The sequence below is a fragment of the Myotis myotis genome, unplaced genomic scaffold, assembly GCF_014108235.1.
Source record: "Myotis myotis isolate mMyoMyo1 unplaced genomic scaffold, mMyoMyo1.p scaffold_m19_p_3, whole genome shotgun sequence".
In the NCBI taxonomy this organism is placed as follows: domain Eukaryota; kingdom Metazoa; phylum Chordata; class Mammalia; order Chiroptera; family Vespertilionidae; genus Myotis; species Myotis myotis.
Window position 1 is genome coordinate 108,333,552 of NW_023416335.1, and position 576,716 is coordinate 108,910,267.

The following is a 576,716-nucleotide window of genomic DNA, read 5'->3' on the forward strand; positions in this document are numbered from 1 at the left end:
ATTGAAGGTCAGATAAAGAGCTTCACAGATAAGAAAAAGCTAAAGGAGTTCATCACCACCAAACCAGTATTATATGAAATGTTGAAAGGTATCCTTTAAGAAGAGGAAGAGGAAGAAAAAGGTAAAGATACTAATTATGAACAACAAATATGCATCTATCAACAAGTGAATCTAAGAATCAAGTGAATAAATAATCTGATGTACAGAATGAACTGGTGATTATAATAGAATCAGGACATAGGAAGGGAATGGACTGACTATTCTTGAGGGGGGGGGGGGAAGGGGTGTAGGAGATGCGGGAAGAGACTGAACAAAAATCGTGCACCCATGGATGAGGACAGTGGGTGGGAAGTGAGGGCGGAGGGTGGGGTGGGAACTGGGAGGAGGGGAGAAATGGGGGCGAAAAAGAGGAACAAATGTAATAATCTGAACAATAAAGATTTAATTTAAAAAAGTCACTAATTATATGAGAGATGCAAATCAAAACAACAATGTGGTACCATCTCACACCTGTCAGAATGGCTATCATCAACAAATCAACAAACAACAAGTGTTGGAGAGGATGTGGAGAAAAAGGAACCTTTCTGCACTGCTGGTGGGAATGCAGACTGGTGCAGCCACTGTGGAGAACAGTATGGAGTTTCCTCAAAAAACTAAAAATTGAACTCCCATTTGACCCAGTGATCCCATTTCTAGGAATATATCTGAAGAAACCAGAAACACGAATCAGAAAGGTTATATGCACCCCTATGTTCATAGCAGCACAATTCACCATAGCTAAGATTTGGAAACAGCCTAAGTGTCCGTCAGCAGATGAGTGGATTAAAAAATTGTGGTACATCTACAGAATGGAATACTACGCTGCAGTAAAAAGAAGAAGGAACTCTTGCCATTTGCAACAGCATGGATGGAACTGGAGAGCATTATGCTAAGTGAAATTAGCCAGTCAGAGAAAGATAAATACCACATGATCTCACTCATTTGTGGGATATAGAGAACTACATAGACTGATGAACAGGGACAGATCCAAAGACAGGGAAACAGCGATCAGACTATCAATCCCCACAGGGACAGTAGGGGAGGGTGGCGGTAAGGGGAAGAGGTCAACCACAAGGACTTGTATGCATACATATAAGCCAAACCAATGGACATGGACAACAGGGGGATGAGAACATGAGTGGGGGCTGGGGGGGGAGGTTGGGGTTAATGGGGGGGATGAGGACACATTTGTAATACCTTAACCAATAAAGAAATTTTTTAAAAAAACAAACTAGATCACCAACTTACATCATATACAAAAAAAAAAACTCAAAATGACTAAAGGACTTATATGTAAGCTGGGAAACGATAAAAATCCTAAAGACTCCATAGGCAACAAAATAGCAGACATATGTCGTAGCAATACCTTACAGACACAGCTCCTAGGGCAATGGAGACTAAGGAGAAAATAAACAAATGGGACTACATCAAAATAAAAAGCTTCTTCAGAGCAAAGGAAACCATCAAAAAATAACCCCCCAAAAAACAACAAAACAACAACAAAAAGGCCCACTGCATGGGATAACATATTTGCCAATGATATTTCAGATAAGGGTTTAATCTCCAAAATTTACAGAGAACTCATACAAAAGGAAGATAAATGATCCAAGCCATCTTGTCACTATGAGATTTGGGAAAGCAAAATGGCCCCTTATAGTCCCGGATTGCAATAAATGTGACTCTTCAATTCGACTTCTTGAGGCGTCCTTCTGTGATTCATGGGGTACATTACAACATTTGGAGGCTCCATCGAGATGCAGCCCCTTAGGGGTGCTGTTTCAGAAGCAAAGGGAGGCCGAACCTCCCTTGGACCGTTTGCCGAGCCTGAGGGGACTCTAGGGGGTGTGCACCTTGAGAAGTTCCAGGGCCCCAGAGAACTCCCCTTCGGATCCGGCTAGTGGACAGGGGATGTCGGCTCGTGACCTAAAAAATTTTCATCAGAGTCACTTGAAAATCCTCTAGAGGTAAGTCCTGGGACCGGTCACTGATGGTGGACTCAAAAGAGGGCTGGACGCAGCGGAACCTCGGAGTCCGACCGCCTGGACTCGAAGGTGTCTGGGGGTCATGGTCTGGGCAACCTTAGATTGCATTTGTCTGGTTTGTTTTGTCTTTGTTCTTTGTTGTCTTTGTCTTTGTCAAAATGGGTCAGGGATTGTGTGAATGGATTCTGTATCTCTGCACAATTGAAACTGATTTGTTGGTATTTTGTGGTGTAAATGTGGCACATGCAGGTGTAAAAGTATTTGTTTCTGTTTTGTTTTCTTTAAAAAAAACCTTCTAAACATCTCCTGAGTTTCTGTGGTGATTCAAAGTTTTTAATGGGGAATGTTATCTGTCTTTATTGTTTAAATATGTGTCTTTGTTGTTTAAAATTGTTTAGCTAGTGAAATTTCTATTTGTGTCTCTTAAAAAATATGAATGTATTGCTAATCTGAGGAATGTTAACAATTTACATGCCACCTAAAAATTAAGGCTAAGAGTTCTAACTAACTGGAAAGTATGGCTTTGGTGTGATGGAGGAAGGTAAAGAGAAATACTTAATGGAAGGTCTGAGGCATGGTTGTGCATTTTTGAAGGACATAGAAAGAAGGCTTGAAGGCTAATTTGAAAGTGTGAAATTTGTGATGGTTGTGTATGTGATGAGAAGGAAAAGAGAAATGTTGAAAGAAAGTTGAATGGATGATAGGCCAGTAAGCTGGGACAAGTAAAATAGGGAAACTGAGCAGAAATCCTATCTTCCCTAAACCAAGGTCACTTGGGAGTAAATGCTTTGCATTTGCCTCCCTAAACAGAGGTTAAATAGTTTATGTCAATCTGATTAGTGTAGTTTGTTTTCCACACCCAAGGACAAATGAAGTTAGAAAATAAGCCTTGTTTTGATTAGTTCTTTTATTCGGGTATTTTTAAGGAGGAGGTAACCCAGTCCCTCCCTGCAACATGGGTAATAGCTCCTCCTCAAACTCGACTGTCTTAGGATGTATGTTAAGGAATTTTAAAATTGCTCAAAACCTTACCGCCTTGGGTCCGGTTCTGCGTGTGTAAGAAAAAACAGAGTAAGGTTTAGTAGCAGGAGTAAAGAGGCAGGCAGGGCAGGAGCAGGCCAGAAGAAACTGGCAAGGCCATCCAAACCACCCAGGTGCTATTGGCCAGAGCCCCCTGTGGCAGACCTCCTCGGACTGGCAACAGCTGACTCTGACTAGGACAGACTGGGCTCTTTTGAACTGGGCCCCCATGAGCTGATGGTCAAAATGAAAATCAGGGGCCAGACTATGAACTTTATGGTTGATACAGGGGCAGAGCACTCGGTAGTTACTCAGAAGGTAGCTCCCCTCTCAGGACAGAAAGTCACCATTATTGGAGCTACCGGGACCACAGCTGCAGACTGTTCTGCCGCCCCTGCCGATATCAGTTAGGCGGCCACCAGGTGGCTCATGAATTCCTGTATTTGCCAGTTGGCCTGGTCCCTCTAATGGGCAGAGGCCTTTTAGCCAAAATGGAAGCAGAAACCACTTTTGCCCAGATGGCTCAGCATAGCTTTGCCTAGGTGAAGAGACTTCCCCAATGATCTTGTCCTTAGCAGTGCCAAGGGAGGAAGAATGGAGACTTTATACCCCCCAGCCAAAGGCTCCCACATCTGTTCTTGTCGGCCCCCATCAGGGGACTTGGGCAGTGTTCCTGTTATCTGCTCAAGATCCCAAGACTGTAAAAGTACTTGTTCACTGAAAGGGTGTAAGTACAGATGTTTATTTGATGTTTGCATAGCTGCCTGGGTATAATTTATCTCTTCATGTAAGTGTGGAAGTCTGTGAGAAAGCAAAAACAAAAAAAACACGTTTGATTTAGGGCTGAGTGCTCTGACTGATAGCAAAATGCCCAAAACGGCTGCTGGTTCTTTTCCCAAGGGCACTTGCTCTCTGTCAGAGGTGGAATCGGTCCGCCTAACTAGTAAAAATTTCTGTCTATGTTTGTGTACTAGGGACTTTGATTTGCTCTGTGATTTTTGCTGTGTTGGGTTGAAATTTTGGAATTCCGGGATAAATTTAAAGGTATTTGTGGCTTTTCTAGTCTGATTGGGACATTCAGGGGCGGGCTCACAGCTCCTCAGGGCAGAGAGAATTTATGGGCCCTGCCCTCTGCCTGGGCTGAATTGAGGATCTTTCAGGAGACCCTCCAGGCTTTTAGTAAAATTTCCCTGCACCCTTGGTCATCCTCTGCCTTCTTTTCCAGGCCGACTTAGAGTCATTTTCCTCCCCTCTGTAGGAATTGTCTTCCTCTAACTCACAATAGGAAATAATACAGGCCGGTGTCATTTGGCTTGCTGGTTAAAGGAAGACAATGGACCCTGAATCTGTAAAAGTGGCCAGGAATGAAGCTGGTCAAATGTACTGAAAGGGTTCGGTATCTGTTGCTGCTAGCAGAGGAGGGGCTGATATCCCCTTCCAGTACACTCTCTTGGGAGAGGCCTGATTGCTGCTCTGTCACAGGGGACGGGTACGATGGCAGGGGCCTGGTACCCAACCCACTGCCACAGGAGTGCTTTGTAATATGCAGGGCATGTTTCCCCTTGGCAGCGTAAGGGCCACTGGCCCCCACCATGCCACTGTCGCTGGCTGGAGGCAAGAACTTTTCCCAGCGGGAACAGAGAGAAAAGGGCTGCCAGATGAAAATGCCTTTCCCCCGTGGCAGGAGCACCTCCACTGGTCACCTGGGGACCTGCGCAGCTTCCACCTATCAGGCTCCCATCTCCAGCACCCTCTGCTCACCCAGGTTGTAGTTGCCTCTCATCCCCCGAGGGGTTATTTTGAGTGGGCGGCTGCTGTTACAGCAGCAAAGAGGGAAATTTCCCTGTGCCTCCTTGTGCCTCCCTGCGCCCCAATAAGACCCAAGAACCCCTGGGGACAAGGCCTCCTTGGACACTTTTCACCGTGTTCTGTTGGGGGTTTCGGGGGGCTTAAAAGGCAGTAGAAGGAATGAATTGGTCACAGCTGGTAGAGGTAGCCCAGAAAGACTTTAACAATAGGGACACCCCGGAGGAGAAACAGGGCTTAAGAAAAGACTGGCAGCAAATTAGGAAGGAATTAGTGTGCCTATTGTAGGAAGTAGGGGCACTGGAAGAGAGAATATCCTGGTAGGTTAACAAAGGAAAGAGGAAGGCTGAAGGGAAAACCCAGGCTCTGAAGGATTTACACTCAGGGAAGGTGACTAATAGGGCCAGGACTCCTTTTCCTTGAACCCCTTAGAGCCAGAATAATAATTTTTATAAATAGGCCCCCCAGTTAGTTTCCTGGTGTGTTCTGGAGCAGCCTATTCAGTCTTGACAGAGTCAATGGGACCTGTAACATCTATGGAGATATCAGTCCAAGAAGCCACCGGAAAAACTGCCTTTTTCCTTGGACATCAAAGAGGACTGTGGACCTTGGAAAGAACATGGTAACACATTCGTTTCTGGTCATGCCAGTTTGCCTGTGTCCCTTACTTGGACGTGATCTCTTACAGAAATTACAAGCCACCATACCCTTCGAGGGGGATGGAGCACACTTCACTGTGGATCCAAGGTACCCAAGCCAGGACCCATCCTCCCCTGCCCGCATTCTTCTAACCTGTCCTCTCTCAGATGAATATCTCTTGCAGGAAAGGGCCAAGGTGACTCTGCTTACTTGGGGAAATTACAATGTCTCCTTCCCATGGTTTGGGCAGAAAACAACTCCCTGAGGTTAGCAAGTCATCAAGCTCCTGTAGTAGTCTAATTGCCACTCCAGCTCAGATAAGGCAATATCCCCTGACTTTAGAAGCAAAGAAAGGAATTGCTATCTTTGCATTAGAGTGGAATGACCCAGAGGGTGGATTCTCAGGACAATTAACCTGAACTAGACAGCCTCAAGGTTTCAAAAACTCTCCCACCCTTTTTGATGAAGCCTTGAGCTCGGACCTACTTGCCCTTAGACAGGAGCATCCAGAATGTACCCTACTCCAGTATATAGATGATCTGCTTGCAGCAGATACTGAGGAAAATTACCAACAAGCCACCGAGGGTCTGTTAGGCACCTTACACACATTAGGCTACCAGGTGTCAGCCAAGAAGGCACAGTTGTGCTCCTCTGATGTCACATACCTGGGGTACGACATTAGCAAAGGCAGATGGATGCCCTCCCTCCGTTGAATAGAGGCAATCTTAAGGATCCCCAGGCCTAACAACCAAGAAGCAGATTAGGAAATTCTTGGAGGCAGTTGGATACTGCCGCCTGTGGATACTGGGGTTCGCAGAGATTGCTGAACCTCTGTGCTCAAGTGCTGGGGAGCTGCAGCCATTAAACTGGACCGAAGTGGAGCAATGGGCCTTTGAGGAGCTAAAGAAGGCTCTCGTCTCAGCACCTGCCCTAGCCTTGCCAGATGTCAGGAAGCCCTTCCACCTCTACGTGTGTGAGGTAAGGGGCATTGCCAAAGGGGTTCTCACCCAGACTCTAGGTCCCTGGAAGAGACCTGTGGCCTGTCTAAGAGATTAGACCCTGTGGCTGCAGGGTGGCCACCACAGCATTGCTGGTAAAGGAGGCAGATAAGTTGACTCTGGGCCAGGAACTAGCCCTGACAATACCCCATGCTGTAGAAGCCCTCCTTCAAGGTGCTCTGGAGAGATGGATGTCAAACACCAGGGTCACCCAGTACCAAGCTGCCAAGGAAGCCGCCCAAAAACCAGTTGGGCCTTTGTAAGAGGAGGAATTGGCAGAATAGAAGCAAGCTACCAGAGGACCAAATGATTGGTGGACTCTACCAGATGGCAGACTGTTGGTCCCAGAGGCTCTAGGTCAGACTTTAGTTGCCCAGTTACACCAGGCTACCCACATAGGTGTCACCAAGACTTCTGAACTTTTGTGAGTCAGGTCACAGGTAAATGCAAGGTAGAGGGGGCCCCTGGGAATTCGGGCCCAGGGAAACTCCCCAGGAGAACATTGAGAAGTAGATTTTACAGAAATCAAGCCACCAGCATCAGGATACAAGTACCTGCTAGTTTTTGTAGACACCTTCTTGGGTTGGGTAGAAGCATACCCCACTAGGACAGAGACTACCTCCATAGTAGTTAAGAAATTACTCCAGGAGATTATACCTAGATTGGGGCTATCAGCAGTCATAGGATCAGATAACAGTCCTGCCTTTGTAGCCAAGGTATCTCAAAGTATATAGCTCAAGTCTTAGGGGTATAAATTGGAAACTCCATTGTGCATACCGGCCACAAATTCAGGGCAGGTATGAACAGGACTCTAAAAGGACTTTAACTAAATTTATCCCAGAAACTGGTGAAAACTGGACCAACCTCCTGCCCTTTGCCTACTTACAGGCCAGGTGTACCCCCAACCGGGAGGGGTTCTTTCCTTTTGAAATCGTGTTTGGTAAACCTCTCCCTATCCTACCCAAAGTTAGGGGAGGAATTAAAAGCTAAAAGTCATAACCATTCCTTGCTCAAGTCCTTGCAGGCTCTGCAGTATACCCAGAGAGCCACCCATAAGCTTGTGCGAGACGCCCTGCCAGTGCCAACCTCGGACCCTGTACATCCTTTTCAGCCTGGGGACTCGGTGTGGGTAAAGAAGTTCACTGCCCAAGGGCTCAGCCCAACTTGGAAAGGACTATACATTGCCGCCCTGCTGATGGCATCCAGACCTGGCTACACCACTCCCAGCTCCTGCACCAGGAAACGGCCTTGATCCCGGCAGCCAGTGGCCTCATCCCTGAGATCCCTAGCCTGGGCTCCATCCAGGCCAGGAGGAGGCTCGACGCCTGTAGGAGGGGAACTGGGCTTCAGTGAGGACAGTACTGATGGGGACAGTGGCACTAGGGGACTTGGTAACTGTAAGAACATTTTTACTAGCCAGTGAGAAAGTCCAGGGCCAAGTGGGGCTAGATGTCAAGGGAACAGGAGAGCAGGCAGCTTAGAAAAATTAATTTGGTCAAACTACTTGTAGTTAGGGGGCAGTACAATCCCCTAATTAGTAAAGATGAGTCCATGATTTGACTCATGTACATAAAACCAGTGGGGAATGAAGTATGGTAGCAATATAGTGTAACTTTAACCCTGCTGTTTGGTTTCTGTACTTATTTGTTCACTAAAATAATAGAAAAGTTATTTTGATTTTCTGAATTATATAAATTGTGAATATCCCATTGGTTGTGATGATACTGGTCTTATTTTTATTTTTATTTTTTTAAATATATTTTATTGATTTTTTACAGAGAGGAAGGGAGAGAGATAGAGAGTTAGAAACATCGATGAGAGAGAAACATCGATCAGCTGCCTCCTGCACATCTCCTACTGGGGATATGCCCGCAACCCAGGTACATGCCCTTGATCGGAATCGAACCTGGGACCTTTCAGTCCGCAGGCCGACGCTCTATCCACTGAGCCAAACTGGTTTCGGCCATACTGGTCTTAGAAAGCACATTTTCCTTTACCTGGGAAGGACAGCACAATTATTCCAAGGCCAGAAGGCTCCAATTAACGTGTCCCTGTTGACTTAGTATTCCGGAGACCCAAAACAAAAACTGTAATTTAGATAACATGCTTAAGTCTGACCAGGTTCCTCATTCCAGACACGAGGGCCCTAGATAATGTGTTTCTATCAATTCAGTGATCCAGAGTCCCAAAATTGTACTTTAGATAACATGCTGCTTCTGCTTCTGTAAACTGCTTTTTTGCAAACCAGGTACCTCATTCCAAACCTTGAGATGTAATCAATACCTTTGTGATCTTTGCCTATATAAATCTGGCGTTGCAGCCATCTTGTCACTATGAGATTTGGGAAAGCAGAATGGCCCCTCATAGTCCCGGATTGCAATAAATGTGACTCTTTAATTCGAAAAAATAAATAAATAAATAAACAACACAAAACTGTGGTACATCTACACAATGGAATACTATGCTGCTGTAAAAAGGAAGGAACTCCTACCATTTGCAATGGCATGGATGGAGCTGGAGAGCATTATGCTAAGTGAAATAAGCCAGTTAATGAAGGAAAAATACCACATGATCTCACTCATTCATGGATAATAGAGACCATTATAAACTTTTGAACAATAATAGATACAGAGGCAGAGCTGCCTCAAACAGATTGTCAAACTGCAGCGGGAAGGCCAGGGAGGGTAGGGGGGCAGGGTAAGAGATCAACCGAAGGACGTGTTTGCATGCATATAAGCATAACCAATGGACATAAGACACTGGGGGGTAGGGGAGGCTAGGGGACTGTCAAGGGTGAGGGGAAAAAAAGGACACATATGTAATACCCTTTGTAATACTTTAAGCAATAAAAAATAAATAAATTTTAAAAAATGAGCAAAGGATCTAAATAGACACTTTTAGAAAGAGGACATACAGAAGGCCGAGAGACATATGAAAACATGCTCAAAGTAGCTAATTATCTGAGAGTTGCAAATCAAAACAACAATGAGATATCATCTCATACCTGTCAGAATGACAAATCATCAACAAATCAACAAAAAATAAGTGCTGGCAAAGATGTGGAGAAAAAGGAAACCTCCTTCACTGCTGGTGGGAAAGCAGACTGGTGCAGCCACTGTGGAAGACAGTATAAAATTTCCTCAAAAAGTTAAAAATGGAACTCCCATTTGACCCAGTGGTCCCACTGCTAGGAATATATCCCAAGAAAACAGAAACATCAATCAGAAAGGATATATGTATCCCTATGTTCATAGCAGCACAATTAACAATAGCTAAGATTTGGAAACAATCTAAGTGCCCACCAGCAGATGAGTGGATTAAAAAAACTGTAGTAGTTCTACACAATGGAATTCTATGAGAAGGAACTTTTACCATTTGCAACAGCATGGATGGAACTGGAGAGCATTATGCTAAGTGGAATAAGCCAATTAGAGAAAGATAAATATCACATGATCTCACTCATATGTGGGATATAATGATCAACATAATTTGAACAAGAATAGATCCAGAGACAAATGGTAGGGGAGGGGAGGCTAGAGAGCAACCAAAGGCCTTGTAAGCATGCATATTAGCATAATCAATGGACACAGACACTGGGGCGGCGGGGGCTTGCCTGGGGTGAGAATGTCTGGGGGGCGGGGGGGCGGTCAATTGGGGAAAAGGGAGACATATATAAAACTTTAGACAATAAAAAATCAATTAAAAAAACATTTTTAAAAATGCAGTTTGGTACAGACAGTGTGGCTTAGTGGTTAAGCATTGACCTATGAGCCAGGAGGTCTTGTCACATGCCTGGGTTGCAGCTTCAGTCCCTGGTGGGGGTGTGCAGGAGGCAGCTGATCAGTGATTTCTCTCACCATTGATGTTTCTATCTCTCTCTCTCCCTCTCCCTTCCTCACTGAAATCAATAAAAACATATTTAAAAATAAATAAATAAAATACTTACAGTAAATCAGGAAGCCTTCTCCATCCTCAACTTCTGTCTCTCATACTCTTCTCCATTCCAATCACAAGGATCTCTTTTAGTGAAAAGGAAAATGGGGGTGGGGGGGCATGGGAGGGGAGCTTACAACCTAGTTCAGTATCTGATTAAAACTGTAGTCTTACTTCCCCACTCTGACTGACTTGCGCAGAGCTGCAGAGCTAAAGTGTCTATTTAGATCCTTAACCCCAGGGCCCTGCCAAAGCTGACTTGGGTGGAGCTGCGGGGACCCTCAGGGGCCCACTACAGGAGGAGACTCCCCATGAGTTCAGTTCAGGCTTTGGATCTGTAATTCCCCTGGACTAGCAGATCTGCGAAATAAAGGTTAAATTTTCCTCCCTCAGAGTGCCGGCTGATCATTTTCCCGTGCATTCTGCCACAACATTTGGTGCACTGGCTGAGAAATGTCAGTTGAGTTGGCTCTTAGGCCACTGCTGATGAGAGGGGACTTCAGGGCACTCGCTTAGAGCTCTGGGACCCAAGGAAGGTGCGCCACCAGCACATTCCTGAACTCTCAGGGCCCAGAGGGAATGTGGCAACTCTGCACTCTGGTGGACACCAAAGAGGCAGGAAACACCTTTCTTGGACTTCCTGGGAGAGAAGCCAAATCAGACATCTAAAGCTAAGTTTTTCCCCAGGGAAATGGGTCTGAGATCTGGCCTGTCCTATAGGACAGAAGAGGGAGCTGGCCCCGACCTAGGTAATTATTTACCTCAGGACAGCTCAGATCATCTGGAGGAACAGCTTCTAGACGGTATTCACCATTTCTGGGACCTCCCGGCAGGGAAGTAAAAACTCGGACTGGCTAAGGGTCCAAGTCTGGCCTGCCTTTTAAAAAAATGTAGAAGAAAAGTGTTCCTAGGCAGTTTTCTACTGCCTCTGTTCAGGGACTTGTTCTGTATCTTGGTGCAATTGAAACTGATTTGGTGAATGCAGGGTATTCTGTGGTGTAAATGTGGCACATGCCAGTGTGAAAGTGTTTATTTACTGTTGGGGTTTTATATGTTTGTTTGTTTACAAATGAAGTTAAACCTCTCTCGAGTTTCTGTGGTGATTCAAAGTTTTTAGTGGGGAATGTTATCTGTCTTTATTGTTTAAATATATCTCTTTGTTGTTTGTTTAAATTGTTTAGCTAGTGAAATTTCTGTTTGTGTCTCTTAAAAATATATGACATGTCACCTAAAAATTAAGACTAAGAGTTCTAACTAACTGGAAAGGAAGTATGGCTTTGGTGTAATGGAGGAAGGTAACAAGAAATGTTGAAAGAGAAGAAACCAAGATGGCGGCATAGGTAAACACCTGAAATTGGTGCACGCGGAGAGGGATGGAAACTGAAGGCATGGTTGTCTTTTTCAATCGGGAGGGAGACACAAACTCCTGACTGCTCTGAACTTGAGTTCTGGGCGAGTCTCTGGGGACCCAGACTCATATGGGGAGAAACTGGACTGTCTGGCAGCGGGCAGAACTCGAGGGAGAATTTCTCTCAGAGGTGCTTGCAGCGATTACCATGAGACACTGAGACCCGGGGCCTCTTAGGGCAGGGCTGAGGATCAGCCATAGCTGTTTGCTCCACCCTGTTGATTCCCTGAGACCCCTTCCCACCCAAGCTGTGTGCAGAGGCTTTTGCATATGAATGGCCTGGCCCTTTGCAATCTAAAATTACCTAACAAATTGCAGCTGGGTCAGCGAGACCCAGAACATCCAAAAGAAGGTCCAAGACCCCACAGCAGCTTGCATTGCTTCACAGCTGGGCCTCATCTGGGCACCTCCAAACCCCAAACAAAGAAGAGGAATCTGCAGATCTCTCCATAGCTCCTGCTGGGTAGCCTCAGGCAGAGGCTAGATTAGCACCTCCTTAGAGATCCAAGAGCCAGTGTACCCAGTGGTCAGAGTGGGACCATCCAGATTACAACTCCTCAGATCCATAAGGGACACACTCAGGGGGCAGACTCAGTGAGCACCAAAGCCCCACTGAAGCAAGTCTTGCCCCAGAAGGGTGTCTTCAGCACAGAAGTTCTCCCACTGTAGACACAGCTGATTCTCACAGCCACTTGGCCTGGAGGTCAATTCCTCCCAGTGATACCAACAACAATCAAGGCTTAACTACAACAAGGCTGTGCACAAAGCCCACAAAGGGGTGCAGCAAGAGTGTCCCCCTCAGGTAATTGGGGAGGATGACCCACTGGGCCCTATAGGACACTCTATCAACACAGAGAAGCAGCCAAAATGCAAAGACAAAGAAACAGGTCACAAATGACAGAAATGGAGGAAAGCAAACTACTGGATATAGAGTTCAAGGCCACGTTTATAAGGTTTTTCAAGAATTTTCTAGAAACCGCCGATAAATTTAGTGAAACCCTCAATAAATCTAGTGAGACCCTTGAGGATATGAAAAAGGACCAACTAGAAATTAAGCATACACTGACTGAAATAAAGAATAATATACAGAGATCCAACAGCAAACTAGAGGATCGCAAGAATCAAGTCAACAATTTGAAATACGAAGAAGCAAAAAACACCCAACCAGAAAAGCAAAAAGCAAAAAAAAATCCAAAAATATGAAGATAATGTAAGGAGCCTCTGAGACAATTTCAAGCGTACCAACATCCAAATTATGGGGGTGCCAGAAGAAGAGAGAGAGCAAGATATTGAGAACCTATTTGAAGAAATAATGACAGAAAACTTCCCCTACCTGGTGAAATAGACTTACAAGTCCAGGATGCGCAGAGAACCCCAAACAAAAGGAATCCAAAGAGGACCACATCAAGACACATCATAATTAAAATGCCAAGAGCAAAAGACAAAGAGAGAATCTTAAAAGCAGCAAGAGAAAAACAGTTAGTTACTTACAAGGGAGTACTCATATGATTGTCAGCTGATTTCTCAACAGAAACTATGCAGACCAGAAGGGAGTGGCAAGAAATATTCAAAGTGATGAATAGCAAGAACCTACAACCAAGATTACTTTATCCAGCAAAGCTATCATTCAGAATTGAAGGTCAGATAAAGAGCTTCACAGATAAGGAAAAGCTAAAGGAGTTCATCACCACCAAACCAGTATTATATGAAATGCTGAAAGGTTATCTTTAAGAAGAGGAAAAAGAAGAAAAAGGTAAAGATAAAAATTATGAACAACAAATACATATCTATCAACAAGTGAATCTAAAAATCAAGTGAATAAAAAATCTGATGAACAGAATAAACTGGTGAATATAATGGAATCAGGGGCATAGAAAATGAGAGGACTGACTATTCTGGGGGGGGGGAGGAGTGTGGGGGGTGTGGGAAAAGACTGGACAAAAATGATGAGGACAGTGGACAAAAATGATGAGGACAGTGGGAGGGGGGCAGTTTAAGGGCAGAGGGTGGGGTAGGAAATGGGTGGAGGGGAGCTATGGTGGGAAAAAAGAGGAACAACTGTGATAATCTGAATAATAAAGATTTAATTAAAAAGAAAAGAAAAAAAAAGAAATGTTGAAAGAAAGTTGAATGAATGATAGCTGATCAGTATGCTAGGACAAGTAGAATAGGGAAACTGAATAGAAATCCTGTCTTCCCTAAATCAAGGCATCTTGTAAATCCTGTCTTCCCTAAATCTTTAAATCCTGTCTTTCCTAAATCAAGGACATTGGAGCCATCTTGTAAATCCTGTCTTCCCTAAACCAAGGACACTTGGAATAAATGATTTGCATTTTGCCTCCCTAAACAGAGGTTAAATAGCTTCCATCAATGTACTCAGGGAGACTGATAGCAGAAATCTGATTAGTGTCATTTGCTGTCCACACCCAAGGACAAATTAAGTTAGAAAACAAGACTTATTTTGATTAGTTCTGTTATTCAGGTTTTTTTTTTTTTTTTTTTAAGGGAGGCAACCCGGTCCCTCCCTGCAACATGGGTAATAGCTGCTCCACAAACTCTACTTAGAATGTATGGTAAGGAATTTTAAAAAGGGGTTTATTGGGGACTATGGGGTAAAACTAGTCCCCTGGGAGTTACAAAGGATATGTGAAATAGACTGGCCATCTTTTGGAGTAGGATGGCCACTGGAGGGCACATTGGATGTCCCCACGATCAGGAATGTTCACAGGAGACCCAGGTCATCCCGACCATTTCCCTTATATTGACCAGTAGCTGGAAATAGCAAAGTGAAGTCACTTTGGATCCGGTTTTCTGTATATAAGGAAAAAGGGCAGGCCCCTCAGAAGGAGAATAAGCCTCCTATTCTGCAGGAACCCCTCTGAGGAAGCCCTGCCAGTTCTACCACCTCCATATGTGCCTCAAGCGGTACCCAGTACTCCTTTGCCTAGCCAGGGAAGCTTATACGCACAATCTCTTTCTGTCTCCCCCAAGCCAGACTCTCCAGAGCCAGTTGGAAGACGTTAGCGCTCAGCTGATCAGGGACCCAAACCACTCCCAGCTTTCCAGATGCCTCTCTGAGAAATGCAGGGTCCTCATATAATTGGAGAAAATGGGATCCCACAAGAGGGGGGATCAGTCTTTTACTACCAGCCTTTCGCTATGACCGATCTCTTAAATTGGAAGTCTCACACCTGCTTATTCAAAAAAACCTCAAGCCATGATTTACCTCTGGAGTCAATTTTTCAGACCCATAAGCCCACCTGGGTAGACTGCAAGCAACTCTTTCTCACTCTTTTTAACACTGCGGAGCACATGAGAATAACAGAAACTCAGAAATGGCTCCAGACCCAGGCCCCAGCAGGGACATTAGACACAGACAGATAAGCCAGGGAGGCTCTCCCAGATGTGAAACCCAGATGGGACCCAAATTCAGAGGATGGGAGGGCCAGGTTAGAGAGATATCCACTGGTCTTCCTCCAGGGGCTCTCGAATATGGCAAGACTTCTGAGGTTTTCCAGAGGCCTAATGAAAGTTCCACAGCCTTTTCAGACCTCATCGGACTGGCGGCAGCAGACTCCGGCTAGGACAGACCGGGCTTTTTCAAACTGGGCCCCCATGAGCCCATGGTCGAAATGAATATCGGGGGGCCAGACTGAACTTTATAGTTGATACAGGGGCAGAGCACTCAGTAGTTACTCAGAAAGTGGCTCCCCTCTCAGGATGGGAAGTCGCTGTTATCGGAGCTACAGGGGACCACACCCGCAGATCATTCTGCCACCCCCTACTGATGTCAGTTAGACAGCCACCAGGTGGTTTATGAATTTCTGTACTTGCCAGATTGCCAGGTCCCTCTAATGGGCAGAGACCTTTTAGTCAAAATGGGAGCAGCATTCCGTCAGAAGTGGAATGGTTTACATGTCTAGATCTAAAAGATGCCTTTTTCTGCCTTCAGCTGGCACCCTCCAGTCAGTCCCTGTTTGCCTTCGAGTGGGAAAACCCAACCACAGAGGCTAAGGAACAGTTCACCTGGACCAGAATGCCACAAGCATTCAAGAACTCTCCGACTCTTGTTAGTGGAGCACTAGCATCAGATTTGTCCAAATTTCCAGGATAAGACATGGGGTGCGTTCTACTCCAATACATAGACAACCTCCTACTGGCTAGCTCCACTCGAATTCAGTGTTGGGAAGGAACACGAACCCTTCTAAGACTCTTTCCAGCCGCCCCCCCCCCCCCCCAAGGACACTGAAGACTTTATTTTGCACATAGGAGCCAGTTGCACGACTTCTCGCTCATGGCCTTGACAATCCGCTTCGGGTTGGGCACTGTGAGGTCGTCCCCCACCACCTGGATCTCCGTGCTAGCAGTGAACTTGCACCACGCTTCCCAGTCGTCCTGGTCGAAGGGGTCTTCAATAGACACTACTGGGTAGTTCTTGATGAAGGACTTAGTACAGGTTGGCCAGATCGTCGTGGGTGATGTACCTGTTGGGGTCATCGGGTGACTTGAAGTCCAGGTCATACTTCCCAGACTTGAAGAACTTGGAGGCAGCCACGTCCATGCTGATGACCACCTTATCGGTGTAGCCGGCTTTCCCGATGGCGTTCTTTAGCAGCTCCAGGGCTTCCTTATTCTCCAGGATGTTGGGAGCAAAGCCACCTTCCTCCCCCTCGTTGGTGGCGTCTTTCCCATACTTCTCCTTGATGACGTTCTTCAGGGTGTAGTAAATCTCAGCCCCATGCGCATGGCTTTCCTGAAGTTGGCGGTGCCTACGGGGAGGATCATGAACTCCTGCATGGCCAACTTGTTGCCAGCGTGAGAACCACCATTGATGACATTCAAAGCCAGAACTGGCAGGACGACCCCGGTGTTGCCAGCCAGGTCAGCAATGCGGCAGTACAGGGGCACCCCTTTCTCAACAGCCCCAGCCTTGCAGAATGCCAGGGACACTCCTAGTATGGCGTTGGCACTGAATTTAGACTTATTTTCCGTCCCGTCCATCTCAATAATCAGCTTGTCGATCTTCTGCTCCACCACGCTCAGCTTCTTGCTAACCAGTGCAGGTGCAATAGTTTTATTGATGTGCTCAACAGCCTTGGAGACACCCTTCCCCAGATAGTGCGTCTTGTCATTGTCCCGAAGCTCTAGAGCAGTGGTTCTCAACCTGTGGGTCGTGCCCCCTTTGGGGGTCGAACGACTCTTTCACAGGGGTCACCTAAGACCATCGGAAAACATATATATAATTACATATTGTTTTTGTGATTAATCACTATGCTTTAATTATGTTCAATTTGTAACAATGAAAATACATCCTGCATATCAGATATTTACATTACGATTCATAACAGTAGCAAAATTACAGTTATGAAGTAGCAACGAAAATAATTTTATGGTTGGGGGTCACCACAACATGAGGAGCTGTATTAAAGGGTCGCGGCATTAGGAAGGTTGAGAACCACTGCTCTAGAGCCTCGTAGATACCAGTTGAGGCACCACTGGGCACAGCAGCTCTGAAGAGACCTTTTGCGGTGTAGAGATCCACCTCAACAGTGGGGTTCCCACAAGAGTCGAAGAGCTCTCTGGCGTGCACCTTCAGAATAGACATGGTGAATGTCTAGCCGCCGGATGTCGCCTGAGAAAGAAGGGAGCTGCAGACACACAGGGTGAGCGCTTAGTCACAATGTGTGGTGCTGCGAGGACTCCCTTCTAAGACTCTTAACTGAAACAGGTTATTGGGTGTCCAAAAGGAAGGCTCAAATCTGTCAGAGGGAGGTCAATTACCTAGGTTTCTGAATTACCCAAAGGAAATGAAGGCTAGGGACAGAAAGAAAACAGGCAGTATGTGCCATACCAGTTCCAGTACCTGGCAACAGATTCAGGAATTCCTAGGGGCTGTAGGGCTCTGTCGAATTTGGATCCCAGGATTCCCAAATCTAGCTAAGCCCCTCTATGAAGTCTTAAAAGGAGAGGAAAAGGCACCCATTAACTGGAGTCCTGAATAGGAAAAAGCCTTCATGACCATAAAGACAAAGCTCACCAAGGCGCTGGCCCTAGGGCTCCCAGATGTGACTCGGGACTTTAATCTTTTCATTCACCAGAACAACAGGGTAGCCCTGGGAGTTCTGACTCAGGAGATGGGACCCTGGCAGAGGCCAGTAGCCTATACCTCCAAACAGATTGACCCGGTTGCCTCTGAGTGGCCCCCATGCTTCAGGGGCCTTGCAGCCACAGCCTTATTAGTCAAAGAGTCAGACAAGTTCACTCTGGGACAGAACTTAAATGTTAAAGTGCCTCATGCTGTTGTCACCCTAATGGAAGCTAAGGGGCAACATTGGCTGACTCATGCTCGGACAACTCAATACCAAGGGCTCCTATGTGAAAATCCACGAATAAGATTAGAGGCAGTAAGAACTCTTAATTCTGCCACTTTCCTACCCATTGCAGAGGGAACCCCTGAGCATGATTGTCTAGAAGTCCTAGACGACTTTTAGCCAGCCAGATCTAACAGATAGGTCTCTACAGAATCTGGACTTAGTATTGTTCTCAGACAGCAGTAGCTTCCTAGATGAAGGAAAAAGACGAGCCAGGTATGCAGTGGTATCAAACTTTGAGGTAATAGAGGCAGAGCCCCCGCCTGAAGGATGGTCAGCACAGAGGGCAGAACTTTGGGCCCTAGTCAAAGCCTTAAATCTCAATAAGGATAAGCGTGCCAATATCTACACTGACTCCTGCTATGCCTTCACTACCCTGCATATACAAGGAAAGGGGGCTCCTGATGGCCAGAGGAAAAGGGATCAAAATCAGAATGAGATCTTGAAGTTACTAGAAGCAGTCTGGGAGCCCAAGGAAGTGGCAGTCATCCATTATAGAGGACACCAAAAAGGAAAAGACTCAGTGTCAGAAGGGAACTGTCGTGCAGACACAGCGGCAAGGCTAGCTGCTAGGGACCGGGAAGCACCATTGCGGATGATGCTGGTTCCTGAATTACCTGAACCTCCGAAATACACCCCTCAAGAAGAAGAATGGGCCCAACGAGAAGAGAGTAAAAGGACAAAGGAAGGTTGGTGGATACTCCCAGATCATAGGGTCTACGTTCCAGAACAGTTAGCTCATAGAGTAGTCCTCTAGCAGCATGAACTTACCCAATTAGGGAAGACGGCTCTAGAAGCCTTGTTAAGCAGATACTATCTAATTGGCCGTCTCCCTTCCTTATGCGCCTCAGTCTCTCAGTGCTTCCTCCTTTGTGCACAGAACAATGCAATGCAGGGTCCTGTAGGACTGATAGGAATTCAGCACTGTGGGCTGGCTCCCTTTGGAGGTCTAGAGGTAGACTTTAGAGAAATAGGGCCTAGTAGAGGAAATAAATATCTTTTAGTTTTTGTCTGCACCTTTTCAGACTGGGTTGAGGCATATCCTACTGGCACAGAGAAGGCGAGAGAAGTCACTAAGGCATTACTGAAGGACATAATTCTGCGGTATGGAATGCCATTAACCACAGGGTCAGATAATGGCCCAGCCTTTATAGCTGAGGTAGTACAGCAGGTAGTTAAGGCCTTAGGAATTAAGTGGAACTTACATGCAGCCTACAGGCCCCAGAGCTCAGGGAAAGTAGAACACATGAACTGGACTCTCAATCAGGTTGTGGCTAAGCTATGCCAGGAGACGAACTTACCCTGGACAGATATCTTACCAGTTGTGCTCCTGTGGGTGCGCTGTGCCCCGATAACCAGGGTAGGGTTCTCTCCATTTGAAATTCTATATGGCAGACCCCCTCCCTTAATTCGGCCAAAGGGAGATTTGGGGGAAATAGGGAACTTAGAAATTCAGAAATAGCTACAAGGACTTGGGAAAACTATCCTTGAAGTCCACAGATGGGTTACTGATTGATTGCCCATCCCTATAGGAACAGCTGTGCACCCTCACAAGCCTGGGGACCAGGTTTGGGTAAAAGACTGGAAAAAGGAACCCCTTAAGCCAGTGATGGCGAAGCTATGACACGCGTGTCAGAGGTGACCCTCGAACTCATTTTTTTAGTTGATATTTCTTTGTTAAATGGCATTTAAATATATGAAATAAATATCAAAAATATAAGTCTTTGTTTTACTATGGTTGCAAATATCAAAAAATTTCTATATGTGACACAGCACCAGAGTTAAGTTAGGGTTTTTCAAAATGCTGACATGCCGAGCTCAAAAGGTTCGCCATCACTGCCTTAAGCCAACCTGGAACGGACCTGATCCAGTCGTACTAACCACCCCCTCAGCTCTCAAAGTTACAGGACTGAACACCTGGATCCACCACTCCCAGGTAAAAGCAGCCCACCAGCTGGACAATCAGCATCCAGAGTGGAAGGTAACCTCTGACCTGAACCACCCCCTGTGGATCATCTTCAAGAAGACGGTGGATTGGGTTGACCCGACCTGAATTTCTTTATTCCCTCCTATCTGGATAATTATTGTTTTTGTTTTTTTTCCTAACAGTTTTATTCTGTCTTCATACAAGTGTCGCCAGAACCCCAGACTGGTAACAGGAGGAGAACCTCTCTGCCCTTGCTACTTGGATGACCCCCTTGGGGAAGATGAGGAAGACTTGGGATACTGAACCCCCATTTTTGTCAGCCCCCCTTCAGCAGGAAGTAGCTAGAGTGGTCGTTGACCTTATCCCCAGTTCCTGAGTCTTTTGTAATCCCCAAGGCTAAGAATAGCTTGTGGAACAAGAGGGGAGAATGAAAAGGAAAATGGGGGGGCTTGCAATCTAGTTCAGTATCTGGTTAAAACTGCAGTCTTGCCCTAGCCCAGTGGTCGGCAAACCGCGGCTCACGAGCCACATGCGGCTCTTTGGCCCCTTGAGTGTGGCTCTTCCACAAAATACCACGTGCGGGTGCGCACGTTCAGTGCGATTGAAACTTCGTGGCCCATGCGCAGAAGTCGGTTTTCGGCCTGGGCGAGTCTATTTTGAAGAAGTGGTGTTAGAAGAAGTGGGGGGTGTCGGTCCATCGGGCGACAGGAGACGCAGCGCAGGCGGGCCGCAGGATACGCAGCACAGGGGAGGCACGCACAATTCTTGCACGAGTTGAGTGAGCCAGTCAGTCAGCAGTCTCATTGTGCAGTGGTTAGTGCTAGTCGTATTCGCAAATCACACACGGGTGACAAAAGTACTTACTCGAAGCATAAAGTTACCTGTATTTTTCCAACCAGCTGCAAATCCTACAGGTATTTTTGTCATCAATTTAAGAATTGTAATTATTTTGTGTTGGTGGCTATTATGAAATGAAACATTTTTTTAGGTGCCCTGTTTGACATGGCTACAAAGAAGCAAAGAAAAACGGAAGAGGAAAACCGTGAATTTAAAGTTGAATGGACCGAGACTTTCGCGTTTATTCAAAACTTAAATGGCCTTCCGACCTGTCTTATTTGTTAGGAAAAATTGGCGCATAATAAGAAATCAAATTTGGAGAGACATGTTACAACTAAACATATGTCATTTAGTACTAAATATCCTGTCGGTGATGCAAGGAAGAAAGCAGTTGAGGAACTTCAGAAGAGTCAAGAAAAATCAAGTTCTGTATTTAAATACTGGATGCAATCTTCCAACAATGTTAATATTGCAAGTTTTGTGGTTAATCAAGAGATTGCTAAGAGAGGAAAACCATATACAAATGGCGAATACATAAAAAGTTGTTTTATAAATGCATCCGAAGAGCTATTTTGGGATTTTAAGAACAAAGCAGATATTCTAAAAAAATTTAAAGAGTTACCATTGTCTGCTAAAACAGTGAAAGATAGAACAGTCAAAATGTCTTCGAATAAACCAACCAGCAAGTTGAAGATCTTAAATTGGTTTCAGCTTTATCAATAGTGGTTGACGAGTCTTGTGACATAAATGATACAGCGCAAGTTTCACTTTTTGTACAATTTATTTCATCTACAGGTCCTAAAGAAGAACTTTTAGGATTATTGCCACTCAAAGGTCAAACATGTGGAGAGGATATAGCAAATGCTGTAATTGAGTGCATTGATAAACATCATATTCCACTTGATAAAATTGTCTCAATTTCAACAGACGGGTGGAAAAGTATGACTGGCATAAGAACCGGGTTTGTTGCTATTTTGAAAGAAAAAATTAATCACGAGATACTTACTTACCATTGCATCATTCATCAAGAAGCGATTTGTGTGCATACATTTCCAGAAGAAATTTGCAAAGTTATGGAATTGGTGATTAAGATTATCAACTCCATTATAGCTAAAGCTCTTAATCATCGCCAATTTAAAGAATTTTTAGTTGAAATGGAGAGTGAGTACGCAGATCTTCTGCTGCATAAGAGGAAACGTTTTGAAACGTTTCACTTCCTTATTAACAGAAATTAAAGCATTTCTCCTTGAGAAGGGTGTTTACTATCCAGAACTAACGAACGATCAGTGGATCAAAAAATTTTATTTCATGGTAGACGTTACGTCTTGAAAGGACAAAGCAGAAACAAACTCTCCTCCACTTTATCTTGTAGGACTGGGCCCTCAGCCTAAACCCCCTCCTCTTTCTGAGAGTGACCAGAGGAATGCCAGTAATATCCTAACTCCCCCAGCCACCACCTGAGTGGACCAATGAAGCTCCAGGAACGCAGCTAAGGTCCTAATAACGCTATAGTGGAGGACGGCTAAAACCTCAGAATGTGTTGGTCACTTCCTGACCTTTGTGCTGTAAAACCCTGACCAGAGTGACCAATCTCTGTGACTCACGTCACTTGCCTAAGCCCACCCAAATGACTAGCCCTATATCGCCTTTGTTCTCTTGGGACTCGGGTTCCCTCTCGAATCCAGTAATGGAGGCAGAGGGGGGACCAAGCTGGCTTGAATAAAAGACTCTATGCTTTTGCATCGGATTTGGCACTCCCTGGTGGATCTTGGGGAGGTCTTGAAATCTGGGCATAACAGTCTCATCTAAATCAGCTTAATCGTAAGCTACAGGGGAAAGGAAACACAGTTTTTTCGATGTTAGAAGAAGTTATTTCATTTGAAAACAAATTATCTCTCTTTGCTCAAGATTTTGAAAGAGAAACTTTGATTCACTTTCCAAGCCTGTTGAAACATCACCAAGAAAATAATTCTGATATTGACATTTGCTATTTCAAAACAACACTTTTAAATATGAGGGAAGCTTTTCTCAACAGGTTTCAGGAATTCAGAAACAGCAAAGCAACGTTAGCCTTTGTTAAAAAACCTCTCAATGCTACTGTAACAGAATTAAATTTTTCTCCCTTTAATATTGACATTGGCAACTTTGAAATGCAATTGCTGGATTTAAAAAACAAAGAACTGTGGAGCTCGAAATTTGAACGTCTTTGTGCTGATATAGAAATATTGGAGAAAAACAAATGTGAACTTAGTTCACAGCACAAGTGGTCTGCTTTGAAAGACCTGGAGAAGGAAGAGATGTTGATTTTTAACACCTGGAATAGTATTCCTGACTCATATAATCAACTGAAAAAACTAGCACTTGCTGTTCTTTCCTTATTCGGGTCTACATATTTATGGGAACAATCATTTTCAAGCATGAACCGTATCAAGAGTAAATTGAGAAGTCGTCTTATTGATGAGAACCTGGAATCGTGCCTAAAATTAAAAACAACAACATACAAGCCTGACTTACCCAAACTTTCCAAGGAGATGCAAGGCCATTGTTCACATTAGTGTTTGTCAGTCATTGTCATGATTTAATTTATGGATATTGTAAGGTAAATTGTAAGGAATTTAATTTTATCAATAAATAATATCGTTATTAAGTATGATATCAAGTTTTATTCAACGTACCTATAGTTTAACTAAGACTTAAAACTTTAAGTAAAGTTTATTAACACATTGTTTGCGGGTAGTTTTTATCGCACGCTAACAGGTGGCATGGGCCATTTTTGCTTATTTTTTGCGCAAATGGCAACGTTCAGTAAAATTACGATAACTTAAGTTTTACATATTTTTTTTCAATGAAACTTTTTGTGATTTACTATAAAATGTATACTGAATTATTTTTCTTAGAATCGCACTGAATGCGTGGTGAGGCAGAGAATTATGTGAAGGGATGACTCTACGCAGTTGAATAGATTACCGTTATATCTGGAAGTACATACATAATTCACCATTGTATGTGTTAGAGACCCAAATTTTGTCCTTTGGAATTCGTATATCTGCATGTTAGCATCCCTTTAGAGCAATAAAAAAGTATAAAAATAAACGTATTTATACGTTACCCGCATTCTACCGCTAGTCTATAAAAAACGTACTAATACGTGTCCCGCACTCTACTACCAGTCAACGTAAAACGTATAAATATGTTTCCCACATACAATGTGTTAAGTTAATTTTAGGGAACGTTGTGGAGTGAAAGAAGAGGTAGTGTCGAGGATTGAGAAAGGTATGTTGAGATGGTCTGGACATATAGAGAGGATGAACAAAAGGAGATAGACGAAACAAGTATACAATACGAGTGTGGATCGGAGAGTTGGAAGGGGTCGACCTCAGCGAACGTACCTCAATCAGATTGAGGACGTTTTTAGCAAAAGCAAGCTTAGGAGTACCCTAATTAAGTTAATAACAATGTACCTACCTATATAGTTTAAGTTTAAAAAATTTGGCTCTCAAAAGAAGTTTCAATCGTTGTACTGTTGATATTTGGCTCTGTTGACTAATGAGTTTGCCGACCACTGCTTTAGCCGGTTTGGCTCAGTGGATAGAGCGTCAGTCTGTGGACTGAAGGGTCCCAGGTTCGATTCCGGGCAAGGGCATGTACATTGGTTGCAGGCACATCCCCAGTAGGAGGTGTTCAGGAGGCAGCTGATGGATGTTTCTCTCTCATTGATGTTTCTAACTCTCTATCCCTCTCCCTTTCTCTCTGTAAAAAAATCAATAAAATATATTTTAAAAACAACAATAAAACCAAAAGAACTGTAGTCTTACTTCCCCACTCTGACTGTTGAAGTTACTAGAAGCAGTCTGGGAGCCCAAGGAAATAGCCCTCATATCTCCTGTCTTTTTTTTTTTTTTTAATCCTCAGGTGAGGATATTTTTCCATTGATTTTTAGAAAGAGTGGAAGAGAGAGAGAGGGAAAGACAGAGAGAAACACTGATGTGAGAGAAACACATTGATTGGCTGCTCTCCCACATGTGCCCCTAGGAGGAGCCTGCAATCGAGGTATGTGCCCTTGACCTGAATCAAACCTGGCACAGCTTCTGTCCGCAGGCCGACACTCTATCCACCAAGCCAAACTGGCAAGGGCTCTTCTGTCTTTATTTGAGCCTGGTTTAATTTTCTCTCATATCTGTGATATTTCCCAAATAATTTTTAGCTCTTTTCTTCTCCCAAGTATTAATAGGACAATACACAGTCCCAGAACTATGTCATCCGATCTCCCCTTCTTCTGTTTACTCATGTGCCTATTTCTCTAATTCCCTCTGCATGCCTTAAATACCAGGCTTCCCCATGACTTGTTTCTGCCCTTTCCCTTCCAAATATCTGTACCTCCAACTGTGGTTCTTCCTTAGCTCTAGGGCATTTTTTGGTTCTAACCCCAAACCCAGAAACTCTTCTTGTCCTGGGGTTACTGGCGCTCAAATACAATCTGCATGAATGCTTCCTGACATTTATAGATTTCCCTTTGCTCTTTGAAACTTGGCAGCCTGTCTGCCACTGGCCTCCTTCCACTTCTACAATGAAATCGCCTTGTCATAATCCCGTCACAGCTTTCCTTATCAAAACCCATTTATCAGGCATCTGAAGATAACACTCAATTTCTCTTTTCAAATCTAGTTGATAAAGCAAAATACTTGGTCTGAAAAGCAACTGTGCAATAACAACCAAAACAACATTTAGTTATTAATTTAATTTAATTTATTATTATTTTAAATCCTCATCAAGGATATTTTTTTCCATTGATCCTTAGTAGTCATTAAATTTAAATTAAAAGTTAAAAATAGACCGTGAAAGTGTTTCTTTTAAAATTACACAATTAAATATCTATTGTCAATTTAGATTACCTCAAACAGTTCTCTTTGGAAATGTTCATTTTATTATAGAAATTAATTTTGTTGAGACAAGAGTTTGAGTCTTATACTTTTTGTTCTTTCTAAAGCAAGTATTACCAGTGTTAACTGCAAAAGATTAGATCAAAATTTTTTTTGTTTTCTTAGTATCATTTATTTATTTATTTTTAAACAAAGGCTTTCTTTTTTAATCTTTATTGTTGAGAATATTATAGATGTCCTCCTTTTTCTCCCTATTGCCCCCCTCCACCAGGTTCCCACCCCACCTCAGGCCTTCATCACCCTACTGTTCCTGTCCATAGGTAAGATTTTTGCTTAATCTCTTCCAACCCACCTCCCCTCTTCCCTCTGAGATTCATCAGTCTGTTCCATGCCTCTGATTCTATTTTATTCACCAGTTAATTTTATTAGATTTCTTCTTCGTTTATTTTGACTTTTAAATTGTTGATAGAGATGTATTTGTTACCATTTTGTTCATATTTTTTATTCTCCTTCCCTTTCTCCTTCTCCTTCTCCTTCTTCTCCAAGAATACCCTTCAACATTTCATGTAATACTGGTTTGGTGTTGATGAGTTTTTTTTAGCTTTTTCTTGTTTGTGAAGCTCTTTCTTGTTTCTGACCCTCAATTCTAAATAAGAGCTTTGCTGGGTAGAGTAATCTTGGTTGTAGGTCCTTACTATTCATCACTTTGACTATTTCTTGCCACTCCCTTCTGGCCTGCAAAGTTTCTGTTGAGAAATCAGCTGACAGTTTTATGGGTGCTCCCTTGTAGGTAACTAACTACTTTTTTCTTACTGCTGATTCTCTCTTTGTCTTTAACCCTTGACATTTTAATTATGATGTATCTTGGTGTGGGCCTCTTTGGGTTCCTCTTGTTTGGGACTCTGAGCTTCCTGGACTTGTGAGTCTCTCTCACCATGTAGGGGAAGTTTTCTGTCATTATTTCTTCACATAGGTTTTCAATATCTTTCTCTCTCTCTTCTCCTTCTGGCACCCCCATAATGTGAGTGTTGGTTGCTTGAAGTTGTCCCAGAGGCTCCTTACACTATCTTCATAATTTTGGATTCTTTTTTCTTTTCGCTCTTCTGATTGTGTGTTTTTTGCTTCCTCATATTTCAAATCATTGATTTGATACTTAGGATCTTCTATTCTACTGTTGAATCCCTGTAAATTCTTTTTTATTTTAGTTAAGTATGCTTAATTTCTGACTGGTCCTTTTTCATGTCTTTGACATTCTCACTAAGATCCTTGAAAGTCTTATGAAGATCCTTGAGAAACCTTATAACCATGGTTTTGAACTCTATTATTAGTTTGCTTGCTTCCATTTCTTTTGTTTGTGACATGTTTTTTTTGTTTCTGCATTTTGGCTGCTTCCCTGGTTTTGTTTCTATGTATTAAGTAGAACTGCTATGTCTCCTAAAATTGGTAGAGAGGCCTTGTGTAGTAGGTGTCCTATAGGGCCCAGTGGCTCAGTTCCCTCAATCATCTGAGCTGGGCACTTTAGGTGCATTCCTGTGTGGGCTGTGTGCCCAGAGGAGGCCCAGTTGTGAAACAAGGGGGACTGATGCTAGTGCTGAGTCTTGGGCCTTTTGTTAGTAGGTTTGGGGCACTCTGACACCAGCTGCAGCTTTAGCAAAGTCTGAAGCCTGAGCCAGGACAGGCCATTCATGTGAAAAAGCTGCTGCAGCCCTAACCGGTTTGGCTCAGTGGATAGAGCGTCAGCCTGTGGACTGAAGTGTCCCAGGTTCAATTCTGGTCAAGGGCATGTACCTTGGTTGTGGGCACATCCCCAGTAGGGAATGTGCAGGAGGCAGCTGATTGATGTTTCTCTCTCGTTGATGTTTCTAACTCTCTATCCCTCTCCATTCCTCTCTGTAAAAAATCAATAAAATATATAAAAAAATGAGTCTTTAAAAAACACACAACTGCTGCAAATAGCTTGGGTGGGGCTGCAAATTAGATGGGGTAGGATCTTAGGGAATCCACAGGGTGGAGCAAATCATGTGATCTAGGCTGATGGAGACTCAGATATGGCTATCAGTCAACCTGCAACAGGAACAATGACCCCTGTGACCACTCACATCTGGGACAAAGCTACCCTGTGTTCCTGCTCTTATGCCAGACAATCCAGTTCCTCCCTGTATGTCTGGATCCTCTAATGCTGTCTGGTGCTGGGAGTCCAAGTAAGTTAGTGCTCTGGCCCTTTAAATGGAACACCTGGGTCTTTAGCAGCCTCCATGTCACTCAACCACAATCCCTGCTGGTTTTTATAGCTCATAGTTGCAGGGACTTCTCTTCCCAGTCTGGAACTCTGGGCAGGGGATCTGGTGTGGGGCTCAGACCCCTGGCTCTTCACAGGCAGCCTCCACAGAGACATCTCCCTCCTGATTAAAAAAACAGCACAACATGGGTGTTGGACCAACCCATTTAGTACCTCTGCTCCTCCTACCAGTCTCTATGTGTTTTCTTCTTTACTTCTCTTGTTGTAGGACTTACATTCAGGAAGCTTTCAAATGGTGCTGAATGATGGCTATTCTGTATTTTAGTTGTAATTTTGATGTGGTTGTGGGAGGCGGCATGTACTGGCATTTACCTACACCACCCTAGATTAAAATTTTGAATGGAAGGTTTTGGTGAAATTTTTCTTTCAACTACTTTCAATTCTGCTCATGTCTGCAAATGAAATAGAAATTGCAGCCAAATATGAATGTAATGAAAAATAAGTCAATAGTAGGTGTTGCTGTCATAGTTCACTCAGTGCAAAAATAAGCTAACAGAGTATGTGGTAAGAAAATAAAATTTGTTTTTATCAATTTGTCTCTTAATAACATAAAATGACAACATAAAATTCTTTAAATGCAGAATGTGATTTTTATCTTGACAGATTCTCTTTGACATCTTCTGAGAACAAATCTTGTTAAATTATTGAGCAATTCTGACTTATGCAATGAAATACTTCATTACTCATCTCAACAGCAGGTTGGCAATTCAGAGAATGAAGCTACCCTGTGTTGTTAGAGGTGGTTGGAAAGGCAGGTCCACGGAGATGGGCAAGGTGGCCACCCCAGAATCCTTGCTGAGACCTGGGCCTTCCCCTAAATATGCACTAGAGGATTTTTATCGTGTTTGTGTTTTTTGTTAATCCTCATCCGAGGATATTTTTTCCATTGATTTTTAGAGAGTGGAATGGAGATAGCGGGGGTGGGGTGTGGGGGGGGGGGTAGAGAGAGAGAGAGAAACACCAATGTGAGAAAAACACGTGGATTGGGTGCTGCCCACATGCTCCCTGACCAGGGCCTGGGATGGATCCTGCAATCCAGGTACGTGCCCTTGACAAGGAATCAAACCTGAGATTCTTCAGTGCACAGGCCAATGTTCTAACCACTGAACAACGGCAGCCAGGGCTGCACTAGAGGTTTTTACCAGATTTTCCAGGAGGTTCTGTTTTTCAAATGGCTAAAAGTAAAGCAATTAGAAATAAATTAAAATATGAGAAAAGTTTACTCTCTCATGATTTTAATGCTGGAAAACAGACACGTAAGAATTGAAATTTAATACTGGGGATTTCCCCCCCTGCTATCAAAATTGTTTTCATTATTGTAAAAAATAAGTGTTTGTACACTTAAAAATTGTTAAGGTGGAAATTTTATGTATATTTTCCAAATATATATTTTTTTAATTTTAGAGGGAAGAAACAAGAGAGAAAAACATTGATGTGATGAGGGAAATATTGATCAGTTGCCTCCCCCACTTGCCCGACCAGGGATCAAACATGTGCCCTGACTGGGAAGTGAACCTGCCACTTTTTAAAAAATAATAATTGGTTTTATTTTAAAAATATATTTTTATTGATTTCAGAGAGGAAGAGAGAGGGGGAGAGAGTTAAAAACATCAATGATGTGAGAGAATCATTGACTAGCTGCATCCTGCATGCCCCACACTGGGGTTCAAACTCGCAACCTGGGCATATACCCTGACTGGGAATTGAACCATGACCTCCTGGTTCATAGGTCGATGCTCAACGAGTGAGCCACACTAGCCAGGCTGAATCTGCCACCTTTTGAGTGTATGGGACAATGCTCCAACAAACTGAGCCACAACAGCCTTGGCTAAAATTATTTTCAAAAGAATCCTAGTGGTGAAATCTATTAAATAAAGGCTTTTAAAAATACATGCTAAAAGTCAATGACAAGCCCTAGCTGGCTTCGCTCAGTGGATAGAGTGTCGGCCTGCGGACTGAGGGGTCCCAGGTTCTATTCCGGCCAAGGGCACATGCCTGAGTTGTGGGCTCGATCCCCAGTAGGGGGCGTGCAGGAGGCAGCTGATCGATGATTCTCTCCCATCATTGATGTTTCTATCTCTCATTCTCCCTTCCTCTCTGAAATCAATCAATAAATATATATTTTTTAAAAAAAGTCAATGACAAAAACAAAACTAGGCCCTACTAGGCTGGGTAGCTCAGTTGGTTAGAGCATTGTCCAGATATGCCAAGGTTGCGGGTTCAATCCTGGGTCAGGGCACATACAAGAATCAACCAATGAATGCATAAATAAGTGGAACAACAAATTGATGTTTTTCTCTCTCTGTCTTTAAAAAAAAGAAAAATCAGTGAATGCACGAATGGGTGGGACAATAAATCAATGTTTCACTCTCTTCTGCCTTCATCTCTCTCTCTCAAATAAATAAAAATTAAAAAACAACAACAAAGAAAAAGACAAAAAATACAAGATAGAAAACATTTGTTTACTCATCTACTGCCTATTCATCTATTACTCTCTGAAAAATAATAGTAATCCACTTTTCCATAAATCTGGCTTCCAATAATACAAACTTTTTGGGACATGTCTAGGAACTAAAGAACCAAAAGGTCTTTTAATGGTTGAAGTAGCCATCACTGATAAATTGAGTCCCTGAGCCCATAGCTCCAGCATCATCTCTGCTCTGACTAGTGCTAGAGATACAGTCTTTGAGCTGATCTCTTTCTCATTCCACAAAAACCACTCCTTTCACCTCAAAGTATAAAGGGGTAAATTTGGTTGCAGTTTCCTAGTTATAAGTACACTAGAGGCCCGATGCATGAAGATTTGTGCAAAAATGGGCCTTCTTTCCCCTGGCTGCGCACCGCCTTTGCTCTGGCCAGAGCCGCCTTTCCACCTTCCCACGCTGCCCAGAGGCCTGGAGCAGCTGGGGCCATGTGGAATGCCTGCATCATTGCCATGGTGACGATGCAAGCATCCCGCCCCGCCCCCAGCCACTCAGTGCCTGCATATGCAAATTAACCTGCCATCTTTGTTGGGTTAATTTTCATACTCACTCCTGATTGGCTGGTGGGTGTCACAAAGGTATGGTCAATTTGCATCTTACTCCTTTATTAGTATAGATTGTAATCCACACTTTGTGGAGATTCCCTTTAGAGAGCCTATAATTCAGTGTTTCCAAGCTCTGGAGTTATATCTATGAAGGTTCGAATCCCAGATCCTTGATCTGGGGCAAGTTGCTTCGGTTGTCCATGTGTTAGGGTCCTTTTCTATAAGATGGGATTAATAACATGGTTGTCTAGAGGATTGAATGAGATAATACACAAGTTTAGGGCAATACTTGGGATAGAGAAAGACACACACATCCTCACACACATATAGATGCTATCTTAATAAATTAATTTATACACTGTAACATTGCCACTATTGTAGGCTTTGTACTCACCTGGCCTTGTGTTCTCTTTTTCCCCCTTCTCAGCTGGATGCATTATGTGGATGTACTTATTTACCTGATTATTTAATTTCGACATAATTTTTGTTGTTTAAAATCACCCAGAATCACTATACCCCTTTATCCCTTTTAACATTTGGCTGCATCCTTTTCTGGAATATATATTTACATCGTTTCACAAAATTAGGTACTGTCACTTGCTTTTTTTCTTGAACAGACTGTAAATCCCACCATGAAATAGATCATATGGTTTTGCTCACCATGGTATCCCCTGTACCTGGTTTAGCCCATGGATCATAGCAGGCACTCACAAAATTAAAAAAAACAAAAAGCCCAAAGGAAGGAATGACACCATGTTAATAAACACTTATTCACAGAATCATTAATCATAATCACATACCTATATAGGTATGTCACAGTTTCCCCAAGCAAGCTTCTAAACTTATTTCCAATTTGTTTCATATATATATATTTGAAATATTTTAAAAGATATTTTTTAAAAGGAACAAAGAATAACAGCACACATTATTAAACCTAATCATCCAGAATCAAATTTTAAGATTTTGACAGTTTTGCTTCACTTTTTTGGATAAAAGAAATAAAGCATTGCAGATGAAGTTTAAAGTCTGCATTTTTCTTTCCTCAGTTTAATTTCCCTTCTTACATGGCCAATAGCTGTTATGGATTTAGTGTGTACACCTTCAATCCATGCTGATACTTACAAAAAGTATGTGATTCATATGGATTCTGTGGGATTTTGTTTATTTATAAATATGGTATCTTAGTGTATATCTAGTTCTGCAACTTGCTTGTTTGTTTGTTTTGTTAATCCTCACCCGAGGATATTTTTTGTTAATCCTCACCCGAGGATATTTTTTCCATTGCTTTTCAGAGAGTGGAAAGGAGGTAGGGAGGGACCCTCTTCCCCATAGCAGCCACAAGCGACCTCTGAAAATGGTTTGCTATTCACTTGACCCCGAAAACCCCACAAAATCATGCAAATCAAGAGGCTCAAATCTTCGTATTCACTTTAAGAACACTTATGAAACTGCTCAGGCCACCAAGGGTATGCAAATTTGAAAAGCCACTAAGTATCTGAAGGATGTCACTTTACAGAAGCAGTATGTGCTATTCTGTCGTTACAGTGGTGGAACTGGTTAAGTGTGCCCAGGCCAAACAGTGGGGCTGGACACAGGGTCAGTGGCCCAAAAAGAGTGCTGAATTTTTGCTGCATATACTTAAAAATACAGAGAACAATGCTGAACTTAAGGGTTTAGTTGTAGATTCCCTGGTCATTGAGCACACCCAGGTGAACAAAGCTCCCAAGATGCGGTGTAGAACTTACAGAGCTCATGCCACGTTGAGATGATCTTGATTGTTTCTAAACCAGAAACGGAGGTGCACAGAAGAAAAATATCCCAGAAGAAACTGAAGAAACAAAAACTTATGGCCCAGGAATAAATTCAGCATAAAATAAATACTAATAAAAGTAAAAGCAGACAGAATCTAGAGACAGAACCTAGCGAGAGAACATGGCAAAAGATCCTGGACAGAACCTGGCTACAGAACCTGCCGACCAAACCTGGCTGGAGGAGAACCTAGAGAATCTGGCTGGAGAACCTAGCGAGAGAATATGGCTATAGATCCTGGCTATAGATCCTGGCTGGAGATCCTGGATAGAACCAGGCGAGAGAACCCAACCATGCTGGTCAACAGAACGCTGCCTCCGTGTAATTCCTTCTTCACCGACTCCGTCCACACCTTTGGGAACCCCTGGACCTGCTGGGGTTGGACCCCGACAAATATGTGCTTCTCTCCTTCCTGATGCCAACTCCACCAGCTTCAGCCACTCAAGAGCTCCACAGACTCCCTTTGTCTTTGTAAAACATCAGGCCATAGTCTATTAAGCTTAGCAGGATATGGAAGGGGTAGTATTCTTCAGTGTTTAATTACCTACTGATTTTGTGTGTCCTAAACCTTTCAGTTTATGACTGAAATGGTAGAAATACTGTATGACATTGAGAAAGTTGATTAACCTCTCGGTGCCTCAGTTTCCTCATATGTAAAAATGGGAATAGTCATTTCTTTTTAGGGTTGTTTTATGTAATAAATGAGTTTACACTTATAAAAAAAGTAAAAGCAAAAGAAAAAAAAAAAGAAAGGAGAGAGGGAATGGGAGAGAAACATCATTGTGAGAGACACATTGATTGTTTGCCTCCCTCACCTGCCTGATCTGGGTGGGGATTGAACCTGCAACCCAGGTATATGCCCTGTGCCCTTGACTGGGACTCGAACCACGATCCTTCCATGAATGGGCCGATGCTAACTGCTGAGCCACACCAGTCAGGGCTGCAAATTTCTTTTTTCCACTCTGCAATTATTTTGAATTTTATCCACAATCATTTATCCTTTGAAAAGTATCAAGCTATTTCATGTGTCATCATTTGAATACCTTTCATTTTCCTTATTCTCTACTGCTGGACATGTAGGTTCTTGATTTTTTACTATTGCAAGCAATGCTATAAACGGTTACTGTCATTGCAACATTTTATTGTTTTACACATACATCTTAAAAAGTCAATTAAATTATTTTTATTTACAATATTTCATTTGACAAAAAAATCTTTTATGATTACATCTTTGAAGACAGAGCAAGGGCAGGACCTTTAAACACACACAAAGGAAAATTGGCAGCCTGTCTTGTGGCTTGGGACAGGGGTGGAGAACATGTGCTCAGTGTGTGAGTAGAAGATACACTAGATGAGTGCAAAAGGCCCCCCCCCCCCCCCCCCCCTCACTACAGAACATTCCCTACTTGTTCTACTCCAAATACCATGCAGGATGCCTGGGAAAGTACAGGATAAGACTGCAAAATGAAATTGAATTCTGAGCTGCACAGTAATGATCTAATAATCCAAGCTCAAAGGAGAGAGGAAACAGGAGATTGGTGTGAGGAGGTTCCCTGGAAGAGCAAAGGTAGAGGCTGAAAATCTAGATGGGGTTTCCGGACTGGAAAGGTTGCTAAAGTCATTCCTAGAAAATGACCTTCACTACTCAAATGTTAATCATTCGAGATTAACATTTAAACATTTCAGAAGGGTGCATGAAAAAGGAAATTGAGTTGGCTTTTAAAATGATATTAGTCCTCAGCATCTGGGGCCACAGTGTGATATTAGGTTGAGGATTTGGCGTCCAGTGTGACTTCTGTTCCCTGTCCCTGCACATGTTCTAGCACCAACTCCAATGTTCCCAGTGCAAAGACAGCTCAGCGGCTGAGATGTCACTTGCTGGCGAATATCACTACACCATTGTGTACCTCACACAACACTTCTACACAAAATGCAAAAGGCACTGGACGAGACTGAGTTAAACCGATTGTATTTGGGCGTTTATCTCACGCCCTCTTCTGTGGCTTGATACCCTGGCCTGAAAGCTGTGTCTGCGCTCACTTTCGATGGCTGACACCGACTTGATGGCTCCCCGAGGCCTGCTGACTTCCAGTCCGCACCGAGGCTGGGTGAGAGGACAGTGGCCTAGGGACAGCGACCAACTCTCACTGCGCGCCGCGCGGGCGGGGACAGCGCCGGGCCGCAGGTGGCGGCCGGACCAGGAAGCGCGGGCGGGGCAGATCGAGCGTGACGCGCGGTCACGTGACGCCCGTGGAATGCCAACAATGTAGCGAATGTCCCACTTGGGTCTGCGCGTCGGAGCGGAGCCACGAGCACCCGGGAAGATGGAGCCGCCGCCGTCTGCGCCGCCGCCCCGGTCTCCGCGGGGCTACCAGCCGCTGCCGCCACCGGCGCCCGGTCACTCGGCGCGCGAGGCCCCGGGGCCGCGGACGACGGCGCCCCCGCGGCGGTAGACGGTGCCGAGGTGAGGCGGGCGAGCGGGGCCGGGAAGTTCTTCGCTGGGGCCCCGCCCGGAACCGCCGCCGCGTCGTCGTGCTCCTGGTCGCGTCGCGGGCCCGAGTCAGCGGCCGGGAAGTCAGGGCGGGCGGCGCCGCTTTGTTGCGCCGGCCGGTCGGCGAGGGACTGCGTCCGCGCAGGGCCCACCTCCACCGGAGCCCGGGACGCGTCCCTTCCGTGGGCCGCGCCGTCGCAGGTCCCCTCCCCCTCATCCTGGGGCCGCGCCATCTCGTGTCCCCACCCCCTTCCTCAGGGCCAAGCCGGCGCCCCGAACGTTCCGTCCTCACGGCCGCCCGGGCTCCGGGGGTTTCGGGCTGGCCACCGTGACGCGGCCTCTCCCGACTTAGCCCCCGGGACTGGGGAGGGCGGGCTCCGAGGAGCTCACACTCCCCTGCGCTCCCCCTCGAGCCTCGCCTGGAGCGCTAGGAACTGCGTTCCGGTCGGGGACGTGCTCGCTTGCTCTGACCCGACCTGGTCCCAGGTCCCAGCCTCGGGGTGGCGGGCCCCCGGGCCCCGAGCACACTTGCCTGCGCGGGGTAGGGTCCCGGGTCTGCGGCCGCCGCCTTGCGCTCCGAGCCCTCCGGTGACAAGTCCCCTCTTGCTGGGACAATCGTGGAAGTACACGTTGTTTGTGGATCTATTTATGTTGGCAGTTTTAAATAAAACTGGCATTTTCACCCTCATGTGGGACATAAGTGAGAGTGTTCTGAATGTCAGAAGAACCTGGACTTAAAATGATTTAACCTTCACTTGTAAACCACAGTGTCCCTGCCGCAGGTAAAACCCAAGGACCCTGCGGTGCTATTCTCCTGAAATTTTTACTTAGTAGTTGAAGAGCCTTTCAGTAATGGGGAAACTAACTGGTGGCTGATTATCAGGAAATTTGTTCTAAATCTGGCTTCATATTTTTAGTGAAATCTCCGCTTCAATCCCTGCGTGATGGATCATCGTTTCTGAGTGCCAAATCAAGAGACAACGCTGCTTTATCTTTTATGTTTTTTCTTTAGCTGTTGTAAATGGGAAGTAACAAAAATCTTCCAAAATAAGAATGCAGATACTATTTAACAACGACTGTTTTCAGTTATAATTAACAAGACACTATTAGCTTCAGACAATTTGGTCTCATTATCCAGGTACATAGAGTGCTGTTTAATGAGTAAATCAGCATTCCTTTGAAATTAAAGTTGCTGAATATTAATAAACCTACAACAGCCGAGCAATATAAAGTGGTATCTGAGCAGAAGACGTTTTGCAAAATTATTAGTAAATTTCTAGAATCATGGCATTTTAGAACTGGAAAGGGATTCTTTTGGCCTCTCTGTCCACTTTGAAATAGTTGGACACAAATGTAAATTGGAGCTGTACACATTTCTTTCTTTTTCTTAGCAAATCACAAAGGTTGGTGGGAGGGATTTTCCTTTGATGCTTTTACAATAAGATGCCTTGCTATTTTATTTATTTGTTTTTTATATATTTTGTTATTGATTTCAGAGAGAGGAAAGGAGAGGGAGAGATAGAAATATCAATGATGAGAATCATCACTTGGCTGCCTTCTGCACTCCCTACTACTGGGGATCAAGCCCCCCACCGCAACCAACCGGGTATGTGTCCTGACCAGGAATCAAACCTCCTGATTCATAGGTCCAGCCCAACCACTGAATCACACCCCCGGGATATTCCAAATGCTGTGTTGTAAATAGCCAGCCCTGGGCTCCTAAATCCCACTGTGTGTGTGTGGAGATGGGAAAAGAATTGACGCTGATAAATTTGCTGTAAACACACAGGAAGAATTTTGGGAAGTGTTAAATCCAGACCAGCACAGTTTTTGAAAAGCTGCTTTTATATTTTATTTTATTTTATGATTATAATAATATGAAAGTTTTAAACAGTATTTCTTATTGATTGCTTTTAAACTGTGGGCTTGAAATACAGAAGATGATTCTGTGCATTTACTTTGTCGTGACTGTAAATCTGCTGTAACAAAGAGCAAAGTATCCTAATCAACAGAATGAAGGGTTGGCCTTGATAATCCTTACAGTGATGGATTGATTCATAGGTCGATGCTCAACCACTGAGCTGCACTGGCCAGGCTCCATTGATTTTTTTAGACAGAGTGAAATGGAGGGGGAGAGAGAAAAAAACAGATATAAGAGACTGACCCTGCAACCAAGGTATGTGCCCTTGACCCGAATCAAACCTGGAACCCTTCAGTCCCTGGGTGATGCTCTATCCACTGAGCCAAACTGGCTAGGGTGTGACAGGTGATTTAAGTTAATTGTATACTTTTTGTTCATGTGCCAGTATTTGACATTCATTGGAATTTTTCTGGAGGCTAAATGAAGACTCATATTTAGTAGCAGTGGTTTGTATGTAGTGTTAACTAATGGGTACAATATTGTGGTATAGGCATATGCTATAGTCTCTAAAATAGGCATATGCTATAACCTCTGAATTAGCCTCATATTATTCTCACATTGTTTTACATGAGCCTCCTATATAGGCACTGAGCCAGGCTGGCTGGGCCTGAGAATCTTAAGAATTTAAGTTGAGCCGTGGCTTGTGTGGTTCAGTTGGTTGAGCATCGTCCCATGCACCAAAAGGTCACTGTTTTGGTCTTTGGTCAGGGCACATACCCAAGTTTCGGGTTCAATCCCGGGGTTCAATCCCCGATTAGGGTGCATGAGGGAGGCAGTTATCGATGTTTCTCTAACTCCTTCTCCCTCTAAAATCAATAAAAACATATTTAAGAAAAAAAAGAATGTAAGTTGGCTTTTGAATGGTGTGGGCTTCCTTTTGGAGCGTAGGCCTCTGCCTCCAGGCAGTTATCTTGAGCATGAAAAGCTAAGGACCAGCATGTTCCATTACTAATTAACTCATCATACCTCAGGAGTCTCACACTCCAGTGTTTTCATTAAGGGGATTCAGTACCTGCCTCTTCTCCGACATTATCTGCCTGTTCATCTTTCTCTTCTATTTGAGCCTTTTTTACCAGGAGTTCCAGATTCCAAGAATAGCCTCACACTTCCTCTGTCAAATCACATCCCTTTAGCCTTTCCAATTTTGGTGAACACTCCTTTCTCTAGGTTTTCTCCAAATAGGCACATGCACTGGGATTCTTTGGAAAGTTACAGTATTACCTCTGTTCTGACTTCCTATCTGGGGGATACCGAAATTTGGAGGGAAGGAAGTGCACAGGAGGGAGGCGTTTCTGGGTTATGGAGTGGAATATAAGGAGACCCATCCTGTACCCTATATCATATGGATATCGTGTACAAAGGTAATGGAGAATGTGATGGTTTGCTTTTCCCCTAGATTGTAAGTTTAATTTAGAGGTGAGACTTGTTCTGCCTGGATGAGACCTCATAATGTCCAGCAGAGTATTTGATACACATATGGCACTTAAAAACCCAATGTGGCCCTTACCGGTTTGGCTCAGTGGATAGAGCAGCCGTGGGCAAACTACGGCCCACGGGCCGAATCCGGCCCGTTTGAAATGAATAAAACTAAAAAAAAAAAAGACTGTACCCTTTTATGTAATGATGTTTACTTTGAATCTATATTAGTTCACACAAACACTCCATCCGGTCCAGTTTAAGAACCCATTGTGGCCCTCGAGTCAAAAAGTTTGCCCACCCCTGGGATAGAGTGTCGGCCTGCAGACTGAAGGGTCCCAGGTTCAATTCCGGTCAAGGGCATGTACCTTGGTTGCGGGCACATCCCCAATAAGGGGTGTGCAGGAAGCAGCTGATCGATGTTTCTCGCTCATCGATGTTTCTAACTCTCTATCTCTCTCCCTTCCTCTATGTAAAAAATCAATAAAATATATTAAAAAAAAACACCAGTGTGATGACACTGCTCATTGGAGAGTTTTCCTGGATTCCCAGAGGAATGTAATCACTGATTTCCCTAGAGATCCTCATTATGAGGGTTTCTGGGCCTGGATAGCCCTGGGAGGTACATCAGCCTAGTGGCTTATGACTCTTGACAGGCCAGCATCTGGCTGGAGGCCTGGTCTGTCATCCTGATTCAGTTTATCTTTGCTAGGTAATTATAGTAAGGACGTTATAGTAAGGACGTTATTTAAAGAATAAATGGAATTTTAGGTCCAAGAAATTATGTTTTTAAAAATACCAGCGGGTGTCAGTACAGGTCCTGTAATACACAGGTTTGGTTTGTTCCTTGGTTGGTGCTTGATTGTGTTTGGCAACTGGTGTGGGTTCGTGAATCATTAGGAGAAATTAGAATAAAGATTCTTGAACATTTTATAGCATTTTCTAGGATTGGATTGAGAACTGGGATTGGAGTGGGTAGGGCCAAATTAAGGGATGCTTAACATATTGCTCTCACATTGTTTTATATACTAAGCCACCTATATATGAGCCACCTATATATGCTAAGTGTAGGATTTAGTACCTGTCTCAGCTCCAGATATGAAAGTGAAGTGTTTTTGTTCTGTGAGTTCTGTTACCATTTTAAAATTCCAGTGTCATGAAATTTTTGCTAAAGTATACTTGCCCTAGCTCAGCCGTGGGCAAACTACGGCCTAAAACTAAAAAAAAAAAAGACCGTACCCTTTTATGTAATGATGTTTACTTTGAATTTATATTAGTTCACGCAAACACTCCATCCATGCTTTTGTTCCGGCCCTCCGGTCCAGTTTAAGAACCCATTGTGGCCCTCGAGTCAAAAAGTTTGCCCACCCCAGCCCTAGCTGGTTTGGCTCAGTGGATAGAGCATCAGCCTGCGGACTGAAGGGCCCTGGGTTTGATTCCAGTCACGTACTTGGTTGCAGGCTCCCGGGCGAGTGCAAGAGGCAACCAATTGATGTTTCTCTCATATCGATATTTCTCTCTCTTTCCCTCTCTCTAAAATTCAATGGAAAAATACCCTTGGGTGAGGATTAAAGAAAAAATGATGTTGAAAAATAGATAAATAATAAAATAAATTTTAAAGTATACTTAAATTAGTTGATGCCAAAGAAATGTCCAAAGTTTATTTTGCTTAATACCCCTGTATTTTTAAAGTTCACATCAAAGAGGCCTTATGGTCATATTTATAAAATTTGTGATGAAAGAAAATGTCCATGTGTTAACTCTTATTAAAATAATTTAGTAGTGTGTCAGAGTAGCTCATTTCTAGCTACAATCTTAATTTGACTGATGAGTATTGTCATGAAAAACCTTTCAGAAGTTTAATTAGGCCATGAAAGCCACTGTCTTAAAACTAAAGTCTAAAATACAAGATCTCAAGCTGAGAAAATACTTCCATTCTTTATGAGACGAGGAAAGTTTCATCCTTTCCAAATGATTTGGGCAAGAGCACAGTTTGCCCATAGGTGCTATTTTACATATTTTAAAGGGCAGGAACAATACCTCTGGTATTCCTAGGACCAGTGCATCCTATAAGCCTGGAGGAAGATGGAAAGAAAATGAGAACAGGCATGGTATCCTATTCCTCCCTACTCATAAGGAGTCCTCCCAGTGGTGGGTTTATGGAGTGTCACTGAATAATTCTTCCAGCTTTTCTGTATGTTTGAAAAGAATATTTTTTCTCTTTGAAATTTTTTATTATGAAGTGTTGAAAGGGAAAAAAAAACACACCAGGATATCTGACCTAGATTCTGTTTAGGGGAGCATGCAGTTGGTATTTCTCAGTTCAGGCATAAACATAAACATAGCACAGAAATGTGGTGTCACTTGTGCAGGTTGGCTTTTATAACTGGAATTTTTGTGGGACATGTGGGCTGTAAGAGTGGATCTCTGCAGAAGCTGCTCCCCATGTGTTTCAGAGTCCTCACAAGGAGATGACAGTGTGTTGGGGAGGATGTGTGCAGTACACGGCAGTTTAGGCTTCACTCTGCCAGGGAACTTTGAACCCAGTCCCTAGGTCCAGTCTTTTCATCATTTAGCTATGTTTGTAAAGGAAACTATTGTTCAAACACTAGTTAGCTAGATGTGACTAGGTAGGCAACTTATTTTCCTTTTTTAAATCAAGGTAAAATACACATATGGTAAAACATACATATTTATCATTTTAACCATGTGCAGTTCACTAGCATGAAATACATTCACATTGTTGCTGCAATCATCACCATGCTCTATACCAGCGGTTCTCAACCTGTGGGTTGCAACCCCTTTGGGGGTCGAACGACCCTTTCGCAGGGGTTGCCTAAGACCATCAGAAAACACATATATAATTACATATTGTTTTTGTGATTAATCACTATGCTTTAATTATGTTCAATTTGTAACAATGAAAATACATCCTGCATATCAGATATTTACATTACGATTCATAACAGTAGCACAATTACAGTTATGTATTAAAGGGTCGCGGCATTAGGAAGGTTGAGAACCACTGACATACTGTATTAGGTAGAATTGCTATATCTCCTGGAATTGGTAGAGTGGCCTTGTCTATTAGGTGTCCTTTAGGGCCCAGTGGCTCAGTCTCCCCAGTCACCTGAGCTGGGCACTCTAGGTGAGCCCCTTTGTGGGCTGTGTGGATAGTCTTGTAGTTGAGCCTTGATTGCTGTTGGTGCCACTGGGAGGAATTGACCTCCAGGCCAATTGGCTGTGAGGACCAGATGCAAATACAGTGGGAGAGCTGCTGTGCAAGAAACCCCCCTATGGAGCAGGACTTGGTGATCACTGAATCTGCCTCTTGAGTGTGTCGCTTGTGGATGTGTAGAATTGTAATCTGGTATGGTCTGAAATTGTTCGCTAGGTGCACTGGATCTAGGGCCTCCACAGAGGTGCAAAGTCAATCCACTGACTGGGGCCACCTGGCAGGAGCCATAGAAGGATCTGCAGATGGCTGCTATTTGTATTGAGAGGTGCCCAGGTGAGGCCCAGTTGTGAAGCAAAGAGGACTGGTGCTAGTGCCAGGTCTTGGGCCTTTTATTAGTAGGTTTGGGGCACCCTGACACCAGCTGCAGCTTGTTTGAGAGATTTCAGCAAAGTCTGAAGCCTGAGCCAGAACAGGCTATTCATATGGAAAAGCTGCTGCAAACAGCTTGGGTGGGACTGCAAATTGGATGTGGTGGGTCTCGGAATCATCAGGGTGGAGCAAACAGTGTGAGCTAGGCTGATGGAGACTCAGATATGGCTGCAGGTCAGCCCTGGAACAGGGGTGGGGGTCGGGGAGGTGGGGGTGTAGGTCCCAGCACAGGAACAATTACCCCTACGAGCATCCCTGTCTGGGAAAAAGCCACCCCTGAGTTCCTGCTCTTATGCCAGACAGTCCAGTTCCTCCCTGTATGTGTCTGAGTCCCCCAAAGCCTCCCAGTGCTGAAGCTCACAGGGATTGAGTCTGAGTAAGTTTGTGCGCCTGCCCTTTAAAAGGAACACCTGGGTCTCCAGTAGCCTCGGTGTCACTCAGCCACAATCCCCGCTGGTTTTTACAGCCCATAGTTGCAGGGACTTCTCTTCCCAACTCTGGCACCCTGGGCTGGGGGTCTGGTGTGGGACTGGGACCCCTTGCTCCTCATGGGTGGCCTCTGCAGAGGCGATGTCCCTCCTGATTAAAAAAAAACAGTACATGTGGTTATCGGACCAGACCATTTCATGCCTCTGCCCCTCCTACCAGTCTCAGTGTACTTTCTTTTTCTTTAGTTGTAGGACTTCAATTCAGGCAGTTCTGAATGATGATCTGTATTTTAGTTGTAATTTTGATGTAGTTGTGGGAGGCGGCGAGTAAAGGCAGTTAGTTACCTATGCTGCCATCTTGTTTCTCTGCATCTTAACTTCAGAAAGAGCATAGCTACTTCCCGAGTGCCTTGCCCATACACAATCATGTAGTACTCAGTGCTCTCTTGCATCACCGTTTTTTTAAAAAACTGATTTTTAGAGAGAGGAAGAGAGAGAGAAAAAGAAACATCAATGTGAGAAACATTGATTGGCTGCCTCCCGTACACACCCCAATGGGGGATGGAACCCGCAACCTAGACATGTGCTCTCTACCTTTTGGTATATAGGATGAGCCACTCAGCCAGGCAGCATCACCTTCTTTGCACCACCTTGGTGGCAGGGTTCATCACTGGTTCAGGATAGTAGGGGTAGGTGACTTCATGTATTCATTTAATATGCTTCCCTCTCCCTCTCCCTCTCCCTCTCTCCCTCTCCCTCTCTCCCTCTCCCTCTCCCTCTCCCTCTCCCTCTCCCTCTCCCTCTCCCTCTCCCTCTCCCTCTCCCTCTCCCTCTCCCTCTCCCTCTCCCTCGTCTAACCCCACCCCCCCATCCACTCTCTCTGAAAAGCAATGGAAAAAATATCCTCTGGTGAGGATTAACAATAAATAAATAAATAAATAAATAAATAAATAAATAAAGGGCTGGGGAAATGAGCCCAGGCTGGTCTGCTTTGGCTCATTAAGAAGTCAGAAAAGGGGGCCTTGGGGACAGGTTCAGGGGGTGTGCCTGGAATGAGCTACTTCTGCAGATACTTTAACTTTTTTTTTATATAATATATTTTTATTGATTTCAGAGAGGAAGGGAGAGGGAGAGAGAGATAGAAACATCAATGATGAGAATCACTGATCGGCTGCCTCCTGCACGCCCCTTACTGGGATTGAGCCCGCAACCAAGGCATGTGCCCTGGCCAGGAATCGAACTGTGGCCTCTGGTTCATAGCTCAGCACTCAAACACTTTGCTACATCAGCCAGGCTACTTCGGTACCTTTTTAACTAAGCGCATCTGCATTTTGCCCTGTTCTTGTCTCCTGACTTTATTAAAGCCTTTTTTATTTTGAATTCTGAACTTACTAGTAATTCTAATCATTGTCCAGTGTGTTGTGCATTACAGATGAGCGTGATCTCACACGCACCTGTGATCTTCAGAGCAGCCTTGTCAAATACACAAAGCAAGGCTTGTCAGCAAGCAGGAAACTGAATCTCCAGAGAGGTGCAGTGCCAGCCCATATCACACAGAGCTAGTGCCAGAGCCTGGCAGAAGTCAGGTTCCCAACCTCCAGCTAGTTTTTTTTGCTCTGAAACAGCCATCTTCTGAATCAGCCTCCCCCAGTGTCCTCACCTCCCAACAGCTGCCCTCCTCCATCCACACTCTGGTTGCTCTCTTGAAGGTCCCCACTGGCTCAGAGAAGGCACCACCGTCAGCTCTGGCTCATAAGCTAGAAACTTGGGCTTCATCTTTCAAGCCCATCTCTAGTGTACACCACCAGCTTCTGTGGGTTTCACCTCTTAAGCACTACTGAATTGCCTACTTCTCTATCCTCCAGCTACTACTCTTACTTCAGACCCCATAATTCTTTGGGCAAAATGTTATTGTCACTTGTATTATACTATATTTAAATAATGTATTTATGTGTCTGTCTTCCCCATGTTAAACTGTGAGCCCCTTAACGTCAGAGGCTGGTCATTATTTTCTGTATCCCTAAGACCTAGTAACAGGGTCACCTGTGAAGTTGTTCAGGTTGTGCACTGCTCAAGGACCGTGCATGTAAACGGGCATGCTTCACATCATACAGATACTTGTGTGAGGGCATGTTCAGCCCACTTGGAGACTCTGAGCCACTCACAAAAGACCTGAGCAGCAGTAGAGAATCAGTGGCACACGTGTCATGTGACACGTCTGGAGGGCACATGTGATCACACTTCCCCTGTGTGACCGTACTAAGGCCATTCATTACTTTTTCTCCTGTGCCTAAAAGGTCTAGTTCCTACTCTCCATTTGATTTAGACTTTACTTGCTCCCTCTCATCTGGTGTGTGTGTGATGTATTGTGACATGTGGTATCAGGATATGTCTAAGAGTGGGCCAGGCTGCTGTCCCCAGGGCTCCCCAGGGCAAGAGCTCCTCATATTGTACAATAATATGGTAGCAAAACAATTTACTTGAGGAAGGAGTACCTTTTTATAATCCCACAAAGGCACCACATGAATTATCAGGGGCTCTGCCAATAACTACACAGTAAGCATTTGATATGGTGATGAAGCAAGATCTTGGAGCTGACCACTTACTCAACTTCTCACAGAATCACAGTTTGCAGTAGCCCAACACCAGAAACAACTCAAATGTCCCCCTGTGGCAGAATGGATAAATAAGTATGGTATAGTTATGCCATGTAATATTACTCAGTAATGAAAAGTGGCAAACTGTTGCCACACACCACATGTATAAATAACCAGACATGGTATTGAATAAAATCAATGGGACACAACCCAGCTGGTGTGGCTCAGTGATTGAGCATTGACTCATGAACCAGGAGATCGCAGTTTGATACCTGTTCAGGGCACTTACCAGGCTTATGGGTTCAATCGCCAGTAGGGGGCGTGCAGGAGGCAGCTAATCATTGATTCTCATCATTGATGTTTCTATCCCTTTCTCCCTCTCCTTTCCTCTTTCTGAAATCAATAAAAACATATTTTAAAAAATCAGTGTGGTCCTAGGTGGTTTGGCTCAGTGGATAGAGCATTGGCCTGTGGACTGAAGGATCCCGGGTTCGATTCTGGTCAAGGATATGTACCTTGGTTGCAGGCTCTATCCCTGGCCCTGGTTGGGACGTGTGCGGGAGGCAACCAATAAATGTGTCTCTCCCTCCCACTCTCTCTAAAAATTAATTGGAAAATATCAGGTGAGGATTAACAAAAAAAATAAAATACAGTACATCAAGGGGGCAAAATATAGACCATGTAGGTCCATGGATAGAAAGTTAAAAAACTGGTCAAACTAACCCTTGGTGTTAGAAATTGTAAGGGTGGTTCACTGAAGTGTTGGTCTGTTGGTGGGGGCTTTGGGATTGTACTGGCAGATTCTGTGACCCAGATGCTGTTTGTAAGAGTGTGCTCTTTGTGAACATTTGTTGATTTATGTTTTGTACATTTAAAAATAAAAGTATGTTTCTGGCCTGGTATCTCAGTTGATTAGAGTGTTGTCCCTATACACCAAGATTGAGGGTTCAATACCCAGTCAGGGTGAAACTGGACAATAAGTGGGTCCAAGCTGCCTGTCACTACTTGAGCCAATTAAGCAGGGATAGGGTTGAATCGTATATGATTGTTTTTATTTTCCAGTATTACTGGCAGCATGGGAGAGCAGGAGGTCATCCACAAAAATCTGCTTTGCTCCTCACCCCCATAAGCCAGCTGCTTATATTGGGTAGAAGGACAAAGATTACTTGGGGAAGTAGGCAACAAGAATAATAATGGGTATAATGGTTACAGATGACAGACAATGCAGGCTTGGGGGTTGCAAATCTTTCCAGGCAGTTTTCAGATAAGAAGAATGGACCACATTTCCAGGTCCTGGGGTATATAACTCCAGCCAGGTCAGAATGTGCTTTCTTTAATCAAAACAAAATGATCACGGTTAACAGGATGATTAATTTTTCTCATAACTATAGTTAGTCCCCACTATTCTATTTCTCCCTCCCACCCCTCACAATGGCACATACAAGAATCAACCAATGAATTTGCATAAATAAGGGGAACAACAAATTGATATTTCTCTCTCTCCCCCCCCCCCCTCCTCCTCTCTCTAAAATCGATCAAGCTTCTTTTGCTGTCCCTGACTCCCTTTGTGTCTGCCAGTGAGGCTAGGCAGTGAGGCTATCCCCATGTCCTGGCTCTGGCTTCCTCACAGCTTTTTTTCTTAATGTGGGCCATCTCTTGTGGCCCTTGCCCTTTCTTAGCTCCTTCTCTTTAGTCTGCTGGTGTCACTCGATGGTCATTGACTGCTGTTCTAAGAGATGCCAGTTGGGAGGGACAGGAACTCTTCCTCCCTCACCTAACTGCTCCATTTCATGGCTCTGTAACTAGGTTACTAGCTGGGTAAATGTTCCATATGCTGGTGGCTCCCCATTTATGTCTTTAAGCCCAGACCCCAGGTCAAGGTGTAACTAGTTCCTGAGTACAACCCCTCTTGCTCCCAGGGGTTGCTGCTCCTCATCCAGGTTTCATCATCTACCTAAAGTGCTATGGCTTCCAGGCCACCTTCCCCCTAGCTTCCAGGCCACCTTCCCCCTAGCTTCCAGACTCAACTAGCAGGGGTGGGCAAACTTTTTGACTCGAGGGCCACATGGGTTCTTAAACTGGATGGGAGGGCCGGAACAAAAGCATGGATGGAGTGTTTGTGTGAACTAATATAAATTCAAAGTAAACATCATTACATAAAAGGGTACGGTCTTTTTTTCTTTTTTAGTTTTATTCATTTCATCCGGCCTGCGGGCCGTAGTTTGCCCACGGCTGGCCTAAAGGGTACTTCTGGCCATATTACTCCTTAGCTTAACTACAGACAGTGGTTCCCCATCTTCTGCACTGAGTCCAGACAGTTAACATGGCCTTGGAGAGCCTTCCAAATCCAGCCCCTTTGTACCTCCTGTTCTCATCCCTTCTCTACTCTTCAGGAAGAGCCCCCACCCCACATATCTAAATCTGGTGGGTGGGTGGTGCCTACAGCCTTCACATTCTTCTGCTGTTTTGTATATACTGTTCCCTCTGGCTGGAATTTATTCTTCCTATCCTCATATTTGGTTATCTCTGCTTCAGACAGTTTTCTGACTTTCCCCTTTATTCTCCCATCTGTTAAATGTTTTGTGTGTTTATTTCTCCTTTTAGGCATCTCTTTTTCTTTGAAGCTGTTTGTTTGCCCACTGCACCTCCACTTCTCTCTTGACTGTGAACTTGCTAAAGGCAAGGTTTTATTCTTTATCTCAGCAGTGCCTGAGTTTTAGGCATTTGGTATGCAGATAGCATGTGGGTGGGGGAGATGAGTAGATTGGGGAGAGGGGAGTGGGGATGAATGCATTTGGTTATTGTCAGGCCACTCCTTTGCTTTGTTTATTGTGAAGATTTATCTCTTCTCTGTTTAGGATACAAGTGATATGTTTGTAAATTCTCCTACAGTGGGCGGCAAACTGCGGCTCACGAGCCACATGCGGCTCTTTGGCCCCTTGAGGGTGGCTCTTCCACAAAATACCGACTTCCGCACATGGGCCACGAAGTTTCAATCACACTGTACATGTATTTTGTGGAAGAGCCACCCTCAAGGGGCCAAAGAGCCGCATGTGGCTTGTGAGCCATAGTTTGCCGACCACTGCCCTAGGAGAAGCCATACCTTGTGCCTCAGTTCTCAGACACCATCGCTGAGGAATTCCAGATGTGTTTTGTTGGAATGTGACCTTGGGTTTCAGAAAATGAGATGCTTAGACCAGGAAGTCACTGAAAATGAGTGGTTGCAATATGTCCCATTTTACACTAATTAAGCAGAGCTCTAGGGTTCTGGCCCATGGCCAACACAGAATTACGGGACTCAGTTCCTGCATCTGTAGTTCACTATCTGCATAGCCTTACAACAGTCCTTTCAGTGACTTTAATATGGTAGATGTCATGCACTAAAATATGGGTTTCGTGTTGAAAATTTGTTTAGTCTGGTATTTTCTTTCTAAATGAAGGCAGTCTTTTCTGAGCTACCTTAAGAAAGGGATGGTTATGACCCTCCATCCTCCCACTGAAATGAGACTGAGTTGAGTGGTTTTTCTCTGAGCAGGATGCAAAGGTGATTTCTTTCCTGGGTTCTTGTCCAGGTGGATTCGAAGAATGAAGCCACAGACAAAAGGTGGTATATGAAAAGGTGGAAATTTATTGGAAACAAGCACAGACTCCCACATAGGCAGGGGGTCCTAAAGGGGGTAGCCCACTAAGCCCTTTTATATAAGGTTTATAAAGGCTATAGTTCTTTGTGTCCTGATACTCCCTTCTGATTGGTCACTACAGCAGCTTCAAAGCTCAAACCCCACATGGGGCCCCTTCTTTGTCTCCCCCTTCAAGTGGTAGAATTCTCTATCTCCTGTGAAAATCTGTTTTCCTCTTGCATTTGTCAGCATTTCTCTATCCCCAGTGGCTTTTCCCTATCGTCTGTGAATGGGTGTCTTCCTCCTGTGGCACCTTTTTTTCTTTGTGAATGTATGCCTTTTGGCAGCTCCATGGCCCTCACCTTTGTAGTCCTCCCCCCATGGACCCACTTTATTTCTAAAACTCCCTAAACCTGCCTATTTTACCCCTAAAAACTCCTTTCACCACCTTTAAAAAAAGTGGTTTCAGTGTTATCTCTTGGGGTTTTCTGTTGTATATGGTTATGTAATAGATATATTTATGTTAATTCACATAAAACTCTTAGAACAAGCCTGACACAGTACATACTGCTTAAATATTAGTTATCCTGATTTTTCTCCACATGAGAATGTCTGAAGCAGTTTCTTTTCACAGTTCTAAAATTTCTTCCTTTTATTATTATTATTTTTAATGATTTTATTTTTAACCCATATAATTTTTAATTGATTTCGGAGAGGAAGGGAGAGGAAGAGAGATAGAAACATCAATGATGATCTGCCTCCTGCATGCCCCCTACTGGGGATTGAGCCCACAACCCGGGCATGTGCCCTGATCAGGAATCAAACCGTGACCTCCTTGTTCATAGGTTGATGCTCAACTACTGAGCCACACCAACTGGGCCATTCTCTCTTTAAAGAATGCTCTTTGGAAAAAAAGAAAAAAAGAAAAAAGAATGCTCTTTAGGTCAGTTTTTCTTTGAGCCTGGAGGGCATGCAGGCTATTGCCTTTACAACCTCTGGGCCTCAGAGCTCTGGTTGTGGCAGTTAATTTGAATAAGACAACCGGCATTGTCTCACTGGGTGTCCTTACCAAGTGTTATCATCTCCTTTAGAGGGAGGGTGTAGAAGATTAGGTGACTTGCCCAAGGTCACCAGATAAGCAAATTGAGCTAGATACTTTGCTGACTGCTACGGGCAGTGTCAGTGTTTGGTCTTGATTTTATTTTCTGAATGCAAGAACAACAGCATACAGTGAATTGGACCTGTGGAAGGTTGGTATAATCACTGTTGGAAAATGCTGAAGTCATTGCTGATCTATGCTTACAACTTTAATTTGTTCTTAGTCTGGTCACTCTAAGAAAACACCCACCTGTCTTTACTATATAATTGTCAATTTCTACAAGAAAGGTATCTTTACTTTGATATTTAGGAAAAAATGGTGACAAGAAGTTGACATATTTATAAACAATCAATGAAGTAGTTACCTTTGTCAATGTAAAAAAACATTGAAACCTGTAAAAGAATATTGTGAACTTATTTGAGCCAAACTGTCGACATATGCTGGGAAGCAGAATCTCAACGAGTTGAGATAATGCTCTGGAGAATGGCAGGTTACATCTGTATTTATACATTGCAATCAAAGGAAAGTGATGTAATTGAAATTCATTGGCGATAGATTAAGGAGGTGGGATAAACCAAAGCGGGAAACTTCTGGGATAGGGTAAAAAGTGAAATGACAGACATGTGCTTCTTTTACACACATGGGTACAGGATAGTTTTACATAATTAACAGTTGACAATTAACTTGATAACAGTAACAATGAGGGAATGTCCTGATGCCATTTGTTGTGCCCTGAGGGGTCTGGAAAAAAGGGAAGTTACAAGTTACCCAGACATTTCACAGGTATGTTATCTTAAGAGCAGTGGTTCTCAACCTGTAGGTCGCGATCCCCTTTGGGGGTCGAAAGATCCTTTCACAGGGGTTGCCTGAGACCATCGGAAAACACATATATAATTACATGTTGTTTTTGTGATTAATCACTATGCTTTAATTATGTTCAATTTGTAACAATAAAATTGGTGGTCACTGCAACATGAGGAACTGTATTAAAGGGTCATGGCATTAGGAAGGTTGAGAACCACTGTCTTAGAGGCAAAAAGACAATGGGCTCAGTAAAGATCTAAATTGATCTTTGTCAGGGAAAATATTGGCCTAGGACAGTGGTCGGCAAACTGCGGCTCATGAGCCACATGCGGCTCTTTGGCCCCTTGAGTGTGGCTCTTCCACAAAATACCACGTGCGGGCCCACACGTACAGTGCGATTGAAACTTAGTGACCCATGTGCAGAAGTCGGTATTTTGTGGAAGAGCCACACTCAAGGGGCCAAAGAGCCACATGTGGCTCGTGAGCTGCAGTTTGCTGACCACTGGCCTAGGACATGACTACCCACCATAACCTGTTTGTAGTTAAATATTTAATCTACAGACCATCTTTTGTGGTTATTTTAGGTCTTTGAGTCTGTACAACTGCCGTGCAGGCCTTCCCTAAACTACTCAGGTTAGCATATGGCCCCTTTCGTCCATACCTTAAAAGTCTCCTGATACATTGTGCTGGAGCTATTTTCAGTTGCAATATAGGATATCTTCAATGTGATAATTTTGTGGTATCTTTCAGGAAATTTGGGAGGGTTTTATAAGGAAAACTTTCCAAAGAGATAGAACAACCACAGCTTTAGGTGGGTGAGAGATTGGTGAAGCCCCAGGATAAAGGACAACAGTATGAACCAGACATTGATTGCTTATATAGGGCTGGGAACATCTGGCCTGTGGCTGTATAAGCCCATGAAATCATTTGGTCTGGCTCTGTCAAGGCATTAGTGTAACCGGACTATCAGTGGGTCTGTGCTGCCTGTCACTACTTGAGCCAATTAAGCAGAGACAGGGTTGAATTCTTTATGCATGTTTATTCCAATACTAGTAGCCCGGTGCACAAAATTCATGCACATTGAAAGGGAATTAATTAGAGGAATGTAATTTGGACTCACTATCTAATATCAATAATATGTGAGTGTGAGGCAGTCCGCGTTTCTGAAATTCAATGACATGAATTTTAGCTATTACTTTGCCAAATAAATGGACTTTACAGATATCATTTAAAAGAGCATTCAGCTTAATATTAAAAACTCTGGCTACCAAATCAGGTCTGTTTTCAACTTTTTGCCAGCATTGTAAATTGTTTGCAATATCTGCCCATTTGGGGTTGCATGTCATGGTTACGAATAAATCGGGCTTGCCATACTTTGTTACAATTGCCATAGTATCCTGATATCGCTGCTGCATATTTCTGGGACTACCCTCAGAAGATGATGGAAGTATTATCATTTTACCAATTGACACATTGTCATTTTTCAGATCTAGATTTGAGATAATCCATCAAACCACTATATTTTTCGGCTCTCAACTTAGATTGGCTTGCTTTGATGAAATTTATCCGATTGGCCTCCTTTTTTGAATACGAATCCATGATAAACTGTTGAGTTAATTTTCCTGCATTTAAAATAGGATTGAATGTGAAATGAAATCCATAATACTGCATTTGTGTGACTCGTGTCCTTACATTTTGTCTAGTATTATTGTCGATTACACTGTCGTCTCTGAGTCTTAATGCAATATCTGTTCCCCAGCCTTTTTCACCATGTGGAAAAAGGATAGGATATGTCATTGCATCTAATGTAGGAAACAGGGTATTGATTTGTTTCATTTTAGTGGCATTTGGATTATTGGGATCTGGTTTACAGTGAATGAGCAAGTCCCTTTCAAAAGGAGGTTTTCCATCTTCGTTTCTGAATATGACAGCAACCTCAGTTACACGGGGAGAATTATATCTACCTGGGTCACTGTTATGCTCATATTTAATCGCCATTGTTACTTCTGTGGGAGCAATACCTTTTGCTGCTGCTTCAGATTGGGCTTCCTTTTCTACCTCATGTAGCATCTTGTACGATTTTGTTAATTCACTTATTTCATGCATGAGGTTGTTGATGTTGATCATGAGTCTTTCTGAGCAGCCCTGGTTTTCCGGCATTGCTAATCTTTTACTTGTAGCTTTGGCTGTATCCAATATACAGAGTTGAGCAAACTTCCGAGAAACACCATCCGAAGGATGTAAAGTTCCAGTATGGTGATAAACTTGTCCGTGTATTCTAAAACAGTATGGCCCATATCCTGATGGTGATGCAGTATTTGCACCCATGGAAGCAAAAGCAAAAGAACTATTTATGGAACGAATATTTTCCATGAAATTTTTACTGTCAGAATCTTCGTTTGTCATTAATCTTTTTAAATATGCCGAGTAATCTGGAAAATGTATATCATTTGGACAGACTTTCCCTTTGCTACAACATCTAGTAAATTTCTCATCGGATGGTTTTTCATCAGAGAAATTTAGTGATAGGCAAAATTCACATCAAACAGTCATTCCATCACAACTGTGAGGATTGCATTGTCATGTACCCCATTTTCGCTGAGAAGGCAGTTTCTACCGGTATTCATAGTACTTGTTGATGACTGTTCTCTAGATATATTCTGTCGTCACCACCGCCTTCTTTCAACTTCAAAGGCACGTTGGTCTTTAGACATTTTCTGTCGATAACGCCAGTGTTTTTCGGCATCAGAGCGACGTTTTTCCCGTAGCTGGTATTCAGATACATCCTGTCGCAGGCGCCACCTTCTTTCAAGATCAGACGCACGCTGCTCTGCAGACACTTTCTATCGATAACGCTGGCATCTTTCGGCTGCAGAGCTATGTTGTATCAACAGTTCTTCTTTGGACTTAGTCCCACCTCCCTACTGTCACAGTCTGAGATGCAGGTGAATGAGAATCCTGGCTATCAGGCTGCTGAGAGCTGTTTGACCAATGGCTGATTCTGTGGGAGTGGGACTTTCTCCTCCCTGCTGTCAGTTTCCACAGTTGTGATGGGGAAACTGGGGTGACAGAGGAAGCCGCGCCCTCCAAGCTGCCCTTTCTCTTGCTCTGTGTCCAGTGGTCTCCTGCTCTGCCAAGTCCTCCAAACCTCCTGCTCTCCGCCAGCAAGGTCCCAGGAGCCCGCGGGCTTGGCTAGGCACAGGTGGCCTTGGCTCCCTGACCCGAGAAAGTCCTGGGAGCCCGCGGGCATGTCTTGGCGCACCTCCCGGGGCTGGCGAAGGTCCTGGGGGCCTGCGGCCGTGGCTGCCGTTGCTTCCTGGGGCGGTTGACACTTGAGTAAGCAAATTAACCGCCATCTTTGTCAAATAATTTGCATAGTCACTCGGATTGGCTTGTGGGCGTGGCTTGTGGGCGTGGCTTGTGGGCGTGGCTTAGGCGTAGCAGAGGGATGGTTAATTTGCATGTTTCTTTCTTATTATATAGGATTGTCAGCAGTATGGGAGAGCAGCAAGTCATTCATAAAAATCTGCTCTGCAGCCCCCCATAAGCCAGCTGCTTATATAGGGTAGGACAAAGATTACATGGGAAAGTAGGATATTACAGGCATGGGAAGTAGACTATGCAGGCTGGGGTGGGACTTCATTGTTTGGACAACAAGGTGGTTAATCTTACCATGATAATAGGCAGGTCTTGAATGAGAATGAACCAAATTCCAAGGTTGACTCCCAAGTCCAAGGTTGACTCCCAGGTCTCGGGGGCATACAACTTCCAGCCAAGTTAGAATGTCCTTTCTTTAACCAGAACAAAGCAATCATGGTTAATCCAGTTAACTGCCAAGATATTTTTAATTTAATTTAAAAAGATCCACCACTTGTGTCTATAGACGCTTATGGTGTGCAAATGGTTAATAGAGCATGATTAATATTTCCCATAACCATAGCTAGTCCCCAGTATTATATTTTTACCCCTAACATTAGGGTTGAGAATTAAATGTTTGATCAAACTTTTAATTTGATAATTTTATATGGTCCTTGAATTATGTTATAAATATCTAAATGGCCTTTGGCAGAAAAAAGATTCCCCACTCCTGATTTATTAGGAACAAGCCAGAAATTCAACACCTGTGTAAGAAAGTTTTACCCAGATACTCAAGCTGTGGATTTAGAAATGAAATATATAACAATGAAGTATTCTTGCCTTGAGTTGAATATTTATTAGTATCAGTTTGTGGAGATTGGCTTTATTATAGATTACATAGTCCAGGAAACATCTTGGGACAGCCCTGGATATCACATGCTCTAACCAGAGTCAAACAGCTTTGTAATTTCTGAGAGGTAATGGTGATATGGAATTTTTGGACTGGAACCCGGATTCTTTGTCCGCCGGAGTCGAAGAATGAATCCACGGACAGAAGGTGGTATAGCAAAGGTGGAAATTTATTAAAGAACAAGTACAGACTCCCACGTGGGGAAAGGGAAAGATTCTCACAGCACAGACTCCCACGTGGGGAGGGGGAAAGAGTCCCACAGACTTTCTGTTTCCATGGTTTATAAAGGCTGCAGTTCCTGTGTCCTGATATCCCCTCTGATTGGTCAATATTCCCTTTTGAATTGGTTACTATAGTTACTCCTGAGGCCATCTTCCCTCATTGTCCTCTCATTCCTTCTGGGCTTTCTTCCTCCTTTTTTATTTTGTAAATATAGACCTCTTGGCTACTCCCATCTTATGTAGATATAACTGTTGCCTCTCCCTTGTGTTATGGAGATGTACCTGTTACTGCTTCCTTGTCTTACATAAATATAACTGCACCTGGCTTCCTTGTGTTATGGAAATGTACCTTCTTCCAGTCTGTAGCCCTGTGCTTTCTCCATGGACCCCAGTTCTAAAAGTTCCCTAAGCCTGCTTATATTCCCCTAAAATTCCTGTTTCAATGGTTTCTTTCTTGATCTTTCCAAGTGGAATATTTTCAAGATGATTGTCCATTTCTGAAAAGTGTTATGTGAAAACCACAAATGAACATTGTCTTCCCGTCTTTTTCAGATAGTGATGATCTTCAAATTGAAGGCTCTGGAAACTTTTGGTTCTCTATAGGAACTACAAAAATTGAAGGAAAGAAAATGTTTTAAAGGAAATTGTTTGGAAACTATGTTTACAACTAACTGATACTGTTCAGTTTTTAAAAATAAAACCCTTTAAGAAGATTGTACTTATGGTAAGAAGAAACGACTTAAAATGAGGCCAAAGACTTTTCCTGCCACAACTTACTCTGGAAACAGTCGGCAACGACTGCAGGAGATTCGTGAGGGGTTGAAGCAGCCCTCGAAGTCTTCCACTCACGGGCCATCTGTAGGACCAAGCGACACTTCCCTGGACACCAATGTCCTGGGGGGCAAGGATATTGCTCGTCAGCAGCAGCCAAGAACTGCCCCAAAGTTTGGCCCGTACCAGAAAGCCCTGAGGGAGATCCGATACTCCTTGTTGCCTTTTGCCAACGAATCAGGTCCCCAGGCCACTGCAGAAGTGAACCGACAGATGCTGCAGGAGCTGGTGAACGCTGGCTGTGACCAGGTGGGTGAGATCCCAGGGGCTGTGTGGCCATCACAGTAAGGGTTCCTCATAAAGGTGCTTTGAGTGGTTCACTATTCAGAGAAGGGTTTCCAAGTTATCCAAATTAGACCCTTTCTCTCCAAAAGGGTCTTCTCTCCGCCCCCCCGCCCCCCAAAGGGTCTTTTTAGCTGCTTTTCCTATCCAGGCAAGATCCAGAAATTTCTGAATTGGGCCACGTGTATGTCCTGTTTTGTCCTTGTGAAGGGCTCTCACATGGAGCTCTTTCTGTGGGGTTTAGTTGGGCTTATTCTGAACTGTCATAGGGAAGAGGAGAATGGTTTCCCTTACCTTGTTTTTGGTTTGTGCAAAAGGGGAAGTTTGATTAACACAAATTGGCAATCCTTGACTGTTTTCTGCTATTTAAAAAACAGTTGATATGCCATTATAGGAGATGCAACTATGTTACATCTAACTTCGCATATTAAGAGAAAGACTAGAGAAATCTTTGAAATGGTGGCAACACAGACTGATTTCTCAGTTGCTTAAGAACAAGGGACACATTAGTGGAGGTGGTACTGATCATGCATAAATACACAATTTATAGCTATACCTTTATGATACTGTTAGCAGTTCACAAAGCTAAATAAAACCCAGGTTGAGGGGCAGGGCCATATAAAATGGAACCAGTGATCACTTCAGCAGCACGTATACTAAAATTAGAATGAAATAGAGAAGATTAGCATGGCCCCTGCACAAGGATGACATGCAAATTCGTGAAAAAAATTCTATTTTTTTCTTTTTCTTTTAAACATATTTTTATTGATTTTTAGGGAGGAAGGGAAAGGGAGAGAGATAAGAAACATCAATGATGATGTTACAGAAGACCAAAGAAATACCAAGCACGCTTCCTAGAGAAAGGGAGGGACCCCGTTTATTAACACTAGTGGATTCTGAGAATAATTTCCAAATCAGAGTGAAGAAACACGCAGAGGGCTTCACTTTTTATAACCTTCTGGGGTCTTTGTCTTGCAGATATAGTTCCGCCCCCTTTCATGGGCTTACAGGAAGGCCCCCAGGTGTTGGGGGTCCCCAGGCCATATCCGATGATCTGTCCTGAGGCCAGCGATAACGACCTTCCCCCCTCCCCTCAGGGCAGTGCATTGTTCACAGTTTTTATGGCCCGACACACCTTTCCAGACCAGTTTCCTCCTCAGTGAGAGAGAATCATTGATTGGCTGCCTTCTGCATGCCCCCTACTGGGGATAGAGCCTGCAACTTGGGCATGTGCCCTGGCCAGGAATTGAACAGAGACCTGGTTCACAGGTGAGTGCTTAACCACTGAGCCATGCCAGCAGACAGAAGTGTTCCATATTTTTATTGGTGATTACAAAGTAGTCACAGGGATGTAAAGTATAGCATAGGGAATAGGTGCTAGGTAGGTACTAGAAATGTTGTGCGGGAGGGACGGACACTTTCTAAAGTATATGATTGTTTAACCATTATACTGTGCAACTGAAACTAATACAATATTGAAAGTAATATTGAAAGCAAGCTGTAATTGAAAAGTAAAAATAAAACATATATACAAATAAAATGGAACCAGGGTTGAGCCAAGGTAAAAATTAATTAGTAAAATGTAACTAGTAAAAATGTAGTTCCTTTATAAAATGACTACTGAAAGCAAGTCCTTAATTACCATCTGTCATTGTTGTATCACAAATCAGTGAGCTGGACAAGACACCTAATGAACCAATTAGTTAGGAGTCATCTTTATTGCGTGCAGGTTCAGAGCAGATTACCTCTGTCAAATTCTGAATAAACACAGGAGGGAGTATTTCCTTTTTATACCCTTCTAGTTCTTTGTGTAAGACAGCTTATAATCTTGAGTACATATTGTATCTAATCAAACACCTGTCATATCTATACAGACAACTTGTAACTTTGAGTACCATATCATATCTATACAGACACCTGTAAGCTTGGATGAACAAACACTTGGCAAATATGTGAATTAATATCAGTATCAGTGTATCAGCCCCTTTAGATGGCTAGCTTGCAAGGTCAGACAGTTAAGTTTATCTTTTCTATTCAAACAAAAAAACAAAGTTATTTTATAGTCTAAAAATAACAGAGTTGACCTATAGAATAAGAGACTGTCTAAGAATAACAGAGTAGTTTAAACAGCAGTTTCAAACAGCAGTTTTCCAAAGGCGGGATTACTATGCTTCATCATCTGAAAAGTCACAGTTGCATGAATTTGGAAATAACTTAGGTATTTTTGCTGCCTTGGAAAATTATGATTTCATGGTCTAAGCACATCAGGATGGCTTCAGCACTTTTGGTTTCTTAGAAATATTCTGAGTATGCACTCCTGTCATCACAGTCACAGGAAAAGGCTAACTGCCCTCTGTTATGTCCCAAAGTAATCGCAACCCTCCTGTTGCAGTTTATTACTATAGAACTTACCTAGAGAATTTACATGTTCATGAAATGAACCACGTATTTTGTAGGGCTTTCCTTGACACTTTGGGATATACTGTGACTAACTTGTGTATAGAGAGCATTGTTATGTTGAGAGTTGCTTTTATGAAGCCCAGAGTCATGAATGATGTAGTGTGGAGTATTCCAGCAGTGGAAGCTGACAGCAATGGCATGACCTTTCTCATTCTGAATATATGAAGTTAGATATGCTGTCAGGTACTGCCCCTGCTGGACTGACATTGCTGAGACTTGCAACACAACAGTAAAGCTAAAACTCTTCTCCTGCAAATCACTTGCCAACAAAAGAGGTACACAGAGCTAGGTATTCTTTGCAGTTGTGTTTCAGCTCTGACAAAAAGAAACAACTCAAACAAATAATCAAAAATACAGGTGGGATCTCATTGTGGTAAAATCCATTAGTGATGATTACAGTGCAAGAAATAAAGCTGGTGTTGTTTCTAATACAGTAAAATACAAGTACAGTTAAATTGAGGATCACGACACCAGTAAAGTTACCATAATCATTTAATTTATGTTAATTGATAGTAGAAAAGACTCCGTTTACCGTATTTTAATACTCTTGAAATAATTCAGTCAGTTGGGTGTATAGTGTTACTTTATAAAACTTAAAATAGCTGTGCCTTCACAGTTATTCTCCAACTCAGACTCTTGGTTCAATAGAGGTTGCATTTGCTTTCAGAGAATTCTAGTCAGAAAGTAACTCACTCTGTGAACCCAGATAATGTGAGAGGAAAAGATCAGCAGCACCTCTAAAGCAGTATATACTAATATCTTGAATAAAGCAGATTGTTCCAATTCCAATATAATAGGTACAGGGAATTCCTATTATTGGAGCGATTCCCCTTTGTCTTCCATTGTAGTGCCTTTTAATTGAGGTGGTTTTGCTCTCTTGTAGTTTGAGTCTAAGTAACATTTTAAACCTTATATAGCAACTAGAGGCCTGATGCACAAAATTTGTGCAAGAGTAGGCCTTCCCCTGGCTTCCCGCGCCTGCTTCCCTATGGCACCTGGGACCGGGGCTTCCCTCCAGCTGCTGGCAGGCACCTGGGACCTGGGTTTCCCTCACAGCCCCAGCTTCGTCTGGAAGGTCGTCTGGAAGGACATCCGGTTTAATTAGCATATTATGCTTTTATTATTATAGATTACTAGAGGCCCGGTGCACAAAACTTTGTGCACTTGGGGGGGGGGGTCCTTCAGCCTGGCCTGTGCCCTCTCCCATTCTGGGCCCCCTCGGGGGATGACCACCTGCTGGTTTAGCCCTGCTCCCCGGGGGATTGGGCCTAAGCTGGCAGTCAGACATCCCTCTGGCAGCCCGGCAGCCCTCGGGGGATGTCCACTTGCCAGCAGGGAGCAGGCCTAAGCTGCAGTCGGACATCCTTAGTGCTGCTGAGGCAGGAGAGGCTCCCACCACCACCGCTCTACTGGCAGCCATCAGCCTGGCTTGTGGCTGAGCAGAGCTCCCCTTGTGGGAGTGCACTAACCACCAGGGGGCAGCTCCTGCATTGAGCGTCTGCCCCCTGGTGGTCAGTGTGTGTCATAGTGACCAGTCATTCCCAGTCTTTCTGCTGTTAGGGTCAGTTTGCATATTACCCTTTTATTATATAGGATAGAGGCCTGGAGCACGGGTGGGGCTGGCTGGTTTGCCCTGAAGGGTGTCCTGGATCAGGGTGGGAGGCCCGCTGGGGTGCCTGGCCAGCCTGGGTGAGGGGCTGATGGCTGTTTGCAGGCTGGTCAAGCCCCCCCCAGTGAGGACCCTCACCCCATGGAGGTTTGGCCAGCCTGGGTGAGGGGCTGATGGCTGTTTTCAGGCTGGCCACACCCCCTTTAGGGTGGGGGGTCCACACTGGGGTGCCTGGCCAGTCTGGGTGAGGGGCTGAGGGCTCTTTTCAGGCTGGCCAAGCCCCCTGGCGACGGAAGCTCCTAGCCTTTTCTTTTTTTCTTTTTCTTTTTTTATTCTGGAATTTATTTACCTTCTATAATTGAAACTTTGTTGCCTTCAGTGGAGCTCAGAGCTGGTGGGAAGCTTGGCTTCCTCCATCACTGGCGCAACCAAGCCTCCTGCTCACTTCAGCTCCGTGGCTTCCAGCCGCCATCTTGGTTGAGTTAATTTGCATATAGTTGCTCTGATTGGCTGGTGGGTGTGGCTTAAGGCATAGCAAAGGTACAGTCAATTTGCATGTCTGTCTTTTATTAGATTAGATTATAGATCAGCCGTGGGCAAACTACGGCCCACAGGCCGGATCCGGCCCGTTTGAAATGAATAAAACTATTGAAAAAAAAGACCGTACCCTTTTATGTAATGATGTTTACTTTGAATTTATATTAGTTCACACAAATACTCCATCCGTGCTTTTGTTCTCGCCCTCCGGTCCAGTTTAAGAACCCATTGTGGCCCTCGAGTCAAAAAGTTTGCCCACCCCTGTTATAGATGGACTCCGTGTTTTCCTCATTATAGGTGTTTAGTGGTGATGCACACTTTCATATGCTGTATTCTGTCTGTTGCACATGCATACATATAAATACACTTTTCCATTTTATTTGGACTAAGTCTTATTGAATATATTTGAGTGTTTATAGATGAGTTGTTTTTTTTTTTTAATTGTTACAATGAAAATTATGTAAGAAAAATACATGATTCTTAAGCATATAGCTCAGGGACTATTTTACTCAGCAAATTATACCTATGTAACTAGCAGGTATGGGTAGATTTTTAAATAGCAATTTCTGGAAAAGTAAAGGACTTTATAAGTATTTTCTATGTAATGACATAATGTAGATGTCAAATGATACAATGTTCATAAATGTTTTGCACATAAATTACTAAAGACATGAAAATTTTTGTGGGGAAAAAAAAACAAGGCCAATAGACTAATCCTTAAGGAAGGAGCTGTTATTTAAATATAGATGTAAGGAAGTGGAAAGATAAGTATTTTGGTTAGAGTATCATTGGACACTTTAATTACTGAAATAAATAATAACTTCTATTTAGCTTTTACTTTTTATTTTATTTACTAGGGACCCAGTGCACAAATTTGTGCACCTTGAAAGGAACTGTGGGCTGCAAGGCTGTGGTAGGCACAGGGGCAGGTCCTGGCCCATCCTCCGTGCCCCTGCCCAGCCACTCCTGCCACGACTCCTGGTCCCCTGTCTGCTAGCAGCCCCGCTCCTGCCACTGCTGCCGTTGCTCCCATGCGCTGACGGTGCCGGCCCCACTTGCACCCGCTGACGGCATGGAGCGATTGGAGCTGGCGCCAGCAGTGGGTGTGAGTGGGACCGGGGCCGGCAGTGGGTGTGAGCACTGGGCGGGACTGTGGCGTGCAGGAGCAAAGAATTTTCAGTGACCACCAGAGGCTCACCCTGATGACAGCGACTGGTGCCCCACCTTGGTGTGGTGCCCCCTCTCAACTGCTCCACCATCCTGCTGCGGCCAGTGCCTGACATGTTCCGCACACGGCCCCTGGTGTTCAGCGCACGTCATAGTGACAGGTTATTTAGTTCGGTTGTTCCGCTGTTCGGTCTATTTGCATATTAGCCTTTTATTATATAGGATTTTTATCTTTTATTGATTTTAGAGAGAGGAAGGGAGAGAGGGAAACATATATTTGTTGTCCCACTTTATTTATGTCCTAGAGGCCCGGTGTACAAATTCGTGCATGGGTGGGGGTACCTTGGCCTGGCTGGTGATTGAGGCCTATCGGGGGGGGGGGGGTCAGCCGGCCACGGGGAGGGACCCCAGGAGGTTGGCCGGCTGGCACCCCAATCGGGGCCCATGTGGGGGGACCGTGGGAGGTAGGCTAGCCAGTTGGGGGGCCAGCTGGCCGGGGGGAGGGACCGTGGGAGGTTGGCTGGCCAGCCCCCTGATTGGGGCCATCTTGGGGGGTCGGCCGGCCAGGGCAAGGGGCTGTGGGAGGTTGGCCAACGGGGGTGGGGAGAGGCCATGGGAATTTAGTCAGCCAGGGGGATAGGGGCAGCGGGAGATTGGCTGGCTGGCGAGGGGGGATTAGGGACCACGGGAGGTTGGCTTGGGAGCGCACTGACCACCAGGGGGCAGCTCCTGCATTGAGCATCTGCCCTGTGGTGGTCAGTGAATGTCATAGTGACTGATTGACCAGTTGTTCTGGTCGTTCGGTCATAACAGTCACTTAGGCTTTTATATATATAGATTCATTGGTTTCTTCTTGTATGTGCCCTGACCGGGGATCAAACCCAAAACTTTGGTGCGTCAGGATGATGCTCCAGCACAGTGAGCTACCTGACCAGGGCAGCTTTGACTTTTTAAAGCATTTAGTTTCACTTTTTCTGTTCATCCTTATGGTCTCAAATGTTCAAATTACCAGGTTTTCCCTCTTTTTCTTCCTGACAAAGTTTTAAAATCACTTGCTTGATTTTGCAGTGATGTTAAAATATGTAACATTTCTGCTTTTCAGAAGCATGTGACTTGTGTTCTCAGTGCATGGTTGAGGGCTAACAGGTGTGAGGGTGCTCACTGCACTCAGACTACAGTGTGTGCAGGGTAGGTGAGGCTTAGGAGAGCCAGGAGCTAATTCAGTGGCTCTCAGACCCTTAGAATAACAAAGCAATTTACCACGTATGTCCCCTGAAGGAAGACAGGTGAGAGATTTCCTTCAGTCGGATGCGCTAGGAAATGCTTTGAGCAGTTGCTATGTGCTTTTTCTCTGTGGACAACCTACATCCTGACCTCCCTGAGCTTCCCTCACTGATCTGCATGAGGAGTGCTAAGTCTGGCAGTTTTGCAGACTCTTTAGAGCCCTGGCCTGACACGCTACATTTCTCTGGTCTAGAATTTCTGTGTTAATCTAATTTTCCTAATTCTGATGTAATATTGTATGTGTTTAAGTGATTTAAATCTCTAATGGAGTGAGGTTAGGAAGAAATGTAAACAAATAAACCGATTTATTACAACAAATGCAGCAGAAGGAAAAAGTCAATGGTCAGGATGTGCATTCAAAGGCAAGTTTCCTGAGAACAATGGTCATAGCACCGAGTTAAGTTAGGGTGATCGGGTAGTAGGAAAAGGGGGTGAATTCTTTGCATTCTCAAGCTAAAAGGTGCAGAAAGTCAAGCTTCTCAATTATCCTATATAATAAAACTCTAATATGTAAATCGACCGAATGGCAGAACGACCAGTCGCTATGGTGTGCACTGACCACCAGTGGGCAGAAGTTCACTGCAGGAGCTGCTCCCTGGTGGTCAGTGCACTTTCTCAGGGAGAGCACCAATCAGCCAGAAGCCGGGCTCACGTTTGGCAAGTGCAGCAATGGTGGTGGGAGCTTCTCCCGCCTCTGAGGCAGCGCTAAGGACCCCTCGGGGGATGTCCGACTGCTGACTTAAGCCTGTTCCCCTGAGGGGTCCTGGACTGGAAGAGGGCACAGGCCAGGATGAGGGACCCCCCCACCTCCACCCCCAGTGCACAAATGTCGTGCATCAGGCCTCTAGTCATGTGTTATTCCTCGAATTTTTTTCAAATAAAGGAGACCCACAGAGGGGTGAGGTCTTCTGGGCCCTCAGATCCCCCACCTCATGCATGATGTTTGAACAGCCCTCGGGCCAAGCGCTGTTGTGGTTCTGAGCACTGGCCTCACTGAAACCATATAGCAGTGGTTTGACATGGACTCCATTGGTCCTCTCAGCATTTCAGAGGCAACTATGACTTGGTTTCGGGGATCACACAGGTAGCTGGAGCTCTGCCCTGCCCCCATTGTTACTGAACCGTGTCCCCAGCAAGTGCTGGTTACATGTGCTTGTCTCACGCATGTGACAGGAAGGACAGCAGTGCTCCCTTAATGTGGCCCATGCATGCTGCTTATCTCTTCACTGTGGACTACTGCGGCCATTGCCAGTGCTTTGTTTGCTGATGTGTGTCCCATTCCCTGGTGGTTATTCTCTGGGACTTCTTTCTGTCTAGCTCTGGCCCCCTGCAGCCCACCAGGCTGGTCCTTCCTGGGGAGCCCTCTCACTTTGCCCCTGTGCCCTATGGCCTGGCCTGTTCCCAGGCACTCCCAAAGGCTTCTTGTGAAGAACTTTTGACATCTTTTTTTTTGGCTGGTTATGTTGCTTCCCACCTTCCTGTGTCTGGATTTGGGCATCTGTTGTGGTTCAACTCAAATTCTTGTTACCACAGGGTCTTCTTGATTCTTCCAGCTGCATATGAGCTGCTCCTTCCACACAGTCATTTATTTCTAACTCCAAAGGGGCCCTTGTTGGCAGATTACTGTGCCCTGCCCATTCTCCTGTGTGTAAAGTGCTGCGGTTGGGGGTGGGGGCAAGTGCCTCTGAGATGTGCTCTGTCAGAGGTGAAGAGAGAGGTTTGCAAAGATGGGCCCATGGACCGGCCCTCGAAGAATCCTCAGCTCACTCGTCAGATGCTGGCATGGACAGAAATATGACTTTGCATCATTTACTTTGTTTAGCTCTAACAGTGTGCACTATCAGGAACACTCTAGAGATGCTGTGAGAAAGGCTAACATTGAGCCACTCTTCCTTTATTTCAATGACAAGATCCTGCCTTAGGATTATTTCACTGTAATATAAGCATTTTGCTAATGAAAAAGATAAAGTCATTCCTCTTGGACAGGAATGACTTTTCAATGTTACTGAACACCCATTGCTACCCTGAATATTAATAAGAGAAGGAAAAAAGAAACACTTTAGCTTAGGAATGTCAGTAATGTCACAGGAAATTATATTACAATAGATTTTGGGTGTAGCAGTTCCTTGCCTCTCCTCCCCTCCTATTTTTTGACTTGCAACTTAAATTTGGCCCTGCCGAAAGATAAACTGTATACCTTTAAAAGTAGGATTTAAAATTACTTTGACAAAACACAAACAAGTCATACTTTTGTACCATACTCCCCTACCCCACTTCTCCCTAATTATTAAAGTAATATGTGTTATTGTATAAATTTGGAAAATATAGAAAAGTATAAAAAGAAAATAAAAATTGCCTATAATTCTGTTAGCCCAGGTATGACCACATTTTGGTGTAAAAGAGGCCAAAATTTTTTCTAATGAAAGGAAATTAAAGAAAGTGAGGAGGAATGTACCAATGGTGACAGGTGGAAAAGAGTTTATCACAAAACAATATATACAATATAATCCCAATTCTTCTGTTCCAAAATATGCATATGTATATTTCGTTATCTAAGTTACCACCAGACCCAGTCAGTGCGCTTCCAGAGTGCGTCTGGCACCTGTCCACCTCCCTTTGTCCCACCACCACGCCTCCACCTTCATTCATCCAGATGGCTGTGTCTCCTGACTGTTCCTCCCACCCTTGTCCCCATCTGTTCCCTGCACAGAGCCCTCCAAGTGATCATCCTGAAATGGAAAAGATTTTGTCATTTCCCTTCTGGAAACCCTTCCCACTATACTTGGGATGAGTTCTTCGCTGGGCAGGCAGGGTCCACCCTGCAGCCTCTGGTCACATCATCACTTTTCCTGCAGTTGATGCTCTGTCCTATCCAGCTTTACTGCCTTTTCCCAGACTTTCTACACTGGCCCCCGTCTGTGTAATGCCCATTCTTCTTCAAAGGCTTGTCTTGATGTTGTGGTCTCACAAAGCCTTTCTGATCCCTGAGACTGAAACAGATCCCCGTGTTTTATCCTCTCTCATTACATTGTAAATTTCCCATCATAGCATTCATCAGAATGTGTTGCTAAGTAGTGATTTTGTTTAATATCTATCTCAACTTTTAGATTTCAAGCCCCATGAGGCAGTGGCTTTGTTCTGGTTACCATTGTCTAGGACAGTGGTTCTCAACCTTCTGGCCCTTTAAATACAGTTCCTCATGTTGTGACCCAACCATAAAATTATTTTCGTTGCTACTTCATAACTGTAATGTTGCTACTGTTATGAATCGTAATGTAAATATCTGATATGCAGGATGGTCTTAGGCGACCCCTGTGAAAGGGTCGTTTGACCGCCAAAGGGGTTGTGACTCACAGGTTGAGAACCGCTGCTTAAACTGATCTGATAAATAAAGATCTGATAAAAAAGATCTGATAAATAAGTGAAAGGATAAACATTTTGTTATAAATATTTTCATTAAAAAATATTTTTATTGATTTTTTTTTTTAGAGATAGAGGGAAGGGATAGAGGGAGAAAGGAAGGGCGGGGAGAGGAGAGAGACACACAGACATCTATTTATTGTTCCACTTATGTATGCATTCATTGGTTGCTCTTGTGTGTGCCCTGACTGGGGATTGAACCTGCAACCTTGATGTATGGGGCCTAAGCTCTAACCAACAGAGCTACCCAGCCAGGGCTAAATATTTTCTTTTTTAAAATCTTTATTATTGAAAACATTACATATGTCTCCCTTCTCCCCCATTGACCCCACTAGCCTGCCACTGCCCCGCCACAGGCCTTTACCACCGTATTGTCTGTGTCCATGGGTTATGCAAATATGCATTCCAGGTCTTTGGTTGATTACCTCCCATCCACCCACCCCTACCCCTTCCCTCCAAGATTACATACTCTGTTCCATGCTTCCCTGTCTCTGGATCCACTCCATTCATAAATTTATTTTGTTAAGTAGAATCCACATATGAGTGAGATCAAGTGACGGACTTATTGCATTTAGCATGATACTCTACAGATCCCTCCATGCTATCTCAAAGGGTAAAAGATTCTTCTTTTTTAATGCTGCATAGTATCCCATGGTATAAATTTTTTTTATCCACGCGTCTACTGATGGGCACTTGGGCTGTTTCCAAATCTTAGCTATTGTAAATTATGCTGCTATGAACATAGAGGTGCATACATTCTTTCTGATTGATGTTTCAGGTTTCTTAGGATATATTCCTAGAAGTGGGATCACTGGGTCAAATGGCAGTTCCATATTTAATTATTTGAGGAAACTCCATACTGTTTTCCATAATGGCTGCACCAGTCTGCATTCCCACCAGCAGTGTACTAGGATTCCCTTTTCTCCACAATCCTTGCCAGCACTTGTCATTTGTTGAGTTGTTGATGGTAGCCATTCTGACTGGTGTGAGGTGATACCTCATTGTCGTTTTAATTTGCATCTCTCTGATGATATTTTATTATATAAGTGAGTGACTAAAACCAAAGTGAGTGACTTTAAACATTTTTTCATATGTCTCTTGCCCATCTGTATGTCCACTTAATGAGAAGTGTCTATTTAGGTCCTTTGCCCATTTTTTAATTGGATTGTTTGTCTTCCTTTTGTTACATTGTATGAGTTCCTTATATATTTTGGATAATAATATATATAATATATTTATCAGATGTATCATTGCCAAATATGTTCTCCCATACATTTGGCTCCCTTTTGGTTTTGTTGATGCTTTCTTTTGCTGCTTTTTATTTTTTTGTAGTTCTATTTGTTTATTTTCTCCTTAGTTTCCTTTGCCCTAGTAGATGTATCCTCAAACATATTGCTATGAGAGATGTCTGAGATTTTGCTGCCTATGCTTTCTTTTAGGATTTTTATGGTTTCCCGACTTACATTTAAATTTAAGTCTTTTATACATTTTGAGTTTATTCTTGTGTATGGTGTAAGTTGGTGGTCTAGTTTCATTTTTTTGCATATATCTATCCAATTTAACACCACCATTTATTGAAGAGACCATCTTGACTCCATTATATGCTCTTGCCTCCTTTGTCATATATTAATTGAGTGTAATGGCTTGATTCAGTTTCTGGGTCTTTGTTCTGTTCCATTGAATTATGTACCTGTTCTTGTGCCAGTACCAGGCTGTTTTGATTACAGTGGCTTTGTAATATAACTTGATATCTGGTATTGTGATTCCTCCAACTTTGTTCTTCTTTCTCAAGATTACTGCAGTTATTCAGGCTCTTTTTAGGTTCCATATAAATTTTTGGAGTATTTATTATAAATCTGTGAAATATGCTATTGGTATTTTAATAGAGATTGCATTGAATTTGTAAATTGCCTTGGGTATTATGAGCATTTTAATGATGTTTATTCTACCAGTCCATGAACACGGAATATTCTTCCAATTGTTTATGTATTCCACTGTCTCTTTTTCCAATGTCCTGTAGTTTTCTGAGTACAAGTCTTTTACTTCCTTGTTAAGTTTATTCCTAAGTTTCTTAAATTTTTTGCTGTAATGGTAAATGGGATTGTTTGTTTAGTTTCTCTTTCTGAGAATTCATTCTCCTGTATAATAAAGAGCTAATATGCTAATTAGATCAGACGGCAGAATGACCTTCTGGAATGACCAGCGGGTGGGGGGGCCCATGAGCTGCGGTCCTGCCCAGCGCTCGCACCTGCTGCTGGCGCCGTCCCCGGAGCCGCCGCTCGCATTCACTGCCGGTGCCCGGCACCATCAGCGGATGTGAGTGGTGGTTGCTGATCCCGATCGCTCCTGAGGTCTTCTCCACCTCCCCCTGCTCCTGAAGGGCGATTGGGGCAGTAGCCACTGCTTGCACCCACTGATGGTGCCGGCCCCAATCGCTCTGAGCTGTCAGTGGGTGAGAGCGGGGCTGGTGCCATCAGCACATTGGAGCAGCAGCTGTGGGAGTGGGGCTGAAGGCAGATGGGACCAGGGCCACGCAGGAGGGGCTGGGTGGGGACATGGAGGATGGGCCGAGACCCACCCCTGTGCCCACTGCAGCCTCATGGCCCATAGTTCCTTTCGAGGTGCCCAAATTCATGCACTGGTCCCCTAGTGTTGAATAAGAGTGGTGAAAGTGGACATCCCTGTCTTGTTCCTGTTCTTAGGGGAAATGGTTTTAGTTTTTGCCCATTGAGCATAATGTTGGTTGTAGATTTGTCATATATGGCCTTTATCATATTGATGTATACTCCCTCCATTCCCACTTTGGTGAGGGTTTTTATCAAAACTGGGTGTTGGATTTTGTTGAATGCTTTTTCTGCATCTATGTATATGATCATGTGATTTTTGTCTTTCAGTTTGTTTATGTGATGTATCACATTTATTGATTTGTGAATATTGTACCAACCTTGCATCCCTGGAATAACTACCACTTGGTCATGGTTTATGATCTTTTTAATATACTAGAGATCCGATGTATGAAATTCGTGCAAGGGACTCGGCCCTTGCTACCCTGGCTGCCTCGGCCAGCCCTTGTAGCCCCAGCCGGCCCTTGCAGCCCTGGCTTCATCTGGAGGGTCATCTGAACCGTCATTCGGAAGGTCATCCGGGTGGTTGTTCGGCTATTCAGTCTAATTAGCATGTTAGCTCTTTATTATAAAGATAATGCTAGCCTCATAAAAAGAGCTTAGAAATGTTCCTTTCTCTTGGATTTTGAGGAGTATAGGTGTTAGTTCTTTGAGTGTTTGATAAGCCCCCCCCCCCCCCAAGCCATCTGGACCAGGGCTTTTGTTTGCTGGGAGTTTTTATTATTATTATTATTATTATTATTATTATTATTATTGCTTCTATTTCATCAGTTGTTAGTGGCCTATTCGGTTTTCTGTTTCTTCCTGATTCAGTTTTGGGAGATTGTATTTTTCTAGGAATTTGTCCATTTCATCTACACTGTCCAGATTGTTTTCTTGTTTATCCCTTCAAGGAACCAGTTCTTGGTTTCACTGATCTTTTGTATTTTTATTTTTATTTTTTTTAGTCTCTATGTCCTTTATTTCAGCTCTAATCTTTATTATTTCCTTCTTTCCACTTACTCTGGGCTTTTCTTGTTCTATTTCTAGTTCTTTAAGTTGTAGGGTTAAATAATTTATTATTAATTTTATTATTGTTTTGAGGTAGTTCTGTAGTGCTATGAACTTGCCTCTCAGGACTGCTATTGCTGTGTCCCAGCAATTTGGGGTTGTTGTGTGTTCATTTTCATTTGTCCAAGAATTTTTTTTTATTTTTTTTCTTGATCTCATTGGTAACCCTTCATTGTTTAATAACATGCTATTTAGCCTCCATGTATTTGAATGTTTTCGGTTGTTTTTATTGTAGTTGATTTCTAATTTCATTCCACTGTGATCTGAGAAGATGCTTTATATGATTTTAATCTTCTTGAACTTGTAGAGGCTTGTTTTGCGTCCTAGCATGTGGTCTACCTTTGTGAATGACCCATGAGCAATTGAAAAGATTGTATATTCTGCATCTTTGGGGTGAAATGTTCTATAAATGTCAATTAAGTCCAACTGATCCAGTGTGTCCATTAGAGTCACTGTTTCCTTGTTAATTTTTTGTCTGGAAGATCTATGCAGTGAAGTCAGGAGGTGTTAAAGTCCCCTACTATGCCAGTATTGCTGTTGATCTCTCCCTAAAAGTCTTCTAGAAGTTTTTTATATGTATTGAGGAGCTTCTATATTGGGTGCTTATATGTTTACCTGCATTATAGCCTCTTATTGGATCGATCCCTTTAGTATATGTAATGATCTTTGTTGTCTCTTGTGATGGCCTTCATTTTGAAGTCTGTTTTGTCAGATACGAGTATTGCTACCCCACCACATTTTTTCGTTTCCATTTGCATGGAATATTTTTTTCCCATCCCTTCACTCTCATCCTGTGTCAGTCTTTTGTTCTGTGGTGGTGTCTTGTAGCCAGCATATAGTTGGGTAATGCTTTGTATCCATTCAGTACCCTATGTTTTTGATTGGAGCATTTAATTCATTTGCATTTAAGGTTATTATTGATAGTTACTTATTTATTGCCATTTTAATTCTGTATGCCTAGGTTTCTCTCTCTATTTCTTCTCATTACATCATCCCTTTTAATTCTGCCTTGATGGTGATGAACTTCTTTAGCCTTTTTTTTTTTTTTTTTGTCTGGGGAGCTCTTTATTTCACCGTCTATTTTGAATGATAGCCTTGCTGGATATAGTAATCTTGGTTTCAAATCCTTGCTCTCCATTACTTTGAGTACTTCATGCCATTCCCTTCTTGCTTGTAGAGTTTCTGATGAGAGATCATATGACAGCCTTATGGGAGCTTCTTTTCAGGTAACAGTTTGCTTTTCACTTGCTGCCTTTCACATGATCTCTTTGTCTTTGATTTTGGGCATTTTAATTATGATGTGTCTGGGCGTTGGCCTGTTTAGGTTCCTCTTTCTTGGGACTCTCTGTGCCTCCTGAACTTGTCTGACTTTTTCCTTCACCAGGTTGGGGAAATTTTCTGCCATTATTTCTCAAACACATTTTCTATATTAATGGGTCACAACATGAGGAACTGTATTTAAAGGGCCAGAAGGTTGAGAACCACTGTCTAATGTGTTCTTTATTTGTTCTATGTTGTTCGTTATTTTTGTTTTCATATTTACTATATCTTTTATCATGCTGTTGAGCATCTTTACCATCATTATTCTGAACTCTAGATCAGATAAATTTGTTATCTCCATTTCATTTATCTTTTCTTCTGGAAAATTCTCTTGTTCTGTCATTTCAGGGTTGTTGTATGTTTTTTTATTTTTATTTATTTATTTATTTAAAATATATTTCTTTATTGATTTCAGAGAGGAAGAGAGAAGGAGAGAGAGATAGAAACATCAATGATGAGAGAGAATCATTGATCGGCTGCCTCCTGCACATCCCTCACTGGGGATTAAGCCGCAACCCGGGCATGTGCCCTTGGCCAGAATCGAACCTGGGACCCTTCAGTCCGCAGGCTGATGCTCTATCCACTGAGCCAAGCCGGCTAGGGCTGTTGTGTGCTTTTTTAATCTCCTCATTTTGGATGCCTGATTGGGTTTGTGACTGTGTATTAGGTAGATCTGCTGCACCTCTCAATCCTTACTGCAAAACAGAATCAAACATTGTTTCAGACTAATTAGATCAAGAAAGACTCAAGGTCTCGAGAGACCCCCCCCTCTGCCTGCAGACTGATTGGATTCAGTATTGAGTAGCCCTCAGGCAATCATCACAGGTGTGGCAAGAGTTTTGCCAACAGGGGTGGGGCAATTGCTTCTGCCTAGAGCAGTGATGGCGAACCTTTTGAGCTCAGCGTGTCAGCATTTTGAAAAACCCTAACTTAACTCTGGTGCCATGTCACATATAGGAATTTTTTGATATTTGCAACCATAGTAAAACAAAGATTTATATTTTTGATATTTATTTTATATATTTAAATGCCATTTAACAAAGAAAAATCAACCAAAAAAATGAGTTTGCGTGTCACCTCTGACGTGCGTGTCATAGGTTCGCCATCACTGGCCTTGAGGCTAATTCTTATTCTCAGTCTTTTTTAAAAAAAGTATATTTTATTGAATTTTTACTGAGAAGAAGGGAGAGGGATAGAGAGTTAGAAACATTGATGAGAGAGAAACATCGATCAGCTGCCTCCTGCACACTCCCCACTGGGGATGTGCCCGCAACCAAGGTACATGCCCTTGACCAGAATCAAACCTGGGACCCTTGAGTCCGCAGGCTCTATCCACTGAGGCAAACTGGTTAGGGCTATTCTCAGTTTCTTAATGGGCCTCAGAAATTCCACACTGTGGGGCAAGGTGATTTTCCAATAGGATGGGTCGACCGTCTTCTCCCCTGCAAAGCCACCTGGACAGCAAATGACTGCGTGAGAAAGATGACCTCCACAGTGTGAGGGAATGAGTCAGGCCAGGAAACTGGGGTGTCTTCCTTCTACGCTTTAACCACAGAGCCCCCTACCCTGGCTTCTGCTTATACTGGTCAATCTACTCTGCCCTTCCACCTGCCAGAACAAAAGGTGAGTGGCTGCATATGGAATTTTGTATGTTCACCCTTTAAGAGTATGCCTGCATTTTCAGCCATCTCTCCCTGGCAGACAGCAACCCTGCTGTTTTTCACAGCCAGATGTTATTTGGATACCTCTCTCAGTTCTGGTGCTCTCTATTTCACAGCCAGATGTTATTTGGACACCTCTCTCAGTTCTGGTGCTCTCTGCTGGGGGGCCCAGCTTCAGGATTAGACCCAAGATTCCCCCACAGCTGAGATATCTCTCTGGAACTTGAGCTTCTGTCTGTGGGAGCCCAGCCAGCCCTGGCTCCTTTTACCAGTCTCTATGCAGACTCTACTTTCCGTCCTTGGTTATCAGGGTTCTCTCCAGCTAGTCTTCAGCTGATTATTCAGGATGTTGTTTTGTATTTTAGTTGTAATTCCAGTTTGGTACTAAGAGCATGTGTGTGTACCATCCACTTACTCTGCTACCATTTTTAATCTTCTCTATTTTCATTTTTAACATCTGCATTTTATTCCACATTCAAATAGATGTTCTATGACTTATTGCAAATAACTGATGTTAAAAGGCAAACTGAAACATATTGAGAATTTTAAGATTTTGAGCCAAAATTGATTTGAATTGGGCAGCACCTAACTGGAAGTGGTTAGGGGTGTTTCACCCCCTGGGGCTAGGGAGAGACATTTATATATATTATTATTTTATTGATTTCAGAGAAAAAGGTAGTGGGAGATAGAATCATCAATGATGAGAGAGAATCATCAATTGGCTGGGCTGCCTCCTGCATGCTCCTTACTGGGGATCGAGCCCACAACACAGGCATGTGCCATAACGGTGAATCGAACTGTGATCTCCTGGTTCATAGGTCGACATTAAACCTTCAACCACTGATTGGGCCTGGGAAAGACTTTTTTTGATTGATTGTCCTTAGGTTTTGGTGTCTTAACTTTGCAGCACTTACAGGCTTAGGTTTGAGTTTGCCTACATGGGCTGCTGAGGCATTAGAACTACCTCAGTCTGATGGCCTCATCACTTAATTAATTTAACACTGGTAATGAACAACCTTCTGCATAACTCTTTATGGATATCACTAACTTCCTAAAATGTATTTATTCTAAAATTTAGAATAAATTTTAGACATGGAATTTTTAAGGCAAGTGATGAGAACATTTTTACAGTTTTTATTTGTATCACCAAGTTTCTTTTTAAAATTATTAAATTGCACTTGTATTTCCAACTTGACCAACAATGAATACTATTACTACTACAAAGCAAACAAGTTTTTGTCAATTTAATAGTTCTGTATTCTTTTTTTAAAATTAAGGTATAATTGACATACAATATTATATTAGTGTCAGGCGTAAAACATAATGATTCGATATTTATGTATATTGTGAAATGATCACTATGGTAAGTTTGGTTAACATCCATTACCACACAGTTACACATTTTTTACTTGTGATAAGAACTTTTAAGATCTTTCTTAGCAACTTTCAAATATACAATGCAGTATTATTAATTACAGTCACCACACTGTACATTATATCCCCATTACTTACTCATTTTATAACTGGAAGTTTGTACCTTTTGTCCCCTTCACTCATTTCTCCCACCCTCTCCCCCCTGCCTCTAGCAATCAATAATCTGTTCTGTGTATCTGTGAGTTTAGGTTTAAAAACATTTTTTTTTTAAGATTTTTTTGTTCGTTTGTTTTTTGTTAATCTTCACCCAAGGATATTTTTCCCGTTGATTTTTTTTTTTTTTTTTTAGAGAGTGGAAGGGGGAGCGAGGGAGAGAGAGAAAGAAACACCCATGAAAAGAGACACATTAATTGGTTGCCTCCCGCATGCACCCCAACCGGGACGGGATTGAACCTGCAACCCTTCCATGGGAGGGCAGATGCTCTAATCATTTAGCAACACTGGGCAGGGCAATATTTTTGTTGTTTTAAGATCATATGGTATTTGTCTTTTTCTGTCTGATTTATTTCCCTTAGCATAATGCCCACAGGGTCCATCCATGTTGTTGCAAGTGGCAAGATTTCATTCTCTTTTATGTCTGAATAATATTCCTGTGTGTGTCTGTGTGTGTGTGTAAAATATGTATCACATCTTCTGTATCCATTCATCTTAGAAAACGTAGGTTGCTTTTATATCTTGGCTATTGTAATAATGCTGCAATGAACATGGGGATGCAGGTATCTTTTTGAGTTAGTATTTTCATTTTCTTCAGATAAATACACACAAGTGGAATTGTTGGGTCATAAGATAATTCTTTTATATGTATATATATATATAATTCATATATATATATACATATACATATATATATATATATATATATATATATATATATATATAATGGCTTTTTTTACTGATTTTAGAGAGGAAGGGAGAGGGAGAGAGAAATAGAAATATGATTGATGAGAGAGAATCATTGGCTGCCTCCTGCACGTCCCCCACCAGGGATTGAGCCCGCAACCCAGGCATATGCCCTGTCCAGGAATTGAACCGTGACCTCCTGGTTCACAGGTCAACCACTGAGACATGCAGGTCAGGAAAGTAATTCTTTTTTTAATTTTTAGAGGACCCTCCACACTGTTTTCCATAGTGGCGGCACCGATTTACATTCCCACCAACAGTGCATGAGGGTTCTCTTTTCTCCACATCCTTGCCAATACTTGCTGTTTCTTGTCTTTTTGATAATGTGCATTCTAAGAGGTGTGAGGTCATATCTCATTGTGGCTTTCATTTGTATTTCCCTAATGATTAGTGATATTGAACATTTTCTTATGTGCATGTTGGCCATCTATATGTCTTCTTTGGAAAAATGTCTATTCGGATCCTCTGCCCATTTTTAATTGGAGTATTTTAGGCTATTGAGTTGTATTAGTTTGTTATATATTTGGGATATTAACCCCTTATCAGATATATGACTTGCAAATATTTTCTCTTATTCAATAGGTTGCCTTATCATTTTTATGGTTTGTTCTGTATTCTTAATTGTGACAGCAATAGCTATGTGCTAACAAAAAGAGGGAGAGGAAGGAAGAGGGAGAAGGGAGGAGAGAGAAAGAGAGTGAGAGAGAGAGAGAGAGAGAGAGAGAGAGAGAGAAACACTGATGTGAGATAGAAACATGGATTACACGCATTGAAGACTGGAGATCGAACCCAAAACCTGGGTATATGCCCTGATGGAGAATGTAATCTGCTCCAACCACTGAGTCACACTGGCCAGGGCTACCCTGGTTTTGACATATATTTAGCCAGTTATGACAGTAGAAGAATTATTAATCATATGGCACAAATAAAGGTTGTTTTGTACAAAAGTAAATGATTAACAGTGACAAAATTTCCCCAGCCAACAAGTAAACATGCAATGTAAATTGAACCACACTTCATGTGGTTTATAAAAGCTTTTATTTATCAGAGTGTCATTGTAAAGATAGTGGCATTTGGCATCTAGGAGGCCCAAGAATGTGGCCAAGCATACTGGAGCGAATCAGCCTCTGTGCCAGCCATTAACCTCCAGTGACTTAGAGGAGGCTTCAGGCTAATGCATACCTGTTGCCTCTCCTTCCCTACTCCTTGCTAAAGGCTTCATTTGACATCAGATGAATGCTGTTTTGCATTCCCACTGTCTTGCTGGTGTTTTTGGCTGGACATATTAGCACAAGAGGTCCCAACCTGTAGCTGGGGATCTGTTAGTAAATCTTGATATGCTTGTTTACAATCTGCCATATTTTCATCCATTCCTTTTGGGCTAAAGCTTCTGAGATCCCTCAGAGAAAGGGGTTTCAAGGTGGCAAAAGCTTTGGCCTTTTTTCAGAATTTTACTGGTAGGTTCAGAAATCTCCTGTGGCATGAAGGGTGTATGCTCCCTTGTCTTTCCATTTACTCTCTTTCTTCACATCTCTGTCTCTTCATGAAAGGCTGAAAGTAGTTCCTAAAAAAAGGTTGGGACCTCTTAGACTTGTTTTTTACTTCGTCTCTACTTTAGTCATTATGTTAATGAGTGCTTTCCCCCAAAACTGCTATTTTTTCCGCTTAAGTAGCTTTCAAATCTGTCTTTTCAATGCTAATAACCTGTATATGTGGATTCTTCTAAGTAGTCTCCCTGACCCAGTGTTTCTTCCAATGAACTTTTCTTAAAACGAGGACATTAGTCACTGTCTTGGTAACCATTGCTCTTTCCCTCCTATCATCTGATCTCCACTTACCTATCAGACTTCATTGTTTCTCTTAAGACTGGTCTGCCTGCCGGCTCCAGCTGTGCCTATCCCTGTACACACCAACTGCCATCCAACGGTGTAGCTTTCTCCCACACTGGTTTCACTCATGCTGTTGTTACCTCACCTGGAATTTACTCCCCCTAGCCCAGCCACATTCCACCCACTCAAGGCCTGCTTCTTCCATGACTCATCCTTTGACCTTCTCCAGCTATTCACTCCAGACCAAGCTGAATTCTCCCTTTTCTCAATTCCTATTTCTATCAGTACCATCCAAGCAACTGCTGTAGGCCTACACAGCTCTTTTCATAGGTGAATTACTGAGACCCAGAAAGGTGATGTAGGGTGGGGTGCAGAGCTGTACAGCAAGTGGGGTGGGGGACAGAGCTGAAGCTAGAAGTAGCTCAGTCTGGCCCATGAGGATTGAAAAAGAGAGAACAACCCTCCCCCTCACCCCCCAATTATAAAACTAAGTTAGTTTCTTATAGTAAAACTAGAGGCCGGATGCCCAAAATTCGTGCAAGGGGCTTGGCCCTTGCAGCCCTGGCTGCCTCAGCCAGCCCTTGCAGCCCCAGCTGGCCCTCACAACCTTGGCCGGCCCTCACAGGCCCTCACAGCCCTGGCTTCGTCCGGAAGGTCATTCAGAAGGTCGTCTGGATGGTCCTTCTGCTGTTCGGTCTAATTAGCATATTAGCTCTTTATTATATAGGATTATCCATCAACCCACTATTTAGAGGCCATACATATATGTGTGTGTGTGTGTGTGTGTGTGTGTTTTCTGTTTTGGTTAGCTTTTAGTTTGGAAAATTTTTTATAAGTAAAACAGCATAGTGAAAGGCCCATATATCCATCAATTAGCTTCAACAGTGGTCACTATTCTTCCTTTCTTGTTTCATCTGTCTCTGGAGTCGTTTTTAAAATAAACATTTAATTCAAGTATAATATCCAGGATATTTTATTGAATATATTTTTATTGATTTCAGAGAGGAAGGGAGAGGGAGAAAGAGAGACATCAATGATGATGAGAGAGAATCATTGATCTGCTGCCTCCTGCACGCCCCCTACTGGGAATGGAGGCTGCAACCCAGGCATGTGCCCTTGACTGGAATCGAACCAAACCGGCTAGGGCTCCAGGATATTTTAAAAACAAATACTAGGCATCATATCATTTATCACCTATATATACTTAAACAGCTCTCTAAAAGACAAAACAAAAAAGATTGAAACACAAAAAACAAAGTAAAAACATAATCCTCATACTGTTACCATAAGTATAAAATTAACATATTTAATTTTAATAAGATTTTTATGACTACTTATTTAACATTTTACAACTATTTACTGTATACGTGAAATTAATATTTTTTGAGCAATTGTTATGTGGATATCACAAGCCCATGAAGAAGGTTCTACCATTGTCAATATTTTACAGGTGAACAAACAGGATCATAGGTTAAATTGCACAAGGTGAATAGTGTAGGTACTAAATAGTGGAACTAGAAATCATATCCAGATCTGGTTGTTTTTTATTTTGTAACTTGAATTCTTTCCCCTCAAATTAACATACAGAACATTTCTTCATACCAATAAAATCATTATTCTAAAATGTTTCACATATCCTATGGTAGTCTACTATCTGCCATAATTTAACAAGTCTCTCTCTTTTTCTTTTAGACTATGAGATTGTTTCCAATTTTTACTATCCAAGAACTTTGTTCTGTCATTGTTTCATGCAAGTTAGTTTTGCCTCGAGGTTGAGTAACATTGAATAGTAGATTACATAGTAGTAAATGACTGGTGAACTAAAAGTAAACCCAAGTCATGTTTGCAGTCATCTTTCAGCAAGTGTTTACTAAACACCTGTTAGGTGCCATGCACTGTTAAGCATCGAGGACTCAGAGATAATCTGAGCCTAAGACCCTTCCTTTTAATGCCTGATTGATTCTGGACTCTCTCATTTACCAGTTAAACTCTTTGGTAGGTGTTTCCACTAATGGTAGAGGAGTTGTTAGGGGGTGGTGGGAACCCTCATTCTATAACCATTATAAAAACTAGATTTTAAAAATTAAATACTTAAAGACACTGGAAAGTGTCCATAAACCGACACAACAGGAGATGTTTAATCTCCAAAAATTAATGGGAAATGATAAAAATTGGGAACTTGTGGCTTTCTAGCTCAAGGGTCTTAGACATCTAACTCCCTTAGCTACAGAAAATGGGACTGGGAGAGGGAGAAAAACCTCAGCCTTACTGACCAGAGTTCAGGCAGCTGGGAATGTAAATGGGAATTCTAGGCAGTGAAAAAATTACGGAAGGCATGAAGCTCAAATTCTGAGTGCAAACTCCCCCAAATCCCTGGCAACAGTTGAACAGTATGTGTGAGGAGAGGCTGGATAATCTGTCAGAAAGCAGGCATAGGCCAAAAAGAAATACATCCTTGATAGAAGAGCAATGTGGGGCCAGACTTGTGAATTCTTACTGTGTTTTTAAACCATGTGCATTGTAGATGGCATATAGTAAAACCCTTATGGGCTTAAAGTTTCAGAGGACAGAGCATCTGGAAATTAGTGGTGAAAGGGGAAGGAATCCCTAGAAGCAAGAAAATTACAGAAAAACCAAGTCTCAGCTCTGAGCCTCTGCTTACGACTCATTACATAGGTATGAGAGAGACCACCACAAAGATGCTAGGTTAAAAAAATGAGAAGCCATAAGAAAGAACAGAGATATCAGTTCCTATGTGCTGTGGTTTGGAACCAGTCAAGTTACTGCCTGTGATAACAAAATCGCTAACCTCAGAACCCACGCAGAATGAAATGTTGCTGTGATGTATTATCCACAGTGTTCAGTTTTATGTGTTTTGGTTTTTTTAAATCCTCATCCAAGGATATGTTTTTATTGATTTAAGAGAGGGGGGAGGGAGAAAAAGAAAGAAACATCTATGTGACAAACATCAATTGGTTGCCTCCCATACTCGCACAACCCAGGTATGTGCCCTCACTGGGAATTGAACCCACAACTGAGTTACTTAGCTACTCAGCCAGGGCTACAGTGTCCAGTTTTTAACATGCAAAGTAAATGGGAAGTGAGAAGTGAGACCCTTAGGAAATAAGACAGTCAATAGTAACTAACTTCTGGTGGCACCAGATGTTGGCTTTAGCATAAAGATTTAAAATACCTGTTTTTAGCCCTAACCACTTTGGCTCAGTGGATAGAGCGCCGGCCTGTGGACTCAAGGGTCCCAGGTTTGATTCCGGTCAGGGGCATGTGCCTTGGTTGCGGGCACATCCCCAGTGGGGAGTGTGCAGGAGGCAGCTGATCGATGCTTCTCTCTCATCGATGTTTCTAACTCTCTATCCCTCTCCCTTCCTCTCTGTAAAAAATCAATAAAATATATTTAAAAAAATAAAATTAAAATAAAATACCTGTTTTTAAATGATTTAGTTGGTAAATTGTATGTGCTTTTTAAAAAGGAAACCATAATTTAAAAAACTATTAAAAATATATCCACAAGCCTGGCCAGTGTGGCTCAGTGGTTGAGCATTCAACTAGGAACCAGGAGGTCACGGTTCAATTCCCAGTCAGGACACATGTCTGGGTTGTGGGCTCGATCCCCAGTTTAGGGCATGCAGGAGGCAGCAGATCAATGATTCTCTCTCATTGTTGATGTTTCTATGTCTCTCTCCCTCTCCCTTCCTCTCTGAAACCAATAAAAAAATATTTTTAAAACATATATATTCAAAAAATGAAATGAAAATGTGTCAAAAGAATTCAGAGAAAATATAGTAGTAAAGAGTACACTAAAAGAAGTACTAAAGGATATATAAGCAGGAATGAAGAGCACTAGAAATGGTAGATATCAATGAATTTAAAAGACTAATTCTTTACTTTTTCTTAACTTTTTAAAATGATATGTCAGTATTTAAAGGAAAAATAACACTACTAATGGGCTTGTCACAACTAAAGGTATAAGGTAGAACAATATGGATAGGGATTAAATGGAATTATATTGTTACAAGTTTCCTTTTTTCTCCTGACAATATAAATAAACATTCAAGTGGATTGTGATAAGTTAAAGATGTATGCTGTAGTCTTTAGAGCAATCACTAAGGTATAATTTGAAGACAAAGAACTAGTCAATTGAGGAATTAAAATGGAATTTTAAAAAATTGATTAACATGAAAGGAAATAGGGAAGGAGGGACAAAGGAACAAAAACCAGATGAGATAAATAGAAATGGCAGACCTAAATAAAATCATATTAATACTTATACTCACTGTAGAGAGATTGTCGTCCTGAATAAAAAAGCAAGATCCAACTATATCCTGCCTACAAGACACGCTTTAAAAAATTCTTTTAGCCTTGGCTGGTGTTGCTAAATTAGAACATTGGCCGTTGACCAGAAGGGTCGCTGGTTTGATTCCTTGTCAAGAGCATATATCTGGGTTGCAAGTTCAATCTCCAGCCCTGGTCGGGGTGCAGAAGGCAACCAATCGATGTGTCTCTAAAATCAATAAAATAAAATAAGAAAGATGGTTCTACTCATCTTGGTACCTTTCTTCTCAAGAAATCCTCCACAGGTGTTCCTGCAAAGGTGTCTACCAGTCCCTCCACTGATGCCAACTTCTCCATCAAGGTACATAAGTATACTTCATTAAAGGTGTACAGACACAAAAGGAGAATGATATAATTGATAATAAATTCACACAGAAGTATACATGAGAAGCCCTAGTCTACTGGCTTCTGCATATATGTCAGTGGCTCAGGGGACACAGTCAATGCCCGTAGGCCTACACTATTCAGTCCTGGCCTGAGCCCTGGAAATGGGGATTGTCTGAGTTGAAATGCTGGCTGAGTCTGTGATACACATTTGACTTGGAAAACTCCAGGCAAAAATAGAATGTAAAACATCTCAGAATTTTTTAAAAAGATTTGTTAAGCACCTGTTTTCTTTTTTTAATATGTTTTTATTGTTTTCAGAGAGAAGAAGGGAGAGGAAGAGAGAGATAGAAATCTCAATGATGAGAGAGAATCATTGATCCGCTACCTCCTGCACACCCCCCACTGGGGGAGATCAAGCCCAAAACCCGGGCATGAGCCCTGACCAGGAATCGAACTGTAACCTCACGTCCCACAAGTGGATGCTCAACTACTAAGCCATGTCAGTCGGGCCTCACTTTTTTATTTGACAATCTAAGGGAAAAGAGGTCAGTGCCCCTGACTAAAATAGTCTGCTGTTGCATGTTTTAAAAAAATCTGTGGGCCCAGCTGGCGTGGCTCAGTGGTTGAGCGTTGACCTATGAACTAGGAGGTCATGGTTTGATTCCCGGTCAGAGCATATGCCTGGTTCAGGCTTGACCCCCAATGTGGGGCATGCAGGAGGCAGCTGGTCAATGATTCTCTCTCATCATTGATGTTTCTATCTCTCTCCCTCTCTGAAATGAATAAAAATATATTAAAAAAGAAAATCTTGTAGCTCACCAGTTTAAAATTGCTGCTTTAGAGGTTTTCTGATCAGACCACTGGCACTATAGTCATCCTCATTAAAACTTCAACCCTTCAACCAAGTTAGAAAGGGTAACTTTTATAATTTTATAATTGCTTATTATCATTATTTTAAATGGTAGTTTATACTCATTATAGGAAACATTAGGCACTGGAGGTGAAGAAAACAAGCAATTGAGAATCTTACCTCTGAAAGACAACTGCTAGGAAGATTAAATTGTTAACAATAATATTTTGATACTAGAGGCCCGATGCCCAAAATTCCTGCATGGGTAGGATCCCTAGGTCTGGCTGGCAATCAGGGCCTATCTGTGGGATGACTGGTGGGGCAATCAGGGGGCCCCTGCTGGCACCCGCCTTGGCTGGCCTGGGGCCTGTGGGCTGGGGGCAGTTCCTGCATTGAGCGTCTGCTCTCTAGTGGTCAGTGTATGTCATAGTGACTCGTCTTTCCACTCTTCGGTCGATTTGCATATTAGGCTTTTATTATATGGGATGTACACACTTCAATCTTTTTGTATGTATATATTTTATAAGAGAACAAATTAGAATCACATTGTTTTGGAATCTCACCAACTTTCTGATTTTTACTAAAGGCTTTATAAAGGTTTATCATTTTGTGGATTACTGCTACTTCTCCATATTCCTCTTTCTTCCTTCCTTCCTTCCTTCCTTCCTTCCTTCCTTCCTTCCTTCCTTCCTTTCTTTCTTTCTTTCTCTTTCTTTCTCTTTCTTTCTTTGAAGGGAGAGGAAGAGAGAGATAGAAACATCAATGATGAAAGAGAATCATTGATTGGCTGTCTCCTGCACGCCCCACACTGGGGATCAAGCCTGCAACCCATGCATGTTCCCAGACCAGGAATTGAACGGTGACCTCCTGGTTTGTAGGTTGATGCTCAACCACTGACCCACACCGGCCAGGCCATATCCCACTTCTTTTTTCTTCTTGTATTTAAACCTATTCATGTCATTTTTCAGATTGATGTGTTCATAGTTAAATATTTTACTTTTTTTGTGAAGATCTATGAACTCACTTGGATGCCACAATGCCAGGGGACATTTTCCCAAAGTCCCCTGATCTTTTTCTTAGCCAATAGCTAAGAAAATGTGTCATTAATTGGACCTCCTTTCTATCCTTTTGGAATTCTAAGATCTCATTTAGTTGCTGGTCCTGGATTTCAGCAGACTCAGGGACTAAGTGTTCTCATTAAGGGTGTTCCATCACTGCCTACTTTCATTAGGTGTCCTGAGCAGATGGTTTTGAATGAAGACAGATTCAGACTGTAGGTGGTCTGTGTGGAGTGGAACCACAGACTGAAAGCCCAAGGATCTGTTTCTCTTGCAGTTGTGTTTTATTCTTCCCCACGCATGTTTCCAACCTTTAAAACTCAGGAGTTATATTTAAAAAATTAAAGGAAAAAGGAGCTAGAAACTCACATATGAAACCTATATGTTCATGTTGACCAATGTCACCCCAATAAATTTAATAATAATAAAAAATAATAACCAGGAGTTTTCACATTAAAATTTGGGCTTTTTGCTTCCCTTGAAAAGCAGAAGCCATGACTCATCTCTCGTGTGGAAGCTGGTTCCAGGGCTCTTGGGTGACTTCTGAGCCCTCTGTTGGTGCTGACACAGGAGGAGGACTCTCTACCCCAAGCCCAGGGCAGCTGCTTACCCAACACAGCAGTGAAGGATGGGCTGTGCTGGGGACCACCGTGCTGGCTGGAGGAGCACCCCAGCGGTCATCCCTTCCAGAAACTGCCCACTCCTTCCTTTAAGCAGATACGAGCTCAAAACCTTTGCTTAAAAAAAGGAAGATCAAAATGCTTAGGTAGGGGACCTATAGCCTACCAGGAGAAGATGGCCTGTGCATGATCTCTCAAAAGGTGCTATGCTTCAGCACATCTGTGGCCAGGCCGTTTGCCAAGCTTGTGCAGCCACCTGTTCAGGTATATGGTATCAAAGGTAGCTATGACACTGCTCTTTATTCTGCTGCATCTAAACAGAATAAACTGGAACAAGTAGAAAAGGAATTGTTGAGAGTAGCACAAATCTTGAAGGAACCCAAAATGGCTGCTTTGATTTTGAATCCCTTTGCAAAGCATTCTGTTTAAAGAGAAAAGCCTGAGTGGCATGACCTCGCGTCCAACCTGATCAATTTGCTTGCTGAAAATGATCACTTGACCAACACCCCAGATGTTATTTCTGCCTTTTCTACCTTGATGAATGTTCACCATGGAGAAGTCCCATATACAGTGACCACTGCATCTCCTTTAGATGAAGCTATTCCTTCTTAATTAAAAGCAAAACAAAACAAACAAAAAAATACAGTCCTGAATAACTTCCTAAGTAAAAGCCAAATAATTGAAATTGAAAGTTAAGATTGACTCGTCAGTCATGGGTGGAATGATTGTCTGTATTGGAGAGAAATACATTGATATGTTTGCAAAAACCAAGATTCAGAAGCTGAGCAAGGCTATGCAGAGGTTTTCTGAAAGTGTTGATTTTTCTGTCAGTAAAATTCTTAAACTGGGAGAAACAATAAAATGCTTCCTGAACAGAAAAAAAAACTTTTTTTTTTTTTTAATGCTTAGCATGGGGACTATAAAACACCAGCCACTGGCAAAGCATCCATCTGTAGAGTAAAAGGGGAATTTTTATATACAATCAAGATAATAGCTGTGTCCCAGAAAAGTGCTCTTATCTTTTAAAGCAGGGCAATGTGGCTTGTTTATCCCCCAGAGAGTATCTGGTATCTGGAAAATCCCTTTGTGGGGATAATGAGGATCTTTTATTCTCCATCAGAGTGAGTAACTTTATAGCAATGTCAGTTTCTCAAAAACACATAAATGGGGAGAAACCAAGATGGCAGCATAGGTTAACACCGGAGATTGCTGCCTCAAACAACCACTTCAGAGATATAACTAAAGGACAGAACGGACATCATCCAGAACCACAGGAAGGCTGGCTGAGTGGAAATTCTACAACTAGGAGGAAAGAGAATATCATACCGAGACTCAGAGGAAGCACAGTGCTGAAGTAAAATACTCAGGTGCGGAGTGCGCGCGCGGAGCGGGCTGGCGGCGAGGGCGCGGTTGTTGTTTTCAATCGGGAGGGAGTTTCAGACTCTGAGCTCCAGATCCGGGCGAGTCTCTGGGGACCCAAACTCAAACGGGAGAAGCGGGACTATCTGGCTTCAGTCGGAACTCGAAGGCAACTTTCTCTCCGAGGTTTGCAGTGGTTGCTGGGACTCTTGAGAGGCAGAGCACCTAGGGACGGAACTGAGAGCAGTCATAACTGCTTGCTCCGGCCCGCCCTGTAGATCCCCGGGGACCCGCCCCGCCCAAGCCCTGTGCAGAGCCATTTGCCGGATAGCCTCAGGCAAACGCTAGATTAGCACCGCCCTAGAGATCCAGCACAGAAGCTCTCCCACTGCAGACACAGCTGACTCTCATAGCCAGTTAGCCTGGAGGTCAAATCACCCCCGGTAGTGCCGACAACAATCAAGGCTTAACTACAACAAGACTGCGCACAAAGACCACTAGGGGGTGCACCAAAAAAAGATAAAAAAATGCGGAGACAAAGAAACAGGATGCAAATGTCAGAAATGGAAGATATAGAGCTCAAAACCACACTTTTAAGGTCTCTCAAGAACTGTCTAGAAGCTGCCGATAAACTTAGTAAGGCCCTCGAAAAGACTGGTGAGACCGCCGATAAATGTAGTGAGATCCTCAAGAAATCTAATGAGACCCTCGATATTGTGATAAAGAACCAACTAGAAATTAAGCATACACTGACTGAAATAAAGAATATTATACAGACACCCAACAGCAGACCAGAGGAGCGCAAGAATCAAGTCAAAGATTCGAAACGTGAAGAAGCAAAAAACACCCAACTGGAAAAGCAAAATGAAAAAAGAATCCGAAAATACGAAGATAGTGTATGGAGCCTCTGGGACAGCTTCAAGCTTACCAACATCAGAATTATAGGGGTGCCAGAAGATGAGAGAGAGCAAGATATTGAAAACCTATTTGAAGAAATAATGACAGAAAACTTCCCCCACCTGGTGAAAGAAATAGACTTACAAGTCCAGGAAGCACAGAGAACCCCAAACAAAAGGAATCCAAAGAGGACCACACCAAGACACATCATAATTAAAATGCCAAGAGCAAAAGACAAAGGGAGAATCTTAAAAGCAGCAAGAGAAAGAAACCCAGTTACCTACAAGGGAATACCCATACAACTGTCAGCTGATTTCTCAACAGAAACTTTGCAGGCCAGGAGGGAGTGGCAAGAAATATTCAAAGTGATGAATACCAAGAACCTACAAACAAGATTACTTTATCCAGCAAAGCTATCATTCAGAACTGAAGATCAGATAAAGAGCTTCACAGATAAGGAAAAGCTAAAGGAGTTCATCACCACCAAACCAGTATTATATGAAATGCTGAAAGGTGGGAGAAACTAAGATGGCGGCATAGATAAACACCGGGAAATTACTGCTTCCCACAACAATCGATAAATGCATCAAAAACACAAGGTGGACATCATCCAGAACTACAGGAGGGCTGGCTGAGTGTAAATACTACAACTAGAAGGAAAGAAAAGCACACTGCGAGCGGGAGGAGCTGCGGAGGTGGAGTGCAGAGGTACGGGGGCTCGCGCGCGCGGAAAGGGTCTGGCACCTGAGGACGCGGCTGTCTTTTTGAATCCAGAGGGAGACACAAGCTCCCGACGGCTCTGAAATCCGGTTCCGGGAAGTCTCTGGGGACCCAGGACTCATACGGGGAGATACTGGACTGTCTGGCAGCGGGCGAGCTTGAGAGCGGCTTTCCCTCAGAGGTGCTTGCAGCCATTGCCGGGACACTGGGACTCGCGACTCCTTAGGGCGGGGCTGAGGCTCCGCCATAGCTGCTTTCTCCGCCCTTTTGATTTCTTGAGACCCCGCCCCGCCCAGGCTGCGGCAGAGGCTTTTGCATATGAATGCCCTGGCCATTTGCAACCTGTAATTACCTAACTGCAGCCGGGCCAGATAGACCTAGAGCTTCCAAGAGAAGGCCCAGGGCCCCACAGCGGCTTGCATTGCTACACAGCTGAGCATCATCAGGGCACTTCCAAACTCCAAAAAAAAAAAAAAAAAAGGAAGGGGAATCTGCAGTTCTCTTCGTAGTTCCTGCTGTGTAACCTCAGGCAGAGGCTAAATTAGCACCTCCTTAGATCCAAGAGCCACTGTACCCAGTGGTCACGGGGGGACCATCCAGATCACAACTCAGATCCATAAGGGACACACTCAGCGTGCAGTCTCAGTGAGCACCAAAGCCCCACTGAAGCAAGTCTTGCCCCAGAAGGGTGTCTCCAGCACAGAAGTTCTCCCACTGCAGACACAGCTGATTCTCACTGCCAATTGCCCTGGAGGTCAATTCCTCCCAGTGATCCTACAACAACCAAGGCATAGCTACAACAAGACTGTGCACAAAGCCCACGAGGGGGTGCACCAAGAGTGTCCACCTCAGGTAACTGGGGAGGCTGAGCAACTGGGCCCTACAGGACACCTAGCACACAAAGCCACTCTATCAACACAGGGAAGCAGCCAAAATGCGGAGACAAAGAAATAGGTCACAAATGGCAGAAATGGAGGAAAGCAAACGACTGGATATAGAGTTCAAGGCCACGTTTATAAGGTTTTTCAAGAATTTTATGGAAACCGCCGATAAATTTAGTGAGTCCCTCAATAAGTATAGTGAGACCATGGAGGACATGAAAAAGGACCAACTAGAAATTAAGCATACACTGACTGAAATAAAGAATAATCTACGGAGATCCAACAGCAGAAAGAGGATCCCAAAAATCAAGTCAAAGATTTGAAATACAAAGAAACAAAAAATACCCAACTGAAAAAGAAAAGAGATTCCAAAAATATGAAGATAGTGTAAGGAGCCTCTGGGACAACTTCAAGCATACCAACATCAGAATTATAGGGGTACCAGAAGAAGAGAGAGGGCAAGATATTGAAAACCTATTTGAAGAAATAATGACAGAAAACTTCCCCCACCTGGTGAAAGAAATAGACTTACAAGTCCAGGAAGCGCAGAGAACCCCAAACAAAAGGAATCCAAAGAGGACCACACCAAGACACATCATAATTAAAATGCCAAGAGCAAAAGACAAAGAGAGAATCTTAAAAGCAGCAAGAGAAAGACAGTCAGTTACCTACAAGGGAGTACCCATACGACTGTCAGCTGATTTCTCTACAGAAACCATGCACGCCAGAAGGGAGTGGCAAGAAATATTCAAAGTGATGAATAGCATGAACCTGCAACCAAGGTTATTTTATCCAGCAAAGCTATCATTCAGAATAGAAGGTCAGAGGAAGAACTTCACGGATAAGAAAAAGCTAAAGGGCCAAAACCGGTTTAGCTCGGTGGATAGAGTGTCGGCCTGCGGACTGAAGGGTCCCAGGTTCGATTCCGGTCAAGGGCATGTACCTTGGTTGCGGGCACATCCCCAGTAGGAGGTGTGCAGGAGGCAGCTGGTCGATGTTTCTCTCTCATCGATGTTTCTAATTCTCTATCCCTCTCCCTTCCTCTCTGTAAAAAATCAATAAAATATATTTAAAAAAAAAAAAAAGAAAAAGCTAAAGGAGTTCATCACCACCAAACCAGCATTATATGAAATGCTGAAAGGTATTCTTTAAGAAGAGGAAGAAGAAAAAGGAACTCTTACCATTTGCCACAGCATGGATGGAACTGGAGAGCGGATAAATACCACATGATCTCACTCATTTGTGGAATATAATGAACAACATAAACTGATGAACAAGGACTGATCCAGAGACACAGAGGCATTGATTGGACTGTCAGGCTTTGGAGGGAGGGTAGGGGAGGGTGGGGGTAAGGGGGAAAGATCAACCAAAGGACTTACATGCAGGCATATAGGCCTAACCAATGGACACGGACAACGGGGGGGGGGGGGGTGAGGGCATGAGCCGGGGGGGGGGGGGGTAGAGGGTAACGTGGGGACAAGGACACATATGTAATATCTTAATCAATAAAAATATATTTAAAAAACAAACAAACAAACAAATAAAAAGAAATGCTGAAAGGTATCCTTTAAGAAGAGGAAGAAGAAGAAAAAGGTAAAGATACAAATTATGAACAACAAATATGCATCTATCAACAAGTGAATCTAAGAATCAAGTGAATAAATAATCTGGTGATCATAATAGAATCAGGGACATAGAAAGGGAATGGACTGACTATTCTTGGGGGGGAAAGGGGTGTTTGAGATGCGGGAAGAGACTGGACAAAAATCGTGCACCTATGGATGAGGACAGTGGGTGGGGAGTGAGGGCGGCGGGTGGAGCGGGAACTGGGAGGAGGGGAGTTATGGGGGGAAAAAAGAGGAACAAATGTAATAATCTGTACAATAAAGATTTAATTAAAAAAAACAAAATTAAAAAAAAAACACACATAAATGAACCCTCACTCTCATATCTACGTTGACTTTGTGTATGTTTCTGTAATGTTCCTCATCTCTGTTCCCCTTCTTGGTTGAGTTTTTAACCTCTCTCATTCAGGTGTTAAAAACAGGTTTCCTAAAAGCTCCTCGACAATGAAATAGAAAGCTTAACTCTGACTTCAGGGTAGCTTCCTTCTGTCTCTTCAAACATTTAGAAAGGGGACAAGATTTACTCTGTTAGAATTAGGGCCAATGGGAGCAAGGTCCTATGCATGATAGGGGACGAGCTTTCTGACAGTATGGTCTGAAAATGACTTGTCGTGGGTTAGACTCCACGGGCATTGGGAGAGGAGAGGTCAGGGCTTGTGCTGAGGATGTCTAGAACATCAGGCTAAATGCATGGCCTGGGCAACAGTGCTTAACCCTTACCACAGCGTTATTAGACTTGGGTGGACCTCCGAAAATCACGAGCAAGGAAAGACACACATATACATGTACATACACATATACATACACACACACACACACATTTACATACACTGCATATACATACTTGCACTCACATACATATACACATATTTACATTTACCTACAAACACATACCTTCAAATGCACACATGCAAACTCACATATGTATACACACATTTACATAAAAACACATGCACACTCACACCTATACACACACTGACATACACCATTCTCTCACATGACTCATGTGGGTACAGGTCTGGGTTCCAGCCCTGCAGGTTCAGATTTAATTGCTTGCGGGTGAGTTCTGGCCACTGGTATTTAAAAACCTCTTCAGCAAGTTTGAAGACCCTCTTTACTCCAGTCACTTAGTGTCACAAATGAAACCAACTCCTGTGATTTGAGGATGACAGTATGAAGCAAGTCCCTGTGCAGGTTTTGTTATTTCCTGTCACAGTGGTTTGTAGCACTGAGGAAGTGGAGGAGTTTTTACTGACTGCTTTGTGACAGTGGTTTTGTGAGAGGCACTCTGGAGCTATCAGAGGAGGCCAATTGATTTGTGCTAGAGTGCGTGCGATGACAGCAGGAGGCCCAAGCATCGGGGGTCCTGGAACAGGCGTGGGAAGTTTTTACTGAGAACAGTAGGAAAACTGAACATCTGAGTTAAATAGAAGCACAGGAGAGTTAGGGCTTGGAGAGGGTTTTATTTTCTCTGGAACCTTTACCAGTATGTGCACATCAGAAATGGCCTCTGAAAGCACTTTTAGTTATGGAAACTTTTAGCATGTTCAGAAGTAGAGAGAATGGAATAATGAGCTCTTTAATACTCGTTGCCCAGCTTTAACCAAGACCCATGTGCTGCTTTGTCCATCCCTTCCTCCCAGGCTCCCTTCAAATAAATCCCAGACACCAAACCAAGAAGTACCCTACAGTGTGTTGGCAATCAAGGATATCTCCCACCAATGACGTGGCTTAAAGATGATAAAGTGAATGTGGAGAAAACAGAAAGGTTAAGCAACTTCCAAGTTGTGGGCCAGTGTATTTTGAATACTTGTGTGACGGAACTGATAGTGGTCATGTTAGTAACAACACCACCAGGATGGCATGTCCATAGGAAAGGATAGGGGTTAGCTCCTGTCCCCTGGCCTGGTGCAAACACTTCCTGAGGACAGAAGTGCAGTGCTTACCAGTGGGAGGGACTGTCCACAGGGCTGGGCAGTGTGACTCAGGTGTGCTGGCTTCATGCAGGGCAACATCTGTGACATTGAGCCAGGTTTGAGAGCACTGTGTGGGGATTTTTCCCACTTGATATTCTGTTTTAAGTAGAAGCAAGGTCTTGTGAATTGGAAATCCCATTTTATTTATGGAGATTGGTTTCCTCACATACATTCTCTGAGATGCTTCCTAAGTATATTGCCTGGACCTAGAGGCAGTGCACTGACTACTGGATTTTCTTTCACTAAAAGGATTGGAGTGGCAACTCAGAGGCACAGCAGCCACTTCCCAAGCTTCATCTAACTGGTACACTGAGAAGTGGACTTACTTATGCCACATGTGCCTTCTTCCTTTGACAAAAATCTTGCCAGGCTCACCTGTGTCACAGGAAGACTTTGTGTTGTGCTTTCCAGGTACATTACTTAGTACTTGTAAACTGGCTGACTTGAGGTCTATGTGGAAGAGAAAGGATATTAACAAGAGAATCCATGTTCCCCTTCTCTAAAAAATTGTACCACTGAAAAAACAGATAAGCCTAGTTTGTTTTGAGGGATTAAAGTTATTTAATAAAATATTCAAGCAAAAATACAACATGATTTTATTTTTCTAAATGTGTAATTCATCAAAACCTTTCAGCGATATGTTGTCACTATAATAGCTGACATTCACTGGGCGCCGACTGTATACCAGACATGAAGAAGTAGGTGTGGTTGGTAAATCTGCTTCTCAGAGGAGGCATTACAGTGATTAAGGGTGGTTCCTCATACCATACAGGTAGGCTGAGGCTGATCCATTGTTCAAACCTGGAGGTTTGGCTCCTGACTACTTAACCGGCCACTTCCAGAACACAGTGGGTAAGAGGAGGGCTACAGAAGGAGAATTAACCAGAAAGAGGGACTTTGTACTTTTCTGAGAGTATTGATATGAAATAGTGTCTTCTTTGGCATCTAGATGACAAATGTCAGAAAAGTCTTCCTGGCCTCCTGCTGCCCAAGCAGTGTGTTTGCCAGGTGTTTCCTGGTCTTCCCTCATCAAAGCCCAGATAACCCTGTGGGAGTATCCTTCCCCTTCTGATCCCTTACTCCCTCACACAGTATTTTCTTTCTTTTTTTTTTTAAAAAAAATATATTTTATTGATTTTTTACAGAGAGGAAGGAAGAGGGATAGAGAGTTAGAAACATCGATGAGAGAGAAACATCAATCAGGTGCCTCCTGCACACCCCCTACTGGGGATGTGCCCGCAACCAAGGTACATGCCCTTGACCATAATTGAACCTGGGACCCTTCAGTCCGCAGGCCGACGCTTTATCCACTGAGCCAAACCGGTTAGGGCCCTCACACAGTATTTTCATCTGCCCTTTGGCAAGGTGTTTTGCCTTACTACCTCAGAGTAATAAATTCCTCCATTGTCATTGCAGACCTAGCTCATTAGCTCACACATGCCAAGTCAAGAAGAAACTTGCCTTTATTTATTTCCTTAAAAAGTCTTTTTAAAATCAATGTTTACTTTCCCATCAAAGTCTGAGTATTTTACACATTCCTAACCCGATTGTCTTAGGTTTTAGAGACCTTTTCTACCATTAACTTAAATTTCTGTTAACTAGCTGGTGATCCTATGTATAAATGAAAAGGACCCAGAAGAGTAAAACTAGGCCAACTTACAATGTCCTGCTTCTACTTGGTAGCTTTAAATTTAGAGGTTAAAAGAGGATTGAGGGGATGGCATTTTCCAAAGTCTCACATTATTTATTAAATTTTAGAGAGAGAAAGAGAGTAAGAGCGAGAAACATCGATTTGTTGTCTCACTTATTTATGTACTCATTGCACTCATTAGTTGATTCATTCGTTTATTCTTTTTTGTTTGTTAATTCTCACCTGAGGATATTTTTCCCATTGATTTTATTTTTTTATTAATTAAATCTTTATTGTTCAGATTATTACATTTGTTCCTCTTTTTTCCCCCCATAACTCCCCTCCACCCAGTTCCCACCCCACCCTCCTCCCTCACTCCCCATCCACTGTCCTCATCCATAGGTGCACAATTTTTGTCCAGTCTCTTCCTGCATCCCCCTCACTCCTTTCCCCCCCAAGAACAGCTAGTCCACTCCCTTTCTATGCCCCTGATTCTATTATAATCACCAGTTCCTTCTGTTCATCAGATTATTCACTTGATTTTCAGGTTCACTTGTTGATAGATGTGTATTTGTTGTTCATAATTTGTATCTTTACCTTCTTCTTCTTCCTCTTCTTAAAGGATACCTTTCAGCATTTCATCTAATACTGGTTTGGTGGTGATGAACTCCTTTAGCTTTTTCTTATCTGTGAAGCTCTTTATCTGACCTTCAATTCTGAATGATAGCTTTGCTGGATAAAGTAATCTTGGTTGTAGGTTCTTGCTATTCATCACTTTGAATATTTCTTGCCACTCCCTTCTGGCCTGCAAAGTTTCTGTTGAAAAATCAGCTGACAGTCGTATGGGTACTCCCTTGTAGGTAACTGACTTTCTTTCTCTTGCTGCTTTTAAGATTCTCCCTTTGTCTTTTGCTCTTGGCATTTTAATTATGATGTGTCTTGGTGTGGTCCTCTTTGGATTCCTTTTGTTTGGGGTTCTCTGCGCTTCCTGGACTTGGAAGTCTATTTCTTTCATCAGGTAGGGGAAGTTTTCTGTCATTATTTCTTCAAATAGGTTTTCATTATCTTGCTCTCTTCTTCTGACACCCCTATAATTCGGATGTTGGTACGCTTGAAATTGTCCCAGAGGCTCCTTACACTCTCTTCATACTTTTGGATTCTTTTTTCATTTTGCTTTTCTGGTTGGGTGTTTTTTGCTTCTTCGTATTTCAAATCTTTGACTTGATTCTTGCAATCCTCTAGTCTGCTGTTGCGAGTTTGTATAATATTCTTTATTTCAGTCAGTGTATGCTTAATTTCTAATTGGTCCTTTATCACAACCTCCAGGGTCTCATTAGATTTCTTGTAGATCTCATTAAGTTTATCGGCAGTTTCTAGAAAATTCTTGAAAAACCTTATAAGTGTGGTTTTGAACTCTATATCCAGTAGTTTGCTTTCCTCCATTTCTGTCATTTGTGTCCTTTTTCTTTGTCTCTGCATTTTTTATGCTTCCCTGTGCTGATAAAGTGGTTTTCTGTGCTGAGTGTCCTCTAGGGCCCAGTGGTTCAGCCTCCCCAATTATCTGAGGAGGACACTCTTGGTGCACCCCCTTGTGGTCTTTGTGCACAGTCTTGTTGTAGTTAAGGCTTGATTATTGTAGTTATCACTGGGAGGAATTGACCTCCAGGCCAATTGGCTGTGAGAATCAGCTGTGTCTGCAGTGGGGGAACTTCTGTGCTGGAGACACCCCTCTGGGGCAAGACTTGCTTCAATGGGGCTTTGGTGCTCACTGAGTCTGCCCCCCTGAGTGTGTCCTTTATGGTTCCACAGAGCGCAAACTGGATGGTCCCACTCTGACCTCTGGGTTTCCTGGCTCCTGGATCTCTAGGGAGGTGCTAATCTAGCCTTTGCCTGAGGCTATCCAGCAAAAGCCTCCCTGCAGGGCTTGGGCGGGGCGAGTACCATGGGATCAACAGGGCGGGGCTAGCAGTTATGGCTGCTCTCAGTCCAGCCTTCAGAGGCTCTGCTTCTCAGTGTCCTGGTAATCGCTGCAAGCCCCTCAGAGAGAAAGCTGCCCTCGAGTTCCAACCGATGCCAGACAGTCCTGCTTCTCCCGTATGAGTCTGGGTCCCTAGAGACTCGCCCGGAACTGGAGCTCAGAGCCTGAGACTCCCTCCCGATTGAAAACAACAACCGCGCCCTCAGCTGCCAGCCCGCTCCGCATGCACCTCCGCACCTTAGTATTTTACTTCCGCACTGCGCCTCCTCTGAGTCTTGGTATGCTTTTCTCTTTCCTTCTAATTGTAGAATTTCCACTCAGCCAGCCTTCCTGTGGTTCTGGATGATGTCCGTTACGTCTTTTAGTTGTATTTTTGAAGTGGTTGTTCAAGGCAGCAAACTCCGGTGTTTACCTATGCTGCCATCTTGGTTTCTCCCCTGAGCCCTTTTTTTTTTTTTTTTTTTAGAGAGAGAGAGTTCCAGGGAGGGAGGAAGAGAGAGAGAGAGACATAAAGAAACATCGATGTAAGAGAGAGACATTAATTGGTTGCCTCCTGTATGCACCCCAATTGGGCCAGGGATGGAACCTGCAATCCAGGTACGTACCCTTGACCAGAAATTGAACCTGTGACCCTTCAGAGCTCGGTCTGATGCTCTAACTGAGCGGCACCGGCCAGGGCATCATTGGTTGATTCTTGTGCCCTTACTGGGGATCGAAGCCACAACCTTGGTGTATCGGGACAATGCTCTAACCAACTTAGCTACCTGGCCAAGGACAAAAATCTCACATTATTAATGTGAAAAAATGAGTTACCTTTAGGGGAAGGTGTTGGTTGATGACAGCTCCCAAGCATTTTAGCAAAGTGTTTTTTCCAAATTGCAGAGAAATCCTTGAATGGATCAAATAATCAATGTAGGTTGTGAATAGCATTGCAGAGAATCACATTACAGTTAAATATGGGGGCTGCTTTTATGAAATAGTCATAGTAAAACACGCTTCTTGGTAGAAGGCTGATTTTTCCTGCATGGGAGGATGATGAGACAGACTCAGTGTTTCATTTTAAGTACCAGGCAGTTTTTGACAGCTTTGCTAATGGAGTGTTGCCTCCTTAAACTACCACGAGACTTCACATTCTTTAGAAACCTGGTAGAGAAGCACTTCAAACCAACATGAAATTATTTCCGGTTTTGCCTTATTCTCCTCTGTAGGACGAATTTTTTCTCATGAGTAATTTGGTGCCTAATTATTCTTATGTCTGAGAACAAATGCACGGCTAACAAATGCAGGGTTTTGTGATGTGTTGTCCTTTTGTCCAGACTTGGGACAAAGAGAGTTGGACTTAACAACAAGAAATGGAGGTGGGCAGGTACCAACTCTGTCCTGGTTATCGAGTTACTTCAGGTGTTCCATGGAGTTTTATAAATGAGGTTTTCTGGCCAATTTCTTACTGTGAAATTAACAAACCAGTTGCCTGCTGTAGGTATAGAGAATGCTTGACTTTTACTTGAGGTCACATAAGAGGCTGCTTTCAGTGTCTTAGTATTTGCGGCCGAATGGTGATGTTTCCAGGGTGTAGGATGAGGGTGAAATGAGAAGGAAGATTTCCCTCCCATTTTTAAAGGAATGAAATGGTATAAAAAGGGAAATGGAGCTTTTACAAACTGCTGGTTATAGAAAATAAATTGCACAATTGCCTGAACTCTATTTTAACATACACCTAAGAAAGTTTTAAAAATTGACCATTAATGAAGCCATAGATATTTTGGTTGTCATCTTTTTTTGTTTTATTTTTTTGTTGTTGTTAATCCTCACCCAAGGAAATTTTTCCATTGATTTTTAGAGAGTGTGGAAGAGAGAGGGAAAGACAAAGAGAAACATCGATGTGAGAGAAACACATTGGTTGCTTCCTGCACGAGCCCTGACCAGGGCCCGGGCTAGGGAGGAGCCTGCAACTAAGGTATGTGCCCTTGACTGAACTGAACTCGGGACTCTTTGGTCTGTAGGCTCTGCTTAACCCAACCAGCTAGGGCAGTCATCTTTTTAATATATATATGTATATATATATATATATTTTTTAATTGATTTCAGAGTGGAAGGGAGAGGGAGAGTGAGGAAAACATCAGTGGTGAGAGAGAATCATTGATTGGCTGCCTCCTGCACGCCCCTTACTGGGAATCGAACCCACAACCCAGGCATGTGCCCTAACTGGGAATCAAACCATGACCTCGTGGTTCGTAGGTCAACACTCATCCACTGAGCCACACCAGCTGGGCACTTGTCTTCTTCTTCTTTTTTTTTTTTTTTTAATATATTTTATTGATTTTTTACAGAGAGGAAGGGAGAGGGATAGAGAGTCAGAAACTTCGATGAGAGAGAAACATCAATCAGCTGCCTCCTGCAGAGCCCCTATTGGGGATGTGCCCACAACCGAGGTACATGCCCTTGGCCGGAATTGAACCTGGGACCCTTCAGTCCGCAGGCTGATGCTCTATCCACTGAGCCAAACCAGTCAGGGCACTTGTGTTGAGTGTTTCCTTCCACGACTCGCGTGGAGTAGGGTTCGGTATCTGAAAGAGGAGCCGCACAGCGAATGAGAGAAAAAGACACGAGATAATTTTGCAATATTGGGGGACCAGGCGGCAAGTCCTGAAGGACTTCTCCCTGTGCTCAGGCCTCACCAAGCTTTTATTGATCTGGGATGCACCCATAGCATAGCCCTAGGCAGGTGACCCCCTGCAACAGGCAGACTAGCCCATCAGCAAGGATTTACATAATAATAAATGGGGGAGTAGTTTCAGCTACCACTGTCTGGACAAACAGAGGTGGCGCCTAGCTCCGACCTTTGGGAGGGCTTCAAAGGCACCCAGCCTTCGGGGGGTTCTCTGTCTATGCTTATCAGATAGTGAAGGCAATAAACAGTTTCCCACACACTTGTCTTCTTATTACAGAAGTTTGGGAGTAAGTTTTGTCTGGGTTTTAGGTGAGTTAATATATGCATTACTATACGGACTGCTAGTTATGTTAGATTGTCCTAAGGATGTATGGGTGTTAACTTTCAACATATCTCAGAAATTGTGAATAAGCGGGTGAAATATCCGACCCCTGCCAGACTCCTGTCCTCACTGACTCTGAAACATGTAGCCTCTTCTAGGACAGGATCCTGGCAGGAACAACAATCCCCACCCAGCATGAGAAGCAGCTTCTGCCGGCCTTAGTCAGTCTTCGAGCTGCCTATGCCTTTATCTCTTCAGCCAGCCTGGACTTAACTGCCAGCAGCTGGTATCCAAACTCCTCACAGTGAGGGATTTGATGCTGGAAGGAGAGTAAAGAATGTGTTAATAAACCATTTTTGCCAAAGTGCATGAGAGCTGACCCTTGGAACTGTTATGCCCAGAATTCAAGATCCCCAAGAAACCACGCCAGGGAGCCAGTCCGATGCAAAAGCAGAAGGTCCTTTATTGAGTTAGCTAACCCGACCCGGGCCTCCAGTCGACGCAGCGACTGGAAACCGAGTGCCACCCATGAGAAAATCAGGGCTTTAATAGTGAGGGGAGGGGAGCTGACTGTGGGCCCTGCCGATTGGCCAGGCACAAGTTGGGTCTTGTTATACAGGATGTGGTCATCTCTATGGCACGCACATCCCTTGCTTGTCATTGGTTAGTTCAAAGAAATCCCGGGCGTGGCCAGCAGGGGCCTGGGCTTCCGGGAAGAAGGCACTCTTCTGAGCACATGGCCTCTGCCCCAACATGGAGGATCCAGGGTAAGATGGAGGGCATAGCCCTCGCCCTTTCAGGAACAACAAGATGTAAACTGCATGGTTCACTTATACATGAGTTTTCGTCAATAAATACTGAGAGTGTATTTTCTCTTCCTTACAATTTTCTTAGTAACACTTTCTTTTCTCTAGCTTACCTTATTGTAAGAATACAGTCTATTATACATATAACTTACAACATATGTTGTTAATCAGTGTTTCAGTAAGGCTCCTGGTCAACCATAATCTTAGTTTACATTTTGGGGGGGGTCAGAGTTGTATGTGGATTTTGACTGCATGGGGAGTCAGCACCTCTAACTGCCACGTGTTCAAGGGTTAACTGTAAGCTCTCAGTCATCATCCGAATATTATTGGACCAAGAGAGTTATACAGTTTTTACCTGTCATTGATTCAGCACACAAAGGTGCCTGCTGTGTATCAGGCACAGTATTAGGCTCAGACATACAATAATGAACATAAGAAACCTGACAGACCCTCAAGGAGTTTATAACCATCCAACAAATGCATTTTCAATATCTTTTTTCAAAACTATCGTAATTATCATAAAATAGACTTCTTGTAATAATTTAGATTGCCTAGCAGGAAAAAAAAGAATGTTATGTGTCATTAGTGAATTTCTGAGAAAGAAGTTTTATTTAGTTGAATCTGTAAAATTAAACCATTCAGCAAATATATTTTTTTAAAGTACTATGGTCCTTCTTTCCTTGGCCCTGTGATGTTTATTTGTGTTGCTCAAATTGGACTTTGAGGCTGATAGCAGCAGCGCTGACTGCAAAAACAGATTTTTTCAGTTGAATAAAATCAGCAAAACTCTGAATTCGCTGGCTGACAGCCTTCCGGATTTGGATTGCCATTTCCACACACCTTCTCAGCACCTCCACCATCTGAATGAGTTTATTGCAAGACCTTCCCGGGTGTGATTTTCAAGTATACATCAAGCACATCCTTTCCATTCAGACATACTCCCTTCACCCCAGTTCCTTAGGGAAGGTCATGCTTATCAAAATTCCAGTATTCTATTAAGCCAGAACAACGTGCATGAGGGGGGGCTTTCAGGTTTGTTCAATCTGATTGTTTTATTGTTTTCTCTGGCTGGTGTGTCTCAGTATTGGAATCTGTTTCCATCAGATCACTCAGCCTGAGAGCATAGTTAATTGTCCTCTGTGGTCTCTCATCTGTGAGGGAACAAATAAGAAGGAAGGCTGCTGGATCCCGCACTCAAACCTCACATTGTCCTGTTCTTGTTTGTAGAATCATTTTCTTTTACCCTCTTTTTATAAATTATTTAGCACTTTAATTCCACTTATTTCAATTTAATGACCTACACAAGTTTAATGCAAGGACAAGAAAAGGGACATTCCAACATGAGCATAAAAGTGACTCAAGTAAATCAGAACTCTGTGTGGGCCTTGAAACAAAGGTCTGGACTTTTATCACTTCAGCCTTATTAGTGAGCCTTTCAGACAAGCCTGCCTTTGTCTTTTCTGTCTGCTTTAGATATCATCTGTAGAAGCCTGGGCTCATCCCATGGATTTTGGAATTCACAAACACTGATCTTTGCTCTTTTTTTTTTTTTGTTAACCCTCACCCGAGGAAATTTTTTTTCATTGATTTGTTTTTGTTTTTTTAGAGAGAGAGAGTTGAAGTGGGGGGGAGGGGGGAGAGAGAGAGAGAAACATACATTGAAGTGAGAGAGACACATCAATTGGTTGCCTCCCTCATGGATCAAATCTGAAACCCAGGTATGTGCCCTTGACCGAGAATTGAACCCCTGACCCTTTGGTCTGTGGGCCGACGCTCTAACCACTAAGACAAATCAATCAGGCTCTGTTTCTAAAAGGCACTGAACTCCCTTTTCACTGTGATAACACATAAGAGCTATGATGACACATTAAGCAGAGTAATCGGATAGTAATTTGGTGTGGCTAGTGCACACATATAAGCTGAATACTATGCGGTACTTGTTTTTGTGACCCACTCTTGTATGTTTTTATAATAGTATATTATAAACATCTCCCCATGTCATTAAAGCAAAGGAGAAAGCTTGGGGTCTGGGACAGAGCTTGTCAGGGTAAGGTGAGCCCGGGTGTGATTTCAGGTGAGGGGTCTTCATGGCAGAGCTTATAGGCAGCATTATCTGCAAGAGAGGGCAGTCAGTCTTCCTACAATCAGTTGACGCAGTCTCAGGAGCCAGGTTGTTCCAGAGTACCATTCAATGTTTCAACATTGATGACTCTGGTTTGCCTTTGGGCCACCAGTCATGGCACAGGTGGTCCCTCCAAAATTCAGTCTCTTTGCCGCTCATGATTGAGGTGCAGACAATCTTCACAGAGCTGACCCACACTCGCTTGCCCTTTTTGAGGATATACACAGCAGACATCAGGAACCAGGGTTGGACACTGCTGCCTTCGATGTTCACGTGTATACCTGATGATCTGCTCACCAATGACATTTCCCTGCCTTGATTACAGACCATTGGCCTGTCACCTTTCTTGCTATGACTTTTCTTCCTCAAGCATCACAGGCTGAAGAAGAAACTAAATTCTTTCCTTTATGAAGACCTTTTTCCTCTGAATGTACAGTTCCCAGCAGGAGTGTGAATTAAAGTTACAAATCCATTCCCTTCTTCATTCACTCCTGACCATTAAGCAACACTCCTCCAGGCACCAGAGATAAGGGCAGGGGGCCTTTTGTTTTATCTGTAGTATCTTATCTCCATCCCTGACAGAGACGGCATTGGAAGTTCAGAACTGAGTTTGCAGGCGGCCCCGAGCTTGGCAAGCCCCTCTTTCTGGACACTTTTCCTGACTCTTAACCTTCTTTGAAAGGGTGAGAAAGCCACACTTAAGTCTGGAATCAGTATAGTCCAGACCAGCCTGAGCCCTGCACAGCTTGGAGCAAAGAAGGCTGGCTTTGGGCTTCTTAGCATCTGTCCAGTTTAGACCGCACTCTGTCAAGGTCATCTGTGTACTTTCCAAGTTTGCTCTATCTACTGTTTTTTCCTATTTAACAGAAACTGATGAGCTACCTTCTGAATTCTGCCCGCCCCTAGACCCACCTTCTACCCAGAGTCCTTTAGCTCATTCTTTGAAAGCGTGTGTCTCTCTAAATGTAGTATTAGGTTTTCTTTTGTGTTGGGAAAACATGGACCTCTACCTACTTGTGATGTCAAATCCTCAGAATTGCAGTGGGGCTGAAATTCCAAGGCTTACCGGGTCCCTCTTTCCAGCCACTTAGGGATCCCGGAATGACAATGGAAGCAAGCTAGGCTTCTTGAAGGCTGGGCTCAGGACAGGCACAGTATCACTTCTGCTCACGTTCTATTGGAGCAAGTCTCAGGCCATCCACGATTCAGGGAAGGAGAGATAGATGCTGCATCCCAGTGGGAGCTGTAGCCCATGAAGATGGAGATGGAGTCATCATTCATTGTTGGACACAGTTAGGGACACAGGAATAGAAATACAGGATCCAGAACCCCTGAAACTGTGTGTGTGTGTGTGTGTGTAAACTAATAGGAATTTCATGTATTAAGTTTTAGTACAGATCTGTCTGTCATGCCTCTGTTCACCTATCTTGATAGTGGCAAAAGTAAAATCTCTAAAATTTTGGCAATCCTTGAAATCATGGAATTTTAGAGTACACAGAAACTTTAGAATTACCTTGTGAAATCATGCCCTGCATTGACTCAACTGTGACAGGGAGAATTTTTATTGTCTGCCAACAATTACGTAACAAGATAGTATAACCAGTTTTATTAATTTGGGAATTTGACATGCATCAGTGTTCTAATTATCTTATTACTTTTTTAACAAAAAGAAATAGTTGCATATTACAACATAAAATTAAGTCAGTTTTTTATTTCTCACTAGAGGCCCAGTGCACAAAATTCGTGCACGGAGGTGTGTGTCCCTCAGCCCAGCCTGCAACCTCTCCAATCTGGGATCCCTCTCACAATCCAGGACTTCTGGCTCCCAACTGCTCGCCTGCCTGCCTGCCCCTAATTGCTTCTGCCTGCCAGCATGATCACCCCCTAACCACTCCCCTACTAGCCTGATCAATGCCTAACTGCTCCCCTGCTGACCCGATTGCCCCTAACTGCCCTCCCCTGCCAGCCTTGTCACCCCCAACTGCCCTCCCCTGCCGGATTGGTCCCCCCCAACTGCCCTCCCCTGCAGGCCTGGTTGCCCCCAACTGCCCTCCTCTGCTGGCCATCTTTGACCACATGGGGGTGGCCATCTTGTATGTTGGAATGATGGTCAATTTGCATATTACCTCTTTATTATATAGGATGTTTTAATCAAACCTTGTTGATATAATTAACTTGTACATAGTTACGATGCTAAGAGACATAGAATTTTATACATAAACATTTTTTGTGTTTACATTATTGAAAGTTGCACATTTTGTTCATGTGTCAAGAGCATTAGTAGATGCTCAGGAAATGTTTATCAAGTAAAACGACTGTGGCCATAAAAGTAATTTTATGGATGCACTGAGTGTAATCTAGGGAATACATTTATTATAATTATCATGATTATTCTGTCATTGGATATTGAAGCGCTTCCCAACTCCTGCTCACCCCTTCTATTTGAGGTGCTGATTTATTATGCCTAATTCTGAAGACATCTTGATACAAATTGTCTTTCAAATATAATTATCTTAAATTAGCCTGAAAATAAATTTCAAGAAGTGAAATTGTTCGTTTATGTTAATCCTCACCTGAGGATATTTCTCCATTGACTTTCAGAGAGAGTGGAGAGGGAGAGACAGAGAAACATCGATGGGAGAGAGACATACCAATTGGTTGCCTTCCACAGGAGGATCCAGCCTGCAACCAAGAGGCACATGCCCTTGACCGGAATAGAATCTGGGACCCTTCAGTCCAAGGGCCCACACTCTATCCACTGAGCCAAACCAGCTAGGGCAAGAAGTGAAATTATTAAATCAGGGTACAGATTTAATAACTTTAGATACTTATTAACATATTCACCGCAAAGGAGTTTTCGGTTTATATTGGCACCAAAAATACATGACTGTGAAGTTTCATTAGCCCATTATCTTTTTGTTTATTAATATATTTTTATTGATTTCAGAGAGGGAGAGAAAGATAGAAATATCAATGATGAGAGAGAATCATCTATCAGCTGCCTCCAGCACACCACCTACTAGGGATTGAGCCTACAACCCGGTCATATGCCCCAACCGGGAATCGAACTGTGGTCTTCTGGCTCATAGGTCGATGCTCAACCACTGAGCCATGCCAGCCATGCTAGCCCATTCATCTTTAAATTATTTTATTTTGGTGCTAACAATGGTTATAAAATGCTGTTTTATTAGTGTTTCTTTGATCATTGGCAAGGTTGAAAATCTTTCATGTTTGAGACCAAATTTCTTCTTAATAACCTATGTATAAGTTACGCTTAAAAAATATTTCCCCACACAAGTGCTAAGTGGTTACCCTACCCCAGGCCACTTGCTGTGTAATACTTTCAGGTGTGGGTGCTGTGGCTTCATCCAGCAGGCCTTCACAGGGCCACTACCAGAGGTGGAAGTCACTGTAGTTGCACATCAGTGACGTAGTGATTAATCTTCTTTTCATGTACGCACATTTACAATTCAAAGGTAACTTCTTTTTTCTTTCACTATATTTTTCCACTATTTTTTGAGCACCTACGAAACAAAGAATCCTTAAGAAGTTGCAATCCCTTTGGGAAATACATAAAATGCAGAGAGTGATGGGAGCTGGGCCCACCCAGTTCGCCAGTGGTTCCCACACATTCCACTCAAGGCCCATGTTTCTGATTAGGGCTTGACAGTTGAGGCAGTGTTCCACTGTTTCTAAAAGAACTGGAAGCATTCCCTCCAGGGAATGAAATGCAGCAGCAAACCTTGTGAGAGCATCTGGGCTTTGCTTTATTCATCGCCCAGACACCTTTCCTCTCGGAATTGTAACTTGTATGTAAGCCTCTTCAGAAATCCCGTACTTTCTAGTTCTTTAGGCTTCATCTCTGTCCTCAAAAAATTAGTTTTGAATGAGATTTCTTTTGTTATTGTTGTTTTTTAATTGATTTCATAATGGAGAACCATTGTTTGGCTGCCTCTTGCACGCCCCCTACTGGGGGATTGAGCCTGCAGCCCGGGCATGTGCCCTGTCTGGGAATCAAACCCGTGAACTCCTGGTTCATAGGCTGACTCTCAACTACTGAGCCACCATTGCTGGGCTTGGATGAGATTTCTTTTTAAGGTGAAGAAGAGAATATCACCCAATTGAAGAGTTGGCTGTGCTGTCTTCTTTTTCCTTGGCAAGCTGAGGATGTGCCTATTTATTTTAGGGCACAGTGTCTGAGGCCCTCAGAAGCTGCTGAAACTATTACCCCAGGTTAGCAGCAGCGCTCAAATGGCTGCCAAGTCTCAGCCTCTTCAGTGAGCCAGAGCTGGAGACTTTTCCTCCCCTTGAAGTTGAACGTGAATTGCTGGTGTGTGTGAGAAAAACCCTGAGGCAGGCAGGCAGACACACAGGAGGCCTACATAGACCCAACAAGGCCAGAGTTGTTCATTTATAATTTTCTAGCCAAAATTTATAATTGAATTACAGTGTAGGGATATAACTTTGCTAACATTTGGAAAATGCTTTCCTACCAGAAAGGGGTGGGAGAGGATCTCCAGAGGAAATTCTTTTCTTCGTATATCATAATTTTTCACTGAAAAACAATTTAAATTGCTGTCAGTCCTATGTTAATGCTGGAAAACAGTTGAGCTATATGGAATATTTGAACCTTCTGTCTTCCTATGAGTTATGAGACATAAATTGTAGGAGCATGATGGAGTGTGCCTCAGCTCCACTGAGGGTGACAGGTCAGGAGAGTGAAGGCAGGTGAGCTCACACCTAGTCAGACCACAGCCTTTCCATGAGGCCGAGGCAGAGCATGTGGGAGAGGCCACGCTGCATCTGGGTGCTTCAGGAGCCAAAGAACAGCATAGCTGACCACCTGTCCTCTTCAACCTGCTCTGCAGGTTGCAGGTTGGTCGGCCAGGTCTTTTGGGGCCTGTGACAGCTGGAGAGCTGGTCACTGGTCAAGGTCACCGTGAGGGAGTCTCCCTGAAGTGCAGAATTGGGACACTCTTGGGTGCCCTAGAAGCGATATGTGTAATGGTGCCCCCACTATACTCCCAGACCTGTGCCAGGAGGGGCAGCTGGCCTTGGGGAGGCCTTCTGGGCACCTGGATGCTGGCATGCTGGCACCTGGGAATACCTGAGGTGCTAGCTGCACCCCCTCACTCTGCGCCTCTCCTCCAAAAGGGTTTGAAGTCACGTCTCTCAGTGACACTCCAACCTGTTGGTTTGGTATCTGAGGACTGGAGTCACAGAGCCTGGGTGTCATTTAGCCACCCACAGGAAGCAGGCTCTGTTGTTTGATGGTATCAGGCCTCAGTAACATCTTGCTGGGGTTGTGAACAGTCACGGCAGACTGGGAAATGGGCTGCATGTTCCTGGTGAATTTGGGTGTGGTTTTGCATTTCCTTTGGCTTTGACAGCACAGCTGTGTGCATGATATAGTAACATCTTCAGACAGTTCTTATAGAATCTACATTAGTTCAGTAAGGGGCAGTGTGACAGACAGATTTGGGCAACTCTGGTTACAGTGTTAACTGATAAATGAGCTGGTTCATTCAAGGGGTGAGGTGTTATGACTTGAAACGTTCCTGTGAATATAAGTCATTCTTTGTGGTCTCTTAGTGTTGATGTTTCTTGGTTAAGTTCCTCGGTTTGTAGCACAATAAACATACAAGTCTTGTAGTTGGAGTGCCCAGTAAATAGGGAGAGATTGGAATATGTGCACATTTAACTTCGTCAATCCCTTAACATGTGGCAGGTTCTGGGGCAATGAACAAGCCTGGCAGTTCACCTTGAATGAGACAGGAGCTGTTGGCCAAGTTGCAGACAAAGCATGTTGAACAGTTCCTGCTGATTGAAGGACTATGGTCAAGGTCCTTTCCTAATGGCACACTTAAAAAAAAATGTTGTTGTTGTTATTGATTTCAGAAAGGAAGGGAAAAGGAGAGAGATAGAAACATCAATGAAAAGAGAAAATCATTGATCGGGTGCCTCCTGCACGCCCCACACCGGGGATCAAGGCTGCAACCCAGGCATGTGCCCTGACTGGGAATAAACCATGACCTCCTGGTTCATAGGTGGATGCTCTGAGCCACGCTGGCCGTGCCTAATGGCACACTTTTAAACGAGCACAAAAAGTTCCAGGGTGACACTGATAAGCGGCAGTCTCACATCACATCCTTCTCCAAGCTTTGGAGACTCCTTTGCAGATAGGACCTCATTGCATAACAGAGCTGTGAGGTAGGGAACCTGAGTCTCATCTCCCACCTTCAGGTGAGGAGGCACTGAAGTGTCCACTTTCTGAACTCTGCTCCCTCACAGCAGCTCTTCCAGATTTCAAACATGTGCCCTTTCTGTTGATCCAAGAGCACTTATAAAATACAGCTCTGTCCTTATGCCATCTCCCAATCTGTCTTGTAAGCTGTCACTTCACATTCCTCCTCCCTAACATCGCCTCTCCAGGCCTTTGATCTTAGGATGTCTTTCCTGGCCCTTCCCTGACCCCTCTCTGCCCACCCACCCCCATCATCTTGCAGTGTTGCACACTTGTGCCACTAAGAACAGAGGAACAAGTTATAGCCAAGTATGGCCTATGTGTTTTGTCCTGCTCAGTTGGAATGTTGCCAGAAAGAGCAAATTTGATTTTAATATGATATAATCAAGTGGATATTAAATACTTAAGTTGTTCAAGTCACAGTGGTAGGTGGGTGAGTACAGCCATGAATGACAGGGAGTTTCAGGCCAACTTCTCCCAGTGCTTAAGGAGGAGACAGTCTGACAAAGGTTACAGGCATGTAATGCCTATCCTGGGGCAGCAGGAACACGGGCCTGGTCGGGCTGAGTTAGCCTCCTCAGTTAGGAAGGAGGGATGTCTGGGACAGTGGCTCTGTCTGCCTAGTGGACTTTTGTAAACACAGCCACTCTCTTCCTGCAGCAAAACAGCCTGAGCCTCCATCTCGTTGTGCTGGGGTCCCTCCACATCCTCACCTCTCCCTTCTCCCAGTCTTCCAGGAATGCTCTCCCACCCTTGTGCCCTCAGACACCCTCTCATCTCCTGTCATCACCCCCGTCTTCCAAATTTTCAGTTTCCTTCTCCCTGTTTGCCCGCCCCTCGACCTTCAAAACAGCACATCCCTTTATTCTGCCTCTGCCTGCTCCACTCCTGCCTCCAGTAGGCCCGGTTCTGTGGTCATCCTCCCCTCTCCCCATCTTTTCTCTTGGTCCACAGCTCTGCAGAGTGAACTCCAGGGTCCCTGGGCCACAGCCCTCACTGCCCTGTTCCCTTTTGTTTCCTTCTGCTCCAGCTGCCTGCTTGATCTCCCCCATCTGATGAGCTTCTCTGCCCCAGGTTGATCTTCTCATTGACCTATGTTCCTCTTAGAAAGCTTCTGCAACTGCCCCCAAATAGGGGCAAAATTCTGGGGTCAGCTGCCCAGACAGTGGTCCCTCTTTGCTGCCTCCTCAAAGCCCATCTTCCCATTAGGCCCCCTTCCTCACTGTACCATCTGCCAAAAATACCTTTTTTCTGCTAGGCTCCCCGTCTGCCCAAATTGTCCTTGAAGAGCCATCTCTTCCATGAGCAGTCTCTGGTACCCACTCCCTTGATGGGAAGAGTCTGATTCCTCTGACCCTTCTACCTGTGTTTCCCTGTGGTGGCTACTATTGTCTGTCTTGTAGTTATCCCACAGCAATTCTGTTCTCTTCTGCCCATGGGTCCGTGGGCTCCTTTCCTTCTCACACTGGACCAGAGCCCTAAGCACAAGTCCATTACTGCTGTAGACAGCACGGGGCATTGTAAACAGTGGGCATTCAGGAAGTTTTTAATAAATGATTTTTTTGGCAGCCCTCCCATTCTCTCAGAGGAGATCACCTGATTCCAACCACAGCATTGAAGATGCCCCTCTCCCGTAGTCAGCCTGGGGGTAAGCTAGGTCACAGCAAGCTTCTCTGACTTCCACCATTCTTCACTGTTTTAGGTTTAGGTTTATCCCCAATCTCAAAGTTTTCTGAGAAACAGAATTTAAGATTCTTTCAGGTCCACCATCAAAATTCCTGTATGTCTTGACACGCGCTAAACAGTCTATGGTTTAGTACAGGTTAGACCAGCCGTGGGCAAACTACAGCCTGCGGGCTGGATCCGGCCCGTTTGAAATGAATAAAACTAAAAAAAAAAAAAAAGACTGTACCCTTTTATGTAATGATGTTTACTTTGAATTTATATTAGTTCACACAAACACTCCATCCATGCTTTTGTTCCGGCCCTCCGGTCCAGTTTAAGAACCCATTGTGGCCCTCGAGTCAAAAAGTTTGCCCACCCCTGGGTTAGACTCTTGTCATCAGGCACCTAAGGACATGTAACCAACTGTCACCATTCTGAGATTTGTCTGTGGCACCCCCACCGTCAAAGGGAGATGAATGTCACAACAGTCAGGAGCTGGGCGGGAATGGAAGTCACTGGTGGCTTTGAGATGACCATGAGCTTCCTGCAGGAGATGGCGGGCCGGGCGCTAAAGCAGACGGGCAGCAGGAGCATTGAAGCTGCCCTGGACTACATCAGCAAGATGGGCTACCTGGACCCAAGGAAGGAGCAGATTGTGCGAGTCATCAAGCAGACCTCCCCAGGTGAGCTGAGACCTGTGACCTGTGAGTGAAGATGGTTTGTGATTTAAAAACACAAAAGGCGGGGAGGGGCGCGCAGGTAGTGGTTAACCAAAGAACATACTAATATATACATCTATGCATAGCCTATGGACACAGACAATAGTGTGGTGAAGGCCTGGGGAGGGGGCGGGAGTGGAGTGGAAGGTGTCAATGGGGTTAAAAGGGGGGCATCTGTAATACTTTCAACAATAAAGATAAATTTAAAAAATAAAAAAAACACACACAAAAGGGAGGTCCAGTGTGGCCTTGATCAGCAGATTACCTCTGGGCACATTGCCGATTGTCTGTAATGGGTGAGCCTGTCCTGCTCTGACATTTGGGCCCTGAAAGAAGGGCTGAGGGGGAGGGGGGGAAGGCGGGGGGAGGGAGGGTGGGCAGCGGAGAACAGCAGTAGATCATGGGACCTACCTGGGTGCCTCCCATCTGAAATAACCTGTGGTACTTCCTATGGGGGGAGGGGGGAGTACTTGTTTGGTTTTATAAAAGATTAAAAAAATCATTGGATATTAAAATTAGGCAGAGTGAGAATAAAAATGTTCTTTTTACTTTCTCTTAGGCCTGTGGAGGGGTCTTTCAAAAGGGAGGCTTATTTCATTGATTCTAAAACACTGTTTCTCATACTGTGAGAGCTGCTGCCCAGTGGCAGAGGGTGATGGTACTGGGGAGGCCAGAGGCTCCAGAGCAGACACTTTGGAGCAAACACAGCTTCCCTGGCTGTCAGTGATAGTCCTCTTCCAGGATGGAGCAGATGGGACAATTTTCTGGTGCCTGAGACCCCTGAGTGTGATAGGGACTCATGATATTTAGCAAAGGAGTTTCCCCTATTTTGTAGAGTGATAATTGTACAGGCTTTGTAAGCTGTATCTTTGCTGTTAAGAGGACACAAACTGTTTTCTTCTTAACAGAATGAGTTTCCTTACACAGTGCCCTGCTGGCTGTCCATATCAAGGTGCTTAGCCTCTCTGGTTTTGTCTCAGAGCACAGCTTCCAGGGAACTGACCCAGGGCCATGCTCTATGGGGATTTTCTTCTGCATTGGCCTTTGGTATTTTATTCAGTGGTACAGGAAACAGCAGTGTTTCACTATAACTTCTGCCTGATGTGGTGGCTGTGGAGGGTCTTGGCTTTGCCAGGGGTTCCTGTGAGGGCTCTCTGTGGGCAAGGCAGACCTTTGATTCAGGGGCAGCCTGGAGCTGCCCCAGCAGAGTTCGGCCTTGCCCAAGTGCCTTCATTCATGGAAGAGCCTGAAAGTGCCAGAAGCCGCTGGACAGACCTCTCTAATGCCACTTCTGTTCTTTCTTTCCTCTGCAGGAAAAGGCTTGGCGTCCACCTCTGTGCCACGGAGGCCAAGCTTTGAAGGAGGGGGAGATCCCTTCCCCCCCTACCATTCGATGAGCGGGGCCTACGAGAGTAGTGGTGTACTGGAGGAGGTGCCCCGGCAGTACATGGACTTTCTCTTTGCCAGTGTCAGTCCCCACAGCACGCTTGGTGGCCTCCAGCACCAGTCCAAGGGCTACTCTGCAAGTTTGGAGACTGCCGGGATGAACTTCCCTGTGGACGGGCCTGAGGGCCAAGGCGTCCTGCTGCAGAGCCCACACTACAGGCCACACCTGCTGGTGCCCGGGGCACCCCTGGGCTACGGCGTCCAGCGCAGTCCTTCCTTTCAGAACAAGGTGCCACCGGACACTGCAGGGTATGCCAGTCTGGCTGCCAAGGGTCCGGCTGGGCAGCCAGGGGCCGGCCACCCCTTCCCAGTGGTGGGGGCCACAGCAGGTTTATACATGTCGCATCCACACCACAAACAGGCCCCTCAGGTGCACGTGATGGCACCCCCGCAGAGCCTGCTGGCCCCCTCCAGGAACAGCCTCAATGTGGACCTGTACGAGGCCAGCAGCACCCCTGTCCAGTCGTGGCCGGTGCCCACGCTGGCCCGGCGAGACTCTATGCAAAAGCAGGCTCTAGGGCTGGAGGGCTCTGTGCCCAGCAGAAGCAGCTCCTTCAGCAACCACCAGCAGCCTGTGGCCGCGGCTTCCCCCAACACCATCACAGCAGTGACAGCGGCCCACATTCTCCACCCAGTGAAGAGCGTTCGTGTGCTCCGGCCGGAGCCACAGACGGCTGTGGGGCCCTCCCATCCGGCTTGGGTGCCCGCACCCACTCCAGGGCCTGAGGGGCCCGGTTCCACTGATGAGCAGCCTCCACCGTTGGTGGGTGTGGGCCCCTACCCTCGGGATGTGGACGTGAGGTGCCCACCCCCACCCTACCCCAAGCACCTGCTGCGGGGTGCTGTTGAGCAGGTGGACATGGACTGCCTGTGTGCGGGGGTGGAGCAGCGGCTGTGGGGTACCCCCTCTGAACCCCCCAACAGGGGCCACAAAGGTGCCAAGGCAGACCGAGCTGGGAAGGATAAGAAGCTGATCCAGACCTCTCCCGTTCCAGTTCGCAAAAATAGCCGTGATGAGGAAAAAAGAGAGTCTCGAATCAAGAGCTACTCACCCTATGCATTCAAGTTCTTCATGGAACAGCACGTGGAAAATGTCATCAAGACCTACCAGCAGAAGGTCAACCGCAGGCTACAGCTGGAGCAAGAGATGGCCAGAGTAATTTCTCCTTTCAGTCTTCCTAAGCTCTTACCAGTAGAATCCCTTTTCTTTCTGTTTTATGCACCTTTGGTACCAACCAGTTATCCCCTGGCCCTGGTCTGGTTATGAGGGGAGGACTTGGAGAATTACAGGTGTTCCAGCCTCCCTTCCCCCTTCCCTGGACTGCAGGGATTAGTTATGACTGTACACCATGTGCCAATGGGAAAATTATCAAATGGGCTTTTATATGTTGTTATCATTAGCAAAGTTCATTAAGTTTTATTAACTAGTAACAAAATACTTTGGGAAGAGTTTTTATGAATTGAAATTGTGGGATTTATAAAGAAAAATATATCTAATAGGGATTCATTTATCCTTCCTTTAAGTCTATAATTAACAAGTAATGTTTTGGGTTTTTTTTAATATATTTTTATTGATTTCAGAGAGGAAGGGAAAGGGGGAGAGAGATAGAAACATCAATGATTCATTGATAGGCCGCCTCCTGCACACACCCTACTGGGGATCAAGCCTGTAACCCAGGCATGTGCCCTGAACAGTAATCGAACCCTGATATCTGGTTCACAGGTCAATGCTCAACCGCTGAGCCACACCGGCCAGGCAGCAAGTAATGTTTTACTTGACACAAAACTGCTAAAGGAGGTAATTAATGAAACTATTTAAATTAAATGGTACAGTAAATTAAATCACATTAAGCAATAGTTTCAAGTTCTAAAACTAAAATTTGTACTCTCTATGCTCTCCCATTTTCATTGATTTTTTTCTTTTATGTTTTTTCATTTTTCCCTGAGCTTTTATTAAAATACTAGAGGGCCGGTGCATGAAATTCGTGCATGGTGTGTGTGTGTGGGGGGGGGGTCCCCTCAGCCCGGCCTGCATCCTCTCCAATCCGGGACCCCTCAGGAGATGTCCGACTGCCGTTGTGGGATTGGGCCTAAACCAGCAGTCAGACATCCCTATCGCAGTCGTGGACCATTGGCTGCTAACCCCTTGCCTGCCTGCCTGCCTGCCTGATCGCCCCTGACCACTCCACCTGCCTTCCTGATGCCCTCAACTGCTCCCCTGCCGGCCTGATCCCCCTAACTGCCTAACTGCTCTCCCCTGCTGGCCTGATTGCCCCTAACCGCCTCTGCCTCAGCCCCGCCACCATGGCTTTGCCCAGAAGGACATCTGGTCTAATTAGCATATTACCCTTTTATTAGTATAGATTAGGTTGCTGCCCAGCCGGTGTGGCTCAGTGGTTGAACATCAATCTAGGAACTAGGAGGTTAGGGTTCAATTCCCAGTCAGGGCACATGCCTGGGTTGCAGGCTTGATCCCCAGTAGGGGGTGTGCAGGAGGCAGCCAATCAATGATTCTCTGTCATCATTGATGTTTCTATCTCTCTCCCTCTCCCTTCCTCTCTGAAATCAATCAAATATATATATCTTATATCAGTGATGGCGAACCTTTTGAGCTCAGCATGTCAGCATTTTGAAAAACCCTAACTTAACTCTGGTGCCGTGTCACATATAGAAATTTTTTGATAATTTGCAACCATAGTAAAACAAAGATTTATATTTTTGATATTTATTTTATATATTTAAATGCCATTTAACAAAGAAAAATCAACCAAAAAAATGAGTTTATGTGTCATCTCTGACATGCGTGTCATAGGTTCGCCATCACTGTCCTATATAATAAAACCCTAATGTGCAAATCGACTGAATGGCAGAATGACTGGTCGCTATGACGCACACTGACCACCAGGGGACAGACGCTCAATGCAGGAGCTGCCCCCTGGTAGTCAGTGCACTCCCACGGGGTGGGGGGGTGGTGCCACTCAGCCAGAAACTGGCTAGCGCAGTGGCAGGTGGGTGGTAAGGAGCAAGGGGTCCCAGACTGTGAGCCCCAGACTGAGAGGGATGTCTGACTGCCAGCTTAGGCCTGATCCCCCCTGAGGGGTCCTGGACTACGAGAGGGTACAGGCCAGGCTGAGGGATTCCCCCCCCCCCCTGCCCAAGTGCACAAATTTTGTGCACCAGGCCTCTAGTATTTAAAAAAAAATTAGGTTGTTCTTAGAGTTCCAGGAATTTTGTGGTCCCCTTTCCACAGATTTTTGTTCATAGAGATTTCCTTTAGTTTTTAAGGGCCTAAAGTCACAGAGAGATCTATTTTGTCTTCCCTTTGGATTCTGGATTTGTGTCTGTATATGGATATAAAGAACAAAATGGATTGTTCTCTTGCTTGGAGTATATTGGGTCCATTCTCCTGTCTTCTCATTCCTGTAGGTCAGGTCAGGGTCCTATCAGTTCTAGGGCATCTCCCACCAGCTATTTTCTGTCAGGGTTCCTCTGATATGACCCTTATTTTCTTTCTCTGCAGGCCGGACTCTGTGAGGCTGAGCAGGAGCAGATGAGGAAGATCCTCTACCAGAAGGAATCTAATTACAACAGGCTGAAGAGGGCCAAGATGGACAAGTCCATGTTTGTGAAAATCAAAACCCTGGGGATTGGTGCCTTTGGGGAAGTGTGCCTGGCGTGTAAGGTTGACACTCATGCGCTGTACGCCATGAAGACCCTGAGGAAGAAGGATGTCCTAAACCGGAATCAGGTGGCCCACGTGAAGGCTGAGAGGGACATCCTGGCTGAGGCAGACAATGAATGGGTGGTCAAACTCTACTACTCCTTCCAAGACAAGGACAGCCTATACTTTGTGATGGACTACATCCCTGGGGGCGATATGATGAGCCTGCTCATTCGGATGGAGATCTTCCCGGAGCACCTGGCCCGCTTCTACATTGCAGAGTTGACTCTGGCCATCGAGAGTGTCCACAAAATGGGCTTTATCCACCGAGACATCAAGCCAGACAACATTTTGATAGATCTTGATGGTCACATCAAGCTGACAGATTTTGGTCTCTGCACTGGATTCAGGTGGACTCACAACTCAAAGTACTACCAGAAAGGTACTGTCTTAGACATACCACACCTGCTTTACACATCTAGACACAACTGAGCCATTTAAAGCAACTGTTTCCTGCCCTGGTGGCTCCTAATCATTATGAAATTATGTGTCACTCCATCCTATATAATAAAAGGCTTATATGCAAATTTTCCCCTTGGGAGTTCGACCAACTGGGAGTTCAACCGCTCGCTATGATGTGCGCTGACCACCAGGGGGCAGCATGGAATAAAGGAAGGTCCCGGCCGGCAGCCAGCTGCCAGGGGAAGGAAGATCCCAGCCGGCAGCTGGAAGGCCCCGATCGGCTCTGATCACCGGCCCGGCCTAGGGACCCCACCCGTGCATGAATTTGTGCACCAGGCCTCTAGTTATTTTATAATTTGGTTTGACATCCTTTTCTCTCTAAAGATATGTGTGAGTGTATTTAAGTTTTACTATGATATTTTTAGGCCAATAGGCAATGAGAGGTCATGGGGCCTTTGTGAGAACCATCACTCTGCCCTAAATAAGCCCTAAAAAATAAGTTTTACAAACTCCCAAGGAGTATTTGTACAGCCAGCCTCAGGCATTCCACACTATCTGAAGTATCTGCAGTATCTGTAGAATCTGTAGGTGTAGATATGGATATAGGTATGATAATAGTTTAACTCCGGTTCCTGTAGTTCTGCTATTTTGAAAAATCAAAAACAGCTGGCCATTATTTATGGCTTGGATTCTTAAAGTAGTTATTTTAATACTGTAGCTCAGGCTTCAGTTTTTATTTTAACTTAAAACTAATCCTAAACCATTTAATTTATTCCCATTTTCTGGCATTTAAGTCATTTTATTATCACATTTTTAAAATCCTCTTATGCTTTTCCATGCTCATCTTAAAGCACATCCTGTCGAGACTGACCTGAGATGGGCGCAGAGTTCCCTCAGTTATCCAAGCCTCCAGTGCAGCCTGCAGCTGCTGTCACCACACCCTTGCAGCCTGCAGCTGCTGTTTCTGCTATGTTGCTGTGTTCATTTCACATGGGGTCTTGGACCCAAGACCTCAGGCCACCCTGCAGAGCAGTTGGACAGGGTTTTTAGTGTGTCAGGAACTGAATTGAATTACTCTTCAGTTTGAAGCTATGGGTTTGTTGAATAGTGAATACTTTGTTTTGTACTCTCTTCTTTTGCTTCCTTGATTCCTGGTGCAAAAGGGAGCCACATCAGACAGGACAGCATGGAGCCTGGTGACCTATGGGATGAGGTGTCTAATTGTCGTTGTGGAGACAGGCTGAAGACCCTGGAGCAGAGAGCCAGAAAACAGCATCAGAGGTGTCTAGCGCACTCCCTGGTTGGGACCCCAAATTACATTGCCCCGGAAGTGCTCCTCCGAAAAGGTAGGTGCCTCAGGCACTCGCTTCAGGCATTCCATACTCCTGCTCCAGAGTTGTGGAGCCAGAGGACCTCTGAGTCTCTCCAGCCCCAGATTTCTAAGACCCTGAATATTCCCACTGTAACTGTGTACCCACGGAAGCACGTATCACTTCCTTTTGGAATTGCTCTCTCTCCCAGGGTGACAGAAGACATGCACCTTTAGGCCAATCTTTGCTCATTTCTCCTTTGACTGGGAAGTGAGAGACTGAGTGGAGGTGTGGACTTTCTACCTGGAACCCAAGAGAATCACTGCAGAACTGGTTTGACAGTCATATGATAGAAATAACTCTGAGGGTCATAGGGACTCTATTCAGTCTGCCTAAGCCAGACATTTCCAGGCTCTAGCTGTAACTTTAAATATTTTTTAATTTAATTTTTTTCAATTATAGTTTACATTCAATAATATTTTGTATTAGTTTTAGGTGTAAGCACAGTGGTTAGACAATCATATACTTTACAAAGTGGTCCCCCTGATGTTTCAAGTACCCACCTGGCACTGTACATAGTTATTACAATACTAGAGGCCCAGTGCACGAAATTTATGCACTGGTGTGGGGGAGTTGTCCCTCGCCCAGCCTACACCCTCTCCAATGTGGGACCCCTCGGGGGATGTCCGACTGCCTGTTTAGCGGGCCTAAACCAGCAGTCGGACATCCCTCGCACAATCCGGGACTGCTAGCTCCTAACCGCTCGCCTGCCTGCCTTCCTGATTGCCCCTAACCGCTTCTGCCTGCCAGCCTGATCACCCCCTAACCCAGCAGTTCACAACCTGTGGGTCGCGACCCCTTTGGTGGTCGCCTAAGGGGTCGCCTAAGACCATCCTGCATATCAGATATTTACATTACGATTCATAACAGTAGCAACATTACAGTTATGAAGTAGCAATGAAAATAATTTTATGGTTGGGTCACAACATGAGGAACTATATTTAAAGGGCCAGAAGGTTGAGAACCACTGCCCTAACCACTGTTCTGCTGGCCTGATTAACACCTAACTGCTCTCCTGCCAGCCCGATCACCCCCAACTGCCCTCCCCTGCCTGCCTGGTCGCCCCCAACTGCCTTTCCCTGCAGGCCTAGTCTCCCCCCAACGGCTCTCCCCTGCTGGCCTGATCTCGCCCCCAACTGCCCTCCTCTGCAGGCCTGATCTCCCCCACAACTGCCCTCCTCTGCTGGCCAATTTGGTTCTGATTGGTCAGTTCCTATGCCAGTCAGTGTCAAAAGCTCTGCCTCCTAGGCAGCCATTGGCTCCTCACAGTTGACTCAGATTTGGTTCTGATTGGTCAGTTTCTATGCCAGTCAGCGTCAAAAGCTCGCCTCCTAGGCAGCCATTGGCTCCTCACACTTCACCCAGATTTGGTTCTGATTGGCCAGTTTCTATGCCAGTCAGCATCTCTGGGCCTGTCAACAGGGCCTGTCCAGAAAGGCGGGGCTGATCAGCAGCCCCGGTGGAGGCCTGGAGAAAAGTGGAGGCGCGGCTGCTGGCGAGAAAGAGAGAGGCAAGTGCTGATCAACAGCTGTCACAGAGGCTACAGATCAGACTCTGCTTCTCTCTTCAGGCCTCTCTTCTAGCCTGATTCGCAGCCCCCTCAGCAGTCAGTGCTGGGTCGCCACAGCAACCCAGCACTGACTGCAGGACTGACTTCGGCTGGTCGAGCCTCCGGTCGTGACAGACCCAGGGTTTTTATATATTAGAATCATTGACTCTGTTTCCTATGCTATACTTTACATCCCTGGGACTATTTTGTAACTGCCAATCTGTACTTCTCAATCCCTTCACCTTTTTGACTCAGTCCCACAGCCCTCCTCCCCTCTGGCAACCCTCAGTCTGTTCTCTGTATCTATGAGTCTGTTTCTGTTTTATTTGTTTATATTGTTTTTTAGATTCCACCTACAAGTGAAATAATAAGTTATTTGCCTTTCTCTGACTGACTTATTACACTTAGCATAATACCCTACAGGTTCACCCATGCTATTGCAAATGGTAAGATTTCATTTTTTTATGCCAAGTAATATTCCATTGTATGTATGTGCCAAAGCTTTTTGCCCAAGTTTCGAGCTGGGTTGTACCATCTCTAGCTGGTTATTGAGTATGACAGAAGACAAATATTCTTTTCCTCCAGTTCTCCCTTCTATTCCAGAAGCACCGTGAAGGTCCGATTTGGGGACATGGTTGGCTAAAAACTATAAGTGCTTTGTAAAATTGGTCCTGGATGGATGCTCTGTTCCATCAAATATGGCAGCTAACTGAACACCAAAGGAATCTTCCATTATTGACCTGAGTTTGTGCAATAAATTCAGGATTGGTGGCCTATCTCTTCACATGTGTTGTTTCAAGTCTTTGCAACCACCCAGACTCGGTTCAAGTCTGTTTTCTTTGTTAGCTGTGGTAATCCAAAGCAAGTTAATTAACCACTCAGAGCCACATCTATAGCAATAACCTTGCTGCCCAGTCACACTCTAAGTAGGAGGAGGGGTTGCCGGACTCTAAGTAGGAGGAGGGGTCACACTCTAAGTAGTAGGATGTGGGGGACAACATCCTCTCCAGTATCCAGCATGTACATTCTCCAGGAACCAAGGGTAGGGTCAGTCTGCAGCCCCCAGTGCCAGATGGACAGGAAGGAGAGGGATGGAGAGCACCGAGGAGTCTGAAGGAACTAAACTGGCAGTACTGCCAGCAGGTCTTAGGTTCCAGTTCATACTTAGAAAGGATTAGGTGACATAAGACTGGAACATAGATTGCATTGGGACATGAGGCCCTAGTGGGAAAATGGGAGAGAATCAGAAAAAAAAATGAACTGCTCTGCAACTTCTTGGGGCTGGCTCTGACTGAGCTGCAGGATGTCCTGCTTCAGCTCTGCTTTGGGAGCACTGTGAGGAAGAGCCTGGCTGGCTAGCGCCTCACGCAGAGATCATATCTTCACTGACAGTTGTTCCCTTTGCCAAAGTGCTCCCTTTCCTCCTCCTCTTCTCCATATTCTTCAACTTTCTCCAAACCTCCCAGGAAAGCCTCGCCAGAAAGCCCTCATGACAGGACACACTTGTTCACAGGTCTTAACACTTCTTGTTTTGTGGTTACTACTAATTTTAATTTGTATCTGTTTGTAGATTCTTTAAGAACTTAAAATTCTGGTTAGTATCACTAGTAACAACAACAGTAATCTTTTTTTTTTAAGTTTTTTAAATTTACTGATTTGAGACAGAGAACCATCGATTTGTTGTTCCACTTATTCTTGCATTCATTGGTTGATCCCCCAACTGGGGATCGAACCCCCAATCTTGGCATATTGGGACAATGCTCTAACCAACTGAGCAACCCAGCCAGTGCAACAGTAATCTTTTTAAATTAAGTTATTTTCTTATTATAAAAGCATCCTGTGTTTACCACACACCAGTGACTGAAAATAAGAAAAAGGACAAGTGACCATCCTCCTCCCCACATGAAGACTGTTACCACCCAGCACATGCCCTTTCCAGCCTTTATTCTGAGCCACACATGCAAGGAGACTCGTTTTGTGTAGGGTGGTTTTCTTTTATGTAATGTGTGCTGCTCGAACATGTTTCCCCACATGGCAGTAAAGTAATACTTGAGGATTTGTACAGTTCCTTTCCGAGAAGAGCACATGCCCATACTGGAATTGAAAGTGGCCTTGTCTTTCTTTCAGGGTACACTCAGCTCTGTGACTGGTGGAGCGTTGGAGTGATTCTCTTCGAGATGCTGGTGGGGCAGCCACCCTTTCTGGCACCCACTCCCACGGAAACCCAGCTGAAGGTAACAAAGGAAAATGCATCTGCTTGCTGCAAACACACATGGTTTTCGGACCTTTTATTCTGATTGGTGTAGGAATCTCAGTTGTACATAATGGGAGTTTTTAAAGTATTGTTTACCTATTTTGAAAATTTTTATTATAATAAGTAAAGCCCCGGAGTTAGACTTGAGTTTTGTTGTTGTGGTTTTATCCTCTCCTGAGGATGTTTTTTGATTTTAGAGAAAGAGGAAGGGGGAGAGAGAGAAACATCAATGTGAGAGAGAAACACAGATCCATTGCCTCTCATACTTGCCCGATCTGGGATTGAACATGCAACATAAGTATGTGCTCTGACCAGGAATTGAACCCACAACATTTTGGTGTACAGGTGTACAGGATGATGACGCTAAGCTAGACCTGAGTTGTGAAATACGGTATACATGTGTATGAAATTTTACTTGAACCACTTCGTCACCTGCCATCTTAGTATTTCTAAGTGAGAACAAAGAGAAGTGGTAAGGCGTGGTCAGATCTAGTTTCCACTGCCATTTTGCCCACTGTGCAACAACAGAAAACTTTATAAACTATCTCTGAAATAAATCAGCTTATTTATTTGAGTGCTATATCATTACTTTTTGTAAATTATCAGCTATGAGGTTAGGCTAGGTGTGCATATTCCTAATGTTCACTTATTTGATGTAACTAAATAATTAGTTTTAGAATGATGGCCATTTATTCTCTGACATAAATTATTTGATTACTTAACAATGATTGAATTGAGAATCTGATGAAATCTTTGTAATTTCTCAGACAGTGCAGTTACCCATTGACACAAGTTTACTAACAATTCTAGGAAGAATTCATGCCCTGAAGTTCATGGTAGACCCTAATTTAATAGTCTCTTAGTTAGAAGAACCCTAAATTAAGGCTTGGTTTCACACCAGTAACAATAAAATTGGAAGTTAACGTTATCTGTATCATCACTGAATAGCTAAACCACTCACACCCTAATTTGACTGCATAATCATAACCCAGTTTCTATTGTGATAAAATGTACCATGTTAAACTATTTTTAAGTGTGCAATTCAGTGGCAGTAAGTACATTCACAATGTTGTGCAACTGTCACCACTGTCTATTTCCAGACATTTTCATCTTCCCAAACAGAAACTGTACCAGCGGTTCTCAGCCTGTGGGTTGCCACCCCTTTGGGGGTGGAACGACCCTTTCACAGGGGTCACCTAAGACCATCAGAAAACACATATATAATTACATATTGTTTTTGTGATTAATCACTATGCTTTAATTATGTTCAATTTGTAACAATGAAATATGTAACAATTTCATTAGGAAGGTTGAGAACCACTGAACTGTACCCATTAAACAATAATTCCCTATTCCCCCTCGCCCAACCCCTGTAACCTCTCTTCTACTTTCTGTCTCTATGAAAATGACTGCTCTGGGTTCCTCAAATACTGTGTGGAATCACACAGTATTTGTCCTTTTCTGAATGGTTTATTAATCCATTCAAAGGTCATCCATGTTGTCTCATTTGGAAGAATTTCTTTCCTTTTTAAGGCGGAATAATATTTCATTGTACAAATAGACCACATTTTGTTTATACATCATCCAGCAGTGGACACTTATTTAGTTATTATGAATAATGATGCTATGAACATGAGTGTGTAAATAAGAATTTGTTTGAGTCTTGCTTTCAATTTTTTTGACTATATATCCAGAAGTGGAATTGCTGGGTCATATGGTAGTTCTGTTTAATTTTTTCACAGTTTTCCATAGTGGCTGCACCATTTTACATTCCCACCAACAGTGCATGTGGGTTCCATTTTCTCCACACGAACACTTCTCCGCCGCCCCCCCCCCTCTCTTTTTCTTTAATAGTAGCCATCCTAATGGTGGCTGCACTTCATCCTAGTGAAGTGATATCTCATTGTGGTTTTGATTTGTATTTCCCTAATGATTAGTGATATTGAAGCTCTTTCCATGTGCTTACTGGGCATTTGTATGTCTTCTTTGGAGAAATGTCTGTTCAAGTCCTTTGCCCTTTTTTAATCAGGTTATTTGTTTTGTTGTTGAGTTGTAGAAATTCTTTTTATATTTTGGGTATTACCACCTTATAAGATACATGTTTTGCAAATATAGCCTTCCATTCTGTGGGTTGCCTCTTCATTATGTCATCAGTGTCCTTGATGAACAAAAGTTTTAAATTTTTATGAAATCCAATTAATATATTTTTCTTTTGTTGCCTGTGTTTTGGTGTCATATCCAAGAAATCATTGCCAAATCCAATGTCATGACGATTTTCCCCTATGTTTTCTTCTAGGAGTTTTATAATTTTAGTTCTATTAAAACCACTCAGGGTTCGACCAACCCTCCCACCCACACAGCCACCTGCCTATATACCTCACCTGCTGCTCAGTCACCCATGCAGTAGACAGTTATGTTTGCCTTATTTTATCCTGATTTAAAGTATGAACAATAAAGTCTTTTAGCTTTTCTCCTCACTATAGACACATCTCTGTGACAAATGTATTTACTGAGCATTTAGATGGCTGGTATGCGTGGTTGAGCATCAGGAATAGGAGACCAAGGCCATAGGGTAGGTCAGCTTTCTTCTCCGTGAGGTTGCTTTTTTTATTCTTTAAACATTTTTATTGATTTCAGAGAGGAAGAGAGAGATAGAAACATCAATGATGAGAGAGAATCATTAATCAGTGGCCTCCTGCATGCCCCATACTGAGGATTGAGCCCACAACCTGGGCATGTGCCCTGACAGGGAATCGAACTGCAACCTCCTGGTTCATAGGTCGACGCTCAACCACTGAGTTCCACCGGCTGGGCGATGTTGCTTTTTAAATTACAAAAACCCAGCAGACCATCTCTTGGCTACAGTAAGCATTGAGTGAGAACCATGATGGTTCAACAGAAATCTGTTGCCATAGCTAAAGCAATGACTCAGAAAGGGTCAGTCTCTTCATTTTTGTGGAAGGCACAAAATTCTTTTGCTAACCAGTCTTTCTGATAGAAGAAAATCATTCTCTCTTGGTCTGTATTTGACTTCAGCATCCCAGGCCTCAGCTGTGTGCCCCAACCTAGAACACTGACCTTCAATAGCTGATCAGATCCACAACTGCGCTTTCTGAGTCTATCCTGACTTTTCTTCCATCATGAAACTAAAATTATTTAAAAACCACATCATCACATATTGTCCTAGAACTGCCCATACAGGCTTTGAAATGTTGGAAGAAACTAAAACTTTGGTTCTATTGTCTCTTGAGGTGATAAACTGGGAGAACACGCTCCACATTCCAGCCCAGGTCAAGCTGAGCCCTGAGGCCCGGGACCTCATCATTAAACTGTGTTGTGCTGCTGACCACCGGCTGGGGAGGAACGGGGCTGACGACCTGAAGGCCCACCCATTCTTCGTCACCATTGATTTCTCTAGTGACATTCGGAAGCAGCCAGCCCCCTACATTCCCAAGATCAGCCACCCCATGGACACCTCAAATTTTGACCCCGTAGATGAAGAAAGCCCTTGGAACGATGCTAGTGAAGACAGCACCAAGGCTTGGGACACGCTCACCTTCCCAAATAACAAGCACCCTGAGCATGCATTTTATGAATTTACCTTTCGAAGGTTCTTTGATGACAATGGCTACCCCTTCAGGTGCCCAAAGCCTTCAGGAGCAGAGGCGTTACAGGCTGAGAACTCCAATTTGGAAAATTCCAATCTGGTGGATCAGACTGAAGGTTGCCAACCAGTGTACGTGTAGACAGACTTGGCACTGACGACACCCAGGTGCCCATGGCTGGTTCCTTAAAAGACCTGATGGAAAGTTCAGGGCAGCTTTGTTTTCAGTTAACCCATTGATTACTTCACTTGAAATTCTTGTCTTCACTAAGAAACCCAAAACAAAAATGCTTTTTAAAAAGGACTCAAGTATAACATATCTTCATTTCTAGATTCTGGTTGATAAGGGGGATGGTTGTCAATATGGCTTTGAATTGGCTTTTGAGGACCTTCACTGCATTGAAACAAGTTTTTAAAAATTTAGTACAGTTTAAAAGAGCACTTATTTTGTTTATAGTCATTTTTATTACTAAGTTATAAGGATTAACTCTGACAAATTATGCTGCTGTCATTTTATACATTTGTATTTTATCACAGCACTTACATTTAGGAAAAGAAATAACTGAAGAACATGTGATAAGAAATCTCTGTGCAATAACTTAAAGAAAGATAACACTGTTTTGATGTTACTGATACCATTTTATTCACACAATGGTTTTGGTCTTATGTTTTTTCCTGCATTTCAAAATTGTGATATGTTAAAAGCTGCTTTATTTTATTATAATTTTTTTCTTTTTGCATATTATAGTGTCATAGACAGTATGAGCAAGGTGAGTCCATGGGTGTGATTTCTGATGTCTGATGTGTAGAGAATGTTGCATGAGTTGGGTCTTCTATTATAAATGACCATGTCTTGCCATTCACAGCAGGTTCTGTGAAGATGTTTTTATAAAGTATCTATAAATGAGACATTGTAGACAGTGTGCGATGACATGTGTGGGTGACTTCACTGTGATTGTATCCCTTACTATTTTGTTAAAGAAATGCAGGTGTGTAACTGAGAAGTGACTTTCTGTGTGTCTTGGTTATGGCTGGATTCTTTGGAGGCTAAACTTAAGAATTTGTCATATACTAAACCTGTGATTAATTTAGCTATGCCAAAAAGTTTAACATTAATCATGGAACTCTGTCTGTTTCACCAGTCAGTCCACTCTCTCGTTCTTGGTGTAGCTGATGTATGGAATCCAACAGCTGCCACCCTACTGTCACCAGATGGGCCCCATCAAGAGGTCTGCCTGACGCCATTTCATCCCGCTGTCTGAGACAGCTTCAATCTTACCATGGTGAAATTTAGTAATCTCGGCATTCTTTCACTTTTTTTTTTTTATTGTGCTTTGAAGTGTCAATCTTAACTTCATTTTAAAAATACATTTTCCTCATCTTTGTAAAACAGCAAGGATTATTTAAAGTAACATTGGAATAAAAAAATTAAGCCATACAATTTTCTTAGATGTGTAGATGCATATATATATATATATATATATATATATATATATATATATATAACTACATAGATAAACGTACAAAATATTTCTTATTTCAAATTAGTATGATTTTTATTTAAAGTGATATATATTTGAGTAAAAAGTTCAGTTATTTTTTGCTTTTTAAGAATCTGTTGCATCATATTTTCATTATACTCCACATATTTTTTTCCTTGATGTTTTTAGCACAATATACTCATTATTTAGTGTATTTCTAGGCAACAACACTTACAAGTTTATCCATGTCTAAAAAAAAAAGGTTCCTGTGTACCGGTTTACATTTTGAATGAGTGGCAACCCAACATCTGCTGTGCTTATACCATAACTGTCAGTATTTCCGTGACTTTACAGTAATACCATGTTGTTATTTACAGCATTCTGACACACTTTTATGTGGTAGGTTCTTTCTCAGGAACTCAATTTATTATTTATTGATATATCATTGCCTTTGAAAAGCTTCTACTGGCACAATTTATTATTAAAATTTTGAATATAAACCCCTTGGTGTGTGTCATTGGAATGTGTGTGTTCTTGCATTTATCAATGTCATATGAGACTGTTAAAATTAGTTTTTTGTATATCATTAGAGAAATGAAACTTTATACATACACAGCACAAGAAAATATGTGTATACTTTTTTGCCTCTTTTATACAAATGGGAGAATTATGCATATTTTCCTGCATCTGTTTTCTTGGCAATTTAAACCAGCACATAAAGAAATTCTTCACCCTTTATTATTACTGTGTAATAGGCCACCATGAGGGTCTATTATAATAAGACCAGTCTTATATCAATGAACATTTCACTTTTTCTGGTCTTTTACTATTATAAACTGTGCTGGAATAAATAACCCCTTATAGCCATCATTTTGTGCACATGCAAGTAAAGATGTAGGATAGACTCCTAGTGGTGGAATTACTAGGTCAGAAGCTAAGTGTCTGTGTGATTTTTATTGCAAAGTAGTGCTAAGCATTAGTGGGAGGAACCTCCAGATTTTCTCCTACACTCCCTGCCAAGTGGCTTAGAATGTCCTTTACCTGTCTGTGTGGACCATTTCTCAGGGTCAAGTTTGCAGTGAGCAACTTTAGGGCTGAGGTAACGCGTCCTTCGAGGACCAAAAAACAAGCTTTCTAACTGCTTGCTATAAAAGGGGTAGCTCCCTGAGCCTCAGCAGAATCCATCTGGGCCTCCTATGCTTCCCTGGGCTCTTGAGGCCAGGAAGAGCTTGTACAAGCATGCTGGTGCTCATGCAGCTTCATGTGTTGTGAATAACAAAGACCTTTGTCTCTGACCCAGGTATCTCTTGTCTTAGTCCAGGATCCATGAAAGCGTAAATAGCTCACTTATTAGCTTGTAAGTAGGATAAAATCAAATCTTAGATCTGGTATTGTCTAAAAATCTTACAACAGGTATTGTTCAATATGCATTCCCAATAGAAATATACAGATAGTTCACTTAGGGCCTTGCCAGCCACACCATGTACTAACCTTTATGATCTTTGTCCATTGACTAGATTTAAAGAAACAACACACACACACACACACACACACACAAAACAACTTGGTGTATTTTTTACTTGACATTCTTCTTGTCTTGAAGTTGATATCCATTTGAATATCCTTAAAAATTATGATCCTCATTTTATGCATTAATTGAGTGGTGATGTCTAAGACCTTCCTCAAAGACCCCAAACAATTTCCATTCTCTTCTCCCTCTTCATCTCTTCCTGCTCAGCTAACATGAATCATTTAATGGGGCTAGTGGCCAAACAGATTACAGAGAACAGACTTCTTCAGTGTTTAGACAGATTCCACAGGAGATGAATACTCTAGCGTTCATGAATACTCTGCTCAGAGGGTTGCCAGGGCAGTCAGGCCTGATTTCACCACATTTATGGTCATTGTTGGATGTGATTGTAGTTTCCTTCTCCACACTTGCATTCTATATGTTCCTTGATAAGTCAGTGCAAATCACAAAGAGAGAAACAGCCAGCATGGCAGGCTTCCCCAGAACCTCCTGTGATTTGAACCACTATTTAGTTAGAAAATTTTTTAATGGAGTTTACTTCTTCCAGATTTGACTTACAAACCAAGTTTAAAGCCCCAGTACTTAACTAATATTTTATCTCCACTGGCAGAATTCAGCATAATCAAGATCATTGCCATTATGTGCATATTTATAAGCAATATCATTAAGCATTGTGTCCTTTTCCATCCATAAAAAATCATTTCCTTAGCAAGAGCATTTTCCATTTCCCAAAGTGGCAGCTTAAACTTAGTGGACAAAGCATGCTTCTTCTCTGTAGCAAGGACGAAAAACTCAATGGTTATCAGACAGTGATGAAATGCATATTGCCTATGAGAGAAATGCCTGATGGCAACATTGTTCTTCTTTTGGAACTAACATCAAGATAGTGTTATATTTTATTTTATTGACAATTGATCAAAAAGTCTATTTATTTGTTTGTAATCAGAACACTACAATCTGTTCAATACTGGGCTAGACTCTGCCGTGATTAGGGGCAAGGAGGAAGGGGCAGGGCAATGCCTCGGCTCAATTATGAAAGTCCAAGGCAGAACCTTCTGGAAGACTCTTCCCTTACCCCGTGGGGCAGAAATAAAAACCACATAACCGTTGATTCAGGTTAGAGAGGACACTGAGCTGGGCCTCAGCTCAAAGTCAATGTCAGCACAGAGTGGGGACCAGTCAGTGAGAGTGTGAAGTGGCCGAGGAAGGAGAAGTGGTTTTCCTATGCAGGCACACCTTCATCTCGAGAAACCCCTTCCCCCCACCACAAGGCCAGAGGAGCCCCTGGGCTGGGAGTTCCGAGGGCGGGAAGGATGCCAATCCAAGGCCCCCTTGCTTGGTTGTTCCACCTTCTCCCACTCAGACTGGTGCACTGTGGTGATGACATTGACTTTGAGCTGCAGCAATGCTGGGCATGACTCTGCCAACCCCCTTTACTCTGGAGGGCAGGGCAGGGAGCAAGCAGCTTTGGGGGATAGGGTGGAGGGAATGCCAGAAGCAAGTGATGTCCACATTCATGCTTCCTAGCACTGACAGCCTCTTCTGTCTGTTCCCAGAGGCTGACCACAAGGCAAGCGATTGCCCCAGCCTCAAAGGCCAGGTCCTACTTGATCAAACACCACACTCAATTCTTCTTGTCTGCATCTGGTCAGGCCTCAGAACTGCATCTCACGGACTGGGGGGTTGGAGGGGAGGGCCCTTGCGACCCTCATCAGCACCTGTCCTCAGCCTGGCTCCCTGCGGCAATTCAACTGAATGGCACATCCAGCATGTGATGGGTAGTTCCTCGCTCTTTGAGACAGCAGGACTGCCAACAGAGGAGTGGGAAACCTTTCCATTATCTGACCACCATGCCAGGGAGCCAAGCCCCAGAGCTCTGTGCTTGGGTGAAAAGCCTCCCACCACTCGCCAGCCCCTCCTGGGGAAGTAGGGGCTGCTCCCGACCCCCAGGCTTCTGAGGGCTGGTTCTTTACAAAGGTTTGGCATTCCCTTTATTTCACCCCTTCATTGTTCTGAGGCTCCTGTGTCTTTAGGGCCAAGTCTATCCATAACACTTGAGTTCCTCCCTCCCAGGAGTTAATTCCGGCTTGGAGGAAGGAGTTGGAAGGAACCGGCAGTGCAGGGGAAGAGGCCAGTGAGGACTGAGGACGTGCAGGAAAGGAAGTCCACTGCTGCCCCCATACTCCCAGGGCAGCAGAAGCAACTGACCACAATGAACACTGTGGCCAGCCTATGAGGCTGGTGCACGCACATGGGGGCCAGACCAGGGCAAGGGCAGAGATTTCCAGAGCAGGAAGAAGGGCTGGAAGAGCCTGTTGGAGACCAGGCATACCTGCCCCACGACACTCTACTCCTGAGCCCATGTAGCCCTGGGCCTACAGCTGGGGCAGGTGATGGGCCAGCTCCTCTGCAGGACACAGTTGAGGTCAAATGGCCAGGAAGGTGGGACCCAGAGGGCACCAAGGGCTGGGACCTGTTGGAGGCTGCCCGGCTGGCATCACATGGCCCGGCTGTATTCAATGCCGCCTTTGGTGGAGATGCTCGACCATGGCAGGAAGCTTCAGAGCAGGCTGTGGGCCTGGTGCTAAATCCTGTGTGGCATGGAGCAGGGGCTCAAGTTTGCTAGAGCAGAACCCAGGTGCTGGGTGTAGTCCAAAATGGTCCAAGAAGGGTGGCCACCATTGATGTAGAAGATACAAGTGAAGCCATCTTTGAGGACCCCACGGATGGAATAGTAATAGGGAAGATAGTGGTGCTGCTTAAAGTCTCTGTTTCCGTAGAAGTTTATTGCTGTGTTGTTGGTGGTGAGGACATGCAGGTTGATGGCTTTGCAGTGGTCCTGGGCAGTGGTGGATATGTGATCCTTTAAACCAGTGGTTCTCAACCTTCCTAATGCCGCGACCCTTTAATACAGTTCCTCATGTTGTGGTGACCCCAATATCATTGTTACAAATTGAACATAATTAAAGCATAGTGATTAATCGCAAAAAACAATATGTAATTATATATGTGTTTTCCGACGGTCTTGGGCGACCCCTGTGAAAGAGTCTTTCGACCCCCAAAGGGGTCGCGACCCACGGGTTGAGAACTCTCAAGTAAAAGAGAACCTATGCCGTGCTTTCTGAATTCCTTCGCTACTCCCAGACTTAGAATGTATGCAACTTGTGTGTCAACAGAGAAGTTGGGGGCTAGAATATCTCTATCCTCCTTGTGTATCTTGGTCCTACTTTTTATTTCAGCTATCATTCCTACAATGGTAACCGTGTAGGCTGCAGCAAGGGAGAACTTCTTGTTGGAGGTGATGTCACGATACCATGAGTCTGGGCACTTGATGGGGAACCACACAGATGCTTCATAGTGTCTGTGTCATCATGGCAGAGGAGGCGCAGGCTGACCTCGCTGAGGGCGCTGGATGGCACCACCTCTGTCATTCACACCTCCAGCGGGAGCCTGCGCGCTGGAGCCTGCAGCAGCGGAGGACCCCTGGGGCTCAGCACATCCTAGGGTCTCAGAGAGCCATAAGTGGGGTGGGGTTCAGCAGGGAGCTGGAAGTGGGGCCACGCGGAGTCCTCAACCAGTTATGTAACCGGCAGGGCCCGCAGCCTCAGCCGCAGCCGCAGCTGGGACTGAGGCGGCAGCCCAGGGCACTTCCCGATACTGTTATATTTTACTTTTAACCATCAAACATACTTTAGAAAGCTCAAGAAGAGAAAGAAAGCCTATTGTATTTACTAATAGTTTTGCTTACTGAGTTCTTCCTGATGTATGAAGGCCTTTTTTTTCTTTTATATTTTCCTTCTTTGGAAAACTTCCTTTAGCCATTCTTTTAGGATAGGCCAACTAGCAACAAACTCTTAGTTTTCCTTCATTTAAAAGTGTCTTCATTTCTCTCTGTATCCTGAAAGATATTTTGGGGTATAATCCAGTTTGGGGTATAGGATTCTGGGTTGACACTTCTCTAAGTAGTTGAGAAATACTGTACCACTTCCTTCTAGCCTGGGTGGTGTCTGACGAGAATCTGTTGTCATTTTAATTATCTCCCCTGTAGATAAGATATTGTTTTTCTCTGGCTGCTTTGAAGGTGTTTTCTTTGATTATCTTTTAGAAGTTTAATTAGAACATGTCTTGGTTTGGATTTCTCTGGGTTTACCCTGTTTGTAGTTCACTCTTCTGCTGTGAAAGCCTCAAGTCTCATGCATTCTCTTTCACTTCCCCCAACTCCTACACCAGTGTGATCAAATATTTTTTTGCTATCTCTAAACATGAATTGGCATTAATTGATACCTCTGTCCCTTTGTTTTAAAATTCCTGACGCAGGATCATGTAAGAGAATGAGTCCTGGGCATGGACTCAGTGGCCGTGAGTCTTACCCCAGCTTTGTATAACTTTGTATAACTTCTTTCAGACTTATTAGTTATATGAGTCAAAGAGAGTCCGAATCAGTTAAGTTTTTTTAAAAATATATTTGTATTGATTTCAGAGAGGAAGGTGTTGTATCATAAATCAGTAAATGAGATACAAGACGCCTTAATAAGCCAATTAATTAGGAGTCGTTTATTGTGGCGGCCCAGAGGGAGGTGTCTCTTCCAAATCTCTGAGCACCGCATACAGGAAGTCTCCCGTATTTGTACTTTTCAAGCCTCTTTGTTTCAGAGATTTTTTTAAAAAATAAGTCTTTATTGTTCAGATTATTACAGTTGTTCCTCTTCCCCCCCCCCCATAGCTCCCCTCCACCCATTTCCCACCGCACCCCATGCCCTTACCCGCCCCCCCCCCCACTGTCCTCATCCATAGGTGTAAGATTTTTGTCTAGTCTCTTCCCGCACCCCCCACACCCTTTCCCCCCAAGAATTGTCAGTCCACTCCCTTTCTATGCCCCTGATTCTATTATATTCACCAGTTTATTCTGTTCACCAGATTATTTATTCACTTGATTTTTAGATTCACTTGTTGATAGACATGTATTTGTTGTCACTTTGTTGTTCATAATTTTTTATCTTTACCTTTTTCTTCTTCCTCCTCTTCTTAAAGAATACCCTTCAACATTTCATATAATACTGGTTTGGCGGTGATAAACTCCTTTAGCTTTTTCTTATCTGTAAAGCTCTTTATCTGACCTTCAATTCTAAATGATAGCTTTGCTGGGTAGAGTAATCTTGGTTGTAGGTTCTTGCTATTCATCACTTTGAATATTTCTTGCCACTCCCTTCTGGCCTGCATAGCTTCTGTTGAGAAATCAGCTGACAGTTGTATGGGTACTTCCTTGTAGGTAACTGTGTTTCTTTCTCTTGCTGCTTTTAAGATTCTCTCTTTGTCTTTTGCTCTTGGCATTTTAATTATGATGTGTCTTGGTGTGGTCCTCTTTGGATTCCTTTTGTTTGGGGTTCTCTGCACTTCCTGGACTTGTAAGTCTATTTCTTTCACCAGGTAGGGGAAGTTCGCTGTCATTATTTCTTCAAATAGGTTTTCAATATCTTGCTCTCTCTCTTCTTCTGGAACCCCCATAATTCGGATGTTGGTACGCTTGAAATTGTCCCAGAGGCTCCTTACACTATCTTCATATTTTTGGATTATTTTTTCTTTTTGCTTTTCCGGTTGATGTTTTTTGCTTCTTCATATTTCAAATCTTTGACTTGATTCTTGCGCTCCTCTAGCCTGCTGTTGGATTTCTGTATATTATTCTTTATTTCAGTTAGTGTGTGCTTAATTTCTAATTTGTCCTTTTTCATATCCTTGAGGGTCTCACTAAATTTCTCAGAGGTTTCTAGAAGATTCTTGAGTAACCTTATAACCATGGTCTTGAATTCTATATCCAGTAGTTTGCTTTCCTCCATTTCTGTCATTTATGACCTGTTTCTTTGTCTCCTCATTTTGGCTGCTTCCCTGTGTTGATAGAGTGGCTTTTGTGCTAGGTGTCCTATAGGGCCCAGTGGCTCAGCCTCCCTAGTCACCTGAGGTGAACACTCTTGGTGCACCCCTTTGTGGGCTGTGTGCACAGTCTTGTTGTAGTTAAGCCTTGATTGCTGTTGGTATCACTGGGAGGAATTGACCTCCAGACCAATTGGCTGTGAGGCTCAGTTTTGTCTACAATGGGAGAACTGCTATGCTGGAAACACCCTTATATGGGGCAAGACTTGCTTCAGTGGGGCTTTGGTGCTCACTGAGTCTGCCCCCTGAGTGTGTCTCTTATGGATGTGAAGAGTTGTAATCTAGTATGCTCTCACTTTGACCACTGGGTACACTGGCTCTTGGATCTCTAAGGAGGTGCAAAGTCAGCCACTGCCTGAGGCCATCCAGCAGGATCTACAGAGAGATCTGCAGATTCCTCCTCTTTGTTTGGGGTTTGGAGGTGCCCACATGAGGTGCAGCTGTGAAGCAATGCATGTTGCTGATGAGCCTTAGGCCTTCTTTTGGAAGCTCTGGGGTCCTTTAATCCAGCTGCAGTTTGTTAGGTTAGGTTGCTAAAGGCCAGACCATTCATATGCAAAAGCTTCTGCACACAGCTTGGGTGGGGTTGTAAGTTGGGTGGGGCGTGGTCTCAGGGAATCATAGGGCGGTGCAAACAGCAATGGTTGCCGGTCGGCCCTGCCCTGGATAGGTCCCCGGGTCTCTGTGTCCCGTGGCCCCGTGAAGGAACAATGAACGCTGCAAGCACCTCTGAGAGAAAGCTGCCCTCATGTTCCAGCCCAATGCCAGACAGTCCAGTTTCTCCCCATATGTGTCTGGGTCCCCAGAGTCACCTGGTACTGGAGTTCAGAACAGTCGGGAGTTTGCATCTCCCTCCCACTTGAAAAAGACCACACCGTACCCAGTTGCCAGCCGGTACCTATGCTCTTCCACACCTGTGCACCTCCTAGCAGTCTAGATGTGCTTTTTGTTATGGGTTCAATCAGCAAGATAGACCACTGACTCAGAATTTAAATTTAGGAGCCTTTATTAAGCTGGCCAGCTCACTATAGCTGCATCCCTCCCCCTCTGGGAGCCTCGCAGCTTGTAGTGCAGACTAAGGGTCCTGTAAGGCTTTTATTGGCGAGAACTACAAAGCATTAACTGGCAGGGTTAAAAGTTCAGTAGGAAAACAGGGTCACACCTGGCTGGAGCATATCATAACACTTTGTTTCTTAAGACAACTAGTAATTTTTCTCTGCCACGGTCCCTGACCCTGACACAATCGGTAACCTTTCCATGCCGCAGTCCCTCCCTCTAGCATATTCCGTAACCTTTCCATGCCGCAGTCCCTCCCTCTAGCATATTCCGTAACCTTTCCATGCCTCAGTCCCTCCCTCTAGCATATTCCGTAACCTTTCCATGCCACAGTCCCTCCTCCTAGCACATTCCTTACTGGTCTTATGCCCGAATCAAATCTTTGATTCAGGGCCCTCCTCTACGATATGAAATTGAGGAGGCATTTGGCAATGTAGGGGTTGAGCCGCCGGGGAAGAGTCCGGCATTGGATGGTGAAGAATTGGCCAGGGTCTCAGCTGCTGACATAGAGTCTTAGTCCCCACATCTTTCTCCTTCCTATTGGTCAGTCCACCAGGCGAGAGGCATGAGGAGGACGGGGTTACAATTTCCAGTGCCTCTTTCCTGCGACTTTGATGGCGGTTCGAGTGCTCAGCACCACCTGGTAGGGTCCATCCCATCTAGGTTCCAGGCTGCTAGGGTTGTGGCGCTTCACCCAGACGAGATCACCCGGAGAGAAGGCAGGCTGTGTTGGACTGGATCTCAGCACGTCCTCCTCCCGTATGGCTCTCACCACCCATTGTGCCGACGTGGCGCTGCTCTGCAAAGCCTGTAAGGACTTAAGCAAATTTCGGGTAGACAGCCAGGCAAGATCTTCCTCCCTTAGGTAGGGAAGGAGAGGTGGTGGCCTGCCAAACATACGGGATGTACCTAGCTCTGAGGAGAGCAAGAGGAAGGAGACTTACCCAGTTTTTTCCAGTCTCTAATTTTAACTTAGTTAATGTTTCCTTTAAGATCCGATTTATCCTCTCTACCTGTATAGAACTCTGTGGTCTATAAATACAATGCAATTTTAAAGTAACTCTCAGGGCCTTAACTATGGATTGTGTAACTTTGGCGATAAACGCCGGGCCATTGTCGGACCCCATGTATAGTGGTAGGCTAAACCGGGGGACAATTTCAGTGAGGAGTTTCCTAACTACTACCTGTGCTGTCTCTGTCTTGGTTGGGTATGCCTCAGGCCAGTTAGAGAAGGTATCAATGAAAATCAGCAAGTATTTATACCCTCCTTGTCTTCCTGGTATCTCGGTGAAGTCCACTTCCCAGTGTTCTCCGGGGTTCTGACCTCGGAATCACTGTCCCGGCGCGGCCACAACAGGGGGCCCTTGATTTAACCGGGCACACACTTGGCACCTTCTAACCAAGTCTTGGGATATTTTCTGGAGCCCTGGGATGTAAAATTCTCTTCCCAGTAGTTCTGATAGCTTCATTCCCCCCAGGTGGGTACTCTGGTGGGTCTGGGAAGCGATGGTCTGCCTCAGGGCTTCTGGCACTATAGGCCTCCCGTCTGGCAGAATTAGCCATCTAGCCTCTCCTTCCCAGGCCCTTAGTTTCTCAGCTAGCCTCTGCTCCTCTGGCAGATGAGTAGGCTTCTCTGGGAGCCTTCTGGCAGGGCTACGAGAACTTCTAGGGCCCTACTGGTCTTTTGGCCACTTCCTTGGCCCCTATATGGCTGCCAGGAGGTTGAGTATCTCAGGAGCATTTTTAATGTCCTTTCCTCCTGAGGTCAAGAGACTTCTTTAAGGTGGCTCCCGTGTCCTTCTGTAAGGGCAGTGTGAGGAAATATATCCCTGCAGTCCCTGGGTAGGTCTGGCAGGACGAGTGCCGGGGCCCTCACCAGGGCTTCTTTCTAATCCTGGCAGATTGTAGATCTCCCCTGGCTCCTCCTTATGTCACTACTGCCCGACCCGCCCCCACCCCCACCCCCACCCCCGCATACCGGGTACCTTCCTCTACGAAGCTGCTCCTGTCCGTCCGTGTAGAGGGTCTTATCCGGATTCTGTAGGGGCTGGTCCATAAGGTCCTCACGGAGGGAAGTGAAGGTAGTCAGTGTCTCCTCGCAGTCATGCAAAGGGGCCTCTGCCTCCTCGTCAGGGGTCAGGGAGGAGTGTGGCAGGGTTCAAGGCAGCTGTTTTCAGGAAGCTGAAATGTTTACTCTTTTTTTCCTTTCCCCATTAGAGGGCTTGAGTGAGTGCTATGAGTTCCATAAGGAAGTCCACCTTTTGGCCCTCCACTGTCAGGGTTATCCTGGGTTCTCGGGGGCCAGCTGAGCTCTGACAACCCTAATCCACCTCCTCCACCAACACAGGAGTTGGTTCCCCCCGCACGTTCAGGGCACTCCCTTTTCCAATGTCCCTCCTTTCTGCAAAATGCACATTGATTGTTCCCAAGCCTGGTTGGACTCCTTTTCTTCTGTGAGGCTTTTCTTGGCCCTTGTCTCTCTGGCCTCTTGGGCCTTTTTCCTCGCTTATGGCCAGGAGGACCTTTACCATTCGGGTGTTTAAACCTGCCATCGGGTCCTCCTGATTGTTAAAAACCTTCTGGGCCACCTCAACCAACTTGGAGATTGATTTCCCCTCAAAGCCCTCTAACTTCTGCAATTTTTTCCTAATATTTGGGGCCGACTGGGAAACAAATGTAACATTTACAGCCCTCTGATTTTCCGGGGCATCAGGGTTAGGCCCCTGGACTGTCTCTGTCACTTTAGAGAGGTTTGTGGGTCTCCGAGCAGCAGCTCGGATGCCTCCCAACAGAGTCTGGAGATAGCGATCGAGAGCCTCCTTTCCACTGTCACTATAGGGGTTCCAGTTGGGTCTCCTGGAGGGAAACACAGCCTCTAATCTGTCTTTAAATGGTAAGAAGAAATTTACAATGTGTCTATATTTAAATAGATAGTTACAGCTGTTCCTGTAGTAGGGCTCCCCTTACTTGACTTGTTCTCTCAGAATGGACTAAAGGAGCTTTATTTCCTTACAGGGTCTTACATGTCACAGGACCTCACAGGGTCTGTAATTCCTGTAACAGAGGGCTAGTATTCACCACTTTACTAACCCCCTCTGTTCTAGACAAGCCTTCCCCAGTTTGCTACAGTTGAGCTTTTGTGCTACCCCTGACATGGGCATGGTCACACAGGCCTGCAAGACAGTATACAGGTTGCTAACTGTCAACTGTCTCTCAATAGAGACCAAAACTTAATGGGTATTCTTCTTTGCCCAGTTGGGCACCTGCCCTCTCAGCAGCTAGGCACCCTTTACTTTTGAGGTTCACCCCATATAGCCCCCTTCTTGGACAGCTAACACATAGCCATAACAATGGCCCTCAGTGTGGGAGACTGGACACTTGCCAGTTACTCCCAAAGACTACCAAGGACTGTAGACCATCACCAGTCTACAGCAACTGTTGGCAGCTACAGCTACATTCAAACCTGTAAGAGAATCAAAGGTTAATACAACATATTAATACAATGAAACATAATATTGGCACCATGGCTGCTTCAGGCAGCTAAATCTTCTGCTACTAAACATGACATATGGTAGGGCTATACATTTTAGGGAGGTGACTAAAGTCTATTATTGACCTTCCTATACAAGGCAAAATTGTCCTTGTCTCTCTGGAGCCATGTCCATGAAGATGCAGGCATCATCTAAGTCTATTATACAGTTTTCTGCAGGCTACTGTCAGGGCTGTGCATTGCGGCCAGTTCTTCTTTCTAGCCACAAAAACAGTTTGTCCAATTTCCTTAAAATGTATTCTGGCATAGGAGAAAATTGTTTTGCTGTACACAGGTAGCTTAACCTCTATACAACTGGGCTTGGACCTCTGCCTAGCAAACTGTAGTCTGTAAGTTCAATATGCAGCCACCGGTCCTCCTAACCCAATGAAGTTTCAGCCAGTCTCTGAGTCAGACTCCTCCTCTCTTAGAGCATTTCAAAGTCCTGATGGCTCCCAGGTCCAGGGAGAGTGCCCTTTTCTTTGCCCTTTTGTTAACCCTGTTTATTATTTACAGGGCCCTGCTTTCCTTGTCTTCCCACCAGTCCCCTTGGCAGAGCAGCAACCAGGCCTCTTCGAAGGCAGTACACTGGAAGGGGATATCAGCCCCTTCTCTTCCAGCAGCAACAGGTACTAAACCCTTTCAGCACATTTGCAAACAGGGACCTTTTACTAGAGAGAACCAAGATGGCGGCATAGGTTAACGCCGGAGTTTGCTGCTTTGAACAACTACTTCAAAAGTGAAACCAAAAAACGGAAGGGACATCACCCAGAACCACAGGAACGCTGGCTGAGTGGAAGTCCTACAACTAGGAGGAAAGAGAAACGCATACGGACACTCAGAGGAGGCGCAGTGCTGAAGTCAAATTCTGAGGTGCGGAGTGCGCGGTTGGCGTTTTCAATCGGGAGGGAGTCGCAGACTCTGAGCTCCAGATCCGGGCGAATCTTTAGCGACCCAGACTCAAACGGGAGAAGCGGGACTGTCTGGCTTCGGTCAGAGCGAGTGCAGCTTTCTCTCTGAGCTTTGCAGCGGGTGCTGGGACTCAGAGAGGCAGAGCCCCTGGGGACAGGACTGAGAGCCGCCATAACTGCTCTCTCCGGCCCACCCTGTTGATCCTGTTCTACCCGCCCCGCCCAAGCCCTGCACACAGGCATTTGCCGGATAGCCTCAGGCAAAGGCTAGATTAGCACCTCCCTAGAGGACAGAAGTTCTCTCACTACTGACACAGCTGATTCTCATAGCCACTTGGCCTAGAGGTCAAACCCTCCCTGGAATTAGCTACAACAATCAAGATTTAACTATAAGACTGCAAACAAAGACCACTAGGAGGTGCACCAAGGAAGCATAACAAAATGCGGAGACAAAGAAACAGGACAAAATTGTCAATGGAAGATATAGAGTTCAGAACCACACTTTTAAGGTCTCTTAAGAACTGTCTAGAAGCCGCCGATAAATGTAGTGAGATCCTCAAGAAATCTAATGAGACCCTCGATCTTATATTGGGGAACCAACTAGAAATTAAGCATACACGGACTGAAATAACGAATATTATACAGACTCCCGACAGCAGACCAGAGGAGCGCAAGAATCAAGTCAATGATTTGAAATGCGAGGAAGCAAAAAACACCCAACCGGAAAAGCAAAATGAAAAAAGAATCCAAAAATGCGAGGATAGTGTAAGGAGCCTCTGGGACAGCTTCAAGCGTACCAACATCAGAATTATAGGGGTGCCAGAAGATGAGAGAGACCAAGATATTGAAAACCTATTTGAAGAAATAATGACAGAAAACTTCCCCCACCTGGTGAAAGAAATGGACTTACAGGTCCAAGAAGCGCGGAGAACCCCAAACAAAAGGAATCCAAAGAGGACCACACCAAGACACATCATCATTAAAATGCCAAGAGCAAAAGATAAAGAGAGAATCTTAAAAACAGCAAGAGAAAGAAACTCAGTTACCTACAAGGGAATACCCATACGACTGTCAGCTGATTTCTCAACAGAAACTTTGCAGGCCAGAAGGGAGTGGCAAGAAATATTCAAAGTGATGAATACCAAGAACCTACAACCAAGATTACTTTATCCAGCAAAGCTATCATTCAGAATTGAAGGTCAGATAAAGAGCTTCACAGATAAGGAAAAGCTAAAGGAGTTCATCACCACCAAACCAGGATTATATGAAATGCTGAAAGGTATCCTTTAAGAAGAGGAAGAGGAAGAAAAAGGTAAAGATACAAATTATGAACAACAAATATGCGTCTATCAACAAGTGAATCTAAGAATCAAGTGAATAAATAATCTGATGAACAGAATGAACTGTTGATTATAATAGAATCAGGGACATAGAAAGGGAATGGACTGACTATTCCTGGGGGGGAAAGGGGTGTGGGAGATGCGGGAAGAGACTGGACAAAAATCGTGCACCTATGGATGAGGACAGTGGGTGGGGAGTGAGGGCGGAGGGTGGGGCGGGAACTGGGAGGAGGGGAGTTATGGGGAGAAAAAAAGAGGAACAAATGTAATAATCTGAACAATAAAGATTTAATTAAAAAAAAAAGAATCAAAAAATAAATAAATAAATAAATAAATAACAGTCAAACAAAGATAAAAAAAAAAAAAAAAAAAAAAAAAAGAAGACCCACTACATGGGAGAACATATTTGCCAATGATACCACCGATAAGGGTTTAATTTCCAACATTTACAGGGATCTCATGAAGCTTAACAAAAGGAAGATAAACAATCCAATAAAAAAATGGGCAACGGACCTAGATAGACACTTTTCGAAAGAGGACATACAGAAGGCCGAAAGACATATGAAAACCTGCTCAAAGTCACTAATTATACGAGAGATGCAAATCAAAACGACAATGCGTTATCATCTCACACCTGTCAGAATGGCTATCATCAACAAATCAACAAACAACAAGTGTTGGAGAGGATGTGGAGAAAAAGGAACCCTTCTGCACTGCTGGTGGGAATGCAGACTGGTGCAGCCACTGTGGAGAACAGTATGGAGCTACCTCAGAAGACTAAAAATGGAACTCCCATTTGACCCAGTGATCCCACTACTAGGAATATATCCCAAGAAACCAGAAACGCCAATCAGAAAGGATATATACACCCCTATGTTCATAGCAGCACAATTCACCATAGCTAAGATTTGGAAACAGCCTAAGTGCCCATCAGCAGATGAGTGGATTAGAAAACTGTGGTACATATACACAATGGAATACTTGCTGCGGTAAAAAAAAAAGGAACTCTTGCCTTTTGCAACAGCATGGATGGAACTGGAGAGCATTATGCTAAGTGAAATAAGCCAGTCAGAGAAAGATAAATACCACATGATCTCACTCATTTGTGGATTATAGAGAACAACATAGACTGATGAAAAGGGACAGACCCAAAGACTGAGAAACAGCAATCAGGCTATCAATCCCCAGAAGGAAAGTAGGGGAGGGCGGGGGTAAGGGGAAGAGATCAACCGAAGGACTTGTATACATGTATATAAGCCAAACCAATGGACATGGACAACGGGGGGATGGGAGCATGAGTTTGTGTGTGGGGGGGGAGGTTGGGGGTTAATGGGGGGGATGAGGACACATTTGTAATACCTTAACTAATAATAAAAAAATAAAAAAAAAGAATATTGTACAGACACCCAACAGCAGACCAGAGGAGCGCAAGAATCAAGTCAAAGATTCGAAATGCGAAGAAGCAAAAAACACCCAACTGGAAAAGCAAAATGAAAAAAGAATCCGAAAATATGAAAATAGTGTAAGGAGCCTCTGGGACAGCTTTAAGCATACCAACATCAGAATTATAGGGGTGCCAGAAGAGGAGAGAGAGCAAGATATTGAAAACCTATTTGAAGAAATAATGACAGAAAACTTCCCCCACCTGGTGAAAGAATTAGACTTACAGGTCCAGGAAGCGCAGAGAACCCCAAACAAAAGGAATCCAAAGAGGACCACACCAAGACACATCATAATTAAAATGCCAAGAGCAAAAGACAAAGAGAAAATCCTAAAAGCAACAAGAGAAAGAAACTCAGTTACCTACAAGGGAATACCCATATGACTGTCAGCTGATTTCTCAACAGAAACTTTGCAGGCCAGAAGGGAATGGCAAGAAATATTCAAAGTGATGAATACCAAGAACCTACAACCAAGATTACTTTATCCAGCAAAGCTATCATTCAGAACTGAAGGTCAGATAAAGAGCTTCACAGATAAGGAAAAGCTAAAGGAGTACATCACCACCAAACCAGTATTATACGAAATGCTGAAAGGTATCCCTTAAGAAGAGGAAGAAGAAGAAAAAGGTAAAGATACAAATTATACAAATTATGAACAACAAACATGCATCTATCAACAAGTGAATCTAAGAATCAAGTGAACAAATAATCTGGTGATCATAATAGAATCAGGGACATAGAAAGGGAATGGACTGACTATTCTTGGGGGGGGAAAGGGGTGTGGAAGATGCGGGAAGAGACTGGACAAAAATCGTGCACCTATGGATGAGGACAGTGGGTGGGGAGTGAGGGCGGAGGGTGGGGTGGGAACTGGGAGGAGGGGAGTTATGGGGGGGAAAAAGAGGAACAAATGTAATATTCTGAACATTAAAGATTTAATTTAAAAAAAGAATAAATGAAAAAAGACTACAAGTTTATTAATTAATTAGTTTTTTAAAATTTATTTTTCTATTACAGTTGGCATACAATAATATGTTAGTTTTAGATATACAGCATTTAGACATGTATATACCTTATAAAGTTATCACCCCAATAAGATAAGACCATTGGTTTAAATCCTTCATAATTTCTTTTTTGTTTAAATCTATTATTTATTCATTTTTTAATGTATTTTTATTGATTTTTACAGAAAGGAAGGGAGAGGGATAGAGTTAGAAACATCCATCAGCTGCCTCCTGCACGACCCTTACTGGGGATCAAGCCCACAACCAAGATACATGCCCTTGGCCAGAATGGAACCTGGACCCTTCAGTCTGCAGGCCAACACTATATCCATTGAGCCAAACTGGTTAGGACTAAATCTAATTTTTAATTTTATAAACATGACAAATGTAAATAGTTATATTACTATAAAACGGAGTCCCCGTCTACCTCTTGCCATTTCCTGTTCCCCAAACATAACCACTCTCATGTTTTCTAAGTGATTTATCTGGGATTTTCATTATATTACTAATAACATTTAATGATATTTCTTTACTTACTTATTTTACCTTTTCTATCAAATGTATTTTTTGGTAATTCTTTTATATTCCCCCCCAACTCCAGCCTCTGTTTCCCCATATAGTTCTATCAACCCGGCTGGTGTGGCTCAGTGATTGAGCTTCGGCCTCATGAACCAAGAGGTCTCCAGTTTGATTCCTGGTCAGGGCACATGGCGGGTTTCAGGCTCTATCCCAGCAGGGGGCATGCAGGAGGCAGCCAATCTGATGTTTCTATCTCTCCCTCTCCCTTCTCTTTCTAAAAAAAATCAATGAAAGCATATTTTTAAAAATTTCGTTAAATCAGTTGTCAATATAAATATTATTAAAGGCTATGCTTGTAGTTTTTGAGACAAATAGTATATTGTGATTGTTTCTTTTTTTTTTTCTTGCTTAAAGTATTACAAAGAGTATTACATATGTCTCCTTCCCCCCCCCCCCCCCCTCCGCCCCCATCCTTGACAATCCCCTGGCCTCCCCAACCCCCTGTGATTATTTCTTATACAAACTTTTTTTTACTCCTGGACTTAATAATTTCCTAGTTTTTTTATTTGCTTTGTTTTCTTTGAAACTGCAAGTTCCTCCCTCCACCCCCTTACCCTTCTTCTTTCCCTCCTTTCCTCTCCGTGCCAGCCTATTTTCTAAGAGCACACTAATGCTTTGTCCATCTCTTCCTGTAGTCTGAACTGGCTGTTCTCCAAGTCTGACAAGCTGTCATTTTGGAAATTCCTTTTGTCACTTTCCTGTGGGATCCTATTTTTGCCAAGTGTCTGACAATATCCTTTTTCTACTTGATCAAAAAGATGGGTAGACATAAAATTCTAGCATGAAAAGTCATGCAACACTTTGAAGGCATGAGTCCTTTGTTTCTCTGCTTCTGATGTGACTGACATTCTGATTCTCAGTTCTGTATAATTGTCCTGTTGTCCTCTCTCTAGAAGTATTTAGGATCATCTCTATATGCCCATTGTCCTACAACCTAGAGACTGGTGCCCTTCAGTTCTGGGAAATTTTCTTGCATTATTTGTTTGAACTTTATTTTCTCCATTCTTTAACTCCTAAAGGTTGGATCTCCTCAAATGATCCTCTAATTTTCTCATGTTTATATCCTTTGATTCATGTTTATATGCTATGTCTTTTTAATTTCACTTTCTGGAAGATCTCATTGACTCTATCTTACAGATTTCATGTTATATGTTTTTGGGGACAGGCATTACAATCTGTTCTTTTTTATATCTTTAATTTTTATGTTTATTATTTCTCTTATTATTTCAAGGTTCGTTTTTATCTGCTTCTCAAGTGTTTCTATGTCCTATGGGGTTCCTTTTTATTGTTTGTAGTTGTTTTGCTGTTTATTTCTTTCTTTGCTTTGTTCTTTCTCTTCCATGTTGAGGCTTCCCTTAAAAGACTTTGACCACCTTTTTTAAAAAAAAAAATAGCTTTATTGAGATATAAGTCACATAAATCCACAAAACTCACCCATTTAATTCAATTCAGTTTTTAGTATATTTACAGAGTTGCACAACATCACTACAGTCCATTTTGAAACATTTTTATCATCCTAAAATAAATCCTGTTCCCTTTGGCAATCACTTCCATTTCTTATCCTCACCCCCACCTTCCCACCTTAGGCAATCAACCTACTTTCTGTCTCTCTAGGTTCTATTGCCTATTGTAGACATTTCATATAAATGGCCTTTGGTGACTGGCTTCTTCAGTTAGCGTATTGTTTTAAAGGTTTATCTGTGTTACAGCATGTGTCAGTATGTCATTACTTTTTATTGTCAAATAACATTGCATTTTGTAGACTTATCCCAACTTATTTAACAATATAGGCCTATTCTGGTTGTCTTTTTCTTGTGTGTGTTTTGGTAGATTGTGTCTCGGAGTTATCCATAGTATTCCTCAATTATCCTTTTAATGTCAATGTAGTAGTAATGTTACGTCTTTCATTTCTGATACTATCTGTGTTCTTTTTTTAAATCCTCACTGGAGAATATTTTTTCCATTGACTGATTTTTGTAGAGAGAAGAGGTAGGTAAGGAGTAGTGGGGGAGAGGGAAAGAGAGAAATATTGACATGAGAAAGGCACATAGATTGGCTACCTCGCACACGCACCCAAACCAGGGCTGGGCATCAAACCTACAATTGAGGCACATGCCTTTGACTGGGAATCAAACCCATGACCCTTCAGTCTCTAGCTAGACCAATCCTCCAACCAGTACACAATACTACCAGGGCTCGCTCTCTCTTTTTTTTTCCTAAGAAGTTTGGCTAGAAGTATATTGATTATATTGAGCTTATTAAAGAACCAACTTTTGCTTTTATTGGTTTTCCCTTCCAATTTCCTATTTTCAATTTCATTGATTTTTGCTCTATCTAACATTTATAATTTACTAAAGGCCCAGTGACGAAATTTGTGCATAGAAGGGGGTGGAGGTTCCCTCAACCCAGCCTGCACCTGTTGCAGAAGACTGGAGAAAAACCAAGCCACGCTTAAAGAAAGGGAGTTACATTTTATTATTAAATTCTGTGCAGGCCCAGAGAAAAATGTGTCTTTCAAATTCTGGGCCCCCCAACATGGAGAAAACTCCTCTATTTATACCTTTTCCAGTCATTTTGTCTCCCAAATTTGGAATGAGACTTCCGGGCCTTCTGAGATAGAAGGCCTGTGTGCTGGGAAGGGGCCATGGGACCATATCTCAAGGCCTTGCCTGGTGTCAGCACTGACAACTCTGTCTGGGGCATAGTTTACAGCCTCTCTGGAATGGGCAAGTCTTATTTTCCTTATTATTTAAGAAAGCAAGCATTTACAAAAGCCATACTATCAGGGTTAAAGTTTTAAACAGCAGTTTTTATATAAGATGGTTACTTCATTCCCCACTGGTTTTATGTACATGAGTCAAATCATTGACTCTTTTGGGTCATTGTTGGGGAGGGAGTTATATTGACCCCTGAGGAGTATAAGCTTGATAGAATTAATTCTTTGCCAAATAAAGTCAGTGGGCCTGTTTATAAGATAAGGGCCTAGAATGAGGGCCAGGTGTAATCTTTAGAGGGTCCAAAGAGTCCTGGACTCTCTATTTTTCCTGGGCTGTCTTAAGCCAGGTGTGATGAAGCCACATCAGACTCCTGTTGACCTTAACTGCCTTGGGGGTGATTTTTCCAGGTAGGAATCAGTCCTTGGATGGCAAATTTCTTTACCCAGAGTCACCAGGTTGGAAGGGATGAACTGGATACAGGCAGAGCATCTCAGACGTGCTTCTGGTCTGCTTTCTGGGTAGACTGTAAAGCCTGAAAGAACTTGGGTAAAGATTGGTTATGGATTTCAGCTTTTCTAGATTGGGTTTATTTCTGTGTAAGCTGGTGAGGTGGGTAGGTCAGGGTCTGGAAGAGCCATGAGAATCTGTAAAGGCCCCACTGGTTTTAGGGCAGCCTCCTGGGCTGTTTCGTCTGCAGCCTAGTCCCCTCTTGCTTCTGGGGAGTTCCCTTGTCTCACCAGAGATGGAAAGACTTAGTTACATCTGGCAGTGCCAGTTGGCCTATCGTCCTTGCTCTGCTCATGTCTGTCTAACTGCCTACTATATTACCTTAAGGATCTTGGCTCTGAATTCTTTCAGGGAAAATGGACGTTGGATTTCTTCTGTAATTACTTCCTGCTGAGGTGGGTCAGAAGTTTCTCTCAGAGCCAAGAGATCCTTGCTGTCTGTCAGAGGGACTATGAGGCCTGGGCACAGAAGGAGGTGGGCTTGTGACCTGGAGGAGACAAACTGTAACAAATGGTCCGGTGGAAGGGAAAGAAAACTTTTCAGTTTTAATAACCTCTATTGAAATAGATTTTTCTCCTTAAAATTATCCCTCTGTTTATTAAGAGCCAAATCAAGACCAATTTATCTATTGTATTTAATTTGGCCTGATTGTTTGCATAAACACAAGAATGGTAACTGACTACCTTTGCTGGAATTTCATGATTGAATCTTAATGTGTCCCATAGGGCCAGGAAGCCAAGCCATCCAGCTGCCATCAGGCCTGCCTGCAGCATCTGCTGAGTTAGGTGAATTCCTCACCTGCAGTGGCTCTACCCAGGCCCATTGTCCTTGCTTTAAGGCCCTTCTCAGCAGCCTTCCTACTCATGACGGCCCAGAGTGTGTGGGGGTCCTGCAGGGATGCAGAAGCGCCCTTATTACTCCTCTTCTACTCTGACCAACCACCAGCGATGGTAGGGTTTGGGCCTGATGCTCCAGCGCCAGCTATTTTCAGGGCTACCAAGCAGGATACCAGGCTTTCTCCATGGCACTCTTATTGGCTTCAAGTCTTTACAGCTCAGACAGGGATCTTTAAAAAAAATGATACTCCATGCCGAAACTGGTTTGGCTCAGTGGATAGAGTTTCGGCCTGCGGACTGAAAGGTCCCAGGTTCGATTCCAGTCAAGGGCATGTACCTTGGTTGCGGGCACATCCCCAGTAGGAGATGTGCAGGAGGCAGCTGATCGATGTTTCTCGCTCATCGATGTTTCTAACTCTCTATCTCTCTCCCTTCCTCTCTGTAAAAAAATCAATAAAATATATTTTTAAAAAAATAAAAAATAAAAAAATGATACTCCAGTCAAAGTTTTCAGTCAATAAAACCAATATTGGAAACTGGTCTTATTGAATTTATGCAAAGAAATATATTGCCATGATTTATTTAGCATTGCCAAATTTCAGAGGAATTATGTAAGAAGAAAAATGTACTGACCTGCTTTAAGATCTTCTGATTTTCCTTGCCAGTTTTTTTTTTTTTTTGACTCTCCAGAGTTATAACAAAACAGTAACTGTTGGATTTCTTTTATCAGCCCCCCTAAGTACTTGGGCATAACTATTTACCCTCTGTTTAGGGAGGCAGAATGTAAATTATTTACTTTTCCTGGCTTACTGGCCTGTATTATTTAATTTCCTTTTAACATTTCTCTTCTCCTTATTACATACACACCCTTTATAAATTTTACACTCCTAAATTAGCCTTCAAACCTTCTTTCTATGTCCTTTAAAAATGCATAACCATGCCTCAGACCTTCTACTCAGTAATTCCTTATTCTTACAAACCTCAATCCTTTAATGATTACTATAAAGTAACAGCCAGTATTTCTTAGATTACTAAGAACAGGTAAGAACTGCTTCCTTATGTAATTTAGAGTATATTGTATCAGTCTAATTTAGTATTGGAAGGGTTAAAGAGAACAAAACGGGGCAGAGAAAAACTTGTGTTTAGTAGCAGCTTGCGGCCTTGAGTCCAGCATAGTTCAGATAAGTAAAAATCAACAAAAACTATCTCTCCCTGCTCTCCCCACCGACGCCCCCCCTTTTTCTGCATTAACCATTTACTCTGTCCTTAGCTGCTCTCCCTCCTAGATTTTTCCTTCTTTACTGTAAGCCCCAGAGGCTCAAATCCTTCTCCTCCTTTACCACTTTTGATCTCTCTGACTATCCTCCTGTCCCCCAGCCTAGGGCTCCTCCATCTCAGCAGGCTGAGAGCCTACTACCCTATCTAGCAAATCCTACCACCACTACCCCATCTCACACCCGCTCCAGAGCAGTTTTCAGCTCTCTTCCTCCCCCAGTCAGAGCGGATGCTGTCCCCAACAGAGACCTACTGTAAATCTATTAGGAAGGGCAGGCAGGTTGTAGGTCTTGGGACCACATGATAACAATCCAGCGGTCCCTCTCCCTCACCCTACACAGGCCATGAGAAAATGTACTAATCTTAACCCAACAAGCCTTTGTTTAAACTTCTCTGGGTTGCACCCTTCACAAGTTTTATACCTTTAAGTTAACCCTAGAATTCCAAAATTTTAACCTAACACAGCAAAATTATACATCAGGGAAAAGCAATTAAAAGTTCTCTACTGTCTTCCCTCTAAAGCGGGGTTTGCCCTATCTTTAAACAAACAACAGAGATAACAAATACTCTCATGTGTACAGCCAGATGGCACAAAGTAGCTTTCGCTTCACACAGACTCACACTTACATTCATACACCAGATAGTCTGAGTTTTTGACTTCTACCGGATATTTACCCAGAGTTTAAACAGTACACCTGATTCCTGATTAATTTGCCTGAGGAAGTCGTTGACTTCTGGGGAGGTGATCAAGCTCCCCCTTCCGCTCACTTGGAGTGGGCCTGACTGATAAGGCCCCTACCTTACCAATTCTGTCAACAGGTCCAGAAGTGTCCGTCCACTCTCTCCAGATGCTGGCTGGGTCCTGGGCTGAGGTCCGGGAGTGCCCAGAGTCCCCTGGTTCAATTCTGCTAAATCAGCAGAGTGCTGCCTCCCAGAGGTCTGTCTGGCTCCCCCTCCCCAGGGACCCAAACCCAGTCCACTCACCAGAGGCCAAAAAGCTAGCGTGTTTGGCCTTCTTCCCAGTCAGGGAACCATTAATGTTGCAGAAGACCAGAGAAAAACCAAGCCACGCTTAGAGAAAGGGAGTTACATTTTATTATCAAATTCTGTGCAGGGCCAGAGAAAAATGTGTCTTTCAAATTCTGGGCCCCCCAACATGGAGGAAACTCCTCTATTTATACTTTTTCCAGTCCTTTGTCTCCCAAATCTGGAATGAGACTTCCGGGCCTTCTGAGATAGAAGGCCTATGTGCTGGGAAGGGACCATGAGACCATATCTCAAGGCCTTGCCTGATATCAGCACTGACAACTCTGTCTGAGGCATAGTTTACAACCTCTCTGGAATGGGCAAGTCTATTTTCTTTATTACTTAAGCAAGCAAGCATTTACAGAAGCCATACTATCAGGGTTAAAATTTCAAACAGCAGTTTTTATATAAGATGGATGCTTCACACCCACTCCAATCAGGGACCCCTCAGGGGATGTCCGACTTCCCTCTCACAATCTGGAACCGCTGGCTCCTAACCACTCACCTGCCTGCCTGCTGATTGCCCCTAACCCCTCTGCCTGCCTGCCTGATTGCCCCTAACTGCCTCTGCCTGCCTGATCACCCCTAACTGCCCTCCCCTGCCAGTTTGATCTCGCCCCCAACTGCCCTTCCCTGCTGGTCAATTTGGTTCTGATTGGTCGTTTCTATGTTAGTCAACGTCAAAAGCTCCACCTTTTAGGCAGCCATTGGCTCCTCACAGTAGACCCAATTTGGTTCTGATTGGTCAGTTTCTATGCCAGTCAGCATCTCTGGGCCTATCAACAGGGCCTGATCAGAAAGGTGGGTGATCAGCAGCCCCAGTGGAGGCCTGGAGAGAAATGGAGGCAGGGCTGTTGGCCAGGCTGGGAGAAAAAGAGAGGCAAGTTCTGATCAACGGCTGCCACAGAGACTATGGATCAGACCCTGCCTCTCTCTGCAGGCCTCTCTCTGGGCCTGATCTGCGTCACCCTAGGCAGTCAGTGCTTGGTCGGGGTGCCAGCAGCAGCCATGGCAACCCAGCACTGACTTCTGGTCTGGTCGAGCCTTTGGTCATTATGACCATGGCTCTTTATTATATAGATTTTCTTTTGCTAGCTTTGAATTTAATTGCTCTTCTTTTTCTAGTTTCCTAGGGTGGAAATGATTGATTTTACATTTTTCTTCTTTTTTAATATTCTACTCAATATTATAAATTTCTCTTTCAGCACTGCTTTTGCTGCATCCTTCAAATTTGTTAAGTTGTGGAGAACCAAGATGGCGGCATAGGTAAACGCCTGTACTCGCTGCCTCCCACAACCATATCAAAATTACAACTAACATACAAAACAATCATCATCCAGAACCACCTGAGAGATGGCTGAATGGAAGTTCTACAACTAGAGAAGTAAACAAGAAAGCACACTGAAATTGGTAGGAGGGGCAGAAGCTTGGAATGGGTAGGACTGACACCCATGTGTACTGTTTTTTTAAGCAGGACGGAGATCATCTCTGCAAAGGCCCCGCACCAGACTCCCAGTCCATGCTCTCAGAGCTGGGAAAAGAAGTCCCTGTAGCTACAGGCTGTAAAAACCAGTAGGGATTGGGGCTCAGTGACACAGAGGCTGCAGGAGACCCAGCTGCTCTTCTTAAAGGGCCAGTGCACAAACTGAACTTAGAAGGTCCACTTCCTCTGAGCTCCAGCACTAAGGCAAAGCTCTGGGGAGCACAGACTCATATGAGGAGGAACTAGATTATCTGGCATCAGGGCAGGAACTCAGGAGGCAGCTTTCTCCCAGATGGAGGTGCTCGCAAGGGTCATTGTTCCTATGCTGGGGCTTCCCTGGTTGCAGGGCTAACTGGCAGCCATTTCTATTTGCTTCACCCTGGTGATTCCCTGAAACCCTGCTCCATCCAATTTGCAGCCCCGCCCAACGTGTGTGCAGTGGCTTTTGCATACAAATGGCCTGTCCTTGCTCAAACAAGCTGCAGCTGGGTCAGTGAGCCCCAAACCTATTAATAAAAGGCCCAAGACACGGCACTACTACCAGCCTGCCTTGATTCACAGTTGGGCCTTGCCTGGGCACTTCCAAAACAAATACAAATAGGAGGAATCTGCAGATCTCTCTGTAGCTCCTGCCAGGTAGCCCCAGGCAGTGACTGACTTTGTACCTCCCTGGAGACCCACGAGCCAATGCACCCAGTGGTTAGCGTGAGACCATACCAGATTACAACTCTACACATCCATAAGTGACACACCCAAGGGGCAGATGCAGTGAGCACCATAGCCCCACTGAAGCAAGTCCTGTTCCACAGGGGTGTTTCTTGCACAGCAGCTCTCCCACTGCAATCGCATCTGATCCTCACAGCCAATTGGCCTGCAGGTCAATTCCTCCCAATGACACCAACAGCAATGAAGTCTCAACTACAACAAGACTGCACACAGCCCACAAAGGGGTGCACCTAGAGTGTCTACTTCAGGTGACTTGGGGAGGCTTAGCCACCGGGCTCTACAGAATACCTACTACACAATACCACTCTATCAACTCAAGGAGACATAGCAGCTCTACCCAATACAAAGAAACAGGGAAGCAGCCAAATTACGGATGCAAAGAAACATGTTAGAAATGAAAGAAAGAAAACTATTGGATATAGAATTCAAAACCATAGTTATCAGGTTACTCAAGAATCTTCATGGGACCTTCAAGGGACTTAGTGAGACTTTCAAGGGTCTTAATGAGAATGGCAAAAAATGGAAAAGTACCAGTCAGAAATTAAGCATACACTGACTGAAATAAAGAAGAATTTACAGGGATTCAACAGTAGAGTAGAGGATTCCGAGAATCAAATCAACAATTTGAAATATGAGGAAGCAAGAAACACCCAATCAGAAGAGCAAAAAGAAAACAGAATCCAAAAATATGAAGATAGTGTAAGGAGCCTTTGGGACAACTTCAAGTGTACCAACATTCGCATTATGGGGGTGCCAGAAGAACAAAGAGCACAAGATATTGAAAATTTATTTGAAGAAATAATGACAGAGAGACTCCCAACATGGTGGCCAGCAGGTCGGCAGTAAGGGGGAGAGTGTGAGTGAGGAAAGGGGTAAGAAGGGAGTGTGTGGATGTGGTGTGTGTGTGTGTGTGTGTGTGAGAGAGAGAGAGAGAGAGAGAGAGAGAGAGAGAGAGAGAGAGAGAGAGAGAGATCTCGCAGTAATTTCAGGGGTTGATGGATCAGGCTATCCTGGACAAAGAGCCCATGCTACTGCCATAGGTGCTCCAAGGCCGGGCGCAGCTCTGGCATGGAAACCACGCCATTTTGAAGGGGGAAACAACAGAGGCTAGGAGCACAGCCACACCAACATCCAGACTGGCCTTGGACACCACCCCAAACACACACAGTGAGCCACTAGTCAGCCATAACTTGCAAGGGACCCTGCCACGCTCCTGTAGTGAGTGGCATGCTACCTTGCCATGGGCTTCCAGATGCGTGCAGTGAGTGCACTCCAGAGAGACCTCTGGCACCACCCTATCCACTCCCCAGGACCACCAGCAATGAGTGCATGCCAGAGGGTCCACACCTGCCTCCCTACCTGGGCTCTAGGACCATACTCTGGGTGCATGCCAGAGGCACCTCGTGTGACACCCTGTCCTGGCTCCAGGACCACACACTTAGTGCACACACCAGAGGGGCCTCATGTATCACCCTGCCCAGCCCCTGGACAGTGCACACTTAGTACATGCCAGAGGGACCTCACATGGCACCCTGCTGCAGGCACCCTGGTGCACAGTGAATTGCATGCCAGAGAGCTCTGGGAACTCACAGGTAGTCGCACACCAGAGAAACTGTGTGTGCCCCTGCTGACCTCAAGCATCTACAACTGATACCTGAGGGACCAAATCCATGGGGAAAGGGAGTACAACTCAGAACAGAGACAACAAAGGCGTAAGACTCAAGGCAGCAAGCCTCTGGGCTAAGGAATCCCTGACCACTGGAACATTAGAGACTTCAACCTCTTGGACCTCAATCAGGTTGCCCAGGGCCAGAAAGAAATGGTGACTCACATTACATACACATAAATACAAAGGGACAGCAAAAATGGGGAAACAAACAATCCCCAAAGGAAAGAACAGGAAGAATAGCCAGAAAAGGAACTAAATGAAATGGAGGCAAGTAATTTGCCAGATAAAGAATTTGCAGGAATGGTTATAAAGATGCTCAAACATCTGACAAAATTACAAGCAACTCAATGAAAAATAAGGAGCTGAATGAGAAATTCACCAACATGGATAAGAATCAAGAGGAAATGAAGAATGATAGAGCTGCAATAAAGAACACCCTGGGCTCTGGCTGGTTTGGCTCAGTGGGTAGAGTGTCATCCTGCAGACTAACGGGTCCCAGTTTGATTCTGGTCAGGGCACATGACCAGGTTTCAGGCTCAATCCCTAGTAGGGGGCATGTAGGAGGCAGCCAATGGATGATTACCTCTCATCATTGATGTTTCTATATCTTTTTCTTCATCTCCCTTCCTCTCTGAAATCAATCAAAATATATTTTTTTAAAAAGGACACCTTGGAAGGTATCAGTAGTAGACTAGAAGAAACTGAGGACATAATTAGCAAATTGGAAGACTCACTGGGTAGAAAAAGACACCCAATTTGAAAAGCAATTAGAAAAATACTAAAAATCCGGTGGAGAGTTTAAGGGAGCTTTGGGACAACATGCAACGAAGCAACATCCACATAATCGGGGTACCAGAGGGAGAAGAAACTGAACAAGGAATAGAAAACCTGTTTGAAGAAATAATGACAGTATGGGGGGATGAGGACACATTTGTAATACCTTAACCAATAAAGAAATTAAAAAAGAAAAGAAAAGAAATAATGACAGTAAACTTCCCTGACTTAGGGGGAAATAAGTCACACAAGTCTAGGAAACACAGATAGTCCCAAAGAAGATGAACCCAGAAAGACCCACACCACGACACATCATAATTAAAATGGCAAACACAAACGTTTAATGACAAAGAAAGAATATTAAGGGCTGCAAGAGAGAGACAGAAAGTTACCTACAAGGGATATCCCATTAGACTATCAACTGATTTCTCAATAGAAACACATCAGGCCAGAAGGGAATGGCATGAAGTATACAAAGTGATGCAAAGCACAGAACTGAATCCAAGAATATTCTTTCCAGCAAGGCTAGCATTCAAAATTGAAGGGGAAATGAAAAGCTCCACAGACAAAAACAGGCCAAGGGAGTTTATTACCACCAAACCAGTAATGTAAGAAATCCTAAAGGGATTGCTGTAAGAAGAAGAAATAGAAAGAGAGGGGGAAACACAGACACAGAGAATAAAAATGTCAAGAAACAAGTACCTATCAATAATCTTAAATGCAAATGGATTAAATGCTCCAATCAAAAGACAAAGGGTAGCTGGATGAATAAGAAAACATGACCCATATATATGCTGTCTATATGAGATCCACCTCAGAAAAAGGATTCACACAGACTGATGGTGAAGGGATGGAAAAAATTTTTTTTTCAGGCAAATGAAAATGAAAAAAGCTGGGGTAGCAATACTTATATCTGATAAAAATAGACCTCAAAGTGAAGGCCATAACAAGAGATAAGGAAGGCCACTTCATAATACCAAAGGGATCAATACAATAAGAGGATACAACTCTGGTAAAAATATATGCAACCAACACAGGAACACCCAACTTCATAAAAAACTTCTGGAAGATATTAAGGGAGAGATCAACAGCAATACAATCATAGTAGGGGACTTTAATACTCCATTTAGTTCACTGGATAAATCTTCTAGACAAAAAAACAGCAAGGAAACAACAATCCTAAAAGACTCACTAGATCAGATGGAACTAATTGATATCTTCAGAACATTTCACCCCAAAGCTATGGAATATACATTCTTCTCAAGTGCACATGGAACATTCTCAAAGATAGACCACATACTATGACACAGGCTAAGTCTCTACAAATTCAAGAAGATTGAAATCATATCAAGCATTTTCCCAGATCACAATGGCATACAATTAGAAATAAACTACAACAAAAAACAATAAAAAACAATCAAACACATGGAAGCTAAATAGCATGCAATTAAACAATGAATAGGTTACCAAAGTGATTAAAGAACAAATAAAAAACATCCTGGAAACAAATGACAATGAAAACACAAAAAATCCAAAATCTATGGGACACAGTGAAAGCAAGCCTGAGAGGGAAGTTCATAGCATTACAGGCCTACCTCAAAAAAACGAGAAAAACTTGTAATAAGTTATCTAGCCATACAACTTAAAGAATTAGAAAGAGAGCAACAAGAAAAGCTCAGAGTAAGTAGAAGAAATAATAAATAATAAACATCAGAGAGGAAATATATGACATAGAGAACCCCCCCCAAAAAAAAAATACAAAAGATCAATAAACCTAAAAGCTACTTATTTGAATGAATAAACAAGATTGATGAACCACTAGCCAGGCTCACCAAGAAACAAAGAAAGAGGACCCAAATAAACAAAATCAGAAACGAAAGAGGTGAAGTAACAACTGACCCCACAGAAATACAAAGGATCTTAAAAAAAAATACTATGACACCTCTATTCCAACAAACTGGACAAATTCTCAACAAAAATGAGCAAATCACATCCAGATGAAATCGACATATTCCTAGAAAAATACCATCTTCTACTAGTACAACTCAATCAAGAAGAATCAGAAAACCTGAATAGGCTGATAATTAGAGATAAAATTGAAGCAGTAATAAAAACTTCCAGCAAACAAAGGCCTGGTCTAGATGGCTTCACAGGGAGTTTTACCAGACATTCAAAGAAGAACTAACACCTATACTCCTCAGACTATTCCAAAAAATTCAACAGTCCAAGCTCTTTCTATGAGGCCAGTATTACCCTAATCCCAAAACCAGATAGACACTACAAAGAAAGAGAACTACAGGCCAATATCCCTGCTTAACATAAATGCTAAAAATTCTCAACAAAATATTAGCAAATCACATGCAGCAATACATTAGAAAGGTCATATACCATGACCAAATGGGAATTACTCTGGGGATATAAGAGTGGGGGAGTACAATATCTGCAAATCAATAAATGTGATACAGCACATTAACAGACTGCAAGACAAAAATCACATGATTACATCAATTGATACAGAAAAAGCATTTGACAAAATCCAACACCCAGTTTTGATAAAAACTCTCAGCAAAGTAGGAATAGAGGGGTCAGACCTCAACATAATAAAAACCTTATATGACAAACCTACAGGCAACATCACTCTCAATGGGCAAAAATTAAAACCATTTCCCCTAAGAACAGGAACAAGACATGGATGCCCGTTTTCACCAATCCTGTTTGACATAATACTGGAAGAGCTAGTCATAGTGATCAGACAAGAAGAAGAAATAAAAGGTATTCAATCTGGAAAAGAAGTAAAACTGTCATTATTCGCAAATGATATGATATTGTACATAAAAAACCTTAAAGACTCCATCAAAAAACTATTAGATTTAATAAATGAATCCAGCAACATAGCAAGATACAAAATTAACACCCAGAAATCAATGGCATTTTTATACTCCAACTAGAGGCCCAGTGCACAAAATTTGTGGACTGGGGTGGTCCCTCTCACAGTCCGGGACCCTTCAGGGGATGTCTGCCTGCCAGCTTAGGCCTGTTCCCATGGGAATGGGCCTAAGCCGACAGTTGGAAATTCCTCTCACAGTCCGGGACCCCTCACTCCTTACCGCCCGCCTGCTCACTGCTCCTTACCACTCAGTTCGCCTCTCCTTAGCACTGCCACGGAGGCAGGAGGGGCTCCCACCACTGCCACTACACTCGCCAGCTGTGAGCGCTATCTTTCTGTGTAGTTGTCTGTGGGCCAATTGCTATCTTCCTTCTCATTTAGGGCAAGCAGCATGTGAGTGCAGAGCATGCTGTCATGGAATGCAGAGGGCTGCCTGGAGCTGAGGGGAGTGGCCGGGCCCATGGGGTGAGAGGTGGACACAGAGGACACTATCTCACTCAACTGTGGGGCGGGCTGGCTGGCCTTCATCTGCCTGACCCCACGCAGGGAGGAACTGAGCAGGGTGTCCACCTCTCCATTCTCCATTCTTCTATCTGTGACACCTGTCACCCTTGCCATCCCCCAAAGTGAGTTCAGCTCAATCCCTGAATGTAAAAGGGCACGGCGGGGGGGGGGGGGGGGGGGAGGGAGAGCGGGGAGCGCCTCCATTCCAGTGCCCCTGATTCCCAGCGACAGGACCTCATCAACAGGACCTGGTCTCAGGATGGTGGCCACAGCTGCAGAACATAGATCTGTTTCAAGAAAAGTTGATAATGCAGACTTTCGTACAAGCCCCTATTTCAAAAGGTTTATTCACATTGTGGCAAAGACACCTTCAAGAGTAACATAAGTGGTTAAAGTCAGGGCCAAACCAGGCCATTTCTTCATCCAATCTCTCTGAGGCACGTGAACAGAACCAAGTCTCAGCTCTTCAAAGGACACTTCCAGGGTTTTTTTAAGCCTAAAGGCCAGTAGTCTGTCTCCATTCTTATTCTTTGGGATTTTTTCATCGTCGGATAAAAGGATACGTACCATGGGGCAATCCTCTCGAGATACAATATTCCAGTTGCACCCATGTGATGACAACAGCGCCCCTCAGAGGGAGGGAGCCAACAGATGGGGAACAGGGAATTCTGAAAACCAAAGCAAAGGTTCAGAACACGGAAGAAGTCCTTGGTGTTCTGCTGAGAAACTTGGACTCCTTCCTCTGCAGTCACACAACTGTCACACGCCAGGCAGTCACTCAGAAATATCTTGGCATCGGCCAACTTATGGAATTCTCCCTTCTCTCCGTTCTCCTGAGCCGGATTCCAGACGTTGACTGTGGCATTCTCTTGGTCATCGTTTCTTTTTTTGTTTTTGTTTTTGTTTTCCACAATGTTACAAAGTTTATATGAATATAACATACAAAGATGCAGCCTCCTTTGTAGGAACAGGGAAGGAAGGGTGGTTAAATAAGGCACACAGAGCTGCAGCAAGCACCAGCTGTGGGGAGGAAAGGGGAAAAGGAAGTTGGCACTGGGGCCAAGGCCCTAGAGCCATATTTGGGGAAATAGGGACCCCCTCTGAGTGCCACATTCTGAGGCTGAACTAATTGGTCAAGCTGAGGCAGAGGTGGGTGGCCATATCAGCCATCTTTGGTGCTGTTTACCCTTTCCCACCCCAGCTCTGTTGTAAAACCCCAGAGCAGAGGCCCTAGAAGGGGGGTGAGAGGAAGTGAGGAAGGCAAGTTTGAAAGCTGGTATGCCTATGTGCTGAGGGATGGGCGGAGACAGTGGTGAGAGGTAGCAGGGGAAGGGCTCTCATACATACCCTTCTGTGGGGGCCACAGGTGAAGGAGGCCATTGGCCTGGCCACTTCCCTCAGCTCCAGGCAGTCCTCTGCATTCCACGACAGCACACTCTGCCCTCACATACTTCTTGCCCTAAATGAGAAGGAAGAGAGAAGTTGGCCCACAGACAACTACACAGAAAGATAGGGCTCACATGGCCCCAGCCACTTAGGCATCCCTGTCTGTCCTCTGTAGTGTACATGGAGAAAAGGGGCTACCTCTGAGGAGGGGCCAGGCTAGGCCAGGTGACCATCTTGAGTTGTGGCTGAGGTGATGGTCCTCATCCTGAGATGCTATCTAATTGGCAATAGACCCAGGACTGACTCCTGCCTGCCTAGCCTGCTGTTCAGTCATCCATCCGATCGTTTAGGTCGTGATGGACCCTGGCTCTTTATATATTAGGATGATGAACTCACAGAAAGAGAAGCTAAAAACCAGCTATGTTTACCATTGCAACAAAAAAAAAATTAAGATACCTAGGAATAAACTTAACTAAGGAGCTAAAAGACCTCTACTGAAAAAACTACAGGACTTTGAAAAAAAGAGATAGAGGAAGGTATAATCTGAATGTTAAAAAAAAGATAGAGGAAGAAATATACTATGTTCATGGATTGTTAGAATCAACATCATTAAAATGTCCATACTATCCAAAGCAATCTAGAGGTTCAATGCAATCCCTATGAAAATACCAATGGCATATATGACAGACCTAGAACAAACTCTCTAAAAATTTATATGGAATTAAAAAAGACCCCTAATAGCCACAGCAATCCTGAGTAAGAAGAACAAAGTTGGAAGGATCACCATATCAGATATCAAGTTATATTACAAAATCACTGTTCTCAAAACAGCCTGGTACTGGCACAAGAACAGACATGTAGACCAATGGAACAGAACAGAGAACCCAGAAATTGACCCAAGGCATTATGCTCAATTAATATTCCACAAAGGAGGAAAGAGCATACAATGGAGACAAGACAATCTCTTCAGTACATGGTGTTGGGAAAATTGGACAGGTACATGCAAAAAAAAATGAAACTAGGCCACCAACTTACACCAAATACAAAAATAATCTCAAAATGGATAAAGGACTTAAATGTAAGATGGGAAACCATAAAATCTTAGAAGAATCAATAGGCAGCAAAATATCAGACATATCTTGTAGCAATCTGTTTACCAATACATCTCCTAGGATCATGAAAACTAAGGCAAAAATAAACAAATGGAACTACATCAAAAAGCTTCTGCACAGCAAAAGAAACCATCAACAAAATAACAAGAGGCTCCACTGCATGGGAGAACATATTTACCAATGTTACATCTGATAAGTGGTTAACCTCCAAATTTATAGGGAACTCATACATCTTTTTTTTTTTTTTAAGATTTATTTTTTTTTTTTTTTTTTTTTTTTCACTATTTAAGATGTTTTATTCAAAAAACGATAAACAATTCAACCACAGTTGTAAATATAAACAGTGTTCTCATTATTTAAAAGTTTTAAACACACATTCTGAGCTCTATAAACAAGAATTCTTTTTTTTAATATATTTTTTTTTTATTGCTTAAAGTATTACAAAGGGTATTACATATGTGTCCATTTTATCCCCCTGCCCTAGACAGTCCCCTAGCCTCCCCTATCCCCCAATGTCTTATGTCCACTGGTTATGCTTATATGCATGCATACAAGTCCTTTAGTTGATCTCTTACCCCCCTACCTCCTGCCCCCCAACCCTCCCCGGCCTTCCTGCTGCAGTTTGACAATCTGTTTGAGGCAGCTCTGCCTCTGTATCTATTATTGTTCAAAAGTTTATAATGGTCTCTATTATCCATGAATGAGTGAGATCATGTGGTATTTTTCCTTCATTGACTGGCTTATTTCACTTAGCATAATGCTCTCCAGTTCCATCCATGACGTTGCAAATGGTAAGAGTTCCTTCCTTTTTAGAGCAGCATAGTATTCCATCGTGTAGATGTACCACAGTTTTCCAATCCATTCATCTACTGATGGGCACTTAGGCTGTTTCCAGATCCTAGCTATGGTGAATTGTGCTGCTATGAACATAGGGGTGCATATAACCTTTCTGATTGGTGTTTCTGGTTTCTTGGGATATATTCCTAGAAGTGGGATCACAGGGTCAAATGGGAGTTCCATTTTCAGTTTTTTAAGGAAACTCCATACTGTCTTCCATAGTGGCTGCACCAGTCTGCATTCCCACCAGCAGTGCACAAGTGTTCCCCTTTCTCCACATCCTCTCCAGCACCTGTCGTTTGTTGATTTGTTGATGATAGCCAGTCTGACAGGTGTGAGATGGTACCTCATTGTTGTTTTGATTTGCATCTCTCGGATGATTAGTGACCCTGAGCATGTTTTCATATGTCTCTTGGCTTTCTGAATGTCCTCTTTTGAAAGGTGTCTATTTAGGTCCTTTGCCCATTTTTTGATTGGATTGTTTATCTTCCTTTTGTTAAGTTGTATGAGTTCCCTATAAATTTTGGATATTAGGCCCTTATCAGATATGACATTGGCAAATATGTTTTCCCACACAGTGGGTTTTCTCGTTGTTTTGCTGATGGTTTCCTTTGCTGTGCAGAAGCCTTTTATCCTGATGTAGTCCCATTTGTTCACTTTCTCTTTCGTTTCAAGTGCCCTAGGAGCTGTATCAGTGAAGAAATTGCTTCGGCATATGTCTGAGATTTTGTTGCCTTTGGATTCTTCTAGAATTTTTATGGTTTCCTATCGTACATTTAAGTCCTTTATCCATTTTGAGTTTATTTTTGTGTATGGTGTAAGTTGGTGGTCTAGTTTCATTTTATTGCATATATCTGTCCAATTTTCCCAACACCATTTATTGAAGAGACTATCTTGGCTCCATTGTATGTTCTTGCCTCCTTTGTCAAATATTAATTGAGCATATTGGTTCGGGCCGATTTCTGGGCTCTCTATTCTATTCCATTGATCTATATGCCTATTCTTGTGCCAGTACCAGGCAGTTTTGAGAACAGTGGCTTTGTAATACAACTTGATATCTGGTATTGAGATCCCACCTACTTTGGTCTTTTTCAGGATTGCTGCAGCTATTCGGGGTCTTTTTTTATTCCAGATGAATTTTTGGAGAGTTCGTTCTAGATCTCTGAAGTATGCCGTTGGTATTTTAATGGGAAGTGCGTTGAATTTATAGATTGCTTTGGGTAGTATGGACATTTTAATGATGTTGATTCTACCAATCCATGAACACGGTATGTTCTTCCATCTGTTTATGTCTTCCTCTATATCTTTTTTCAACGTCCTGTAGTTTTCTGAGTAGAGGTCTTTTACCTCTTTAGTTAAGTTTATTCCTAGGTAGCTTAATTTTTTTGGTGCGATGGTAAACGGGATTGTTTTTATAATCTCTCTTTCTGAAAGTTCACTATTGGTGTATAGAAATGCCTCGGATTTCTTGGGGTTAATTTTGTATCCTGCTACATTGCCAAATTCATGTATTAAGTCCAGTAGCTTTTTGATGGAGTCTCTAGGGTTTTGTATGTATAATATCATGTCGTCTGCAAATAAGGACAGTTTTACTTCCTCTTTTCCAATTTGGATGCCTTTTATTTCTTCTTCTTGCCGAATTGCAATGGCTAACACTTCCAGTACTATGTTGAACAGGAGTGGTGAGAGGGGGCATCCCTGTCTTGGGAACTCATACATCTTAACAAAAGGAAAATAATCAATTCAATCAAAAAATGGACCTAAATAGACACTTCTCCAAAGTGGACATACAAAGGGCAAGAGGCATATGAAAAAATGATCAAAGTCACTAATCATCCGAGAGATGCAAATCAAAATGACAATAAGATACCACCTCATACCTGTCAGAATGGTTATCATCAACACAAGTGCTGGTGAGGATGTGGAGAAAAGGGAAGCCTCATACACTGCTGGTGGGAATGCAGACTGGTGCAGCCTCTGTGGAAAACAGTATAGAGTTTCCTCAAAAAGTTAAAAATGGAACTCCCATTTGACCCAATGATCCCACTTCTAGGAATATACCCCAAGAAATCAGAAACACCAATCAGAAAGAATATATGTACCCCTATGTTCATAGTAGCACAATTTACAATAGCTAAGATTTGGAAACAGCCTTAGTGCCCATCAGTGGATTAGTGAATTAAAAAATTGTGGTACATTTATACAATGGAATACTATGCAGGTGTAAAAGAGAAGGAGCTCTTACCATTTGCAACAGCATGGATAGATCTGGAGAACATTATGCTAAGCGAAATAAACCAGTTGGAGAAAGATAAGTATCACATGATCTCACTCATTTGTGAAATATAATGAATAACATAAACTGATGAACAAAAATAGACCCAGAAACAGAAACATTGAACAGACCTCAGAGGGAAGGTACGGGAGTGTGTGTGTGTAGCGGGGAGTACAGATCAACCAAAGAACTTGTATGCATATAAGCATAACCAATGGACACAGACAATAGGGTGGCAAAGACCTGGTTGGGGTGCAGGGGCAGGCTGGGAGAGGTCAATGGGGGAAAAAGATGACTTAAGTAATACTTTCAACAATAAATAATTAAAATAAAATATAATGATTTACTATTTTAAAAAAAGGAAGAATGACAGAAAACTTCCTCTACTTAGTGAAAGAAACAGACTTACAAGTCCCAGAAACACACAGAGTCCCAAACAAGAGGAACCCAAAGAGGCCCACACCAAGACACATCATAATTAAAATGCTAAGTGCCAAAGACAAAGAGAATCTTAAAAGCAGCAAGAGAAAAGCAGTTAGTTACCTACAAGGGAGCACCCATATGACTGTCAGCTGATTTCTTCACAGAAACTAGTCAGGACAGAAGGGAGTGGCAAGAAATATTCAAAGTGATGAATTTTTTCTATCATTTCAAATTGAAGGTCAGATAAAGAACTTCATAGACAAGAAAAAGCTAAAGGAGGTCATCACCACCAAACCAGTATTACATGAAATGTTGAAGGGTATTCTTTTCTTTTCTTTTCCTTTTTATTGTTTAAAGGATTACATGTCTCTTTTTCCCCCAGAAGGGTATTCTTTAAGAAGAGGAATAAGAATAAGAAAAAGAAAAAGATAAAAAAAATATGAACAATAAAAAGGCAATAAATACATGTCTATTAACAATTGAATCTAAAAATCAAAATAACTGAATAAGAAACCTAATAAACAGAACTGGTGAATAAAATAGAATCAGATGCATAGAAATGGAACAGATTGACGATTCTCGGAGGGAAGGAGGATGGGGGAGATGGGGAGAGATTAAACAAAGATCTTATATGCATATATGCATTACCTATGGACACAGACAATGGAGTGGTGAAAGCCTGGGGTGGGGCAGGAACCGGGTGGAGGGGGGCAAAGAGGGGAAAAAGAGGAACATCTGTAATACTCTCAACAATAAAGATTTTTTAAAAATTTAGTAAGTTGTATTTTCATTTTTATGCAGTTCAAAATATTTCAAAATTTCTTGTGAGATTTCTTTTTTGACCTATGTGTTACTTAGGAGTGTGTTCCTTAATCTCCAAGTATTTTTGCATTTTCCAGCTATCTTTCTGTTATCTGTTCCTACTTTAATTCCATTGTGGTCTAAGAGTTATGATTTCTATTATTTTTTATTGTGCTTTTATAGATTTTAGAGAGAGAGGAAGGGAGAGGGAGCGAGAGATTGATGAGAGAAAAACATTTATAGGCTACCTCCCGCATTCCCTGCACTGGGGGTCATGTGCCCTGACCAGGAATCGAACTGGCAACCTCTTGGTGCATGGGATGACACTTAAGCAACTGAGCCACACTGGTCAGGGCATTTGGCCTGTAGTTCTCTTTCTTTGTAGTGTCTATGTGGTTTTGGGATTAGGGTAATACTGGCTTCATAGAAAGAGTTTGGCAGTGTCCCTTCCTCTTGAATTTTTTGGAATAGTCTGAGGAGTATAGGTGTCAGTTCTTCTGTGAATGTTTGGTAAAACTCCCTGTGAAGCCATCCAGACCAGGCCTTTGTTTGCTGGAAGTTTTTATTATTATTTTTTTTTTATTTATTTTTTATTACTGCTTCAATTTCATCTCTAGTTATCAGCCTATTGAGGATTTCTGATTCTTCTTGATTGAGTTCTACTAGTAGAAGATGGTATTTTTCTAGGAATATGTCCATTTCATCTGGATGTGATTTGCTCATTTTTGTTGAGAATTTGTCCAGTTTGTTGGAATAGAGGTGTCATAGTATTTTTTTATGATCCTTTGTATTTCTGTGGGGTCGGTTGTTACTTCACCTCTTTTGTTTCTAAAAGTTTTTTGGCTTAAACTTTTATAGATCTCGTATTCATGTCAAAGTATTTTTTCCCCAAAGTATTATTTTGATTTTAGAGAGAGAGAGAGGAAGGGAGAGGGATAGAACCATCATTGATCAGCTGCCTCTGGCATGCTCCCTACTGGGGATTGAGCCCGCAACCCGGGCATGTGCATTGAACCAATGACCTTTTGGTTCATGGGTCTACACTCAACCACTGAGCCACACTAGCAGGACTGTCAAAGTATTTTTATGTTAGTGATTTTTGTTAAAGGGGTCCACTCCCCCATTGATTTACATAGCACACAACAGGCATTCACATTATTTGTTAAATTCACATATTCATCTATAACCTCCTTCTGAGCAGGGCATGTGTGTGACAGTCATTTGTTTTCTCCATGACTATCTCCTTTAATCAGTGACCAATACAATGTTATACATAATAATACCCTGTAATAAATAAGTGTCCAAAGAAGACAAGAGCAAAAGCCACAGCAGTTTCTTCTTGTGCCTGTGAAGCCTGGGCTGGGTCTGGTGGTGTGTTCCCACAAAAGAAAAGAGACTGGTCCTGAGTTTGTATGCAGCACACAGCGAGGGAGCCATGGAACATAGGGGAGGGATGGCCCTATACCAGTAGTCAGCCTTCTGATCCTATCTTCCTGGGATTTCACATTCTGCCCAGAAACTTATTTCTGGCCTTGGTTTGCAGGCTCTGAATTTTAAAGACAGCTGAGGCCATTTCTCTTCTCCTTGCAAACCCTTTAACCTTAAACTTTATCTCATAGTAGCATGGAGTCCCTTTTCAAAATAAACACCACCTGCTTTGGGAGTACACAAAATCAATATTAGTAGATTGCCAGTGTTTAGACACAAACATTTTTACTTTTATCTACCCAAATACAAAAAAATCAACTATAGTCATGCGACACAGCCAGTCACTTTTGCTGAGAAAAACCTAGTCTCCATGGGTATAGACATAGTTGAGCAAGGAGGGATGCTGGAGGACAGCAAGAAGACACGGTTGGACCACAAACTGATCTCCTGCAACAGTCACAGCCTTGCATTCAGGCAAGACTTCCAAACCATTATGTGTTCTTTTTAGCTCATCTTTTTTTTTTTCTTTTTCTTTTTCTTTTTCCTGCAAGAAGGAATAACACGAGAAACCTAAGAAATGGCAGCTGTGGGAGACTGTCATGCCTAAGCGTGAGCCTTAGTGTTGCTGGCTCTCTGTGCCCACATCCCACCTCCTTTCCCCAGCCTCCTGGATATGCCCCATCTAGGAATGAAGGGCCTAGACCAGGTCCATCAGAAAGAGTTGAGCCATGCAGATCATGCTGTTCAATGAGGTCAAAGCCTTTGGTTTGAAAAAGGAACAGCCTGTATGACTGAAGTATTTTCAAAGTGGTAAAAGGGTTCAAATGAGTCATGTGACTTATAGCAACTCCTTTTCAAATAGAGTTTGTCTCTAGTCTGTTGAAACACTGTGCAGGTTCTGCTGGAGCACTGCTGGTGCGGTTGCAGAAATTTTGCCTTAGGCCAGAACAGCAGCTGTCAATGTGTGTTCTGCAGCCCTAGTCATTTGCTCAATGGTTAGAACATTGTCCCACAGACGAAGGGTCCAGGTTTGATTCCCAGCCAAGGGCATGTACCTGGGTTGCAAGCTCAATCTCGGCTTGGATTAGGGCTTGTGCAGGAGGCAATCAATTGATCTGTCTCTCTCACATTGATGTTTCTCTCTCCCCCCTCCTTCCTTTCCACTCTCTCTAAAAAATCAATGGGGGAAAAAATATCCTCAGGTGAGGATTAACAACAACAAAAAAAGTGTGTTCTGCAGACTTCCAGGGCCACGAGTTCCCATTTTCCAACTGCATACCTGGGGGAGGCTGAACTCTCTCCATTTGCTTCAACCAAGACAACATGTCACAAAAGATCGAAAATGGAGGCATAATTAAGAAAGCAGACATTCTAGAGATTTGCCAAATATAGAACAATGCCACTCATCTCACCATTATAACTTTTGTTTTGTTCTGGAAAATATTATTTTGCATAATACATGTTATTTATGTGACCATGCAATGGTTTTATTATTTTTTCAATTAATAAACATTTAAAACATCCTAGTTTTAATTTCTTTTTAAAAAAATATAAATCTTTATTGTTGAAAATATTATATATTTCCTCTTTTAAATCCCATTGACCCCTTCTAGCCCACCTCTACACTCCACCCTGGGCCTTCACCACCCTATTGTCTGTGTCCATGGGTTATGCATATATATATATATATATATATATATATATATATATATACACACACACACACACACACACACATATATACATACACAAGTTTTTTGGTTGACCACTTCCCACTGACTCACCCTCCCCAGCCTTCCCTCTGAGGTTCTGCAGTTTGTTCTATGCTTTGATGTCTCTGGATCTATTTTGTTCACCAGTTTGTTTTGTTCATTAGATTGCACATATCAGTGAGGTCATGTGATACATGTCTTTCTCTGACTGATTTATTTCACTTAGCATGATACTCTCCAGTCCCTCCGTGCTGTCTCAAAGGGTAAGAGATTCTTCTTTTTTACTGTTACAGAGTATTCCATGGTATAAATGTACCACAGCTTTTTTATCCACTCATCTACTGATGGGCAAATGGGCTATTTCCAGATCTTAGCTATTGTAAATTGTGCTGCTATGGACAGAGGAGTGCATACAGTCTTCCTGATTGGTATTTTGGGCCTTAGGATATATTCCTAGAAGTGGGATCACTGGGTCAAATGGCAATTCCATATTTAATATTTTGAGGAAACTCCATACTGTTTTCCATAATGGCTGCACCAGTCTGCATTCCCACCAACAGTGTACTAGGGTTCCCTTTTCTCCACAATCCTTGCCAGCACTTGTCATTTGTTGATTTGTTGATAGTAGCCATTCTGACTGGTGTGAAGTGCTACCTCATTGTTGTCTTAATTTGCATCTCTCCGAAGAACAGTCACTTTGAGCATTTTTTTCATGTCTCTTGCCCATCTATATGTTCACTTTGGAGAAGTGTCTATTTATGTCCTTTAATCGTTTTTTAATTGGATTGTTTGTCTTCCTTTTGTTAAGTTGTATGAGTTCCTTATATATTTTGGCTATTAACCCTTTTTTTAAAAAAAATATATTTTATTGATTTTTTACAGAGAGGAAGGGAGAGAGATAGAGAGTTAGAAACATCGATGAGAGAGAAACATCGATCAGCTGCCTCCTGCACACCTCCTACTGGGGATGTGCCCGCAACCCAGGTACATGCCCTTGACCGGAATCGAACCTGGGACCTTTCAGTCCGCAGGCCGATGCTCTATCCACTGAGCCAAACCGGTTTCGGCGGCTATTAACCCTTTATCAGATGTATCATTGCCAAATACGTTCTCCCATACAGTGGGCTCCCTTTTTGTTTTGTTGATGGTATTTTTGCTGTGCAGACGCTTTTTGTTTTGATGTTCTTCCACTTGTTTATTTTTCTCCTTAGTTTCCTTTGCCCTAGAAGATGTATCCATAAACATATTGCTGTGAGAGATGTCTGAGATTTTGCTGCCTATGGTTTCTTCTAGGATCTTTATTGTTTCCTGACTTACATTTAAGTCTTTTGTACATTTTGAGTTTATTCGTGTATGGTGTAAGTTGGTGGTCTAGTTTCATTTTTTTTTACATGTATCTGTCCAATTTTCCCAACACTATTTATTAAAAAGGCTATCTTGACTCCATTGTATGTTCTTGCCTCCTTTGTCAAATATTAATTGAGTGTAATGGCTTGGGTTCATTTATTAAATCTAGTTGTTTTTTGATGGAGTCTTTACGGTTTTCTATGTACAATATCATAGCATCTGCGAATAATGACAGTTTTACTTCTTCTTTTCCAGTTGGATACCTTTTACTTCTGCTTGTCTGATCGCTATGGCTAGCACTTCCACTATTATGTTGAACAGGAGTGGTGAAAGTGGGCATTCTGTCTTGTTCCTGTTTTTAGGGAAAATGGTTGTGGTTTTTGCTCATTGAGTGTGATGTTGGCTATAGGTTTGTCATATATGGTCTTTATTATGTTGAGCTCCCTCTATTCCACTTTACTGAGAATTTTTATCATAACTGGGTGTTGTATTTTGTTGAATGTTGTTTTTGCATCTATGGATACGATCATGTGATCTTTATCTTTCAATTTATTATATGATGTATCATATTTATTAATTTGCTAATATTGTACCAGCCTGCATCCCTGGAATGAATCCCACTTGGTCATGGTGTATGATCTTTTTAATATATTGCTGGATCCAATTTGCTAATATTTTGTTGAGGATTTTAGCATCTATGTTTATTAGGGATATTGGCCTGTAATTCACTTTCTTTGTAGTGTCTTTATCTGGTTTTGGAATTAGGATAATGCAGGCCTCATAAAAAGAGCTTGGAAGTGCTCCTTCCTCTTGGATTTTTTGGAATAGAGGAGTATAGGTGTTTAGTTCTTCTTTTAATGTTTGGAAACATTCCCCTGTGAAGCCATCCGGACCTGGGCTTTTGTTTGCTGTTTTTTTAATTACTGCTTCTATTTCCTCAATTGTTATTGGCCTATTCAGGTTTTCTGATTCTTCCTGATTCAGTTTTGGGAGATTGTATTTTTCTAGGAATTTGTCCATTTCATTCACATTGTCCAGCCTGTTGGCATATAGTTGTTCATAGTATTTTTTTTATAATCCTTTGTATTTCTGTGGTGTCAATTGTTACTTCACTCTTTTGTTTCTGATTTTATTTGTGTCCTCTCTCTTTGTTTCTTGATGAGTCTGGGTAACAGTTCATCAAACTTCTTTTAAAAATATATTTTATTGATTTTTTTTTTACAGAGAGGAAGGGAGATAGAGAGCTAGAAATATCAATGAGAGAATTATCAATCAGCTGCCTCTTGTACACCCCCAACTGGGGATGTACAAGGGCATATATGCCCTTGACCAGAACCGAACCTGGAACCCTTCAGTCTGCAGGCCAACGCTCTATCCACTGAGCCAAACCGGTTAGGGCTCATCAATCTTTTTTATCTTTTCAAAGAACCAGCTCTTGGTTTCACTGATTTTTTTTTTTGATTTTTATTTATTTATTTATTTTTTTTAGGAAGGCAGGGCATTTATTTCTTCCTCCTCCCCCACGGGAAGCCTGACCCCAGGGACCTCCTGTCCAGCACCATTGGACGGCCAGTTTCTGCCAACATCTGCCAGCAGGTCTTCCCGATAACTCTTGGGCAGCATGTAGTAGACACGGGTCTTGTCCACGGTCCTGGCCGCCAGCAGCCCTTTCCGCACAGATGTATAGGTGCCCGCCCAAGGGCTGTGCTGCACTGTGATGGTGGCCCTGGGGGAAGCTGCCAATAACCTGGCCACCACCCCGGCTGTGCTCTGGCCCAGCGGCCCAGACTGGAGCTGGAAGGACACACGCTGCCAGAGGCCCTTGCTCAGCTCCAGCATATCCGTAAGCAGCTGCTCCTTGTAGCCATTGCCCAGTACCTCCTCAGGCCAGCCCAGGGCCACTGTCACGTGGGGGAAAACCTCAGCCACAGCGGTGAGCAGCTCCTTGCTGAGCACGTAGCCAGGCACAGCAAAGCTCCCATGGGAGACTGTGCCCCACCCACACAGGCAGAGAGGGGCAACTGAGGTTGGAGAGGTGGACCAGCACGGCCAGGGCTGGCCGAAGGGCCATGGGCTCTGCTATGAGCAAATGGACTCCCCAGCGTCCAGGGTGTGTGGTGAGCTGCAGCAGGCACAACTCCAGCGCCAGGGCAGAGTCACCCGAGGCGTACACGATGGGCACGGCAACTCCAGCGCCAGGCTCCTGGAGGCGACGTTCAGCAGGATCATGCCTTCTTTTCCTGAGAGTTGAACTGTTGCTGCTGTTGCATTGCCCTGGATGCCAGGAAGCTGCCACTCCACGCTCAGAGCGTCGCACCCGGGGAGCTGGAGAAGGGGGATCAGGCTGTCTCCTGTATAGTAACTTTGCTTCCGTGTGGCGTTCATTGCAAGCTGCTTGAACTGCGACAGGACAGGCTCGAAGAGGTCATAGTAGATTTGGTGGTTGGCAGAGTTGTCCTGGATGTAGAGGAGATCATCCACCGACACGGGTTCCGAGACACCCTGCCACAGTGTCAGGCTGTATCTGTCCGACTGGCCCAGCAGCCAGCTGAAATGGGGCCAGGCAGCCCGCACCATGACAGCCTGCACGGGGAAGGTGACCCTCTGCGGCAGCGCTCCCACCAGCTCCTGCATCTTCTCTATCATGGCTCGGGTGTATGTGCTGTTCGGCAACAGGGGCACGTAGAGGGTGGTCCAGCCTGGAGGCAGGGTGGCCTCAGGATACTTCTCCTGAACCAAGGCCAGGAACTGTGTGGCATTGACTTCGATGGAGATGGGCACGTTGGGGCCCTTCAGAATGTCGGCATTGATCCATACAGGCCTCCGGACTTTCCCAGCATCTGTCAGTCTCCGCAGGAGGTCCAGGGAGGGGCCCACAGCCTTGACACTCTTAAAGTCTAGCTTGATACCCTTCTGGGAAGAGGCCAGCACAGTATCCAGCCACTGCTCCAGGGTGTTGTCACTATAGATGAGTGGGGGGTGCACCATGATGGGGACCCCTGTCTCGTTGGCTGTGTTGGGCCCTTCTAGGTTGATATCCGCCTCCAGGACCATGATGTCACTTTCCAGGGCAGTCCTCATGTCCTTCTGGCTGTTGGCAGCATGGTGCCAGGTGACCAACAGGCTATCCCGCTGGCTGATCTGGCCCAGGCTCAGCAAGTAGTCCAGCACGTCTGCATCTGGGCGACAAACTACATCCTGCTTACAGCTGTGTGGGAGGGAGCAGGCCACTTCGGGGGCCTGGGAGGAGCCGGGAGCCTGGGAAGGCAGGAGGAGCCTGGGAAGGCAAGGTGGTAGGCAGTCCATGGAGGGAGAGGACAGATGCCTCAAGGTGAAGGGCCTGAGAAGAAAGGCCTGAGGCAGAAGGATGAGGGAGGCTGCTCCCAGGGGGAAAGGGTGAATTTGGCTCAATGCACCGTTTGAGATGCCCACATCACTGCTAGGAAGGAATGCCTATTGGGGGCACGGGGGGGGGGGGGGGGGGGAGGGGGGGGGCGGGCGCGGGGACGTGGTCCGGGCTGAAGACCAAGGTTTGGTGTGGTTTTCAGGCAACGGAAGCCTGGTGAAGGAGGGAGGGAAAGAAGGCCAAAGGGACGTTCTTCAGGGGAGCGGCCTTGGGTGGTTGGGAATGGGAGAGGCAAATAGAGCTGAATCTCGGTGGGGATGTGGGATGGAAGAGAAGGCCATCACAGCTGTGGCTGAGGACCAGGAGGGTGGGTGACGAGGACAGATTAGATCTGCCTTGGTGGGGACAAGGGCTTCATTGAAGAAACTCCACAGGGTGGGGCAAGAGTTTTCCAATTGGTGGGTCAACTGCCTACCCACCAGGCAAACTGTGCCTGGGTAGCAAAGGTCTGCCTGAGTAAGATGACCTCTGCAGCGTGAGGGAATGACTCAGCACAGGAAACCAGGGTGTCTGCCTTCTGAGCTCTAACCCAGCGCCCCCAACCCTAGCTTCTACTCATACAGCTTCAATCCACTCTGCCCTCCCTCTGCAGGAGCCCAAGTGACTGCACATGAAAATTTGTTTGTTGACCCTTTAAGAGGGTGCCTGCATTTCCAGCCATCTCTCTCTGGCATACAGAAACCTTATTGTTTTTTTATAGCCAGATGTTATGTAGCCACCTTTATCAGTCTGGTGCTCTCTGCTAGGGGGCCAAGCATGGGGTTTAGACCCCAGAGTCCTCAGTGGCAACCCCCCACAACAGAGATATCTCTCTAGAACTTCAGCTGCTGTCTGTGGGACTCCAGAAAAATTTCAGTAATGACTTTATTTTTTCAGTTAACATAACCAGCCCATGATACAGCATATTGTCATAAAGTACAAACCCACAGAAGATAATACCTTCACTAAGTTACAAAACTTTTCCAAATCAATACAGTACTAAAGATGTACTAAAGATGCAGTTATATATTACTTGAGTGATCATTTTAACTCCAAAAATGTACAAAATTAAAACACTTTGGTTTTTAATGGTGATTTGTAACAGAGCAAGTTATTTTATACAAATTTATATCTTTTAAAACTATACAAGTTCTCCTTTGAAAGTGACTTCCCTCTTGAAGTTTCCCACAGCAGAGCAATTGTGTCTATTTGGAGGTGGCTCTGCTTTGTCCTACGGTTGGTCCAATAGAGTTCCAATGCATGAAAAGCTTTAAAAGTCAACCTGAAGGAGACCTAATATGCTAACACCAATTTCCATGTACTTTTCAAAAATTGTTAAATTCTCACATAACTATGGAATCTTCAAAACCAGAATCATTTCAAACAATACTAATAATTTCAGATGCTCCCATTTATTTAGAAACACTGTACCCCTTTGTTTTGATCAAGTCACATATCCTTTTTTCATCCTATTAAAAAACATTCTACCTAAAATATAGTTGTATTTTTTAAATAACAATAAATATAATGTTAGCTAGTAGAGATCTGGGGGCTGAGTGTTGTATACCAACTTTCATCATTTCTGTACAAATGCTGCTGCTGCTATTGGCATCTTCATGCTTCCTCTTGCTGAAGCCATCAATTCTTCAACCTCAGCATTTAATTTACTAAGTATGTATTACCCATTCCATTGCTTCTCAGCCTTCACTAACATTTGAAGATATTGTGCTCATCATCAGCCCTTCCAGGTAATTACTGAGGCTGACTCCTTTCACAGTGATGATGGCCTCTTGAGTCAAAACAGTTCTTTCTAGGTCCTGAGGATGTGGTTTATATATAAGTCTCTCACCTACTGAAACCGTATTTGTAAATGAAATACTAGTGGATTTAAGTTCCATTGTTTTCTCTACAGGATCAACTACAGAATGTTCTTGCACATATGTTTTGCTTCTTGCCCCACCAATCAGAGATTTCACAATGGAAGGCAGTCCCCACTCTGTGCTGAGCAGTCTATGGCTGTGCAACTTTCCAGAAGGCTCTACATGTTTATCCAATACATCAACTCCAAACACACTTGGGTTCATAGGGTTTGGATATTTCTGCATTGCAGCTGTTGTAACAGTTTCCCATGGGTGGTCAAGGACGTGCTCTGAAGTCCAAATCTTCATGGTGCCAGTGGCCTGTGTGTGTCCTGGCAATGCAAAGAGGCAAAGAGCCCTCAATTATTTTTAAGAGTGTAAAGGGCTCTTGAATTCAAAAACTGTGAGACCCACTGGACTAGAGCAAGTTGTTATCCCAAGAGTTCAAAACCCCACAGGTCAGGGACCCACTCCATGCAAGTGGCTCTGCACCTTTGATGCCCTGGAATGTGCCATGTGACCATGTAGTGTTAGTCACTCCATCAGTTTCTATTTCAAAGGCCCAACATCTGCAGCTTTGCTCATGTTGTTGCCCATGTGAAACATATTATGCGCCCCTCCAGGTCTTTCCTCAAACTGTCTCTCATGCCCTTGTAGACCAAAATTAATTCTAGACTGTAATAAAGAATAAAAAACATTTATTTGAGCAAAAAGAGTTACGACAGTGCTGCAACCCAGGAAACCCAGATTCAGGTAGCAACTCATCTGCTCCAGAAAGAACAAAGAAAGTGGAGCTTATACAGACAAAAGCTAGCACAGAACTATTTATTCCAACACATTTATAGCAATATATACATATTTTAAAAATGACCTGTCCAATGACATGAGATAATTAAAAACATTATGGTCTAACTATGCCATATTGACTTTTCATGAATCTTTAGAAATCCAATTTTCCAAGAGTCTTTTTCCATTTTTAAATTTTTTTTCTTTATTGATTAAAGTATTACATATGTGTCCTTATCCCCCCATTGCCCCCCCCCCCCAACAACCCCCCACTCATGCCCTCACCCCCCTGGTGTCTGTGCCCATTGGTTAGGCTTATATGCATGCATACAAGCCCTTTGGTTGATCTCTCCCCCTCCCACCCACCCTCCCCTACCTTCCCTCTGAGGTTTGACTCTCTGATCAATGCTTCTCTGTCTCTGGATCTGTTCTTGTTCATCAGTTTATGTTGTTCATTACATTACACAAATGAGTGATTTCATGTGATATTTATCTTTCTCTGACTGGCTTATTTCACTTACCATAATGCTCTCCAGTTCCATCCATGCTGTTGCAAATGGTAAGAATTCCTTCTTTTTTACCACAGCATAGCATTCCATTGTGTAGATGTACCACAGTTTGTTTATTTATTTATTTATTTGTTTGTTTGTTTATTTATTTATTTTTATCTTTAAATTTTTTATTAGTTAAGGAATTACAAATGTGTCCTCATCCCCCCCATCAACCCCCATCCTCCCCCCCCCCCACACTCATTTTCTCATCCCCCTGTTGCCCATGTCCAATGGTTTGGCTTATATGCATGCATACAAGTCCTTTGGTTGATCTCTTCCCCTTACCCCCACCCTCCCCTACTTTCTCTCTGGGGATTAATAGTCTGTTTGCTGTTTTTCTGTCTTTGGATCTGTCCCTGTTCATCAGTCTATGTTGTTCTCTATATTCCACAAATAAGTGAGATCATGTGGTATTTATCTTTCTATGACTGGCTTATTTCACTTAGCATAATGCTCTCCAGTTCAATCCATGCCGATTCTAAAGGCAAGAGTTCCTTCTTTTTTACCGCAGCATAGTATTCCATTGTGTAGATGTACCACAGTTTTTTAATCCACTCATCTGCTGATGGACAATTAGGCTGTTTCCAGATCTTAGCTATGGTGAATTGTGCTGCTATGAACATAGGGGTGCATATGTCCTTTCTGATTGGTGTTTCTGGCTTCTTGGGATACATTCCTAGAAGTGGGATCATTGGGTCAAATGGGAGTTCCATTTTTAGTTTTCTGAGGATGCTCCATACTGTTCTTCACAGTGGCTGCACCAGTCTGCATTCCCACCAGCAGTGCACGAGAGTTCCTTTTTCTCCACATCCTCTCCAACACTTGTTGTTTATTGATTTGTTGATGATAGCCATTCTGACAGGTGTGAGATGATACCACATTGTCGTTTTGATTTGCATCTCTTGTATAATTAGTGACTTTGAGCATGTTTTCATATGTCTTTCGGCCTTCTGTATGTTCTCTTTTGAAAAGTGTCTATCTAGGTCCGTTGCCCATTTTTTGATTGGATTGTTTATCTTCCTATTGTTAAGTTGTATGAGTTCCCTGTAAGTGTTGGAGATTAAACCCTTATCGGTGCTAACATTGGCAAATATGTTCCCCCATGCAGTGGGTCTTCTTGTTGTTTTGTTGATGGTTTCCTTTGCTGTGCAAAAGCTTTTTATTTTGATGTAGTCCCATTTGTTTATTTTCTCTTTAGTTTCCATTGCCCTAGGATCATTTTCAGAGAAGATATTCCTTTGGCATATGTTTGCGATTTCGCTGCCTGTGGATTCCTCTAGTATTTTTATGGTTTCCCATCTTATGTTTTAGTCTTTTATCCATTTTGAGTTTATTTTTGTGAATGGTGTGAGTTGGCAGTCTAGTTTCATCGTTTTGCATGTATCTTGTACCACAGTTTTTTAATCCACTCATCTGCTGATGGGCACTTAGGCTGTTTCCAAATCTTAGCTATGGTGAATTGTGCTGCTATGAACATAGGGGTGCATATATCCTTTCTGATTGGTGTTTCTGGTTTCTTGGAATGTAGTCCTAGACGTGGGATCACTGGTCAAATGGGAGTTCCATTTTTAGTTTTCTGAGGATGCGCCATACTGTTCTCCACAGTGGCTGTACCAGTCTGCATTCCCACCAGCAGTGCAAGAGGATTCCTTTTTCTCCGCATCCTTGCCAGCACTTGCCATTTGTTGATTTGTTGATGATTGCCATTCTGACAGGTGTGAGATAGTACCGCATTCTCATTTTGATTTGCATCTCTTGGATGAGTAGTGACTTTGAGCATATTTTCATATGTCTCTTGGCCTTCCTTATATCCTCTTTTGAAAAGCATCTATTTAGGTCCGTTGCCCATTTTTTGATTGGATTGTTTATCTTCCTTTTGTTAAGTTGTATGAGTTCCCTGTAAGTGTTGGAGATTAAACCCTTATCGGTGCTAACATTGGCAAATATGTTCTCCCATGCAGTGGGCTTTCTTCTTGTTTTGTTGATGGTTTCTTTGGCTGTACAGAAGCCTTTTATTTTGATGTAGTCCCATTTGTTTATTTTTTCTTTAGTTTCCATTGCCCTAGGAGCTGTATCGGTGAAGATATTGCTTTGGCATATGTCTGAGATTTTGCTGCCTGTGGATTCCTCTAATATTTTTATGGTTTACCATCTTATGTTTAAGTCCTTTATCCATTTTGAGTTTTTTTCTCTTTTTTACTGTTCATCAGATTATTTATTCACTTAATTCTTAGATTCACGTGTTGATAGATGCATATTTGTTGTTCATAATTTGTATCTTTACCTTCTTCTTCCTCTTCTTAAAAGATACCTTTCAGCATTTCGTATAATACTGGTTTGGTGGTGATGAACTCCTTTAGCTTTTCCTTATCTGTGAAGCTCTTTATCTGACCTTCAATTCTGAATGATAGCTTTGCTGGATAAAGTAATCTTGGTTGTAGGTTCTTGGCATTCATCACTTTGAATATTTCTTGCCACTCCCTTCTGGCCTGCAAAGTTTCTGTTGAGAAATCAGCTGACAGTCGTATGGGTATTCCCTTGTAGGTCACTGAGTTTCTTTCTTCTTGCTGCTTTTAAGATTCTCTCTTTGTCTTTTGCTCTTGGCATTTTAATTATGATGTGTCTTGGTGTGGTCCTCTTTGGATTCCTTTTGTTTGGGGTTCTCTGCGCTTCCTGGACCTGTAAGTCTATTTCTTTCACCAGGTAGGGGAAGTTTTCTGTCATTATTTCTTCAAATAGGTTTTCAATATCTTGCTCTCTCTCCTCTTCTGGCACCCCTATAATTCTGATGTTGGTACGCTTGAAGCTGTCCCAGAGGCTCCTTACACTATCTTCATATTTTCGGATTGTTTTCTCATTTTGCTTTTCTGGTTGGGTGTTTTTAGCTTCTTCGCATTTCAAATCTTTAACTTGATTCTTGCGCTCCTCTGGTCTGCTGTTGGGAGTTTGTATAATATTCTTTATTTCAGTCAGTGTATGCTTAATTTGTAGTTGGTCCTTTATCACAACATCGAGGGTCTGATTAGATTTCTTGAGGATCTCACTATATTTATTGGCGGTCTCACCAGTCTTTTCGAGGGCCTTACTAAATTTATCGGCAGCTTCTAGACAGTTCTTGAGAGACCTTAAAAGTGTTGTTTTGAGCTCTATATCCAGCATTTTGCCTTCCTCCATTTCTGTCCTGTTTCTTTGTCTCCGCATTTTTAAAAAAATATATTTTATTGATTTTTTACAGAGAGGAAGGGAGAGACATAGAGAGTTAGAAACATCGATGAGAGAGAAACATCGATCAGCTGCCTCCTGCACATCTCCTACTGGGGATGTGCCCGCAACCAAGGTACATGCCCTTGACCGGAATCGAACCTGGGACCTTTCAGTCCGCAGGCCAACGCTCTATCCACTGAGCCAAACCGGTTTCGGCTGTCTCCGCATTTTTTATGCTTTCTTGGTGCACCCCCTAGTGGTCTTTGTGCGCCACCTTCTTGTAGTTAAGCCTTGATTGTTGTAGGTAACACTGGGGGGCATTTGACCTTCAGGCCAACTCGAGTTTTTTAAATTTTTAAAAAATATATATTTTATTGATTTTTTTATAGAGAGGGAGGGAGAGGGATAGAGTGTTAGAAACATCGATGAGAGAGAAACATCAATCAGCTGCCTCCTGCACACTCCCCATTGGGGATGTGCCCACAACCAAGGTACATGCCCTTGATCAGAATCAAACCTGGGACCCTTCAGTCCACAGGCCGATCCTCTATCCACTGAGCCAAACCGGTTAGGGCTGAGTTTATTTTTGTGTATGGTGTAAGTTGGTGGTCTAGTTTCTTTTTTCTCTCTCTCATGTATCTGTCCAATTTTCCCAACACCATTTATTGAAGAGACTGTCTTGACTCTATTATATGTTCTTGCCCCCTTTGTCAAATATTAAATGAAAGTTGGCCTGGAGGTCAAATCCCCACCAGTATTACCTACAACAATCTAGGCTTAACTACAACAAGCCTGCGCATAAAGACCACTAGGGGTTGCACCAAGAAAGCATAAAAAATGCGGAGACAAAGAAACAGGACGCAGATGTCAGAAATGGAAGATATAGAGCTCAAAACCACACTTTTAAGGTCTTTCAATAATTTTCTAAAAACTGCCAATAAATGTAGTGAGATTCTCAAGAAATCTAATGAGACCCTCGATGTTGTGATAAAGGACCAACTAGAAATTAAGCATATACTGACTGAAATAAAGAATATTATACAGACACCCAACAGCAGACCAGAGGAGTGCAAGAATCAAGTCAAAGAATTGAAATGTGAAGAAGAAAAAAACACCCAACCGGAAAAGCAAAATGAAAAAAGAATCCAAAAATACGAAGATAGTGTAAGGAGCCTCTGGGACAGCTTCAAGCGTACCAACATCAGAATTATAGGGGTGCCAGAAGAGGAGAGAGAGCAAGATATTGAAAACCTATTTGAAGAAATAATGACAGAAAACTTCCCCCACCTGGTGAAAGAAATAGACTTACAGGTCCAGGAAGCGCAGAGAACCCCAAACAAAAAAAATCCAAAGAGGACCACACCAAGACACATCATAATTAAAATGCCAAGAGCAAAAGACAAAGAGAGAATCTTAAAAGCAACTAGAGAAAGAAACTCAGTGACCTACAAGGGAATACCCATACGACTGTCAGCTGATTTCTCAACAGAAACTTTGCAGGCCAGAAGGGAGTGGCAAGAAATATTCAAAGTGATGAATGCCAAGAACCTACAATCAAGATTACTTTATCCAGGAAAGCTATCATTCAGAATTGTAGGTCAGATAAAGAGCTTCACAGATAAGGAAAAGCTAAAGGAGTTCATCACCACCAAACCAGTATTAGATGAAATGCTGAAAGGTATCCTTTAAGAAGAGGAAGAGGAAGAAAAAGGTAAAGATACAAATTATGAACAACAAATATGCATCTATCAACAAGTGAATCTAAGAATCAAGTGAATAAATAATCTGATGAACAGAATGAACTGGTGATTATAATAGAATCAGGGACATAGAAAGGGAATGGACTGACTATTCTTGGGGGGGAATGGGGTGTGGGAGACGCGGGAAGAGACTGGACAAAAATCGTGCACCTATGGATGAGGACAGTGGGTGGGGAGTGAGGGCAGAGGGTGGGGCGGGAACTGGGAGGAGGGGAGTTTTTTTTGGGGGGGGGAAGAGGAACAAATGTAATAATCTGAACAATAAAGATTTAATTTAAATAAAAATTAAAAAAATATTAAATGAGCATAATGGTTTGGGTTGATTTCTGGGTTCTCTATTCTGTTCCATTGGTCTATATCAGTGATTCCCAAAGTGGCCGCTACCGCCCCCTGGTCGGCGCTGTAGCGATCCCGGGTGGCGGTGATGGCCACAGGTGCATTTGTTTTAACTTTTTTTGTATTACCTTTCTATTCTGAGTTCAATAAATAGTTTCATATTTTCAAACTTCAATGTTTCTAATTTACACCTTTCTTTACTATATTTTATGAAAAAGGTAGAAACATTAATACATATATCTTTCTGTTTAATTGCTATTAAAATTAAAAAAAATTAATTTCCAGGGGGCGCTGAGTAATATTTTTTTCTGGAAAGGGGGCGGTAGGCCAAATAAGTTTGGGAACCACTGGTCTATATGTCTGTTCTTGTGCCAGTACCAGGCAGTTTTGAGAACAGTGCCTTTGTAATACAACTTGATATCCGGTATTGAGATCCCTCCTACTTTGTTCTTCTTTCTCAAGATTGCTGCAGCTATTTGGGGTCTTTTCTTTTTTATTCCAGATGAAGTTTTGGAGAGTTCATTCTAGGTCTGTGAAATATGCCATTGGTATTTTAATGGGGAGTGCAATAAACCTATAGATTGCTTTGGGTAGTGTGGACATTTTAATGATGTTGATTCTACCAATCCATGAATACGTTATGTTCTTCCAGCTGTTTATGTCTTCCTCTATCTCTTTTTCAGTGTCCTGTAGTTTTCTGAGTACAGGTCTTTTACCTCCTTAGTTATGTTTATTTCTAGGTATCTCATTTTTTTGGTGCAATGGTAAATGGGATTGTTTTTTAAATCTCTCTTTCTGGAAGTTCACTATTGGTGTATAAAAATGCCATAGATTTCTTGGCATTAATTTTGTATCCTGCTACATTGCCAAATTCATTTATTAAGTCTAATAATTTTTTTTATGAAGTCTTTAGGGTTTTTTATGTACAGTATCATGTCATCTGTAATAATGACAGTTTTACGCCTTATTTTCCAATTTGGATACCTTTTATTTCTTCTTCTTATCTAATTGCTATGGCTAGCACTTCCAGTACTATGTTGAACAGGAGTGGTGAAAGTGGGCATCTCTGTCTCGTACCTGTTTTAAGGTGAAATGGTTTTAGTTTTTGCCCATTCAGTATGATGTTGGCTGTAGGTCTGTCATATAAGGATTTTATTATGTTGAGGTATGATCCCTTTATTCCCATTTTTCTGAGCGTTTTTATCAAGAAAGGGTGTTGGATTTTGTCAAATGCTTTTTCTGCATCAGTTGATATGACTATGTGATTTTTATCTCTCAATTCTTTTATGTGATGTATCATGTTCATTGATTTGCGGGTATTGTACCATCCCTTGATAAATCCTACTTGGCCATGGTGTATGATCTTTCTGATGCAATGCTGGATCCAGTTCGCTAGAATTTTGTTGAGCATTTTGGCATCTATGTTCATGAGGGTTATTGGCCTGTAATTCTCTTTCATTGTGTTGTCTTTTTCTGGTTTGGGTATTAGGGTAATGCTGGCTTCATAGAATGAGCTTAGAAGTGTTCCTTCCATTCGAATTTTTTTGGAATAGTCTGAGGAGGATGGATTTTAGTTCTTCCTTGAATGTTTGGTAAAACTCCCCTGTGAAGCCATCTGGCCCCGGGCTTTTGTTTGCTGGAAGCTTTTTGATGACTGCTTCAATTTCCTCCATAGTTATCAGCCTATTGAGATTTTTAGATTCTTCCTGATTGAGTTTTGGAAGGTTGTATTTTTCTAGGAATATGTGCATTTCCTCTAGGTTGTCCCGTTTGTTAGAATAGAGTTGTTCATAGTATTTCCAAGAGTTTTTAATGACAAAGTAAGTGATCCCTATATAATGTTAAGTTAAAAGTAGCAGATACAAGCTGTGTGTATAGTATGATCTCAAATATGGAATGTCGAGAGAAAAAGAGAAATTCATTTATTTAGTTTTCAAGAAAAATGATTTTAAGAGTAATAATGTTACATGCAATAAACATCAATATTTCAAGAAAAACAGTCTCTATGTGGTCTCCAGTTATGGTCCTCAGGTATCAGGGTTCTCTCCTGCGAGTTTTCCGTTGATGATTCAGGAAGTTTTTCTGTATTTTAGTTGCCATACCAGTCTATTCCTAGGAGCATGTCCGTGCAGCATCCACCTACCCTGCCCTCAAATTTTTAAATGTCTAAAAAGAAGTATGAGAAAGCATTAAAAAATGGTTGCCTCTTCTGGGTTGTGTGATTGTGGGTGAATTTTTTCTTCCATTATAGTTTCTGTTTATTTCTAAATTTTCTTCTATCAAAGTGTGATCTTTTATATAAGTAGAAGAATAAAATGGAGGTTGGACTCTAGAATCTCCAAGGTCACTTTTAGGCCTAAAATTCTATATGATTCAAAGTATATTCTTGTCACTAGGGTTTTTTTGACCCTCCACTGATAATAACAGAATATGTTACTAAGTGCATGGTTTTACCTTTCATGAAGTTTGTTAGCACTGCCAGAAGACTAAATGTTGAGACAGTGATGCCAGTAGATGATAACATCTATTACTCGAAAATGTGACAAGTAGTATGACCATTCATATAGCACTTAATCATCCAAGAGACATTTTAATTTTAATAATTACAAATCTCCTAATAGTCTTTTTAAGACAAGGAGATAAGCCCAGTCTATTCAGAATGGTAATCAAACAGGTATAAACTTGTGCATTTGAGTGTGTGTCCATATGCCTGTCATTCCCAAATTCTTGCCCTTTGTTCCCACCCTGGAGAAGGTATATAGAAATTAAGATGGGGTGTTTTACCTCTAGGCCTCTAGCCTGCTCAAGGGAAGGAGTAGGAGGTCTACCCCCTGCCCTGCAGCTGGCCTGGGAATCTCTTTGGGGCACAAGACTACACTGGGACAGATCCAGTTCCCTAGCAGTCGGATGAAGAACAGGATGCCCTTCTCTGAGTCACTGTGGGAGTAACTGCTGAGGTACTGTGCTGCTCTCAGAGTAGCTCTTGCCAAAGTCAAAGGTGGGCATTCAGCCCTCTAATGAGCATCAGGCCCAAAGCCCCTCAATTCTTGACTATTGCCCCTCCCAGTAGTCTCACCCTTTGCATCCACTACCAAAGCAGAGGGGGTCTCTTCTGAGATGAGTGTCTTCAATTAGGTCGCAGGCATTGGGTGACCCAACCCAGTGATTCCTGACTTGCTACGTTTGTCTTTCCATCTGCCCCACATCTTTTTTTTTTTTTAAATATATATTTTATTGATTTTTTACAGAGAGGAAGGGAGAGGGATAGAGAGCTAGAAACATCGATGAGAGAGAAACATCGATCAGCTGCCTCCTGCACACCCCTCACTGGGGACGTGCCCGCAACCAAGGTACATGCCCTTGACTGTAATCGAACCTGGGACCTTTCAGTCCACAGGCCGACGCTCTATCCACTGAGCCAAACCGGTCAGGGCGTGCCCCACATCTTTGATTCCCTTTCTGCAAAGCCCCTTTCTTTTCTTTTTCTTCTCCTTTTATTTTTGTTTTTGTTTTGTTAATCCTTACCCGAGGATATTTTTCCATTAATTTTTAGAGCGAGCGGGAGGGAGGATGGGAAGCAGACAGAGAGATAGAGAAACATTGATATGAGAGAGACACATTGATCGGTTGCCTCCTGAGTGCACCCCAAGCAGGCTGGGGATTAAACCTGCAACCCAGGTACCTGCCTTTGACAGGGAATTGAACCAGTGACCCTTTGGTGTGCTGGTGGACACTCAAAGCACTGAACCACACCAGCTAGAACCTTAAGACCGTGTTTTAAAGCTCTTGTTACATATTTCCAAATCAATTTTCTGGAAGAGCTGTGCCAATTTATAGTCCCACGAGAGTGTGAATTTCATTACTTCTTGTGAATGTTATCCTTATTTTATTCTTTAACATTTCATTTCTGTACTTTAAATTTACAACATTATTGTTCATGTAAGGTTTCCTTTCATTCCAGATCCTACTGAGGCCCAGATCCATGGATCACAGATGTTAAGAACTCACATTCTGCCCTGGCTGGTTTGGCTCAGTGGACAGAGCATTGGCCTGCGGGACTGAAGGGTCCCGGGTTTGATTCTGGTCAAGGGCACATGCATGGGTTGCGGGCTTGATCCCTGGTGGGGTGTGTGTGCAGGAGGCAGCCGATCAGTGGTTCTCTTCATTATTGATGTTTCTATCTCTCTCTTCCTCTCTGAAAATCAATAAAAATATGTTAAAAAAAGAAAAAGAACTCATGTTCTGTTTAGGGAGCCTCTGAGACCCCTCTGGGCTTACTGAGAAATGCCAGGGGGCAGCCCATCTCATCACCAGTCAGCTTCTCCAAACCTTCTTACTTCCTTGGTTAACATAAACATTTTTGTTCACCAGTTGGACTTTGGCTTGGTTAGAGTTGTTGCTGATCAGGAATGAAGTGCCCCCAAGTTGAGGAAGAAAAGCAGTTGATATTTTTCCCAGGTCATTATATTACACCAGTGGCCCGGTGCACGAAATTTGTATGGGGGGGGGTGCGGGGAGGGGGAATCCCTTGCCCAGCCTGCACCCTCTCCAATCAGGGACCCCTTGGACATCTGTCTTGAAATCTTGGAGTGCTGGCTCCTAACCGCTCACCTGCCAGCCTGCCTGATCGCCCCTAACTGCCTCTGCCTGCCTGCCTGCCTGATTGCCCCTAACCCCTCTCCCTGCCTGCCTGATCACCCCTGCCTCTGCCTGCCTGCCTGATCGACCCTAACTATCCTCCCCTGCCGGCCTGATCTCACCCCCAACTGCTTTCCCCTGCTGGCCTGATCTCACCCACAACTGCCCTCCCCTTCCAGCCTGATATCGCCCCCAACTGCTCTCCCCTGCAGGCCTCATCTCGCCCCCAACTGCCCTCCCCTGCTGGCTTGATCTTACCACCAACTGTCCTCCCCTACCGGCCTGATCGCCCCTAACTGCCTCTGCCTCGGCCCCCACCACCATGGGTTTGTCTGGAAGGAAGTCGGACGTCTGGAAGATGGCCAGTTGACCTGGTCTAATTAGCATATTACCCTTTTATTAGTATAGATACTCAATTACTTTTGGTGAAGAATAAAGTAGCAATAATTTTGGAGCACATGGCATTGTTAAACAAAAAACCTGCACACCGAAAACTTTTCTCAAAGAAAGGATTTATGCTAGCCAGAAAAGGACCAAGTTCTGAGGTATATAATCTAAACCACCAGCAGAAAGGTGAGATGGGGAAGAGGAACATGTTTCGCCCTCCTGGGCATTTTTATACATTAAGTTTGGGAAGATGTCAGTTGTTTTGAAAGAATTTCCACTGACTACAGATAAGGGTGGGTGGGAAAGGTTTCTGCCCTTGACTGGGAATTGAACCTGAGACGCTTCAGTTGCGAAGGCCAATGCTCTAACCACTGAGCAAAAACTGCATGGGCAATATTTACTACTTTTGATTGGTTACGGCATGTGTGGGATATGGTAGTCACTGAATAAGTTGATTCAAAGCTTCAACATACATTCAGGAATGTGAGCAGTCTTACTGCTAATTGATGCATAGCTATTAACTGGTTAATTACTCTTGTCTCTCTCTACTCTCCAGCCTTGGACTGTAATTTAATTTAGCACATCTCAATTCTTCTCATCAACATCATAGTTGTTAAAGGAGTACCTTAAAAGTACTAGGGGATGTATCTGTGAAACGTTCTTGATTTCAGGAACATTTCAACCAGGCAACTATCCTTTCCTAGACCACAAACATTTCTTTCATGCCTCGTGAGAAATTATTGTAATTTTCACAACTTTTTTTTCTTCTATTTTAGGATATGAAGCACATTGGACTGCAATACTACTTGTTTCCCGCCCCCCACGAGAGTGTTTTTGTTAAACAGTAAATCAAGAAATAAGAGCCAGGCATTTGGAGGGGAGGTTAGTAGATAAATTTTTTTAAAATATATTTTATTGGTTTTTTACAGAGAGGAAGGGAGAGGGAGAGGGATAGTTAGGAACATCGATGAGAGAGAAACATCAATCAGCTGCCTCCTGCACACTCCCTACTGGGGATGTGCCCGCAACCAAGGTACATGCCCTTGACCAGAATCGAACCTGGGACCCCTCAGTCCGCAGGCCAATGCTCTATCCACTGAGCCAAACCGGTTAGGGCAGTAGATAAATTTTAGTGTTTCCAACATTAATATTCCACAACTTCAATGTTTGCCCTAACATTCATGGTTCCCAGTTATGTGAGATGTTTGTAACACCCTTTATAAAGCTTCTAAATTCAAAATACTGTTAATTTGTAAGGACACTCACTCTCACATTTGGTAAAATACTTTTCCTTCTTCCTTGTGGCTAGATGCAAATTTTTTATGTAATTGCACAAACAAATGCTTTGGAACAGACAGCCCAATCTGAAGCATTATAAGCCTCAAATCTTCAATGTCACAAACTATTCATTTGTCTACATTTCTGCCATAATTATTCTTTGTCACAGCTAGAAACATTTAGCCAAATATTGTCATTATCTTTTAAAACATGTTTTTATTGATTTTAGAGAGAGGGAGAGGTAGAGAGAGAGAAACATCAATGAGAGAAACATCCATTGGCTGCCTCCTGCACACTCCCTACTAAGGATCGAGCCTGAAACCCAGGCAATGTGCCCTGACCAGGAATTGAACCAGGGACCTCTTGGCCAGGCTACTGTGTCATTACCTTAACCACTTCATTTCACACAATTCTTAAAATATAAAAGGCCACTAACTGCATTTTGGCTCACTTTGTCCTTCTGTAGTGAAATGAAAGTTACTTTGTTTCTCAAGCAATAAAAATTTACTTATTTTTAAATCCTCACTTAAGGATATTTTTCCATTGATTTTTAGAGAGAGTGGAAGGGAGAGGGAGAGACAGAGAGAGAAATGTCAATCGGTTGCCTCCCGCATGCACCCCGACCAGGGCCAGGAGCCTGCAACTGAGGTACGAGCCCTTGACTGAAATCGAACCTGGGACCCTTCAGTCCGCAGGGTGACACTCTATCCACTGAGCCAAACCCGCCAGGGTTCATGCTTTAAAAATTAAATCACTTTGTCAACTAAATTTAAGTTGTGGAAATGCCAAATGAAAAACCCTGTTTTTCAATGGAGCTAATAATGCAATTCTCCTGCAGTGACATAAAAAAACACACCCTCACCCAGCCAGTGTGGCTCAGTGGTTGAGTATTGACCTATGAATCAGGAAGTCATGGCTCTATTCTCGGTCAGGGCACATGCCTGGTTTTGGCCTCAGTCCATAGTGGGGGGCCTGCAGCAGGGTCCTTCAATGATTCTCCCTTCCTCTGAAAAAACAAACAAACCTCAAAAGTGTGACTTACTTATAACCAGGAAGAAGAAGTAGAGGAAGATTCCAACAGTGGAAACTTAAAAACCCTGAAATGAATTTAACTTTCTGTTGTCAAGAGAACTCAAAAAGAATCTGGAGGCTTTGGCTAGAAATAAATGATAAGGATTTTTTTCAAGGATCTTAGGAGTTCCAAAATGTGGAACACAGGTGGGCAAAACCCCAGAAGTATTCCAAAAAAGGAAGAAAACTTTTCTTACAGAAAAAAGTGCACTCTTGAGAATTACCAGTCCTGCATTCTTAGCCCTAGGATTGGTCCAGGGCAGTTATCAGTCAGTCGGTCAGGTGTCCTGGACAATGGACACCAGGTCTGGTTGGGTCCCATAGTCTGGATATGTGAGTCCTGCAGGGAGGTAATCAGAGGGCTGTCTGGAGGTCGGGTGTACGTCCAGATGTACAGTAAGGCATTGACCCAAGACTGAAAAGTTCAAAAAGTTTGAGTTCCCAGGCTAGTTAGAACAAGAATGGAATCTTTCCTCATGCTTCAACCTTCCTAAAGTTAATAATTTTTAGCAGCTTGGTTAAAGTGACCCCAGTTTCTATATTCCCTATCTTCATTCTTTCCTCACTGTGTAGCCCTAGGAAGCGGAGCAGCAGCAAAGCAGTAACCAAAGTTATAGGAACAGGAATATGGGCTGTAAACGAAATACACCCTCAAACTAATTTGTGTGAATGCTGAGTCCGCTTTCTCAGGACCACGTGCCTGAACGTTGTAAAGCAGAGTGACCGAGGGTGAGAGGTGTTACTGGCGACTCAATGGCCTTCCCACAGGGACCCAGAATTAACAAGATGAAACCCGTGAACGCGACCTAGCTGGCGGCCCGGAGGCGAGAGAAGCAGGTAGGTAGCCCGGGTCCCCGCTTCCCCTCTCATGGGGACCGAGAGCCTTGGCTAAGGAGAAGGAACGGCTTTTTTGCTGGGTGTCAGCGGCCCGCGGTGTGAATGCATCCGGACGCCGCCTTCCGCAGGGCCCGCCTCAGCGCGCGCTGTGGTCGCGGGATGAAGGCCAGGCTGCCGGGCGCACGTTCTAGGGCCCGGGGGACGCACCTTGAGATCCCGTTCACAGAAGGTTCCCCCGCGCAGCGCGCGGCGTGGACAAGGGACGGAAGAGACGGCGGAGGTCCGCGCGGCGCCGGGGACTCAGGGTCAGTGACAAGTTGCCGCGGGACCAGCAGCGGGCGCACTGGTCCCTGTTCCCGTCCCATTCCAGACCCATTCCCCGCCCCGCCCCAGCCGCCCGTCTCCACCCCTATCGGTCCTCAGCGCGGCGCCCGACGCCCGACCGTCCTCGCTCCGCCTCCCTGCCTCCATCATCGCCTGGAGCCGCCTGGGGAGCGCGAGGGGCGGGCCGTCCGTCGATTGGCCGGCCGCGGCGCCGCTCCCAGAATGCACCGGATGGCGCGTCATTGAAGAGAGACCATGATGGCGGCGGCACTTGGGCCCCCAGAAGTGATCGCCCAGCTGGAGAACGCGGCCAAAGTTCTCATGGTGAGCGCGCCGCCCCGCCCCAGCCTCCGCGCTAACCCTCCACCCCTCGGCCCCGCCGCGCCCGCCCGACCGCCTGGGAGCCCGCGAGGGAGGCGGCGTGGCGGCGTAGCACAGGAGTCTCGCGCGGCTGTCCTGCTGCTGGACCCGCATCCTGGGGCTGTCTATCCCGGGGACGTGCAGTTGCCGGACTGGGCTTCCCGAGCCGCGCGCGGGGTTCCCCCAAACTGCGCGCAGCGTGGGTGGGGACCCGGGCGCGGGGCCTTGAGCTCCGCCGGGATGTGGGGGTCGGAGGGAGGAAGAAAGGCTCGGCCCGGCCCCGCGCTGTTGGCACCCCCGCGCCCTGCAGCCTCGTGCTCCCAAGTGCATCCCTGGCCTGCAGACGCCTCGGGGCCCCCGCAGCGCCGGCACGTGGTAGGGCGGCCGCGGGAGGGAGGCGACTCTTTGGGACCAAGGTCATTGGGGCCAAACGTTTTTCCGGTTCGCTCCTTGGGTCGCGCGTCCACTTTATTCTGACTCTACGTTACAGGGAATTTGGGAAGTTTAAGGATTAAAAAGGATAAGCTATATTCCTTTACTCGGTAAACTGTATTTGCTGGTTCAGTTTTGTTTTTTATTTATTTTTTACTTTTCAAAACTTTTCATTGATTTTAGAGTGAAGGAGAAAGAGAGAGAGAGAGAGAAAGAAAACAGATTTGTTCCACTTATTGATTGGTTGATTCTTGTATGTTCTGTTACCGGGATCCAAACGGAAACCGTGCTGTACACCACGCTGTAACTGAGCTACCTGGCCATGGCTCAGTTTTGTTTTTTAAATGACGTCCGTGTTTGTAGATTTTTATTTTTATTTTTGGAATTTTGAGGCTCATTTGACTCCTTTAATTGATTCGGCTTTTCTAAGAATTGAAGGCAGTCAGGTTTGTTATCCTTTTGGACTTCTATTTTGTCTTACTGATTTGAGGGGGGGGGGGGGGAACATAATTTGTTGTTCCACCCATTTATGCATTCATTGGTTTTTTCTTGTGTGTGCCCTGACCCTGGGATCCAACCCGAAACCTTGGCATATCTGGGTATCTGGACAATGCTTTAATCAACTGAGATACCCGGCCAGGGCTGGACTATTTTTTTTTTCTTTTCCTTTTGGTTCTGTGTTTGGGTTGTGTGTTCGGACAACACATTTAAAAACATTTGACCTAATTCTAGCACAGCTTGTAGTTTCATTTACCAAGATTTGTATTCCCATACAACACCAGATAGGTCATGAAATTGAGAAGTTTAATAAAAAGGAAAGATTTACTTGCTTCAATCTGAGCAAAGTTAAATGAATCGCTTGGTCACAAGACTGAGTAGATAACGTTTTCAGATTCTTGCTAGTAAGTCCAGAAAAAGCTACCTAGTCTCCTCTTTAATAGGAAAAGAAAAATTGATTTCCATTCTCATAGGGTAGTAAAGGAGGCAGCTTCAGTGATTCTTTTTTTTTTGTTTGTTTTTGGGGGCGGGGCGGGGGCGTGCGTGCGGGAGAGGAGAGGGGGCGGGGAGGGAGGGAGGGATCACCGAGCCCCGCCGCTCGGCCAGCACGCACGCACGCAGCCTAGCCATGTCCCAGCCCGCTCCGGTGCGGACGGCTTCTGTTTGGGTGAGCGGGAGCTGTCCAGAAGGGCTCTCGATTCTCATCATTGATGTTTCTCTCCCTTCATCTCTGAAGTCAATAAAAAAATATATTAAAAAAATAGAAAAAATTGATTTCAGAGAAGAGAGAGAGTGATAGAAACATCAGTGAGAGAGAATCATTGATCGACTGCCTCCTTGCATGCTCCCTACTAAGAATGGAGCCCGAAACCTGGTCATGTGCCTTGACTGGGAATGAAACGATGACCTGGTTCATAGGTCGATGTTCAACCATTGAGCAACACCAGTGGGGCACTAGTCTCCTTTCTACAAAAAGGTTTTTAAGATTCCTTACATAGAGAATTTCCTGAAATACTGGTTAGTTTTCTAGGAGCTCCATTTTCATTAGCCTCTGGAAGGAGTATGTAAACCCCAAACCTTCTCTTCTCTTCTCTTCTCTTCTCTTCTCTTCTCTTCTCTTCTCTTCTCTTCTCTTCTCTTCTTTCTTTTTCATGGATAAGAGAAAATGAGTGTCCATCATTGGCCTGTATATTTGGATTTGTGCTTGCCTATGCTTTTCCTCTTTGGCAAAGCTGGTTTTGTCACTTATGAAGGGTAGCTTAGAATAGTCATAAATGATGTTTATTGAGTGCATACTACATGCCAGATACTGTGCTCGATGCTTTACATACTTAGTACTTCTTGCAATAGCTTTACAAGATTGAGAGAGAGTTTACATGGCCTGGATTACATAATTACTGAGCCACTGAATTTGGTCTACAGCTGAGACCTACCTGGCTCTGAAGCTGGATTTCTTTCTACTCTACCTCACCACTTCATACATACGTCTAATAGGTAGCCGTTTATACTTTTAATCTTTCCAGGGAAGAGTATGGGGAAAAATGTTACTGAAAATAGAAGATTCTGTTTTAGAAATTTCTACTTACTATTAAAAAATGTGTATTTTTCAGTTATGATAGCAGCATTTCAATTTATTAATAATAATAGCTCACATTTATTAAGTGTTTACTGTGTATGAGGCACTATGCCAAGCACTTTGCATGTTTTACCTCAGTAATTTTATGAGTTATTTCTATTTTCATTTTATAGACCAGGGGTGGGCAAACTTTTTGACTCGAGGGCCACAATGGGTTCTTAAACTGGACCGGAGGGCCGGAACAAAAGCATGGATGGAGTGTTTGTGTGAACTAATATAAATTCAAAGTAAACATCATTACATAAAAGGGTACGGTCTTTTTTTTTTTTTAGTTTCATTTATTTCAAACGGGCCGGATCTGGCCCGCGGGCCGTAGTTTGCCCATGGCTGTTATAGACTAAGGGATTCAAACATGTAGATGCTAAGTAATGGACTTAAATTTGCAAGGGAAGTGGTAGAGCAAGGACTCCAGTTCAGGTCTGTCTGTTACCAGTCTGTGGTTCTTAACCTATAGGGTAGTGGGACTAGAAAGCAGGAACATTAATTCATTTTGGGGTAGCTAAGATTGTTAAATGCCCTTCATTTATTAAGCATTAGAATATGAAAAAGGAGAATGGGTGGGTTTTTTTCATTTATCCACCTCTGGGTCAGATAGGTATCTATCTGAAGAAACCTTGTTTACAGACATTTGTTATATATTATAGCTCTTAATATGTTTTGGGATTCAAAGTAAGTAATGATGTCTTTCACAGTATTTTTGCTTAGTTTTTTCTTTTGGTATATTTCATGAAAATCAGAAGTTTTAATGTGTAGAACAATCCCCAGACATCTTTTCATCCAAGTCTTAGGAAGTCCATGATGGATATCAAAAAAAATGTAAGAAAATTTTTGGGTGCAAACATACATTTGTGGTAATAGGTTCTGTAGCTTTTTATCAGCTTCTCTCAGGAAATAGAGACCCCAAAATATGCTAGTCTAAGCATTCTCCCTTCCATTCTACAGATGGGGAAACTGAGGTTCAAAGAGGTAGAAGTGACTTGCCAAAGGTAGGTCACAGAACATACTAGTGATAAGACTGATCCAGAACGAAGAGCACCAGACTCCCATTTCAGAACCATGTTCCTTCTCAGAGTCCACATATTATAATACCATAAATGTTACATTTTATCATTTGATGAGAAATTTCAAAATATATTTTTGGATATTGCAGTTGGTTGACTGTCAGCAATTATATTCATTCCTATTTAGGTTATTGGATAAGCTGCCAAATAAAGTGGTGTATTAGCCTTTAGGATGTTTATGATAATTACGAATTTTATAGGTCTCAACATGAGTAATTACCCCTCACCCCCCAAAAAAGTAGCAATGGATATTTTCTGTAGATGCTTATATATACTACTTAATCTTCTGATTCAAGGCAGTGAGGTTACTTGTTAGAAAATAAATTTGAAGGTGAACAAACTAGAACAAGGAAAGATGTTGTAAATTAATAAGAGTATGCAAGTGAAATTATCTATTGTGAAAATTGTGCAAATGGAACATTTAAATAGAGCCCCAAAATTTATTTTTTAAAATTTATTTTCTAAAAATCTTTATTGTTGAAAGTATTACATATGTCCCTCTTTTTTCCCATTGACCCCCTTTTATCACACCTCGGACCCCCTCCCCTGGCCGTCACCACCCTATTGTCTATATCCATGTGTTATGCATATAAGCATGCAAGTTCTTTAGTTGATCACTTCCCATACTCCTCTGCCTTCCCTCTGAGATTTCACAGTCTGCTATTTGCTTCAATGTTCATCAGTTTATTTTGTTCATTAGATTCCACATATAAGCAAGATCATGAGATACTTGCCTTTCTCTGACTGGCTTATGTCGCTTAGCATAATAATTTCCAGCTCCCTCCTTGCTGTCTCAAATGGTAAGAGACCCTTCTTTTTTACTGCTGCATAGTATTCCATGGTGTAAATGTACCACAGCTCTTAAACATTTTTATTTTATGTTTTCTTTCAGACAGAAAGGGAGAAGGAGAGAGAGATAAAAACATAAATGATGACACAGAATCATTGATTGGCTGCCTGTTGCATGCCCCAAACTGGGGATTGAGCCTGCAACCTGGGCATGTACCCTGACTGGAATAGAACCATGACCTCCTTGTACATAGGTTGATGCTCAACCATTGAGCCATGCCAGCTGAGCTATTTTTTTTTTTTTATTTAAAAAATATGTTTATTGTTGAGAGTATTACAGATGTCCCCCTTTTTTCCCACCGTTGTCCCCTCTACCCAGTTCCCAACCAACTAGGCCTTCACCACCCTATTTTCCGTGTCCATAGATAATGCATAACTATATATATATATATATATATATATATATATATATATGTATATATGACCTTTGGTTGATCTCTTCCTGCCATCAACCCCTCTTCTTTCTGAGATTTGTCAGTCTGTTCTATGTTTCCATGCCTCTAGTTCTATTTTATTCATTGTTTTTTCCCCCATAAGATTTCTTGTTTATTTTGATTTTTAGATTGAATTATTGGTAGATATGTATTTATTGCCATTTTATTGTTCATATTTTTTCTTCTACTTCTTTGTTCTCTCTTCCTCCTCCTTCTTTTCCTCCTCCCCCTCCCTCCCTCCTCTTTCTCTCCCTCCTCCTCTTATTCCTCCTCCTCCTCCTTCAAAAATAACTTCCACCATTTCATGTAATATTGGTTTGGTGATTAGCTTTTTCTTGTTTGAAGTTCTTTATCTGACCTTTAGTCTAAATGATAGCTTTGCTGGGTAGAGTAATCTTGGTTGTAGGTAATTGCTATTCATCACTTTGAGTATTTCTTGCCAATCCTTTCTGGCCTGCAGAGTTTCTGTTGAGAAATCAGCTGACAGTCATATGGGCGCTCCCTTGTAGGTAAGGAACTGCTTTTCTCTTTCTGCTTTTAAGATTCTCTCTTTGTCTTTTTTTTTTTAATTAAATCTTTATTGTTCAGATTATTACATTTGTTCCTCTTCCCCCCCCCCATAACTCCCCTCCTCCCAGTTCCCGCCCCACCCTCTGCCCTCACTCCCCACCCACTGTCCTCATCCATAGGTGCACGATTTTTGTCCAGTCTCTTCCCACATCTCCCACACCCCTTTCCCCCCCAAGAATAGTCAGTCCATTCCCTTTCTGTGTCCCCAATTCTATTATGATCACCAGATTATTTATTCACTTGATTCTGAGATTCACTTGTTGATAGATGCATGTTTGTTGTTCATAATTTGTATCTTTACCTTTTTCTTCTTCTTCCTCTTCTTAAAGGATACCTTTCAGCATTTCATATAATACTGGTTTGGTGGTGATGAACCCCTTTAGCTTTTCCTTATCTGTGAAGCTCTTTATCTGACCTTCTATTCTGAATGATAGCTTTGCTGGATAAAGTAATCTTAGTTGTAGATTCTTGGTATTCATCACTTTGAATATTTCTTGCCACTCCCTTCTGGCCTGCAAAGTTTCTGTTGAGAAATCAGCTGACAGTCGTATGGGTATTCCCTTGTAGGTAACTGAGTTTCTTTCTCTTGCTGCTTTTAAGATTCTCTCTTTGTCTTTTGCTCTTGGCATTTTAATTATGATGTGTCTTGGTGTGGTCCTCTTTGGATTCCTTTTGTTTGGGGTTCTCCACGCTTCTTGGACCTGTAAGTCCATTTCTTTCACCAGGTGGGGGAAGTTTTCTGTCATTATTTCTTCAAATAGGTTTTTAATATCTTGCTCTCATCTTCTGGCACCCCTATAATTCTGATGTTGGTACGCTTGAAGCTGTCCCAGAGGCTCCTTACACTATCCTCGCATTTTTGGATTCTTTTTTCATTCCGCCCCTCCGGTTGGGTGTTTTTTGCTTCCTCGCATTTCAAATCATTGACTTGATTCTTGCGCTCCTCTGGTCTGCTGTCGGGAGTCTGTATAATATTTGTTATTTCAGTCCGTGTATGCTTAATTTCTAGTTGGTTCCCCAACATAACATCGAGGGTCTCATTAGTTTTCTTGTAGATCTCATTAAGTTTATCGGCGGCTTCTAAACAGTTCTTGAGAGACCTTAAAAGTGTGGTTCTGAACTCTATATCTTCCATTGACAATTTTGTCCTGTTTCTTTGTCTCCGCATTTTGTTATGCTTTCTTGGTGCCCCCCCCAGTGGTCTTTGTGCGCAGTCTTGTAGTTAATCCTTGATTGTTGTAGCTAATACCAGGGAGGGTTTGACCTCCAGGCCAAGTGGCTGTGAGAATCAGCTGTGTCTGCAGTGAGAGAACTTCTGTCTTCTAGGGAAGTGCTAATCTAGCCTTTGCCTGAGGCTATCCGGCAAATGCCTCTGTGCAGTGCTTGGGCGGGGCGGGTCGCACAGGATCAACAGGGTGGGCCGGAGAGAGCAGTTATGGGGGCTCTCAGTCCTGTCCCCAGGGGCTCTGCCTCTCTGAGTCCCAGCGACCACTGCAAACCTCGGAGAGAAAGCTGCACTCGCTCTGACCGAAGCCAGACAGTCCCGCTTCTCCCGTTTGAGTCTGGGTCCCTAAAGACTCGCCCGTATCTGGAGCTCAGAGTCTGCGACTCCCTCCCGATTGAAAACGCCAACCGCGCCCTCCGCCGCCAGCCCGCTCCGCGCACTCCGCACCTCAGAATTTGACTTCAGCACTGCGCCTCCTCTGAGTGTCCGTATGCGTTTCTCTTTCCTCCTAGTTGTAGGACTTCCACTCAGCCAGCGTTCCTGTGGTTCTGGGTGATGTCCGTTCCGTCTTTTAGTTTCACTTTTGAAGTAGTTGTTCAAGGCAGCAAACTCCGGCGTTAACCTATGCCGCCATCTTGGTTCTCTTCTCTTTGTCTTTAATCCTTGGCATTTTAATTATGGTGTGTCTTGGTGTGGGCCTCTTTGGGTTCCTCTTGTTTGGGACTCTGTGCTTCCTGGACTTGTAAGTTTATTTCTATTACCAGGCAGGGGACGTTTTCTGTCATTATTTCTTTAAATAGGTTTTTAATATCTTGCTCTCTCTCTTTTCCTTCTGGCACCCCTATAATGCAAACTTTGGTATGTTTGAAGTTGTCCAGAGGTTCCTTACACTATCTTCATATTTTTGGATTCTTTTATCTTTATGCTTTTTGGATTGGGTGTTTTTTGCTTCCTTGTATTCCAAATCGTTCATCTGATTCTCAGAATCCTCTACTCTACTATTGAATTCCTGTAAATTCTTCTTTATTTCAGTTAGTGTATGCTTAATAATCTCTTTGAAATTCTAAGATCCTTGAAAGTCTCACTAAGTCCCTTGACGCTCTCATTAAGTCCCTTGAAGCTCTCATTAAGATTCTTGAGTAATCTTACTACCATGATGTTGAACTCTATCCAGTAGTTTGCTTTCTTCCATTTCTAACATGTTTTTTTGTCTCCTCATTTTGGCTGCTTCCCTGTGTTTGTTTCTATGTATTAGGTAGAGCAGTTATGTCTCCTGGAATTGGTAGAGTGGCCTTGTATAGTAGGTGTCCTGTCAGGCCCAGTGGCTCAGTCTCCCTGGTCATCTGAGCTGGGCACTCTAGGTGTACCCCTTTGTGAGCTGTATGCAAAGTCTTGTAGATGAGCCTTGATTACTGTTGGCATCACTGGGAGGAGTTAACCTCCAGACCAGTTGGCTGTGAGGACCAGCTGTGACTGTAGTGGAAGAGTTGCTGTGCAGGAGATAACCCTGTGGATTAGGACTTCCTTCAGTGGGGCTTCGGTGCTCACTGAGTCTGCCCCTTGAGTGTGTTGCTTGTGGATGTGTAGAGTTGTAATCTGTTATGGTCTGAAGCTGTCCACCAGGTGTACTGGCTCTAGGGCAACCGTGGGCAAACTACGGCCCGCGGGCTGGATCCGGCCCGTTCGGCTGTTCTGTCCGGCCCACGGAGCCGAAAGAGCGGAGGGTTCTCTTGCTCTCCCCTCCGCTCCTTCACCAGCAGCAGTGTTAACATGGCAACGTTGGGAAACACGGCCGCAGCTCCTTCTTCTGAGTCCAGTTTAAGAACCCATTGTGGCCCTTGAGTCAAAAAGTTTGCCCACCCCTGCTCTAGGGCCTTCACAGAGATGCAAAGTGTTTTATCTTCTTGGTTAAGTTTATTCCTAAGTATCTTAATTTTTTTTGTTGCAATGGTAAATGGGATTATTTGTTTAGTTTCTCCTTCTGAGAACTCATTATTGGTGTATAAAAAAGCTATCGAATTTTGGGTGTTGATTTTGTGTCCTGCTACATTGCCAAATTCATTTGTTAAACCCAGTAGTTTTTTGGTGGAGTCTTTAGAGTTTTCTGTATATAACTAGAGGCCTGGCGCATGAATTCGTGCAGAGGTAGGGTCCCATGGGGGGTTGGGAGGGGCGGGATGCGATTTGCCCTCTGGGCGAGCTTTGGGACGCCCTTGCCGGCCCGGTATCTGGATCTGTCATGCTGATGTTTGCGCTGGTTGTTGGGAGCCACCTGGCAGCCGCTTTTATATCCTTTCTTCCTTGTGGAGCGTTTAAGGAGGGGAGGTGGCTGCGGTGCCCAGGGCCTTCTTCCAGGAGGCAGGTGGTGCTATTGGGATCATGCCAGTGATGCCGGTCCGGTGCGTCAATTCCTGGCCCGTTCTCCAGAGATTGGACCTGCAGGACTACTGAGGGAGTGAGTGGTTACCGCCAGGCTGTTGGGCTGCTGGCACGGGTCTGTCAGCTGGGCATTGCTCCCGCTGTGGGAGTGCACTGACTATCAGGGAGCAGCTCCTGCGTTGAGCGTCTGTCCCCTGATGGTCAGTGTGTGTCATAGTGACTGGTTGACTGGTCATTTCAGTCATTTGGTCGTAATAGTCACTTAGACTTTTTATATATAGAGATACCATGTCTGTGAATAATAAAAGTTTTACTTCCTCCTTTCCAATTCGGATGCCTTTTATTTCATCTTTTTTTTTCCCCAAATATATTTTTATTGATTTCAGAGGAAGGAAGAGGGGGAGAGAGAGAGAGAGCAATACCAATGATGAGAAAGAATAATTGATCGGCTCCTTCCTGCACGCCCGCTACTGGGGTTTGAGCCTGTAACCCAGACATGTGCTTTTGACCGGAATCGAACCTGGGACTCTTCAGTCCGCAGACCGACGCTCTTTCCACTGAGCCAAACTGGCTAGGGCTATTTCTTCTTGTCTGATCGCTGTGGCTAGCATTTCCACTACTATGTTGAATGAGAGTGGTGAAAGTGGACATCCCTGTTCTTAGGGGAAATGGTTTTAGTTTTTGCCTATTGAGTGTGATGCTGGTTGTATGTTTGTCATGTATGGCCTTTATTATGTTGAGATAGGCTCCTTCTATTCCCACTTTGCTGAGAGTTTTTAATCAAAACTGAGTGTTGGATTTTGTTGAATGCTTTTTCTGTGTCTATGGATATGATCATGTGATTTTTGTCTTTATGTGATGTATCACATTTATTGGCTTGAGAATATTATATCAGCCTTGCATCCCTGGAATGAATCCCACTTGGTCATGGTGTATGATCTTTTTAATATATTACTGGATCCAATTTGCTAATATTTTGGTGAGGATTTTAGCATCTATGTTCATCAGAGATATTTGGCCTGTTCTCTTTCTTTGTAGAGTCTGGTTTTGGATAATGCTGGTCTCATAAAAAGAGCATGGGAGTGTTCTTACTCTTTGGATTTTTTTGGAATAGTTTGAGGAGTGTAGGTGTTAGTTCTTCTCTGAATGTTTGGTAAAACTCCCCTGTGAAGCCTTCTGGACCTGGGCTTTTGTTTGCTGGGAATTTTTTTATTCCTGCTTCAATTTCATTAGTTGTTATTGGTCTATTCAGGTTTTCTGATTCTCCTTGATTCAGTTTTGGGAGATTCTATTTTTCTAGGAATTTGTCCATTTCATCCACGTTGTCCAGCTTGTTGGCATATAGTTGTTCATAGTACAAGGAAGCAAAAAACACCCAATCCGAAAAGCAAAAGGATAAAAGAATCCAAAAATATGAAGATAGTGTAAGGAACCTCTGGGACGACTTTAAATACCAAAGTTTGCATTATAGGGATGCCAAAGGAGAAGAGAGAGAGCAAGATATTAAAATCCTATTTGGAGAAATGTGCAGAAATGTACATAGGGGATAGTAGAAGTTTTTTAATTTCCTATTCCCTCTCTTCTGAGGTGTCTTTGTTCAGTAACCATTGTGAAAACGTCTTTAGAATATAAGAACATCCATACATATTATTTTTAAAGCATATATATATGGATTTCAGAGAGGAAGAATGAAGGGAGAGAGAAACATCAGTGATGAGAGTGAATCATTGATTGGCTGCCTCCTTCACGCCCCCCACTGGGGATTGAGCCTGCAACTCCCGCATGAGACCTGACCAGGAATGGAACTGTGACTTTTGGTTCATAGATTGATCCTCAACCACTGAACCACACTGGCTGGGCCATACATCATTTTTTAAAATGTTTTTTTTCATAAATGAGATTGTATATCTCACGTTCTTTACTTTTCCATGTTCACTTTATTGTGGATGAGTTTTGAAGGAAGTATGTTTTCATTGCGTGGTTTTTGTTGAATAGATAAAAATGTAGAATGTGCTTTGGTTTTAGAGACACCATAATGGAAAAGATTAGTATTCTTTTAGTATTCATATTGCACCTGTTTGAACTGGAAATCCAAAGAGTGCTTTCTTTATTTATTGTCTTTAATTTTCTTGGCTTTGTTCTCCTGGTCCCTTATGCTGTTAGGGATTTTCCTTAGTGAGTTATGATATAAGATATTTATTGTACAGCAAGTATGCTGATACTTTATAGGAAAGTAATTGCATATTGGTTTTAAAACCAGAGTAGATTTTTAAAAATTTATTTATTGACTAAAGTTTTACATGTCTCCTTTTTCACTATTTGACGCCCCCCAGAGTAGGTTTTAATAGATCTAATTGCATCTTTGATGAAATTGATTCTTGACTGTCTTTCATAATTTTGATTGTAATAAAACTTTATTAATGTTTTGAAAGCATCTGCAAAATTGTGCTATAAAAATTTGTATCATATTATTTGATCCTTACATTAATCTTGGGAAGTAAATAGAAGAGATATTCTTAAAACAAAAATTAGAAAATCAGATTTAGCGATGGTTCATGATTAGCCTTTGGTCATATAGCTGGTTTGGTTCTGGAATTCAGTCTCTGGCCACATGTTTGTTCTTGAGCATTTCTTCAGGGAAGCACGATGCTATATTTGCTGAGGAGATAGGAGAAAGAACTTGTTTTTAAGATGGCATAGTCCAGTGGTCGACAAACTCATTAGTCAACAGAGCGAAATATCAACAGTACCAGGATTGAAATTTCTTTTGAGAGCCAAATTTTTTAAACTTGAACTATATAGGTAGGTACATTGTTATTAACTTAATTAGGGTACTCCTAAGCTGGCCTTTGCTAAAAACGTCCTCAATCTGATTGAGGTATGTTCACTGAGGTCGACCCCTTCCAACTCTCCCATCCACACTTGTCTTATATACTTGTTTTGTCTATCTCCTTTCCGAAAACCGACTTCTGCGCATGGGCCACGAAGTTTCAATCGCACTGTACATGCGCGCCCGCACGTGGTATTTTGTGGAAGAGCCACGCTCCAGGGGCCAAACAGCCGCATGTGGCTCGGGAGCCGCAGTTTGCCGACCACTGGCATAGCCTGATGTGGGAGAAAGGCAAAACTATTAGCAGTTTCTAGTTAATTTATAATTAGAAGTGTATCGTAAGAGTACAGAGGAGGTATCTCTCTCAAAATGAGGTGAGAACCTAGAAATGGCTTCTCGGAAAAGGTGATTCTTTAGGTGAGTCATGAAGAGCAAATTGGTGTTTTCTAGTTGGATATCCCAGGCATCCCAGCTAGAGGATCTATTTGTATGAAGGTCTGGCAAAATCAAATGCAGTGTGTTTGAGGAGTATTTGAGTATTTATCTAGTAGAATTTCCTGATCTCCTGCTTTGTATAAGATACAATGCTTTTATGTTTTTGCAATCAATAATGTACATGTAAAATTAAGAGTTTCGATTATAGCATTTACTTTTCTTATTGGAAGTTGCATTTTATTCAATAAACATTTTTATTTATTTTAACCTTGTCTTTTAATCTCTGCTGTGGCACTAGATATTAGAAAACTGGCATTAATAGAATTCTTTTTCTCAAAAAACCTAGTTAGTGGGAAATTTTTATTTAAAATTCAGTTGAATTATAAATGTATTTTGCAGATGGACTTGTGTCAAACTTAGCTAATTTGGAATATAGCCTTTGATCCAGAGAAGAAATGTGAAAAAACCTTTGAAATCATCCATAGATACCCTAAAAGGCAGTTTATAAAATTAAACAGCATTGTATGATTAAAAATTAAGCAAACTAGTAATTGATAAAAATGTAATTAAAATAGTTCTTTGAAGCCACTAGTAGCCTGGCCAGTGTGCCTGAGTGGTTAAGTGTTGTTCACAGTTTGATTACCAGTCAGGGCACATGCCTGGGTTGCAGGATTGATCCCCAGTAGGGGGTGTGCAGAAGGTAGCCAGTCAGTGATTCCCTCATCATTGATGTTTCTTTCTCTCTCCCTTTCTCTCTGAAATCAATAAGAATGTTTTTTGTTTTTTTTTAAAGAAAGGACCCACTAGTAAATGTTGAAATTCTTTTTTAAAAATTATTTCTATTGATTTTAGAGAAAGGGAGGGAGAGAGAGACATCGATTTATTTCACTTTTTTAATGCATTAATTGGTTGTTTCTTGTATGTACCCTGATTGGGGATGAAACCCACAACCTTTGCATATCGAGATCATGTTCTAATCAATTGAGCTACACAGCCAGAGCTAAATGGTGATGTTCTTAAAGTAAAATAGGAAGTCCTATTAGAACTATTATTCAAAACTTCTGGAGGGCCTAGCTGATACAGTAAGTTAATAAAGAGGAGTAAGTGCAAATGTTGGAAAGAAAGATGATTATTTTCAGATGATGTTTAAGAAAAAAATTCCAGCCATAACTGGTTTGGCTCAGTGGATAGAGCGTCAGCCTGCGGGCTGAAAGGTCCCAGGTTCGATTCCGGGCAAGGGCATGTACCTTGGTTGCGGGCACATTCCCAGTGGGGGCTGTGCAGGAGGCAGCTGATCGATGTTTCTCTCTCATTGATGTTTCTAACTTTCTATCCCTCTCCCTTCCTCTCTGTAAAAAAATCAATAAAATATTTTTAAGAAAAAAGAAAGAAAGAAAAATTCCAAGGAAATTAACTAAAAAACGATTAGAACCAATAGTTCTAAATGATAGCTTTGCTGGGTAGAGTAATCTTGGTTGTAGGCCCTGGCTGTTCATCACTTTGAGTATGTCTTGCCAATCCCTTCTGGCCTGCAAAGTTTCTGTTGTTTGGTAAGGTGGCTGGATATAGGACTAATAAACCAATTGCAAAATTTCCTTTATACCAACAATGATTAGCTTAAAAATGGAAAAAAGACCTCACATTAGGAATAAAAATTGTAGGAATAAATTATAGGGTACTATTTAATAAGAAATATGCAACATTAAAAAAAAACAAACCTCACCTGAGGATGTTTTTATTGATTTTTAAAGAGAAAGGAAGAAAGGGAGAGAAGGTGGGAGGGGGGAGGGAGAGAGAAAGAGAGATATAGAGAGAAACATTGATGAGTTGCCTCCTGTACATTCTCTGAGAATTGAACCCATAACCTTTTGCTGTGTAGGATGATGCCGCAACCAACTGAGTGACCCAGCCCGGGTGAAACACACAACATTTTTATGAAGAACACTATACAACTTATTTGAAAAAAAAAAAATCAGAATTAAACAAGATCTGTATTTCTCAGTTGAAACTATTAATTTGATGAAGGTGGCAGCTCCTCATTAATTTATAGATGGAATGTCAATCAAAATTCCGCTTACCTCCTCATCCTTTTTTGAGGTAGGAGGAAACTTAACTAATTAATTAGAAAATATATCTGAAAGGATAATTATATGAGAATAACAACGTTTAAAAAAAACGAAAAGTTGGAGGGACTTGATGTATCAGTTGTTGAAATGTATTGGAAAGCAGCAATAATTGAAACATGTTGCACTGATATGGGAAGGGAATACAAAGCTGGAACATAGTAGTCCAGAATCAGAACTATGATTAGAATATTTCAAATTGTAAAGGTGTGGAGAAGCAGAGAACGCTAGTGGTAGTATAAAATGCTATAAGTTTTTTGTAGGTAGTACCAAAGCCTTAAATATCTATATGCCTTCTGACTCCATCTAGTTTACTTTTAGCCATTTATTCAGCCTCTGGTATATATACGTTGCAATAGCAAAGAACTGAAACAATGTGAATGTCTAGTTGGAATAAATTGGTTAAACTGTGGTGTTCTACATAATGGAATTTTGTGGAACTTTCAAGAAATGTGGATCTTATGTACTAATTTTGTGTTTTTTTTCTTCTTTTTAAAAAATCTTTATTGTTGAGAGTATTACAGATGTGCCCCCCCAACCCCCTTTTCCCCCTATTATCCTCCTCCACCCAGTTGCTGCCCCACTCCAGGCCTTCACCATCCTATTGTCTGTGTCCATAGGTAATGCATATCTATATATATAAAAAGCTAATATGCTAGGTGTCCCTCTGACTGTGCAACTGGTCGCTATGACATGCACTGACCACCAGGGGGCAGACGCTCAATGCAGGAGATGCTGTGACGTGCATTGGCCATTTACAAAGAAATGGCACTGCAGACCTGGTGTTGACAAAGCAACACGGCTTCCCCCAAGTGGGACACAGGTCCCTCCACCACACCGGAGCGACACCCCACCAAATTGCAGCTGACGCTGCCAAGACCCCACGGCACAAAATGCGGCCCACAGCCCAGCCCAGTCCTGGAAACGGTCGCTGTGGGCGCCAGGTAATGACGTCACATAGCAACACCTGGCTTCCTCTCCCTAGCGACTAGCCGCTTCCTTGGAGTTTCTTCAGCCCAGGAACAAGACTTGCTTTATAGCCAGGTGCAAACATTTTACACTTTAGCCAAATGTCTGTGAAGCGTTTTCCCATGCCCCATCTCATTTGATCCTCACAGAAGTCCTGGAGTAGGTAGATAGGAGACTCAGTGGAATCCTATTTTCTTTTCATTAGCTGGACAACGGAGATTTAGAAAGTTTAGAAACTTGACCTGACTGAAAAGAAGTAAGAAATGGTGAACCTTGAAAATGACTTCAGGTTTTCTCAGTGTGCAGAATATAATCAAACACTGCTGCAGTTAATATTTCACCCTTTATTCTCCCTGTGTGATCTACAATAATAATCTGCTTCGTGTTGATATTTACTGCTGTGTTGCTGACAATTACCAGAAAGAGAAGTTGGGGTGCTTCACTGGGCTGGGAAAAGTTTAGCTAAATCAGAAAGCAGGTCTAATTAAGCAAGTTTATTCTATACCTATAAAAGGCTAAGTTGACTTGCTCTAAGTTGACTTATAAAGCTATCGCTGGCGCCAATCATACACATGTGTTAGATCTGTCATTGTCAATCATGAATTTGGTTGACACTTCTATTATAGAGAAAGGGTGAATAGCAATATTAAAATATTTCTTCTAATTAATTTCCTTTCAGTGTGCACAAATTTGTGTACTGGGCCACTAGTTTGCATAAAAGATCTTTGATTAATCTCTTCCCGCCGCCCCCACCACCCTTCCCTCTGAGATTCCTCAGTCTGTTTCATGTTTTCATGCCTTTGATTCTATTTTGTTCATCAGTTTTTTTTGTTCATTAGATTTCTTGTTCGCTTATTTTGGTTTTTAGATTCAGTTGTTGATAGTTATGTATTTATAGCCATTTTATTGTTCATATTTTTTCCTAGAGGCCTGATGCATGAAAATTGTGCAAGAGTAGGAATTTGCAGCCGAGTCTGCCTTGATCCCTCCCTCACAGCCACAGCCGGCTGCCTGCGTTTCACCCTCGCAGCTGCGGCCGGCTGCCTGGGTCCATCCCTCCAGGCGCAGCCAACTGCCTGGGTCCCTCCCTCGCAGCCGTGGTGGCTACAGCCCCGGCTTCGTCCCGGAAGAACATCCGGAAGGACGTCCAGTCTATGGACATTACGCTTTTATTATTATAGATCTTTCTTTTTCTCCTCCTCCCTTTTTCTCCTTCCTCTCCCCCTTCTCCTCTTCTTCCTCCTTCTATACACTTCAACATTTCATGTAATACTGGTTTGGTGGTGATGCGGTACTTTAGCTTTTTGTTGGCAGTGAAGTTCTTTATCTGACCTTGAATTCTAAATTATAGCTTTGCTGGGCAGAGTAATCTTGGTTGTAGGTTCTTGCTATTCATCACTTTGAATATGTCTTGCCAATCCCTTCTGGTCTGTAAAGTTTCTGTTGAGAAATCAGCTGACAGTCATATGGGAGCTCTCTTGTAGGTTACTAACTGCTTTTTCTTTCTGCTTTTAAGATTCTCTCTTTGTCTTTAACCGTTGGCATTTTCATTATGTGTCGTTGTGTGAGCCTCTGGGTTGTTTGGGACTCTCTATGCTTCCTGGACTTGTAAATCTACTTCTATTACTAGGCAGGGGAAATTTTCTGTCATTATTTCTTCAAATAGGTTTTTAATATATTGCGCTCTCTCTCTTTTCCTTCTGGCACTCCCATGATGCGAATGTTGGTATTTTGAAGTTATCTCAGAGGCTCCTTACACTGTCTTCATATTTTTGGATTCTTTTTTTCTTTTTGCTCTTCTGATTGGGTGTCTTTTGCTTCCTCATATTCCAAATCGTAGATTTGATTCTTGGAATCCTCTGCTGTTGAGTTCCTGTAAATTATTCTTTTTGTCAGTAAGTAGATGTGTAGAGTTGTAATCTGCTATGGTCTGAAGCTCTCCACCAGGTGCACTGGCTCTGGGGTCTCTGGGTAGGTGCAAAGTCAGTCATTGCCTGGGGCCATCCGGCAGGAGCTTCAGAGAGATCGGCAGATGGCTGCTACTTGTTTTGGACTAGGAAGTGCCCAGGGTAGGCCCAGCTGTGAATCAAGGCAGGCTGGTGCTAGTGCCGGGTCTTTAGCTTTTTATTGATAGCTTTGAGGCATGCTGACTCCAGATACTGCTTGTTTGAGAGATTTTTAGCAAAGTCTGAATCCTGAGCCAGGACAGGACATTTATATGGAAACTAGAGGCCCGGTGCACAAAAATTTGTGCACTTGGGGGGGGTCCCCTCAGCACAGCTTCTGCCCTCTCGCAGTCTGGGACCCCTCAGGGGATGACCACCTGCTGGCTTAGGCCAGCTCCCCAGGGACTTGGGCCTAAGATGGCAGTCAGACATCCCTCTGGCAGCCCGGCAGCCTCGGGGGACGTCCACTTGCCAGCGGGGAGCAGGCCTAAACTGCAGTCGGACATCCTTAGCGCTGCTGAGGAGGCAGGAGAGGCTCCCACCACCACCGCTGTACTGGCAGCCATCAGCCTGGCTTGTGGCTGAGCAGACCTCCTCCCATGTGAGAGCGCCCTGACCACCAGAGGGCAGCTTCTGCATTGAGCGTCTGCCCCCTGGTGGTCAGTGTATGTCATAGTGACCAGTCATTCCCAGTCTTTTTGCTGTTAGGGTCAGTTTGCATATTACCCTTTTACTATATAGGATAGAGGCCTGATGCACGGGTGGGGGCCGGCTGGTTTGTGCTGAAGGGTGTCCCGGATCAGGGTGGGGGTCCCGCTTGGGTTCCTGGCCAGCCTGGATGATGGGATGATGGCTGTTTGCAGCTGGTCACACCCCCTTCAGGGTTGGGGTCCCGCTTGGGTGCATGGCCAGCCTGGATGATGGGATGATGACTGTTTGCAGCTGGTCACACTCCCTTCAGGGTGGGGGTCCCCACTGGGGTGCCTGGCCAGTCTGGGTGAGGGGCTGGGGGCTCTTTTCAGGCTGGTGGGCGACTGAAGCTCCCAGCCTCTCCTTTTTTCTTTTTTTTTTTTATTCTGGGATTAATTTACCTTCTGTAGCTGTCACTGGAGCTGAGAGCAGGCTCCAGCTCTGAGGCCGTTGCCGGCTGAAAGCAGGTACCTGGGTTTGTTTAGATTCTATAATTGAAACTTGCCATCATTGGCCGCTCTAAGCTCTGAGGCCGCGCTGGCTGAAAGCAGGTTTCTGGGGTTTGTTTAGGTTCTATAATTGCAACATTGTTTCATCCGGACCTCAGAGCTGAGCTGCGGCAGGCGGGGAACGTTGACTTCCTCCATCACTGGAGTAAGCAAGCCTCATGTTCATGTTCGCTTCAGCTGCCTGGCTGCCGGCCGCCATCTTGGTTGGCAGTTAATTTGCATATCTCGCTGATTAGCCAATGGGAAGGGTATCGAAGTTATGGTTAATTACCATGTTTCTCTATTATTAGGATAGCTTGGGTGAGTTGCAAATTTGATGGGGCAAGGTCTCAGGGAATCACCAGGGTGGAATGTACAGTGTGGTTTACACTGATGGAAACTCGGATATGGCTACCTGTCAGCTCTGTGATGGGGGAGGTCCTAGCACAGGAACAATGACCCCTGTGAGCACTCCCGTCTGGGATAAAGCCACCCCTGATTTCCTGCCCCTATGCCAGACAGTCCATTTTTCCCCCATAAGTCCCTGGATTCCCCCAAAGCCGCTACCTGGCACTGGAACTCAGATGAAGCGAGATAGTGTAAGTTTGTGCTTGGACCCTTTAAGAGGGACTCTAGAGACTGTATAGCTTCCTCCGTGTCACTCAGCCACAATCTCCGCTGGTTTTTACAGCCCAGAGTTATGGGGACTTCTCTTTCCAGCTCTGCTACCTTGGGCTAGGGGTCTGATGTGCAGCTGGTACCCTCTGCTTCATACAGGAGGCCTTGGAGATATCCTCCCAATTAAAAAATGCTGTATGTGGGTGCTGGACCAGCCTGTTCCACCCCTCTGCCCCTCCTACCAGTCTCAGTGTGTTTTCTTCTTGACTACTCTAGTTGTAGAACTTTGATTCAGCAAAATTTCAGGTTGTTTTGAATTACGGTTCTGTATTTTAGTTATAATTTTGACATGGGTTTGGGATTTGGCAAGTACAGGTGGTTATCTACGATGCATTCTTGGTTCTGGGTCCCCGTTTTTTTGTTTTTTAATGGAAAGGTCTGAATAGATATAGAAAGATGCTTAAAATAAGTGAGGAAAAAAAAGTGCCCAAAAGAATATATGTTTGTTTCTAAATTAAAAAAATATCTGCTTGGAGCGTTGTCCCCAAAAGTGGAAAGGTTGCCGGTTTGATTTCTAGTCAGGGTACATACATACCTAGGTGTGGTTTTGATCCCTGGTTGGGGTATGTACAGGAGTCAGCTGATGGATGTTTCTCATATCGATGTTTTTCTCTCTCACCCTTTCCTCCTCCTCCTCTCTCTCACCAATTAAAAAAATATACTTGGGTGAGGGGATGAAGAACATCTATATCAGTTGGTATATGTATAGAAGCAGAATTGGAAGATAAAACTTTTTTGTTGTTGTTTTTTTGGAAGATAAAACTTTTAAGAATAGTTATATAGGGAATAGGATTTGGAAGTGGCAAGAGTCCTCAATTTCTAAGGTTCAATAGATTGATTTTTTAATAATAAAATTCTGAATAACAACAATTTTGATAAAACTGAATGTTGTGTTTTTAAAATTGATGGTGACTTTCTTGAATGTTCTATAATTTTTATCTGAATGAAAACTAAAAGCTGTATCATGGTTGGAACTGAGTAAAGACTAGATTTCTAGTTTTGCATTTATGTTAGGTTATTCCATTTCTGTAGATTGCTTCATCACTGCTATAAGCATAACCTTGCTAGCAAGTAAAGGGAAAAAAGGCTTTTGAGAAAGAGCTATTAGAAAAACAATAGGCCTCCCTTGTTGTGGCCACTACTGCCACGGGAGCTGAGGGGTGACTGGAAATGTCAACAAGAATAAGCAGCTCGTTTCCTGATGGCTTTTCACGTATACTGACATATGTTTGTGATGGCATCCGAGACTGAGAAGACCCAGGCTTTCCTCCAGTCTTGTAGCACTCAATCTCTTCTTTCCAGCCTCAGTCTAGGGATATTATGCCTTGTAGGTGACAGACTTCTGCAGTTTTCCATAATTTAGCGAAATAACTAGCTTCATGCCCTCTCCGATAATGCTGTGCATGGTGTGATTGGCTTGTGGTCCTAGGCAGTAGTCACTGGAATCAAGAAGAAGACTGACAAGAGAGAAATCTTTCTAGCTGGATTTTTAGCCTCTGTTATTGACATAGACCACTTTGTACTAGCTGGATCCCTATCTTTAAAGCCTGCTTTGACTCTTGCACAAAGACCCTTCCTTCACTGTTCTACTGTGATACCAGCTGTGGTTCTGACCCTCAAGTGTACCATGCACCTCTTCAAGCTCAAAGACTCATAATTCTACCTTCCCTGGATGGTCTTCATATTCTGGACCTCACACCATATCCATGATGGTGTTCTTGACGGCTTATGGATATGCCCATTTGGAAAAACTCCTCCCTTGCCATTCTGGCTTTATGTAGTAAGCACATCATCTTTACCTCACATCTGTTCTTTGGTCATGTATTTAACAGGGACCAGACAAGTGATGTCTTAAAAACACGGAATTCGTATTGATGTCTGAGGTGACCATGCGGAAGCTTCAGAAAAGCAAATGGCTCAGACAATGATAATTAAGGATAACCAGCATGAAAATGAATTTTAGAAAACATATTAGGCACTTATATTATTACTAGTGGTCCGGTGCACAAAATTCGTGAACATTAAAGGGGGATTAATTAGAGGAAATATTTTAATATTGCCATTTGCCCTTTCTCTGTAATAGAAGTGTTAGAGATGAAAGAAAATTAGTAAAATGTATAGGAAACTCTTCCTCCTCTCGAGTCTGGGTCGCACCACGGGACCCAGAGTCAAGTCCCCGCACACCCATGTGTGCCTCAAAATTGCACAAGACCCAGACCCGGCCGGCCCTCCCCCCCATTGGGCTAGATCCAGACCTGGCTAGTCCCACCCTTGTTAAGCCCCGCCGGGTGGGGGGCACAGCCTGAGGTCCCCAGGGCCGGGGCACGGGGTGTGCCTTGAGGTCCCCCGTCAAGCCCCGCTGGGTGGGGGGGCATGGCCTGAGGTTCCCTGTCAAGCCCCATGGGGGCGGGCGGAGGGGCACAGCCTCAGGTACCTGCTGATTGCTCGTTACGCGAACTCAGCCTCCGCTGTGGGTGCAGCCATCTTGTGTTACGGAAACCCCCGCCTCTGCTGTGGGCCCTGCCATCTTTGTGGCGGAGTGACGGTCAATTTGCATATTCCGTGTTTACTATATAGGATAACTCCTGAATCCTCTTGCTCAGGAGGCATGTATCAGTTTTTTTCAATGACATGTTTGTTGTAATTCTGCTTCTCTCATACAGTGCTATTAAAGTTCCATTTATTCCATGATCTATTTTTATTGTTTATTTTGTGTATCTGGCTTTATAATAGCTCGATTAGATTAACAACCAGTTAAGTTTTCTGGAAGTATAGTATTAAGGTAGTTGATTTCCTGATGAAAAACAGTTCAAATTTTAGGGTGAATAATTTGTGGAAAGTTAGCATGATGTTTGGATCCTCATTTTCCTGAGATACTGAAACAGTGAAAAGGCCAAAGTTGATACCGAGAGTAAGATGTATAGTGAATGCTAACACTTCCTTCTGCCCATCTTTGTGAACCCGGATGGGAGTGGAATTGCCAAGTGCTTTAGTGAGTTTTGGTTACTGGCAGAATCAGCACCATGCACTTGTGCTGAAATTATCATCTATAATAATAAAAGCGTAATATGTAATAAGACTGGACGTCCTTCCGGACAAAGCCACAGTGGGCGGGGGCTTGAGGCAGAGGTGGCAGAGACCCCTGGCCGTGGCAGTGGTGGGCGGGGGCCACAGCAGAGGCGGCAGAGGCCCCCAGCTGCAGTGGTGGTGGGCAGGAGCCGCGGTCGGCGGAGGCCAGGGCCAGGGCTCTTGCACAAATTTTGTGCATCGGGCCTCTAGTAATATTCATTAAAGGCAGTAACTAACATTAGATCTAGGTTATTGTTTCAGAAATCATTTTAGGAAATTATTGCAATATGTTGGCTATAGTAACATCTTCCTGAAGTATTATTATTTCAGTATCTATTCCCAAAAATCTTGTGTTAGGGTTTTAACTGTTTTGAAAAACATAACTAAATTTATTAAAATATTTGGTAAGAATTAACATGAGCAAAGTATTGCTACTTGGCTCATAACAGAATTTGAGTTCATACACAAAAAAGAACTATCAGTAATGTCATTTTGAATGTGACCTCCTGGATGTGCCATTAAAATTGTTTTAGTTGCTGTCAATTTGTTTACACACTCCTCTAAAATATTATACCAGTTAAACAGTTTTTTAAAAATTTGCCTGGTACTGAGAGACAAAACAGCTTTTCTCAAAACTGTTTAGAAAATTTGATATTTCCTTTTTTTTTTCTTTTACATTTGTCTTCTGTTAAAAATGATCAGCCTATATTAGAGAAGGGAATTGGGTTGCTGTGAGTTTTAAATCTGCACAGTGTAGTATCACTTTGATATAAAAGCCAATGCCCCAGAGGCACCGCTTTTGTTTGCACATGTGCACCATCTGCTGTCTTGGTATTTGCTTACACATTTTGTGATTTCTCTTGCTAGTGACTGTGTGCCTTCCTCTCTGAGAAATGATGCAGCAATGCCTTACTTATCCAGCAGGTTTTTCTCATTAAGTTAAACAGTTCTGTAAATTGTTATCACAGTTCAAGCTCTGTAGTGTGTTTTTGTTGGTGGTGTTGTTAAAACCAATTGACTGCATCCTATTATATTTTACAACCTATGAGACCTTAGTATTAAAATTTAAAAAAAAAAGAAAAACAATAAACTTTATTCTGGAGAAGAGATTAGGATTTATTCTTAGGCTAAACTCTATTCATTTGTAATTGTGGGGAAAATTGGGCCCACTATAAAATGACAAGAAAAGAATAATCTAGAGTAGGGGCTTTCAAAGTTTATAATGTGCACAATCACTCTTGGGCTGATTCTTACAACTGCAAACTCTATTTTTTTTATAATATATATTTTTTTTTATTGATTTTAGAGAGGAAGGGAGAGGAAAAGAGAGATAGAAACATCAATGATGAGAGAGAATCATTGCTTGGCTGCCTCCTGCATGCCCCCTACTGGGAATTGAGCCCACAACCTGGGCAGGTGCCCTTGACTGAAATCAAACCTGGGACCCTTCAGTCTGCAGGCTGAAGCTCTATCCACTGAGCCAAACCAGGTAGGGCAAAACTCCTCTAAATTATAAAGGTTCTGATTTACTGGGCCATGTCTCTATCTCCTCATTTTAATGGCTGTTTCAGTAGTCGCTGAGCTAAGTAGAGTTGTTGGTCCTCTTGTGTCCAGCCATAAGGTATTCCTGTCACTGTCTTTGATTTCCAGCCAGGGTTGGCCACATTATTTGTGGGGCTCTTTATTCCAAAGGCAGGAAAAAAAGTGCCATTATAGGTTTAAAATATAAAGCTTTTTCCTTTAGAAATATCTATAATAATAAAAGAGTAATATGCCAATTAGACCGGACATCCTTCCAGACGAAGCCGGGGATGCGAAGGCAGCCTGGGTTCTGGGTGTCTGCCGGCGGCCGGAGGGAAGCCCGGGTCCCAGGTTCCAGAGGGAAGTCAGTGCCAGCAGCTGGGGGAAGGAAGGCCTACTCTTGCATGAATTTTGTGTATTGGGCCTCTAGTCCTATCTAATAATAGGGAAACATGGTAATTAGCCGTACCTCCACTACCCTTCCCATTGGCTAATCAGGGCGATATGCAAATTAACGGCCAACCAAGATGGCGGCCGGCAGCCAGGCAGCTTGAAGCGAACAGGAGGCTTGCTTGCTTCAGTGATGGAGGAAGCTAACGTTCCCCGCCTGCCTTGCCGGCCTCTGAGCTTGCAGTTTAAGAAACATTGTTACAAATATAGAAGCTAAACAAAACCCCAGAAACCTGCTTTCAGCCAGCTGGACTTCAGCCAGCAGGACCGCAACATTGTTTCAACTATAGAACAAACGCAGATCCCTGCTTTCAGCCAGCCGGGATCTCAGAGCTGGAGTGAGCAGGACCGCAACAGTGTTACAATTATAGAACCCAAACAAACCAGATACCTGCTTTCAGCAGCTGAGGCCTCAGAGCTGGAGCCAAGCCTCAGAGCTAAAGCTGGCCCAGAATAAAAAAAAAAGAAAAAAAAGGACAGGTTGGGAGCTTCAGTCACCCGCCAGCCTGAAAACAGCCCTCAGCCCATCACCCAGATGGGCCAGGCACTCCAGTGGGGACCCCCACCCTGAAGGGAGTGTGACCAGCTACAAACAGCCATCATCCTCTCATCCAGGCTGGCCAGGCACCCCCGTGGGGACCCCCACCCTGATCCAGGACACCCTTCAGGGCAAACCAGCCGGCCCCCACCCATGCACCAGGCCTCTATCCTATATAGTAAAAGGGTAATATGCCTCCCAGCACCAGAATCAGCAGAGCAGCGAGGCCTCCCCGCACCGGGATCAGCGTGACAGGGGGTAGCGACCAAACCCCCTGATCACCATGCGGCTCTGTGTGTGACAGGGGGCGGGGCCACAACCTCCCTATCCGCCCTGCTCTGTTCGTGACAGGGGAAGGCGCCCCAACCCCCTGATCAGCCCTGCTTTGTGCCTGATAGGGGGGAGCTCCCCAAACCCCTGATCACCCTGCGGCTCTGTGTGTGACAGGGTGCGGCGCCCCAACCCCCTGATCGGCCCTGCTCTGTGTGTGACAGGGTGCAGTGCACCAACCCCCTCCCCCACCCCCCCACGGGCCCTGCTCTGTATGTGACGGGGTAGAGCCATAACCTCCCCATCGGCCCTGCCCTGAGTGTGACAGTGGTGGCGCCCCAACCCCCGGATCGGCCCTGCTCTGTGGGTGATAGGGGGCGGCACCCCAACCCCCTGATCCACCCTGCTCTGTGTGTGACGGGACGGTGCCCCAACTCCCCTATCGGCCCTACTCTGTGAGTAACAGGGGGGAGCTTCTCAACCCCCTGATTGGCCCTGCTCTGTGTGTGACGGGGGAGCTTCCCAACCCCCTGATGGGCCCTGCTCTGTGCGTGACAGGGGGGAGCTCCTCAACCCCCTGATCAGCCCTGCTCTGTGCGTGACAGGGTACGGAGCCCCAACCCCCCTGATGGGCCCTGCTCTGTGCATGACAGGGTGGCGCCTCAACCTCCCTATCAGCCCTGCCTTGAGTGTGACAGGGGGCGGTGCCCCAACCTCCCAATCAGCCCTACCCTGAGCGTGACTACGGGTGGCATCGCAACCTCCCAATTCGCCCTGCTCTGTGCATGACGGGGCAGCGACCCAACTCCCCAATCAGCCCTGCTCTGAGCCCGATCAGGGGCTGCACCTAGGGATTTGGCCTGCCCTCTGCCACCGGGAGCAGGCCTAAGCCAGCAGGTCGTTATCTCCCGAGGGGTCCCAGACTGTGAGAGGGCACAGGCCGGGCTGAGGGACCCCCCCCCCCCCCCCGAGTGCACAAATTTTTGTGCACCGGGCCTCTAGTTTTATTATAAAACACTAAGGGCCTGGCGCACGTATTAGTGCACCTTGAAAGGAACTGTGGACCACGAGGCTGTGGTAGGCACAGGGGCGGGTCTTGGCCCATCCTCCACGCCCCTGTCTGGCCCCTCTTGCTGTGGCCCCCAGTCTCCTGTCTCCTGGAAGCCCCACTCCTGTCGCTCACACCCGCTGACGGTACGGAGTGATTGGGGCCGGCACCAGCAGTGGGTGCTTGCAGGGCCAGCACCATCAGTGGGTGCGAGTGGTAGTTGCTACCCTGATCGTCTCTCAGGAGCAGGGGGAGTTGGAGAAGTCCTCAGGGATGATCAGGGTCAGCAGCCACAGCTCACATCAGCTGATGGTGCCCAGCGACCGGCATCGGCTGCAGGTGCGAGTGGGGCCGGTGCTGGCAGTGGGTGTGAGTGGTGGCTTTGGCGTGGACAGCAGGTGTGAGCGTGGCCTGCTCTGGCAGTAGGTGTGAGAGCCAGGCAGGACCGCAGCGCGCAGGAGGAAAGAATTTTCAGTAAACACTAGAGGCTCGCCTGATGACAGTGACCGGTGCCCCTCCTTGGTCTGGCACCCCTGCTTACCTGCTCTATCATCCCGCCATGGCTGATGCCTGCCATATTCCACACATGCCTCCTGGTGGTCAGTGCATGTCATAGCAACTGGTTGTTTGGTTGTTCTGCTGTTCAGTCTGTTTGCATATTAGCCTTTTATTATCGATAGTAAAAATAGCCTAGGTGGCGTTTCGCTCTCATGTCGGCACAAGATGGCCATCCCGTATGCACAGTGGAGGCGGGGCCCGTTGGCCGCTCAGCACGGTGAGGCCTCGGGGTCCCATGGTTCTGTGTGGCGCGGAGGAGGCTGGTCCCGGCGTCTCTGCTGCCTTGCGTGGAGGAGGTGGGTTCCAGTGGAGGAGGCGGGTTGTGGCAGGGGAGGGCAGTTGTGGGCGGTCAGGCCAGCAGGGGAGGGCAGTTGTAGGCCATCAGGCTGACAGGGGAGGGCAGTTGTGGGCGATCAAGCCGTCCCAGGGGAGGGCAATTGGGGGCGATGAGGCTGGCAGGCAGAAGCGGTTACGGGCAATCAGGCAAGCATGCAGGCAAGTGGTTAGGAGCCAGTGGTCCTGGATTGTGAGAGGGTGCAGTCCGGGCTGAGGGACACCCTCCTGTGCATGAATTTTGTGCACCGGGCCTCTAGTATACGGTAGGAAAATAGGAGTAATAGTGCTTTCTGAGTAATAACAAACTTATAAGTTGCAAAAGAGCAATATTTTGGTTCTATCTATACTAATAAAAGGGTAATATGGTAATTAGACCGGAGAGACCGGATGTCTTCAGACGTCCTTCCTGACAAAGCCAGGGCCCCAGTGTCCAGGGTGCCTGCAGCCACCCAGATGAAGCTGCCAGGGGTCCTGGTTGCCTGTGGCTGGCCTGGTCGAAGCTGGCCCGGGTCCTGGGTGCCTGCGACTGGCCAGAGGGAGGGAAGCCCGAGTTCCCGGTGTCTGCGGGCGGCCAGAGGGAGGGAAGCCTGTGTCGCGGGTGCGGGGGGCCAAGGCACAGGTGGTTAGGGGTGCTCAGGGAGGCAGGAGAGCAGTTAGGGGTGGGCAGGCAGGCATGCGAGCAGTTAGGGGCATCAGACAGGCAGGCAGAGTGGTTTGGGGCGATAAGGCAGGCAGGCGAGCAGTTAGGGGCGATCAGGCAGGCAGAGGGGTTGGGGCAACCAGGCAGGTAGGCAGAGGCGGTTAGGGGCGATCTGCCCGGTAGGCAAGTGGTTAGGGTTGATCAGGCAGGCAGGCAGGCGAGCAGTTAGGAGCCAGGGGTCCCGGATTGCGAGAGGGATTCCAGATTGCAAGAGGGCGCAGGTTGGGCTGAGGGTCCCCCCCACCCCTGCCCATGCATGAATTTCATCCACTGGGCCTCTAGTAACTATATAATACGATAAATAATGTCTTCTGTTATATCTTGATTGGTCATAAGATATTTTTGCCTTGCTTTACTACAAATCTAGTAGGTCATCAAAATTTTACTTTTAGCAAGTTCATTTTCAGTTGGTATAATTAAAATTGATATTAGTTGCTCTTTGCAAATTCAAGATTGCAAATAATTTTAAATGACTTTTTATTTTGAGTAGGCTATTTATGCTGATGCAGCTTTTCCTAGAACTGTTAAATAGTCTGAGACAACATTGGATAAATTTCTGATTACAGATATAAATCTTAGTTCATTTAGAGCTAAAGAGATTCAACTTCATGTAAATCAGGTTTTTATAAGTTTGAAGTTAATTTTAGATGTAAATTTATGCACTTTTAACATTTTCTCTGACAATTCTACAATTCTTTTTTTTTTTCCCCCTCACCTGAGAAGTGAGGATATTTTTCCCATTGGTTTTTAGAGAGAGTGGAAGGGAGGAATGAGGAAAGGAGAGAGACATCGAAGTGAAAGAAGCACATCAGTCTTATTCCTTCGGGGATTGAGCTTGCAAACAATTTATGAGGTATGAGGTACATCCCCTTGACTGGGAATGGAACCTGTGACCTTCCTCGACCCATCAGTCAGCCTGCAGTGCTTCTAGGGCTCTGATAATTCTTACTTGTAGAGGTCATACATGATACTAAAAGTAGCTTAATGATTTGCTTATCATTAGAAATGCCTGTTTACATTTTACCATTGCATCCTCAATTATAGGAGAAAAGTAAGACTGTCTTCCTCATTAATAAATGGTTCATCCAGAGCCTTATATTAATACTAGAGGCCCGGTGCATGAAATTCATGCACGGGGGGAGGGGAGAGGGGGTGTTCCTCAGCCTGGCCAGCACCGTCTCTAATCCGGGATATCCCTCTTGCAATTGGGACCATTGGCTCGTAACAACTCACCTGCCTGTCTGCCTGATCGCCCCTAACTACTCTGCCTGCCTGCCTGATTGCTCCTAATTGCTCTCCCCTGCCAGCCCTATTCCCCCTAACTGCTCTCTCCTGCTGGCCTGATCCCCCTAACTGCTCTCCCCTGCCGGCCTGATCCTCCTAATTGCTTTCCCCTGCTGGCCTGATCGCCCCTAACTGCCTCTGCCTTGGCCCCGCCACCGTGGCTTTGTCTGGAAGGATGTCCAGAAGGTCATCTGGAAAATGTCCAGTCTAACTAGCATGTTACCCTTTTATTCGTAAGACTGTCTTCCTCATTAATAAATTGTTCATCCAGAGCCTTATAGTAATACTAGAGGCCTGGTGTATGAATTCATCCATGGTGGTGTCCCTTGGCCTGGCCAGTGATTGGGGCCTATTGAGGGGCCGGCCAGCGGGGGGGGGGGGGGGGGGGGGGAGGGCGGCCATGGGAGGTTGGCTGTGGGAGTGCACTGAACACCAGGGGCAGCTCCTGCTTTGAGCATCTGCCCTCTGGTGATCAGTGAGCGTCATAGTGACTGGTTGACCATTCGTTTCAGTTGTTTGGCCATAGGGTAGCTTAGGCTTTTATATATATACTAGAGGCCCGGTGCACAAAAATTTGTGCACTCGGGGGGGGAGAGGGGGTCCCTCAGCCCGGCCTGTGCCCTCTCGCAGTCTGGAACCCCTCGGGAGATAAGGATCTGCTGGCTTAGGCCTGCTCCTGGGTGGCAGAGGGCAGGCCAAATCCCTAGATGCAGCCCCTGGTCAGGCTCAGAGCAGGACTGACTGGGGAGTTGGGGCGCCGCCCCCTGTCATGCACAGAGCAGGGCGGATCGGGAGATTGTGATGCCACCCTGGTCACGCTCAGGGTAGGGCTGATTGGGGGGTTGGGGCACCGCCCCCTGTCACACTCAAGGCAGGGTTGATAGGGAGGTTGTGGCACCACCCCCTGTCACGCACAGAGCAGGGACGATCAGGGGCTTGGGGCGCTGCCCCCTGTCACACACAGAGCAGGGCCGATCAGGGGGTTGAGGAGCTCCCTCCTGTCATGCACAGAGCAGGGCCCATCAGGGGGTTGGGGAGCTCCCACCGTCACGCACAGAGCAGGGCCGATCAGGGGGTTGAGGAGCTCCCCCGTCACTCACAGAGTAGGGCCGATAGGGGAGTTGGGGCACTGTCCCCTGTCACACACAGAGCAGGGCCGATCAGGGGGTTGGGACTCCGCCACCGTCATACTCAGGGCAGGGCCGATGGGGAGGTTATGGCTCTACCCCGTCACACACAGAGCAGGGCCTGTTGGGGGAGGGGGGCGCGGTTGGGGCGCCGCACCCTGTCACACACAGAGCCGCAGGGCGATCAGGGGGTTTGGTTGCTGCCCCCTGTCACACTGATCCCAGTGCCGGGAGGCCTCGCAGCTCCGCTGATCCTGGTGCTGGAAGGCCTCGCTGCTCTGCTGATTCTGGTGCCGGGAGGCATATTACCCTTTTACTATATAGGATAGAGGCCTGGTGCACGGGTTGGGGCTGGCTGGTTTGCCCTAAAGGGTGTCCTGGATCAGGGTGGGGGTCCCCACTGGAGTGCCTGGCCCATCTGGGTGATGGGCTGAGGGCTGTTTTCAGGCTGGCGGGTGACTGAAGCTCCCAACCTGTCCTTTTTTTCTTTTTTTTTTTATTCTGGGCCAGTTTTAGCTCTGAGGCTTGGCTCCAGCTCTGAGGCCTCAGCTGCTGAAAGCAGGTATCTGGTTTGTTTGGGTTCTATAATTGTAACACTGTTGCGGTCCTGCTCACTCCAGCTCTGAGATCCCGGCTGGCTGAAAGCAGGGATCTGCGTTTGTTCTATAGTTGAAACAATGTTGCGGTCCCGCTGGCTGAAGCCCGGCTGGCTGAAAGCAGGTTTCCGGGGTTTTGGTTAGCTTCTATGTTTGTAACAATGTTTCTTAAACTGCAAGCTCAGAGGCCGGCAAGGCAGGCGGGGAACGTTAGCTTCCTCCGTCACTGAAGCAAGCAAGCCTCCTGTTCGTTTCAAGCTGCCTGGCTGCCGGCCGCCGTCTTGGTTGGCAGTTAATTTGCATATTGCCCGATTAGCCAATGGGAAGGGTAGCGGAGGTACGGCTAATTACCATGTTTATCTATTAGATAGGATACTAGAGGCCCAGTGCACGAATTCATGCACGGGTGGGGTCTGGCCAGCCTGGCCCTAATCCGTGGATTAGGGCCGGGCCTGTTGGGAGGAGGAGATGGTGGGAGGTTGCCTGGCCAGCCCACTCCGATTGGGGCCTGATCAGGACTGGGTTGGCTGTGGGGAGGAGCCCTGGGCATTTGGCTTACAGGCCCTGCCCCCAATTGGGGCAGGTTGCCGATTGAGAGACAGCAGCCTGGGGGAGGGGTCATGGGTGGTTGGCCAGCTGGCCCCACCCCTGATTGGATTGTGGGGGGCTGATAGGGGGTGGATCTGGTTGGGGGGAGGGGCCACAGGCCGATCAGGGTGGTGGGGGCCCGTCAGGGGCAGGGCTGGCTGGGAGCAGGGCCGCAGGCAGTTGGCCGGCCAGCCCTGCCCCTGACCGGGGTGGGGGCCTATCTAGGGTGGGGCCAGTTGGAGGAGTGGATGCAGAGGGTTGGCCGGCCAGCTCCTCCCCCTATTGGGGTACGGGACGCGATCAGTGGTGGGACCAGCCGGTGGAGGGGCTGTGGACCGATCGGGGTGTGGTGGGTTGATCGGGGGTGGGGCTAGCCAGGGGGAAGGGCCGCGGGGGTGTTGGCCAGTCGGCCCACCCCGTGATCAGGCCAGTTCGCTGGCCGCAGTGTGCGTCATAGCGACCGGTTGTTCCTGTGGTTATGGCGTTCAGGCCGCTGGCTTTATATGATATATGTATATATATATATATATATATATATATGTATATATACATGTACACTATCTAGTAATAGAGAAACATGGTAGTTAACTGTAACTTCGCTACCCTTCCCATTGGCTAATCAGGGCGATATGCAAATTAACTGCCAACCAAGATGGTGGCCGGCAGCCAGGCAGCTGAAGCGAACAGGAGGCTTGCTTGCTCCAGTGACGGAGGAAGCCAAGGTTCCCCGCGTGCCGAGGCCCAGCTCTGAGCTCCAGATGCAACAGTGTTGCAATTATAGAAGCTAAACAAACCCAGAAACCTGCTTTCAGCCGCCAGCGGGCTCAGAGCTTAGAGCGCCAGTGATGACAACAGAGTTTCAATTATAGAAGCTACACAAACCCAGATACCTGCTTTCAGCCAGCCACGGCCTCAGAGCTGGAGCTGGCTCTCAACTCTAGTGACAGCTATAGAAGGTAAATAAATCCCAGAATAATAATAAAAAAAAGAGGTTGGGAGCTTTAGTCACCCGCCAGCCTGAAAACGGCCCTCAGCCCCTCACCCAGACTGGCCAGGCACCCCAGTGGAGACCCCCACCCTGAAGGGGGTGTGACCAGCGCAAACAGCCATCATCCCCTCATCCAGGCTGGCCAGGCACCCAAGCGGGACCCCCACTCTGATCCGGGACACCCTTCAGCACAAACCAGCCGGCCCCCACCCGTGCACCAGGCCTCTATCCTATATAGTAAAAGGGTAATATGCAAACTGACCCTAACAGCAAAAAGACTGGGAATGACTGGTCACTATGACACACACTGACCACCAAGGGGCAGACGCTCAATACAGAAGCTGCCCTCTGGTGGTCAGGGCGCTCTCACATGGAAGGAGCTCTGCTCAGCCACAAGCCAGGCTGATGGCTGCCAGTACAGCGGTGGTGGTGGGAGCCTCTCCTGCCTCCTCAGCAGCGCTAAGGATGTCCGACTGCAGTTTAGGCCTGCTCCCCGCTGGCAAGTGGACATCCCCCGAGGGCTGCCGGGCTGCCAGAGGGATGTCTGATTGCCATCTTAGGCCCAATTCCCTGGGGAGCTGGCCTAAGCCAGCTGGTGGTCATCCCCTGAGGAGTCCCAGGCTGCGAGAGGGCACAGGCCGGGCTGAGGGTCGCCCCTCCCTCCCCCCCGAGTGCACAAATTTTTGTGCACCGGGCCTCTAGTATATATATATATTTGATAGCATTCTTTTCAATGGAAGACAACTATCTTTAATTTTATTTCTAAGCCTGTAGGCACTTGCTTTGCTGTAGCAGTTTTGAAAACCAGCGATTCTAAACTCTTGGAAGAATTTGAATAAGTCCCTGATGCTCCATAGCAGTGTCCATGTATACTTTTAGTTTTGTAATTCACTGTCAAAGTTTACTGCCTAAGTTCTGTTGCAGTGTTTAGGTGGAGGATTAACACTTGTGCAGGAGCCTCAGGCACTGGCTCTCAGGTTGGCCAGGCCAGCTGCTCCCAGTGTGGGCCCAGCCCCCATCCCAGTCACCCTGGTGGCCTGTGTCACCCAGATTGCCTGCGGGCCTTCGTGTGTATGTTTGGTCACCAGCCTGTCTTCACAGTTCCCACATAGGCCCCATTGTCCAATTGGGCTTCACTTACAAATCACAAGTTCAAGGGTAAAAATCATTAAAAATTTCATTTCAGGATGGGAACAGTATGAGATCAAGCATGGGCCCTTTTAAGTGTTGGGCCTTTTGGGACTGCACAGGTCACACTCATGAGTTGGCCTTGACTCCAGTCCATCACAGTTGATTTTCCCTTTACAGAACCTTACACACGTGTACTTACTCCCTTGGCTTGGGACACCCTTCTCCCTTTTTTGCCTAGTTAGCAATTAATTCCTTGGATCTTAGTGCAGTGGTCCACTTTGTCAAAAACCCTGAGCATGCTGAACTAGCTTAAATTCTTTTCTTCATACCATTTGCTTATTTACATTTATTACACCTGCAATTTATGCTGTTTTTGTGGTTCTATGACTCCTTTTGAATTATAAGCTTTATGCGGGCAGGGATTCTGTTTGGTTTTGCTTAACATTGAAGCACTGTTGTGTCCAAAGCATCTGGCACATTGCCTGGCACATAGGGGGCATTTGTGGACTGATGTGTATGAACAGAAATCACTAAAAAAATACATGGCTGGGCTCAAAACATTTTTTAAAAAAATATATTATTTTTTATTGAAGAGAGGAAGGGAGAAGGAGAGAGAAACATCGATGAAATAGAAATATTAACATGATCGGTTGCTGCCTGCACACCCCCAACTGGGGATAGGGCCCACAACCCTGGCATATGCCCTGACCAGGAATTGAACCAGTGACCTCTAGTTTCCTGGGTCAACACTCAACCACTGAGCCACACTGGCTGGGCTCAAAACATTTTTTTCATGCCGAAGTGACTTATGGTGAAGGAGAGTGAATATATATATCTGGGAGAAAAACAGCTGTGTAAGCTCAGAATTTTTTATCTTAAAAATTAATAATAGAAACTTTATAGTAATCCATAATGTTTCCACCTTTTAATATAAAATTATTTGACCCTAATCTTTGAACAAAATTAATTAGAAAGTGGCTCTATCTTTATTTTGTAGTTTTGTGGCAGGGATTAGAGAATGAATTAGAAAGCACCAGTTGTATGATAGTGACCTAATCAGACAACAGGAGAACAATCACCCTGTGCTATATTGTAAGTACACATGGGAATTACTAAAATTTAGAAATTGAAAGGCAGTATAACATTGAGGATCTGGAGCCAGACTATCTGGATTCTTCTTGGCTCCACCTGGGACTAGCTGTGTGACATTTGGCAAACCATTTAACCTCTGTGTGTCTGTTTTTTCATCTCTAAAATAGGAAAATAATGATGTCTGTCAGGGAGTTAATGTGAAGATTAAATTATTTCACTTACATTAAAAGAAAAGTATTTAGTGTAGTGCCTGCCACATAGTAAACGCTCTGTGTTAACAACTATTTTGTACTTTACTGTATCAAATGACTTTGTGTCAAAGTGCATAAGTTAAGGGAGCCTTATTATAAGCACTCAGTAAATATTAGTTGAGTTAATTAAACTTCTACAGCAGTGTTGATAGGACTTTCTGTGTTGATTAAAATGTTCTATGTATACATTTTCCAGGATGATAGCCAGTAGCCATGTGTGGTTGTTGAATACTTGAAATGTGGCAAGTGTAGTGGAGGAGGTAAATTTTAAATTTTACTTAATTTAAATGGCCATACAGGGGAGTGGCTATCATAGTGGGCAGCACAGGTCTAGAATGTGTTTGTGTGTCTATTTGCATTATTCTGTTTTGTAAACTGGTCCCAGATGTCACTTAATCCTCATAGGTCCCATCGTTACTTCAGCTTGTTGGATTCACACTGTTAAAATGGATATTGATTTTTATTATTCTGATTTCTTTTCTTGCTTTAGAGTCATTAAAACATAATACTGTTGAAAACATTGATGGTACCATATAGTGAAGAAGAGAAAATGGCCATATTCTTTTTTTTTTTTATTCAAGGATTTCCTTCATCTCTTTTCTTTTTTTTTCTTTTTTTTTTTTTGATGGCCATATTCTTTACTTTATAATTATAAATTATTTTCATTTGTAGATTTATAAGTGCCAAATAGAATGATCAAAACAATTTTTTTCATCATCATATATACACCCACCTTTAACATTTATCCATTTATGTACTATATCAAGAAAAATATTTACACAAATATCATAAAAGTACGCAATATTGTCACATCCTTTTATTTTTATTTTATTATTTTAAAATTGATTTTAGAGAGGAAGGGAGTGGAAGGGAAATAGTGATCGGTTGCTTCCCATACACCCCAACCAGGGATTGAACCTACAACCTGGGTATGTGCCCTGACCAGGAATTAAACCTAGACCCTTTGGTGCAGGGACGATGCTCCAACCGACTGAGCCACATCATTAGCCAGAGCTGTCACATATCCTTTTAGCAAGACAAGTTCATTCAGGTTCTTGTCACAGAATGTTTGGTAATAAAGTAATTTTTTTGTAATGGTCTCACCATGGTTTTTTTATTCATTTATCTTTTAAATTGGTTTGAGAGAGAGAAACATTGATTTTTTAAAAATAGTTTTTTTATTTATTAAATTTATTGTGCTGGCATTGTCAACATGAACATATAAGTTTCACGTGGGTTTCTATGTTACAAGACTGTGCACCATGTGCCCACCACCGAAAGTCAAATCTTCTCCTGTCACCATATATTAAGCCCCTTCCCCCCGCCCCTACCACCATGATGCTGTTTTGTGTTCACGAGTTTCAGATTTATATTCCACATATGGGTGAAGTTATATGGTTCATAGCTTTTTCTGACTTATTTCATTTAGCATAATGTTCTCAAGGTCCATCCATATTGCAAATGGTGCTATTTCATCTTTTCATATGGCTGAGTAGTATTCCGTTGTGTATATATACCACATCTCTTTATCCAGTCCTCTATCACAGGACACTTTGGTTGTTTCCATGTCTTGGCTACTGAATAATGCTGCATTGAACATAGTGGTGCATATAACTTTGCAAGTACATGATTTTGAGGTTTTTGGTGTATACCTGGGAGAGGGATTGCTGGGTCATATGGTAGCTCTATTCTTAACTTTTTGAGAAATCACTAGACTGCTTTCCATAGTGGTTTTACCAGTCTTCATTCCCATCAACAGTTAATGAAGGTTCCCCTTTTTCCACAACCTCTTCAACACTTGTTATTGCTTCTCTTGTTAATAATGCCCACTCTAACAGGTGTGAGGTAGTATCTCATTGTAGTTTTGATTTGTATTTCCCTAACTGCCATTGAGATCGAACATCTTTTCATATACCTATTGGCTGTTTGTATGTCTTCTTGGGAGAGGTGAATTTTCAGGTCCTCTGTTTACTTTAAAAAAATATTTTTTATTGATTTTAAAGAGGAAGGGAGAGGGAGAGATAGAAACATCAATGGAGAGAGAATCATTGATCAGTTACCTCCTGCAGGTCGTGCGAGTCGAGCCTGCAACCGGGGCATGTTCCCTGACCAGGAATCAAACCATTACCTCCTGGTTCAGCTGCGCCTCTGCCCACTTTTTGATTGGGTTGTTTGTTTGTTTGGTATTGAGCTTTATGAGTTCTTTATATATTTTGAAAATTGAACCTTTGTTGGAGCTACTGTGTGTGAATATCATCTCCCATCTGGCTGGCTGCCTCTCTTTGTTTTATTGTCAATTTCTTTTGCTATGCAGAAGCTTTTTTGATATAGTCCCACTTATTTTTGCCTTTACCTCCCTTGCATTTGGGGTCAAGTTCTTAAAATGTTCTCTACGACTAAGGTCAATAAGTTTTGTACCTATCTATATTTTCTTCTATGTAACTTATTGTTTTGGGTTTTATAGTTAGGTCTTTGATCCATTTTGAGTTAATTATTGTACATGGGGACAAACTGTAATTCAGTTTTATTCGTTTGCATGTGATTTTCCCAGCACCATTTATTGGCAGAGACTATCCATGGTGTGTTTCTGGCTCCTTGTGGAAAATTATCTGTGCATATACATATGGTTTTATAGCTGGGCTCTCTATTCTGTTCCACTGGTCTGTGTGTCTGTTTCTCTGCCAATACCATGCTGTTTTGCTTATCGTTGCTCTGTAGTATAATTTGAAGTCAGGTAGTGTGATACCTCCAGCTTTGTTCTTTGTTTTCAGTATTGCTTTGACTCTTCGGGGTTTTTTATGGTTACATACAAATCTGTTGATTTCTCATTTTATTTCTTTAAAAAATGACAGTGGGATTTTGATGGGGATTGCATTAAGTCTGTATATTGCTTTGGGTAATATGGCTATTTTTACTATGTTGGTTCTTCCAATCCATGAACATGGGATATTTTTCCATTTTCTTATATTTTTTTCAATCTCTTTTAATAATGCTTTTTTATTCTCAGTATATAGGTCTTCATGTTCTTAAGTTTATTCCTAGGTATTTTATTCTTTTGGTTGCAATTGCAAAAGGAATTGTTTTGAGAAACATTGATTTATTGTTCCACTTATTTATGCATTCATTGATTGTATATGCCCTGACTGGGAATCGAACCCACAACCTTGGCATATCAGGATGATGCTCTAAACCACTGACTCTACCTGCCCAGGGCCTGGCTTATTTATTTATTATTGATATTAAAAAAATATATTTTTTTATTGATTCAGAGAAGGAGAGGGAGAGGGAGAAACATTAATGATGAGAGAGAATCATTGATCAGCTGCCTCCTGCATGCCCCCTACTGAGGATCGAGCCCGTAACCCGGGCATGTGCTCTGACTGGGAATTGAATTGTGACCTCTTGGTCGATGCTGGACCACTGAACTACACTGGCCAGTTTTTTTTTTTTTTTTTAAATAGTTTACCCTTCTTCTGAAGATCCCAGCTTTATGTGGAAGGATGTTCTCTTAGATCTCCACTTTGGGAAGGCCCTGGCTATGTCTCCTCTTTTCTGTAACTTGGGCAGCTGTCAAAATGAAAACTCAAGGTCACTTGGGGTTGATGTGTCTTTAGGGTGCGTGCATGCGTGCTTACTTTCATCTTTAGATCCCTGCTTTTGCTTTCTTTTTAGCTTCTGAGGATTCCTTAATTTCTTGTAAGCGCAGCAATACATTAAAAATGTTTGGAATATTTTATTCACCATTTTTATTTGGTTTTAGCAGAAGAGTTATTCAAGGTATCTATCTAGTCAACATTATCACGAATGGAAAGCCCACCCATTCAAAAAGTAACAATTATCATTTTGTGTTAGTGATTTACATTTAGATAGGAGCCAGTGGTAAGTTCCAAAGGCTTAAGGAAACTGAAAATCTAGCAAATTCTTATTAATTTAAAATTTTTAGTGAATGAATCAAAGATTTTTACTATCCATGTTTTTGACTGGTACAAGTTTTTTGTCTGTAAAATGGGGATAATAATAGTATCCACCTCATAGGATTGTTGTGAGGGTTAGTGAGATCCTTTCTATCTTTTAGCTTATAGTTCATTGTGTATGAAGTCTGATATTTTATAAGTGGAATATCAGCCCTGGTCAGTGTGCCTCATTTAGTTGAGTGTCATCCCATGGACTGAGAAGATTTCAGTTTGATTCCCAGTCAGGGTGCATGAACAGGTCTCAGGCTTGATCCCCAGTAGGGGACATGCAGGAGGCAGCTGATTGATGCTACCCTCTCACATCAATGTCTGTCTCTCCCAGTCCTTCTTCCTCTCCCTCCTCCTCCCCCTCCCCATTCCCTTGTATCTCCCCCTCCCCCCTCTATCGCCCCCCCCAGATGAATAATAGAAACATTTTAAGTGGAATCTCATTCTTTATTATATAAAATTATATTCAGATCTGTACTTTATAAAGTGTGTGAATATCAGGGTGTCCAAAGAAAATATTTTTTTTGTAAACTAGCATATTAACTTGCAAAATTATGCCTGTGTAGTGCTGCTTTTCAAGGATGATGAGAAAAAAAGAATGTATAACTCAGAAATTTTTTTGAGTAGTCTATAGTTGATTTGTATTTTCAGCAGTGTAATGCGGTAGTTGGTGCTTAGTAATGTGCTGAGTACTCAGGGTATAGCCAGCAGACATTCATGATGAAATTACCTTGTGAAAACACAAACTCAGAGTGTTGAATTGGGGAAAATAGTGGGAATGAAGAATTTGCAAATGGAAGGAAAAACATATATTTAGCAGTTAGCTGTACACAGTGTATTCTTAATAAAGCTTTAAAAAAAGTAGTAGAGTTTGACACGATGCTTTATTGGAAATGTTTGCACTTTTACCTAGAGAGCTATAGAGGGTGCTGTATCCTTAAGAAAAGTAGTGGGAATTGGCTTTAATTTCATTAGGCCAGAGCATCAAATTTATTTTTCTTGGATGTACACCTTTTTTTTCTTCTTTCTACTATTTTAACTGAAATTAGAATGACTAATGTTCCATAATTGGTATAGTTTACAATGAATATTGACCTAATGGACTTGGTTGCGAAATGTTTGTCTTCCAGATTCTTTGAATATAGTTGAAATTATGATTTCCCTACTTTATACTGGTTATAATAACAAAGGTTTATTTTCCTACAGTTGCCTTCTCCCTCTCCTCTCAAATTGAAAATTGTCATGTTTTGATTGGTAGGCTTTATAAGCAGTCTCTTCTCTTCAGATGGGTCAAAGACAATCAAACCATATAATGGGACTGTATGCTTCGGTAGGTCTGGTTCAAAGGGTATTATCTTGAGAAGAGAGATTGCTAGAACAAAGTAGAATTTAAAAACCTGGGCAGACTTCAGATGTTGTGTGGTTTTTTTTTTTTGTTTTGTTTTTTAATAGAAGCTGATTAATTTATTCAGATAGGAGTTCTTTAAATTCCAGACTTTACTATTCTCTATTTTTTTTTAATTTAATGGTAATTTTAGAAAATTTGAGGTAGAATTATCTGCTAATGCTTTTTTTTTTTTTGATGGTTAAAAAAATTTGGGTTTTTGTTTTTGCTAAACAGTGCTAAATTTTTTTTATTTTGAAGGCAGGGATGGAATTATTAATTTTGATCCATTTATTTAATTTTTAAAAAGGGGGAAAGAGATCATGGCCTAAAAAAAATAGTAGTTAACCCCCACTTCACCCTTGAAGTTCTAGTCAGTTACATGAGCATCACCACTTTCCACTCGGAACACACTATTCATATGATGCCCCATTGGATCACCCTGAAGGCACAGGGCAATGGGTACTAGTTTTAGCTCTCAGCAGGTTATTCAAACTAGGTAAATTGATGGGCTAAAGTCCAGAAATTCTTTTTTCCGTCCTGTTAATCCTTACCCGAGATATGTGTATATACATATATATATGCCAGATTATTATGACCACCTGATGTTTGTAGGCAAATTAGCTATAATTTTGCGCTGAAGTTGCCAGAGGGCCAGACCATTATAAATAGGGAAGCAGGTTGTTTACCACGACAGTAGAAGTGATTTTTTTCTGAAGACATGGGTGAACAATGCGATTTAACAGCCTTTGAACGTGGGATATATTTGAACGTAAGTGGCCAGATTATTATGACCACCTGATGTTTGTAGGCAAATTAGCCATACACTGCATCATATGGGATATGGAAGCCGAAGGCCTGTTCGAACACCTTTGCTGTCTGCAGTTACCAAGATAAAATGTCTCCAGTTCGCACAGAAACACAAGGAAGGAGTGGACAGTCGAGCATTGGAAAAAGTCATGTGGTCCAATGAATCACGTTTCCAGTTGCATCATGCAGATGGCAGAGTGAGAATTTGGCGGAAACAGCATGAAAGCATGCACCCCACATGCATGAGTACAACCAACCCTTCAAGCTGGTGGGGGCAGTGTTATGGTTTGGGGCATGTTTTCCTGGCATGATTTGGGCCCTTTAATTCATGTGGAACAATGTCTGAATAGCACAACATACCTAAGTATCGTTGCTGATCAAGTTTATCCTATCATGTTGATGGCGTATCCCAACAAGACAATGCGCCATGCCACAGTGCTCGTATTGTGCAGGAGTGCTTTCAAGAACATGAGGGAGACTTTACCTTGCTTGGGTGGCCCCCACAATCACCAGATCTCAATCCAATTGAGCATTTGTGGGACGAAGTTAAAAGAGCCATCAGGCAGCTGGTTCCACAACCATCAAATCTCACAGAACTGGACAGTGCTATTCATCAGGCATGGTGTCAGATTCCTCACATCACCTTTCAACATCTCGTGGAGTCAATGCCAAGAAGAATCGCCGCAGTATTGAAGGCAAAAGGTGGCCCAACGAATTACTGATGGGGTGGTCATAATAATCTGGCCACTCAGTGTGTATATATATATGTGTGTATATATATATATATATATATATATATATATATATATATATCCCATGTTCAAAGGCTGTTGAGTTGCGTTGTTTACCCATATCTTCAGAAAAAAATCACTTATACTGTCGTGGTAAACAACCTGCTTCCCTATGTATAATGGTCTGGCCCTCTAGCAACTTCAGTGTGAAATTATAGCTAATTTGCCTACAAACATCAGGTGGTCATAATAATCTGGCCACTTACTCTGTGTTTGTGTGTGTGTGTGTATGATTAATCAATAATATTTTTATTGATTTCAGAGAGTAAGGGTGGGGGAGATAGAAACATCAATGATGAGAGAGAATCGATTGGCCGCCTCCTGCATGCTCCCCACTGGGGATCGAACCCATAACCCGGCATATGTCCCTGACCGGAATCGAACCCTGATCCCTTCAATCTGAAGGCCAACGCTCTATCCACTGAGCCAAACTGGGTAGGAGGAGCCTGTCACCAAGGTACATGCCCTTGAGCGGAATGGAACCTGTGACCCTTTGGTCTGCAGGCTGACTCTCTATCCATCGAGCTAAACCGGCTAGGGCTGTCCAGAAATTCTTTTCAGAATTTCTGTCCATTGACCCCATACAAAGTGTCAGAAGCCTATTAAAAATTAAGGGGGTGGGCGTGGGGAAGGCCGTAAGAGGAGGAGGTTGGCAGAAGAGAAATTGTATAGGTCACTCAAGCTTTCTTCTGGGCTAGTGACTCTGGATATAGCCTTCAAGAGAGGTTGGGATACGTGGACTCTAGGTTTCTGATGAAAGAAAATCATCCCTTAAAGAGGAGCTGAACTGTGCCATGCAGAGAAGTTCTTGCAGAGGGCACTGGGGAAAGGGCAGTTGATCCTCCCATCTAGGAGATAGGAGGTTCTCCGAGTACCTTGAAGTAAGATGGAATGCTGATGGAGAATCCCGAGGTTTTGGCCAAATGTGAGACTGGTACACACATACAAACTGAAAAGCCATCAGGAACACCCAAAGCCAACTCACACCTACATTTATTGGCTCTGCAAAGTGCTGCCAGAGATTCTTGCTGTCTATTAGTAAGAAGCAGAAAATACTTAGAGAACATTCAAAAATCTCTTTCCAAAGATTATATATTAGAAGTTAAGGAAAATAAAACTGATTCAAGCCATACCCTGTGTAAAAAAAAGAAAACAAAGAAAAATTTAAAGTGAGACCTCTGTCTGCTGCTCTAGTCTCAACTTAAGTATCACAGTCAGCTTGTTACTTTTATTTTAGAAGAGAAGATGTAAAAGTTTCATTCATTTAGAAGGCAAATTATGCCAATGAATGAAATTTGTGCAAGAGTAGGCCTTCCTTCCCCTGGCTCCTGGCACCAGCTTTCCTTTGGCACCCGGGACCTGGGCTTCCCTCGCAGCCCTGGCTTTATCTGGAAGGATGTCTGGTCTAATTAGCATATTATGCTTTTATTATCTTATCGAATAAAGAGGGAATATACAAATTGACTGTCACACCATAACGGTCAAGATGGCTGTGCCCACAGCGGAGGCCGAGTTCTTGTAACGGGCCTTAATGAGCAATCAACAGGGACCTGAGGCTGTGTGGCGCTGGGCTGAGGAAGGGGACCTGAGGCTGCACCCCCTGCCTGGTGGGGCTTGACAGGGGACCTCAGGCTGCGCTCTCTGCCCAGCAGGGCTTGATGGAGGACCTCAGGCCACTCCCCCTGCCTCAGTGCCGGGCTGGGGGACCTGAGACTGCACTCCCCCCGGCCTGGATGGGCTTGATGGGGGACCTCAAGTCGTGTGCCCCGGCCCAGGCTGGGGGACCTGAAGCTGCCCCCCTTGCCTGGCGGGGCTTTATGGGGGACCTCACACCGCGCTCCCTGGCCCGGGCTGGGGGACCTGAGGCTGCACCCCCCACCCGGTGTGCGCCGGGAGACCTTAGGCTGCCCCCCTGCCCGGCGGGGCGTGATGCGGGACCTGAGGCTGTGGTCCCCACCTGGGGGGAGGGGCTTGACAAGCGTGGGGCCGGCTGGATCTGGGTCTTGCACGATTTTGAGGCGCTGTGGGTGTGCGGGGACTTGACTCTGGTTCCTGCAGTGTGCCCCAGACTCTGACAGGAGGAAGATTTTTATATACATTTTACTAATTTTTTTTTCATCTCGACACTTCTATTATAGAGAAAGGGCAAATAGCAATAGTAAAATATTTCCTCTAATTCAGCGGTTCTCAATCTGTGGGTCGCGGCCCCTTTGGGGGTCGAATGACCCTTTCACAGGGGTTACCTAAAACCATCGGAAAACACATATATAATTACATATTGTTTTTGTGATTAATCACTATGCTTTAATTATGTTCAATTTGTAACAATGAAAATACATCCTGCATATCAGATATTTACATTACGATTCATAACAGTAGCAAAATTACAGTTATGAAGTAGTAACGAAAATAATTTTATGGTTGGGGGTCACCACAACATGAGGAACTGTATTAAAGGGTCATGGTATTAGGAAGGTTGAGAACCACTGCTGTAATTAATCCCCCTTTAATGTGCACAAATTTTGTGCACTGTGCCACTAGTTATAGATAAAGGCAGGAGCAGACTAGGAAAGGAAAATAACTTTGGATTCAGTTTCACCAGTGCTGAAGAATTTTGAAATTATTTGAACTTGGTCAAGTTAAATGGAATGATATATTTTGGAATAAAAGGTAATAAATTAGCTGGGTTTAAAAAAATACAAAAAACATGTGAGATAAGTATCTGTCTTTCTAAAATGTAGGCAACTTTAAAGGATTCTGACCCCAACCTTGCCAGGAATTTCTTCCTTTTTCCTGAAACAATATTTTAAATATTTATTATGAAGTTTCATGTTAATAGTTCCTAAAAAAAAAAGGTAAGAATTTGTGTTCCTGTTGTCCCCCCACTCCACAAAGTAAAAGTATTTTTTCATTGTGAGTAAAAGGATTGTTGTTGTTCAAGCTTCCTTACTGAACACATGTGCTTTATTTTTCTTTTGTTTGTTTCTCTTTAAATGTCAAGGCACCTCCTTCCATGGTCAACAATGAACAACGCCAGCATGCAGAGCACATATTCTTATCATTTAGGAAATCGAAGTCACCATTTGCAGTTTGCAAGCATATTTTGGGTAAGTATTCACTTTAAAAATATTTTTGCATAATCACTTCTAATTTTTCTCTCCTTGAATGTTACATATTTTAAATTCCTAATAAAATAAGCAGGTTTGTATAGTTATAATTTTTTTATTAATAATCATTCTCTGAAGTGGCTTTAAAGATATCCCATATAGCCAGACAGAAAACTTTTTTTAATTTTGGATTTTTCTCCCTTAGATATAGTGTTTAATAATTTTTTTTATTATGGACCATAGCACGAAGGCTGTTAAGAGTGGGGGAAAAAGTCTAATATTTTTTTAATTGTTTTCAAGTGTGATGTCATTTATTATAGGAAATGTACTGTATATTATCTCAGTGTTTTAAAATTCAGATTTTTTTGGAACTTTCTACATTTTCTTTCAATTGTGTTTTTTTTTTCATAGTTTTTGTTTGTTTGTTTGTTTTTTTTAAGCCCTGTAGTTTGTACTCAGCTTGCTTAAATGACTATTAGTTCTGTGTAGGTTATCACTGTATATCCTAAAATGAAGCATTGATTTTTACACTTGTAATGTATTATGAATACCTTATATCTGACATATGTACAGAAATGATCTCTTTCCAAAGATGGTATTTTTTATATATATAGTCTTCTGCCTCTTAGATATTTTATAACCTTGTTATACTGGCTCTCTTTTTTTTTTTTTTTTTTTAAATTGGAACCATTTTTGTCCCCCAGAGTTAAGGCTCTGAAATGCTGAGTTATCCAATGATCACAGAATTGGCTAGTTGAGAATTAGGAACTAAAATATCTGACCTTTTATTCTTGTTCTTTGACTTATCTGTTAGCCAGCAGATTGAAATCGCCTACAATGAAAGTTATAATGTTAAAAAAATACTCTACAAATACAGGGTTATGAATTAGAGTTGTTAGATTGATTGGGTTGGAAATGCTCTGGTGCAGGGACTGTTGAGGTCCCAGCTACAGTGGTGCCTGCTGTATGTGGTCACCTTGAGGAGTCACTTACCCTCTCTGAGCCTATTCTCACCTGTGAAATGGGAATAGTGATATCATCTTCCTTCATGGATTTGGCTTTGTTAAGTTGTGAGGTGCAAATGTAGTAACAATGTAGAAAAGCACTCTGTAAACACTCAGGTAAATGTCATGATCCCATTACCTTATTAAAAATATGATAAGCTTAAAAAATGCTGTTTTTTGTTTGGGAGGAGCTAGCAGTGGCAGTGAATTGGCTCTCTCCCACTCAGGAGTTAGATCCCACCGTTAGAGGAGAAGCTTTAATAACCACCTTTTAAATTCCAAATGAGGAAGTTTTGAAAAAATTTTTGAGTGTTAGTGGTGAGTTTGTTTCTGGCACTGAGATAATTTATTTTATGCCTGTGGAGAATATTTAACTCAGCATTAAATTAAAAGAAGCAAAACTAAACATCAGCCTTCAGAATTTAATGGAGACTTACTTCATCCTTACTGCCTGGAAATTGCTCAGCATTAATAGATTTAGAAAACCATTTTGTTAAATAGCACCTAAAATAAACTGAGATTAGTTTTCTTCATGGCAGGTGCCATAACTACATTAACTAGAGTTCTTTAGTGTTTCATTTAACTTTCTGTTACAATTCAGTCGTCATTCTTTACTAGTCGGGAAGTAGTTGATCTAAGTTATAAGTATTTTATTAGAGTGTATTTGCTTATACCGCTCTTTTTTCGAGTATGTGTATTTATGAAGTATTGTTGCTTTGTTATGTTTGAGCTTGTTTTGGAAAACTTGTTTTTCTGATAAAAATTTCTAAAGAAGGATATTGCCAATTCCAGCCGTGCTTCTAAAATCATTTTGGGTTTTGAGACATGAACTATTTTAAAAGCCTGAGTGCATGTATTACAGTCATTAATGTACTGCCAAGCCCTGTGTTACATTAATGTTACATCTAAACTTCACAGAGTATCTTTTAACTCCGTCCTCGTCCTCGGTTGCCACCAGCACAGAAAGGTTAATTCCTCTAAGAAGACTTCTCATGCAAGTGGCAGTCAATCACAATTCAGAATTTTCACATTTTTGTCTAGGGATTGTATATCATTTTTGTAGAATGTCGGAGCAATGTATTCTGATAAAAGGGAGACTTTTCTCCTTGATGCTTCCCTTTTCTGGCCTCTTAAAATTCTTCCTTTCCCCTTCTCACTTAAGTTTTATTACATTTCTCATCTTTCCTCATTTCCTGGTCTTACCCTTTTGTTTTCATTCTAGTTTTAATTTTTTTTTTTTTTTGCTCTTTTCTAAAAGTGTGTTTACATACGCTTGTGCATGTTGCATGCTTGTGCATTTTGTCAGAAGAGCATTTCAGACTGCTTCACCTCAGAAGTCTTTGGCATAGGAATTTTTTAGGTTTATGGGATCAAATGTTTCTTAAGAAATCCTGAGTTCTCTTCTTGTTCAAGAACTATTATATTCCCAGACAGTGAGGGAGTCACTGTCTACTGGGGCTTTGTGACATTCTTTTGTCCTCCTCTCAGGGAGAAATTGAATTATTTTATTTGTTACCTCAGAAATAGCCAAAATAAAACAAAATGATGTGCATATGTGTCTATCATTAAGCAGAATTTGTACTTTAAAGCCAGAGAGGTGATTTTCCTCACTGACATCTGGGCTTGACTACTAGGGTTTTCTTAAAAAAAACACAAAAACACAAAACTTTCTTATCGATCAAAATATAGTGTGTACATTTCCTCTCTGACATTTACTTCATTTTAACTTTTGTTTTCATGGCTCTGTCTAGTTTCAGATGGTTGACAAGATACAAATGAATTTTAGTTATGTAATTATTAAAGTTACTGTGGTAGGAAATGAAAGTGTCCAGCTAAAGTGGCCTGGAAATAATTGGTCATCTAGACTGTGCCCTAGTCATGGAAAATTACCCTAATTAGAAATTCTAAATGAATGTGAGTTCCTTGTGAAGACCTGGCCATTTCCAGTATCTTTCCAGCAGAGAAAAATAGGCCTTAGGTACTGTGTGGGTCCTGCTGGCAAGTTACTAGAGTACCTGCAAGCAGCATTCGCACATTTATGTTAGGGGTAAGTGTAGTGTAGGAAGGCTAATAACAGTTTTCATGAGAAAGTGTAATTTATTAGGTTAGAAAAACTCCTTCTTTGAAATTTGGCTTTCTTTTTTCCAGATTCCTCCTTTTGTAGAGAGCTTTTTATGGGGGTAGTAATGCAGAAACTTTCATTTAATACCAAGCAGATGAAAAGAGTTACCTTGAGCCCTGGCCAGGTACCTCAGTTGGTTAGAGCCTCGTACCATTATGCCAAGGTTGGGGGTTCAATTCTCGGTCAGGGTACATATAGGAATCAGTTAATGAATGCTTGGATCGGTGGAGCAACAAATGGATGCAACAGATCAGGTGGATGTTTCTCTCTTCTTCCCTCCCCCTTTCTCTCCCCGCCCCCTCTTTCTAAAAATCAACTTATAAAAAGTCACCTTGGAAACTTTGAATGTCATTCACATTTTATAATTGTGCCTCCAGCACAAATAGAAGTAAGCATATTCCATTGCCCTTGAAGACCAGAAGGTGCTTGTTTGGTCTTACCTTCCTTGGCATGTGCAGTTAGGGCTGGATCAGCATTGCTTAAGGAACACAGCAGCCTTGTGATCTTGGATTTCCTTCTTCATCTCTTGGTGCTTCACTTCCTTTAACTGTAAAATGGCAGGAATTGAACTAGATGATCTTTGGAGTTCTATTTCTAAAGTTCTGTGAGTCCCTACGATTTTGCGTTCTTGTTAAAATCCATGGTTAAGGATTTAAGGTTTTTCTTAAAATTTTTACTGTTGTAATGGAATATGAAGATAGGCAGAAACCATCATTTTGTTTTTAAAAGAGATTTATAATAAGAGGTTATTTGAGTGACCATTATGAAGCAGTACTTCATAGATAAAGCTGGGTTTTGTATCAAATCCTCTTTTAATAAAACACTTAATTTTCTCCTGGAACTTTAAATGCATCTTTTCATTATAAGTTTACATTTTTGGAAGCGATTGCTTTATTTTATTGATTATTTTTTAAGGTTTCTAAATTTTTGTGAGTTTTGATGATCATCTCAATTAGAATTCATGTAAAGATAGCATGGAATAATAAAACGTTGAAAAGAAGGTCCAAATTGGTTCCTCTTATTAGTTTTGGTATTTTCAAAATTGCTAGGTAGTAGTGTAATGTAATAGGGATTTATGTAGGGTATGCCTTTTCTCTCACATTTTTATGGCTAATTGTGTCAAGATCACTTGGTAAGATTTCTAAATGACCTAAACTTGAATAGGAGAGAAAATGGTGTATCTTCATGCTCTTCTGCTAATTTCTTGAAGGTGCCATTGTTTGCCTAGAGTGCATTTCTCTACTCATGTCCAATGATCTTGGCAAATAACCTGCACTCTAATCGTAGACATTTCATGGATTTCACATGATGGTTACTTTTTGGAGCTTCAGAAAATTCCCACTTTTTCTTGACTTTATTTTGACTGTTTCTCCCTTTTGATTATGCTGTTTGAAAAGACTGCAGTTGTATTGTGAATAAAAGAAAAATAGAAAATTAACATAAACATAAAATATTTTTAGGTATGTTAATTTTCTATTGTTTCCCCCCCCTCTGGATTCAATTTTTAGTTCAGATACTATCACTTGCTAGTTAAGGCTGGATCTTTCTAAGTGTAGCTTTGGGATTTTACTCAGTTTGATCAGTATTGCAATCAGAAAATTCACAAGAACTTCTCACCTTGTGTAAATTGATTCCTTTTTTTTTTTTTTACTTTTTTTTTTAATTTGAGAAAAATATCTTAATGGTTGTATTTATTTCTGAACTTACTATTGGAGATGGGTCATCCTGCTGAAAGCTTAATTACTTACATTGAAATATATGTGTATATATATTATTTTGTTAATCTTCACCTGAGAATATTTTTTCCCATTGATTTTTAGAGAGAGTGAAAGTGGGGGGGAGAGAGAAGGGGGGGGAGAGAAAGAAAGAGAGAAGGAGAAACATTGATATGAGAGAGACACATTGATTGGTTGGCTCCTACACCAACTGGGCCCAGGGATCGAACCTGCAACTCAAGTACATTCCCTTGACTGGGAATCGAACCCAAGACTCTTCAGTCTGCAGGCTGATGCTCTAACCACTGAGCAACCAACCAGGGCTACATTGAAATATTTTAACAGTGTGGCTCATCACAAATAGTAATGTTCAAAGACTAGTTTATTAAGGTATTTTGCAGGTCAAGTTCTGTTTTGCACAGGGTGAGAATCTCTTAGGAAGTTTTCTGACTGCTTTATATTTTTATTTTATTTTTTTTAAAGCTGTGTTATTTTTTAGTTCCTCATGCTTTGGAAGTAACAGTTGAAGAGAGGTGAGGAAAGTTTGTGAAAATTGTGATCGGGGATTAGCTGCCACCTGCCAGAGGTGTCTTCTGAGAGGAACTAACCTCTTTGTGGTGCTAGAGCAAGGTCACTGGATTAAAAAAAACAACAGGTAACCATCTTATTCCTTGTCTGAAAAGTTCAATTAATAAATGCAACGTGTTCAAGGGAAGATGAGCTGCTGTTTACAGAAAGAATCTAATTCTTTCCTCAGAAACAAGCAAGGTGGACTATGTCCTCTTTCAAGCTGCCACGGCTATCATGGAGGCAGTGGTCCGAGAGTGGATTCTCTTGGAAAAGGGCAGCATTGAGTCACTGCGAGCATTCCTTTTAACTTACGTCTTACAGAGGCCCAAGTAAGTACACAGAGGAGGTTCTGCTGAAACACTCATGCTAAGCTTATCCTTTTGGAGCTTTTCCTTTTGTTCTTCTTTATTTCTTTTAATGATAGACATTATGGGGAAGCTCTGTGTGGGCCTCGTATTTTAAAAACTCATACACATGGTCCTAGCCCAGCCGTGGGCAAACTACGGCCAGCGGGCCGGATCCGGCCTGTTTGAAATGCATAAAACTTAAAAAAAAAAAAAAAAGACCGTACCCTTTTATGTAATGATGTTTACTTTGAATTTATATTAGTTCACACAAACACTCCATCCATGCTTTTGTTCCGGCCCTCCGGTCCAGTTTAAGAACCCATTGTGGCCCTCGAGTCAAAAAGTTTGCCCACCCCTGCCCTAGCCGGTAGTTGTGTCCTTGTGATTTCTAAAGGCTGGATTGTAAAGTTCAGGGTTATGTTTTCTTTAAGAAACAGTTGTGAAAAGACTGTTAAATCTCTAGCTCCTTGTCTAATGAGCTTTTTTTTAAAAAAAACTTTTTTTATTGATTCAGAGAGGAAGGAAGAGGGGGAGAGAGAGATAGAAACATTAATGATGTGAGAGAGAATCACTGATTGGCTGCCTCCTGCACGCCCCTCACTAGGGATCGAGCCCACAAACTAGGCATGTGCCCTTGGCCGGAATCGAACCTAAGACCCTTCAGTCCACAGGCCAACCCTTTATCCATTGAGCCAAACCTGCGAGGGTTAATGAGCTTTTTATAATGCCTCCAGTTGGGACCAGTACTTCTTCCACCACACTGAGGAACAGATCTCAGAGATGAGATTTTAAAAAAGACTTAAAAATTTGCTTGTTTCTATAACGTTGTGTATTAGATAGCTAGCATGTTGCCTTTCCATGGGAATAGATTTAAGATTATATTACTGCTTGGAGATGGATATTGGGTCAGAATTTTTCTCTTAATTGGTGGAATCTTAATCTGGCTCTTAGTGGGTTGACTTACATGTATCAAACATTGATTGAAGAAACTAATGCTTACATAGTGCTTAGTGTGTACTGGGCATAGTTTTGAGAACATTTAATTCTTACAATAATCCTATTACTGTTGTCCCCATTCCACAGAAGAGAAAACTGAGACTCTGAGTGTTAACTATCTTACCTAGGGTCACATAGCCGGTAGATAATGGACTGTGGATTTGCACCCAGGTCTTCTGGCTTTGGAGTCTATACATAACCACTGAGACGTAAGCAGGGTTATTAGGAGTTCAGGCATAGTGAGAAATTTGGGAGTATTTTCATATTAGAATTATGTAAAAATTTTCACTTTGATCTTTATGTTTTACAGCCTCCAAAAGTATGTTCGGGAACAGATTCTCTTAGCAGTAGCAGTAATTGTAAAACGAGGCTCACTAGATAAGTCAATTGACTGCAAGAGCATTTTTCATGAAGTCAGCCAGTTGATCAGTAGTGGCAATCCCACTGTGGTAAGTATGCTAACTATTCACATTTGTAAATATTTATCTTCCATATTATACAGATTCCATTTCAGCAACGGCTATCTACATGAAAGAAAAAGCACTTTTTAATTGTTCCTATTTTCTCTAGTCCTTTTCATACATGTGTACATACTGTAGATATAGTGTAGTTCGCCTTTTCATTTGATCCTATATTTCCATATTGCTGTAGTATTCATAATCATCATTTTAATGCTGTAAAATATCATAAGCTAATATACCACACTATGCTTAGCCATTTTCCTTCTATTGAACACTTCCTCCATTTTTAATAAACCTTTGGCAGCTACTAGTGAACATGGATATAGTGTTGGTTAGAAACTTTCCTTATAAAGGAGATTTTAAGAGATATTTGAAAAACAGAGATTATTGATGGTTTTCTGTAGGTGAAAGAGGGTTGACCTCATGAGTTAAGTGAGGTCAGACTATATACCTTCGTTGGCCAGAAACTTTGTAGTTTGGCTTTCACTCTTCCCTTTCTAATAATATATTTTTTGTGGTCCATCCCTTATACTAGTCTGTTTAAATAAATTTGGGGCAGTATAGTAGATTCGGTGATTTTTATTGTGGATTAACAATTAGGGGCTGCCCAGCAGAGGAGACAGCGCTCAATGAGTATATTAAGCATTCATCAAGTGTTGATCTCCCCATTGGTATCACCCCTATATTTATATAATCTTATTAGGACATGAATACTACTAAATGATCTCTTGTTCTATCAAATAATATTTTAATTATTGAAAGTCAGAAGGAAGTATTTATGCTATTATTCGTGAGTGAAAACTAATTGTGTATTAAAATTGAAAACCAACTTATTAGCTCTAATTTTAATGCTTTAAGAAATATTTTATAGTCTTGATTCTCTACAGATAATTTTGTGGAAGACTATCTAATTCATAAAATGTTTCCTAAGGATATTATATTTTTTGGACACAGTACAGTTTTCCATTTATGACATGTTCTTAGAGCAAGTGTGCTTGTACAGTTATTAGATAATAGGTTGTTTCATGCCCATTTTTGTGATGGGTCATTTTCCTTCTGTGGCTATAAAGGTTGCTGAGGTTACTTCACTGCAGTTTGCAAGGGTCAGATCTACTGTGTACTAGGTAGAAACTTTAACTTCCTAAGGAAAGGAGCTAAATTTTTTTATTTGAAATTATTATTTAAGCAAAATTTTAATCTATTTCATGTTTGTTTTATTTCCTTTGATAGTAGGCATACATTAAATCACATTTAAAGCTGTGTAATTTAGCCTTTAGTCTCCTTTCTTCCTTTGCCATGTGAGAGGAGTGGGTGAGAAACTGACTTGTCCACAGCAGCACTGTCCTGGGTGTGATACCAGCTAATCTCTCTCATCACAGGCTCATTGGTTAGGGGAGCAGCTGGAAGTCTGAGTGTACGGCAACCTTTCATAAAGTTTATTCTTGGTAATAAAGCTCCTGGGGTAAGAGCCAAGCTATTATAAGAGACAATCCTCTCTCTGAACAAGAGTATTGTATTTTGTCAGCTGGAGTTAGTGTTTGAGTATCTTGTGCTTGTGACAGTAAGCTGGTGAGTAAGGCAAGCTATCTCTTAGGGTATTTTTTCACTGTAATGAAATTAATGGCTTTTAATAGAAATGAGAATGCTGCTATAAGACTTAAATGTGATGACAACAGTTACTTAGTTGTTAGTGAATTAACTTGTGGATTTTTAGTACTTCAGTGAAAGAATAGATTACACAATTTTATAACCTTGAAGTCTCATTGAGTATCTTCTGCTTGTTCTACTTATTTAAATTTTCTTTTTGGAATTTATCAACAACTGAAAATATAGGGAATACATTGTGTATTCATTTTTCACTTCTCCTTTGTATTAATATAGTCTTAGATGTAGAGATAAAGTTGACTCATTAATCCAGATAACTGAGCATCTACTCTGTTACTTTAGTGATGCTCTAGTTATGGTTTTCCCTTATTAATTGATAACCTATCTTGTGATTTTAATTTGGTGTAATGTAGATAATCAAGAAGTAGAATTAGAAAAGCCAAAATAGGTGATTATTTTATATCATGATGATAAAAATCCTGTTGCTTCTTTATCTTATAGGTAACCTGCTGCATTTTACGTGGTACTTTTACCTGCATGACTTAATTTGAACCTTAGGACAATCACATGAATTAGGCAGGGTAGAGGGTGTGACCCCTTTTGTAGATAAAAAGTGAAGCCAAGGCAGAAGTGAGTTGCCCTCAGGTACCTAAAGTGGCAAATCCTGAGCTGTTGTAACCCAGATTTCCCGACTTCTTTTTCTAAACAGGGGGATTCTAGTACTGGACTCCAGAAAGAGTCCTGCAATATTTTTATTTAGAATTTATTTGGATATAGTTTTAATAAATTGTATTACTTGGTTTCTAACTTGTCGGATATAAGAATTATCAATTTAGGATGGCTTGTTAGTGTTGGTCACATTGCCAACAGCATGTGTGACACCAGACCAGGATGACTGAGAAAAACGGGAGTGGTGTAATCCAAAAGCCTGGGCTCTGGTACCACTTGGTCATGGCATGTAAAGCCTGTGCGTTTTAGTAGATTTCAGTTGTTTGCAATTACAACATCAAATAGTGTTTTAGAAATAAGTCTTTTGGAAACATTTACAAGAAGTAAGTTCCGTTAAAAATGTTTGCTGCATTTGGAAAACAAACAGATATTCGCTTAATTCTTTTTTATCTTGGATAAATGAAGCCTTGCTATGCTAACCTTTTATAAGTCTCAAACTTGTATAATGGTATTTATACTAGTTTAATCCCTGTAAACTGTAGTAGACAATCTCATAGTCTCTTCTTTATCAATCAGTCAACTTTAATCAAATTTCTTTGAAATTCACCATTCTAAATTATTTAGAACAGCTTTTGTTTTTGACCCTCTTGAGTATCAGTCACTGTCTCCAGTACAGAAATAATATCTAGCCCTGACTGTGACAAGGGGTAGAGAGGCAGTACTTGAAGATACAATAAAAACTCCATATAATGGACTAATTCGTGTGAGGGGTTTGCCCATTAAAGCTGAAAGTCTGTTATATAACAAAGTAGGTTTTCTGAATTTGTATGTTAAAAAAGTGACAAATTAGTTAGTTTACCTGCCTTTACTTACGTAGACATGTTTGTGTAATAAAATTAAGTATGTATGCCCCTGGCTGATGTGACTCATTGGTTAGAGCATTGACCTGCACATCAAAGGGTTGTGGGTTTGATTCCCAGTCAAGGGCACATACCTGGGTTGCAGGTTCAATCCCCGGCTCTGATCAGGGCATGTGAGGGAGGCAACCAATCCATAATCTATATTTCTCTCTCTTACATTGATGTTTCTCTCTCCCTCTCTCTGATTCTCTCCCTCCGTCTCTTTCTCCCCTCCCTTTCTCCCTTGCACTCTTTCTAAAAATCAATGGAAAAAATATCCTCGCGTGAGGATTAACAAAAAATAACAGTGAATTAATAACAACAAAAAAAACCCCTGTTAACTTAAATATACGCAAATCTTGGTTGAAAGCACTTTAAAATTAACAAAGTGTTAATTTTAATGTGAGACATACGAACCGGAAATTTTGTCTCTTAAATCCGAAGTCTGTTAAATTGAGGCCCTCAAAATCTAGGGTCTACTGGTACAGTACTATTCGGTGGGGGGTTCAGAGGTAATGCACTTGGGCTAACCATTAAGATCTAAGTCTGAAGCAAGCACACAGGAACCTTCTTCTATAGGATAAGAAAAACAAAACACTTGTGACCTCTCATAGGCGAACTGGATGCTTACCCCTTTCCTCCCTCTCTCTGTCCTGAGAAGGAACTGTCTCCTTTTCTCTCTTAGGATTACACTTTCAGTTTGCTTCCCAGCTATTGTAATGCACCTACCATGAGAGTAATTTTGAGGTTTTATGTAATTGATAATTAAATACTGAAAATGTGTGAACACTTTGGGAAATGAGTCTTAGATGCACTGTGATGTGAATTACTCTGTGAATAGCCAGAAATACTCTGTTGATATGTGAAGAGGTGCTTTACTCTCTTAATGTACAATCAATACTTAATCATTCCTTATTCTCCAGGGATTTCTGTTCTTTTGGCACCTTTGAGCATTAGCAGTATAGTATAATTAATGTTTATGATACTGCTCTCAAGTCTTTACAGGGCTTCCAAATTAAGGAGCGATTAAACTGTTTGGTTTCTTTTAATGATGAAAATATCTTATTTAGTTATTTGAAAGCTGGTAATTTTGCGTACATTAAAATCAGAATGTTTGATTTCTGGTAATAACTCTTAGCCACGATGCATAATTTATTTTCATATATTAAGTCTTTGAGTGGTAAATTTGATAAGAACACAGTTGCTTTTAAAAATTTGTGTTTATATTTCATAAATATGAAGAGGAAAAGGAAAATACAAAGCACGACATCTCAGTTGATGGTAATCGTGTGTATTTAATGATACCTGTGCATTAACACATCAGGAAGCTGTGGACAAATGTTAACAGTAGTGGCCCTTGGATGGTAGGATTGTGGGAAATTTTATTCCCTTCTGTGCTTTTCTGTACTTTCTGGTTTTTAAAAGAAGATGATACATTATTTTTGTAGGAAGAAAAAGGTTTATTTGCATTACGCTTATTAATTTGTGTAGTTATTCAGTGTCTGGTAAGTTAATTTATTTTAAAACAAAATGTTCAGAAAGCTAATAAGTCTGTAATAAGAATGTATTTTGTTTTGGTTATCATGGGTTAAGAATGTACTTGCTTTTATGGGTGAATTAGTACTTTCTTAGAGTAAAAGGTTGCTGTTTTAGAGCAAGCTTGTCAAACTCAAAGGCTAACACAGGCCAAATAAACACGGTTTAAGTTTATGTGGGCCGCAAAAAAGCAAAAGCTTTAATTTTCATAGAAACATAGATTTATTTTGATAGAGACATGCTCACGACAAAGGGCTGAAATAAATGAGTGATTGTTAACATAAAATAATAGAACATTTTAATAAAAATTAATATTTTCTTGAGCATTAACTTATCAGACACTGAATAACCGCACAAATTAATAAGCATAACGCAAATAAACTTATTTTTCTTGTTCTCCGAAAGCAAAATATTTCCTGTTGCTCACACCAAACAAGTCAGTCCAAGACTAATGACATGGCAATTGGCTGCTAAAAGATTCACTGCTGGTATTATCGGAGAGAAATGGTGCACCCGCGCATAAGGCTCGTAAGGGAAATGAATGCAACACGATTATAGTAATCAGTCATTAGCAAACGTTGTAGTTCGTTATTAATAATTATGTATAACAGAATGTTGTAAAAATTAAGACATTTTTATTAAAATGTTTCTTACATACCGTTACATTGGCTCGGCCGCAAAAATATTTGTTGTGGGCCCCATGCGGGCCGTGAGTTTGACATGCTTGCTTTAAATTGTAAAATGGAATGAGTGTGCAATGAACTGTTCTCTGTAAGAGAAGGCAGTTAAACTTGTACACTTCTCTAAATGACTTAGGGAAGAGGGACATATTTATATTAAAACAAATGTATATTTTGAGGTAAAATTACAAAGTGTGTGGTTTGTGTTTAAGTGGGTTCAGAGTAATTTATCCTTCTTGAAAGCAGTTTGGTCTGTCCCCCTGATTCTTGACAAATTTGCATATGTTTTCTGTTGTTAGGGTTTCCTGGCATGGAAAAGTGTGAGAAACTGTTGTAATGTATGGGCTAGTAGGCCATCTGTAAATATCAGTTATACATCATGCTTATTTTAGTTGAGATTAAGAGGCCAATAGTAACTTAATTCTTTTTACATTTTCTAAGAGGAAAATTTCAGACATATGCAAAAATAAACAAGAGTGTATTGGTCACCCATGTAACCATCATTCCAATAAATATCAACTCATGGCAATATTTGGGAATTTAATTTTATTTATATTTGCTAAGATTTGCCAAGATAAGCATCTGTAAGGTCAAGGTACCCACATCACAAGCATTTCTGAACAAAGATGTGGCAGTTAGTGGGTGGGATGACTGTTCAGCTGTTCTGTTGGCTTGCATAAATAGTATCATCTTGACTTTAATCTTTGGTTATTCAGAGGTAGTGAGCATATTTCTGTGTAACCCCTGGAAATGTGCCAAAATAATTTGTATCCTCTCCATTCTTGGCACCTTTGACTCTAAATAGTCTGTGAATAAAAATGATGAGTTGATATTAGGAGGCTGTTGGATAGAGCCATTGAGGAGGAAAACCTTCGTTTTCAATGAAAAAAATTTTTGAATACTACCTGGTTAATATTTGAAAGACTATAAACTTTCCACTTTTCATCTATTTGGAAATACATTTTACTATCATCTAAGCATAGACAGACCTGGGCTTAATTTCAGCTGGACTTCATTTCTTCTTCTTCTTCTTTTTTTTTAAAAAAATACTTCTTTGTGTTTATTTATTTATTTTTATAAGCCAATATCGTTGAAAGTATTACATATATCCTTTTTTTCCGCCCCCATTGCCCTTACCCGCTCCCCATCTTCATTTCTTATGTCTGTGAATCTCATTTCTTTCTAATGTAAAGTGGGTAATAATACATTCACTATCTTAAAATACCACTTATACTCTGTGATCAAATTAGGAGTATGTCCTGAGTTCAAGTGTTGGATGGATTTGGGTAACTGGGGTTGAGGAAGAACTAACAATTACTAGGCCACTTAGGAAGGAGAGCCAATCATTATTTTGTACTATCTGATTTTCTCTTTGGTAGGTGTAAATCTAAAGATATAATGGAAGATCTAAAGATAGAAAGAAAATGTTTCATTATATTTGAACAAATGTGGTATTGAAACAAGGTATTGGAAAAATAATGCCTCAATTATTTCTTACCCAATGATGACAGCAAACTCTGGCCTGTTCTATTCTGACTGCACTATTGAGTGAATTCTCAAGTTCAAGTAAAACCAGCAACATCGGACTGAGCATGGAATTCCATGGCAACTGCAAAAGAGTTTTCCAGGTATTTGCATTTTTGTTCTTATGTTTTAATGATAAAATCGTGCGCTTTTCATATAGTCTCTTCTCAATGCAGTGAGAACATTTATTTGATCTGGTTGGATGACAGCCTACACCTGAAGGTTTGTGTTGTGATTTCTTACGATATAATAAAGTGATAGGTTTGGTGAGTATAGATGACAATTTAAGGTTACTTGTTTAATGCTAGTCTTTAAATAAAAAAACAAAAAGGAAATACTCTAAAGATTCTTAATTTATTTATTTTGATCTTATTGTGTTTAGATGTCAGTGCTTCAATTGGTAGAACCCTGATGGCCTTAAAAATAGGCCTGGCAGAATGCCCATGAGGGCCGTGTATTTAAAATGTTATTGCAGATGGTGTGGGCTCTTTGTCTTGTGTGTATTGTTTGGCTCTGAAGTAAAGTTATGTGAAGGCACTGGCTTAAATCCGAGGATCCTGCACTAGAGCAACTAACGCTCCAGCTCTGTCTAGTTGTCAGACTCACTGCTCCACAAAGTAGCCTTTCTGTCACAGTAAATGTATTCAAACTGGTGTCACCTAAAAGCTCACTGTGGTGAAAATATGAGCAGGCCTGAAAATGGAAAATGTTCCTAAAGAAATAGTGTTTTCCATTGGAAATGTTAAGGTTTTTGTTTGTTTTCTATTGTAGTTCTAAAAGGGAATGCATTTTGAATGACCTTATGACACAAAAATACTTGTAACCTATTTATTGCAGGAAGAAGACCTTCGTCAGATCTTCGTATTAACCGTGGAAGTTTTGCAGGAGTTCAGCAGGCGGGAAAACCTCAGTGCTCAGATGTCCTCAGTGTTTCAGCGCTACCTCTCACTCGCCAATCAGGTCTTGAGCTGGAACTTTCTTCCTCCAAATTATATCCTTTAACAACTGAATAAGATGACAGTTATGGCTGAAAGTACCTTATTTCTGTGGTTTGTAAAACATGTTGAAATGAAATAAGTGTTTTTTAGAAGTGGAATATAAGTTTATTTTATACTAGAGACCTGGTGCACGGATTCGTGCACCAGTGGGGTCCCTCAGCCTGGCCTGCACCCTCATGCAATCTGGGACCCCTCAGGGGATGTAGTAGTTCATGAAGTGGCAGGCGGCCGGGGAGGAGCCCAAGCCTGGGCCAGGCGCTGCACTGGTCCCGCTCATTCTGGCCCTGCGGCGCCTCCCTGCACCGCAGCTCAGTAGTGCTACCGCAGAGGCAGGAGAGGCTTGTGCTGCCAGAGAAGTGCTCTCTAGCCATGAGCCCAGCACCTGGTGACTGCCTGTCAGCTGAGCAACACTCCCGCTGTGGGAGTGCACTGACAACCAGGGGGCAGCTCCTGCATTGAGCGTCTGCCCCATGGTGGTCAGTGTGCGTCATAGCGACTGGTCAAATGGTCGAGTGGTCGACCAGTCACTTAGGTTGTATATCTAAATTGCAGGCCTGGTGCACAACATTTGTGCACTGGTGGCGGCAGGTGGGGGGGTCCCCTCAGACCGGCCTGCGCCCTCTCACAGTCCGGGACCCCTTGGAGGATGTCTGATTGCCAACTTAGGCCCGCTGAGCAGGCCTAAGCTGGCACTGGGACATCCCTAGCGCTGCCGTGGAGGGGTAGAGGCTCCTGCTGCTATGCTCGCCAGCCGTGAGCCCGGCTTTTGGCTGAGCGGTGCTCCCTCTGTTGGAGTGCACTGAACAAGAGGGGGCAGCTCCTACATTGAGTGTCTACCCCCTGATGGTCACTGCACATCATAGCCACCAGTCGTTCTGCCGTTTGGTCAATTTGCATAGTAGGGTGTTATTATATAGGATACATAAAAGCCAAGTGACCAGAATGACCGGTGGCTATGATGTGCACTGTGGCTGGCCAACTGGCCCGCCAATCGCCCCCCACCCCCCACCCCAATTGGGGGTAGGGCTGGCCAGCCAACCTCCCGTGGCCCCTCCCCCATGCACAAATTAGTGTACCAGGCCTCTATTATATAGATAATACACAGTACACTGGACTACTCAGAGGATTTAAAAATTACATTTACAGTTTTGTAGAAGATTGACTAAATGGAAAACTGGGTAGATGTTGGGACTCTTGCTTCCTAAAGGAAGGGCAGTAACTTTTAGGCAGGAAAAGGAGAAAATGGGAAGTGTATTTCTATTAAGCAACTGAATCGTATCTTCTTGTAGAATGTAATGACTTGAATATTTTGACTGTCTTTCCTTAAGTCTCTAACTTGACTTTAAAAAAATCCTCACCTGAGGGTATGTTTGCAGAGATGGGGGGAGTGAGGGACAGAAGGGGGGAAGGGAGGGAAGAGAGAGAGAGAAACATTGATCCATTGCCTTCCATAGGCACCCTGACTGGTGATTGAACTGAAACCTAGGTATGTGCCCTGACAGGGAATTGAACTGGCCACTTTTCAGTGTAGGGGACAACTCTCCAATCAACTGAGTCACCTGGCTAAGACTTTTTAAAAATATATATATATTTTATTGATTTTTTAGAGAGGAAGGGAGAGAGATAGAGAGCTAGAAACATCGATGAGAGAGAAACATCGATCCTCCTACTGGGGATGTGCCCGCAACCAAGGTACATGCTCCTGACCGGAATCGAACCTGGGACCCTTCAGTCCGCAGGCTGACGCTCCATTCATTGAGCCAAACTGGTTACGGCACCTGGCTAAGACTCTTAACTTGATTTTTATGGTGGCAATATTGTTCAAGGGTAAATAATAAGGTCATTATGTTTATTCTTCAAAGATGTTTTTTTTTTATATATATATTTTATTGATTTTTTACAGAGAGGAAAGGAGAGAGATAGAGAGTTAGAAACATCGATGAGAGAGAAACATCGATCAGCTGCCTCCTGCACATCTCCTACTGGGGATGTGCCCGCAACCCAGGTACATGCTCTTGACCGGAATCGAACCTGGGACCCTTCAGTCCGCAGGCCGACGCTCCATCCACCGAGCCAAACCGGTTTTGGCTCAAAGATGTTTTTAAGAGAAAATATGGAAATTTTGTTTCTAGCAAATTATTAGTTATACAAAAGCAATTTAAGTGGGTTAGATTACAGCTTTAAACATCTACTTTTTTGCCTGGCTGGTATGGCTCGGTGGTTGAGCATTGACCTATGAACCAGGAGGTCATGGTTCAATTGCCGGTCTGGTCACTTGGCCAGGTTGCGGGTTCAATCCCCAATGTAGGGTGTGCAGGAGGCAGCCTATCAATGATTCTTTCTCATCATTGATGTTTCTCTCTCTCTCTCTCTCTCTCTCTCTCTCTCTCTCTCTCTCTCTCTCCCTTCCTTCCTCTCTAAAATCAAAAAGATATATTTTAAAAAATATATCTACTTTTTAAATCAGTTACTGATGTGGGAAGTTTGTATTTTGGAGAGCATCTCCTTAGTTTAAAGTTTACAATTTGCTATTCTGGAACATTTGCTGCCCATTGATAGATTGAAGTCTGTGCTACACAGTGGCTCTCATTTGTGTTACGTTGAGTCAGACATATCTAAGATCACTCTCAGCTGAACAAAGGTAAATTACTTAACCTCCCTGAGACTCAGTTTTTCCAAAAGTAAAATGGGGATAAGGAATGTTAAGTGGATTAAATGAAACAATACATTTACAACACTCAGGACTTAGCCAGTATTTGTTGTATTAGTCTCCTTGAATAAAGAAGTTCATCAGTTAGCTACCTGCAAATGCTCTTCCTTCTTAAATCTGACATATTACCTATGGTATAGGAAATTACCGTTAGTTTAATTTAATCTCTTCTAGATGTCTTTAATCAATCCTCTCCCAAAGGCAATTATGGTGAGTTGTTCTGTGGGGCAGTTTACTGGAGGTTTATCACTTCCTCCTTTTATCCCTAATCTCTAATCATCTTTCTCCTAAAAAAAACAAGCCTATATAATAAAAGAGAAACATGCAAATTAACCATCCCTCTGCCACACCACCAGCCACGCCCACCAGCCAATGAGGAGCAAACATGCAAATTAACCCAACAAAGATGGAGGGTAATTTGCATACGCACAGCAGGAGAGCCAGAGGGTTGGGGAAACGTAGCTCCCTTTGTCGGGGAAAACCCAGAGCATGGGGAGCACCAGGAATTCTGGGAATAGTAGTTTTGGTGGCAGCCCCAGGACCTGAAGTGGAAGCCCAGAGCAAGAGAAGCACAAGGAATGCTGAGAACTGTAGTTCTGATGGCAGCCTCAGGACCAGAAGCAGAAGCCCCGAGGGCAGGGAGCACCAGGAATGCTGGGAATCATAGTTCTGGTGGCAGACGGATCTCCTAGACAATAGAGCAAAGTGAGCCTGGAGCAAGTTACTGTTGTGGTTGGGGATGGAGGGAAAGCAAAGGTGAGAGACATAAGTAAAATCAGAGTGTTTAGGAAAAATTAAAGGGAAGCTATCCTAAAACTTCCAGGAAATCTTCACCAATGGAGCAAAGAAAAAAAAAATTCTCTATTATTCTGTGAGTAACAAACCATACCGGGTTGGGGGGGGGTCTCAGACAATTTGCTCATATGATTGCAAAGACAGACAGAAACTCCCGGATTGGAGAGGGCTCCCCTGAGGGCTCCCAGATTGGAGAGACTGCAGGTCGGGCTGAGGGACCTCCACCCCCACCCCCCATGCAGCACCCCACCCCCCCCACCAGTGCACGAATCTTCATGCACCGGGCCCCTAGTGTTATATATTTATTATTTATGTTTTTGGATTGTTAAGAAGCACATATTTTCTTAGGTGTGCTTTAAATTTTTTCCCTGAGGGTGTTACAGTATAATTTTTGCTTAGGTGTTTTTTTAATTATACATATACTAGTGACCCGGTGCACGAAATTTGTGCACATTAAAAGGGAATTAATTAGAGGAAATATTTTTTCTTTTCTTTTTTTTTTTTAAAATATATTTTATTGATTTTTTACAGAGAGGAAGGGCGAGAGATAGAGAGTTAGGAACATCGATGAGAGAGAAACATCGATCAGCTGCCTCCTGCACATCTCCTACTGGGGATATGCCTGCAACCCAGGTACATGCCCTTGACCGGAATCGAACCTGGGACCTTTCAGTCCGCAGGCCGACGCTCTATCCACTGAGCCAAACCGGTTTTGGCTAGAGGAAATATTTTAATATTGCTATTTGCCCTTTCTCTATATTAGAAGTGTCAGAGATAAAAGAAAATTAGTAAAATGTACATGAAAATCTTCCTCCTGTCAGAATCTGAGGCATGCTACGGGAACCAGAGTCAAGTCCCCACCCACCCACGTGTGCCTCGAAATCGCGTGAGACCCAGACCCGGCCAGGCCCACCCCCATTGGACTAGATCCAGACCCAGCCGACCCCACCCCCGTCAAGACCCTCCGGGTGGGAGGCACAGCCTGAGGTCGCCGGGCCTGGTGCTGGGTGGGGGGCACGGCCTGAGGTCCCCCATCAAGTGCCGCCAGGCTGGGGGCGCAGCCTCAAGTCCCCCAGGGCGGGGCACGTGGCCAGTGGTCCCCTGGCCCAGGCCGGGGCATGGGGTGCACCTTGAGGTTCCCCGTCAAGCCCCATGGGCAGGGGGCACGGCCTGAGGTCCCCTGTCAAGCCCTGCCGGGAGGGGGGCACAGCCTGAGGTTCCCCCAGCCTGGCGCCTGGGTAGGGAGTGCGGCCTGATGTCCCCTGTCAAGCCCCACCGAGGGGGAGGGGGGCGCAGCATCAGGTTCCCTGCCCCGGCCCAGCACCATGAAGCCTCAGGTCCCTGCTGATTGCTCATTAAGGGTCGTTAGGGGAACTTGGCTTCCACTGAGGGTGCAGCCATCTTGTGTTACGGAATATATCCCACATTCAAAGGCTGTTAAATCGCATTGTTTACCCATATCTTCAGAAAAAAATTCACTTCTACTGTTGTGGTAAACAACCTGCTTCCCTATTTGTAATGGTCTGGCCCTCTAGCAACTTCAGTGCAAAATTATAGCTAATTTGCCTACTAACGTCAGGTGGTCATAATAATCTGGCTACTCAGTGTATTGCTGGTTCTGATTTGCTAATATTTTGTTGAGGACTTTAGCATCTCTGTTCATCGCAGATATTCGCCTATTATTTTCTTTCTTTGTATTGTCTTTATCTGGTTTTGGAATTAGGATAATGCTGGCCTCATAAAAAAGAACTTGGAAGTGTTCCTTCCTTTTGAGTTTTTTGGAATAGTTTGAGGAGAACAAGTGTTAGTTCTTCTTTGAATGTTTGGTAAAATTCTCCTGTAAAATCATCCCATTCAGGACTTTGTTTACTGGGAGTTTTTAAATGACTGCTTCAATTTCATCATTTATTACAGGCTTATTTAGGTAGTTTATTAGTGCTTTTCTTGTTTCTTGAGGTAGACTTGTAATGCTATGAACTTCCTTCTCAGGACATCTTTCCTTGTGTCCCATAGGTTTTGGGTGGTTGTGTGTTCATTTTCATTGTTTCCAAGAAGTTTTTAATTTCTTGCTTGATCTCATTGGTAATCCATTCATTCATATATATATAAAGGCCTAAGCACCATTATGATGGAATGACTGGGAACTACCTGTCAGCCAGTCACTGTGATGCGCACTGACCACCAGAGGGCAGATGCTCAATGCAGGAGATGCCCCCTGGTGGTCAGTGTGCTCCCACAGCCCCTTTCCCCAGCCAGCTGGCCCCCATCGGCCCCTGGTGCTAAGCTATTTGTAGAGACCTGCTTCTGGGTCAAGGTTTCATACATAGCAGAGCAGCTCCCTTGCTGCGATCTATTGTAAGTCAGCCCTCGACACAAGGGTTTGTCTCGCTCCCGTCCTCTCCCTTCCTCAGGGACCTCCTGACCCCCCCCTCATCCCCCCCACCCCCCAGTGGTGGTGCAGCGGTGAGGGAAGGAGGAGGGGGGAGGTGGGGAACCTTGCAGTGGTGGGATGCCAAGGGTGGCATCGGCATCCAGCATCCGTTCCTTCCGCCCCCAGCCCGGCAACTGTTGCCTCCTCTCCTGATCCTGCCGTGGCCTTTGGGCCTGGGCTGGGATAGGGAACCAGGGGTGTGTGGCAGCAGACGCAGCCCCTTTCTCAGGGGGGCTGAGGGTCAGTTCCCGCCTCAGGGCCAGCGGCCAACCTCCCGCAGTCCCTCCCCCTATTCCTCTCTGCTGCCAGCCAACCTCCTGTGGTCCCTCCCAACTGGCTGGCCAATCTCCCTCTGAGGTCCCTCCCCCAGTCAGCCAACCTCCTGTGGTCCCATTCCCCCCCCCTCCCATGCACGAATTAGTGCACTGGGCCTCTAGTTGTTTAATAACATGCTATTTAGCCTCCCTGTATTTGAGGTTTTTTTTGTTGTAGTTGATTCCTAACTTCATGCCATTGTGATCTGAGAAAATGCTTGGTATATCAGTCTTCTTGAATTTGTTTAGATTTGTTTTGTGTCTAACATGTGTTCTCTCTGAGAATGTTCCATGTGCACTTGAGAAGAATATATAGTTTTTTGCTTTGGAGTAAAACGTTCTTAAGCCTGACCTAGTGTGTCATTTTTTGTTTTGTTTTTGTTTTTCAGTAGTGTGTCCTTTAAGGCCTCTGTTTCCTTGTTGATTTTTTTGTGTGGAAGATTTACCCCATGATGTCAGTGGAGTGGAAAAGTCCCCTACTATTACTGTTTTGTAGTCAATCTCCCCCTTAAAGCCCATCAAGAGTATGTGTGTGTACGTATATATATATTTGGTTGCTCCAGTATTGGGTTCATATAAGTTTACTAGGCTTATATTTTGTTGTTGTCATTCCCATTAGTATTTATGTAGTGACCCTCTTTGTCTTTTGTTATGGGGTTTTGTTTTGAAGTCTGTTTTGTCAGATATTAGTATTGCTACTCCAGCTTTTTTTTTCTTTCCATGTGTGTGGAATATATTTTTCCATCCTTTCACTTTCTTTTTTTTTTTTTTAATATATTTTTATTGATTAAGATATTACATATGTGTCCTTGTCCCCACGTTACCCTCTACCCCCCCCCCCCCCCCGCTCATGCCCTCACCCCCCCCCCCCCCCGCCCTGTTGTCCGTGTCCATTGGTTAGGCCTATATGTCTGCATGTAAGTCCTTTGGTTGATCTTTCCCCCTTACCCCCACACTTCCCTACCCTCCCTCCAAAGCCCGACAGTCCAATCAATGCCTCTCCGTCTCTGGATCAGTCCTTGTTCATCAGCTTATGTTGTTCATTATATTCCACAAATGAGTGAGATCATGTGGTATTTATCCGCTCTCCAGTTCCATCCACGCTGTGGCAAATGGTAAGAGTTCCTTTTTCTTCTTCCTCTTCTTAAAGAATACCTTTCAGCATTTCATATAATGCTGGTTTGGTGGTGATGAACTCCTTTAGCTTTTTCTTATCCGTGAAGGTCTTTCTCTGACCTTCTATTCTGAATGATAGCTTTGCTGGATAAAGTAATCTTGGTTGCAGGTTCATGCTATTCATCACTTTGAATATTTCTTGCCACTCCCTTCTGGCCTGCATGGTTTCTGTTGAGAAATCAGCTGACAGTCGTATGGGTACTCCCTTGTAGGTAACTGACTGTCTTTCTCTTGCTGCTTTTAAGATTCTCTCTTTGTCTTTTGCTCTTGGCATTTTAATTATGATGTGTCTTGGTGTGGTCCTCTTTGGATTCCTTTTGTTTGGGGTTCTCTGCACTTCCTGGACTTGGAAGTCTATTTCTTTCACCAGGTGGGGGAAGTTTTCTGTCATTATTTCTTCAAATAGGTTTTCAATATCTTGCCCTCTCTCTTCTTCTGGTACCCCTACAATTCTGATGTTGGTACGCTTGAAGTTGTCCCAGAGGCTCCTTACACTATCTTCATATTTTTGGAATCTCTTTTCTTTTTTCTTTTTTGGTTGGGTATTTTTTGTTTCTTTGGATTTCATATCTTTGACTTGATTTTTGGGATCCTCTTGTCTGCTGCTGGATCTCTGTAAATTATTCTTTATTTCAGTCAGTGTATGCTTAATTTCTAGTTGGTCCTTTTTCATGTCCTCCATGGTCTCACTATACTTATTGAGGGACTCATTAAATTTATCGGCGGTTTCCATAAAATTCTTGAAAAACCTTATAAACGTGGCCTTGAACTCTATATCCAGTCGTTTGCTTTCCTCCATTTCTGCCATTTGTGACCTGTTTCTTTGTCTCCGCATTTTGGCTGCTTCCCTGTGTTGATAGAGTGGCTTTGTGTGCTAGGTGTCCTGTAGGGCCCAGTGGCTCAGCCTCCCCAGTTACCTGAAGTGGACACTCTTGGTGCACCCCCTCGTGGGCTTTGTGCACAGTCTTGTTGTAGCTATGCCTTGGTTGTTGTAGGATCACTGGGAGGAATTGACCTCCAGGGCAATTGGCAGCGAGAATCAGCTGCCCTGATGATGCTCAGCTGTGTAGCAATGCAAGCCGCTGTGGGGCCTGGGCCTTCTCTTGGAAGCTCTGAGTCTATCTGGCCCGGCTGCGGTTAGGTAATTACAGGTTGCAAATGGCCGGGGCATTCATATGCAAAAGCCTCTGCCGAAGCCTGGGCGGGGCGGGGTCTCAAGGAATCAAAGGGCTGAGAAAGCAGGTATGGCGGAGCCTCAGCCCTGCCCTAAGGAGTCGCGAGTCCCAGTGTCCCCGCAACGGCTGCAAGCACCTCTGAGGGGAAGCCGCTCTCAAGCTCGCCCGCTGCCAGACAGTCCAGTATCTCCCCGTATGAGCCCTGGGTCCCCAGAGACTTCCCGGAACCGGATTTCAGAGGTGTCGGGAGCTTGTGTCTCCCTCCGGATTCAAAAAGACAGCCGCGTCCTCAGGTGCCAGACCCTTTCCGCGCGCGCGCGAGCCCCCGTACCTCTGCACGCCACCTCCGCAGCTCCTCCCGCTCACAGTGTGCTTTTCTTTCCTTCTAGTTGTAGAATTTACACTCAGCCAGCCCTCCTGTAGTTCTGGATGATGTCCACCTTGTGTTTTTGATGCATTTATCGATTGTTGTGGGAAGCAGAAATTTCCCGGTGTTTATCTATGCCACCATCTTAGTTTCTCTCCCCATCCTTTCACTTTCAGTCTGTGTCTATGTTTTGTTCTGAGGTTGGTCTCTTGTGGACAGCATATATATGGGTCATGTTTCTTATCCATTTAGTTACCCTATGATTTTTGACTGGAGCCTTAAATCCATTTACATTTAATGTTATTCACAGGTATTTATTTATTGCCATTTTAATTTTCTTATACCTATGATCCTCTCTCCTTTTCTTCTTAAAGCAGTCCCTTTAACATTTCTTGCTTTGCAGGTTTCCTGGTAATATACTTCGTTAACTTTATTTTTTCTCTGATAAGCTTTTTATTTCACCTTCAATTTTACATGATAGCCTTGCTGTATACTGTAGTCTTGGATTCAGCCCTTCCTTTTCATTACTTTGTATAGTTTATGCCATTCCCTTCTGGCCTGAAGTCTTTCTATTGAGAATTCAGCTGACATTCAAATGGGGACTGCTTTGCAGGTAATTTTTTGTCTTTCTCTTTCTGCCTTTAAGATTATTTCTTTGTCTTTAACGTTTGCCATTTTAATGATGACGTATCTAGGTGTGAGTCTCTTTGGGTTCATCTTGATTGGGTCTCTCTGTGCTTCCTAAACTTGTGAGACTTTTCTTCACCAAATTGGGGAAGTTTTCTGTCATTATTTCTTCAGTTTCTCTGTTCCTTGCTCACATTCTCCTCCTCCTCCTCCTCCTCTGTCTCCTCTCCTTCTTCTTCTCTTTCTTCTTTTCCCATAGCTCCCTTAAGCTGTTTTTCTTTTAAATTATTTTTTCTATTTGCTGCTCTAATTGGGTATTTATTTCTACCTTCCAAATCACTGATTCCATCCTCTGCTTCATCCAATATACTTTTAATTTCTTCCACTGTGTCCTCAATGTTCGATATGCTATTCTTATTTCTGTCTGGTCTTGTTCATGGTTTCTGTGTCTTTTTTTCATGCTGTTGTAGTTCCCATTGAGTGCCTTGTAATTTTTACTAAGTTCCTTAAGCATGTTTATAACCATTACTTTGAACTCTGATAGGCTGCTTGCCTCCATTTATTTAGTGTTTTTTCTGGATATTCCTCCTTTTCTTACATTTGGGTTTGTTCTTTGTCTCCCCATTTTAGTTGTCTCTTTATATTTGTTTCTATGCATTAGAACTGTCTTCTCAGTTTTTGAGGGATGGCCTTATGTAAAAAGTGTCTTTAGGGGTCCAATGGTGCAGTCTCTTTGATCTCCTGAGCTGCATGCTCTAGGATTGCCCCTGGTGTGACTTATTTGGACTCCTTTGTTATAATTGGGATTTGATTGTTGATATCCCATTCATGGGACTTAATCAAAAACAGCACAAAAGTCATCAAATTACACAAAACAAGAACAGGAGAAGGAAAAAGAAGAGAAAGCAAAGGAAAGAAAAAATAAAGTACTAGAAGACATGAGACCAAAGTCTTGGAGGGGATATAAAGAAAAAAGGAGAAACAAGAATAAGAAAAAATGGCAAAGTTAAAGCAAGAAGGAAGCTATAATAACTAGTATAGGAATAGAAAAGAAATTAAATAATAATTTAATTTTTAAATAAATATATTTTATTGATTTCAGAGAGGAAGGTAGTAGGAGAGAGAGAAGCATCAGTGATGAGAGAGAATTATTGATCATCTGTCTACTGGGGTTTCAGCCCACTACCTGGCCACGTAACCTGACTGGGAATAGTACTCTGACCTCCTGTTCCATGGGTTGATGCTCAACCACTGAGCCACACTGCCCTGGCAATAATAATGGATTTAAAAATTACTAACAATGTTTATATTAAGATACAGATAGGAAAGTTAAATGGAAAAAAAGGAAAAAATAAGAGAAAAATGAAATAAAAATTAATAATAATAAAAAGTCAAAGAGAATAGAATCAAAGAGAAGAAAGAAATTAATAGATATGCAAGAAAAAAGCAAAAAAAAGGGGGAAAAACCCGAAAACAAAACAAAAAGGCCACACACACACACACACACACACACTCACTCCAAAACCTTTGGGTATGCTATTTGTGGAGCTCCCTGGATTTTGCTCTGATGTTGTTGAATCAGGTCCCTTTGTGTGTCTGCCCTGGGCCTCCTGAGAGATTCTCTGGTGCAGACCTATGTATGTCACTGTCCCTTTCTGGCGCTGGGCAACCTGATTGAGGCCCAATAGGTTGAAGCTCCTTGTAGTCTAGTGGGCGAGGCCTCCTTATCGCAGAGGCTGGGTCTGCCTTAAGTTTCATACCTTGAGTGTTTCTGTTCTGAACTGTTCTCCCTTCCTCCACGGAGCAGGGCTCTGTGGGGGTATCCTGGTCTTGACTGGGTTGGTTTGAGCAGACTCTTGTTGGGATTGGTGACAGTAGCTTGTAGGATGGGGGACCAGGCCCTTCCTCTCCTTCCAGTACCTCATCTCTGCCTGTCTGGCTGGCACCTCCTTGCCTCCTGCAGGGGCACAGATATCCAGCCTTGGGCTATTTCTCCTTGGCTCAGATTGCTGCAGTGGAAGTCAGAAGCAACTGTTTGGCCGATGGGAAAGAGGGTACCTTCCTGGTGTTCCAGATGGGCAGCTCTAATCTTTACTGGGCCTACTGTCCAGCCCCCTTTCTGCTCACCAGCACGAGTTCCTCCAAGATATAAATGGACCTCCAGATTCAATGCTGGCAGTGTCCTTCAGATCCCTCCAGTGTAGGCTGGCTCTGAGCTCAACTGCGTGGCTCTTCCCACTGCTCAGGAGGAACTTCCTAGGCTGCACTATGGCAGGGTGCTAGTGCTACTCTATCCAGGGACTGCAGTCCCAGGCTCCCACTGCTGCACCCACTCTGCAGTCTCCACAGCCAGTGCCCTTGAAGCCTCCTTTCTCAGTCCCAGGCCCTCCCATCTCACCTATAGATCTGCAGCCTCTTGAGTTTCCTCAGGTCCTCAGTTCAACAGTTCCAGGTTAGGGATGGCTACATCCACCTCCCAGCCTTCAGCACAGTTCCTACCTCCAAGCCCCGGTAGCACAGTAGCATTGGTAGTGGATAAGTACACTGCAGCAGCAAGAGCCCTGTGGGGTCAGTGGTGGTTGCACCACAGTGGCACAGTGTCCAGGCTAGGTCCCGTCAGGTGCCATGTTGTGATCTTTCTGTCATTATTTCTTCTAACAGGTTTTCAATATCTTGCTTTCTTCTTCTGGCACCCCCATAATGTAAGTGTTGGTTGCTTGAAGTTGTCCCAGAGGCTTCTTATACTATCTTCATATTTTTTGATTCTTTTTTCTTTTTGCTCTTCTGAATGGTGTTTTTTATTTCCTCAAATTCCAAATTGTTGATTTGATTCTCAGAGTCCTCTCCTCTACTGTTGAATCCCTGTAAATTATTCTTTATTTCAGTTAGTGTATTCATTACTTCTGACTGTTCCTTTCTCATGTCTTTGACATCCTCACTAAGATCCTTGAAAGTCTCACTAAGTCCCTTGAAGCTCTCATTTAGATCCTTGAGCAACCTTATAACCATTGTTTTGAACTCTGTATCCAGTAGTTTGCTTTCTTCCATTTCTTTCATTTGTAACAATTCTTTGCATTTTGGCTGCTTCCTTGTATTTGTTCCTATGTATTAGGTAGAGCTCTCATGTCTCTTGGAATTGATAGAGTAGCCTTTTGTAGTAAGTGTCTTGTAGAGCCCATGGCTCAGCCTCCCCAGTCATCTGAGCTGGGCGCTCTAGGTGCGCCTTTGTGTGGGCTGTATGCACAGTCTTGTAGTTGAGCCTTGATTGCTGTTGGCATCACGGGGAGGAATTGACCTCCACCCCAATTGGCTGTGAGGAACAGCTGTGTCTACAATGGAAGAGCGCTGTGCAGGAGACAACCCTATGGAGCAGAATTTGCTTCAGTGGGTTTTTGTGCTCACTGAGTCTGCCCCTTGAGTGTGTCATTTGTGGGTGTGTTGAGTTGTAATCTGCTATGGTCTGAAGCTTTTCACTGGGTGCACTGGGTCTGGGACCTCCAAGAAGGTACGAAGTCACCCACTGCCTGGGGCCACCTGGCAGGAGTTACAGAGAGATCTGCAGATAGCTGCTACTTGTACTGGGCTAGAAGTGCCCAGGTGAGGCCCAGCAGTGAATCAAGGCAGGCTGGTGCTAGTGCCTGGTCTTGGGCCTTTTATTGATAGGTGTGGAGCATGCTGACTCCAGCTGCTGCTTGTTTAAGAGATTTTACTAAAGTCTGAAACCTGAGCCAGGACAGGCTATTCATATGGAAGAACAGCTACAAACCGCTTAGGTGGGGCTGCAAATTTGATGGGACCGAGTCTCAGGGAATAACTAGGGTGAACAGAGTGAATCTATACTGATGGAAACTGAGATATTGCTGCCAGTCAGCTGTGTGACAGTGGTGGTCCCAGCATAGGAACAATGACTGTGGAGAGCACCCAGGTCACCTCCGAGTTCCTGCCCTGATACCAGGCAATCCAGTTCCTCCCCATTGGTCCCTGGTTCCCTCAATGCATCCATCCAGCACTGGAGCTCAGAGGGAGCTGGACAGTATGTTTGTGCGCTGGTCCTTTAAGAGGAACTGTTTGGGACTCCAGCAGCCTCTGTGTCATTCAGCCACAATTCCCCCTGGTTTTTACTGCCAGAAGTTATGAGGACTTCCTTCTTAGCTCTGGAACCCTGGGCTGTGCTCATGGGTCCCCTTGCCTCTCACAGGAGGCCTCCGCTGTGCCACATGTGGGTGTCCAACCAGCCCATTCTGCTCCCCTTTCTTCTTCCAGTTTCTGTGTGCTTTCATCTTTTTTTTTTTTTTAATATATTTTATTGATTTTCTACAGAGAGGAAGAGAGAGGAATAGAGAGTTAGAAACATTGATGAGTGAGAAACATCGATCAGCTGCCTCCTGCACACCTCCTACTGGAGATGTGCCCGCAAACAAGGTACATGCCCTTGACCAGAATTGAACCTGGGACCCTTCAGTCCACAGACTGACACTCTATCCACTGAGCCAAACCAGTTAGGTCAATGTGCTTTCATCTTTACTTCTCAGATTTCAGGTGGTTCTGACTGATGGTTGTTCTGTATTTCAGTTGTGATTTTGATTTCGTTTTGGGAGTCGCCAAGTTACTGGCGTTTACCTACTCTGCCATCTTGGTTCACCAAAACTGTTTGTTCTTGTATTATTATTTATTAATTCATTGTATTATTTTTCATATGAACCACTGTAAACCACTTTTGCCCTTTGTTGAATTGATGGCTTTTTAAACAAAATGGTCTGTCTTTTAGGATAGACTGAGGAATAGCAAGTAGACCTTGTAAAATACAAGGTGTATTTTGTATAAAGTATATTTGGTCATTTAGAACGGTATGTTAAATGAGGCTGTCCAGGTTGCGGGCTCGATCCCCAGTAGGGGGCGTGCAGGAGGCAGATGATCAATGGTTCTCTTTCATCGATGTTTCTGTTTTCCTCTCCCTTTCTTTCTGAAATCAATAAAACATATATGTTTAAAAAAATAAATTTAAGAAAGAGAAATAAAAGGCTTTATCTTAAAAAAATAAAGAATTGCCATATGCCCTTTACCAAGGTTCACCAATATTAACATTTTGTCAATTTATTTTTCTTTGCCCTACACACACACACACACACACACACACACACACACGTATATTTAAACTCGTTTTTCTTCCTGAGCCATTTGAGATCAGTGGCAGATATTATACCCATTTACCTTTGAATACTTTCTTTAGGTTTATATGTGATCAAGAATATATGCATCCCTATGTTCATAGCAGCACAATTTACAATAGCATTTGCCCATCAGTAGATGAATGGATAAAAAAGCTGTGGGACATTTATCACATGATCTCACTTATTTGTGCAGTGTAATGAACAAAATGAATTGACCAACAAAATGAGACCCTTGAGTCTGTCATTTGTGGGTGTGTTGAGTTGTGGAACAGACTGACATACCTCAATGTGAGGTTGGGGGAAGAAGAAGAGATAAACCAAAGAACTTTTATACTTATATGTATAGCCTATAGACATGGAAAATAGGGTAGTAAAGACCTGGGGGATAGTTAGGGGCTAGGAGGAGGTGGCTAAAGGGTGGGGGAATGGGAGATATCTGTAATACTACCAACAATAAAAAATATATTAAAAAATTTTTGAGATCTGTGGTTCTTAATAGAATGTCTTACAAACTATACTATAGTTTTCAAAATCAAGAAATTAAATGGCAATACAATATTATTGGATCTACAGTCCAAATTTAAATTTTGTCAGTTGTATCATTAATATCCTTTATAGCTATTTTCAGTACATTTTATTTAGTTTTCCTAAGTTATCTTTGATGTGTAAGTTTCGCAGCTTTTCTTTGTCTTTCATGAATATGACATATTTGAATAGTACAAATGAAGAGGACAGTGTTTTTTTTTTTAATATATCTTATTGATTTTTTTACAGTAAGGAAGGGAGAGAGATAGTCAGAAACATCGATGAGAGAGTAACATCGATCAGCTGCCTCCTGCACATCTCCCACTGGGGATGTGCCCGCAACCCAGGTACATGCCCTTGACCGGAATCGAACCTGGGACCTTTCAGTCCACAGGCTGACGCTCTATCCACTGAGCCAAACTGGTTTCGGCGAAGAGGACAGTTATTTAAAAAAATGTCTGTCCGTTGAGGTTATGTGATGTTTCCTTGTGATTAGATTCAGATTGCTCACTCTTTGTAGGACTATACCACAGTTATGACATTGTGTCCTTTTCATTACTTTGTGTCAGGAGGCACATGGTGTCAGATTGTTCTGTTGGGGAAGCATCCACGTTGATCTCTTGGTTAAGGAAATGTCTGCCAAGTTTTCCTCCCCCCAGACTCATGGCAACTACTGATCTTTATATTGTTTCCATAGTTCTGTCTTTTCCTAAATGTTATTTAGTTGGAATCAGACAGTATGTAGTCTTTCAGATTGGCTTTCTTTCACTTTGTAATATGCATTTAAAGTTTCTCCATCTCCAGGGCTTTTTGTCACTGAATAGTATTCCATTGTTTGGATGACAGTTACTTACCCATTCACCTATGGAAGGACATCTTTGGAAAAAAAAATACATGTATAATTTTAAATTTTATTTCAAAGGGAGAGAGAGATTGAAACATCAGTGATGAGAGAGAATCATTGATCGGTTGCCTCCTGCACTGGGGATTGAGCCTGCAACCCGAGCATGTGCCCTGACTGGGAATTGATCCTTGACCTCTTGGTTCATAGGCCAACACTCAACCACTGAGCCATGCCCACTCTGTAGGGAAGGACATCTTGATTGCTTCTCAATTTTGGCCATTATGGAGAACCATCCTTGATGTGGAGATAAATTTTCCCCCACTTTTGGTCAGTGAATACCAAGGAGGAAAGTTGCTGGTAAAGCATATTTAGTTTTATAGTAAAACACCAAATTTTTTCAAAGTGGCTGCATCATTGTGGGAATCCACCAACAATGGATGGAGTTCCTGTTGCTCTACATCCTCACTGGCACTTGGTGTTGTCAGTGTTCTGAATTTTGGGCATTCTAATAGTTGTGTAGTGGTATCTTACTTTAATTTACATTTTCCTTATGACATATGGTGAGGAGCATCTTTTCATGTGCTTATTTGCATCTGTGTATTTTCTTTTTATCTTTGGTGAGGTGTCTGTTAAGGTCTTTGGCCCCTTTTTAAATCAGGCTGTTTTTTTTCCTTATTGTTGAATTTTAAGAGTGCTTTTTATACTAGAGGTCTGGTGTACAAAATTCGTGCATGGGCCAATCAGGTTCCCTGCCTCCCGGCCTCCCCACCTCCTTTTCCCCTCACTCCCTCAGTGCCCCGCCACCACCGCTGGTCACCCGGCATGTTCCACACCGCCCCCTGGTGGTTAGCACACATCATAGCAAGCGAACGAACTCCCTGTTGAACTCCCGAGGGGACAGTTTGCATATTAGCCTTTTATTATATAGGATTTTGAATAAGTCTTTTATTAGAAATACTAGAGGCCTGATGCACAAAATTCTGGCCCGGAGTGGGTGTCCCTCAGCTGGGCTTGCACCCTTTCATAATCCGGGACCCCTTGGGGGATGTCCAACTGACAGTTTAGGCCCGATTGCAATCCGGGACCCATCGCTCCTAACTGCCCGCCTGCTTGCTCCTTAGCACTGCCACGGAGGTGGGAGAGGCTCCCGCCACCACCGCTGCGCTCACCAGCCATGAGCCCGCCTTCTGGTTGAGCAGTGTTCTGCTGTGGGAGCACACTGACCACCAGGGGTAGTTCCTGCATTGAGCATCTACCCCTGGTGGTCAGTGTGCATCTGGTTGTTCTGCCGTAACGGTAGCTGGGCTTTTATTATATACTAGAGGCCCAGTGCATGAAATTCATGCACTTGGGTGGTTGGGGTGTCCCCCAGCCTGGCCTGTGCCCTGTCACAGTGTGAGACCCCCGTGATTGATCGCACCAAAGAGGTAGGCCCCTCCCACCCATCCAGGGCTCCTCGATGGATTGCCCCAAAGAGGTAGGTCGGAGCTGGGAGGCTGGACCCCCAGGCAGGCCTCTCTGCGCGGAGCCAGGGCATCCCTAGGCAGCCCTCGCCGGACCCCCAGGCAGGCCTCGCCTTGCGGAGGTGGGACTCTCAGGCAGGCTCTGTGCCGTGGACGCAGTATCAAGCTCAGCCCCGCCCGCCTGTGCACGCAGCCATCTTGTGACGGCATAAGGGTATCACGGCATGACGACCACTTAGGCTTTTATTAGTAAGGATACTAGAGGCCCAGTGTGTGAAATTTGTTCCCTCGGGGGTGAGGGGGTCCCCCTCCGCCCGGCCTGCGCCCTCTCGCAGTCTGGGAGCCCCTGGTGGTCAGTGTGCATCATAGCGACCAGTTGTCACTCCCATGTGCTGACAGCGCTGGTCCCGCTCGCACCTGCTGACAGTACAGAGCGACTGGGGCTAGTGCCAGCAGCGGGTGTGAGTGGGGCCGGTGCTATCAGCAGGTGTGAGCGGCGGCTGCTGCCCTGATTGCCCCTCAGGAGCAGACGGAGGTAGAGAAGCCCTCAGGGGCGACTGGGGCTGGCAGCTGCTGCTTGCATCCGCTGACGGTGCTGAGTGATTGGGACTGGCGCCGGGCGCCGGGCACCGGCAGCAGGTGCAAGTGGCAGCTTTGGTGCCGGCTGCAGGTATGAATGAGGCCGGCGCCGACAGTGGGTGCGAGCGGGGTTGGCCTCGGCACTGGCAGCAGGTGCAAGCGCCCGACGGGACCATGGTGCACAGGAGCAATGAATTTTCAGTAACCACCAGAGGCTCACCCCGATGACAGTGACCGGCACCCCACCTTGGTCTTATGCCCCCACTCACCTGCTCCACCATCCCGCTGTGGCCAATGCCTGCCATGTTCTGTGCTCTGCCCCCTGCTGCCGACGCCTGCCATGTTCCGCACGCGTCCCCAGGTGGTCAGCGCACATCATAGCGACCCGTTGTTCTGCCGTATTTTCTCCTTACATTATCTTTTACAGTGCAAAAGTTTTTAATTTTAACCAAGTTCAGATTATCAGTTTTTTCATGGATCACATCTTTTGTATTATATATTAAAGTCATTGCCAAACCTTCCGCCATCTAGTTTTTCCCTTCTATTATCTTCTAGGAATATAAGTTTTGTTTAAGGAAACCTTTGGAGCAGCAGTCTTCACCTGGTGGTCTGCAAGGTCCAAAAGGTTGGCGACTGCTAGTCTAGATAATCTTTTTTTTTACATGTGGATGTCCAGTTGTTCCAGCACCATTTGTTGAAAAGACTGTCATGTCACCCTGGTTGTCGTGTCTCAGGGGTTAGAGCGGTGCCCCACGCATCAAAGAGTTTTGAGTTCTACTCATGGTCAAGGGCACATACCTGGTTTGCAGGTTTGATCCCTGTCCCATTTGGGGCGAGTGTGGGAGGCAACCAATCTATGTGTCTCTCTCACATCAATGCTTCTCTTTCTGTTTCTTTCCCCATGCCTCCCCCTCCCTTCCACTCTCTCTAAATCAGTGGCATGGAACAGACTGACATAACTCGATGTGGGGTTGTGGGGCACATTAAGAGGTAAACCAAAGAACTTATATGCTGACGTAGGGGTGGGGTGGGCGTTGGGAGGAGGGGGGGAAAGGGGAGGAAATGGGAGATATATGTAATACTATCAAAAATAAAAAATTTAAAGTATTTTAACCACTAACCCATACCAGCTGAGCCACTATAGTTTTTAGAGTAAAAGTTTTGGACTTCTTTTGTTGAATGTATTCCTGAGTATTTTATTCTTTTTAATTTAATTTTAAATAGAATTAACTTGTGTTATTTTCATATTTTTCTTTACTAGTGTATAGAAATAAGAATTATTTAATGTTGATCTTGTACTATGAAACCTTGCTAAACTTGTTTATTAGCTCAAATACTTTTAGTGGATTTATTTATTTATTATTCATTTTAAATGTGTTTTTATTTATTTTTAGAGAGGAAGGGGGAGGGATAGAGAGATAGAAACGTCGATAGAGAGACACATCTTCAATCGGCTGCCTCCTGCATGCACCCCCACTGGGTATTGAGCCTGCAACCCAGGCATGTGCCCTGACCGGGAATTGAACCCACCATCTCTTGTTTCCTGGGTCGAATACTCAACTACTGAGCCATGCCGGCTGGGCACTTTTAGTGGATTTAAAAACTTTCCTATATACATGATATCATCTGCAAACTCTTTTTTAAAAGGATTATTATATGTAGGTTTTATATATGTAGAAGGTGATTGAAAGTATCCTCCCCTTTAGGCTTGGGTGTGGTATAAAGTCTATAGCTCCGGGGATTTGGTGGATGTTAAAATCACCGTGGCTCAGTGATCTAATTCCTCAGCCATTGTGGCTTGTCTTACTCTCTCAAATGAGACTGAGATTAAATCCACCTGTTTTTATTCTGTTTTAGGTCATTGCTGTCCAAAGAGAGTGTCCTTGTTCTATGACTGGCCCTCTGTCGTCCATCATCCACATTTAAAAATGGCCTCTGAGAGCCTGAGTAGTCTGATCTCTGCCTCCCTCTCGAAGCTCTCTTCCACGCTCTCTTAGTTAGAACTGCAATCAAAGGCCCTGTCTCCTTCTGCCCCTCGTGCCTTCCCACATGGAATGTCTCTGCCTGGATGCCTTGTACCCTTCTTTGCTTAGTCACCTCCTAATTGAGCCCTAGTTGTGTACCATAGACCAGGTCAGGTTTCTTATGCTGTAGCTTCTCATATGTGTTACATTTGCTTTACTTCTACTTACCTCACATCTCAGGTGTAAATTTTCATTTCTTAGCTGACTTGAATAGTATCTATTGACTCACTGGTTTGGGAGCTCACAAAAGCACAGGTCATGCTTTGTTCACTGTATTGTTAGCACCTTGCATAGTGTCTAGGACAGGGGTCCTCAAACTTTTTAAACAGGGGGCCAGTTCACTGTCCCTCAGACCTTTGGAGGGCCGGACTATAGTTTTAAAAAAAAACTATGAACAAATTCCTATGCACACTGCACATATCTTATTTTGAAGTAAAAAAACAAAACGGGAACAAATACAGTATTTGTACTTGCATGTGGTCCATGGGCCGTAGTTTGAGGACCCCTGGTCTAGGCCATAGTAATAGATGCTTAACAATAGTATCTGTTATTTAATTATTGAGGTGAGGTGTTTCAGAAGTATTATCTCAGTTCTTGGCTATCTGTTTATGCTGCTAATATTCTTTAGCTAGTGGTTCATCTTGTGTCCATAAATGCTTAAGGGTTTTGGCAATGCTAATCATAAATGACAATATCGTTTTGTAATAAGAATGTTTGGCAGGTATGTTTGGTATGTTGGCTTCAGTGACTCTTCTATTTTTAGTTGGGTTACACTGCCTTTTATTGGTATTCTATTTTTGTGGATCTGATTTGGTTTTGATAAAAAAATATTTTTTTTAACTCAATCTCTTGGGGAAAGCTAATTGGATCATAAAATAGTAGTGGGATATAGAGGTCTTCACCTACACTAGGATTTCCAGTAAAGTCAGCATTACTATTTGGAAGTAAGGTTTGGGAAAACATCCCGGTGAGGTCAGCTCTCCTTTATTTCAAAGGACTTCTGGTTAGTGCATTTAGTGTATGTGTAAGACAGGCTCATGGCTTTTGTGTTATGCCAGAAGAGAAATAGCAATTTTTGTTGTTAAGAAGAAATACTATGCTTCTGAAACTTTGTTTTTACTAATGAGGTAGGATAAAAAGAATATGGAGGACGGAGAAATTATTTATTACTTTGGTAAAAAGTCCATTGTTGTTACAAGCCTGTATTGTGAAGTAAGAATAGGCAGTGGAAATTTTCAGACTTCATATTTGCTTCAGAACAGTTTGTAGATTTTTATATGACTCATTCAATTGTCTTTTTACTATCAGTCACCAGTACACATGATACCCTTACTGAAGGTGTTAGTAAGTGAACAAGAGCCCATTGCATACGTAAGGACACGTATATTTCCAAAGATGGCTTTTCTTTCTCTTGCTAAGAGGCATATACTTGTGGTAATATGGTTTGTTGTCCAAGACAGAAGACTTAGTATGATTTTTCCAGTGACAGTCAGTAGCAGTATGCTATTAAGCTCTGTCCTGGCTCTCAGCCTGGTTTTGTTTGTCTTGGTTCATGCAACTATAGAGCATTTTATGTGTCTGGCTTCTCAGAAGATGGTGAGTTTTCCTAAATGGAAAATTTTAGAGGTAGATAGGATTGTTGTGGCTTGGGTTTGATATGGTGAAAGAAAATCATTTTATTATAACTCCTGAGTCTTGAATTCGGTGAAAACATGGGAAGGTGAAGTAATTTTAAATGTTGATGACAAATTTTTAAAAATGCATAGGATTTTTCAAAGGTTGAAAATAGCTCTGTATTGCTTCTTACTAGTAGAGTTTTATTTATTTGGTTCTAAATAAGTTATTCTGTTATAACATGTAAATTATCTGAGTTCATTGTTCATTTTAGAAAATGTGCAAGAAAATTCTTGATTTAAAAATCTGATTTAAATTTTGGTAAAAGATAGCTATTTAACTAGTATCAATCTGTTGTGACTCATATCTGTCCTAAAATCTGACAAGCATATAATATTTATAATAAATGATTAATTTACTAAATAATCACTTAACTTAGACTTCTCTTTCACTGATGACATTTTTTAAAAAAATGTATTTTTATTGATTTCAGAAAGAGAGAGATGGAAACATCAATGATAAGAGAATCATTGATCGGCTGCCTCCTCTCCGCCTCACATTGGGGACTAAGCCTAAAACCAGGGCATGTGCCCCACTGGGAATCGAACCATGACCTCCTGGTTCATAGGTCCACACTCAGCCACTGAGCCACGTCAGTCAGACTCAGTGGTGGCATAAAAAAAGATACAGCCATATAATGTCCAGATATTATGACATGTCAAAGTAGTACTATAAACTAAAACTTCTGAAAGATTTGAAAAGGAAACTATTTTATTTAAAACTGTTGTTTTTAAAAGGAACTATTGCTGTATTCACACTTTAAATCATTAAAAACATATTTTCTTAAGAATAGAAGCACTAGCTTTTGGTTTTTGGCTCAGAGCAGGTTTAGGTGCAACTTTCTTCAGTTGTCCCATATCTGGGTTCATCCGACACCAGTTGCCTCCACCATGCTGCTGAAGTTCGACTCCAAGGAGATCACTATATATCTGAGGTGCACTGGTGGGGAAGTTGGTGGCACATCTGCCTTCACCCCCAACATCAGCCTCTGATTGTTGATTACATCGCCAAAGCAACTGGTGATTGGAAGGGTCTGGAGATTACAGTGAAACTGACTATTCAGAACAGACAGGCCCAGATTGAGGTAGTACTTCTGCCTCTGCCTGATCACCAAAGCCCCCAAAGAACCACAAAGACCAGAAAGAAGTGAAAAAACATTAAACACAGTGAAAATATCACTTCTGATGATATTGTCAACATTGTCCAACCAATATAGCACTGATCTTTAGCTAGAGAACTTTCTGGATCCTTTAGAGAGATCCTGGGGACTGCAGTGTTGATGGCTGCCACCCTCATGACATCATAAATGACTTAAACAGTGGTGCAATGGAGTGCTCAGCTAGTTAAGAACTACAAAGGAAATTATTTCTATTAAAGATCATTTGACAAACCCCCCGCCCCCCGAAAAGAAGTCCTAGATTTCTGCATTTCAGTGGTAGTCTTCTTCTTTTTTTTTAAATTAAATCTTTATTGTTCAGATTATTACATTTGTTCCTCTTTTTTCCCCCCATAACTCCCCAGTTCCCGCCCCACCCTTTGCCCTCACTCCCCACCCACTGTCCTCATCCATAGGTGCACGATTTTTGTCCAGTCTCTTCCCGCATCTCCCACACCCCTTTCCCCCCCAAGAATAGTCAGTCCATTCCCTTTCTATGTCCCTGATTCTATTATGATCACCAGATTATTTAGTTTCTTTCTCTTGCTGCTTTTAAGATTCTCTCTTTGTCTTTTGCTCTTGGCATTTTAATTATGATGTGTCTTGGTGTGGTCCTCTTTGGATTCCTTTTGTTTGGGGTTCTCGGTGCTTCCTGGACCTGTAAGTCTATTTCTTTCACCAAGTGGGGAAAGTTTTCTGTCATTATTTCTTCAAATAGGTTTTCAATATCTTGCTCTCTCTCTTCTTCTGGCACCCCTATAATTCTGATGTTGGTACACTTGAAGCTGTCCCAGAGGCTCCTTACACTATCTTCGTATTTTTGGATTCTTTTTTCATTTTGCTTTTCCAGTTGGGTGTTTTTTGCTTCTTCGCATTTCGAATCTTTGACTTGATTCTTGCGCTCCTCTGGTCTGCTGTTGGGTGTCTGTACAATATTCTTTATTTCAGTCAGTGTATGCTTAATTTCTAGTTGGTTCTTTATCACAATATCAAGGGTCTCATTAGTTTTCTTGAGGATCTCACTACATTTATCGGCGGCTTGTAGACAGTTCTTAAGAGACCTTAAAAGTGTGGTTCTGAACTCAGTATCCTCCATTGACAGTTTTGTCCTGTTTCTTTGCCTCCGCATTTTTTATGCTTTCTTGGTGCACCCCCTAGTGGTCTTTGTGCGCAGTCTTGTTGTAGTTAAGCCTTGATTGTTGTCGGCAGTACCGGGGGTGATTTGACCTCCAGGCTAACTGGCTATGAGACTCCGCTGTGTCTGCAGTGGGAGAGCTTCTGTGCTGGATCTCTAGGGCGGTGCTAATCTTGCGTTTGCCTGAGGCTATCCGGCAAATGGCTCTGCACAGGGCTTGGGCAGAGCGGGTCCCCAGGGATCTACTGGGCGGGCCGGAGCGGGCAGTTATGGCTGCTCTCAGTTCAGTCCCTAGGGGCTCTGCCTCACAGAGTCCCAGCAACCGCTGCAAACCTCGGAGAGAAAGCTGCCTTCGAGGTCCAACGGAAGCCAGACAGTCCCGCTTCTCCCATTTGAGTCTGGGTCCCTAGAGACTCGCCCGGATCTGGAGCTCAGAGTCTGAAACTCCCTCCCGATTGAAAACAACAACCGCGCCCTCCGCCGCCAGCCCGCTCCGCGCGCACCCCGCACCTCAGTATTTCACTTCAGCACTGCGCCTCCTCTGAGTCTGGGCATGATATTCTCTTTCCTCCTAGTTGTAGAATTTCCACTCAGCCAGCCTTCCTGTGGTTCTGGATGATGTCTGTTCCGTCGTTTACTTGTTTTTTGAAGTGGTTGTTCGAGGCAGGAATCTCCGGCGTTAACCTATGCCGCCATCTTGGTTTCTCCCCTGAAAAGATCTAGTCTTCTTGTTTTATTTAATAATATTCTACATTACGAATCACCTTTGGGAGTAGTGGTATTGTTGTGCTAATTCTTTGGCTGTCTTTAAGTATTCTGTTCACATTGTAATATACTTTGAAATAGTTTTAAAATTGAAAAGTATTACCTGAACATTCATGGTAATCTTTCAGGTAACACAGAAGAGTTCTCTTACTCTCCTGTTCAGAGGCAACTTCAACAGTTTCCCTGCACAATCTGCTAACTAAAATACATTTCTTGTTGGAATTGTATTCTTAAAATTTTTGTTCCATTCATTTTAATACTGTTCTTTCATGTGTTTTTATGTTTAAGTTTTTATTAAAATGCTTTTGGGGATAATTTTTTATTTTTTAGTATGGAGATATTATTTGTAATTAATTATATTGGGTAATTAATTATATTGTAATTATATTGGGTGTATTTTATACAGACTAGAATATGTGCATTTTTATTATTTATTTATAAAAATATTTTTTATAGATATCAGAAAGGAAGGGGGAGGGAGAGATAGATAGAAACACCGGTGATGAGAGAGAATCATTGATCGGCTGCCTCCTGCACACCCCCTACTGGGGATGGAGCCTGCAACCCGGGCATATGCCCTTGACCAGAATCAAACCCGGGACCCTTTAGACTGTAGGCCGATGCTCTATCCACTCAGCCAAACCAGCTAGGGCTGTGCATTTTTATTATGAGAATACTAGTGGCCCGGTACACAAAATTCATGCATATTAAAAGGGAATTAATTAGAGGAAATATTTTTAATACTAGTTGCCCGGTGCACAAAATTCGTGCATGGGGGAGGGGGTGTTCCTCAGCCCTGCCTGCACCCTCTCCAATCTGCGACCCCTCGAAGGATGTCCTACTGCCCGTTTACAGGGATCGGGCCTAAACTGGCAGTCGGACATCCCTCTCGCAATCTGGACTGCTGTCTCCTAACCACTCACCTACCTGCCTGCTTGCCTGATTTCCCCTGACCACCCTGCCTGCCAGCCTGCTTGCCCCCAAGTGCCTCCCCGCCAGACTGATGACCCCCAACTGCCCCCCCTACTGGCCTGCTCACCCCCATTTGCCGCCTTGCTGGCCTGCTCACTCCAAACTGGGCCGTGCCCCCCCCCCCCCCCGCTGTCCTGATCACCTCCAAGTGACCCCCACTGATGGCCTGCTTGCCCCCAACTGGCCCCCCTGCTGGTCTGCTTACCCCCAACGGCCCTGCCTCCCACCAGCCTGATCTCTCACAACTGCCCTCCCCTCTTGGCCTCTAACCGCCTCTACCTCAGCCCCGCCACCATGGCTTTGTCCAGAAGAACGTCCGGAAGGTCTCCTGGAAGGTCTCCCAGTCTAATTAGCATATTACCCTTTTATTAGTATAGATAGAGGCCTGGTGCACAGGTGGGGGCCGGCTGATTTGCCCTGAAGGGTGTCCCATATCAGGGTGGGGTTCCCTTGGGGCATGGGGCAGCCTGGGCGAGGGGCCTGTGGTGGTTTTTAGGCTGGCCACGCCCCCATGGGTTAAGGGTCCCTGCTGGGACTGTGTGGCCAGCCTGGGTGAGGGGCTAAGGGCTGTTTTCAGGCTGGCCACACCCCTTTCAGGGTGGGGGTCCCCACTGGTGTACCTGGCCAGCCTGGGTGAGGGGTTGATGGCTGCTTTCAGGCTGGCCAAGCCCCCCAGTGGGGACCCTTACCCCATGGGGGTGTGGCCAGTCTGGGTGAGGGGCTGAGGGCCATTTTCAGGCTGCCCACAGCCCCTTCAGGGTGGAGGTCCCCGCTGGGGGGCATGGCCAGCCTGGGTTAGGGGCTGAGGGCTGTTTTCAGGCTGCCCACAGCCCCTTCAGGGTGGGGGTCCCCGCTGGGGGGCATGGCCAGCCTGGGTGAGGGGCTAATGGCTGTTTGCCGGCTGGCCACAGCCCCAGGCAACCCAGGCTCCCAGACCCTCCTTGAGTGGAGGCCACAGCGGCTGGAAGCAGTAGCTGGGATTTATTTATCTTCTATAATTGAATCTTTGTAGCCTTGAGGGGACCCACAGCCAGCCAGGGCAGGCAGGAAGCTTGGCTTCCTCCATCGCCCGGGGCAACCCAAGCCTGTTGGCTCCAGCTCCATGGCTGCCGCCATCTTGGTTGGGTTTATTTCCATACTCGCTCCTGATTGGCTGGTGGGCGTGGCTTGTGAGTGTAGCAGAGGTGCGGTCAATTTGCATGTTTCTCTTTTATTAGGTAAGATTGCTATTTGCCTTTTCTCTATAATAGAAGTGTCAGAGATGAAGGAAAATTAGTAAAATGTATGTGAAAATCTTCCTCCTGTCAGAGTCGTGGGCACACTGCGGGACCCAGAGTCAAGTCCCCACCCACCTGCATGTACCTTGAATTTGTGCAAGACCAAGACCCGGCTGGCCCCACCCTCATTGGGCGTGATCCAGACCTAGCCAGCCCCACCCCCGTCAATCCATGCTGGGCAGGGGGCACAGCCTCAGGTTCCCCGTGTACCCTCAGGTCCTCCGGCCCGGCACTGGGGTGGGGGGCGCGGCCTCAGGTCCCCCGTCAAGCCCCTCCTGGTGGGGGGTGTGGCCTGAGATCCCCCATCAAGCCCTGCTGGGCGGGGGGCACAGCCTCAGGTCCCCAGCTCTGGCCCAGGACCACAGAGCCTCAGGTCCCTGCTGATCGCTCATTAAGGCTCATTACGGTTTGTTACGGGAACCCTGCCTCCACTGTGGGTGCAGCCATCTTGTGTTATGGGAACCCTTCCTCTACTGTGGGCATAGCCATCTTGTGACCGCATGATGGAGTGAGAGTCAATTTACATATTACCTCTTTATTCTATAGGATGATATTTTTAACACATTGTTTGTGGGAAACGTATTTATACGTTTTACTTATACGTTTTACGTTGACTGGTGGTAGAGCGCGGGACACGTATTAATACGTTTTTTTATAGACTAGCGGTAGAATGCGGGTAATGTACAAATACGTAAACTAAAGTTATCGTAATTTTACTGAACGTTGCCATTTGCGCAATAAATTAGCAAAAATGGCCCGCGCCACCTGTTAGCGCGATAAAAACTACCCGCAAACAATGTGTTAATGGCTCATAATAGGGTTGGGTGATGGTTCTTCAAAGAAAATCAGCATGACTCTTTGTGAGTGAGGTGCCTTACAAATGAGCTTTCTTGATGGAATGCAGACTTTGTGTCAGAGAAAACCCCTTCCAGGTTCTGAGCTGGAAAACAAAACCACAGGTAGAAACATCTTATGTTCAATCAGGGTGTTATGAGTGAAGATGATATCATTAACAGCCTTAGATGTCTAGTGGAAACATGAGATCATTTTAGAAAAGATTAGCACACTGAAAACAAAAACAGTATTTTTTAAAAAATAGGTATTTTTATTGATTTCAGAGAGGAAGGGAGAGAGAGAAACATCAGTGATGAGAGAGAATCATTGATTGGCTGCCTCCTGCATGCCCCCTACTGGGGATCGAGCCCACAACCCAGGCATGTGCCCTTGACTAGAATTGAACCCAGGACCCTTTGGTCCGCAGGTTGACATTCTATCTACTGAGCCAAACCAGCTAAGGCCCAAAACAGTATTCATTGGCTGATTTCTGTTTGTTTGTTTTTTAAATTCACGCTGGCTTTATTGAGTTCCAATAGTTACCTTTTTTTGGCGTTGATTTCTTCCTACATCTCCACAAGGGGGGGGGCAGGTGAGGAACTGAGATGGACCTGATTTGAATCTTACTTTTATTCACCCATTGAGTGGAGTGATTTTTCAAAACCCAGCAATCTGACTCTCTTCTGAAACAAACTATCAGCTGTTCCCCTTCTCTTTAGACACAAAATAACATTAGAGATTTAAAAAGGGGTTTAAGCAGTAATATTTAAAAAAAATGGTTTCCAAAACATTGACACCCTTTAATGTTCTCTATAAATGATTTGGGGTTTAATAAAGTACAGCAGTTTTGAACTTACATCTAAGTTTTACAAGCTGTAGTTTTGGATAACTATTGTTGCAATTTCTCATGCTACGATGAGAACGTAGCCTACTGGGTGTATTTCAGCTGGACACTTGATGAGCTATGGGATAGGCAATTACTGTCTTCCCCAGTTTTGAAAGACTTCAGTTATCATATCAGTGTCATTGAGTGAGTTATATTCACAAAGTCTTGTAAATTTATTGTGGTGACTTATGTATGGCAAAGAAAGTATTTTTTTTAGAAGTATGTTTGATATGGAGCACCTGAACACCTACAGACTGATTTTTAGTCTGTGGGATTTTAAAATGAGCATTGATAGAGTTTTATGTGATACAATTATTTATTTGTGTGGAATTGGTATTTGATTACTCTGGTGTGGGAGTTTTTCTTCTTTAATGCAATATAGGTTTGTTCTTGAATATATTTCTTTTTGGGGAGATGGTATTTTTCCAAGTAGACATGTGAGAGTCACATTTTGTATATTGATTTCTCTCTTTTTGTATATATTTTGGCATCTGTTTTGCATTAGTGTTCTTCCTTCTGTCACCACTGTTAAGATCTGTGGTCATCAAAATTTCTGTATTCCTGACACTGTTATCTTACATTCCTATAGCATTCTTTTTTTCAGCACTTAATGCCTTTTATTCCTAAGCTTCATGCATGAATTATGTAGCGTATGTGAAGAGGCTTAAACTGTTTCCATTACATTCTTTCTGGATGGCTCCTGTTATATTTCGGGTATATTTATACTTTAGACAAAGTAAGAATGTTATTGTTGTTGACCTTGACACCAGATAACTGGGCAGACATTATATAGCCATGTTTGAATCCTCACAAAATGTGCTGTTAAAGCCAACGGAGTCCTGGCGGGAGGCCCTTCTGGACAGCAGAGTCATGGAGCTTTTCTTTACAGTAAGTTTTACCTTTCCTCTCCGGTGGCAAAGGTCACAGAAGGGCCACTAAAGGAGTGTATGATTCTGTAGTTTTTTAGGTAAAAATGTACAGATCGCTTTTGTCCTCTAAAGTCTTCACTTCTAATCAATGTTTCTACTCAAACAGAAATTACATAGAAATGTTCTTGATATTTTATAAAAGTATGTAGAATTATGAAGGGCTTATATCCTAGAACTGAAGTTCTCAAACTTTTTGGTTTCAGGACTCCTTTACACTCTTAGAAATTATTAAGGATTCAAAGAGCTTTTATATATGTGGGTTGTAACTATTAGCACATTGTGGACCAGTAGTTTCATTGCTAGCTTAACCCAGTGGTCAGATAAGTTTCTATTGAACAAGTACAAAAACCGTTTTACATAAATGTTAAAGGCATGCCTTAAAATTAAATACCCATTGCATTTTGAAGTTATTTGTTACATGTTCTTACAAGCTAATATCTTTTTAAAGTATGATACTTTGTAAAACACTGTGTAATATGGATCGAGAAGTCTCGTGATCCGTTTGCAATGTGTTAGTATTTACCATATTAAAAATTCAACTAAACTTTAAAACATAATTTATTCATTTTACAATAGCAATACAAACCATGACATAATATTTTAATGAACAAATAGCTGTACTTTTGTAAACAAAAAAAAAGTTTAGTGAGAAGAGTAGCATTGTACATTTTTTTGCAACTGTATCTAATGTTAGGTTTAATACAAGAAAGCCGATCTTATATTTGCTTCTGTTTTCAGTTGGTCGCAGTATTACTATATATAACCTTAGGGTAGCTCCACTGTATACATGTGTGACAGTAAGGATGGAAAAGACAATTATCGTAGTACTGTAGGAAAACAGTTTTGTCCTTCGAGACAACCTGGCAGGGTCCTAGGAACCCTTAGAGATCCCTGGAGCACATTTTGAGAACTGCTCTTCTAGAGTAGTGTACTTTTTATGTACGAATTATCAGTTGTGAGTGAAGTTAGGATTTTTGTATAGAACTTATTTTAACTATAACTTTAAATGGTGCTATTTCTTATTTGCTAAATATAAAGAAGTAAGCAACATATTCCACGTTTGTCCACAACCACAATAAAACAGAAGCTGGGGGAAAATGTGTGTGTGTGTGTGTGTGTGTGTGTGTGTGTGTGTGTGTGTGTGTTTTGGAGGCTGAGTGCTCTTATAGCATGAGCATATTATTTAAGCAGATCTAAGGACTAGGGTAAAGACCCAAATAAAGACCAATTAAAAAGAAAAAAAAGATTTTTGCTTAGTTCCAACCATTAATTATAACTTCTTGCCTTTTCATGTTTTGAAAATATTATGTACTAGTGTTACAACTATGTTCCCTTTTTTGGTTGAACTATTTAAAATATTGTATATATTTAAGAATCTCAAGAACAAGGTTACTCATCCCTGGGTGTATAAATTAGGTGTTTTCTGTGAAAGGTTCAGACTACGCATTAGCTTTACTTTTTTCTTTAAAGCAGAAATAATAACTAAAAACACTGTCAGTATCAGAGACCATTGTAACTAAATTGAAAGTTCTGTTGCCTTTCTCATCTGGCAGAAATTGTTTTGATATGGATCCAAGTTCAGATCTTGTGTTGCTCATTTGGCTGAAAGTAGACCCCACTCCAGCAGTTAATGAAAAGGTGGAAAACTTGCTGGTAGTCTGGAAATGGTGACTCTAAATCTGAACAGCTGTCTCCACAAACCAGACAGCTGCTCCTGTCAGCTGTGAAAGACCACATGCAGATAACTTTTGAATTTGAAAGTTAACCCTTTTTCATTTTGTTATTGTTTTTTTGTGTGTGTGGTGGTGGTGGTGGTGGTGGTGGTTTTTTTATTATTGTTGATCCTGATCCAAGGATATTTTTTTTTCATTGAATTTTAGAGAGAGTGGAAGGGAGGGAGGGAGAGAGAGACAGAAATATTGATGTGAGAGAGACACATCAATTGGGTGCCTCCCGTACGCTTCCCAACCGGGGCTGGGGATCGAGCCTGCAACCGAGGTATGTTACCTTGATCAGAATGAACCTGAGACCCTTCAGTGTGCGTGCCGATGCTCTAACCACTGAGAAAACGGGTTAGGGCTCACTTTTTTATTTCAACATCTTTGTGTTTGTGGCCTCTCACTTTCATTTAAGCAGTTTATAAGCAATTTACATTTTATTTGTTAGCGAAATGACAGTTGAAATTTTAAATTTCATTCAGTTTTTGTTAAATTTATTTTCTATTATAGGATTCATTACCTAATTGAAAGCAGTTTTCCATGAGATATCACTATTTCTTTATTAAGTAGATAAACATAAATATACTATGCATGGAATCAAGACTTGAAGTATGTTGATTATCTGAATTTAGGAATACTTTAAACCTAAAGTATTGATTTGCCCCTCTGAAGTTTATAGTCTTCTCAATTTTTCTCTCTTCCATAAGGTGTTGGAAAAACCAATCTCATTAATTCTTCCTCCTACCTTACTGTCAGGTTCTTTTTCATCTCGTTTAGGGTCTCTTCTTTCTCTGCTCTTCGCATAAATAGTAGTGTTCCTATGTTAATTCTGAACTCTGCTGACTGCATACACTTTCCTCAGTCTGCCCCTTCCCCACATAGGACCTCAGACACCACTTCTACACTGCTGACTCCTAGGTCTATATTCAGCACAAGCTGCTCTAGAGTCCAGGGCCTTGTAATCCTAGTGCTTACTGGAGGCTTGTGTTTGGAAGTCCCACAGACATCTCAGGGTCAGCATGTTCCATAGGAATCATCACCTCACTCACTGGCTCTCTCTGTTCCTTGTCTTCATCCTTATCCTGCTTCATAGTTTATTTACTTCTCTGGATTTTCTGCTAGACTTGGCTTTTCTTTATCCCTCTGCTTCTTTCCTATTTGGGCGATGAATTCAGTTTTAAATGTGTAGAGTGTAATTCAGATATAGTAGAACTCCTTTGTAATGCTCAAATTAGAAGAAGGCATGAACCTACTATATTATGTAAGAATATTGGTTTACAATGGGTTATATGTTGCTCATAGTTCAGAGAACAGTACAGGTAGGCTCTGAGGACAGTTTCTTATTTTTATTTTACTACATAGTCAATATTAGCTATTTCATTAAAGGTATTCTTTCTTTTGATTTGTCACTACTAGACCAGGAACAAGCAACCATTGAGCTCTCTGGGCAGAGAAGAAACCCACTGTTGTCCTACATTGCATTGCATCCATTGATATGCATCCCCGGATATCATGTTTAATGTTAGATGCAAGGGCATGATGACAGAAAATCAGTTAGTTTTCAGACAAGGAACTTCCAAATGAGTTGTGTTAAAAACTGCATGAATTAGACAATGTGGGCATAGGAATTTGTATAGTTTACACATTTACTATATAAAACTTAAAATATAGAATATATTTTGAAAAACATTTGCATTGTTCTAGACCAGGCATTGGCAAACTTTTTTGGTAAAGGCCCTTGTGAATATTAAACTGTGCAGACATGTGTTCTCTGAGGCAGCTTGATTGTCGTATAGAAGTAGCTGTAGACAACACCCAAACAGACAAGTGTGGCAGTGTTCAAGTAAAACTGTTATGAACTTATGTAAAAATGTGGATTTTTATAATTTTTACATTTCTTAAAATATTCTTTGATTATTTCCCCTTCCTCACCCATATAAAATGTCAAAATCACAGCCATACAAAATGGGCAGGAAGCTAGACTAGGCCTGCAGGCCATTGTTTGCCATCCACTACTCTAGACCAAAGAGGGTAACATTTTAAAATATGCCAGTAGATCAGTTAACTTTGTGACTTTTTAGTATTTTAAGTTTCTTAGAACCTTAAGTTCAGGGATTAAATCTTAATGGAATCAGTGGTGAATAAGGATTTTTTTAGTATTTGTTCACTGTGTCCCAGCACTATACCAGTGAATACTTAAGAGAAATGTTCTGACTTCAAATAATTATTATGGTTTGCAGAGTCAAAGTGAGCATAACCTAAACCAAAAAGAGAATAAATGTTTAAAATTATGCTACATTCAGAAAGCAAAGAGATTTATGTAGGAAAAGAAAGGCCGAAGAAGTTAGATGCTTATGGAAAGTAGAAAATGGTCACAAATTCTTTACTGTTTTCCTTGGCAATTTTAATTAGGTGAGCTCACAGAAATTAAGCATCTTTATTTTATTTTTTTAATTTATATATAATTGATTTCAGAGAAGAAGGGAAGGGGGAGAGAGGTAGCAGTATCAGTGATGAGAGAGAGTCATTGATCGGCTGCCTCCTGCACACTACTCACTGGGGATGTTCCCCAGGCATGTGGCTAGGCAAAATGAAGCATCTTTAAAATCTGAGAATATTAGTAAAATTGTAAAAGCTAGGGAGCAATATAGGAACACTATATGTATACTGGGTGTTTCACATCTACATTGTATCATTGAAATAAAATCTAGATGAGCTTTAAGGTGGATTTAAATATAATTTAAATACAATTTTTATTTTTAAATATTTTAGCATATATTATTGATGTAGGGTAAAATGAGATTGAAACAAATTTTAAGCAATCTCAAGAGTTACTGAGAGAGTGCTTTATGTTCATTGAATGAATGAATGTCTAGGAATTGAGTGGTATATTGGTTTTCTCCATGTGCAACTGTTTACTTCCACTAAAGCAGCATCTGTATACTCTTGATTGAACTTGTCTGCTAACTTTAGTAAGGAGCTGTAGCAAGGCATAGCTAGCATAATACAGATGACTGTCGTTGCTGTTTTTAGAAGAAGCAGTATGTCTGACTGGCTAGCATCTGTTTCTCTCTTTGTCATAGCATGCTGGAGACAATTCAATGTTCAAAATGTAGGTAGCCCTCAGTTAAAATTAATTGATATGTTTGAAATCATGGACTATAATGTAAAGTGGACTGAGGGACATTCTCAAATTTAGCTTAATTCAGGGATTAATTTTCTAGAAATAACCAGCTATTGTGAAGTTTTCGCTTACCTCATTCAGCATGATAGACATGTGACCCTTACAAAAGAAGAATTTATTTTTATGGATTAGCAATTCTTTCTAACAGGTACATCGAAAAATCAGAGAAGATTCGGATATGGCACAAGATTCTCTGCAGTGCCTCGCCCAGTTAGCTTCTTTGCACGGACCTGTCTTCCCCGATGAAGGAGCACAGGTTGACTACCTAGCACACTTCATTGAGGGTTTACTGAGTACTATCAATGGGTAGGTATACTTGCCCTTTGTCACCAAAAAAGGAACTTTCATGTTTGTCTATATGCTTAACAGTGGTGGAACAAAAGCTAGTGATTTTTTTCCACTTTGTATATTTTGAATTATATGGTAATTTGAAATTAATACAGAGACATGCCTTTAAAAATGAATGAATAGGTGAAAATTTTTGCATGTTTGCAAATGAGTTATTATAATTTGTCTTCCACCACCAGTAACATTTGTTACCTGATTTGTAGAATTGAAATAGAAGATTCTGAAGCTGTGGGGATCTCCAGCATTATCAGCAACCTGATAACTGTGTTCCCTCGAAACGTCTTAACTGCCATTCCAAGTGAGCTTTTCTCGTCCTTTGTGAACTGCCTCACACACCTCACTTGTTCTTTTGGGCGTAGTGCTGCTTTGGAAGAAGTGGTAAGTGACCATTCTGAATTAATGGTGTCTGTTGTTCACAAGGAAATTTGCTGTGCCTTTGAGACATTTCTCATGACAAGTAGTAATTTTAAGTGAGTGCTAGCTGTTGTTAAAATTGCCCCCTTTTTTTTGTTTTTATGTGCAAATTACTTGGTAATTTGTGTTTAGAAACATGATTTTTTTTTTAAATGTTGTGGATTAAAATCACTTTAGTAGATTAAATGTATTGGTCTCAAGATTTAACTTTATGATAATTTAGTACCTGAATGTAGGAAATGGAATGAAACGTTTATACTAAGAATTATGTTGAAGTTCCATTTTACAATAAGAGCTTTTATGTTTAAATAGTGCTGCTAACTTTGTGGTAGACTTGTAGTTGTGATTATGTGTAACTTTATATATTTATTGAGAATTTTAAAAATTTAGCCTTAAGGAAATTATGTAAATATTATTTGGTTCAAATAATTATAACCTGCTTATTTTGATTAGACTGTGCTCTTTAATTTTTTCATTTTGCTAAAGTTTAATAGCATATCTTGATAACATTTAAAATGAAGACCAGTAACAGCCACTGAAGATGTTTTTCGGTGAAAATTTTCAAATGTGTATTTTCCAAATTTTGTATTTAATTTGGAAAACATGTACCAGAACTCCTTGAAACACAACTACATTTGTAACAGCTATAGTTAATATCCACATTAATCATGGGAAATCATTGTGCCTTTTTCCCCCCTAAAAGTAGTTATTAAATTATAGAATCTAATTATTCTCTTAATGAATCAAAATGTGGATCTTTTTCAAAGATTGTAGGGGTTAAAAGAGTATAGGTATCTGTTAGAATTTCATGCTAAATCTTAACTGAGTTCTTTTGTTGGGAGCCTGGGAGTCTGTTTTTTCTTATCCCTTAGAAGTTCAGAGGATAAAGGACTCTGGAGTGGTTATGCTTATGTGGCTGGGCATCAGTAGTTTGATGAGGAAAGGAACCAGGTCAGGCAGACATTTGTATGTTGGAAAAAATGTAGGTAGTAGAGGAATTGAAGCTTAAAGGCATCGTATGTGATTTTCTCAGGGGGAACAATTATGTCTGAAGTATGGACATACGGGGACATTTTAAGTACTTAAGCTTTGTTCAGATCCCTTTCAGATTATCACGGTTTCTGAGTCAGTCAGATTTCATATAACACAGTTTTGTTGTACTTTGTCCCCTCCCCCCTGCCCCCATTTGTATGTTTTCTAAACCAGATCGATTAGGCAACCACCTCATATTTAGAAACACAGCTACCTTTTGGTTTCTATTTGTGGTTAAGGATGTTTCTAAATGTTTTACAGAAGAATTGCTGGAAGATACAGAACATTCTTGGTTTGCAGAGTTTTAAGTTTAGAGTTTATTTATTTTGACCAGGAGACAGACAACTTGGCAATGGTTTTTCTCTCAAGGTCTCACTCAGAAATATTAGAATACAAAAACCCTAGACACACTTCCCGAGAAGTGTGCTTGTTTTACAAGAAGGTGTGCTCTAGTTATGATATACCTGATAGGTTTCACTGAAGAAAAGTGTTATTTCTTTTCATTAATCATTTCTCTTCGCTGATCTGTTTATGACACTTAAAAATGTTTTAAACAATAATTTGTTACCTGTTAAAAAAGGTAGAGGGAAAAGGTATGTGTAAAGTTTGCTTGACTTACACTAGCCAATTTGGCAAGGTTGGTGAAGTTTGGCTTGGGTGGGAAGCCACCCCACAGGGTGAACTGCCAGAAGACTAAAGGCATTCTCATTAGTGTCATCTCATCGTTCCACTCTTTGCATTGTGGCTCCTATATTCTGGTCCAAGGACTGGATAGGTGCAGCAGACATCAAAGTACTTGTACCAAAGTGGAGCTTCTGAGACAAAGTTTCCCTGAGTGATTGTGGTGCCAGCACATAATACAGAGTTGAGCCAAGGTGGAAGATGTGTAAAGGAATGATCTTTTAAGTTAAAATAGAAAGATTGCCCTATCCGATTGACTCAGTGGGTAGAGCGTCAGCCTGGGGACTGAAGGGTCCCGGATTCGATTCTGGTCAAGGGCACATACTGCGGTCGCAGGCTCCTCCCCGGCCTGGGCCCAGGTCATGGCTTGTGCAGGAGGCAACCTATCGATGTGTTTCTCTCACATTGATGTTTCTCTCTGTCTCTCCCTCTCTCTTCCACTCTCTCTAAAAATCAATTGAAAAAATATCCTTGAGTGAGGATTAAAAAATAATAATAAAATAAAATAGAAAAATTGAGGGATATTAAAAAACTGTTTTGGGAGTCAGTGTGAAACAGAAAGAGTATGAACTTTGGAGGGAGACAGTCCCTCATGAGCCAAGTAATCAATCCTGGGCAAATTGCTTACCCTTTATGAGCATGTTTCCTAGTCAATATAGTTGGAATGATAACTTCTGATATTTTGTGAAGTGGATTAACTATATGAAGGTGCCTGTATGTGTGTATAATAAAATGTGGATTAACAATAATAAATTTTGAGTGCCTGTATTATTTGTACTGTCTTATCAAGTAAGACTAACTTGCAAACCAATAATTTTAATACTAGTTTTCTTTATTATTTTAATTTTGTGAGATTTTTTCTGATTTTCTTTTTTTATATATCAAAGGAACTTCTTTTCCCAATAGGGAAACATTCAGCACATACACTTGTCTTATTGTGATATTTTTTTCATAACTACTTTTATTTAATATATATGTATATTTATTGATTTCAGAGAGGAAAGGAGAGAGCGATAGAAACATTAGTGATGAGAGAGAATCGTCAATTGGCTGCCTCCCGCACACCCTACACTGGTATCGAGCCTGCAACCCGTGCATATGCCCGCCATGCAGCCTGGTTCATACCAGCGGGGGGATTGTATCTCTTTAGAAATTTCAAGTGTCTGATCTTGATTATGTTACTGTAGCAAGGGGGGAAAAGAGCATCTTAAGGGGAGGAAAAATTCTTTTTTTTTTTAATGAAACAAGTTCATTTTATTTTTTCAATTGATCTTAGAGGAAGGGAGGAAGGAACGGAGAGAGAAAGCAAAACATTGATCTGAGGGAGAAACATCGATCAGTTGCCTCCCACATGCACCCTGATGGGGGTCCAACCCACAACAAACCGAGCCACACCAGCCAGGGCCGAAGAAAAATTCTTGATGTTTGTATGTGTTCATTAAGTACATCCTTGCTCAGTGGCTTTAGCCTGTTTGTAAAGAGATTGTGACAAACCCTCACATTGTAGTTACCTGAAACTGTGCTCAAAAGAGCAATTCTAGCCTTTAACCACGTTGTCCTTGACTGTTAAAATTTCTTGCTATTACTTGTGACTCCCTGAAGCCAAGGACTTTTTCAAACCCTTCACCCCTCCCCCCCCCGCCCCCCATAAAGTTATTGTCTGTTGCCAAACTGAAGAGTTAAGAATGTTTGTGGGGCTGTAACCGGTTTGGCTCAGTGGAAAGAGGGTCAGCCTGTGTACTGAAAGGTCCCAGGTTCGATTCCGGTCAAGGGCATGTACCTTGGTTGAGGGCACGTCCCCAGTGGGAGGTGTGCAGGAGGCAGCTGATCGATGTTTCTCTCTCATCGATGTTTCTAGCTCTCTATCTCTCTCCCTTCCTCTCTGTAAAAAATCAATAAAATATATATTAAAAAAAAAAGAATGTTTGTGGGGATGAAACTATTGACTTAAAAATCCTAACAAAATAATTGTTCATATTTCTACAAACACATGCACTTTAATTCAGTAAAATTTGAAGCTAATATGACTCAAACTCAGTACTCTGGTTTCTTGATTTCTTTTGTCAGTAGATAATTTTAAGTTCAGCCCCCATTAGGTTCATCAGACAGAAGCCATGGTAACTGGTTGAGTTCATTCAGAAACAGCCATCATGATGCTTAAAAAGTGAAATATATGTGTGTTTGGTGTGTGGAGTGGGTACATAAGGGAGGTGGTTGTAGATACATTTTATAAAGGAAGAACTTTATACTTAAGTTTCGTGCATTTGTAGCTCATTCTCAAGACCATCAGGACAAGGTAGTAAAGAAAAAATACTTGATGGAGAAAGCAAGAGGGCGGCATAGGTAAACACCAGAGATTGCTGCCTCGCACAACCAATTCAAAAATACAACTAAAAGACGGAATGGCTATCACCCAGAACCACAGGAAGGCTGGCTGAGTGGAAATTCTACAACTAGAAGGAAAGAGAAAAGCATACCCAGACTCAGAGGAGGTGCGGTGCGGAAGTAAAATACTAAGATGCGGAGGTGCATGCGGAGCGGCCTGGCAGCTGAGGGCGCGGTTGTCTGTTTCAATCGGGAGGGAGTCTCAGGCTCTGAGCTCCAGCTCCGGGCGAGTCTCTGGGGACCCAGACTCAAATGGGAGAAGCAGGACTGTCTGGCATCAGTCAGAACTCAAGGGCAGCTTTCTCTCTGAGGTACTTGCAGCAATTGCTGGGACATTGAGAAGCAGAGCCCCTGAAGACAGGACTGAGAGCAGCCATAACTGCTCGCTCGGCCTGCCCTGTTGATCCCCTGGGACCCGCCCCGCCCAAGCCTTGCACGGAGGAATTTGCTGGATAGCCTCAGTCAGAGGCTAGATTAGCACCTCCCTATTGATCAGGACAGAAGTTCTCCCACTGCAGACACAGCTGATTCTCACAGCCAATTGGCCTGGAGGTCAAATCCCCCCCAGTGTTACCTACAACAATCAAGGCTTAACTACAATAAGACTGTGCACAAAGACCACAAGGCGGTGCACCAAGAAAGCATAAAAAATGCTCAGACAAAGAAACAGGACACAAATTACAGAAATGGAGGAAAGCAAACTGCTGGATATAGAGTTCAAAACCACACTTTTAAGGTGTTTCAAGAACTGTCTAGAAGCCGCCGATAAATTTAGTAAGGCCCTCAAAAGGACTGGTGAGACCTCCGATAAATGTAGCGAGATCCTCAAGAAATCTAATGAGACCCTCGATGTTGTGATAAAGGACAAACTAGAAATTAAGCATACACTGACTGAAATAAAGAATATTACATAGACTCCCAACAGCAGACCAGAGGATCGCAAGAATCAAGTCAAAGATTTGAAATACGAAGAAGCAAAAAACACCCAACTGGAAAAGCAAAATGAAAAAAGAATCCAAAAATACGAAGATAGTGTAAGGAGCCTCTGGGACAACTTCAAGCGTACCAACATCCGAATTATAGGGGTGCCAGAAGAAGAGAGAGAGCAAGATATTGAAAACCTATTTGAAGAAATAATGACAGAAAACTTCCCCTACCTGGTGAAAGAAATAGACTTACAAGTCCAGGAAGCGCAGAGAACCCCAAACAAAAGGAATCCAAAGAGGACCACACCAAGACACATCATAATTAAAATGCCAAGAGCAAAAGACAAAGAGAGAATCTTAAAAGCAGCAAGAGAAAGAAACTCAGTTACCTACAAGGGAGTACCCATACGACTGTCAGCTGATTTCTCAACAGAAACTTTGCAGGCCAGAAGGGAGTGGCAAGAAATATTCAAAGTGATGAATGCCAAGACCCTACAATCAAGATTACTTTATCCAGCAAAGCTATCATTCAGAATTGAAGGTCAGATAAAGAGCTTCACAGATAAGAAAAAGCTAAAGGAGTTCATCACCACCAAACCAGTATTATATGAAATGCTGAAAGGTATCCTTTAAGAAGAGGAATAGGAAGAAAAAGGTAAAGATACAAATTATGAACAATAAATACACATCTATCAGCAAGTGAATCAAAAAATCAAGGGAATACATAATCTGATGAACAGAATGAACTGGTGATTATAATAGAATCAGGGGCATAGAAAGGGAATCGACTGACTATTCTTGGGGGGAAAGGGGTGTGGGGGATGTGGGAAGAGACTGGACAAAAATCGCACACCTATGAGTGAGGACAGTGGGTGGGGAGTAAGGGCGGAGGGTGGGGTGGGAACTGGGTGGAGGGGAGTTGTGAGGGGGAAAAAAGAGGAACAGATGTAGTAATCTGAACAATAAAGTTTTAATTTAAAAAAAAAGAAAAAAAACGATGAACTTGTTAGAAGTTCATTCTAGAGTGTGATGCCTCATGACAACATTTAAGGTTCAGCATTCTTAATTCAGTACTGGTTTCTAGAGCTCCATGGACAGTTACTTTGTGGAGAAGAGATGTGGTCAAAGGAGTTCATGGAGGCCAAATTACAAACTGTGAGTGGGAAGCAAACCTGAGTGATATTTTAGTGATAAGTGGGAAAGCAGTAGTTGACTTTTTGGAATGGTGACGTCAGTACAATGAACCTTAGCTCATTAGAGGATGGGACTGTTTGGGAAGCCACGCTGCACGCCCACCCAGCGGTTCTGATGATACTATGAGAGCAAGACACAGTCTAGCCAGGGGTGGGCAAACTTTTTGACTCGAGGGGCACAATGGGTTCTTAAACTGGACTGGAGGGCCGGAACAAAAGCATGGATAGAGTATTTGTGTGAACTAATATAAATTCAAAGTAAACATCATTACATAAAAGGGTACGGTCTTTTTTTTTTTTTTTAGTTTTATTCATTTCAAACGGGCTGGATCCGGCCTGCGGGCCGCAGTTTGCCCACGGCTGGCCATCCCATTTATAGGCATTCACTCCCTCTGCTTGAAAGATCAAAGAATTGACTGAGATGCTGGATTATTTGTTTAAGCCTTGCATTTACAGTGGTCTTCTTTTTTTTAAAATATATTTTATTGATTTTTTATAGAGAAGAATGGAGAGAGATAGAGAGCTAGAAACATCGATGAGAGAGAAACATCGATTAGCTGCCTCCTGCACATCTCCCACTGGGAATGTGCCCACAACCAAGGCACATGCCCTTGACCGGAATCGAACCTGGGACCTTTCAGTCCGTAGGCCGACGCTCTATCCACTGAGCCAAACCGGTTTTGGCAGTGGTCTTCTTTTTAATACGAACAGTAATTTTAGCTCTACTAGGATATTTGGAAGACAATTTGTTATTGCATCTTAAATATAGATTCTCATTGAAAGAAGGCTTTAAAAATAATTTTAGTGTTTTATTTAAATTCTGATTGGTTTATAATTTTACCAGTGCTGACCTGTCAGTTCTTACTTTTTCAATTTGCTGCACCAGTCCTAGCCCAGAATCAGTGTTTAAGTGTTACAGACTTCTGGCACAGGAAGAGAATAGTGGATTTAGAATAAAGCCAATTTACTAACATAACTATTGTTCCATATGGCATTAGAAACATAACCAGATGTAATGGGTTAGGGGTTCAAAAGAAACACTTCAATGAAGTAGAGAAAGGGATCTTTCCACCCACGTATGCCAGGGGAATTCCTGAGATATCACTCCAGTGGGAGTGCTGCTGATTAATTCCTTCCATAAATATGTCCTGAATATCTACCATGTGCCTGGCATGGTGCTTAATTCATATGTATTCTTTAGTATTAAGAATTTGGGAATTTGTTATGCATTTCCAAAAGGAAGAAAGTATGTTAATCTAGGAATGCATCATTTAAAAAACTTGTCAATCACAACTCGAACTCATGGTGTTTTTTGTGGGGTATATTTTTAAGTAATCTATCTATAGGACTCATTGAACAGCTGCACTGTTTGTCCACTAAATCAATTTCTCCTGGGGGATTTCAGAAGCCAGGAATACTGTCAGCTGCACAGGTACTTTGAAGTTTAAATAAAAATCACGAGAGAAGGAGTTAATTTTATTTTGTATTTGACATTCAAAGACTTCTAAATTCTTTCTTAAAATGGAGAGTTTTACTTATGTTATTACTGTTACATTTCCCAAATTGCCATATTTGCCTTAAATGATACTGCTACCCTAGGGAAAGAATCTCAGTACTTACACAGATGAATAACAGCATGCACCAGTACAGCTCTTCTAATCTCCATTCCTGCGTTATCCTGTCTCGTGAATGTTTTGCTCTGTGCATTACATGTGTTATTTGACCTGTCATTGAGGTTTGGGTGTTGTGCCAATGCCTGTAAATGCTTAACTGGCTGTGAAATGTTTCATTTATATAAGGGAAAAACTATATAAAAATTCTAAGAATAATAAAATGAGCAACTGTGTACCAACCGTCCAGATTAAGAAATAGTATATTGGTAAAACCTGGAGTGTTTAACCCCTTCTGTTACACTCAGCACATTTTTTGTTGCATAAGCTATTTCTGCCAAATGATTTTTTTCATCGTGTTTGCAAATGAACGCTGTCAGTAAACTTTCTGCCAGTGTTCTTGGCACTTTTTTCCCATTCTCTGTGAGCTCTGTTGTGTTTTCATTCCCAAATCCTTGTGAAGAGCAGTATGGCAGCAGTAACCTCCAGCTGGAAATGAGAATACAAAGTCTAAGGTCATGGAACTTTTTTTTTTTTTTTTTTTTTTCTTTTCTTCAGTTGATCAGCAGCCTAGCCAGGTTCTCTAGCCAGGATCTCCAGCCAAGTTCTCTCATGGAACTTCTTAAAGGTGGTTATTCTTTAGAATAAACTCTTCCATGTGAGAATTAATCACCCATTCCCATCTTACTGCCCCTTTTTTTATGTCTATGACTCAAAGCTTTTAAAAACTAAGTCATGTAATTTATGTTTATATAAGAAGACATTACTAATGATCAAAGATAGAGCTTTCCAATTTCATAGAAAAGATTGGAAGTTGTTATGTTGGTTATTTGATAGTTGTAGAGAAACATCTAATGGGGGATGGCTTATACCAAAAACCTGCTAGTAACTGTAGTACTGTAGTGGATAGGAATACTTTTGGAGTTTGCAGCATAGCAATTGGATTTAGTCCTACTCTACTTGAGATTTATCTTCTATACAAGACTTACTTTGTACATTTCTGCAGTATCTGATACTAGGTATACACACACACTATATTTTTTACAGCAGTTTTGGATCCATAGCAAAACTGAGGAAAACACAGAATTCCCTTATATCCCTGCCAACACAGTTTTATAAAATCAACATCCCCCACCAGATAGTACAGTTATTAAAGTTGATGAATCAACCTTAACATGTCCATATTACTCAGAGTCCACAGTTCACACGAGGGCTCACTCTTGGTGTTGCACATTCTTTGGGTTGAACAAATGTAGAATGTTATGTATTCACCATTATAGTATCTCACACAGAGTAGTTTCACTACCTAAAAATCCTGTGCTCTGCCTATTTATCCCCCTACTTCACCCCCTGGCAACCACAGATATTTTTATTGTCTCAATATATTTTTTTATTTTCCAGAATGTTATATAGCTGGAATCAAACAGTATTTTTGGATTCAGTTTCTGAAATTTAAAAAAGTGGAGCAATTTACATACTGAAAGTTTTTTTCCAAAGCTTTGTTTGGCAGCATCTTCATAAATACAATTAATGACTTTTTATATATTTACATCAGACAAAGGCAGACTTTTTTTTTAATGGCTGAAGAGCTTTAGATTCACCCCTATACACTTCCAAGTTAATTATGGGCATTGAATGTAAGTGCTGATATCATATTTAATCACCTTCCCCACGCTTCAGTCCCAAATGGAGTAAAGTGGGGTCAAGTAGTCTCATAAGCTCTAAGCCCGTTTCCAAAGCCTTTCTGGCAGCAGGCCTATCAATACTTAGGGCATGAGCACATAGTGTCTCCTTGGGACTCCTCCATCATCACTGTGCACGTGCTCAGGCTTGGCTGCTGGGTGTTGGCCAGGGTGGCCATGGAGCAGGTCCAAGATTTATGAAAAACCACACGGTTAGGTTTCAGTTCACCATGATTAGACTGAAAGCTCTAGTTGCCAATTGTCATTAACTACATTACTCACACTTTGCCTGATGAATTACTTGTATTGGTGTTCAAAAGGAGCCAGTGGCCTCTTTAGCAGTTTTTAGTTCTTATTTTAAATTGCCATCCAATGAATAGGCTCTTAAATTCTCTTGAGGTCTTCTCTTTTATCTTATATCAGGGCTTTATGGGAGGGATTGTTGAACTCTCTGACAACAAAAAGGCTTTTATATTTTGTACTTTTCTGAATATGAATAAGTAAATTACAATACCATGCATGATGTATATACTGAAGAACAATGAAGGTAGTTTTTAGAAAATGCCCTGCTTCTTCCTTGAGACATTGGAGGTCAGAGATGCTACCCCCTAAGTTCCTCTTAAGATGGGTTACCAGTCTGTTTATTTTGGCAAGAGAAACTGTTAAGACTTAACAAATGATATCTGCAAAGCACATGCTTGTGAAGTATATAAACAGGCCACAGATGTTTCTGTGGGAAGAAACGATCTTATTCATCTTCATATTCCACATGCTTAGCTCTTAGCATTCAATAACTTTGTTCATGAATAAAACCACCTTCTGCTGCTGCTAATAACAAATTGAGCATTGTGTTGGCCTTTTTTCACATTGTGTTTGATCATATCTTTATTTAGTCCTCAGAACCATCACAGGTGATTTTATTACGTCCTATTTGATACAGACATAAAATAAAGCACATAGTTTCTGAAACATAATAAATTGACCATGAGTGAATCCACACCCCAGTGCAAGAATATTACCGGTACCACAGTTGATGGTACTAGTGAGTCCCTCCCATTAAAAAAAGGTTTTTTAAATTGATTTTAGAGCCTTAGCCGGTTTGGCTCAGTGGGTAGAGTGTCAGCGTTTGGACTGAAGGGTCCTAGGTTCAATTCCAATCTAGGAAACATACCTCAATTGCAGGCTTACTCGCTGGCCCTGGTTGGGACATGTTCCTGAGACAACCAGTTGATGTGTCTCCCTCACCTGGATGTTTCTCTTTCTCCGTCTCTCCCTCTTCCTTCCACTCTCTCTAAACATCAGTGGAAAATATCCTCGGGTGAGGATTAACAAAAATAAAAAAATTATTTTACAGAGAGAGGAAGGGAGAGTGAGAGTGAGAGAAGCATCAATGTGAGCAAGAAACATCAATTGGTTGCCTCTCATACACATCCCAACAGGGGACCAAATCCACAACCTGGTTGTGTGCCCTGACTGGGAATCAAACTGACAACCTTTCAGCCAGCAGGGCAACACTCAACCAATAAAGCCATACCATCCAGGATGAGTCCCTCCCACTGACAGTATAATTTCCATATACCTTTACCAAGTTTCCCTAATATTACCATGTCTTGACCATCACAGTTCTTGCCAAACTTTAAGTACTGTATAAAACATGGTCTGGAGCAGCGGCCGCCAACCGGTGGTGAGGTCCGAAAGGTTGGCAACCACTGGTCTGGAGGATATGGACATCTTTTTGGGTGCCATTTTGGAGTCTACCACAGTCTGCCTTTCAGCCCCTGAAGATTCACGTCTGTCCATCATGCAAAATACACTCATCCTATCCCAACATTCTTCAAAGTCTCAACCCATTGAAGCATCACCTTAAGCCAAGATCTCAGCTAAATATTATCAGTTAAGAAGTCGAAAAAAATCTCATCATATGATGAGAACTTATAAGATTTACTCTCTTAGCAACTTTTAAATATGCAGTACAGTATTCTTAACTATGGCCACCATTGTACATTACATCCTCATGACTTATTTATTTTATAACTAGAGGCCTGATGCACGAAATTCGTGCAAGAGTAGGCCTTACTTACCCCTGCTGCCGGCACTGATTTCCCTCTGGCACCCGGGAACCAGGCTTCCCTCTGGCCGCTGGCAGTCACCCAGGACCTGGGCTTCCCTCGCAGCCCCAGCTTCATCTGGTAGGTCGTCTGGAAGGACGTCTGGAAGGACGTCTGGTCTAATTAGCATATTACACTTTTATTATTATAGATTGGAAATTTGTGCATTTTGATCCTTTTCACCCATTTCGTCCACCTTATCACCTCCATTCCTGGTAACCATCAATCCATTTTCTGTATCTGTGATCTTAGTTTTGTTTGTTTTTTTGTTTTATTTTATTTTTTTCGATGCCACATATACGTGAGATCATTCAGTGTTTGTCTTTCTCTGTCAGATTTATTTCACTTAGCATACTGCCTTCAAAGTCCATCCATGTTATCACAGATAGCAAGAGTTCATTCTTTTATATGGCTGACTAATGTTTCGTGTGTGTGTGTGTGTGTGTGTGTGTGTGTGTGTGTGTGTGTGAATATGTCATTTTCTTTATCCATTCATCCAATGGTGGACACTTAGGTTATTTCCATGTCTGGCCATCCTATATAATAAAAAGGTAATATGAAAATTGATCCTCACGGCGGAATGACCAGTCGCTATGACACATGCTGACGACTGGGGGAAGACGCTCAATGCAGGAGCTGCCCCCTTGTGTCAGTGTGCTCCCACAGTGGGACCTCTGCTCAGCCAAAAGCTGGGGTGATGGCTGTGAGTGCAGCGGCAGTGGCAGGAGCCCCTCCTGCCTCCTTGGCAGCACTAAGGATGTCTGACTGATGGCTTACACCTCCTGCCCATGGGGGCACCTAAGCTGTCAGTTGGCCATCCCCTGAGGGCTCCCGGGCTACCAGAGGGATGTCTGACTGCCAGCTTAGGCCCGATCCCCCCTGGGGAGTGGGCCTAAGGGGGCAGGTGGACATCCCCCAAGGGGTCCCAGACTGCTAGAGGGCGCAGGCTGGGCTGAGGGACAAATTTTCATGCACCAGGCCTCTAGTTGTAAATAATGCTGCAATGAACACATTGGGGGCAGGGGGCATATATTTTTTTGAAATAGTGTTTTTGTTTTCTTTGGATAAATACCTAGAAGTGGAATTGCTGGATCAGATGGTAGTTCTATTTTTATTTTTTTGAGGTACCTTTCTTTATACTGTTTTCCATATTGGTGAAATCCCCAGTCGGGAGCCAGGATCAAACCTGCAACCCAGGTACATTCACATCAACAGTACTGGGGTTGTTGGGTTCCCTTTTCAGCACCTCCTCACCAAAACTTGTTGTTTATTGTCTTTTTGATAATAGCAGTTCTAGTCGGTATGAAGTGATAGCTGGTGGTTTTGATGATAAGTGACAAGCATCTTTTCATGTGTCTGTTGGCCATTTGTAGGTCTTTTTTTTTTTTTTTTTTATATTGAGTTGTACGAGCTTTTTATATATTTTGAATATTAGCTTCATATCAGATAGATGATTTGAAAATATAAGAAATATATTTTTTCCCCATTTATTAGGTTGCCTTCTCATTCTGTTGATGATTTCCTTTGCTGTGCAGAAGCTTTGACATAGTCGCATTTGTTTATTTTTACTTTCGTTGCCTTTGCTTTTGATATTTATCCTTACTCTTTTGAAGGGTAGCACGTGTTTGCAGCTGATTGGCCTGTTCTTACCAGTAGAATTTTGGTAGTCCAATAGAGTTCCTTTATTTCATTCTCTCTCTCACCCTTTTAGGTCAAGTTGTCAGTGTTTCTGCTGATATAACATTCTCAAGATTCTCGTGCGTCTCCTGTGTATATCTTGGGGATTCTTATCATTAGACAAGAGGGTCCTCCATAGATCTCCTATTCTCATGTCTCTTCCTCGTTTCTGTTTAGATGGTTGGTTCAGGGGATCCTTGAGTTACATATGTAATCTCTTCAGCACTACTCTTGGCTTTCTCTCTACAGCAATGCTTTCTTATAATTAACCTCCTCTATTTTAGCATTCCTCTTTTTGTTTTTTGATGTAAATCAGCTGGGAATTTCTCAAATCATCAACTCCTGGTTTCTTTTAACATTTCACGCATTAAAATAGCTTTCCCCTTACATTTTACTGTAAGCACCAAGAAGAAACCAGGTTCCACTTTCATTATGGTTCTTGGAAATTGCTCTAGCTAAAATATCCAAGTTCCTCACTAATAAATTGTACTTTTCACACAACTGTAGGATATAATTCAGTTAACTTTTTTGCCACTTTTTAAAAAAGGATTGTCTTTCCTCCAGTTTCCAGTAATGTTCCTTATTTCCTTCTGAGTCATCACCAGAAGCACTTAAAAAAAAAAAATTTTAGAGAGAGGAAGGCGGGTGAGGAGCACATTGATGTCTATTGGCTGCCTCATTAACGTGCAAAAAAATAAAAATAAATGAAACATAGTCTTAAGTTGCTTTCCCAAGTTCTAATAACATTGAGCATCTTTTTGTATTGTAAATGTGTAATTCTCATGGTCATTCGTATGAAAGGCTGGATTAGTTCATGGCCCCTTCCCTATAAGGTTCTTCTCTTACTGATGTGTAGAAATTCTCTCTATATATACTGTTGCAGCTCTGTTCTCCCAGCTTGTGGCCCTCTTCTCACTTTATGGTATTTTTTTTTCTTTAATTTGGAATCACTTTAGATTTACAGAAAAGTTGCCAAGATAGTATAATTTCCATATATCTTTTACCAAGTTTCCCTAATATTATCACTTTGTATAACCATGGTATGTGTCAAAACTAACAAAGTAATGACATTACATTTTTATTAACTACATGCTTTATTTGGACTTCACCTACTTCCCACCAGTATCCTTTTTCTATTCCGGGATCCAGTCCCTGGATACTATATTGCATTTAGACTTGATGGTATCTTATGATGAACAAGTGTTCTTCATCTTAGTTGAGCTCATTGTCATTTTTTTATGATTTGCATTATTGGCTTCTTGTTTCAGATACCTACCCTTCTTGTGTTTTCTTCTAAATATTCTAAAAGTTTCATGCCCGGGCTGGATAGCTGAGTTGGTCAGTGTTGTCCGATATACCAAGGTTGTGGGTTCAATATCTGGTCAGGGCACATACAAGAAGAAGCAACCAATGAATACATAAGTGGAGCAACAAATCTCTGTCTGTCTGTCTCTGTCTCTCTCTCTATCTCACTAAACCAATCAAAAATAATTTAAAGCCATTTGCCTTTCATGACTACCACTTTAGAATTTAATTTTGAATATGGTATCACGATTTAATTTTATTTCTATATGGCTAATAAAGTATTTTGAGTGATCCTTTATTGAATTCGAAACAGTTTTTTAAAAAACATGAATAGGAAAGACCTATGGAGGACCCTCTTGTCTAATGACAAGAGTCCCCGAGACACACACAGGAGACCCTGAGATTTTTTTCAGCATTCATTCATTCATTTCTGTTCTATTCCCACCCCCACCCCCCGCCCCCCCAGTTTTCTTTTTTAAATATATTTTTTATTTCAGAGAGGAAGGGAACGGGGGAGAGAGAGAGAAACATCAATGATGAGAGAGAATCATTGATCGGCTGCCTCCTGCATGCCCCCCACTGGGGATCAAGCCCAAACCCAGGCATGTGCCCTTGACCGGAATTGAACCTGGGACCCTTTGGTCCACAGGCCAACGCTCTATCCATTGAGCCAAACTGGCTAGCCCCCCTCATCCCCACCCCAGTTTTATTGACATACATCATTCTATAAATTTAAGGTGTATGAAATGATGGCTTGGTATATATTGTGAAATGATAACCACAATAGGTTCTGCTAACATCCATCATCTCATATAGATACAAGAAAGAGAAAAGAAAAAAAAATGCCCTTGTGGTGTGAAAATTCTTAATATTATCTTCTCTCTTAACAGCTTTCATAGCACACAGCTATGTTAACTATAGTCATCAAGTTGTACATCACATCCCTAGTACTTATTAATCTTATAACTGTAAGCTTGGACCTTTGGACCCCCTTCCTCTAGATCCCCAGCTCTGGTAATCACAAATCCACAAGTCTGTGAGTCTGGTATTGGTTTTTTTCCCCCCCATATGTGAGATCCTATGGTATTTGTCTTTCTCTGCCTGACGTATTTCATTTAGCATAATGTCTTCAAGGTCCATCCATTATGTCAAAATGGTATGATGGCCTCATTTTTTATGGCTGAGTAATAGTCCATTGTTTGTATGTGTGTATAAAAATTTATTAATCCATTGATGGACACTGAGGTTGTTTCCATATCTGGACTATTGTAAATAATGCTGCTGTGAACACGGATGTACAGATATCTCTGTGAGATAATGTCTTTGTTTCCTTTGGATATATTTCCAGAAGTGGAACTCCTGGTTTGAATGTTAGTTCTTTTATTAATTTTTTTGAGGAATTTCCATACTGTCTTCAAGGTACTAAATTTAAAAATTCTTACTGATTCTAATAATTTGTCTTTAGTCATTTTAGTTTTCTATGGACAATTATATCTTCTGTAAATGACAATTTTGCTTCTTTGCAGTCTTCACAATTTGTATTTCTTTTTCTTGTACAATGTTGAATACTGAAAACATTTTTTCTGGCTTATCATTAGGAATAGTGTTTGTTATAGGTTTTTGAGCTATCCTTTATCAGAATTGCTAATAGGTTTTTAAAAACATGAATGAGTATTGGATATTATTAAATGTATTTATGCTTAATCTGGTAATGTGATACATTGCTTTTATAGATTTTCTAACACTAAAATTACCCATGCATTTCTGAATGAAACCCAACTTGATGACCATGTATCGTGGTCCCGTATGAACTGTGTTTGGTATCCGTTTTACCAGCCTCACAGATCACTCCCCAGCTTGTCCTCTTTTTCTGTTCTCTTAAAATCAGTTTGTATAAGATAAGATGGTTTTTTGTGGGTTTTTTTTTTTGTTTTGACTAGTTGACTAGCTCTCACCTGTGAATTGACTGAGCTGGTATTTTTTTTTGGCGGGGGAGGGGGGGGGAAGGATTTAAACTAACTAAAAATTATGGAAGTATCAGTTTTTCTCCAAAGAACAAGCCACATGTTTTTTAGGAATGTGTCTGTTTCTTGCAGGCTAAGTTTTTATTTTTACTTTTTTCTTCACATTTATAATAATTTTGTTATTAAGATCACTTCAGATTGCAGTTTTAATGTTTTGAACTGTATGTTCATTGGTAAAGTAGTTCAAATAGTGCATAAAATTAAAACTCAAACAATCCCATCACTTTCCATTTTTATGTTATCTCTTTAATCATACATAGTTATATAATACCTTCCCCCCACCTCCACCCCTGGTTATAGACATTCAATACTTAATTCATTATGTTTAAAATTTTTTTTTTTGAAAAGGCAAAAAATTAGAATTAAACCAAATCAGTTGTAGTTTCCTCTTTTGAAACTTGTTATATTAATGTTTTTATGTACTCCCCCCCCCCATATTTTAAGGCATACTAATTAGACTTAAATAAAAATAACATCATTATGTTTATTTATATTATTAATAGAGACCAGGTGCACGAAATTCATGCACTTGGGGGGTCGGGTCCCTCAGCCCAGCCTGCGCCCTCTTGCAGTCCGGGAGCCCTCGGGTGATGTCCGTCAGTTGGACATCCTTAGTGCTCCCGTGGAGGTAGGAGATGCTCCCGCCACTGCTGCTGCATTTGTAAGCCGTGAGTCCAGCTGTGGGAGCACACTGACCACCAAGGGGCAGCTCCTGCGTTGAACGTCTGTCCCCCTGGTGGTCAGTGCGCGTCATAGTGACCAGTCGTTCTGCCGTTCGGTCGATTTACATATTAGCCTTTTATTAGATAGGATGAGCTTTTCTTATGTCAGCAGTTGGTGTTAGAAATGGTTCAGTGAATTTATTGTGCTGTTTTAAGTAATGCTTCAGCAAATATCCTGTTAGTAAACATTCTTAAGTCAGTTTCCTTTTCAGTTAACCTTTCAATTGGTGTCTTGTTTCACCTAAGGCCACTCTTCACAGCTAATGTTTATGAATCAGGCAGGCTTTAGAAGAGTGAATATGTCAGAGAGAAAGACAAAGGGTAGTGAGCATAACAGTTGAAACTAGGAATTATTTTATTTTTTCATAACTCTCTTTGTTTCCTAAAAGATTTCTGTTGGCTTATAAAAAGAACATTTAAAATGAAATGGTTATTTCATTTTAGTGAAATAAACAGCTGCTATTCGTTATTTTCAGCTTGCAAAAGGCCAGAATTAAACAAGAGTAGAAAGTCAAGACTAGAGAAAAAGAGCAATCTTGATATATAAGGTATAATTTTATGTGTATACTAGTGGCCCTGTGCACGAAATTCATGCACATTAAAAGGGAATTAATTAGGGGAAATATTTTAATATTGCTATTTGCCCTTTATAATAGAAATCTCAGTGATGAAAGAAAATTAGTAAAATGTATCTGAAAATCTGCCTCCTGTCAGAGTCTGGGGCGCGCCGCCTCCTGTCAGAGTCTGGGGCGCGCCGCGGGACCCAGAGTCAAGTCCCCACACAACCCGCACACGCCTCGAAATCTCTTGAGACACAGACCCAGCCGGCCCCACCCCCGTCAAGCCCCACAGGGGTGGGGGGTAGCAGCCTCAGGTCCCCTGGCGCCGGGGCGGGGGTTGTGGCCTCAGGTCCCCCAGCCCTGGCGCCGGAGTGGGGGGACGCGGCCTGAGGTGCCCTGGCATGAGGGCACAGGGCGTGATGACCATTTGCATATTAGCTCTTTATTTTATAGGATAATAAGTTTTGACTTTTTAGACTTTTTTTAACAATAGGATTTTTTTCATCTTTTTTTAAATATATATTTTTATTGATTTCAGAGAGGAAGGGAGAGAGAGAGAGAAACATCCATGATGAGAGAGAATCACCAATCGGCTGCCTCCTGCACGCCCCCTATGGGGGATTGAGCCTGCAACCTGGGCATGTGTCCTTGAGCCTGCAACCTGGGACCCTTCAGTCTGCAGGCCGATGCTCTATCCACTGAGCCAAACCAGCTAGGCGATTTTTTATATTTGAAGTGTGGGATGGGAGATACAGTTCCTTTGGAAGATCTGTTGCCAAAAGAGGAAGCTCACCTTGCGTCAGGAATTTTTCCTAATTTTTCCCCCAAAAATTTTAATTGATTTTTAGACAGAGGAAGGGAGAGGGAGAGAAAAACATCAATGCAAGAGTTAAACAATTTATCAGCTGCTTCCTGTACCAGGGATCAAGTCTGCAACCTAGGCGTGTGCCCCGACCAGGAATCGAACCTGCGACCTTTTTGAGCATAGGTCCATGCTTAACCATTTAGCCCAGGGGTGGGCAAACTTTTTGACTCCAGGGCCACAATGCGTTCTTAAACTGGACCGGAGGGCCAGAACAAAAGCATGGATGGAGTGTTTGTGTGAACTAATATAAATTCAAAGTAAACATCATTACATAAAAGGGTACAGTCTTCTTTTTTTTTTTTAGTTTTATTCATTTCAAATGGGCCGGATCCGGCCTGCGGGCCGTAGTTTGCCCACGGCTGATCTAGCCACACCTGCAAGGGCAATTTTTTTTAAAAAAAATTTTTATTGATTTCAGAGAGGAAGGAAGACGGAGAGAGAGAGAGAGAAATATCCATGATGAGAGAGAATCATGGATCGGCTGCCTCCTGCAAGTCCCCCACTGGGGATTGAGCCCACAACCTGGGTATGTGCCTTTGATCAGAATCGAACCTGGGACCTTTCAGTTCACAGGCCAATGCTCTATCCACTGAGCCAAACTGGCTAGGGCATTTTTTCTCAATTTAAGTTAAAAAAAAAATCGTTTGCTAAGCTTCAATTAGGAGACAATGAATGGAATCCTCTACTTCATGACCATAGGTGATGCTTGAACAGATTTTTTACATTCTTTAACTCTCAGGGGCTTGTTTTTAGTTTCTTTTTTTAACAGTTCTAACTATTTTAAATACTGATTATTTCTTTTTTAATGACTGTTCTTTCTTGGAGCCTTTGGGACAAAAAGAGCATTTACTATCTTTAAGTTGCCTTATGGATATTTCAGATTCTTCCATAAGGCTAAAATTCATTATGGATCTTAGTGATGTGATTTCTCCTGTATCTTGAAATGTTTTGCTGTTTTATTACCTCAGGAAGTATTTCACCAATACTCATCAATTCCCAGCTCTAATTTTTAAAAAGTCTAAAATAATAAGAAAGTGGAAGAATGATGAAATCACAAGGATGATTGTAGTGAACTCAGTCACTACAATGAAATAAACAGCTGCTATTTGTTATTTTCAGCTTTTGACTTACATTTTCCAAAGTATGGCATGACCTTTCAAAAAGCTATAAAGGAAGTCTGGAGATATTAGCTTTTAAGTCTTTTTTCTTTTTTTTTTAAGTTTCATTGAATTCCACTCTATGGAATTAAGAATTTTTCATTTTCTGCTCAGAGTAAAAGAAGAAATATGCCAGAATAAGACATTTAACTGTGAGAAAAACAAATCAGAAGATGAATGTAAAGAGATAGCAGCACTCTGGGCTCTTTAATGGTGGTGAAGTTGATAGTATAAGTGAAATCTGAGTTCTAGCTGACTGTACCCTAAATTATCACAAAGAATTCATGAGCAGACAGTATATTTCCAAAGCCATTGCACAGGGAAGCTTCATTCAATATTTGGTGACAAGAATTTGGGCTATCACATTTTATTTATTTATTTATTTATTTATTTATTTATTTATTTATTTTTAATATATTTTATTGAATTTCTACAGAGAGGAAGGGAGAGAGACAGAGAGTCAGAAACATCGATGAGAGAGAAACATCAATCAGCTGCCTCCTGCACATCTCCCACTGGGGATGTGCCCGCAACCCAGGTACATGCCCTTGACCGGAATCCAACCCGGGACCTCTCAGTCCGCAGGCCGACGCTCTATCCACTGAGCCAAACCGGTTTCGGCTATTTTTTATTTCAGTTTTATAATCCTTACCCAAGGATATTCTCTCTCCCTCCCCCCCAATTGATTTTTAGATAGAGTGGAAGGGAGGGGAGGAGGAGGGAGAGTGGGGAGAGAGAGAGAGAAAGAGGTGAGAGAGACACGTCGATTGGTTGCTTCCAACACAAGCCTGGACCATGGCTGAGGATTGATCCTGTGACCCAGGTACATGCACTTGACTGGAAATTGAACCTGTGACCCTCTAGTGCGCAGGCCAACACTCTAAGCACTAAGCCATGCCAGTCAGGGCTGGACTGTCATATTTTGCTGAAGGATGTTGACAGTGTTTATTTTATTTTATATTTATGCAACAAAATCTACTTACTTATGTTTGTAATTGGATTAGTGCCTATAGCAGTATGTACAGTGGTTGGAAGGAAACATATGATGTAGAAATGAAAAAATTGGCTGAATTAATCCTTTTCATTGGTATTTATACATCTTAATAAATATGTTATCGCATTTATGGAACCGAGAACTTGACTGTCCTTCAAGAAAATTGTAAGCTATCTAAGTTTTCAAAAGGGTAATGCATATTGATGATGTATGTGCAAAAAGAACCAGCAGTCAGTTAGAACCTATTAGAGACAAGTACAATTAATCCTCATATTTCGCAGATTCCATATTTGCAAATTTGCCCTATTGCTAAAATCTATTTGTAATTCCAAAATCAGAGCTGGTAGCACTTTCACCATCATTCACAGGCAGGTGCACACAGAGTGATGAATAATAAGAATCTCCTGGCTTGCTTGTTTCCTGCTGAGGTCTAATAAGGCAGTTTCATTTTTGGTGCCCTGCCTTCCTGTTTCGGCCCTTACTAGTATCCTTACAGGTGTCCTTTTCATGGTTTCCAGTGATACATTTTCTGCATTTTTGTGTGAAATGGGCTATTCCCTATTTTTGTCGTAAGATATTGAAGTTTTTCTTGTGCAGTGACTGACTGAGTGTTTTCACTTTTTAAAATGCCTGTCTGCATTGTTCTGAATGCTGTCTGGTGTTCCACAGAGCAAGGAGGCTGTGATGTGGACAAATGCGGGTATTGGACAAGCTTCATTCATGCACAAGTTACAGCATTGTTGACTATGAGTTCATTGTTTATGAATCAGCAATGTATATTAAATGAGGTGTCTATAAACAAACACTTAAAACAAGGTGATGTGTTGATTTGTTTACCTGTATCTGGTGAAAAATAGAAGGAACTCTTTCTTTTTTTTAATATATTTTATTGACTTTTTACAGAGAGGAAAGGAGAGGGATAGAGAGTTAGAAACATCAATCAGCTGCCTCCTGCACACCCCCTATTGGGGATGTGCCTGCAACCAAGGTACATGTCCTTGACTGGAATCGAACCTGGGACCCTACAGTCCGCAGGCCGATGCTCTATCCACTGAGCCAAATCGGTTAGGGCTAGAAGGAACTCTTAACCCTGTGCCCACTAATTCAGAATTTGCAGCAATTTTATAGATACATACATACCACAAATAATACGAATCGACTGTTTACAGGATGAATATGTTCTAGTTACATTAAAAGAATGTTGTCCATTTTCAGTATACAACAAGTTCTCGAATAACATTGTTTCATAAAATCAGCCTATGGTAATTGGTTTTGTTGTACATGATTTCACTGAAAGTTGCAGAACCTACTGGTGACATACTGGTAACCTGTATGTACTTTGAGGGCCAGGAAAATATCGAATAAAAATTGGGTATGTTATGTTAAGTTCTTATTAAAATTATCTAAAGTTCTTTTAACTTTCCCTTCATTCTTAAGTAAATTTTTACAAAATAACTTAAAAATTTTAAAATTTTTTGTAGGCTTATTTGACCCAGAAAATAACCATTTTTCTTTGTAGGCTGTGGGTTATTAAGAGCTGAAGGCACAAGGAAATAATTCACTGGCAGCAGTTCACCTGATGCGTAGAGGTCATGAGCTAGTGGTAGTATTTTGGTAGACCAGCTGAATCTGAAATACTTCCTGACGTAGATCTTCCAGCGTTTTTCATTTTTGAGTTTATTTACAAACTGATGAAAGTACTCTCTTAGGAAGGTTCCAGAGTTCTGCATTTGTAGGTTAGGCCAGTCTATTTGCTGTAGAAACCAAAAAAGCAAGTCACGGATTAGGTCTCTAGGCCTTTAGCATTTCTAGGTTTACTACTTATTAACAGAATGTCAGAAATGGTGGTTTGTGCCAAAACCTTTTTAAGAGTGCATATATACATAGTTCAAAGACTCTGTTTCTTTATTTGTAACTATTTATGAGAGATGCCTGTTTTTACAAACTAACCTGGAAATCTTTATTTGCTTCTAATGGCCTTTGTTGTATTTTCTGTTTGTTTCTCTTCCCCATTGGACAAAGCTCAAAAGCATGAATGGTACATTATTTATGTTTTTAACGCTAAGCATAGTGCTTGACACTAAGTATTCTGGGTTTCATTGAATGGTCATTTAGTGAATTTGTGATGAAGAAATTGATACACAGATTAAATTATATATCTAGATTATTAATTAAGTAGGGAGGTCTCAGCATCTTCCTCAGACTCCTGTATGCCCTATTGCTTTTTTTAAAAAATTACAAAATGAAGTTCTCCCCACAATTTTTTTTTATGAGGGAAAGTTTATTTTTTTATTAATCCTCACCGGAGGATATTTTTCCATTGATTTTTAGAGAGAGTGGAAGGGAGGGAGGGGGAAAGACAGAGAGAGAGAAACATCAATGTGAGAGAGACACATCAGTTGGTTGCCTCCCAGGTCGAGCCTACAACCAAGGTATGTGCCCTTGACTGGAATCAAACACGGAACCTTCAGTCCACAGGCCAATACTATATCCACTGAGCCAAACAGGGTAGGGCCCACATTTTTTTTTTTTTTAAATGTTTTTATTGATTTTTAGAGAACAAGGCAGGGAGAGGAATAAAGAGAAAGAAATATCAATGAGAGAGAGTCATGATTGACTGCCTCCTGCACACATCTATGGAAGCTTGAGCCCACAAACTGGTGGGAATCAAACTGGTGACCTCTTGGTTCCTGGGTTGATGCTAAACCACTGAGCAACACCAGTTGGGTTCACCACATTCTTAAATATGCTGATTAAGCTAGTCATTCTACATTTTTGTTGTTGTTGTTGTTGTTGTTAATCCTCGCCTGAGGATATTTTTCCATTGATTTTTAGAGAGAGTGGAAAGGAGTGGGAGAGACCGAAACATTGATGTGAGAGAGACACAGTGATTGGTTTTCTCCCGCATATGCCCTGACCAGGGCCAGGGATCAAGCCTGCAACCAAGGTATCTACCTTTGAACGGAATCAAACCCAAGACCCTTCAGTCCACAGGCTGACACTCTATCCACTGAGCAAAAGAGGCCAGGGCTCATTCTCCATTTAAAAAAAAAAAATTTTTTTTATGGATTTCAGAGAGGACGGGAGAGATAGAAACATCAATGATGAGAGAGAATCATTGATCGCTGCCTCCTGCACACTTTTTACTGGGTATATGCCCTGACCGGGAATCGAACCGTGACTTCTTGGTTCATAGGTCTGTGCTCAACTACTGAGCACACCTGCTGGGCTCATTCTCCATTTTAAATAAATTATTGAAAAGTGTGTAGTAAGTACACATTTTATATTTTCATTCTAACAGGTCTCTTAACTACAGAAAAATGTTAATATTATTTTCATTTGAAAAAACATTCTATAAAGGCACTGAACTAGCTAATCTTTTCATATGTATACACACACACACACACACATGTTTTATTGATTTTTTACAGAGAGGAAAGGAGAGGGATAGAGAGTTAGAAACATCAATGAGAGAGAAACATCGATCAGCTGCCTCCTGCACACGTCCCACTGGGGACGTGCCCTCAACCAAGGTACATGCCCTTGACCGGAATCAAACCTGGGACCTTTCAGTCCGCAAGCCAACACTCTATCCACTGAGCCAAACCAGTTAGGGCTTAAGAAATAAACATTAATTCCTTTTTGTGAAGATTTATTTAGATTAAGTTAGGTTTTAGAAAGTTTAATTCAAAACCTACACATATTTACTGCAATGTTTGAATTGATTAATTTTAGACCGAACTCAGCTAGATTATTGAATAACTAGAGGCTCAGTGCATGAAATTCATGCACTCGGGGAGGAGGGAGGGGAGTCTCTCAGCTTGTGCCCTCTCGCAGTCTGGGACCCCTCAGGGGATGTCCAAGCGGGCCTAAGCTGGCTGTTATACATCCTTAGCGCTGCCCCAGAGGTGAGAGAGGCTCCCGCCACCGCCACTGCGCTCACCATCCTGTGAGCCCAGCTTCTGGCTGAACAATGCTCCCCCTGTGGGAGCACACTGACCACCAGGGGGCAGTTCCTGCATTGAGCATCTGCCCCCTGGTGGTCAGTGCACATCATAGCAACCGGTCATTCTGCTCTTTGGTCGATTTGCATATTAACCTTTTATTATATAGGGTAGTTTGGGACCTTTAGTAAAGGAAAAACTTATAAAACTATATGTATAGCTATTTGACTCTTGTTATAATGCCCACCTTATTTTTCTGGCCATTATTTTGTAAAACTTCTTTTCTCTTAGCTTGATAAAGATGACATGGTCTACATGGAAGCATATGACAAGTTGCTGGAGTCCTGGCTGACTTTGGTCCAAGATGACAAACATTTCCATAAAGGCTTTTTTACCCAGCATGCAGTTCAAGTCTTCAATTCCTATATTCAGTGCCACCTGGCCGCTCCAGATGGCACAAGGAATTTGGTAAGTTTTAAGCCAGATTGTGATTAAAAATGTGTTTCAGTATAGGCTCTATTTTGTCAGTTTTTATCCTCTTGTACATTGTATAATGCTAGAAATTTGGACTGAACTTCTTCAGAATACTTGCTGAGAGCATTAGAGAGCTATGTGGTCCCTTGTCTAAATGCACCATGTTTTGTGGTATGTAGTTAGTAGTTTAACTTTTTTTCTCTTCAATTTTCAGTTACCCACCTTTGTCTTTCTAGTTTTCAAGTGGTATTAATGACTTTGTGTTTACACGGATCGTGGATCTTAAAGATGTCAGATCTTTTCAGTGACAGAAGTTAAATTCTGTGGTGTGGGAGGTGGGTTGTTAGTGGGCAGTCAACTGTGTTTCCATGTGTTCTGTGGGTTTATATCCTTCACTTCTTTCTCCTCTGTGTTTTCCCCCTCCCTCTCATTGGGTGACTGTAAGGCTGTCAGCACAGTTAGATAGGGGTCTCTAGACAGCTGCACTGAAGGTTAGCTCTGGCCAGCTCCCCTTCTCACGTGAAGTGCGGAAGGTATTTCATAGTGCAACAGAAATGCGTGGCTTATGGGATGAGGGCATACACCTCATTACTGATTATTTCTCTCATTGAAAACAGACTGCCAATGGTGTGACCTCTCGTGAGGAAGAGGAAATAAGTGAACTTCAAGAAGATGACCGAGACCAGTTTTCAGATCAACTAGCCAGTGTAGGAATGCTAGGAAGAGTTGCCGCAGAGCACTGTATACCTCTTCTGACAAGGTACACACAGGCCAGAGAACCCATGGAGCAAATACTCTGTACTTACACTTCCTTGAAGAGCACTTTATACACTCCTACCCAATTTACACACTGGAGCAAATGGACAGAAACACACTCATGGTTGCAGTCCTTGGCTTTTACATTGGAGCCCAGGTACTACAGCATAGATGACAGAGATTATGGAAACATGGTGTGAGACATGATTTGACCCATATCAATAAAAACTTGGAATATCCAGCTTTCAAATGCCTGTTTTAAACCTTGATTATTTGTAAAGCACTATTTTAATTCTGTTATAAATGATACATCACAGTTCCTGTAGTGCTGTGAGAACAGCTGTGTATAATAATAAATACTTTTGTATATATCTTTTCGTGCAACATCTTAATTTATGTTAATAGTGGAGGCCCGGTGCATGAAAATTCATGCACTGGAGTGGGGAGGGGGGGTCCCTCAGCCCAGCCTGCCCCCTCTCACAGTCCAGGAGCCCTCAGGGGCAGGAGGCGACCTGGTGATCAGGGGAAGGCGACACCCCATCACACCTCTACTGCTGCCACTGCCAGCAGCGCAAGCCTCGGCCAGCCTGGTTACCTGAGCCTCGGCTGGCCCTGGGCGGCTGGGGGCTGAGGGGACTGGGGGACTCTGGAGGCAGGCATGCAGAGTGGCCAGGCCCGCCTGGGGGTGGCCCGGCCTTGCCATGCGCCTGCCACCCCAGTGGGGCTGAAGGGACTGGGTGCCACCATCTTATGGCTGTGGGTGCTGCCATCTTTCAGGGCAGGACAGTTAATTAGCATATTCCCTCCTTATTGGCTGTGGGTGCTGCCATCTTTGAGAGTGGGGCAGTCAATTAGCATATTCTCTATTGGCTCTGGGTGTCGCCATCTTTTGCGATGGTGTGAGGGTCAATTAGCATATTCCTGCTTTATTAGATAGGCTATGGAAATTATGTTATTCTAGGTCTTTGCTTACTGAACTTTATGAAACTATTATTTTTTTCTTCTTTTAGTTTATTAGAAGAAAGAGTAACAAGGCTCCACGGTCAGTTACAGCGACATCAGCAGCAGTTACTTGCTTCACCTGGTTCAAGCACCATTGACAGCAAAATACTTGATGAGCTATATGAAGATATTCACTGGCTTATTTTAGTTACAGGTTGGTTGGTTGTTTATTTTTAACAATGTAATTGCCAGCTGAGCAGTTTAAGCCTTAAAAATAAATTTCATGTATTAAAAAGAATAGTCCATACATAGTATTGGATGAAATTTGGCAACAGCTGCTATGTTACAGCTACAGATGCATTTTTTTTTTAAAATATTAGCTAACATGTATTTAGTGCCAATTGCATACCAAATATTTTATGTAGAGATCATTGTAGCCCACTGAATTGGTATTATTTTTAGGTATTATTATTGTCATTATTATTATCCTCTTCTTATAAATGAATCTGAGACTTAAAGAGTTGTAAGGAACTAGCCCATGGTTACACTGCTATTAATTTTTGGAGCCAGTATGCAAATCTAGTCAGTCTGACTTTTAGAGTCTTCTTCTGTAACCATACTGTCAGTGTTTCTGTATTTTAAATAATCAGAAAAAATCTTAATTTTTGAAAAGGCATCCCTAAATATTAAGTTTTGACATAGATAATGGTAGCATTCTTATTAACTTTACAGAATATATTACTGAAAATTATTAAAAGGTAGTAAATTAAAAAGCCTACATATCAGTATGAGTGATAAAGTTGTTGAATAAAACACTTGTCCTTTGGTTTTTCCTGTTTTTTTGAGAGTTAATTATCTAAGAAATAGAACGTTTCTTCTCATCAAACTTGAAATAACATTACATTTATAATTTACATTTACATCAATTTATATGATGTATGTAAATCAAATAAAACAAAACATTTATAGTGCAATTTGATAAATGTAGATTTGTTAAGTGTTCATTTTTAATTTTTTTTAAACTGAAGGCTACCTCTTAGCTGATGATACTCAGGGAGAGACTCCGCTAATACCTCCAGAAATAATGGAATATTCCATTAAGCATTCATCTGAAGTTGACATTAATACAACACTTCAAATTTTGGGATCTCCAGGAGAAAAGGCTTCTTCCATCCCAGGGTACAACAGAACAGATTCTGTGATTAGGTAATATGAACTCTATAGCTGTGCTCTTGTAATTTATACTGTCTTATTAAGTTCTGAGTTGATGGGTAGATGACTCAAGTGATAGGTACGTTATAAATCTGATACATGAAAGAAGATAAAACTTGGAGAAGCCTTGAAATAAACAAGGACGGCAAGTACTCAGTATATTTAAGCAATGCCACTCTGGTGAGATTGACAGCCATACCCAGTACTGAGGAGAACAAGCATTCAGTTATTCTGAATACAGGGAGACTTTGAGGGCACATTTGCTCTAATGCACTGTGATTATATCCATCAGAAAGCAGTACTGATACAGGTACAGGCACTCTAAATGCAAGAAACAGAATATGAGATTATTAGACCCAATGAATGTTAACAAGTATTTATTGTTCATAAAGTTAAAACTGCACATTAGGGTCTTTCTTAAGGAAAACGGATTGTTATCTTACAAAATAGAAATATTTACCCCGAATATGTGAAACTTGAAAGCCCTGTCAGTGAAGGTAAAAGACTATGTGCCTCAAATGAAAGAATTCACTTTTCTAATAGCAATGGCAACTTTTTCATTACTTCTTAATGGTGACATTAAGGAGGGATAAATCTGAACTAAATGTCTTCCGAAAAGTGAATTTGTAAACAGCATTATAAATTTCAGTGTATTTATTTAAATTTAGGTTTCAGGCAGAAATGTCAATAATGAAATAACATTGGTTTTTGTCAGTTGCAAAGTCAGTAACTCAAACAGGGTGCTGTCCCCCTTATTTTTTTTTTTAAATATATTTTATTGATTTTTTACAGAGAGGAAGGGAGGGATAGAGAGTTAGAAACATCGATGAGAGAGAAACATCGATCAGCTGCCTCCTGCACGCCTCCTACTGGGGATGTGCCTGCAACCAAGGTACATGCCCTTGTCCAGAATCGAACCCGGGACCTTTCAGCCCGCAGGCTGGCGCTCTATTCACTGAGCCAAACCAGTTAGGGTCCCCTTATTCTTTTTACTTAATGCCCAAATACATGGAGATCACTAAGCTTGTGCAGTAGAAAATATGATTTTTTAAAAATTGAACTCATAAGTTAATATCAAGGAAATGTTTGGGAATTTATTCCTTTATTCTTGCATTCTCTTGTTCGAAATAAAATATTAAGGCTCTATTGAAAAGTTCTGTTCCTTTTAGAATGACTATAGGCATAGGATTAAGTCTGAAAATCATTGCTTTTGCTTTGGTTTGATTCATGGTGAATGATAATTAAAAGGCAGTTCATTTCAGCATGCTGTTACATGATATGCTTTGTCATATTTCTTGCCTGAGCAGTACTGTCAGATTTATTGTCTGGGCAGTACCATCAGGAATGCTTTCCTTGTATTTTCAGTGCTTTTTCAATTTTTGCCAGTCCCAGGTATCACTGTGGGAGCAAAACATTTTGGTATCTGAGAGCACAGACTATGGAGGGAGAAGGTGAGAGTTGGAACAACCACCAAAAAAATTGTCTTTTTATTTTATTTTTTTAGTCTAGAAAATTAATGTGAAATTAAATGGTATATAGGACAAATATTCCTTATTTGATTGAAAAACTAATTTACATTTCTTGAAATTATTTGGCAAATAGTTGAATACCTCCTACATATCAGGTACTGTTCAAAGCATTTGGGATACATTAGTGAGCAAAATAGACAAATTGCTTCCCTTTTGAAGCTCCTTGTAGGGGAGAGATAATCAATTATGTTGTATGTTAGGAGACCATAAGTGCTGTGGTAAGAAGCTGAGCAGGGTCGGGAATCAGGAGTGCAGACTCAGGGACTGCTTGTAACGTTAAATAATGAGTCAATGTTGGTTTTCTTTAGAAGGTGTCTGGTGAGCCAAGGCTTAGGGTTGGTGAGAGGCCAGGGAGGCTGGGAAGAACATTGAAACAGTGAACAGCAGATGCCGAGGCCCACCGCAGGCAGTCATCCAAGAACAGCAGGAACGGCTACTGTGGATGGAGCAGAGTGAGGAAGAATTGTGTAGCAGATGAGGTTAGAGAGGAAAATACTAGTAGAGGGGATCAGTGAAGTCTTTGGGCCTTTGTAGTTTCTGATCTGAATGGAGTGGGTGCTCTTGTAGGGTTTTGAGGTGACGGTGCTGCATTGAGGGTAAACTACCTGGGGCAGAGGTGGGAGCAGGAGATCAGTGAAGAGGCTATTTGCTGTCATCCAGAGAAAGATGCTGTTCCAGACCAGAGTGATAGTAGAGGTTGTGAGACTTTAAAGAAAGCTCTCTTTGACTCACTGTGCTGACTTCTGGTTTATGAATTGAGAAGGTAATCCCATGTTTCCCATAATACCAGGACTGGGTTATTTGGGACACTGAATGCTGTCTGAAATGTAAAGTATGTTCAGATAGCACGCTGAAGAAACTGAAGTAGGACCAGGGTATCAATCTTGGGATAGCAACAACTAAAACAACATTGTGATGTTTTCAGTTGTTTCAACTTCTCTGAGAATGTGGTAGAAGGGTGATAGAGAGTGATGCAGGAGGACCAAGGGAGGGGCTCCTGACAAGAGGTGGCATTTAAACTGACACTTGGAGGATGAATGGGAACTTGCAGCATAAAGAGGAAGGAAAATAGTATTCCAGGCACTGACAGCAGCCTAGCAAAGAGTCCAGGAGTGAGAGGAGGCTCATGTGAGAGGAGACTCATGTGCACACATGAGGGGAGAGGTGTTGGTTGAAGGTAGAGAAGTAGGGTGGGCCAAAGAAGTTGGATTAAAAGTGTTGAAAGGGTTTGAAACAGGGAAGTGAGTTAATCAAATTGTTTTATTAGAAGATTGCAGTGTGGAAGCTGGATATAAAGGATGGCTGGTAAGTTAGGAAGCATTTCCATTAGTGGAGTGAAGATGGGGGAAGGGCAGATGGATAACAGGTGTTTCAGGGGCAGCTCTTGGGGACTTTGGGGTTGATCAAGAGTGGTGAGGAGAGAGGCAGGAATGAGGACAGGCTCCCGGAGCCCAGGGTTCATCTTCCTGTGGTACTCTTCTTGACCTTGCTCCCATTTTACAAAGAAAGGGCAAACTCTTCCTTGTTCCAAGTCTTACTGTGATGGGTTGTCAGGTGTGTAGAAACCTGCAGAGTTCCAGATAGTGTGGTATTGGGGTTGAGTGACTGGAGTAATGGTAAACCAGTAATTTTATAAGTCAGGAGGTTTTCAGTCCTTTGCCTTAAATACCACTGAAGAGTGACTTAATAAAGCTGTCAGTTATCATGTTATTAAAAATAGTTTTTGGTGGTAGAGCTCTAGTGATTTTTGGCATATAACTTGCAACAAGTTCAGATAATTTAGGGCTCTGCTATTTTTTAAATGCCTTCAATTTCCTTACATGAATGAGTTTTCACAGTCTTTTTATCTATTAAAATGAAAAACAAGAGCCAAATTATACTCAACTCTGTCTTATTTTAGCAGTAAGAAATATTTTTTCACAGGTACATAAATTTATTTTAAAAATAAAACCCTGCTACATCAATCTCATTCAGACATATTTATGTTTAATAATTTAAATGTGTGTTGATATTTTGTGCAATTGTGTACTACTAAGTATTGTAATAACTCAATATAGAAGACATTTTAAAAGTCTTACAATCATTGGAAATTTTATAAAATTATATTTTAGTAGCTAGACATATCTGTTTTCCAACTGTTAAAAACTTGTTTATTTTTCAAATGGATGGTGGTGAGTATCGCAACAGCATGGTAATTAAATTCCAGTGCATAAATTTAAGTGGCTACCCCAGCTATTTCAAATTCTATTAGGCTGAAAATTATAATACTTAAAACTATTCTTTAAAACAATTCTTCTAGATGTCTTAATGAGATTTCTTTGTTTTAGAGAAGAACAGCTTCTTAAAAACATCAAATTCTGTCTCACCAAAACTATTTATTCTTATAGGGAAATTTTAATATATTGTGAAGTTGTCAGGATATTATTGTTTACATGCACCCTAAAATAATTTTTTTTAAGTTTGAACACTGGTGGTGAAGGGAGTATATATAGTGAAAAAGAAGAGGTTCTAGGGACAGAACCTTAGAAACCAACTGTTTTAAAGAAGAAGGAGATCAGAGGACAAGAGGATGGCATAACCCGAGGAAGAGTAAGAAACAAATTAGGGGAAATATGGAAAATATGGTACAAGGGAAGACATTTCAAAAGGGCAGAGTGGTCAGTAGTATCTGGTATTTCTGAGACATCCAACTGGATAAAAAACTGAAATGTCTGTATGATTTCATTACAAAGAGACAGTTCAGTTATCTTGAGAGTAGTAGGAAGGCAGTGGCCAGACTTGCTGTGATTAAAACCCCTTTCTTAGCACTGATAGTCACAAGATGGTGTGGTAAGGGGTTCTTTCAATTAAATCTTTGCTTCTTTGCCTTTAGCTAAAGGCAACTTAAATATATATCATGTCTAGTTATGTGTTCCCTTAATCCCATTCTGGAACAAAGGCTTTTTTTATTTATCTGCACGTCATGCTGCGTTGTTAATTATGTAGTATAGAAAAGGACATTTCATACACCATGTAGGTGATTTTTCCAGTAAGATTTTAATTTTTTAATACCATTAAGAATCAAGTTTTATAGGAAATGAATAGGACTATCAGATTTTTAAAAATCCTCATCCAAAGATATGTTTGTTTGTTTTTGAGAGAGAGAGAGAGAAACATACATGCATGTGAGAGAAAAACATTGGTTGGTTGCCTCCCGTAAGCATCCCTACTGGGAATCAAACCTGCAACCTAGGTATGTACCCTGACCGGGAATTGAACCTGCAGTCTTTTTGATGAACAGGATGACACTCCAACCAATTGAGCCATCTGGCTGGAACAGGACTATCAGATTTAGAGACAGGACTCAATATTCAAAACATTCTGGATAAGTCTATTACCAGACCCTGCACCATAAAATGGCCAATGCTAATCATGGCACTGTTAGGTAGTGATGGTGTGCTGAAAATGTTAGCATCTACTCAGAAATTTTATTTTATTGTATTGTATATATTTTTATTGACTTGAGAGGGAGAAGGAGAGAAAGAAAAATATCCATGTGAGAGAGAAACATCAATCGGTTGCCTACTGATTGGCAACCGAAACCCAGGCATATGCCCTGATGGGGAATCGAACTGGCAACCTTTTAGTGTACAGGATGATGCTCAACCAATTGAGTCACACTGGCCAGGGCTACTCTGAACTTTTAATTTTATGTATTTCTCCATTTTGAATCTGAAAAATTTCTTTAGAGAGTAATGCAGGTACAACTTTAACAGAAGGTTATCTCTGGCCACAGTTCCTCTCCATTTCTTTGTCTTGTTTGCTGCTTCCTGAAAGATCAGCAACAAAGTAGGGCATTTGTCTACAGCGTTATTAATGAAAATTTCAAGAATAACCTGGCCTAAATCCATAGAGTTGGGAAACAAAAAAAGGACTTTTATGAAGAAATTAACTAATAAACGAAGAATAATGACTTCTTTTTGTACCCATAGGCTGTTATCTGCTGTTCTCAGAGTTTCAGAAGTTGAGTCTCGAGCAATAAGAGCAGATCTCACTGATCTGCTAAGCCCTCAAATGGGCAAAGATATTGTTTGGTTTCTAAAACGCTGGGCAAAGACTTATCTCCTGGTGGATGAGAAGCTATATGATCAGGTCAGAATGTAAAACTGTTTAACTTCATTTGGATTTATGATTATGGCAGTTATAGAAATGAGAACATTTTCTTGGAGATTTTATTATCAAAATGTGACTAAGCTGAACATTTTCCACATTGAAGAGAACTGCATTAGTGACATGCTATTTTAATAACTTTTCTTAGAGCACATCATTTAATTCAGTGTACTTTAACCAATATTAAGTTATAGATTACTGTTTGAGAACAAATTAACTTATGTTCTTTGAATTTGTGTAAATATCATGTTAGTTTAATAATAACAATAATTAAAGTGAACAATAAAATCACATTGGATAATACTTCCAGCAATAAAGATAAATTTTAAAAAATCACATTGGAAAACATTAAGTGGATTGAGGATGTCTCTTTGGACTTACGGATATGAATTTATAAAATGATGTGAAGTGAGCAGCACTTCATATTTAGATGCTAATTTCAGTTTGATTTTTCTATGGATTTTTTTTTTTTAGCTGATCATTCTTTCTGACCTAAAAAATTGGTTTTTTCTTTAAGATAAGTCTACCATTCAGTACAGCATTTGGAGCAGATACTGAGGGTTCTCAGTGGATTATTGGCTACCTCTTACAGAAAGTCATCAGCAACCTCTCGGTGTGGAGTAGTGAGCAGGACCTTGCAAGTGACACTGTGCAGCTCCTTGTCACTTTGGTGGAAAGAAGAGAAAGGTAAGCTGATTGTAAGAATCAGGCTGTGTGTGTGTGTGTGTGTGTGTGTGTGTGTGTGTAATGAGCTTGCTTTTTAGTGTAGACTTTGCAAGTGACAACAATTGGTCCTAAGGTCTAGGTAGATCCTGCATTTTTGGAGCAGTGTGTTTAAAAAACAGTGTCATGTTATTATTACAAGTGCAAATAGGGCTTCCCTGTGTTACAAGTGAGGATTGCATTGACTGTTCAAGGATTCGGTATGAAAGTATCTTATGAGTACCATACGTATTTAATTTAGTAATTTATTTATATATTAAAGTTTTAAAAAACTTTACAATAAAATAGTTTCATTTGATTATTCAGGTATCCTATTAGTATTATCCCATTTTAAAGATGAGAAAAACTGATAATTTAGTAATTAAAAATTGCTTTCTACAACAGATTCTGGAAATGTTTTCATTTTTCTTACTGCATAGGAATACGATTATTATTATTACTATTGTCATTGACTACTACTTATTGATTTCTTATAATATACTAGGTACTTTTCCAAGCATTTCATATAAAGTATCCTATTTAATCACATCAATCTCAGCCAAGAGATGCAATGTTGTTTTTAATATTGTTATCCCTATTTACAGATCAGGAGACTGATTTAATAAGAGAGGTTAAATACATTTTACATAGTCAGATTACCAGTGGGATTTGAATGCAAGCTTGTGGGTCTCCAAATTCTATGCCCAGTTTACTATACTTGAAAATCAATTAAATCCAGCCTGGTCCGTGTTGCTCACTGGTTGAGCATCGACCCATGAACCAGGAGGCCATGATTCAATGCCCGGTCAGGGTCCATGCTTAGGTTGTGGGCTCAATCCCAGTAGGAGGCGTACAGGAAGCAGCTGATCAGTGATTCTCTCTCATCATCGATATTTCTGTCACTCCCTCTTCCTTTCTCTGAAATCAATAAAATTAAATAAATAAATAAAATTAATTAAATCCTGGCACCTTCCATTTTGTTTACTTAGTTTACATACAATCTAAGTGGTACATCTATCTTTTGTTGTTTTTGCCCATAGGGCAAACCTAGTAATCCAGTGTGAAAACTGGTGGAATTTAGCTAAACAGTTTGCGACCCGAAGCCCTCCTCTGAATTTTCTGTCCAGTCCGGTGCAGAGGACGCTGATGAAGGCCCTTGTCCTGGGAGGTTTTGCACAGATGGACACAGAAACCAAACAACAGTATTGGACTGAGGTAATCAGTTCCTCTGATGCTGATAGCACCCTCTGGTGGAACTTCGTTGTTTTATCTATGTATTGCCATAAAATAGTCCCTGGAGATATAAACATTGGTCATTGCTTTTCTGTTATTTTTCCCTTCTAATGTATGGGTTGAAGCTTATTATTTTGTAAATGTCATCTTATGATTTGTTTGTGTCTGCTTGTGATGATATTGAATGTTAATTATCACTATTCTGCAAGTGTTCTGCAGTTTAGGTATATTTTTCTCCCCAACTCAAATGAGAATCTGAAGTGGTATATTAATTCTTCACTAAGAATCAGTGAAATGTTCTTTTGTCTTGAACAAGGAAATACGAATTAACCATTGTATTAGTTTGTTAAGTCTGCAATAACAGAGTAACACAAACTTAGCGGCTTAAACAACAGAAATTCATTATTTCACTGCTGAAGGAAGGAAGGAAGTCTGAGATCAGGTGTCCAAGGGTTGGCTATATCTGAGGCTGCGAGGGATCATGTGGTCCAGGCCTCTCTTAACTTCTGGGGCTTTGCTGGCGATCTTCAGCATTCCTTGTCTTGTTGACACACCACTCCTACCTCTGTCTTCATCTTCACATGAAGATTTCCATGTTTTGTGTGCCTGTGTTCAAATCTCCCCTTTTTATAAGGACACCAGTCATACTGAATTAGGGAGTCTTTCCTAATGACCTGATCTTAATTTAACTAATTGTATCCGAAAACAGCCATATTTCCACATAAGGCCATGTTCTGAGTTTCTCGGGGTTTGGACTTCAACATAACAATTTTGCGGGGACATAATTCAACTCATAACAACCACCATGGACATTGCCTCACATAATAAGCTTTAAATTGGGAACCAAGACTTACCATTGTATGTAGGTTACCGACCTATGTCCTTAAGACTAGAAGGGGCAGACATTAGGGAGTTGTGACTTCAGAAGCAGAAAAACCAGGCTGACCATGTATTTTAGTTGAAATAACTGTGTTATTATACATACAGGTTTAAACAGAATTAAGATATTACCTTCATGAATATGTTTATTGACTCTTATACGCAGGGCATAACTGAGTATCCATAATTATGTCCTATACTACGAGGAGTTGAAAAGGAAAAAACCAGGCAGGTGCTTGTATTGGGCTTGACCCTGTAGAACAGAGGTTGGAAAACTGTAGCACACAGACCAAATTTAGTGTGCTGTCTGTTCCTATAAAGTTTTATTGAAACACAGCTACTCTTGTTGTTTATATGTTGTCCATGGCTATGTCTGAATGACAGCATAGTTGTAACGAAGTAGTTGGGCCAGAGGTGGCATATCCTGCCCAGTCTAAAATATTTACCCTCTGGCCCTTTATACAGGGTGGGGCAAAAGTAGGTTTATAGTTGTTCATATGGAAAATAATACAATAATTAATAAATAAATTATTATAAAAAAATATAAGAATAAACTCTGTTTTGTGTACTCAAACTGGAAAACTACTTTTGCTTATCCCTGTAGAACAGTGTCAGTCCCTACTTTGAGGTTTAATGTTTTATTGGAAAGAGATGAGGATAGTGGCTGAATTTTGTGGATGGCATTGAAGTTGTGTTCTGTGAGTTACGGGATTTCCTTCTCTCTCCCTCTCTCTCCCTCTCTCTTTCTTTCTTTCTTAAAGCTAAATTACTTAAGGAAGTGAGATGATGGCATGCACTTATATTTTTCCATGAATTATAATTTTTGCTGGATTGAGATTTAATTGACATACATCATTATATAAGTTTAAGGTGTACAGCATAATGGTTTGACTTACATATAATGTGAAATAAGTTCAGTTATCATCCATCATCTCATATCTCATATAGATACATTAAAAAGAAAAAACAAAAAAGAAAAATTTCCTTGTGAATACACTTACGATTTACTCTCTTAAAAGCTTTCCTATGTGCCATACAGTGTTAGCCATAATCATCAAGTTGTATATCACAGCGGTCGCCAACAGGTGGTCCTCGAGGACCAAAAGGTTGGCAACTGCTAGTATATCACATCCCTAGTGCTTACATTTATTTTATAACTGAGAGTTTTTTGTTTTGTTTTTTAATTAAATCTTTATTGTTCAGATTATTACAGTTGTTCCTCTTTTTCCCCCCATAGCTCCCCTTCATCTACTTCCCACCCCACCCTCCGCCCTCAAACCCCGCCCCCCCCCCCCCCACTGTCCTCATCCATAGGTGCACGATTTTTGTTCAGCCTCTTCCTGCATCCCCCACACCCCTCCCCCGCCCCAAGAATAGTCCACTCCCTTTCTATGTCCCTGATTCTATTATAATCACCAGTTTATTCTGTTCATTAGATTATTTATTCACTTGATTTTTAGATTCACTTGTTGATAGATGTGTATTTGTTGTTCATAATTTGTATCTTTACCTTTTTCTTCTTCCTCTTCTTAAAGGATACCTTTCAGCATTTCATCTAATACTGGTTTGGTGGTGATGAACTCCTTTAGCTTTTTCTTATCTGTGAGGCTCTTTATCTGACCTTCAATTCTGAATGATAGCTTTGCTGGATAAAGTAATCTTGGTTGTAGGTTCTTGGCATTCATCACTTTGAATATTTCTTGCCACTCTCTTCTGGCCTGCAAAGTTTCTGTTGAGGAATCAGCTGACAGTCATATGGGTACTCCCTTGTAGGTAACTGACTGTCTTTCTCTTGCTGCTTTTAAGATTCTCTCTTTGTCTTTTGCTCTTGGCATTTTAATTATGATGTGTCTTGGTGTGTTCCTCTTTGGATTCCTTTTGTTTGGGGTTCTCTGCACTTCCTGGACTTGTAAGTCTATTTCTTTCACCAGGTAGGGGAAGTTTTCTGTCATTATTTCTTCAAATAGGTTTTCAATATCTTGCTCTCTCTCTTCTTCTGGCACCCCTATAACTCAGATGTTGGTACCCTTGAAGCTGTCTCAGAGGCTCCTTACACTATCTTTGTATTTTTGTATTCTTTTTTTATTTTGCTTTTCTGGTTGGGTGTTTTTTGCTTCTTCAAATTTCAAATCTTTGACTTGATTCTTGCGCTCCTCTGGTCTGCTGTTGGGTGTCTGTACAATATTCTTTATTTCAGTCAGTATATGCTTAATTTCTATTTGGTCCTTTATCGCAACCTCCAGGGTCTCACTAGATTTCTTGAGGGTCTCATTAAGTTTATCAGCGGTTTCTAGAAAATTCTTGAAAAAACTTTAAAAGTGTGGTTTTGAACTCTATATCCAGTAGTTTGCTTTCCTCCATTTCTGTCATTTGTATCCTGTTTCTTTGTTTCCACATTTTTTTATGCTACGCTGTGTCGATAGAGTGGCTTTCTGTGCTAGGTGTCCTATAGGGCCCAGTGGCTCAGCCTCCCCAATTACCTGAGGCAGATACTCTTGGTGCACCCCCTTGTGGGTTTTGTGCACAGTCTTGTTGTAGTTAAGCCTTGATTGTTGTAGGTAACACTGGGAGGGATTGACCTCCAGGCCAATTGGCTGTGAGAATCATTGTGACTGCAGTGGGAGAACTTCTGTGCTGGAGACACCCCTCTGGGGCAAGACTTGCTTCAGTGGGACTTTGGTGCTCACTGAGTCTGCCCCCTGAGGGTGTCCTTTATGGATTCGAGGAGCTGCAATCTGGATGGTCCCACTCTGACCACCGGGCACACTGGCTCCTGGATCTCTAAGAAGATGCTAATCTAGCCTCTGCCTGAGGCTATCCAGCAGGAGCCAGCTGTGAAGCAATGCAAGTTGCCCTGGGGCCTTGGCCTAGCTGCAGTTCGTTGGGTAATTATCAGATTGTAAAGGGCCATGCCTTTCATATACAAAAGCCAGCACACAGCTTGGGCAGGGCGGGGTCGCAGGGGATCAACAGGGTGGAACAAGCAGCTGTGGCTGCCCTCAGAGGCCCCACGTCTCAGTGTCCGGGTAATTGTTGCAAGCACCTCTGAGAGAAAGCTGCCCTTGAGTTCCGACCGATGCCAGACCGTCCAGTTTCTCCCATATGAGTCTGGGTCCCCAGAGACTCGCTCGGAACTGCAGCTCAGAGCCTGAGACTCCCTCCCGATTGAAAAAGACAACTGTGTCCTCAGCCGCCAGCCCTCTCCGCATGCACTTCCGCACCTTTGTATTTTACTTCTGTACCGCACCTCCTCTGAGTCTCGGTATGCTTTTCTCTTTCCTTCTAGTTGTAGAATTTCCACTCAGCCAGCCTTCCTGTGGTTCTGGATGATATCCGTTCCGTCTTTCAGTTGTATTTTTGAAGTGGTTGTTCGAGGCAGCAATCTCTGGTGTTTACCTATGCTGCCATCTTGGTTTTTCCTATAACTGAGAGTTTGTACCTTTTGACCACCTGTCTTCAAATCCCCCTCCCTCCACCCCTACTGTTGGAAACAACAAAAGTTTTTCTGTGAGTTTGGTGCTTTTGTTTTGTGTGTGTGTGTGTGTGTGTATTTTTGAATAGATTCCACATATAATTTAAATCATACATTGTTTGTCTTTCTCTGTCTGACTTATTTCCCATGGTATAATGCCCTAAAGGTCCATCCATATTGCCCTAACTGGTTTGGCTCAGGGGATAGAGCGTCAGCCTGCGAACTGAAAGGTCCCAGGTTCAATTCCGGTCAAGGGCATGTACCTTGGTTGTGGGCACATCCCCAGTAGGAGGTGTGCAGGAGGCAGCTGATCGATGTTTCTAACTCTATCCCTCTCTCTTTCTCTCTGTAAAAAATCAATAAAATATATTTTTTTAAAAAAAGGTCCATCCATGTTGTCTCAATAGAGGATATTTTTGCGTGTGTTTTTTTATGGCTGAATAGTATTCCGTTGTGTACATACACCACCGCTTTCTTTATCCATCATCCATCAATGGACATTTAAAGTTAAACTGTTTCCATGTCTTGGCTATTGTATATAATGCTGCTGTGGCCATGTGGGTGCAGATACCTTTTCTAATTAGTGTTTTCATTTCCTCTGAATATGTACCCAGAAGTGGAATTGCTGTGTCATGTGGTAGTTCTATTTTTAATTTTTTGAGAAACCTCCATATTATTTTCCATAGTGGCTGCACCACTTTAGAAACCTACCAACATTGCAGGAGGGTTCCCTTTTCTCCACATCCTCACCAGTACAGACAATCCTCGAGTTACGTCGGACTTGACGTATGTTGTTTCGTGGTTACATCATCATCTCCCATTTATTTATAAAAAAAAAAAAAAAGTTCCATCATTTCGACGTATGTACATATGTGCTTTATGTTTATTTACCACAAATAAAGGTCAGGAATTGTTATTGTTCTTTAAACTTTTTTTACTGTTTCACTTCATTCCTGCTGTGTATGTGCTCCATGTGCGTGACGTAGGTGGGTTCCGACTTATGGCGAAAATCGAGTTACAATGTGCCATAGGAACGGATCTCCGACATAACCCGAGGACCTTCTGTATTTATCTGTTGTCTTTTTGATAACAGCTATTCTAACAGGCGTGAGGTAATGTCTACTTCATACAGAAGTTTTGATGACCCTCAAAATGGGGAATATAACGTGTGGTTCAGAATTCTTTGTTTTCTGTGCTTTTTCTTCCTCCAGCAGTTAAAAATGTTTTGGAAAGTGACTGTTTTTCTTAGTTGAGGTAGTAAAGATGAAGAAAAAAATAAGGTATGTGAATTAGCCTTTTAGAAAATCCATGCTTTGTTTTTATAGGTTCTTCAGCCATTGCAGCAGCGATTCTTAAGGGTGATAAATCAGGAAAACTTTCAGCAGATGTGCCAACAAGAGGAGGTCAAGCAGGAAATCACTGCCACGCTAGAGGCCCTATGTGGCATTGCCGAGGCTACCCAGATTGACAACGTCGCGATCCTTTTTAATTTCTTAATGGACTTCCTTACCAATTGCATTGGATTGATGGAAGTTTACAAAAATACCCCCGAGACTGTCAATCTCATAATAGAAGTTTTTGTTGAAGTTGCACATAAACAGATATGTTATCTTGGAGAGGTGAGTGCTTTCAAAGCTTATCCCTTCAGGATTAAAACTCCTTAAAACTATAACAAAATAATAGGTACTTGCCTTCAAATTTAATGCATATTATCTGAAATGTTTTTATGCCTCCAGAAGGTTTTTCAAAATACTGTTTTCAAAAGAAATTAGAATTCAGAGTAAGGCATGTTGAATGAATATAAATTCTTGCCCTAAACACATGTTAATAATCAGTAATTTCTTTGGGCTAATTTGCTATTAGATCAAATCATTCAAATGAGGAATATTTGATAAAACAAATGAATTATGGTAGAGAACTTTGACCAATTTCTCTATGGTAGAACACTAAGGCCTAAAAATATTTTTTAAGGGTTTTCTTTTTTTTTTTTTTTTTTTTTTTTTTATTGATTTCGGAGAGGAAGGGAGAGGGAGAGAGAGATAGAAATATCAACTATGAAAGAGAATCAATGATCAGCTGCCTCCTGCACACCACCCACTGGGGATCGAGCCCACAACCCAAGAATGTGCCCTGACCAGGAATCGAACTGTGACCTGGTTCATAGGTCAATGCTCAACCACTGAGCCACGCTGGCAGGGCAGGCCTAAAAATTTTAATGGCAGTTTGTATAGTCTGTTTTGTAAATCAGATAAGTGTTTAGACATACTAAATTATTTTATATTTATTAAGCAAAGATGTATTTTCGTTCCATTAAATTATTTAGAAAGCTCTTTAAAAACAGCCTTAAACATATATTTATACTTGTTAGCAGCAGATTAGCTTAAATCTTATCTAAATCATTTAATATGGGCTCCTGACTTGTATTTTTTTTTATTAGATCAAAGGAACCTACTTGAAAGTGAGGTTATATTTAAAATATTAAAAATGTAGTCACAGTTAAATTATTGAGAGGGCATGACAGTGCCATTCTCATGTTTAAGACCACTGTTTGGTACTCTGTGTTTTTGCAAGTTATACAGTTTTAAATCTTAAAATCAATGAAGAAGTTGAATAGCAGCAATAAAGTAGTTCTGTTGCCAAAGTCTTATCATCTCTAGTCAAGTGAATAAAAAAAATGGATATTATATTTTATTGCTGGAAAACTGCTAATATTTTAAGCATGACTAATTAGTGTGTAATTTTTCATTTTTATTAATGTTTTAATATAGTTTAAAACAAGCATTTGAGATCATTGGGATTTCGAGTAAATGTATTAGATTATATTTTTAAATTTAATATTTATATTTTTTTGGTAGCCTAATTTCTGCATGCTTTCTTACAGTCCAAAGCGATGAACTTATATGAAGCCTGCCTCACTTTGTTGCAAGTATATTCTAAGAATAATTTGGGACGGCAAAGAGTGGATGTCACAGCGGAGGAGGAACAATATCAGGACCTACTTCTTATTATGGAACTTCTTACAAACCTTCTGTCAAAAGAGTTCATAGACTTCAGTGATACAGGTAGGGTGTGAACTTTGTTATTTTTTTGTTGTTGTTAAAGGATATTTTCGTTAAGTAAAATCTTATGAGGAGTTCAGTTTACAGAATAGATGAAAATGTCATCTCTGGTCACTAAAGTGAGGGCGGAACCCCCGGTCTTCCCTGCCTGGCTTTCCTCTTGTAAAGAAGAATAGTAAAATCTTTCACCTGTTAGGTTCTTACCAAATGCCAGGTATTATTCCTATCAAAATGGCGTGAAGTAGGTACCACTGTTACACTCATTTTATAGATGAGAAACAGGTGCAGGAAACACTTGCCCACAGATCTGGAGCAGTAAATTGCAAGACTAGATCACATCCTGGCACCAGACTTCAGAGTTATGCTTTAGTGACTGGTCCCTCTATGTCCTGAGGAGGCTGTCCTGGAAAGCCTTCCAGAGTGAGGCTTGGGAATCATGTTGGGGTGCGAAATACTGACCTCTGGAGCTCACAGACCACCCTTGGGAGAGTAACTTAGTGGCTCACGGACAGCAGAACCCTGGGGAAGTCAGTCATCCTTCCACTAACTTTCTTAACTTTTCACTGGGTGTGCTTTAGAGTGTAGAGTGTTCACGGATGAGCTCAGAAGTCTTTGGTCCTGAGCTTGGTGCCTGGTAGCCAGGAGTTATTATAGGTGAGAACTTCACTAGTAATTGAAACCTTATGTATTTGTAGAGTATTCTCTTACCTCCCTCCTACCTCACGGCTCATTTTCCCTTAACACAAAAGAGATCTTGCTTTTTAAGAGAAAAACAAATCCTGTTGAGCATCTCCTTTGAAGTTCTGCAGATATTTATTGTTGTGGACACTTCTTCCTTATAAGATTCTCTTTTTGAGCTGGGTGCTGTAACTTTCCACTTTCCTTATTATGCCCCATACTTGAGATTGTTCTTTCTCTGTTTCCTTATTCACTGGACAACAATTCTTTTCACTGTCTGTGTATTCATGAGCCCCCAAGTGAAACCGTTTTTAAGACCCTGTCCCACATCCCCTCAGTGCTTCCTTCCTATACCAAAGCTGAAATGGCCACTCTGCCAGGTGCCAGGCCCACCTCTCACACGAGTGTTATTCCCATCCTTTCTGATTTCTTTAGGTCAGTCTTTAATTCAGGAGTTCTCAACCTTTTCCAGGTTGTGAGCCTTTAAATCCTGAATTAGTTACTGAGCCTTTTCCTTGAAAAGTTAGTTTTATACCAACCTGCAGTTTCACACACTGTATCCGTTGATTGATGGGCTCTTGGTAACTTTTCTGTAGACTTTCCAGGATGTAAGCACCCTGTCAGAGCTCAGTACCCTGAGTAATTTGAGTTAAAAATCAGAGCTGATACTGAAAGGGCGGGAGAGCTCTTAGGAGCATTTAGAGCAGTGGTTCTCAACCTGGCTGCACATTAGAATCACCTGGGAATCTTTTTAAAATCCTGATTTCTGGGCCTCATCCTCTGGAAATTCTGTTTCTTTGCTATGGGGTGAGGCCACAACATTAGTAACAAAGAAACAATTTCTGGAGAATGAGGCCCAGAAATCAGGATTTAAAAAAAAATTCCCAGGTGATTCTAATGTGCAGCCAAGGTTGAGAACCACTGCATTAGAGGGAAAAGCCCCTGCAGTCTCCCAGGTTTATGATAGAAGTTGCACTTCATCTTGCTGTTCTATAACAAATGAGAGAGCAAACACTACAGTTAAACAGGAGAGAGGAAGTTTTCAAAATAAAAGAGCAAAAACATTCAAGTTATAATTAAACATTAAGAAAAGACATTGAGGTTAAAATGCTCAGGATTGAAAGTACAAAGTAAGGGGGGAAAGAATAAAATAAGGGTAAATAGGATTGAAGTTCAGATGATAGAAAAATGAAGACAGTTAAAATAGAAAAATGATAAACAGCATTAACTATTTAAATAGATGGTAAAAAGGAAGATAATATTTTTAAGTCATTATTTTTTAAATAAAGCTAATAGATGAGATAAAAACAAAATATTTTAAGTATTATGAAATGAAATTAACATGCTGGATGGCCTATTATATGCATAACTGGCAATGTAGCTTTGTTCTCCATTTTTGAATCCTTAGTAGAGCTCGTGGCTGGAGAGCTGTGCCCATCAAGCACCAGGTCACAGCCTCCAAGTAGAGAGCCTGTTTTGTTAGGGAAGCCTGCGGGCAGTGCCAGAACAGCCTCACTGCCCAGACAGGCCTCAGGTTTGTATGCCTTGCTTTGGAAGATGGGATTCTTCCAAATGGAACTGAGACCCCTATGGAGAAGTTCAGAATTAGGCGGTTTTGAAGTAGAATTTTTTATTTACCCCATTTTATCTTTTCCCCCCTTGTTCTAAAGTAGTATGCTCTTAATAGAAAAATTTTAAAGTACAGAGGCAGAAAAATCACCCATACTTTGATATAATCCAGAGTAAACTGGTAATTTCCCATTTGCTTCTTTTGTACAATTTTCTTTGCAGTCGTATAATTTTATAGCCTGCCTTTTAAAAATATATATACTTTTTATTGATCTCAAAGAGGAAGGGAGAGGAAAAGAGAGATAGAAACATCAATGATGAGAGAGAATCATTGATTGGCTGCCTCCTGCACGCCCCACACTGGGGATGGAGCTCACAACCCAGGCATGTACCCTGACTGGGAATCGAACTGTGACCTCCTGGGTTCATGGCTCGATATTCAACCACTGAACCACACTGGCTGGGCATTATATTCTGCCTTTTTTATTAATGTACTAGGGGCCCGGTGCATGAAATTGGTGCACTGGGGTGGGGGGGGGGCGGTGTCCCTCAGCCCAGCCTGCCCCCTCTCACATACTGGGAGCCCTCAGGGGATGTCCTAGTGACGGCTTAGGCCCATTCCCTGCTCCCCTTGGGGATAGGGCCTAAGCCACAGTCTGGCCTCCCTTTGTGGGAGGTGACTGGGCTGATCAGGGGAAGGCACCAGTCCCATCAACCCGCTGCTGCACCCACTGCCAGTCACTGCAGCCACCAAAGTTTTTTTCACCAACACGGACTCCAGTCTCTTCACCATAAAAAAATTACAACTTTCTTTAGGCATTTTCAAGATGTGTCTTTCATATAATAATAATTTCTTTATTATTATTTTTTTGTCCTCACCTGAGGATATGTTTCCATTGATTTTTAGAGAATGTGGAAGAGAAAGGGAAAGACAGAGAGAAACATCAAAGTGAGAGGAACACTTTGATTGGTTGCCTCCTGTATGAGCCCTTACCTGGGCCCAGGCCAGGGAGGAGCCTGCAACCTAGGTACATGCCCTTGGTCAGAATTGAACTCAGACCCTGCCATCGGCAGGCCAAGGCATTATCCACTGAGCCAAACCAGCTAGGGCAGGATATGACATTTCTTAGCCCTCCAGCAGTGGACCTTCGTTTTTTTCGCCAGGAGTGTGGTGAAAAACCCTAGATCACCTTTTTGGATTCTTATTACCCAAGTTACTAAGAATATTACCAGTGGCATACAGGAAGCTTAACCAGTGAGTGGTCAGAAAAGGTGTTTCCTCTGTAGTTCACACCAATCCCCGGCTTGCCTCCACCCCCCGCCCCAGGCCTGATGCCTCTGGCCCAGGCTTCAGGCCTGGGCAGGGGACTCCCATCTCCCTCTGATCACCGGCTCGGCCCCCCACCCAGGCCCCTCCGATTGCTGGCTCCGCCCCCTGCCCAAGTCTGATGCCTCTGGCCCAGGCTTTAGGCCTGGGCAGGGGACCCCCACATCCCCTGATCACTGGCTCCGCCCCCCACCCAGGCCTGAAGCCTCTGGCCCAGGTGTCAGGCCTGGGCAGGGAACCCCCAGACCCCTCCGATTGCCGGCTCCACCCCCTGCCCAGGCCTGACGCCTCCGCCAAAGGTGTCAGGCCTGGGCAGGGGTCCCCCATCTCCCCCGGATCACCGGCTTCTGGGCAACTTCTGGGGCTTCTGGGGCTGGCCTGCAGCCTGGGATGGCGGCTCCCACTGGCGGCTGTGCTGTCCCGCCCTGCCTTTAGTATGCAAATTAGCCGCCATCTTTGTTGGCAGTTAATTTGCATATTGTGCTGATTAGCCAATGGGAGGTGTAGCGAAGGTACAGTCAATTACCACGTTTGTCTATTATTAGATAGAATTATTGACCCTTTTCTCTTTATTAAAAAATTTTTATGACTTTTTTAAAATATATTTTATTGATTTTTTACAGAGAGGAAGGGAGAGAGATAGAGAGTCAGAAACATCGATGAGAGAGAAACATTGATCAGCTGCCTTCTGCACATCTCCTACTGGGGATGTGCCTGCAACCCAGGTACATGCCCTTGACTGGAATCGAACCCGGGACCTTTCAGTCCACAGGCCGATGCTCTAGTCACTGATCCAAACCGGTTTCGGCAAAAATTTTTTATGATTTTTTGGTGGCTGAATGGTTTTCCACATTTGGGAATTTAATCAATTTCACTGATATTGGACTTCTGAAATATTTATGATTTTACTGTTATAAATAGAGATACATAATCATTTCTGTGGACAAATCCCTGTCTGAATTTCTGATTATATCTTTTAGTATATACAGTGCTCAAAAGGTTTTCACTATATAGCTCTTAAAGGTAACTATCACACTATATCCTGACCAACATGTACATATTATCCTTTAAAAGTCATCTTGAGCCCTTGCCAGTTTGTCTCAGTGGATAGAGTATCGGCTTATGGGCTAAAAGGTCCTGGGTTTGATTCCGGCAAAGGGCACATACCTTGGTTGCAGGTTCCCCAGCCCTGGTTGGGTACGTGCAGGAGGCAACTAATCAGTGTATCTCTCTCACATTGATGTTTCTCTCTGTTTCTCCCTTTCTCTTGCACTCTCTCTAAAAATCAATGGGAAAATATCCTCAGGTGAGGATTAACAACAACAAAAAAAGTCATCTTGAATTTAATGAATCAGAAATAGTAACTTTAGTCCTGGCCAGTTGTTCAGTTGTTAGAACATCAGCCTTTGGACCGAAGGGTCGAGGGTTTAATTCCTTCTCAAGGGCACATACTTTGGTTGTAGGTTCAATCCGTGGTCCTGGTTAGGGCATGTGCAGGAGGCAACCAGTTGATGTGTCTCTCATACCAATGTTTCTCTCTCTCTCTTTCTCTCCTCTTCTCCTCCCCCCCTCCCACACTCTCTCTGGAGATCAATGAAGAAAATATCCTTGGGTGAGGGATTTAAAAAAAAAAAATTGCATTGCTTGATTAGAATGAACTGTTTTTCATTGGTTGGTGGTTTTGTTAGATGTTTGTTTATGGACTTTGCTTGCTTATCTGTTTAGGTCTTATGATTCCTACTAATTTATAGGCATGGATTAAGGATAATGAACACTTCATCCTGGTAGCTCTTTTTTAAAAAAAAATGACTTTCTCTTTTATATAACATATTAATTTCCATATTTTCCCCCATTCCTTTTCAGCTAAAAAAAATTCCACACACGTAAGAGATAAACTAGATATTATTGTGGAAATTAATTAATTCATAGTGCGACTAGTGTGTCAGTAGGTTTACTTTTCACAGCATTGATTTAGCTTTAGTTTTCTCTTATTATTTTAAATATATTTTTTATTGATTTCAGAGAGGAAGGAAGAAGGAGAGAGCGATAGAAACATCAGTGATGAGAGAGAATCATTGATCGGCTCCCTCCTTGAACACCCCATACTGGGGATTGAGCCCGCAACCGGGCGTGTGCTCTGATCGGGAATCAAACTTTGACCTCCTGGTTCATAGGTCGACATTCAACCACTGAGCCATGCCGGCCTGGCAGTTTTCTTTTATTATTGAAGAGTAGTATTTGATGTAAACGCAGAATACCATCTATATAGAGTACTCTGAGACCCTAAAAAGTGAAATACAGAAGGGTGACCCAGGCAAGCTTACCAGGTGTCCTATTATCCAGTCAGATTTATTGTGGCTTAGGATTCAAATCTGTTTTTCTTTCTCAAGGGTAGAATGTATCCAACTTTGCAAATTTGTTGATGTTATGGCTGTAAGACTGCATGGTTTCTGTTTATAGATGAAGTGTTTAGGGGACATGAGCCGGGGCAAGCAGCAAGCAGGTCTGTGTCAGCAGCGGATGTTGTTTTATATGGAGTCAACCTAATTCTGCCCTTGATGTCACAAGATCTTTTGAAGGTAATTGAAGAAAAGAAAGTGAATGTGAACATTAAAATGTGTGTGCTCTAAGTTTCAAGATATTTTAGATAAGAATGTGCCTCTGATTTAACTAAGGGATATGAATACCTGTTTGATAAGTACACATGGAAATAAAACATTTGAGTTACTGTTAGTAACATTAACACTCATGTTTATAGCCCAGAACACAGGCCCTCACTCCTGCCCCAGAGTCCTGCATTCAAAATAGGTTACTATAGAAAAAATGGGGCTTTTAGAAACTGCATTCTAATGTTAGCAGTTTTGATTCCCTCATCATTTGTCATTAAGCAATTAAAGTTATGTTAGATGTTCAGGTGTACACATTCTTCTGGTACTTGTTGAACATTATTCTCAGGTTGAGGGATTAAACAGTGGAAGGAATTTATAAGTCCCTCCATGTAGAAATAGGATGGTAAGAAACCAAGACTCATATAGTTTTTAGTTTTGTACCTTTGGACTGTGCGGTACCTTGCTTTTACCACTCAGTTGGGTGTGATGGTAATGAGGCTGCCTTTCTTACCCCTCTTTTCATGAGATGTCATAGGAATCTGAAGCTGAGGACAAGGACATGAATGGAGAGGAAGAGGGAGGTGTGTTTGCCTGTGTACATGTGCATAAACAGTGGGGGCGATAAGTGGGGAGGGAAGAGTATGAGTGTCAGAATGAGAAGGCCATAGATTTCCAGACCATTGCTTCCTATTCTCTCTCTCTCTCCTCCCTCTCTCTCTCTCTCTCTCTCTCTCTCTCTCTCTCTCTCTCTCTCTTTTTAAAAATATGTTTTAGCTGATTTCAGAGAGGAAGAAAGAGGGAGAGAGTTAGAAACATCAATGATGAGAGAGAATCATTGATTGGCTGCCCCCCCTTGAGTACTGAGCCTGCAACCCGAGCATGTGCCCTGACCGGCAATCAAATCATGATCTCCTGGTTTATAGGTCAATGTTCAACCACTGAGCCACACCAACCAGGCATCTTGTATGTGTTTTTTAAAAAATCATTACGCACTAGCCAGGTTGGTTAGAGAGTAGTCTCGATATGCCAAGGTTTCGGGTTCAGTCCCGGTCAGGGCACATAGAAGAATCAACCAGTGAATGCATAAATAATTGGAATAAAAAGTCAATGTTTGTCTCTCTCTCTCTCTCTTTCCCTCCTCCCTCTCCCTTCTTTTCTTGTTCTAAAATCAATTTTAAAAATCATTATACTTACAAGCTTGCCTGTTATTGTTATTGTTTTGGATTAAAGAAAATAAAATTAGATAACATTAAACATCTAAATATTTAATTTTTCTTTTTCAGTTTCCAACACTTTGTAATCAATACTACAAATTAATTACATTTATTTGTGAGATTTTTCCTGAAAAAATACCACAGCTTCCTGAAGACCTTTTTAAAAGTCTGATGTGCTCTCTAGAACTGGGAATGACTTCGTATCCTTTAAATAGGCATTGTTACCACTTATCACGTGGGGAAAAGATTTTACCTAAAGTTTTCAAACTTTTTATTTTGTATTTCAGTTTTATTTCTTAAAAAAGCCACCATCTCTATAACTGCCCTAATTCTGTGTTTATTTTGTTGTTAGTTTATCACATTCTTTTTCTCCTTTCACAGATTCCAGGGACATTTGGCCCCTGCCTCCCAAATAATTTCACATACTGTTGCTGGGTGTCTGATCTTAGTTACCCGATGGTAGAAAATAGCAAGGCTTTTATCAATGTGTGATCAGAAACATGCTGGAAGTCTCCAGTTGCAGACCCCAAACACGTATGGATCACCTCAAAACCTTGGGAGTCTTTTTCCACTTAGCTCAGTAAAGGCACATTGTTCGAGCTATAGCTTACCTGCATTCATTTCTAGAAATGCACTCCATGTGATAATAGCTGTAATTTTTGGTCTTGAATATATCAAGTTTGTCTCTTTGCATTTGCTCTTTGACCTTCATGATCAGAATGAGCTCGGAGGTTTGCCAGCTGTGCCTGGAGGCCCTGACACCATTGGCTGAACAGTGTGCAAAAGCTCAAGATACAGACTCACCACTGTTTCTAGCAACACGGCACTTTCTGAAGGTAAGGTGCTTGGATAGTAGGTTGTGGGGTCACCTGCTTTGATAAGGACTATCAGTACACATAAATCTTCCAAATCAGGAAATGCTTACCTTCTTTAATAGTCACTTTCTATTCACTGTGTTTTCTGGAGATCCTCTTTCTGGACATGTAACTCTCCACTTCTACTTTGTATTCTTAAAAATTGATGTAAATATAATGGGTAGTTGGATAATTTAATTATTATACCACAGGTAGTCACATCCATATCTTATTCTTGGACTTTTAAAAACAACATTTTCTTTAATTTTCAGATATATATAATGAACACATACCACCCTCTCTTTTTTTTGGAGCAGGGAGGAGCTGGAGGACTATGTGATTTTTGTGTTGTGTGTCTTTATTTAGCGGTTTCCTTGTGCACTTTCAGCTGGTTTTTGATATGCTGGTTCTGCAGAAGCACAACACTGAGATGACGACAGCAGCCGGAGAGGCGTTCTACACGTTGGTGTGCCTGCACCAGGTACGGGCCGTAGCTTCTTGGGGCACTGGTCTGTTAGAAGGAGATGATTCAGATCCACGGTGGGTGTTAACCCTCCAGATCTTAGGGGATCTCTGACTCAGATCTGCAGTTCTGTTGCAGTGTAGTCCTGTTTCTTAACCTCATTAGCTCTGGCTTTTTTTAACTGGACAAGCTGTTTGTCAGTTAATAAGCATTTATTATCCCTTCTGCACTGTTATGACCCGTCCTTTGCCTTATCCTTACACAATTGCTAGGAACCAGGAATCAGATATGAGAGGATAATGGATATGTGCTTCTGTCCTTGAGGAACTCAGTTTTGTAAAAAAAACAAGATGAATGAGACGGGGCACCCAGAAGAGACTGCCTTCAGAGAGCCGGGCAACAACAGTATTTATTCCATACTACAATATGGAAAATGTTCTTCCCTTACCTTCACCTCCCTTGCCCTCCCTTCCTTCTTCTTTGAGACTTTAAAGACTGAAGCAGTCACTGATGTGGGGCCAATATAACAGAAGAGGAAAAGTTATGCTGGCTCACCCATCTCCCTTCCCTGTTGTACATGCCCATCAAGTATATGTGAAGAATCAGTTTCCCAAAACCTATCCCCCCATTCCTCACACATGTCCTAGCATGACCAAGTGATGAGAGAGAGAGAGAGAGAGAGAGAGAGAGACATCAATGATGAGAGAGAATCATTGATCAGCTGCCTCCTGCACACCCCACACTGGGGATTGAGCCCGCAACCTGGGCATGTGCCCTGACCGGGAATCGAACTGTGACTTTCTGGTTCATAGGTCAATGCTCAACCACTGACCCAAACCAGCAGGTCACTAAGACTTTTTCAAAAAGTGTGGAGGCCACCCTGGCTGGTGTGGCTCAGTTGGTTGAGCATTGTCCCATGCACTGAAAGGTTGCTGGTTCAATTCCCAGTCAGGGAACATGGGTGATATTTTGCTTTCACATCAATGCTTCTCTCTCCCTCTCCCTTCCTCTCTAAAATCAATAAAAAAATCTTTTTTTAAAAAAGTGTAGAGGCCATGGCATCTGCTATGACTGACCCTCGGGGCTTCATTTATTTTCTCTTTTAGAAATATAGGATTTCAAAGCGATTGTCAAAGTACTTGAAGGCCGCCTTTAGGCAGGCTTCTGTACTGTTTGTGCAGGTGTTCAGAAGTTCACTTCCTGAGATGACGCCCATCCCAGTAACGGGCCTTTCTGACATTTGATTTCCTGTTCTTACTAGGAAAATACATAAGTCATTATATTCTGGTTGCCTTTTTTTGCTGTTGTTAATCTTCACCTGAGAATATTTTTCCATTGATTTAGAGATTGGAAGGTAAGGGGAGTGAGAAAGAGACACATTGATGTGAGAGAGACTCATCGATCTGTTGCCTCCTGCATGCACCCCGATTGGGGCCAGGTATCAAGCCTGCAACTGAGGTAGGTGCCCTTGACTGGAATCAAACCTTCAGTTCGAGGGCCAACACTCTATCCACTGAGCCAAACTGGCTAGGGCTCTGGTTGCCTTTTTAAAAACATATTCATACAGCCCTAACTGGTTTGGCTCAGTGGATAGAGCGTCAGCCTGCGGACTGAAGGGTCCCGTGTTCGGTTCTGGTCAAGGGCATGTACCTTGGTTGCGGGCACATTCCCAGTAGGGGGTGTGCAGGAGGCAGCTGATCGATGTTTCTAACTCTATCCCTCTCCCTTCCTCTCTGTAAAAAATCAATAAAATATATTTAAAAAACAAAACAAAAACATATTCATACATGTAGAACAGAGAACAGGAGCTTGGGATTGGTGAGGATGATGTCCTACTGTTTTGGCTCAGTGACACAGCCAGTACACATTAGCAGGGACATGGTTTGAGTTTATTCTTGTTCCCCCGTGAACAGGCCTGTCTCTTGGAGGGGGCAGTGAAGGCAGCCATTCTGGCTCCATGCCTGGGTGTGGTAGGGTGCTGTCCCCTGCTCTTCTTTTCCAATTGTAACTAACATGGTTTTACCATTTTGGTCCATCATGATATGCCAGGAAGCTAATGAAAAATAGTGGCAGACCAGCTTTCTTCAAGAAAGCTTATTGCAGTGGCCGGGTGGCTCAGTTGTTTGGAGCATCATCCGGTACACCAGAAAGGATTGCGGGTTTATTTCGTGGTCAGGGCATATACCCAGGTTTTGGGTTCGATCCCTGGTCGGGTCGCAGAAAGGAGGCAACCAGTCGATGTTTCTCTCTCACATTGATGTTTTTCTCTTTTTTTCTCCCTTCCTCTCTCTGAAAACATATCCTCGGGTGAGGATTTTAAAAAGAGAGAGTTTATTTTAGAAAGCTGCCCTGCTTTCATTTCCTTGAATGCCTCACCCACACCTCTGTGTAAGGCAGTGGCTCTCAACCTTCCTAATACCATGACCCTTTAATACAGTTCCTCATGTTGTGGCGACCCCCAACCATAAAATTATTTTCGTTGCTACTTCATAACTGTAATTTTGCTACTATTATGAATCGTAATGTAAATATCTGATATGCAGGATGTATTTTCATTGTTACAAATTGAACATAATTAAAGCATAGTGATTAATCACAAAAACAATATGTAATTATATATGTGTTTTCTGATGGTCTTAGGCGACCCCTGTGAAAGGGTCGTTCGACCCCCAAAGGGGTCGCGACCCACAGGTTGAGAACCGCTGGTATAAGGCTATATTATGAAGGGCACTAACAATATAAAAGATACATGCATCATATCCCTGTATTTCTTAAGCTCCTCCTGTCCTTTTTTCCGGAGCCGCTGAGCCACAATGCTGGTTTGAGCTGCATGTGCATAGTCATTCAGATTTTCTACTTCCACTTTGAGAAAGGACCGAAATACCCTTCACCCACTCTGCCACCTCTCACCTGCATTTGTGTGACCCGCTCTCTGCAGAACTGCGTGGACGTAGTGTCTGTAGAAACCTCTCGGAAAATGTCCAAAGGTTGCAGCTTAGGTTATATAGAAAATGCAAAACAAACATGAATAATGTGCTTTGAAAACACAAAGAGGCAACACAACGAAATTGGTAATACATTGCTTCTGGAGCCAAACAGCCTGGATTCTTGCTCAGAGGCAGTATGATTTTGGATGTATTAGTTAATCTCACTGTTATATAAACTTCCTATAAAACAGGTATATAAACAGTACTTGCCCCGTAGGGTTGTTAATAGTAGGTGAATTAGCAATGGCAAAGGCTGGGATGGAAACTAGATTATGTGCTAACTGAAAAAGAGCTGGCAGACCCTGCCTCTTAGAATCCCACCATCCAGTAACTGATATGACCTACTTGTCTGATGATTGAGGAAGATGTGTTTTTATATGCACTTTATCTCTTCAATAGGCCGAGTACTCTGAATTGGTTGAAACATTGCTGTCAAGTCAACAAGACCCAGTTATTTACCAGAGATTAGCAGATGCCTTCAACAAGCTCACTGCAAGCAGCACCCCTCCTACGCTGGATCGGAAACAAAAGATGGCTTTTCTAAAGAGTTTGGAAGAATTTATGGCCAATGTTGGTGGTCTCCTTTGTGTAAAATAAAGAACAAAACTCTATGCTTAATTTAGATCCTTTCTGCAAAGTGCACTGAATTGCTAAAAGTTGACTTGAGTCTCATCCTGTCCTTCAGTTTCTTGGCCATTGGGGTTTTGGAGAGCTTGACATGTAACGAATGCAGTTGAGACAGGAGAGCTCAGCCTCAAATCAGCGTCTACTATTAGGTGTTACCACAGTTGGTCATAAGTATTCTGTAGGTTTTGAATGGTGATTTAACATTTTCAAAAGGAAATATATATGTGCAAATAGATAAGGGCACCATGAAGTCATGTTCAGTGCCTTTTCCCTCTTTGTCAAACGTTAGGTGACTAGCCAAAGTTTAAAATTTTCGTTGTGAAATATTAGGTGGCTATGTTCGGTGATGTTTCTCAAACGTTGTCCATGGACCATCTGCAGCGCTGAGGACCTGGACCCAACTGAAGGCCATCATTGTCAGAATTTCTGTTTGTGGGCTCTGGGTTTTTTCATTTTAATAAACTCCTCCCCTCTGTCACCCCAAAAGTTTTGAATCAATGCGAAAATTCTGAATGGGTTTTGTCCTGTGGTGCTTTCTTCCCTGTGATTCAGTTTGAGTCTGGCAGGAGGAGAAGGCACTGCCGGTGCTCACTGGCCTGTAACGGGCTGGTGAGCAGGTTTTGTGGAGTACAGGCCTCTAGTCACACTCTGACACCTGAACTTAAGGAGGAAAATGCATGTATATTTTTGTTCCATAAAATGAACTTTAGGAACTGTAGCCATTCCATTGCCTTAATTTTAAGAAAAAAAGGACAAAAAAACCCAACAGACTTGTTTTAGTAAGAAATGCAGTTTTGATGCTTCAGAGTTGGTTAGGATGTTAGCTACTCTGAACTTGGTGCCCTTTTGGTGGTGTATTCATGTGGGTTTGTGAGTGAAACAAAGGCTCATCCTTATGTAGTCTAACTCTTCGAGTATATTTCTGTCCAGCTTTATATCCAATGCTACAGTATTCGGAGGATGGGAGTGACTGATTCCTGCAGATTTTAGATATTGGGGCATTAGGAGAAATAATTATGCTGGAATGGGTATTTTCTCATTTCATAGGAGTCTTGTAAATTTAAGAGAAAATTTTGTATTGCTGCCATACTTCCCTTAAATTATGGAAACCACAGGCATATGAAACTGCCCACTGCCTTGTCCTTGTCACAGGGCACAGGGACATTGCTTCAAAGGTTGGGTGTCCTGCTATGCTCTTGATACCTCTATGCTAAACTGTCCATGGAATGTGGTGGGATTGCATTGAGCACATGCACCTTCACAGTGATGCTTTGTGAAACTGTGTAGCTGCTATTAACAGTTACAGTTACCAAAACAGGAGCATCTAAGTTATATCCAGCTTGGCATGCTACCTGAGGCATGTACCAATACAGAGCCTTGAGCCAGAACTTCAAGGACCATTTCTCTTAGTTGTCACCATCTAGTAACAGCAGAGGGGAAGCAAAGCATCTTAAAAATAGCTAGGAAAAAATTATGTCACTGTTTATGAAATATGCATATTGTATTTTTTAAAATACTTTGAACCATGTGTTCATTTTTAGATTTCTTCTTTATTTCCCCTTAATGAACATGAAGTCATCTGCACCAGGAACCACTGTTTTGCATTGTTCTTGATGTGTGGTCTCCCAGCTCCGCACACCTGCTCAGTGGTTGTAAGCCTTGCCTGTCTGTGTGTGATGAGTGTAGTACCTTTGCCAGAGGGTACTGGGACAGGCAACTGACTAGATAGGTCCACTGGCTTTGACAAAACTATAATCAAGTTTTTAAAAATAAAGATGAAAAAAAATAAAGGTGAGTAGAAAAGGGATGCCTTGGGAAATAAAAAGGCATCTGTATTTAATAACTATTATCTAGATGGAAATGTATGTGCTTAATTATCCTAGATGCTGTCAATAATATTGCAGTGTAATTAGACGACTTTTAAGGAAAACAATATGTACTTGGGATTGGACCAAATAAGCCTTAAGATATCACCAGAATGTGATTAGTGGCAAACAGGAAAAAAGAGACAACACCATTTTTTAGGTAATGGGGATGCCACTTAACTGTAATAGCTGGACACTTTTCTGGTGTTTGTGTATGTGTTTTTCTGATTGGTATTTGCTTAATTTGGGTCATTATCTTTTTTTTTAACTTTATTTTTATTGTTGTCACTATTACAGATGTCCCCATTCAACCCCCTCCTTTGCACACCTCTACCCAGCCCCTGTGCCCCCTTTCCTCTGATTATCACACCGTTGTCTATGTTAATGGGTTATGCATATATGTTTTTTGGCTAATCCCTTTACTTTCTTTCATCCAGTCCTCCCATTCTCCCTCCCCTCTGAGAGCTGTCAGTCTATTCCATACATCTATTCTGGTTCTATTTTGTTTATTAGTTCATTTTGTTCATTGGGTTCCACATATAAGTGAGATCATGTGGTACTTGTCTTTCTCTGACCAGCATATTTCACTTAGCATATTAACCTCCAGATCCATCCATGTTGTCTCAAAAGGTCACATTTTCTTCTTTTTTTAAGCCTTCTTTATGGCTACGTAGTATTCTATTATGTAAATGTACCAGTTCTTTTTCAGATGTTTATATATACATATTTTAGTTTGAGTATTCTTTCTATTTTGTCCAGTTTTGTCTGTAGCTATGCTTATTGACTTTTCATTTTTGGAGGTTTTGTTTTAATGCTCTTTGCCCTGTGGGGGACAAGAACACTGACTTAATTTTAGTAAATTAATTTTTATTATTAAAACTGACTGTTGTCCAATATGAACATTATTTGTGCTCCCTTTTTTATATATGTTAAAGGGACATTGTCAAATATTTATTTAGAATTTTGTCTTATATGAAATTTCTGGTCATATATAGTAACCTTTAATGTCTAGTTTTCAGTTCATTCTTTATTTGATTTTATTTTCCTGGGCCAATTTGTTTCCCAGGGCACAATCTCTATGGACTTGTACTTTCACAATTGGTATTCGTGTAACAGCACTTGTCACTATACTCTTGTAGCCCTGTCGCAAGGATTGCTTGCTTGCTTGTTTGTTTGTTTTATGGTTTTTCTGGAACAGTACTTCAGTGTCCTCTTCACAGTTATTTGGGTCTTTATTACTTGCTGTCTCTCAATCTGTTGGAAGACAATGGCATGTTAACAACACTGCATTGAGTTTTGTCTGGTAGAAAGTGTGACATTTTATGTAAAAAAAACAACACACCTTTGCAATCTTTTTCAAACTAATTTTAAGAACTTAGTCTTACTTCGTTGTAAGCCATTATTACATTATTCTGTTAAAATGAGATGGTTACTACTCTCACAATTTTCATTTCAAAACTGAGCATCTCTCTATGATACCTTCCCCTAGTAACACTCCTTACTATCCTTTTTTGTTGCTGTTAATCTTCACCGAAGGATATTTTTTTTCATTGCTTTTTTTGAGAGTGGAAGAGTGGGAGCCGGGGGAGAGAAACATCGATGTGAGAGAGACACACTGATTGGTTGCCTCCCACATGTGCTCCTACCGTGGTGGGGATTGAACCTGCAGCCCAGGCACATGCCCTTGACCCTGAATCCAACTGAGACCCTTCGGGGTTCAGGCTGATGCTTTGACCACCGAGCCACACCAGACAGGGCTCTCCTTACTATCTTTGATTGACCTTTCTCTTTTACAAAAAAATAACCAGTCTATATTTGTAATGTTACATTTCCCATTTCTGTTGATACTTGTATGAACCCCTCAAGTATTGAAGGGAACTAGCTGTTGATTTCAAGTCTGAGTATCCTAGTAGACCATGTCAATTGAACCCTTAAAATACTATTTTTTCTATTACAGTTTTACTTGTTTCTGTTTGCCACCTCTGTCTTTAGAGGTGGTTGTCATTAGACCTTACTAAGTTAGCTGTCTCTGATGGATAGTTATCGTTATTGGTTCCTGAATGAAATATTAACTATTTAGGCAGCAGGAGCCTCAATACTTCTTAGGGTTTTTTTCTTAACTAGAGAATAAAGAATTGATTTGGATATGAGTTTTTAATATAACTTCCTATAAATTCTTCTAAAAAACAACAGAGCTGATTTGAGGATATAATGTTTTAAATTATTCTAAAATATAAGTGGATATCCTCTGACTTGGTAATAACTATGTTCTGAAAACACTGATTTTCTAAAATAAAAAGTCTAAATTAGGTTTATTTTCTGAACTCAAATTGATATGAAGTGCTGTGATTCAAGTTGAACTTTAAACAGTTTAATTTACATGTAGTTCTGGTCGATTATAATAGAGACTCATGACATATTTAGCCAAAGCATATATTTGGTTCAGGTAAAGACACAAAGTTAATAATGAGCATCCATTCTGCTCTAGAGGACTGGTGGAGCGATCTGTTTCTGACCTTTAGCTCCCTATCTAAGTCTGAAGACTGAGCTACATGCACACGTGTTTGTCCGCCTCACCTCCTGGGGTTTGCTCTTCACCTATTCCTAGGCCTTCCTAGCAGTGGAGAGGTTTTCTCCTTTTCAGTACGCTTAGGTCTCAGCTGTTAGGAGCTGTAGGTATGTACTATTAGCTAACTTTATTAGCCTGAAATTAAATACTGCACCTGTACTATGTATCTAACATGGACCTGACCTCAAGAGTGTTCTGAGCCTAGGCTTCATGGTGTGTCATCTACCACATAAAATTATGACAGATTGCAAATACTGGTGTTGCGATTCGGCTCTCTGAACAAAGGGTCTCCGTGCAGTGAGTGTGTGGTTTAATCGTCACAAAGTGTTAGGATTGTTACCATTCAGCATGTGTAAAATTTTTTAAATTTATAAATATTAAACATTTAAACTTATGCTAAGACTTTTCAGTTTTTTTTGAGAGACGCAGGGACAAGTATATGGCTTAAATATTTACTTCTATTAACATTACTAATGAAGGTATAAGGTATAAAGTTGCATTTCATTTTTTCAAAAGATGCTATAATACGATTTTAGGAAATAAATCAGGGCTATGTATTGAGCCAGTTAAAGGCTGAATATCAAATTGATAAAATTTTATTTGTATTTTTAAATCTATAAATGGGAGTTATTATGTGTCTTTTAACTAAATATTTTTATTACATTTTTGTTTTGACTGTGTGTGATTTGTTCGTGGGTATTTAGACTTTTATGAAACTGATTGAAATGGTGCTTTCATTTACCATCATAGAGTGACTGACACTGGGGACATTATACAGTCATAATTTAAAATAAAAAAATGATATATCTGTATAGATAAGATTTGCATTACCTTCTGTGAGAACACCCAGTCCTGATAGAATATTCGGAAAGAAAACGTTTTGTTTACATTCTATAATATTCAATGTATTTATTTTTATTTCAGCTTAGTCTTAGAAACAATGTCAGAGTTATCAATTAAGTCATTGGAGTTGGGGCGTATTTGCAGTAAATATTTTTAGTGGTTTGGATCATTCTTTTTATGGCCTTTCAGGGAAAGTGGAAAATTGCCATTCTGCTGTGTCAGACAGACTTTCACTCTGCCTAATCTTAAATCTTGTAAATATATGCACTGAAAAGTTAATTTTTTTTAAAAATCCTCACCCCAGGATATTTTTTTCTATTGACTTTCAGACAGAGTGAAGGGAGGTAGAAGGAAAGAGGGGTGAGGGAGGAGAGGGAGAGAAACATTGATGTGTGTGTGTGTGTGTGAGAGAGAGAGAGAGAGAAGGAGAGAGAGAGAGAGACAGACAGACAGACAGACAGACAGACAGACAGACATCGATTGGTTGTCTACCATAAGCACTCTGAGTGGGGCAGGGATCGAACCTGCAACCAAGGTACTTGTCCTATGACCAAGAACCAAACTGAAGACCCTTCATTCAGTCTGTGGGCTGATACTCTAACCACTGAGTTAAATAGGGTGAAAAGTTAATTTTTTTAAAAAGAAAATGTGTTTTAAAAATATTTTTTAAACTTGATTTTGCTTTGAATATTAATTGATTCATAATGCTATTTCTTAGGTTGTATTGAGATTTGATTTTACTCCAAGAGTGGATGTAGAAAATTTAGGTTTAAGAGGACTAAGCAGAGTTGTATTGAATTTCGTTTTCCCTCTTTAATTATTAAGGGCAGGACCTGGAACACAGGCTAATAGTTACCTGGTATTTGCGAGCCATAGATGATTTTAAAGGTTCCAAATATAAAAATTTGGTATTGTCTTTTAAAAGACATCTTTAAAGTAATTGTGCTCTCTAAAAATACAGTTGGTTTATATTGACTGGCTTACAAATGATGCCTTGGTGTGTTGATTATGCATCATTTGTTTATTTTGTAAATATTGGATCGTAGATTGGGTCAATGTAAATTCTTTGTAATCTCAAATGGTTGTTCAGTTTTACTTTCTTTTAAAACTAAGTGGAAGTAAAGGGCGTATTTGAAATTTACGAGAAAACCTGCTGGGACATTCCATACAGCCTTAATGACAATGTACTGTCTAACTTCTAGCACATAAATCATTTCCCTATTGAATTCTTTTCATGTAAGTTATTCTCCCAAAGGAAAAATTTTAAACACGCTGAGAAAACATAATAGTAGATACTCAATAAATTCTGTTATATTTAAAAATTCTAAGAACAGTTTGTTCCATTAGATAAGTGTGTCTTTACACAAAGTTTAATAACTGATAGTCATTAATTTTTAAATACTGTGATGTCTTCACATACAATATGACTGTATCTCCCCTGCCACAGCCACTATGGTGGTATTTTGAGAGAGTTCGCTGTATTTTCTTTTTTAAACAAGAAAATTGATCTACTTAAGGGTATTTCTGCTGAATATGCTCATATCAATCCTACAACAACTACAAAAACCCTAACAGTGATTTCCAAAGGCAGTTTCATGTATCACTATAAGTCAAATAAATTAGGGAAGTAAAACAAGTTTATATCTTGTGTGAAGTTAAGAGCTTTACTACACTGCCCTAGAAGGTCTCAATCAGATTTCCTCAGTTGATGTCTTCTCCAAACATCAGTGGGTCTAGAATATGGGAACACCCTTTGCAACTTAGGTTAATTTGAGTAATTTGGTGACAAAACACTTGAAGAATGGAAGAAAAACACATGAATCTGTCCTTGTAATTATAGGTAATTAGTACTTTTTAAAATTAAATTGATTGGAGTGACATTGGTCAACATAAATATACAGGTTTCAGGTGTGGGTTTCTGTTTTTTAAAAATGAAAATTGAGTCTGGCTTCATCTTAGATCTTTACAGAGTAATCTTCATTTCTTTTATGCACCTTTTCTGAAGAGTAGCATGAACAGAAATCACTCATAAATACACAAACAGAATTCCTGAATCAAAACAGATCTGAAAGCATCTTTTCAAGTCCAGCTTAACTTAAGCGATTTTCCCTTTACTTCAATGAGAATCAAATTGCCTTTGATATTTTAAATTTTTTATGATTTGTAAGAACCATTAAATTACAGTGCAAATGTTTCACCAGGAAAATTCATCTTCATGTGTTACTGTGAACAGGCTGGCTAAGTAATCAGCACTGGTGGTGGAGGTATAATTGAACTTCTTGACTTCCTGGTCACTTTAATGATAAAAAGCCTCATAAAACACACTACATGAAGGTAACTATTGCATCTCATATGCTATGAAAACAATTGAAACTTAAAGTTTAAAATCTATTTCAAACCAAAAATTGCTTTAACATGGTTTTTAAATTATAGGCCAAGACAGTCTCCAATGTATGGAACGCTACACCTCTTAAAAATATATATACTGCCATAAAGTTGGTTCTTGGTTCATGTTACTGATTTTTGGTTTGTTCTATGTATTTTCTTTCCTGCTCTTTTGCTAAGTTACACCTGATTTTGAAACACTTGGTGTAACTGACTTGTCATCACTTAAAAGCCATCGAAGTCAAAAGTAGAGCATGGAGCTCTAGCTGGTTTGGCTCAGTGGATAGAGCGTCGGCCTGCAGACTGAAGGGTCCCAGGTTTGATTCTGGCCAAGGGCACATGCCTGGGTTGTGGACTCGATGCCCAGATGCCCAGTAGGAGGTATGCAGGAGGCAGCCGATCAATGATTTTCTCATCATTGATGTTTCTATCTATCCCTCTCCCTTCCTCTCTGAAATCAATTTAAAAATATTTTTTTAAAAAGTAAAGCATAGGTTGCCATAGACCAGGAAATGGTATTTATAATTGAAATTATGGTACTTCCCAAGTTGTAAACCGGTTTTATATACTGTTATGTGACAGCTGAGTCTTTTATTTATATCCTCAACTTATGCCAGAAACGACTTAAGGTGATTCTGCAGAATATATAAAACAGCACGATAATAAAGTTGGTTAAAAAAAATGAAGGAAAAGTAGGTAGGAACATAATACAGGTTGAATGCCTTCTTAAATGGAAAATAAGTCACTTATGATTTGATGCTGCCAGGTTTAACAAGTGCTTTGCTGGAGGTTCTTATACTGAAGGAATGCCCTCAATAAGGAAGGTTCTTCTGAGAGGTTCGCGGCAAGTCTCCCACATATAGAATTATGTCCATAGAGAAATGTTACTGCCTGATAGATTACTCGCCAAATCAGTAGCTAACCTTATTTCAGCGTGAAAACAGCTTCTATCTCGTTTGGTCACTGACTGGACGTTGCTTTCGCTGTCACCCCCAGTGGAAAATGCGCATGGCTGGACCTAGTAACCACGTTGAGTTTGGGAAGGAAATTGATTACAGTGGAGACTCTAAAAAAGTTTTTCTAATCCTATCAACATTATAAGGCCTCTCACGTCTTGATTTTTCTATTAGAAGATTGAGTAGACAGACCAACGAAGCCCTCCCTGATAGATGTTTGTGAAATGTACATCTCCCCAAGAACAAATAGGTTCCCTGTATTTCGCTTGAAAAACCTTAAGTTTTCATTGGATTGCTACCTTTCGTGGAGGGAACAGAGCTCCGCCAGAGTCAGCGCCTGCGCACTGCTAGCGCCGGAACTGACGCGCTCCCTCGGGCCAGGGGGTGTGCGCAGGCGCGAGTGCCGCTCGGCTGGCCCCGCCCACTCCTCCCCTTACGCCTCTGTGTTACTGTGCGCGCGTGGCGGTGAGTGGACTCTCCCGGTTTCCGGGTGCGGTTTGGGCGGCTGGGCAGTTAGTGGACGGCTACCTGCGAAGTCTGTGCCGTAGAGGGTTGTGCGGGCCGGAGGGGACGGGAGGGGACGGGAGGGGACGGGAGGCGTGGGGAAGTTGAGCAGCGATGACGGGAGGTCGGTAGACTCCGTGGTTACACGGAGTGCAGAGGACAGGACAGGACTGGACGTTCATGATCATATCTCACAGGACACAAGTTGTACCTATATCTTAGTTTAAAATACGTGAGTACAGCTTTAGGCGGTGGGCAAATCCCGTAACGAAGACGGGAAGGAAGTGAACAGCGGGTACTTCGTAGGGCTAGTTGGAGGAGGGTTCTCCGTAGGTGACCAGAAATCTGGGGAAGAATCCGAGTTAATGCTCTTTCCTCTGCACCCACCGCCTTCCCAGAGTCATTTGCAGAGAAGGTGAAGATTTTTGTTGTTGTTGATCCTCACCAGAGGATATTTTTTTCCATTGATTTTAGAGAGTGGAAGGGAGGGAGGAGAGAGAGTGAGAGATTGAGAGAAAAAGAAACATTGATATGAGAGAAACACATCCATTGATGCCTACTGGAGGGCGGATTCAACCTGCAACCCAGGTACCTGCCCTTGATCTGAGATTGAACCCACGATCCTTTGGTCTGTGGTGACGCTCAAACCAATGAACCAAACCAGCCAGGGTGGGAGCCTGTACAGTTATGCAGTGGGGGATGGGAGAGTGGGCCTTGCTTTAAGCAAAGATCATATATGAAAATTGACGAATTTTACACATTTCTTTGTAGTCAGATGCTGTGTAAAGAAATAGAAAGTTATTATACAGCCCATTAGGATCCTCTTCACCCCTGTTTAGGCTGTACATGATTGTGCCCATTACTTTACTGTGCTGTTCCATCATCTTCATGCTCTTCCTTCTGCAATCCTCTCCCTCAAGGCGAAAGTAAACCCCCTGTGGCCTCACTTTTATCCTCCATCCACACATGCTCTTTACTCTGATCCATGGCTCTAAATGCAGACTCACCACATCATCATAGTAGAGCAGTTTTTTAACGCCCTAGCACTGTTGACATTTCTGGTCACATAGTTCTTTTTTGTGAAGGGTTGTCCTTTCAATTGTATGGAGTTGACCAGCTTTCCTGACCTCTACCCAGTAGATGCCAGGAGGACCCTCCCTAGTTATGATAACCAAAAAATATTTCCAGGCTTTGCCAAATATTTTCCTGAGGGACAAATCTTGCCTGATTCTTCGGTGAGTGCCACATAAGGCTCACTGTCAGTTTAATAACATAACACAGCACTTTTCAACTCTTGTACCTGAAAATCTCTTTCACAGAAGTTTCACAAATTCACTTAGAATTTTACTACTGCTAAAGATGTGATAAAGTAGTGACAAGTAAAAAAATTAGCACATTAACACTAAACTTCATTTAATTTAAACTTTAGTGATGTGTATCACATCAGCATTTCAATTTTCCCCACTTAACTAGTGATATACTCTTTAAAAAAAAAAATTAAAACCTGTATTGTTGAGAGTATTACAGATGTCCCTCTTTTTTCCCCCTCCACCCAGTTCCTACCCTGCCCCACCCCAGGCCTTTACCACCCTATTGTCTATATCCATAGGTAAGATCTTTGGTTTTTTTCTCTTCCTGCCCTCCCTCCCCCCTTCCCTCAGATTCGCCAGTATTTTCCATGTTTCCATGCCTCTGATTCTATTTTATTCACCAGTTTATTTTGTTCATTGGATTTCTTGTTAGATTATTTTGATTAATAGATTCAATTGTTGACAGATATGTATTGCCATTTTATTCTTCAAGTTTTTTACCTTTTTCTTCTTCTTTTCCTCTTCCTCCTCTTAAAGAATACCTTTCAACATTTCATGTAATGCTGGTTTGGTGGTGATGAACTCCTTCAGCTTTTTCTTGTCTCTTATTTGACCTTCCATTCCAAATGATAGCTTTTCTGGGTAGAGTAATCTTGGTTGTAGGTCCTTGGTATTCATCACTTTGAATATTTCTTGCCATTCCCTTCTGGCTTGCAAAGTTTCTGTTGAGAAATCAGCTGACAGTCATATGTAGGTAACTAACTGCTTTTCTCTTGTTGCTTTTAAGATTCTTTCTTTGTCTTTAACCCTTGGCATTTTAATTATGATGTGTCTTGGTGTGGGCCTCTTTGGGTTCATCTTGGTTGGGACTCTCTGTGCTTCTTGGACTTGTAAGTCTATTTCTTTGACCAGGTAAGGGAAGTTTTCTGTCATTATTTCTTCAAATAGGTTTTTAGTATCTTGCTCTCTCTCTCTTCTCCTTCTAGCACCCAATAATGCAAATGTTGGTTGCTTGAAGTTGTCCCCGAGGCTCCATACACTATCTTCATATTTTTGGATCCTTCTTTCTTTTTGCTGTTCTGATTGGGTGTTTTTTGCTTCCTCATATTCCAAGTTGTTGACTTCATTCTCAGAATCCTTTACTGTTGAATCCCTGTAAATTCTTCTTTATTTCAGTTATTGTATGCTTAATATCTGATTGGTTCTTTTTCATGTCTTTGAAATTCTCACCAAGAACCTTGAAAGTCTCAGGAAGTCCCTTGAAGCTCTCATGAGGATCCTTGAGTAACCTTATGTTATAACCATGGTGTTGAACTCTGTATCCAGTAGTTTGCTTTCTTCCATTTCTTTCATTTATGACGTGTTTCTTTGTCTCTGCATTTTGGTGGATTCCTTTTGCTTGTTTCTATGTATTAAGTAGAGCTGCTGTGTCTTCTGGAATTGGTAGAGTGGCTTTGTGTAATAGGTGTCCTGTAGGACCTAGTGGCTCAGTCTCCCCAGGCACCTAAGCTGGGCACTGTAGGTGTGCCTCTGTGTGCACGGTCTTGTAGTTGAGCCTTGATGGCTATTGGTGTCGGTGGGATGAATTGACCTCTAGGCCAATTGGCTGTGAGGACCATCTGCGACTACAGTGGGAGAGCTGCTATTAGGAAAAACTGCTATGGAGCAGGACTTGCTTCAATGGGGCTTTGGTGCTCACTGAGTCTGCCCCTTGAGTGTGTCACTGTGGATGTGTAGAGTTGTAATCTGGTATGGTCTGAAGTTGTCTACCAGGTGCACTAGCTCTAGGGCCTCCAGGGAGGTGCAAAGTCAGCCACTGCCTGGGGCCACCCAGCAGGAGCTACAGAGAGATCTGCAGATGGCTACTACTTGTATTGGGCTTGGATGTGCCCAGGTGAAGCCCAACTGTGAAGCAAGGTGGGCTGGTGCTACTGCCAGTTTTGGGGCTTTTATTGATAGGTTTGGGGCATGCTGACAGCTGTAGTTTGTAGTTAAAGATTTTAGAGTCTGAAGCCTGAGCCAGCATAGGCCATTCATATGGAAAAACTGCTGCAAACAGCTTGGGTAGGGCTGCAAAGTGGATGGCTTGGGGTCTCAGGGAATCACCAGGGCAAAGAGTGTGAGCCAGGTTGATGGAGACTCAGATATGGCCCCTGCCAGTCAGCTCTGCAACAGGGAAGCTCCCAGCACAGGAACAATGATCCCCGGGAGGACCCCTGTCTGGGAGAAAGCCACTTCCAAGTTCTTGCTTTGAAGACAGATAATCCAGTTCCCCTGCGTATGTGTCTGGGTTCCCCAAAGCTGTCTGGTGCTGGAACTCAGAGGGGTCGAGTCTGAGTAAGTTTGTGTGCTGGCCCTTTAAAAGGAACTCCTGGTCTCCAGCAGCCTCCAAGTCACTCAGCCACAATCCCCACTGGTTTTTACAGCCTGAAGTTTCGGAGACTTCTCTTCCCAGCTCTGGAACCCTGGGCTGAGGGGATGGTGTGGGTCTGGGACCCCTTACTCCTCCTGGGCATCCTCCACAGAGATGATCTCCCTCCCTTCCGTGCCTCCACCCCTTCTGTCTCAGTGTACTTTCTACTTTACTTCTCTATTTGTAGAACTTCCATTCAGCCAGCTTTCAGGCCGTTCTGAATGATGGTGGTTCTGTAATTTAGTTGTACTTTTGATGTGGTTGTGGGAGGTAGCACATACTGGCATTTACCTACACCACCATCTTGGTTCTCCTAGTGATGCAGTCTTGAACTCAATTCAGTGATGTAGGAAACAGACTATGATTGCTAATGTTGCAGCCCCTATTCTCCAGATGTTCTTCCATTGATCTTATTATCTAGCATATATTTCTATTTTTTATGGTCTTTTAGTGTCTCACTAGAATGTGCGTTCTAAGAGATAGGGACTTTGATTCCCATCACCGAGACAGTGCTTAATACAAAGTAGTGCCTCAGGGAACGATTATTAAATGAATGGATTTGATCAGCTTTAAAATAAACTTTATTTCAATTATTTTATATATTTTTATTGATTTCAGAGAGGAAGGGAGAAAGAGGGACAGATTGAAACATCAGTGATGAGAGAGAATCATTTGATCAGCATTAAATCATGCTGCATGGTCCCTACTGAGGATTGAGGCTGCAACCCTGGCATGTGCCTTGACTGGACATTGAACTGTGACCTCCTGGTTCATAGGTCGATGCTCAGCTACTGAGCCACTCTGGCTGGGCTAAACTTTTTTTTTAAATCTTCCCTGAGGATATGTTTTTCATTGATTCTAGAGAGAGAGACAGAGAGAGAAACATTGATGTGAGAGAGAAACATTGATCTCTTGCCCCCTACCCCCATTTCTCAACTGGGTATGGAGCCTGCAACCTGGGCATGTGCCCTGACCAGGAATCGAACTGGCAACATTTCAGTGTATGGGGCGACTCTCAACCAACTGAGCCACACCAGGAATAGCTAAATTTAATTATTTTTACAACCATGAAAGACAGTTTTCTTAAACTGTTCTTTAGAATGGTTTGTTTTGTACTTAAAGTCACCTGGTGTTTTGTTTGTTTGTTTGTTAAATATATTTTTATTGATTTCAAGAGGAAGGGAGAGGGAGAGATAGAAACATCAATAATGAGAGAAAATCATTAATTGGCTGCCTCCTGCATGCCCCACACAGGATCAAACCTGCAACCCAGGCATGTGCCCTGACCGGAAATCTAACAGTGACCTCCTGGTTCATAGGTTGATGCTCAACCAGAGCCACACCGGCTGGGCCATTTCTCATTTTAAATGGCTACTTTGCATCTTTTGGATACTCCTAGGCCTGGGGAATTTCTCCTATTAGAGCAGCCGTGGGCAAACTACGGCCCGCAGGCCGGATCCGCCCGTTTGAAATGAATAAAACTAAAAAAAAAAAAAGACCGTACCCTTTTATGTAATGTTTACTTTGAATTTATATTAGTTCACACAAACACTCCATCCATGCTTTTGTTCCGGCCCTCCGGTCCAGTTTAAGAACCCATTGTGGCCCTGGAGTCAAAAAGTTTGCCCACCCCTATATTAGAGTCTTGATTTTCCTGTTGCCTTTGGTGGCTTCTGCCTGAGGCCAAGATTGGATATACCTACAAAGGTCTTGGAATAGGAAGGGAGCAACATGACAAATATCTTGAATAATTTTTGCTGTCAAAACATCACTTGCTATAACACTTATTTTTTTTGAATCTTTTTAAGTATATTTGTACTGATTTCAGAGAGGAAGGGAGATGGAATGAGAGATAGAAACATCAATGATGTGAGAGAATCATTGATTGGCTGCCTCCTGCATGCTCCCTACCGGGGATTGATCTCACAACCAGGGCATGTGCCCTTGACCGGAATTGAACCTAGGACCCTTCAGTCCGCAGGCTGAAACTCTATCCATTGAGCCAAACCCACTAGGGCACTTGCTGTAAAATTTAGAAAAAATAGGGTGCTGTTTTTGTGCTCAGAATAACTTTCTATATAATAAAAGGCTAATATGCAAATTGTCCCCTTGACTGGTAGTTCCACCAGGAGGCGGGGCCGGCCAGCCAACCACCTGTGGCCCCCCCAGCTGGCCCCGCCCCTGATCGGCCACCCCCACCTCGATTGGGGGCGGGACTGCCCGGCCAACCTCCCACATCCCCTCCTCCGGGCTGGCCTGGCCCAATCAACCCCGATTGGGGAGGGCCAGCTGGACCCCACCCATGCACAAATTCATGCACCAGGCCTCTAGTGATTTATAAATGTGGTTGGTTCCTGTATAATAAGGAATTTGACCCCAATAGAGGTAAACAAACACTTTCCCAAGTGATAGGAATGTTTGTTATTCATGGAGGGCCCTAGGCCATATCAGCCTAACCTGGGGACAGGAGCTAGGGACTGACTTCAACCAGGTGGACAGTAATACAGCCATGAAGCCTCAATACAAATTGGACACCGACACTCACACATGGGTGCTGGGATTGTAGTGCCTCCTGTGAGTAGATAATTAAGGGTACAAATTGACTGGCTCTAATTTGTACCCTTTCCCTGTAATAACTGAGTATAATTGCCCTTAGAGAGTTCTGTGAGGCTTTCTAGCAAATTACTGAACATAAGGATGGTTTGGGAAGCCCCTGCACTTGCAGTTGTTGTCAGGGGTTTTGGGCAGACATGATTGCCTTCATGACTATGCCTTAATTTGGCAGCTTTCTGGGTGGTATCCCAAGAAGTAATTGTGCCTGGTCATCAGTTTCTACAAAAACACCGAACTTTTCTCCCTCTCTGTGTTTTACTTTTCTTCTCTTTCTCCTAGTTGTCCCTTTTCTTTTTCATATCTCTTTCTATGCTCCTTTTTTCTTTTTTCTTTTTTATTGTTTTATTGCTTAAAGTATTACAAAGAGTATTATATATGTCTCCTTTTTTTTTCTCCCCTTGACCTTCCCCTACCCTCCCATGCCCCCCAGTGTCTTGTGTCCATTGGTTATGCTTATATGCATGCATACAGGTCCTTTGGTTGATCTCTTACCCCCTCCCTCCTGCCCCACAATCCTCCCCAGCCTTCCCGCTGTAGTTTGACAGTCTGTTTGATGTTGCTCTGCCTCTGTATCTATTTTTGCTCATCAGTTTATAATCGTCTTAATTATCCATAAATGAGTGAGATCATGTGGTAATTTTCTTTCATTGACTGGCTTATTTCACTTAGCATAATGCTCTCCAGTTCCATCCCTGCTGTCGCAAATGGTAAGAATTCCTTCTTTTTTACAGCAGCATAGTATTCCATTGTGTAGATGTACCACAGTTTTCTAATCCATTCATCTGCTGATGGGCACTTAGGCTTTTTCCAGATCTTAGCTATGGTGAATTGTGCTGCTATGAACATAGGGGTGCATATATCCTTTCTGATTGGCGTTTCTGGTTTCTTGGGATATATTCCTAGAAGTGGGATCACAGGGTCAAATGGGAATTCCATTTGTAGTTTTTTGAGGAAACTCCATACTGTCTTCCATAGTGGCTGCACCAGTCTGCATTCCCACCAGCAGTGCACAAGTGTTCCTTTTTCTCCACATCCTCTCCAGCACTTGTCGTTTGTTGATTAGTTGATGATAGCCAGTCTGACAGGTGTGAGATGGTACCTCATTGTTGTTTTGATTTGCATTTCTCAGGTGATTAGTGACTTTGAGCATGTTTTCATATGTCTCTTGGCTTTCTGAATGTCCTCTTTTGAAAAGTGTCTATTTAGGTCCTTTGCCCATTTTTTGATTGGATTGTTTATCTTCCTTTTGTTAAGTTGTATGAGTTCCCTATAAATGTTGGAGATTAAACCCTTATCGGTGTCTTTTCTTTTTTTTAAGATCAGTCCTATAACACCAAGGAGCCTTAGGTCACCTAAACAGTGATTTTTCAAGTACAAAAAGATCTCATACACAGATAATTGACTGTGAAATGTTTGCACATGGCCATTGGGGTACTAGAAGAAAGCAAAATGTCTTTAAATACTTAATAGTAAAATTTTCCTTCAGCAAGGAATTATGAATATCTCATTTGTAAAAACTGAATACCTTTAAAGGAACACTCTGCATTTGTTAAACTGTAGTTCAATGGAGTACCTCTGTAGATGTTTGATCTCATTTAAATATGTTTTCCCTTTTTAAAAAGATCACTTTCAGTTTGGATCTTTGCTGTGAGATAAACATTTTTAAATTGTTATTTGATGGGAAGAAGCACTTTTACTTTTTTATTTTTGTTAATATATTTTATTGATTTTTTACAGAGAGGAAGGGAAAGGGATAGAGAGCCAGAAACATCGATGAGAGAGAAACATCGATCAGCTGCCTCCTGCACGCCCCCCACTGAGGATGTGCCCGCAACCAAGGTACATGCCCTTGACCGGAATCGAACCCGGGACCCTTGAGTCCGCAGGCCAACGCTCTATCCACTGAGCCAAACCGGTTCTGGCACTTTTACTTTTTTATCTGCAGATTATAGACAGTGTGTGAGATGAGTGACTTGGAAGATGACGATGTCCCCCAGCTTTCTTCCCACGCCTTAGCAGCTCTCCAGGAATTCTATGCTGAGAAGAAGCAATGTGCCTACCCAGGTGGGGATGACAAATACAACGTTGGGAGAATAGAAGAGAATTGGGTGAGTAAATGCATCCCATATATATTCAGAAATATTGGTGTGGAACCTGTTCTGAACCTAGTTCAGAGTTTGTCTATATCCATCTGATACCCAAAGCTTTGTCACCTGTCATTCGGGAGCTGATAACCTATTTGGGGAACTAAGACAGAAAGCTGTCCAGGAATATTTTAAGATGGCATAAATGCAGATTTTCCTGGTCATGAACTTTCAAGCTTGATGATCAGTGGATGGGACTTTTCAGACGGGAATAGCATGTCATGTCCCACACAAAGATGTGACTCCTTCCTGTATGCAGATGCATCTATTTGTTTTTATAGATAGAGGTCAGCAATCCTGTAGAAAGGGAAAAAATATCATGGTAGTAAATGGGGTAACTGAACTTAAACATGTAATGAAACATTAATGAAAAGGAGTTCAGATGATATTAATAGTTTCTGGTGTATAGTGTGCATTTTAGTTATATTTTATGGTCCAAATAAAAATAGGAAGTGAAAGAAAAAAGCTGAGTTGAGGGAAACTTCTAACATAAGCTCAGATGTAAAAAAAAAAAAGTTAAACTTTTTTGCAGGAGATAGTTGAGAATTAGATGAAGCTTGAATTTTCTGTGACTCCCTTAGATAATAGATTTGTCTTCCTCCCTTTGCAACTAGAATGAAGCTTTGTATGTTGGTGTGGTTTTTATAGTCTTTTACATTTTATGTAAATTAACCACTTTCACCAATAAGGTCCTTGGTTAATTAGCTCCCACCCACCCACCCTCCTCACCTTCCCTCTGAGATTCTGAGTTTATTTTTATATACAGTGTAAGCAGATGGTCTAGTTTCAGTTTTTTTGCATGTATCTGTTCATTTTTCCCAGCACCATTTGTGGAATAGACTGTCTTTACCCCATTGTATGTCCTTGTCTCCTTTGTCATATATTAAGTGGCATGTAAGTGTGGTTTTATTTCTGGGCTTTCTATTCTGTTTCATTGATCTATGTGTCTGTTTTGATTACTATAGCATTGTAGTATAGTTTGATATCAGGTAATGTGACACCTCCAACTTTGCTCTCCTTTCTCAAGATTGCTGTAGCTATTTGGATCTTTTGTGGTTCCACATAAATTTTTAGATGATTTTTTCTAGTTCTGTAGAGAACACCATTGGTATTTTGATAGGAATTGCATTGAATCTATAGATTCCTTTGGGTATTATGGACTTTTTTCTTTAAGATTTTTTATTGATTTTTACAGAGGGAGGAAGAGAGAGAGAGAGAGAAACATTGATGAGAGGGGAAACATCGATCGGCTGCTTCTTGGCATGCCTCCACCAGGGATCAATTCCCCAACCCCAGGATGTGCCCTGACCGGAAATGGAACTGGCAACCTCTTGGTGCATGGGTTGACACCCAACCACTGGGCCACGTTGGCTGGGTTGGAATTTTTTTATTTTTATTTTTTAAAATGTTTTATTGAGCCCTAACTGGTTTGGCTCAGTGGATAGAGCGTCGGCCTGCGGACTGAAAGGTCCCAGGTTCAATTCTGGTCAAGGACATGTACCTTGGTTGCAGGCAAATCCCCAGTTGGGGGTGTGCAGAAGGCAGCTGATTGATGTTTCTCTCTCATCGATGTTTCTAACTCTCTATCCCTCTCTCTTCCTCTCTGTAAAAAATCAATAAAATATATTTTTTTAAAAATGTTTTATTGATTTCAGATCAGAAGGCAGAGGATAGAGAGATAGGAACATCAGTGATGAGAGAGAATCATTGATCGGCTGCCTCCTGCATGACCCACACTGGGGATTGAGCCTGCAACCTGGGCATGTTTCCTGACCAGGAATCAAACCGTGATTCCTGTTTCATAAGTTGACGCTCAACCACTGAGCCACGCTGGCCGGGCTGGAATTTTTTTTTAAATCCTCACCCAAGGATATGTTTATTAATTTGAGGGGTTGGGGGGAGAGAGAGAAACATCAATATGAGAGAGAAACATAGATTGATGGCCACCTGTACGTGCCCCGACTGGGGATCCAAGTGGCAAACTAGGTATGTATCCTGACCAGGAATCAAACCCGCAACATTTTTGGTGTACAGGACACCGCTCCAACCAACTGAGCCACCAGTCAGGGGAGTATGGACATTTTAATAATGTTAATTCTTCCTGGTAGCATGGTATATACTTCCATTTATTTCTATCTTCAATTTCTTTCTTATAATTTTCTGAGGACAGGTCTTTTACTTCTTTGCTTAAATTTATTCGTAGGTATTTTTTTTTGATGTAATTTTAAATGGGTTTGTTTTCTTAGTTTCATTCTCTGATAGTTTATATTTGGTATATAAAAATGCAACTGATTTCTGAATATTAATTTTGTATCCTGCTACTTTACAGAATTCCTTCATCAGTTTTAGTAGTTTTTGGTGAAATCTTTAGGGTTCTCTATATCCAGGATCATGTCATCTGGAAATAATGAGAGTTTTACTTTCTCCTTTCCAATTAGGATGCCTTTTTGTCTTCTTGTCTGATTGCTGTGGGTAGGACGTTTATTACTATGTTGAATTAAGAGTGGTAAGGGGGGTAGGAGAGTCTGGGAAGGGGTCAATCAGGGGAAAAGGAGACTATGTAATACTTTAAACAATAAAAAAAAAAGTGTTAAAAGTGGATATCCCTGTCTTGTTCCTGATCTTAAGGAAAATGCTTTTTCTTTTTCCCCATTGAGTATGACATTACCTGTGGGTTTGTCATATGTGGCCTTTATTATGTTGAGTTATGTTCCCTCTATTTCTGCTTTGTTGAGAATTTTTATCATAAATGGGTGCTGGATTTTTGTCAAATGCTTTTTCTGCATCTATTAATATAATCATATGATTTTTACCCTTCATTTTTGTTTATGTAGTGTATCACACTAATTGATTTATGATATTGAACCCACCTTGCATCCCAGGAATAAATCCCACTTGATCATGATGTAAGATTTTTTAAAAATATATATTTTTATTGATTTTAGAGAGGGAGAGAGAGATGGAAACATCAATGATGAGAGAGAATCATTGATTGGTTGCCTCCTGCATGCCCCCTACTGGGGATCAAGCCCACAACCCAGGCATGTGCCCTGATCAAAAATTGAACCGTGATAGGTCAATACTCAACCACTGAGCAACACTGGCCGGTTGATGTTTTTAATATATTGCTGAATTTGGCTGCCTAATATTTTGTTGAGGATTTTTGCATCTATGTTCATCAGAGTTATTAGCCTATAATTTTCTTTCTTTGTAGTGTCTTAGTATGGTTTTGGAGTTAGGATAATGCTAGCCTCATAAAATGAGCTTGGGAACCTTCCTTCCTTTTGAATTTTTTGAAATAGTTTGAGAACAATAGGTGTTAGTTCTTTGAATGTTTGGTAAAATTCACCTGTGAAGCCATCTGGTCCAGGACTTTTATTTGTTGGAAGTCTTTTGGTTACTAAATCAATTTCGTTGATTGTAATTGGTCTCTTCAGATATTTTGTTTCTTCTTGAGTCAGTCCTGGAAGATTGTATGTTTCTAGGAATTTAATTATTTCTTCCAGATTGTCTAATTTGGTGGCATATAGTTGTTGGTAATATTTTCTTATAGTCCTTTTTATTTCCATGGTGTCAGTTGTTACTTCTCATCTTTCTTTTTTTTTTAAAATATATTTTATTGATTTTTTACAGAGAGGAAGGGAGAGAGATAGAGAGTTAGAAACATCGATGAGAGAGAAACATTGATCAGCTGCCTCCTGCACATCTCCAACTGGGGATATGCCCGCAACCCAGGTACATGCCCTTGACCGGAATCGAACCTGGGACCTTTCATTCCGCAGGCCGGCGCTCTATCCCCTGAGCCAAACCGGTTTCGGCGTTACTTCTCATCTTTCATTTGTGTTTTTATTTATTTGTGTCCTCTCTCTTTTTTTCTGGTTAAAGGTTTTATTAGTCTTGATCTTCTTAAAGAACCACTTCTTGGTTTTATTGATTTTTTATTATTTTCTTTGGACTCCATTTTATTTATTTCTGCTCCAATCTTTATTCTTTCCTATTTTCTACTCACTTTGAGCTTTGTTGTTGTTCTTTTTCTAGTTCCTTTAGGTATAAGGTTAGATTGTATACTTGAGATTTTTCTTGTTTTTTGAGGTATGCCTGTATTGCTCCAAATATCCCTCTTAGGACTGTTTTCAATGTGTCCCATAGATTTTGAATTGTGTTTTCATTTTATATTTTTATTGTAAGAGTACATTTATTAAAGCTAAGGACAGTGAAACAAGGAAACTCATAGGCCTTGGATGGAGAGATACTAGACGGGGCTGCTTTGGCTTTCTAGAAATGTTAAGGAAAAGAAGTGAGCCAAGGCGGGGCTGCTGTCAGTTCACTAGAGAGCCAGAAAAAAGGGAACCTTGGTGACCGATTCAGGGATTTAGCCTGGACAAGCTGCCAGTGCCTATTGCTTCCCTGGTTGCAAGTCTTGTGGGAACCCTTAGAGCAGTGGTTCTCAACCTTCCTAATGACACGACCCTTTAATACAGTTCCTCATGTTGTGGTGACCCCCAACCATAAAATTATTTTTGTTGCTAATTCATAACTGTAATTTTGCTACTGTTATGAATCGTAATGTAAATATCTGATATGCAGGATGTATTTTCATTGTTACAAATTGAACATAATTAAAGCATAGTGATTAATCACAAAAACAATATGTAATTATATGTGTTTTCCGATGGTCTTAGGCGACCCCTGTGAAAGGGTCGTTCGACCCCCAAAGGGGTCGCGACCCACAGGTTGAGAACCGCTGCCTTAGAGTTTAGGAGATGCACCTTTGCTGGGGAAGGGGAAGTAGGGTGGAAAGGCTCTGGTGTGTTCCAGGAAGGAGAATGCACTGTTTCCATCTTCATTTATCTCAAGGTATCTTTTGATTTCTTAATCTCATTCTTAACCCAGTCGTTGTTTAATTACATTATTTAGCCTCCATCTGTTTGTGTGTTTTTCATGTATTTGATTTCTAATTTCATACCATTGTAGTTGGAGAAAATGTTTGATATTATTTCTGTCTCTTAAGTTTATTGAGACTTGTTCTGTTACCTAACATATAGTCTATTTAGGGAAATGTCCCATGTGCACTTTATTTATTTTAAAAATATGTTTTTATTGATTTTAGAGAGAGGGATAGGGAGAGGGATAGAGAAATAGAAACATTAATTGGCTGCTTTCTGCATGTCGCCTACTGGGGATGGAGCCCAAAACCCATGTGCCCTGACCAGGAATCAAACCAGTAGCTTCTTGGTTCATGGATTGATGCTCAACCACTGAGCCACTCCAGCCAGACTCCATGTGCACTTTAAAATAATGTATATTTTGTCAGTTTGGTGTGAAATTCTCTAAACATATCAATTAAATTCATCTGACCCAGTGTGTTTTTAATGCAGCAGTTTCCTTATTGATTTTCTGTCTGGAAGATCTCTCCATTGATATCAATGGGGTATTAAAATCCCCTACTATGACTATTACTGTTGATCTTTCCCTTTATGTCTGCCAATATTTGCTTTATGAATTTAGATGCTTCTCCATTGGGTCCATTTGTTTCTTATTATGGCCTTTGTTTTAAAGTCTGTTTCGTCTGATATAAGTATTGCTACCCTAGCTTTTTGTTTGTTCGTATTTGCATGAAATATTTTTTTCATCCCTTTACTTTCAGTCTGTATGTATCTTTTGATCTGAAGTGGATCTCTCATAGACAGCACATAAATTGGTCTTGTTTTCATATCCAGTCAGATATCCTATGTCTTTGGGTAGGAGCATTTAAGCCATTTACATTTTAAGAAATTCTTTTTAGGAATGTATTTATTGCCATTTATTATACATATTTATGTCCCTCTTTTTTCTTCTTAAAGCAGTCACTTTAGCATTTCTTGTAATACTGATTTAGTGGTAATAAACTCTAGCTTTTTTCTTGTCAAGAAAGCTCTTTATTATCTTGCAATTTTATTATTTTTTTAAAAATTATCTTGTTGTTGTTGTTAATCCTCACCCTAGGATATTTTTCCCATTGATTTTTTAGAGAGATTGGAAGGGAGGGAGGGAGGGAGGGAGGGAGGGAAGGACGGAAAGACTCTTTGATTGGTTGCCTCCCACACACACCTTAACTGGGTAGGGGTCAAACCTGTAACCCAGGTACATGACTGGGAATCGAACCTATGACACTTCAGTTCATGGATTGACACTCTAACCACTGAGGAACATCAGCCAGGGCTATTTTCCTTCAATTTTAAATGACAACCATGATGAGTAGAATAGTCTTGTTTGTAGATCCTTGCTTTTCATCACTTTGTATTTCTTACCAATCCCTTCTGGCTTGCAGAGCAATCAGCTGACAGTTTAATGGAAGCTCCCTTATAGTTAACTAACTGCTTCTCTCTTACTGCTTTTAAGATTCTCTCCTGTCTTTAACTTTTGGCATTTTAATTATGATGTGTCTTGGGCCTCTTTGGGTTTATCTTGTTTGGGATGCTCTGTACTTTCTGGACTTGTGTGTCTTTTTCCTTCACCAGGTTAGGGAAGTTTTCAGTCATTATTTCTTCAAATAGGTTCTCAATCCCTTGTTCTCTCTCTTCTCCTTCTGGTACCCCTATAATGCGGATGTTATTATACTTCCATGAATAGCAGAAATCCATTCAACTATCCTCATTTAAAAAAAATTTTCCCCCACAAATGTTTATTTTATTCTTATTATACATTAGGTACTCTGCTGGGATCTGGAGTTGTCAAGATGCATAGAATGATCCCTGACTACAGGCATTTATCATCTGGTTGGAGAAGGAAACTGTTATGCAACATAACATAATGCAAGTTCTTAAAATAGAGTACAATGCCATGGAAGAGGAAAAGAATAAGGACACAATGATCGCAAGGTCAAGGGGGTCCTTCCAGGGCAGGAAACATTTCACTTAGGCTTGTAGAATGAGGTGTGGGAAAGGAGGAAGCCATGGCATGTTCAGGATGAGGGAGCTGCCAAATCACTAAAAAAATTGTTTTTATTTTTGTTGCTTTGATTGGGTGTTTTATGCTACCTTACCTTGTGAATTGTTGATTCGATTTTCTGCTTCATCCAACCTACTGTTTAGTCCTTCTAGTGTAGTCTTAATTTTAGATATTGTAGTCTTCATTTCTGACTGGTTCTTTTTGTGGTTTCTATATCACTTTTTATGCTTATTATCTCTTTGTTGAAGTTCTCACTACTGAGTTCATCCATTCTTCCTCTACGTTCCTTGAACATCCTTATAACCATTGTCTTGAACTATGTGTCTGATAGATTGCTTGCCTCTATTTCATTTAGTTCTTTTTCTAGAGATTTCTCCTGTTCTTTCATTTGGGGCATGTTTCTTTGTCTCCCCATTTTTTCTGCCTGTGTGGTGGGGTAGGAGCTCTGTGTATTAGGTAGATCTACTTTGTCTGCCAGTTTTGGTAGAGTGGCCTTATGTATTAGGTATCCTGTGGGGCTCAATGGTGCAGTCTCCTTGATCACCTAAGCTGGGTGCTCCACAGGTGTTCTTTGCCTGGGTTATGAGTCCTCCTGTTGTAGTTGAGTCTTGATTACTGTTAGCCCATCTGTGGGTGGGGTTGACCCTCAGGCTGTCTGACTGTGAGGATTGACCCCAACCACAGTATATGAGCTACTATGCAGGGGGCTGACCCTATGAAGCAGAATTTGTCCCAGTAGGGTCTGGTGCTTGCCGAGATCTTCCTTTGGATGTGCCTTTTATGGAACTAATCAGGTGGTGTTCCTTTGTGCTTTGAAGCCAGCTCCAGGGTGTGTTGGTTCTGGGGCCTCTTGGGAGAGACTCATGTGCAGGTCAATGTCAGATGCTGCCTGTGACCTGAGGTGCCTGTTAGGAGCTACAAAGCAATCCACAAGTGATGGCTGCTTCTGTCTGGGGCTGGATGCATGTGGTAGGGGCCAGCCCTTTTTGTGTCTCTGACCTTCTTACCAGTCTTGATCTGGCTATTCTATAAATCCTTGGTTATAAGACTTCTCTTCAGCTAGTCTTCAGTTTGTTATTCAGGTTGATTGTTCTATAATTTAATTGTAATTCCAGTGTGGTCCTAGAAGGACTTGAGTGTAACTTCTACCTACTCCCTGCCATCTTGGATCCCTGTTTGTCTATTAATTTAAAATCAACCGAAGGACTTGTATACATGCATATAAGCATAACCAATGGACGTAAGACACTGGGGGTAGGGGGTGAGGGCATGTGCCAGGGGGTAGGGGAGGCCGGGGGGAGGTCAATGGTGAAAAAAAGGAGTCATATGTACTACTATTTTTAATACTTTAAAAAATAAAATAAAATTTTAAATAATTTCAAAAAAATTGGCTTTAAGAAGAAAAAGGGAAATATTAAGTATATGCACAGGTTTAAATTAAAGGAACCAAATTTATGCTAATTCTAAAATGATCTGAACTCATCCCTCTGCTACAGCAATTGAGCCAGTTTTGGTACAGTCAGGAAACTGCTTTGTGCCTTGCTAAGGAAGTGACTACGGCTGCTGGGGAAGGTGGAAGGTGAGATTCAAATTTTGTTTCTCTTTTGTTTAATCTAAATTAATATTTTCAATGTCCTTCCTCGATGAGAGATGGTTTGTAAGAAGTCTGACTCATAATCTGCAAAATTTGTAGTTCATGATTTATAGAATATGAGGAATAAGATCTGCTATAATAACAAGTTTAGGGGCACCCAGAAATGTATGCATTGTAGGATGTCTTATCTCTGTCCTGTATTTTAATATTTGCTAACCTGCTCCTTACTTTTATAACCTTACAGTTTGTTTTAAGAGAAAAAAATCTTAATACTTAACTTTTTGAAATTTTAAGAATGTAGATGTTCTTTTTTTTAACTTGGTTTTTATTTTTATCAAGACTTTACATGCATAGCCCTGGCCCAGTGGCTCATTTGGTTAGAGCATTGCCCCATACACCTAAAGGTTGTGGGTTCCATTACCGGTCAGGGCACATACCTAGGTTGTGGGTTCAATCCCCAGTCAGGGCGCATACAGGAGCCAACCAATTTTTCTCTCACATTGATGTTTCTCTCTCTCTTGCTCTCTCCTTGCCTCTCTCTCTAAATCAATAAACATATCCTCGGGTGAGGATAAAAATCCACAAAACTTTACATGCATGTAATTTAACATCGAATGGTCCTAAAAAGCTGGTTCAGACTTTATCACTTCCACAGATGTGCATGCTTTCTGTCCATTCTCCTAATAGTATTGTTTCCAGATTTGGGCTATAACAGGGTTCATATTGTTCTTTACAGCTGAACCTTTTACTTTTTTCTTATTGTAAAATTATAAGTTTTCTATTTTTTTATGTGTTTCTATGTCCATATCACCTACTAACCATCAAATTCTTCCCCAGTTATGCATATCTTCTACTATAAATGCAAAAATATTTCAACTCCTTGAAAAATATTACCTCATGGCTTTACCAAGCTGGACTGGTTGATTTCTAGCTTTGTTACAGTTTTTATCTTGGTATCTTTCTTCACCATCATGCTCATAGTCCTTTTTCCTCTCTTTTATTTTGGATTTCCAGTTTCCTGTACCCCAGTTCTCATTTTGCAGCCTTAATCTGGGTTAGGTCCATCCTTCAATAGCTTCCACAAAAAAAAATATGTGGGAAGGGAATTTTTCAAACCTTTCCTTTCTGGCCCTAGCTGGTTTGGCTCAATGGATAGAGCGTCAGCCTACGGACTTAGGGGTCCCGGGTTCGATTCCGGTCAAGGGCACATGCCTGGGTTGCGGGCTCCATCCCTAGTGGGGGGTGTGCAGGAGACAGCCAATCAATGATTCTCTCTCATCATTGATGTTTCTATCTCTCTCTCCTTCTCCCTTCCTCTATGAAATAAATTAAAAAATATTTTTAAAAACACCCTTTCATTTCTGAAAATGCCTTTATTCCACTCTTACTCTCAGTTGTAATAGTTTTGCTGGGTATGTAATTCCAGGTTTTGAGGACATTGCTACTTGGCCTCCAAGTATCCATAGGTGCTGTTGAAAAATCCCATGCTGTTCTGAGTTCTTGCAGGAAACCCATTTTTTCCTTGCTCAATGCAAACTTGGGTTTTTTTCTTAATTCCTAATATTTGATGTGTCCTGGTGTAGAGTATTCCCCCCTCGTGCTGGGTGGGGAGCTCTTTCAATCTCATTTCCTTCAGTTTGGGAAAACTGTCTTAAGCCTATTTCTTCCCCCACTGTTTTTTCTCTTCCTCTTTCTAGAACTCCTGTTATTTGAATGTTGGACCTGATCTACTTTCCTTACTGTCTTCTTTTCCACCTATTGTCTTTTTTACCTTACTTTCTGGGAATATTCCTCAACTTTATTTTCTAAATTTTCTGCTGAGTTTACCATTTCTGTTGTCATATACATATTCATTTACAGCTCTCTTTTGGGGTCTCTGAATATATATTTATTTATTTTAAATTTTATTGATTGGTTTTTAGAAAGAGAGGAAGGAGGAGAGGGAAACATCTATTTATTGTTCCACTTATTACTGCATTCATTGGTTGTGCTGAATATTCATTATTTTATCTTGTTTATCCTTCTGAGGATATTAATTACAAGATTTTTTTAAAAGTTTTCTTCTCCCCACTTAATCTGCTTACTACAACGTGCCTTTTCTGTTCACTTATTTTGGTCTCTAATACTAAATGTTTTCCTTGAATGTCCATTGACCTTCACCGGCCACTCAGATTATGTCGGAAAGCTGTGACACATGGCAGAACTTTCTTGCTTAATCTCTGCAGTTGGATGACCTGGGCGAGCTATTCCTAGGGAATCCCAGTGTCACTCTGAGTCTTTTCCTCTGGGACTGGTCAGAGCTCTAGGAAGAGTCTTCTAATTCTTCCCTGGAAGTTATGTGTGTTGTGACATCATCTGGGGGACCACATTACTGAGAGGGCTGAAGGTCCTAGCATCCAGCGGGTTTAACTTAATCCTTGTCATTGCCACACCGTACCACATTACTAGTTGTGCTGGCACTCCCTTTTTGTCCCCCAATCCAGAGACCATCCCTCCAGGTTTCTCTCTCCTTGGAGAAGGAGGAGAGTCTTGGGAATTACTGTCTGCCTACATGGACCTTCAGCCGCTTCTTGAGTTACTGGTCTGCAGATCCTGAGCCTTGGGTGCGGTGATGGAGATAAGGTTGCTCCCCAGCTTTCCTGGCTGCCAGTTCAGGATTTGGTGTTTGGGTCTGCCAAGCCAGATACTACTCTCCACTGTTTTCCAGCTTTTTATGTGTGTTTCTTTTGTCTCTTCTCACATTCTCTTTCTCTTCTTGGCTTCAACAACAAAACAGAATCTTACTTGTGGTATATTAAGTGGACTTCATGAGGGTGCAAATCTACATTCCCATCCACCATCTTTAACTAGAAGTCCCAAGTTTCTCTTTTTTTTTTTCTGTTTTCTTTTGAAATTATATGTAGTTGTTTATTAGGTTTTTCTTAATGACAGTGTCTTTTATACATTTTTTTTCTTTTTTCCATTAATATGAGGGCTTCAGATGCAACTTTTAATTTTTTCTGACAGGCATCTTCAGGAGCTATGTCATAATCTTTTTTAAAAAATAAATTTTTATTGATTTCAGAGAGGAAGGGAGAGAGAGAGAGAGATAGAAACACCAATGATGAGAGAGAATCATTGATCAGCTGCCTCCTACACACCCCCGCTACTGGGGATCGAGCCCGCAACCCAGGCATGTGCCCTTGACTGGAATCGAACCTGGGGCCCTTCAGTCCACAGGCGCATGCTCTATCCACTGAGCCAAACCAGCTAGGGCAATAATCTTAAAGATGAGTAAAAGTGGGAGCATTTATTGAGTAATTGCTGCCTATCCTTTCCTCTGTGTCAGCAGTTTATGAGGGTCACCTTGTTTAGTTCTCACACCCCTGTGAGGTAGTTACCATTATATTCTCTATTCTAAAGACAGAGCTGAGGCTCAAGAGATTCAGCCACTTGCACAAGGGAACTCAGGAGTGAGTTGCCCTAAGACCCCACCATGACAAACCCCATTGTCCCCCTGGGTTCATCACACTCTGCTCCCTCCTTCTTGCATCTGAGACACTTTTCTGCTGCCTTGTACATCCTTCAGAAGATTTTAGAGAAATTCTGCTCGGCAACAAGCTCAGATTTAGTTGGTCTGAAACTACCTTTATTTCACCCTCTTTCTTGGGTGATAGTTCATTGTGCATCTGATTGCTGCTTGTTGTCCCAGCACAGTGAAGACATCCTGGCCCTCTACCTTCACTCTCCTTCCTGTCCCTCAAACTCTGGCAGCATCCTGGGCTGAAGCTCTGATTGCCCCTGTCACCCAGACGGACATGCACATTTTCCAGACGCATATGTGCCATCATCAGGCTGTTACATACTTCAAGTGTTTTTGGACCAAGCAGCCTATCTAGCTAGCTTGGGTGCCTAATATGCACGTGTACAGAAATGACCCTCACAGGTTTATAGCTGAGTTTAATATTTAAAAGTACTGTTTTGAATGATAATATATATGCATGATAAATATCTAAAAGTTCTAAAGGGGATTGGGAAAATGTTATCCTCCTTCCTCATTATCTCCAGGCCCCCAGTCCTCCTCCTGTGAGGCAGCCATGGTCTCTGGCTCTTGTGCCTCTGAGCATATTTTCTCACACTCATGCAAATGTCTTTTTGCCCCTTGTGTTCCTGGAGTGTCTTGGGGGTGTGATGTTACATAACATTCCATTGTAACAGATGGACCACAATCAACTCAATAGTTCAGTATTTATTTCTAGCTTCTTTCGCAGTTGGTTTTAAAAGTTAACTATTGGGCCCTGTCCGGTGGGCTCAGTGGTTAGAGTGTCAGCCCACGCACCAAAGAGTCTCGGGTTCGATTCCTGGTCAAGGGCATGTACCTGGGTAGTAAGTTCAATCCTCGGCTGGAGCGCGGCAACCAATCGATGTCTTTCTCTTATCTCTCTCTCGCTCTCTCTCATCTCTCTCCTTTTCTCTGTCTCCTCTTCATTCCCTCTCTTTCCACTCTCTCTAAACATCAATGGAAAAATATCCCTGAGTGAAGATTAACAAAAAAAGAGTTAACTATTGGGACAGTGCTTACCTGTTCATAAACTGTAGGCTGCTGGTAATAATTTCCTTATACAGAAAAGCAGCAGAGCCCTAGCTGGTTTGGCTCAGTAGATAGAGCATCAGCCTGCGGACTGAAGGGTTCTGGGTTTGATTCCGGTCAAGGGCACATGTCTGGGTTGCAGGCTCGATCCCCAGTAGGGGGCATGCAGGAGGCAACTAATCAATGGTTCTCTCTCATCATTGATGTTTCTATCTCTCTCTCTCTCCCTTCCTCTCTAAAATCAATAAAAATATATATATTTTTAAAAAGCTGCAGAAATTTAAAGTAGCTTTTCTGCACTGAGACCTCATTTTAATGTATTTTTTTGGAAAACTGGGTTGCTAAAGCAGTTATTTAGGGTTTTCCTCTCAAGATTATGAATATTACGAAGTAACTTCAAAATATTTAGTTTGAGATTAACAGTATTTGACGTAAATGTTAAAGAAACATGAAATAGGTAAATTAGACTTTGGGCTACCTAATTTTGCCTTTATATGTTCCTAATGTTTTACGTTTCTTACTATAAAGAGCACATGTATCACTTTCGTACCTTAACATTATGAGTATCAGATTTTTAAATACCAGATTCCTTAAAAGTGAGGCATTTTGTTTTCTCTCACAATTTACTGCTGTCACGTTAGTTGCAGTGTTATTTCCTTGAGGAAGATGTGGCAGGACCGCTGGTGCTTAGTGAAGTTGTCTAACGTTGGAAATGGTCTACCGGAGCTCTTTGTGCACATATTCACTTTGTTTTCCAGGGTGGCCTGTGTGAGCACCCCTAGTGTTTACCAGAAACTGAGAGAGCTGCACAGAGAAGACTTGGCTGTATACCTCTTTGAGTATGACAGAAGATTCTCCATTTATGGAGAGGAGTTTATCTTCTATGATTACAATAATCCACTGGACTTCCCTGTAAATATTGCCCATCATAGTTTTGACATTGTCATAGCGGATCCCCCCTATCTTTCTGAGGAATGTCTCAGGAAAACCTCAGAAACCATCAAGTACCTGACTCAGGGCAAGATTCTGCTGTGCACAGGTAAGTGCTGGCCTGCCATCTCATAAAGGTTGATAATGGTGGATTTTCAAGCCTCAGGTGTCAAGAGTTGAAAGATCTTAGAACTCAGATCCTGAATCTACCACTTGTTGTGTGACCATAAACAGCCTTTGTAACCTGTGCCCCCATTTCCTCGTCTGTAAATATGGGGCTGGTAATGCTGCCTGACTTCCAGTGTTGGAGGACTGAGTGCCTGACCCACATTGGGTGGGATTGCATGTGGTGAATATTCATCATGGTCATCATCAGTAGTTAAAGTAGCCTCTGCACTTGATGTCGAATCTGTGGAGTTAACGTGGATTGCCTGAGGTTACAAGTTAGGCATTGGATCAGGTTTGTTATAGCAGAACAGTGTTCTTTCTGGGGAGATTGAGATACACTATTTTCTTAAGATGGAGGTACTGAAATCTGACACAGAACTAAAACTATAACTACCTCTATGGTCTGGGCAGCCTGGTGTCCAGGCCCTGAGTGCAGTCCCCTGCTCCTGTACCCAGCCTGTGGCCATGCTTCTGCCTGGAGCACACTGGGCTGAGCGGCGGAGCTATTCTTCTGGTTGTCGAGTTGTAGACTTAGTCAAAAACACAACTCTTGTTCACACAACTAGTATTTATTTATTAATTCATAGCTGTGACTAGCCCTTTGTGCCAGCTGACAGTTAGATTGCCTGACCTCATGGAGCATACATTTGGTTTTAGGGGACAGATTTAAAAATGTATTACAACAGAAGAAATGAATTCCTAATTTTGATAAGTATATGAAAAAATTAGAGAAAGACAGGCTGGCATAGAGTCAGGGGGCTGTACTTCAGATCCATGAGTTCTCTGGGCTGAGCTGCATTGCAGCAGTGGCCTCAAGGGGAGTCTGATGAGAGGGCCCCAGACAGGTGCTGGTGAGAGTTGGAATTTTCTTTTACAGTGTCCAGCCCCAAAGGAACAAGATCCAATTTGTCTAAACAAGTTCATTTCACCTTTGTACCAAAGAGATTTATGGGGGTGAGTGGACATAGCTCTGGACGAGGTTGGAGAGGAAACTAAAAGAATGTGCTGTGCTCTGCATGTGGGAAGTGAGAAAGGGGAGAATCCAGGATGAGTCCTGGGTTCCTACCCGTGCAGCACTTGCTACCATAGGCGTCGAGGAACAGGTGCTTGGCAGCATCTGGGGTGATATCCACAGCGGTGGGCAGTGCTAGACAGGCAGTGGGGTGAGGAAGGGGGGCTGAGGGAGAAACAGTTTGGTCATCCAAAGGTTGATGTGAATATATTCCCATGAGTTTACAAGATTGGATATTCCTGAAAAGGGGATTCTTTGTTTTTAACATTGTTTAAAGTATTACAAATAGTAGTACATATGTCTCCTTTTTCCCCCATTGACCTCCCTTACCCTCCTGGCTCATGCCACACCTCCCTCCCGCCCCCATCCCCAGTGTCTGTATCCATCGGTTATGCTTATATGTATGCATAAAAATCCTTCGGTTGATCTCTTACACCACCCCCCAACCCTCCCCTGCCTTCCCACTGTAGTTTGACAGTCTGTTCGATGCTTCTTTGTCTCTGTATCTATTTTTGTTCATCAGTTTATGATGTTCCACAAATGAGTGAGATCATGTGATATTTATCTTTCTCTGACTGGCTTATTTCGCTTAGCATAATGCTCTCCAGTTCCATTCATGTTGTTGCAAATGGTAAGAGTTCCTTCTTTTTTATAGCAGCATAGTATTCCATTGTGTAGATGTAGCACAGTTTTCTAATCCACTCATCTGCTGATGGGCACTTAGGCTGTTTCCAAATCTTAGCTATGGTGAATTGTGCTGCTATGAACATAGGGGTGCATATATCCTTTCTGATTGGTGTTTCTGTTTTCTTGGGATATATTCCTAGAAGTGGTATTACTAGGTCAAATGGCAGTTCCATTTTTAATTTTTTAAGGAAACGCCATACTGTTCTCCACAGTGGCTGCATCAGTCTGCATTCCCACCAGTAGTGCAAGAGGGTTCTGAAAAGGGGATTCTTGATCAGAGTGGAAAACCAGGTTTTTTTTCTTTCTTTTTAAAAGGCATTACAATATTTTATTTTGTATTATTTTTAAAAATCCTCATCCAAGGGTATGTTTTTATTGATTTTAGGGAGAGGGAGGGAGGGAGGAAGGGAGGGAGAGAGAGGGAGAGAGAGAGAGAGAAACATCAATGTGAGAGAGAAATATTGATTGGTTGCCTCCCGTATGCATCTAAATATGGATCAAATTCACGACCTAGGTATGTGCTTGACCAGGAATTAAATCTGCAGTCTTTTGGTGTACAGGACAATGCTCCAACCAACTGAGCCACCCAGCTAGGGCAACACCGGTTTTTTAAATTTATTTACTAAATTTATTGGGGTGACATTGGGGAAACCTGCACCTGAAACAGATAGGTTTCAGGTGCAGGCTTCCATATTACAAAACCAACAGTTTTTAATACTTATTCTTGCTTTCCTTAAATCACTTAGTAGGATATAATCTATTTCCATTACACTTGAAGTGTCTTAGCTTTGTAGAGACTGGAAAACTATTAAATAAGAAAGAAAAGGAAGAAAGTAAGTAAATTTAAAAAATGTTGGAAAAGTAAAGAGGAATATGAAGAACTGACCTCCACCCTCATTTGCTGAGTAGTATTGTCACGTTGTGCCAGGGCCCAGGGTGCATGGCTGTATTTATCTTCTGGTTCATCTAGTCTGTTCTCTTCAGGTGCTGTCATGGAGGAAGAGGCAACAAAACTTCTTGGTGTGAAGACGTGCAAATTTATTCCAAAGCACACCCGGACCTTGGCAAATGAGTTTCGCTGTTACGTGAATTATGACTCTCAGCTAGACCATGATGTGTAAATGTGGACAGTTTATAATGCAGAACAGGACCCTGTGTGACATTCCCCTCTTTATTTTCTTAGCAGGTTGTGAAGCTGTGCACTCGGTCATCACACTTTTGGATAATTTAAAGTTGACTTAAAAGATCACTCAGTATTGTCCTTGGCTGGCTTTCTTAGTGGTTAGAGTGTTGGCCTGTGGTCTTGGGTTTGGTTTCCAGTCCAGGATGCGTACCTGGGTTGCAGGTTCGATTTTTTTCTCTGTCCCCCTCCTCTCTCCCTTCTACTCTCTAAAAGCAATATAAAAAATGTCCTCAGGTAAGGATTAAAAAATAATAAAAGATAATCAGTATTTTTGAGACATTTATATTTTTATCATTGTAATGTATTTTTATCATTAACCTGAGATGTTAAATATTCAGTAAATGTTCTTTTAAAAAATAACCCCTACAATAATATTTCCTTAAGGTTGCTAAAAATTAACTAAGGAGGCAACACATACTATAACAAATCATGTGTATAAATGTAATGTGTAATTTAGGAATGGTGGGCAAGTAGCAGTATAGAAATAACAATTTTAGTTGGTCTATAAATCTAGCCTTTAAGATGAGGGAAACCTTTTCTCCATGGGGGTAGAGGAAGGAAGAGGCAAAGCTTTACTCATATAAAAATGTATTTTAATAAGCAGCCAATATGTCTTTTTTGCTTTGGACCCTTTGTGATTCAAGTTTTGTGTTTTTTAAAATTGACTTTATAGACAGAGGGCAAGGGAGAGAGAGAGAGGAAAAAAACACACATCAATTTGTTGTTCCATTTATTTATGCATTTGTTGGTTGTTTCTTGTATGTGCCCTGACCAGGGATCGAATCCACAACCTTGGCCTATGGGGATGATGCTCTAACCAGCTGAGATACCTGGCCAGGGCTTGTGATTCCATTTTAACAAGCCCGTATTTGTTTGTGATTGGTGTCTGGATTTCAAGAATGACTGGTAGCTGTAGTCTGGCAACCTGAAAAGCTTGACATAAGCCTGGATGTGTTCCTGTCTGTCTGTCTCCCTCCAGGCAGGTGGAGTGCGCATGGCCACCAGCTGTTGAATGGCAAGGAAGGCTGGGCGATGCTCTCAAGTCTGTCTGTAAGCAGGGGGTTCTCAGGAGGTGACCTCATCTCTGACATTTTTACCATAGAACCGCAAAAACCAAAGAGGATGTTTAATAGACATCTTTGTAAGTCCTTAATTCAAAAGTTTGCATTTACACCAAGACAACCATAATGTGAGTAGAAAGGGGAGGGATAATAATTGCAGTTTTGCTAGCATTTCCATGTTGTTACTCAGCTGTGTGCAAGAGCAGATGAAATGTGTGGTGAAGTGAAACCCCATTTCAGATGAGAATCCCATGCTGGTTCCTTTCCTTTCCTTTCTGCAGTCTGAGCCTGAACCAGTTACTAAAACTGACCTCTTGTCCCTTCTGCCTTAATAGAAGAAATGCAGTCCTACCAGAAGTCTGGGTCATTGGCCTCTGAATGTGGAACAGCTGGCAAGAGCCAGTGTCTTCTGCGGGCTCTTCCCAAATGATTCCATTGTTACAAAATAAGCACATAACAGAAATATTGTCTGAGGGAAAAAATCTTCAATGACCAGTAAGGTATCTCCATTCCGAGAGCATTGCCATGAAACACTCAAAATAGAATTACTTGAAGGAAAAGTAGGCATGGTGGCACTTTTTAAGAGGAGGGAAAGAAGCTATGAAATGTACAGTCCAATGCTGCTAGAATTTATTGTACTTGCCCATATCAACAAGATGCAACTATGTTAACGATGTTATCAGGATCAGGAGGAAAAGATGTCCTTGAACTTTGGTGGCATAATTCTCTAGCCAGTATATTTCCCTAGTTGTCATTAAAACAGAATACTAACCCCTTCCCTTCCAAAATAAAAAACTTTAATTTTAACAAGAGAACAAAATTCTGTTCAATAAACTATTCATTGAAGCAGTATCTCGCCACAATGGGTCACAGCCCTCTGATTTCAATATATTCTCTCTAATTGCTGCTATCTAGGGGTAGATTTCGTTTTTATCTCAATTTTTATTTATTGATTTTCAAGAGAGATTGGAAGGCAGGAAGGGAGAGAGAGAGAAACATGGATTTGTTGTCCCACTCATTTATGCATTCATTCACTGGTTGATTCTGTATGTGCCCTGACCAGTGATCGAACCTACGACCTTGGGTATGTTGTGACGACGCGCTAATCAACTGACCTACCTGGCCAGGGCATGGATAGATTTCATTTTAAACTTACCTTTTATACTTAAAAACAAACAAACAAACAGGCACTTTGAAGTAATAGAAACACTTCAAATAAGAGCTGGATACTACTTATTCTCAATGTAACTCATGAGTCACTGGGACAGTGTGTTTTCGCTCCTACTGTGTGTGGGCAAGACTGCTAGGTGCTTCACAATGGTGATCAGCCATCACAATACCTATGAGGTGGATGGCACCACCTCATTTTATAGATGAGCAAACTAGCTGTGATTCTTGGGCAATATGTGAGGTGAGCAGAGGCCTGAGCATGCCCAGCGTGCTGACAGCCAATTCAGTTTCCACTTTCAGCTGAGTGCAGAGTTGGTGTGGTTCACAGCGGGCTCCAGGAGCTCAGCACCTGGAACAGGGCAAGTGCTCAATAAATAGTTAAGTGGATGAATGTGCCATTCAGAGAAAAAGTACAAAAGTTGCCTTTATAGATCTTAGAATGGAAAGCAAGTTTCTTCCTAATATTAGGACAATGCTCTAACCCAGCGGTCGCCAACCTTTCGGACCACATGGACCACCAGTGGTCTGTGGACAACCGTTTGGCGACCGCTGCTCTAACCAACTGAGGTACCTGGCCAGGGCAGGGATTTTTGTTGTTATCTGAACTAGCAACAAAAGGTTGCTCTGAACCTTCCGTTTCTGGACAACATACTCTAGAGATACCTCCACTAGGGCTACCTTTATAAAAATAATCCCAAACTATATAGAACTATCCACGGCTACTTGGAAAATCCCGATTCTGTTCAGCAAGGTATTTTCATGCACAACTTCTGTCACCAGATAGTAAAAGTTGAAAGTCCTCTCAGTGAACCTTGCGTCCAGATCAAATAAAAACTGATGGTGACTCAGGCAGCCAAAACTGTGTACTTCAACTGTGTACCTCTGTGGCAGCTGAAACTTGGGAGTGAAACACATGAAGAAAGGGCACTTCTCGGCTTGGCTGGGGTGTCACAGGAGAGCAAAGAGATTGACTTTATGTTACTACTTGATTTAATCTTAAACTTCCACCATAAAATTAAGACAAAGACTTTAATAAACATATTGTTTCCTCTAAAACTCAGTTGAGCCCATGAGAAAGAAATACACACAAGCAATATACCTTCACCAGTAACTGTTTTAAAGATTTAAAAAGTACCTCTTACTTTTACAAATCATTATGTTCAGGGACAGATTTCCAGGCTAAAGAAATAAGGGTTTAGCTCACAATACAACATAGAAAAAGAGGCTCAATACTGCTTTCTTGAAATTTAAAGTTAGCTCATTTCCCCCTCATATGTGACTAGTACCAGAAGCCCTTCAAACAGCCAAGTTAAGCTCTTGAGAGTCGGCAAAGATGTCATGTTCCCCCTGTCGCCTTTATCGCATTACCTCTTACCTACAAATTGGCCCACTGACTTTGAAAAGTGAAGAGAAAAAAAAAAAGATTTTAATTCAGTAAACCTGCAGCCATTGATGTGCTAGTAAATAAACCGAAGTTTAGGATTTCTGGGATGGCTCTGGGATACCCTGAGCCTATTACACTTCCCTTTCATCCCTGTAGCAGCTCCTGGAGAGGACAGCTGGGCATGTCGGGTTCAACCCTGTCCATCTGGTTGTGCCAGCAATGAGGACAGGGTGGCTGCAGAGACTTGGGACACAGCACCCGGTAAGGTTTATCTGAGGATTCCAACTGTGCTTCTACACGCTAGCAGAAGGGAAAACATGGTCTATAAAACAAGTAAAAAATTTTAATATTCAAAATCACTAATATAAAAATAGTTCCTGCCCTTATTGAAAATAAGTAGCGATATATGCTCATAAAAAGATAGTTTAAAACGCATCTATCACCTACGTGTGGAGGCTGTGGCCTGCTTGTCCTAGCAGCGGTGCCACCCGATACACTGACGCTGTGCGGTGGGGCTGGGACAGCAGCCTCGGGGCGGTGGTGGCCCGCCCTGCCCCAGAGGCCGGTCCCTACACTAAGCCAACTCCTTTCAATCCCATCAGCTGGGCGCTGACTCCGCCTAGAATAGAAGCCCTAACAACGGAGAGGTTCCCCAGCGGGGCCCGGGCAGAAAGACCTGCCCAGGTCACTGTCCTCATGAACGGAAAGGCCTGCGTAGGTCCCTGTCCCACTCCTCGTGACCGGGGTCCTGGTTCCGCTCTCTTCCGCCACGGTCCGTTCCGGTGGCAGCTGGCGCGTCGTGGTCGGGCGCGGGGACGCAGGTGCAGCCCACGGGCACCGCCACGTACTCTTCCGCGTAGACGGAGCGGCCCCCCGCACAGCCCGCAGTGCGGCGCAGCACGACCGTGGGCAGCAACACGGGTGCACTGCGGAGGCTGAGGTCCTCCTCCCCGCGCGGCCCGGTCAGGCAGCCTCGGCACAGGCAGTAGGCCTCCGGCAGGAGCCGAGGGTAGCGGGTGGGGTCGTAGGACAGCCTGCGGAGAGAGGCGGGATCAGTGCAAGCTTGTGCAGTGCCTTTGGGATCAGTGCCAGTTTTTGCACACCGGGTCAGAGTGCCCTGGCTTCAGTGAACCGCTCCAGTCACTGCGCAGGGGTCAGCCTGCAGGGCCTTAGTGCAAACTCGGGTGGAGGGAGCGCCACCTGTTGAGCGGGCGGCTTACGGGGTCCTAGGAAGTGCTGAGGTTCCCGCTCACACGAAGCAGGAAGGTTGGCTGGACACTTGACCCCAGGTAGTGTCCATGCGAGACTCGGATCTACAGATCCCAAAGACAGGCTTTTCAGCTGGCCTCGGGCCATTGCCTAAAATCAGGCTCTTAACTAGTGCCCTTAGAAAAATAACCTCTACACTGTGCACATGCACCAACAGGTGACACACACAGCCACTGCGTGTCATCAGACACCCTCCCTGTGCCAGGACCCCAACTCCAGCTCTAAGGGGCCACCCCTGAGCAGAACTGTGTCTGCTCCATCCCACCAGGCTCTGCAGCCTCAGAAAAGGCCACACTGCCAGGGCACTGCCCACACAGGTCCCCAGGACAGGCGAATCTGCATGGGGCTAGCTGACCTGGGCACTAGACCATGTAGACACTGGTCACCTGGCCACTGAAACAGCCATGAGCAAAGACACCTGTCCAGAAGGCCACACGTGAGCCCTGTGTCCATCTGTCAGGGTCCATGTGCCCTCCTCTGTGAAGAGGCTGAAGTGACATCAGGAAATGTCAGGCCTGGCCAGTCTGGGACATTTGAAAAGTGCGGGAAGGTTTAAACTTAGTCATCTTCATCCTGATCCAGGCCTTCCTACTTTCAGGTCAGATGCAAAGGACCAAGTGTCAAACACCTGCAAACAGCCTGCTCCCACACTGCAGAGGGTCTGGTGCTCCCTGGGGGAACAAGAGAAACCCCAAGCCCCTCTCTACCCTCTACCTCCTCCTCCCCAAAGCAAGGAAGCCATTAATGGGGACCTAGGACTCCTCCAGAGTTTCTCTTTTCAGAGGGTGGGATTATCCCCCTTTCTCTAAGGATTGCCATGACTCCAAATTCTCATTTCCATTAGTCTGCCCATTTAAAACTTGTGTGATTGTCTTATGAATGGTTTTCTTTCTTCTGGAGCTGAGTGCTGGGGACCCTAAAATCTCAGAATCAGAGCTACGACTTCCCCAACCACTCAAGCAACACCCCCATTTGCAGACCTACTATGTGCCAGTCCAGGAAGGCCCCCAAAGTGCTGACCAATGGGAGCCTGAAATAAATGGAAAAAATGATAGATGCTTAAAAGTTTCTGAACCCTAGAACTTGAGGTGTGCATGGTTTCTCCTCCATTTCTTTTACTGCGTGCTCCTGGCAGCAGTGAGGCTGCAGTACCTTAGGCATCCCAGGAAGGGCCTGGCCAGGGCTCCTCTGACCCTTGTGCCTTGCATAGGTCCTTCAAGTGACTGGTTCTGTGGACTAGCCCTCACTGTTAATGACTAAATGCATCAACCAGGTTGAGAGGTTTCCAGTTAAGATGTTGGGACTATCTAGTAAAAGGAGGCAAGGGGGCAGGAGCAGCAGGGAGTGGGAGGGGTGGAGTGGGTGAGGGACAGCTGAGGCTGTTGCGGGAGGAGCGAAGTGGATGATGCTGCTGGGCCGGTGTTGGGGCCAGGGAGGGTGTGACAGGATTAAACAGGATTAGAGACCATGCCACTGAGGCCCAAAGAGGACGGATGGCCCTGGACGGGTAAAGAGGGTACATGAGTCCTTCTGCTTGGACCAAACATCTTCAGACACTGATGACTAGGATGGCTGGGCAGAGAAGAGTCTAGAAATGGTATCTTCATGCAATGACAAGTTTATACGATGTCAACTATGTGCCATTTACAGAATGGGAGAGAGCTAAGATAGTTTTGCCTAAAGGGAGGTGCTGTGTGGGTGTCCATGTCGCAGAGGTGGTTAACACCTGGGGGGGGGGGGGTAACACTTGTAGAAGGAGAGGACTTGAGGGAGGGCAGGTTGCCCTGAAGAGAGGGTGGGTCACGGTTCAACTGGAGGACCTGCCATTAGAACATTCTAAAGCTGAGAGGCACATTTCCTGTTTGAGTCATCAGGGATTCCAAGACTCCCACTGGGGTGACCAGAAGGATTAAGGTAGTAATGGGGGAGCAAGGAGGCCTCAGGCACAGGCAACCCTGCTGGTGGGGTGCGCACAGGCGAGGTCTACTAATTTCCTTCTCATTGCTGCACTATGGGGAGAGAGGCAGACTCAACCATGAATACTAATACTTGTGTTATGTGCAAACATGAGTGCAGTGGGGGCTGCCTACAAAATGCAAGTGTCTCTGCCACCAAGACCCTTACATTTACAGATTCCACTCCTCACATTCTGACTCGCACTCAAATTAGACTTCAAGCTTCTCATCATTGCTGTTCCCTCGGTACTGCCGTCCAGGCTTTTGTAGTACAGTGAACTCTATCCTTATGAGGACTGACAAAGCCGTCCATCCCTACCTTTCCCACCTCCTCTGCAATGCCTCATTCCTACCCAACTGGGGTGCTGAGGCACAGGCTTCCTCGACTCCCTCATGCTGGGGGTTCACCTCAGGAAGAATCCAAAGTCCTCTGCTTTGCTTTCAGAGGCCTGCATGACGTGGTCCTTCCTGGTACCTTCCCCACACCTCTTCACCATCTTCCCTTCCGTGCAGCATACCCCCCAGGCACCCACAGCGGGATGTGCCCTGCATGGGCTGCAGCTCAGCTCTGCTCAGGGTGCTCTTTCCCAAAACCAGTATCAACTCAGTGAAGACCCATTATATTTAAGGTCCAATTCAAGCCAATATCTTAAGTTTTCCAATTTCCTTAGTTGAATTTAATCTGCTCTTTACCCATATTCTCATAACACCTTGGACTTCTGAGAGAAAGAGATGGTGAGCTGATGATGGTTTCCCATCCTTCATACCTGGAGGTTAATATAAGACCCTAACTGAACATTTGAATGAAAGGGAATTTCTAAAATCTCCAGTCATTCTCAACATTTATTCTACAAGCATCTGCATGCCGATAACGTTTGGGGCAGTAGGGTGTCAATGAATCATCTATCCAAGGACTCATTTGGGGGATAAATGTGCAAAGAAACACCTAGACAGCTGACCCTGCATGGCAGCCAGGGGAGGCTTCCTGGCAAATTTGGTTCTCGGGTGCATCTGTTCAGAGGAAGAAAGGAAAAGGGGCTGTTAGGGCAGAGGCCAAAGCTGAGAGTTGAGGGCCCAAGTTACAGTTAGAACTGCAAGGAAGGAAGGCAAGACAGGCCTGGGGTGACTGTGGAGACTAGACCAGTAAGAGTCTTGATTCATAGCAGGGAACTTGGGGTTTAACTCTGAAGGTGATGAGAAGAGTGTTAGAGAGGGAAGTGTCCTTATCAGAGTATGTTAGTGGATCCCTCAGACAATGGGATGGAAGATGATCTAGAGCTGAGAGAGGTACTGGTGGGAAGGTGGAGATTTTCAAATTATTAGCATATAGAGCAGGGGTGGGGAACATATAGCCCGTGAAATCATTTGGTCTGGCCCTGCCAAGGCATTAGGGATCAATTAATGAAATGTTTGACCAAATATAGTAGGACTAGAGGCCTGGTGCATGAAATTTGTGCACTGGGGAGTGTCCCTCAGCCCAGCCTACACCCTCTCCAATCTGGGACATCCCTCTCACAATCCGGGACTGCTGGCTCCTAACCACTCACCTGCCTGCCTGCCTGATCACCCCTCACTGCTTCTGCTTGCCAGCCTGATCGCCCCCAACTGCCCTCCCCTGCTGGCCTGATCACCCACAACTGCCCTCCTCTGCCGGCCATCTTGTGGTGGCCATCTTGTGACAACGTGAGGGCATTGTGCAAGGCCGCAAGGGCCACCTAGGCTTTTATTAATATAGGTAATTTTTAAGTTGATAATTTTGTATGGCCTGCAAATGATGTCATAAATGTCCAAATGGCCCTTGGCAGAAAGAAGGTTCCCCACCCCTGATATAGAAGGTGGTTCAATGAAATTGTTCAGGGTGTTATGTGAAGACATATCAAGTAAAAGGCAAGAAAATCAACTTCTAAGGGACAAGAAGTCTAATTGTGGAAACTGATAAAGGCAGCAGTGGCCTCCCTGGAGCCAAGATGGGCAGAGGCTTGAGAAGAGGCTGGTCCAACTGGAATCTGATTTAGCCTATTTACTGTTAATACAGGTATGGAGAACACACTCAAAGTACTATGAGGATATGACCAACAGCATATAGAATGTAGGAGACTCCGCAGACATTTCATTCCAAAGGGGAAAAAAGAGGGAGGGGGCCTGCCTATTAAAGAGCAGTCTCAGCAGCCCTCAGTGACTGGACTGGGGGAGAGGCTATCCGCCAGTATCCTAGAAACCAGAGCAATACTTTCCCCTCACGGGAGAACTGATAAAAACTCTAGGTTTCCAGCCAACCCCGTTGGTCTCCATACAAGGACCTATGTTCAGACAAGGCAGAGTAATATTTTGGGCCACTGGCTGAGGCCTAGCTCTGGGACAGGGAAACACACCCACCATATTCTCTGAAAACCAAACAGCACCTGCCCGACCTAAAGCTCTTACAGAAACAGACCTTTGAGTGATTAAGACTGACAGCTGGCTAGCAGACAAAGGCAGGCAGAGGTGGAGCCTGAGGAACCAGGGGAAGTGCGCTGATCCAGCCCTGGGCCCCATGCTGCTAACAAACCTACTTTAGAGGGCAAATTAGCCCCTCCTGCTTGCAGCCAAGGCCTGTGAAGACAGACACAAGTGGTGGATTGGTGGATGGCTAGGAACATCAAGCAGGTTGCTAAAAGCCAAAAGATAGTACCTGACTGTGGTTACCACCTAAGTACCTAACAGGAAGCCCAGAATTGGCAAACAGAACAGAAGAGTGGGATCCAAAGCGAGCTCCCAGGGGGCACTGAACTTGGCTGAAACAAATGCCACTTCAGGGTTACTTTTTTAAAATTTTTCCCCCCCACTCTTTTTTCCTCTCCTTTTTAATTTCCCTTTCTTTTTTTCCATTTTTAAATTTATGTTCTTCATCTATCTGCTTTATTTGTTATTATTCTAGTCTCTGTTGTTTCGTTCATATATCTAATTTTCCTCTTCCCTTTCACTATGCAATTTTCATTACTCATTTTTTTTCCTCTCTTTTTCTCCTGCTTGCACATCTTTTTTATTTTTCTTATTTTAGGCCTATCTACTTTCTCCTCTATTTTCCTTTTCAAAAATTTTCTTGTCTTTTCATTTCTTTTCCACCCCCTTAATTTAAAACGGTTCCCTTCCCTTTTCCTCTAATTCTTTATTCTTATTTTCTTTATTTCAGTTCTGCACCTAACATATTCTGCCCCTTCTCTTGTTTTTTTGTTTGTGCTTTTTAAAATTTGTTTTATTTCTCATTTTTTTTCCATTCTTTCTTTTTTTCTCTTATTCTTGCTCTCTATTCTCTTTCCTAATTCTCTCTTCTCTGGTGGTTGCTTTTGTTGGTGCTGTAAGGGACTTGTGTATGTTTTTGTTTTATTAATTCTGTTTCAGGTTTTGTTGTGTTTTGTTTTATTTTGTTCTGATTGGTCTGAGTGAGCTCCACAGCAGCTCACTCAATGTAGTTGGGGTTGAGCCACATAGCCAGCCTGAGAGGAGACTCCAGCCACAAATGGGACAATAACATTCAAGACACAACTACAACAAGAGAACCCAAATAACTAAAGTAGGGGGCTTTCCTAGAGCACCCAGCTCAGGAGATCTAAGAGACTCCCAAGTGCCACAAAATACCTACTACATAAAACCACCCCACAAAATCTGGGAGGCATAGCAGTTTAATCTAATACATACAAACAAAAACAAAGGGACAGCAAAAATGGGGAGACAAAAAGATGGGGAGACAAAGCACCCCCAAATGAAAGAAGAGGGATCGTCAGAAAAGGAACGAAATGAAATGAAAATAAACAATTTCTTAGATCAGGAACTCAGAGTAATGGTAATAAGGATTCTCAAACAATTCAGTGAGAACTACGAGCAACTTTATAAGAACTATAAGAGTCTTTTTTTAAAAATTACTGATTCCAGAGAGGAAGGGAGAGGGAGAGATAGAAACATCAATGATGAGAGAGAGTCATTGATCGGCTGCCTCCTGCACGCCCCCTACTGGGGATCAAGCCCACAACCTGGGCATGTGCCCTTGACTGGAATCAAACCCAGGACACTCAATCCACTGAGCCAAACCGGCTAGGGCATAAAGTTCTTAATGAGAGCTACACCAACAGGAAACGAGAGCTTAAAACAATAAATAATAATCAATTGGAAATGAGGAATGACATAGCTGAAATAAAGAACACCCTGGAAAGATTCAACAGTAGTCTAGAAGAAGCTTAAGACCAAATCAGTGAAGTAGAAGACAAGGTAGAAAAAAATATTCATTCAGAGCAGCAAATGGGGAAAAAAATTTTTTTAAAGCATGAGGTGAGTTTGAGGGAGCTTTGGATATGAGACATAACAACATTTGCATTATAGGGATACCAAAAGGAGCAGAATCTAATAAAGGAATAGACAACTTGTTTGAGGAAATAACAGCAGAAAATTTCCCTAACCTGGTGGAGAAAAAAGTCATTCAAGATCAGGAAACAAAGAGAGTCCCAAACAAGATAAACTCCAAAAGACCCACACCTAGGCACATAATAAAAATGTCAAACATTAAAGGCAAAGAAAGAATCTTAAAGCTGCATGAGATAGAAATTTACCTACAAGGGAGTTTCCATTAGACTGTGATCTGACTTTTCAATAGAAACACTTCAGGCCAGAAAAGAATGGTATGAAGTATGCAAGGTACTGAAAACCAAGGGACTGAACTCAAGATTACTTTATCCAACAGGTTATCATTCAAAATCCAAGGTGAAATAAAGAGCTCTGCAGACCAAAAAAAACCCCAAAAAACCCCAAAAACAAAAACAACTCAAAGAGTTTATTGCCACCAAACCAGCACTGCAAGAAATAGTAAAGGAACTGCTGTAATGTGAAGAAGAAATAGAGAGAAAGAGAAGAACACTGGCATAAAGAATAAGAATGGCAATAAATACACACCTATCAATAATAAGCTTAAATGTAAATTGCTTAAGTGCTCCAATCAAACCCTTGGATAGTCCTACAGATAAGAAAACATGATCCATATATATGCTGTCTACAAGAGACCCACCTCAGAACAGAGAATGAAAGTAAAAGAATGGAAAAACATTTCCCAAATATTTTATATTCCCAAATGCAAATTTAAAAAAAGTTGGGGTAGCAATACTGATATCTGGCAAAACAAACTTCAAAGTGAAGACCATAACAAGAGATAATTAAGGCCATTTCATAATACTAAAGGGATCAATACGACAAGGGGATATAACTCTGGTAAACATATGCACCCAATACAGGAGCACCTAAATATATAAAAAAACTTCTGGAGGATTTGAAGCGAGAGATTGATAGCAATACAGTCATAGTAGGGGACTTTAAGACCCACTGACATCACTGGATAGATCTTCTAGACAAAAAATCAACAAGGAAACAGTGATCCTACACAACACTGTAGGTCAGATGGAATTGACATTTTCAGAACATTTCATCCCAAAGCCACAGAATATCCATTCTTCTCAAGTGCACATGGGACATTTTCAAAGATAGACCCCATGTTAGTATCTTTATGAAGTCTCTACAAGTTCAAGAAGATTAAAAGCATATCAAGTATCTTCTCAGATCACAATGGTATGAAATTAGAAATCAACTACAATAAAAACACTCAAGGGAGAAACCAAGATGGCGGCAAAGGTAAATACCTGAAATTGCTGCATTGCACAACTGTGGGAAACTGTTTATTGCCTTCACTATCTGATAAGCATAGACAGAGCACTCCCCCCCCCCCCCCCCCCCCAAGGCTGGGTGCCTTTGAAGCCCTAGCAAAGCCCAGAGCTAGGCGCCACCTCTGTTTGTCCAGACAGTGGTAGCTGAAACTACTCCTCCATTTATTATTATGTAAATCCTTGCTGATGGGCTAGTCTGCCTGTTGCAGGGGGTCACCTGCCTAGGGCTATGCTATAGGGGCATCCCAGATCAATAAAAGCTTGGTGAGGCCTGAGCATAGAGGAGAAGTCCTTAGGGACTTGCCGCCTGGTCCCCCAATATTGCAAAATTATCTCGTGTCTTTTTCTCTCATTTGCTGTGCGGCTCCTCTTTCAGATACCGAACCCTACTCCACACGAGTCGTGGAAGGAAACACTCAGCATCTGGCGCCCAACGGGTAATCTGGAAGTGCAGGTCTCGCTGGAGCGAGAAAAGGAAGTTTTCACCTAAAAGGTGTGGAAAACTCACCGAAAAAAGGTGAGGGGATTCCACCGCACTCAATGCCCAGGATCAACTACAGAAGCCCGGGTCTGTAAGTAACTGGGAACGTTTTCTTAACCAGGCTAACAAACGGGGCAGGATTTGGCTTTAAGAAAGTAGATTCGGCTTTAAAAAGGTATATTTGGCTTTTAAAAAAGTAAGAAACTTTATTATAGACTTTTGATTTGCATGTTTAAAGTATTAAAATTTTAGAAGGTAATATTTTATAGTTTTTGCATGTTATTATAGAACATAACCCTTGGTTTCTTGAAAAAGGTACATTAGATCTTAAAAGTTTGCCAAAAAGTTAATCAGAACTTGCCAAAAATTGTTTCCCCTTGTGGAACACGGCATTTCATTTGCTAGAGCCTTTAGGAGAGGTCAAGGAGGATAAATCTCCTCCCCTTGCACCCTCCGCTCCTTAAGAGGAACAGAAAGAAAAAAAAAAAAAAAATGGGAGGAATGGCCTTCATGGCTCCCTCCACCTCCATGTCCTAATCCTGATATGTTTAATTTGCCGTTAATAGAATCACCTGTGCAAAAAGGCCAAATTATAAAGAAATTGGAATATTAAAAGGTACTCCTTAAGATCAGGCTGAAAAAAGAGTGCCATGGTCATCTTAATGTGGTTTCTTGTCCAAATTAAAATCTTAATTTGTATTTGGAATCTAAAATCTGTAATAAGAAATGAAACCCTGCTGCCAAGTCCGCCTCTGGTGTGGAGAGATTCAAAGGTGGCAGGAAAGGGCAGAGCTATAAGCCCTCCCACAATGAGATTACTTAATGTTTTGTTTAAAAATTACCGGAGAACATCTTATGACAACCAAACTTTGGCTAAGATAACCTTGGGTGCTAGGCATGACTTTAGAAAGCGAAATAGGGAAAAACTTAAAATGTCTTTTTCAATTAAGCATGACTTTGGGAACAAATACACCATCTTTATCCTTTTTTCCAGCTAATGACTTAAAGCTTTTACAAATTTATAAATGCATCCGGGATTTCTGTGCACATGTAAAGGGAAAAGGCCAGTTTAAAAACGAGTGCGCATAGTTTTGAGCTGAACTTAACTTTTTGCTGTGTACAGAATAAAAACCCGAGACTGTTTTGGCTTTAAAAACAGCAGAGATGAACCTGAGAAAGAAATACAGACTGGTTTCTCAAGGCCATTTAAAGTAGCTCTTTTGAAATTTCCCGCTCTGAGGCAAGCACCACCAGGAAGTTGATAGTCAAGTTTACATACAAATAGCAATGGCTGGAAACTTAAAGCTTGTAAGTTCAAATCATCTAAAAGTATTGAAATTTATAATACTGAAATGTTGATCTGAGTATGCCTATTATGAAGTCTAGAAGATAGAAGTTAATCTATTAATTGAAAATGCCTTATATTTTATTTGAAATGTCTAAGATTTAAAGCTCTGAAAGTTTAAAGTGCAAATTGAATCGGGAGAAATTAATTAAATATCTAATGTATAACTTGTTTTTGAAAAAATAGAATGTGTTTTCTCTTAAATGATTAGGAATTCAAAATATGTTACTTCTTGGTCTGATTTTAAAAAGAGGATTAATTTTTAAGATCTCAACTGAAATTTTTAATACAAAAACCAGTTTAAATTTGATTAATATTGTTTAAGATAATTATAAAGGGTATAAACAGCTAATGAGATTTCTGTTTGTCTACAATATAATGTTGGCCATCTATCTTTTAGGGATTTTGGTTTGCTCTTCCCTTGTTTATTGTGAGAATGAGGAAATCATCTTTTCTGTCAGAGAACAGTGTAGACAGCCTCAATGTTGAGCTGTGTGACTTGGCAGCCGCCATGTTGGCCGCATGACCTGCCGCGCCCCTGGGGGCCGCCATCTTGGAACAGCCCCGCCCTCTGACTTAGCCAATCACAAAAGGAGTGTCTGCTCACTGAGGCAGGATGGGATTTCAGGGGTGGAGTTTTAAGGCGGAGTTTTACTGCGGAAATTTGGATGGGGCAAACAGTGTGCTTGCCTCGTAGATTTATTTAATACTATTTTTAAGAAGATATTTTTAATACTTAATAAATTAGCAATCACGGTCTTAATATAATTTCAGTGGTATGATAGACCAATGTTTTAAGCAGTTGGCTTTATAAGGGCCGACAATAGAGCTCATATTTCTTAAAAGGCTTGTAGATACATTTTTCAAAGATATCTTAAATTCTCAGTAGAACCACAGTTATACATATATCATAAACAAATTAAGAGTAATTGATTCCATGGTCAAGACTAGATCCTATTATGTTGAGAACTGTTTTTAAGTGTTGAAAATGTTTTAATTAGATATGTATTTGGAATTTTTTCCCGAGTGCAATATTTTAAAATATGCTTGGTTGCATAAGGAATTTCTGCCAAATAAAAGAAAGAATTGATTTATTAGTAGCAAAGTCTTTATTTAAACTAGCAATGTCTTTTATTTAAAAGCTCCTCACCGCTGCATTTTAAATTAGGCTGGAAGTGAAGCAGCGTTTGCACCTCGTGTATCAGACATAAAACTTTACTAAATTTACTAATCTTTGTAAGCAATTGAATCCTAGTAAAGTAAAATTCTTCTAAAAAGGTTACCGATGGCTTCCCATGATCCCTCTGTATATGCAAATAAGCCAAAAGGGAATGCTGTTTAAAAACATTATTTTAAATTTAATAAAAAGGAGAAAGTTTAATATTTTGAAATATCTTCCACTAATATTTACAGGATAATCTAATGATTTGCTGTTAAAATACCAAATCTGAATATATGTACAGTCACCATAAATGTTTAATGACTTGGAATACATGGCCTTGCGGCACTATCAGTCAACATCCAAGAATTAACCCTATAGTTACTTGGTGTAAAAAAGAAAGATTTTTCTTTTTCAAGTTAAAGTTCTCCAAGTGTAATCCAGCAGGAGGAAGACAAACCAGACAACCAACAGCCCAGATGCCACCTGGGGCATGGTAACGTGAAGTATGGTAACAATTAATTCAGGTAAAAACTGTAGTTCAGATAACATGCCTAAGTTTTACCTAGGTTACCCAAGGACTCTAGATAATGTGTTTACCCATCACTGTAATTTAGATAGCATACTGTCTCTGCTTCTGTAAATTTCTTCTTTTTTTTGAAAACTAGGTTCCTCATTCCAAACCTTGAGTTTAAAATTAAGTTGTCATGACCTAGAGCAAAGAATATTCTTACATGGTATTATTCTACGAAGTTTTATTAATAATTTTTCATGCTTTATAACAGTATATTGTGCATTTATCCCAAACAAATTTACAAATGAATTTGAATGCTTTACATGAAGGGATTTATTCCTTTCCACTGTGTGGAGGGCCTCCTGGGGAAGGCACTTAAGCATTCTGTATTGACCTATCTTGACTTTTTTTGCCAAGAGGAATCCAATTGCCTACAGCTGTTACCTGAGCTCTCTGTTCAAGCTGGGATCATGAAAAGCTGGTACCATGGATCTGTCTCTTGCCCAATGGCGTAAGCTGGGCCCTCTCTGGAGAAGAAACCTGGGTTCTCTATGATCAATGCCGGGGCCCCGCCAGCAGGCGAGGGGACCCAAAGGCAGTTGCTGGGCATGGAGGCCAGAGGGACATAGGCTATCAAGGAGACAGAACTGAACCTCACATCACCCTACTTGGCCCAGAGATAGCTGGTAGTCAACGACGGGTAAGATCCCACAGGGTGGGACGACCTAAGACAGGCACAGCTGGGGGCCAGTAGGAGAAAACTTGGGGTGCAACAAAGGTGGGGCACAGATCCTCACCCCCCCCAATGGTGCACGGACTTGAACGGTGCACGGGCTTGAACACTCGGCCCTTCTGAGGAAGGTCTCCTGTCCCCATGGCTGCTTCTTGCTTCCCATGCCCAGCCCAGATCAGGAACCAAATAACAGAAGAGATTTGGTCCAGCTGAAATCAGAATCCAGAAAAACGGAGGCTTGGCTAACAGACCCTATGTCTAAATCTAGTCTAATAACAGGAATGCTCAGAGCCTTCACAAGGATGTAAAGTGATCCTTTCAATTAATATTTACAGTGTAAATTAAAATTATTGTTAAAATATTAAATTTGACAGTAAAATAGTTGTCAAGTTTTCAAATTAATTAAATTTGGCTATTTGAAATAAATAATTATTTAAAAAGTATTAACAAAAATGTTCATGGTAAACATGCTATGAACCTAAAGCATGTTCAGGTTCATTTTTTTGCGTGCAAAAAATTAATATTTAAAGCTATCTAGACTGAATTATAAAATTTCCAAGAAGTCTCCTAATTAAATCAAAAAAGGGGGATAGTGGAAGAATACCATGTAAGGAAAAATATCCTGTAACTAAATTACATCTAGAAAAATTTCTTTTTTCATTTTGTAATGCTAACAGCAAGACACCCATGAAAAACATATGTGGTGTCAAAATAAGCCAAAGGAAAATCATTTGGGCAAATATAAAAAGAATTCCCCAAGTAAAATTGAAATATTTCTTTTTTCATTTTGTAATGCTAACAGCAAGACACCCATGAAAAACATATGTGGTGTCAAAATAAGCCAAAGGAAAATCATTTGGGCAAATATAAAAAGAATTCCCCAAGTAAAATTTCAATTATTAACCTTTGGTCGAGAATATGTTTGTATACTTTCAGAGAACAAGACCATGTGGATTCCTGCAACAAGGGATCCAGGAGAGAAACTGAACAGATTGCTCCAGCCACAAAGACAGGAGAGACAGTTCAGAGATGGAGATGGTGAAGACGCCTTGCCATGCTAGCAGTCAGCAGCTGTGCGTCGCTGCAGGTTGCCCAGGACCAGACCAGAAAGGACCGGACCTGCATTTTCCACCATCCAGAACCAACATTTCATTGCTGGCGTGTACACATGAACTGTCGGACATTGAAACATGGACTCAGAACTTTTGGACATTGAAATTGGGACTTGATTATTTTTTAAAGAAAAAATAAGGGGGAGATGTGGGAAACTGTTTATTGCCTTCACTATCTGATAAGCATAGACAGAGCACTCCCCGAAACCCGCCCCCCGAAGGCTGGGTGCCTTTGAAGCCCTAGCAAAGCCCAGAGCTAGGCGCCACCTCTGTTTGTCCAGACAGTGGTAGCTGAAACTACTCCTTCATTTATTATTATGTAAATCCTTGCTGATGGGCTAGTCTGCCTGTTGCAGGGGGTCACCTGCCTAGGGCTATGCTATAGGGGCATCCCAGATCAATAAAAGCTTGGTGAGGCCTGAGCATAGAGGAGAAGTCCTTAGGGACTTGCCGCCTGGTCCCCCAATATTGCAAAATTATCTCATGTCTTTTTCTCTCATTTGCTGTGCGGCTCCTCTTTCAGATACCGAACCCTACTCCACGCGAGTCGTGGAAGGAAACACTCAGCACACAACCACTTCAAAAATACAAGTAAAAGACAAAATGGACATCATCCAGAACCACAGGAAGGCTGGCTGAGTGGAAATTCTACAACTAGAAGAAAAGAGAAAAGCACACTGAGACTCAGAGGAGGTGCGGAAGTAAAGTGCAGAGGTACGGAGGTGTGCGCAGAAAGGGCTGGCAACTGAGGCCACGGTTGTCTTTTTAAATCGGGAGGGAGACAAAAGCTCCCAACTGTTCTGAACTCCAATTCTGGGTGAGTCTCCGGGGGCCCAGACTTACACGGGGAGAAACTGGACTGTCTGGAGGCGGGCGGAACTCGAGGGTGGCTTTCTCTCAGAGGTGCTTGCAGTGATTACCATGGGACACTGAGACCCCGGGACTATTAGGGCAGGGCTGAGGATCAGCCATAGCTGTTTGCTCCACCCTGTTGATTCCCTGACACTCCACCCCATCCAAGCTGTGCCCAGAGACTTTTCAATATGAATGACCTGGCCCTTTGCAATCTAAAATTACCTAACAAACTGCAGCTGGGTCAGAGAGATCCAGAACATCCAAAAGAAGGCCCAAGGCCCCACAGCAGCTTGCACTGCTTCACAGCTGGGCCTTATCTGGGCACCTCCAAGCCCCAAACAAAGAAGAGGAATCTACAGATCTCTCCATAGCTCCTGCTGGGTAGCCTCAGACAGAGGCTAAATTAGCACCTCCTTAGAGATCCAAGAGCCAGGGTACCCAGTGGTCAGAGTGGGACCATCCAGATTACAACTCCTCAGATCCATAAGGGACACACTCAGGGGGCAGACTCAGTGAGCACCAAAGCCCCACTGAAGCAAGTCTTGCCCCAGAGGGGTGTCTCCAGCACAGAAGTTCTCCCACCATAGACACAGCTGATTCTCACAGCCAATTGGCCTGGAGGTCAATTACTCCCAGTGATACCTACTACAATCAAGGCTTAACTACAACAAGACTATGCACAAAGCCCACAAAGGGGTGCACCAAGAGTGTACACCTCAGGTAATTGGGGAGGCTGAGCCACTGGGCCCTATAGGACACCTAGCACAGACAGCCACTCTATCAACACAGGAAAGCAGCCAAAATGCGGAGACAAAGAAACAGGTCACAAATGACAGAAATGGAGGAAAGCAAACGACTGGATATAGAGTTCAAAACCATGGTAATAAGGTTTTTCAAGAATTTTCTAGAAACCGCCGATAAATTCAGTGAAACACTCAAGAAATCTAGTGAGACCCTCAAGGATATGAAAAAGAACCAACTAGAAATTAAGCATACACTGGCTGAAATAAAGAATAATATACAGAGATCCAAAAGCAGACTAGAAGATCACAAGAATCAGTCGAAGATTTGAAATATGAAGAAGCAAAAAACACCCCACCAGAAAAACAAAAAGAAAAAGAATCCAGAAATATGAAGATAGTGTAAGGAGCCTCTGGGACAATTTCAAGTGTACCAACATCCGAATTATGGGGGTGCCAGAAGAGGAGAGACAGCAAGATATTGAAAACCTATTTGAAGAAATAATGACAGAAAACTTCCCCTATCTGATGAAAGAAATAGACTTACAAGTCCAGGAAGCACAGAGAACCCCAAACAAAAGGAATCCAAAGAGAACAACACCAAGACACTTCATAATTAAAATGCCAAGAGCAAAAGACAAAGGGAGAATCTTAAAAGCACAAAGAGAGGAGAAAACCAAGATGGCGGTATAGGTAAACACTGAAGATTGCTGCCTCGCACAACCAATTCAAAAATACAACTAAAAGGTGGAACGGACATCATCCAGAACCACAGGAAAGCTGGCTGAGTGGAAATTCTACAACTAGAAGGAATGAGAAAAGCATACCGAGACTCAGAGGAGGTCTGGTGCAGAAGTAAAATACAAAGGTGCGGAGGTTTATGCGGAGAGGGATGGCTGCTGAGGACACGATTGTCTTTTTCAATCGGGAGGGAGTCTCAGGCTCTGAGCTCCAGTTCCAGGTGAGTCTCTGCGGACCCAGACTCATACGGGAGAAACGGGACTGTCTAGCATCGGTCGGAACTCGAGGGCAGCTTTCTCTCAGAGGCACTCACAGTGATTGCCAGGACCTCTGAAGGCAGGACTGAGAGGCACAAAGCCCACAAGGGGGTGCACCAAGAGTGTCTACCTCAGGTAATTGGGGAGGCTGAGCCACTGGGCCCTAGAGGACACTTAGCACAGAAAGCCACTCTATCGACACAGGGAAGCATAAAAAATGCCGAGAAAAAGAAACAGGACACAAATGACAGGAATGGAGGACAGCAAACTACTAGATATAGAGTTGAAAACCACACTTTTAAGGTTTTTCAAGAAATTTCTAGAAACCGCTGATAAACTTAATGAGACCCTCAAGAAATCTAGTGAGACCCTCGATGTTGTGACAAAGGACCAAATAGAAATTAAGCATACACTGACTGAAATAAAGAATATTATACAGACTCCCAACAGCAAACCAGAGGATCACAAGAATCAAGTCAAAAATTTGAAATACAAAGAAGCAAAAAACACCCAACCAGAAAAGCAAAATGAAAAAATTTTCCAAAAATACAAAGATAGTGTAAGGAGCCTCTGGGACAGCTTCAAGCGTACCAACATCAGAATTATAGGGGTGCCAGAAGAAGAGAGAGAGCAAGATATTGAAAACCTATTTGAAGAAATAATGACCGAAAACTTCCCCTACCTGGTGAAAGAAATAGACTTACAAGTCCAGGAAGCACAGAGAACCCCAAACAAAAGGAATCCAAAGAGGACCGCACCAAGACACATCATAATTAAAATGCCAAGAGCAAAAGACAAAGAGAGAATCTTAAAAGCAGCAAGAGAAAGAAACTCAGTTACCTACAAGGGAATACCCATACGACTGTCAGCTGATTTCTCAACAGAAACTTTGCAGGCCAGAAGGGAGTGGCAAGAAATATTCAAAGTGATGAATACCAAGAACCTACAACCAAGATTACTTTATCCAGCAAAGCTATCATTCAGAATTGAAGGTCAGATAAAGAGCTTCACAGATAAGGAAAAGCTAAAGGAGTTCATCACCACCAAACCAGTATTATATGAAATGCTGAAAGGTATCCTTTAAGAAGAGAAAGAAGAAGAAGAAAAAGGTGAAGATACAAATTATGAACACCAAATACATATCTATCAACAAGTGAATCTAAAAATCAAGTGAATAAATAATCTGATGAACACAATGAACTGGTGATTATAATAGAATCAGGGACATAGAAAGGGAATAGACTGACTATTCTTTGGGGGAAAGGGGTGTGGGGGGTGCAGGAAGAGATTGGACAATAATCCTGCACCTATGGATGAGGACAGTGGGTGGGGAGTGAGGGCGGAGGGTGAGGTGGGAACTGGGTGGAGGGGAGTTATGGGGGGAAGAAAGAGGAACCACTGTAATAATCTGAACAATAAAGATTTAATAAAAAAAAAAAAGCACCAAGAGAAAAACAGTTACCTACAAGGGAGTACCCATAAGATTGTCAGCTGATTTCTCAACAGAAACTATGCAGGGCAGAAGGGAGTGGCAAGAAAAATTCAAAGTGATGAATAGCAAGAACCTACAATCAAGATTACTTTACCCAGCAAAGCTATCATTCAGAATTGAAGGTCAGATAAAGAGCTTCACAGATAAGGAAAAGCTAAAGGAGTTCATCACCACCAAACCAGGATTATATGAAATGCTGAAAGGTATCCTTTAAGAAGAGGAAGAAGAAGAAAAAGGTAAAGATACAAATTATGAACAACAAATACATATCTATCAACAAGTGAATCTAAAAATCAAGTGAATAAATAATCTGATGAACAGAATAAACTGGTGAATATAATAGAATCAGGGGCATAGAAAGGGAGTGGACTGACAATTCTCGGGGGGAAAGGAGTATGAGATGTGCGGGAAGAGACTGGACAAAAATCTTACACCTATGGATGAGGACAGTAGGGGTGTAAGGGCAGAGGGTGGGGTGGGAACTGGGTGGAGGGGAGCTATGGGGGTAACAACTGTAATAATCTGAACAATAAAGATTTAATTAAAAAAATAAATTAAAAAAAACACTCAAAAACATTCAAACACATGGAGCTAAATAGCATGCTATTAAACAATGAACAGGTTATCAAAGAGATTAAAAAAAGAAATATAAAACATCTTGAAAACAAATGAGAATGAACCCACAACAACCCTAAATTTATGGGACACAGCAAGAGCAGTCCTGAGAGGGAAGTTCATAGCACTACAAGCCTACCTCAAAAAAATACTAAAAACTTTTAATAAGGTATTTAACCCTACAACTTAAAGAATTAGAATGAGAACAACAATAAAAGCCCAGAGTAAGTAAAAGGAGAGGAATAATAGAAATCGGAGCAGAAAAAAAAGACATGAAGATTAAATAAACAATATGAAAGATCAATAAAACCAAAAGCTGGTTCTTTAAAATGATGAAAAAGATTGATGAACCTCTAGCCAGACTCATCAGAAAACACAGAGAGAGGACCCAAATAAACAAAACAGACACAAAAGAGGTGAAGTATAATTGATCCCACAGAAATACAAAGGATCTTGAAAAAAATACTATCTATATATGACTATATTCCAACAAACTGGACAACCTGGATGAAATGGACATATTCCTAGAAAAATATAATCTTCCAAAACTCAATCAGGAAGAATCAGAAAACTTGAATAGGCCAATAACTACTGATGAAATGGAAGCACTTATTTAAAAAACCAGAAACAACAAAAAACTTCTAGCAAACAAAAACCCTGGTCTGGAGAACTTCATAGGGGAGTTTTCCAAACATTCAAAGAAGAACTAACACCTATCCTCCTCAAACTATTCAAAAAAAGCCAAGAGGAAGGAATACTTCCAACCTCTTTTTATGAGGCCAGTGTTATCCTAATTCCAAAACCAGATAAAGACACTACAAAGAAAGAGAATTACCAGCCAAGATCCCTGATGAACATAGATGCTAAAATCCTCAACAAAATATGAAAAGTGAAACCAAAAAACGGAAGGGACATCACCCAGAACCACAGGAACGCCGGCTGAGTGGAAGTCCTACAACTAGGAGGAAAGAGAAACGCATACGGACAATCAGAGGAGGCGCAGTGCTGAAGTCAACTTCTGAGGTGCGGAGTGCGCGGAGCGGGCTGGCGGCGGAGGGCGCGGTTGGCGTTTTCAATCGGGAGGGAGTCGCAGACTCTGAGCTCCAGATCCGGGCGAGTCTTTAGGGACCCAGACTCAAACGGGAGAAGCGGGACTGTCTGGCTTCGGTCAGAGCGAGTGCAGCTTTCTCTCTGAGCTTTGCAGCGGGTGCTGGGACTCAGAGAGGCAGAGCCCCTGGGGACAGGACTGAGAGCCGCCATAACTGCTCTCTCCGGCCCACCCTGTTGATCCTGTGCGACCCGCCCCGCCCAAGCCCTGCACTGAGGCATTTGCCGGATAGCCTCAGGCAAACGCCAGATTAGCACCTCCCTAGAGGACAGAAGTTCTCTCACTGCTGACACAGCTGATTCTCATAGCCACTTGGCCTGGAGGTCAAACCCTCCCTGGAATTAGCTACAACAATCAAGATTTAACTATAAGACTGCGAACAAAGACCACTAGGGGGTGCACCAAGGAAGCATAACAAAATGCGGAGACAAAGAAACAGGACAAAATTGTCAATGGAAGATGTAGAGTTCAGAACCACACTTTTAAGGTCTCTCAAGAACTGTTTAGAAGCCGCCGATAAACTTAATGAGATCTACAAGAAAACTAATGAGACCCTCGATCTTATATTGGGGAACCAACTAGAAATTAAGCATACACGGACTGAAATAACGAATACTATACAGACTCCCGACAGCAGACCAGAGGAGCGCAAGAATCAAGTCAATGATTTGAAATGCGAGGAAGCAAAAAACACCCAACCGGAAAAGCAAAATGAAAAAAGAATCCAAAAATGCGAGGATAGTGTAAGGAGCCTCTGGGACAGCTTCAAGCGTACCAACATCAGAATTATAGGGGTGCCAGAAGATGAGAGAGAGCAAGATATTGAAAACCTATTTGAAGAAATAATGACAGAAAACTTCCCCCACCTGGTGAAAGAAATGGACTTACAGGTCCAAGAAGCGCGGAGAACCCCAAACAAAAGGAATCCAAAGAGGACCACACCAAGACACATCATAATTAAAATGCCAAGAGCAAAAGATAAAGAGAGAATCTTAAAAGCAGCAAGAGAAAGAAACTCAGTTACCTACAAGGGAATACCCATACGACTGTCAGCTGATTTCTCAACAGAAACTTTGCAGGCCAAAAGGGAGTGGCAAGAAATATTCAAAGTGATGAATACCAAGAACCTACAACCAAGATTACTTTATCCAGCAAAGCTATCATTCAGAATTGAAGGTCAGATAAAGAGCTTCACAGATAAGGAAAAGCTAAAGGAGTTCATCACCACCAAACCAGGATTATATGAAATGCTGAAAGGTATCCTTTAAGAAGAGGAAGAGGAAGAAAAAGGTAAAGATACAAATTATGAACAACAAATATGCATCTATCAACAAGTGAATCTAAGAATCAAGTGAATAAATAATCTGATGAACAGAATGAACTGTTGATTATAATAGAATCAGGGACATAGAAAGGGAATGGACTGACTATTCTTGGGGGGAAAGGGGTGTGGGAGATGCGGGAAGAGACTGGACAAAAATCGTGCACCTATGGATGAGGACAGTGGGTGGGGAGTGAGGGCGGAGGGTGGGGCGGGAACTGGGAGGAGGGGAGTTATGGGGGGGAAAAAAAAAGAGGAACAAATGTAATAATCTGAACAATAAAGATTTAATTTAAAAAAAAAAATAAAATAAAATAAAATCCTCAACAAAATATTAGCAAATCGACCCAACCTGTTTGGCTCAGTGAATCAGTGGATAGAGCGTCGGCCTGCGGACTGAAGGGTCCCAGGTTTGATTCCGGTCAAGGGCATGTACCTTGGTTGCAGGCACATCCCAGTAAGCAGCTGGTCAATGTTTCTCTCTGATTGATGTTTCTAACTCTATCTTTCGCCCTTCCTCTCTGTAAAAAATCAATAAAATATATTTTTAAAAAATATATTAGCAAATTAGATCTAGCAATATACTAAAAAGATCATATACCTTGACCAAGGGGGATTTATTCTGGGGGTGCAAGGCTGGTACAATATTTGCAAATCAATAAACGTGACACATCACCTAAACAAACTGAAAGACAAACATCACATGATCATATCAACAGATGCAGAAAACCATTTGAGAAAAATCCAACAACCATTTTTGATAAAAATTCTCAGTAAAGTGGGAATATAGGGAACATATTTCAACATAAAAAAGCCATACATGATAAACCTACAGTCAATATCATGCTCAATGGGCAAAAACTAAAAGCATTCCCCCTCAGAACAAGAATGAGACAGGGATGCCCAATTTCACTACTCTTGTTCTCTTTAGTACTATTAGTCCTAGCCATAGCAATCAGACAAGAAGAAAAAAATAAAAGGCATCCAAATTGGAAAACAGGAAGTAAAACATTCATTATTCGCAGATGACCTGATATTATACATAAAAAACCCTAAAACTCCATAAAAAAACCTCCTAGATTTAATAAATGAATTCAGCAACGTAGCAGAATACAAAATCAACACTCAGAAATAATGAACTCACAGAAAGAGAAACTAAACATACAATCCCATTTACCATTATAACAAGAACAAAAATTAAGATACTTAGGAATAAACTTAACCAAGGAGTTAAAAGACCTGTACTCAGAAAACTCCAGGACATTGAGAAAAGAGACAGAGGAAGATATTAGCAAGTGGAACAATATACCATGTTCATGGATTGGTAGAATCAACGTTATATGACCCAAAGCATTCTACAGATTCAATGAAATCCCTATTAAAATAATAACAGCATATTTCAAAGATCTAGAACAAATACTCCAAAAATTTATATGGAACCAAGAAAGACCCCAATTGCCACAGCAATCCTGAGAAAGAAGAACAAAGTTGGAGGAATCACAACACCAGATAGAAAGTTACACTACAAAGCCATTATACTCATACGGGCACAAGAACAGACATATGTACCAATGGAACAGAATTGAGAACCCAGAAATTGACCCAAACCATGATGCTCAATTAGTATTTGTCAAAGGAGGCAAGAGCATACAATAGAGTCAAGACACTCTCTTCAATAAATGGTGTTGGGAAAATTAGACAGATACATGCAAAAAAAATGAAACTAGACCACCAACTTACACCATATGTACACAAGAATAAACTCAAAATGGTTAAAAGACTTAAGTATACATTGTGAAACTATAAAAATCTTAAGAGAAAACATAGGCAGCAAAATCTCAGAAATCTCTCGTAACAACATGTTTACAGATACATCTCCTAGGGCAAAGGAAACTAAGGAGAAAATAAACAAATGGGACTACATCAAAATAAACAGCTCTGCACAGCAAAAGAAACCATATTTGCCAATGACACATCCAATGGGGGATTAATTTCCAAAATATATAGGGAATTCATACCACTTAACAGAAGGAAGACAAACAATCCAATAAAAAATGTGCAAAGCACCTAAATAGACACTTCTCTAAAGTGGACTTACGGCCCTAGCTAGTTTTGCTCAGTGGATAGAGCATCAGACTGCGGACTGAAGGGTCCCAGGTTCGATTCCGGTCAAGGGCATGTACCTCGGTTGCAGGCTCCTCCCTGGCCGGACCCTGGTCTGGGCACATGCAGGAGGCAACCAATCAATGTGTCTCTCTCACATTGATGTTTCTCTCTGTCTCTCCCTCTCTCTTCCACTCTCCCTAAAAATCAATGGAAAAAAATATCCTCAGGTAAGGATTAACAAATAACAACAACAACAACAACAATAATAATAATATATAAATAAAGTGGACTTACAGATGGCCAAGAGACATGAAAAAATGCTCAAAGTCATTGATCATCAGAGAGATGCAAATCAAAACGACAATGAGGTACCATCTCACACCTGTCAGAATGGCTATCATCAACAAATCAACAAATTACAAGTGCTGGCGAGGATGCGGAGAACACCTTTGGTATTAGGATACCAAATCATTACATTATGCGCCCTCGTGCACTGCTGGTGGGAATGCAGACTGGTGCAACCTCTGTATAAAACAGTATGGGATGTCCTCAAACAATTAAAACTGGAACTCCCCTTTGACCCAGTGATTCCACTTCTAGGAATATATACCAAGATATCAGAATCACCAATCAGAAAGAATGTATGCACATCTATGTTCATAGCAGCACAATTTACAATAGCTAAGATTTGGAAACAGCCCAAGGGCCCATCAACAGATGAGTGGATAAAAAAGCTGTGGTACATCTACACAATGGAATACTACTCAGCTGTAAAAAAGAAAGAACTTTTACCATTTTCAACAGCATGGAAGGACCTGGAGAGTATTATGCTAAGCAAAATAAGCCAGTAAGAGAAAGGTAAGTTCACATGATCTCACTCAAATATAGAACCTAATGAACAAAATAAACTGATGAACAAAATAGATCCAGAGACACCGAAGCATGTAACAGACTGTCAAACCTCAGAGGGAAGTTGGGGGAGGGTGAATGGGAAAAGATCAACCAAAGAACCTGTATGCATGTATGCATAACCCATGGCCACAGACAATAGGGTGGTGAAGACCTGGGGTGGGGTGCAGGCTAGAAGAGGTCAAAGGAGGAGTGGGGGAGGGACATGTATAATACTTTAAACAATAAAGATTGAAACCCAACTGATATCTGATTTAGCCAATTTACTATTAATATAGGTATGGAGAACACACTCAAAAGTACTATGAGGATATGACCAACAGCATATAGAATGCAGGAAACTAAGCAGACATTTCATTACAATGGGGAACAAAGAGGGAGGGGGGCCAGTCTATTAAAGAGTGTTGAAAATCATCAACAAAATAAAAGGTAGCCTATTGAATGGGAAAGATATTTGCAAATCATACATCTCATAGGTGATTGATATCCAAAATATATAAAGAACTCATACAACTCAATAGAAAAAAAAAAACAAACAAACACAAGCAATGCAATTTAAAAAATGAATAGGTATTTTTCCAGAAAATAAATACAGATGGTCAACAGGTACACGAGATGTTCAACATCACTAATAATCAGAGAAATGCAAATCAAAACTACAAAGATATCACCTCACACCTCTCAGAATAGCTATCATCAAAAAGTCAACAAAAAATGGGTGCTGGTGAGGATGTGGAGAAAAGAGAACCCTAGTGCATTTTGGATGGGATTGTAAAATGGTGCAACCGTGTAGAACAGAATGGAAGTTCCTCAAAAAATTGAAAATGGAACTACCAGATGACCTAGCAATCTCTCTTCTGGTTATATTTTCAAAGAAAACAAAAACACTAATTTGAAAAGATAAGTGCACCCCTACGCTTATTGCAGCATTATTTACAACAGCCAAGACATGGAAGCAACCCAAGTAGCCATCAATAAATGATTGGATCAAGAAGTGTGATACATGTATGGAATGGACTACTACTCATACATAAAAAAGACAGAAATCTTGCCATTTGCAACAACATGGATGGACCTGGAGATTATTATGCTAAGTGAAATAAGCCAATCAGAGAAAGATATATACCATATGATCTCACTTATATGTGGAATATAAAAAGAAAAAACCTAATACAGATACAGAGAACAGATTAGTGGTTGCCAGAGGGAGGGGTTTGAGGACGAAATGAGTGAAGGGAGTCGAAAGGTACAAACTTCCAGTTATAAAATAAGTAAGTCCTGGGATATAATGTAAAGCATGGTGACTACAATTAACAATATCATATTGTGTCTTTGGAAGTTGCTAAGAGAGTAAATCTCATCACAAGAAAAAAAATTATAGCTATGTGAGGTGATGGATGTTAACTAGATTTACTGTGGTGACCATTTCCCAATATATACATACTAGAGGCCCAGTGCACAAAATTCGTGCATGGCGGGGGGGGGGGTCCCTCAGCCCAGCCTGCATCCTCTCCAATTGGGGACCCCTTGGGGTATGTCTGACTGCCAGTTTAGGCCCGATCCCACAGGGACTGGGCCTAAACTGGTAGTCGGACATCCTCTCGCAATCTGGGACCTCTGGCTCCTAACTGCCTCTGCCTGCCTGCCTGATTGTCCCTAACTGCCCTCCCCTGCTGGCCTGGTTGCCCCCAACTGCCCTCCCCTGCAGGCCTGATCTCGCACCCAACTGCCCTCCTCTGCTGGCCAATTTGGTTCTGATTGGTCGGTTTCTATGCCAGCCAGAGTCCAAAGCTCCGCCTCCTAGGCAGCCAATGGCTCCCCATAGCACCCAGATTTGGTTCTAATTGGTCGGTTTCTATACAAGTGAGTGTCAAAAGCTGTGCCTCCTATGCAGCCATTGGCTCCCCAAAGCACCCAGATTTGGTTCTGATTGGTCGGTGTTTATGCCAGTCAGCATCAGAAGCTCTGCCTTCTAGGCAGCCATTGGTTCTTCACACCACCCACATTTGGTTCTGTTTGGTCAGTTCCTATGCCAGTCAGCATCAAAAGTTCCGCCTCCTAGACAGCCGTTGGTTCTTCACAGCACCCACATTTGGTTCTAATTGGTCAGTTTCTATGCCAATCAATGTCAAAAGCTCTGCCTCCTAGACAGCTGTTGGCTCTTCACAGCACCCACATTTGGTTCTGATTGGTCGGTTCCTATGCCAGTAAGCATCAAAAGCTCTGCCTCCTAGACAGCCATTGGTTCTTCACAGCACCCACATTTGGTTCTGATTGGTCGGTTCCTATGCCAGTCAGCATCTCCGGGCCTATCTCTGGGCCTGATCAGAGAGGCGGGGCTGAACAGCAGACCCCTGGAGAGAAAGGCCCAGCTGCTGAAAAAGCCTGAAAAGAAAGAGGGAAAGAGAGAGGCAAGTACTCATCAACAGCTGCCACTGAGGCTGTGGATCAGACCCTGCCTCTCTCTCTGGGTCTCAGCCCCCTGGGCAGTCAGTGCTAGGTTGCCAGGCTGCAGCGGCGCAGTCAGTACTGGGTCACCATGGCAACCCAGCACTGACTGAAAAACTTCCAGGATTAGTCAGCCTTCCGATTGGTCATTATGACCCTAGGCTTTTATTTATTAGGATACCAAATCATTACATTATGCGCCCAAAACTAACAATGTATGTCAACTGTATCTCAGTAAAAAAGAAAAAAGAGAGCATCCAGCAGTGACAGAACTACCAGAGCACCACTTATACCTGCTGTGCAGTTATGAAGTGGACCCCTGTATACCCAAGTGTCTCAGTTTGGATGAGAAATTATATGGTTGCTTAAAAACCTATCAAACCCAAACGGAGGGACACCCCACAAAATGACTCTTAAAAGTGTCATGGGGGACTCGAAGATGGCAACCAGCAGGAAGGCAGGGAGGGAGAGAGTGTGAGAGCACAAGACAGTGATAGAGGAGTGTGTGGACGTGTGTGGTGTGTGTGTATGAGCTAGGGACAGTTAGATTCTAAGGGGCTGCTAAACCAGGCAGTCTTAGATGGCGGAACCCCGCTCCCAGCACAGACACTCCTGGGCGGCCAGGGCGGGCACAGAGACTACGCCATCTTGAGAAACAGAGCTGCTTGAGACTAGGATCCTGGCCTCAGCACCACCCAGTCTGATCTCAGACGCAAACCAGGACCCTGCAGCCACTGGGGACAGAGACCTGCAACCACAGCTACAGAGCCACGGACACCAAGAGTCCAGAAATCCCCGTGGCAGGTCCGTGAGTAACAGAGCCCATCCCCCTCACCGCAGGCTCGCGGGCAGCGCCATAGTAACTGGTAGACCCACCTCTTGCCCGGGCCTCAGTGCTGCTACAGGGACCTTAGCCTGGAAGTGCACGAACACTGGGAACATGTCCCTTGCAGCACAGGCTAAGGGAGCCTTGGCCTGGAAGTGCCCGAACACCGGGAACTTGTCCAGCGCAGCACAGGCTAAGGGAGCCTTGGCCTGGAAGTGTGTGAACACCGGGAACTTGTCCAGCGCAGCACAGGCTAGGGGAGCCTTGGCCTGGGAGCTAATGCGTGAACACTGGGAACTTGTTCCGCTCAGCACGAGCCCCAGGATGCCGATGCTCCGGGCAGGAGGCAACACCAAGCACCAGTGACTTGACTGTGTTTCTTATCACCTGTGCCTGAGATCCCTGATTCCCTGTGCATTCATACTAAGAACCAGTGACTCCAATTCTTGGTGCATGTGCACACAGGGACCCTGATTCTCAATGCAAGTCTGCATGAAGCAACAGAGACTCTGATACTGGATTCTTGGGGAACTGTGACTCCTGGCACATGCTAGGGGGCTTTGATTTTCAACACACTCCAAGGGGGTCTCTATTTCAGCACGGTGCAGGCGGGGTCCCTGATTCTAAGTGCGCACACGAGGCCACATTGAGCTCTGGTAAAGCTGACTCAGCAAGCCTGGTTCCCACCAACCCACCACAACCACACATCTTAGTGTCAGAGCTCTTCAGTGACACTAGGGTGGTACGAAGCTCCCACTGCACACGGCCCAGGCCCGCACAACTAGACGTTTGAACCATCTGGAGATAATCAGAATGGGGAGATGACACAACCCCCAGAGGAAAGAAAATGAGGTGTTGCCAAGAAAGGAAATTAATGAAATTGAAGCACGCAACATGACAGAAAAAGAATTCAGAGTAATGATTGTACAATTCATTCACCGGATGGATGAGAAAATCAACAACCTATACAAGAATTAGGAAGAAATGAAAAGTGATATAGCTACAATCAAAAACACCATGGACGGTTTCAACAGTAGACTAGAAGAAGCAGAGGACAGAATTAGTGAGTTAGAAGATAAGGTAGAGAAACAAGCTCAATCTGAACAGCAACTGGAGAAAAAAATTAAAAAACAGGAAGAGAGCCTAAGGGAGCTTTGGGACAACATGAAACGAAGTAACATATGCATAATAGGGCTGCCAGAAGGGCAAGAAGAGCAGCAAGGATTAGAAAATCTATTTGAAGAAATAATGACAGAAAACTTCCCAGATATGGGGAAGAAAAAAGTTACACAAGTACAGAGAGTCCCAAGCAAGATAAACCCCAAAAGACCCACACCAAGACACATCATAATAACGATGGCAAATGTACACGAAAAAGAGAGAATCTTAAAGGCTGCAAGAGAGAGACAGAGAGTTACCTACAAAGGATCCCCCATTAGATTATCAAATGATTTCTCAACAGAAACACATCAAGCTAGAAGGAATGGAAGGAGGTATACAAAGTGTTGCAAAGCAAAGGAATGAATCCAAGAATACTCTATCCAGCAAGACTATCAATCAAAATTGAAGGGGAAATCAGGAGCTTTGCAGACAAAAAAAAGGCTAAGGGAGTTTATCACTACCAAGCCAGCAATGCAAGGAATGCTAAAAGGAATGCTGTAAAAAGAAGAAATATAAAGGTAAGAAAGAACACAGGCACAAAAATAGAAATGACTATAAGCAAGTACCTTTCAATAATAACTTTAAATGTAAACGGACTAAATGCTCCAATCAAAAGACATCGAGTGGCTGAATGGATAAAAAGACATGACCCATATATATGCTGTCTACAACAGACCCACCTCAGAACAAGGGACTCACACAGACTGAAAGTGAAGAGATGGAAAAATATCTTTCAGGCAAATGGAAATGAAAAAAAAGCTGAGGTAGCAATACTTATATCTGACAAAATAGACCTCAAAGTGAAGGCCATAACAAGAGATAAAGAAGGCCACTTCATAATACTAAAGGCATCGATACAACAAGAGGATATAACCCTGATAAACATATATGCACCCAATGCAGGAGCCCCCAAATACATAAAAAACCTCCTGGAAAATAACAAGGGAGAGATCAACAACAACACAATCATAGTAGGGGACTTAAACACACCACTGACATCACTAGATAAATCCTCTAGAAAAAAAATTAGCAAAGAAACAGCAATCCTAAATGACTCACTAGGTCAAATGGACTTAATTGACATCTTCAGAACATTTCACCCCCAAACCACGGAATATACGTTCTTCTCAAGTGCACATGGGACATTTTCAAAAATAGACCACATATTGGGTCACAAGCAAAAACTCCCCAAATTCAAGAAGATTGAAATCATACCAAGCATCTTCTCAGACCACAATGGCATATTATTGGAAATAAACTACAATGAAAACAATCCAAAAAACTCAAACACTTGGAAGCTGAATAGCATGCTACTAAATAATGATTGGGTTACCAATGAGATCAAAGAAGAAATTAAAAACACCCTGGAAACTAATGACAATAAGAGCACAACAATCCAAAATCTATGGGACACAATGAAAGCAGTCCTGAGAGGGAAGTTTATAGCACTACAGGCCTACATCAAAAAACAAGAAGAAATGGTAGTAAATCATCTAACTCTACAACTCAAAGAATTAGAAAGAGAACAACAAGAAAAGCCCAGAGTGAGCAGAAGGAAGGAGATAATAAAGATCAGAGCAGAAATAAATGACAGAGAGACCAAAAAAGCAATACAAAAGATCAATGAAACCAAGAGCTGGTTCTTTGAAAGGATAAACAAGATTGATGAGCCTCTAGCCAGACTCACCAAGAAGCAAAGAGAGAGGACTCAAATAAACAAAATCAGAAATGAAAGAGGCAAAATAACAACAGACCCCACAGAAATTCAAAGAATTGTTAAAGAATACTATGAACAACTCTAACAAACTAGACAACCTAGAGAAAATGAACATATTCCTAGAAAAATGCAATTTTCCAAAACTCAATCCGGAAGAATCTAAAAATCTCAATAGGCCAATAACTATGGAAGAAATTGAAGCAGTCATCAAAAAGCTTCCAGCAAACAAAAGCCCGGGGGCCCGACGGCTTCACAGGGGAGTTTTACCAAACATTCAAGGAAGAACTAAAACCTATCCTCCTCAGACTACTACAAAAAATTCCAAGAGGAAGGAACACTTCCCAGCCCATTCTATGAAGCCAGCATCACCCTAATACCAAAACCAGATAGAGACAACACAATGAAAGAGAATTATAGGCCAATATCCCTCATGAACATAGATGCCAAAATACTCAACAAAATTCTAGCAAATCGGATCCAGCAGTACATCAGAAAGATCATACACCATGACCAGATAGGATTTATCCCAGGGATGCAAGGATGGTACAATATCTGCAAATCAATAAATGTGATACATCACATAAACAAATTGAGAGATAAAAATCACATAGTCATATCAATTGATGCAGAAAAAGCATTTGACAAAATTCAACACCCTTTCTTGATAAAAACTCTCAGCAAGGTGGGAATAGAAGGATCATACCTCAACATAATAAAAGCCATATATGACAAACCCACAGCCAACATCATAATCAATGGGCAAAAACTAAAACCATCTCCCCTAAAAACAGGAACAAGACAGGAATGCCTCCTCTCACCACTCCTGTTCAACATAGTACTGGAATTACTAGCCATTGCGATCAGACAAGAAGAAGAAATAAAAGGCATCCAAATTGGAAAAGAAGAAGTAAAACTGTCCTTATTTGCAGATGACATGATACTGTACATAGAGAACCCTAAAGACTCCATCAAAAAATTATTAGAGTTAATAAATAAATTCGGCAATGTAGCAGGATACAAAATTAATGCCAAGAAATCTAAGTCATTTCTTTACACCAATAGTGAACTTACAGAAAGGAAGACTAAAAACGCAATCCCATTTACCATCGCACCAAAAAAATTAAAATACCTAGGAATAAACTTAACTAAGGAGGTAAAAGACTTATATGCGAAAAACTACAGGACACTGAAAAAAAAAGAGATAGAAAAAGACATAAACAGATGGAAGAACATACCATGTTCATGGATTGGTAGAATCAACAACATCAAAATGTCCATACTACCCAAAGCAATCTATAGATTCAATGCAATCCCCATTAAATTACCAACAGCATATATCACAGATCTAGAACTAATGTTTCAAAAATTCATCTGGAATAAAAAAAGACCTCGAATAGCTGCAGCAATCTTGAGAAAGAAGAACAAAGTAGGTGGGATCTCAATACCAGATATCAAGTTGTATTACAAAGCCACTGTTCTTAAAACAGTTTGGTACTGGCACAAGAACAGACATACAGATCAATGAAATAGAATAGAGAACCCAGAAATCAACCCAAACCACTATGCCCAATTAATATTTGACAAAGGAGGCAAGAGCATACAACGGAATCAAGACAGTCTTTTCAATAAATGGCCTTGGGGAAATTGGACAGATACATGCAAAAAGATGAAACTAGACTACCAACTCACACCATACACAAAAATAAACTCAAAATGGATAAAGGACTTAAATGTAAGACGGGAAACCATAAAAATACTAGAGGAATCCACAGGCAACGAAATCGCAAACATATGCCGAAGGAATTTCTTCTCTGATACTGCTCCTAGGGCAATGGAAACTAAAGAGAAAATAAACAAATAGGACTACATCAAAATAAAAAGCTTTTGCATAGCAAAGGAAACCATCAACAAAACAACAAGAAAGCCCACTGCATGGGAGAACATATTCGCCAATGATATCACCCGTAAGGGTTTAATCTCCAACATTTACAGGGAACTCATGCAACTTAACAAAAGGAAGATAAACAATCCAATCAAAAAATGGGCAATGGACCTAAATAGACACTTTTCAAAAGAGGACATACAGAAGGCTGAAAGACATATGAAAGCATGCTCAAAGTCACTAATAATACGAGAGATGCAAATCAAAACGACAATGCGGTATCATCTCACACCTGTCAGAATGGCTATCATCAACAAATACACAAACGACAAGTGCTGGCGAGGATGCAGAGAAAAAGTAACCCTCGTGCCCTGCTGGTGGGAATGCAGACTGGTGCAGCCACAGTGTAGAACAGGATGGAGTTTCCTCAAAAAGTTAAAAATGGAACTCCCATTTGACCCAGTGATCCCACTTCTAGGAATATATCCAAAGAAGCCAGAAACACCAATCAGAAAGGATATATGCACCCCTATGTTCATAGCAGCACAATTCATCATAGCTAAGATTTGGAAACAGCCTAAGTGTCCATCAGCAGATGAGTGGATTAGAAAACTGTGGTACATCTACACAATGGAATACTATGCTGCGGTAAAAAGGAAGGAATTATTGCCATTTGCAACAGCATGGATGGAACTGAAGAGCATTATGCTAAGTGAAATAAGCCAGTCAGAGAAAGATAAATATCACATGATCTCACTCATTTGTGGAATACAGAGAACACACTAGACTGATGAACAGGTACAGATCCAAAGACAGAGAAACAGCGATCAGACTATCAATCCCCAGAGGGAAACTAGGGGAGGGAGGGGGTAAGGGGGAGAGATCAACCAAAGGATTGGCACAAGAACAGACATATAGATCAATGGAATAGAATAGAGAACCAATGGACACGGACAACAGGGGGATGAGAGTATGGGGGGTGGGGGGTCGGGGAGGTTGGGGGTTAATGGGAAATGAGGACACATTTGTAATACCTTAACCAATAAAGAAATTAAAAAAAAAAAGGTGTCACAGCCATGGAGGATATAGAACTGAGGAACTGTCACAGACTGAAGGCAGCTAAAGAGCTCTGAGCACCAGAAACCATTTGTGAGCCTGGGCTGGTGCTGGAGAAGAAAAGGGGACTTAGTGGGACACTGAATAAGGGCCACGGAGTAGGTTACACCCCTGTGCCAGCCCATATCCTGACCTTCAGAATGCTGTTTAGTTATGATGCTGACCTTTGGGCAATCTGGTTAAGTGGTACCTGGACTTCCTTGTCCTAAATTCACTTTTTTTTTTTTAAATTAATTCTTTATTGTTGAAAGTATTACATATGTCTCATTTTCCCCCATTGATCCCTGCCAGCCTGCTCCAACCCCCCAGCACAGGCCCTAACCTCCCTATGTCTGTGTTCATTGGTTATGCTCATATGCATGAATACAAGTCCTTTGGTTGATCTCTTACTGCCCCCCAAACATTTTTTCATTAGTTTGAAATTATTTAAAAAGGAGTTAAATAATAAAGCAGAAAAAATAAAGAGAAAAATATTTTAAAGTTTTAAAAAAACAAACACTTATGAGACAATCAGGGATATTTGAACCTGACTGGGCATTTGAAAATAAATAAGGAAATATTAACTTTTAGGTGTGATTATGGTATTGTGTGGTTTTGTTTAACAAAGGGTACTTATCTTTTAGACATACATACCAAATACGTGAGAATGTATACAGATACACACAGTGCTAGATGCTAGTTACAAAGTGCCCCTGAATTTGTCACATAGTGGACAGTAATGGTCATTACTCAGCAGACTTGTCAGGCTCCCGAGGTGGGCACTGGATGAGAGTGTGGCCACTTCATGAATGCACTGCCAGCGGTCAGGACAAACCTCACACATTGCGCCACAGATCACTGTACACAGGGGCGATGGCCCACTGCCACACCCAAGGAAGTTTGAGGTGAAGCTGGAGGCCAAGGAGGGCTGACCTTGGCAAAGAAGGGGTGAGGAAAGGCTAAACAAAGAAGCCAGGAAAGCAGAAGACCATTGGGGGGGGGGGGGGAGCTGCCAGTGGTCACGGTAGCTGGAGTGACGTGTGCATGTGTGCACATGGTTGGGTGGCAATTTAGTGAGAACTGTGAGAAGTGTATGGGGCCTTGAAGACCAGAGAAAAGTCTGGATATTATCTTGAATACTATGGGAGGCCAGAGAAGGGATAGAGACATGACCATTCTGACAGTGGTATAGACCCAATTACAGGACAAATTGGGAGGGAAGTAAGAAGGTCAAACACAGCTTCTTCAGACTCAGTTTTCTCATCTGTTCCTAAACAGGTGGGGTTCTTCTGTGCACTGCATGTGCAGGTGCCAAGCCACGTGTCACCCATTAGTTTTATCAGTAGAACCACAGTGGCTTGGGTGCTGCCACGGTCAGAAGGCTCATCTGACTAGAAATATACACCTCACCTCCATCAATCACTCCCCTGGGAGTGAAATTTCCACCATCACATTGACACCTCTGGGCTAAGGCATTGTGACAAAAAGACACCCGCCTCCCCCTCTGTCTGAAATGAGGGACATAATAAGGCATAATGCTCGATGGTTTTCAAATTGTGGTTTTATGACCAGTAGGTTCTCTTAGAAGTGTGCTACCAGGACAGGAATACAATGCTCACATCACCCCCACACCCCGTGCTGAGGGTACCCATGCCACCGGTTCCCACAGAAAACAGACAGATATGGTCTATTGGACATGGGCTTGGGGTGGAGAAGAGACTAGGAAAGAAGGCGTAGAAGCCTCAGGGCAGCCAGGTGACAAACACAGCGCTAAAACCCATCAGCCAACCTCCAGCCTTGATATTCTGGGAAAACTATCAGCTAGAGTGCTTTTTGTATAAAGAAAGCTGCCATGAAAATGAAACATGAAGATACTCCAACAGGGACCAAACATGGCCATAGGACCGAGGAGAGACCTGTGTGGCTGTCTCCTCCTCATAAGCAATAACTATTCTTTTTAAAAAATATATTTTATTGATTTTTTACAGAGAGGAAGGGAAAGGGAGAGGGATACAGAGTTAGAAACCTTGATGAGAGAGAAACATTGATTCAGCTGCCTCTTGCACGCCCCCTACTGGGGATGTGCCAGCAACCCAGGTACATGCCCTTGACCAGAATCGAACCTGGGACCCTTCAGTCCGCAGGCCAACGCTCTATCCGCTGAGCCAAACCGGTTAGGGCAATAACTCTTTTTTTAAAAAAATATTTTTTTTATTGATTTGAGAAGGGAGAGGGAGAGATAGAACATCAATAATGAGAGAATCACTAATCGGCTGCCTCCTGCACTCCCACCACAGAGGATCGAGCCTGCAACCCAGGATGTGTCCTTGACCGGAATTGAACCCGGGACCCTTTAGTCCCCAGGCCAACGCTCTATCCACTGAGCCAAACCAGCTAGGGTGCAATAATTCTTCTGTCTTCACATGTTCTGCGTGCTGCTCCACAGAAGCTTGGCATAGACACACACTTGAAACACATCAAATTTTCCCTTCTGATTGGATCCCAGAAGTGCTCCGGGGGCCACATGTGGCACGTGGCTGGAGGGACAGCAGGCCTGCTTCATCCAAGAGCAAAGGGTTGCCCTTCTGGAATGAGTGGAGGTGAGGGGAACTCAGCCGGGGCAGGAATGCGAATGACAGCAGAGAAGAAAAAGAGCACTGCCCTCGGGGATCCTGAACTCGGCAGGAAAAGATTAGGAATAGTTCATGGAGCACTGCCACTAGGCAACATTGAGGGGACCCAGCAGACCCAGGGGCAGCTCCCGTGCGCCCAGCTGAGGCCCAGTATCGAGAGCTAGGAATTTACTGCCACAGATTCACAGGCCTGGCTCAACCTCCATTTCCCCAAACATAACATTATTTTAATTTCCAAGCAGCAGAGGCTAAGTCTACTGCAATCCAAGACCCAAAGCAGGAACAAAGCAGGGATATGACTTCTTGGGCTCTGACTGAAAACCCACAAGTACTGAACTGTGTAAAGTGGAAACAAAACCACCTCAGTAGTCCTGGTTCTTAAGTGAATTCAACCCAACAGACTTCCATGAAATTTTGTTCAAATTTAGTTACCAATCAGTGGCATCGGGCAAACCACTGCCCCTGCTCATCTCTGCAAAATGAAGGGGAGGACCGATGACCAGGCTACTCCCCTACTCCTTGACGGCAGGATTGATGGTCTGACTTTGTCTCTTCTGCTTAGAAAAGACTCTTGCAATCCACTGAAGTCTCCAAGATACTGGAGAATCCCCAAATTAATCTAGAAAGTGAGTGCAACTCTAACCCAAATCCGATAGATGTTTCTTAGAACCTGGCAAGCTGATTCTAAAATTTGTGTAGAGAGAAAAGGGCAAGAAGAGTCAAGACCATCGTGGAAAAGGATAAGGAGGGGCTCACTTACCAGACACCAAGACATCATGGGGTTACGGTAATACGAGACAGCCGGACCCCTGGCAGGTGGAGGGAGAAGCAACTTCCCTTCCAACAGTTAAGATTTCTCTGAAAAATGCCTGTCTTTGGGATGTGGGCAATAAAAAATCACAACAAAATTTCCAAAACGTGGTTCTCAGACCGCTGCATCAGAGCCGTGAGCAGCTCAGTGACAAACGCATATCCTCACATCTCCCCTACCCTGTCTGCTCACAAACTGGGGACCACCGACAGTCACACAGTCAGCAGTGAAATTAGGCGGTTTCTCTACAAGGGACCTGGACCCATACACACACCGACACAGCTCACAGGAAACAGTGAGGTGATTGCATTTTCCCACATATGCCCTAATTTCATGATACTACTGGCCCTGGACCCCATATGCTGAGGAGTCACTGCCAACCCAACAAGCACTTGGCATTGCAGAGGAGATGGTGTGGAGGTGTCAGTTGTCCTTCACTGAGGCACACAGTGGGCTATTACACCAGTGATCCATCCCTGACCCCAGAGATTCAAAGTCACACTCTGGGTGGGCCAGGGTGTTGGTGCGTTTAAAGCCCTCAGATCATTCCAGCACACAGCCTGGTAGGTTATTTGGTCCCCAGGTTTGAGAGTCACTAGGGCAGGGGTTTGTGTTAACCCTCCAGACTCTCTTTTCCTCTTGGCAGTGGCCTGCAGCCAGGCCCAGAGCACAGGCTGGTGTCGGGAGGCTTGCTGGCCAGGGAGTAACTGGGGACATGAAGACTAAAACACCTTTCCTGTGCCAGGCAGTGATGCCCAGCGTGCTGGCAGCTCCCCCTCTCCACTCGCTGAGCCCGAGTCACAGATCTCAGCACATGCTGCCAGGAGCTCTGGAAAATGCTCTCCTGGCCCCACAAGAAAACATCACTTGTGCATTTCTCATGAACGAGGACATGAAACAAATCTGCCTGGAGAGTGGCAGGCACAGACGCCTGCAGCCAGGTCCCAGCGGGCTCCACCTGGCCCTCTCTGTGGGCCAAGGACAGCTAAGCGTCAGCCCTACCCCTGGGTGGGACCTGAGGTTGACTTTGGTCTGATCCTAAACTTGGCATCAAGGTCAGTCCTGAGGATGAGCCATGAGGCAGGGCCTTCTTAGCAGCTCTAGGCTGTCAGGGGGGACGGGCCCAGCTTGCCTGCCCTCTCCCTATACTGGGAGGAAACTGAGGCACCAACAGGGGAGGGGCATGTCCAGAGCCTTCCATCAGCCATACTGCCCTGGACAATCGCTCTGCAATTAGCTAGATGCCTGGCCAGTGGTAAAGCTAAAAGTAGGAAACCTGCAGATACCATGTAAAATCTGCCTTCCTGGAAGGCCAGGGACCAGGAGAGACACTTTGGCTTGTAAAAATATTTGGAAAGTAACTCAGACAAATGCTTTACAGAAGGGAAGAGAGAAGAGCAATGAGACCAGAGCCAGAATTTCTCCTGGGGTTGTGTCCCTTTGTCATGGCAGACGCCACCCATTCGTGCAGCTGGGACACTCTCTTCAAAGGAAGAACAGCTCAGGCCCACACCATGTTTGCGGAGCTGTCTTTGATGTGTCCATCCCTGGGTCAAAGAGGAGAAGCCCACCTTGATCTGAAATGAACCAGCTGTGTCACACTTGGTTATGAGGAAGAGTTAATATCACATACAAGTCTAGACTCTTCAGCAAGTTCCAGAAGAGCTTTTAGGAGATGGCTTTGCCTTTGTCCTCATTGTAGTCTCCATGCGTCACTTCTGGGAGACAGACACCACAGCGGGTAAGTCTGCCTGCAGGTTACAGCTGGGCAGGCACAGCCACCTTCCCACCTTCCCAGGGTCAGACCACACAGGGCCCGACCCTGGAAACCTTTGTTCTTAGGGCTGGAGACAAATGAGAGTGCACACAGGGGGAGGGTGCATTTGGAGGAGATAAATATTAAGAGATGAATCACCGCAGAGGGGACAACTTTTTCTAACATTATCCTCCCAACTTCTCCAACTTTCTCTAGTTAATATTATAGTTCTTTTACAACTTTAAAATAGGATGAAGAAAAACTGGTGTGCTCTAGGAGAAAGGCATCAGGATCTGTGTTCTGGGCACCCAGCCCCGCTTGGTTACTATTAGATGGATGGGAAGTGACGGATGCCCTGGAGAAACCGAATGTATGGGTTAGAGGAGGGTGAGGCAAAATTATCCTTTTATTTCAACCTGTCCTGACGAAAACCCTTCTCCGATAAAGCATTGCTAAGTATCTGATGATGGACTTAGCGGACCTCAGACTGTGAAGGTCATCCCAGTGAGTGGCCTGGCCTAGGCGGTGACCTCATCCAACCCATGTAAGCTCCACAAAGTCACCTGCCCAAAGTTCTGGGAACAGAGAGTGGTGCCAAGTTCGATTTTCCTTGGGAAGACATCAGCTTCACTGATGTTTACTAATGGCCCACCCAGCACCTGGGCTGTCCTGATGGTCCACGGGTGGCCCCTGCCAAATACTCCCTGGCTGCTTCGGGAGGACTGGCCCAGCCCAGGGCTCCCTGCTTCTGCACACTCCCTGGAGGCCCGCCACCTCTATTTTTAAGACTTCCCGTTCCCTGTCCTCCTCTCTCCTTCACTCCTGGTCCTGTTTCTTTTCTTTTAGTTCTTTGCTGTTACTGCTCTCCATGGGACTGTTTACTAGCCTCTTACATTCCATGCAGGAGAAGGGCTATGTGGGAAAGTAACAAAGCCTGAAAATAAATGGTTACTATTTATTCATTTCCTAGAGTAAAGCTATCTTTAGATTACAACCCAGAACTGAAAAATATAAACAATGAAAACTATTCAGAGTACTGGAAGGTGTTTATATTTGGGGTTTCCACACAAGTGAGTGTATCTTTCAACCTTCATAAACCTCACTGTTCTTACAATATATTTCTGACTATGTCAATTTGGCTTAAAAAAACTTATTGATTCTATTTTTGGCATTTTTGTTTTTAGAGCTCAAGAAAAACAAACATGATGCCACAAAGTAAATGAGAAAATATTTTTATATTCTGGAGGTTGAAAGTTGATTTTCTAATAACATACTGGTCAGCAGCATGGGATATCCTCTGATAGAATCACAAAGTCCATTTACTATCTGATCCTGGCCCAATTCTTTATGCTCTCCAAGCCAAGTTCCTCATCGGTGGTCAGCCCAGCTCTGGGGTCACAGGGAGCTCTGGGAAATCTAACGAGTTGCCCTTCACTCCCGTGCTCTCAGGAAATCAAGGGCCATTGTTACCTACGGAGCTTCGTTTCTTTAGTATCTGTTGTGTCCTCATGGTTGCTGAACTTCCCTTTCTAGCCTCTATTTAAAAATTAAGATGTTTTTAAAATAAGGAATGGACACACAAGGCAGGAAATACAGACAATACAAAAGTGAAAGTCTTGTATTCCGTAAGTCTCCTTCCCACCTCTATCCCCTCTTGAGAGGCACCATGATAACCAGATTCCAAAGATGCCCCACAGTGTGTGTGTGTATGGTTTAAAATAGCACTTAACATATGTCTGTTATGTAATTGCTTCTCTCTTTACTGCCACAGGCAGAGAGCTGCTTACACTGTGCACCTTGCCTGCTTCTCTTATGCTGATGATAGAGTCTCCACTGAGGCACTTTTAGACCAGCCCCCTTCCTCTCTATAGCTGCTTTCAGAGCATTTATCAAACTAGTTGCCTATTGGTGGACGTTTAGATGGCTCTAATCCCTTGCTATTACCACAGTGAACACCACTTGTAACATGGACAAGTGTAGAATCCCAAGTGGAACTGCTGGGTTGAAGAGCATGTGATTGTGAAATTTGATAGTTAATACTCAACTGCCCTCCATAAACTATGCATCAATGAACACCCTCTACTGCACAAGACACCTTTTCCTGCAGCCTTGACAACAGAGCCTGATGGTTGCCAAAACAAAACAAAACAAAAAAACCCAAGTTTCTCAGTACAGTTTTAATATGCATTTCACTTATTGTGCCTAAAGTGCAGCATCTCTTTATGTTTCCAGTGCCCGAGTCATTTGACCTCCTTTCTGGGGACTGTCCACTGCCCTGCTCAGCATTTCACCAGGCCTTCCTTTTACTGGTTCGGAGGAGCTCTTTAGGGGAGGAGCCCTTTGTGACATGGGCTGCAAGTATTTCTCCCTCTTTGCCCTTGTATTTTTCTTTTTTAAATTAAAATTTGCCAAGAATAAATGGGGTATATTTATGTAAGTGAATTGATGAAGCTTGCTTTTTATGAGTTGGGGTCTACAAAGTAGGCCTTCTCTCCTCCAAGATTACAAATATAACTGAACATGTTTTTATCTATTTTTGTGGTTTTACTTTTTACATTAGAATTTATGTTCATATAGGACTGAGATCCAATTGTATTTTTTTCCAGCGGGTTACTCAGCCGTCCCAACACAGCTTACTGAGTGCTCCATCTCTCCCATGAAGATATGGGATGTCACCTTATATTCCAAATTTCTATTTTAAAGCCTGTTTTATCCTAGGTAGTGGTCCTTTTTGAGCCTTTCAGAATTTCTGACTTGGAGTCCATTTCCTCACTGATCTTTATTAAGCACACATTTTGTCTTTAGCCTTAAATACTCTTCAGAAGCCATGCTTCAAGCCCTACAGGGAGCACACTCTCCCACCAAGTTTCCCACAGAAACATCACTGAGGAGCCAATCCTGTCCTCCCACACCCTGCAGAGGAGAAGTGGGAAGAAGTGATCAGAGGCAGGACCCTTTAGCATCCAGCGATCTGCAGTCCTGGCCCACACCAGTTCCTAGAAGACTTAAGAGTGCAAGCCCTCAGGCTTCCATTTGCTCAGGGGAAAGGGCAATTTCATCAGTGTTGCTAAATAATAGGAAAAAAAAACAACGCTGATGATACTGTTGGCCACCGGACACAGCTCCTGGCCCTGCACAGCACAAAGGCTCCGGGGCAGCCCAGGCAGCCCAGACCGGAATCCCCAACAATGTGTACTGTTCCTGTCCGTAAGCTCCTTTAGTCATCCCCTCCTCCCAGAGGCCCTAGGAGGGGCTTTGGGGAGGCACCGGTGTCAGTTCCAGGGAACACAGCAAAGGCAGCTCAGGTTAGCTCACTGTGCAGAATTCTAGGGGCACAAGTTCCCATCTGCACTCCAGCCCTTATCTCTGAGACCACACCTCCCGCCGGCTGGTGATTAAACCTTCGCACCTCCCAGGTAGAGCTGCCTCAATGGGTCCAGTACTATATTTATTCATTTCCTTCCAAAAACCCTGCTGCTCATTCTGTTTCCCCATTTTGTTCAAATATCATCAAGCACCAAACTGACCATGTTTGTATTTGTCGTTGTTTGTGTTTTACATTCGAATTTATTTCCATGTAGGACTGAGATCCAATTGTACTGGGAGATGTGCCCAACTGGAGGTCTTTGCAAACTACTGCTCCTACTGTGTGTTACACTCTTCCCCCTGCTGGCCCTCAGGCCCTCAGCCAACTTTGGGACGCATCTGTGGGCCTGGAGAGGTCAGCATTGGCCACAGTAAAGTGCAAAGGGAGCAGCCTCTGTGCGGAGAAGCCAAGCTAATGCCCTGAGAGATTTTCCAAGTGTCTTTAAGACTATTTAGTGACATTATGAGAGCTATGACTCATTAGGCAATAGGTTAGTGGCATCATCGCTCCATTATAATGTATGGAACCAATGTCCTATATACTTCCCACCCAGACATCACCTGGCGCCTAGCTGTACGGCACAGCAGGTTCTCTTCAAGGGAGGTGACGGGCCTTTGTGGGACTGAACTGCTCCCAACCCAGTCGCACCACCTGTCCTGGGACACCTACCCATTTCGCTTTCCCCGCCATACGCGCCCTATATCACCTGCCCGGCCCCATATCCACATCTCCCCTGCCCTCGCCCCCCCCCCCCCGCCCCCCTCCCACCCTACCTCCCACACTCCAGCTGCCCTTCCCCCAACCTCCCGCCCGTCCCGCATCCCACCTACCCGACCCCACCCGCCCTCTCTGTCTCCGGCTCACCTGTAGGCCCAGGGCGACACGCTGCGGAGCGGGGTGGGCGGCCGGAAGCGGCGGTCGGGCCGGCCCCCCGGGCAGCTGGCATTGCGCGCCTGCTCACGCGGGCCCAGCTGCAGCGTGTGCTGGAAGGCGCCGAGCACGCCGGCCGCCAGCCGCCCGTACAGCTGCTCCAGGAGCTCCTCGGGCCGGTCCGCGCAGCCCCGCGCCGGCCGCCGGCTGCTCCTCAGGGCGCCCGCCCGGCCCGGCGACAGCACCAACGCCAGCAGCACGCCGGTGGCCAGCGTCCGGACCTGCGGGACAGGCCGCTCAGAGCCGCGTCCGCGCCCGAGGATGGGCGCCGAGCACACCGGCCCCCGCGCGCCCCGCGTCCCTGCCCCGCGCCCCGCGCGCCCCGTGCCGCCCCCGCCCCCGCCCCCGCCCCGCGCCCCTCGCGCCCGACCTCGAGCCGGACCCCGAGCCTGCAGCGGGGGCACGTGCGGCGTGCGCGTGTGCGTGTGCCGGCCGGGCTGCTGCGCCGCGGGTTGCGAGTGCCTGTGAGCCAGCGGTCCCCGCGCCATCGCCACCTCTCTCCCGCCGCCCGCGCGCGCGGCCCGTATCCCGACTTTGCCCGGGCGGGATCCCGGTGGCTCCTCCTCGATGTCCGGCGTGCGGGTCCCAGGGACGAACCGGGCATGGGAAGCCTGCCGCCGGTGGCGCGTACTCACCAGTGCCCCCATGTCCCCGGAGATGCTGTTGGGATCGGCACGCCGAGCCGTGTCGGGACCGCGGGCCGGGACTGGGCCGGGGCTCGAGGAGGGGCCGTGGCCGGAGATGGCGCCGCCCCCGCCGCCGAGTGTGCGGCTCAGAGGGGCCAACCTCGCCTGTCAGGGGGACGGACTGTGCTCAGGCCGAAAAGACGTCTCCAGGGACAAGCTCACCGTGATCACAGCAGGCCACCTGGGGAAAGCGAGCCCAACAGCCCTAGAAGGATTCTCTTCTGCAGGATGACTTCCTCCTCTTAGACTCCACTGTTCAGAGATACAGTACAGATTTTAAAATGACTTCAGTAGGGCGAGAGGAGGCAGTTTCTCCTTTCTCCTAAACACCCAGAAAATGATCCTTCTTCGTCTATATCAACTCTGAAATCAAAGCACTAAAATCTTCTCTCAACTTGTATTTTTACGGCTGTAAGTGAGTGTCACTTGGTTTGTCCCAGGGTTGGGGATTCCTACGTCATGATAACTAAATTGTAAGTGCAAGCTATTATGTTAAATCTCATATCCTGTGAATAAATTAAAGGAAATATACTTAAATTGTACGTGTTATATTTCAAGAATACAAAAAAACCCCGCTCATTTGTTCATTCCACAAATCAACGCTTCATCCTTTTTAGGTGGCAGGCTCATAAATATGGTCATTGTACAACAGTAATACTTTGAAAATAAAAACAAAAGATCGATATCTGCTGAAACGTTTTCAAACGTGTGGAAAATACTTGTCATGGCTCTAGGAATCGTTGGTGTTTGACTACCTTGTAAACCATTAGTTAAACTACATTTCAGCTATGCAGTGTAGAAAAGCAACGCTTTTATATGCCTTGAATATTCTATAACTGAAGGGTTTAGGAATTATGTTATTTACTGCTAAAAATCCCACTGAAATCTCCAGTTTAAGTGATTTACAGCTCTTGGTGGGTAAACATTTCTTTTGAGGTTATAAAACACCTTTTTCTGAAGAGTAAATTGTTAATGTTCTTTTTTCAAAATATTTTTATTGATTTCAGAGAGGCAGGGAGAAGGAGAGAGAGATAGAAACATCAATGATGAGAGAGAATCATTGATTGGCTGCCTCCTGCACACCCCACACTGAGGATGGAGCCCGAAAGGTGGATATCCGTGACCTACTGGTTCATAGGTCAACACTCAACCCCTGAGCCATGTAGACAGGGCTGTTAATGTTTTTTGTTTCCTTTCTGGTAAAATGGAAATAGAGATACCAATACTCAAATGATGCCTATTTTTTATTTGATAAAAAATGTAGGAGTCCTTTAGGAGAGAGAATATATAACATGTTTCATAAGAATACTCAGTATGTCTCATTACGATATCCTTTCATATGTGAGGTGATACAGTGCCAGACTATTCTGTATATTACTCAACAAAATGCCTGCCACTGTCTGTTAACATGGAAAGTTCTCTGTCCTCCTTTCATTACCTTGGAAATGGGAAGGAAAATATTTTTGAAAGATGGCAAACATAAAGTTCATCTTTGTAAGTCTAAACAGTTGAGAAAATGTCTTATAAACAGGTGCAAAGTGTTTTAGTTGTCAATTGTGGTCAGTTCTCCCCTATCTGAACATATTTACGAATATGTGAAATCAGCATGTTAATAATTAAATCCAAATTTGAGACATACAAGTGAGAAAAAGGCAACAAAATACTCAAAACCAAGCTTGTCACACTCACTTAGAAACAAATCCTCACGGTGTTTTCTACTGAAGATGTCATCACCCTCGCAGTCACATAGACTTGATTTGTCATCTTCAGTTCCTGTTCACCCTCTGGTCACTCAGCTGCCCCAGTACCAGGCACAGGTGGGACTGCTTATCATGGTCTGAACTGTGGAAAGATATTTTAGGCCCATAACCCCAAAAGGCAATGTGTTGACTACCTTTACACTTAACTGCTTGGGTTACCGATATACATATCGACCCCGACTTCTCCATCTTTTAAATGACTATCAGGTTTTCCCACCATAGTTCTCGTTATTGCTGTCATCTTGGTTAGCACCTGGACCTGCCACTATTCCTGTTCTGCCTTCCTGGCACCTGTAACACCCACACGGATGATTCATTCAGGCCCTGGCCTCTGCATGACCAGATGTGCTCCAGTTGTTTTCTCTCTCTTTACATCTCAACTATCAAATCATATGGTCAGACTCCAGACACTGTCATCACCAATGATGGCCCTATATGCAAACATTTGGTCTCAAATATCCTGTTCCCTGATACGATCCCTTCCTATCCATAGCATTCCACTACCATCACCCTCTATCACATCACTATTTTACTTTCTTAACTGCACTTAACCATATCTAAAGAGCTTTTAAAAATATAATCATTGCCTTTCTTCTGACCAGAATTTAAGCTCTTTGAGGACAGGGTCTTTTTCTGTTGAGTCAATGTTGTCTCCCCAGAGACTTGCACATACTAGATGTTAGTGCATTTGTTGACTGCCACCCCTGTTGGATCATCATCGATCTTGGGAGCATAATCGATTTTGGTTTTCCTTCTCCTGCACCAGCAGTAGAGTGCATCCTGTAGTGATAATGTTACATAAGGTGAAGGGGTCCATCCTCTCTAGTGAGGGGTTCGTGATGAGCCACATCTTCTGACAGCACATCATTGTGATTCCTCCAGTGGGTCTCAACCTTCCTAATGCCGCGACCCTTTAATACAGTTCCTCATGTTGTGGTGACCCCCAACCATAAAGTTATTTTTGTTGCTGCTTCATAACTGTAATTTTGCTACTGTTATGAATCGTAATGTAAATATCTGATATGCAGGATGTATTTAGGTGACCTCTGTGAAAGGGTCGTTCGACACCCACGCCCAAAGGGGTCGTGACCCCCAGGTTGAGAACCGCTGCTCTACACGGTGTCGATCAGCCAGACACCCTGATAAGGAGAAACGCAGGCAGGCCTGGCCTTCACTCCACACCCTACGCAACAAACTAGAAATGTGTTCTTAGAGCTGTCACTGCTCAGTGCTATGGGTACTCGCACCTGCAGAAAAGAACAATGGGGTCATGGCATGGTATTTTACTGTATTTTGTACTGCCTCCAAAACATATTGCTTTTTTTCTTTTTCTTTTATTTTTTATTGTAGACATTATTTTAGATGTCCCCCATTTTCCCCCCTTTGCCCACCTCCACTCAGACCCAGCTCCCCTCTCCCTCAGGCAGTCACCACACTGTTGTCTGTGTCCATGAGCTATGCATGTTCTTTAGATAATCTCTTCATCTTTTTCATCCAGTCTGCCCCATCTACCTCCCCTCTGATATCAGTCAGTTAGTACCAATGTATTCAGACCTCTGGTTCTATTTTGTTCATCAGTTTATTTTGTTCATTGGATTCCACATATAAGTGAGATCATATGGTATTTGTCTTTCTCTGACTGTTTTTTTTTTTTTCCTTAGCATATTAATCTCCAGGTCCATCCATGCTGTCACAAAAGGTTAAGAGTTCCTTTCTTTTTACAGCCGCATAGTATTGTATTGTGTAAATGTACCACAGTTTTTTTTATCCACTCATCTACTGATGGGCACTTGGGCTGTTTCCAGATCTTAGCTATTGTACGTTGTGCTGCTATGGACATAGGGGTGCATACATTCTTTCTGATTGGTGTTTTGGGTTTCTTAGGATATATGCCTCAAAGTGGGATCACAGGGTCAACTGGCCATTCTATATTTAACTTTTTGAGGAAACTCCATACTGTTTTTCATAATGGCTCCACCAGTCTGCATTCCCACCAGCAGTGTACTAGAGTTCCCTTTTCTTCACATCCTCACCAACACTTGTCATTTCTGACAGGTGTGAGGTGATACCTCATTGCTGTTTTAATTTTCATCTCTCTGATAATCAGTGACTTTGAGCATTTTTTCCCATGTCTCGTGGCCATCTGTATGTCTACTTTAGAGAAGTGTCTGTTTAGGTCCTTTGCCCAATTTTTAACTGGATTGTTGTCTTCCTTTTGTTAAGTTGTATAAGTTCCTTATATATTTTGGATATTAACTCTTTATCAGATGTATCATTGCCAAATATGTTCTCCCATACAGTGGGCTCCCTTTTCATTTTGTTGATGGTTTCTTTTGTTGTGCAGAAGCTTCTTATTTTGATGTAGTCCCATTTGTTTATTTTCTCCTTAGATTCCTTTGCCCTAGGACAGTGGTCAGCAAACTGCGACTCGCGAGCCACATGCAGCTCTTTGGCCCCTTGAGTGTGGCTCTTCCACAAAATACCACGTACAGTGCGGTTGAAACTTCGTGGCCCATGCGCAGAAGTCGGTATTTTGTGGAAGAGCCACACTCAAGGGGTCAAAGAGCCGCATGTGGCTCATGAGCCGCAGTTTGCTGAGCCGCAGTTTGCTGACCACTGCCCTAGGAGATGTATCCGTTAGCATATTGCTATGAGAGATGTCTGAGATTTTGCTGCCTATGGTTTTTTTTCTAGGAATTTTATGGTTTTATGACTTACACTTAGGTCTTTTAACCATTTTGAGTTTATTCTTGTGTATGGTGGTCTAGTTTCATATTTTTGCATGTATCTGTCCAATTTTTCTAACACCATTTATTGAAGAGACTGTCTTGACTCCATTGTATGCTCTTGCCTCCTTTGACAAATATTAATTGAGCATCATGGCTTGAGTCAATTTCTGGGTTCTCAATTCTGTTCCATTGATATATATGTCTGTTTTTGTGCCTTTACCATGCTGTTTTGAGTACACTTGCTTTGTAGTATAACTTGATATCCAGTGTTGTGATTCCTCCAACTTTGTTCTTCTTCCTCAGGATTGCTGTGGTGAGTTAGGGTCTTTTTTGGTTTCATATACATTTTTGGCATATTTGTTCTAGATCTGTGAAATATGCTGTTGGTATTTTAATAGGGATTGTATTGAATCCGTAGAGTGCTTTGGGTCTTATGGACATTTTAATGATGCTGATTCTACCAATCCATGAGCACTTCTTTATAAATTCCTCTATCTCTTTTTTCAATGTCCTGGAGTTTTCTGAGTACAGGTTTTTTACCTCCTTGGTTAAGTTTATTCCTAAGTATCTTAATTTTTTGTTGCAATGGTAAAAGTGATTATATGTTTAGTTTCTATTTCTGAGAATTCATTATTGGTATATAAAAATGCCATCAATTTTGGGGTGTTAATTTTGTATCTTGCTACCTTGCTGAATTCATTTATTAAATCTAGTCATTTTTTGATGGAGTTTTCAGGGTTTTCTATGTACAATATCATGTCATTTGTGAATAATGAGAGATTTACATCCTCCCTTCCAAATTGGAATGACATTTATTTTTTTCTTCTTGTCTGATTGCTATGGCTAGGACTTCCACTACTATGTTGAATAAGAGTGGTGAAATTCCTGTCTTGTTCCTGTTCTTAGGGGAAATGGTTTTAGTTTTTGTCCATTGAGTATGATGTAGGCTGTTGATTTGTCCTGTGTGGCCTTTATTATGTTGAGATATGTTCCCTGTATTCCCACTTTGCTGAGAGGATTTATAAAAAAATGGGTATTGGATTTTATTGAACAATTTTTCTTCATCTTTTGATATGATCATGTAATTTTTGTCTTTCAATTCGTTTATGTGATGTTTCACGTTTATTGATTTGCAAATATTGTCCCTGGAATAAATCCCCACTTGGTCATGGTGTATGATCTTTTAATATATTACTGGATCTGATTTGCTAATATTTTGTTGAGGATTTTAGCATCTATGCTCATCAGGGATATGGGACTGTAATTTTCTTTCTTTTAGTGTCTCTGTCTGGTTTTGGAATTAGGATAATGCTGGCTTCATAAAAATAGCTTGGAAGTGTTCCTTTCCCTTAAATTTTTTTTTTGAATAGTTTGAGGAGGATAGGTGTTAGTTCTATGAATGTTTTGTAAAATTCTCCTGTAAGTCCATCTGGTCCATGACTTTTGTTGGCTAGAAATTTTTAAATTACTGCTTCAATTTCATTAGTTATTATTGGCCTACTCAGGTTTTCTGATTCTTCCTGATTGAGTTTTGGGAAATTGTATGTTTCTAGGAATTTGTCCATTTCACCCAGGTTGTTGAGTTTGTTGACATATAGTTGTTCATAGTATTTGCTTACAGTCCTTTGTATTGCTTTGGTGTCCATTTTGTTATATTGCTTCTTCCATTTCTGATTTTATTTATTGAGGTCCTCTCTCTTTGTTTCTTGATGAATCTGGTTAGGGGTTCATCAATCTTGTTTATCTTTTCAAAGAGCCAGCTCTTGGATTTATTGATCTTTTGTACTGTTGTTTTACTCTGCCATTTCTACTCTCAACTTTATTATTTCCTTCCATCTACTTCTTCTGGGCTTTTCTTGCTGTTCTCTTTCTAATTCACCTAATTGTAGGGTTAGGTAGTTTATTAGTCCTTTTTCTTGTTTCTTGAGGTAGGCCTGTAGTGCTATAAACTTCCTTCTCGGGACTGCTTTTGCTGTGTCCCAGAGGTTTTGGGTGGTTGTGTATTCATTTTCATTTGTTTCCAGGAAGTTTTTGATTTCTTGATTGATCTCATTGATAACCCGTTCATTGTTTAATAACATGCTATTTAGCCTCCATGTATTTGAGTATTTTTGAGTGTTTTTATTATAGTTGATTTCTAATTTCATGCCATTGTGATCTGAGAAGATGCTTGGTATTATATCAATCTTCTTGAATTTATATAGACTTGTTTTGTGCCCTAACATGTGGTCTATCTTTGTGAATGTTCCATGTGCACTTGAGAAGAATGTATATTCTGCTGCTTTGGGGTGAAATGTTCTGTAAATATTGCTTAGCTCCATCTGATGTAGTATGTCATTTAAGGCCTCTATTTCCTTATTAATTTTTGTCTGGAAAATCTATCCAGTGATGTCAGTGGGGTGTTAAAGTCCCCCACTATGACTGTATTACTGTCAATCTCTCCCTTAAAGTCCATCAGGAGTTTTTTTTAATGTATTTAGTTGCTCCTATACTGGGTGCATATATGTTTACAAGGGTTAAATTTTATTATTGAATCATTCCCTTTAGTATTATGAAGGGGCCTTCTTTGTCTCATGTTTTGTTTTGAAGTCTATTTTGTCTGCTATGAGTATTGCTACTCCAACTTTTTTTTCATTTCCATTTGCATGGAATACATTTTTCTATCCCTTCACTCAGTCTGTGTGTGTCTTTTGTTCTGAGGTGGGTCTCTGGTAGAAAGCATATACCAGTATATGGGTCATGTTTTCTTATCCATTCAGTCACCCTATGTCTTTTGATTGGAGCATTCAGTCCATTTACATTTAAGGTATTTATTTATTGCCATTTTTATTTTCTTTAGGCCTATGGTCTCTCTCCTTTTCTTCTTCTTAAAGAGGTCCCTTTAACATTTCTTTTTTTTAATTAATTAAATCTTTATTGTTCAGATTATTACAGTTGTTCCTCTTTTTTCCCCCATAACTCCCCTCCACCCAGTTCCCACACCACCCTCCTCCCTCACTCCCCATCCACTATCCTCATCCATAGGTGCACGATTTTTGTCCAGTCTCTTCCCGCATCCCCCTCACCCCTTCCTCCCCCAAGAATAGTCAGTCCACTCCCTTTCTATGCCCCTGATTCTATTATAATTGCCAGTTCATTCTGTTCATCAGATTATTCACTTGATTTTCAGATTCACTTGTTGATAGATGTGTATTTATTGTTCATAATTTGTATCTTTACCTTTTACTTCTTCAAGGATATCTTTCAGCATTTCATATTGTACTGGTTTGGTGGTGATGAACTCCTTTAGCTTTTTCTTGTCTGTGAAGCCCTTTATCTGACCTTCAATTCTGAATGATAGCTTTGCTGGATAAAGTAATCTTGGTTGTAGGTTCTTGGCATTCATCACTTTGAATATTTCTTGCCACTCTCTTCTGGCCTGCAAAGTTTCTGTTGAGAAGTCAGCTGACAGTCGTATGAGTACTCCCTTGTAGGTAACTGACTTTTTTCTCTTGCTGCTTTTAAGATTCTCTCTTTGTCTTTTGCTCTTGGCATTTTAATTATGATGTGTCTTGGTGTGTTCCTCTTTGGATTCCTTTTGTTTGGGGTTCTCTGTGCTTCCTGGACTTGTAAGTCTATTTCTTTCACCAGGTAGGGGAAGTTTTCTGTCATTATTTCTTCAAATAGGTTTTCAATATCTTGCTCTCTCTCTTCTTCTGGCACCCCTATAATTCGGATGTTGGTACACTTGAAGCTGTCCCAGAGGCTCCTTACACTATCTTCGTATTTTCAGATTCTTTTTTCATTTTGCTTTTCCGGTTGGGTATTTTTTGCTTCTTCGTATTTCAAATCGTTGACTTGATTCTTGCGATCCTCTAGTCTGCTGTTGGGATTCTGTATTATATTCTTTATTTCAGTCAGTGTATGCTTAATTTCTAGTTGGTTCTTTATCACAACCTCGAGGGTCTCATTAGATTTCTTGTAGGTCTCATTAAGTTTATCAGCAGTTTCTAGAAAATCCTTGAAAAACCTTAAAAGTGTGGTTTTGAACTCTATATCCAGTAGTTTGCTTTCCTCCATTTCTGTCATTTGTGTATTTTTTCTTTGTCTCCGCATTTTTTATGCTTCCCTGTGTTGATAAAGTGGTTTTCTGTGCTGAGTGTCCTCTAGGGCCCAGTGGTTCAGCCTCCCCAATTACCTGAGGAGGACACTCTTGGTGCACCCCCTTGTGGTCTTTGTGCACAGTCTTGTTGTAGTTAAGCCTTGATTGTTGTTGGTATCACTGGGAGGAATTGACCTCCAGGCCAATTGGCTGTGAGAATCAGCTGTATCTGCAGTGGGAGAACTTCTGTGCTGGAGACACCCCTCTGGGGCAGGACTTGCTTCATTGGGGATTTGGTGCTCACTGAGTTTGCCCCCTGAGTGTGTCCTTTATGATTCCTCGGAGCTTCAAACTGGATGGTCCCACTCTGACCTCTAGGTACATTGGCTCCTGGATCTCTAGGGAGGTGCTAATCTAGCCTCTGCCTTAGGCTATCCAGCAAAAGCCTCTCTGCAGGGCTTGGGTGGGACGGGTCCCATGGGATCAACTGGGCGGGGTTAGCAGTTATGGCTGCTCCTAGAGGCTCCGCCTTTCAATGTCCTGGTAATCACTGCAAGACCCTCCGAGAGAAAGCTGCCCTCGAGTTCCGACCGATGCCAGACAGTCCCACTTTTCCCGTATGAGTCTGGGTCCCCAAATACTCGCCCGGAACTGGAGCTCAGAGCCTGAGACTCCCTCCTGATTGAAATTGACAACCACGCCCTCAGCCGCCAGCCCACTCCACATGCACCTCCGCACCTTAGTATTTTACTTCCGCACTGCGCCTCCTCTGAGTCCTGGTATGCTTTTCTCTTTCCTTCTAGTTGTAGAATTTCCACTCAGCCAGCCTTCCTGTGGTTCTGGATGATGTCCGTTCTGTCTTTTAGTTGTATTTTTGAAGTGGTTCTTTGAGGCAGCAAACTCTGGTGTTTACCTATGCCACCATCTTTGATCATCCCATTTCCAGGAAGTTTTTAATTTCTTCTTTAATCTCTTTGGTAACCCAATCATTGTTTAATAGCATGCTATTAACATTTGCCATTTTAATTATGATGCGTCTATGTGTGGGTCTCTTTGAGTTCATCCCGATTGGGACTTTCTGTGCCTCCTGAAATTGTGTGATATTTTTCTTCACCAGGTTGGGGATTTTTTCTGTCATTATTGCTTTATTTTATTAATTTTTTAAAAAATATATATTTTTGTTCTAGAAGAATCCAAAGGCAACAAAATCTCAGACATATGCCGAAGCAATTTCTTCACTGATACAGCTCCTAGGGCACTTGAAACGAAAGAGAAAATGAACAAATGGGACTACATCAAAATAAAAAGCTTCTGCACAGCAAAAGAAACCATCAACAAAACAACAAGAAAACCCACTGTGTGGGAAAACATATATGCCAATGTCATATCTGATAAGGGCCTAATCTCCAAAATTTATAGGGAACTCATACAACTTAACAAAAGGAAGATAAACAATCCAATCAAAAAATGGGCAAAGGATCTAAATAGACACCTTTCAAAAGAGGACATTCAGAAAGCCAAGAGACATATGAAAACATGCTCAAAGTCACTAATCATCCGAGAGATGCAAATCAAAACAACAATGAGGTACCATCTCACACCTGTCAGACTGGCTATCATCAACAAATCAACAAACGACAAGTGCTGGAGAGGATGTGGAGAAAAAGGAACACTTGTGCACTGCTGGTGGGAATGCAGACTGGTGCAGCCACTATGGAAGACAGTATGGAGTTTCCTTAAAAAACTGAAAATGGAACTCCCATTTGACCCTGTGATCCCACTTCTAGGAATATATCCCAAGAAACCAGAAACACCAATCAGAAAGGATATATGCACCCCTATGTTCATAGCAGCACAATTCACCATAGCTAAGATCTGGAAACGGCCTAAGTGCCCATCAGTAGATGAATGGATTAGAAAACTGTGGTACATCTACACGATGGAATACTATGCTGCTCTAAAAAGGAAGGAACTCTTACCATTTGCAACGTCATGGATGGAACTGGAGAGCATTATGCTAAGTGAAATAAGCCAGTCAATGAAGGAAAAATACCACATGATCTCACTCATTCATGGATAATAGAGACCATTATAAACTTTTGAACAATAATAGATACAGAGGCAGAGCTGCCTCAAACAGATTGTCAAACTGCAGCAGGAAGGCCGGGGAGGGTTGCGGGGCAGGAGGTAGGGGGGTAAGAGATCAACTAAAGGACTTGTATGCATGCATATAAGCATAACCAGTGGACATAAGACATTGGGGGATAGGGGAGGCTAGGGGACTGTCTAGGGCGGGGGGATAAAATGGACACATATGTAATACCATTTGTAATACTTTAAGCAATAAAATATATATATATATATATATATATATATATATATATATATATATATATTTGTTGATTTTAGAGGAGAGGGAGCAAGAGATAGAAATATCAATGATGAGAGAGAATCATTGACTGGCTGCCTCCTGCACTTCCCCTACTGGGGATTGAGCCCACAACCCAGGCATGTGCCCTTGACTGGAATGGAACCAATTGGCCCTACAGTCTACAGGCCAGCGCTCTATCCACTGACCCAAACCAGTGAGGGCTGTCACAGATTCTCTGTTCCTTGCTCATCCTCTTCCCCTTCTGGTATTCCTATAATGTGGATGTTGTTACATTTATGTTGTTACGTTTATTTGCTTCTTTGTATTAGATAGTACTGCTATGCCTCCCAGTCTTTGTGGGATAGCCTTATGTAGAAAGTGTCTCCAGGGGTCCAGTGGTGTAGTTTCATTGTTCACCTAAGCTGGATGCTCTAGAAATGCCCCTGTGTGCATTGTTTTAGCTCTCTGTTGTACTTGGGACTTGATTGTGGATGTCCCATGTGTGGGAGGCATCTCCCCTTTGACTTGCTGCCATTGAAGTTCAATTCCATTGCCATCATACCATCTGTCTAATGGTTGGGGACTCCTTAGCCCAGAGGGTGGTGGGTCTGCCTTGAGTCTCACACCTTGATTGACTTTGTTCTGAGCTGTACTTCCCCTACAGAGCTGGTCCCACAGGTGTCAGTTGCAGGTGCGTGGGGTCCTGCTTGCTTTTGCCTTGCTGAGCAGTCTAGGATGGTGTCTGCAATGGGGAATCAAATTGCTGTTTCTGACTAATTAGATCAGGTAAAGACTCAAATCCTACAGAGACCCACCCCTGCCTGCAGACTGATTTGGTTCAGTCTGGAGTAGCCTCAAGCAATCATTTACAGGTGGGGTGAGAGGTTTTCCAACAGGGTGGGACAATTGCTTCTGCCTGGAGGTTAATTGTTATTCTCAGTGTCTTAATAGGCCTCAGAATCTCCAAAGGGTGGGGCAAGGAATTTTCCATTAGGATGGGTCAACTGTCTTCCCCCCAGGCAAAAATGACAGGATAGCAAAGGTTTGCCTGAGAAAGATAACTTCCACAGTGTGAGGGAATGACTCAGCACAGGAAACAAGGGTTTCTGCCTTCTGAGCTCTAATACGTGATCCCCCAATCCTGGCTTATGTTTATAGCGCTCCAGTCCACTCTGCCCTCCCTCTCCCGGACCCCAAGGTGACTGGCTGCACTCAGAATGTTGTGTGTGGGCCCTTTAATTGGGTGCCTACATTCTTAGCCATCCCTCCCTGGCAGAAAGCAAACCCTGCTGTTTTTCACAGCCAGATATTATGTGCTCTCCTGGGGGGGGCCCAGCTTTGGAATTAGACACCAAAGTTCTTAGTGACAACCTCCCACAGCTGAGATATCTCTCTGCAACTTTAGCTGCTGTCTGTGGGGGCCCTACCTGCCCTTCCACAACTCCACCCTTCCTACAGTGACTACGTGGTCTCCACTTTCCATCCCTGGTTATCAAGGCTCTCTCCAGCTAGTCCTCAGTTCATTTTTCAGGGTGGTTCATCTGTATTTTAGGTGTAATTCTAGTTTAGTCCTGGGAGCATGTTTGGGAGCTTCCACTTACTCTGGTGCCATTTTTAATAACCCCTCTTGGATTTTTTGGAATAGTTTGAAGAATACAGGTATTAATTTCTTCTTTGAATGTTTGGTAAACTCCCCTGTGAAGCCATCTGGACCAGGCTTTTGCTTGCTGGGAGTTTTTATTATTGTTATTATTATTATTATTGTTATTATTGTTATTATTATTATTGTTATTATTATTATTATTATTATTAGTATTATTACTGTTTCATCCACAATCAAGTCCCAAGTACAACAGAGAGCTAAAACAATGCACACAGGGGCATTTCTATTGATAGGTACTTGTTTATTGCCATTTTAAATTCTGTATTACTGTAACAATCAGTTGTTATTGGCCTATTCATTTTTTTCTGATTTTTCCTGATTCAGTTTTGGGAGATTATATTTTTCTAGGAATTTCCCCATTTCATCCACATTGTCTAGCTTATTGGCATATAGTTGTTCACAGTTTTGCCTTACAATTTGTTGTATTTCTGTGGTGGTCATTATTATATTGCCTCTTTCATTTCTGATATTATTTATTTGGGTCATCTCTCTTTGTTTCTTGATGAGTCTGGTTTGGGGCTCATCAATCTTGTTTATCTTTTCAAAGAGCCAACTCTTGGATTTATTGATCTTTTGTGCTGTTTTTTAGTTTTTATGTCATTTATTTCTGCAATAATCTTTATTATTTACTTCTGTTTACTAACTCTGGGCTTTTTTGTTGTTCTCTTTCTAATTCTTATAGTTGTAGAGTTAAATAGTTTATTATTAATTTTTCTTGTTTTTTTGAGGTAGGCATATAGTGCTATAAATTTCCCTCTCAGGACTGCTTTCACTGTGTCCCATAGAATTGAGGTTGTAGGTTCATTTTCATTTGTTTCCAGAAAGTTTTGATTTCTTTCTTGATCTGATTGGTAACCAATTCATTGTTTAATAACATGCTATTTAGCATCCATGTATTTGAGTGTTTTTACTGTAGTTGATTTCTAATTCATTCCATTGTGATCTGAGAAGGTGCTTGATATGATTTCAGACTTCTTGAACTTGAAGAGACTTGTTTTATGTCCTAACATGTCTACCTTTGTGAATGACCCATGTGCACTTAAGAAGAATGTATATTCTGCAACTTTGGGGTGAAATGTTCTATAAATGTCAATTAAATTAATCTGATCCAGTGTGTCATTTAGAGTCACTGTTTCCTTTTTGTGTGGAAGATCTATCCAGTGAAGTCCGTGGGATGTTAATGTCACCTACTATGACTGTATTGTTGTCAATCTCTCCCTTAAAGTTCTCTAGAAATTTTTCATATGTTTAGGTGCTCCTGTATGGGATGCATATATGTTTACCACGGTTATGTCCTCTTGTTGGATTGATCCCTTTAGTATTATGTAGTATCTTTTTTATCTCTTGTGATGGCCTTCATTTTTGTCAGAGATGAGTATTGCCACACCAGCTTTTTTAAACTTTCCATTTGCATGGAAAAATTTTTTCCATCCCTTCACTATCATCCTATGTGAGTCTTTTATTCTGAGGTGGGTCTCTTGTAGATAGCACATACATGGGTCTTGTTTTTGTATCCATTCAGCTACCCTATGTCTTTTGTTTGGAGCATTTAACCCACTTTACATTTAAGGTTATTATTGATAGGTACTTGTTTATTGCCATTTTAAATTCTGTATGTCTGGGTTTCTCTCTCTGTTTCTTCTTCTCATTACAGCAGTCCCCTTAGCACTTCTTGCAGTGCTGGTTTGGTGGTGATAAAATCCTTTAGTCATTTTTTGTCTGGGAAGCTCTTTATTTCACCATCTATTTTGAATGATAGCCTTGCTGGATATAGTAATCTTGGGTTTCGGATCCTTGCTTTTCATTACCTTAAATATTCCATGCCATTCCTTTCTGGTCTGTAGAGTTTCTGATGAGAAACCAGCAGACAATCTTAAGGGAGCTCCTTTGTAGGAACAAATTGCTTTTCTCTTGCTGCCTTTAAGATTCTCTCTTTGCCTTTAATTTTTGCCATTTTAATTATGCTGTGTCTGGGCATGGGCCTGTTTGGGTTCTTCTTGCTTGGGAATCTCTGTGCCTCCTGGACTTTTGTGACTTTTTCCTTCACCAGGTTAGAAAATTTTTCTGCCATTATGTCTTCAAACCCATTCTCTATCCCTTGCTCACTTTCTTCTCCTCTGGCACACCTATTATGCAGATATTGTTATGTTTCATGTTGTCCCATAGCTCCTGTAAGCTGTCCTCCTGCTTTTAAATTGTTTTTTTCTTTTTAGTTCTCTGACTAAATTATTTTTTTTACTCTGTCTTCTAATTCACTGATCTGATCCTTGGTTTTCCCTAATCTGCTGTGTATTCCTTCCAGTGTGTTCTTTATTAGTGTTATGTCATTCGTTATTTCCAGCTGGTCTTTTTTCATAGGTACATCTTTTTTTTTTTTTTCTATTGAGCATCTTTGCTACCATTATTCTAAACTCTATATCTTGTAAATATCCTATGTCAATTTCATTTAGCTGTTCTGGAGTATTCTGTTGTTCTTTCTTTTGGGGGTTGTTTTTTGTTTCCCCATTTTAGCTGCCTGTTTGGGTTTGTGTCTATGTATTAGATAGATCTGCTATGCCTTCCAATATCTACTTCAGGACAGTGTCAGATGCTATTTATTACTGGCCCTGAGTCCCCTGTTTGGAGCTATCAACAATTCACAGCTTGTGGCTCCTCTGATGGGGCTGGGTGCCTTTGGAAAGGACCAAGATGTGCACCAGGCTCTGCTTTTCCTAGCCCCATACCCAGAAGGAGATCAGGCAAGGACTCAAATCCTCCAGAGATCCACCTCTGCCGCCAGCACTCTGATTATTCTGAGTCTTAATTTGTTTCATGCTATTGACCATAGGTGGGACGTGAGATCTTCCAATAGGGTGAGGAAATTGCCTTCCCCCCAGGCAAAACTGCCTGGATAGAAAAAGTTCCATGGAGAAAGATGTCCTCTGCAGCATGAGAGAATGAATCAGCACAGGAAACCAGGGTGGCTGCCCTCCAAGCTCCAACCTCAGAGTCCCCAAGCCTGGACTCTCCACACACAGCTCCATTCTACTTTGCCCTCCCTCTGTCAGAGCCTAAGGTGAGTGGCTGCACATAACATTTTGTGTGTTGGCCCTTTTAGAGGATGCCTGCTTTTCACAGCCAGATGTTCTGTGAGCTTCTTTCTCAGTTCTGGATCTCTGGGCTGGGGAGCTGAGCTTGGGGGTTAGAACTCAGAGTTCTCAGTGGGAACTCCCCCCAGATGAGCTATGCCTCCAACTTTCAACTGCTGTCTGTGGGAGCCCTGCCTGCCCTTTCACATCTTCGCAACTCCTACCAGTCTTCACTTTCCATCCTTGGTTATCAGGGTTCTCTCCAGCTAGTCCTCAGATGATGTTTTAGGGTTAATTTTATTTATTTATTTATTTATTTATTTATTTTAAAAATATATTTTATTGATTTTTTACAGAGAGGAAGGGAGAGGGATAGAGAGTTAGAAACATCGATCAACTGCCTCCTGCACATCCCCCACTGGGGATGTGCCTGCAACCGAGGTACATGCCCTTGACCAGAATCGAACCCGGGACCCTTGAGTCCACAGGCCGACGCTCTATCTACTGAGCCAAACTGGTCATGGCTGATTTTCTGTATTTAGTTGTATTTCCAGTTTGGTCCTGGCAGAGTGTTAGTATAGCTTCCACTTTGCCACTATTTTTAATCCTTTTTCATTTTGTTGATGGTTTATTTTTCCCTGCAGAAGCTTTTTATTTTGATGTAGTCCCATTTGTTTTTTTCCATTGTTTCCCTTGCCCTGGGAGATATATTGGCAAAAAAAAAATTGCTACAATATATGTCTGAGATTTTACTGTCTATGTCTTCTTATAGGTTTTCAATGGTTTCATGACTTACATTTAAGACTTTTATCCATTTTCAGTTTATTCTTATGTATGGTATAAGTTGGTGGTCTAGTTTCATTTTTTTTTTTTTGCATGTAACTGTCCAATTTTCCCAGCACCGTTTATTGAATAGACTGTCTTTACTCCATTGTATGCGCTTGCCTCCTTTGTCAAATGTTACTTGACCATAAAGGCATGGGTTGATTTCTGGGCTCTCTGTTGTGTTCCACTGATCTATATGCCTGTTCTTGTGCCAATACCAAGCTGTTTTGATTACAATAGCTTTGCAGTATAGTTTGCTATCCGGTATTCTGATCCTTCCAACTTTGTTCTTCTTTCTTAAGATTGCTGCAGCCATTTGAGGTCTTTGTTGGTTTCATATAAAGATTTGGAATATTTTTGCTAGATCTGTGAAATATGCCATTGAAATTAATAGGCATTGCTTTGATTTGATAGATTGCTTTGGGTAGTATGGACATTTTAATGATGATAATTCTTCCAATCTATTAACAAGGTATATGTTTCCATTTATTTGTATCTTCTTCAATTTCTTCAATGTTCTATAGTTTTCCAAGTACAGGTCTTTAACTCCCTTGGTTAATTTCATTTCTAGGTACCTTATTTTTGTTGTTGTTGTTGCAATAGTAAATGGAATTGTTTTATTAGTTTATTTTTTCTGATAATTTATTATTGGTATACAAAAATGCAACTGATTTCTGGATATTGATTTTGTAAACTGCTACTTTGTTGAATTCATTTATTATATGTAGTAGTATTTTGGTGGATTCTTTAGAGTTTTCTATGTACAATATCATGTCATCTGAAAATAATGACAATTTTACTTCCTCCTTTCCAATTTGGATGCCATTTATTTTTTCTTCTTGTCTGATCACTATGGCTAGGATTTCCAGTACTATGTTGAAGTGAGTGGTAAAAGCGAACATATCTGTCTTGTTCCTGATCTTAAGGAAAATGGTTTTAGTTTTTGTCCATTAAGTATAATTGCTGTAGGTTTTTTGTATGTAGTCTTTATTATGTTGATATATGATCCCTGTATTCCCACTTTACTGAGAGTTTTTATCATAAATGGATGCTGGATTTTGTTGAATGCTTTCTCTACATACCTGGTATATTGATATGATCATATGACATATCTTTCATTTATGCGATATTTCATTTTTATTTATTTACAAATATTATACCAACCTTGCATCCCTAGAATAAATACCACATGGTCATGGTGTATGATCTTTTTAATGTACTGCTTGATCCGGTTTGCTAATATTTTGTTGAGGACATTAGCGTCTATGTTCTTCAGGGATATTGGCCTGTAATTCTTTCTTTGTAGTATCTTTCTCTGGTTTGGGATTAGGATAATGCTAGCGTTTTAAAAAGAGCTTGGAAGTCTTCCCTCCTCATGAATTTTTTTGGAATACTTTGAAGAGGGTAGGTGTTAGTTCTTTTTCGAATGTTTGGTAAAATTTGCCTCTGAAGCCAGCTAGTCCAGGACTTTTGTTTGCTGGAAGTTTGTTGATTACTGCTTCAATATCATTAGTTATTGTCAGTCTATTCAGGTTTTCTGATTCTCCCTGATTGCATTTTGGAAAAATGTATGTTTCTAGGAATTTGTCCACTTTGCTCAGGTTGTCTAATTTGTTGGCATTTAGTTTTTAGTAGTATTTCTTTTTACAATCCGTTGTATTTCTGTGGTGTCAGATGTTATTTCTTCCCTTCATTTTGGATTTTATCTATATAGGTCTTCTCTTTGCTACTTGATGAGTCTGGTTAAAGGTTCATTAATGTTGTTTATCTTTTCAAAGAACCAGCTCTTGGTTTCACTGATCTTTAGTAGTATTTTTAAAAGTTTCTATGCTATTTATTACCACTCTGATCTTTATTATTTCCTTTCTTCCTTACTCTGGTCTTTTCCTCTTGTTTTCTAGTTCTTTTAGCTGTAGGGTTAGATTGTTTACTTGAGATTTTTCTTGCTTCTTGAAGTAGGCCTGTAATGCTATGAAATTCCCTCTCAGGACTACTTTCACTGTGTTGCATAGATTTGGGGTTGTGTGTTTATTTTCATTTGTTTCCAGGTAATTTTTGACTGACTTTCAGAAATGAAGGGAGGGGGAAAGATAGAAACATCAATGATAAGAGAATCATTGATTGGCTGTGTCCTGCACACCCCCAACTGGGGATTAGGCCCACAAACTGGGCCTGCTCCTGATCGGGAATCAAGCCTCCTGGTTCATAGGTTGACCCTCAACCACTGAGTCACATGGGCTTGGCTGTTTCCAGGTAATTTTTGATTTCTTCTTTTGTCTCATTAGTAACCCATTCATTGTTTAATAACATGCCATTTAGACTCCATTGTGTTTGATTGATTTTGAGGGGTGTTGTTTTTTTTTTTTAAATTGTACCTGATTTCTAGTTTCATGCCATTGTGATCTGAGAAGATGCTAAGACTTATTTTGTGTCCTAACATGTGGTCTATTTTTGAGAATGGTCCATGTGCACTTGAGAAGAATATATATTCTGTAGCTTTGGGATGAAATTTTCTGTAAATATAAATCAAATCTATCTGATCTAGTGTGTTGTTAAATGTCTCTGTTTCGTGGTGATTTTTTGTCTTTAAGATCTATCCATTGATGACAGTGGGGTGTTAAAGTCCCCTTCTATGACTGTATTGCTGTTGATATCCTTCTTAAAGTCTACCAAGAGTTTATATGTTCCTATATTTGGTGCATGTGTTTACAAAGGTTATATCTTCTTGTTGTATTGATCCCTTTAGTATTATGTAGTGACCTTCTTTGTCTCTTTTTATGGCATTTGTTTTGAAGTTTGTCAGATATAAGTATTACTATCCCAGCCTTTTTTGTTTCATTTGTATGGAATATATTTTCCATCCCTTCACTTTCAGCCTGTGAGAATCTTTTGTTCTGAGGCAGGTCTCTTGTAGACAGCATATATATGGGTCTTGTTTTCTTATCTATTCAGCTACTCTATGTCTTTTGACTGTAGCATTTAGTCAATTTAAATTTAAGGTCATTATTAATAGGTACTTACTTATTGCCATTTTTTTCTTTATGCCTATTATCCTCTTTCTATATATTTATTTTTCTTCATAAAGCAGTTCCTTTAGCATTTCTTGAAATGCTGGTTTGGTGGTAATGAACTTCTTTAGTCTTTTGTCTGGGAAACTCACTTTATCTTTGATTTTAAATGATAGGCTTGCTGGATAGAGCTGCTTGGTTGCAGCTTTTTATTACTTTGAATACTTCATGCCAATCCCTTCCAGACTGTAGTGTTTCTGTTGAAAAATCAGCTGACAGTCTTATGGGAACTCCATTGTAGGTAACTGACTAGCCCTCTATTTCTGCCTTGAAATTCACTGTCTTTAACATTTGCCATTTTAATTATGCTGTGTCTTGGTATTGGTCTCTTTGTTTTTATGTTGATTGGACTCTGTTTTCCTGAACTTGTGTGGTTTTTTTTTTCACCAGGTTAGGGAAGTTTTCTGTCATTATTTCTTTAAACAGGTTCTGTAGCCCTAGCTCACTTTCTTCTCCTTCTGGTATCCCTATGTTGTGTATGTTACATTTCATGTTGTCTCAAAGTTCCCTTAAACCACCATCATTCTTTTTCGTTTTGCTGCTTTGATTGTGTGCGTGTGTGTGTTTTTTTCCTACTTTGTCTTCCAAATTGCTGATTCGATTCACTGGCTGTTTATTCCTTCCAATATATTCTTTATTTCAGATATGGTATCTTCATTTCCGACTGGTTATTTTTCATGGTTTCGATGTCATTTTTCATGCTGTTGAGCATCCTAATAACCATTACTTTGAACTCTGTTTCTGATAAATTGCCTGCCTCCATCTAATTTAGCTCTTTTTCTAGAGATTACTAGCATTCTCTCCGTTGGGACCTATTTTTTTTTTGTCTCCCTATTTTAGCTGTCTTTTTGTGTCTGTTTCTATGGATTAGATAGAACTGCTATGATTCCCAGTCTTGGTATTGTGGCCTTCTGCTGCAGGTGTCCTGTGGGACCCAGTGTTGCAGCCTCCATCTCCTGAGCTGGGTGCTCTAGGAATGTCTCTTGTGGGATTTGGCCCTGGTTCCAAAGCCATCAGTTCAATGACCATCTGAAAGCCTTTCTATGCTATCCAGGTCTCTGTTGGATGCAGCCAACAGTCCTTTATGCAGGACTTGAGCTTTGAAGGGAGGTGTCACCAGTATTTGGAGGATGGGGTTAGTGCCCTTTCCCCAGCTGGTGCTGTAAGAATAGAAGTGCCTGACCCTGGGAGATGGTGCCTGTGGGCAGTGGGGGATGTTGACTCAGGACTGGGACATCAATAGCCAACCCTCCAGATCTCTGGAGCTATGCTACCCAGATCTTCTCTTTATAGCTTTTAAGTCTTCTTCCCTCTGTGAGAGCCCTGGGTAAGTGCCCAAGAGCAAGCTCCTGTGCAGTGCCCCTTAGGAGAGCACCTGGGATGCTAGCAGGCTTTCTTCTCTTCCCAGCAAAGTCCCTGCTTATTTTTGCTGCCAGATGCTATGTAGGCTCTTCTTCCCAGCCCTGGTGCTCTGATTTGGGGGTTCTGGCACGAGGTTGAGACCTCATTCTCCTTAGAGAGGACTTAAATATTTTTATTGACTTCAGAGATGAAGGGAGAGAGAAACATCAATGAGAGAAAATCCTTGATCATCTGCCTCCTGCACGTCCCACACTGGGGATTGAGCGTACAACCTGGGCATGTGCCCTGGCCTGGAATGAATTGTGACCTTCTGGCTCATAGGTTGACGCTCAACCTCTGAACCACACCAACCGGGCCTGGGGGTAAACTTTTGCAGCCACAATAGCCCTCTGGTTTCTCAGCCACTACACCTGGGTGCAGGGACCAGCTCTCTTCGTGTCTCTGCCCTTCTTACCAGTTTCTTTGTAGCTTCTTCTAGCAATCCTTGGATATAATACTCCTGTTCAGGTGTTTTTCAGTTGTTTTTTCAGGTTGATTGCTCTATATTTTTGGCTGTAAATCCAGGTTGGCACATGGAGGAGGTGTATATAGTTTCTACCTCCTCTGCAGCCATCTTTGATCTCCCATATTGTTTTACTCTTAAAACCCTAATATGCAAATTGACCAAATGGTGAAACGACCTGCGGAATGACCAGTAGGCAGTTGGTGGGGTCTGAGAGTGGGTGGTGCCAGGCCAGCCAAGGTGGGTGCCAGTGGGTAGAGGGAGGCAACTGGTGGCGGCAGTGGCGGGGGATGGGGGCAGTGAGTGGGCAGCGCCAGGCTACCAGCCAAGGTAGGTGCCAGTGAGGGCCACCCTGATTGCCCCCCAAATTGGCCTTGATTGCTGGCCAGGCCTAGGGACTCTACCCTATATACTGGGAACAGTCTCTTAGATTTAAAAACTAAAACCAGGCAAGGCTACTCTAACACTGAAAAAACAGGATGCTGCAGCAATGACATGCATGGATTCTGGCTTGCATTTTGTGGTCAGCCCTGATTCTGACACTTATAACTGTGTGACAAAGCCAATTACTTAACTTCTCTCTGCTTCAGTTTTTCCTCCCATAAGATAGGGAAAATGGTACTACTGCCTCGGAAGGATCATGTTATGTACTACTTTTTATAATAAGGGCAAAAAAATGTAGCTGCCCACACAACAGCAAGATGCCTTTCACCTGTATGAAAAGTATGGTCACTGGTGCATGCAGCATCCCAGGTTGTGAGAGGGATGTCCAACTGCCAGTTTAGGCCTTTAAACCGGCAGTCGGACATCCCCCGAGGGATCCCAGATTGTGTGAGGGCACAGGATGGGCTGAAGGAACCTCCCCCCCGCCCGCCTGTGCACGAATTTTGTGCACTGGGCCTCTAGTAGTAGTATAATCCCTCCTCAGGCAAACTTCCAAAGAAGTATAGTTTCCAAACTCAAAGCAAATTAGCTTGACTAAATATCCAGCAATGATATGTTCTAGCATAGTATTTTTCAAGCTGCAATCCAAGAAATCAATGCAGTTTTCATTATAACACTTTAAAAATGAAATTATAGAAAATAGCATACACTGCAGTATTAAAGATAATTTTTATGCACGTGTGTGTGAGTGATAACTGGTTGTCCAACAAAATTCATTACTTACTCGGGGGGGTGGGGTGGAGGTCAATGTTTTAAAAAGGGTAAGGAAGTCATAGGTTAACGGATTACTTTCACATGTTTTTTTTCCATTAAAAACAAAACAAGACTTAAACCTATACTCACAGAACACAATACACTTATTAAAAACTTTGGAAGTGTACAAAATTAAAGTTTGTATATCTAATCCAAGGTTTTAACATGGGTATTATCTTGCAAGGTAATTTCTTTCCTTTAATAAATAACATAATGTACATATTATTCTGGAAGCAAATCATCTCCTAACTCTTCATCAGCAAAATCATCCTCCTCCAGTCTTTTCTTGGCTGCAGTCTTTGGTCTTTCTACTTGAGGGCCAAGTGGATCCACATATGAGGCATCTAGGTTCAAAACAGATAGTTACATTAGAATGAATATATATATATATATATATATATATATATATATATATATATATTGCAAACAAACATGAAGCCAGTTAGTCTCATAATCAAAACTGTGAGAACAATGCAGAGTGAATAGAAATGCTCTCCCAAGTCATTTCAATTCTCTGTATATATGAAATTCTTAATGCCCAATTATACATTTTTTGCCATTTCATCAGCTTTCAGACCTGTTGTACCTGTGGGGCTGGGTGGGGAACATGGTCACTTGCCTATTTCTTTGTGACTGCTACTTTCATAAGGCTCGTTTGTCCCGGGTAAAGCTCTGAGTTTGGCACTTAGCTGTTCACCTTTACTATTGGCACTACAGTTCTGGCCACTATCTGAAAACACAAAAATAAAAATGCATTTGTTTAACATGTTGAGAAAACAATACTACCTCATGAAGTTAAAGCATACTTATTTGCCAAGGTTGTTTTGTTTGAAGCCAACTTCCAAGGGATATAATTCTCTCTCTCTTTTTAAAAATATATTTTTATTGATTTCAGAGAGGAAGGGAGAAGGAGAGAGATAGAAACACCAATGATGAGAGAGACTTACTGATCAGCTGCCTCCCTCACGTCCTCCACCGGGGACTGAGCCCACAACCTGGGCATGTGCCCCGACCAGGAATCAAACTGTGACCTCCTGATTCATAGGTCGATCCTCAACTACTGAGCCATGCTGGCTGGGCAGTTCTCTCTTTTGTAATCCTTTTAGTTTTAGTTTGCAAGCCCCTCTCTCCTGGTTTGGTCTGGTCTAAACTGACAATGATAGCGCATTATTGAGTAAGATTATAGTCAATCCCAAGGGATGTAATTCTTATTATCTAAAATTTGCCGAAACCGGTTTGGCTCAGTGGATAGAGCGTCGGCCTGCGGACTGAAAGGTCCCAGGTTCGATTCCAGTCAAGGGCATGTACCTGGGTTGCGGGCACATCCCCAGTAGGAGATGTGCAGGAGGCAGCTGATTGATGTTTCTCTCTCATCGATGTTTCTAACTCTCTATCTCTCTCCCTTCCTCTCTGTAAAAAATCAATAAAATATATTTAAAAAAATAAATAAATAAAATAAAATAAAATAAAATTTAAAAGAAATCTCCTGTTGGAAATCTATAATATAGAGGAAACATCACTTAAAAGTCTTTATATGTATTTTTTCAAACGCGTGCTTAATTATAGGTTTCAATTTTACCAATTCACTTGTGAAAAGTTAGAGACTACTTTGCCAAGTTTAATCTGGCAAAGAACAAAGCAACTGGAGAAAGAATAGGAAGTGTTAAGATCAATATGAGCTGTGTCATCAACCTCATATCAAGGCAGCTGAGTGGCCCTAAAACCACATCGAATAGAAACACACACACACACACACACACACACACACACACACACACACACACACCAGAAGAGACTGCGCAAGCTCAAACCAGGTACGAGATAATATAGACATACAATCCATTTTCTTCAAACATTTGAAGAATATTCATATAGAAGAACATTAGGTTTGCCTTGCGTAGTACAATCAATTTTGGCTCAATATAAGAAAAAACTTGAAAAGGATGATAGTGTCTGAATATGGAATGGCTGCCATGGGAAATAATGCAATTCACATCACTGAAGAATTTCAGATAAAGTTGAACACTCATATTAGTAAGAAATATTAGTACTACTTTTGAATCTTAAATCTCTATTGTACATTTTAAAAGAACCACTCCTCCAGTCCCACAATTTTTATTTCTTCCTCTTAAAATAACCACAATATTCTTTTTTTTTTCTGTTATGAAAGCTTCACTTTCAATGAGAGTAGTCCACAGATATGCTCTGATCATTTCTGAATATACTTTATATTTTAGCTTATTGACAATGTCAATAAATATGCTTCAAAACAAGGTGGCCTTTAAATTACCCACATTTTAAGGCTGGTCAACTGAACCAAAATTATAAGTCCCCTCTGGGTTCTTATAAAAAACTTACCATTTCCCTGCATTGTAGATATTATTGAAAATAAAATGCAATGAATGTGTCAACATATTTTATTTTGTTCTTCTCTAACTTTTTTGGTACAATTAAGTCAATTTTTTTTTTCCCATTTACAAGTGCAAATGGGGGTCTTTCAAAGTGCCTGAGTGATCTCAGCTAAAGAAAGTTTGAAAACTATTGCTCTGGGCAATATTGCTTTCACTTCACTTTTCACACAGATATAAGCTATCTATATGAATATAACAAAAACCCAACATATCTCTCAGGCATCCAAAGCCTTTCTGAAATCCTAATGTATAATTCCAAGACTGAAGGACTACAGTCCCATGGAAAGAACAAACTCTTTTTTTTTTTTTTTTTTAAGAACAAACTTTTAAAGATGAAAAGTGGCTCTAGCTGGTTTGGCTCAGTGGATAAGCAGCAGTTCTCAAACCTGTGGGTCGCGAACAATGAAAATACATCCTGCATATCAGATATTTACATTACGATTCATAACAGTAGCAAAATTACAGTTATGAAGTAGCAATGAAAATAATTTTATGGTTGGGGGTCACCACAATATGAGAAACTGTTTTAAAGGGTAACGGCATTAGGAAGGTTGAGAACCACTGGTAGAGCATCAGTCAATGCACTGAAGGGTCCAGGATTTGATTCTGGTCAAGGGCACATGCCCAGGTTGTGGGCTCAATCCCCAGTGGGGGGCATGCAGGAGGCAGCCAATCAATGACTCTCTCTCATCATTAATGTTTCCATCTCTCTCTCTCCCTCCTCTCCACTTCCTCTCTGAAATCAATAAAAATATATATTTTTTAAAAAAGATGAAAACTGACCTCCTCAGAAACTTTAATTATCCAATTGAAAAGCCATGAATAGAATTGTTAAATATTTTCTATTATAAAGACCACTAAGGGTATAATGTGAATATCTTCATTTCATCATTTTCATAAATTTTCATGGAGTAACATTGCCATACATAGGCAGGTAAAAATGGAGCAATATTTGTAAGTTGGGGTGGGTTTTATGTCCAACCAACAACAATTACTATTTCATAGAGGGAAGATAAAAACAAATAGGTTCAGAAAATTGAACTGTAAAATCAATTTATCTGAATTATCAATCAATTAACACTTAAACTTCCAAATGATACTTTTATTTTATAAGAGAAATTATCTTAAAATCATAGAATTTAGAGTAACAAGGAATCTTGAAACTTACCTGTACCAGTAAAAAAGAATATCCCTATAAAATGTACAATGTATACGAAGAGATAATTCCCAAAGTAAAATCAAAGATGGACAAAAAACATATAGAAATGGTTAACCTTACTTAACTTTAGAAACATAGTAAGTTAAAAAAAACAAGCCAGAACACTATATACTGAATACCTTTTTAGAAAGCTTAAACACAAGCAAAATGAATATACTGTTTGCATACATGATAAAATTATATACGAAAAGGCAAGAAACTGAAAAATGTAAACCTCAATACATATCCTATCTAATAATAGACAAACATGGTAATTGACCATACCTTCGCTACGCTTCCCATGGGCTAATCAGGGCGATATGCAAATTAACTGCCAACAAAGATGATGGTTAATTTGCATACGTAGGCACAATGCTGGGAGGCGAAGGGGGAAGGACGGAAGAAGCCGCCTGCCACTGACGGTGATCGGAAACCCAGGCGGCAGGCAAGAGCCAGGGGCCGGCCCTCTACCTGGTCCGCATTCCAACCATGACCCTGGAGGAGTTTGCAAACGGCGCTGCCCAGTCGGACATCCTGATGCTGGAGGAGACCCACAACATCTTCCTGTGGTACACGGTGGCCAACAAGACCCCACTGACCAAGAGGCGAGGCCTGGCCCCGCAGAGGTGCCACCGCTTCGAGTCCTCAGCCTACCGCAGCAACCAGTGGCGCAACTGGGGGCGCTGCAACAGCATCCAGTTTTTGGTGGACAGGAGGGTGTTTGTGGCGGGGCTGGGCCTGTACGGGTCCAGCTCCGGGAAAGCCGAGTACAGTGTGAAGATCGAGCTCAAGCGCCTGGGGGTGGTCCTCGCCCAGAACCTGACCAGGTTCATGTCCAACGGCTCCAGCAGCACCTTCCCGGACAGGTTCGAGCACCCAGTGCAGGTGGAGCAGGACACCTTCTACACGGCCAGTGCCATGCTGGATGGCAGCGAGCTCAGCTACTTCGGGCAGGAGGGCCCGACGGAGGTGCAGTGCAAGAAGGTGACCTTCCAGTTCCAATGCTCCTCCGACAGCACCAACGGCACCGGGGTGCAGGGCGGGCAGATCCCTGAGCTCATCTTCTACGCCTGAGGCCGTGGGCGTGCAGGCGCTGGGGGGACAGAGGGCCACACTCTTTCTCCTCAGCAGGACAGGCTTCAGGACTCCTAACCTTTTGTGTGCAGCTGGCTGTATCCAGAGGTATAAATGAGACATTTCTACATGGCCAGAGCCTGGTTCTGAATACAGGGGGCTGGGCCTCATCACATCTCCGGCACATTGGGGTACACACTCTGCTGGTGGCCGCCTCTTCCCTGCCCCTGTTCCCCCTTCACTCCCCCCCCGACCAGTGTTTGGAGAAGTACCTGTATTTTTTTTTCAAAGTACCTGTATTTTTAATAATTTCTTGACATGGTAAAAGAATTTTACATTACAATCTAAGGGTAGTGGGGTGAGGAGAAGGAGCAGCAGAACAACGCAACAAAAAAAAGTGAAACAGAAATGCACGGTGGAAGGGATTTGCAAGGTGGGTAGGGGCATTGCCCAACTAAAATGCAATTGGTTTGTTACTGAGTACTATTCATGGGAAGACAGCATCGTGACTCCTTCTCTATACAGCATATTGGGAGTAAACATGATGCATCCAGGTGGAAATATGATTAGGGGTTGGAAGACAGACAGGGAAAGAAGTCAGAAATAGACACTGAGAGAGTCACTGGCTGGCTGGATGCAAATACTGACTCTCCAGTAGTGATAGAATAAAAAAGTGGGGGATGTCTCTGGAAGATTCAAGAGATAGGGGGCAACTCTTCTATAGTTTTGACTTGCCCAACAGATTTCCACAAACACACGTGTACACACCTATGTTTGCATGCATACACATATACACATAACTGACTGCCCTCCCTGGAAGCACAGAAGAAGAAGAAGCCACCCACCTTTGGTCCAGGCACCAGTGCCTGTAGCTGGCTGCAGCCCAGGAGACAGACAAACCACCCGCCCGAGGTCCCAGGCTGCCAGGCTAGAGAAGCTGCCAGCCCTGTTGTCCAGGGCGCCAGCGCCTGTGGCAAGGGAAATAGGTTCCCTCTTCACCTACTGCAGTCATTACTTCAATATTCCCCTTATAAATTTCTCTCCTGTGCTGCAATCCAACTCCACTTTTCATCGGAAGGATATGGAACAGAGAGAGCAGTGTTAAAAGCTTACATTTTTAAGCCGGTAAGATTGGTACTTAAACATATAAATGGAAAACTAGAGTCCTTAAGGTAACAAAGGCTACAAAGGACAGGGACAGCGCATGACCTATTATATCCAGCAATCCATATGGGGACTCAAAACTTTGCAAAGATGACAATTACAGAAGATATGAATCAACTAAAATAGTTGACAGGGACAATTCTTCCATCTTTGAAAATATCTACATCAAGGGAGAAACCAAGATGGCGGAATAGGTAGGCACCGGAAATTGCTGCCTCCCACAACAACTACAAAAATATAACTAAAAGAGAAAACGGACAGCATCCAGAACTACAGGAAGGCTGGCTGAGTGGAAATTCTACAACTAGAAGGAAAGAGAAAAGCACACTGAGACTCAGAGGAGGTGCGGAAGTAAAGTGCAGAGGTACGAAGGTGTGCGCGGAAAGGGCTGGCAACTGAGGACGCGGCTGTCTTTTTCAATCGGGAGGGAGTCACAAGCCCCCGACTGCTCTGAACTCCAGTTCCGGGAAGTCTCTGGGGACCCAGACTCATACGGGGAGAAACTGGAATGTCTGGCAGCGGGCAGAACAGGGAACTAGAGGGCAGCTTTCTCTCAGAGGTGCTAGCAGCGATTACCGGAACACTGAGACGCGGGGCCTCTTAGGGCAGGGCTGAGGATCAGCCATAGCTGTTTGCTCTGCCCTGTTGATTCCCTGAGATTCCGCCCCAATCAAGCTACGGCAGAGGCTTTTTCATAGGAATTCCCTGGCCCTTTGCAATCTGAAAATTACCTAACAAACTGCAGCTGGGCCAGACAGACCCAGAACTTCCAAGAGAAGGCACAAGGCCCCACAGCAGCTTGCACTGCTTCACAGCTGGGCCTCATCTGGGCACCTCCAAACTCCAAACAAGGAAGGGGAATTTGCAGATCTCTTTGTAGCTCCTGCTGGGTAGCCTCAGGCAGAGGCTAAATTAGCACCTCCTTAGAACCAAGAGCCAGTGCACCTAGTGGTCAGAGTGAGACCATCCAGATTACAACTCCTCAGATCCATAAGGGACACACTCAGGGGGCAGACTCAGTGAGCACCAAAGCCCCACTGAAGCAAGTCTTGCCCCGGAGGGGTGTCCAGCACAGAAGTTCTCCCACCGTAGACAAGGTTGATTCTCACAGCCAATTGGCCTGGAGGTCAATTCCTCCCAGTGATACCTACTACAATCAAGGCTTAACTACAACACGACTGTGCACAAAGCCCACAAAGGGGTGTACCGAGAGTGTCCACCTCAGGTAATTGGGGAGGCTGAGCCACTGGGCCCTATAGGACACCTAGCACAGACAGCCACTCTATCAACACAGGAAAGCAGCCAAAATAGAGAGATAAAGAAACAGGTCACAAATGACAGAAATGGAGGAAAGCAAACTACTGGATATAGAGTTCAAAACCACGGTTATAAGGTTTTTCAATAATTTTCTAGAAACCGCCGATAAATTTAGTGAGACCCTGGAGGATATGAAAAAAGACCAACTAGAAATTAAGCATACACTGACTGAAATAAAGAATAATATACAGAGATCCAACAGCAGACTAGAGGATTGCAAGAATCAAGTCAAAGATTTGAAATACGAAGAAGCAAAAAACACCCAACCAGAAAAGCAAAAAGAAAAAAGAATCCAAAAAAATGAAGGTAGTATAAGGAGCCTCTGGGGCAACTTCAAGCGCACCAACATCCGGATTATAGGGGTGCCAGAAGGAGAGAGAGGGCAAGATATTAAAAACCTATTTGAAGAAATAATGACAGAAAACTTCCCCTACCTGGTGAAAGAAATATACTTACAAGTCCAGGAAGCACAGAGAACCCTAACAAAAGTAATCCAAGGAGGACCACACCAGGACACATCATAATTAAAATGCCAAGTGCAAAAGACAATGAAAGAATCTTAAAAGCAGCAAGAGAAAGACAGTCAGTTACCTACAAGGGAGTACCCATACGACTGTCAGCTGATTTCTCAACAAAAACTATGCAGGCCAGATGGGAGTGGCAAGAAATATTCAAAGTGATGAATAGCAAGAACCTACAACCAAGATTACTTTACCCAGCAAAGCTATCATTCAGAATTGCAGGTCAAATAAAGAGCTTCACAGATAAGAAAAAGCTAAAGGAGTTCATCACCACCAAACCAGTATTATATGAAATGCTGAAAGGTATTCTTTAAGAAGAGGAAGAAAAGGTAAAGATAAAAATTATGAACAACAAATACATATCTATCAACAAGTGAATCTAAAAATCAAATGAATAAAAAATCTGATGAACAGAGTAAACTGGTGAATATAATAGAACCAGGGGCATAGAAAGGGAGTGGACTGACAATTCTTGGGGGGAAAGGATTGTGGGGGTGCAGGAAGAGACTGGACAAAAATCGTGCACCTATAGATGAGTACAGTGGGAGGGGTAAGGGCAGAGGGTGGGGTGGGAACTGGGTGGAGGAGAGCTATGGGGGGAAAAAAGAGGAACAACTGTAATAATATAAACAATGAAGATTTAATTTAAAAAATATCTACATCAAGTCTGTTTAAATAGATTTTCATCTGCATAATATAACACATTCTGACAAGATCACCACCACCACCAATGTGGTCCAATTTGTGCCGTTAAATGTTTAATAACTAAGGGACCCCCCCCCAGCCCGAGTGCACAAATTTTTCTGCACCGGGCCACTAGTCCTATATAATAAAAGCCTAATATGCTAAGTGTCTGGTCGACCGGTCGGCCATTCAACCAAAGTGTAATATGCTAATGATATGCTAAGGCCGCTCAACAGCTCACTATGATGTGCACTGACCACCAGAGGGCAGACACTCTGACTGGTAGGTTAGCTTGCTGCTCAGGTCCAGCCAACTGGGACTGAGTGAGATGGGCCAGACATGCCCTGGAGCCCTCCCGCAGTTCCTCCCCAGCTGGCCAACCTCCCGTGTCCCTCCCCGGCTCCGATTGTGCACCGGTAGGGTCCCTCGGCTTGGTGTGTGCCCTCTCACAATCCGGGACCCTACAGGTGATGTTGGAGAGCCGGTTTCGGCCTGACCCCACAGGCCAGGCTGAGGGAACCCACTGGTGCACAAATTCATGCACCAGGCCTCTAGCCTATATAATAAAAGCCTAAGTAACCATTACGGCAGAATGACTGGAACGACCGGTTGCTATGATGTGCACTACCATCAGGGGGCAGATGCTCAATGCAGGAGCTGCCCCCTGGTGGTCAGTGCACTCCCACAGGGGGAGCGCCGCTCAGCCAGAAGCCAGGCTCACAGCTGGTGAGTGCAGCTGCCATGGTGTTGGGAGCCTCTCCCGACTCTGCAGCAGCAGCAGCAGTGGGCCTGGTTGAGCATGAGCGGTGCCTGGTCCCAATTCGGGCTCCGCCCTGGCTGCCTGACACTTTGGTACTCTGCTACATCCCTCAGGGGATGTCAGACTGCAGGTTTAGGCCGTTGGACATCCCCTAAGGGGTCCCGGACTGTGAGAGGGCACAGGCCAGGCTGAGGGACTCCGCACCCCCCACCCAGTGCACAAATTTCATGCACTGGGCCTCTAGTAAAATATAAAACTCATAGTAGTTATGTGTGAAAGAAGCAGAAGACAGAATGTACACAGGTAGGTATAACAGTAATGTTCTGGTTCTAATGTTTTATGATGGCTTTATTAATTTTAATTTTATTAATATGCTTCATGACAGCATTATACAGATTCTTTTGTAGATATCAAACATTACATAATTTAAAATTCATATAATTCTAAATTTAGGATTTAACATCACCTATTAAAATGACTAAGATTAAAAAATATCAGAATAGCAAGTGAAATGAACAAATTTTCTAAGATTTGGTAGTATATATCAAAAGACTTAAAAGTTTTCCCGTCAGCAAGATAATGGAACAGGAAGCCCCAGACGTTGTTCCTTTACAAAGACATTGCCTATGGTCCAAAAGCCTTCACGAGAACTCCAGAAAACAGTTAGGATGCTCAAAGGCAAGAACAACTTTATTGAAACAGGTAAGAAAAGCAATTTTATTTCAACTATGTCAGCTCCTACTCACAGCCAACATAGCTGACATTTGGAAGGAAAAGCCCAACTTGCAGGCCACCCTTGCGAAGAAAGACAACAATAGAATATATATCCAACATTTGGGTTTTTCATGGAACTGCCTGAGAGACTGGTCTGGAGTGCTCCCGAGGAACCAGCATATTCTGGATGCCCAAGAACTGCTAAGAACACAAAAGAGCTCAGTGGCTTGTTGAAGCATCAGAGAACCTCCCCCACTACAGACAAAAGCTGGCACAGCTTGTGATCAAGAGAATGTGTCCAACTCATGGCTTCTTCCTCAGCAGGGAAAGATTGGAATGACATGTACATCCAACATGCCAGCTTTTTAAGGGACTGCCCAAGGGTCTGGTTTCTGTCTCATGTGACTTGTAGCACTAAAGAGGAACTGGCATATTTTGGATACTTGTGGGCTGCAGAGAACAAATGGGGGTTCAGCAGCTTGTTGTAGTGCCAGAGATTCTGCAGTACACCAGAGGACCAAAAGATTACAAATCTTGAAAAAGAAATCATCAAGCCTCTTAAATTGGGAAGTTGCACATAGATGCAGAAAGAAGATGCATCCCCTAAAAATTATGAAAAATTCTCATAATCTCTAGCAGGGCTGATGGGTGAAGGTCAAAGCCAGTACAAAAAGACTGGGAGAAGTGGCTGTTTTTGTTTGTTTTTTTTTCCAAATGAAAACACAACAAAAAGTAACAAGATACACAAAGAAATAGGATAACATGATCCAAAGTAACAAAATAAATCTCCAGAAATTGACTCTAAAGAAATGGAGCTCTATGAACTACCTAACAAAGAATTCAAATTAATTGTCTTAAATAAGCTCAATGTGCTACAAAAGAACACAGACAATAAATAAAATTAGAAAAATCAAGCATGGATAAAATGAGACTATCAACAACGAGATAGAGATAATAAAAAAGAACCAAATAGACATTCTGGAGCTAAGGATTACAATAATACAGTAACTGAGTTAAAAAAAATCACTACAAGGGCTCAAAAACAGACATAATCAAACATAAAGAATCTGTGGCCCAGTGGCGAAGTTCAGTTGGTTGACCACTGTCCTGTGCAGTGAAAGGTTGCTGGTCGATTCCCAATCAGGGCACATACCTGGCTTGCAAGTTTGACTCCTGTTGGGCACATACCTGGGTTGCAGGTTTGACCCCCCAGTTAGTGCACATGCAGAGGGAAACCAATCAAAGTTTCCCTTTCACATCAATGTTTCTCTCTCCCTTCCTTTCTCTAAGCATGTCCTCAGGTGAGGATTAAAAAAATAAAAAGAATTTGTGAACTCAAAGATAGATAATTTGAAATTACAGAGTCAGAGGAACAAAATAAACACACAGAAAGGAAAGAAGAAAGGAAGGAAGGAAGGAAGGAAGGAAGGAAGGAAGGAAGGAAGGAAAGAAGGAAGAAAGGAAGAAAGAAAGAGGAAAAGAAAAACTGAAAAAAGCCTAAGAGAATTATGGAACACTGTAAGTAGATCAATACATGTACTATGGGAGACCCAGAAGAGGAGAGAGAATGAGACAGAGATTATTTAAAGAAATTATCAAAGAAAACTTGCCAAATATGAGGATGGAAATGAACATTTAAGTTCAAGAAGCTCAAAGGACTCCAACTAGAATGTATCCAAAAAGACCCACATGGAGACACATTATAACCAAAAGAGAATCTTAAAACCAGCAAGAGAAAAGTGACTAATCATGTACAAGGTAATCTGATTATCAACAGATTTCTTAGCAGAAACATTACAGGCCAGAAGGGAGTGAGATGATATATTCAAAGTGCTGAAAGAAAAATCTTCCAACCAAGAATATTATATCTGGCAAAACTGTTCTTCAAAAGTAAAGGAGAAGTGGAGAACCAAGATGGCAGCATAGGCAAATCCCTGTACTTGCTGCCTCCCACAACCACATCAAAATTACAACTAAAATACAGAACAGGGAGAAACCAAGATGGCGGCATAGGTAAACACCGAAATTGCTGCCTCCCACAACAACTTCAAAAATACAACAAAAAGACAAAATGGACATCATCCAGAACTACAGGAAGGCTGGCTGAGTGGAAATTCTACAACTAGAAGGAGAAAGTAAAGCACATGGAGACTCAGAGGAGGTGCGGAAGTAAAATGCAGAGGTACGGAGGCTCGAGCACGCGGAAAGGGGCTGGCACCTGAGGACGCGGCTGTCTTTTTGAATCGGGAGGGAGTCACAAGCTCCCGACTGCTCTGAACTCCAGTTCCGGAAAGTCTCTGGGGACCCAGGACTCATACGGGGAGAAACTGGACTGTCTGGCAGCTGGCAGAACTCGGAACTTGATGGCGGCTTTCCCTCAGAGGTGCTTGCAGCAATTACTGGGACACTGAGATGCGGGGCCTCTTAGGGCAGGGCTGAGGATCCGCCATAGCTGCTTGCTCTGCCCTTTGATTCCCTGAGACCCTGCCCCACCCAGGCTGCAGCAGAGGCCTTTGCATATGAATGCCCTGGCCCTTTGCAACCTGAAAATTATCTAACAAACTGCAGCTGGGCCAGACAGACCCAGAACTTCCAAGAGAAGGCACAAGGCCCCACAACAGCTTGCATTGAATCACAGCTGGGCCTCATCTGGGCACCTCCAAACTCCAAAAAAGGAAGGGGAATCTGCAGTTCTCTTCGTAGCTCCTGCTGGGTAACCTCAGGCAGAGGCTAAATTAGCACCTCCTTAGATCCAAGAGCCAGTGTACCCAGTGGTCAGAGTGGGACCATCCAGATTACAACTCCTCAGATCCATAAGGGACACACTCAGGGGGCAGACTCAGTGAGCACCAAAGCCCCACTGAAGCAAGTCTTGCCCCAGAAGGGTGTCTTCAGCACAGTAGTTCTCCCACTGCAGATACAGCTGATTCTCACTGCCAATTGGCCTGGAGGTCAATTCCTCCCAGTGATACCTACTACAATCAAGGCTTAACTACAACACGACTGTGCACAAAGCCCACAAGGGGGTGCACCAAGAGTGTCCACCTCAGGTAACTGGGGAGGCTGAGCCACTGGGCCCTACAGGACACCTAGCACACAAAACCACTCTACCAACACAGGGAAGCATAAAAAAATGCGGAGACAAAGAAACAGGTCATAAATGACAGAAATGGAGGAAAGCAAACGACTGGATATAGAGTTCAAGACCACGTTTATAAGGTTTTTCGAGAATTTTATGGAAACCGCCGATAAATTTAGTGAGACCCTAGAGGATATGAAAAAAGACCAACTAGAAATTAAGCACACACTGACTGAAATAAAGAATAATATACAGAGATCCAATAGCAGACTAGAGGATTGCAAGAGTCAAGTCAAAGATTTGAAATATGAAGAAACAAAGAATACCCAACCGAAAAAGAAAAAAGAAAAAAGAATCCAAAAATATGAAGATAGTGTAAGGAGCCTCTGGGACAACTCCAAGCGTACCAACATCAGAATTATAGGAGTACCAGAAGAAGAGAGAGGGAGGATATTGAAAACCTTTTTGAAGAAATAATGACAGAAAACTTCCCCTACCTGGTGAAAGAAATAGACTTACAAGTCCAGGAAGCACGGAGAACCCCAAACAAAAGAAATCCAAAGAGGACCACACCAAGACACATCATAATTAAAATGCCAAGAGCAAAAGATAAAGAGAGAATCTTAAAAGCAGCAAGAGAAAGACAGTCAGTTACCTACAAGGGAGTACCCATACGACTGTCAGCTGATTTCTCAACAGAAACCATGCAGGCCAGAAGGGAGTGGCAAGAAATATTCAAAGTGATGAATAGCAAGAACCTACAACCAAGATTACTTTATCCAGCAAAGCTATTATTCAGAATTGAAGGTCAGATAAAGAGCTTCACAGACAAGAAAAAGCTAAAGGAGTTCATCACCACCAAACCAGTATTATATGAAATGCTGAAAGGTATTCTTTAAGAAGAGGAAGAAGAAAAAGGAACTCTTACCAGTTACCACAGCATGGATGGAACTGGAGAGCATTATGCTAAGTGAAATAAGACAGTCAGAGAAGGATAAACACCACATGATCTCACTCATTTGTGGAATATAATTAACAACATAAACTGATGTACAAGGACTGATCCAGAGACGGAGAGGCATTGATTGGACTGTCAGGCCTTGAAGGAAGGTAGGGGAGGGTGGGGTTAAGGGAGAAAGATCAACCAAAGGACTTATATATAAGCATATAGTCCTAACCAATGGACACAGACAACGGGGTGGGGGGGTGGGGGGGGGCGGTGAGGGCATGAGCGGGGGCGGGGGTAGGGGGTAACGTGGGGATAAGGACACATATGTAATATCTTAATCAATAAAAAATATATTTAAAAAAATACAGAACAACCATCATCCAGAACCACTGGGAAGCTGGATGAATGGAAGTGCTACAAATAGAGAAGTAAAGAAGAAAGCACACTGGGACTGGTAGGAGGTGTGGAGGTGCGGGACAGGTTGGTCTGGCAGCCACGTGGGCTGCTTTTTTAATCAGGAGGGAGATCGCCTCTGCGGAGGCTGCCAGGAGGATCAAGGGGTCCCAGCCCCACACCAGATGCCCAGCCCAGGGTCCCAGAGCTAGGAAAAGAAGTTCCTACAGGCAATAAGTACAGGCTGTAAAAACCAGTGCGGATTAGGGCTGAGTGACACACAGGCTGCTGGAGACCCAGCTGCTCCTTTTAAAAAGGCTGGCACCATGAACTGAATTTACAAGCTCCCACTTCCTCTGAGCTCCAGTGCTGGGCAAAGCTCTGAGAGACCCAGACACACATGGGCAGAAACTAGACTGTCTGGCATCAGGGCAGGAACTCAGGGGTGGCTTTCTAACAGACAGAGGTGCTCCCAGCGGTCATTGTTCCTGTGTTGGGACCTCCTCAGTTATAGGGCTGACTGGCAGCCATTTCTGTTTGCTCCACCCTGGTGATTTCCTGAGATCCTGCCCCACCCAATTTACAACCCCACCCAAGCTGTGGGCAACAGCTTTTGCATATGAATGGCCTGTCCTTTCTCAAGCTAAAAACCTAGGTTGTGGAGCCCCAAACCTATCAATAAAAGGCCCAAGACCCGGCACCAAAACCAGCCTGCCTTGCTTCACAGCTCCTGTGGGTGGCCGCATGCAGTGGCTGACTTTGTATCTCCCTGGAGACCCAGGAGCCAGACTCAGTGAGCACAAAGCCCCACTGAAGCAAGTTCTGCTCCATAAGAGTGTCTCCTGCACAGCTCTCCCACTGTAGTTGCAGCTGGTCCCCACAGCAAATTGTCCTGGAGGCCAATTCCTCCCAGTGACACCAACAGCAATCAAGGCTCAACTACAACAAGACTGTGCACACAGCTCACAAAGGGGTGTACCTAGAGTGTCCACCTCAGGTGACTGAGGAGGCTGAGCCACTGGGCCCCTATAGGACACCTACCACACAAGGCCACTCTATCAACTCAAGGAGCCTTAGCAGCTCTACCCAATACATAGAAGCAAACATAGGGAAGCACCCAAAATGCAGAGACAAAGAAACAAGTCACAAATGAAAGAAATGGAAGAAAGCAAACTACTGGATATAGAGTTCAAAACCACAGTTATAAGGTTACTCAGGAATCTTCTAGAAACCTCTAAGGGACTTAGTGAGACTTTCAAGGATCTTAGTGAGAATGCCAAAAAAAAAAAAAAAAAAAAAAAAAGGAAAAGGACCAGTCAGAAATTGAGCATACACTGACTGAAACAAAGAATAATATACAGTGATTCAACAGTAGATTAGAGGATCCTGAGAATCAAATCAATGATTTGAAATATGAGGAAGCAAAAAACACCCTTGTAATCAAGTGTTATGGCAGAAATCAGGCTGGTGGAAAGCAAGAAACCAAACACACTCAGAGGTTCAAAAAAGGACTCTTTAATTATACGGATGCCTATTCAGCAGAGTCCTCTCCAGAGGCTGAGCCCTAAACAAAGTGGGGTTTAGCATTTTATAGTTTCTCAGGCTCTTTGTCTCCCATACATGGCATATACATACATTCTAGACATTCTTTCTATGTTACATGTTAAGTTTCCGTGTATCTGTTGCGATTTGGGAAGAGGTCTGTAACCTGAGACAGTAGAAGCTTGACTGGCAGCAGAGCAAAAGCAGAAGAAGCAAGCAGGATTACAGAAGCTGAGGCGTGGATATGGTGATGCAAGTCGGGAGGGTGCCTGCCATCTCACCAGAAGAGCAAAAAGAAAAAAAGAATCCAAAAAAATGAAGGTAGTATAAGGAACCTCTGGGAAAACTTAAAGCGTACCAACATCTGAATTATGGGGGTGCTAGAAGAAGAGAGAGAACAAAATATTGAAAACCTATTTGAAGAAATGATGACAGAAAAATTCCCCTACCTGGTGAAAGAAATAGACTTACAAGTCCAGGAAGCACAGAGAACCCCAAACAAGAGGAACCCAAAGAGTCCCACACTAAGACACATCATCATTAAAATGCCAAGGGCAAAAGACAGAGAGAGACTCTTAAAAAGCAGCAAGAGAAAAGCACAAGGGAGTGCCCATACGACTGTCAGCTGATCTCTCAACAGAAACTATGCAGGCCAGAAGAGGTTGGCAAGAAATATTCAAAGTGATGAATAGCAAGGACCTACAACCAAGATTACTTTACCCAGCAAAGCTATCATTTAGAATTGAAGGTCAGATAAAGAGCTTCACAGACAAGAAAAAGCTAAAAGAGTTCATCACCAGCAAACCAGTATTATATGAAATGCTGAAGGGTATTCTTTAAGAAGAGGAAAAAGAAGAAAAAGGTAAAGATAAAAAATATGAACAACAAGGTGGCAACAAATACATATCTATCAACAATTGAATATAAAAATCAAACGAATAAAAAATCTGATGAACAGAATAAGCTGATAAATGGAATAGAATCAGGGGCATGGAAATGTAATAGTCTGAGGATTCTCAGAGGGGAAGGGGTGTGGTGGGGTGGGGGAAGAGATTAGACAAAGATCTTATATGCATGTATGCATTACCTATGGACACAGACTATAGGGTGGCGAGGGCCTGGGGCGGGGTGGCAACCAGGTGGAGGGGAGCTATAGGGAGACAGAAGAGGGACCTCTATAATAATCTCAACAATAAAGAGTAATTAAAAAAAGTAAAGGAGAAGTAATTGCCTTCCTGGATAAACAAAAGCTAAGGGATTTTATCACCTGCTTTGTAAGAACAGCTAAAGGGAGTCCTTCAAGTTGAAACAAAAGGATGCTAAACAACAAAAAAGCATATAAAGCTCCTTGGTAAAGGTAAATAGACAAACACAGAATCCTGCAATACTGTCATGGTGGTGGATAAATCACTTTTAATTCAAGTATAGAATATAAACAGTAAAACCATAAAATAAGTATAACTATAAAACTATGTTATTGAATACAAAATATTATTGCAACATCAGTAACATAAAGTGAGGGAAGTGTGCTAGGGTAGGGGACGGAGCCATGGAAGGGTTACAGAATGTTACAGAATGTGCTGAGGGGAGGAAATGAGACATGAGAAATTGAATGTGCTCGAAGGGAGGGGGATGTACGAGGGAGGATTGTGTTCAAGGATTGTGTCAGGGTAACCGTGGAAGCAGGATTGTGTCAGGGTAATAGTGGAAGAAAAATTGTTAGATTGTCTTAGAAAAACAATGAATTATGATATGCTCCAGCCAGGTGTGACTCTGTTTACCCCCTTTGTTCTTGTGAACTCTTTATGAACTTTTAATGGAATGCTTTGTAATTGATTTTTAACACTGCTTTGCTATATAAAGATCATACTGCACCCTTGGTCTCCGCCACATGCTCCGAATCTCCCAGAGGGGGAGATAGGTGCTGTGGTCAGCTGGCCAGCTTAATAAAGGCTCTTAAATTTAAATTCTAAGTCGGTGGTCTATCTCGTTGAGCCAACCCATAACAGAAGGAAGATATAAAAAGAAGTAGAGGTTTTTGTATTCAATTGAAGTTATTAATTTAAAGTAGACTTATAGGATATTTTATGTAATTCTCATGGTAATCACAAAAAATACACATAGAAAATGCACAAAAGAAAATGAAAAAGGAATAAAAAAGGACAAGACATACAAAAATATTAACAAAATGACAATAGTAAGAACTTCCCTAGCTATAATTTATTATTATTATTTTTAATCCTCACCCGAAGATATTTTTCCATTGATTTTTAGAGACATTGGAAGAGAGAGGAAAAGACAGAGAGAAATATCGATGTGAGAGAAATACATCGATTGGTTGCCTCCTGCATGCACCCCAATAAGGGGCTGGGCCGGGGAGGAGCCTGCAACCAAGGTATGTGCCCTTGACCAGAATCGAACCCGGGACCCTTTGGTCTGCAGGCCAACACTCTATTTACTGAACCAAACCAGCTAGCGCTAACTATAATTATTCTAAAAGTATATGGACTAAACTCCTCAATCAAAAAGACAGAGTGGCTAAATGGTTAAAGAAAAAAAAGTTCCAACTATATGTTATCTATATGAGACTCACTGTAGATATAATGACATACGTAGGCTGAAAGTGAAAGATAGCTAAAGATATTTCATGTAAATGGTAATCCAAGAGAGCAGGAGTGGCCATACTTATTTTCAGACAAAATAGACTTTAAGTAAAAACTGTCACAAGGTTACCTATAAGAGACTGTCAGCTGATTTCTCAATAGAAACTTTGCAGGCCAGAAGGGAGTGGCAAGAAATATTGAAAGTGATGAATAGCAAGAACCTACAACCAAGATTACTTTATCCAGCAAAGCTATCATTCAGAATTGAAGGTCAGATAAAGAGCTTCACAGATAAGGAAAAGCTAAAGGAGTTCATCACCACCAAACCAGTACAATATGAAATGCTGAAAGGTATCCTTTAAGAAGAGGAAGAAGAAGGTAAAGATACTAATTATGAACAACAAATACACATCTATCAACAAGTGAATCTAAAAATCAAGTGAATAAATAATCTGATGAACAGAATAAACTGGTGATTATAATAGAATCAGGGGCATAGAAAGGGAGTGGACTGACTATTCTTGGGTGGGGGAAAGGGGTGTGGGGGATGCAGGAAGAGACTGGACAAAAATCGTGTACCTCTGGATGAGGACAGTGAGGGGAGGGGGGTGAGGGCGGAGGGTGGGGTGGGAACCGGGTGGAGGGGAGCTATGGGGGGAAAAAAGAGGAACAACTGTAATAATCTGAACAATAAAGATTTAATTAAAAAAAACCTGTCACAAGGACATTATAGAAGGATAAAGAAGCCAATTCACTAGGAAGATGTAACAATTACAAATATAGACACATCTTAAGAGCACAGAGACCCAAATGTATGAAGCAAACAAAGACAGAATTGGAGAAAGAAAAAGACAGTAACACAATAGTAGTAGAAGATGTCAATATCTTACTTTCAATAATAAATAGGTCAACCAGTCAGAAGATCAACAGAAAATTGAGTACTTGAACAACATTATAAACCTAGTACACTTAATCTATAATAATAAAAGCATAATATACAAATTGACTGGACAGCTGAATAGCAGAACGATCTTCCGGACAACCTTCCGGATGAAGCCAGGGCTGTGAGGGCTGAGGCAGCCAGGGCTGAGAAGGCGTACTCTTGCACGAATTTCATGCATAGGGCCTCTAGTAGATATATAAAGAACACTTCATCCAACAACAGCAGAATATATGTTCTCAAGTGCACATAGACTGTTTTCCAGGATACAGTGCATGTTAGCCATAAAACCAGTTTTAATAAATTTAAGAAGACTGAAACCATACCAAGTATATTTTCTGATCGCAATGAAAATGAAACTAGAAACTAATAAAAAAGAACTGAAAATTCACAAATATGTCAAAATTAAACACACACTTAAACACCAATGGGTCAAAGAAGAAATCACAAGGGAAATTAGAAAATATCTTGACATAAATGAAAATAAAAACACAAAATACTGAAACTTATGAGATGTGGCAAAAGCAGTTCTACAAGGGAAATGCAATAACTGTAAAAACATACATTAAAAAAGAAAAAGATATCAAATCAATACCCTACCTAAACACCTCAAGGAATTAAAAAAAAAAAAGATCAAAGTTAGCAGAAGGAAGGAAATAGTAAATATTAGAGCAGAAATAAACATAATATGTAATAAAATAGAAAAAGTAAAAAAAAACTAAGGCAGGTTTTTGAAAAGATCAACAAAACTGCTAAACCCGTAGGTCTAAACTGAGAAAAAGAGAAGAATCAAATGACCAAAACGGGAGCCGTAGCTGGGTGGCACAGTTTGTTGGAGCATCGTCCTGTACACCAAAAGGTTATGGGTTTGATTCCTGGTCAGGGACATATCTATGTTGCAGGTTCAAATCTTGCACATCGATGTTTATCTCTCTATCTTTCTCCCTCTCAAGAAAATAAAAATAAAAATCAATAAACATAACCTCAAGTGAGGATTAAAATAAAAAAGACCAAACAAACAAACCAGAAATGAAAGGAGACATTAAAACTGATACCACAGAAATAAAAAGGAGCATAAGAGACATCTATGAATAATTCTATGTGAAAAATTGGAGAACATAGAAGAAATGGATAAATTTCTAGAAATAAATCTCTGAATCATGAAGAAGTAAAATAATGAACAGACTGATAACTAGTAAAGAGATTAAATCAGTAATAAAATACCTCCCAACAAAGAAATGCTCTGGACCAGATGGCGTTGCTGGAGAATTCTACCAAATATTTAAAGAAGAAATAACATCAATCCTTCTCAAATCTTTCCAAAATATTGAAGAGGAAGGAACACTTCCAAACTCATTCTATGAGGCCAGCATACACTGACATCAAAATCTGACAAAAATACTACAAGAAAACTACGTAACAATATCCCTGATGAACACTGATGCAAAAACCCTCAACAAAATGATAGCAAACCAAATTCAACAACACATTAAAAGGATTATACATTTTGGCCAAGTGGGATTTATTCTTGGAATGCAAAGAATCCTATCTAATAAGAGAAACATGGTAATTAGCGTACGACCGCTACCCTTCCCATTGGCTAATCAGCAAGATATGCAAATTAACTGCCAGCCAAGATGGCGGCTGGCAGCCAGGCAGCTTGAAACTAACATGAGGCTTGCTTGCTTCAGTGACGGAGGACTCCAACGTTCCCCGCCTGCCTTGCTGGCCTCTGAGCCTGCAGTTTGAAACACTGTAACAAATATAGAAGCTAAACAAAACCCCAGAAACCTGCTTTCAGCGAGCCGGGATCTCAGAGCTGGAGTTATACATTGTTTCGATTATAGAACCCAAACAAACCAGATACCTGCTTTCAGCAGCAGAGGCCTCAGAGCTGGAGCCAGAGCTGGAGCCAGAGCTAAAGCTGGCCCAGAATAAAAAAGAAAAAGAAAAAAAAGAGCAGTTGGGAGCTTCAGTCACCCGCCAGCCTGAAAACAGCCCTCAGCCCCTCACCCAGACTGGCCAGGCACCCCAGTGGGGACCCCCACCCTGAAGGGTGTGTGACCAGCTACAAACAGCCATCATCCCCTTACCCAGGCTGGCCAGGCACCCCAGTGGGGACCCCGACCCTGAAGGGTGTGTGACCAGCTGCAAACAGCCATCATCCCCTCATCCAGGCTGGCCAGGCACCCCAGTGGGGACCCCCCACCCTGAATGGTGTGTGACCAGCTGCAAACAGCCATCATCCCCTCACCCAGGCTGGCCAGGCACCCCAGTGGGGACCCCCATCCTGATCCAGGACACCCTTCAGGGCAAACCAGCCAGCCCCACCCATGCACCAGGCCTCTATCCTATATAGTAAAGGGTAATATGCCTCCCAGCACCGGGATCAGCCCAGCCGAGAGGCCTCCCGGCACCGGGATCAGCGTGACAGGGGGCAGCGCCCAAACCCTCTGATCGCCCTGCGGCTCTGTGTGTGACAGGGGGCGGGGCCACAACCTCCCTATCCGCCCTGCTGTGTTTGTGACAGGGGAAGGCGCCCCAACCTCCTGATCAGCCCTGCTCTGTGCCTGATATGGGGGAGCTCCCCAACCCCCTGATCACCCTGTGGCTCTGTGTGTGACAGGGTGCAGCGCCCCCCTCCCCCCCCCACGGGCCCTGCTCTGTGTGTGACAGTGTAGAGCCATAACCTCCCCATCGGCCCTGCTCTGTGGGTGATAGAGGGCGGCACCCCAACCCCCTGATCCGCCCTGCTCTGTGTGTGACAGGGGGCGGTGCCCCAACTCCCCTATTGGCCCTACTCTGTGAGTGACAGGGGGGAGCTCCGCAACCCCTTGATGGGCCCTGCTCTGTGTGTGATGGGGGGAGCTACCCAACCCCCTGATTGACCCTGCTCTGTGCGTGACAGGGGGGAGCTCTCCAACCACCCTGATGGGCCCTGCTCTGTGCGTGACAGGGTAAGAAGCCCCAATACCCCTAATGGGCCCTGCTCTGTGAGTGATAAGGGGGCAGTGCCCCAACCCCGATTGGCCCTGCTCTGTGCGTGACAGGGGTTGGCGCCGCAATCTCCCCATCGACCCTGCCTTGAGTGTGACAGGGGGCGGTGCCAATCGGCCCTAGCCTGAGCGTGACTGAGGGTGGCATCGCAACCTCCCAATCCGCCCTGTTCTGTGCATGACAGGGGGCAGCGCCCCAACTCCCCAATCGGCCCTGTTCTGAGCCCGACCAGGGGCTGCACCTAGGAATTGGGCCTGCCCTCTGCCACCACGGAGCAGGCCTAAGCCAGCAGGGCGTTATCTCCCGAGGGGTCCCAGACTGCGAGAGGGCACAGGCCAGGCTGAGGGACCCCCCCTTCCCCCTTCAATTTTTGTGCACCGGGCCTCTAGTATAATAATAAATCAGTATAATATACCACATTAATAAAGAAAAAAACCCATACGATAATTTCTTTGATGCAGAAAGGCATCTGACAAATTGACATTTTTTTAAGATAAAATACTAAACCAAGCATGTCAAACTCAAAGGCTAACACAGGCCAAATAAACAAGGTTTAAATTTATGTGGGCCACAAAAAAACAAAAGCTTCAATTTTCATAGAAATGTGGGTTTATTTCGATAGAGACATGCTGAATACAAACGGCTGAAATAAATGAGTAATCGTTAACATAAAATAATAGAACATTTTAATAAAAATTAATATTTTTTCTTGAACATTTACCAGCCACTGAATAACTGCACAAATTAATAAGTGCCGGAAGCCGGTCCATCCTTGCTGCTTGACACAGTCGCTGCAGGAAAGAAACATCTGCACAGCATATGTTTCAAGGGACCTGGCGTATATAGCATACTGTTCTTAATATGTTTGCTCCCCTTAGCGCTGTGTGTTTTAACCAAGGTCACCTCTCCGAGAAAGGTTGTTTCCCCAGGTAGGAATTTTTCCCTGAAGTCAGGGAGGGGATGCCTCTCCTAGAAAGGTTGTTTCCCCAGGTAGGAATTTTTCCCTGAAGTCAGGGAGGGGATGAAACTCCTTAACTAAGTGCCAGGCGGGTATTTAATCACTACAAACAATCATGCTTAAGCTACATAATCTTTACTCCCTGGAATGGAGATAAGAAACGCCCTAACCTTTGTAATAGAAATTGACAGGATTAAAATCAACTGGGATAAATACGGATGTAACAAGACAATAAACAGCAGAACTTCGCTGGAGATCCAGACCAGAACTTAGCTGGAGATCCTGGCTAGAGATCCTGGCTAGGCTGCTGATCAACTGAACGCTGTCTCTGTGTCATTCCTTCTTCGCCGACTCCATCCACACCTTTGGGGACCCCTGGACCTGCTGGGGTTGGACCCCAGCATCTAAGCACAACACAAATAAACCTATTTTTCTTGGTTTGTTTTCTAAATATTTTTATTGATTTCAGAGAGGAAGGGAGAGGGAGAGAGAGATAGAAACAGCAATGATGAGAATCATTGATTGGCTGCCTCCTGCATACTGGGGATCGAGCCCACAACCAGGACATGTGCCCTTGACTGGAATTGAACCTGGGACCCTTCAGTCCACAGGCAGATGCTCTATCCACTGAGCCAAACTGGCGAGGGCCTATTTTTCTTCTTCTCCCAAAAGTAATTATTTCCTGTTGTGCACACCAAAGAAGTCAGTACAAGACTAATGACATGGCAACCGCTGATAAAATATTCACTGCTAGTATTAGTGGAGAGAAATGACGGGCCTGCGTGTATGGCACCTAAGGGAAATGAATGTGACATGATTATAGTAATTAGTCATTAATAAACGCTGGAGTTTGTTATTAATAATTAGTGGCCTGGTGCATGAATTCGTGCCCATTGAAAGGAAATTATTTAGAAGAAATATTTTAATATTGCTATTTGCCCTTTCTCTCTAATAGAAATGTCAACAAAACTCACGATCAACAATGACAGATCAAAACACGTGCTACTGGCACCAGCAAGAGCTTTACATATACCACGCATGCGCGAGTCAACTTAGCCTTATATATATATATATATATATATATATATATATATATATATATAGAACTAGAGGTCCAATGCATGAAATTCTTGCAAGTGGCGCAGCCCTCGCAGCTGTAGTGGCTTGCCTTGGCCTTCAGAGCTGCGGCTTTGTCCAGTAGGTGGTTCGGAAGGACGTCTGGTCTAATTAGCATATTATGCTTTTATTATTATCGATAAACTTGCTTAATTAGATCTGCTTTCTGATTTAACTAAACTTTTTCAAGCCCAGTGAAGCACCCCAACTTCTCTTTCAGGTAATTGTCAGCAACACTGCAGTAAATATCAACATGAAGCAGATTATTATTGTAGATCATGCAGGGAGAACAAAGAGTGAAATATTTAACTGCAGCAGTGTTTGACTATATTCTGCGCAGTGAGAAAACCTGAAGTCATTTTCAAGGTCCACCATTTCTTACTTCTTTTCAGTCGGGTCAAGTTTCTAAGCTTTCTAAATCTCTGTTTTCTGGCTAATGAAAAGAAAATAGGATTCCACAAAGTCTCCTATCTACCTACTCCAGGATTTCTGTGAGGATCAAATGAGATGAGGCTCGGGAAAATGCTTCACAGACATTTGGTTAAAGTGTAAAATGTTTGCACCTGGCTATAAAGCAAGTCATGTTCCTGGGCTGAAGAAACCCCAGGGAGGCTAGTTGCTAGGGAGAGGAAGCTTGGTGTTGCTACATGATGTCATTACCCAGAGCCTACAGAAACTTTCCAGGCTGGGCTGGGCTGTGGGCTGATTTTGTGCCATGGCATCTTGGCAGCGTTGGCTGTGATTTGGTGGGCTGTCGCTCTGAGGTGGTGGCGGGGCCTGTGTCCCACTTGGGGGGAGCTGAGTGTTGCTTTGAGGGCACCAGGTCTGTAGTGCTGTTTATTGTTAAATGGCCTGTCACTAGGGAGAGGAAGCCGGGCGTTGCTATGTGATGTCATTACCTGGCGCCCACAGCTACCGTTACCAGGCTGGGTTGGGCTGTGGATCACATTTTGCCCCATGGGGCCTCAGCAGCGTCGGCTGCAATTTGCTGGGCTGTGGCTCTGGGGTGGTGGCGGGGCCTGTGTCCCAGTTGGGGATGCTGAGTGTTGCTTTGTAGGTGCCAGGTCCAAGGTGCCGTTTCTTTGTAAATGGCCAATGTGCGTCATGGCAGCTCCTGTGTTGAGTGTCTGCCCTCTGGTGGTCGTGCATCTCATAACAACTGGTCAGACACTTAGCATATTAGCCTTTTATATATATATAGATTATGTATAACAGGATATTGTAAAAATTAAGTTACAAAATTTTTATTAAAAGTTTCTTACATACTGTTATATTGGCTGGGCCACAAAAATATTTGTTGTGGGCCGCATGTGGCCTGTGGGCCGCAAGTTTGACATGCTTGCACCAAACAAACTAAGAATAGAAGGAAATGACCTGAACATAATAAAGGGCATATATGAAAAACCCACAGTGAACATAATACTAGATGGTGAAAAGTTGAAAGCTTTCCCTCTATGACCAGGAACAAGGCAACAATGACCACTCTCACCACTTTTATTCAACACTAGAGGCCCGGGGGGTGCGGGAGGGGATGGGTCCCCTCGGCCCGGCCTACACCCTCTCGCAATATGGGATCCCTCGCTCCTTACTGCCCTCCTGCTCACTCCTTACTGCTTGGCTTGCTGCTCCTTAGCGCTGCTCTGGAGGCAGGAGAGGCGCCCGCCACCACCACTGCACTTGCCAGCCATGAGCCCAGCTTTTGGCTGAGCAGCGCTCCCCCTGTGGGAGTGCACTGACCACCAGGGGGCAGCACCTTCATTGAGAAGCTGCCCCCTGGTGGTCAGTGTGCATCATAGCAACTGGTCGTTCTGGTCATTCCACCAAAACGGTCGCTTAGACTTTTATTATATAGCTAGTACTGGAAGTTCTAGGCAGAGTAGTTAGCAAAAAAAAAAAAAAGACATTCAAAAAGGAAGGGAAAAAGTTAAATTCTGTCTGTTCATAAATGACATGATCTTATTATACATTGAAAACCCTAAAGACACTGCCAAAAAACTGTTAGAACTAATAAACAAATCCAGCAAAAGTTGTAGGGTCAAAATCAATTACATGTCTAAACACTAACAACGGACAATCTAAAAATGAAATTAAGAACACAATTCCAGCCGAAACCGGTTTGGCTCAGTGGATAGAGCGTTGGCCTGTGGACTGAAGGGTCCCAGGTTCGATTCCGGTCGGGGGCATGTACCTTGGTTGCGGGCACATCCCCAATAGGAGATGTGCAGGAGGCAGCTGATCGGTGTTTCTCTCTCATCGATGTTTCTGACTCTCTATCTCTCTCCCTTCCTCTTTGTAAAAAATCAATAAAATATATTTTAAAAAAAAGATTAAAAAAAAAAAAAGAACACAATTCCATTTACAAATGCATAAAAAAAGAATAAAATACTTAAAAAATATATACATGTAATAAAGGAGGTGAAGCTGAAACCGGTTTGGCTCAGTGGATAGAGCATCGGCCTGCGGACTGAAAGGTCCCAGGTTCGATTCCGGTCAAGGGCATGTAGCTGGGTTGCGGGCACATCCCCAGTAGGAGATGTGCAGGAGGCAGCTGATCGATGTTTCTCTCTCATCGATGTTTCTAACTCTCTATCTCTCTCTCTTCCTCTCTGTAAAAAATCAATAAAATATATTAAAAAAATAAAGGAGGTGAAAAATTTGTACACTGAAAATTACAAAACACTACTGAAAGAAATTAAGGAAGACACAAATGATAGAAAGACATTCCATGTTCATGGATTGCAAGACTTAACACTCTTAAAATGGCCATACTACCCAAAGAAATCTCCAGATTCAATGCAATCCCTATTAAAATCCAAATGAGGGGAGAAACCAAGATGGCTGCATAGGTAAACACCTGAAATTGTTGCCTTGCACAACCACGTCAAAAATACAGCTAAAAGACAAAATGGACATCATCCAGAACTACAGGAAGGCTGGCTGAGTGGAAATTCTACAACTAGAAGGAAAGAGAAAAGCACACTGAGACTCAGAGGAGGTATAGAAGTAAAGTGCAGAGGCACGGAGGTGCATGCGGAAAGGGTTGGCAACTGAGGACACGGTTGTCTTTTTCAATTGGGAGGGAGACAAAAGCTCCCGACTGCTCTGAACTCCAGTTCCGGGCGAATCTCTGGGGACCCAGACTCATACGGGGAGAAACTGGACTGTCTGGAGGCGGGCAGAACTCGAGGGTGGCTTTCTCTCAGAGGTACTTGCAGCGATTACCACAGAACCCTGAGACCCGGGGCTTCTTAGGGCAGGGCTGAGGATCAGCCATAGCTGTTTGCTCCACCCTGTTGATTCCCTGAGACCCCGCCCCACCCAAGCTGTGCCCAGAGGCTTTTGCATATGAATGGCCTGGCCCTTTGCAATCTAAAATTACCTAACAAACAGCAGCTGGGTCAGACAGACACAGAACATCCAAAAGAAGGCCCAAGGCCCCACAGCAGCTTGCATTGCTTCACAGCTGGGCCTCATCTGGGCACCTCCAAACCCCAAACAAAGAAGAGGAATCTGCAGATCTCTCCATAGCTCCTGCTGGGTAGCCTCAGGCAGAGGCTAAATTAGCACCTCCTTAGAGATCCAAGAGCCAGTGTACCCAGTGGTCAGAGTGGGACCATCCAGATTACAACTCCTCAGATCCATAAGGGACACACTCAGGGGGCAGACTCAGTGAGCACCAAAGCCCCACTGAAGCAAGTCTTGCCCAAGAAGGGTGTCTCCAGGACAGAAGTTCTCCCACCGTAGACACAGCTGATTCTCACAGCCAATTGGCCTGGAGGTCAATTCCTCCCAGTGATACCTACTACAATCAAGGCTTAACTACAACAAGACTGTGCACAAAGCCCACAAAGGGGTGCACCAAGAGTGTCCACCTCAGGTAATTGGGGAGGCTGAGCCACTGGGCCCTATAGGACACCTAGCACACAAAGCCACTCTATCAACACAGGGAAGCAGCCAAAATGCAGAGACTAAGAAACAGGTCACAAATGACAGAAATGGAGGAAAGCAAACTACTGGATATAGAGTTCAAAACCATGGTTATAAGGTTTTTCAAGAATTTTCTAGAAACCACTGATAAATTTAGTGAGACCCTCGATAAATCTAGTGAGACCCTCGAGGTTATGAAAAAGGACCAACTAGAAATTAAGCATACACTGACTGAAATAAAGAATATTATACAGAGATCCAACAGCAGACTAGAGAATTGCAAGAATCAAGTCAAAGATTTGAAATACAAAGAAGCAAAAACCACCCAACCGGAAAAACAAAAAGAAAAAAGAATACAAAAATATCAAGACAGTGTAAGGAGCCTCTGGGACAACTTCAAGCGTACCAACATCCAAATTATGGAGGTGCTAGAAGAAGAGAGAGAGCAAGATATTGAAAACCTATTTGAAGAAATAATGACAGAAAACTTCCCCTACCTGGTGAAAGAAATAGACTTACAAGTCCAGGAAGCACAGAGAACCCCAAACAAAAGGGATCCAATAAGGACCACACCAAGACACATCATAATTAAAATGCTAAGAGCAAAAGATAAAGAGAGAATCTTAAAAGCAGCAAGAGAAAAATAGTTACCTACAAGGGAGTACCTATACGACTGTCAGCTGATTTCTCAACAGAAACTATGCAGGCCAGAAGGGAGTGGCAAGAAATATTGAAAGTGATGAATAGCAAGAACCTACAACCAAGATTACTTTATCCAGCAAAGCTATCATTCAGAATTGAAGGTCAGATAAAGAGCTTCACAGATAAGAAAAAGCTAAAGGAGTTCATCACCACCAAACCAGTACTATATGAAATGTTGAAAGGCATCCTTTAAGAAGAGGAAGAAGAAGAAAAAGGTAAAGATACAAATTATGAACAACAAATACACATCTATCAACAAGTGAATCTAAAAATCAAGTGAATAAATAATCTGATGAACAGAACAAATTGGTGAGTATAATAGAATCAGGTACATAGAAAGGGAGTGGACTGACAATTCTCGGGGGGAAAGGGGTGTTGGGGGTGCGGGAAGAAACTGGAAAAAAAAATCGTACACCTATGGATGAGGACAGTGGGGGGGGGGGGGGAAGGGCAGAGGGTGGGGTGGGAACCGGATGGAGGGGAGCTATTGGGGATAAAGGAGGAACAACTGTAATAATCTGAACAATAAAGATTTAAGTAAAATAAAAAAAGAAAAATCCAAATGAATTTTTTTTTGCAGAAATTAAAAGACATTTTAAAATTTGTATAGAATTTCAAAGGACCCTGACTAGCCTAAACAATGCTGAAAAAGGACAATAAAGTTGAAGATCTTACACTTAGAGATTTCAAAACATATTGCAAAGCTACAATAACCAAACAATATGGTACTGATATAAAGACAGACATATAGACCTATGGAACAAAATAGAGTCCAGAAAGAAACCTAGATGTACTGATATTCAACAATTGTATTAAGACAATACAACAGGGGAAGGATAGTCTCTTTAACAAATACTATTAGAAAACCTGGATAATCACATGCAAAATAATTAAGCTGGACTGCTACCTTAAACCATATATAAAAATTAACTCAAAATGGATTAAAGATAAAAATGTAAGACCTGAAACTATATCTTTTAGAAGAAAACATAGAGGAAAAGCCATGACACCAAAAGCACAGGCAACAAAATGAACAGACAAATAAAATCACATCAAACTTTAAAAACTTCTGTTCAACAAAAGAAAAAATCAAGAGAGTGAAAAGACATCCTAAGGCATAGGAGAAAATATTTGCAAGCCATATAACTGATACAAGGTTAATATTCAGACTATATAAATTCCACAACTCAAGACCAAAAACACAAACAATGTAATTTTAAAATGGGCAAAGGATTTAAATAGATATTTATCCAAAGAAGATATTCAAATGGCCAGCATGCATATGAAAAGATACTCAACATTGCTAATCATCAGGGAAATGAAAATCAAAACCACAATGAGATAACACCTCACATCCATTATATAACCAATCTCAAATAACAGAAAATAAGTGTTGGCAAGGATGTAGGGAAATTAAAACACTTGTGCACCACCGGTGGGAATGTAAATGTTGCAGTGCTATGGAAACAGTATGAAGGTTCCTCAAAATATTAAAAATAGAACTATCATATGATCCAGTGGGTATATATGAAAAATAATTGAAAACAGGATCTCAAAGAGATATTTGCACACCCATGTTTGTGTTTTTTTAAAAATATATTTTATTGATTTTTTACAGAGAGAAAGGGGAAGGGATATAGAGTTAGAAACATCGATCAGCTGCCTCTTGCACACTCCCCACTGGGGATGGGCCCGCAGCCAAGGTACATGCCCTTGACCGGAATCGAACCTGGGATCCTTGAGTCCGCAGGCTGATGCTTTATCTGCTGAGCCAAACCGGTTAGGGCTGCACATCCATGTTTATAGCAACATTATTCACAACAGCCAAAAATTGGAAACAACCTCAGTGTCCATCAACAGATAAATGGATAAAGAAAATGTGGTATAGACATACAATGGGATATTGTTCACCTTTCAAAAGGAAGGAAATCCTGACATATGCTACACTATGAATGAACCTTGAGGACACTATGCTAAGTGAAATAAGCCAGTCACAAAAAGACAAATCCTGCATGACTCCACTTATATGAGTTATCTAAAGCCATCAAACTTATAAACTGAGAGTAGAATAGTGGTTGCCAGTGGTGGAGAGATGGGAGGGAGAAAAGAGCAGTCATTGTTCACTGGGTTTAGAGTTTCAGTTTTGCAAAATGGAAAAGTTATAGAGATCTACAGCACAGCAATATACATTAGTTAATACTGTATACTTAGAAAAGATTAAGATGGCAAATTTTACATTTTTTACTACAATTTTCAAAAATTATTAAAATTTTTTAAACCTTTATACTCAGCAATTCCACTCCTAAAATGTTTTACTAAGAAAATCATGAAAATATTTGATGACAGGAAAGTAGACATGAAATAATGCTGAATGAAGAAAGCAGAGTACAATATTTTACAGCACTATGATCTCTCTTAAAATATACTAGCACACATTCATCTTTGGGTATGATGTTTTGAGTAACTAGTTTATTTTTAACTGGAAGTCTACATTTTCTAAGATAAACAGTATTCATTTTTTGCAGTATTTTAGGGAATTTTATTACTTTTATGAAGTGAGACACTTCCCTGGAGACAGTGAAGTGATGATTTAATGCCGTGTTTCTGGTTTTCATTTTTGACTTTGAAAAGTCAGCAAGAGCTTTTCAGTTTTTGCGTATTGCAATCTGACTGTGATATATGCAATCATTCTCTCTATTTATCCCACTTTTTTGTTGTTAATCCTCAACTATGGATATTTTTTCCATTGATTTTCAGAGAAGGGAGGAAAGGGGAGAGAGGGAGGGAGGAAGGGAGGGAGGGGGAGAGAGAAAGAGAGAGAGAGAGAGAGAGAGAGAGAGAGAGAGAGAGAGAGAGAGAGAGAGAGACATCGATAGGTTGCCTCCTGCTTGCGTCCCAACCGGGACTGGAGTGTGAACCTGAACCCAGTATGTGCCCTTGACCAAGAATTGAGCCGAGACCCTTCAGTTGGAGGACCAACACTTTAACCATTGAGCAACATCAGCCAGGGCTATCCCACTTTTGATTTAGCTTTGTAAATCTGAGGATCTCATTAATCCTTTTTAAAATTTTTTTATGAAGTTATTACATATGTGTCCTTATCCCCACATTATCCCCCCCTCCCCCCCTCCCCCATGCCCTCACCCCCTGTTGCCTGTGTCCATTGGTTAAGCCAATATGCTTGCATATAAGTCCTTTGGTTGATCTTTATCCCTTACCCCCACCCTCCCCTACCTTCCCTCTGAGTTTTAACGGTCTGATCGATGCTTCTCTGTCTCTGGATCTGTTTTTGTTCATCAGTTTATGCTGTTCATTATATTCCACAAATGAGTGAGATTATGAATATATATCTTTCTCTGACTGGCTTATTTCACTTAGCATAATGCTCTCCAGTTCCACCCATGCTGTTGCAAATGGTAAGAACTCCTTCTTTTTTACCCCAGCATAGTATACCATTGTGTAGATGTACCACAGTTTTCTAATCCACTCATCTGTTGATGGGCACTTAGGCTATTTCCAAATCTTAGCTATGGTAAATTGTGCTGCTATGAACATGGGGGTGCATATATCCTTTCTAATTGGTGTTTCTAGTTTCTTGGGATATATTCCTAGAAGTGGGATCACTGGGTCAAATGGGAGTTCCATTTTTAGTTTTTTGAGGAAACTCCATATTGTTCTCCACAGTGGCTGCACCAGTCTGCATTCCCACCAGCAGTGCACAAGGGTTCCTTTTTCTCCACATCCTCACCAGCACTTGTCGTTTGTTGATTTGTTAATGATAGCCATTCTGACAGGTGTGAGATTGTTGTTTTGATTTGCATCTCTTTGATGATTAGTGACTTTGAACATATTTTCATATGTCTTTTGGCCTTCCTTATGTCCTCTTTCAAAAAGTATCTATTTAGGTCCATTGCCCATTTTTTGATTGGGTTATCTTCCTTTTGTTAAGTTGTATGAGTTCCCTGTAAATGTTGGAGATTAAACCCTTACCGGTGATAACATTAGCAAATATGTTCTCCCATGCAGTAGGCTTTCTTGTTGTTTTGTTGATGGTTTCCTTTGCTGTGCAAAAGCTTTTTATTTTGATGTAGTCCCATTTGTTTATTTTCTCTTTAGTTTCCATTGCCCTAGGAGCAGTATCAGTGAAGAAATTGCTTTGGCACATGTCTGAGATTTTGCTGCCTGTGGATTCCTCTAGTATTTTTATGGTTTCCTGTCTTACATTTAAGTCCTTTATCCATTTTGAGTTTATTTTTGTGTATGGTGTAAGTTGGTGGTCTAGTTTCATTTTTTTTTTTTTTGCATGTATCTAATTTTCCCAACACCATTTATTGAAGAGACTGTCTTGACTCCATTGTATGTTCATGCCTCCTTTGTCGAATATTAATTGAGCATAGTGGTTTGGGTCGATTTCTGGGTACTCTATTCTATTCCATTGGTCTATATGTCTGTTCTTGTGCCAGTACCAGGCTGTTTTGAGAAAAGTGGCTTTGTAATAGAGCTTGATATCTGGTATTGAGATCCCACCTACTTTGTTCTTCTTTCTTAGGACTGCTGCAGCTATTCGGTTTTTTTTTTTTTTTATTCCAGATGAATTTTTCAAAAGTTTGTTCTAGATCTGTGAAATATGCTGTTGCTATTTTAATGGGGAGTGCATTGAATCAATAGATAGCTTTGGGTAGTATGAACATCTTGATGATGCTGATTCTACCAATCCATGAACATGGTATATTCTTCCATCTGTTTATGTCTTCCTCTATCTCCTTTTTCAGTGTCCTGTAGTTTTCCACGTATAGGTCTTTTACCTCCTTAGTCAAGTTTATTCCTAGGTATCTCATTTTTTTGGTGCGATGGTGAAGGAGATTGTTATTTTAATCTCTCTCTCTGTAAATTCACTATAGGTGTTTTAAAAAGCCATAGATTTCTTGGCTTTGATTTTGTATCCTGCAACAATGCCGAATTCATTTATTAAGTCTAATAATTTTTTTGATTGAGTCTTTAGGGTTTTCTATGTACAGTATCATGTCATCTGCAAATAGGGACAGTTTTACTTCTTTTCCAATTTGGATGCCTTTTATTTCTTCTTCTTGTCTGATCGCAATGGCTAGTACTTCCAGTACTATGTCGAACAGTAGTGTTGAGAGTGGGCATCCCTGTCTTATTCCTGTCCTTAGGGGAAATGGTTTTAGTTTTTGCCCATTGAGTATGATGTTGGCTGTGGGTTTGTCATAGATGGCTTTTATTATGTTGAGGTATGAACCTTCTATTCCCACCTTGCTGAGAGTTTTTATCAAGAAAGGGTGTTGGATTTTGTCAAATGCTTTTTCTGCATCAATGGATATAATTATATGGTTTTTATCTCTCTGTTTGTTTATGTGGTGTATCACATTTATTGATTAGCTTTGTAAATCTGAGGATCTCATTAATCCTTGAAAATTCTCAGCCATTAATTCTTTACTTCCTTTCCCTCATTCTGTCTTTCAATATGTATCTACTACATCCTTCATGTCTCCTAATCCCTCCTATTTCCCATCACTTTGACTCTGTCCTGCATTCTGGGTAATTTCTCCAGCTCTCTTCCAGGTCACGAATTCTCTCTTCTTCTAATCTAATTTGCTTTTCAGGGGTCAAGAAGATTTTTCTGTAAACGACCAGACAGTAAATATTTTAGGCTTTGCATACCAAATGGTTTCTGACTACAAATGATTGAGTATGGCTCTTCTCCAGTAACACTTTACTGACAAAAGCAGATGGTAGATCACGCGAAATTTGGTCTTGCAGGCTGTAGTTTCCTGATCCCTGCTTTAAAACATCTATTGTGTTTCTGATTTGAATTACATTTTTCATTTTTGGAAATTCAATTTGGTTTTTTCAAGTCTGCCTAGTAATTTTTATATTATTTTATTCTGTTGCCATACTTAAAATACGTAAGTATGACACTGTTTGAATCCAATTGCTGAGTTTATATAGAGAGAATTTGGATAGTGAGGCATTGTGTGTTACCTGATTCCCAATCTTAAATATATATATATATATATATATATATATATATATATATATATATATATTTCATAGAGAAGGGAGAGGCAGAGAGAGATAGAAACATCAATGATAAGAGAGAATCATGTGCCTGAATGCCCCCCCCCCCCCCCCCCACTGGGGATGGAGCCCACAACCCGGGCATGTGCCCTGACCAGGAATGGAACCATGACCTCCTAATTCATAGGTCAACGCTCAACCACTGAGCCACACAGGTCGGACTGATTCCTAAATTTTAGATAGTGTTAGAGTTCAGATAGCAGAGGATAACAGCTCTACCTAAAAAAAAGTACCTGAATCTATTCAGTTCTAGAATTCAGATAACAAGAGATACGTGTATTTTTACTTTTAAAATATATTCTTTATCTGATAATTATAATATATATCTAGTCTTTGAAGGCTACATTCTACAGTTTCTATTGCTCGCTCATAGAGGCTTATTTCCTCATGTGTTTTCTTAAAGTTGTAGGTTCCTGCTCTTTAGAATTTTATCTGAAAGAATTATTTGAGGCTTATTTAAAGTGTATTACTCCAGGAAGGAGTACACTTATTTCTTCCAGGTGCCTGGGAGCACCACCAACTCAATTCCATATTTTCAGGTTGGAGTCTTCAGGCCACACAGGTAATAATGTATTCTAGCTCCAAAACCATATGAGGACTCATGGTCAGGAATTTCAAGGGCGTGCTTCCTGTTTATCACATTCCAACAGAGCCAAGGTGGAAACCCAGCCCTTGTGGGGTGAATTCTTTTCTATTTGACCCACTGATGGTACTGTTTATTAGGGGTCCTGGCTTTATGAAGGGGATTCTTTGGTCTGACCTCTGACTTTTTGGGGGCCCAGGTTTTATCTTTAGTTCCCTATGAGTGCCTATAAACCCAGGCTTTAGGCCACAGGAATTTGCTAAGGCAAACATTAGCTTCTGTACTTACGCCTTTGCATTTAAATTTTCTACTCATTTTTAGTCTCCAAATAATTTCCTTCTTTCTTGCCAACTCAGCCATAAATTTTAAAAGTGTTTTTCATCTTCTCATTTCTTTTTCCTCCCTCTTTTAAAAAAAATGATTTTAGAGAGAAGGGAGAGGGAGAGGGGAGGGAGGGAGAGAGGGAGAGAGGGAGAGGGGGAGAGGGGGAGAGGGGGAGAGGGGGAGAAGGGGGAGAGAGAGAAAAACATTGATCGGTTGCCTCACACACACACTCCGAGCAGGGATTGAACCCACGACCTGGAATAGGGCATGACTGGGAATGGAACCCTCCACCTTTTGGTGTACAGGGCAATGCTCTAATCAACTGAGCCATACTGGCCATGGACCTCTTTATTTCTTTTTTAATACTCAGTCCACCATTATCAGGAGTGCTCTACATGGAGGAGTTTCCCTGAATATTCAGTCCATCTTACTGTCAGAAATAGAAGTCTGTAATAATTTCACAGTCAGGAGAAACACACGAAAATGTAATTAAAAAGGTTAAGTCTAACCTCTTTGTTTTACAGATGAAAAAACAGGCCTAAAGAGGTGAAGTCACTTATTCATTAATAAGAGTTCATAGTTAGTGGCAAGGCCAACACCAAAATCCAGGTTTTCTGTCTGCCAGCATGGTCCTTAACCATCACACAGTAATGTCTATTTTGGCAAAGAATCTATGTAAAGTGTGGCACTTTTCATATAGACATGGAAAGTTTATATAAATAACTATGGCCTTATTCACATATTCCTGACATATGCTATTCTAAGCTTAGCAGCTTAGCTGACCATGAAATGCAGCTGTCTGAATAATGACAAACATCCAGACAAAGGAAACTCACAATCTCTTTTCACAGTCCTATTTTAGGACCTCCCCCCGCCCCCCCATCCCCAAGGACCCTCTTCTTGTCTTGTGACTTATAAAGCAAGTTTACAATCTTGAAATTTTGGGGAAAATATCACATTCCTTTGCTACAGGGGAGATGACATCCTGATTTGACCAATATTTTTTTACAAGGCAATTCATACTAAGAAGGTGACCTATTGTAACGTTTTACAATGTTATGGTTTTTATTTTTTAAATTGTTTTATTTTATTGATTTTAGAGAGAGGGAAGAAGGCAGAGGGAGGGAGAGAGAGTGAGAAAGAGAGAGAAAGAGAGATTGATATGTTGTTCCACTTACTTATGCATTCATTGGTTGATTCTTGTATGTGCCCTGACTGGGATCAAACCTGCAACCTTGGTGTCGCCAAATGACACTCTAATCAACTGAGCTACATGGCCAGGGCTAGAATGTTACAGTTTTTATTTTTACTTTTTAAAATATATTTTTACTAGAGGCCTGGTACACAAATTCGTGCACTAGTGGGGTCCCTTGGCCTGGCCTGCAGGATCAGGCTGAAACCGGCTCTCATCCCCCAAGGGGTCCCGGATTGCGAGAGGGTGCAGGCCAGGCTGAGGGACCCCACCGGTGCATGATCGGGGCTGGGGAGGGATGTGGGAGGTTGGCCAGCCAGGGAGGGACTGTGGGAGGGCTCCAAGGCGTGTCTGGCCCATCTCACTCAGTCCTGATCGGCCGGACCCCAGCAGCAAGCTAACATACCAGTTGGAGCATCTGCTTCTTGGTGGTCAGTGCACATCATAGTGAGTGGTTGAGTGACCTTAGCATATCATTAGCATATTACGCTTTGATTGGTTAAATAGACAACTGGACGACTGGACACTTAGCATATTAGGCTTTTATTATATAGGATTGATTTCAGAGAGGTAGGGAGAGGGGGAGAGAGACAGCAACATCAATGATAAGAATCATTGATTGGCTGCTTCCTGTATGCCCCACACTGGGGATTGAGCCTGCAGCCGGGCATGTGCCCTGACTGGGAATCAAACCATGACCTCCTGGTTCATAGGTCAATGCTCAACCACTGAGCCACAATGGCTGGGCTAGAATGTTACAGTTTTTAAATTCGAGTTCTTTTTTTGTGAGAAACTGAGTTTTATAACATAAGCTCTATTCATGGAACAAATTAAGAGGCTGACTACATAAACTTCCGTTTCCAAGGGAAGACAGTCTTTATTTAGAAAGAATATGGTTAAGAGCATGAAAATTATTTACAGTTGTAGATAAACTAAAAGTAGAAAAGAAAAACTAAAGAGAAGATGAAAAGCCATGTACTTCATTTTTGTTAATTCTTTAAACAATTAGATTTTGGCAAATATTTTATGATCTAAATTCAACAATTTCACCAAATTGAGTACATAATACATTTACCCTAGTAATGAAAATAAGAAAAATATATAGCTTTTTATCTTTAATACCATCAATGATATTTAAAAATTGTGGTGACTATTAACTGTGCTCAATGGCAGAGGAAAAGGAGACACAGCCACCACCGTCAGTCAGGTCCACCGACTGTGGGTAACTTTTACCAGAAACATTTGCTATAAATAATTTTCCATGATGTTACACCTATAACACAATTTTAAAATCCAATAAAAATCTGACTTTTCTGCTTATTTCTTATTTTATTGACTTCAGTATGCTTTTAAGTGAACATTATTTTGTTTATAGAAAAGTGAGAAGGAAACCACATTGTAAAATTACTATTAATCACTGCTCTCTGGTTGCAAATAAGGTTGTTTCTTGGGAATTGTATGTTCTCTAGCTTTGGGGCTTCCAGTGGCAACATAACCCCTCATAGATCAGGCTGGGAAGCAGGATGTGGGATCGAGCACAGGGAAGGAGAAAGGGGCCTGTTGTAACTGCCACAGTGAGGCAACTGTACAAAACACAATTAAACCCAGGATTACTCCTGTTGAACATTTTGTTTATTCTCAGCATTTTCCTGTCATAAATAATGTGATCAACATGTGTATATATACTGTAATTCTCTGTCTGAGTTTATGGTGTGGAACTTTTAAAGATCTTGAAGAATATTACCAAACACACCCTGCAGAGTCCCACTTCCAGCTTCCACCAGCAGCATTTAGCTCATAAAGAAAGCTCTTCTCCCTGGATCCTGGAGAGCTGGCCTTGCTAACTGTACAGGTTAATTGCATTTCTTTAATAATTGGTGAGGCTGCATTCGTACCACCATATGCAAGAGAATGATTTATCCTCTTTATCACCTTTCTGCATCCCACACTTTCCTTAAAATCATGGAAATCTGACTTTTGCCTCCAACAGTGTACTGAGAATGCTGTCGTTGGGGTTTCCAACACTGTTGTAATTGAAAAACTGAATGACCTCTTTTTTGGGCTTCAAGTTTAATTAAACAATACATATCTGATAATTCCTTAAATTATCTATATATATAAACGCCTAAGCGAATGTTCAACTGGTAGCTATGATATGAACTGACCACCAGGGGGCAGATGTTCCGACCAGTAGGTTAGCTTGCTGCTGGGGTCCAGCTGATCGGGACTGGGAGAGATGGGCCGGACACACCCTGGAGCCCTCCTGCAGTCCCTCCTTGGCCCCAATCGTGCACTGGTGCGAGAGGCCTCACTGGTGCACAAATCCAAGCATGGACCTCTAGTCAGATAATAATTATCTTCCCCCACCACTTCCCTTAAGTTAGGAAGCCTTATCAATTGTTCCATTACTTTCTTATTTTTTGACAGTGCTATCCAAATGAAACCTAAAAAATTCTTCTCATTCCTCGGAGTGTTACAAACATAGTGCCCTTACTCCTTGAAATATCTTCTGAAGGGATCCTCTTTTGGTGAACTATAAACTCTGATTTCACACTCCATTAGACATTAAACTTTTTTTGGTCTCTTTCATCCCCAGGATGATATTCAATTTAGCACCAACTAAAATGCAGTCACTAAGGAAACTACTCACTCCATAAGTATGAGGGAGTTTTTGTTTATGGTTACAAACACTAACGAACTTCAGACAGCACATTGAGATCTTTTGTGTGAATCTATGTACTGTCCAACTTACTTTGTAGTCTGACTTGCAAGTGACCTACCCTTTGTCATGAGGAAGCTGCTCTTCCTTTGCTCCATATCTTTTGAGAGTTAAGGGGCTACAAATCCAAAGCTCCCTCCCAGGCCCCAGCATCATGGCCTGACAGCACAGATGACACAACTGGCACAAAACTGCATAGAGCCCATGGCTAGGACCCAGCTGCACTGTGAGAATGTCAGCTCATTTTTACATTGTTCCCAGCTGTGAGGCTCAGTTTACCTGCACCACTCACTCCATCCTTTGTTCACCTAGTTGTGTATTACCCATCAGAACTGAAATTAGCTCTGACAGCCACTGTAATAGGCAACACTCAGGGGCAGAGTGATCCTGTGGAGAGATCAGTGAAGATGGAGGCAAAGTAGACAATTTATTTATTCTGTTTTTACTATAATTCACATCCTAAATGCTTAACTCAATACCTGGCATATAAAAAGGACATAGGAGAAGAAGCTGGAAGGGAATTGGTATTTGCTGAGTACCTATGATGGTCAGAAACTCGGTAAAAGTTTGTTGATAGAAAGTCAGAAAGACAGGAAGGGACAGGGGGAAAGAACTATATGCATAAAATGTGCATATATGTGTATATATTTACAGATACATGTAATACATATACTGTACAGATTTTATCATATTTAAATATATATAGTATACATATCTATAACATTTTTAGACTGCATTTCCTGTGCTTTTTGGTAATTTGCCTGTGATGAAAATTCCAAAAGAGGTGTTTGACAAATGTTTTGATTAACTGCAGCATTACTGGAATAAATGTTCCACTTTCCAAACTGGTAACTTCAAAAACCAACATTCATTTGTAGATATAATTTCTAGTACTTTTTGTTAAATGTTATAAACAGTAAGGCAGTGGTCCATGTCCTGACATTTACCTTCATGCACAAATACACGTGAGCCTTCAGTGTCAGGAAAAAACTGAGAACAACAAACTCAAGGTCATACATTCAGCAAAGGTACACACATGGGCCCTCACTATATCCGCAGGTGGACGCTAAAATTTGGGTACTGCCCATGTTCTCCCTTGTCAAAGGAATCACCCTTGCCAGTGCTTCCTGTGTGCAAACTCAGGTCCTTCTCTCAACCACCCTGCCAGGTACATCCTATTTTCACTCCCATTTGACTGATGAGGAAACTGTGACAAAAGATTAAGTAACTTGCCGGAGATCACATGAGGTGCAGTAACTTGAAAAAGGAAGTCCATGGATGCTGAATGAACACCAGGACTGAGTAACTAATTCAAATGACCTCAAACTAAGGGCAGTAAGCCAAGGGATAGAGGGAAGGAGCACCTTCTGTTGACAAAAAGTGTCATCACTCCGTTATTCTGTGTGACATATTTGGAGGTGGCTGAGCTGTAAACAGTCGAGATCACTTTAAGAGGGAAAGGTAAACAACAGTCTCATTGTAGAGCTGTATCCTTAGATTAGATAGCTGTAACTGGTGCTTTGGTCAAAAGGAAATTCCTGAGTCCCCACCTGTTATGACCAAGAACGTTCATGGAGAGGTGGGTGTGGAGCCGGGATCAGCTAAGTACAGTTTGTGGACCAAACCTGGCCCATCCTGTTTATGTATGTCTAGTGGGTTAACAAAGGTTTATAGACTTTTTTAATGGTTGGGGGAAAAAAGCTAAAGAGGAATAATATTTTGTGACATAATGACATTTACACGACATTCAAATTTCAGTGTCTGAATATGAAGTTTTGAGACTCATCCACATCCCCCCACTTATATGTTGTCTATGCCGCCTCTCACCACAGTGGCATGAGAGGACATGGCCCTTGAGTCTAAATTACCTACTGTCTGGGCCTCTATGGGAAAAGTGTGTTGAGAGAACCACTCAGCTTAGAGAACCAGTTTGCCAGAAGATAGGTGACTTGTTAGCAGATCAGACCAGCAGGGTCTGTGACACTGAATATGCTGGTGCTACTGCGATACTGCCCTCTGATATTTATTACTAACAGTTACACTGTGGCGTCAAGCCTCAAAGTGCATAGCAGCCAGGGTGTCCAGCACAGTTACTCCTGAGATTTCTGTGGCGAAGTGGGTGCTTACATGGGATGAAGCTGATGGGAGTGACGCTCTTTAGAAGTAAGAGCCCCAGTCCTGCCAGCTTCTGAAGGCTTTTTTCACCCTTTACAGACTCACTGTCTTTTCCCCAGGAGATTACCTACGTTCTGTTGATTTGATTATCTGAATTTGGCTGTATTCACATCGATTTTCTATTTCTCCTCCTTAGTCAGTGATCTTTTGTCCCTCATATGTGGTAGGCACTGAGCATGAGCCACTGGATCCCAGCAAAACTATGCAAAGGTATTCTAGTCAAAGAAGTTGTTCACCCTCGACTATAATCTTAAAATAAAACTTTGATAAAAAAATGGTTACAATGTACTTTATAAAAGACGTTCTTTAAAAAGTTGATCTTAAAGTGAATTTCTATTCACTGAGTCATAATATCCTATAATTTTCATTATGAAATTATTTTCAGTATGAAAATGAGATACATTTTTCTTAGGAAAAGTTGGCACCCAAGACATAATAAAAAGCGTAAAATGCAGGAAACCATTAAGTACACATAGTAAACAAAAAACAATTTTAAAATGGAACGTTAACAACACAGCACTCAAAGTAAGTCAGGACTGCCAACAGCATGCAAAAGGGAAGAGGCCCTCCAGGAAGGCACTCTCTGTCCTGAGGACAGGTGCCTGTGAGAAGCAGAGGTATATTGTGGTCTCCGGGCCTTTACATGCAGCCAGCACACGGCAGGCGCTCGGTCCACGTCGCCCTGCGGACTGTGCACAGGCTGACTACTGGGACTGTGCGCTCGGAGGACACGGCTCTGCTTGTGGGAGTTGGCCTTTTGTGTGACGTGGCTTAATTTTTCTTCTAAACTGATTGATGTCTGGCACTGAGCTGCTAAAACTTTAACTCAAAATTGTGCATTTAAAAGAGAAATACATCTTTACTTCAAGTAGTTAAAACAACTTCATTTCATTTAAGTTAATTCTATTTTGCCCTGGCTGGCATTGCTTGGTGGTTAGAGTGTAGGTCTGTGCACCAAAGGATCACAGGTTTAATTCCTGGTCAAGGGCACATACCTGGGTTGCAGATTCTGTCCCCTGCCTGGTTGGGGCACATGCTGGAGGCAACCAATTGATGTGTCTCTCTCTCTCTCTCTCTCTCTCTCTCTCTCTCTCTCTCTCTCTCATGCTGGAGGCAACCAATTGACGCCTCTCTCTCTCTCTCTCTCTCTCTCTCTCTCTCTCTCTCCCCCCCCCCTTTCCCTTCCACTCTCTCTAAAAATCATGGAAAACATATCCTCAGGTGAGGATTAACAACAACAAAAAAAATAAGTTAATTCTGTTTTAAAAGCAAACTAATGTACTAACAATCCTGGAATGGATAGCCAAATTCTAAACCAGATAGTACTGCCTTTCAATGGGAGTTGTATCAAGTAATAACCATAACAGTCATACTCACTCAGCACCAGCATGTGCCAGGTTCAGCACGGCCCTCTGTGGGTTGTGCATGTAATACTTCTATCACCTTGGCCGTGAGAGAGCCAGGACAAGAGGCCGAGGCTGGATGACTATACACTGCCACACACTGTGGTTTTAAATGTGGTGCCCTTTTTTTAAAAAAAATATATTTTACTGATTTTTTACAGAGAGGAAGGGAGAGGGATAGAGAGTTAGAAACACTGAAGAGAGAGAAACATCAATCAGCTGCCTCCTGCACACCCCCTACTGGGGATGTGCCCGCAACCAAGGCACATGCCCTTGACCGGAATCAAACCTGGGACCCTTCAGTCTGTAGGCTGACGCTCTATCCACTGAGCCAAACCGGTTAGGACTGCGGTGCCCTTTTTATAGACACTCTGTCACATCTAATCCTGTAGTATCTCAATGGAGATATAGCAGTGGTTCTCAAAGTGTGTTCCCAGTACCAGCAGCATCAGCTGGGACCTTGTCAGAAATGCAGATTTCTGGCCTATCACAGGTTGACTGACTCAGAAGTACTAAAGCTCTGTGATTGGTTCTAGGTGATTCTGACTAACATCTGAGAACCACTGAAGAGGAAGGGAACTGAGATTTACTGAACAAACTAATAGCAAAAATCAGACTTCCAGGAGACTAGTCTGATCCACAGAAAGGACAATTTCGTAGGATCCCCGAGCATTTTAGAAATAGTTATTTTATATAAATGAATAATGATAATGTATTAGTTCTCCATGGTCCTCTGTCCTAGGCAATTCTCTAAAAATCAGGTTGCAGGCAGTGCATTTAAATTATTATACTTACACTAGCTATGGCTGACTTCATTTGGATTCACATGAAAACCGTCCCTTTCTCCTAACTGCACTGTGCATCTAATCCAGGCTGAAGGGCCAAATATTTCCATGTTAAGCTATAAATGTGCAAGTCTATGTTTTACAGGTTAGAGGTGGGAGATGGGTGAGATTGGGGCTCCCTTTACATAGAGGTTTGTCCTAGAAATTCCTGAATGGCAAGTGGTAAGTGACAGCCATGCAGAGTGACTGCCGCTAGTGTGGGGGTGGGGGAGCCGACAGCTGCTGAGGATGGGTGTGTCCAGTGTACTGGGGGGGGGGGGGGTGGAGCACAAGGAAAAAGAGAGGAGACAGTGAGGGAGGGGTCCACAGCATGGTTTACACAGACTTCAAAGCCAGGGACAGCCTTGCCCTAGGCCTGTGCTGAGAACTGGAGAAAGTAGGCAGAAAACATGATTCCTGTCATCAAAAGAGGTACTCCAACTTGAGCTTCAGGATGAGGGAAGAAATAAGGAACAAAAAGGCAAATGGTGGGGAAAGTGGGCAAGTCCCCTGGGAAGGAACTGTTTAGTGCCTTCAACTTGTGCCAAGGAACTGGGAACAAGAAAACCAGCTTGTAAAAATGCCTCCAAACCACAGTTTCTACTCCAAACTGACCTCATGTGAGAATAAAACTTATTTGTGCACTTGAATTGACTATTTGTGCTGGACTGAAGTGGACTGGATCAGAGAGAGGAAAACTTATTTACGAAGAACAAGAACAAGCAACAGTGGGGAGGCCAAGACCAGGAGGTGCCTCTCTCTAACAGATGCCTCTCTCTGCACACAGGTGTCAGACAAGGCAGCTCACCTTTCCTACACATCAGTCATGGCTTCACCGACCCGACCTGACTGCGGAGGAGGTGTGGGCCTGTTTTGTTCTGAGGCACGGCATGCTTCCAGAAGTATTAGGTAAAGGTCACCTAGGGAGGCTGCACAGATCTTTGTGTCAGAGGACTTAGAACTTGGGGGCCCCTGAAGTGCAGCTTGACCTTTCTGATGTTTCTGAGAGGCAGACATTGGAGTTGGTCTGGGGATACTTTCTCAGGGCTCTGGTTAAGCCCCAACCTGCTCAACAGTTCTAGGCCTGCCCTGGCATCCTGTTAGGAGGTCCTGAAGTTTCTGAAACAGATTTTCAAAGTGAAGACATTGGAGTTAACTGAGGCTCATGTTAGGGATTAACACTGAAGACATTTCACGAGTTACCAGGGAAGGCTGAGAACTTCCCATAAGGCTGCTGCTGCTATTTTGGGAGAGACTGGTTGGTGACTGACTCTGAACTCAAAATTTTTAGAGGATGTGTGGAATACTTAGAGGATGGTGAATCTGGTCCCAGAATGTTAGCAAAATAAAGTTTAAAAGAACTCATATCAGGATGGCCTGCTTCCTAAGAGCACGCATGAACCAGCAGCAGCAAGTGGGTCTGGCAGCCTTCCAGAGGTTCTTTCACGGAAGCACAGTGCCTGGTCTGCTGACTTTGTGGCCATTCAGAACACCTTTGGTAATACAGGTCCATGATCCCTCATCTACAATTCCAAATGAAGAGGTCTGAAAATTATGTGTTCAGGTGGCAGTATGTAAACTCCTTGGACATAAAACCTAACTTGCCCTGAAGCGATTTTTAGCCACTATCTATCCTAAATGTGAATATTCATGCTTCACTGAATTAATACTTTATTCGGTGATAAGGTGTTCCGATGGGAATTAGATGTTATATAGCTAATACACCCTATTACTTTTTGAAGTCTAAAAAATGCTGAATTTCACAGCATACTTGGCCCTAAAAGCTTGGATAGGGACTGTGGGCCCGGATTGCTGTCTTTGGCTTAAAGACAATTGTAGGTGCCTGTTTCTTAGATCCAGAACGCAGCTAAATCCAACCCCAGACAGCCAAAGAAATATGGTAAAACAGGAGTGGGGTTGAGTTAGGGACAAAACTGAGGTATATCTGAGGACTAGGGGGACAGTATGGCAATATCAGCGTCTATCATGACCAGGAGTCTGACGAGACAGGAGTCAGCTTCTCCTTGAGGTGGCAGCCCCTTCGCACGCCCAGGATGCTGGCTCTGGGCAACAGCTCCTGTGACCTGAGGGCTAACTGGTCAGGACTCTGTGGGTCAGTTGGAGGAGCTGGACTGATCCTTAGAGAGTCAGGCTGTCTCGCTAGAACTAGAGGCACTGATGACTACTAGTAAATGCCTAATGTACTTGGTGAAGCAGAGCTCTGATTTCTACAAAGAGTCTTTGTTCCCAGTCTCAAGTCCTGAATCTTGGAAGACACACGTGCTTTTGTTGTGGCAGCATCCTCATCACTAGAACCTTGTGTGTCTTTCCAGCTAGATTAGAATTTTCCTGAGCACAGGGGCCACCATCATATTCATCCCTGTGTCCTTGGCACTGAGCACAGTGTTGGGCACTGAGAATGCATCCAGTAAACGTTTGTGAATGAATGAAAGGCATGCCTATCTAAGGGTGACGTCTTGCTTTATCCTGACTCCTAGATCACAGACAGATACGCAGCTGGGCAGATGCATGAAATGGTTCACCTATGTATGACCTTGCTAAGTAGGGATGTGAGAGAATGGAGCTGTATTTATTGGTCACATTTAGCATTTACTTTTCCAATAGTTTATTTAAAACCACCAAATTTCTACTAAGTTTAACTTAAACTACCCCTGAAGCAGAGGGAGAAGGTAGATTTTGTTGATGGGAAAAAGAGAAGACTTGGCAAACAAACCTTCTTATTAAGTAACTAGAGGCCTGGTGCACAAAAATTTGTGCACTCGGGGGGGGAGGGGGGGTCCCTCAGCCCAGCCTGTGCCCTCTCGCAGTCTGGGACCCCTCGGGAGATAACGACCTGCTGGCTTAGGCCTGCTCCCGGGTGGCAGAGGGCAGGCCCAATCCCTAGGTGCAGCCCCTGGTCGGGCTCAGAGCAGGGCCGATTGGGGAGTTGGGGCGCCACCTCCTGTCATGCACAGAGCAGGGCGGATTGGGAGGTTGCGATGCCACCCTCAGTCACGCTCAGGGTAGGGCCGATTGGGGGGTTGGGGCACCGCCCCCTGTCACACTCAAGGCAGGGTCGATGGGGAGGTTGCGGCACCACCTAGTCACGCACAGAGCAGGGCCAATCAGGGGGTTGGGGCGCCGCCACTGTCACACTCAGGGCAGGGCTGATGGGGAGGTTATGGCTCTACCCCATCACACACAGAGCAGGGCCCGTGGGGTGGGAGGGTTGGGGCGCTGCCCTCTATCACCCAAAGAGCAGGGCCAATCAGGGGGTTGGGGCGCCGCCACTGTCACACTCAAGGCAGGGCCGATGGGGAGGTTATGGCTCTACCCTGTCACACACAGAGCAGGGCCCGTGGGGTGGGGGTGTTGGGGCGCCGCCCCCTGTCACACACAGAGCCGCAGGGCGATCAGGGGGTTTGGGCGCTGGCCCCTGTCATGCTGATCCCAGTGCCGGGAGACCTTGCGGCTCTGCTGATCCCGGTGCTAGGGGGCATATTACCCTTTCACTATATAGAATAGAGGCCTGGTGCATGGGTGGGGGCTGGCTGGTTTGCCCTGAAGGGTGTCCCGGATCAGGGTGGGGGTCCCCACTGGGGTGCCTGGCCAGCCTGGATGAGGGGATGATGGCTGTTTGCAGCTGGTCACACACCATTCAGGGTGGGGGTCCCCACTGGGGTGCCTGGCCAGTCTGGGTGAGGGGCTGAGAGCTGTTTTCAGGCTGGGACTGAAGCTCCCAACTGCTCCTTTTTTTCTTTTTTTTTTTTTTTATTCTGAGCCAGCTTTAGCTCTGAGGCTCCAGCTCTTAGGCCTCCACTCCTGAAAGCAGGTATCTGGTTTGTTTAGGTTCTACAATCGAAACTCTGTATCAACTCCAGGTCTGAGATCCCGGCTAGCTGATAGCTGGTTTCTGGGGTTTTGTTTAGCTTCTATTTTTGTAACTATGTTTCAAACTGCCAGCTCAGAGGCCAGCAGCGGCAGGCGGGGAACGTTGGAGTCCTCCGTCACTTAAGCAAGCAAGCCTCATGTTAGTTTCAAGCTGCCTGGCTGCCAGCCGCCATCTTGGCTGGCAGTTAATTTGCATATCTTGCTGATTAGCCAATGGGAAGGGTAGCGGATGTACGCCAATTACCATGTTTCTCTTTTATTAGATAGGACTAGTGGCCCGGTGCACAAAATTCGTGCACAGAGGTGGGGGGATGTCCCTCAGCCTGGCCTGCACCCTCTCCAATCTGGGACCCCTCGGACATCCCTCTCACAATCCAGGACTGCTGGCTCCTAACTGCTCACCTGCCCGCCTGCCTGATCACCCCTAACCACTCTGCCTGCTGGCCTTCTCACCCCAACTGCCCCCCCTTGCCAGCCTGAGTGCCCCCAACTGCCCCATCTGCCGGTCTGCTCACCCCCAAGTGCCCCCTACTCGCCCCCAACTGCCACCCCTCACTGGCCTGATTGCCCCCAACTGCCCTCCCCTCCTGGCCTGATCACCCCTAACCGCCTCTGCCTCATCCCCGCCACCATGGCTTTGTCTGGAAGGATGTCTGTAAGGTCTCCTGGAAGGTCTTCTGGTCTAATTAGCATATTACCCTTTTATTAGTATAGATAATGTCACGAGCAGTTACAGAGTCAAGGAATTTGGAGATGCAAACAACTTCAGAAATCACCTAAATCATACAGCATTTACATGGTTGCTCCAGAGACACATGGTTGTCATGATCAAGACTGGAACAAGAACCATGTCCCCAAGTTCCCAAATTGGCACTGCTTCTACACTGAAAGTGGGACTGAAGACCTGAGACTGTTTGCATTTTATAAGACTGTCTTACTTCTCATGGTACTTCCTTAAAATGTAAATTTTAAACATCACACAGTAAAGCCTCATTAGGATGGACATCTATAATAATTTATCCAACCCAAACTTGTTTGTTACGCTATTAGCAGAAACAGTTCTGGTTAAGAACTAAAATTGCTCACTAGCCAGGTAGCTCAATTGGTTAGAGTGTCATGCTGATATGCCAAAGTTGAAGGTTTAATCCCCACTCAGGACACATAAAAATATCAATCAATGAATGCATAAGTAAGTGGAACAACAAATCAATGTTTCTCTTTCTCTAAAATCAATAAAAAACAATTAAAAAAAGAATTAAAATAACTAACATTTATACTTAATTTATATATCAGACTGACTGCCTACAAAATTAATTAGAATAAGTGAGGTTTAACTGTGTATACAACACACACACACCACACACACACACACACACACACACAGATAAAAGACATTTTTGGATTGTTTTGAAATGTTTCCAGAAGCCCATGTACATTATAATCCACAACTTCAAGATGACAGAAAAAACTTACCACTGCCAGCACTTCCCTCTCTCTTGCTGCGGGAACCTCCGGGGCCATCTCTGCCAGACTTTATACGCTAGAACAAGAAGAAGATGAGTTTAAAAGAATAACTCATATTTCTTCAAAGTTGAATATAACTAAACGTTGACTTTTAAATTAACATTACTATGTAACTCTGAAGACTTATTGCTCCTACATTTCTGGGGTCAAATCGATTATTACCTGAATCACTTCTATAGGAATAAAGACTATGTTGTGTAACGTAGAGATTCAAAGTCTGCCCTCTAACATGCTGAGTGATCAGTCCTTGTCACACTCAAGTGGCACTTATACTTCAAACTGCAGTGAAACCTCTGCTTATACAAACATCCTAAAAACCAAATATTCTCTTTTTTAAAAAACATGTTTTTATTGATTTTAGAGAGAGAGGGAGAGAGGGGGTAGAGAGACAGAAACATTGATGAGAGAGAAACATCTATCTGCTGCCTCCTGCATGCCCCCCATTGGGGATCGAGCACCAACTGGCTCAATTCTAGGACCTCTTGGTTCATGGGTTGATGCTCAACCACTAAGCAACACTGGCCAGGCCCCAAATATTCTGTGGATGGGGAAGTTCAGGTTTAAACACGATCGTTTGGAATCGAGGGTGGGTAGAAGAGAAGAGAATCTATTAAAAGGCTATTTCCTGCATTGTTCTACTCTACAGTGGTTGAACCTAAACTATTACAGGGCTAAAGGCAAAATGGCTTTTGAAATTCAACTTCTACAATAAATGTGCTATTAAAATCTCACAAAATGCCTAATCTGTTCAACTGTCTACTTTCTTAAACACAAATTCACCCTTAAAGTAAAATACCTCCAAGCTGTGACATTCTTAGGTTTCCTTTTATATTTTACCAGAGGCCTGATGCAGGAAATTCATGCAAGAGTAGCCCTTCCCCCCCCCCCCCCGCCCCCCCCTCCCCGCTGCCAGCACTGGCTTCCCTCTGGCACCTGGGTCCCGGGCTTCCCCCCAGTCGCCGGCAGGCACCTGGGACCCAGGCCTTGGCCCTCACAGCCCCGGCTTCATCCAGAAGGTCGTCCAGAAGGACGTCTAGTCTAATTAGCATATTATGCTTTTATTATTATAGATTGCTTTGTATTTTGCTTAAGTGTTAGAATTTTTTAAAAAGAGGAAAGTCTTTAAAAATATTTTTATTGATTTTTAGAGCAAGAGAAAGGAAGAAGGACAGAGAGACAGAAACATCGATGAGAGAGAAACATTATTGATCAGCTGCCTCCTGCACACCCCTACTGGGGATAGAGCCCACAACCTGGAATGTGCACCAACCAGAATCAAACTAGTGACCTCTTGGTTCATGGGCTGATGTTAAACCACTGAGCCCCATCGGCTGGGCAAGTGTTAGAATTTTTATTATCAACACGAATCTGCCTCAAGTCGCACTTTGACTGGTGTGAGGCAGGTCCTGACGGCAGGTAAAAGAGGAAGCTTTGGAATAATAACTGACAAAATGATTCTCATCACAGCAAAACTAAAATGTGAGGGAAGGAGTCACATAATGGGACACAGATCAGAAAGTGACAGAGGTCTATGTTTATTGACATGGAAAGCTGTCCATGTTATTTTGGGGAAAACATATGGGGGTTATAAGCCAGTATTTTTGTAAAAATTCAATTTTTGTAAAAAAAAGTCCCATTAAAAATATATGTATTGCTATGTTTGTGTATATTTGTAAAATGCCCAGGAAGACACATACCAAAATGCTAGTGTTCTCAAAGTACTAGGATGGATGATTTTCACGTCTTTCTTTATACATTTCTATTTGAATTAAAATAGTACTTATAAAAGTAATCTACTTGACTTTTTAACAGAATGTTTATTTTTTAATAATATACTAAAAGTTGACATTCTTATTCTGAAAAAATATGATGCCATTCCCATCTTGAAAAAAAAAAAAGAGAGAAGGTACAAGACTAATGTAGATACAAATAATATAATGGGACAAATTAAAAAACAGGCATTGAGAGTAAGAAACATTTTTTCCTTTTATATCTACTGTTCAATATGAGCATATGACTAAATATGTCTTCTACTACTCTTCTGGAATTGGAATAAAACCAGAGCCTACACATTCTACTCAGAGTGGAGGTTGAAAACCTGCCACCCCATGAACTGTTACCTGTCCTTGATGAAGTGAGCACAGAACTCAAGGTTGAGGGTTTTCAAACTTGCGTACCGATTTCATGTTTCTGACATCCAAGTGCATGATCATTTTTCTAGTGATGTCAATGACAGATTGAGACAAAAAATTAACTGCACCACAGATCATTTGAGAAGCATTGATCTAGAATACTCTTTCAATTCTACAGCTAATGAGAATGAGGTCAGAAGGAACAACTGTCCCTTCTGAGTCTCAGAGCTGGCCAATGATCAAGCCAGGAGAGAAGTCCAGGGTCCTGTCCACCACATTTGCACTTATTACATAAGATTTAGATATTTGTCCAATAGAACAAGTAGCAGTTATTGTTTCCTAGTTAAGGATTCCTAAGATTGGCTCTGACTTCAAATTCAAGAGAAAACTGCAAAAGAATGCATAAACCTGGCTGTAACTTCCTGTACTCGGACCTCTACGCACACTTCTTCGTAGATATCTCCATACTTGCTTAAACACTAGCTCCTCTAGGAATGATCTCTGAGTCCTCCTCTGAAGCAAAACCCCTCCACCTCTGTTCCCAGAGCTCGTTTCCCTCACATGCCCCATGACCCTGGAAGAGGAACTGGTGTTCACCTTGCACTCCCATGTTACGAGTACCTTCAGCATGTGGCTGACTCTTACATGTCACTGTGTCTTCCACAGAGCACAGCACTGTGATAAATGTTTCCTGAGAGGAGGAATGAGGACTAACACAAGGCAATGCATGAAGACACTGACATCAATGGCCTTTAACAAAAAAGTGATTAGGAATCTACACCTGAAATATGTAACTAATGCTCAAATTACCATTAATTTGATATCAACAATGCATATTTCCTTCCACATTTTTGTTAGATTTTGTAAATTCAATAATGCATAAAATGTGCAAGACATTCTTGTAGCTTTCATTAAATAAACTTTAAAACAAATTTTATTTCTTCTGTAAGTAAATTTTAAAGCCATGCCTTTATGAGACCTTATTACTAAACTAGAGGCCCGGTGCATGAAATTCCTGCACTGGGGGGAAGGGGTCCCTCACCCCAGCCTGCACCCTCTCGCAGTCTGTGAGACCTCGGGGGATGTCTGACTGATGGCTTAGACCCGCTCCCCTGAGCCGTCAGTCACACATCCTTAGAGCTGCCGCAGAGGTGGGAGAGGCTTCCGCCACCGCTACTGTGCTCGCCAGCCATGAGCCCGGCTTCTGGCTGAGTGGTGCTCCCCCTGTGGGAGCACACTGACCACCAGGGGGAAGCTCCTGCATTGAGCGTCTGCCCCCTGGTGGTCAGTGCACGTCATAGCAACTGGTCATTCTGCCGTTCGGTCAATCTGCATATTAGCCTTTTATTATATAGGATCTCTTTTCTTTTAGGAAATATAATCAAAGGGTTTCTGCTCAAATAGGTTGTATAGTTATTTTTATGCTTTTTGATAAAATTTAAACTTGAGGATAAATACCAACTACATTTTACATTAGTTTTGAATGTCATATGATATTGTGGACAAAAGAAAGCATTTATTGAAATTGTTTGCTGATTTCTTTGGGGAGAAAATAGCAAATATTAGAACAGAATTTCTCTATTTCAATATTTTGAGAATTCAGAAATTTGATTTTTAAAATGGAATGAATTACTAAAGTACTCCTATTTTTTGACTAGCAATTAAAACTTCCTGTATTCTGTAAATTATTTCTTTATCCATTTTCTTCTGCCTCCTAATAATTTCCTTTTGTTGTCTAATCCTCTTTAGAATTTTAGCTGACATTTTTCTCTTTTTCATATTTAAAACAGTGTCATCACTTCCTGCTCTTCCCATTTTGCTCTTTCCCAAAGAGTCAAGTTTGGCAGAAACCAAACCTCTCTTAAAACATAATACTGTTGTGGGGCCCAGTGTCCAAATGGTAAAGCGACTCCTGTCTGGCCCACTGGCCTGTGTCTGGAATCGCTTCCTGCTGGCACTAATGAATACACAATGTATGGAATTTCTTCTTACTCAGAATGTGATCCCTCAACAACAAATGTGAGAACGGTCTTCTTTTCCATAATAGTTCCAGGAAGACGACGAATTTCTTTGATGAATTACTCTACATAAACAACCTTCTGGCTTTAACATCTTAAAAAAGGCATTAGGGGCTCAGGGAGACACATTAATCCTGAATCAAATAAACCTGAATCAATTTATCTTTCTTTCTTAGGTTTATACAAATTCTTTTCCATTTGAAAAATTTAAAAAAAAATTCATGGCCTGATTTATTTTATGTCTACACCCCTCCTTTAAATCAGATTCCATACCCTAGCTGTCTTTTTATTATCTGCAAGGTGACCCTTTGGGAGCATAAACTGTACAATAGTGCTTCTCAGACTTTGGTTAATATAAAAATTACCTGGAGAATTATTTTAAAAAGCGCATACACAGATTTTTGGATCAATACCCAGAGACTGTAATTCTGGAGTAGGGTTTGGGTAGTTTGTAATTCTAACTACATATGATTCTGAAGCTCTACTAGTCCACAGACCACACTTGACTAGCACTGTTCTGAGACCCTAACTCCTATGGTGAGTTGATGGCAAGGTACATTTTGATCTAATCCATTGCACAAAATAGCAACTTTGCTGGATGCAGAATAAATAAGGACTGTATACAACTAAAAATGATGACTTGCATCACTCTCTTTCTCTGCTTTTCCCAAGGTGTCAGGCACAGTGTTAGGAGGCAGGATTTGAATCTCAGGTCTGCCCCCAATACCTGGTGACTTGCAGAAAGTTACTAGCCATTACAGGACTCAGTTTTCTTACCTGTAAAAAGTAGTAATAATCACACCATATCCAACATCATAGGATTATTGGGGTGATCACAGTAGTTGAGGCATGTAAATTGCTTAGAACAATGCCTACACTTAACCATGAAATAAATACATGTTAGCTGTCGTTATTAATGTCTAGTTAAGCAGTGTAGTAAAGTAGAATTAAAGGAAAACCTGTCACCAAAAGATTGCTGACATCATTCAGGAGGTTATCAGGTAAAGATTTTTTTTAAAAAAAAATCAGACATAGAAAGCTACCAACTATAAAAAAGACATGCACCTGTCTAAAGATGTGGAAATATTTAAAGAAATCAAGATATATCTATATAACAGGGTATTATGGAGGCATCAACAATGATTTGATGAAGAAATTTTAATTACATAGGAAAAAACGTTAAGGACAGATTCTAAACAAGAAACAGAAAAAAAAAGTAACATAAAGTTTTAGAAAAGGAACTTATTATATCTTGTTTCATGATTATTATTATGTTTTGTGCTCTACAAGCCAGGAAAGAGCTCCCTATGCCCTGGGTTCACAACCTAGAGAAGAAACTGAGACATGCAACAATTAACTGAGAAGCTGGCTCTCAGGTAGATGAGAATTCTTTCTCTTTAAGCTTCTTCGTCTTCCTACGACCTTCCTTGTCAACTAACTTTCCCCCTCCACTTTGTGTTTATAAGCAAAACATAAAAAGAGAAAACATCAGGAAAATGTTTCTTTGACATAAAATTTAATGAGGAGTACTGAAGAATGATAGAGAAACTGATTTCAAGGAAAATGAAGACAGTGCTTTGTGGATGAGGACAGAGCTTTAACCCGAAAGATGAAGGTATAACAAGGTGGGAAGGGAAGATATTAAGGAGAAGCTAAAAGAACATAAATGACACTGGGTTTTATACAGATTACAATAAGAATAGTGATAAAATATTACTGAAAGAAGTTTTGCTTCAGCACAGGGAGACATTAATAATTTGGTAAGGTAAACACTGGATGATCTAAATGCATCAATGATAACTCATATGGTAACAAGCTTAATAAAGTATTCTTTTTTTAAAAAATTATTTATTGTTGAAAGTATTATATATGTCCCCCTTTTCCCCGTTGACTCCCTCTAGCCCCCTGTCCCATCCCAGGCCTTCAGCACCCTATTGTGTGTCTATGGTTATGCATATTTGCATACAAGATCCTTGGTTGATTACCTCACACCCAACCACCCTCCCCTGCCTTCCCTCTGAGATTCTGCACTCTGTTCCATGCCTCCATGTCTCTGGATCCACTCCATTCATCTGTTTATTTTGTTACTTAGTTTCCACACATGAGTGCGATCATGTGATACTTGTCTTTCTCTGACTGACATTTCACTCAGCATGATACTCTCCAGGTCCCTCCATGCTGTCTCAAAGGGTAAAAGATTATTCTTCTTTACTGCTGCATAGTATTCTACGGTATAAATGTAGCACAGCTTTTTTATCCACTCATCTACTGATGGGCACTTGGGCTGTTTCCAGATTTAGCTATTGTAAATTGTGCTGCTATGAACACAGGGGTGCATACATTCTTTCTGATTGGTGCTTTGGGTTTCTTAGGCTATCTTCCCAGAAGTGGGATTCCTGGGTTAGATGGCAGTTCCATTTTTAATTTTCTGAGGAAACTCCATAGTGTTACCCATAATGGTTGCACCAGTCTGTATTCCAACCAGCCACGTATGAGGGTTCCCTTTTCTCTACATCCTCACCAGCACTTATCATTTGTTGATGGTAGCCATTATGACAAGTGTGAGATGGTACCTCATTGACGTTTTGATTTGTATCTCTCGGATGATTAGTGCCTTTGAGCATTTTTTTTTTCATATGTATCTTGGCCTTCTGTATGTCCTCTTAGGAGAAGTGAATAGTTAGGTCCTTTGCCCATTTTTTAATTATATTGATTCTCTTCCTTTTGTTAAGTTGTATGAGTTCCTTATATATTTTGGATATTAACCCTTTATCAGATGTATCATTGGCAAATACGTTCTCCCTTTTCATTTGGATGCTGGTTTCTTTTGCTGTGCAGAAGCTTTTTATTTTGATGTAATCCCATTTGTTTATTTTCTCCCTGGTTTCCTTTACCCTAGGATATGTTATCAGCAAATATAATGCCTGAGATTTTGCTGCCAATGATTTCTTCTAAAATTTTTATGGTTTCACAACTTACATTTAAGTTTTTTTGAGTTTATTCTTATGTATGGTGTAAGTTTGTGATCTAGTTTCTTTCTTCCTTTTCTTTTTGCATGTATCTGTACAATTTTCCCAACACCAATTATTGAAGAGACTGTCTTTACTTTTACTCCATTGTATTTTACTCCATTGTACTCCTCTTGCCCCTTTTTGTCAAATGGTAATTGAGCATCATGGCTTGGGTCGATTTCTGGGTTCTCCATTCTGCTCCATTGATCTATAGGCCTGTTCTTATGCCAGTATCAGGTTGTTTTTAGTACAGTGGCTTTGTAGTATAACTTGATATCTGGTATTGTGATTCCTCCAACTTTGTTCTTTTTTCTCAGGATTGCTACAGCTATTTGGGGTCTTTTTTGGCTCCATGTAAATTTTTGGGATATTTGTTCTAGATCTGTGAAATATCTTGTTGGTATTCTAATAAGGATTGCATTGAATCTGTAGATTGCTTTGGGTCATATGAACATTTTAATGATGTTGATTCTACCAATCCAGGAACACGGTATATTCTTCCACTTGTTTATATCTTCCTCTATGTCTTTTTTCAATGTGCTGTTTTCTGAGTACATGTCTTTTACCTCTTTGGTTAAGTTTATTCCTAAGTATCTTAATTTCTTTGTTGCAATGGTAAATGAGATTGTGGTTTTTAATTTGTGGGGTTTTTTTGTTTTTTTTTTTTAGTTTTTCTTTCTGAGAGATTGTTATTGATGTATAAAAATGCCATCAATTTCTGGGTGTTAATTTCATATCCTGCTACATTGCCAAATTCACATATTAAATCTAGCAGTTTTTTTGTGTGGAGTCTTTAGCATTTTCTATGTACAATATCATGTCAATCATGTCACTTTTATTTCCTCCTTTCCAGTTTGGATTTCTTTTCTGTTTTCTTCTTGTCTGAGAGCTGTGGCTAGGACTTCCAGTAGTATGTTGAATAAGTATGGTGAAAGCAGACTTCCCAATCTTGTCCCTGTTCTTAGGGGGGAATATTTTTAGTTTTTGTCCATTGTGTATGATGTTGGCTGTAGGTTTGTCATTGATGGCCTTTATTATGTTGAGGGATGTTCCCTCTATCCCACTATGATGAGAGTTTTTATCAAAAATAGGTGTTAGATTTTGTTGAATGCTTTTTCTGAATATACTGATATGATTATGTGATATTTTTCTTTCAATTTGTTTATGTGATATATCACATTTATTGTTTTGCAAATATTGTACCAGCTTTGCATCCCTGTAATAAATCCCACTTGGTATTGGTGTATGATCTTTTTAATATATTGCTGGATCTGATTTGCTAATATTTTGTTGAGGATTTGAGCATCTATGTTCATCAGGGATATTGGCCTGTAATTATCTTTCTTTGTAGTGTCTTTATCTGGTTTTGGGATTAGGATAATGCTGGGCTCATTAAAAAAAAGCTTGGAGGTGTTCTTTCCTCTTGGAATTTTTGGAATACTATCTTCTCCTTGTGGTAATCCTATGATGTGGATGTTGTTACGTTTCATGTTATTTCAAAGTTCCCTTAAAGTACTCCTCTACTTTTTAATTCTTTTTGCTTCTTTAATAGGGTGATTTTTTTCTATCTTGTCTTCCAAGTCATTGATTCGATCTTCTGTCTCATTTAATCTAATTTTAATTCCTTCCAGTGTATTCTTGATGTCAGCTTTGTCATTCTTCAGTTGCAACTGATTCTTATTTATGGTTTCTATTTCTTGTTTTATGCTGTTGTAGTTCCCACCAAGTTTCTTGATATTCTCACTAAGTTTCTTGAACATCCTTATAATCATGACATTGAACTCTATATCTGGTAATTTGCTTTTCTCCATTTAGTTTAGCTCTCTTTCTGGAGTTCCTCTTTTTCTTTCATTTGGGGATAATTTCTTTGTCTCCCCCTTTTTGTTTACCCTTTGTATTTGTTTCTATGTGGTAGATCAAACTGCTATGCCTCCCAGTCTTTGTGGTATGGCTCAATGTAGTCAGTGTTTTGTGGGACCTAGTGGTGTAGTTCCTCAGATCTTCTGAGCTGGTTGCTCTAGGAATTTCCCTTATGTGAATTATTTGGGGTCTCCTGTTGTAATTGGGTCTTATTTTTGTCCCGTTCATGGGTGGAAGCTCCTCTCAGGCAGGCTGACTGTAAGGCTCACCCCAGACCACTTGGTGAGAACTATTGTGCAGGTGGTGTCACAACAAAATAAAACAACAAAACAAGAAACAAAACATAAACATACACAAGACCCCTAAAACAACAACAAAAACAACCAGAAAAGAAGAGGAAATTAGGAAGGAAAAATGAGAGTAATAGAATAAAAAATAAAAAAAACTATGAGGAGGAAAAAAGGGGGAAGAAAAAGGAATATGGAAGGGCAGAGATGAATGAAAGAAAATAGGAATAAAGAATAGGGAGAGGAAAACAGTATAAAATAAAAAAGGAAGAAAATATAAAGAAAATAGAGGTGAAAACAGATAGAAAAAAATAAAAAAAGGAAAAACAAAGAGAAAACAGGAAAAAGAAGAAAAAAAAATAGGGTAAGAAAAGCGAAAATTATATTTATGAAATAAAAAGAGTAACTAAAATAATAAATCAATAAAGGAGAAAGATAAAGAAAAAAAGTAAAGTGGCATTCATCTCAGCAGAGTTTAGTGTCTCCTGGGAGGCCCCTTTGGGTCCTGCTCTTCTGATTACTGAGGCTATTTTGTCGGCTAATTCTGGACTTCCCAGGAGGTACTTAGGTGCTAACCACTGTGAGAAACTGTCATCCTTTGGCTCTCAGCAACCTGTTTGAAGCTTCAACCTATACACAGTTTGTATCATTCTCCATAGGACTTTATGTGGGAGAGTCCAGCTGCACGCCAAGGCCATTTTGTTAGCAGCTTAGGACCCATTTACGTGTCAGTAGCCTTCTGCCTCCACCTGTCTTTTCCTGACAGCCAGCTGTCAATCTTAATCATTCAGTCTGTTTCTGAAAGGGCTTTAGGCAGAATCAGGAGTACAGACCTCTAGGTCTTCAATGAGGGGGAGGTGTCATTCAGATTTCAGGGAAAGTGATGGGTGTGTTTCCCTGTTCCAGAGCTACTCCTCTGAGAACGTCTCAGAATATTTCCCTGCCTTTGGCTGGGCAGAGATCCTACTATGCAGTCCAGTGGGATCAGCTGGAAACTGGGAGTTTCGGGAAAGCACCAAATTCCCAGGATGTGGGGCAGACAGCCCTACCCCAAACCAGTCACCGATGCTCCCTGAGACTGTTCAAACCCACAGGCTTGGCCTCTGCTGCTGTCTCCCCTGCAAAGGTAGATGCATGGTGTGGCAGGCAGGGCTCCTGAGCATGGGGCGGGTAATATCACTAGAGCAGGTTTTTTCCCCCTTTTCCTGACTATGGTTCTGGGAGGGGCTGCAGCACCTCTCATGAAAAATGGGTGTTTCAATTTGGGGGGGATATGACCAAATGCAGGTCTCCTGGTCACTGCTTTTCCATGTCTCCAGAAGGACAGATTAAAACCATTTTCCAAGCTCTGCATTTAAGACCAGCTATAAAACTTGCGTTGCCCACATTATAAATTAGATACAAACATTGCAGTAATGTTCGGAGTAGTCTTGTAAAGCAGTCTTCTCTTGACTTCAGAATAGGCAGAGTAGGTCAAGTAGACAAGATAATTGGGAATTTTAGCTTTGCCACCAGAATGATGCACCAACTACTCAGTCACTCACAGATTGAGAAGAACTGCGGGTTGCCAGGATGAGGCGGTGGTGAGCATCGACAGGCCCTGCAACAGTGAGACTGCCCCTCTTTGTGGGGCTGGGCAGCATGGCACTGATGTTGTGCCCCTGCAGCCTGGCAGTCCATTGTTATTACAATATTATTGACTGGATTCCTTATGCTGTACTTTATATCTCCACGATTTTTCTGTAACTACCAATTTGTACTTAATCTTTTTAAATAAAATCCCCCAATCCCTATCCTATTTGGAAACTGTCAAAATGGTGTCTGTATCTATGAGTCTGTTTCTGTTCTGCTACTTCATTTAGCTTTTTAGATCCCACATATAAGTAAAATCATATGGTATTTGCCTTTCTCTGTCTGACTTATTTCACTCGACATAATACCCTCTAAGTTCACCCATGTTGTCATTTTTTTTTTTTTATGGCTGAGTCATATTTGATTGTATATATGCACACTTCTTTATCCATTCATCTATTAATGGACACTTAATTTGCTTCCATATCTTGGCTATTGAAATAATGCCACAATGAACATATGGGTGTATATTTCTTTTTTTATTTAGTGTTTTGGGTTTCTTTGGATAAATACCTACAAGTGAAACTGCTGGGTCCTTCTTTGTCCCTTGTTATATAGCTTTGTTTTAAAGTCTATTTTGTCTGGTGTAAGTATTGCTACCCCAGCTTTTGTTTGTTTTCATTTTCATGAAATATTGTTTTCCATTCCTTTCAGTCTGTTTGTGTGTTTTGATCTGAAGTGAGTCTCTTTTAAACAGTATATGTAAGGGTTATGTTTTATTATCCATTTAGTCACTGTATGCCTTTTGATTGGAGTATTTAATCCATTTGGATTTAATGTAAAGTATATATATGTGTATCCATATCAATTTTATTATTCATATTTTCTATGTTTTCCTCCGCCTTTTCCTTTTTCTTCTTAAGACCCTTGAATATTTCTTGTAACACTGGTTTGATGGTAATGAACTCCTTTAGCTTTTTCTTATCTGGGAAACTCTTTATCTGTCCTGCAATTCTAAAGAATAGCCTTCCTGGGTAAAGTAATCTTGGTTGTAGATCCCTCCTTTTCATCACTTTAAATATTTCATGCCAATCCCTTCTAGCCTATAGAGCAGGGGTCCTCAAAACTATGGCCTGCGAGCCACATGCAAATACAAATATTGTATTTGTTCCCGTTTTGTTTTTTTACTTCAAAATAAGATATGTGCAGTGTGCATAGGAATTTGTTCATTGTTTTTTTTTTAAACTATAGTCCAGCCCTCCAACGGTCTGAGGGACAGTGAACTGGCCCCCTGTTTAAAAAGTTTGAGGACCCCTGCTACAGAGTTTCTGTTGAGAAATCAGCTGACAGTCTTATGGGGGCTCCTTTGTAAGTTACTAACTGGTTTTCTCTTGCTGACTTAAAGATTCTCTCCTTGTTTTTAACCTTTGGCATTTTAATTATGATGTGCCTTGGTGTGGGCCTTTTGGGTTCATCTGGGTTGGGACTCTGCTTTTCCTGGACTTGTTTGTATTTCCTTCACCAGGTTAGGAAAATTTCCTTACCTTCTAAATCACTGATTTGATCCTCTGCTTCATCAACTCTACTCTTTTTTCAAAAAACTGATATTCTTTATTGTTGAAAGTGTTACATATGTCTTCTTTTCCCCCCTTGACCTCTCCCCAGCCTCTTCACCCCCCAGCACATGCCCTTACCCTCCTACTGTCTGTATCCATTGATTATGCTTATATGCATGCATACAAGTCCTTTGGTTGATCTCTGTAAATTATTTTTCATTTCAGTTATTATATCCTTCATTTTGCACTGTTTTTAAAAAAATAATATCCATGTCCTTTTTGATGCTGTTGAAGTTCTTGCTAAGTTCATCTACTCTTCCCCTAAGTCATTGAGAATCCTTATAACCAGGGTTTTGAACTCTGTATCTAGTAAGTTGCTTGTCTCCATTTTGCGTAGTTCCTTTTCTGGATTTGTTCTGTTCTTTCATTTGGGACATGCTTATCTCCTAATTTTGGATGCCTCCCTGTGTTTGTTTCTGTGTACTAGGTAGAGCTTCTATGTCTTTTGGTCTTGTTATGGAGCAGAACTTGCGTCAGTGGGGCTTTGGTGCTCACTGAATCTGCCTCTTTAATGTGTCGCTCATGGATGTGTAGAGTTGTAATCTGGTATGGTCTGAAGCTTTCCACTGGCTGCACTGGTTCTAGGGCCTCCTGGTAGTCAGCCACTGCCTGGGACTACCTGGCAGGAGCTACAGAGAGGTCTGCAGATGGCTGCTACTTGTATTAAGCTTGTAAGTCTCCAGGCAAGGACCAGCTGTGTAGCAAGAAAGGCTGGTGCTAGTGCCAGTCTTGGGCCTCTTATTGATAGGTTTGCAGCATGCTGATGCCAGCTGCTGCTTGTTTGAAAGATTTTAAAGTTTGAAGCCTGAACCAGGACAGGCCATTCATATAGAAAAGCCACTACAAACAGCTTGGGTGGGGCTGCAAATTGGATGGGGCGGGGTCTCAGGGAATCACCAGGGCAGAGGGAACAGTGAGCCAGGTTGATGGAGACTCAGATATGGCCCCTGCTGGTCAGCTCTGTGGCATGGGAGATCCCAGCACAGGAACAATGACTCCTGTGAGCACCCCTATCTGAGAGAAAGCTGCCCCTGAGTTCTTGCCCTGATGCCCGACAATCCAATTCTTCCCCAAATGTCCCTGGTTCCTTTCAAGTCATGGCCCCAGCACTGGAGCCAGAGGGATTGAGTCTGAGCAAGTTCATGCGCTGGCCCTTTAAGAGGAATACCTGGGTCTGCAGTAGCCCCCAAGTCCCTCAGCCACAATTCCCCACTGGTTTTTACAGCCTGAAGTTATGAAGACTTCTCTTCCAGCTCTGGAACCCTGGGCTGGAGGTCTGGTGTTGGGCTGGGATTCCTTGCTCCTCACTGGGGGGTGGGGGTGGGGCTCTGCAGCTGAGATATCACTCCCGATTAAGAAAACAGCACATGTGGATATCCGACCAGCCCATTCCGCCCTCTGCCCCTCCTACCAGTCTCAATGTACTTTCTTCTTTACTTTTCTAGTTGTAGGACTTCCATTTAGCTAGCTTTCAGGAGGTTCTGAATGATGGTTGTTCTGTATTTTTGTTGTAATTTTAATGTGGTTGTGGGAAGCTGCATCTACCGGCATTTACCTACACCGCCATGTTGGTTCTCTCCCCTACACTTGATACTTTGAAAAGACTGTAAAACTTTCCGATCACATCTTCAAAGCAAAAACAAGGTAACCACATTTTGAAAGCAAATATGGAATTTAGACTTAATTATCCAAGATAAAAAAGTCTAAGGTAAAAAATGTATCTTTTATGAAAGGCAGACACTTAAAAACACATTAAACTTCTAAATATTCTTGGCTCAAATTTAGGACAAATTATTCTTTTAAATAAGTAAAGTTAAGTACATTGCTACTCCACATACTTCATGGAACATGGAAATATATTTAAAATGCTCCCCTGTATGTTAATATTATTCTCAAAGCCATCTCTACTATATTAGTGAAAAAGTACTATGTTGTACACAATTAACTGCTTCTTAGTTTCCATGGGTCACAGGACTCTCAAATTAAAATTAAGTCTATAAACTAACTTATTCTCTAAAAATTAAGTCTGGAAAATGACTAAATAAATTACTTTGTATAGTGGAAAATTATAATTATTTGCCTATTAGTACAATCCACTAAAGAGTATGAGTCTACTGAACTTCCTCCTATTGGAAACTCACTTTTGACAGAACTTTATCCTAAAACTAGGATTTTAGTTATTGTTTTTCCTTTATGCCGGAGCAGAAAAAAAATTCAACTTCATTTTACTGACAGAAGGCCCAACATCACTCAGTTAAGTTATAGAAGGCTGACATTTTGAAAATTAACAGATAGTAGTTTTTGGCCCGTATGGGATACCTGTTCTTTTATTTCTTTCATTTTTTCCAATCTCTTGAGTTTTGTTGCATATTCTTGAACTTCTTTTAATCCAATATCTGTGCAGAGACGAACCAAGAAACGCAGACCTAAATTGTAAAAAATATATTTAGAAAAGTATTTGTGTATTGTGTTGAAAGTATAACAAATCATTAACCACAATCTTTTGGGACACAGGAATGATGCTCATGAACAGTGATTGTTTCTCTCTTGAAAATTGTGTTATAGAATTGTGCACTTGAATCCTATATAATTTTGTTAAACAATGAGAGCCCAATAAAATTTTTTTAAAAAGTATCTACACTCTGTATTTTCTTGACCTGGCAAGATGGACTTCCCTGAAAGGGGTTTAAAGGGACTCTCTTGACTCTGGCCGAGTAGCTCATTTGGTTGGAGCATATTGTCCTGCTACACCAAGGTTACAGGTTCGATCCCCAGTCAGAGAACAAACAAGAATTGACCAATAAAAATATAAATAAATGGAACAACAAATCAATGTTTCTCTCTCCTGCCCACTCTCTCTAAAAATCAATAAATTAAAAATAAAATAAAAAAAATAAAGGGACTCTCTTCACTGACCTGTCCACACCACCTATAATCAGAGCCCTTCCAATATTATGCTTTACCCTCCGTCTGCTTTCCTTCATGGCACTTCTAACTTCTGACATATTCTACAAGTGTGTTCTCTTGTCTTCCCACTAGCAAGCTCCATGAGGACAAGGACTTTCATCTGTATTGTTTTCTGCTCAGTGCTATGCCAACACAGTAGTTAAAAGAAGTTCAAGAATATGCCACAAAACTCCTTAAGAACTTGTAAATAAATGACCTATTCATGACCATTGTTTTGCAAAGTAACAGTACTAAAATAATTTAAAATGTCACATTTTAGCATATAAATTGCCTATGCATACATTAGTAATTCATAATAAGGTAATTTACATTTCCTATAAATAATACACAACTATTAATTTTTATCTACCTATCCTTAGAGTGATTTAGGAATATTTAGTGTAAAACAGAAAATTACTGTTTTTGGTAGATGTCCTCTGAAATTCAGTACATCAATTGTAACTCCATAGTGCAGGTCAATTTTTGGTAAATGAAGAATGTATTTTAAGACTAAATTATCTGTTGGGTTCACCGGAAAACTACTCTGCTCAAAACAACACATTCCATGGGTGCAAATGTTTTCCTAAGACTACAGTTAAGATAGACTATTGATGACATTTGTTTTGAAAATTATTCAGGCCAAGGTCATCTTGAACATTCCCTGTGGCACAGGTAAACATTCATTTAATATTTAGAGTAAACCTAAACTCTCCATAAAGAAAGACATTTGGCGTTGCTTGAAGACAGTCCCTTTACTGGTCCAGTGCCAGGTGCTCAGGTTACTGCAGTGATTCTGAACAGGCAGCAATCCCACCCCCAAGGGACACTTGGCAATGTCTTGGTATATTTATGTTTTTTATAACAACAGTGCGGGGGTAGGGGGGAGTGCTACTGTCAACTAGTGGGCAGAGGCCAGGAGTACTGCTAAAACACTGCAATCCATGGGATCCAGAATGGTCCAGTCCCAACATCAGTGGTCCCGAGAGACTTTTGCCCAGGTGACTTTTGGGTTGCATCATTTCCACAGAAAATAACACTGCTCTCTCATTTAATCTCTAAAGCACCGATTCCCTAATGTGACTGAGAATGAGAATCAAATAATAAGCTTAAATAGGGAAAATTAAATATCTGGGTTCACAGCAAACCTACGTGAGAATCTCTATAATAGGGCAATAAAACTGTAGTTTTTGAAAGTGTAACAAGGAATCCCTTCCAAGTAACCTGTTTCCTGACTGGCTTTGGAAACCACTATTGTGGGTTAATCAATCTGCTCTAATTAGCACTAGAAATTCCTTACTCCTAAGCTACCAGTAACACCGTATCTGTGAGCCAGCTGCTGCTGAGTTTTTATAAAAGCCAAAGTGAGGAAAATGTTAATTAAGGAAGGGGCAGTACTTCTAATCCCAGGATCAGGCTGGGCCACTGGGAAACTTGGCTCAGAAACATTGATTTTACTGAGTTGCAATGTGCTGTTTTGTGTTCATTATCACTGAAGGACAAAATTAAAAATAGTCTGTCCAAGTATGCTATTTTATTTGCTGTAGGGATGTTTTAAAGCAAGGAGCTGCATTATCTTTCAATGACTTTATCTACTGTATCTCTCAGTGTCTCCGCTTGAATGAATTACAAGTTGAAAATGTTTCTTCTTCCCAAGGAATTGCCTTTTATTTCCTCATAAACAGTAAAGATTATAGAACAGATTGTCTTTTATCTCTTTCCCGTAGCCGCAAGGCTATTCAGGGCCAAATATACAGTCTAGTGGAGATATACTGCATATGAATATGGTTATTTTGTGTTTTTCCTGATCCTGATTTGTTGTTATTGCTGTAATACTTCACACTATTTTAAGTTACATCAAATCCATTGTACATCAAGATGGGGAATATAAATCTGTTTACTTTTGAAGAGAATTCAATGGTTCTCTTCAAATGTAAATCCATCAACAATTAAATTCTATAAAAATGTGTATAGTCAGATTCTCTGATCCTGTAAACTCCTATTTAAACATATTTACCACAATTATAACTTGGTATCTATGTATGCAATTACTGTAGCAAATGTAAAATAGGGTATAAAACATGAGAACCTATACTTTCAAAGCTACAAAATGTAATCTCACTTACATTCAACATTTTCTGGAAATTTTCTGTGAATATCTTTATAAGTATCTAATGCTTTTTGGTAGTTACCTACAAATAAAAAAAGAAAGAGAAACACACTAGGAGATTATAGAAATTAATAGGATTCAGCAAAACAATTTTAATCCAATATACTGGCATCACTTAATAGCTTTAGCAGGAAGAATTTTTTTTTTAAGCAGGAAGACTTTCATGTTTGCCTCAAGCATGTGTAACAGTTCTTAACATAACTTTTGGAAGAAAATGTATAGACAAAACAAATTTGAAAAGGTTTAGAGCAGAAGGAAATGAATAGTGGTTAACGATTAGTTCCACTTCTTAAAATAAATGTTTGTGGTACAAATTAAGATCCATTTAATTTCCTAAAAATTGAATATTTCAAGTGAACAACTGAAAATTTAGAAAAATTTACATGATAGAGTTAATAACTTCAATGTCATTCACTTAGTTGGAAAAGATGAAACATTTTTTTGTAGTTATCATTTTGAAACATTAAAATGTTTATAGGAAACATTTTGTTTTGTAATAAAATAATTGAGCTTCATGAAACAGCAAAGAATTAGATAAATGAATTTTGGGTCAAAGGTCTTGACTAAAATCTCAGTGAATGAGCTAAGAATCTCTCTGGGCCTCAGGTCGCAAGAAGGATGGCTGTGCTAACCTCAAAGTGTTGTTGTGAGAATGAAATCAAATAGAGAGGAAGCATCTAACTCATAGCAGGTTCTCGATAAACATTAGTTTCTTTTCTAACCTGCCCTTCAATAACTCAAGAAGGTGTATGTCTTTAAATTATTCAGAATACCCCATGTATGTACATTCTACATATGACTGATGTGGAAATGAACAGAGGCAATCAGAACTCAGCTGAGATAAATGAAGTGTATATGTTATACGTTATTCGATAGGACATACATTCTCATTATAGATTAACCCTCTCAATGACTTGAGGATGACACAGAATACGTATTTTGATGGCACTCTGAAGGAGCTCACAGAGATCCATCAAGAAAGAAGCTACAGCACTAGGCAAGAGAACCCTGTTAACACTTTTATAACAAACTTGGGGCCCAGTGCACGAAATTCGTGCACTGGGTGGTGGTGGTGGGGGGAGTGTCCCTCAGCCCAGCCTGCCCCCTCTCACATACTGGGAGACCTCAGGAGTTGACCCCCATCACCCTCCAATCGCAGGATCGGCCCCTTGCCCAGGCCTGACGCCTCTGCCAGAGGTGTCAGGCTTGGACAGGGGACCCCCATCTCCCCCCATCACTGGCTCTGACCCCCGCCCAGGCCTGATGCCTCTCGCCCAGGAATCATGCCTGGGCAGGGGACCCCCCTCTCCCCCCCATCACCGGCTCCGCCCTTGCCCAGGCCTGATGCCTCTGCCAGAGGCGTCGACCCCCATCACCCTCCGATCGCCTGATCGGCCCCTTGCCCAGCCCTGACGCCTCTGCCAGAGGTGTCAGGCTTGGACAGGGGACCCCCATCTCCCCCCATCACTGGCTCTGACCCCCGCCCAGGCCTGATGCCTCTCGCCCAGGAATCATGCCTGGGCAGGGGACCCCCATCTCCCTCTGATCGCTTGCTCCACACCCCCGCCCAAGCCTGACGCCTCTGACCCAGGCTTCAGGCCTGGGCAAGGGGACCATCATATCCCCCCAATCCCCAGCTCTGCCCCCCACCCAGGCCTGATGCCTCTGGCCCAGGCATCAGGCCTGGGCAGGGGACGCCCAGCCCCCTCCGATTGCTGGCTCCGCCCCCCGCCCAGGCCTGATGCCTCGGCCAGAGGAGTTGACCCTCATCACTCTCCGATCGCTGATCACCGGATCGGCCCCTTGCCCAGGCCTGAGGCCTCCGGCAGAGGTGTCAGGCCTGGGCAGGGGACCCCCAGCTCCCCGAGATCTCCCGCTCTGCCCCTGCCCAGGCCTAACGCCTCTGGCCGAGGCATTAGGCCTGGGCAGGGGATCCCCAGCTCCCCACGGTTGCAGGCTCCGCCCTTGCCCAGGCCTAACGCCTCTGGCAGAGGCATTAGGCCTGGGCAGGGGACCCCCAGCTCCCTGCGGTTGCAGGCTCTGCCCCTGCCCAGGCCTAACGCCTCTGGCCGAGGCGTCCAGCCCGGGCAGCGGGACCCGCAGCGGCAGCGGCGCCGCGATCACGCGGGCTCCGCCCCTGCCCCCGCAGGACGCCTCTGGCTGAGGCGTCCGGCCCGGGCAGCGGGGACCTACAGCTGCAGCGGCCCGCGATCGCTGGCTCTGCTTTAGGCTCAGGCAAGGGACCCCTAGCTCCCGGGACTGCCAGCTTCGACCGTGCCCAGCTTCCATCGCTGGCTCCACCCCTACTTCCTGCTATCACTGGCCAGTGTGGCAAAAGCGCCCGATTCTCCGATCATGGCTTGGAGGCCGCCTTTGCCCTGCCCCCCGACTCTTAGCTCCCCCCTGGGTTTCCGATCACTGTCAGTGGCAGGGGGCTATTTCCTGCTTTCCCTTTCGCCTCCCTGCATTGTGCCTACATATGCAAATTAACCGCCATCTTTGTTGGCGGTTAACCGCCATCTTAGTTGGCAGTTAATTTGCATATCGCCCTGATTAGCCAATGAAAAGGGTAGCAGTCATACGCCAATTACCATGTTTCTCTTTTATTAGTGTAGATAGTGTAGATGCTTCCCTGGGATTGAGGAGTTTCTTTTCCTGGGTCATATGTATGCTCTACAAGAGGGATCACATATTTGTTTATGCCATCTCCTGCTCAATCTCTGTATTTTAAACATCATTCATGTCAGTTCAAAACTATTAACATCGCTACCCTTCAAGGACAGGGGTCAACAGCACAGAACCTAGTAGAGCAATTGCTGGAAACACAAATGATACCTGGTATAAAAATATAAATCCAGTGTTCTAGTCCTGGGCCTTCCTCAGGAAGTTGGAGATAGTCTCATTAATGTGGCCACACACATAGGACATTTAGAATTAGGTGGCAGAAAATGGAATATAAATTGATTTGTACAGAATGCCTGTTTTTTCTGTGGCTATTTTGTGAAAATGATTACATGTTAACTTTGAGAGATAATAAATCTGTGTCTAACAGTGGTGCTGAAATATATGATTAAGACCCACTTTTAAAGCATAACTTTTTTCTGTCTGTAATAATTATTATGTTTTTCATATAATGCTTCAAATATGTGTAGTTATCAAAAGTTAATGTTTTAATAAATAAATATGCAATTGGAATACATTTTATGCATAATTACCTAAAAGACAAAAGCAGTAAAATATGTTAAAAATAAATAAAATAAAAGCATTTACCACTTCTTCTAAAACAACTAGCTACCATCAGCTGCCATTTCACTTGCGTGGGTCTATAAGAGAAATAAATAATATGAAATTAGAAAGGAAACAAAAATAATCTGAGATGGTCAAATATATTTATAAAGCTACAAATATGTACTATCTTTCAATTACTTTTTGACCTCTGATTAGATCATCTTTATTATTGAAAAGAGCATACATACAACTTCCTTCCTTATTATCTGTCATATTTATATTAATACATTTAAATTTTAGAGCCCTTCAATCCAGTTCATGCCTTTATTTAGAAATTTTTATGAGAAACTTAAACCTGTTTGGTTAAAGAGCACTGCATTCTATTTTTTTATTATTAAGTTCTTTTTAAAAAAATAATTTTTTATTGTTGAAAATATTACATATGTCCCCCCTTCCCCCCAATGACTGCTATTTTTAAACATTATTATTAGTTTTTCCATAATCTTATACCTAGGCTTAGAAATCTAGGCTTAGGCTTGCAAATTTAGCACCTAAGAGGCAATTTTTGACCTTGTGTTTGAACAATGAGGCTTCAACTGAAGAGAGAATAAAAAGAATTCTAACCCTAACTGGTTTAGCTCAGTGGCTAGAGCATTGGCTTGCAGACTGAAGGGTCCCAGGTTCGAGTCTGGTCAAAAGAACATGCTCGGGTTGTGGGCTCGATCCCCAGTAAGGGGCGTGCAGGAGGCAGCCGATCAATGATTCTCTCTCATCATTGATGTTTTTATCTCTCTCTCCCTCTTCCTCTGAAATCAATAAAAACATAAAAAGAGAATTCTATTCATCCCTCCCTTTCCCTTAAAAATAATTTTCTAAAATAAATAACCATAATCAGGATTTATATAAGAAAAACAAGATATAAAACACTAGGGAATAATTAATGCTCTTCTCATTTCCTTTTAGAATCTCTCTTCTATTTACTTGATGGCTTTATAGTTATGGCTCATACTCAATTGGACGGTAAACCTACTAGCTCTCGAAATACACAGGTCATAGCCCTGCTACCTATGCAAGTTACTAGTACTCAACCTCAAATCCACTGCCTACACAGCCATCTGCTTTCATCTACATAAAATATGTATCTAACCATATTATTTTCCTCCTTAAAATCCATCACCTCTCCTTCAACTGCATGATAATCCAAGATCCCAATCCCATTTTCTCACTTTTTGTCATCTTTTGCCTCTTCATGAGTGTTCCACCATGCTCTGCTATGACAAATTCAGACAGGAACACGCATGCCTGCATGCTACATGTCTACACTCCAGTCCTCGGCACAGGCCAGCCCCTCCACATGAAGGCTTCTGCTGACCTCATCACACTCTGCTGGGCAGGCTGGGATAGACTGTTCCATGGACTTGCTCAACAGTCAACAGTTTCTTTCATATGGCACTTAATATTCTGCAGTGTTATTTAGGTTTCTGAACCTTATTAATCCATAAACTTGTGAGGGTAGCATAGCTTTTGTAAATGAAGGACTGGGCATGACGCCTGACACATAATGGGTGTCAATATTCACTAAGTACTCCTTCTTTGCATATTCTATTACATATCTTGATTGCTTCCTTCAAGGTCAGGACTGTGAAATTTTTAAAAATATGTTTTTATTGATTTTTAGAGAGAGAGGAAGGAAGAGGGAGAGATAGAAAGATCGATGAGAGAGAAATAACGATTGGCTGCCTTCTGCATGCCCCCTACTGGGAATTAAGCCCACAACTTGGGCATGTGCCTTGACTGGGAATCGAACCTTGACCTCCTGATTTCAAGGTCAATGCTCAATCACTGAACTATGTCAACTGTGCCAAGTTCATTTCTTGAATGAATGCCTATTTTTCTCCTCCATCCTCATAGTAAAGAAAAATACCATTATTTTACCGATAGTTGAAGATATATAAAATAATGTACCAAAAAATTATAGAAAATTGGCTATAAATTGCCTAGCACAGTATAATAAATACAGAGCTGTACTAAAGGCTTTAAGTATTTTAAATCTGCAATGGTTTGGCTTTAAGTTAGAGAATGATGGTATTTTAGAAATAGAAGTGGCCTCAGATAGTATTTCATTCTATCCATTCACCTTAAAAAAAGAAACAGACCAGCCAAGGGTAAGAGCTATGTCTAAGGTCACACCCCAACAGTATATACCAGTATAATATCCCATATTAATCCCTTATTTCACACTTCCAGAAAGCAATGAGATGAAGTTTGAAAATTGCCACCGGGGAGAATTATTTCTGTGTTTGGAATAAATAAGAACCTGAAAGAGAATCATGACTTGGTTTTAAGAGGGCAGAGTAAAAACTTTTTACGTTGCAATGTCTCTTCTAGAAATTAACCCCAAAAAACAAGAAGGAGAAAGGCAGTGTCAAGCTCCACCTCACATGAAACTGGAATGGTATAAAGCCACAGATGATGGGTGATGGATGAAGGAGATAGAAACTGCCTTCAGCAGGGCAGAAAAAGCTAAACTCAAGGGTGTATAAAGGGCATGTGAGGAGAAGGAGATCTTCCCTGAAAATCTCCAGAAATGCTGGAGAACTGGAATCAGCAGGACAGAGAAGGGAGGACAAGGCAAGGAACTACAACAGGAAGACAGACTAGCAATGTTACTGGGAAGTAGCTGGCCCCCATGCTCTAGGACAGCGGTTCTCAACCTGTGGGTCATGACCTCTTTGGGGGTCAAACGACCCTTTCACAGGGGTCGCCTAAATACATCCTGCATATCAGATATTTACATTACAATTCATAACAGTAGCAAAATTACAGTTATGAAGTAGCAATGAAAATAATTTTATGGTTGGGGGTCACCACAACATGAGGAACTGTATTAAAGGGTCGCAGCATTAAGAAGGTTGAGAACCACTGCTCTAGGAGTTACTCAGGGAGGCTGTAGTCAGGGTTCAGGCTGGTTTGAGATGAGACATGAAAACTGGAGGATGAAGTGAGAAGTCACTTCTGGAACAGTGAGGCCCTAAGCCCGGGCCCTTCAGCTACTGGAATGGCAGCAGTCAGGTTGACACTTTTCCTTGAACATATCAAATGGCCCCAGAGAAAAGACTTTCGAATTTTAAGATGACAATCTCAGTGACAAAGCCATATGATTAACATGCTCTCTTCTAGTGCAGTGTTTGGTGGAAGGTGCCATTAGCATTTGGGGTGACACTGTTCACTATGCAAATCCTCTACACATTACTGAGTATTCACCATCTCAGGCAGCTGCACACCTAATACCCACTGTGTGTCCCCATCATCAAGACCATAAAATGCCCCTCCCCCACATTTCCAAATGGTGCCAATAGGGTGGGGCAGTACTCCTTTCTTGGCTTGTATTATATTTTTTCTTTAACTTTTAAATCTTTCACTGTGAAGTATAACACATGGAAAAGCACACAAAACATAGCTGTACAGCTCCGTAAATTGTCTTAAAGTGAATACACAAGTAACTGCTCTGCAGTTCAAGAAACAGGACACTGCTAAGACCCCAGATGTGTCCTTCCTGCTCCCTTCCACCATCCCCTCCTTCACCTGTGACGGTAACTATCATCCTGACTTTAAAACTGCTGACTTAGTCTGTTTCTGAACTTCACATGAATGAGCTAACATAGCATGTATCCTTTTGTAACAGCTTTGAGATATAACTCATGTAACATATAATTCACCCATTTAAAGTGTGTAATTCAAAAGCTTAGATATATTACATTAATAATTTTAAAAAGTTATCATTAAAACAGATATAACAAAAACTTGTCATTTTAACCATGTTTAGGTACACAATTCAGTGGCATTAATTACATTCGCAATGTTGTGCAACTATCATCACTCTCATCTATTTCCAAACTCTCTTACCAAGGCAAAGAAACCAGCACCCCTCCATAAAGTGGAAATTCTGATGTATGGCACAGAAAATAAATGCTCAGGAATAGGAGAGGTAACCAATGCATATGGAATGTCTCGGTCATTTAGTCAGAAGGAGGCAAATCCAGATGCAAGTGGAAGCAAATTTATAGGGAAGCAGGGAGAGGGAAATATTAGGGGAGTTCCTGGAAAAGGCTTTTATTTTCAGGTAAACTGAAGTATAAAATGAAAGTTGAGGTGATCTGTGAGGGAAATAAAAAGGGGAGTTAAAGAGAAACACATCAGATTGATGAGCACTGTTCACATAACACAAATATGTGTGGCATCAGTTTACCTATGTATGATAGATCTTCCCAGGCTGCAAACAAGAGTGAAAAGGCTGTATCAACCCATGAAATTTTGGGGGACAAATGGGACAGCAAAATAACCAAAGAATGTTGGCAAGAAAGAGCACAGATGTGAACAACGAAGCAGCCTAGGAAGAATGGGTTCAGAACTAAAGCCTGGAGAACCTGTGAGAGGAATGAGGGTCAAGAGACTAGAGGTCTTGGTCTTACCTGAGAGAGGTACACTGGAGAGTAGGGGTGAGGGAGAAGAGAGGTTATGTTTAGACAGCTGGGTGTTATAATAAAATATTTTATTGGTAAAAATATGCTGGGTGGTAATCAATCAGGTAAGATCTAGATGGCTAATCTAGATCAATGAATTTGGGGAGGTTGACACTTGTGAGGCTAGACTACTGATGGGATAGAAAGAGCATGAACTAGACGAGGTCAACATGTGACATTCATTTGGGAACCATGGTAGATGGAGTTTCAAAGGAGGAAGGGTCTTACCTGACAGGGTTAGAATTAGGATCTAATCTAATAAAAGAGAAACATGCAAATTGACCACACCTCCGCTATGCCCCAAGCCATGCCCACCAGCCAATCAGAGCGACTATATGCAAATTAACCCAACCAAGATGGCAGCTGGCCGCCACGGAGCTGGAGCAAGCAGGATGCTTGGTTGTCCCAGTGATGGAGGAAGCCAAGCTTCCCGCCTGCCCTGGCAGGCTGTGGCCTCCGCTCAAGGCAACAAAGTTTCAATTATAGAAGATAAATAAATCCCAGATACCTGCTTCCAGCCAACCTCCACTGGGAGCTTGGGTGGCTGGGGGCCATGGCCAGCCTGCAAACAGCAATCAACCCCTCACCCAGGATGGCCACAGCCTCAGGGGGTGAGGGTCCCCGCTGGGGGGCTTGGCCAGCCTGCAAACAGCCATCAGCCACTCACCCAGACTGGCCAGCACCCCAGCCGGACCCCCCACCCTGAAGGGGATGTGGCCAGCCTGAAAATGGCCCTCAGCCCCTCACCCAGGCTGGCCAGGCACTCCAGCAGGACCCCCATCCTGATCCGGACACCCTTCAGAGCTAACCAGCCAGCCCCCACCCGTGCACCAGGCCTCTATCCTATATAATAAAAGGGTAATATGCAAATTGACCCTAACAACAGAATGACTGGGAATGACTGGTCACTATGATACACACTGACCACCAGGGGGCAGACGCTCAATGCAGGAGATGCCCCCTGGTGGTCAGTGTGCTCCCACAAGGGGAGCTCTACTCAGCCACAAGCCAGGCTGACGGCTGCCAGTACAGCAGTGGTGGTGGGAGCCTCTCCCACCTCCTCAGCAGCACTAAGGATGTCCGACTGCAGCTTAGGCCTGCTCCCTGCTGGCAAGTGGACATCCTCCAAGGGCTCCGGGCTGCCAGAGGGATGTCTGACTGCCAGCTTAGGTCCAATCCCCCCGAGGAGGAGGCCTAAGCCAGCAGGTGGTCATCCCGAGGGGTCCCAGACTGTGAGAGGGCACAAGCCGGGCTGAGGGACCCCCCCGAGTACACAAATTTTTGTGTACCGGGCCTCTAGTTAAGTATAATAAAAAAGTTACAATGCATTATCTCTGCAGCTATATCTAGAGCATATAATTAAAGTTAAAGCTATCCCCCTATGCTTTTTGTTTTATAATTCTCAAAATGTTTAGTGAAACAAATGTCATAAAAATTAATTATATAATACAAATTATACTCAGAGATCACTTAAATTATTAAGCATTCCTTTATCATTCAAATGATTCAAAGTCATATTTAATGTTAAAATTAAATTTGGTCAAATACAAGGCAGAATATTATATACTAGTATTTCAATTATTTTTGAAACATACATGTACAAAACACTGATATAAAATTAAAGATATCTTTAGAAGTTTAATTTTTAATATACAATGTATATCAATTATAAATTGAAACTTATTTCAGAAATGAAACTTTGTTCTAGAACTGAGATAGTAATTTTCTTTTTTTCTGGGGAAGTAAAAAAAATTTTTTCTTTTTCTTTTTTTAACTTTATTTTTCTCTTTAAAAGTTTTATTTTTCAATTACAGTTTACATTCAATATTATTTTGTATTAGTTTCAGGTGTACAGCATAGTAAATAGACAATCATATAATTTATTAAGTGCTTCTTTGATATTTCCAGTGCTTACCTAACACCATCCATAGTTATTACAATGTTATGACTACATTCCCTATGCTGTACTTTATATCCCGTGACTATTTTGAGATAGTAATTTTTCTGGCTGATAAAGAAACAATACTTGTTTGCTGAGATATGAATAAGAAAAATACATAAAGAAAAGTATTTTAAAGCAGTATTTTAAAAACTTTTGCATAAAAAGGAAATATATTTATCACAATAAAGACCAAGTAAAATGGAACATAACACAAGAAAATGGAAATAATGAATGTTCATTAATATTTGTTCATGAACTTAATGTGTCTATCAAATTCTAATTCTATAAATAAAATAAAATCCCATCAGGAGACATTAAATTAAACATAAACATAAATATGGTTACTTACTGTATAAGAGCAGCTCTTTCAAAGTACTGAATGGCTTTTTCACAAAATTGGGTGTCAATATAATAGGCTCCAAGCCACTCAATGACTTCAATGTTAGAAGGGAAATACCTGTATGACTAGAGAAAATACAGAACATGACAATACAACTTCAGTTGCAATGCATAATTTACTTCTTGGACATTTTACCTATTGAGTGATTAATGCATCCAGTATAGAATTTCTTAATAAAAGAAGTATAAGCTGTCATGTGCACTTCAAAAGATTTTGAAACTATACAAGATTTAGAAAAAAAGACTTGTTTTACACATTTTTTGACTATCTGTATCTTTTTTATGTACTGATACATAATCTGAGTCAAATTAAATATGTAATAGAATAAAAAAGACATGAAAATCATGTGTCGAGAAAAATGAGTCTGTACTAATTTCATTTTTTATTAAAATTAATAAACAACTTTATAGTCCACAAATGTTTAATTTTAAATTTTTATTCATTTAAAAACTAATAAACATTTCTACAGTGTAGTGATGGCCAGAGAGAGGGGGGCAGAGGCTGGTAGAAGGTTGGTAGAGGGGCGGAACATTGGGGGACATCTGCAATAGTATCAACAATTTAAAAAACTGTAAGTTAAAAGGCCACTGTATTTTATAAAACAATTCATAAAAGCTAAAAAGTAGAAGGAAAGATTATCCGCCTACCTCATAGTAGTATTGAAATGCTTGCGACTTATCTCCTTCACTATCATATAATTCTCCTAGTTTAGACAGAGCTCTAGAATCAGTTGGAACAACACTGATCAGCTGCATTAACCATTCAATAGCTTGACTGGGATCTTCCATTAATTCATATCTTGGACAATTTCAGTTAAGGATAACACAGTTATTCTGAATTCACTGATCAATAAGCAAACCTAAAAATGACATTACAACAAAAATGATTCAAATGATTCCCTAGGCCAGTGGTTGGCAAACTGTGGCTCGCAAGCCACATGTGGCTCTTTGGCCCCTTGAGTGTGGCTCTTCCACAAAATACCGACTTCTGCGCATGGGCCACGAAGTTTCAATCGCACTGTACGTGTGCGCCCACACGTGGTATTTTGTGGAAGAGCCACACTCAAGGGGCCAAAGAGCCGCATGTGGCTCGAGAGCCACAGTTTGCCGACCACTGCCCTAGGCTATAGTGATGTACTATCTAATACTATTTATTCTGGATTTCCTTAGGGATGAAAACGAAAAATGGAGCAGCACTGTACGTGACTCTTGTTCCATATGTACACTTGGCTTTTCCTTTGCCTCATTTCCATCCATAGTATCGATTTCCAAAGCATTGTCCAAAGTTTGTCCTTAATAAAATGCCTGAGTGTTGTATTCAACCATCCTATCTCTTGTAACACATTCAACATATTCAGGGCATAGTTTCATGTATTTTCCTAATTAGATTATGAGTCCCACATAGGGAGTTCTTTTTTTTGTGCTTAGTAGGTCCTTTGCATACACTCAGACACCTTGTTCACACCTATTCTAATCCTTTTTTTGAAAAATAAGAGTCTCCTGTTTTTAATGATGAAAAATGTGATACCATAAGGAATACACAAAAATAAGGAAATATATTCAAATAGCCTTAAGCATATCAATTACTTTACTGGGTCCAAATTGATCATGATACTGGCAATTTCAGAGAAATAAAACAGACAAAACAAAAAGGCTAAAAGAAATAACTATTAAGTAATTTGCTCTACAACTAAATATTTTAATAAAATTTTTTAAATCTACTCTACCAATAATATGGCAGATACTACTTAAACTTATTAATGGTGCCCTGGCTGGTATTTCTCAGTGATTAGAGCACCAAACCATGTGCCAAAGAGTTGCACTTTCGATTCCTGGTCAAGGGCACACACCTGGGTTGAGGGTTCACTCCCCACCCCTAGTCAGGGTGTGTTAGGGAGGCAGCAAGTTGATGTGTCTCTCTTATGTTAATCTTTTTCTTTCTCTCTCCCCATTCCTCCCTTCCTTCCACTTTCTCTGAAAAACAATGGAAAAAATATCCTCAAGTGAGGATTAACAAAATTTTTAATGGTACACTTCATAATATACTTTTTTCTAAATGTATTTGCATAAAGTTTATATCAACATAATAATAACTTAAACCTTCATAAAATTTTAATCCTTCCCAAAGTTTTCAAAGCTTATTATCTCTAAATATAAAAGCCTAAGTGACCAAATGACCAGACAACTGAACGACCTGTCGACTGGTCGCTATGACACGCTCTGACCACCATGGGGCAGACGCTCAATGCAGGAGCTGCCCCCTGGTAGTCAGTGCGCTCCCAGAGCCAACCTCCTGTGGCTGGCCAACCTCCCACAGTCTCTCCCCCCGGCCAGCCGGGTGGTCAGTGCACTCCCACAGCCAACCTCCGGTGGCTGGTCCACCTCCCACAGTCCCTCCCCTCCAAGGCCGGCCAACCTCCCTCGGTCCCTCCCCGCCGGCTGGCTGGCCCCAGTTAGCCCCGATCAGCCCCAATCGCCAGCCAGGCAGAGGGACCCCACCCGTGCATGAATTCGTGCACCGGGCCTCTAGTTTTTAAAATAAGAAATTAAAGTGTTTTTTTTCAAATAGTGTCAAAGACATTAAAAACATTAACAGATTTCTGCTCTTCCAACCAAGAGCAGGGAAAAAAATCAACTACAGTAAAGCTAAGAGTTGCAGAAGAAACTGACAGGAGAGCAATGTTTTATATTTCAGCAGGTCCTGAATCCTAAGTAAAATATGGCACATACAGCCCACAGTCAATGAGTAGACTACTGAGTGAACAGAAAGAATAAGTTCAAATTCAATTAATAGTACTAATCAATAATAAACGGTATTTTCCTTTTAATTAGCTACTGCTTCAACAAAACCCTCTAAAACTCAGAGTTAATACATTGTAAACTATCTAATTTACATTTGATAATTAGCTTATGAGTACTCAACATATTATACCCAATTACTTTAATGATTATTTCTAAAAATTAATAATAGTTTTAACCTTTAAATAATTCCTCTTACAATGCAAATGATCCTTTAAAACAGGATTGCTCAAAAAATATTTTTATTACATATTAATCTATTAGGTTTTAAAATATTATCCTCATCAATTACTTAATTAGTTAAGCTTACTTAATAACTGGTACACAATTACCAACTGAATTAATTAATAATGTTCCCTAAATTTTTCATGTAAGATACACATTGGCTATTTGGTACAAAACTTGAGCGCTGTTTCTCAGGATTGCATGAAGCTTCAGGAAACAGTCCAAAGCCTCGTCAAGCCGGTTTAGCTTCTTATAGGTAAGGCCTTAAAAAGAAGGAAAGAAAAAAAGAAAAGTTATAAGGAATTTTCTCAAAGTAACAAAATGAACTTTTAAATATATGTAAATATTCATTCAGAAGAAAAAATAAAGATGAACAGGTTATTTTGTTGTTGTTAATCCTCACCAAGGATATTTTTCCATTGATTTTTAGAGAGAGTAGAAGGGAGGGTGAGAAACAGAGAGAGAGAAACATTGATGTGAGAAAGATACATTGATTGGTTGCCACCTGCATGCAACCTGACCAGGGCTGGGGATTGAGCCTGCAACCAAAGGTATGTGCCCTGGATCAGAATCGATCCTGGGACCCTTCAGTCTGCAAGCCGAAGCTCTATCCACTGAGCAAAACCAGCTTGGGTCAATTTCTTTTTTTAAAGAAATTGGGTCCTGGCTGGGTAGCTCATTGGTTGGAGCATCGTCCCAAGGTTGTGGGTTCAATCCCTGGCTGGGGCACAAACAAGGAGCATAAATAAGTGAAATAAATCAATGTTTCTCTCTCTCTTTAAAAAATAATGAATAAAAAATTTTAAAAAAAGAACAAGTTGGGGCAGGGATGTTCTACTAGTATTTGGTAGACACCAAAAAGTTTTAGTGATGGTAAAGTGTGGTAGAAAAAGGAAGAGGTAAAAACATTAATAGAATAGCATAAACAATTTAGAAATGGACTCAGTTACAGAATTTAGTTAATGGGCATTTAAAATTAATGAGGACTAAGGGGCTAGTTGAATATGGTGCCAGCACAACTGACTATGCATGAAGAAAAAAATGTAGATTCCCATTTTCAATTTACTTCTATTTTGAATAAATAGAAAATTTATTTTAAAACTAAACAGTAAAAACAAAGCTGTAAAACTACAAAAAAAAAATAGGAAAATCTTGGGGAAAAGAAGGACTTTGTAAAGCAACAAGCAAGTGAAGCCACATATTTTCTTTCTTTTTAAATATATTTGAATACATTTTCTTTTTTAAAAATATTTTTATTGATTTCAGAGAGGAAGGGAGGGGGAGAGAGAGATAGAAACATCAATGAGAGAGAATCATTGATCGGCTGCTTCCTGCACGCCCACCACTGGGGATCAAGTCCGCAACCCTGGCATATGCCCTTGACTGGAATTGAACCCAGGATCCTTCAGTCCACAGGCCGATGCTCTATCCACTGAGCCAAACCGGTTAGGGTGCCACGTATTTTCAAAAAGCAAAATTTGTATACAAAAATAGAAAAATTCTATTTGACAAAAGAAATTAAAAAGTCAAGCAATGAACTAGGACAAGTATTTGAAATGTATAAAGAGGATAAATATATACCAAGGCATGCCACCTCCTGCATGGAGACCTTTGCTCTCCACTTGTCAGTAATGTTAGTTTCCCAGATGTCCAAAAGGCAGTACCCTCCCTACCTTCCAGCATGACTGTAAATGTCTACTCAGGGAGGCTCTCCTTAACACCACCTAAACTGTAAATCCCCCTGCCTCCTTTCCTCTTGGCCCAGCTAGGGCTTTCTTTTTCAGTCTTCCCTGGGGGAGAGATCTGCAGATCCCCGATTGGACAGGTCAGATAAATGGCCTGTGGCAGGTGGCCCTCGAACAGCCTCATTCATGCCTTGGAGCTCCTGCTTGGCTTCAGCTGCATACTCCTGAACATGAGGACACAGCAGTATACTCAAACATCAGAGAAAAAGTCACAGTGAGAAAGAGAGGATAAAACACACACACATCCCAAAACGCAGGAAAAAGAAAATTGGAAAGCAAACTTCATAAATAACCCGAGTTGAGACATAGTACTGCATTGAACTATGTATGCAACACTGCAAACTCATGACAGGGAGGAATGCACTCATTTCAGGTGTCCTCTGACAGGGAACGGAATGAGGTGGTGAGTTTTCAGGTCTGGTGTCATTTTGTTAATCAAAAACAATCTGAAATAAATATTACAAAATGTTAAAATATACGAAATACTAGAGGCCCGGTGCATGAAATTCGTGTGTGGGGCGTTGGAGAGGGGCCTCTCAGTCTGGCCTTCACCCTCTCCAATCTGGGACCCCTCAGGGAATGTCCCACTGCTGGTTTGTGCCTGCACTTTTAACAGATGACAGCTCCATTGTTTTTTGTTTTTTTTTAAAATTAAATCTTTATTGTTCAGATTATTACATTTGTTCCTCTTTTTTCCCCCCATAACTTCCCTCCTCCCAGTTCCCGCCCCACCCTCCGCCCTCATTCCCCACCCACTGTCCTCATCCATAGGTGCACAATTTTTTGTCCAGTCTCTTCCCGCATCTCCCACACCCCTTTCCCCCCCAAGAATAGTCAGTCCATTCCCTTTCTATGTCCCCGATTCTATTATGATCACCAGATTATTTATTCACTTGATTCTGAGATTCACTTGTTGATAGATGCATGTTCGTTGTTCATAATTTGTATCTTTACCTTTTTCTTCTTCCTCTTCTTAAAGGATACCTTTCAGCATTTCATATAATACTGGTTTGGTGGTGATGAACTCCTTTAGCTTTTCCTTATCTGTGAAGCTCTTTATCTGACCTTCAGTTCTGAATGATAGCTTTGCTGGATAAAGTAATCTTGGTTGTAGGTTCTTGGCATTCATCACTTTGAATATTTCTTGCCATTCCCTTCTGGCCTGCAAAGTTTCTGTTGAGAAATCAGCTGACAGTCGTATGGGTATTCCCTTGTAGGTAACTGAGTTTCTCTCTCTTGCTGCTTTTAAGATTCTCTCTTTGTCTTTTGCTCTTGGCATTTTAATTATGATGTGTCTTGGTGTGGTCCTCTTTGGATTCCTTTTGTTTGGGGTTCTCTGCGCTTCTTGGACCTGTAAGTCTATTTCTTTCACCAGGTGGGGGAAGTTTTCTGTCATTATTTCTTCAAATAGGTTTTCAATATCTTGCTCTCTCTCATCTTCTGGCACCCCTATAATTCTGATGTTGGTACGCTTGAAGCTGTCCCAGAGGCTCCTTACACTATCTTCGTATTTTCGGATTCTTTTTTCATTTTGCTTTTCTGGTTGGGTGTTTTTTGCTTCTTCACATTTTAAATCGTTGCCTTGATTCTTGCGCTCCTCTGGTCTGCTGTTGGGAGTCTATATAGTATTCGTTATTTCAGTCCGTGTATGCTTAATTTCTAGTTGGTTCTTTATCATAACATCGAGGGTCTCATTAGTTTTCTTGAGGATCTCACTACATTTATCGGCGGCTTCTAGACAGTTTTTAAGAGACCTTAAAAGTGTGGTTCTGAACTCAATATCCTCCATTGACAGTTTTGTCCTGTTTGTCTCCGCATTTTTTTATCTTTTCTTGGTACACCCCCTAGTGGTCTTTGTGCGAAGTCTTGTTGTAGTTAAGCCTTGATTGTTGACGGCAATACCGGGGGTGATTTGACCTCCAGGCTAACTGGCTATGAGAGTCCGCTGTGTCTGCAGTGGGAGAGCTTCTGTGCTGGATCTCTAGGGCGGTGCTAATCTAGCGTTTGCCTGAGGCTATCCGGCAAATGGCTCTGTGCAGGGCTTGGGCGGGGCGGGTCCCAGGGGATCTATAGGGCGGGCCGGAGCGAGCAGTTATGGCTGCTCTCAGTTCTGTCCCTAGGGGCTCTGCCTCACAGAGTCCCAGCAACCGCTGCAAACCTCGAATAGAAAGCTGCCTTCAAGTTCCGACGGAAGCCAGACAGTCCCGCTTCTCCCGTTTGAGTCTGGGTCCCTAGAGACTCGCCCAGATCTGGAGCTCAGAGTCTGAAACTCCCTCCCGATTGAAAACAACAACCGCGCCCTCAGCCGCCAGCCCGCTCGCGCGCTCTCTGCACCTGAGTATTTCACTTCAGCACTGCGCCTCCTCTGAGTCTGGGTATGATATTCTCTTTCCTCCTAGTTGTAGAATTTCCACTCAGCCAGCCTTCCTGTGGGTCTGGATGATGTCCGTTCCATCTTTAGTTGTTTTTTGAAGTGGTTGTTCGAGGCAGGAATCTCCGGCGTTAACCTATGCCGCCATCTTGGTTTCTCCCTGACAGCTCCATTGTTGTTTCTTTCTTTTCATGCTTAAAACCATTGGAATTAGTAGGTATTCAAAGTGTGTATACATTTTGGGGGGACACCCTGTATATCTCTAGTCAGTGGTGAAAGGAACCAACAGTGGATTTGGAACCCCCAGAGGGAACCTCGCTCACTCCCTGCATGTCTCCCCACTCCGCTTTCCACCTTCACAGGCAGTGGGAGAATCAATGTTTTCTCTCATTAACTCGGAAAAGTACATCCTGTCACCCGCTGCCTGGCAGGAGTGTGCTAGGACCCACGTGAGTGAGGCTCAGTTAGGGCAGCCTTCGCTCATGGTGCCGGCACCCAAAGTGCACATTCCTCCTCTGCAGTCGCCCCGACTATCCCACTGTTTCACTGAGAGGATGGAACTCCTCGCCTCCTCTGGGTTCCTGATCTTGAATGCTGACTGAAGACACCTCAGCGAGGGCCACCCGCGCCCACCAGGTGTGTCTGTCTGCACCTGCTCCCGCTTCAGCACCTGCATTAGCCCCACAGAGGTGATCTCGTCACTGCACTGGCCTCCAAGGGAACAGGGCGTCACCACTCCGCCCTCTCACTGTCATCTCACAGGCGCCCAACCCCAGCACCCGGAACACCCAGACACTCTCCAAAGGATGTGAGTGTGCCGGAGGGGATGTGCGCATGTCCTGTGGGGGACGTAGGCATGCTGGGGTTGATGGAAGTGCGGCGGAGGGGCGGGGGGCGGGGGAGGAATTTGCGTGCGCCATGGTCCGGGACTGTTGCAGGCACGTGTGGGTGACAGTGTGCTGGGGATGTTCACATGCCGGGGGGGAGGAGAGGATGCACGCACCGGAGGCCTGTGGCTGTGCAGATCCACAAACCCCCGTGGTACGGCCAGGAGGACGTCAATCTGGCCCACCACGGTGGCTGACCCCCCAACCAAGGAAGCCAAGCCCCCTGCCTGCGCACGCTGTGCTGGCTTGGCTTCCTCGGTTGCTGGGGTGATGGAGGAAGCCAACCCCCCCCCCCCGCCCACTCCGTGCCATCTTTGTCATGTCAATTTGCATATTCCCTCCTTATTGGCTGTGGGTGCCTCCATCTTTATCACGAAGTGACGGTCAATTTGCTTATTACTCTTTTATTAAATAGGATAGATAGTAGGTACATGGGCATTTATTTTTTTCAGTATAATTTTTTTATATTTGAAATTGTTCCTATTTAAAAAGAAAATGAGATTTCCCCCATACCTATCAGTTTGGCAAACATTTAATTACTAGAGGCCTGGTGCATGAAATTCGTGCATGGGTAGGATCCCTAGGCCTGGCCTGCTATCAGGGCCGATCTTCCCTGGCTGCCAGCAGACGGTCCTGCCCCCCGCCGGTTGCCCTCTGTGTGTGGGGCGACTGGCGGGGCAATCGGGGCCCCACTCACACTGCCTTGGCCTGATGCCACCCGTGTCCGTTGCCACCCACTCCCAGTTCCCTGTTCCCCATTGGGCGATTGGGGCCTGCTGGCTGGGAGGAGGGATCGAGAGGTTGGCTGGCAGGCCCTGATCAGGCGATTGGGTTCTGCGGGCTAGGGGCAGCTTCTGCATTGAGCGTCAGCCCCCTGGTGGTCTTTGCACATCATAGCGACTGGTCGTTCTGCCATTCCGGTCGATTTGCATATTATGCTATTATTATATAGGATAATATGCAGTATTAGCAGGACTTTGGGAAGTCAGTCTCATACACCATGGTGGAACTAGAAATTGAAAAAGCTTTATTTTTATTTATTTATTTTTTAATCTTCACCTGAGGATATTTTTTCCATTGATTTTTAGAGAGAATGGAAATGAGGGAAAAAAGAAGGGAGTGAGGGAAGGAGAGGGAGGGAAAGATCAATGTGAAAGAGACACATCCATTGGTTGCCTCTTGCATGTGCCCTGACCAGGGCCAGGTATCGAACCCGAAACCTAGGTATAAGTAATAAAACCCAAGACCATTCAGTGTGTGGGCCAATGCTCTAACCATCAAGAAACATGGCCAGGGTGGAAAAGTCTTTTTAGAGGGCAATATGGCAATATCTCTGTAAATTTTACAGGTACACAGCTTTTGTCTGAATCATTAATTACATTAAAATAACCTATAATCCAAGAGTCTTCTTTTTAACTCTTTGTTATAAGGAAGTCAACTTCTTCTCATGATGAGTTGGAGCTCATTAAGCAAAGAGAGAGAGAAAAAGGAAAGATAATTACAAAGTGCAAGAAGCAAAACCAAAACCAAAAAAACCGGGGCACATCCCCGAGGGGGTTGGAAGATGGTGGCAGAATAGGTGGATCTTTCTCCCACTTCCTCCCAGAATCTAACTGGAATTAAAACTAAATTGGGGAATATTCACCCTGAAATATAGCTGAAGATTGGCTGAAGAGACTTTTGACCAAGGAAGGGCAGAAACCACCTTGTGACTGGTAGGAAGGGAGGGGACACGAGAGGTGCTGGCCTAGCACCCAGGAGCAGTAGGCCAAGGGTGATCATGACTCCCCAGAGAGGGGAGAGGCCTGGACCCCAGGCAGGGCTCCCCATCATGGAGAGCCAGAGCTGGGAACAGTCACCCATGTGGCAACTAGTGGCCAGGGCTTTTATCACCCAGGGAGCTGAGCTGTCTGGAAACAAAGCCACTTTTTAAAAGGGCTGGCACACAGGAGTTTCATTCCCAAAGACTCACCCTAGGCTTTGTTGAAGGGAGGGTGGTGTGGAAGGAGTAGGGAAGAGTCATAAGGAGGGAGGCTGCAGGGATACCCGTGTTGAGTCACCCCCCACCTCATATGGCAGCAGCCATTTTTCCTGAGAGGCACAAGCCCTTCCCAGCAGCAGAAGCTTAGGGAAAGTCAAATACCTGCCCTCCGGGATACAACTCACCCCAAACTAAGGAATCCCACTAGCACCACCTTCTGTAATCTAGTGCTCCCACCCTGTATCTTGACCCCTGCTGAGGAGACAGCAGTCTCAAGGGGCAGTAGTCTCAGTGACTGTCAATGGCTGGCTTGGGGGTGGGGATATTCCCCCCACATTTCTGGGAACCTGGCTGGCACTTTTCTCACAAGAAAGCTGATAGAAACTCCTAGCTTACAGCAGACCCCACCAGCTGGCCTAAGAGGGACTCTACCTGGCTGAGGACAGGAAAATAGTCTAGGAACACACCTACCATATTTCCTTAAGTCTGAACATTTGCTGATCTGCCTAGGGACCTGTGCTGCTAAAAAACTGGAGGCAGCCACAAGCTGTGGATTGCTTGAAGCTTTGAATAGGGCACTGAGAGACAAACTTGGACAGCTTCTGACACTGGCTAGCACAAAGGTACCTGCTAGGAGGTCTGAAATCAGCATACAAAATAGTCAGCCTCAGACAACATAAGAGTAGGACCCAAAGGGAAATCCTAGTAGGCACTAAAATCTGCTAAGACAAACATTACGTGGTTGGGTTTTTTTGTCTTGTTTTTTTTTTTTTCTCCCATTATTTTCCTTTTATTGCTTTAATACTATTTTTTTCCTCATTCCTCTCGTTTCTTTCATATCTCTTATTTGCCTCTTTCCTTTTTTTACTCTATTTTTTTGTTTCTTTAGCTTAACCGTTTTTGTCTTCTATTTATCTTTTCACTAGAGGCCCAGTGCACAAAAATTTGTGCACGGCGGGGGGGGGGGGGGGGGAGGTCCTCTCAGCCCAGCCTGTGCCCATTCACAGTTCAGGACCCCTTGGGGGGTGTCCACCTGTCGACTTAGGCCCACTCCCTAGGGGATCAGGCCTAAGCTTGCAGCCAGACATCCTTCTAGCAGCCAGGGAGCCCTTGGGGATGTCCGACTAAAGGCTTAGGCCCCCAAGGGATCAGGTCTAAACAATTAGTTGGACATTCTTAGTGCTGCCACGGAGGTGGGAGAGGCTCCTGGCACCACCACTGCGCTGGCCAGCCATGAGCCAGCTTCTGGCTGAGTGGCACTCCCCATATGGAAGCGCACTGACCACTAGGGGGCAGCTCCTGCATTGAGCATCTGCCCCTTGGTGGCCAGTGCGCATCATAGCAACCGGTCATTCTGCCATTCAGTCAATGTGCATATTAGCCTTTTATTATTATTATATAGGATGTCCCTATTTCCCCCCTTTTGCCCCCTCTACCCAGCTCTTGCCCCCAACTTCTCTCTGGCCATCACCATACTGTTGTCTGTGTCCATGGGTTGTGCATATATTTTCTTTGGCTAATCCCGTCTTTAAATTCACTTCTTTAAATTTGTATTTTCAGATAAGTGCTTATAACTGCACTATTATATATTTTCTATTCTATCATTTAGAATTAAGATATTTTTTAATTGAACCCTTGTAAATTTTAGCGCAATTTAATAAATTATGCTAGAAGCAATTAGGAGATTTTTCATGTAATGCAGATACATTTCAATTAATATTTTATTAATTTTTAAATTTTTTAATATTTTAATTTGAAATAATCTCATACATCTAAAAAAACTATAAAATATTACAGCATATTATATGTACCCTTCACCCAATTTCTTAGGTGTTAATAATTTAAACATAACCATTATACAACTTACAGAATTTGGAATATATTTTTTTTATAATCTCTTTAATGTTACTTAATCCACTTACTTTGTTTTTGTTAATCTTCACCCAAGGATATTTTTCCATTGAATTTTAGAAAGAGTGAAGGGAAAGGGAGAGGCACATTGATTGGTTGCCTCCTGCACATACTCTGATAGGGACTGGGGATCAAGCCAGCAACTGAGGTACATTCCCTTGACTGGAATCGAACCTGGGACCCTTCAGTCCACGGGCTAATGCTCTATCCACTGAGCAAAACAGGCTGCAGCTTAATTCATTTACTTTTAATCTATATGTGTCTTTATATTTAAAGTGGGTTTTGTTTTTGATTCACCCTCATAATCTGTCCTTTAATTGGTGCATTTATGCCACTGACTTTCAGAGTGCTTACTGATAGAGTTACTACCATATCAGGCGGCTTCTGGGTCTTCTGGGTCCCGCCCTGCCTTGCCTTTTCTTCTTCTTTTTTTCTAAGACATTTCAATTTATTTAAAAGAAGCCAATATACAGGATATAAAGGGTATGATATTTACAACAGTACAGTAAATAGGTTGGTTTCCCGGTAGGATCAGTAGTCTTTCAGTGAGTATTAACTCCCTTTCCCCTTGATGCTCGACCCAGCTGGCAGACAAACAGCAACAGTGGGGTGGGAGGGGACTGCAGGATAGAAAGTCTCCCTGAAGGGATTAAAAATCACGTAGATGCTAAAATGTCCACGAAGGAGTCTTGGGGGTGAGGGGTGCCTCTGCCTCATTCCTTTGAGGGCTTGGCAGCAGGAATGCTGAGGGATTTGCCCCAAACTAACACACGGCCCACCCTGAGCCTGTAAATCTTTCACCCATGGAATATTCCCTTCCTGAGAGAATCAGCCCTAATCCCTCAGCCAGTGCCTGGAGGAGCCGCCCAGGCCGTGGGCACAGCCAGGACTGTGGACATTTCATGGCATTTCCACTCCCACTCCAGCTGCCTAACAACTCTGCACTGCTCCCCTCGCCCACCTCCCCCGTCACTCCATCAGGACACTGTGCACAGGAGGGTACACTGGTTTTCCCATGCACATTGGGAACTGGCTGTTTCTGTTTTCTGGAGTAAAAAGGTTCCTGTGGGTTGGGTAAGGTCTCTGCTTGGCAAGAAGTTCTGTAACAGAGCCACTGATCACACCCACCTCCTCTGGGCATGGAGCAGCTCTGGCCCTCAGAGCTCATCTCTCCAGCAGAACTGAAGGGAAGATCATGTGTACCCTTCTGTCCCTCACCCTTCACATGCCCAGAACCATCAGTGTCACACTTCCTAATTCCTATCACTGTATTTCATTAGTTCCATACTGTTTTACTAATCATGAATCTAAACAGATTGGTTCAAAAGGAAATCCTTCTATTTTTAAAGTAGCTGGGGCTTCTGGGGGCGGGCCTTGCCTTGCAGCCTTGACCCACTGATGGGTGGATCCCAGGCACCAAGGCAAGACCTGCTGCTGGGGGCGGGCCTTGCCCTGCAGCCCGGACCCGCTGATTTGTGGTTCCCAGGGCACAAGGCAAAACCGGCTGCTGGGAGTGGGCCTTGCCTTGCAGCGCCAACCCGCTAATGGGCGGTTCCCAGGCCAAAAGGCAAGACTGGCTGCTGAGGCTTCTGGGGGCAGTCCCCACTGGGGTGTCTGGCCAGCCTGGATGAGGGGCTGATGGCTGTTTTTAGGCTGCCCGCACCCCCTTTAGGGTGGGGGTCCCCACTGGGGTGCCTGGCCAGTCTGGATGAGGGGCTGAGGGCCGTTTTCAGGCTGGTGGGTGACTGAAGCTCCCAACCTCTCCTTTCTTTCTTTTTTTTAATTCTGGGATTTATTTACCTTCTATGGCTGTCGCTGGAGCTGAGAGCCGGCTTTAGCTCTGAGGCTGGCTCAGGCTTGAGGCCTCGGCTGCTGAAAGCAGGTTATCTGGGCTTTGTTTATCTTTTATAATTAAAACTCTGTTGCCATCACTGGCGCTCTAAGCTCTGAGCCCGCTGCCAGCTGAAAGCAGCTATCTGGGCTTTGTTTAGCTTCTATAATTGCAACATTGTTGCATCCGGAGCTCAAAGCTGGGCTGCCGCAGGCCGGGCACATTGACTTCCTCTGTCACTGGAGCAAGCAAGCCTCCTGTTCGCTTCAACTGCCTGGCTGCCGGCCGCCATCTTGGTTGGCAGTTAATTTGCATATCCTGCTATTAGCCCCTGGGAAGCATTCGGGGGTATGGTCAATTTGCATCTTTCTCTTTTATTAATGTAGATAACATTTTTCTCTTTCATCTTTTCATTTTACCATTTTCTTTTTCCTAGTCATTATTCTTATTTTTCCTCTCCCTTGTTCTTTTCAGAATCATATATCTTCCTATTTTCTCTTCTAGTATTCTTTTAATTATTATTACTTTCTTTTTCATTTATTATTCTTATTCTATTTCTTAATTTCCATTTCTTTTGTGGTTGTTTTTGCTGTTGTTGTTGGGATCTTTCATATGGTTTTGTTTGTTTCCTGTATTGTTTTATTTATCTCTATAAGCACCTGTAGAACATCTTGCATGATGTGGTTGGGGTTGAGCCTCACAGCCAGCCTGAGAGGAAATCCTACCCATGAATGGGACAACAACAATCAAAACCCAATTACAACAGGATCGTCCAAGTAACCCACAAAAAGGCCACTTCAAGAGCATCCAGCTTAGGAGTTCAAAGAGATTGCACTACTGGGTCCCACAGTACATTTACTACAAAAGGGCAATCCACAAAGACTGGGTGTCATAGCAATTCTATTTAATACATAGAAACAAACACAGAAAGACAACTAAAGTGGGGAGTCAAAGAAAAAACCCAAAATGAAAGGAAAGAAAGAATCTCCAGAAAAAGACAGAGGAAAGCAATTTATCAGACATACGCGTTCAGACTAATGGTTATAAGGATGCTCAAGGAACTTAGTGAGAACTACAAGGAACTAAATGAGAACTACAAGGAATTAGTGGGAACAACATCAGCATGAAAAAATGATATAGAAACCATGAATAAGAACAGGTCAGAAATGAAGAATACTATATTTGACATTAAGAATGCAATGAAAGGAATTAAAATCAGGCTTGATGAAACACAGATCAAATCACAAATTAGAAACACAAGGTAGAGGCAAGAGAAACCAAGATGGCAGCATGGGTAAATGTAATACTTGCATCCTCCCACAACCACATCCAAATTACAACTACAATACAGAACCACCATCATTAAGAACCACCAGAAATCTGGCAGAAAGGAAGACCTACAATTAGAGAATTAAAGAAGAAAGCATGTTGACACTAGTAAGAAGGCAGGAGGCATGGAACGGACTGGTCCAACACCAACGTATGGCATGTTTTTAATCAGAAGGGATATCTTGGCTGAGGAGGCTTACTGTGAGGAGCAAGGCTTATTGTGAGGAGCAAGGCTTACTGTGAGGTTTACCACACCAGAACCATCAGTCCAGAGTACCAGTGCCAGGAGGTGAAGTTCCCATAACTTAGGGCTGTAAAAGCCAGTGGGGAGCCCAGCTTGTGTGGTTGAATGGTTGAGCATCCATTTATGAACCAGGAGGTCACCATTCAATTCCCAGTCAGGGCACATGTCCGGGTTGTGGGCTCAATCCCCAGTAGGGGATGTGCAGGAGGCAGCAGGTCAATGATTCCTTCATATCTTTGATGTTTCTCTTTCTCCCTCTCCTTTCCTCTCTGAAATCAATAAAAATATGTTAAAAAACAAAACAAAACAAAACAGCTGGAAACCCAGGCAGTTCTTTTTAAAGGGCCCATACACAGACTTAGTTGGACTCACTCCTTCTGAGCTTCAGTTCTGGGGCAGCAGCATGAAAGCATCCAGGAACATATGGGGAGGAATTAAATTGTCTGGCATCAGGGCAAGAACTGGGAGGCAGCTTTCCCCTAGACAAAAGTGCTGGCAGAGGTCATTGTTCCTCTGCTGAGACCTCCTCTCCCACAAAGCTGACTGGCAGGCACCATATCTGAGTCTCCATCAACCTGACCCACCCTGTTTGCCTCACCCTGGAGATTCCCTGAGACCCACTCCACCCAATTTGCAGATCCACCTAAGGTGTTTTCCATATGAATGGCTTGTCCTGGTTTGGGCTTCAGATTTCACTAAAATCTCTTAAACAACTAGCAGCTGGACTCAGTATGCCCCATACCTCTGGATAAGTGACCTGTGGCTAGGCACTAGCAGCAGCCTGCCTTGCCTCACAGTTTGGCCTCTCCTGGGGGTAACGAAAGAAAAAGAGAGCAAAAAATTGAAAACCTATTTGAATAAATAATGACCAGGTGAAAGAAACGGACTTACAAGTCCAGGAAGCACAGAAAGTCCCAAACAAGATGAACCAACGAGGCCCAAACCAAGACACATCATAATTAAAATGTCAAAGGTTAAAGACAAAGAATCTTAAAAGCAGCAAGAGGAAAGCAGTTACCTACCTACAAGGGAGTGCCCATATGACTGTCAGCTGATTTCTCAAAAGAAACTTTGCAGACCAGAAGGGAATAGTAAAAAATATTCAAAGTGATGAAAAGAAAGGACCTATAACCAAGATTACTCTACCCAGCAAAGCTCTCATTTAGAATTGAAGGTCAGATAAAGAGCTTCACAGATAAGAAAAAGCTAAAGGAGTTCATCACCACCAAACCAGTATTACATGAAATGTTGAAGGGTTTTCTTTAAGAAGAAGAGAGAGAAAAAAAGAACAATAAAATGGCAACACATATCTATCATCAATTTAATCTAAAAATAAAAATAAACGAACAAGAAATCTAATGAACAAACTTAACTGATGAATAAAATAGAACCAGAGGTATGGAAACATAATACAGACTGACGAATCTCAGAGGGAAGGAAGGGGGAGGAGGCAGGAAGAGATTAACCAAAGACCATATGTGCATATATGCATTACCTATGGACACTGACTATAGGGTGGTGAAGGCCTGGGGCAGGGTAGGATCAGTGGGGATGTGGGGGGACGGGGGAGAAGGGGAAGAAGAGGGACATCTGTAATATTCTTAACAGTAAAGATTAAAAAACCAAGAAAGACAAATTAGAAAAAACACTAAATTAGAGCAGCAAAGAAACAATTAAAAAGCATGAGAAGAGTTTAAGGGAATTTTGAGACATGAAACAGAGCAACATTTGGATCACAGGGGTACCAGCGGGAGAAGAAAGCAAGTAAGGGACAGAGAAGCTGTTTTAGGAAATAGTGACAGAAAACTCCCCTAAACTGGTGAAGGAAAAACTCACACAAGTTTACAATGCAAAAAGAGTCCCAATCAAGTTGAACACAAACAGACCTACACCAAGACAGCATAATTAAAATGGCAAAAGGTAAAGACAACAAGATAATTATACAGACAGCCAGAGAGAGATAATCAGTTATGTACAAGGTAGCTCCCATAAATCTGTCAGCTGATTTCTCAACAGATATGCTACAGAATAGATGGGAACAGAATGAAGTATTCAAAGTAATGAAAAGTGAGGGTCTGACCCAAGAAAGTCTGTCCAGCAAGACTATCATTCAAAATTAAAGGTGAAATGCAGACAAAAAACAACTAGAGTTTATTACTACCAAACCAACTTTGTAAGAAATGCTAAAGGGACTGTTATATGAAAAAAAAAAAGAAAAAGAAATAGAGAAATATAGGCATAAAGAATAAAAATGGTAATAAGTAAGAACCTATCCATAATAGCCTTAAATGTAAATAGAATAAATGTTCCATTCAAAAGACACAGGGTAGCAGAACAGATAACATGAACCATATATATATGCTGTCTACAGAGACCCACCTCAGAACAAAAGACTCACACAGGATGAAAATGAAGGGATGGAAAATAAATTTTCCAAACAAATGGAAACAAAAAAGAAGTGGGGGTTGCAATACTCACATATGAAAAAATATACTTGGCCATAAAAGAGACAAAGAAGGTCACCACAGAATACTAAAAGGATCACTACAACAAGAGGATATAACCGTGATAAACATATATGCATCCAATATAGGAGCATCTAAATATTTTAAAAACTCCTGGAGAGATTGAAAATGGTGGTGGAGTAAGTGGGTACTACACAGCCATGATGATCCCAGGACCAAACTGAAATTACAACTAAAACATACACACACACAAAAATCCTAAATAATCAACTGAAGACTAGCTGGAGAGAACCCTGATAGCCAAGTACTGAAAGTGGAGACTGTATTGAGACTGGTAGGAAAAGCATAGGTGAAAAAGGGCTGGCAGGCGCCCACAGAAAGAAGCTGAAGTTCCGGAGAGGTATCTCATCTGTGAGGGGTTGCCACTGAGAACTCTGGGGTCTAATCCACAAGCTGAGCCCTCCAGAAGAGAGCACCAGAACTGAGAAGGGTGCCCACATAACACTGAGCTGTGAAAAGGTGCAGGGCTGCTGTCTGCCAGGGAAAGACAGCTGGAAATGCAGGCATTCTCTTAAAGGGCCAATGCGCAAAATTCTGTGTGCAGCCACTCACCTTGTGATCAGGCAGAGGGAGGGCAGAGTGTACTGGAGCTGTGTAAGCAGAAGCCAAGGTTGGGGGATCTGGAGTTAAGAGCTCAGAAGACAGAAACCCTTGTTTTCTGAGCTGAGTCATTCCCTCATGCTGTGAAGGTCATCTTTCTCATGCAGACATTTGCTATCCAGCCGGTTTTGCCTGGGGGGAAGACAGCTGAACCACCCTTTTGGAAAACACCTTGCCCCACAGTGTGGAGTTTCTGAGGCCCATTAAGGGACTGAGAACAACAATTAGCCTCCAGGCAAAAGCAATTGCCCCACCCTGTTGACAAAACTCTTGCCACATCTGTGGATGATAGCCTGAGGTGTACTCAGTACTAAATCCAATCAGTCTGCAGCCAGAGGCAGTCTCTGGAGGCTTTGAGACTTTGCCTGATCTAATTAGTCAGAAACAGCATTTGACAGTCCTGCAATAGACACTGAGAGGCATAACAGATCTACCTAATACACAGTCACAAGCCTAAATAAGCAGCCAAAATGAGGAGAAAAAACAACCTGCAAATGAAAGAACAAAAGAATTCTCCAGAAGAAGAGATAAATGAAATGGAGATAAAAAATTCATCTAATATAGAGTTCAGAATAATGATGGTAAAGATGTTCAACAGCATGAGAAAAGATATAGTAACTTTGAAAATGGAAATAAAGAATAGCAGAGCACAAATAAAGAACAAATTGGAAAGAATACACAGAAAATTAGGGTAAGATGAGAATCGGATCAGTGAATTAGGAGACAGGATAGAAAAAAATCAGAGAAACAAAGAAAGAAAACAATTAAAAAACAGGAGGACAGCTTAAGGGAGCTGTCAACATGAAACACAACAATATTTGAATAATAGGTGTCCCAGAAGGGGAAGAAAGGGAGAAAGGGATTGAGATCATGTTTGAAGAAATAATGGCAGAAAACTTCCCTAACCTAGTGAATGAAAAAGTCACACAAGTTCAAAAGGCACAGAAAGTCCCAATCAAGAAGAACCCAAACAGGCCCATGCCCAGACACAGCATAATTAAAATGGAAAAAAATTAAAGGCAAGGAGAGAATCTTAAAGGCAGCAAGAGCAAAGCAAACTGTTACTTACAAAGGGGCTCCCATAAGGCTGTCAGCTGACTTCTCATCAGAAATTCTACAGGCCAGAAGGGAATGGCTGGAAGTACTCAAGGTAATGGAAAGCAAGGATCTGTAACCAAGATTATACAGCAATGCTACATTCAAAATAGATGGTGAAATAAAGAGCTTCCCAGATTAAAAAAAAAAAAAAAAAAAGCCTAAAGGATTTCATCATCACCAAGCCAGCATTACAAGAAATGCTAAAGGGACTGTTATAATGAGAAGAAATACATACATACATACATACATATATATATATATATATATATATATAGAGAGAGAGAGAGAGAGAGAGAGAGAGAGAGAGAGAGAGAGAGAAACACCTAGGCATACAGAATAAAAATGGCAATTAATAAGTACCTATCAATAATAAACTTCAATGTAAATGGATTAAATGCTCCAATCAAAAGACACAGGATAGCTGAATGGATACAAAAATGACCCAACTATATGCTGTCTACAAGAGACCCACCTCAGAACAAAACACTCACACAGGATGAATGTTAAGGAATGGAAGAAAATTTTCTAACTAAATGGAAACAAAAATAAAGCTGGGGTAGCAATACTCATATATGACAAAATAGACTTCAAAATGAAGGCCATCACAAGAGAAAAAAGAAAGGTCACTACAGAATATTAAAAGGATAGATCCAACAAGAGGATATAACCCTAGTAAACATATATGCACCCAATATAGGAATCTATATATATTAAAAAAACTTCTAGAGGACCTTAAGGGAGAGATTGACAGCAATTCAGTTATAACACCCCACTGACTTCACTGGATAGATCTTCCAGACAAAAAATTAACAAGGAAACAGTGACTCTAAAGGACACACTGAATCAGATGAATTTAATTGAGATTTATAGAATATTTCACCCCAGAGCTGCAGAATATACATTCTTCTCAAGTGTACATGGGACATTCAGAAAGATAGACCACATTAGGACACAAAAAACGTTTCTACAAGTTCAAGAAGACTGAAATCATATCAAGCATCTTCTCAGATCACAGTGGAATGAAATTAGAAATCAACTACAGTAAAAACACTCAAAAACATCCAAACACAAGAAGGCTAAATAGCATGTTATTAAATAACTAGAGGCCTGGTGCATGAAATTTGTGCACTGGGGGGTGTCCCTCAGCCCAGCCTGCACCCTCTCCAATCAGGGACCCCTCGGGGGATGTCTGACTGCCGGTTTAAACCAGCAGTTGGACATTCCTCTCACAATCTGGGACTGCTGGCTCCCAACTGCTCACCTGCCTGCCTGCCTGATTGCCCCTAACTGCTTCTGCCTGACAGCCTGGTCACCCCCTAACCACTCTCCTGCCGGCCCGATAGCCCCCAACTACCCTCCCCTGCCAGCCCGGGCACCCCTAACTACCCTCCCTTGCAGGCCTGGTTCCCCCCAACTGCCCTCACCTGCAGGCCTGGTCGGCCCCAAATGCCCTCCCCTGCTGGCCTGGTCACCCCTAACTGTCCTCCCCTGCTGGCCTGATCGCCCACAACTGCCCTCCCCTGCCGGTCACCTTGTGGCTGTGGGCGCCACCATCTTTGAGGGCATGGCAGTCAATTAGCATATTCCCTTCTTATTGGCTGTGGGTGCCACCATCTTTGAGGATGGGGCCGTCAATTAGCATATTTCTTCCTTATTGGCTGTGGGCATTGCCATCTTTGAGGGCGGGGCAGTCAATTAGCATATTCCTTCCTTATTAGACAGGATGAATGGGTTACCAATGAGATCAAGAAAGAAATAAAAAACTCCCTGGAAACAAATAAAACTGAACACACACAACCCAAAATTTCTGGGACACAGCAAAAGCAGCCCTGAGAAGGAAGTTCATAGCACTACAGGCCTACCTGAAAAAATAAGAAAAATTAATAATAAACTAATCAACCCTACAACTTAAAGAATTAGAAAGAGAACAACAAGAAAAGCCCAGAGTAAGTAAAAGGAAGGAAATAATAAAGATTAGAGCAGAAATAAATGACATAGGGACTACAAAACCAAAAAAAAAATAAAATAAAATAATGAAACCTTGAGCTATTTCTTTAAAAGGATAAACAAGATTGATGAAATTAGCTAGACTCATCAAGAAACAAAGAGAGAGGATCCAAATAAATAAAATCAGAAATGAAAGTGAAGAAGTAACCATTGACACCACAGAAATACGAAGGATTATAAGAAAATACTATGAACAACTAGATGCCAACAAGCTGGACAATGTGGATGAAATGGACAACTTCCTAGAAAAATACAATCTCCCAAAACCAAATCAGGAAGAATCAGAAAACCTAAATAGGCCAATAACTGATGAAATATAAGCAGTAATTAAAAAACTCCCACCAAACAAAAGACCTGGTCCACATGGCTTCACAGGGAGTTTTACCAAACATTAAAGGAAGAACTAACACCTATACTACTCAAAACTATTCCAAAAAATACAAGAGAAAGCTTGTATACAAGCTCTTTTTATAGGCCAGCGTTATCCTAATTCCAAAACCAGATAAAGACACTACAAAGAAAGAGAATTACTGGCTAATATCCCTGATGAACACAGATGCTAAAATCCTCAACAATATAATAGCAAATTAGATCCAGTAAATATATTAAAAAGATCATATACCATGACCAAGTGGGGTGTATTCTAGGGATGCAAGGCTGGTACAATATTTGCAAATCAATAAACGTGATACATCACATAAACAAATTGAAAGACAAAAATCACATGATCATATCAATAGACGCAGAAAAAGCATTCGACAAAATCCAACACCCAGTTTTGATAAAAACTCTCAGCTAAGTGGGAATAGAGGGAGTATATCTCAACATGATAAAGGCTATGTCTGACAAACCTACAGCCAACATCATACTCAATGGGAAAAACTAAAAGCATTCCCCATAAATACAGGGACAAGACTGGGAAGTCTGCTTTCACCACTCTTTTTCAACATAGTAAAGGAAGTCCTACCCACAGCGATAAGACAAGAAGAAGAAATAAAAGACATCCAAATTGGAAAGGAGGAAGTAAAACTGTCATTATTTGCAGATGACATGATACTGTACATAGAAAATGCTAAAGACTCCACCAAAAAACTACTAGATTTAAGAAATGAATTTGGCAATGTAGCAGGATACAAAATTAACATGCAAAAATTTATGGCTTTTTTATAAACCAATTAGAGGCCCGGTGCACAAAATCGTGTATGGGGGGGGGGTGTTCCTCAGCCCGGCCTGTGCCCTCTAGCAATCCGGGACCCTTTGGGTAGGTTCCCAAGCCTGGCCGGCAATCAGGGCCTATCGGGGCTTTCCTTCCCCTGGCTGCCAGCAGCTGGCCCCGCCCCTGCCACTGCCACCGCTTGCCATCTGTGCTGGGCTGCACTCCCTCCTCTGCCACTAGTCACCTCCCTCTGTGGGGGATAGGCATGGGGTGTGATCGCTTGGCTGGCCTGGGCCACCTTCTGTGGGGCAATCGATCACGGGGCCCCCAGATTGATTGCCCTGCAGAGGGAGGCCTCGCCCACCCGGCCAGGACTCCAAGATCGATCGCCACACAGAGCATGGCCTGGGCCTCCCTCTTTGGGGCGATCGATCATGGAGACCACCATTGATCACACTGCAGAAGTGGCCTGGGCCTCCCTCTGTGGGGTGATCGTGGGGTGATTGTGGGCCCCCCAACCAATTGCATCACACCTGCCTTGGCTGGCCTGGTGCCAGTGTGTGTCATAGCATGGTCGTTCTGCTGTTTGGTTGTTCGGTTGATTTGCATATTACTCTTTTATTATTATAGATAATGACTTCTCAGACAGAGAAACTAAACAATCTCATTTACCATTGCAACAAAAAAATTAAGATACTTAGGAATAAACTTAACCAAGGTGGTAAAAGACCTATACTTGGAAAACTACAGGATGTTGAAAAAAGAGATAGTGGAAGATATAAACAAGTGGAAGAATATACTGTGTTCATGGATTGGTAGATCTAGAACAAATACTCCATAAATTTATATGGAACAAAAAAAAAAAAGCCCTAATAGCTGCAGTAATCTTGAGAAAGAAGAACAAAGTTGGAGTAATCACAATACCAGATATCAAATTATACTACAAAGACACTATACTTTTTCAAAACAGCATGGTATTGGCACAAGAACAGGCATAAGAATTGGCATAAGACCAATGGAACAGAACAGAGACCCAGAAATCTACCCAAGCCATACAATGGAGTTAAGACAGTCTCTTCAATAAGTGATGTTGGGAAAATTGGACAGATACATTCAAAAAATTGAAATTAGACCACCGATATATACCATAGACAAGATAAACTCAAAATGGATAAGACTTAAAGTTGGGAAACCATAAAAATCCTAGAAGAAACCATAAGTAGCAAAATCTCAGACATCTCTTGTAGAAATATGTTTATGGATACATCTAGGGCAAAGGAAAAGTTTTAAGGATAAAATAAACAAATGGTACTATATCAACATTAAAAGCTTCTGCACAGCAAAAGAAACCATCAACAAAACGAGAAAGGGGCCCAATGTATGGGAGAACGTATTTGGCAATGATACATCTAAGGAAGGGTTAACATCCAAAATATATAAGGAACTCATACAACTTAACAAAAGGAAGACCAACAATCCAATTAAAAATGGACAAAGGACCTAAATAGACACTTCTTCAAAGTGGACACACAGAAGGCCAAGAGACATGTGAAAAAATACTGTGTTGCTGATCATCAGAGAGATGCAAATTAAAATGACAATGAAGTATCACCTCACACCTGTCAGAATGGCTACCATCAACAAATCAACAAATGACAAGTGCTGGAGAGGATGTGGATAAAAGGGAACCCTAGTACTGCTGGTAGGAATGCAGACTGTTGAAGCCATTATGGAAAATAGAATGGAGTTTCTTCAAAAATTTAAAAATGAAACTGCCATTTGACCCAGCAATCCCAACCTTGGCAATATATCCTAAGAATCCTGAAATACCAATCAGAAAGAATATATGCCTCCTTATGTTCATAGTACAGTTATTTACAATAGCTAAAACCTGGAAACAGCTTAAGTGCCCATCAGTAGATGAGAGAATAAAAGCGCTGTGGTACATTTACACATTGGAATACTATATAGCTGTAAAGAAGAAGGACCTCTTACCCTTTGAGACAGCATCGATGGACCTAGACATTATTATGCGAAGTGAAATAAGTAAGTCAGAGGAAGATGAATATCATATGATCTCATTTATATGTGGAATCTAATGAACAAAATAGGTCCAGAGTCATGGATGCATGGAACAGACTGACAGATATCTGAGGGAAGTGGGGAGGGGAGGGCGGGAAGAGATCAACCTAAGAACTTATATGCATATATGCATAGCCCATGGACACAGACAATAGTGGTGAAAGTCTGGGTGGGGTGGGAGCTGGGTAGAGGGGGTCAAAGGGGGAAAATGGGGGACATCTGTAATACTCTCAACAAAAATAAATTTTAAAAAGTACAAAAAACAACTTATCCTCTCTTACTTACCAATATTATAAAGTGCTTCAGTACAAGAAGAATCATTTCTCAGAGCCTCTTTATAGAATTCAGCTGCCTTCTCATAATCACCATTTGCAAACACTGTATTCCCTTTGTTAGTAAGAGCAGATGGATTATATCTATCAGAGTTTACAGCTAAATCTGCATAGCTGCTGGCTTGTGCAAAGTCATTTTCCTAAAGCACAAAACATATACAAATTATTTGAAGTTCATCAAATTTTTTTTTTTTGAGATTACAGATAGGAAAAACAGAAACAAGTATTTTACATATCTCCATTTGATAGGCTTATTCTACAAAAGATTTGTACTCATCAGCACTTTCAACTACCTAAGTGTCTTATGATTGATGTCTCCACGGTCTCATGTTTTGAATAACATCACTATATGTAGATGTTTCCATTTCAAATGCCCAAATTTCACATCAGTGTTTACTGCAAACCATGCTTCTTAAACCTCAAGTTCTAAAGTAGTTATGAAGGCATCACTGTCTGTCTATCCTGATGTAACTGGGTGGGTCACCTACTAGGTCCTACATTTCTAGCACTCGATTGTCTGCACTCCTTCATGCTGTCTCGCTGCCAAGTGCTCCATCAGGACCCTGCCATCATTCATGTGAGCCACGGGGACCTCTCAGTTCTTCGGTGGCGTGGCCTTTGGTGCCCTGTTGGCTTAGCTAAGCCAGGAGCCACAGTTCCCAGAACACCTTTACCTGTGTGGCTCTTGTCCAGAGTTGGCTGAAGGGAACTTCTAGAATATGAAGCAGCAGCCTTCCTCTCTGCGGGTCCTTTTCTGGCCATCAAATGCTTGTCTGATACAGAAATGCTTGGGTTCTAGCCTGTCCTCATTCACAACTACTCCACACCTGACTCTTCTTCCTGCCTACACTGTCCCTCCTGACAGTGGTGACCCAGATCCATGCTGTCTTGGCAGTGCACCAAAAGGAGGCAGCTGCTCCATGAAGTCCCCCTTGGGTGGCTTCTGGACATACTAGGCAATTCACTGACTGAATGGTAACCTCTGCTCAGGTCCCCAAACACCCCTTCTTCTCCTTAACCCCCACAGCATCTCCACTACTGTGCATGTTCTAAATCCCATATCCCTTCTCTTATAACACTCCCTGATGGAATTTCTGAAAAGTTGAGATATATTTCAAATATTTACCCTTTAAAAATGTACAGTTCAGTGGCATTTATATATTTCATGTCTTGGTGACAAGAGATCCTCAAAGAAATGGCTGCAGGGCAGAAATCAAATCAAGAATGTGGCTCTATCATCTTTGGAAACATTTCATATTTATGATGGTGCCTAACAGAGCCAACCTTCTCTCTCAGGTAGTATGTTTAGGACTCTGTTCCACAGCAGCCTCATACATCTATGGTAAGTAGAAAAGGGTCTGCCTTGAAAAGAATTATGGATGTGGCTTTGGGGGCATAAAGAACACCCCAATAAGATGTATAGAAAATTTCCAAGTTTTTAAGGGAGTTGGAATAAATAAAGTGTTGCCAGCTTGCATTAAAGGGACAGACATAGAACAAAATGAAAAAAGGCCTCTGGGTCCCCAATTTCTCTGGGCAAAAAGCAGGCTAAGAGAGTTAACCAGCTGCAAACACAGGTTGTTATTGATTTTTTTCTGTAAAAGTAAGGTGCTCTCGGAGGGTAGAGCCAAGAGCCAGAGAGACCAAAGGATTGGGGACTACCCACCAGGGATCAGAGCTGGGCCCTCATCAAAGATCACTCTCTTTTCCCATGTTCAGGGGGCACTGACCACAAGTGCTTAGCTGGGTTTCAGAACTGCTAGGAACTAATGCCTCCATCCCACCCCTTTTGGATAGGAGTGTCTATTACAGTTTTCCTAGCCTTATCTCACCATGGGTTATTAAGTGTACGGGGCAGATTACATTTTTTTTGTTGTTGTTCCCTGATCTTTAGATCAAGAGGATCTGTGTTTGATAAAGCTCAATCTCTATCTAGACCTTATGCAGTGGTTGGTCTTTCACTACGATGATGAGACTATGAGAGTGTTGGGAGGGGTATGTACATTTTGCATATGGAAAGGATGTGAATAACTAGGCCTGGAATGCAGGCAGTGATACACTCACTGTTAAAACAATGGCCCCAATGGATCACACTGACCAGTCTTCATGCCCCTGTATGTTTCTCTCCCATGTTCATTTTGCCCAATAAGATGACAAATTCAATGCACAAGGGAACTTGATAAACACCTGTGCACTTGGGTCTCCTCAATGGACCCTATCCCATGTAGGAAGTTTAGGCTCTCCTGCTAGAGAAGCGTTGTGAAGGACTGAGATGCCTGCCGACATTGGGCTTAGGGCTTCAACACATAATTTTTGGGGCACACAATTCAGTCCATAGCATCTATTATGAAAACTTATTATGCATAGAGACAATCATCAAATTTTATCTCTAATCTGACTTCCTGTCTGAGTACAGTGTTCCACATGCCTCAATGGCCATTTGAATTATATCACCATCACTACAAAAATTTTAAAAATATATTTAAGAACAAACTTGGCATCTGTCCCCCTAATCACACACTCCTCTGGACATGCCCCTGGCACCACTCTCATGCCAACAGAATAAAACACTGGGGTCCTTCCTCACCAGGGGTTTTATCTCCTTTCCCTCTTAACACATGAGGGCCATAACATCTTTCCACCATAAGAGAGGTTCTATGTGGCAACAATTCTCAATGTGCACAAACCAGAAGCTCTGAGAGGGACTGAAAGTGTAGTAGAATCAAACACAATGATCCTAAGTACCCCATCCCTCCCAGCTTTCTTGCCTCTGTGCTTTGTTTACTCCCTTAGTTTCCACACAAATGTTCCCTTCTCTTTTATCTATAGTCTGACTTTTAAGATCCAACTTCTCTCTGGGATTGTCCCCCAAATCCCTAAATTAAAATGCTATTTGCTTCCTCTGAATTTCTAAGCATTTAGTATCTCACATTAATTTGTTATTCTCTACTTTCAACCAACCTTTCTTCCTTCCTACTCTACCCACCTGCCACCTTCACTCTAAATTAAGAATGTTCCGTTTTTAGGAAGTTTTAGCCTTTTGGTATTCCCCATGATTGGCATCCATAGATGTTCAACTTCTGCTTGTTACAGATGACACTTTGACCTTACATAAGTCATATAACCTAAGATGTCACTTTTGTTATTACTAGGATCGAACTGAAATGTGTCTCCAGCTCATCTCCCAGGTCTACACTCTACAATTTCATGATGTGATGTTTCCACTACTTTTCACCCTCCCTTCTCCTCCTGAGATGGTCCTCTCACTCATGCCCATAAATTCAACCCCTAACCCAGAACTTTTCATGACCTGACCCTCCATATACGCCATACCACTGACATTCTGCATGTCCTCTCGTGAGCCTCTCCTTAGGCCAGCTAGCTCCTCAGGCAGAAATTTAGCAACATGAAAATACCACATTATCAACTCTTAGTTGTAAAAACATAAAACTTACCAAATAATACAGGAATGAGAGGTTGGTTGCAGCTGCACTTTTTACTCTACTGTCCTTTTTTTCAAACATTTTCAAAGTCTCTATAGCCTAGAAATAAAATATCTGAAAGTTATTACCAATGTAATATGACAGTGTTCAGGTTTACAGTTGGGGCAAGATTAGTATCTGAACTGTAGGAGCAGGGACTGAAAAAAGACAGCTTCATCAATATGTTTTAAAAAACAGATGACAAATTGAGAATTTCATTTGAGAATTAAAATTTATAAAAAATAAAATTACACTAAAAATACAGTAACTAAAATTAAGAATGGTCCTAGCTGGTTTAGCTCAGTGGATAAAGCGTTGGCCTGCAGACTGAAGAGTTCCCGGTTTGATTCCGGTCAAGGGCACATGCCCAGGTTTTGAGTTTGATCCCCAGTAGGAGGCAGCCAATCAGTGATTCTCATCACTGATGCTTTTATTTCTCTCTCCCGCTCCCATCCTCTATGAAATCAATTAAAAATATTTATGTATTTAAAAAATAAATAATAAAATTAAGAATGCAATAGATGGGTTTAATTCCATATTAGACACAGCAGAAGAGAAAGTAAATATCTAGCCTGTGAGTCTTGTTACACAGTTTCGTTTGCCTTGCATAATGGGGTGGGCCATAAGGTATTACCTAAAAGACATGATCCAATTTGCATTTTGTAAAATAATTCTAGAATTTCTGCTTCTGGCTATTAGAAACTAGCCTATAGAAGACCATTCTCCTACAGAGAACAATTAGAAAATTAAATAAAATACTGAAAATACTTTGTGAAGGCACTGGAGAGCTACAGAGGCAACCAGGATTTGAAGATAAAACAAGATCCCAGAAAATGTTCCAACTAAATACTAGTAAAATAAGCACAGAAAAATAAAAGGCTAAAAAATGTTCTTAGAAAAGACCATAAGAGACATATAGGAACAGAGTGAAATCTCATATAAACATGTTAGAGTAGGCGGCTAGAAAGATATGAGCTGGGAGAGGAAGCTGGGGCTTGGGAGAAAATATATGTGAGAAGCGACAAACTGAAAACAGACAATGGAGGTGGCAGGCCTCCATGTGAGGGGCAAAGATTTAGAGCCCTCCAGGATGTGGTCTAACTGGTGGAGAGCACCTAGATGAAGAGCCTTATAACTTATAGATACATTGCTTTGAGACATGAGGGAGAGGGTGACTTGCTCCTTGCCTAGGGGCGTTCCAGCCTAGGAGTAAAAATCCTCTAACTCCCAAATATCAGGACACTCGGTTTGGCCTCAGTCAGCTGAGCTGCCTGCTCAGGGCACTTGGTTCGGTCTTGCTGGCTGAGTTGCCCACTCAGGTCCTGAGTGTATTTCTTTCCTACAAATAAATCCTCACCTGCTTTTGCTATTTGTTGTCTCTTGCTTGGATTCATTCCTACAAGCAAGACAAGAACTGGGGGGCACAGAGTACTGTCTCTGGCCAGAGCTTACCTAGGCCAGAGATGGCCGCCCCCCCGCCCCCCTTGACCACCACTGACAAACATAACTGGAATTCCAGAAGGGGAAGAAATACAGAAAATGATATGAAGTAGACACAAACAGAAGTACATTTTAAAGCCATGAGAAATCAAAGTACACTTTTAACCACCTAGAGGTCTGAGATAATCGTAACCAAACTGGACATTTGGAATGGCCAGACACCTTGCATGAAAGGTAAATGAGTTATCAAACTGGAAATTACCGAGATATATCAGGGTGTAAAAAAAGAATTAGAAAAAGATGATGGGTCTTCCTTCCTCCTTCCTCCTTCCCTCCCTCCCTCCCTCCCTCTCTCCTTCTTTCTTCCTTTCTTCCTTCTTTTCTCCTCCCTTCCAAATGCATTTACTGAGTAAAAAATGCTTTGCCTTGTTGTGCCTCCTGCTCCCAGAGAGCACTGTGTCCCAGCAAAAGTCCTACTTGAGCTTTGACAATGGCCATCAGCCGCTGGTATTGAAAATACCTGACCTATACGCTGTTCAGATGTCTGAACTCAAACGAAGTACCATGAAACATAGTTGACTCAATGTTTTTAAGGGCAGAAGATTTAAAAATAGTAGATTCCATAAGCCTTGGTTATAATATAAGTAAATAATAATTATTTTCAGGGTGTTTTTTTTATTACTTTTAAGAAAACTGTTGGGAGTTTCTAGGCCAACAGTTTATAATTCCACAAAGTAAAATCTGGAAGAAAAAAACCTAAACATGCCCTTGCTTTTGTGATTCTCTTTCACTTATGTTCTTGAACAAGTCCTCTATTAAACTGCCAAGAAGCTCCTAAAACCTATATCGGAAGTGACTGCTGCTTGTACTGCACACCAGTGGAAGTCACCTTATTGACCCCTCACTCAGTCTCCATACTATTCATCGAAAAGCCACTATTTATGTAAGTTTATAAGTTGCATTTCACTTTGAATAAGAATTGAGATGTTTTTATCTTTACTTTCAGATTATGTCACAAATGTATGTGCTAATTTAAAACATAAGTCATGTGAACAGGAATTAACACACAGCCATTAACTTCTGAAGTCACGTGAGAGGGAAAGAAAACTCCCTAATTGAAAAGAAAGCAGAGATTACATTCTGACTTAAAATACAGGTAAAGAGATTGTTATTAAAGCCTTGAACTATGGTAATACATTGTTAAATCTTTCTGAAAAGATCATTTAAAAATGAAATATTGAGAAAATTGGCAAACATTTTTTTTCTATTTTGTGACCTATTACAGTACTTATCACACAAACAAAAACTATTTCTTTTGATCCAGAGATGACCTCAGCAGGATAACAAAGAACAAGCTGTCTCCCTTCACTTCCATTCAAGCAGCATGACAGCAGCATTAAAGAGCTATCAGTGGCACTTTTAATGACCAACAGTGTAATGATCAAATAAAAGAATAGATATAAAGACCCTTTGAAAAGTTTTTTTAGTGCTTTACAAATGCTAAAGCAATTTTTTAAATCCTCACCCGAGGGTATTTTTTCGTTTGATTTTTTTTTTTTTTTTTTTTTAGAGAGAGAGTGGAAGGGAGGGAAAGAGAGAGAGAGACACATCAATTGGTTGCTTCCCACACACTCCAACTGGGCTGGGGATGGAACCTGCAACCCAGGCACCTCCCCTTGACTGGAAATCAAACCTTCCATCCTTCGGTGCTCGGACCAACACTCTAATCACTGGCCCACACCAGCCAGGGTGCTAAAGCAATGTTAAGCACGCTAAATTCATATACAAAATGGAATCAGTCCATGGCACTGCACTGTATTAATCACGTATTCATAACATGAACACTGGAGTCGATGGCATTCTCCTCACTGCTCTAGAAGTGACTAGAAGGAGTTAGTGATTCCTATAGTCTCCTAGAAAAAAGGAGGGTCCTTCAGTTGGAAGAAAGCCTGAAAACACAGGCTTGGGATAGGATGTTCTCTGGCCCTTGCTCTCTGGGTCTAAACTCAGAGGAGCTGAGTTTTCTGGTTGCTGGCACATATGACACTTACCATTGGTTTGATAAACTAGAATATCAAGTTTCATTCTGTTTATTCTCTTTTGTCCCCTTCCCCCTCTTATAAAGCTGTCTATTCTGGTTTGTCAACTATGTCTCACCTGTTCCACCTTCACCCAAGGCAGCAAGAAAGGAGTGGTACAGTGAGAGATCCTGGAGGATTCTGAAACTGTGTGATCAGTAGGACCCTTTTAGGCGCAATGCAACATCAATAAGAAAAACAAAAACAAAACAGAGAGCAAGTGAAAACAGTGGATGGGAGCACCAGGCTGCCATTCCAGGTCCTGGACTTCTTTCTCATACACATAATACCTAATTCTGAAAAACCTTACAGCTTCAGGCAGCAGCCTGAAAACCTCTAGGAGAAAGTTGATCTCTGGACTAGAACATAGTTTAGTAATTTAGTAAGCAATCATGTTTTACCTAAAAAGCATTTACATTTTAAGAAACAGGACTGCCCTGGCCAGGTGGCTCAGTTGGTTGGAATGTTGTCCCATGCACCAAAAGGTAGCAGGTTCAATTCCTGGTCAGGACACATACCTAGGTTGCAGGTTCAATCCTAGTCGGGGTGCATACGGGAGGCAACTGATTGATGTTTCTCTCTCATATCGATGTTTCTCTGTCTCTCTTTTCCTCTCTAAAGTCAATAAAAACATGTCCTAGGGTTAGGATTTAAAAAACAAACAAACAAAAAACAGGACAAACTGGTCAAAATTCAAACAAAGTATCATACTAATGGAAATTATGGTCAGATAGAAGTCACCCAACTTCAAAATATTCAGAGGTAACATTATTCTAGAGAGGAGTTTCCCAATACTATTGTTTTGTTCCATTAACATGAAATTTCATCTAAGTTTTTAAACTTACTTGGTTAAAGTCCTTTTGTCTCAAATATGTAATTGCTTTGTTTATTTCCAGGTCATTTGCTAGCTCTACATATTGAGAAGCTTTCACAACTTCGACACACCTATAATGTAAAGTGGGAAAAAGGTTATTTTGTTTTAGTATTTTTTTTTTTTAATATATTTTATTGATTTTTTACAGAGAGGAAGGGAGAGAGATAGAGAGTTAGAAACATCGATGAGAGAGAAACATCAATCAGCTGCCTCCAGCACATCTCCCACTGGGGATGTGCCCGCAACCCAGGTACATGCCCTTGACCGGAATCGAACCTGGGACCTTTCAGTCTGCAGACCGACGCTCTATCCACTGAGCCAAACCGGTTTCGGCTTTTGTTTTAGTATTTTGTTATTGTTTTCTTAAATGTGACTTTTGAAAAAAATTTTTTAAGTGTCCCTAGTGTTATGTAAGGCTAAGTACTTGCTTTGTTCCAATAATGGCATTAAGTTACTGAATTCTTTAGTTCTCAAATGATTTCCTCACCCAATTTTTCACTAGCCTGCTGTCATTTCTAAATATTTATGGTATTTTAAGTGAAATTGGATTGATAGCTACATTCTGATTTTTTCATTTACTAAAACAATTTCCAACATGTAAAATTGTTTTTATATATTTTTTTCATCTTAAATGATGTGATGGTGAGGAAAATTCAAAAGAAACTATAGAACATATTTAATTTTTTTGAGTTCAAACTTGAACAGACAATTGTAGGTCTGTTGCCCAAAGCACACAGAATGTCTATTTTTTTCTCTTTACAGTATAGTAGGCACTGTGCCAATTCTTTACAAGCATTGTCACATTTAATCCCCATAACAACCTTGAATGACAAGCATTGTCTCTACTTTATGGGTAGGAAAATGGAGACCTGAGCCCACACAGGTAGGAAACTGTAAAGAATTTGAACCCAATACCCATTGTACGAAGACCACTGGTCTTAAAATTGAGGTCAATTGAGATCAATTTAGGATTAGTTAGATTAATTAACATGATTAATTTAAAATATGATCATGAACCTTATTTAAAAAAACATAATAGAAAAAATACCAATGGGCATTGTACATAATAAGGGCAAGGACTGTTTCATGAACTCTCTATCTCTCTCCCTTCCTCTCTGTAAAAAATCAATAAAATATATTTAAAAAAACAAAAACAAAAAAAAAACAAAAAAACAATGGAAAATATATTTCTTACTGAAGGTCTGGTTACCAAATGTTTCAAAGCCACTGGCCTAGACCAATAGTTTAAAACTATTAAAGCAGATCTCTTTCTTCAAGCAGAATCTTTTTACTTTAATCTTGATTTATAAAAGAGACCCTGTGCTTGAAGTGGGGAGAGAGGACTTGATGCCCCGCCTGCTCAGTGCTCCTTTCAATGACCCTCTGTCCCCAGCCCCACCCAATAAATTAACTTGTAGACAGGGCTAATGAAACTTCAAGAACTCCAATCAAATAATCTGGAAAACACTGATTCAGTTATGTATTCAGCAAACATTTTACTGTCTACTGTACATCAGACATTATGTTTGGTACAGGGATGTAAGTATAAGTAAAGTAATGTTCATGCTTTTATGAAGGAAATAGGCCAGTGAAATACACTGTGTGAGAACTGTTGTAAAGAATACAAGAATACAAGAACAGATCATCTAGACCAGACTGGGGAAAGGAGTTCCAGAGATATCTGCACTCAGTTTGAAGAACAAGAACTGAGTTGGCAAAAATGAGAAAGGTGCCTGGCTGGGTGACTCAGCTGGTTAGAGTGTTATCCCATATGCCGAAAGGGTTGTAGGTTTGATTCCCAGTCAGAGCACATACCTAGGTTACAGGATCCATCCCCAGTTGGGAGCGTGTATGGGAGGCAACTGATCAATGTTTCTCTCTTACACTGATGTTTCTCTCTCTTTAAAACCAGTAAACACATCCTTGGGTGAGGATAAGAAGGAAACAAAAGAGCCCAGCTGGTGCAGCTCAGCAGTTGAGTGTCAACCCCCAAACCAAGAGGTCACCAGTTGGATTTCCGGTTGGGTTGTGGGCTCTATGCCCTATGGGGGGAGGGGGTGTGTGTGTGTGCAGGAGGCAGCCGATTGATGTTTCTCTCTCATTGATGTTTCTATCTCTCTATCTCTCTCCCTTCCTCTCTCTAAAAAAAATCAATAGAAACATTTTTTATTTTTTTAAAAAGAAAAGAACAAAACAAAAAACAGGAAGGGCATCCCAGGAAGGGGGTTAGCATGTGCACAAATGTGGAAGACAAAAAAAGCAGGAACTATTTAAGAAATGGATTAATTCACTGTGGTGCCATTAACAAATCAAGGGTCTCAAAGACAAATGCATCATGCTCCCCTGCCTTTCTTTCTCAAATGGGGTTCTGCAAAGAAAAATTATTTGAGTAATTTTCCCACAATTTTCCTAAGGATGGTACATAGCTCTCACCATTCTAGTTGCATAAGATGCCTCAGAACCTCAGGACTTAACTGTAGGATTCTATGTGAGAAGGGCTGCTAGCGTTTGCCCTTTTAAGAACACTCTTCTCTCTACTTAGAATGTCCTCCCTTTTCCCTGCTTTTATCCTTACTAACCCTATACTTTAAAAAAGTTCCATGTGTCTCCTGGACATTTCACTGTGTCACCCCATGCCCCAACCCACCTCAGTACCAGGCCAAATGTTTCAAAGCCTCTGCCCTAGACCAATAGACCAGCCAAGGGCAGCTCCCATAGATTCAGGTTTCTGGTCCATCTAAGTGCCACAACAACCTCTACTGACCCAACCTTCAAGTCAGTTCCTGAGGGCCCCAGCTAGAGGCCAACTCCTGTAGCCCCAGACTCCAGGACTGCTCTGGGGCTAAGCTGGCCCATGTAGCCCTAGCTTCCAGGTAGACTCCTGCAAAACCAGGCTCCTGGTCTATGCCAGTACCAGACCAGCCTCTGGGGACCTAGATGCTGAACCCACCCCAGTAGTCCCTAGTGCCTGATTTGCCCTTGGGGACCTAGAATCCAAGTGTGTCCATGCAGACCGAGGTCCCAGCCACATAACCACAGATTCAAACACAAAGCCTGTCCCAATTGACCCAGGTGCACCCCTACATACAGTACTAGGCAGGTCCCTGTGTACCTAAGCACTAGGCCTGCTGATCTGCTAATTCAGCCACCAGACCTGCCTACCCAAGTACCCCAGCAGTCTGCTGGCAAACACCACCAGATGGTACACCCAGAATCTCTGCACAGGCTGATTGGTGAGGGGCTTTGCCCAACAGAGTCAATCTGTAAAGACTGGAAGAGGTTCCAACTTCCTCAAATATACAGACACCAACACAAGGGCACAAGGATCATAAACAATGAAATATATTATCACCCAAGGAAACTACAGTGGGGCCTTGACTTACGAGTGTCCCGACTAACAAGTTTTTCGAGATATGAGCCGTCTCTCGGCCAATTTTTTGCTTTGAGTTGCGAGCTAAAATTCGGGTTACGAGCCAGCTTCAGACACCCCACTGCTAGTTGGCGCAGTGAACGTCACAGTCAACGCCACAACATCAGCCCAGCATCATGTGTCTCACTCGTCCACTTTTTGATTTGACATATGAGTAATTTGAGTTACGAGCTCCATCACGGAATGAATTAAACTCGTAAGTCAAGGCCCCACTGTAGCGACACTAATGAGTGACCATAAAAAATGGAAATCTATTAACTGTCTGACAATAAATTCAGAATAATCTTCTAAAGAAACTGAGTCAATTACAAGAAAACAGACAACTAAATGAAATTAGGAACACAGTGAGTTAATAAAGAAATTCAACAAAGACATAGAAACCATTAAAAAATAAACAAATCCTAGAGTTGAAGAATACAATTACTGAACTAAAAAATTCATAAAAAGCTTCAATAGGAGACTCAACCAAGCCAAGAAAGAATTAATGAACTAGAAGACAGGTCATTTGAAATAATCAGTCAGAGGAGCAAAATAGAGAATGAATAAGAGTAAAAAATTCTACATGCATTTTGGGATATCATTAAAAGAAATAATCTACGTATTACTAGAGTCCAAGAAGAACAAGAGAGGGAGAAGGAGCAGAGAGCTTATTTTAAAGAAATAATGGCTAAGAACTTCCCAAATCTGGAGAGAGATTTGAGCATCCAAGTTCATGAAGCTAATGGGTAACTCCAAAATTTTAACCTAAAACAATCTTCTCTAAGACACATTATAATAAAACTGGCTAAAGTTACACACAAGAGAAAATTTTAAAATCATCAAGAGTAAAATAATTACTTACATATAAGGAATCCCCATAAGGATTTTAGCAGATTTCTTAGCAGAAACCTGCAGGTCTGGAGAGTGGGATGATATATTCAAATTGCTAAAAAAAAAAAAAAAAAAAAAAAAAAGAAAGAAAGAACAAGAAAAAGGGCAACCAAGAATACTTTACCTGGCAAAATTGTCTTTCAGAAATGAAAAATAGATTTACCAAATGAACAAAAGCTGAGGGAATTCATTACCACTAACCTGCTTTATAAGAAATGCTGAAAGGAGTTCTTTAAGATGAAATGAAAGGACACTAACTAGTAACATAAAAATATAAAATATACTGGAAAAGGTAACTATATAGTCAAATTCAGAATACTTTAATATTTTATTATGGTGGTATGTCAATCACTTAACTCTAGTTTAAAGGTTGAAAGAAAAAAGTATTACAAATAAGTATAGCTACAAGAATTTGTTAATGGATACACAATATAAAAAGGGGTAAATTATGACATCAAGATCAAAATTATGGGGAGTGTAAATGGATAGCTTTTCTATGCAATTCAAGTTGTTATTAGCTTAGAATAGACTGTTATATCTATAAGATATTTATGTAAGCAAAAACCTACAGTAGATACACAAAACAGAGAGAGAAGGGAATAAAACCATACCACTACAGAAAATCATCAATTCACAAAGACAGCAAAAGAAAAAGGAGGAAGAAGAAACAAAGCAACTACAAAAGAACCAGAATGCAATATGATGGCATTAGTGCCTATCAATAATTACTAATTAACCTATAAATATTCTTAGCTATAAAAAATTACTTTCATTCGCTTACAAGAAGGCTTGCGGGAGAACCAAGATGGCGGCATAGGTTAACGCCGGAGTTTGCTGCTTTGAACAACTACTTCAAAAGTGAAACTAAAAGACGGAAGGGACATCACCCAGAACCACAGGAACGCTGGCTGAGTGGAAGTCCTACAACTAGGAGGAAAGAGAAATGGATACGGACACTCAGAGGAGGCGCAGTGCTGAAGTCAAATTCTGAGGTGCGGAGTGCGCGGAGCCGGCTGGCAGCGGAGGGCGCGGTTGGCGTTTTCAATCGGGAGGGAGTCACAGACTCTGAGCTCCAGATACAGGCGAGTCTTTAGTGACCCAGACTCAAACGGGAGAAGCGGGACTGTCTGGCTTCGGTCAGAGCGAGTGCAGCTTTCTCTCCGAGCTATGCAGCGGGTGCTGGGACTCAGAGAGGCAGAGCCCCTGGGGACAGGACTGAGAGCCGCCATAACTGCTCTCTCCAGCCCACCCTGTTGATCCTGTGCGACCCGCCCTGCTCAAGCCCTGCACAGAGGCATTTGCCGGATAGCCTCAGGCAAAGGCTAGATTAGCACCTCCCTAGAGGACAGAAGTTCTCTCACTGCTGACACAGCTGATTCTCATAGCCACTTGGCCTGGAGGTCAAACCCTCTCTGGTATTAGCTACAACAATCAAGGTTTAACTATAAGACTGCGCACAAAGACCACTAGGGGGTGCACCAAGGAAGCATAACAAAATGCGGAGACAAAGAAACAGGACAAAATTGTCAATGGAAGATATAGAGTTCAGAACCACACTTTTAAGGTCTCTCAAGAACTGTTTAGAAGCCGCCGATAAACTTAATGAGATCTACAAGAAAACCAATGAGACCCTCGATGTTATATTGGGGAACCAACTAGAAATTAAGCATACACGTACTGAAATAACGAATATTATACAGACTCCCGACAGCAGACCAGAGGAGCGCAAGAATCAAGTCAATGATTTGAAATGCGAGGAAGCAAAAAACACCCAACCGGAAAAGCAAAATGAAAAAAGAATCCAAAAATGCGAGCATAGTGTAAGGAGCCTCTGGGACAGCTTCAAGTGTACCAACATCAGAATTATAGGGGTGCCAGAAGATGAGAGAGAGCAAGATATTGAAAACCTATTTGAAGAAATAATGACAGAAAACTTCCCCTACCTGGTGAAAGAAATGGACTTACAGGTCCAAGAAGCGCGGAGAACCCCAAACAAAAGGAATCCAAAGAGGACCACACCAAGACACATCATAATTAAAATGCCAAGAGCAAAAGATAAAGAGAGAATCTTAAAAACAGCAAGAGAAAGAAACTCAGTTACCTACAAGGGAATACCCATAAGACTGTCAGCTGATTTCTCAACAGAAACTTTGCAGGCCAGAAGGGAGTGGCAAGAAATATTCAAAGTGATGAATACCAAGAACCTACAACCAAGATTACTTTATCCAGCAAAGCTATCATTCAGAATTGAAGGTCAGATAAAGAGCTTCACAGATAAGGAAAAGCTAAAGGAGTTCATCACCACCAAACCAGGATTATATGAAATGCTGAAAGGTATCCTTTAAGAAGAGGAAGAGGAAGAAAAAGCAGGACGTAAACTCTATGAAGGTGCCCTGAGGACTGGGGTTTAAGCTCCACATCTGACCTGGCCGGGTTGCCTTGGTTGAACCCCACGGCTTCCTGGTCTGTAATCCATCACAGGAACAGAACACCTGCCCGCATCAGTGTCGCAGACGAGGGCTTTGTAGAAGTCACCATTAATACTTTTGCATCCTTTGTCCTTTTTCTTTTAAAATACACGCTATATGTTTCAATTTTTTTTTTTGGGGGGGGGGGGGATATTCCTTCAAAAACAGAATTTTCTCAATAACTAGAACTTATTCATAAAAGCATCTCAAACTTAAAGAATATAATAATTTTGCATAAAACTAAAAAAAAAAAATTACTTTCAGTGTAAATGGATTAAATTCTCCAATAAAAAAGCACAGAGTGTCTGAATAGATTAAAAACAAGTCCTAACTATATTATGCCTACAAGAGACTCACTTCAGCTGTAAGGACACACATAGGCTCAAATTCAAGGGATGGAAAAAAATATATTCCGTATATAATAAAGAGCTAATATGCAAATGGTCATCATGCCCTCATGACATCATACAGTAACGCAGCGGTTCTCAACCTGTGGGTCGCGACCCCTTTGGGGGTCGAACAACCCTTTCACAGGGGTCGTCTAAGACCATCGGAAAACACATATTTTCGATGGTCTTAGGAACCGAGACACCACTCCTCTATCTGTCTCCAGGAGGGTCTGCCCACATGCAAATACACCCACATACAAGTACCTGGCGTATTAAAGGATTGCGGCATTATTAAAGGTGTTGAGAACCACTGCCTTAACGGCTCAGACACTCAACACTGGGGAGAGAGGAATGGGGACCAGCCAGGCACAAATGAGCTTGTGAGAGAGGAATGGGGATTAGCCAGGCTGTGGCCGGGAGAGGGACAAGCTGCCTGCCTCAGGGTCCTGGATGCCAGTGGCTGCACCTGTGCCTGCAGCCCGGGAAAGGAACAAGCTGCCCGCCCCACGGTCCCGGGTGCCAGCACCTGCGGCTACGGCCCGAGAGAGGGACAAGCCACCCGCCCCGTGGTCCTGGGCGCCAGCAGCTGCAGCTGTAGCCTGGGCGAAGCCGCCCACCCACGGTCCCCTGTGGTTACAGCCGGCCTGGGTGAAGCTGGTCTGGGTCCTGGGTGCCTGCGGCCGGCCAGAGGGAGGGAAGCCCAGATCCCGGGTGCCTGCAACTGGTTGGAGGAGGGAATCTTGGGTCCCGGGTGCAGGGTGAGGCAGAGGCAGTTAGGGGCAATCAGGCCAGCAGGGGAGCAGTTACCGGCGATCAAGCCAGTAGGGGAGCAGTTAGGGGTGATCAGGCAGGCAGGCAGAGGGGTTAGGAGCGATCAGGCACGCAGGCATGTGAGTGGTTAGGAGCCAGTGGTCCCAGATTGTGAGAGGCAGTTGGACATCCCCTGAGGGGTCCCAGATTGGAGAAGGTGCAGGCCATGCTGAGGGACCCCCCTCACCCCGTGAATGAATTTCATGCACCGGGCCTTCTAGTATTCCATATATAAGTGAAAGCAAAAAAGTAGCTATACTTAGACAAAATAGACTTTAAGTCAAAGTCTGTAACAAAATATAAAAAAGTCACTATGTAACAACAAAAAAGTCTAGTTATCAAGAAGATATAACAATCATAACTATAAATGTAATGTTTACTATCACAGCACTAAAATATATTAAGCAAATAATAACAGATCTGAAGGAAGAAATAACAATAGAATAATAGCAGGAAATTTCAATACCCTACTTTCAATAATAGATCAATTATCCAAACAGAAAATGAAAAAGGGAATATTGGAATTGAATTATACCTTAGCTCAGATTGACCTAGCAGAGATATACAGAACATTCCACCCAACAATAGTAGAATACACATTCTTCTCAAGCAAACACACAACTTTCTCCAGGACAGATCATGTGTTGTTACAAAACAAACCTTAGAAAATGGTATGGAATTATAAATCAGTAACAAGAGGAAAACTGAAAAATTCACAAATATGTAGAAATTAAAAATCACATTCCTGAGTAACATATGGGTGAAAGAGGAAATCAAAAGAAAAATTTAAAAAATATCTTAAAACAAATAAAATGAAAACAAAACATACCAACACTTATGGGATGCAGCAAAAGCAGTTCTAAAAGAGAAGTTTATAGCAATAAATACCTACATTAAGAACAAAAATCATTAAAATTATACACCTCAAGGAACTAAAAATGTAAAAACAAACTAAGCCCAAAGGAAATAAAGAGAAAAACACAAAGACTAGAGACGAAATAAATGAAACAGAAACTAGAAAAACAATAGAAAAGGGCAACGAAAATAAGAGCTAGTTTTTTGTAAAGACAGACAAAACTGACAAATCTTTAGCTAGATTATCTGGGGGGGAAAAAGAGAAAAGACTCAAATAAAATCAGAAATGAGAACCATAAAGTTCGTAGAAAAAACCCAAACACATGGGGAAAAGCTCCTTGGCATCGGTCTTGGCAATGCCTGGATATGACACCTAAAGCATAAGGAGCAAAAGAAAAACTAAACAAGTGACACTACATCAAACTAAAGTTTCTGTAAAGCAAAGAAACAATCTACAAAATGACAAGACAACCAAAATAAGAGAAAATATTTGCAAATCATATCAGATAAAAATTTAAACCAATAAAAGTATAAATTAAGAAAAGAAAATACCATACACATCTACTTATACTGAATTTCCCTCTTACCAATCATATCCTACAGCAAAAGATGTTTCAATTACAGGAGCAATGAGTTTTGCAGCTGTCATGATGTATTTTTCAGCCATGGCTTTTCTATAACAAACAAACAAAAATTTTTTTATAAAGAAACATGGTATAAAATGTAAAAAAAAAGTATAAACATTATCTATCAAAGTTAACATACCATGAAGCCTACTGAATGATAAACAGCTACACTAGAAATCTATAAGTCAGGTTGAAAATCATGACTAGGAAATGGAAGCCATGACTGCCTTCTGAGTCAACAGTTCACTTTTCTTCTACTTTATGATACATGCTGACAAACTAAAGAAAGAGGAACTTGAAAAAAAATGGCTCTGCAGCTGACATTCCATAACCTGCACTATCTATGGACATTAAAGGAAATGGCCATTAAAGAAATAGTGTGTGTTAAATAAAAGTGAAATTACTACATGCCTATATAGATTTGCCTCATCTATACCTTTCTTTCATGTAAGTGGAATCACAGAACATGTGGTCTTTTGTGACTGGTTTTTCTTATCCTATATAATAAAAGGCTAATATGCAAATTGTCCCCTCAACTGGGAGTTCAACCAGAGGGCAGGGCCAGCCGGCCAATTGCCCACAGCCTCTCCCCCGAGCTGGCCCAGCCTGATCAGGGCAGGCTGACCGGACCCCACCCATACACGAATTTGTGCACTGGGCTTCTAGTTTATCATAATGTTATGGTTCATATGTATCAATACTTCATTCTTTTTCATGGCTAAATATTATTCCACTGTATGAAAAGACCATGTGTCATTTATTCATCAGTTTGTGGACATTTGGGTTGTTTCTACCTTTTGGATAGTATGAATAATGCTGCTATGAACATTCCTATATAAGTTATTGTATGGATAACTGCTCTAATTTCTGTTGGGTACACACCTAGGAGACAAATTTCTGGCTTAATCTTTTGAGGAATTTCCACAGTTTTCCAAAGTGGCTGTACCATTTTACATTCCCACCATTCAATTTCTCTACATCCTTGCCAATAATTATTACATCTGTCTTTTTTATTAGTCATACCACTGGATGTGATATCACCAATACTTGTTATTACATCTGTCTTTTTTTATTTTAGTCATATTAGTGTTATCTCATGGTGGTGCTGAGTTGCATTTTTCTAGTAAGTACAGAAGTTGAGCATCTTTTACAGTGCTTATTAGACATTTGCATATCTATTTTGAAGAAATGTCTACTCAGACCTTTTGTACATTTTTAACTAGGTTATGATCTTTTAATTATTGAATTAGAAGACCTCTTTATATATCACAGAAATAAGTCCCTTCTTGGATATATGGTTTGCAAATATTTTCTCCCATTCTGTGCATCGTCTTTTCACTTTCTTGATGAAATTCTTTGAAAAACAAAAGTTTTAAATTTTGATGAAGTCTAATTCACCTATTTTTTTCTTTTCATGTGCTTTTGGTGTCATAACTAAAAAGCCATTGTCTTAACACAAGGTCTTTAATATTTACTTCCATTTTTTTTTTTTGCCACTAAGAATTTTTCAGGTCTAGCTAGTCCTTACATTTAGTTAGGGCTATGATCTATTTTGAAGTATTTTTTTGTGTTTGGTGTGTCAGAGAGGTCCAGCTTCCTTCCTTTGCATGCAAATATCTATTGTCCCAGCACAATCTGTTGAAAAGACTATCTTTTTTCCTGTGAAATTGTACTGGTACCTTTATTGACAACTAGAGGCCTAGTGCAGGAAATTCGTGCACTTGGAGGGGCGTCCCCTCAGCCTGGCCTGCGCCCTTTTGCAGTCCGGGAGCCCTCAGGGGATGTCCCACTGATGGCTTAGGCCTGCTCCCCGTCAGTTGGACATCCTTAGTGCTGCTGCAGAGGTGGGAGAGGCTCCCGTCACCGCCACTACGCTCGCCAGCTGTGAGCCTGGCTTCTAGCTGAGCAGAGTGCCCTGACCACCAGGGAGCAGCTGCTGCATTGAGCGTCTGCCCCCTGGTGGTCAGTGTGCGTCATAGTGACTGGTTGTTCTGCCGTTTGGTTGATTTGCATGTTAGCCTTTTATTATAGAGGATATCTGTAAGAGGTTACTTCTCAATACTCAATTTCACCCAATGATTTATATATCTATCTTTATGCTACTAGATTAAACACGATTACACTATCTTGATTGCTATAGATTTACAGTTTGAGTCCTCCAATTTTGTCTTCTTTTTCAACATTGTTTTGGCTATTCTGGATCCCTTACATTTCCATAGAAATTTTAGGATCAACTTGTCATTTTCTTAAAAAAACACTGATGGGATTATGACAGGGATTGTGATGAATTTATAAATTAATTTGGGGAGCATTGCCATCTTAGTAACATTAAGTGCCTATCCATTAGCATGTGATATCATTTCATTTATTTAGCATTCTTTTCAAAATGGGTTATAGTTTTCAGGGCATAAGTTTTGCTGTATATTTATTCCTAATTATTTTATGCTATTGTAAATATAATTGTTACTTTCACTTTCATATAAGTCATTAGAATAGTATCTCTCTATAGTATATATTGACTTCTGTATATTGATACTTTACTCTGCAACCTTTGCTGAACTTGTTTATTAGTGGTAATCATTTTTTAGTGGATTCTAAAATTTTATGTTGGATATTCTGTATTCAAGATCATGTGATCTGTAAACAGAGAGAGTTTTACTTCTTCCTTTCCAATCTGGATGTCTCTTAATCCCCTTTCTTGCCTAATTTCCATAGTTAGAATCTCCAGCATATGCTGAATAGAACTGGTGAGAGTAGATACCCTTTTCTTGTTCCTGATCTGAGGAGGAAAGTAGTCAGTCTTTTACCATTAAGTGTGATGTCAAACGTGCATTTGTCATATATGTCCTTTACCAGACTGAGGCACTTCCTTCCTACTACTAGCTTGGTTAAGGTTTTTTGGATTTTGAATTTTGCCCAAAATGTTTTTTTGGTTTATACTGACAATCATGTTGTTTTTGTCTTTCATTCTATTCATATCATGTATTAACTGATTTTTAGATGCTAAGCCAACCTGGCATTCCTAGAATAAATCCCACTTGCTCATGGCATATAATCGCCTTTATATTTTGATAGTATTTTGGTTCATTAGAATTTCTGAAGGATTTTTGTATCTCTATTCATAAGATATTGGTCTATATTCCCCGTCCCCCACCTCCCTTGGTACTTTGTTTTATTTTGGTATCAGGGTAATACTAGCTTTATAAAATGAACTCTTTTCTGGAAGAGATTGTGTAGAACTGATGTTAATTCTTCTTTAAACATTTGCTATCATTTTTCTATTGGGTCAGATTTCTTGGGATTTTTAAAATAATAAATTCAATTTCTCTAATATATATATAGGGCTCTTCAAGTGCTCTATTTCATATTAGGTGAGTAGTGGTAGCTTGTGTTTTCAAAAAAGTGGTCTATTTGGTCTAAGTTGTCAAATTTATGTGTATAGGGATGTTTGTAGTAACTCCTTATTATCCTTTTGATGTCTGCAGGGTCAGTAGTGAGAGCCCGTCTTGTTCCTGACATTGGTGTCTTCTTTGTTTTGTCATTGATGTTATCTATTGTTTCTCTCCCCAATGTCAATGATTCCTGTTATTATTTCTTTCTTTCTGCTTCCTTTGGGTTGATTCTGCTCTACTTTTTCTAGGTTCTTCAGCTGGGAGCTTAGGTTACTAATTTAAGACTACCACTGTCATTCTAATCACTTTTCCCTTATGTGTTGTTTTTCTCAGCCTCATTTCAAGATGTGGCGTTTAATTCCCAGAAGTTTAATCAATATATATCTTGACATAGATTTCCTTATTTATCCTCTTTGGAATTTGTTCAGTTTTTCTAATTGTAGGTTTTTTTTCTTGCTAAGTTTGGAGAGTTACCAGCCATCATTTCTTTAGCCTCATCTCTTTCTCCTCTCCTTCCCAGACATGGATGACACAAATATTAGATCTTCTGTTAAAGTCCGAGAAGTTCCTGAGGCTCTGTTCATTTTTTTAAAAAATTTTGGGTCCACTTTCCCTCTGTTGTTCAGATTCAGTAATTTCCATTTTCTATCTTCTAGTTCATTGAATCTTTCCTCTCTCCCATTCATTCTCCTAATGAGACCATTTGTGGAAATTTCTATTTCAGTTATTGTAATTTGTAGTTCTAAAATTTCCATTTGGCTCTTCTTTTTTTAATATATAGTTTTATATTTATTGGACGATATTTAAGTGGTATAATAAAGTGACCTAATTATTTTACAATATTTAAACTGAGGTAATAGTAATATTTTCTTGCTGAGAATACTGCTTTTCTGAAGGGTTCTATTTTTTCTTTTTAGTCTTTAACCGTGGGTATGTTTTTCATTGATTTTTTTTTTTTTTTTTTTAGATAGAGGAAGGGAGAGAGAGAAAAACATTGGTGTGAGAGAGAAACATCAATCAGTTGCCTCCCATACATGCCTTGACCAGGGATCAAATCCAAAACCTAGGTCTATGCCCCAACTGGGAATCGAGCCTGCAACCTTTTGGTGTACAGGATGATGCTCCAACCAACTGAGCCACGTGGCCAGGTGGTATTCTATTTTTTAATTTATTTTAAGCATGTTCATAATTGCTTGTTGGAGCCCTTTTTTATCATAGTTGCTTTAAAGTTTGTCAGATAAGTCTAACGTCTCTGTTATCTCAATGTTGGCATCTATCAATTGTTTTTCATTGAATTTAAGATTTTCTTGTTATTATGAGTGATTTTTTTATAAAAACTTGAACATTTTGCATTATGAGACTGAATTTTATTTTAAGTCTTTTGTTTTGGATAGTTTTTTTGACATCATTCTGGCAGGGGAAGAAGAGACATCACCTTTGTGTTGCTATATAAAAGAAGTCCAGTTTCCCCGCATGGTCTCTTTGACACCCAAGATAGGAGGGTACCCTCATTTCTGCTGGATGGAGGAGGAGTTCCTACTTTCACCATGTTCCTACTGACACCACAGTGGGGTGGCCTTGCTACTGCTGCTGATGAAAATTCCTAATTATCCACTATCTCCCCTGACACCACCCCAGGTGAGAGGGAGGACTGCCTCGTTATTGCCTGGTGGGGTGGAATTCTAGACTCCACATGTACTGTCCACTGAAACCACAGAGTGGTGAGACTCATTAAGGGCCTTTGGGGATTAAAGTCCTGGCTCCCTACTTGGCCTTGTGAGGGTGGGAGTCTGGCTCTCTCACTTGGCTTTTGCTGGCATGCATGGGGTAGGGCAGGTGTTTTGGTTTTTGGGGGGTTTTTTAAAATATATTTTATTGATTTTTTACAGAGAGGAAGGGAGAGAGATAGAGAGTTAGAAACATCGATGAGAGAGAAACATCGATCAGCTGCCTGCTGAACATCTCCCACCGGGGATGTGCCCGCAACCCAGATACATGCCCTTGACCGGAATCGAACCCGGAATCCTTCAGTCTGCAGGCCGACGCTCTATCCACTGAGCCAAACCGGTTTCGGCAGGTGTTTTTTTTTCTGTGGTATTGGTCTAAAAGTTGTCTGTCTTGCTGGCCTACCCCTTTCCTTGTCCTGTAGCTAGAGAAAGTAGGTCTTTTGTTTGTTTGTTTAATGCACCCATGAGCATTTTCTGCTTTCCAGCTTCTTCAGCTCCACGTCTGAGAAACATGAAGGGAACTCACTGATCATGTCCCAAGATACCTTGATCTAGCCTCTTCTCTCCATTTTACTCCATATACATATTTACATGTAATTTCCAGAGTTGTTATTTGTACTTAGTGAGAAGAACAGGGGAAAGTGCATCTATTCTTATCTCTCCAGAAGTACAAGTCTCCTTTTAAAAGTTAAACTACTTCCTAAAGATTCCCTCCATACATATAATGAAATATTGTACAGACTTAAAAAGGAAGGAAATTCTGACACTTGTTACAACATGGATGAACCTTGAGGACACTATGCTAAGTGAAATAAGACAGTCACAAAAGGACAAATAATGTGGTTTCACCTACATAAGGTTCCTAGAGCAGACAAATTCATAGACCAAAAAGTAGAAAGGTGGGTGTTAGGGGCTGGGAAGGGGATGCTGGAGAGTTGTTCATGGGTACAGAGTTGCAGTTTAGGAATTTGAGGGAAGTTCTTGTTACGAATCATTGTGAATGTACTTAATTAACACTACAGAACCATGAAGAATTATGGACCATAGTTTAGATGGTAAACTCTATGTTATGTGTATTGTACCACAATTAAAAAACAACTAAGGGCCCTGTATATCATGTGATATACTGCTAATATACAAGTTGAATATTCAATAAGTATTAGAAGTTTCAAAACATACTTTGCAGAGACTAGTACCAGACTGAAGGAAGGAATAAAATAGAAATAATTTTGTCTTTGGGAGTTGAAATTTAATTGGGAGACTGGACAAAAACACATAAAGATATAATTTTTTAAAAATAAAGGTAACGCAAACAAAATTCCAATGTGGCACCAAATACAGAGGGAAAGTAAGTTACAAAGAAATAAGAGTAACTGGGGAAGAATAACTGGAATCAAATGAGTAATGTGATTATTGTGAAGAAAAAAGAGAATCCAGTAGAGTATAGAAATGATGAAACAGTAAGACTATTCAAGAAATATAGTGCATATAACAACTTTTCAAAGAAATAATCATATGCACATTTGACTCTTTTATATAAATTTAAACAATATTATCAAGTTTTAATTATTTAGTGCCCCAAATATTACCTTTCACGTTCCATTTGCCTTAGATGATCATTTTTTATAGCTTCAATCACTAAGTTAGTATGTGGATCATCCTGGGAAATAAAATTGGGGGGAAAAAAGAACAAGTCACGAATAAAAATCAAGAACTTGGATTTCAACCTTATCACTAACTAGTTGTAGAAAATGAACAGAAAATTAATCTTTCTACACCACTTTCCCTTATGTAAAGTAGAAGGTTTTTTTTTTCTTATTTCTGATTACCTGTCACATTCTCTAGTGAACTAACAGATTCTGGGCAACTGATAAAAAAGTCAGGCTAGACAGAAAAGGACCTAGTACACAGAAGCTGTATAATATCGTCAATTCTGTTTGTGTTTTGTTTGTTAATCCTCACCAGAGGATTCTTTTTCAAGATTTTGATACTTTATTAGAACTGGTAAAATGATGACACCAGTAGACTTTAATAATATATATACAAATGTAATACCTAGAGCAATCCTAAAAATGCTATATGAAGTGATACACTCAAAAACATTTGGAATTCCAGAAAACTCCTGCCATAAGCAGGAAAATAAAACAGAAACAAACAAAAATAAGTAATAAAACAAAAATTAAACTTACACACTTAACCTCTAATATAGCAATAATTAGATTAAAATATATGGTCAAACTGCACCAATTATAAGACAGAGATTGCCAAAGCGAAAGAAAACAACTATTTACTAAGTATAAAATACTTATCCTATATAATAAAACCCTAATATGCAAATCGACTGAACAGCTGCTATGATGTGCACTGACCACCAGGGGGCAGACGCTCAATGCAGGAGCTGCCCCCTGGTGGTCAGTGCACTCCCACAGGAGGAGCGCTGCTCAGCCAGAGGCCGGGCTCATGGCTGGCAAGCGCAGTGGCAGTGGTGGGAGCCTCTCCATCCTCCGCTGCAGGCGGGCGGTAAGGAGTGAGGGGTCCCGGATTGCAAGAGGGATGTCTGACTGCTGGCCTAAGGATCAGGCCTAAACCGGCAGGCAGACATCCCCCGAGGGGTCCTGGACTGCGAGAGGGCACAGGCTGGGCTGAGGTCCCCTAATCCCCCAAGTGCACGAATCTCATGCACCGGGCCTCTAGTTTCAAATAAAACAACATAGGCAGGCTGAAAGCAAAAGTATGAAACATATATATCATGAAAACAATCTTAAAATGTTATAGTGGCTACATAATTTCAAACAAAGTAGACTTTAGAGCAAATAAAATAACCAAAGCTAGACTGGGACATTGTATGATGATAATGCCTAGAAATTTGACAGCTTAGATCAAATGGACTAACAGTTTAATAATTACACTCTATTACAATTCACTAATATGAAATAGATAATTCAAATAGACTCACAATTATTAAGGCCAAGTAGAGCAAGTGGATGCTAGAGCCTGAAATGTGAAAGTCTTATATAGAAAGCCATCTGGAAGGATGATGCAAACTTTAGTTGAAGTACAGCCAACCTAAACCAATACTAGAGGGAGTGTTATGGGTTCACTCAGCAAGATAGACCACCGACTCAGAATTTAAATTTAAGAGCCTTTATTAAGCTGGCCAGCTGACTACAGTTACAGCACCCTGCCGAAGCAGAGGCTGAACTGCAGCAGCGACTGCAAGAGTTACAGCCTTTTTATTTGTAAAAACCACAAAGTTAGTTACAAAGCCTTGTTTACACAATTAGTTCCCAACACAGTATAGCCTCCTTACCTTCCTATCTATGTGTTCTAGGAACAGAGAGTACAGAGTGCCGGGAAGGGGCCATGAGACCATATCTCAAGGCCTGGCCTGATGTCAGTACCTTCCTATCTATGTGTTTTAGGAACAGACAGCACAGCATGACCTGTCTGGCCAAAGCGCCAGATATGCAGCCCAGTACAGGAGGCAGCCAGAGGAACACATATCTGATGGTACTCATTTCTCCCTTCTGTCCACTTATGCTCCCCATTAGCCAAACTCAAATACAAATGCTTTAATGATCATCAATTACTTAATAAAAGCCATATCTCTACTCCCTCTTAACACATTGTATGCAGGAAACGTATTTATACATTTTACGTATTTATACGTTCTACCAGTGTAGTAGAGCATGGGACACGTATTAATACGTTTTTTATAGACTAGCGGTAGAATGCGGGTAACGTATAAATACGTAAACTAAAGTTATTGTAATTTTACTGAACGTTGCCATTTGCGCAAAAAATTAGCAAAAATGGCCCACGCCACCTGTTAGCACACGATAAAAACTACCCGCAAACAATGTGTTAAAAAAACTGATGATTTTTCACAACATATAATATTTTTTTCTCAATATGAAAGTAATGTATAATAGTTAACATTTACCCCAAACTTCCTACAGTCCAGGTATTGTTTTAAGCATTTCACATGCATAACCTCATTTAATCCTCACAACAGTATAAGGTAGGTTATTTTAATTACACTAGTAGCCCACTGCACAATATAGTGTGTAATAGGCCGCCCGCCGCTTCCTCGGGAGTCAGTGGGAACTGCAGCCAGGAGCCGCGCTGCTTCCCATTCAGCTTCCCACGGGAGCAAGCCACTGGTGCCCATGGGAGCCGGGAGGTAGCTGCGCCGCTTCCACGGGAGCTGGGAGGGACCTGCACCGCTTTCACGGGAGGCGGGCCCGCCATCTCCTCTCTGGGCCTGCACTTGGCCACAGAGGCTGCAGGCCAGACCCCCTGTCCCTGTCTGTGTCCGCTCTGGCTCTGGGGGACCTACCCCGCCCTTCTCTGCAGCTCCTACCCCACCCGTCTCTGCCGCTCCTACCCCACTCTTCTCTGCCGCTTCTCTCCCGCTCGTCTCTGCTACCTCGGCTTCGTTGCTTGGCTTCCTTCTATGGTGTCTCAGTCTTTGCTCCCAGCCGGTATATGCAAATTAGCCACCATCTTTGTTGGTGGCTAATTTGCATATCACGCTGATTAGCCAATGGTGGACGTAGCAAAGGTACAGTCAATTTGCATCTTTGTCTATTATTAGATAGGATATAATTTATATGTAAAGGAATTGAGGCACAAGAGAGTAAGTACTGAGTGGTGGGGCCAACAACAAAGCTGCAAATGCCCTTAAAATCTATTAAGAAAATCAATTAAGTTCGACTTCTGAAATTGACATTATTATACTATTTTGATTTATAAATATAGGCACATTCACATGGTTTGACTTAATGTAAAATAATAGTGGTATACAAAAATTTATGTGTAAAAATCTGAAAAATATTTTAAAAGCATTAAGAAAAATAATCTTGGAAGTGAACCAAGATGATAGCATAGGTAAACACCAGTACTCACCACCACCTACAACCACATCAAAATTACAACTAAAATACAGAGCAACCATCATTCACAACCACCTGAAAGCTGGCTGAATGGAAGTCCTACAGCTAGAGAAGTAAAGAAGGAAGCACATGGAGACAGGTAGGGGGTTGAGGAAATGGAATGGGCTGGTCCAGCTCCCATGTGTGCCATTTTTTTAATCAGGAGGGAGATTGTCCCTTCAGAGGCTGCCTGTGAGAAGCAAGGGGTCCCAACCCCATACCAGACCCCCAACCCAGGGTTCCAAAGCAGGGAAGAGAAGTCCCCATAATTTCAGACTGTAAAAACCAGCAGGGATTGTAGCTGAGGGACACTGATGCTGCCAGAGACCAGGTGTGCTTTTAAAGGGTTGGCACAGGAACTTACTCCTGAATCCTCTGAGCTCCAGCATCAGGAGGTGATGGGGGACCTAGACACATATGGGGAGGAACTGGATAGTCTAGCATCAGGGCAGGAACTCGGGGGTGGCATTCTCCCAGACAGGGGTGCTCACAGAGGTCATTATTCCTATGCTAGGACCTCTCTTGTTGCAGGGCTGACTGGCAGCCATACTTAAGTCTTCATTAGCCTGGTGTACACTGTTTGCTCCGCCCTGATTATTCCCTGAAACCTCCCCCCCCCTCCAATTTGCGGCCCTACCCAAGCTGTTTGCAGCAACTTTTCCATACCAATGGCCTGTCCTGGCTCAGCCTTCAGACTTTGCTAAAATCTCTCAAACAAGCAGC

General features: G+C 42.3%; 9 protein-coding genes, 1 non-coding gene and 6 pseudogenes across 30 annotated transcripts in view; 9 read left to right on the plus strand and 7 right to left on the minus strand.

Moving 5' to 3' along the window:
• Nucleotides 1-16,079: 16,079 nt before the first annotated feature.
• On the minus strand, nt 16,080-17,452 carry LOC118650537 (annotated as a pseudogene).
• A 15,069-nt stretch (nt 17,453-32,521) lies between these two features.
• Nucleotides 32,522-33,028, plus strand: LOC118651511 (annotated as a pseudogene).
• A 2,072-nt stretch (nt 33,029-35,100) lies between these two features.
• On the minus strand, nt 35,101-35,700 carry LOC118650538 (translation initiation factor IF-2-like). Its single transcript, XM_036298944.1, has one exon. It carries the CDS (start codon nt 35,698-35,700, stop codon nt 35,101-35,103), a length of 600 nt encoding a protein of 199 aa, XP_036154837.1.
• Nucleotides 35,306-127,002, plus strand: LATS2 (large tumor suppressor kinase 2). 5 transcript variants are annotated; one of them, XM_036297480.1, is made up of 8 exons: nt 35,306-35,440; nt 56,000-56,527; nt 110,507-110,639; nt 111,989-113,277; nt 115,642-116,224; nt 117,408-117,590; nt 121,291-121,397; nt 124,669-127,002. In XM_036297480.1, the coding sequence occupies exons 2-8, from the start codon at nt 56,192-56,194 to the stop codon at nt 125,161-125,163; spliced, it is 3,126 nt and encodes a 1,041-aa protein (XP_036153373.1). In that variant the 5' UTR covers nt 35,306-35,440; nt 56,000-56,191; the 3' UTR covers nt 125,164-127,002. The 5 variants fall into 5 exon arrangements, with proteins under 5 accessions (XP_036153373.1, XP_036153376.1, XP_036153374.1 ...); XM_036297483.1 differs by having other exon boundaries at nt 126,164-127,002; XM_036297482.1 differs by lacking the exon at nt 35,306-35,440 and adding an exon at nt 109,861-109,939 and having other exon boundaries at nt 56,406-56,527.
• Nucleotides 56,420-86,345, plus strand: LOC118649930 (annotated as a pseudogene).
• Nucleotides 57,193-57,299, plus strand: LOC118652220. Its single transcript, XR_004966487.1, has one exon. It is a non-coding gene; the product is annotated as a U6 spliceosomal RNA (small nuclear RNA).
• A 3,615-nt stretch (nt 127,003-130,617) lies between the features above and the next one.
• Nucleotides 130,618-131,478, minus strand: LOC118649931 (annotated as a pseudogene).
• A 5,860-nt stretch (nt 131,479-137,338) lies between these two features.
• LOC118650539 (protein FAM151A-like) lies at nt 137,339-174,550 on the minus strand. The gene is given in 6 exon segments (XM_036298945.1): nt 137,339-137,873; nt 166,929-167,032; nt 171,084-171,540; nt 171,542-171,728; nt 171,731-172,787; nt 174,521-174,550. Coding segments are annotated over 6 exon segments (2,370 nt in total).
• A 79-nt stretch (nt 174,551-174,629) lies between these two features.
• LOC118651106 (PRELI domain containing protein 3B-like) lies at nt 174,630-175,100 on the minus strand. The gene has a single exon (XM_036299945.1). It carries the CDS (start codon nt 175,098-175,100, stop codon nt 174,630-174,632), a length of 471 nt encoding a protein of 156 aa, XP_036155838.1.
• A 15,061-nt stretch (nt 175,101-190,161) lies between these two features.
• Nucleotides 190,162-341,377, plus strand: XPO4 (exportin 4). 11 transcript variants are annotated; one of them, XR_004965664.1, is made up of 24 exons: nt 190,162-190,287; nt 235,062-235,167; nt 240,766-240,907; nt 242,232-242,370; nt 249,283-249,399; nt 250,133-250,286; nt 279,969-280,081; nt 285,173-285,330; nt 285,552-285,750; nt 310,943-311,119; nt 311,743-311,885; nt 312,892-313,037; nt 313,852-314,029; nt 319,536-319,695; nt 320,231-320,400; nt 321,456-321,630; nt 327,325-327,618; nt 328,881-329,061; nt 335,093-335,211; nt 336,525-336,655; nt 337,174-337,291; nt 337,698-337,790; nt 338,045-338,177; nt 341,159-341,295. XR_004965664.1 is itself a non-coding variant. In XM_036296564.1 (24 exons), exons 3-24 carry the CDS (start codon nt 235,074-235,076, stop codon nt 341,354-341,356), a joined length of 3,399 nt encoding a protein of 1,132 aa, XP_036152457.1. In that variant the 5' UTR covers nt 190,215-190,287; nt 193,832-193,875; nt 235,062-235,073; the 3' UTR covers nt 341,357-341,377. The 11 variants fall into 11 exon arrangements, 8 of the variants coding, with proteins under 8 accessions (XP_036152455.1, XP_036152456.1, XP_036152458.1 ...); XM_036296564.1 differs by lacking the exon at nt 338,045-338,177 and adding an exon at nt 193,832-193,875 and having other exon boundaries at nt 190,215-190,287; nt 341,159-341,377; XM_036296566.1 differs by lacking the exon at nt 338,045-338,177 and adding an exon at nt 240,508-240,663 and having other exon boundaries at nt 190,272-190,287; nt 341,159-341,377.
• LOC118649475 lies at nt 209,086-211,821 on the plus strand (annotated as a pseudogene).
• On the plus strand, nt 270,949-273,515 carry LOC118649476 (annotated as a pseudogene).
• Nucleotides 341,378-350,377: 9,000 nt separating the features above from the next.
• EEF1AKMT1 (EEF1A lysine methyltransferase 1) lies at nt 350,378-376,795 on the plus strand. Of its 4 annotated transcripts, none has more exons than XM_036299521.1 (5): nt 350,378-350,469; nt 358,790-358,952; nt 367,415-367,497; nt 372,841-373,121; nt 375,864-376,795. In XM_036299521.1, the coding sequence occupies exons 2-5, from the start codon at nt 358,809-358,811 to the stop codon at nt 375,998-376,000; spliced, it is 645 nt and encodes a 214-aa protein (XP_036155414.1). In that variant the 5' UTR covers nt 350,378-350,469; nt 358,790-358,808; the 3' UTR covers nt 376,001-376,795. The 4 variants fall into 4 exon arrangements, with proteins under 4 accessions (XP_036155414.1, XP_036155418.1, XP_036155416.1 ...); XM_036299525.1 differs by lacking the exon at nt 375,864-376,795 and adding an exon at nt 374,058-374,576; XM_036299523.1 differs by lacking the exon at nt 350,378-350,469 and adding an exon at nt 350,616-351,096.
• Nucleotides 376,796-379,260: 2,465 nt separating this feature from the next.
• IL17D (interleukin 17D) lies at nt 379,261-423,607 on the minus strand. 2 transcript variants are annotated; one of them, XM_036299520.1, is made up of 3 exons: nt 423,335-423,607; nt 422,634-422,920; nt 379,261-380,711 (listed from the first exon to the last, which is right to left on the minus strand). In XM_036299520.1, exons 1-3 carry the CDS (start codon nt 423,344-423,346, stop codon nt 380,372-380,374), a joined length of 639 nt encoding a protein of 212 aa, XP_036155413.1. In that variant the 5' UTR covers nt 423,347-423,607; the 3' UTR covers nt 379,261-380,371. The 2 variants fall into 2 exon arrangements, with proteins under 2 accessions (XP_036155413.1, XP_036155412.1); XM_036299519.1 differs by having other exon boundaries at nt 423,070-423,607.
• Nucleotides 423,608-445,910: 22,303 nt separating this feature from the next.
• IFT88 (intraflagellar transport 88) overlaps nt 445,911-576,716 on the minus strand; it is a 176,384-nt gene continuing 45,578 nt past the window's right edge. For all 3 annotated transcript variants that reach the window (XM_036300081.1, XM_036300080.1, XM_036300079.1), the window contains exons 13-26: nt 572,649-572,719; nt 565,902-565,988; nt 556,464-556,563; nt 552,074-552,160; nt 548,572-548,758; nt 526,674-526,782; nt 524,144-524,294; nt 523,446-523,561; nt 516,674-516,726; nt 513,360-513,425; nt 510,610-510,716; nt 495,744-495,810; nt 446,631-446,741; nt 445,911-446,355 (exon numbers count right to left, since the gene is read on the minus strand). In XM_036300081.1, the coding sequence (XP_036155974.1) occupies nt 446,234-446,355; nt 446,631-446,741; nt 495,744-495,810; nt 510,610-510,716; nt 513,360-513,425; nt 516,674-516,726; nt 523,446-523,561; nt 524,144-524,294; nt 526,674-526,782; nt 548,572-548,758; nt 552,074-552,160; nt 556,464-556,563; nt 565,902-565,988; nt 572,649-572,719 (1,434 nt within the window). In that variant the 3' untranslated portion in view covers nt 445,911-446,233. The remainder of the gene's footprint in view (nt 446,356-446,630; nt 446,742-495,743; nt 495,811-510,609; nt 510,717-513,359; nt 513,426-516,673; nt 516,727-523,445; nt 523,562-524,143; nt 524,295-526,673; nt 526,783-548,571; nt 548,759-552,073; nt 552,161-556,463; nt 556,564-565,901; nt 565,989-572,648; nt 572,720-576,716) is intronic.
• On the plus strand, nt 450,026-450,879 carry LOC118651182 (BTB/POZ domain-containing protein 6-like). The gene has a single exon (XM_036300082.1). It carries the CDS (start codon nt 450,110-450,112, stop codon nt 450,692-450,694), a length of 585 nt encoding a protein of 194 aa, XP_036155975.1. The 5' UTR covers nt 450,026-450,109; the 3' UTR covers nt 450,695-450,879.

Coding starts and splice junctions, on each gene's coding strand:
- LOC118651182 (XM_036300082.1), top strand. CDS start 450,110: ATGACCCTGGAGGAGTTTGCAAACGGCGCTGCCCAGTCGGACATCCTG.
- LOC118650538 (XM_036298944.1), bottom strand. CDS start 35,700: ATGGCGCGGCCCCAGGATGAGGGGGAGGGGACCTGCGACGGCGCGGCC.
- LOC118651106 (XM_036299945.1), bottom strand. CDS start 175,100: ATGAAGATTTGGACTTCAGAGCACGTCCTTGACCACCCATGGGAAACT.
- XPO4 (XM_036296562.1), top strand. CDS start 190,219: ATGATGGCGGCGGCACTTGGGCCCCCAGAAGTGATCGCCCAGCTGGAG. Junction 249,400..250,132: donor ACTGCAAAAGAGTTTTCCAG/GTATTTGCATTT, acceptor TATTTATTGCAG/GAAGAAGACCTTCGTCAGAT. Junction 314,030..319,535: donor AGAACAGATTCTGTGATTAG/GTAATATGAACT, acceptor TTGTACCCATAG/GCTGTTATCTGCTGTTCTCA.
- EEF1AKMT1 (XM_036299521.1), top strand. CDS start 358,809: ATGAGTGACTTGGAAGATGACGATGTCCCCCAGCTTTCTTCCCACGCC. Junction 358,953..367,414: donor GGAGAATAGAAGAGAATTGG/GTGAGTAAATGC, acceptor CCTCTGCTACAG/CAATTGAGCCAGTTTTGGTA. Junction 373,122..375,863: donor CAAGATTCTGCTGTGCACAG/GTAAGTGCTGGC, acceptor TGTTCTCTTCAG/GTGCTGTCATGGAGGAAGAG.
- LATS2 (XM_036297480.1), top strand. CDS start 56,192: ATGAGGCCAAAGACTTTTCCTGCCACAACTTACTCTGGAAACAGTCGG. Junction 110,640..111,988: donor CATCAAGCAGACCTCCCCAG/GTGAGCTGAGAC, acceptor TTTCCTCTGCAG/GAAAAGGCTTGGCGTCCACC. Junction 113,278..115,641: donor TGGAGCAAGAGATGGCCAGA/GTAATTTCTCCT, acceptor CTTTCTCTGCAG/GCCGGACTCTGTGAGGCTGA.
- IL17D (XM_036299519.1), bottom strand. CDS start 423,303: ATGCCCGGTTCGTCCCTGGGACCCGCACGCCGGACATCGAGGAGGAGC. Junction 422,921..423,069: donor GGCTCGGGGTCCGGCTCGAG/GTCGGGCGCGAG, acceptor CCTGTCCCGCAG/GTCCGGACGCTGGCCACCGG. Junction 380,712..422,633: donor GTGTCGCCCTGGGCCTACAG/GTGAGCCGGAGA, acceptor CTCTCTCCGCAG/GCTGTCCTACGACCCCACCC.